Source organism: Podarcis liolepis, assembly GCF_965112155.1.
Source record: "Podarcis liolepis genome assembly, chromosome: 16".
In the NCBI taxonomy this organism is placed as follows: domain Eukaryota; kingdom Metazoa; phylum Chordata; class Lepidosauria; order Squamata; family Lacertidae; genus Podarcis; species Podarcis liolepis.
The window spans coordinates 32,844,304-33,267,516 of record NC_139567.1 but is presented as its reverse complement, the minus strand read 5'-3'; the positions used below and the strand labels follow the sequence as shown (position 1 = coordinate 33,267,516).

General features: G+C 44.6%; 5 protein-coding genes and 2 long non-coding RNA genes across 30 annotated transcripts; 2 read left to right on the top strand and 5 right to left on the bottom strand.

Annotated features, from left to right (window-relative positions):
- The first annotated feature begins 2,661 nt into the window (after window positions 1–2,661).
- Window positions 2,662–5,887, top strand: ALKBH4 (alkB homolog 4, lysine demethylase). Its single transcript, XM_083479459.1, has 2 exons — window positions 2,662–2,859; window positions 5,139–5,887. Exons 1-2 carry the CDS (start codon window positions 2,800–2,802, stop codon window positions 5,811–5,813), a joined length of 735 nt encoding a protein of 244 aa, XP_083335585.1. The 5' UTR covers window positions 2,662–2,799; the 3' UTR covers window positions 5,814–5,887.
- A 6,791-nt stretch (window positions 5,888–12,678) lies between these two features.
- ORAI2 (ORAI calcium release-activated calcium modulator 2) lies at window positions 12,679–22,853 on the bottom strand. The gene is made up of 3 exons (XM_083480286.1): window positions 22,308–22,853; window positions 17,873–18,113; window positions 12,679–14,396 (listed from the first exon to the last, which is right to left on the bottom strand). Exons 1-3 carry the CDS (start codon window positions 22,412–22,414, stop codon window positions 13,851–13,853), a joined length of 894 nt encoding a protein of 297 aa, XP_083336412.1. The 5' UTR covers window positions 22,415–22,853; the 3' UTR covers window positions 12,679–13,850.
- An 8,341-nt stretch (window positions 22,854–31,194) lies between these two features.
- On the bottom strand, window positions 31,195–41,597 carry PRKRIP1 (PRKR interacting protein 1). Its single transcript, XM_083479483.1, has 6 exons — window positions 41,410–41,597; window positions 36,612–36,690; window positions 34,542–34,642; window positions 33,681–33,766; window positions 32,910–32,977; window positions 31,195–31,873 (listed from the first exon to the last, which is right to left on the bottom strand). The coding sequence occupies exons 1-6, from the start codon at window positions 41,524–41,526 to the stop codon at window positions 31,770–31,772; spliced, it is 555 nt and encodes a 184-aa protein (XP_083335609.1). The 5' UTR covers window positions 41,527–41,597; the 3' UTR covers window positions 31,195–31,769.
- A 7,762-nt stretch (window positions 41,598–49,359) lies between these two features.
- SH2B2 (SH2B adaptor protein 2) lies at window positions 49,360–107,212 on the bottom strand. Of its 10 annotated transcripts, none has more exons than XR_014519975.1 (12): window positions 106,912–107,212; window positions 106,635–106,735; window positions 74,496–75,380; window positions 67,480–67,581; window positions 62,539–62,630; window positions 61,525–61,619; window positions 60,130–60,315; window positions 58,918–59,111; window positions 56,659–56,830; window positions 54,793–55,127; window positions 52,481–52,554; window positions 49,360–50,031 (listed from the first exon to the last, which is right to left on the bottom strand). XR_014519975.1 is itself a non-coding variant. In XM_083479284.1 (11 exons), the coding sequence occupies exons 2-10, from the start codon at window positions 106,653–106,655 to the stop codon at window positions 54,811–54,813; spliced, it is 2,064 nt and encodes a 687-aa protein (XP_083335410.1). In that variant the 5' UTR covers window positions 106,656–106,735; window positions 106,912–107,212; the 3' UTR covers window positions 49,360–52,554; window positions 54,793–54,810. The 10 variants fall into 10 exon arrangements, 6 of the variants coding, with proteins under 6 accessions (XP_083335410.1, XP_083335411.1, XP_083335408.1 ...); XR_014519976.1 differs by having other exon boundaries at window positions 49,360–49,787; XM_083479284.1 differs by having other exon boundaries at window positions 49,360–52,554.
- A 23,092-nt stretch (window positions 107,213–130,304) lies between these two features.
- On the bottom strand, window positions 130,305–406,765 carry CUX1 (cut like homeobox 1). Of its 15 annotated transcripts, none has more exons than XM_083479155.1 (25): window positions 406,476–406,765; window positions 345,372–345,482; window positions 290,467–290,514; window positions 282,896–282,974; window positions 269,385–269,522; window positions 266,508–266,631; window positions 265,278–265,354; window positions 264,099–264,165; window positions 246,627–246,675; window positions 245,239–245,343; window positions 244,010–244,198; window positions 241,969–242,027; window positions 239,958–240,006; window positions 237,285–237,384; window positions 235,452–236,123; window positions 230,483–230,548; window positions 224,762–224,863; window positions 222,248–223,077; window positions 221,123–221,288; window positions 218,247–218,303; window positions 177,820–178,122; window positions 174,885–174,947; window positions 168,084–168,272; window positions 165,959–166,223; window positions 148,225–164,403 (listed from the first exon to the last, which is right to left on the bottom strand). In XM_083479155.1, the coding sequence occupies exons 1-25, from the start codon at window positions 406,536–406,538 to the stop codon at window positions 163,692–163,694; spliced, it is 4,683 nt and encodes a 1,560-aa protein (XP_083335281.1). In that variant the 5' UTR covers window positions 406,539–406,765; the 3' UTR covers window positions 148,225–163,691. The 15 variants fall into 15 exon arrangements, with proteins under 15 accessions (XP_083335280.1, XP_083335281.1, XP_083335274.1 ...); XM_083479148.1 differs by having other exon boundaries at window positions 406,451–406,648; XM_083479160.1 differs by lacking the exon at window positions 174,885–174,947 and having other exon boundaries at window positions 406,476–406,732.
- On the bottom strand, window positions 380,196–392,126 carry LOC310695347. Its single transcript, XR_014520024.1, has 3 exons — window positions 388,213–392,126; window positions 385,299–386,579; window positions 380,196–384,753 (listed from the first exon to the last, which is right to left on the bottom strand). It is a non-coding gene; the product is annotated as an uncharacterized lncRNA (long non-coding RNA).
- A 167-nt stretch (window positions 406,766–406,932) lies between the features above and the next one.
- LOC310695329 lies at window positions 406,933–416,640 on the top strand. The gene is made up of 6 exons (XR_014520003.1): window positions 406,933–407,007; window positions 407,884–408,051; window positions 411,430–411,559; window positions 414,534–414,665; window positions 414,911–415,181; window positions 416,392–416,640. It is a non-coding gene; the product is annotated as an uncharacterized lncRNA (long non-coding RNA).
- Window positions 416,641–423,213: the final 6,573 nt, after the last annotated feature.

Here is a 423,213-nt window from a genome sequence, read left to right as displayed (position 1 = left end):
ATAACTTGTTAAAGAAATTCCCCAAGTAACTGATGTGGTAGTTTGAAAGTCTTGTTTATTCCGTTATATTTTACTCCAAGAAGACCCATTTATCCTAAATAGAACCTAATAGGGCAGACATGAGAAACGTGCTAAGAGGAAGGCACGCTTAGTGGAAGGACGTGTGGATCCAGAATTGGCCTCTGCTGTCACTTACGGACTCATCGTTAAAACCGTGTTTATGGAAGACAGTCCTACTCGGCTACGAGTGGTCGCCAAAGAAGAAGAAGAAATTTTAAATGTGTTTCCATTGAGATCCCAAGATTAAAATTTGGGTAGCTCTTAGAAATAGTAAATAATCAATACAATTTTTGGGAAGTTTTCAATTGTAACTTTTTTGCAATGTTAAATTTTAAAGTAAGTCCATCATGTGACATATATTAAAGCCCATGAAGTTCTGAAGAGATTGGTGTTTTTGTTTTGACATATCTCAATTCTTGGCTGAGCTTTTAAGGTTTTTGTGTAGTCTGACAAGGCCAAAATTGTCAACTTTTTAAAATTTCAAACCCTCCTAACTCAAATGGGATGAGACATTAAAATTTTAGATTTCAACTTAGTTTTGATCATATTCACACCTCAAGATGCTAAGCTACCACTTAAAATAACAATAATGTTCACAACCCACGGAGTACTCTGTCACTTCACGCTCGGCCCCAGGAGAAAGTGCACAGTGCCTTCCCCTCATCAATGATCAGTAGTGTCATAGGCTGTACTGCTTGCATTCTTTAACCTTTATTGTTTGCCTTTCTTTTACAATGGAAAAGACAAGGAGGGCTTCCATCAGAAGTTATAAAACAACCAACCTATAAACATCAAAGACAGACATGAACCATCACCAAGGGTGGTGCATTCAATCATGTCAGCACACAAACGCCGAAGCTACTGACAAATACAACCGTTGGCCCTAAGGCACAAGTGAGGAACTTGTGGTTAGATTCCAACTTCCATCAGGGGCCCCTTCTGAAATAACGTTTTCCGCATGCTCAAGTGGCATACAGGGGCAGATCTACTATGAAACTAATGAAGCTTAAGCTTCAGGGGCCCCAATTCTGGAGGAGCCCCAGAAGTGACTTTAGTCCATACTGCTTAAAATTTTGGGGTCTAGTAGATGCGGGTGGCGCTGTGGGTTAAACCACAGAGCCTAGGAATTGCTGATCAGAAGGTCGGCGGTTTGAATCCCTGCGACGGGGCGCCTGTTGCTCGGTCCCTGCTCCTGCCAGTTAGAAAGCATGCAGTGCAAGTAGATAAATAGGTTCTGCTCCGTCAGGAAGGTAAATGGTGTTTCCATGCACTGCCCTGGTTTGCCAGAGGCAGCTTTGTCATGCTGGCCACATGACCTGGAAGCTGTACGCTGGCTCCCTCGGCCAGTAAAGCGAGATGAATGCCGCAACCCCAGAGTCGTCCACAACTGGACCTAATGGTCAGGGCTCCCTTTACCCTTTAGACTAGTTTGAGACACATTACTCAAATTGATTGATTTTTTGTTGTATATACTTCAACAATCCCAAAGTTTTGCGAGTCAGTAGCACAAATGTTATAAAGGTATTGTGATCTTTTTGTGGAACAACCCCACTGAAGAATATTACAGTAGCTACCCAACCTTGCCACTGGTTGCAAAGGGGCCCACATGACAGTCCAAGCTTCAGGCCCCCTGAAATGTAGGTCTGCCACTGGTGGCATAACACCTTTGGGCTGTAATCCTATATGCGCTTTTCTGGGTTGTGAGCCCTCTTTGTCACAGGAGAACTGCCAAGTAAGGTGCATATTATGAACTGTGTTTGCAGCAGAGGTTTGGGGACCAGAACTTACTTGATCAAAAATATTTAGAAGGGCTGTCACAACTAAAGGAAATTTGGGCTGCAATTCTGTACATGCTTCCTTGGGAGAAAGTACCATTGAATTCAGTGGGATAGAATTGTCAAGCCTATTTCTTTAAGAATTATTACTTCTCAATTGAAGGGACATATTTTGCTTTCTATTAAACCTCTTTCACCATCTACTTGACAACAATATAACTTTACAAACCAAGCATGGTGCATATGAAAATTATTTGTCATACCACTCCTTTGTATAATCCCTTTTATCTATATTATAATTATGTTCACCTGTGTTATAAGGATGCCAAATGCCAATTATTTCAGATTATTATTTTAACTACAAGTGGTCAGAAATGACTAATAACAGAATCAGAAGTAAAACAATCCTTACTCACTTTGCCTTTCAAAAACCTTTCAAAAAAGAACTTTTTTTTTTTTTGCTTTTGCCTTGCCACTTTTTAACTTCCTTATCGTGCCAACAGATGGATAATAAGTATCATATGCTGTCTCAGGTGTTAAGAAGCTCCTTCATCAGAAAAAGCATCAAAGTAACACTGTGTGATTCAGTAGAGAATTTTAGTATCTCAGAGGCTTCCCTTAAATCATGCTTAAGCCTCAAGGAAGGTAATGAAATCATAACAATTGTTTTTGTGGAGCAACTTTTAATTCTACAAAAGCACATTGTCGCTGTCACGGAACAACAAAAAATACAGATTTTATCATGCAAGTGGGACTACCTGTTCCTGTACTTGAGTATCCATACTGAAAATGCAAAAGTCTAATTTGCTGTCTCTTCTTTTCTCAGATAAGTGCAAATTTTGTGTACTGTCCACTGACTGGCTTTGCTGTGGGAGAAAAGCAATCAGAATTTGCAGGCTGGGCCTTTCCGTTTCCAGGAGTCTTTTTACTGGAAGGGTTTATAAGTGCAGATGAAGAATGCAAGATGGTTGAGCTGATGGACTGCAGTGCTTGGAAGCCATCACAGTCTGGCCGAAGAAAACAGGTCTTGTCCTCAAATTGAAATTCCTTCAACCCCAACTCGTCTGGTTTTTTTAAATGTGCATGACTTTCCCCTCTTCCTCCTCATCTCCTTCTTTCTGCTTCAAATGCAGTGGTTAGTGTGCTGGACCAGCACTGGGGCAACGTGAGTTCCAATAGCCACATATACAGCCTTTCCAATATGACACCTGCATACACTGCCTAATTTATTTCTTTTAAAGTACCATATTTTTTGCTCCATAAGACTCACTTTTTCCCTCCTAAAAAGTAAGGGGAAATGTGTGTGCGTCTTATGGAGCGAATGCAGGCTGCGCAGCTATCCCAGAAGCCAGAACAGCAAGAGGGATCGCTGCTTTCGCTGCGCAGCAATCCCTCTTGCTGTTCTGGCTTCTGGGATTCAGAATATTTTTTTTCTTGTTTTCCTCCTCCAAAAACTAGGTGCGTCTTATGGTCTGGTGCGTCTTATAGAGTGAAAAATACGGTATTTTTGTTTATATGTATTGCCATCCAGAAGTAGGGCTGTGCATTGAATCACCATATTGTTGAAATAACATCATGATAAGTCTTTCAACAAAGCAATATACCTTGCAGATGATTTGCAGGTACAGTGTCTACTGCTCTGTTTGTTCTCTCCCTTCTCCTAAGGACAAGAAATGAAGATAAGTCCTTACAAACCAGCAAACTCTTTCAGCTTCACCAGTATCTTTTCATTTAGAGCTCAGCTAATTATACAGAGTCTACTAATAATCCAGGAGAAACCCTCCCACAGCTAGACAATCAAAGAGGCAAAGTAAACAAAGAACTGGAAAGCACTTACCGTATTTCTTCCCTCACCAGTGAAAAAAAGAGGGGGAAGAGTTTTCATTTTCATTTTCTGGTGGTGTTTATGTCATTGGTTCCCCCTAAATAGCTTTCCTCCATATTAAAAAGGGTGATTTTTAAAAAATAAAAATTAAAGCAGACTAACTTTGCTTGCTGGCCCTCCCTCCCTCCCTTTGATAAAAAAGGGAAAGATTGGTATTATGAAGGCTTGGGGGGGGGGGCTTCTGTGGGGGGGGTGGAGGGGAGAAGATTTAGCTGGCTCCCTTATACTGAATGGGAGGTTGGGTACTGTGAGAATGATGGTGTTTTTCAAAAGCAAATGTGTGTCTACTCACAAGCAAGCCCTACTGAATTTAATGGGCTTCCTCCAAGGAAAGTAGAAGCAAGTTTAGTTCATAAATAAGTTGAAAATATATTAAATAGAATATATGGAAGTTTATTTAATATTTTTATTAAATCTACTACTTCCTTACTTTTTAAGGCCCTCCACCACTGCAGGGAGCCTTGTCACGGCCCTTGGCTACTGCAGGGAAGTGTGCCGCACCCTCCGCTGCTGTGGGGAGGTATGGCAGGAGCCTCTGCCCCCGTGGGGAGGCCCAGCAAGGCCCTCCGCCACCGCAGATATATATCATTATATATCGAGATACTGTGATATTTAGCTGGGGATATATATTGTGATGTTGAAAACCAGATATCACCCAGGCCTATTCAGAAGTACTCTGGGCAGCTTACAGTCATAAAGTGATGAAATATAGTATGATTAAGTGACAATATGATAAAAACAGCATGCAGTCTTAAATTTCCAGGAATGAGAGAGATCAAAACCTACTAATTAAAATCACAAAAGCGGTGGTTTTGGTTTAAAACAGTAAAATCACTTTGTTTTAAGGGGGTGGGGTCTTCACCTGGTGCTTGAATGACCATAAGAAAGGTGCCAGGCCATCCACTTCTGGGAATGGCATTCCACTCCCAGAGTGTCACTGTTGAAAACACCACCTCCCTGATAGTTACCTGCCACATGCCAAGAGCCACATGTCACAAGAGCCCCAGAGCACAGCTTCTGAAGAGGATCTTAAGGCTCCGATGAGGATTAGATGGGATAATATGATGCTTTAGTTATATGAAACCAACTTTACAGACAGAAATATCCCCCATCACACCAGCAGGTGAGACAGGAAGACCTGTTTGCGCAAGTGAAAGTATGTTGCACAAATGGGCTGGATGTCATTCTTAAGATTTCTTCTATCAAGGGACAGCTGTACTTAATAAACTGCATTGGTAGTGCTTGTAAGGTGGGTCAGCGTTATTATTCTCATACTGCCATTTGTGGACTAAGGAGCAGCTTGTCTGAGGCTTCCTAGAGGCTTAATGGCCAAGGCAAGATTTGAACTAGGAAAAAGTGAAGCAGTGCTTTGTACCAGCTCAAGTAACCTTTTCTCCTCCTCCTCCTCCTTCCTATAGGACTATGGCCCCAAAGTGAATTTCAAGAAGCGCAAGTTGAAAGCAGGCAGTTTTGCTGGCTTGCCCAGCTTCAGCCAGGAGATTGTGACTCGAATGAGAAGCCATTCTGTGCTCAAGGACTTCTCTCCAGTGGAGCAGTGCAACTTGGATTATGGCCCCGAGAGAGGGGCTGCTATTGACCCCCACTGGGATGATTGGTGGCTTTGGGGGGAACGCCTGGTTAGCTTAAACTTGCTTTCAGCAACTGTGCTCTCCATGTCTTGCGACTCAGAGGATCATATCCAGTTATTTCCAGCCTTTCTTCAAGACAGCAAGCAGGTACACAGCTCTTTGACCCATGCTGTTTCTCAGGAGCATTGGCCTAAAGAATCTACTGCTTTAGGAGGACTCAGAAGCACCACAAAGTGGGGAACTGACCCTTCTTCCCCCACAAGGTCAGTTTCGTCTAAAGAGATTGTCGTTGCCATTCACTTACCTCAGAGATCACTAGTGGTTCTGTATGGACCGGCTCGCTATAGATGGAAACATGCCATTTATCGCCATCATATTAAAAGCCGCCGTATCTGCATCACCTTCAGAGAATTGTCTGCGGAGTTCAGTCTTGGAGGAGAGCAGGAAGAATTGGGTCAAAAGCTCCTAAAAACAGCTCTGACATACCAGGGAATACCTGTATAGGCATCCATGTGGAGGAATGAAACTCTTTAACTTGTTTGGATCCCCGGAAATTAAACTTCAAGGCCTTTCATAAACTTGTGTCTTTTTCTGGTAATTCTACTAAAGCTGTGGTTTTCAGTGATCTTTCAAGGAACCACTTGCTCCTCTTCCACCAGCTCTTAGGCATGCACACTGATCTTTCAAGGGACACCGGCAAGACTTCTTGGGCTTTATCATTCTCTGTGAAAGGGCAGTGTACCCCAGATGTAGATTAATTAAGTGCATGAAACTTGCACATATATACCGTATTTTTTGCTCTATAAGACTCACTTTTTCCCTCCTAAAAAGTAAGGGGAAATGTGTGTGTGTCTTATGGAGCGAATGCAGGCTGCACAGCTATCCCAGAAGCCAGAACAGCAAGAGGGATTGCTGCTTTCACTGCACAGCGATCCCTCTTGCTGTTCTGGCTTCTGAGATTCAGAATATATTTTTTTTCTTGTTTTCCTCCTCCAAAAACTAGGTGTGTCTTGTGGTCTGGTGCGTCTTATAGAGCGAAAAATACGGTAATAGCTGCAGGGCAAACACCACAGGTAAAAAGGTTATGAGATGTTGCCCCGTACCAAGTTAAACCATTACACCATTTATTTTTAAATGTTGCTGCATTTCTTACAAAACACTCAAGGCAATTAACAATCACCAAAGTTAATGGTTAATTAAGACAAATTGAGAAAGCTCGTATGAAGTTGATGAGGTCAGCAAAGGTGAAGGAACCAGAAATTGGAACAACAGGCATGCCTCCTGCAATGAAAAGGTTTTCAGCCATGCACCAGAATACCAATGGAGGCAAGAGAGATTTCCCAGGGTTGTGGGCTCCACAGCCTGGGTCCTGCAGCGGAGAAGGCCCTTGCCTGTGTTTCCACCAACCCTGGGAGGTGGTACAGTACCTAGCTTTTTCTTAGTAAACAATTGGATGGAATGCTACCTGCATCCTTTTTCTTATATCTCCATAAGTAAGAGACGTAGATTTTCTCAGGCAGTGACACCCCTGGGGTCTGCTTGCTGCACTGTGCCTTGACTCACAGCTTCTGGGACTCAGCACTTTCACTGCTCTGCTTTTAAGAGCAATAATTGAATGTGCTTTACTGTAGATTCTCCTTCAGTAGCCCATGTTCTGCCTGCACACATGGATTGGCAGTTTATATAAAAATAATACAGTACAATCACACCAATGCTTCTTCCCCCCCCCAAACATAATTTTAGAAAGCTGGGAAAATACGTCTTAAAGAAATCCACCACAGAATCCCAGCTGTCTGATAAATAAAAAAGGATGTAAGGCATTTGGCCACATGGGACATACTTCCTACCTTGAGGGAACCCTGCTCCGCCCATGCTCTGCTTGCTTGCTGACTAAATTGTAATAGGAAGATCCCCAGACAGCAGGTAGCACCTGTGCTTTGACAGTAACCACAACAAGATTCTAGGGGCTGATGAAATCATACGCTCTATTGCACCGGTATTTTTTCCCCTGTATGCAGACACAAAACACAGCTTAATATTCACCATGTAATTATATTCAAAAGTGTGAAGAATACCTACCATATATATACCACACAAACGGTATATTTTGCTTTTCTCATGATGACTCAGCTGGCAGCTATGAGAGACTGCTGCAGAATGAATAAATAAAATAGGCATTGAAAGAACAGTATTTAAAAGTATCTGCTGGTGAAGAGAGGCTTAGGCTATGGAAAGCCCCCTACCTGCAGGATCACCTGCATGGCGAAGGATACAGGTGGTACAACTAACAGTTCCGTTACTGATTCAGTTAACTATTAAGGAAACAAGAAGAGCCCATCTAGTCCAGTATCCCAGCATAATTCAGGGTCCTGTGGAAAATTATGCTAGCAGCTCAGATCCAGTTGCCAGACAGTGCTGGGGGCACCAAGCTGGGTTTTCGAGGGGGGGGGGGGCAGAACAAGCACCAGTGGTGGGCCCTGCTAGAGTGTTGGGACCTTGGTAACTGCCCATGAATGCGAGGTGATGGTGCAAGTCCTATAATTCAGACACCTAATGCAGCTAAAAATATCAGCGCCAGATAGGTAGATGCCTGCTTGAATATATTTAAAAATATTTTGATCAAGTGGCACCAACTGGGGATGCGCATATGTGGGGAATCTCTGGGGTTGGGAGTTCCACAGTTTAAGCATCCTGCCCAGCTCCCACTGGGGTTGCCATCAAATACATTATTAAGAAAGAAAAAACGAATTGCTAAAAGAGAGGGCAAATATATTGGTGACATTTGAACATGCCCGTGTGTGCCTACACTAGCCAGGTGCTAACTGTTTATGGGGAAACATCAGGACCTCTGCTGGTCTCACTTTTGATGGACAAGGCAGCCCTTCACACAGAGAACTGTCCTCTTAAAAATAGGACATGTGGCCAACTCTGTCTGTTCTCACAGATCACTTTACAAAGGGAGAATCCTTTCTTCTCCCAAACTGCAATTATTCCTCTGAAATCTAGGGTTGGGAACAAGAAATTAGGGTGCAAGCCTGACGGAAGGACATAAAACGGCAACCGTGCTTTGCAATTCCTAGATACGCGAACAGAGATGTGTGAACTTGCAAAAATGTTTTTTAAATCTACAATTAATAATTTAAGAATGGATTTTGGCGCCTTTGCTACTGCAGTTGTAATAGCCTTAAAAGTACTTAAGAGTTTGACAGAACGTAAGCTGTGACTCTCAGCAATTTATTTTCCAAAAGATCAAGGGTAGAAAGTGAATTTGACGTGCTTCAGAATTTCAGTGCCTTGAACAGTGGTCTGTACAGTTTTTTAAAGGGGAAGGAGAATTGTTCTATCATGTTACCAGAATCCAGTAATCAAAGGTGCAAATCAGCAAACAACAGAACATCTTTGATGAGCCACAATTTATGACAACAGTACAAAAAGGTTTAGCTTGGTCTGCAGAACAGCTGTGGTTCCATACCACTTTTAATTAAGACAGAGAAGTGGTGGGTGTGAGACTTTGGAAACTGGTTAGGGATGAGAAGGACCTCATTTGCTGATTACAAGGATGAGAGAGGCCTGGTTACCTGAGAAGCGGGGTTAAGGGAGGGACATCAAAGCAGATGGTGATGCCCACCAAGGCTGGCAGCACTGGCCTTTATGAGATAATGCAGAAAGGAAATGCGCATAAAAGACAACAGGGAAGCTTGAGGAGATGCTGCTGGCATTTTGCCCTTACAAAATTTGGGTAAAGAAGGAAATGGGAGAGTTCCCACTACCTAGCAATGCAAAAAGTTCTCGCACCACCTCTGAGCAATATAAAAAGTTGAGGGTGGGATTGTACTTGCTCTTCCACTCCCACTTCTCCCCATCCCATCCCCCCTTCTGTTCTTCCGTTCCCCGCATTTTCTTGTAGCAATGTAGCTGTGTGTGTGCATTACTTACAATGCTTTATGACTTTGAACATGTTTAAAAATAAATGCTAAAAAGAAGAGGGAAAAGGGCAGCAGATCCAAGTCCTGCCACAAAAAAACTTTGGGGCCTGGGTCACTCCCTAACAATGCCCATTTCCAGACTTAAGGGACTCTTCTGAAAGTCATTAGCCTGCAGCTGCTCACAAGACTCGGCAGAATGATTTATTCCTCCAAAGGTCAACCGGTTTCATTATGGGCAAGAATATGGCCTTTCAAGAAAGACTGTTCTGGATTTTGCACACTTCGGATGGTTCACTGCTTCCACTAATTAGCAGCAAAAGAATTTTGCTCTTGCTTCTAGGTCACCCAGCTCATTGTACTCTCTCTCACACACCCATTTTTATTGTGAACTGACGCCTATCGCAAAGTACGAAAAATATTATTCTTCCTAACTGTCCACCCCTTGGTAGTTACTAGTTTTGTTTTTTTCAGTTTCTCCATTAACGGCCCCCCTGCCAGGGCCACTCCCATCTGTGCAGCCATTTTCTCCAGTAGTAGAAGAAGAAGAGTTTGGATTTGATATCCCGCCTTTCACTCCCCTTCAGGAGTCTCAAAGCGGCTAACATTCTCCTTTCCCTTCCTCCCCCACAACAAACACTCTGTGAGGTGAGTGGGGCTGAGAGACTTCAGAGAAGTGTGACTGGCCCAAGGTCACCCAGCAGCGGCATGTGGAGGAGCGGAGACGCGAACCCGGTTCCCCAGATTACGAGACTACCGAGACTACCGCTCTTAACCACTACACCACACTGGCTCTCAGTACTGTTGAGTAGCAGCTGCTCGCAAACAAAAGCTTTGAACAAAGTCAAGCCATCGTTTCACCTCATCCGGCACATTCTGCTGAAACCAGCAGTGGGTCTTCATGGAAAGCATGAGTTCTGCCACTGAGTTTTAGCCCTTTTGCTAGGAACTCAAATATGAAAACCAGGTTGGGAGCATGTCCACACATGTCTTGGGGTGGGGTGCCTGTTTTCTGAAGTCCAGTCCTTGAAAGATAAGTGACTGGATCGTGTCCAAAGGAGGGCGAGGAAGACAGCAAGGGGTAGAGATGTTCCTATGTCATTTTCACTAATACATGTATTTTTAAGCACAATTCCCTCTAGTTTATGCACCTTTGTACATATTCCTTGGCCAGAGAACCGCACTGCAAATTTCTGACAACTGCAAATTTCAAAGAGTGTTTCAGTTCATGTATTGTTTCCAAAAGTATGTATTAGGTTCGCCTATATATGTGAATGGAATAAAATTTTCTACCCTTCCTCTGCTCCAAAGAGTAGGGCGCAAACCCACTTCTTAATTATTATTTTGCCCTTTATCACCAGGTGATCCTAGGGTGGGCTACATAAAAAAAAGTACATACACTATCGCGCAGTAAAAGAAATGTGCAATATGACATTAACAAGCATAACAAGATGGCAAAAATAATTTCATCAACTCCCTTGATATGCTCCTCTGTATTAAACATGCAACTTCATCGTACAGTGGTACCTCGGGTTAAGTACTTAAATCGTTCCAGAGGTCCGTTCTTAACCTGAAACTGTTCTTAACCTGAAGCACCACTTTAGCTAATGGAGCCTCCTGCTGCCGCCGTGCCGCCGGAGCACGATTTCTGTTCTCATCCTGCTTAATCCAAGGTACTATTTCTGGGTTAGCAGGGTCTGTAACCTGAAGCGTATGTAACCCGAGGTACCACTGTATCAGGTGGATGTGTTGTTGAAGGCCTGGTAGAAAAGGCAAGTCTTTAGCTTGTGCTGAAAGCTAAGTGATGCCAGCACCAGCCATACCATAGAAAGGGAATTCTGCAACACTGAGAAGGTCCTAACTCATATCAAAACACCACAGGCTTCACCCAGAGCTGGAATAATGAGGGCTTCCTTTGCTGGTGGATCTTAAAAGCCTAGGCAGGACAATACAGGGAGAGATTCTCTAGAAAACTAGATGCTAGGGATTTGTACGCAAGCTCTGAGACCATGAATTGGCAGCATAATTTAACTGGGTCCACATTGCAAGGAAAAGGATTCCGACTAAACATTAAGGAAGAACTTCCCAGCAGTATGAGCGTTTGAAAGTGGGGAAGAATAACCTTGGAAATTGATGGACTTGGCATCCCTGCTAAGTGGCCCTCCCGTCTGATTTAAAGTGACCGGAGGGCCACTTAGCAGGGATGCTTGAGCAGATTTCCTGCATAGGGAAAGGGTTGGGCTTTATGACATTTCAGGTGCCTTCCAACTCCATGATTCTATTACCGTATTTTTCGCTCTATAAAACGCACCAGACCATAAGACGCACCTAGTTTTTGGAGGAGGAAAACAAACAAACAAAATATTCTGAATCCCAGAAGCCAGAACAGAAAGAGGGATCGCTGTGCAGCGAAAGCAACGATCCCTCTTGCTGTTCTGTCTTCTGAGATAGCTGCGCAGACTGCATTCGCTCCATAGGATGCACACACATTTCCCTTTACTTTTTAGGAGGGAAAAAGTGTGTCTTTATAGAGCAAAAAATACGGTATTTCCCCCCACTGTGCTACAGATTTATTGACAGCATTTATACATCACCTTTGTAATATTTATCCCAGGGTGGTGAAAATTAAGAGAGTCAATATGTACTACCTGCAGCCCTCCAGCTCCTGGAGGCCTTGTTCCCAAGGAAGCTTGCGACTCCAGCCTTTGCATGCTGTTATGCTACCAAGGGAGCCCCACACATTTGCATCACTGGGGCTTTGGAAGAACTGGCAGATCAAATCCATATCAGGCTTGTGATTTGGGCCAAGTGCAGAAATGAGCTCGGGTACCCCACAATCGCACAAGCCTTTCCCTGACTCTAAAGGGCTTCAAAGAGGTAACAGATTTTTTTTAAAGCACCTCAAAGATTGCTTAGAAGTATTTAATAACTGGCAGTTTAGGCAGATTTCACAATTTACACGTGGTGGGGGAGGAGTGAGGAGATGTAAATACAATATACTTATTAGTTATGATTAGTGTGTCCCGCAGGCAGCCAAGCATGAAAAAGGAGGAATGAGGTATAGCCATTAAGGACATATTACCAATATACAGATTAATTTAAACATTTTGGCAACAGTATTTGTACAGCAAATAAGGTCCAAGGTGCTGTATTTTCTTTCAGAACAAGACTGTTACGCATACAAAAGAGCACTTTTTTTCTGTTTTCAAGGTGCAGTTCCCAATGACCGCAAACTTCTCACGTACCATACAGTTGTCCTGTTGTTGCAATAGAGATATGCCGGGGATGTCGTAAGCCTCCGTGAAAAAGGACACAGCGGCTCAAGCAGCTGGCAGATGCTATGCGGGTTTGCTTAAAAGTTGATCCCAGCTCAACAGGGCTACTTCATCACAAATCATTTGTTGATCACGTTGTTGCACGAGAAAGAAGCTTGGATGGCCCCTCAATTTTTGATTTCAGTTAGCCAAACACACTCTGAACTTTGGTGGTGGGTGGCATCCTGTATAAATGCTGTTTAAGTGTCAGAGCAGCCAGATCTTCAGGGAACAGAATGCTTCCAAGAAGAAGAGGCCCCATCTCTCCCTATGTCCCACCCCCATGATGTTATTCTTCTTCCTGTTTCTACATCACCGATATAGCTTTGGGCCACACACAAACACGAAAAACTGCTTGAGCAGCAGCTGATGACGGCTGTTTGGGCTTAGGGGTACCGGCCGACCAGCTCTGCTCTGTGTCAGTTTTCAAAACTTGTGCAATGTACAAAACTTGTGCAATGTACAAGTGGACACTGTGCCCATTCTAAAGCGCATTGGGGGTTGTGCTAGGAGAGAGATTTTCAGGCTACAGCCTTTTATACACACACAACAACAAACTTTGGTTACGCATTCACACCTGCATTTCTACTTGTGTAAAATACTACATGGTGCTCTTTAAAGCCCTTCTGTTCTTTGCGACCTGGTTTTTGTGTTGAAAGACAGATAATCTCCAGCCCTTCCACAGAGGCAATGGAGCCCTCGCTAGCCGCTTTCTCAGTGGGAACTCTCTCCACCCTATAGAAGCTACTTGAACTGGACAGAGGAAAAACTCCTCATCTCTGAAAGCATCCACCACCCACCCCAGTTTCTGGTCTTTTCACAATTCCAGAAATAGTCCCCGCCCTGCCCCCCCAGTGTAAAAAAAGTCATTGTGGACAGATTCCACAGATGTTCACATACTGTGATTTACAAACTCCTCTCCAGAAGCGAAGTTTGTAAATCAATTGCCGGTGAGAGCATCACACCCCTTTCCTCACTCTGCATAGAAGCCCCTGAAGAAAAACACAACCCCACTTTGCTAAAACTGATGCATATTTTTTAAAATTGCTTAATCTGCCTCCCTTCCCACCCACCTAAAAATGTGGAACTCTAAAGGACAAGCCCATCTTCAAACAACTGCATAGATGTAGGTAAAGGGTTCAGTTTTAATGACACAGTAACATCACCCACAAATTCAAAGAGCTGGCCGCCCAGACCTGCATCCACCGGGGAACATTTTGGCATCTGAGAACGTTAGGCACCTGGGGGTTAATTCCTGTTATGAAAATCCTCAGAGCTGCAAACAGAAAGGCACCCGCTGGCCATCACACAACCTGCAGCCCCCGGTCGTGCCCATCCAGCTGCACTTTCAGTTTGTGGAGCTCTTCAATCTCCCGGTTGTGGCGCTCGGTTTTGTGGCGGACGAGGGAGCGGTAGAAATGGATGGTGAAGACGACAAAGATGATCCCCACCGGGACCATGATGATGGTGGAGATGAGGGCTGCCTGCCACCCTGTGTGCTGGCTGGTCTTCTGGACGATGGCGGTGCCGTTTCTCAGCACGGAGTCCACGGGCAGGAACTTGATCCAGCACAGGAGGACGACCTCGGCGAGGAAGAGGAGGATGCCCAGGACAGTGGAAAAGCCCCAGGCCAGCTCAATGTAGGGGTGCATGCGCTCGTGGGGGGACTCGCTGATGGAGTTCAGGTTGTGGATGTTGCTCACGGCTTCCACGTTGGGGAGGATGCAAGTGCTGATGAGCAGGGCAAAGAGGTGGACAGCCACAAGGATGGTAGTGCAGGCACTGAAGGCAATCAGCAACATCGGGGGGTACTGGTACTGCATCTCCAGCTGGACCTCCACCATTGCAACCTGAAAAGCAACATCCGTGAGTGTTTGCTTGCCTCTACAAAATCCAGGAGAGAGTTGGCAGTAAATCACACCAGTCAAGTTGCTCTTTAATAGCATGAACACAATTAGCACAGACTGGGCAGAGCATTAGGCTTGATGAGCATGGCAGCTCATCCCTGGTAGGTCTTGCCTCATGAATCAGTTGCTGAGACTGATAGTCCCTCCAAGCAATTGGAGACTGTGCCTGCGTGCAGCCAACCTCTCCTCTGCCCTTTTCATGCCTCTTCTGGTTCTGGGATAGAAGTGGAGAGGGGAGCTTGTCACAGCAGGAGAGGAAGAAACCTGTGATTTGTCACCAACCTGACTCATCTCTGCCTCTTGGCCTCCCTCCTCTCCTGTTTTAACTTCTGCCTCTGATTCTGGACATCTCTTTGCCACGGACTCTCCCAGCTCACTAGGCCCTGTTACCCCTTCAGCTTCCGACACCACCTCTTCCCAGTCTTCTTCCTCTGACCACACATTGTCGTCCCACCACCAATCCCCGGGCTCTGAATCTTCTTCCCTTGGAGGTCCCCCTGCTGGTTCCTCCCACTATTCCTCTGCACCCAACCAGTCTGTGACAACTGCTAACCCACAAGAACAATCCACACAAGCGATTGTCATTCACGCAATGCATGAACTAACACGGACTTCACTGTCTTGGGACGTGGGGATGGCTCAGATGGTTTTAAAAAGGGGACAAATTAATAGGGAATAAATCTATAAACAGTTACTATTTAGAATGCCTATGTCCAGAGGAAGAGTATTTATTTATTATTATTTTTTATAAGTGGGACTTGATCATTATTTAAGTTCACAGGTGGTTTTTCCCCCATATGTGGTAGCTACACCCTCGAGGGCATTTCCTTTTTGGGAAAAGTGTTTTATGAAGCTGGTTTAATCACTAAGCAAAACACACCTCTAGATTCCAAGATCACCCTCTTTTCATTCCATGCAGAAGCTGCTCGGGATCTTTCAAATAGTAATAAAAAGTGTCTAACTCGTTTAATGACTGCGGCAAGCCTTATAATTATGAAATTCTGGAAGACTTTAAATATAGACCTTTTGGAAACTTGGCTGTCACAACTTCAGGATCTAGTTTTGATGGATAAACTAACTTCACACATGCAGGGAGGACCGAATGCACAGGCATAATAAAATCCAACACTTTATCTTCAATCTGGTGCAAATTTATTATGTACGCAATGCTGAAAGGACATGGCTACTGACCACCTGCAATGTGTGGTAATTTATGGAATGACGCCTTTATTCCATAAGTGACATGACTCTTTGCACAGGATGCTCGATTCAATTCCCCCTCGTTTCCCCCCGCTGCGCAAAAGCCAGTCAATGCTTTTTTCTTTTCTTTTCTTCAATTTAAGGGGGCAAGGTTGCTAGCAAGCACAGATTTTGACAGGTTACCAAGACCAGACCAACTCAGTGCACCTCTGCGCTAGAGTGTGCTTTCAGTTCACACAATGTTACAAGGAAGCCCAAGGTCCAGGCTAACGCCTTGTGTGAATTCAGCACGCGCTCTAGAACATTCCTGCATGTTGCAGGTTGCTGAGTTGGCACAGGGGTGCCTCAGTAGACATACAGAAAGGCTCCCTGAAGTGGGGGGGTGTGTGTCCTAAAAACTACTCCACAATCGTGCCAGACCGAGAAACCATCTGGGTCAGGTCTCTCTGGGAAAACATTTTCTAAGTAGGTTAATTCAATATACAAATTAGCAGTAGTCTGCTACGGTGCCTTTTTGCATGAAAATACACACACACACCGGCTCCAAAGAACATAGGAAACTGCCTTATACTGAGTCAGACTCCTGATCTATCTACCTCAATAGTGCCTGCACTGACTGGCAGCAGCTCTCCAGGTTTTTCCCAACTCTGCCTGGAGATGTCAGGGATTGAACCTAGGACATTCGCATGCAAATCGTGGACTCCACCACTGAGCTTTTACAACAGCACATCTCAAGCAACACCCTCGGGTTTCCACTGCATAGACGTCTCCAAGGCATCCTCGTCGGCAGGCCTCAAGTTGATCTAACTTCTCTACCAGTAAGGCTTGCGCTTGCTGCTGGTGTAGCTTTGCACATTCTCAGGCAGGGAGACAAACATGGCACTGGGGTCACTGCAGCATCTCTCTTGCCATCCATGTCTTTTGGTCCTACCTGCACCGTAAGACAGCACTCAGGGCCTCCCCCTCAGAATGCCCACGGGGGCAGGTTCACAAAAGGCTTAATATTCTTAGATAACATGGCATGCAAAATGATGTCTGTTCCATGCTACTACAGCTGGACAGAAGCCTCCTACACTGCTTACGTTTCATTTTCTCTTCCCTTCCCTTCAGGACTGTGGCAGGGGAAAGAGGCCATGCCCTGCTCAGTTATCTCTTCGTGCCAGATGGAAGGAGCCGATCAGAGCCGTTTCGACAGAACCGCCCCACCTTATTAAATTTGTATACTGTCCTCTACCCATAGATCTCAGGGCGCTTCACGACATAAGATCATAAAATACATAATGAAAACAAAAAACCCCCATACATTTTAGAAGGGTGTTGAATGCCAGTCAGCCAAAGGCAACTGAGGTCTAAACCCCTTTCAAAGCCCTCTCACTTGGTGTTCATAATGTGAGCTGAAGCCATCCAAAAGGCACATGGAGCCAATTTTTCCAGACACAGAAATGAAACTGACAAGCTGCTTATATTTCTACATTCAGGGGAGATGTATGCAAGAGCACCAGGAATCAGAGCTAGCCCTCCCATTAGGTAGAGCAAGACTCAGGGTGGCTGATTTGGGGTGATACTAAAGGGCAGCAAATGATTAGCTATTTACCATTGTTGTACTGCATTTTTATTTTTACTGCCAGGACAGGAAATGGGAGAGGCGTTGGTGGGATTTTCTAGCACAGGTGTTTAAAAACTTGACTAGCCTTAGGCACATAGCTGTCAACTTTTCCCTTTTCTTGCGAGGAATCCTATTCGGAATAAGGGAATTTCCCTTTAAAAAAGGGAAAAGTTGACAGCTGTGCTTAGGCACTATGCACCTTGACTGGGGTACCATCCGTTGCTCTGTTTCAAGCATCGAAATGCCCTGGACTGTTCCTGGGGGGAGGACAGCACTCTTCCAACAAATTACCACTAGAATCATGGAACTATAGAGTCGCAAGGGACCATGATGGTCAACCAGTCCAACCGACTGCAATACAGGAATCTTCTACCCAACGTGGGGCTTGAACTCAAGGCCCTGGAATTAAGAGTCTCATGCTCAGCTATTCACATGGTGTGATTGCAGATGCATGGGATTTTCTTGTATGCTGTAGGTTTTGTTTCTGCCTCAGGCTGCTTCTGATCCTGGGTCAGCATTAGGGCATTTGCATTAGCTAATAACTGCAAGCGACAGACCAAATGGTTCAAAGATCAGAGCAGATTTTTGCAGACAAGCTGCTAGGAAAACATACCATAGCAAATCCAGAGAGTAACGCAGAAGTCCGGCTGGAAGCTTTCAGCTTGGCTCGGCTCAGGTACAATTTCCGCCATGAAAGGGCCTGGACGGAATGATGGTTGGATGTGACCAGCTCGAGGTAACTGCGACGCACCCAGTCTCGGTAGTCCATGCCCTTAGCAGCCGGCTCAGTGCAACAGGTGGAAGCGGGAGGATCCGCGGGGACATTTAACTCGGAACTCATGATGAAAGGCAAGCTGTGGGAAAGTTGAGGGGAAATCAGCATTGCAAACACCAGATACACGCCAGGCGCCGTGCGGAAGTCAAAGCAAAACGAGTCCTGGCTTGCAATCTAAAAGCACATGAGATTAGAGGAGAGGGTAGCTGGAGCAAAATGAGAAACTCCCCACAAGTTGGAGAGTGTAGGAAAAGGGGGGGGGGAGAGAAAGGATGCAAAATATTCAACCGTCAGCCCAGGAACAGGAAAGAAATTTTAAAAGTGAAACAGTGCATGGAGAGGTAAAACACAAGAAGGAAAAGATGAGTTTTCAATAACTTGTGAGACAAAGAAGTCTGCAGAATATTTTAAGGAAGACAGGACAGGAAGCAGGGAGATAAGAAACAGCTCGGCCAACGGTGCATTTAATAACTACAAAGGCAGATAAAAAAGAGCAAGATCATGAAGGGATTTAAAAGTTCAAGTGAGTAAGTTTACATTCTATCCTAAGCAAGAGAGAAAGCCGGTGAAGGGGAACACGTAGGCCACCTTCGCATGTAATGTTAAGCCAGATGTTAAGCCAGTGGTTTTTTGAGACTAAGCAGTGCTACAGTCTGCCCGGTTGCTCCCATTTCCCTTCTCCTCAGTCTGAGCGGAATAAACAAATCAAGAAGCTTCCCGTTACATTTGAACCAAGGATCACGGTCCGCTGTTTCCTAACAAGCCACGCTTGCTAGTCAACCTGGAGCCCACAACTTGCTGTTGCCTTGCTGGTCCTGGCAGGAGGAACAAAGAGGAAAGGGGTGAGGTTTCTTACCTTTTAGGCAGCTCCCTCTTGCTCCCTCTCACCCATACACCTCCTTTTCCTTTTATTGTTCCTCAACCACTCATCCTTGTCCAAACACTCTCATTCTGCAAAAAACTACTGCCAGGAGATATGCAAACGTAGCTGTCTGTGGAGCAGCGCTGTTTGCATAATGAGAGCAGAATGTGGGGGTGGAAGGTTCGGCAAGAGAGAGGAAGAGCGTTTGCTCAACCCCCAGTTTCTCTGAGCAGGTTCTCTAGAATCCCTCTTCCCTGCCATTCTAACCCAGAGTTTAAAAATCCCAAGTTGCTAAGCGATATGTTGGAGCAAAGGCATTTAGTCTCTCCCCCCCCTCCCCCGGCGCCTTGTGCAAGGATTGGTTCTTTAAAATTCAATGCTCGCACCTCAAAACATTAGTATTTGCTCCAAGTATTCAAAGCCTCCTCCCCTTTTCCATCTACTTATATGGTGGAAATGGAGAAAGCTTTCATTCATGAGCCACAATTTTAGAAAAAGAACTGTGTGTGTATGTGTGAAAGAGAAGAGAGAGAGAGAGAGAGAGAGAGAGAGAACGAACTCAGAAAAGAATTTAAGCTCAAGGTAATAAAGACTACAGCGAGATGGACCTCACTCACTTATAAAACACCGTTCGAACAGAAAATCAGATGTGAGGGCTGCAAGGTTGGGAGTTCTATAGTAGTCCCACGGGCATGATCAAATAATATTCCCAGCTTCCTTACCCCCAAATTATGTATTTGCCCCAGAGATGCAACACGAAGATAGCCACAATACTGTATAGGAAGAATCCTGTACTCTGTTACTTTTATGAAGTACTGGTGCATTCATTTTCCCTGAAGCAGACTAATTTCATTTATAGAACTGATCTTCCACTTTTCAGCTTGGAAGCTCTCAAGAGGCTCACCAAAGGAAAACATATTTAACATGAAAGATTTAAAAAATTTAAAGCATTCCCAAGGACAGTTTGGAGTACACTATTAGAAATACCAACGACCTTTTTTTTGGGGGGGGGGGACAAGGAAGGTGTTTGCTTGGTGCCTAAATGAAGAAAACAACGCTGGTGCTGGCCAAGTGTCCCCACGGAGGGAATTTCAAAAAGAGGAAGCGTTGCTGAAATTGCTCTGTCTATATTTGAGGGGGATAACTAGGGCAGGGTCCCAGGTTCATGTAGGGGAGAGATTCAAGAGCGCACTGGTAAATTTAGGCTTGTGTAATTAAAACAGATCAAGCTTTGTGCAAGCAAATCAGAACGAATGCTCAATAAACAGGTCACCTGGATGAGCTCAGAGAATTCAAGGTAGTGCGTGAGGGGCTGGAAGTTGCCCTGTAGGTATGCTGGGTACCATCAATATTTGCCACATCTTTGGCCTCTTAGATGCTGCTCGGCACAATCCAATCCCTGCACCACAACAGCTACCTTTATTTGGAAGATAGGACTTGAGTGATATCAATAAAAAAGGAATGTTTTATAGATAAGAACATCCAGATCAGCATTCTGTTCTCACAGAGGCCAACCAGAAGTTTCTGGAAAACCAACAAGCAGGACCTGAGTGCAACAGACCTCTCCAGAGGCATAGCTGGGGGGACGGGGGGCACTGGGTGCCACATCACGGGGGGCAGCACTTACCATGGGGCGTGTAGTGCACCCAAGCCATGCGTCTCTCCTGGGAGTGCTGCAGCGGTCCTGGTGCCTGCAGGCTCCATGCTGCCCGAAACGGCAGCGTGGGGCTTGCTTCTGCCCACTGCCTCCCCCACAGCTGCCCTACAGCTGAGGGCAAGGCTCCACACAACAAGCCCTGCCTTGGCTTGCTCTGCCCAGTGGGTAGCTTGCCCTGCCCCCACGGGCAATTCATCCCGCCCCCGGGTACCCGAGTGACTAGCCACGCCGCTGGCCCTCTCCCCACTTGTAAATCTTAGCAACTGATGTTTAGAGGCATACCGCCTCCAAAAGTGGAGACAGAACTTAGCTATAAATTCTACCCTGCTCTTTTCAATGACCGCACCTAACAAAAGCTCACTGTTCTCTTCTGGGAATAATTCACTGAACTGCTGACAACCTATTATGCCCTAATGGCTTCAATCCAACATACCTTAAAAAAGAGATTGTGAACCTGTGTCTGTAAGATGTCTTGGACTTCCAAAGGCATCATAAGACGAGTCATGCTGGATCGGATCAAAGCTCTGACCAGTTCAGCATCCTGTACTCGCCAACCAGATGGCTATGGGAAGCCCAGAAGCAGGGCAGGAGCGCAATAGCACACTCCTCAACCAATATGGCCAATGGTCAAGGAGGAGTAGCTCCAGCAACATCCAGAGGGCTGCAGGTTCCCCAACTCTGCCTTACAGACTGTCTTCTCCAATACCCCCGTTCTCATCTCCAAGCTCTGCAAAAGGTGACCTCTGAATGGTCCTACTGGTATATCAGGTTTGCAAAGGGAAGAAGAGAAATATGATCAGTAGCTTCCTCCAGGTTTCCTTCCCCCTGGAGACTCACTGAAGTCCAAGCGTGATCACCACCTAGAAGTGTTACTAAACCTCCCTTTGAGGATCACAAAGACCAAGATCTAGGATCACATTTGCAGTAAAGGATCACAATCAAGGATGAGCTTTCAGGAGGATCACAGCCAAGTTAGAAAAGAGCAGAGAAATTTCTATGAGTTTTGTTGCGTTTTATTGTGTTCTAATGCACAGCCCACTCCTACGCTTTTGAAAGGCTATAAACTGAAATAGCGTGGGGAAGCTGCTACAGCAGGGACTGCCAATCGTTTTAGCCTCAAGGAGTGGGTGCCCTACCTCAGTGGGCATGACTAGCAGAAGGTGTGGCAGTGGCTGGAGCCAATGTTGTCATTTACACACACACACACATTCACACACACTCCAATAGAGAGATTACAGACTGTAGCATTCCCACGTAGGCTTACATAATGCAAATATGCATTAAAAATATGTTTGCCTGATCATCACACATCATGACTACCAAAAGGCCATCTTCATGCCTTCTCCTTCATGGATTTAATTTTATTACATTTATAGCCTACATTTTCTCCAATAAGCTCAATGCTCTCCTCAACTCATCTTACGATCACAACATTCCTGTTAAGTTGCATGAGGGTGAGAGTTAGTAACTGGCCTGATGTCACAGGGAGCTTCATGGCCGAGGGTAGATTCGAACCTTGGTTTCCCAGGTGCTAGCCTAACATTTTAACTGCTATTGGGTTATTGGATCCTAATTTACATTCAATACAAGAACCTTTAAGACATCGCCTCCTCTCGCAATCTCAGCTTACTCCACCAACCCCTGCAAAATGAAGCGGCAATACCAACTCACAGACTATATGCTTTACAAAGCCGGAGGCTGGAAGAACATCAGATTATCACAAATTATTCATTGACTTCGAATAAAAAGCCTACCCTGATGTTGAGAATGCAGCCTCTGCTAAGTCTGGGCCCCTGCTGTAATTCCACGGGCTTCGGTGGGCGTTGCCTTGGAGAGAGCATTTGGTCTCGCCACAAGTCATGTCAGCAAAGCACTCCGAAGAGGGGAAGTGCTTTAGGAGTGCTGGCTGATGCTGGGTTTGATCTTGTTTGTCATCTCTGCTTCAAAGGCAGCAGGGGGAAAGCCTTACATCTCTTTTCTTTCCCCCAAGAGCAGTGAACAATGTAAGCAAGGGGAGAGGGAGGGGGGGAAATATCCTTGTATGCACCAGACTCAATCTTTTTTCCCCTTGAATTAGTTTTTCAGTGCATAGTCTCTCTCCACCCCCCCACAGCTATAGAGGGGGAAATGGGGGAGGAAAAGCCCATGAAATGAAGGAGGTACAATCTGTAATATTTCCATGCAAAACTTGAATTTGTCTTTGCATGCTTCCCGTAAATTTCACTCCATCTCTTTTCTCATCAAATCAGAGGTCCTTTCTTAGTACCCCTCTCTTGGGACCCCTTCTTCATCACCCCACGGACATTCCCCTAACCGCCACTACTCCAGAGTTTTCAATAATCTATTTTTTTCTTCCTATTTGTGCTGCCAATAGGAGACCAGCTTCCTATCTAAGAGCAACTGTTCCCTGAAAGATCATTCTTCCAGATTCCTCTGTTCTTCCTCACTCCACCCCTAGAAGTGTGTTCATTTCTTCCTCCCGACCCAATAGCCTTGCAGGGCAGCAAACCGTATCATATTTGGCTGAATCAGATATACATGCCCCTTCTTCCATGTCTCCCGCAGATCTCCCTGCCCCCAGCCTTGTTCTTATGCATTCAGAGGCTGCCCTGTGGCACAATCGAGAGTGAAATCTTTTGTTCCAAGCAGATCGATGGATGCAGAGCCAGTGCTAAGAGGACGGTTAGCTCTAGCACTGTTTAGCTGGTGATGGAGGGTGCATGATGAGTCATTGGAATGAGACCATGATCTATTACTCACGTAGAAAAATGCAGGTTCATCGTAATGTCTGAAAGGCAGCACATTTTGTTTCCTGCCATAAACACACAAATTGGGAGGCAGTAATGCTTCTGAATGGGACGTGGGTGGCGCTGTGGGTTAAACCACAGAGCCTAGGACTTGCCGATCAGAAGGTCGGCGGTTTGAATCCCCACGACAGGGTGAGCTCCAGCTGTTCAGTCCCTGCTCCTTACAACCTAGTAGTTCGAAAGCACGTCAAAGTGCAAGTAGATAAATAGGTACCGCTCCGGCGGGAAGGTAAACGGCATCTCCGTGCGCTGCTCTGGTTCGCCAGAAGCGGCTTAGTCCTGCTGGCCACATGACCCGGAAGCTGTACGCCGGCTCCATTGGCCAATAAAGCGAGATGAGCGCCGCAACCCCAGAGTCGGCCAAGACTGGACCTAATGGTCAGGGGTCCCTTTATCTTTTAACTTTAATGCTTCTGAATACCCGTTGCTGGAAGCCACAAGAAGGGGAGGAGTGCTCTTGTGCTCGAATCCTGCTGTTGGGTTTCTCAGAAGCATCTGGTTCACCACTGTGACAACACGAAGCTGGGCTACATAAGCCACTGGCCTGATCCAGCAGCCTAGGGTGGTACCTTTTCATTGATGAAGTGAGAGAGTTAAGGATGCACTGAATACTCTTCCATGGAAATCCATAGGAATTAAAAGCATTTCATATGTGGACTATGCTGTGTTTACACTTTGAGCTCTCCTCCCTCTCTCATTTGACACACATGAACACCTACTAGGCCAAATGAAGGTCTTCTGTTTGTCAAGCATTAAATGGCACCACCTGTGCTCTCTTACAGCTGGCTAAAACTCTGTCCCTGAATGAATGAATGAATGTTTATTATTACAGTTAAACAGCCCGCATAGTAAAACCTGAATCTCAGCATATATTTTTACATGAACGTTATGTCCCTGAACATGTGCTGCAGCTGTGCCAATGCCCGCGTTTCCCACCTTTCAAATCCATCATCAGAAAACCACCTTCACCCACATGGCTTTTGGCTTGACCCTTTATTACCCACCCCCATCTGTAACTGAGCTTTGATCATGACTCGCCCTCATATGGCTCCTCATATCTCTCAATACTTCCCCTATTGTCTTAAATACTTCCCCTATTGTGGTGTAGTGGTTAAGAGCAGTGGACTCGTAATCTGGGGAACCGGGTTCGCGTCTCCGCTCCTCCCCATGCAGCTGCTGGGTGACCTTGGGCCAGTCACACTTCTCTGAAGTCTCTCAGCCCCACTCACCTCACAGAGTGAGAATGTGAGCCGCTTTGAGACCCCTGAAGGGGAGTGAAAGGCGGGATATCAAATCCAAACTCTTCTTCTTCTTCTTCTTCTTAAATACTTCCCCAATTGTTTTAAATAACAAGATCCTTCAAGGCAACAACCTGCATATTTTTGTCTACAAAATTCCATAAGGCAACCTGTAGCCCTCCAGCCAACTCCCATCAGCCCCTGCCAAAAGTCAAGGTTGGAGCGAGCTGTACACTCATGATGTATACTGATGCCCTCGGGAAGAGCACTATCAACATAATGAAGACTTACAAAATTATATAGGAAGAAACAAACATGTCTCTGCCCCCAAGGAGTTTACAATCTTAGGGTGGTACTCAGTGCTAGCTCTTCCTCAGAGTAGACTCACTGAAGTCATCATGGACATGACTAAGTTAGGACCATTACTTTCTATAGGTCTACTCTGAGGAGGACTTAGTTGAATACAACCCTTGTAGTGCAAAATGTGCATTTACTCAAAGGTAAGTCCCCACAGTGTCTGGGTGGGGGCTTGGCGATACAAGCACCTGCATCACATACAGAAAACTGACATCTCCAGATAATTCTGGGAAACTCCTGCCTAAAAACTGCCCCTAACAGGCAATATGGAATTATTGTCCTTAACCGTAGGGTTTCTAGACATTTAATTACGTATTAATAATACAACATTATATCCACATTATTTACTATGCATCATTTCACACTGCATTGCACTGTATGGATATGCTGCACATAGAATACACACATGCTGTTCAAATTTGGTTGGTGAGGTTTGTCACTAGTCCAATCCCTGCCCTGACTCTCCTCTCCTGACTCTTCTGTCAACAAACAAGATCTTAGGTATTGAAAGCCCTTTTAAAAAACGTCACTAGTGAATCGGGGAGAAGTGACACGCGTCCCATGCCATGACGGATCCTATTCCACAAACGTGCAATATGGTGGAGCCAATTATTATTATTATTATTAAACCTCTTTATGCGCCTATATTATTATTATTAGATACTTTTGGTTTGTTTTAAGCCGTTTTCAATATTGTGCTTTCCTAGGAATGCTGTGCTTTAATTGTAACCCGCCCTCGGACCTTGGGGGGGGCGGTGAGGGGAGGGAAATAAAATAATAATAATAATAATAATAATAATAATAATAATAATAATAATGGCAATCAATCAATCAATAATAATAGCAATATGCAAATATGCAAATGAGCAGCTCCCCATCGCGAGGCGTCTCCCCGAAGTCCAGCCCTCCTGCCGACTTACCCCACAGGCAGCAGCAGCAGTAGCAGCAGCAGGAGGAGCAGCAACGCCGCCCCAGCCCCACTAACGCCGCCTTCGCCGCTGCCAAGGCAACGCCAGGGTCCCGCCACGTGATCGCTCTGGAGTAGTGAGCACGTGACCAAGCCTCTTCTCTCCCTGCCGCCCCTCAAACAGGTATCGATTCCCGGCAGGCGAGAAGAGTCAGGAACGAGCGCGTGTTGCAAGAAGGGGTTTCATGTTTTTCGTTTTTCATTAAAGAGATAAACATATATACTCTCTGTGTGTATACATATACATATACAGCGAGAGAGAGATACATATATACACATACACATATACATGTTGTTGTTCAGTCGTTTAGTCGTGTCCGACTCTTCGTGACCCCCCGGACCAAAGCACGCCAGGCACTTCTGTCTTCCACTGCCTCCCGCAGTTTGGTCAAACTCATGCTGGTAGCTTCGAGAACACTGTCCAAGCATCTCGTCCTCTGTCATCCCCTTCTCCTTGTGCCCTCCATCTTTCTCCTTGTGCCCTCCATCTTTCCAAACATCAGGGTCTTTTCCGGGGAGTCTTCTCTTCTCATGAGGTGGCCAAAGTATTGGAGCCTCAGCTTCACGATCTGTCCTCCCAGTGAGCACTCAGGGCTGATTTCCTTCAGAATGGAGAGGTTTGATCTTCTTGCAGTCCATGGGACTCTCAAGAGTCTCCTCCAGCACCATAATTCAAAAGCATCAATTCTTCGGCGATCAGCCTTCTTTATGGTCCAGCTCTCACTTCCATACATCACTACTGGGAAAACCATAGCTTTAACTATATGGACCTTTGTCAGCAAGGTGATGTCTCTGCTTTTTAAGATGCTGTCTAGGTTTGTCATTGATTTCCTCCCAAGAAGCAGGTGTCTTTTAATTTCATGACTGGTGTCACCATCTGCAGTGGTCACGGAACCCAAGAAAGTAAAATCTCTCACTGCCTCCATTTCTTCCCCTTCTATTTGCCAGGAGGTGATGGGACATATACATATACGTAATATGAGGGATTCTCTCTCTCTCTCTCTCTCTCTCTCTCTATCTATCTATCTATCTATCTATCTTGCTAGGGGGATTTCACACACCTCCCTAAATGTGCTTGGAAACAAGCCTAAGTCTTCTGGTGGCAGCTCTTTTGCATCAAGAGCCATGTGCTCTCCTCCTGCCAGCTTCCCGGACGGCAGGTGGTGCCTCTGAGCATACGGAGAGGGCTCCTCCGCCCCCCCCATTGTTAAAATCAGCGCTCAGAGCAGCTGGAGCCTCAGACCAATAGCTCTCAAAATGATGGTGGCGGTTATTTATTGATTGATTGTTTTCCGAAAGGAATATAGCTCAGTCGGTAGAGCAGGAGACTCTTGATGTTAGGGTCGTAGGTTCCAGCCCTGTGTTGGGTGAAAGATTCCTGCATGGAGGGGTTTGAACTAGAATGACGCTTGTGATCCCTTCCAACTCTGATTCTATGATAGAAATGAATAAAAAAAGCTCAAAGCGGTTTACAAAAAAAAGAAAAGAACAATAAAGTTATCTAAAAATTTACAACCATAATTTGAAACATGTGGAAAGTTAAAACCACAGTAGAACAAATACAAACTTTTGAAACATCTGGATAGGTTTGCCTATTATTGTTTTATTATTATTTTTTAGAGCATTTGTTCCTCCTCACACTAAAGCCAAAAGGGGTCCCAAAGTGGCTTACATACAATCCATTAAAGTTAGAATGTAAACCTGCAGGGAGGGACTAAGAAGCAGGACGCAGAAGGAAAATGGGACAGGGAGGGAAGAGGAAAAAAGTAAATTGCAGCACTTGTTCTGATTACATTCTTATATCTTCCTTCTGCTTCTGGGGATGGGTGTGTCAGAGCATATGATGAGTGCCTCTCTTTCACGTCTGGGTATGTATGTATGTATGTATGTATGTATGTATGTATTTATTGTTATTCTATATTATTTATGGACATGGCATTTACAAAGAGCAAGTATGAAAGTGCTTAGTGTTTAAAAGTAAAGCACAGGCTGCCCCCCTCAACTCTAACCTGATACAATAGAGCATTTCACCTTCATTTTCTATACCTTTGTTACAAGAATTTTAAGGTCTTAGATATATAAAATAGATGTTCATAAATGTATCAAGCAAACACATACAAATATGTAAACCACATGTCTGACACCCACAGAAAAGTCCTGAAACCATTTTCACTCTCCCAAAATGACCTCAAATATTTATTTGCAAGGTTGAAGGAAATGGGAATTCTCCCCATTGTCTCTCACAAATCCCACATTTAAGATATGAATAGGGTGAGCCTGTGACCTGGACTCAAGAACTGAGTATTTACCATTACAAAGGAATCGCCAGACTGCCCAAATAATGTAATCAGTTATCATTCTCGGGTAACATGGCAGACAGGTTTTCTCCTGTAGGCCACCTCTTCTGTGAAGCAGGTATGATGCATCTGGGGGGTGGTCCTAAGCTACAGGGCGGGCAATTTAAAATGTCTATATAAGGGCTTGCGCGCATGGCTTGGGGTTCTCCTCTTCTCTCCTGCGTATGGGGGGGAGCACCCTATTGCAACAGCTTTATTAAAGATCAGGCTTATGGCCGCTTTGCTTTTGTATATCCTGGTCTGGTCTCTGTTCATTTCCTAACCGGTTTGAGCCTTAAAAGGTACACTCTCTCCGAAGGTCCAGTCTTCCTTAAAAAGCTGAACCCCTTGAAGGGACCCTATTTTTATTCTTATTTCACCTTGAAGCCGCTCAAAGGTGTGTGTGTGTGGGGAGAACAGAAATACTGTTAGTCGAGTAAGTCCAAGGAGAACTGCCAATTCTAAAACTGGCCCTGGATTGAAAAACCAGCCTTCTCTTTTCCCAAGCTCTGCCATTTATTTTGATTTCCCACAGATTCTGTCCCTAAAGGGCTCAGGTCTCCAGAGATGGTAATATTCTAAGAGCACCAAAATACATGAGAAGTTGGCTGGAGCGGAATTTATATAATGTGAACTATGTTCTACGCGAGAGTTTGGATGTACTCTACAAATAGGTTGAAGGCTGTACTGTGGCATTCGGTTTCTTCTATTAATAATGCAGAAATGAAGATGATTTTCAAATTGCATGCTGTGAATTCTAGGAAAAGGTAAATGTGTTTTCTGCCACTAAATTAGTCACAGCAAGTCTTTGTTGAAGCATAAAATGGTGGAAATAGCAATAGAGGAAACTAAAGTGAGATTAACACAACACTCCTATGAAAACCTATCCTGAGAGCAACATGTCTTGAACCCAGCAGGACTTTCTAGTGAGTAAATACGCCAGGACTGGTCTGCAAGAGAATACAACAAAATTAAGTGTTTAATCAAGAGATGTGAGGAGGGGAGCACTGAACCAGGAGGCGGCATTTCAGCAGAATATGTGAAGTTAAAAATCATTGCTCAGTCTTTCCTTGTGACAGTTTTTCCCTATAATTTTGCACTTGAATCAATAAAACCACTGAGAATTAGTCAGAAGCCCCCATTTCAGTCTGCTGCTAAACATGATGCTGCTCCTCATGGAGGATATGGCTAGCAATAATAATAATAATAATAATAATAATAATAATAATAATAATAATATTTGTACCCCGCCCATCTGGCTGGGTTTCCCCAGCCACTCTGGGCGGCTTCCACAGAGACCAAAAATACACTAAAATGTCACACACTTTAAAACTTCCCTGAACAGGGCTGCCTTCAGATGTCTTCTGAATGTCAGGTAGTTGTTTATCACTTTGACATCTGATGGGAGGGCGTTCCACAGGGCGGGCGCCACTACCGAAAAGGCCCTCTGCCTGGTTCCCTGTAGCTTTGCTTCTCGCAATGAGGGAACTGCCAGAAGGCCCTCGGAGCTGGACCTGTGTCCGGGCAAAACAATGGGGGTGGAGACACTCCTTCAGGTATACTGGGCCGAGGCCGTTTAGGGCTTTAAAGCTCAACACCAACACTTTGAATTGTGCTCGGAAACGTATTGGGAGCCAGTGTAGGTCTTTCAAGACCGGTGTTATGTGGTCTCGGCGGCCGCCCCCAGTCTGGCTACTTGCTATGATGGCTAAACTACGGCTCCACGGTTAGAGGCAGTAATGCTTTGAAGTATCAGTTGCTAGAAGCCACAGAAGCTCAGGTTCTGCTTGCAGGTTTCCCCCAGGCATCTGGTTGGCCACTGTGAGAACAGGTTTCTGGTCTAGATGGGCCATTGGCCTGATCCAGCAGCCCCTTCCTCTGTTCTTACAAGCACAAGATTACCATCACAATACCAAGAGGCTTAAATCTCCAAATGTAGGACTATGATTCCCTTTTCCTTAAATAGATGACCTGATTGTAGCCCACTCCCAGATCTCCCCCAAGTTCCTTGCTCCTGTCTTCACACACACCTGGCCTTGTCCAATATTTCTGCCCTAATACCTGAACACATCACTTCCTGTGACCTTTGCTTCGCTGCCTTCAGCTGTACAAAGGCTTCTCGCTGTCCTTCCTTGTGCCTTGAACTGCCTCCTGAAGCACCTCAGTCCGGCCACCTTCCTTCTTTCCTTTGTGGGAGAACCAACATACTCAAATCTAATTAATGCATAAAGGGGTTAAAACCAGACTTAGTTCACCTGGGGAGGGACTAGGCAATCAAGCCTTTGTTCGCCTTCCTAGTCTACCTGAGCCCAGTGTGTAAAGACGTCACACTGGTTGCTCCAGTTTAGCTGCATGACTCTATAACAAGCCTCTCGAGTTCCTATACCAATAATTTAGGAATTTTTACCACTTTGCAACTAAACCAAGTTTTATGCCCTTTTCGATTTTCTGAAGCTCATGAATCTGACCTTTGGAGTGTTCGCAAGTTTGCAACTTGCCAAACGCGTCATCTTCTTCTATGCTGGGGGGAAAGGGGAACTTTGGAAGGAACTCAAAAGAGCATATTTTAAAGGACTAACAGCCTATATTTCCATGCTTTACTTTGCTGCATATTTTGTGATTTTAAATCTCTGCTGATGTTTTCTCGCCAAAGAGCTCTTGCCCCAAACTTGGATCTTGGCATCCAGGAATTCTCCTTTTACACCTATTTTATCCTTGCACCTACATCCTTGAAGTCCCTTCTCAAAACAGCTTTTCTGTGAGATCTCGGCACCATCCTGGGAGTCTCCACACCACACTGCAGTGGTCCCCAACCTTTTTAGGCTCAGTGGGTATATTTAGATTTTTAAGTGACAGGTGCAATCCCCCTCTGCTCACTTCTCTCTCTTTCACCATTAATTTGCCCAATATAAACAGCAATCATGAACAGGCACGAAAACACCCAGATGTCCCTCTTTTATTAACTTTTAGGGCAGAAGTTTTACACCACATTTTTGAAACAAAGAGAGCGATCTCCTTGCAGTGTTGGTAAACCAACTCTTGCAGCAGCAATGTGAAGACAACCCCAACTGAAATTCCCGAATAAGTTTGTGTCAAGTTCCGTTACAGAAAAAGCCAGATCGCTCTCTGCCCGAGAGCAAAGGCCACGCAAATCCATTTGTGTACTTGGGTCTCTCAGGGGGAAAGGGTCTGCCTGAAAACACAGATGGATAAAGCATTAGCCTTCAGAGAGACACCACTTTGGAGCAATGCTAGGAAGAACAAGAAGGCCCACAGGGGCAGGATGCTGGCATCTTTCCCCAGAAACCCTGTAAGCAGACTGCACAGCAGTTACAGAAGCAAGCTTGGAAGAGGTTTTCGTTTCACATGGCTCCGATGTCGATACCCCTGCGGGGTCCTTATGGCAACACCTCTGCCGTGGTGTAGGTCTGAAACAGCTCAGAAGAGCCTGCTCAACTGAGACGCCAGGCTCTTCAACAGCACCTGGATACCAGCCACAGAGTCAGCGCCATCATCTTCTCATTCTGAAGCTGGGCTTTTCAGCATCATCCTCTTCCTCAGAAGTACCTTCGTCTTCCTCTTCACTGGTCTGCTGCTTTGGGGAATGGTCGGAATCTGTAGCCAGTAAAAAACATGATGATCAGGCTACTTGCTTGAGGGAAGAAAGAACTGAATAATATTATGGATTGATAGGTAAATGGAACCATCAAATTCAGAGCTCTGTGGATCAGATGGTGGAGATAAAATGCATTTCTGGCCTGCTTGTGAGCTTCCAGAGGTATGGCTGGCCACTTACAGTTGAGGTTTTTTGGTCTCTCCCAGCAAAGGCAAGGCAGTTCTTTTCTCCCTGCCTTCCCCAAAATGGCGAGGCATATTTTAGGCCAGGGATGTGGAATCTGTGGCCCTCCAGATGCCAGAGTACAACTCCCATCCCTGACCATTGGGCATGTTGGGTATGGATGATAGGAGTTGCTGTCCAACAAATTCTGGTAGGCCTGTTTTAGGGAGGAGCAATCCTCCTAATTCTCCAACTCTCTCAGACTGGTAGGGACAACAACATTGGGCAACTCTTCCCCATTTCAAGAATCAAGGTCATGTTCCCCACTGGGCTGCGAACTCTACAGCCTCCCCTTCCTACAGACATTGCTGCGCTTAGGTGAACTCCAACAAAAACTTGGAAGCAACAGTCCTCCCATTGCCTCAGGCATCCAGGATTAGGATTACTATACAGAACAGCTCCTCCTTCCTTGGTTTTGCAGATATTTGAGAGTTCTTTGTCCCTGCAGTGGGGGCAGCTGCTTTGCCTCAACTCATCCGAGTCCATGGAGCTTCTGATCCTCCAATACTGCCTTGGTGCCCTCCAGATGTTCTGGACTACAATTCCCATCAGTGCTGGTTGAGACTGATAGGAATTGTAGTCCAAAAGGGGATTGGGTTGGGGAAGGCTGCTCTATGCAACCTCTTTCTCTCTCATCAGCTGTGCTGTCATTTGGTCTGACTACCCTGACAGAATCCCAAAGGACTTCCCTGGAGGATACCCACATCTGGATGCAGGCACAAGCTGCAGAATCTCAACTCATTTCAGTGGGGACCTGAGAGCGGAAGGAGTCTCCTGGTGAACTGAACTCCAGAAGATGTGTTTTCACATTACCTGCATGTTCGCTCTTTTGTTCAAGCTTACTCTTCTTCGCCAGCATTTTCTTCTCTTTCAACTTCTGCCTGTAAATCAAGAATTAAATGCTCCAAATGAACAAGCTGCCCTTTGCCCCAACATTCTGCATATTCCAACCCTGATGCTAGCAAAAAGAGAACTGAGCTGTGCAGTTGTTCAAACGCCAATTCTTACTGCTCTGGAACCCAACCTATTTCACTGCTGATGGAAGAGCATGTGAACAGCTTTGAAACATGTTTGCCTTGTTTACCAGGAGGGAACTGCTATCTGTTCCCAAATAATCCTAGAGGTAGGATGTAATTTGCCTCTCTAGGAAACTGTTTCCAGGAACTGCAGACAGGTGGACTTGCAGCCACCTAGAGGTAAAAACTGGAATTATTCCTTCATAGGACTGGCAGCTACATACTGTATCCTGTTTTTCTGTCAATGGAGATTTCCCCCACTAAGGCTCCTAGCCACATGGAAAATCAGACCTCTATGCCAATCACGGCAGAACACTGTTGAGATCAAATCTGCTGTCTACACATGCTGCCTTCCCATGGCAAGAATTTCTCCTCACCCTGCACCTGCAATTATTTAAGGGAAAACAAGATAGGTAGCTCCATGCTACGTATTAAGGAAGAATCTCTAGTCTGGCCCTTAAGTCATTTTGGACTGTAAACAAATATTGAACTATTGCCCTTGACCCTTCCTGCCTCCCCTCATTCTAGATCCTGTTTCCCTAGGCTTCCTGTACAACTTTGACCTCACCGTTTCCTTCTGCGCTTGGCTGTCTGTTCTTCCGCAACAATCTTGTTCTTTTCTAGCTTCTTCTGATATTCCTCATCCAGTTTTTGCTGCGACAAATCACAGGGAACACGTCATTACAATCCCAGGGCGGGCTGCAACAATTTATTATTTAGAAAGCTGAAACAAATTACAGTCACGGGAATAGGGTGGGTTTTGAAAACACCTTTTTCAGGTGCAAAGGTCAGAGCGAAGAGGTGCATTTTCAGCATTCCATGAAAACTGTAGAGTGAAAGTGGCAGGCACACCTCTCCGGGGAAGCAATTCAACAACCGAGGAGCTGCTGCAGAGAATGCCCTCTCCCAGGCTGCCACCCCCAAACTTCAGAGGATGGCACAACTACCAAGAGGTAATTCTCCACTGATTTTAACACCTGATAAGGTCTGTAGGGAAGGAGGCAGTACAATGGTGCCCCGCAAGACGAATGCCTCGCAAGACGGAAAACCCGCTAGACGAAAGGGTTTTCCGTTTTGGAGGTGCTTCGCAAAACGAATTTCCTATGGGCTTGCTTTGCAAGACGAAAATGTCTTGCGAGTTCCTGCGGGGTCCCCCCCCCTTTTCCCCAAGCCGCTAAGCCGCTTATCAGCTGATCCTAAGCCGCTAAGCCGCTTAACAGCTGATCCGCTAAGCCGCTTATCAGCTGATCCGCTAAGCCGCTAATCAGCTGATCCGCTAAGACCGCTAATAGCGCTAATCCGCTAATAGGCTTGCTTGGCAAGACGAAAAAACCGCAAGACGAAGAGACTCGCGGAACGGATTCTTTTCGTCTTGCGAGGCACCACTGTACAACAACTCAGAAACGGTAAGCCAAAGGAATCACCCAACCTTTTCAGCCATGGCATCCATAAAATCTTGCCTCTGGTATTCTCGCCGGCGAAGGTGTCGGTAGACGTGGAATTCCCCACTGCCAGCCCCAGCACTGGAACCTGCCAAGGAAGGGGTCACAGCTTATTGACAGAGCAGGTGCATTACAAGTGCAGGCGGCGACCCTGGTGCCTCCTAGGATCTCAGGTAGCAGGCGATGGGAAAGCTGCTGCCAGTCAGAGGAGACAATACAGTGGTACATACGCTTCAAGTTACAGACTCCTCTAACCCAGAAATAGTACCTAAGGTTAAGAACTTTGCTTCAGGATGAGAACAGAAATCGTGCTCCGGCGGCACGGCAGCAGCAGGAGGCCCCATTAGCTAAAGTGGTGCTTCAGGTTAAGAACAGTGTCAGGTTAAGAACGGACCTCCAGAACGAATTAAGTACTTAACCCGAGGTACCACTGTAGTTGGCTAGATGAACAAGGGCAGGCTTGACTCTATGAAAGGCAGCTTCACTAGTGGCTTGATCACATTTCATACAAGTAGGAAATTAGTCTGAGCCTGAAAAGAAATTCTCCTTTTCATATATGGGGAAAAACCCCAAATGTACGCAGAAAGCTTGCTGGGAAACCAGCAGCCACACTAGGGACCTTGCTTTTGGGGACTCCTAGAAACCTTGTTTGCTCCATTTTCTCCTTGCCCTTCCTTTGGCTGGAATAGAGCAAATGCTATCACCGCTTTCCTCTTTGGTTTGCTGTGCTGATGATAGGAAGGCAAATATTAGTTGTCTAGATACAGGCTCGTAATGCTCCCTAGCACAGTGGGAAAGCTTATGATTTACCCGTGGGAATGGGATTGTGTATAAATCATGCTATAAAGACAAAGCACAAATTTGCATGTTTATTCATTGCTGGACGTTGCGGTGCAGCTCAGTTTGCTTAGAAGGGTCTGCATGTGGTTAAAAACCTCCAAGCCGCCTCTCTCCCTTTGATCTCTGTGCTGACCTGTCAGAGAATCTTTAGTTGTGATTCCTGTATTGCAGACAGTTGGACTAGATGGCCCTTGGGATCCCTTGCGACTCTACAGTTCTGTGATTCTGTCCTTGGAAGTCAAAGCTGCATTCTCTTTCATTTCTGTCTCCCCTCTCAAACTTTCTCCGGAACTCAAGTGGCAAGTTTATTTTGGAAGTATCTTCGGAGAACAAAGAGGCAAGCATGGCTTCTTTGTTTCACCAACTACTTAGTTAGCTAGGACAAAAGAATTCTCTCTTAAAAATAATGAACTTCCCTTAATAAACTTAAGCTTTCTTATTTTATACTAAGTCTCATTCTGAGTGCCTTCCAATTAAAGGTGTGCTCCAAGTAAGGATTCATTTCACTAAAGGTGACTTCTGCTGTTACACACAAGCTCTATATGCTAGCATAAATTATGCTGAATTGAACAAAATTTCCAAATGTTAGTATTTTGCATATTTATTCTAGCTTTATTAGTCACAGTGAGGGTTAAGAAGCTATGATGGACACAGAGATCTTGGCTACAGGCACCTGAAAATTAATCCAGCAACTCCTCTGGTTTCTTAGACCATTTTGAAGGATATCTTTTCAGCCATGCAGGCTAGAAACCTGCTTTTCGTCTAGAGTGAAGACCAGGGTTCTCAGAAAGCAACACTCCTGATCACGACAGATACACAGAGCCCTGGCTACAGAAGACTCAGATTTGGAACCCCATTTGTCTATGCTGCTTCTCATCAGTGTAAACATTACTTTTTTAAGTGTGCACACATCTCAGAGGCTGAATCATTCACTCTTCTGATTCTCTGTGCTTATGGTTACAAACGTCACACATGATTTCAAACCGTGGGGATTCAGAAGTGTGACTCATATCAATAATCACCCAAATGCCAGTGAAAAATAATTGGTAATATGGCAAGGGCAAGATAGCTGCAAGAACACCCCCTCATCCCCTTCAAAGTTTCAAGCCCCTTATCTTATGACTACTCAATCCTCATCTATTTCCCTTCCCTATTAAGCACATTCCTCTAGAAGCACAGTGCTTAAGCTAAGAAGCCACCTAAAAATAGCTACTTACCCATAACATCTCTGACAAATTCTGGAGGCGGACGGGGCGCCCATTCATTGAGCTTTTCAGGAATTGGAACTGTCTTATCCTGCAACAAGAAATGAGCAATACTGTGACACTGTTTCTCTAGGAGGAGAGAGCAATTCTTCAAAGCTATTAAAGCACGGATCTAAACAGAAGTGGGAACATTAAGGAAAACAGAACTGATCTTTTTGCCCGAGAATTTATTGGGCATTTGGCTGCAGACAATAAAGTGTCACACTAGCTATATCACGGGTGATAAATCCTTTTGATCTGAGGGCTATATTCACTCTTGGCCACCCTCTGGAGATCACATGCCAGGGTGGGTGTGGCCTTCTCACACACATATACACAAAGAACACACACAGGTACATATAGGTCACACACAGACCTCCCCTCTCCTTAACTGATCTATCTACTCTTATTACCCCATGTATCAAATGATTGAGTTGATGACTGGGGTAGGGATGACTTGCATCCCCATCAGCGTGCTAGATTGGGAAGTTTGCACTTCTCTGCCTGCCTCAGTGTTGCAGCTTATCTACAGTGGTACCTTGGGTTAAGTACTTAATTCGTTCCAGAGGTCCGTTCTTAACCTGAAACTGTTCTTAACCTGAAGCACCACTTTCGCTAATGGGGCCTCCTGCTGCCACTGCGCCACCGGAGCATGATTTCTGTTCTCATCCTGAAGCAAAGTTCTTAACCCGAGGTACTATTTCTGGGTTAGCGGAGTCTGTAACCTGAAGCGTATGTAACCTGAAGCGTATGTAACCCGAGGTACCACTGTACTTTTTCCTTTCTTCTCCTGCTGCCAGAAAAACCAGTCAAGTGTTGGCTCAAGCTCTCAGAATGGGGATTAACCACCCTAACCCATTTTCTGTATGTGTGAGAATATAATGAAGTAACAGGTTTTCTTGCTGAATACAATCCCATGCTACGTACATACATATATGCATGGATGTGCACGCACACACATGCATACACACAGAGCAGCTCGGAGCAATGGACAGAATTGGTGAGATCTCTGCTGAATGTGCTTAGGAGAGTAGGGTCAGGTACAGTAGCTGTACCCACATATACAGATGTGTGTTCCCTCAAAGGACTTCAGAAGGGAACTGCAGGATTAAAGTTACTTATGAGTAAAGGCACTAGAATGAGATAGGATGTGAAGAATAGGAGACTAAGCTCTCCCCTGCCCTTCTCCACAAGCACTCACTGCAATAACTACACAAGTGGAATTTATGCATTTAACTGCATTTAGGAATCTACGCACACAAAGTGTTCAGGGCAATGCACATTTAAAAGCATGTTCTACGCAGGACTGCAGTCCCCTTCTGGGAGTAAGCCTCATTAAGTGGAGACTCAAGTCACCTCCAGATGTTGGTGTGGGGGGACCAGACCACATTGCATCAAAGCAAGCGTTATCCCACACTTTTCAATGCATCTTCCTGTCACTTTCTGTAGCAGTTAATTCCGATCTTTCACGGAAGAACTTTTATTGCGCAAAAGCTTCACATCAGCTTTCTTTGTGCAGCCTGAGCTTGCCAGGATATGGCTGAATCCCACCTGAAAACACTGACAGCCTGGAAGCACCTTTACTTCAGAGTCAACATGCACTATGTTGTTAGAATAAGTAACTTTTACTTGTTGGGCTGCCCACACTTTTAAAGATCTGCTTCAGAGGCTCTCCAAGTGTCCCGACTCCCTGGTAAGGTGGGTGGCCATGTGGGAGAGGCCCTTCTTTATGGTAGCCTCACAGCTATGGAATTTCCTTCCCTCAGATATAGTGGTACCTCGGGTTATATACGCTTCAGGTTACAGACTCCACTAACCCAGAAATAGTGCTTCAGGTTAAGAACTTTGCTTCAGGTTGAGAACAGAAATCGTGCTCCGGCGGCATGGCAGCAGCAGGAGGCCCCATTAGCTAAAGTGGTGCTTCAGGTTAAGAACAGTTTCAGGTTAAGAACGGACCTCTGGAACGAATTAAGTACTTAACCCGAGGTACCACTGTATTTCCAAATTGCAGGCTTTTTGAAAAGGCCTATAATCTTCAATTGGCCTTTCAGGCATGATGTTTATTAGCTGAGAGATGGCCTGGGTGAATAATATAATAATAATAATAATAATTTATTATTTGTACCCCGCCCATCTGGCTGGGTTTCCCCAGCCACTCTGGGCGGCTTCCACAGAAACCAAAAAACACTAAAATATCATACATTAAAAGCTTCCCTGAATAGGACCGCCTTAAGATGTCTTCTGAATGTCAGGTAGTTGTCCATCACCTTGACATCCGATGGGAGGGCATTCCACAGGGTGGGCGCCACCACCGAAAAGGCCCTCTGCCTGGTTCCCTGTAGCTTCGCTTCTCGCAATGAGGGAACCGCCAGAAGGCCCTCGGCGCTGGACCTCAGTGTCCGGGCAGAACGATGGGGGTGGAGACGCTCCTTCGGGTATACTGGGCCGAAGCCGTTTAGGGCTTTAAAGGTCAACACCAGCACTTTGAATTGTGCTCGGAAACGTACTGGGAGCCAATGTAGGTCTTTCAAGACTGGTGTTATGTGGTCTCGGCGGCTGCCCCCAGTCACCAGTCTAGCTGCCGCATTCTGGATTAGCTGTAGTTTCCGAGTCACCTTCAAAGGTAGCCCCACGTAGAGCGCATTGCAGTAGTCCAAGCGGGAGATAACTAGAGCATGCACCACTCTGGCCAGACAGTCCGCGGGCAGGTAGGGTCTCAGCCTGCGTACCAGGTGGAGTTGGTAGACAGCTGCCCTGGATACAGAATTGACCTGCGCCTCCATGGACAGCTGTGAGTCCAAAATGACTCCCAGGCTACGCACCTGGTCCTTCAGGGGCACAGTTACCCTATTCAGGACCAGGGAGTCCTCCACACCAGCCCGCCCCCTGTCCCCCAAAAACAGTACTTCTGTCTTGTCAGGATTCAACTTCAATCCATTAGCCCCCATCCATCCTCCAACCGCCTCCAGGTTTTTATCTGGCTCTGTTAAAAAGAGTTGTAGTTGAAAAGAGTTTAACTCTGTTAAAAAGAGTTGCTGAGTTGTAGTTTTAAAACTTTGCATTGCTGTTCCTTGTATCTTTTTGTTGTTTTTGATTGTACTTCAGTTTGAAAAGGCATCTGCACAGAAAAGCAGCCATATACACACACACACACAATCTTAATGGATGACCATTTAAATATATGCCTTCTCTTTTTATGCTGCCATAGAGGCATCCATGGAGAGGTACCCTAGAGAGCTCTGTTCAGTCCTGCAGAGTAGGCAAGCACAAAGTAACAGCAGTCTGTTGGGAGTGCTCTAGGCTGTAAGGTCTATAGGCAGATGCCTACTCCCACCAAGTACAAAACCAATGAGATTCAAACTACATTTGTAATTTGCCTCAAAGACCTAAATAGGGGGAAAGCAACATATAAATTTGTTCAATAAGTGCATACATGCAAGCCAAGAAAGACAAAGGTGGAAGGAGATACTCACTGCCAAAGGGCCTGGTTAAACAGGATGGGATGAGGGCACCAACACCTTCAACTTCGAAGCAGAGTATAGACTCATATTGTGTTGTGCCACACGATCTAAGAAACTCCCACCCTACTTGTTTCACTTTTGGGGCACCAGGCAAACTCTATTCTATTCTATTCTATTCTATTCTATTCTATTCTATTCTATTCTATTCTCCCAGACCTCTAAAGTTCTCATTCCACTCTTCATTTTTGTTTTTGCCATCATTTTTGATGAGTGGTCTAGTATTACCTAATAATGCAAATGAATAGGGGAAGGATACGGATCAACAGGATTGTGGCATAGGAACATAAGGAGAGCCCTGCTGAATAAGACTAGAAGCCAAGAATCCTCTTTCCCCGCAGTGGCTAACAGAATACCCCTGGGACACCCATGATCACAGCATGAGCACGATAGCACTTTTCTGCTGTTGTTCCCTAGCAACTGGTCTTCCGAGACACTCTGCCTTTCTTTCATGCTAGAGGTAGAATATAGCCATAATGCAGCCTTTATCCTCCATCAGCTTCCCCATTTCCTTTTAAAGCCTTCTAAGTTGGTGTCCACTGCCACGTCCTGTGACAGTGAGTTCCACAGATTCCATACTGTGTGAAGAAGTACTTCCTTTCGTCTGTCCTGACCAACCAGCTTCATCATAAAAACTCAGGTTCCAGTATTATGAGAGAGGAGCGGGGCGCGCGCATGTGGAATTTCCCCCTTATGTGCACTTGATTCCCCCTGTGGGTAAGCAAATACAGTGGTACCTCGGGTTAAGTACTTAATTCATTCCAGAGGTCCGTTCTTAACCTGAAACTGTTCTTAATCTGAAGCACCACTTTAGCTAATGGGGCCTCCTGCTGCCGCCGTGCCCCTGGAGCACGATTTCTGTTCTTATCCTGAAACAAAGTTCTTAACCCGAGGTACTATTTCTGGTTTAGCAGAGTCTGTAACCTGAAGCGTATGTAACCTGAAGCGTATGTAACCGGAGGTACCACTGTACTCCCTTCTTCATACAAGTTAACTAGGAATCGGGGGAGGGAAAAATATATTAGTGGGCAAGCCTGGTGAGGGCAGATCAGGACTGCCAAATATAAGAGAAAAGAGGAAATAAAAGGGGCGTGATCTACCTCTTCATTGAAGCAAACTGAGTAAGAGGTAGTTATTGGGGGGGGGGGGTTCACCTCACCTATCCCCAACTGGAGGCCCTGGTGCCTACACTGCAGGGGTGGGAGCGGGGAGAAGTAGCCACGCCCACCAACACTTATGCCCCGCCCCCTCACCGGATTCCTCATGAGCCTCTCCAGCTTCAGACGCTGCTCGTCCGCTGCGCTCCGGGGGATGACCAGCGGCTGCGGTTCCTTGCGGGGCCGGGAGGGCCGCGTCGGCCCCGCCGCCATCCTGCCCCCCCGTTTCGGTTTCCCCTCCGCCTTCTCCTGCGCAAAAGGCCGCGGCCCCGACCGATGACGTCACGGAGGGCGACGGTCATAGAAGCATCTTTCGAAAGGGGCGGGGCGGCGGGGCTCCCTCCCTTTCCTTGTCCCGCGCCTTCCTCTTCGCTCCGCCTCCTTTCCGGCAATATTCATGAGGTCTGTTACATATTAATGAAGGCGCGAAAAACAGGCAAGAAACGGCGGTTGGTTTTTCTTTCGAAATGCGTGTTAAGCGTCGCTTCTGAGGCGATGGGGGAGGGGGGGAGTTCCCAGAATCCTTCGCGATCTTTTTTTTTTTGCATTCTGTTTTTCTTTATATGCCAAATTTAATTATCCTTCACACAACGTAAGGATTAGTTTTGTTTCTTTTATTCTCAGGGCTTGGCAGCTAGTGATAATTTTTTAAAAATAAAAAATGCACCACAGCATTAAGTTACACCAATGGTGTCACTGTTAGTTGCCAGCTGCTTCGAGGAACTTTATTGTTCAAACGTTAAAGCTTCATATTCCTACATCGCAGATTGTTGAGCCAGATGATCCTCAGGGTCCCTTCCAACCCTACAATTCCTATTCACGCTTTTGATGAACATATTGCCTGGCAACTTTTAAAAAATACCAGTTACCTATTGCACGTTTAAGAGGTGACCTTGCACTCCATCATAGATATACTAGCACAGATTTTAGCTGGTTTTGATCTGCACTGCCAGCAGGAGTCTCTTAGCTTACAGCAACAGCCTAACCTTTATAACCTAGGAAAGCAGAGCTTGTGGTGTGTGTATTTTTTTAAAGGAGGCTGAGTTAAGTGATATTTTAAATAGATTAATTCATGATCTCTCCCTCCTGAACCACCCACCCAATCAACTACTTTATAGCCCTTGGCAGGGCTCTCAAACATCTACAGTACAAATGTCCATGTGGGTACAAAGCAGTTGAAAAATCCACCCTAAAGGCAACAAAATTTGCTGATATCACAGCAAGATATGGCAACTACTACAGTACACAGCAACCACCTAGCCTACTAGTCCAAAAAAACTGAACAAACCCCGGGGCAGGGGTATTTATTTGTAGCATTTAGATCCCACATTTTTCTCTGAAGAGCTCAAGGTGGCATACATAGTTCATGGCCAAGTGGGAATTTGAGCCCTGGTCTCCTGTGTTTCCTAGTCCTACATACTAACTGCTATGAAATAACACTGGATGAAATCTTAACTTTCTAAAAACCGGAATAGGGCCAATGCGGGTGGCTTTCCAATAAGAGAATTATTCTGCACAATGATTCATACTGTTGCTGTAGATTAGACTATAAGTGAACCCACCATACACACAAAATTCACACAATTTGGGCAGCAATATCCTATTTTGAATTGAAAATATTGTATTGGGTTTCTTTTGGTTTAAAAATTATGTAGGGAATTATCTGGGAGAAGGAAACGATATGTGTGAAACATCGTGAGAATGATTGAATCATAGAATCATAGAGTTGGAAGAGACCACAAGGGCCATCGAGTCCAACCCCCTGCCAAGCAGGAAACACCATCAGAGCACTCCTGACATAAGGTTGTCAAGCCTCTGCTTAAAGACCTCCAAGGAAGGAGACTCCACCACACTCCTTGCTCTTTTTGCGCTCAGGGTTAGCAAAATGAGCAATGCAACAGCCTCCAGGGGGGCTCTACTTACAAATTGCTCCATGCAGGGGCAAGTGAAACCCCTGGGGATATTAGCAGCAGATGGAGGAAGTCATGCTTGGCCTGCCATGAGCACAGCAGCAACCGCTGCTTCCTGGCAACTGAAAGCTGCAACATGATCTGCATGCAAACCTCTACCAGGAAGTGGCAGAAGTGCCCATGGACCAGACCAGATAGTGATCAGGCCAGATGCCACATCCTCCATACAGCAGTCTGTGACCTTTTCACAGCTTTGGGTGGAACCCATCAGTTAAATGTTTTGACTCAGCCCTGCGAAATTGAAGGTTGAGGTCTATTCTCATATTGCCTTTGACTAATATTTTGCATATAGTGGCCATGTACGTGTCACCAAAAAAAAAGAGGGGGGAAGATACCAGTTTGCATAATGTGCTAATGCACACCAATAGGTGCAAAAAATTAATAATATTGGGGGGGGGAGATACAATAGGTTAAGTAGAAGTACAGTTTATTTCAGCATTGTGAATCTTGATGGGTAACTTCTATTTTTTTTTTTATAAGATTTTTATTGGTTTTACAGAATTTTTTTAAAAAACAAACAAACAAACACTTAAAAAGACAAACATACACGTATAGTTTCAAACATATTTTCATAAACCTATTTTCTTGGACTTCCCCATACCCCCCCTTTCTGCATCCCAATGTCCATAGTTTTATAGCAACTCCCAATTGTTACCTTCCAACCTCTGTCATCTTAATCCTCTTTATATTCTGACCTTATATCACTGTATCCCATTGTTTCTGAAAACCACAACATTTTAACATTCATTAAGTTTATAGTAGTCCTTAAGATAACTTTTAAATTTTCTCCATTCTTCTTCCACCGTCTCTTTTCGTTGGTCACGGATTCTGCCTGTCATCTCGGCCAATGTCATATAGTCCATCACTTTCATCTGCCATTCTTCCAGAGTGGGTAGATCTTGTGTCTTCCAATACTTTGCGATGAGTATTCTTGCTGCTGTTGTAGCATACATAAAAAAAGTTCTATCCTTTGTCACCAATTGACCGACAATGCCCAAGAGGAAGGCCTCTGGTTTTTTAGGAAAAGTACATTTAAGTACCTTTTTCATTTCATTATAGATCGTTTCCCAGAAGGCCTTAATCTTCGGGCATGTCCACCAAAGGTGATAGAAGGTACCTTCAGTCTCTTTACACTTCCAACATTTGTTATCGGGCAAATGATAAATTTTTGCCAGCTTGACTGGGGTCATGTACCACCTATAAACCATTTTCATAATGTTTTCCTTTAAGGCATTACATGCCGTAAATTTAATACCGGTGTTCCATAACCATTCCCAGTCAGCTGACATAATGTTATGTCCAACATCCTGTGCCCACTTAATCATAACCGATTTAACTGTTTCGTCCTGTGTACTCCATTTCAGCAACAAGTTATACATTCTAGATAAATTCTTAGTATTGGGTTCTAACAGTTCAGTCTCTAGTTTTGATTTTTCCACCTGGAAACCAATTTTCCTGTCCTGTTTGTAAAATTCCATTATTTGACGATATTGAAACCAATTTTGTACTTTATGTTTCAGTTTCTCATGACTTTGTAGTTTGAACTTATCTCCATCCTGTTCTAAAATTTCCCAATACTTCGGCCATCCGACCTCCATATTGAGTTTCTTCACTGCTTTAGCCTCCACTGGTGACACCCATCTAGGGGTTTTGTTTTCCAATAGATCTTTATATCTTATCCAAACATTAAATAATGCTTTTCTAACAATGTGATTTTTAAAGGCACTATTAACTTTGTCATACCATAGATATGCATGCCAGCCAAAAGCATTATTAAAACCTTCCAGATCCAAAATGTCCGTGTTCTCGAGGAGCATCCATTCTTTCAGCCAGCAGAAAGCTGCTGCCTCATAGTACAATTTTAAGTCCGGCAGGGCAAAACCCCCTCTTTCTTTAGCATCTGTCAATATTTTAAATTTAATTCTGGGCTTTTTGCCCTGCCAGACAAATTTCGAAATGTCTTTCTGCCACCTCTTGAAGCATTCCATCTTGTCAAGAATCTGCAAGGTGGGTAACTTCTAGGCCCTTTGTCTCCCTTATTGGGATTTTTTATCGTGAAACAGAAATTAGATGCTTTCAAACAGAGAACAGTCCTCTGTAAAGCAGGATTCATGGACACCCTATTTGTGTAGACCTGTCCTTTTGTTCCTTTGTTGTTCTTTACAAGAGTTACTATTTCATTGATGGCCTGCAAGGTGTTACTATTATAAAATTTTTCTTCATGGGTTATTGCGATACCTGTAGTGGCATTTTCATTATTCCTGAGGTACATTAAATGAGAGGCCCACTGTTGTCCGATGTTACTGCCTGGCCACCCACAATGCAAGGAGCAAACTATAAAGATTGGGAGGAAGGTCGTTCAGTGTGGCTTTATCTGGCCAAAATGGATTAGGACTTGAATCAATGGCTTCAAGTTACAAGAAAGGATATTTTAACTATACATATGGAAAAACCTTCTGACAGTAAGAGCTGTTTGACAGTGGAACAGTCTCCCTCGGGAGGTTGTGGACTCTCCTTCCTTGGAGGTTTTAAAGCAGAGGTTGGATGGCCATCTGTCATGGATTATTTGGTTTGAGATTCCTGCATTGCAGGGGGTTGGACTAGATGACCCTTGGGGTCCCTTTCAACTCTACGATTCTATGATTAGGACCTGAGAGACAAAGATTCAAATCCCTACTCTGTCATGAAGTTCACAGGGTGACATTGCACCAGTCATTGTTTCTCAGGGTTATAGTGAGGATAGAATGGGGAGAGGGAAAGCTGTGCATGCCACTTGGAGCTCCTGGAAGGAAAGGTGGGATATAAATACAATGGTAAATAGACAGTAAGTATTGGCAGGTGTACTTCAATCACACATCACCAAATTCAGGCTACACAATTAAAGTGGATTTGGTGCTCTTGCACAACAGACCTTCTTCCCTCCCAAAACTGAACCATTTGCCATGAGGATAGTGATGGGAAAATGAATTTGAAAGTATGAGATCACAATGGCTTGATCCCATTGTGCCTTCCCACAAACAAATTTTAGAATGAATTCTATATAAAGATTCTGTCCTCTCTCTGGTCAGAAATGATTGCATCTACGACTCAGTCGTCTAAAGATCTCACTGCCTTGTCTGTGTTTGATTGCATGGCTTATAATCACTAGTCTCATTTAGATACCTATTTGGACATATAGCCTACCTATATTAAGCTATCTGTTTAAGTTATGACTGATGGAACAGCCTAATGTCCAGCATCAGCTGGCAATGTTTTTTCTTTTCTGTTATGTTCACAAATAAGAAATAAAATAAATGCTCTATAGACAGTAGGCATCGTCTAACCTCCCTGTAAACTTTGTGCAAACAAAACTAAATGAATGTTCATTAATCAGGTTTTCTGGAAGAAACCTCAGAATGGAACATCTATGCACTCTAGAATGTGACCAAGAATTTTTTGCAGATAATACCCTGGGAATGGCAGACAAGCTGATGTGTAAAGAGCTTGCTGAAAGAAAAAATGTATGAACACGTGCGCAGTTACCGTTCCCGGAACGTACAAAGCACTGTTATGCCTGAGCTTGCCATGTTCTTGCAAAGGGCCTCATTTCTTAACTAATAGCTGCAATTGTAAGAAAGGAAAGGTATACTGGGTGTGCAACCTCGTGCCTCCAGGGCAATATCAATTTTGTGTCCTAAAATTATGTAGATTAAATAAATTTGCCTTAGCTGTGCTTTAATTTATTTTGCTTTCATGGTTCAGGGTTTCGTAATCCAGACATGATTTGGCAAGTCAAACCTCCAAAAATATTTGAAATTTTTGAATAGTTGGGAAATGAAACCCCCCATATTTTCTGCCAAAAGTGATGCAAAAAGATTAATGACACGTTCTATACGGTAAAATGACAAGCAATTGTTAAAGCAATCATATTTTTGGCCATCAGAGGGCACTAGCACACACTTTAAAACGATTGTTTAAAAGTATTTATTAGGATGAACAGCTTTTAAAAAGAGATTCCAATAATAATAATAATTTATTATTTATACCCCGCCCACCTGGCTGGGTTTCCCCAGCCACTCTGGGTGGCTTCCAACTGAATATTAAAAAAAATACAGCATTAGACATTAAAAACTTCCCTAAAGAGGGCTGCCTTCAGTTGTCTTTTAAAAGTAAAATAGTTGTTTATTGCCTTGACATCTGGTGGGAGGGCGTTCCACAGGGCAGGCGCCACTACCGAGAAGGCCCTCTGCCTGGTTCCTTGTAACCTTACTTCTCGCAATGAGGGAACTGCCAGAAGGCCCTCAGCGCTGGATCTCAGTGCCCGGGCTGAACAATGGAAGTGGAGACGCTCCTTCAGGTATACAGGACCGAGGCCGTTTAGGGCTTTAAAGGTCAGCACCAACACTTTGAATTGTGCTCAGAAACGTGCTGGGAGCCAATGCAGATCTCTCAGAACCGGTGTTATGTGGTCCCGGCGGCCACTCCCAGTCACCAGTCTAGCTGCCGCATTCTGAATTAATTGCAGTTTCCGGGTCACCTTCAAAGGTAGCCCCACGTAGAGCACATTGCAGTAGTCCAAGCGGGAGATAACTAGAGCATGCACCACTCTGGTGAGACAGTCCGCGGGCAGGTAGGGTCCAACAGGAACATATTTGCTTTTATTTTAGACCTGTGGAACATTTTCTCAAGCACCACAATACTAGACTGAAAACCATCCTTTTCCAAACGCAATAGGCTTCTTTTAATCAGTATCAAAGTGTAAGAGATTGCTACTATATTCTCAGCATGGGGACAAAACAGAGGAACACTTAGAAGTTTAATCTCCACTGAAGTCTTTATGCGTCATGGCCACTCTTGTTAAGGCTCTGAATGTATGCAGTTTCTCAGCCTGATCTTTAAATCTTGCCTGAAAGCAAGTTAACGTATTGACTCTTTCCTTTCCTATCCTAGGAGAGAGAATTGTTGCAAAACCAAATATCTTTTGGTAAGACTGACACTCCTCTTGTCAAAATCCTCCACATATATGTGCTCCTCTCCCTGTATGAACCGACCCAGACCCTGCGCTTGTCATCTGAGGCCTTCCTCTGTGTCCCCCAGTCCCCAGAGAGGTTCAGAGAGTGGCAACAAGAGAACAGGCCTTTTCTGGCGTGGCTTCCCAATTGTGGAATACTCTCCCCAAAGAGGCTCGTCTGGCACCATCAACATGTATTTAGGTGTGTTTATAAGAATTCTGAGGTCTCAAATATAGAATATTCATAAATGCTCACATATCTAAATATATAAGCCATGTGTCTGAAATAGTACAGGAGAACAATCCTGAAGCCATTTTGACCCTCCCAATGACCTCAAATAGTCCTCTGCAGTAAGGAAGGTAAATGGGGAAAGCCTTCCCATTGTCTTTTCGCTTACAAATCCTGTCTTAAGGGTGTGTTTGTGTATGAATAGGGTGAGCCTGTGACCTGGATTCAGGAACTAAAGTATTAACCATCACAAAAGAATGGCTAGACTGCCCAGGTAAATGCAATCAGCAACCATTATCAGGTATCCTGGCAAACAGGATTTCTGCTGTAGACAGCCTCCTATGATGTATGAGATTGGGGGGTGGTCTTTGGCTAAGGGGGTTAGGCAATGTCAAAAGTCTTTAAAGGTTCCTGCACACTTTTGTTCAATGTCTCTCCCTCCTTGGAAGGAAGGAACTTGTGTTGCAACAGAAAAATTAATACCTGCCTTGCGGCTGGATCCTGCCTCCATCCATTTTTCTCTGACTGATCATGGACTTAGGGGACTCAAGAGTCCGATGGGGAGTTGGGCAGCCCAAGCCCAAGCCCAATTTTTACATCAATTACCAGCCAAAAACATTCATCTTCACCCAGGCCAATGGCTATTAAATAATCTATGGCCCGTGAAAGTGTAGGGAAAGCAGACTGTCATTACGATGGTTATTTTATTATTAGGCTGTCTCCCACTATGCTTTTTTATCATTGATGTTCTGTAATGTGGTTTTAATGTTGTACACAGCCCTGGAAACTTCTGATAAAGGGCAGCATATTAATGGAATAAATAATATTTAGCAACACCAATAAAATATTACGTATAGTACTTCCAATGTTCTAGCTTGTTCAAAGCTTGTTTTATTCCCTGCACCCCTCAAAGAAAGATCAGAACACCATTATTTTTCCCAGTTCTTTTACAAGTTTGTTTTGTAAATAAAATTAATTTATTCTACAGCACATTAAAACTTTTTTTCACATTTAAAAAAATCGTATTTACAAATTAACATTTCATTTTGTAATTGCGGCTCCTTCGGTCCTCATTTTCTTCCTTCGTTCTGATTGGCACAGAAGAAATCAATATGGACAAGGGTGCAATTCCAGCCATGGCTCTCCATGGAGAAGGGCCCAGCAGTGGACTATAGCTCTTCTGAACATCAATAATCCATTTCTTGAGGGGTGGTGGTGGTGCAGGTATGAGGTTATCTACAAAGGTTCCCCTCCTTGCTTTTGTATCGCATTGTACCACATGTCCCTGTTGCAAAAAAATTTCCCAATACTGTATGTTACATCCCCGCACAATAAGGCTGCAATGCCTTCATTTATAGACATAAAGACAGGTCCTGGATTTGAAAGTCAAGAGGCATTTATCTCATAGGATGGCGGTTTGTGTCCATGACTTGCTTGCTGCTCTAAAAGGTGCTACTGATCAAATGCCACGATTCAGAACTTTCTTTAAATGAAGAGGTGCAATCAGCAGCTGCCTACGACAACTGTTCCTGGTGAAGAATGGAAAGACACCACTTCCGTCAAGAGTTTCCCAGAAATCTTAAAGAAAACCATGGAAACAGGTAGGTGGTAAGGCTACCAACTGAGAACCGGTCCCAAGAAAACAAACAGGCAAGGTGGTTTTGCATTCTGCATTCAAAGCTCTCATAGTTGTGGTATTGGCCTAAGAAACACTGATGGGACAAATAGTTGTTCTTCAACATGGGACAAATGTAAGATCACCTACAAATTAGGAACAACTTTGGCCAATTTAACACAAATTACTCATTTGGAAACTCCCTTTGGTGCAACATCTTTATTGCACATGCTCATGTCATATTGATAGGAATTATTTAGGTTTATATTTAAACTAATATTAATATTTGAAGTCCGTCTTCTAATTTGACCCTATTATAACTATGTCTTTTCCTTCCTTCTAACAGGAACTTTTTTTTTTAGTCAAAGGAATGAATACCTCACATCTGGAATTACTGCTTTCATACACAATTATCCCTTGGGCATGTTTTGAAACCACAGTACTGCTGTTACATTGCCAAGCTGATCTGATAGGTGAGTGACAATGTGACAGGCTAATAAGAGCAAACACTTTTTTAAGAGTGGCCGCTAAGTGACACATCTCTCCAATCTCCCTGGTTTAGACTGCAGTCCCAAACAGTCTCAGTGGAAGCAAGGGTCAAGTGAACATAGCAAGGCTTCTTTTCAAGTAAACATAAACAGGATTGCACTAGTCGTGTTGCAAACCCAACACAGTAGTTTTCATCAGTTTCAGTATTTACACACAGGTGCTGGAACAGTGCAGAGACCACCAGCCCCTCCCTTTATCTCCAACATCCCACTTGATTTTGATTCTGGGTTGATGTGTAGCTTAGCTAGTAGTTTAGGGGGGGAAAGAGCAAGGGAGGGGAGAGATGACACGAGGTGTATAAAATTATATATGGTATGGAGAAAGTGGATAGAGGAAGGTTTTTGTCCCTCTTGCCTACCCACCAGGGCCATCCATGAAACTGAAGTTTGGCAGATTGAGGACAGAGAAAAGGAAGTACCGTATTTTTTCACTCTATAAGACGCACCAGACCACAAAAAGCACCTAGTTTTTGGAGGAGGAAAACAAGAAAAAAAAAATCTGAATCTCAGAAGCCAGAATAGCAAGAGGGGTCGCTGCGCAGTGAAAGCAGCAATCCCTCTTGCTGTTCTGGCTTCTGGGATAGCTGCGCAGCCTGCATTCGCTCCATAAGACGCACACACATTTCCCTTACTTTTTAGGAGGGAAAAAGTGAGTCTTATAGAGCAAAAAATACGGTAGTTCTTTACACTGTGCAGTTAAGCCAAGGAATTTGCTGCTGCAAGATGCAGTAGTGGCCACCAATTTGAATGGTTTTGAAATACTTATTTGCGGAGGATAAGGCTATCATGCTGGCTACATTGCTTCCAACATCACAGGCAGTATGTCTCAGTACCACTTGCAGTTGCTGTTGTACTTGAGCCCGGCTTACAGGCTTCCTGCGGCCATCTGGTTGGCCACTGTGAGAACAGGATGCTGGACTACAGAAGCCTTTCGTCTCATTCCCAGAGGCTCTTCTTTCCTTACACTCTTACAAAGGAGTTAATGGGCATTGTTTTGGGCTAGATTTCTTTGCCTTTAGCTTAAGACTCTTCAGTTAATTTGAGTTCCGAGGCTGCTTGGTTGAAGTTGTTTGATTTATACATATTAATGCTGAACAGGAATTTCTGCAAGCTAGACAAGGACAGGTTTATGATGTCGAGTTTGCAGCTTCCCGTCTCTGCTCCGGGCAGGCTTCATTAAGTAACTGTATACAGTGGATCAGAAACCTGAGATTCCTTGAAGATTAAACCAGAATCTGTTACAGCTCAGTTTACAGGATTCTAGTGGCTCTATGCTATCACAAGCATGTATTAGAACAAGGGTGGGCAGTAGGTAAATCAAACCTACTAGCAGAGCACCAGATAATTTGAAAAAGATTGACATGGGTTTCTTACTTCCTCTTGTGTAATAATGGGGGGGGGGGTATTTTCCCCTTCCCTCAATTAGGCTGCTGAAGTCAATGTAGCTTGTGAGTAAACCAGAAATAGGTGTGTGTGTGTTTTCTTTTTTTTGGGGGGGGGGGTTGAAATCTCTGCTCTGTAGTAGCTCAGATATAGCTTTGTATAGGCTAGTCACCCATTGCATGACTCATAGGGTACATGCATATATTCCAACACCACTTTGCACTTGAGGTTCTAAGGAAAAGCAGGCCAGGGAGGGAAGTCTACACCCTGTGAAGCCGAATATATACTTTTATGGAGTAGTAGAATTTTGCACCTGATCTGAGAATTATCCCATTCAAAGGATGTGTGGGATTTCCCTTTGATAGCAGTAAGACCATTTCATTGAGAGATGTGTTGGTAATGAAACATTAAAAGACAGCACTCTGCACCTACCAGCATCAGAGCCTTTCTTCATGTTCATTTCTTTCAGGGGACATGACATGCAGGAATCCAGTCTTGAAAGGCTGCTGGAATTAAGATGCAACCAATGCTTTCAGGCCACAGCAGACATAACTGCAATCAGGATGTAATGCACCAACTGGTCCGTCGCTATCTGCCAGCTGAAACCTATGAACTAGGGACCAAGAACCTGGCACCCTCCAGATTCTCTTGTACTACAGTTCCCATCATCCACAGTCCCTGGTTATGGTGGTTAAGGCTGATGGGAGCTGTAGTCCAACAACATTTGGAGGGCCACAGGTCCCCTGTTATAAACCATGCCTGGCTTCTGTTGTACCAAACCACCCCCTCAAATACTGATCACTGACTGCTCAGACATAACATTTGCAATTCTTAACATTTGGGATTCTTAGAACCTGAAGGGTGCTTGTTTGTTGGAAAGTGGTGCAAAACGTGGAGACAATTCCATGTTGTGCGTCTGGAGTACAGTTAGGCAAATTAAGAATATATGGAACTGCCTGATGGGAGTGCTTCTAGACATGGACAATTTAGCAGACCAAATCTTTGCTCTTCTGCCTGGAATTGGAACAACAACTCTGCTTTCAGACTCAGGTCCCTCTTACAATCATAAAATTGAAGAGTTGGAAGGGACCAGGGTAGTAATCTAGTTCACCCCCTGCAAAGCAGGAATCTTTGGCCCAACATGGGGCTCAAACCCACAACCCTGAGATTAAGATTCTCATGCTCTGCCAACGGAGCTATCCCTGCTATTATGGAACCTTTCCCTAGCAAATAAGTCCAGCCTATCTTTGTTGGTTTTTGAGAGAGCTCTAAAGATGTATATATATAAATTTCAATATGCATATGATCGATTGTTGGGCTTTGAGCAATTGTCCGTGCTCATTTTTACAGGGGTGTACAGTGATTTAGACCTTGTTGTTTTTATATATTGTTATGTTGTGTTATGGATTTTTTTTGTATACCATCTTTTGAGGGCAATGTACTCTGAAAGGTAGTTTAAAATTAAACATTTTGTGGGGAAGGGGTTAAATACTGCTTTCCCCACCCTCACTGCACTCCCAATTCCTCCTCTATTTTTAATTATTTTTTTGGAGCAGGGCAGGGAGAGAAAAGAAACAGAGGAGAGAAAAGAAACAGAAATAAATGAACACTGTTTGGAAAGGGAAGAGGTACAGAGTTGATTCCTAGAGAAGAGAGGTGGACTATATAGAGAAATAAAAGTCTGCAGCAATCAATACAGGCCATATCCAGCAAAGGAAGCTACTAAATAGCAGCACAATAGGCCACCTGCTCCTGGGGAAACTAGATAACTGTTCCATTGTGGGGCTTTTGTGGGGTTTCTTTTAAGAGTTGGATTATCTGCGCACACAAAAATGGAAGCTGAACAGGGAAAAAAGACATGGGAGGAGCATGTCATCATGCAGATACACCATAAAAGTAGGTGAACACAGTGTGGCCATTCCTCCACAGTGATTGCTCAGAGTGGAAGCCCCTAATAAGTCAGATTTCTGGGTCCATCTAGTCCACACCAAAAGAAAGCAACTGGTACCTGTCCTTGGGCAGCCTCTGTCTCTAGTTTGCATCAATGTCAGGCAGCACCATACATCCTTTGCGCACAACTGTACTCCAGCACCAAATGTGGAGTTCTTCAAGAGGAGGAGATGAAGACTATCATGAGCCCAACTATTTACAGTGAAGATGAAGAGGACCACAGAACCCACACCACACAAGACAGCAGCAATCCAAGAAACAGTTCCTTTGTTAGCTTTCCCTCTAAAACCCTTGGGTCCTGGTGATGAATTAGCTACTAGGGGGCTCAGTCCCAATGCAGTTTAAAGTTTTACAAACACTTCCTGTTTCCATCTGAATGAGACCATTAGGGTGGGAACAAATAACAGGTAAAGAGGTCTGGCTCCATAGAGATGCAGGAAAGAGCATCCCTATTTCTGGATCATGCTCCCGATATCCAGGTGGCAACCATCAGGAGGGTGTGTGTGTTTTTCACTCTGTCCTTTAGCTTGAAGAGCTTGCTATCATTGGCCATCCTTCTGGCCCAGACAGGAATAGGAAGGGCCACCTTCAGTTCATAGTATGGGAAGAAGACAGGGAAGGAAACCCTTTGTAGGCCAAAGAGATGGAAACACACACACAGAGGCCAGGAGAATGCCAAAACTGTTACGATAAGCAGTAAACCAGCAAAGAGGCAGGAACCTCAACAGGCTTATTAGATCTCCCCACCCAGGAGGGAGGGAAAAGAGAGACACCAGGCCACACTGAAAACCAACCATTCCCCATCAGAAGGATCAATAGAATGAATATTGGTTCTCTACGGCTCTGGTTCTGCTGCGCGAGCCCTCGCTTTCGTGGTAATCCTCTGCCCCAATGGCGGCAGAATCGAACAGGCGCTCGGTGCTGTTGCTTCGGCTTCGGGCGCTCAGGGTCCCCTCCATCCGATGGTACAGCGAGTGGCTGGCCGAGGAGGAGGAGGAGGAAGTGGTGCCCTCAGAAGGGGAGGCTGGCTGGAAGGTGACAGGGACAAAGCTGGAGAAGTAGTGTTGCGACTGCAGGTCGTTTCTGCAAGTGGGCTGTTGAGAAGCCACAGCGGGGGACGGGCTGACCTCTGAAACAGGAAAAGGAAGTTGTCACAGACACCAGCAGCCACACAGCGGTGGACCTGACCTATGCAGATCCCTGGTTTTTCAAACTGAAGTTTTACAATCACATATCCAACATACATAATAAAAACAAGATTCCAAAGAATCTCCTAGACTTCCCTCCTCCCCTTTGTGGCTCCTACTGTTAGTCATTTCCTCCTGCATCTTTTATAATAATCCAAATATTTTACATCTCCATTACAGTGGTGCCTCACAAGACGAAAAGAATCCTTTCTGTGATTCTCTTCGTCTAGCGGTTTTTTCATCTTGCGAAGCAAGCCCATTAATGGATTAGCGCTATTAGCGGCTTTTCTGCTGATCGGATCAGCTGATAAGCGGCTTAGCGGCTTAGAAAAAGGGGGGGGGAGGAAAAAACCCCCGCAGGAACTTGCAAGGCATTGTCGTCTTGCGAAGCAAGCCCATAGGAAAATCGTCTTGTGAAGCACCTCCAAAGCGGAAAACTCTTTCGTCTAGCGAGTTTTCAGTCTTGCGAGGCATTCGTCTTGCGGGGCACCACTGTATATCCAAAATTCACCATTAAACTACAAGTGTTATTCCAATCCTACTAATGATTTTAACTGTTTACAATGATTTTTAAGATAAATTATAAATTCCCCCCATTTCTTATTAAATTTTGGTCTCCCTGATTTCTGATTCTTCCAGTCAATTTTGCCATTTTGGCATAATCCATCAACTTGATCTGCCATTCTTCTCTGGTTGGGACTTAATCTTCTTTCCATCTCTGGGCCGATAACACCTACACAGCTGTAGTCACATATAAATAATATTTTCTGCTACATTGGGCCATCTACTGTATTTTGATTATGGGTCATTAATGTTTTTTAAACACTGAGGACTAGTTCACTTCATCAGGTGGGATAAAGTGTTATCCAGACTTCCACAGATACGCACAGTGTGTGTTTGCATGTGTGGCAGGATAATATTTCATACATTTGATGAAGTGAACTGTAGGCCCACAAAGGTTTAAGCCATAACAACACTGGTTAAAGTCTTCTAGGTGCCACGAGACTCTAGCTTTTGTTGCATGAGACTAACCCAGGGGTCTGCAACCCACGGCTCCGGAGCCGCATGTGGCTCTTTTACACCTTTGCCGCGGCTCCGGGGTGGATACTAGCGAGGGGAGGAGGCGCATTGTGCGCCCCGACACTCCCCACTGTGGCGGGCGCTGTACTGGCTGTGATGTCGCATGGGGGCGGTGCATGCGTTAGTCACGCACCGTCCCAACGTCACCCTCCCGCCCGCTGTCAGATTGCGGCTCTGGAGATATATTTGTTTTAAATGTCGCAATGGTTTTGTGGCTCCGTTTTTTTTCCTTCGGAAACGGGTCTAAGTGGCTCTTTTTGTCTTAAAGGTTGCAGACCCCTGGACTAACCCCACGAAGACCGCTGACCACAGACGAATTCTCTGTGGTTTTCAATCTCTGCTCAGGCAGGCCTCAGCTGGGGTTGAGACAGCAAGAATGGGGATTTAACCTACCTGGCAAGGGACTCTGGGCCACCACATAGCTACGGAGGGTTATATCAGCAGAACCGCCTGACTCCAGGGGTATGGGGTGCATGTGAAAATGCCTCAGCATATCAAATATAGTCTGGAACCAGAGATGTTGGACGTGGCACTGGCCGTTTTCATTCAAGGACAGGCGCAGGTGCTGTAAGAGATTAGAAGGTGAATGAATGATTTTTAACCAGCTACCATAGAATCGTAAAATAATATTGTAGGAAGGGAGACCAATGGTCATCTAGTCCAACCCCCTGCAATGCAGGGATCATAGCTAAAGGATCCTGACAGGTGGCCATCCAACCTCTGTTTAAAAACCTCCAACGAAGGAGAGCCTGCCACTTTCCAAGGCAGTCTGTTCCACCGTCTAACAACTCTTACCATCAGATAGTTCTTCCTAATATTTAGTCAGAATCTCCTTTCTTGAAATTTGAATCCATTGGGTTCAGGTCCTAATCAATGGAGCAGCCGAAAACAAGCTTGTTCTATGTGGCAGCCGTTCAGATACATAAAGACCACTTGCATCATATTGTTGTGTTTCCAATGTCTTTTTTAATCTGCTTATTTGTGCCTTTTTCAGAAAGAGCTGTTATTTCCTAGAAAGCTCTGGGCCGGAACTTTAATGATTTAGAATACTTATATCCCAATTTTATATTTCCCCCAAAGTTCTTAAATCGGCTTTCGAAAGGTTGACACAACACAGACGCATTCAAGTGTAGCATCAGGAACGGAAATAAGATGGTGCCGATGCAAAATAGACCAAACCTGAGAGGATCACTGCCGCCTTGGAACTTCTCACCACTCAGAGAAGTGGGGTGAGCATACCAACGATTGATTTTAATTTCTGTAAGCTAAATTTCAGGTGGCGCCAAGAGAACAGGATGGGAGAACATGGGGCTTCCATTGATCTGCCAGCTTTGTATCTGCTTGATGCATGCAAATGAACACATATCCCTCACTCAACTACCCCAAGTAGTGGCAAAGAATCAAGGGCTGTTGTGCCTGCAAGACACGTTGCAGCATTCCCACTGCCTCCCCCTCTGTTATTGGGAGCAGGCAAGGCAGCCGTGTCTCTAGATTTTGGCTGCTTTCCTCTACCTGGCACTCATGAAGCTCTCCATGCCAGACACCAGGCTATTAACAAGCCAAAGTAGTCATCGTGGTTTTGGTTGGTGGTTTCTAAGCCTCTGGCTGTTTTACTATTTTATGCCTATGTACAGGCATGTTGCCAAGTGCCAGTGACTCCTTTCAACCGGAAGGTTTATTCTCAACCCCCGAAACCATATTTGCAACCAAAACCCTTCAGTGGCAATGCAGATCAGCTTGGAGTTGGAGAGCTGCTGCCAATCAGGGTAGACAATACTGAGGTAGATGGGCCAGCAGTATAAAGGCAGGTTCCTGTGAACCAAGAAGTCATCAAATCTTAACTTTAAATGCTCAAGGCAGGCTAACAGCTCAGGGAAACACAACTGCTGTAGCTCCAGGATAAAACAAAAACGGTCCCTTGACAACTTGAGACCAACTTCCTTAAAGGATTGCCTTGCCCTTTATATGCCCACCATTTCAGGTGCCACATAATATTAATTCTGCACTTCTAAAACTGAACTTTAAGCTTGGCAGCATCTATGCTCTGGAATTCCCCCCCATAGACCCCAGACAGGCACCTTCATTGTTCTCTTTTCAGAGCCAGCTAAAAACATTTTTGTTCAGGCAAGCCTATCCCGACATGCGGGTGTGTTTTAGTCTGCTTTGGGCTATTGCCATTTTTAATTACTGATTTTAACTCTTGTCTTTTGTTGACAATTTTAATGTTTGTTTTATTTTTATGCCTGTAAACTGCTTAGAGGTTTTGCATACAATCAAGCAGCACTTTTGCTTTATTTATTAAATGTAATGATCACTTTTCTACCAAGGTAACTCAAGTGACTTAGAATATATTTAAAAATGCATATATTATAACTGCGTTAAAATCTACAAGACAATCCAGATGATTAAAAGCCAAAAACACTCATGCCTGGTGGGAAATGCATGTTATTGGCTGGTATCTAAAGCTATGCAATGATGGTGTCAGGTGAGCCTTCCTGGGGAGAGAATTCCACAAGCAGGGAGCTGCCATAGAAAGTCTCTTCTCATGTTGCCAACCTCCAGACCTCCCATGGAAGAAGGGCCACAGCTGAGAGTATATTTTTATAAATTTTGTTTTAAAGATCCATCCATTCATGAATAATGGTCACCTGCCTTGGCTTTCCCCTGGAAGTTAAAGGTCAGCACGTATTCGCCTGGCCGTGTTTCACTCTGTCGAATGACAAACAGCCCATGGCTTCTGGCTCCACCGAAGAGGACCAGCTGAGCAGCTTTGACCCGTGATAGCGTCCCATGGAACCAAGGGAAGTCCAGAAGGTTGAGCTCCGCTTCCGTCTCGCTTTCCTCCCCTGTCCCAGTTGAGAGAAGAAGGAGGAGGAAGTCAAAGGCTGGAATATTATGCTCCAAATTCTACTGCAAGGAAGTGAGATTCTGCAGGTGGGTTATTCATTGAAGGTGTATTCTGCAGCATGTTCTTGACATAGTAGCAAGACACCAGTGGTGGATTTATTCTGCTCGTAGTTTGTTTTGCAGTGCTTCCCGAATGCTAACACATTCTTGCTGTTTGGAGGGGCTATAGCCTAACTAAACTAAAACCAGAACCTTTGAGCTATAAAAAGTTAATGGATTTCATCAGGAACTTATAGGATATGCATTGATTGGAAATGAAGCAATGTGACCACCCTAAAACATCTGCAGGAGGGTGTCCTTTCACAATGCAGGCTCGCCAGTGAGGAAAGTTGTATTTGTATGGCAGATGTGTTTTGCCAAATTCACAGATCACATTTTTAGGTGAATGCTTAAAAAAAATGTAACCTATGAATCAGAACCATGTGATCTTGCTTTGCGATTACCTTCAGTTCTGAAAACTGGCATAAGTGTGGAATATAAATAATTAGAAACAATGGCCAGCACACAAACACCCGCACCCACACACACCAGCAAACCATCTGAACTGTTGGAAGGATGCATGCTATTCCGTTTAACTGCAAACCTTGTGTAACTGATCTGGGCACAGCACACACACACACAGAACTTTGATTTGACATAGCAAGCTGCCTGATACTAGGTCAGACTGTTCATTTGTCCAGCCCAGTATTAAAGACCTGCCTCACTCAGCTGCCCCACTAGACCTCCCCTGTTCAACCAAATTGGAAGCCACACCAAACTTGCCATAGCTGAGGGCTGTCCCAGGAGGGAGAGCTCCAGAAATGAAGTTAGCACTCTGTCTGGAAAATTAGCAAAACTGAACCACCTGTATCAACAGTGGGCCAACAGATTACAAAGTACACAATTCCAAATAACAGGAAAAAAGTGTTATGGGGAGCAGGGGAGAGCTGATCACATTTCTTCCAGGAAACACGGTACCTGCAGTATGGCTACCAGTAGCTGATGACTCCAATGTCTGTAGGAAGTTATCCAATGGCACATGAGCTCTGTATTCTCCTGCAGAGTCCCTGATCCGACCATGAGGTGCTGTGACAACAGTGGCAGGATTTGGCATAGTGTCTGGGGCAGCAGAGCCTGCACATCTGTCCTGAAACCGGGAGGTATCTGGAAAAAGAATTCCGCTGTTAAAAAAAACCCCAAAATCCATTCTCAAGGCTTCAAACAGCTTCTCTCTTTTTCTGCAAAGTAATTCCTGCATTGGACCAGATGACCTTTGGGGTGTATCCCAATTCTACATGCTATGATTCCAATTCACATGTTGTTATTAGCATTTTTATCCCACTCTTCAGCCAGAAAAGGTTCCCAGAGCAACTTACAAATATCATTGATAATATAGTCCCTGCCTTCAGCTTCACATTGTAAGAGACACAATACAAAAGGTAAAAGGAAGTAGGAGGGAGCAGGAAAACATCATGCTCAAGCTCAGATTCTTAGTTACAAGTGTTATCATGTCACCAATGGGTATACATTCTGCGTTTATTGATTTTTTTTGGGGGGGGAGGGAGGGAGTAAAGTTTCATTAAATCCTAAAATATCTGTTTGAGCGGGATTATAGCAGGACATAAGAAATGGGCGTGTGTACCCCAAGCAACATAGACTCTATCAAACTACCAGGAAAAGGGAGTTAAATAAAATTGCTGTAAGTTGTTTTGGTGATTTGGAGGTTTAATCCAAAATCAAGTAAGATTTAGGCTTGTTTGTGTTTCTGGTATCCTCTCTCCTATATTATGGATGTTCTGTACTATTTTATTAATACTATTGCTGCAAGTTCGTCATGGCCTTTGGCTAGGACAATAAACTTACAAACTTGAACTTGTACAGTGGTGCCCCGCAAGACGAATGCCTCGCAAGACGAAAAACTCGCTAGACGAAAGGGTTTTGCGGTTTTTGAGCTGCTTCGCAAGACGAATTTCCCTATGGGCTTGCTTCGCAAGACGAAAACGTCTTGCGTTTTTTGCAAGTTTGTTTCCTTTTTCTTAACACCGTTAATACAGTTGCGACTTGACTTCGAGGAGCAACTCATAGAACGCGGTGTGGTAGCCTTTTTTGAGGTTTTTGGTGATTTTTGAAGCTTTTCCAAAACTTTTCCGACACCGTGCTTCGCAAGACGAAAAATTCGCTAGACGAAAAAACTTGCGGAACGAATTAATTTCGTCTTGCGAGGCACCACTGTAACTTGTAACACACACCCAAATGTACTTCTCCAATCATAGAAAAGCCTCTTTTTTGTAGTATGCATGGGTTATTGGGGCCACAGTGTACACAGTGTGTAAATAAATCTGATTTTAAAATCTGATTTAAAAGTCTTGTTACCACCAGCCAGGAACTCGCAGCTACAAGAAGACACTCTGCTGGGCAGGCAGGCCCCCTGGGTGCAGGAGGAGAGTTCGATGTCGTCCCCACTGTCTCTGGAAGAAACGAGCAAGCAGTTGGATACAAGATATTGCACCAGTGACTCTCTGCAAGTATATGCATACATCTTTTTTTTTTTAAGTGCCAGTGTTCTGGATTCACTGATCTCTCAAATGAAAGAACAGCTGTTTTAGACGGACCAGACCATGTACCATAAACAAATCCCATATTGCTAACATCTCTCCTTCTGCCTCAGGTGAGTGGAGACTCCAGCAGAAGCCTCCATGGCTTCAAGAAGGGCCCTAGCTGGAATGAAGGGCCTAGGTTATGTGGTTCCTCTTCATCCGGTAACATTTCTACTGAATTATGTAGAAGGATCAATATGGAAAGTACCGTACATAAGGAAATGATCTCTCAATCTGTTAGCAGTTGCCAACATTTTATATGCTGGCAAATGGAGAATGGCAACAGTCCCAATGGTCAAAGAATGGCACAATAAAATGTGCGGCTATACAATAATGACAAAGTTAGCTTATTATATAAGGTTTAAGGAATATAGTTATAGACAAAATATTTGCATGTTAAGATGGAAGAAATATGTGGACTATTGTAGGTTTTACTGAGTCTTTCTAAGTGTTTGTTACTGAGTCTCAATGTTCTGAGGAGGAGGATGACAACTGCATTTTGTTTGTTTGTTTAATCTTTCTTTTTTGTGTGTGTTGATATGTATGGAAGATTAAACATTGAATAAAATACTTAAAACTGAAAAAACATGCCTAGATGTTTACCACTAATTTGGGGGTACCATTTGGAGGCTAATGAAAAGCAGGATCTTGAAAAATATTCTGAATAAAATCCCTGTGGGGCAGTATGAGCGCCATACTGCCATATGCCTATCACCATTTACACAAGCTTTTCTGAACTTCAAGGGCACTCATTCAGCAAACCCAATCTCAGCGCCCCCTCCCATCTTACCCAGGATCTATGCAGTCTTGTATATCTGCCACCCAGGAGTGTTTCTGCAACGAATCAATCGTTTCCAAGATATACTCAGCACCGTTTTCTACCTGGATGAAAAAAAATACAAGGGGGGGGGGGAGCCATTTTTTGTGGTATCTTAAATTAAAAGACATCCTTCATCTCTCCACATTCCCACACACATGTGCAAAGCCTCAACGGGATCCAGGATTCACCCTTAGAAAAGTGTGAAGGAATAAAATGATTCCTCAGATCAAGAAAAGAGTGCGTTTCTCCCAGCAGCTAGCACCTGGAGTCTCACATGTTCCTTATTATTGAAGGTACATGTCTGCCTCATGCAATTCTAACACACAATTTCATTGTGTGCATGTCTCTCTCTACAATACGGCTAAGAGAAAGGCAGATGTTCGGCTGTGTGGCCCAGAGGGGAGGCTTTGCTTTGAGGGGAGCAACAAGCCCCCAAAGAGAAATACATGTGGGGTGAGGGAAGGGACGAAGTTCCCTCCCCCAAATGAAAGGTCGAAACCTGGGTAGGAGAGGGAAGGGGTCGGGGTCTGCCTAGGGAGTTTAAAGTGTGGTGAGGCAAACTTGGTTTGACTCCCCAACTTCCTCCATCCTAGCCCAGAAGCTGCGGCGATAAATGGCTTCCCCACATACGCACAAAAGAACGGTGCAAGAGGAAACTGGAGGAGCGAGAGGAATATGGGAGCATTGTATAGAGAGGCATTTTACGGATTAATGGAACCCTTAGCATGTCCTACACTGCAAAGCAGGTGGAGGACAGAGACAGCTCCCTGCCATCTTAGAAGTGGGTACAGGTGGATAGCTAGAGATGAACCTGGGGTAAAAATGGAAGGGTTTGGTGATGTGGAGACAAGTTACTCAGGCAGTCTTGAATCTCCAGCTCTCCCAGTTGAAGCAGAGAGAGGGAAACTGAGGCAGAGAGAGCAGGGGTGGCAAGTGAGCAGAAGGGCCCCCCTTAGTTTTGTAAAAAAACTGCTGGTTTTGCCCATATTTTGACAATCTTCTTTGTATATACAGTACAGTGGTACCTTGGTTGTCAAACAGCTTGGCTCCCGAACAAATTGGCTCCCAAACGCCGCAAACCCGGAAGTGAGTGTTCCAGTTTACAAATGTTTTTCGACACGGCTTCTGATTGGGTGCAGGAAGCTCCTGCAGCCAATCAGAAGCTGCGCCTTAATTTTCAAACGGTTCCAGGAGTCGAATGGATTAGGTCCAACAACCAAGGTACGTGTGTGTGTGTGTGTGTGTGTGTGTGTGTGTAAGGTTTGGTGTTACTGGTTTTTTTAATGCATTTTTTAATTAATTTTCAATATTAACATAATACTAACCATAAAAAGAAATAAACAAGGGAAGAGACAATAGATATTTTAAGCACAGTATGTGCAAACATAGGGATTATATCTGACAGTAAAAGCAAAACGGAAAGAAAAAACCCACTAGACAAGAAAATACAGTGGTAGGATGAGATTTATGAGGATAATAAAATCTTAATATCTGGAAATATGGTCTGACCCCCAAAGGAAGATGGTCATTTAGTGCAGTGTTTCCCAACCTTTTTTGGGCAAAGGCACACTTGTTTCATGAAAAAAAACTCGAGGCACACCACCATTAAGGCTCCGTGACGTCAGCGCGCAGCGTCACGCCGGGAGGGACATGAATTGCTAGCAAATTACATAATCACCTCCTTGAGGGCTGGCTCATCTTCTCCGAAGGCAGAACCCCATTAATTAACAGCACAGACTCACACCATAGCCAAGACGAGGGGGGAAAACCTCAGTCATGCACAGTCATGCACATGTGGGGGCTAAATGAGGACGAAGACCGGGCAGAGAGCAGGGTTCAAATCACCCCACCTGGCCAGGACAATCCCTGGGTGCTCCCTTGGGCCACTCGCCTGACCCACCTCGCAGGGCTGTTGTTGCGAGGATAACACGGGGAGAACCACGCGCGCCCCCGGGAGCTCCTTGGAGGAGAAAGCGGGCGATGAATGCAATGCACGAAATATATGAGAGGCGACCAGGTTTTGCAGGTGAGGGGCCCCCGCCAGCCTCCGCTTCCAACACCCGGCGCAACGACGCCGAAGTTTCCCCCCGGGCTCGGCTCGGGGAGCAGCGCTGCTCCCCCCGGCTCCCCTTCGCCCTCCCGGCTCTCTCTGCCGCCCACTGGGGACCCCCCTCACCTGCCAAGTCCGGAGCGCCGGTGGAAGTTGCATGCATGCATGCAGGGCGCCGCGTTGCCATTGCATTGCACGGCACTCCATGCAACGCCTGCACGCATGCATTGCCTTGCACGCCCGCCAAGGGGTCTCCCCGCGGTCCGATGCATCCCCTCCGGCGCGGATGCAGCATTGCAAAAATAAACCCCCCCCCGACGCAGCCCTACCTGGGGGGCAGCCTCCGCCTCCGCCGCTCCGCCTCGGCGGGGATCCCCGGGCTCCATCCTGCCGCCCGATCTCCGCGGGGGCGCAGGCAGGCTGCGCGGGGTCTGCGCGGAAGAGCCCCTGCCCGCCCGGCCACCGCCGCTGCGCTCATTCCATGGCCGGGAGAAGAGCGCTTCAAACAAAACGCCCGGCCCGCCAGGCCACGCTGGGAAACGTAGTTCGCGCACCCCGCGCGGGCGCGGAGCCCAAGGGCGAGGGGACTACGGATCCCGGCAGCCCCTGTGCCGGGGACGGAGGGGGAGAGGCCGGGTGCAGGGATGGAGGGACAGGTGGGCGAGCGAGTGAGTGAGTGGCAGCCGCCAAGCCTTGGCCGAGAGCCAGGAAGGGCCTCCCCGGAGGAGGAGGAGGAGGAGGAGGGAGGCGCAGAGCGGGAGGGAGGGAGGGAACCCCAGGGGTCATCTAGTGACGGTGCCCCAATCGAAAATTTGACTTTTTAAAAAAAAAATCTTTCGAATTTTTTAATTTTTCCCGCGGCACACCAGGCAACATCTCGCGGCACACTAGTGTGCCGCGGAACAGTGGTTGGGAAACACTGATTTAGTGGATGGCTAGTACAGGTTGGGTTAGAAAGGTTAAAAGAGACCGAGTTTCCTCAAATTTATCCCTTTTTTTTTCTTCCTCCGGCTAAGCTTGTTCTTCTGTGTCAATTTATCTCGCACAGCCAATTTCCTAACTTTACACTACCAACAACCTTCTAATGTAAAAATAGAGGAGTTGTTCCAATGATGAGCAATTTCTATTTTGGCTGCTGCTAAAAGCAACAAAATTACTTGATTCATGTCCTCAGGAAAAACAGAAAACAGAGTTGAGACTGCGGTTCTAAGGAATAACCTGAGAGGCAACAGAAGAATTGGGGGGGGGGGCAAAACCCTCATCCAAAAAGAGTGTACCATGGAGCAAGTCCACCACATGTGAAAGGAAGTACCCAACCGTAGATGACCTCTACAACACTTGTTGGAAGACCCTGGGTCCATGTGAACCTATTTCACGTGAGTAAAATAGCACCTCAGCACCACTTTTATCATAGATCCCTTAACTCTGAAAAAAATAACCTTAATAGGGGTTTCTGTCATACCACTTTGCAAAGACTTATCACTGATAGTCCCAAGTCATCTTCCCAAAAAGCTTTTAAACTCAAATTAGATTTCATGAAGCATGACCGCAAACCTTTATAAATGATACTATTCCACCCTTGAGATTTTCCCCAGAAATATGTAAGTTTTCAAAGAATGCCAACTATTTCAGTGAATCCCCTGTATGAACTATATGTCTAGTAGACAAGTGAATTTGAACTAGGTGTCACATCCTCCGGTTTTTCTAAAAGCTGGGGTGCGCTCGATGGTCTAAAAATACCCTTGGATTCCCAGCCCCTAAGTTGTGCACATTTATCAGAATCTTTAAAACAGGAATGCTGTGTTAAGGGAATTAAAGGTGTTTACTGGTATTTTTAATGAATATTTTATATTGTTCTCTGTAAACTGCTTTGAGGTTTTTGTCCATTTCGTGGTATATAAATCTTTTTATAAACCGTTAAAAAGAATAACAATGCAAAGGCCAACCCACATCATGTCTCGTTTTGGCTTTGAATTTCAACTGATGCAAAGGCAATAATTCACCAATGATTGTTGCTGGACTGGGGCAGGAAGAGAGAAAAGTAAATTTAGCCAGTAAGATGCCCCACCTCATCTCTCATCTCCAGGTCTCTCTACATCCTATCCTCATCCCATGAATGGTCTCTATAAATTCAGGAAGCTGGAAAATTAATTTGGATGGGGGGGGGGGGACCTCCAAAACCCAGAAACAAATGAAATCCATTTCCCCAAATCCAATTGTGCAAACATAAAGCAAATGTCAACGTTTTCGTTCATCACAAAAGTGCCTTTTGTCCACCCTGGCAGAGAGCTTGGATGGAAGTTTGCATAAGTTCGATTTGCCAAGGAACTGCTCATGCAGCAGCTAGGCCGGTCTCCATGACAACCCGGCCTGCCCGTAGGGCATCGTTTCATCCCTGAGTTGGCTCTTCAAAAAAGGGAGCCCAGCGCTTACAGGGAGGCAGGCGGTGCAATTTTAATGAAAGGGTAAAAAAAAAAGAAAAAAGGAGCGCTCATCACACAAGGAAGGTAGGAGGGCGAAAACTGGACAACGCTTTGAAATAGTGCATCTGCCTCTCCCTTTTGCAACAGGCTTTCAAAAATGGAAGAGGAGTGTGAGACAGACTTGGAGAACTGGGTTTGAATCATGTTTAATGTAAGGTTACCAGACGTCCCCGTTTCCCAGGGATAGTCCCTGGATTTTCACATCAGTCCCCATACAAAATCCATTGAAGTTGAAAAGTGTCCCCGGATTCATTGAGAAAAATCTGGTAACCTTAGTTTAATGGACTGCTGACTGCAAATAAAGAAAGTAGGCACCAGTGGCTGATGTGGCAAACACGTGGCTAACACAGTGGGCCTTTTCTACCTAAGGGGCCTTACCTTCAGCACAAAGGTGTTGTCTTTGTCCGGCATCTCCAAGGGCATAGTCGTGCGCACCTCGATAATGGCCGAAAGAGGGATGCTGACCTTCGCTTTGGAAGCCTGGAGGCCAAAAGAGAGAAGGAGTTTTTTTTTAAAAAAGTACAGTGGTACCTCGGGTTACATACGCTTCAGGTTACATACGCTTCAGGTTACACACTCCGCTAACTTAGAAATAGTGCTTCAGGTTAAGAACTTTGCTTCAGGATAAGAACAGAAATCGGGCTCCAGCGGCACAGCGGCAGCAGGAGGCCCCATTAGCTAAAGTGGTGCTTCAGGTTAAGAACAGTTTCAGGTTAAGTAAGGACCTCCGGAACGAATTAAGTACTGTATTTTTTGCCCTATAGGACGCACTTTCCCCCCTCCAAAAATGAAGGGGAAATGTGTGTGCATCCTATGGGGCGAATGCAGGCTTTCGCTGAAGCCTGGAGAGCGAGAGGGGTTGGTGCGCACTGACCCCTCTCGCTCTCCAGGCTTCAGGAAGCTATCCGCAAGCCTTGCGAGCCCGGCGGGAGTTGCCGCCGGGCTCGCAAGGCTTGCGGATAGCAGCCTGTTCTGGGGGCTGGGGGGAAATACTTTTTTTTTATTCATTTCCCCCCCAAAAAACGAGGTGCGCCCTATGGGCCAGTGCGCCCTATAGAGCGAAAAATACGGTACTTAACCCGAGGTACCACTGTATATGACAATTGTTTTAGAAATAGTAGTTTTCCTCAGGAGATAGCAGAGGCTTGTTCACAGGAAGGAAGGCTGTTCACATGAAGGCAACGTTATTAAAAATGCGATTTCCCTAATCTTCTCCAGCGACGCCAGAATCTTTTAATTAAAAGTACAGCCCCCACTGGGAAATAGGAGGAGGAATAGGGAACATTTCATTTACATATTTTCACACACTGCTGTGTTCCAACATCAGCAATAATTTTACATTTCTAAACTTCTTCCTTTTTTTAAAGTCCTTGAACAGATAAACAGAATTTAACTATTGAAAAACTCCCATTAATAAAAAAAGGTAAAAGCAGCCACAAAGAGCTAAGGAAGGGCAAAAGATTGTAAGAGGAAATATAAAAGGCTTTTTACACACACACACACACGGGGGGGGGGGTGCAGGCCAGTACAGGTAAGCTAAGATGGACTTCACCCGCCAAAAAGGTGTTCTCCTGAGTAGTCTGATCAGAAAGAGTGATCTGCTGCAGGCAGCTATTTTTCTCCAATCCCATTCATTTGATAGGGCTTATACCCAGTAAATTGTATTCATAGAAAACTGAGCTCTGTTGGGTTTTTTTTGTTTTTTAATGTATTTTTTATTCTGAACTCTGTTGTTGATGATGGGCAGTGATAATATAATGGAGTGTGACAATAAATAAATAATAATAATAATAAAAAGACAGATTCCACATCCAAGACTCACATTTTCAGCCCTGAAATCGTATCCTCCATGGTAACATAAATGAAATATGAGTGGGTTGGTGGTTTTTGTTTTGTTTTGTATATTCTATTTCCAAATGCCCAACAGGAGTACTATCTTTAATTTCTTTTATAGCACCTGCTAGCTGAAGAGAGCAATGTCTCTGAGCATGTATAAACTGCCTATCCAGCAATGTTCAGTGGGTGACCACAAGAAATGCAGCGCTGCTACCGAAAGCAGAGTTTGGATTTGATAACCCGCCTTTCACTCCCTTTAAGGAGTCCCAAAGTGGCTAACATTCTCCTTTCCTTCCTCCCCCACAACAAACACTCTGTGAGGTGAGTGGGGCTGAGAGACTTCAGAGAAGTGTGACTGGCCCAAGGTCACCCAGCAGCTGCATGTGGAGGAGTGGAGACGCGAACCCGGTTCCCCAGATTACGAGACTACCGCTCTTAACCACTACACCACACTGGCTCTCTAGACATGTTACTCCTTTTCTCTTTGCAATGTCAAGTAGAACTTACCCGTGTTATAATGCCAGGACATTTTGCACCTCCCCTGGCCAAACTGGTTCACAGTCAATTTATATGCAACAGCAGCCGGGAAATAGAAAACCTAGAACCCTGGACAATATGAAATAGATATCTTCCAACGCTACAATTTTGGGATTCTGTGATTCCTCTTAATCAGGTGCACACCAATCTCCTCATCGGCAAACAACAAGAGCCCCCATGTGACACTTTGACCAAGTCGCCAGAGGAAAGCTTTTACCACTTGTCACCTAGAATAGAAAAATGTTCTACACCGATGCCACTGAACAATCCACTACAGCGGTACCTCTGAATGCGAACAGGATCCATTCCGGAGCCCTGTTCGCATCCTGAAGTGAACTTAAGATGTGACTGCATGTGCCGCGTTTCGCCGCTTCTGCGCATGACGTCATTTTGAGTGTCTGCATGCGGTGAAACCTGGAAGTAACGCACTCGGTTACTTCCAGGTCGCCGCGGAGCGCAACCTGAAAATATTCATCCCGAAGCTACTTCAACCCGAGGTATGACTCTACATCTTCACCTGCTAGGTCAGAGGAAGTCACTCATTTAGTATGAAAATATTGTGAAACTGTTTTGAAATGTCTTTTATACGAAGATAAAGACATACTGCCTTTCTATATACGTACATAGAAGTGTAAGGCTATCATCGCACAGTCTCCATAGGAGCTGCATCACAATCCTAGATCTGCAAGAAGCCAGGACGCAGTGGCGGGTGGAGAGGTTGGTAGGGTTAGGCAGAGTCGACAAGGACCGCAAGGTGAAGTGGAAGCCCCGAGTATAAAACACTTTGCTCGATGTATTTATACTTTCGGTTGTTTCCCACCCCCATGCTTTCTTGTGAACTGCTTGAGTGTAGCATCATCATCATCACCATCATCTATTATTTATACCCCGCCCATCTGGCTGGGTTTCCCCAGCCACTCTGGGCGGCTCCCAACAGAGTATTAAAAACATGATAAAACATCAAGCATTAAAAACTTCCCTAAACAGGGTTGCCTTCAGAGGTCTTCTAAAAGTCAGGTAATGGTTTATTTCCTTGACATCTGATGGGAGGGCGTTCCACAAACCAGGAGCCACTACCAAGAAGGCCTTCTGCCTGGTTCCCTGTAACCTTACTTCTCGCAGTGAGGGAACTGCCAGAAGGCCCTTGGAGCTCTACCTGAATGATGGGGGTGGGGGGGAGATGCTCCTTCAGGTATACTGGGCCAAAGCCATTTAGGGCTTTAAAGGTCAGCACCAACACTTTGAAATGTGCTCAGAAACGTACTGGGAGCCAGTGTAGGTCTTTCAGGACCAGTGTTATGTGGTCTCAATGGCCACTCCCAATCACCAGTCTAGCTGCCGCCTTCTGGATTAGTTGTAGTTTCCGGGTCGCCTTCAAAGGTAGCCCCACATAGAGTGCATTACAGTAGTCCAAGCAGGAGATAACTAGAGCATGCACCACTCTGGTGGGTAGGTAGGGTCTCAGCATAAGCATCAAAGTAGTAGGAAAACAAAAGTAACAGAGTTTTTAGGGAGAAGGGCTCCCAGTTTAGCAACGTTTGTGTGTGAGGAGGGGTGTGTGAAAGAGGGGTGGGGGCTTCAGTCCACACTTCTCTTTTCCTAGGGATAAATTAAGCACTGGCCCAGAGAGCTGCTTTAAGCAACCTGTCCACGACCTCCTCCTTGGGGATGGGAGAAAGGTTAGAAGGGAATGAATGGAAAGAGGGGTGGGGGCTTCAGTCCACACTTCTCTTTTCCTAGGGATAAATTAAGCACTGGCCCAGAGAGCTGCTTTAAGCAACCTGTCCACGACCTCCTCCTTGGGGATGGGAGAAAGGTTAGAAGGGAATGAATGGAAACAAGATCTCTTGCTTGTTTGGCAACAGCCAGAGAGCAGGCACCATAAAAGGGTTTCACCGAAATGGGATTTTCCATGCGCCCTTGTCCGGTCCCCCCTGCAGAGTGACAAATTCCCTTCGGCTCAATTTACAGAGACGCCGTGATGAGCGAGGGAAGGTTTCGTGCAAGGCTATGCTTGAACCCGGAGCAGGCACACAGGCTGCAGGCATGAAACCGCGTGCGGCTGCTGCCTGTTTCACACCCAGCTGTCACAACAGCTGGTCTAGCAAGAAATCCAGAGAATGGCCAAAAAGGAAACACGCTCCACAAATCAGCAGCAAATAAGCCGCTGCGGTCACAGAGCGGTTTCTCGATACCAAGAGAAACTGCAGGGTGTGTGGAAAGACACCGGAAGGCTATAGGGACATAGGAAGCTTCCTTATACAGAATTAGATCAAGGGTCTGTCTAGCTCTGCATTGCACAGCCCTGGTCTGCTCCAACGGGCAGCAGTTCCCCAGAGTTTTCACACAGCAGCTCTCCCCACTTGGGAGATGCCATCGGGGACTGAACTTGGGTCCTTTCTGCATGCAAATCATTGCTCCATTACTGAGCTGTAACCCTTCCCCAATGATAATAGAATTCAGCTCCCCTGAAAATCCTAACTTGTATTTTCCTTTTTTTTAAAAAAGCAAGCTGCTAGCCCCTATTGTTTCTGTTATTTTTATCATTGCTTGGATTTGCCTCCCACATGTTTAAGGCCGCACTGGAATTCCCTGGGCAGCTCGGCCTCTCTGGCTAAAAATATATACTTGAACCTGTGGGCAACAGATGCCCACTGAAACCACAGAAGCCAGAGGGAGTGGCCAAACAAAATTTTCGCAGGGTGCCTGGGGACACCCAAAGAAGGCATCCTTACGCACCATGGTGCCCATGGGCGCCAGACTAGGGGGTGCCAGACTAGATCCAGACCTGCTTAGCTTGTAGCACTACAAGAAACTGGACCCCCTTTCACAAGTCACTTAGCATGACTGTGCTGACTGAGACTCATGGGAGTTGTAGTCCAAAACTGGAAGGCACCAGGTTGTTGTGTAGGCGGAAGGGGAAACTTTTAGGCATTTATAACAGAGCAATTGTGAGAGAAAATGACATCTGGAAACAAGCTACAAAGGGCGGGGGGGGGGGGGAGGAGGCATGAACAAGCTTCTTATCTACTGCCGCTTCCCAGACATTTAAAGAGAGACAATCGATTAAGGATAATAAAGCGTGCGCGCGCACACACACACACACACACACAAGATGTGGAAAAAATAAGACAGGAAAGGATTCAACAAAAGACAAAGCACCAGCCTGGCTGGCAGTAATTCCTTTTGCTTTTACATGCAGCCTTTTAGGAAGGAAATGGGCCCCCGGGTACTCAAGGGAGCAAACTGGCTCAATACTCCAGTAAACGGATCTCCAGCACTGGAAGAGACTTTGGCCTGGGACCTTGCAGAACCACGGCCTTCTGAGCCAAAAACACTGGCCACGGGCCTGACTCAGTATACAGGATTATGTATTATTTATCGATTTCATTAGGGTTCCGTTCCATCCTTCCTCCCAAAAGGAGCCCAGAGTGGCATCAGCAAAACAATACAATGTGAATAATACAAAACTATGCAGCGCTTAGTTATAAATTATGGAAACCAGTCCCACAGCAGGCCGTGATGGCCACCAACCTGGATGGCTTTTAAAAAAGGATTGGAGAAATTCATGGAGAAGGCTGCCTGCTAGCCACAATGGCTATGCTCTGCCTTCATGGTCAGTTGCAACTGGTACCTGGCAGCAGCCAGTCATTCCATCGGGCTGTGGGAGAGATGACAAAAGGGGCCTGTTCCATGAGCTCAGCCGAAAAGCCAGCTCTATCAGGCACCTCCTGTCCCCGAGCTGTTTCTATGCCAGCTGGTCATTGTAAGAACTACTATTTAAAATTGGCACCCAAGTAACCTTACTGTATATGTTGTGAAGCATGGATCACTTATAAGTGCCATCTCCAACTCTTTGAAAGATTCTATCAATGGTGTCTTTGAAAATTTTCACACATCCCTTGGGAAGACAGGTGATCTAATGTCAGTGTACTGGAAGAAACAAAGATCACCAATGTTGAAGTAATGATTCTTTGACATCAACTTCGTTGGACTGGTCATGTTGTTTGGATTCCTAATTATTGTCTTCCAAAGCAACTACTCTATTCCAAACTTAAAAATGGAAAGCATAATGCTGGTGGTTAACAAAAGAGGTTTAAAGACTTTCTCAAGGCAAATCTTAAAAAATGTAGTATAAACACTGACAATTGGGAAACACTTGCCTGTGAGTGCTCCAACTGGAGAACAGCCTTTACCAAAGGTGTCATGGACAAACTCAGAACGAAAGGGAGAAACATGCTAAGAGGAAGGCATGCTTGGCAAACCCTCACCGTGACCAACTCCTGCCCAGAAACCTATGTCTCCACTGTGGAAGGGCATGTGGATCCAGAATTGGCCACCGCAGTCACTTACGGACTCACTGTTAAGATCAGGTTCATGGAAGTCAATCTTACTGAACTATGGTAAAGGTAAAGGGACCCCTGACCATTAGGTCCAGTCGTGGCTGACTCTGGGGTTGCGGCGCTCAACTCGCTTTATTGGCCGAGGGAGCCGGCATACAGCTTCCGGGTCGTGTGGCCAGCATGACTAAGCCGCTTCTGGCGAACCAGAGCAGCGCACAGAAACGCTGTTTACCTTCCCGCCGGAGCAGTACCTATTTATATACTTGCACTTTGATGTGCTTTTGAACTGCTAGGTGGGCAGGAGGAGGGACCGAGCAACGGGAGCTTGCCCTGTCGCAGGGGTTCGAACCACCAACCTTCTGATTGGCAAGTCCTAGGCTCTGTCATTTAACCCACGGCGCCACCCGCATCCCTGAGTGATCGCCAAAGAAGAAGACTCAGATACAAGCCATTTCAACTGGAAGTAGACTACAGAATGATGATTCCTTTCACCCTTCTTAGGGTGAAAGTTCACTTTGAGTGCAGAGAAGCATTCGGCTTCCGCTTCCTGATCTCTGTCCTTTGCTTAGTTGGCTTCTCTGCACCTGCAATCCGACGCTCACCCCATTGAAATAAAAGCAAACAAACAAAGCCAATACATACATATGAAAGGCAGGTTTTAGCTACGGAAGTCCTTACCTTGGGAGGAACATAAAACTCGAGAAGGAACTTTTCTCCCTCCATCTTCACAGCTTTCCTTAGCAACAACCGACACTTTTGCCACTGAGAACTCCCCACACAGTTCGTATCGTCAGCGACCATGTAGCGGAGGGTCCCTTCCCTCTGAATGTCCACCAGATCCACCTTGGAAGACTGCCCCTTCGAAAGGCGCAGCTTGTGGGTCCATTTCTCCCTGGAATCGCCATGCTCCTTGTTCCCGGGAGGGCAGTGTTCCCTGTCGGACCGCCTGCTTTGCGTGGCTTCTGCACCGGGCTCTGGGGAAGACCTCCTGTGCCACATCTCCTTCATGCCATCCACCACGCACAAGCTCATATTCCTCAGGGAAAAGCCTTTCTTGAACTTCGGCTTGGAGGTGGCGTGGACGGAGACATCCTCCGAACTCCGGGATTGGCCGTAGGAGGAGACCTTCCGGGCCTGGACCTGCTGCGATTGGCTCAGATACCTGCCGGAGGAGACGGGGTTGTCCATGCTGTCGAGGGACTCCGTGGAGGCCTGCTCCTTCCTCGGCAGGAGGTCTTGCCCGTAAGGCATGTGGCAGTTCTGAAGCCCAACAAATGGCACGATGTTGTATTTGGTGGGGGAATTGGAAACGAACACCCTGTTGACTTCCAAGCTGAAGATGTCCAAGAAGTTGGCGGCAAAGTGGTGGGAGAAGGAGGTCTCTGCCCCAGGGGTGTCGTAGTGCGGATTCTCCTTCAAGAACTGGCAGAACTTTTGGGCAAAGTCCACTGCAGCGGCCTGGGCGTGCAGCTCACAGAATTCCCTCCAGTCGGGAAGCTGGGAGGGAGGATCTTGACAAAAGGCATCGCCATTCATGACTGGTCCATTCCACCTGCTGGCAAACTGCCCAAAGGCAAGAAAGAGACAGTGAGAGATGGGCAGTCCTGTTCGACACCCACACAGCCACCCGGTTAGAGCTACTGCAGGGAGGCAGAACCTTTTTTTAGCCCGAGGGCCACATTGCCTTCTGGACTGCCTTCCAAGGGCCAGATGGCATTCGTGTGGCAAAAACTGGAAGAAGAATGATTATGAATGTTATCTTTTGTGCAGTAGGCTAGCTTCGTCACAGTGATGCATCCTTCTTCATCCCCCACCCAGGCATGCAAATAGTATTGTCATCATTTATTGTTACCTGCATTTATCAGTCGCTTTATACAGTAAGAATTCTCAAAGCAACTTGACAAGGTAAAATGCAACACATAAAAAGCTATTTAAAGCTGGTGGCTGGGTGGGGAATCAGAGCGACGAGCAATATAGAACACATAAAATGCTCATACAGCAACTTATTAATATGAACAAGTGCAGCCCACTCCACCAAGAGGAGAGAATCACTGTAAAAGACAGCATTATTTAGCCAGGCCCCTAAAGATGGACAAGGATGGCACCAGGCATGTCTCCCGTGGGAGAGCCATCTACAGATGAGGGGGCCACCACTGAAAAGGCCCATTTCCTTCACACTCCCTCAGGTGGAACACACAGAGAAGGACATCTGATGAAGATCACAAGGGTTGGTTTATATGCAGAAAGGCAGTCTTTGACGTAATGCAGTCCTGAGTTGTATAGGGCTCTAAACATAAATCTAAGCACTTTAAATTGAGACCCATCCTGACCTCTGGCTTCATCTTCCAAAAGAAGGTAGGAGCCAGTGCCTGACTCTCCTTTCTGGGTGGTGCAGAACTGACCCCCTTCCCAGCTGTATATTTAAGAGACTCCTTTGGGGTTGGATCCAGGACACAGTGAGTGATCCCTAGGTTGGCCCAAGGCAGGCCAACCTGATTCGGGACCTCTGGAATTGAGGCCATGGGTTGGGTGGGTGCTGCCCCCATCCCTAGTATTGTCTCCAGTCCACAAACAATTACAGTGGTACCTCAGGTTAAGTACTTAATTCGTTCCAGAGGTCCGTACTTAACCTGAAACTGTTCTTAACCTGAAGCACCACTTTAGCTAATGGGGCCTCCTGCTGCTGCCGTGCTGCCGGATCCTGATTTCTGTTCTCATCCTGAAGCAAAGTTCTTAACCTGAAGCACTATTTCTGGGTTAGCGGAGTCTGTAACCTGAAGCGCATGTAACCTGAAGCGTATGTAACCTGAGGTACCAGTGTATGCCATAATAAATTTGCTAAGATACTGTACAACTTACTTTGTGGTACTTTATTTCATGTGTTCCTTTTGGGGAGAAAAAGTAAAGGTAAAGGTACCCCTGCCCGTACGGGCCAGTCGTGACCGACTCTGGGGTTACGTGCCCATCTCACTTAAGAGGCCGGGAGCCAGCGCTGTCTGAAGACACTTCTGGGTCACGTGGCCAGCGTGACGAAGCTGCTCTGGCGAGCCTGCACCAGCGCAGTACACAGAAACGCCGTTTACCTTCCCGCTATAAAGCGGTACCTATTTATCTACTTGCACTTAAGGGTGCTTTCAAACTGCTAGGTGGGCAGGAGCTGTGACCGAACGATGGGAGCTCACCCTGCCACGGGGATTCGAACCGCCGACCATACGATCAGCAAGTCCTAGGCGCTGAGGTTTTACCCACAGCGCCACCCGCGTCCCCACTTTTGGGGAGAAGTGGGGCCCTATTTTGGGAACGATACCCACAGTAATCCGGCCTTGCCTCATGGACACCCTAGATGAGTACAACGCAGTTACACAGTGAGCAGGCAACTCTACTCACATGGGGAGACTCTCTCTTCACCTGTCCTTTGCTGTCTGATGGTCAGAACAGACATTCGGAATTTCAAGAGAGTTTCCAGGCCACGGTAACTTTTGATGTGGCTCTCCCAAGATCAGAAATAAATCAGCATCACAAAACATACTCTTCCTTGGGAAGTGGTTAACTTAGTTTGGCTGAAGAGACTCTGGATAGGAAGGTTTGTGGACAGCTTTGCTAATGGACCATGGGGCAGACAGAAGCTCCTGCCTAGTGGGAAACTCTTGGCAGTGATCAGGAAAGCCACTGGTTGGCATCGGTTTGAGGTTGATCCACTGTAAAGCAGCAGAGAAACCCCAAACATTTTAATTGTGGCTTGGAGTGCCTTGGAAGAACCAGTAAGTGCCAGACATAAAGCATTAGGAGTAACTAGTCGGCACTGAGAAGGACTCTGGGCTAAAGATGTCCAGAAACATCTGTTGTATGCTGGAACAGACATCAGAGACCTCTTGGTTCAGTGCTGAGGCTTCAAACACACATTCACCTCTCCACAATGCTGGAAGGGGAAGGCAGGCATGTGTGAGTCACACAGGCTCCCAACTGTCACTGTTTACCAGGAACAGCCTCTATTTTGCGCAATCTGTTCCTGTTTTCTGCAACAACACCCCTGTTCTCGCCTTTTGGAAATGCCTTATTAATCGATTTGGTTGGCTGGGCTTGCTACATTCAATTTTCCTTCAGGGGTTCTGGCCGCCTCTCTCCCCCTGCCTCTGCATCTCTGTTTCGCTCACTTGAAATATTTACAGGATGCTCTTCAGCAAATGTTCTTGGAGCAGCTCATGACAAAACAATAAAAGTCACAGTTTAAAAACAAGTCAACGGATTTACAATAAAACAAGACAAAGCAGAGCAATAAAGTAAGATCAGAGTGCCAGCATAAACCCTCAAGCGCATAAAACAGCCTGAGCAAAAAGGAAATGAAAGAAAACGTTTTCACCTGGCACCTAAACCAAAAATGAAATGAGTAGATGTTTTGGGGGAGAAGGTATTCCCAAAATAGAGGGGAACAACAGAAAAGGGTTAACCTCTGGTGCCTCCCGCCTCACGTACACTGGTAGAACTAAGAGCTGGATTACAGAGGCTGATATTATTTATTATTATTATTATTATTATTATTATTATTATTATTATTATTTACATTAATTCATTCATAGATCTCAGGGCAGTTCACAATATAAAATTACAATATAAAAAGCATGACTGAGGAAGATACATGCTGTATCAAATAAACACTATAAGGCCATGTTAAAAGACATTGTTCAAACCGAAGAACGGCGCTGAATTTGGGGGTCCCTTTCCTCTCGCAAATGCTAATTCGCTAAGCCAGAAAACAACTCTTAGGTGAGCGGAAGAGGTTATCCACTGGGGCAGAGGTGAACAGCAACTGGACAGGTTCATATGAGGAAAGGTAACCCCTCAGGTAACCTTCGGTTACAAAAGCTCTGAGAGGTGAGGGGGAATACATCCCTTGTGTGATTGCACAAAAATGAGCATTAAGCCAGTGTAACAGTTAGAGTGTTGGACTAGGACCTTGAAGATCAGGGTTCAAATCCCACCTGCCCACCTCAGCCATGAAGTTCATTGGGTGACCCTTAGGCAGCCACCAGCTCTCAGCTTAACGTCCCTCAAAGAGTTGTTGTAAGGATAATATGGTGAGCAAGCGAGTCATGTACACCACCACCCATAGCTCTTTGGAGGAAAGGCACACTATCAAAGCAATAAACAAAAACTTTATCGGTGCATGACGTGTGTGAAGAGGGCAAGAATAGCAAACGGGCTGGGGAACTTCAGGCACAGGCGCTGTGGTCTTCAAGTCTCTCTCTGTCCCCTGGGACTCTCCCCAAGCCACCCTCCCCCAGCATAGCTTTGAGGAGCGTCTCCACCTGCATCACTCAGCCCAGACACGGACGTCCAGCTCCAAGGGTCTTCTGGAGGCTCCCCCACTGCAAGAAGTGAAGTTACAGGGAACCAGGCAGAGGGCCTTCTCGGTAGTGGCACCCTCCCTGTGGAACGCCCTCCCACCAGATGTCAAGGAAATAAACAACTATCTGGCTTTTAGAAGACGTCTGAAGGCAGGGAGATTTTTAATGTTTGAAGTTTCATTATGTTTTATATGTGCTGTAAGCGGCCCAGAGTGGCTGGGGAAACCCAACCAGATGGGCGGGGTATAAATAATAAAATTATTATTATTATGCCTGGAATATGCCTCTAGCTTTCCAAATCTGGTGTGGGGAACCGAAGGCCCTCCAGGTATTGCTGAACTACAACTCCCATTCTCCCTGGCTACTTACCATCCTTGCTTGTTTGTTGCTTTATGGTGCATTATGACCTGTCAGCTTATCCCTGTTAGGCAAATCAAGGCAGCTATTTTTTAAGAAATCCAACAAAATAGAGTGGTACCTCGGGTTACATACGCTTCAGGTTACAGACTCCGCTAACCCAGAAATAGTACCTCGGGTTAAGAACTTTGCTTCAGGATGAGAACAGAAATCGTGCTCCGGCGGCGCAGCGGCAGCAGGAGGCCCCATTAGCTAAAGTGGTGCTTCAGGCTAAGAACAGTTTCAGGTTAAGAACGGACCTCTGGAACGAATTAAGTACTTAACCCGAGGTACCACTGTATTATGTTGGAGAATCTCATGTGATGCACGCCCCCACTGGTGAAAAGGTAACAGTGCCTCTCCTCATAATTGTCAGACCACTAATCATGTTGACAGAGGTGTGGGTTTTTGGGTTTTTTAAAGCCTTTTCGAGTTCCGCAGGTTGAGTCAGGCTGTTTCAAATTCCCAGCTGTCCTTGCCAGAAACTATTTTTAATAAAGAGACGCTTGAGTATTCCAAGATGTGGCAAACGATAAATAACGCAGAGCACACAAATTCAAGCCCCAACTATGTCTGTGACTCCAGAGAGGAGAGTCCTCAGAAAGTCAGAAGTTGCGAGAGGCATCAAAGGGGCAGATCTGAAAGGGCCCAACCACACATACGTAGTTGCATGGATCTTTCAGGGGCAACTTTGCAAACTTCCATTTATGTAGCACCGCCGAAGTGCATGGCCCTTGACCACATCAGAAGAGCCTGCTGGATGACGCCAACAACCCATCTAGTCCAGCCTCCTGTTCTTACAGTGGCCGACCAGGTGCCTGTTGGAAGCCTGCAAACAGAGCACGTTCCTGTCCTGCGGTTTCTAGCAACTGGTGTTGCTTAGAAGGCTTGTTTTTGCTGCCTCCAACTCCGGAGACGGTGCACAGCCACCGCGGCTAGTCAGTATTGATAGCTGCCTCCTCCTCCATTAATTCGTCTAATCCTCTTTTAAAGGCATCTAAGTTGGTGGCCATCAGTGCTTCATGTGGGAGGGAGTTCCACAGTTTAACTCTGTGATGCAGGAAGAAGTCCTTCCTTTTATCGATCCTGAACCTTCCAGCGTTTAGCTGCATTGAATGTCCATGGGTTCTAGCGTTAGCAGAGGGGAAGAAAAGCTTTCCTCTATTCCATGGGTAGGCAAACTAAGGCCCAGGGGCCGGATCTGTCCCAATCGCCTTCTAAATCCAGCCCGCGGACGGTCCGGGAATCAGTGTGTTTTACATGAGTAGAATGTGTCCTTTTATTTAAAATGCATCTCTAGGTTATTTGTGGGGCATAGGAATTTGTTCATTTTTTCTTTCTTTCAAAATATAGTCCAGCCCCCCACAAAGTCTGAGGGACAGTGGACCAGCCCCCTGCTGAAAAAGTTTGATGACCCTTGCTCTATTCACTCTCTCCATGCCATGAATAATTTTACACACCTCTATAATGTCACCATTTTCTCCAAACCAAGAAGTCCAAAATGCCGCCACCCTTCCTCACAGGGGAGTCAGCATTCACCCCTTGGGTCATTTTACTTTTGTTTCAAACCTTTCCAGAACTATACACAGTATGCCAAGTAGTCGGACCATAGATTTGTATAATGGCATTATGATATCAGCAGTTTTCGATTCCTTTCCTAATGATCTGTAGCAAGGAATTTGCCTTCTTCACAGCTGCCCTGCACTGGGTCGAACGTGTTTCATGTGCAGTCTCCCTGCCTGCAAAGAGCTTCCATGAACAATTTAGATTTAATTGAGGGAGGAGACAATTTGCCTGTACACATGACATTACAGTTCTACGTAAACATGCTCGTTCCTTTTTCCAGGGGTCAATGCTAACTTAAGTGCTGGAATAAAAAAGGCTTTCAAATGTCATCATCATTAATGCACAGAGCTCTCCAGAAACCTTTTTTTCCCCCAAATGCAAAGATTGAAGCATCAGCAATTGGGGGGGCAGGAACACACACACACACACACACACACCCCTACTTTGACCGGGGATAACCTTTCGAGCTGACCGGGCAAAAAGCAGGCACTGTAGCCCACGAGACAAAAATCTAGGTAAAAGCGTGTAAGTGAGGGGAGGAAGGAGGAGGTCTATTCAAGGTTCGGCTAACAAATTTACAAAGAGCCTAGTGAGGAAGGGAATTCAGAGTGGCATTGACATTTTGCTGATGCAAAGCAGAAGCAACCTCCAGGGCTCCTTCGCTGCCTTTTCTACCTGCTTCCACCATAATACAGATATGGATGTGTTTTGACAAGTTTCCCAATACAACTGTGAATGCTGCTAAATTGCAACTCTCATCAAGCCCAGCCAGCACAGCCAATGGCCAGGGATGATGGGAGATGTAGCTCGGCTGACTCAAATGCATTTTGGGGGGAAGGGGGGTCAGTCTGGATCAGACCTAAAAAACCTTCCACACACCTGCCGCCGTGAGTGCTGGAAGGAAGACCGCTCCCTGCTGCAAGGCCCATTTCCGCCTGGCTTAGGGGGCAGAGCCCAGACTCACCTTGATCAGCTAAAAGAGCCTCCTCGGAGGCCAGAGGGACATTGCCGGAACAACTCTTGGGTTGGGGCAACTGGCTAAAATGTTTTACAGTGTTTTAAATTGCTATAATTTTGGTTCCTCTGTTATGTTTTTGTTGGGTTGGGGTTGTTAAATGTTTAGTTGGGGTTGGTGGTTATTTTAATTTGGGTATAACTGTAAACTGTTTATTGTTGTTATTGGTTTTCATTGACTTACTGGTCAATACCCAACCTCCCCCATTTATCTTAAAAAAAAGAAAGAGTTGAAATCATTTAAAAATACAGTGGTACCTCAGATTACATACACTTCAGGTTACAGATGCTTCAGGTTACAGACTCCGCTAACCCAGAAATAGTACCTCGGGTTAAGAACTTTGCTTCAGGATGAGAACAGAAATCGTGCAGCAGCAGCAGCGGGAGGCCCCATTAGCTAAAGTGGTGCTTCAGGTTCAGAACAGTTGCAGGTTAAGAACGGACCTCTGGAACAAATTAAGTTCTTAACCTGAGGTACCACTGTAATAACTAACCACTCCCATAGGTCCCTGCTATGATGTGAAAAGATCTTTCTTGACCACTCCAAAACAATTGCCCAACTATAATTAAATAATGATAGTAATAATAATAAAGTTAGTCACACCCACTCTGACACATGGCCCTCAGAGAGTCAACTGTGGGTCAATGCAGCCCTCAGCTGGAAAAAAGCAAGCCACCCTATTCATAGGAGACCCCTTGATAACAATTAACAGCAGGCTTCAGCTCGCCATACTCCCAACCACCACCCAACTGCTGTTCCACACCTCTTTCTACTCCTGGAACTAAGCGAGAGTGACAGCTGAACTCTTCCTTGTCAGGCAGATTTTCCATCAGACAAGACACAGCTAGCCAACCAGGTCACAAGGCGTTGAGAGATCAGCTCTTCCTTCTACATTAATACACAGAAGGTCTTCCCATCATTCTCCGATTCCTCCCCTTCGGATATTGCTGACGTGATGGATGGGATTCACTCATCCATTAGAAGCTCAGCTGGTTGACCCCAGGGCAACAGAGCGAAAACACCCAACAGATAACACACACCCTTTCCTTACTGATGTTTTTCAGCGAACTAAGAAACTTCAGGTGTACAGTGGTACCTCTGGTTACGTACTTAATTTGTTCCGGAGGTCCATTCTTAACCTGAAACTGTACAGTCGTACCTTGGTAGTTGAACGGAAGCTGTTCCGGAAGCCCGTTCAACTTCCAAAATGTTCGGAAACCAAAGCACGGCTTGTGATTGGCTGCAGGAAGCTCCTGCAGCCAATCGGAAGCCCCGTCGGATGTTTGGCTTCCAAAAAATACCGGTAGTTCACAAACTGGAATAATCAATTCCTGGTTTGCAGCGTTCGGGAGCCAAAACGGTCGAGAATTAAGCCGTTTGAGAACCAAGGTATGACTGTATTTTAACCAAGGGTGAGCCTTTTGGGTCAAAAAAATAAAAAGAGCAAATGTTAGCACCTTTGTAACCTCAAAGCAGCTGGACTACTGTTGTACGCTTCCCTGCCCTGGTTACTATTTGCTAGAGATAAAGAGCGCTGCCGCAGTTCCAACATGGATTGGTCGACTCATATAGGGGGGCCATGCACCCTTTTTTGAAGAGTAAAGCTGCCCTGTTTGGAGAGCTGCCTGGTCCAAGTCTGGTTTAAAGGTACAGAACCCTAGGAAGGGAGAGTAGGAGAGGCCTTTAAGACTGACAGCCATTTGCACCTAGACAATAGACAGCAAACCAGTCACAGCAAGCACATTGGGCTTATATCCACACAAATAATGTATCCTGTATCTTCAATTAAGTTACAAGAATTATTTCTAAAAAAACCCCAGCCTCATACATACAGCAACAATCACAGATGTCATAGTTATATTTCCTGCATCAAGCATGCATTGTTTTATTCAGTACTTTTATTTTTAAAAGAACACTCAAGGCGATGTACGAAGCTTTAAAAAAAAGACTTAAAAAGTTAAATTTTAAAAAATTAAAGCAACTTTTAAAGCCTAGCCTAAGAAGCCAACCATAATCTGTAAAATATGCTTTTACCTTCAATACAGTGCATCCGGTTCATGGGGGCTAAGGGAGGGGGGAAGATTTGGCCACCCCAGTAGACTAGCTATATCTAAGTCTGGAGAAAATTATGGGAAGCGACACCTCTCTCTCAAACCACTTCCTCAAATCCTTTGTTTGCTCCTTTCCCTCCAAGTAACCAAAAATTTTCCCTTTGAAGCCTTTGGAACAACTGCTTAGTCTTCTATTCCTCCTGAAACTAAGCCCTGGTATGTGTAACTGAACCAAACACATCACCCCTCTCCCACCTGGTTCACTCTTGCCTTCATCTTCCTCCCCTCTTCTCTATGCCAAATTTTAGATTGTAAGCACCTTGGAGCAGAGAACTAGCATTCTGACTCCAAAGCACCACACACATTGATCGCACTATATAAAAAAAGCCTTAGGCTTCATTATGATTGTTTATTAAATTTATACCCTGCCCTTCCCCCACTCCTCAAATGGAGCCCAGGGTGGCAAATAACATGCAATAAGACAATAAAGACATCTTTAAAATAATCCCAGTACAGATGCAGACTGGGAAAGATCTCTACTTAAAAGGCTTGTTGAAACAGGAACATCTTCAGTTGGCGCCCAAAATACAACAAAGGAGAGTGCCTGTCTTATATTCAAGGGGAGGGGATTCCCAGGGGGAAGTGGTGCAGAACTATAGGCCCAATTCCTACATTGTGTGGAACAGGCTTCCTGAAAAATTGCTATACACAGGAGGCCCTCACCTGCTGAGTGCAGTGATCGACTGGGTATAGCAGTGAGATGATCATTCAGGTATCCTGATCCTAAGCTGCATAGGACTTTATACCCCAAAACTAGGCCTTAGGGGATTGCTTGCTCTCTACCAATGCCACAAATTCCACCAGTTCTTTAGGAACCTGCCTGTACGGTGACTCATTCAGAGAGCTAGAAAAACACACACACACCCCTCATCTCATCTCATCACTCCAAAGAAGAGTGGTTGCATTCACATAGCAGTTTACTCCATTTCCCCTACTGTCGATTTCTACATTATATTTGAGCTTTCCCATGACATAAAAGCCCTTTGAGAAAACTAATGCAATATGGCACCAGTTTAGTGCTCATTTCCAGGGCTCCCCCCCCCCCCACCTCTCAGGTGGGTGCCATTCCTATTATAAGAGAACAAGGGAGGTGTTCATAGTGAGTTCCAGCACCTCTTTTTCTAGAAAAACAGCCCTGGTCATTTCCATGTTATTTGATTCCAGGGGAAAGAAATCTGTTTGCAGCCCACTTAATTTGGAAAGTCATGTGACTAAAGTGATGAAATCTGGGGTGGCAGACCTGCATACAGTTCTTTCCTGCTGTTTTTAGGGGGAGTGGGAAAACACACATGTGCATAAGGGGGGGAGAGAAGTACTGACATTTTACAGTGATGTTCATTGTGGTGTCACACCACACCCACTGATGTGGTCAGACGTTAGAATGATATACCGATATGCATTAGTCAACAAGCCAGCGTTCCATAATTCAACAGGTACTGCAGTATGAAAAGTGCATTAGAAGCGGCAGCACTATAATTAGGAAAACTATTGCAATATTCCCCCAAGTCAGAGTGCACCCAGAAAGAGTGCTCAAATGACAATTATTATAGGAGAAGGCTGCAGAAAGCAGAGATGAGAGGCCAAGATAAAACCAACAACCTAGGGGAACGAACACAGGGTTCCTTCAGACAACCGGTTTACTGAGCATTCACCCCAATTTGCTTGCACACAGTGTTGTAAGAAAAACTGCTCCTTTTCCCTTATGGGGTATTTCAGAACCCATATAAGTCAGTTCACTATCGCTAGGAGAAAATAACAGAAGCCAACAGGAGCCAGCGTGGTGTAGTGGTTAAGAGCGGTGGACTCATAATCTGGTGAACCGGGTTCGCTTCCCCGCTCCTCCACATGCAGCTGCTGGGTGACCTTGGGCTAGTCACACTTCTCTGAAGTCTCTCAGCCCCACTTACCTCACATAGTGTTTGTTGTGGAGAAGGAAGGGAAAGGAGAATGTTAGCCGCTTTGAGACTCCTTCAGGTAGTGATAAAGCGGGATATCAAATCCAAACTCTTCTTCTTCTTATATTGAGAAGCAAAGTGGCTAGTAAGCCTGGTCTTTACTCAAGGAACTGTTGCAACAGGGTCCCCACTCACCACACGCAGGAAGGAGGAGAACCCTGAACAATGGTGTGCAAGCCCTTACACCTATACAGACTTTTGAAATTGCCCACCCTGTAGCTCAAGACCACCATCCCAAAACATCATGCATACATCACAGAAGGAGGCGGTCTATAGCAGAAATCCTGTTTGCCAGGATGTCTGATAATGGTTACTGATTGCATTACCTGGGCAGTCTGGCCTTTCTTTTGTGATGGTTAATAATGCTTTAGTTCCTGAATCCAGGTCACAGGTTCACCCTATTCATGCACAAATAAGCCCTTAAGACAGGATTTGTAAGCAAAAAGGCAACATGAAGGCTTTCCCCATTTGCCTCCCTTACTGCAGAGGAAAATTTGAGGTCATTGGGAGAGTCAAAATGACTTCAGGATTGTTCTCCCATACTATTTCAGACACATGCTTCATATATTTAGATAGGTGTGCATTTATGAATATGTATTCTATATTTGAGTCCTTAAAATTCTTATAACGAAGGATTGTTGTTGTTTAGTCGTTTAGTTGTGACCGACTCTTCGTGACCCCATGGACCAGAGAATGCCAGGCACTTCTGTCTTCCACTGCCTCCCACAATTTAGGCAAACTCATGCTGGTAGCTTCGAGAACAATAACGAAGGATAGCCTGCACCTGGTCTTTATTGAGCATTTGTTCCAATTTGCTTGTGAGGAGGTCAGATGGCAACAAGCATCCGTCTCAGTTTGTTTGTGGGGTGTTTCTTCCCGTTCACCGTTAGTTTATTCCACATTTTTCAGTACATTTCCCCATTGGGAAAAGTCATTTTGAAAGAAAAAGGAAAAAAGTGGGTTCATTGCGCGGGGGCGAACAATGTGCTTTTAATCCACTTTAACCTCACAAACCTACATTTCCAGAATTACCAGAATGCGGCTGAGCTGCATCTCACAAAATGCTGACAGCCTGGAAACATCCGCAGATAAGGGAGGATGATAACCCACCCTTGGCATGTAGACAGAGAGGAGAAAAACCCCCGCTATGGCATCACACATACATCCCTTTCATCGTTATGAGGCCAACAACTGTTCAAAGGCCCTCACTGGAATCAAACTCGAAAGAGACACTTGGAGAAGCAGATCTTGATCATTAGTGAAAATGTGCTTTCTTTCATCAGCCTCTGACATGAAAGCATCAAGGGGGGAGGCAGCCCTTTTGGGAAAGAAGGGTTTGGGGGAGAGAAAGAGAAGCTGTGACCGCCTGCAGAAAAAGGGGGCTGTTGATGCCCCAGAGGGCTTTTAAATCCAGACAACGGCAATTAGGATTGCACCATTTAATGGCAAGGGGGTGTTGTTGTTGAAAGCACCTCTTTCCTCAATGAAATAAGACGCAAGCTTTACACAGAGACGGTTAACGAGCCAGAAGGAGAGATAATCATGGGTTGTAATTTAAAGCCCCTCCCTCCTGTGAGTTACTGCAAATTATGACACAGGGACTACCTATGTATTTAAAGAAGGGCTGTTTAAGTTTCCATCATAGGGCCAGGGAAGAGAAGCCTGTGTCCTCCCCACAGACGTTGAACCCCAACTTCCATCAGCCATAGAAGTCAGCACAGCCAAAGGTCAGGGGTGATCCCTCTTGTAAGGGATGCAGCGAGGGTTGCCAGGTCAGGAGCATCTCACTTCCTGAGATTTGAGGGCCCAAACTTGAGACTTTGGGGTGACCCCTGATGATGTCACGGGGGAGGGCCCTTGTGGTTGTTCTTCAGCGCTCCATCCCACTACTGAGCCCAGGAGACGGAGGTTAATTGGGAGAGGGGAGGAGGGAGCAGAGGAGGGCAGACCGCCCAGAAAGTCTATGCAATAATTTGCAGCCGTAAACCACAAGAGCCTAGGACTTGCAGATCAGAAGGTTGGCGGTTCAAATCCCTGCGACGGGGTGAGCTCCTGTTGCTCGGTCCCTGCTCCTGCCAACCTAGCAGTTCGAAAGCACATCAAAGTGCAAGTAGATAAATAGGTACCGCTCCGCATATCTGGAGTCTTCAGGTCAGCTTAGAGGTCTGGCAACCCAAGATTGCATCGGGGTTCCTCTTGCTACCCATTCTCCATCCCCCATTTGCCAAGCCAAATAAGGATAGCATGAAGAGTAAAAGCAAGATTTTAGACGTGCAAAGAGGGGAGGGCAAACAGAGAGAAAGGAAGAGAAAGTAAGCCAAAAGGGTCTTTCTGAGAAGCCCCTTCTGCTGAAGCAAGGCCCCGGGCAAAATGACCCCGTTGCTATAGCTCTTGAGGCCTTCGGCTGAAACTTGCAAGGCTGCCTTTTCACACTGCCATCTGCAATCTGTCTTCAGTCAAGCAAACAGTCATCTCTCTGTTTCATACCAAGCTGGTCAGGCAAGTACCACCCCACCCCCCCAGGCTGGATGTCTGATTGATAATAACTTTGCTGTGCAAGCCTCCCTTTCACGGAACAACTTCCTAAAGTTGGGGGGTTTTTTTGAAACCACCACCACCTCCACCCACCTGTACAACAAGGCACAGAAACTGTCATTTTGTTTTTCAGAAAATTTCAACCCACAAAGACCCATCTCTCTACAGCGGGGCTGAGAAAACCTTTCTCAGCTAGAGGGCTGCACACCCTGTTGGGTGACCTGAGGGCCACGCGCTAGGGGTGGAGCAACTTATGCAAATTTTACCTTTGCACAGTAGGCCGCTTTCTACACTAACACACCTCTCAGAGCTGGAGGTCACTTTCCAGGCAAGTAAAAACACCCAAAGTTCAAAGCAGTTTTCAGTGATGGGTGCCGCCTAGGAAGAGTTCTGAGGGCCATTTAGAGAGAACTGGAGGTCCGCATTTGCCCCCTTGACATGAGGTTTCCCAACTTCGTTTCAAAATATCAGAGTAGCAAACATTCCCCCTTCGGGGGGAAATTGGACGACACACAACTGAAGTGTTATTAGCAACCAGAGATGTGGTGCAGTTGATGTGTTTTTTAGCTCAGCGAATTATGGATTGTCCAGCCAGTTGGGGGAGGGGAAGAAATGCGCCGTTCATGTCAACCACTTACTGGGCTAATGCAACAACAGTATATAATCCCAGCCATTGACTGACATTTTCATTAGCGAGCATGGAGGCGGAGTGGTGGGAGAAAAAGAGGAAGAAGACCCCCAATGGCTAAATGGCCATGATTCCCTGAAGAGATACAGAAAAAGGTGGCCAGCCTTTGGGTTGTGAGCCAGCTCCCTCCCAGGGCAATTTGATCATCGCCAGTTTTGTTCAAGGTGCGGATAGAGGACCCCCCCCGACTCACTCCTAAGAAAAATGGTGCTTTAGCACTCATGATTCTACACTTACTGCTAAAAATCGTAGCTCTGTGAGGGAGGGGGGTCTTCTAAACAATTTTCACAGCCCTTAACAAACTATAGTTCCCATGTTAAAGCAGTATAAGAATCTTTTAAATGTATGGTGTGAATATGACCTACCGTAACTCGGCTTCCCTCACTCTGGAAATTGCCTTTGGATTAAGACAGAGGCAGCCACCCTGGGCTACATTGACACCTGGGGACGGGGGTGGCACTGTGGCCTAAACCACTGAGCCTCTTGGGCTTGCCGATCAGAAGGTCGGCAGTTTGAATCCCCATGATGGGGTGAGCTCCTGTTGCTCTGTCCCAGCTTCTGCCAACCTAGGAGTTTGAAAGCACGCCAGTGCAAGTAGATAAACAGGTACCGCTGCGGTGGGAGGGTAAATGGTGTTTTCATGTGCTCTGGTTTCCACCACGGTGTCCCGTCGCACCAGAAGCGGTTTAGTCATGCTGGCCACATGACCCAGAGAACTGTCTGTGGAAAAACACCAGCTCCCTTGGCTTGAAAGCGAGATGAGCGCCACAACCCCCGTCGCCTTTACATTGACATCATGCATTTGAAGAACTATGACACCATGTCTGCTTAGACATGGCTTCCCCCAAGGAATTCTGGGAACTGAAGTTTGCTCATGTTGCTGAGAGTTGTTGGCAGACCCCCATTCCCCTCATAGAGCTGCAATTCTTGGGACTGGTTTAAAAACACATCGTTCTGCACAGGGAACTCTGGGAATTGTAGCTCTGAGGGAGAATAGGGTGCCTAACAACACCTGGCACACTTAACACACTACAGCTCCCAGAATTCCCCTCTTCAAAAAAACTGCTACTACCCTCCAACATCATCACTCACCCACCTACCCACCCACCCCAGGAATTGTGAATGAAATGACCCAAATTTGTATGAAGGTAGGGGGTGTTTAGTTTTCATACAGTTGCATGGTTCCCCCCCTTTACTTTTGTATATGTCAATAAATTATATGTTCTTGATTAAATGAATAAAAATAAATATATTTTTTAAACTATTATTTTCAAATAATAAGCTCAAAATACTTATTTTGGAGCAAGTTTCAGTTATGCAACCAAAGTTCAGAAAGAAGTTTGCTTGTCTAATCTCAGGTGGGAGGGAGTTCCACAGGCTTGGGCCCACTAAACTGAATGAACGGCTTCTAGTAGTTACAAGCTGTGCTTCCAAATGGGAGGAAAATTCTATCGATGCCTGCTAGCCATAATGGAACCTCTGTGCTTAGGAATAGTCCAGCAATGAATACCTGATGCTGGAAGCATCAATGGAAACAAGTATGTCAGCTTTATACCCTGCTTGTGGGCTTCCCAGAGAAAGCCAGCTAGACACTGGACGCTGGTTTGGTGGACTGTCTGCCAGATCTTGCATGGTTCCTCCTCCTGTGTTATCTCTTAGCCCAGCCTTCCTCACAGGGATGTTGTGAGGGTGCAATTGGGGAGGAACAAATCAATGTATGCTCTCCTGAGCTGCATGGAGAAAACCGTGGGATGTAAATACAGTTAAATAACTAAACAAATCAGGCCTGCCTACTTTTTCCTAACACTGCTGGTGCACACAAACAAGCCTGAGGAATGAGAGAATCCAGGTCAGGAATAAATTTCCTTATTTAACATATTTTCTAGCCCAACTTGCATGCAAACATTCCCCAGCAGGAAACAAGAAAAAACGACAATCGTTTACAACATATAAAATAAATAATATCATACACTGGGGGTTGTTTCCAATGCTAGTCCTACTCAAAGAAGACCCACTGAAGTTAGTGGAGATGATTAACATGGGTTCATTCATTTCAGTGGGTCTATGCCACATTGAACTTAGGGAGACCAACCAAAAGATTACATCTGAAGATTAAAAATTGTCCAATTTAACATCCCAAGAAGAGCCAGGTGGTTCAGGCCAATGGTCCATCGAGCCCAGCACCCTGTTCTCACAGAGACCAACCACATGCCTGTGGGCAAGCAGGATTTAAGCCCAAGAGCCCTCTCCCCTCCCATGGCTTCCAGCAACTAATATTCAGAAGCATTGCTGTCTCTGACCATGGAGCCAGAGCACAGCCATCATGCCTAAAGGTAAAGGTACCCCTGACCATTAGGTCCAGTCGTGGCAGACTCTGGGGTTGCGGCGCTCATCTCGCTTTATTGGCCGAGGGGACTGACGTACAGCTTCCGGGTCATGTGGCCAGCATGACTAAGCCGCTTCTGGCGAACCAGAGCAGCACACGGAAACGCCGTTTACCTTCCCGCCGGAGTGGTACCTATTTATCTACTTGCACTCTGATGTCCTTTCGAACTGCTAGGTTGGCAGGAGCAGGGACCGAGCAACAGGAGCTCACCCCATCGCGGGGATTCGAACCGCCGACCTTCTGATCGGCAAGTCCTAGGCTCTGTGGTTTAACCCACAGCGCCACCCACGTCCCAGGCCATCATGCCTAGTAGCCTTCAATAGCCTTGTTCTCTGTGCATTGGTACAGTCCTCTTTTATAGTCATCCAAGCTGATGGACATCATCACTGCCTCCTGTGGGAGGGAGTTCCATAGTTTAACTATCCACTGAGTGACAAAGCCCTTGCTTTTCTCTGCCCTGAATCTTCCAACTTTCAGCTTCATTGGACATCCACGAGTTCTAGCGTTATGGGGAGACGAACATTTCTCCATCTGCTTTCTCCATGCAATGTGTAATTTTACAAACTTCGACCATGTCGCCGCTTGCTCACCTTTTCTCTAAACCAGGAAGTCCCAAATGCGGCAAACTTTCCTCGTAGGGGAAAGACTGCACGTTGCTTTTGGGTTGCCATGGACAAGATAAAGCGACTAACAAATGAACAATTTTTTTAAAAGGGGGGGTCGCTCCATCCCCTTGATCATTTTCGGTGACATTTTCCGAATTTATTATAAATGTTACCCCTCTTCCATCACCTCCTGAACAGGATTCACGACAGGATATTGCAGCACTGAGAGAGTTTCCACTCGCTCCAGCTCTGCCTCCTTGATGGTGGAGGGAGCAGAACTTGGAGAGCGGTGCCTTTTCACCTCTAATAACACCACCACACTGGTGTGGCAAGAAATCTCACTTCCTCCCAGACTAGCAACAGAGACGCCAGGCTGTATCCCTTAAAAATAGGAGTAGGCAATGTTTCTTCCCCTTTCCAGGGCCACACATTCCTTCAGGGGCAATTTGTTGGGGGCCACATTCTGAATTATGGTGCTGGAGGAGACTCTTGAGAGTCCCATGGACTGCAAGAAGATCAAACCGATCCATTCTTAAGGAAATCAGCCGAGTGCTCACTGGAAGGACAGATTCTGAAGCTGAGGCTCCAATACTTTGGCCACCTCATGAGAAGAGAAGACTCCCTGGAAAAGACCCTGATGTTGGGAAAGATGGAGGGCACAAGGAGAAGGGGACGACAGAGGACGAGATGGCTGGGCAGTGTTCTCGAAGCTACCAGCATGAGTTTAACCAAACTGCGGGAGGCAGCGAAGACAGGAGTGCCTGGCGTGCTCTGGCCCATGGGGTCACGAAGAGTCAGACACGACTAAACGACTAAACAACAACAACAACATTCTGACTGTATGACTGCCCCTTTTCCACCTGCCTGCTGCCCTCTTCTTCTGTCTCTTTTTTCTTCCAGACCAGCTGTTCTCACAGCCAACAACCAGATATCTCTAGAAAGCATAAAACAGGACGGGAGGACAATTGCCATGCCCACTCCTTGATTCCCACAGTAACTGGGATTCAAAGGCATATCGCCTCCAATACTGGTTTAGCACATAGAAGGCCCCAGGTTCAGTTTTTGTCACCTGAGACCATGGGAGCCTGTCAGGGCAGACTTAGTATAAGACAATTCTTATATCACAACCACTGTAGGCTGCAATTTATTTGTTGTATTTGTATCTCACCTTTTTCTGCAAGGAGCTCAAGGCAGCTGACATTATTCAACCCCTCGTTTATCCCCACAACAACCCTGTGAGGTAGGTCAGGCCAAGTGGCAGTGAGTGGCCCAAGATGGGCTTCATGGCAGAGTGGGGAATTGCTCTTGAACCTTGGTCTCCTACAACATGGCTCTCTGAGAAGCTCAAGTCGAAATGCATATGCTTTGCATGCAGAAGATTCCAGGAGTCCTGGCTGTCTCTTGGCAAAATCAGAATCTCAGCATGGTGGGAAGTTTTTAAGGTTTTATAGAAGAAGTCAGTGCAACGTTCCAGCATGGGTTTACGGGGCTGCAAATTCATAAGGCACAGCAGAGATCTGCAATATGTCACCAGGTGTAAGCTGCTCTCTCCTTTTGAAAAGCAGGGCAGGCATAGCTATTTGCATAGCTGGTGTCCTTTAGAGGCTTGGCATGCAAGATTTTGTTTGTGCTGGTCCTGTTGCCTCCATGTCCTTGGAGGAGTTTTCGGAGCCATCTTGCCCTTGGACTTATCCCCAAGCACCTTTCCAGAAGGGGATGGTTCTTCACTGACTGGAAGGCAACTGAGACAGTTCAACAGGTGGGGAGGTGTTAGGCCAGGGGTATTTGATGACTTGCAGGTGAGCCATTTTCTTAACAACCTGCTTGGCCCTTCCCCGAGATCCAGGCCTTTGTCTCGCTATCCACTGTGCAAGTGTTAGGAATTTGCCAGGCGCGTTTTGCACCTGGCTATGAGCCACCTGCAACCAAGTGAAGATGCCTGGGTCCCAGGATGGCGCCTGACGTCACCACCATCTGGAGGTGTGTGCCTGAAAGATCCTTGGATTTTGACTGTTTTCACACACTAGCAACACACCCTGTAGAATTCTATCTGTATCTGCACAATCAGAATGAATTTCAGGAACCAAAACGTTGTATTGAAAAATACAGCTTTCTAGCTGCCTGGTCCCCAAATGGCAAATAGGCATTCTGTTTTGGTGGCTGCAACCTTGGTTTAAGGAGCCACTTGGCGCCTAGCTTATAGATCTGAGTTTCCACCAACCGATGTGGCAAATTTCAAAAGCAGCCTCTTCCCATAAGCTTCTGCTTCCCCAGTCATCAGTACAAGTTTACTTGGATGACAGCCCTGCCAATGACTTTTATTTCCAAGCATGGACGCTTCAGAGATGCAGCTTGAGGAGGATGAAATACTAACAGTGTTTTGTCTCTGGGTGAGCAGCATTCCTTCCCCACCTCCCTTTTTTAAGAATAATAATGGGGATCTATAGGATATAATATAAATAGCACATCAGACTGGCTGTCTCTGCCGACTCCTGTTTGAGCCAGTCAGGAAGCTCCTGGTTCGGTTTTGTTTCTTTTCTTTCTTAATGCCAACTAAATAGTGGTGTTTCACCCCTCCCTGCTGAACAGTCAACGCCGCCTTCCCTTAAATGCAAGCTTTGACTTCCTGCCCAGACTGGCTGAAGGCTCCGTCTGTCACTCAAGGCTTAGGAAACATTTGTCCGAGGAGGCAATAAAACCTTCTCGGATTCTTTATCCGCTGCCCTATTAGGAATTCGTCCAGCCACAGAGTAAGCAAGCGTAGCCCTTGGCTCGACAATCCATTCTGTTTCCTTCTCCTGATAAAAGCAAGGAAACAGAACAGAAATTTGCATCTTGTGCATAGAGCCGGCATCACCCGATGTTTGCACGAGTGTGTGCAAATTACCTAGACAAGTCAGGTGGCCTAAATCAGGGGCAGGCAGACTTCAAGCTTGCGGGATCTACCGAATTTTTTGCTCTATAAGACTCACTTTTTCCCTCCTAAAAAGGGGAAATGTGTGTGCGTCCTATGGAGCGAATGCAGGCTGCGCAGCTATCCCAGAAGCCAGAACAGCAAGAGGGATTGCTGCTTTCACTGTGCAGCGAACCCTCTTGCTGTTCTGGCTTCTGGGATTCAGAATCCCCCCCCCTTGTTTTCCTCCTCCAAAAACTAGGTGCGTCTTGTGGTCTGGTGCATCTTATAGAGCGAAAAATACGGTACTTTCTGGAATGTGTCCTTGAATTTTGACAAAGGCACCTGCTTGCCTGAATGGAGGGTAAGAGAGATGTGTGTGTGTGTGTGTGTGTGTGTGTGTGTGTGTGTGTGTACAAACTAGCCTAAGTTTTATCTATGTCCATTGCTCCACCCACTTTTGCCCCTGGCGCCACCCGCTATTGGCATGGAGCGCTCAGAAGATCCCGCCCCCATTTCGGCCCCTGGGGCCAGAGGTTCCCCATCCCTGTTTTGCGACAACAGCCAAGTGTCCTAAATTGGCTGCGGAATTATGGGAAATGCAAATCTATACCATATTAACAGCGCTGCCGTCTAACACAAATCCGAGCTGGGAAATTCAATTACATGCAGCATGTGAGCTGCAGTATTGCTACACTTGCTGCTAATTACTTTCAACGGTGCAAACTAAACAAGACACCTTGCAGGAATTCCCGCGATCCCTGGCAGCCTGCACAGAAATGCCTTCCCATGCAAAGAGGTCCTCTCTGCCACGGGTATCGCGCTACGGCTTCACCATACAATCCTTCCGATATGATCTCAAACACTCCCTCACTGGGTGTGACTGGACACTCCGGGTTGTGTCCAGTTATAAGTCCTACACTCAGAGTAGACCTACTGAAATGGATGGGACATGAGCAACTTGCTCATTTGTTTCGTTTCTTGATTGCATGTCTATACCACCATTGCAGCCCTGGAAAGGATAAATACATGACACCATTCATTCAGTGTGGTGTAGTGGTTAAGAGTGGTGGACTTGTAATCCAGTGAACCGGGTTCGATTCCCCACTCCGCCACATGCAGCTGCTGGGTGAGCTTGGGCTAGTCACACTTTTCTGAAGTCTCTCAGCCTCACTCACCTATGAGTGTTTGTTGTGGGGGAGGAAGGGAAAGGAGATTGTTGGCCGCTTTGAGACTTCTTAGGGTAGTGATAAAGCCGAATATAAAAGCCAAACCTCCTCTTCTTCTTCTTCAACAACGGATTGAAGACCTGACTACACTATGAGCTGATTTACTTATAGATGTAGGTTTTGCATGGACAAGTGAAATGAAATTTGAAACTCATTTATGAATAAAGTAGGTTAAACACTGTGATTAACAAGTGTTAACAGTAAATAATTACGATGTTTAACCTACTGTATTATAGTATATCTAGGATGTGGTATACTATTCTTTGTTTTCTTTCTTCACGTTTTTAAAGCCACTTTTTATGTGTTGTATTTTAATCTAACAACAACAACAATGTATATACCACCATTTTCTCCTAGGAGCTCCAGGTGGTGCACATGGTTCACTCCCTCCTTATTTAATCCTCACAACTAGACAGAAGGTGTCTCCAGCAGACATGGCTTTGACCCATACTGGGTTTGGCAGCAGCTGAAACAGGTTCCTGCTAGGCTCACCTGGTGAGCCCACCCCGCCCCAACAACCCCCCGCTGCCAGGCTGAAAGGGTTTTGATCTACCATCAATTGTACCCATTTCCAGAGGGGGTGCCGTCTTGGCCATGTTTGAAAGAAGGGACCCCAGGGTCATCTAGTCCAACCCCCTGCAACGCAGGAATCTCAGCTAAAGCGTCCAAGACAGGTGGCCATTCCACCTCTGCTTAAAAACTTCCGAGGAAGGAGAGTCCACCACATCTTGTGGGAGTCTGTTCCACTGTCTCACTGCTCTTACTGCCAGAAAAGTTCTTCCTGATGTTTAGTCGGAGTCCCCTTGTAACTTGAATACATTGGTTCAGGTCCCAGCCTTTGGAAAGAGAAGAAAACAAACTTGTTCCATCCTTCATTTTCACAGCTCAGTAACAGCATCATCTGCCTTGCACACAGATTTCCAGGTCCAATCTCTGACATTTCCAGGTAGGGCTGGAAAGGACTCCCCCGTGAAGAGAGCTGCTGCCAGTCTGTGCAGACAGTACTGAACTAGATGGACTAACGGTCTGACTCAAGCCTGAGGCAGCTTCCTGGCCCTTTCCACAAAGCTTAAAAGACACATCAAAGGTATCATGGCAAAAGGAGAGGTGGGGGGACCCCTGTGCTGCTCAAGAAATAGTTGAACTCCAAATCCCATCATTCCTGACAGCCATATTGGATGAGGCTGATGGGACTTGGAATCCAACAACATCTGGAGGCCATGAAGGAGCAACACCCCTGGAACAAACTTTCATGGATGGTGGTCCACTTTTTGAGATGCATGCAGCATTACCCCGAGTTATATAGGCTATATTTTAATAGCAGCCAGAGTTAACAGCTATAATTAACATTCACAAAACAGTTGTTAGCGATAAGCACAGGCATCCTGGCATTTGGTGATCTAATTAACACATGTATTGTGATGAGAGAAAAAAGGGAGCTCTGGGTGGTAAGTTTTACTCAGAGTAGATCCATTGAAATTCAGAGGCCTAGCTTAGTCCTGTTCATTCATTCCAACTGATGTGGTCCAAGTACAGCTGACTGCCACCCTTAATCCCTATTAAAGTAGCGTTGCCGTATTTCAAAAAATAAGAACCAGGACATCCCAAAACTGTTGAGCATTCCAGACGTCAATTTCACCTTTGAAATCCCAGTAATGTCTGGGAAAATCCAGATGTATGGCAGCTCTATATTAAAGCCAACGGTAACAGAACTGAACATTTTAATGAATTGATTTCAGCTATGTGGAATCGTTGCCCTGATAACAAGCAACCTTACCTACCAGAAACAGCAGCTACATTTAAGCCGGTGGTCTCTACTCTCTGGACAATATCCCTGGCAACCCTTGTCCCAGAATTTGCCTGGATTGGGAAATACCTTCTTAAAACTTCCACCCTTCTTTGGGATTTAGCCTCCCCTCCCAAGGCAGCCTGGGACACTTAATCCTCAGAGCAGGAGGTACACACATATTTACTTATATGTCACATTTATATCCCACCTCTCCTCCAAAGGAGCACATGGCAGCACACATGGTTCTCCCTGTATTGCAGGGGGTTGGACTAGATGGCCCTAAGGGGTCCCTTCCAACTCTACAATTGTTAAGATTCTATAATTCCCTTTATCCTCACAACAACCCTGGCCCAAGGTCACCCAGGAAGCTCCATGGCTGGGTGGGGGGTTGAACCCAGGTCTCTCCCAGGCATTAATCCAACCCATGTGCTAGAGACAAGATGCATCTAGAATCCACAAACACTAAACCTGCAAACACACTGCAATTGCTGAGGTATAGTCTGAACTGTTGATAGCATGTATTTTTCTGTTTTTATTATTTTTTATCATGCTTTTCCTCAGAGCTCAAGCATGGCCTGCCTGCATTTTATCCGTGCCACGAACCCCCTCCGAGGCAAGTTAGGTTCAGAGAATGACTGACTAGCTTACTACTGTGAGTGCCATGGCCCAATGGGGAAAGCCATGGCTATTTAAAGTGGTTTTGTAGTGCTTTTAAATGTACACTGAGAATGTGGCTTAGAGTGCTGGATTAGGCCCATGGCACCGAGGTTCAAATCCCCACAGGGCCACAAAGACCAACTCAGGTAGGTAACTTTGAGCCAGTCGCTATTCCTGCCAACCTCACAGGGTTGTTATTAGGCTGGAGGTTGGGGGGGGGGGAGGATTGAGAGAAATACATGCACCCTCCACCCCTAAACTCCTTGGAAAAAGGAATTGCAAATGCATAAATTGTAATGTGCTTGGGAGGTGAGCAAATCTTTCAGCTGGCTACCCAACCTTCCCAAATCTTGGTCCCATCTTCTAAATTATTACAAGAAGCTAGGAAGGGACTTATCTGCTAGAATGGCTGGGCTGCCACTCAGGAATTCATTTCTGAGATCAACCAACACATGTACAAGCTCCTTTTGACAGGAGCAATACATTTTCAACTGGTGGCGGTTTGTGTGTGGAGGTGGGGAGACACAAGGAGAATTAAGCATCCCTCCACAACCCGCAGCCAGTCAAGATCATTACTGAACGCTAGTTTTCTTGTCCTGCCAATGGTAGGAGCCCCCCACCAGGAAGCAGCACTTGGTTTTGTCCCATTATATGTGGCCACCTGTCATGAATGCTTTCTGCATTGCAGGGGGTTGGACTAGATGACCCTTGGGGGTCCCTCTGTCCAGTTCTACAGTTCTAGGATTCCTTCTCAACAGTCAACCACTACCCTTAATGGACTAGGACCCACGTACCTATGGGACCACCTCTCCTGGTATGTCCTGCAGAGGACCTTAAGGTCCACAAATGACAACATTTTGGAGGTCCCAAGTCGCAAGGTGGTTAGATTGGTCTCAACTAGGGCCAGGGCCTTTTCAGTACTGGACCCGACTTGGTGGAACGCTCTGTCACAATAGACTAGGGCACTGCGGGACTTGACATCTTTCCGCAGGGCCTGCAAGACAGAGTTTTCCCGCCTGGTCTTTGGTCCTGACTCAGTCTGACCCTTATGTTTCCCCCCCCCCCCTTATGGTTTTGATCTATGGGCCACTTTTAAATTGAGGCTGCATTTTAAATTGCATTTTAACCTGTATTTTAAATTGGTTTTTTCCGCTATTATGTTTTTACTGTAATTTTACTGGTGTTAGCCGCCCTGAGCCCAGCTCCGGCCGGGGAGGGCGGGGTTTAAATAAAATTTATTATTATTGTTGTTGTTGTTATTGAAAGACAAGGGCAAGCCCTTCCTCAATTCACTGCCTCCTCACACTTGATGTATTCAAGAGTATATACAACACACACAACCCCAAAACCCCCACAAGGGCCCAACCCCATTTGGTTCGGGCCAGAAACACATTATTGAACAAAACCAAATGCTCACTCCATACAGAAGCCCGCTTCCAACTAGTGTGACCGACAAACGGAAGCCAGAGAATAAGAGATGCAGTGATAGAAACGACCAAGGGGCAAATTCAGTCTCCTCACAACATTCCCATCCTTCCCAAACAAAGCTTTCCCCCCTGAGGCGAAGGGTTGCCATTAGCCATTAGCCCTAAATTCTTCGGTGGGGTTTCTGGCAGCGAAGACAGAAGTGTCCTCCACCTTTGACACAGATGAAATGTTTTGCATGCAGAGCACACACGGAGACACACACACACACGCCTTGTGATTGCACCTTCTGCACATCCAGCCCACCATAATGGCAAGCATTCATGCACGGAGCTGTAGACTGGGAAGCAATGAGGTGCAGGGGGCAAAGTGAAGTGTCAGGGGGTTGCTCAAGGAGCCTGCCTGCCCCATATCTGGAGCATACATCCACCCCACAGAGAATAATCTCCTTGCTCCCCTGAGTCATTTGAAGGGGGAAAACAACAGCCCAGGACCCACTGATGAGGAAGAAGGCAGGAGGGGACCCTACGGCCACTCTGACCCAATTCTCACACTACATGTGGGCAGTCAGCGAGCAGACTGGGCAGTCCCAGATACGGATTTCTGCAGCCGAACCTGTGGTTATCTGATTAATCGCACCTGATATCTGCCCACGCAGGTGTAGGTGGAAACAGAGAAAAGCACGCAGGCAACCCACCGGCCCCCTCCCCTGCAAAAAGGCCTCCTCCCTTCCCGGGTCTCCTTGCAAAATAATTGCAAGTCGGGGTGGAGGGGGCAGCCGTCGTGCTGCGTCTCCCAGATCTCATTAAGGGAAGGAAGGAAGGATTGGCAGGTTCATAGAATATGGATTATTCCCAGGAGATCGCCGTCCTCGCTTCACGCAACACCACTCAGGATGCAAAAAAATACAAAAAACACTACGTCGATCTGGCCGTGTGTGTGTGTGTGTGTGTGTGTACGGCAGTGTAATATGCAAGAGAAAGGAGGGAGTGGGAGGGAATCTCTCTCTCGCACACACGATCACCACCCGACAGAGAAAAGCACCGATAAATTGCAAGCAAAACAGGCATAGCGAAAAGGAGGGAGGAGGAAACATATTTCTCCCTAAATATTTCGCCTGTGCATGCACACGCACACAAAAACACACACAGAGAGAGAGGCAACACCTAGCGATTCTCCAAGAGGCAATGCAAATTTACAAACGGGGTTTGTGCGGATCTCTTTTTTTTTCTAAATAGCTGTCACGCACGCACGTGCAAAACACACAGAAGGGCCAAATTCTTCAGGACCAATTTGCACCCCAGAAGGTGGTGGCGTGTGTGTGTGTGTGTGCATGCGTGTGTAAGTGGCAGCGGCGGGGGGGGGGAAGCCCCCACACAGCTGCACAATCCAGATGTGCACCTCCTGTCATTTTAAGGTGGCAGCGCTCGCAACACACCCAGCAGGAAGCAAACCCCGCAGGGGGCTGCTTCCCCCCACCCCAGCAGACCACCCATTACAAACCCCCACAACGTTACAAACCAAAACTGATCGGGAGGGTGGAAGAGAGAGATCAGCGTCCCCGCACAGCCCATAAAAGCACACACACACACCACGCAAAACAAGCGATTCTTAATGGGAAAGCCACAATTAAAATAATTTTTAAAAACTGCAAAAGGAGACGATCGGTGGAAAGCACCATTCCTTGAAATCGCGGCCCTCCTTCGAGCCACCCCCAGCAAACCTTCCCGCTCGTGCAAAGAGCAAAATCTTGGGATTAAGAGCAGGAGGAAAGGACCGCGGAAAAGCAGCAGCAGGAGGCGGCGGATTTTGCTGCTTCTTTTCCTTGGAGGAGGAGGAGGAGGAGAGGGCGAAGGGGGAGGCGGCGAGGGCGCAGCGCTTACCGGGCTTGGAGAGGCATGGAAGGGGCGTCGGGTCCGCCCGGGCTCGGTCCTCGCCCGGCGGCGCCGGTACCAGGGTGCAGGGACTGAAGGGAAGCGCTGGGGCGGGCAGGCGAGCCGCTACCGGCGCGCAGCAGCTCCCGCTGCGAGGAAGAGGCGCCCCCGCCGGTGCCTCCGAGCCGGCCCCGGTCTCCTCCCACTGGCTCGGCGGAGAAGGGTTTAAAGGGCCCGGCAGGCGGAGAAGGAGAGGTCATGTGACGAGCCGGCTCTCGCTCCCCCCCGCCCCGTCACACACCCGCGGTAGGCAGGGGTTGTCTTCAAAACAAAGAGCAAAAAAGACGCCCCTGAGCATGTGCAGAGCGCGTACCTAACTAGGCAGGGACAGCTCTGCTCCGTGTGAAGACGTGGTTATTTTTTTCCACGTTGTCAAGCACGTACAGGGGGCGTGTTCCCACCCCAATGAATGACCAGGTCTGATATGGAATCACAGAATTGGAAGGGACCCCAAGGGGCATCTATTCCAACCCCCTGCAATGCAGGAATCTTTTGCCCAACGTGGACTTCGAACCTGCGGCCCTGAGTCTCATGCTCCAACTGAGCTATCCAGCTATCATACATGAAGTTATGCTTTCTGAAACATACACACAGGCAGACAACTGGTGCTTAAGCATGAACAGAGGGCTTTCCTTTCCTTGTTTAAGTATAACCAGAAACAGCTCCGATACACAAGGGGTTACTTTTAAGAAACAGTTGATTCGAGCATGTTGAACGAAACCTTCAGAGGTGATATTCAGGGAGTTTTTAAATATAAAAAGTGGATTCCGTGAACTCGAGCATGTGCAGAGTGCATTCTCGCCACACCGAGTGAGCATAGCAGCAGCCAGCAACACTTAAGTAGCCACAATTTAAAGGAAGGGAAAAATTGAGTTGGGGCAGCGCATTCTTTCCTCAGCTAAGAGCCACCCATCTGCTGTAATATATTATACATGAAGTGATTTTTAAAAGGTCTTTGTGTACACAGAGAATGCCTTTCCATCCCACCAAGTAAGTAAGCGCCACAGCAAATGCCACCCTTGGTGGAGGAATAGTCCTCGTTTAAAGAAAGGATAAATAGGGTGCCATTGAGAATGTGCAGAGTGCCTGCCTGCCTCAAGCATAGCCTGATGCTAAGACATGGTAACAGAAAGCAAGAGAGGGGGAAATGGGAGAAAAGACATTTTGCTGCCTGAGGCGCAGAGGGGACTGACCGCTAGGGCAAGGTGATTCACCTCAAAATCCATGGCTGTCTTGTATTCCATCCGCCCACCCCATTCATAACTTTCCAATCATTCAGAGACTGCCTAGAGTCTTTTCTGCCCATCTCCTCTGCTGGCCAATAACAGCTGTGAACAGCACAGCCAATCACAAATATTGTTATGGGCACCTGGTCTCACCCTTCAGCTTTGTCTGATGGTGGGAGGGAGGGAGCTGGAGAAAGGGGCTTCTCAGCCTAGCCCACCTCGCAGGGTTGAGTTCAGATAGATGCTAAGCAATTGTACAACTGCATTTTAAGTGCCCACAGCATCTGAATTGCTTGACCCCACATACACCCACCCTTTCCTTCTGTGGAATTAACACTGTTCAAGTGCCACATAATACTCGTTCCACAATTGTAAGAAATTGATCTTCACTGTAGTCTTCCTGGCGACTGCTAAAAAGGTGTTTGTTTAGGCTAGCCTGTCCAAATATGCAGAACATCCCCGTGTTTTAATCTGTGTTTTGCTTATTGCTGGTTTTCATTATTTCAATGATACAAATAGCTGGTTTTAACTGTTTTTGGATTGTTTTAATCCGTTTGAGGTTTTTTGTGCGTGTGTTTTTTTACAATCAAGCGGTATGGAAATTATATGAAAATAAATAAATAAATGTTTGCGAGTGGGGAGGACAAGGAGAAAACCAGAACAAACTGACCACCTCCAGCTAAGGGGCACCTTTATCTGCCCCACTGGGTCCAGTGGTCATCAGCCATCTCTGTTGGGGTGAAGTCTGAAATGGCATCTGCACACCCCATTCTATGGTAGACAGCCAACTGATCTGGCAGCTCAATCTTACATCATCATCAGCAATGGTACAGTGTTTGTTCACTCACACTCACACACACACACACACACACACTTGGGGAGCAGCAGGTTAGTTTATGGGGTGTTGGCCAGGCCACAGGAATGCCAGTTTGGCCCCCACAACTGTGGGTGCCCGAGGCCATGAGTGCCATGGCCCTGACACCGAAATTTGTGGGTGCCCGCCCCCTTTCTGGGGAATTTTGTGGGTGCTTGGGCACCCAGGGAGTTGGCGCCTATATTCCCGGCCACATGGCACAAACAGTTCTGCTTTCCAAAACCTCATAGTCCGAAACCTTACATCACCTGCCGCCTGAGGTGGCTGCCATCTCACTTTGCCTGATGGAAGGGCCGGATCCTGAACCTGAGCTTGCTTGCTTTATTTATTTATTTAGAGCACTTGTGCCTTGCTCTTCAGCAAAAAAAAGCATCTCCCCAGAGCGGCTTACACATCCAATAAATTAAAACCGCCTGCAGGTTTATAATCTAAGCAATCCGACAGACAGGGGAAAGGGGACAGGCTGCGAAGAGGGAGGTGGGGAAGCAAACTCAAGTGCCAATTCTCAAATAGTCGTTCTTACCAGTTGGCACAGTAATAATCCCAGGGTAGGTGTCTAGTGATGCTGATCTTTTGGCAAAGCATATGAAGGGAGTCCTAATTCCCGTCTCTTCCACTGAGGCAGCCTGATGGAATAGAATGTCAGTTTAGTATCCAAAGTCACTCCAGACTTTTCTTCTAAGTGCCAGAGAATGACATATCCTACACACCTATACTTGGTCAATACATCAGCCTTTTCCAACCTGGTGTTTTGGACTACAACTTCCATAAAACCAAGTTGTCTTCCAGGACATCGGGAGGGCACCAGGTTGGCGAAGCCTGACTTGCAGCAGGGGTAGAGGAACATGTGGCTCTCTGGATGTGGCTAGTCTCCAGCTCCCAGCATCCTGGCCATAGTGGCTGGAGTCCAGCCACATCTGGAGGTCTGCAGGTTCCCAGCCCTGCCTTACAGGATGGCACAGATGACAGAAATATTAAGAACCTCCAAGGTTTCACAACAGAAAAGAGGCATGCGCTTGGAAAACCCCAATTCTCATGCCAGGCTTCATTGCCCAAACCACAGACCTCCTTGTACACTCACAAAAGGGTAGCTACTTACACATCACCCAGAAAGGAAATGCATCATCAAAATAGCAGTCAGGAGAGGACACAGATTTGCATAACATTTGGGCTTGCTGATTTATAGGCACGTGTGCACATTTAGAAATAATTGCTGTAGTTTAAATAAAGATGCAGAACATCTCACCCCAGTGGGTGAGACTGTGATCTGGAGACCCTTATGCCCCTTCAGTCTCCTGTCTAGGTGCCCAAGCCTCCCTTTTTGTGGGGAAGGGCTGTAACTCAGTGGACAAGCACCTATTTTGCACAGAGAAGGTCCTCAGCATCTCCTAAGTAGGTCTGCCAGGGTTTCCCAAACTTGGGTTTCGGGTGGTTTTGGACTATGATTCCCATCATTCCTGACCACTGGTCCTGCTAACTAGGGATGATGGGAGTTGTAGTTCAAAAACAGCTGGAGACACTGCTAGTACAGACCAAGGACAGCCAATATGGTGTCTTCCAGGTGTTGCTGGACAACAGCTCCCATCATTCCTTACCATTAGCTATGCTGGCTGGGTCTGATGGGAGTTGCAGTTCAACAATACCTAGAGGGCACCTTCTACTGAGCTAGATGGGCCAACGATATAATTTGTATGAGGCAGCTTCTTATGTTCCTATGTCTTTTGTTATTTTGCTCCCTAGAGCATCCGTTGCCAGACTCTCCAGATGTTTGGGGCTGTTTGAACCCTAGCCTCCCCAGTGCCACGGCTGGCAAGAAGCGACAATTTGACCTAGGCCACCATACACCAGTCCTTTTGTGAAGAGGGGTTGATTGTTCAACAACCCCGAGAATTGCAACGGGGTCTCCTAGCACCCCTCAGCCACCCTTGACAAACAACGGCTCCCAGAATTCTTTGTGGGAAGCCATGATTGTTCAAAGCAGTTGCTGTAAATGTATGCTGCAAATCTGACCCAAGTGGCTGGGTGCCTCAAGGTGGGCTACTTTCTTCTTGAGTTACAATTTCTACCCACCCTGCTTGGACTTGTGACTGTTTATCCACTTTATTCACTGCAGTGCTGAGGGTGAGGGGAAAGAGGTCAAGAAGCCTCTTGTGCCATTGACTCAGAGAAGGCTCCAACTTTCACTCACTCTTCCCGCCAATGTTTCCATTTCATATCGATTGTCGTTTCTGATGAGTCCACGCCGCGTCCTTGCTGACGAATCAAGGAAACTTGATCCACCGTCCTTGTCTATGAAGAGGAAGTAAAATCTTACACAGCAGACAATTTACCTCTCTCCACCAGGCATCTGTTCTCGCCAAGCAAGGTCCAGTGACATCCTGAGGCTGGTGCTTCTTTTCCCAACACTAAGTTAAACTCAGGTTTACATAATATTCAAGCATCCCCCCCCAAAAAAAGACACATACCCTCCAGGAAACTGGGGTAACACTGGTTTGAGGGGGGTGGGGTGGAATGTGTTGTAGATTTTCCTCACATGATCAAGAGAGCTGTTGACAGGAATGTGTCTGAGGAACTCCGAGGTCAAGTCAGAAGGATATCAACTCCCTGCACACTTGCAGCCTGACCTTAAGAAAAAAAATTAAATGTGCCTTAAAACCTTTGGTTTTAATTGCGTGAGGTCCATAGCGCTCTGCCTGAAACTGAGCTACAAATGGAGAACAGCTTTCCAAAATATAGATAAACCTTCATAATTAAAACACTCAATAAAAACAACCCTTTTAAAACAAGTTTGCAATTTAAACAGGGAGGCTGGTTTAATTGTATCCAGGTTATTAAAGATTCTGTCCTTTAGCTCTGTATGCACATTTATTTATTTACCATTAACTGCATTTATATCCCACTTCTCCTCCATGGCGCTCAAAGTGGCATACATGGTTTGTCTCCTCCCCATTTTAATCTCACAACAACCCTCTGAGGTAGGTTAGGCTGACAGACAGTGACAGGCCCAAGGTCACCCAGTGAGCTTCAGGGCTGTGGGGGTTTGAATCCTTGTCTCCCAGGCCCCACTCTGACGTACGAACCATTCCTCCACACATGTTCATACACATAGGATTGGGTTGTAAGATTGCGTCCTAGAAGGCATTACTAAGGAAATGTCTTATCAACTGCCTCATGGGATTACAGTGGTACCTCGGGTTAAGAACTTAATTCGTTCTGGAGGTCCGTTCTTAACCTGAAACTGTTCTTAACCTGAGGTACCACTTTAGCTAATGGGGCCTCCCGCTGCCGCTGTGCAATTTCTGTTCTTATCCTGAAGCAAAGTTCTTAACCTGAGGTACTATTTCTGGGTTAGCAGAGTCTGTAACCCGAAGTGTCTGTAACCCGAGGTACCACTGTACTCGGAATCCTTATGAGAGGATCCTTTCATTCCTCAGAGAGATGGTCACTAGTGGTGCACCACATTTATCTTTATATAGCTCGCCTGAGAACAGATCCATTTCTTTTCAGAATGTTCCAGAACAGGGGTGAGGAACCTGCATCTCTCCATAGGTTGTTGAACTCCAGCTCTCATCTGCCCCAGGCAGGGGTGCTGGGAGCTGTGGTTTCAACCTTAACTGGAGGGCCACTGGATCCTCACCCGTGTTCTAGAACATTCTGAAATCAAGAACTGGGCAGTCAGTTTTAAAATTAAGGTGGTTGTCAGCCAGTAGAGAGACATTTACTACCTATAGCTGTGGCTTTCAACCAGTGTGCCGTGGCACCCTGGGGTGCCTTGAATAGTGGTCAGGGGTGCCGTGGGCGACACTGGCCTCTGTCCCTCTTTCCTCCCCTCCCTCCTTGGCTGCCCTCTCGCATCTCTGCCTCCCAAAGGCTTGCACGGCTGTTTGTTGCAGCAGCCCTAGCTACAAGCCCCCCAGGTGAATGGTGCCTCTGGGGTTGGCCAGGGGGTGCTGGTTGCCAGGAGCTAAGGCAGCCTTGGAGTAAGCAAGCAAGTGGGCGAAGAAGCCCAGCCAGCCAGGCCCCTGTGGGGCAGTGTGAGGAGGCAGCTCAGAGACCAGGGGCAGCAGCAGCGGCTGCCCAGAGGACTCCCAAGGAGAGGGGAGAGGAGAGGAGGCTGAGGGAACACTCCACAAGGAAGGGTGAGAGGCCACCAGCTCTGCAGGCAAAGGGCAACACAACTGGGCTTCTGAGCCCTGCAGAAAGAATGTAGTTGGTCAAGGGAGACTTGGACTGAAAAAGGTCAAAAACCTCTTACCTATAGGGTTGTTTTATTCATGCTGTCAGCCATAAAGTTGTGGGCTACTTTTCTGACCCAAAACAGTGTGGACTTCCACCCCACCCCACACCAGAGGGGCACCCTTTGGAGTACTATGACAGGAGAAAGGGTGGGATATAAATCAAATAAATTGAGGAAAATAATAACTTGTAAATTAAGCCTGGGTGATCAGTCAACTGAAATGGACAAATTACAGAGCCTTGCCTATCTAGGAGATTGCCTGCCTTTCCTCAGCAGTCAACCATGGTAGCAAGTAACAGATAGCAGAGAGATCTGAACACAGCAAATCACCTGAGGCCAGGTGCAAGGATGTGTGGCGTTCTGCTCTCCTGAAGCTCAGCCTGGGCATCCTCAATCTTCTGTGCAGCCCCCTTCAAGAGCTCGCATGCATGGCAACATCACATAGTCATACGTGGCAACATAATCACGTTGCACTGCACTGATTCAAACCAGGAATTGGAGGCACTTGAGGCTGAAGACTTGGAATTGAGGGAGGGAGTGGTGAGACTGCAGCAGTTCCCACTTGGTGACCTCCACTCCCTTGCTCTGCCCCTGAGGAGGCAGGAGACCAAAGGGCCGCTCCTTCCCAGCCTGTGAAAGAGTGGGAGAGCTCAGAGGAGGTGATGAGGTCTCCCGTGGAGAGTTGGCGCAACAGAAGAAGAAACGAGACTCACCTAGCCTCAGGTCAGAAATTCCGAGAGAGACAGGGACTCTCACAAGTAGCAAAGTTTTCTCTGCACCTGCTTAAAATCTTGGTGGGTAGGCAGGGAATGTTGTTGGAACAACTTCATAGCTCCCGTGATGTCCTGGAACTCTTGCAGCTAATCTTGGGACTCCTGAACTTTTGACAGGAGCACTTCGTGCTGCAACATTTTGTTGCAGGTCTCACTGGGCGAGCCTGGTACTGCCTGCTCTGAGACGTGGCAGCTCTCCAGAGTCTCCCGCAAAGGTATTTCCCATCACTTGCTACCTGATCCATTTAACGGGAAATGTCAGAGATTGGATCCGGAACCTTTTGTATGTACAGTAGGAGCTCTGCAGCTGAGCTATGAAGCCCGACTCAGGGAACAAAATTGTAGCATCCTGCTCTCCCTGAGAACCAAGGACACCTTGAAAGTGCTCGGATGGGCTGTTAGTCAGCAGCCACACAGCAGCTCTCAGGGATTTCGGTATATTACAAGTGCCAATGTTAAACACAGGCAAACATTTTGGATGGGACAGATAGGCAGGAACAAGAGTTGGCTTGTAATTAGAGAGCAGACAAGTTGTCTGGGTTCAACAGACTGGGTTCAAGTTTTAATATGCAATATAAGTCCATGTGGATGGGATACAGGGATATATAGATGGTTTGCAGGAATGGGTGAATCTGTCAGTTTGGGGTTTTCTCAGTTTCTCATTTTGCCATTCTTCAGTTTCTTCTATGTTTCAACATCAGTTGGTTCTCTTTCTCCCTCTCTCTCAGATAAAAAAGCCCCCATGAATGTTCATCAGCATTTAGGTACACTTTTCTTCTAACATGCACGTTTGCGTGCAATTAGGCATGCAACTTTTGCAGAGCAATTTCCCATAATATAATGCATTTTTAATGTTACTTTCACTAAAATAAGCATCTTTATGCACATTTTATATGCATTTTTGTACACGTTACTTGGCTTTAAAACTGTGAAAAAAGTGGAGAGTGGTGATTTTGTATTTTTTTTAACCTAGCCTACCATCCCATCTTTGTAGCCAGTGAAGTGTGGGTGGGTTCGCACGAGGCAAGGTGACACAGTGGTAACAGCAAGAACCTTTATTGAACTACATAACTTGAGAATGGTGACTTTTGAAGGATGGCTGTGTGTAGATCAATGTATTGCGTTGTTTCAGAAAGTGTGAAATAGGTACGTTCAACTTTAAATGCGAAATGAATCAAATCTCTTCCACATCACTGCTGCTCTGCCCCTTGTGCAAGAACCCGTAGACCAGCGGATCTATACCCACCTGTCCAGACAGCAAGCAAACAACAGATTTGAAAGTATTCACTTCCTGCATTTATAGGAACTCTGTGCTCCTCTCCACAGCAAAGATGCCTTTGGCATCGCTTGGGCAGGCGATCAATGCCTGAGTTGCAGAGAAACCCTTAATGAAATCTCAAGCTAAGAGCCTATTGATCCGTTCAGCTCTTTTCTTTAAAAATGTATATGAATGGGAAAGGAACTTTGGTGTGTGGGTGGCTGAGCGGGTGAGGAGGGGAAGATGTGATCAATGGCCAAGCAGCAAAGCAAAGGCAGGGGATGCTTGGTCCAAAATAAGTGCCCAGAGGTGCCCTTCAAGACAAGCAAAATCAAACTTGGGGATAACATACATTGATGCCACCCTGTTAAAGAAATCTCAGCTGATTGCTCCTATGAATTTTAGTTAATTCATCCCTTAAAAGTGTATTTGGGGGAAACAACACAGGGGACATGTAATAAAATGTTGCAGCGTATACTCCTTCCAAATAGGAGTGCTCCTGTTCAGGGTTCTATCCATTCATCCATCCATCACCTGCTTTTCTGCTTTTCTTTTTCAACTGCCACTAAACTTTCTGTGCCTACTGAGCATGCTCAGTCTTTATTCAATGGGCTTTTTTTTTTTTTGAGTAGGGACAGAATAGGAGCCAACTCCTGGGGGCCGAGGTCCCTTCGCCCCTGCCCAATAAAATAATTGAGGGGTGGGGCACCCCAAAGTTGATGGGTATTTCCATTCAAATGGTGTGCATGCACTGCATTGTGTGATCAATTATGCAGAGCGGGGCTTAATCCCCCCCTAATATTTTATTTAAGTTGGCACACCCCTACAGGACAGAGTGTTTCTTTTTTAGCATTTCTGCAACTCTTAGTTATAATATTATTTTATTTGTTTTTATTGCTCACTTATATCCCACTTTTTTCTCCAAGGTGCTGTATATGTCTCTCCTTTAATCCTCACAACAACTCTGTGAGGTAGGTTAGGCTGAGAGACATCGATTAGCCCAAGGTCACTCTGTGAGCTTTGTGGCCAAGTGGGGATTTGAACCCTGCTCTCCCAAGTCCTAGTCCAACACTCTAACCACTACACCACACTGACTCTCACACTCTGAGAGTGTATCTCTGAGCAGGCTGATATGCCCCTCTTGTTCCTTCCCAGTGGCTGATTTTCTGTTGTCACACACCACCTGAACTTGATATTAGAGGGAGTGATAGTTCTAAAAAGAATAATATAATTCCTTTGTAGTTAGTAACACATGTGCTTCACCAAGCATAATCTCAAAGAGACATTCCTCCGTTGAGAGAGAGAAGAGGGGGGAACCTCTTCTAATTAAGCACACTGCTCCCCACAGTTTCTATAAGCACTTACATTTTCTACAACAAAAATAAAAAATCTGCTTCCTTAAGGGAACCTTTTTCAGCTTGATGAAAATGTTTTCCAGTTTGATCAATTATATATGCTCATAGTGACTGCATTAGTAGCTGAAACCATACCCCACCCCCAATACCTACTGACAAAAAAGACGAGGGCTGAGAAGAACATGTTGGCTGACTATTGGGAAATTGTAACTGCAAAATCAGGGAGGAAGAGGAGGAATGGCATGGCTGGAACCCTGAACTAAGGCACGCTGCAACATTTTGTTGTCACTTGTCAGCGAAGGTTGGTCCATTAGGGAGAATGGAGAGCTACCCCACCAGATTCTGGGGGCCTCCACCCTCTTCCCCCACTGCCTCCTTACCAACAACTTCCAGCCCAGGGAGTGGCACTGCTGTCAGCTCCTTAGCTTGTCTCCATCATCATGCCCTTGTGCAAAAAATGGAAACCAAGGGCCAGTGTGGTGTAGTGGTTAAGAGCGGTAGTCTCGTAATCTGGGGAACCGGGTTCGCGTCTCCGCTCCTCCACATGCCGCTGCTGGGTGACCTTGGGCCAGTCACACTTCTCTGAAGTCTCTCAGCCCCACTCACCTCATAGAGTGTTTGTTGTGGGGGAGGAAGGGAAAGGAAAATGTTAGCCGCTTTGAGACTCCTTAAAGGGAGTGAAAGGCGGGATATCAAATCCAAACTCTTCTTCTTCTTCTTCCAGCCAGCATGGCCAATGGCCAGGGATGATGGGAGTTGTAGTCTAGCAACCTTAAGAAAGCTTGAGGTTCCCCACCCTGACTATAGGGGTTTTCTAGGAAAGGAACCAAATTCTGAATAATTACAAACACTAGCTACTCATTTGTAACAAGGAATTCCTAAAAGCTCCCCTGCCCCGAGGGACAGTCATTCAGCAAAGACCACAAAATCGGGGCCTTATAACTAGGCCCTGCATATAGTTATGAAAGGTTGTCATTAATCTGGGAGAAACTGAAGAGGGCAGTTGCAGTTTTGTTTCTTACAAATGAAAGCAGCTGACTCGATGCTTAACAATCGATGGCAAAACATCTACGGTCAGAGCCTGGTACATTACCAGACTGGGGGAAATTAGCTGCTGTCAGCGTTCCGGGGTTCCGGGCTGCTTCCAAACCACCGGACCTGCCCACAGGCTCAAGGAAAGCCACAGAACTGCACGAGAAAGAGGAGGGTGTGTTGTGTAATCTCCATTTCCGTTCGCAACATAAACAATTCAGTGCTCTTGCCCTCTTTCCCCATAAATTCTGGAGCGCATCGTTGGGATAATTATTTCAAAAGGTGGGCACTCTGAAAAGAGCTTCTGAAATAAGGGAGTCTCTTCAACCAATCAGGAGGAAAAGAAAATACAACTTGGCTAGCTCTTCTGTTTTGAACAGCATCTTCAAATGCCGTAATTAGCTGCTTTCATTCCTTTGAGTTAAGTATCACCTGACCATCCCTGCACATCACTGTTGTCAAAGCTGGAAAGTGTTTAATTTAGCAGGACTTTGACAGGCCAGTCACTGACTTTTGATTGGAGGTATTAGTTGGGGATAACCAGCCTCATATAACCAACATGCTTAAGTCAAATTAATGCATGAAGGGGTTACAACCATAGAGTAAGCTGTCTTGCTAGGTTAAGCTTACCTTGGGAGGGAGGAGGCAATCAAGCTTTGTTCCCCCTGCCTACAGGAGAAGCTCAGCATGTGAGGGGGGCTGAGCTGGTTGCTCCAAGTTCAGAACGCATGGCTTTTACTAGGTGTTCTTGAGTGCCTATACCAATAAGTTAGGAACTTTCACCACTTTGGAACTAAACAAACTTTTACTGCCCGTGCAACTTTTTCTGAATGCTGTATGAAAAAGCACATGAATCTGACCTTTGGAAAATTTGTAAGTAAGCCCAGTGCTTTTTTTCTGGGGGGATGGAGGGGGACGCATACCCCTAAACATTTTGTGAATCTTTGTACTTTTGTCCATTACTGTATTTATTTTCCCCAATTTGAACTATAAAATGGAGATTTTCTTGAGTCAAAATGAGAGCACCCCTCAACATTTTTAAAGAAAAAAAGCACTGAGTAAACCAACCATGAACTGTGACTCGCCGTGGAGGCAGAGCATAGCCATTGTGGCTGGTAGGCTGTTGACAGCATTCTTCTCCAATCCTTTGTTAAAGCCATCCAAGTTGTGGCCATCACAGCCTCCTGTGAGAACAAATTAAAAAACTTACCTTGTAGGACTGTTGTGCAGGAAAACTATACATCTACCACAAATGTCTTATTAGTTTTGTGCAAGGTTAATTGTCATGGCTTCCCCCAATGAATTATGGGAATAGTAGTTATTCTCTCTCAATCAATTCCTAGGCCCTTTCTCTCACATAATGACTGTTATGAAGGTTATGAGAAGGTTATGAAAATGTGGCATCAGTGTGTACAATTCACCTCCATATAAACAGAAATGTTTCATGCAAATATAATGCCCTTCCTTTTCAAGCTTGCAGCTCTGTCAGCCATGTCTCCTTGCATTTTTAGACCGGCGTTTTATTATTTTTAACAGCCTTTCAATATTAAATGCAAGAGAAAAGAAGTTGCAATTGGCTTTTAAACAAATAAAAATTGTGCTGGTTACATTAAAAGTTAACAAATAGTTTGGTGGCACCTTCAAGATTTACCGATGGCGTAATAAGCTTTTGTGGACCAGAACATTGCTTTTCAAACTATGTGATGTTGTGGGTTGGCAGTATACCCCTCAACAAGTGCCAGGAACTGATACTATGGCTGGCCTCTGAAGGGTCCTACTCAACCTGGGCTGCGTGTGTGAGATTGTCATGGACTGACAGCTGACGCCTTGCAGACCAGCATCCGTCTCTGGACCACGACTTCCAGTAGCCCTTGACCAGAGTCCACTTCATCACATGCGTGGAGAATTATCTTCATTGGGCAGACATACATGCAACCACAACATTGTTAACAGTGAAATTGGAGGGATGTGAAATGCAAAGAACAAATAAAAATGCATATAACTTCACTAAAACTTAAATGGATGCAAAACATATACAGCCCATTGCTGACACTGCTGTAACTCATTATCTTCTACAGCAGGATAAAAATCTGTTATCTTGATTCAAGCCAGACCGGTGATAGAACTGATATTCTCGATAAGCTGTAATTCTCTTTCGCTCAACGCAGTTCTCTCAGGTAAGACCAGGGGAAGCGGGTGGTATTTATTTGGTTTTTTTACAGTACTGTAGTTTTCTTTTAAGAGGGACCTAGCCGAAGTGTTATTTGCTTGACGAATTGTTGGAAAAAGTGGTATCATCCCTAAGATGAGAGCCTGCTTTGGGGAGCAAGTTCTGTAACACCCACCTGAGTGAGAGGCAAAGGTGGGAATGCTTTGTATGAATGTTTGATCTGGGTGTGTGCGCTTGGTTCTCAAATGCCTTGGTACTCAAACAACTTTGAACCCAAACACTGCAAACCTGGAAGGGAAGTGTTTTGGTTTGCGAACTGTTTTCAGAAGCCAAACGTGCTCAATTTTGAGTTACACTTCTGATTTGAGTGTCGCGCTTCCATTTGGAGTGGTACGCTGAGGTCTGTCTGTTTCTACTCTTTATTTTGTTTTTTGTTTTTGTGACTGTGTGGAACCCAGTTCCGCTACTGATTGTGTGACTGCAGTACATTGTTTATTGCTTTCATTTTATGGATCAATTGCCGTGTTAGATAGTAAAATTCATGTTAAATTGCTATTTTAGGGGTTGTTTTTAAAAGTCTGGAACGGATTAATCCATTTTGCATCACTTTCTGTGGGGAAGCATGCCTTGGTTTTGGAACGCTTTGGTTTTGGAACGGACTTCCGGAATGGATTAAGTTTGAGAACCAAGGTACCACTGTAATTGCTTGCTTCGTGTAGGCTGGTTCAAACATTACACACTAAACAGAGGCATAAGCTGTATCTACATAGCTACAAGCCCCATGTTGGGCAATAGATTACCATATTGCAGGGGGTTGGCCTGGATGACCCTGGGAGGGGTCCATTTCAGCTCTACAATTCTATTATTCTCTGATTCAAATTGTTTGTGTGAAAGGGTATGAAGAGTGTGAACAGCTCACCTGTTGCGCGCACAGACTGTACACTCGTTGAATGTTACATATGAATAACTGTACAAGTGTACAGATCAACTATTTGTCTATGGAGGTACATATGCAGATTGGACATCCATTCAAATGGTAACATGTAAACACCCCTTTTGTCAGTATCTATCCAGGTTTGTCTGGGTCTTGTTTATGAATTGTTTTCTATCATCTATCTATCATCTATCTATCTATCTATCTATCTATCTATCTATCTATCTATCTATCCATCCATCATCTATCTATCTATCTATCTCTAGCTATCTATCTATCATCTATTATTGTTTTAAGAGACTATAAGTAAAGAAGCTGGGTAACAGCTAGAGAGAAAACATTTTACAGAATATTACAATAATTTAGAAATTTAGTTGCAATCAGGTGTAGAAAAATGACTACAGTTGTACCTCGGGTTACATATGCTTCAGGTTACATACGCTTCAGGTTACAGACTCTGCTAACCCAGAAATAGTGCTTCAGGTTAAGAACTTTGCTTCAGGATGAGAACAGAAATCATGCTCCGGCAGCAGCAGCAGGAGGCCCCATTAGCTAAAGTGGTCTTCAGGTTAAGAACAGTTTCAGGTTAAGTACGGACCTCCGGAACAAATTAAGTACTTAACCCGAGGTACCACTGTATATTGAATACATTTCCAGTATCATGTGTGGACTGTTGATTGAGCAGGTGAGACTGAATTATGGGAGTGCTGGGAGTGTGAAGTCTGAGTATATTGGGGTTATCACCAATGTTATTCCTACTCAGGGTATACCTATTGAAATTAATGGACAGGACTAAGCATGGTTTTCAGTGGGTCTACTCTGAGTAAAACTCAGGTGGCTAGAGCATTGTTTTGCAGCATTTACATGTTTGGCGGTTGTGAGTGTCACTTACACAACTGAGTATAGAACACATTTTTAGTTGTGGTTTAAGTTCTGTTTTAGGGGGTGTTTTGTCTCACTGTCAATTGTGCTGCTTTAAATGTAGAATTTTCATTGTATTTTGCTTTAAAGCTCTGTGTGGCTTGGTGTTTATGAACAGGTTTCTCACACTACACCATTGTCACAGGCAAATATTCACCAATGTGCTGCAGAGCACATGGATACTGGGCTTCTGGGCAGATTTCATGTCGGCCACCCTCCATTTCAGACCTTAATGGTGTGGAATGCTTTTGGCTTCAACTGAGAGGTACTGTGCTTTTCTTGTAGATGTTTGGTTGCTGTCTCTAAAGTGAGGCGCATGGATAAATAAGCATAACACAAGGTCTGCCGCTCTCAGCAAGCGGTTCCCATAACAACAGGAGTCAGCTGAAAGAACTAGGATGATCTTGCGGTAGTTTTGTTCACAAAATGTATTATTTCCCAATGCTACTGTATATGATTTGGAAGCACAAATGCATTCCCTGTTCTATTGCAATTTTTGCATTTCAGCATTTTTAAGCGTCCCTTTCTAGCAACCCGCCTCATCAGTTGTGTGATAATAAGAGTAATCCCACATCTTCTGTGCATTTGACTTGTACGATTTCAGCCAAGTCAAATCGCAAGTGAGACAGAGAACTTAAAAGCTCTTAAGCTCTCTGCCTTGCTGAGGCGGGGACGGGATGACAAGGCCAGCTCAGAGTGCCACCTCTGGGATGCTCTTGCGAGAGCTTACTGAATTCCCGCAACATCTTGTGTGAACATCCCTAGGCTTCCAGAGCTGGCATGCTGAGAGGGCCATGCTTGGCAAACAAGGCTGTGAGCTTAAAAGCTCTTTATGCAGCTGGTAGCCCAAGACCCAGGGCAAAACTAGCTTTTAAGCTCTCCCCTTTGCTTGGATGTGGAGGGTGGGAGCCCAGGCTGGTTCTAGGATGCTCTCACAAGGCAATCTGACTCCCCACCACATCTCACATGAACATCCCTAGCCTTCCAGATGCAGCAGGCCTTGTTTGCTTGAAAGCTATTTCCGTCCACTTGTGTTACATGGCACAAAAAGAGCTTTTAAACTTGCTTGCTAGGCAAGAGCTCTCTTGGCACACCAACTCTAGGGGATTCTGTCTCCCCCATACCTGCTAGCTGTGGGGCGGCTCCAAAGGGTTGAGTATCCACAATTTTTGTGCAAACCTTGGAACCAAACCACCATGTAAGGTGCAGGATCATTGTATTGGGCAGAACCATACTATCTCACAACCAAATCAATCTGTAAACACACAGAGAAATATGCTTCTTTAGCATTGTATGTGCATATACCTGAAGTTATTTTGTGCAATATCAGCATGGTTGGGGGTTCAGCTGGGCAATATATCGTCCCAAACCAGTTTGAGTTCCATATTTTGATATCCGTTTCATAATCTTTGATCTGGCAATATATCGTGAATCGTGGTGTGTGTTTGTGTGTGTGCTGTGCAAAAATAAGGACGCGGGAAAATGTTGAAAACCAGATATCACCCAGCTCTAGTTTGGGGTGACCTAAGGATCAGCAATTATTAGCTCTGCTCTTTATTCATTCCTACACAAAGGCAAATAATAATAATAATAATAATAATAATAATAATAATAATAATAATATTTTTCTACCGTGCACATCTGACTGGGCTGTCTAACATAATAAGGCTCCAAGGTTGGACAGTGAGAGGTTTGGACACATGAGCTCACTATGGTCGCTATAGGTTAAATCATCATTGCTGCAACTTTGACAGCAGACATGCGCAGGCCGAGCCGCCCCAAGTTGTTTTGCTGCCTGAGGCAAATAACAAGATGCCCCTCTCCCTCCAGAGGCTGACAATGGAGTCTTAGTTCAACATCCAGGGCAGCCAAGGTCAGGAGTGTAATTTAGGGGCCCACTGTGGCACACATAGCTTTGATCACCACCAGAGAGAAGTGGGCAGGAGACTCAGGAGCAACAGCTGGAAAGTGGGGTGTGTGCCTGCTTCAGGCCCCGGCACACCTCCCTTGCTAGAGCAGTTTCCTCTGTCTATCTAATGATAGGGCTGGACCACATGAGTGCAGGTGGTTATGCTTCTTTCCCCCCTATGAAAAGTGCCACCTGCTGATGGCTGCCGTGTGCTTTCATGCACTGCCTTTCCATTGTATCCCCAGGGTGGAATTCTGTGAAGAGTAAAACAGATTCAAAAGGAATAAAACAGCTCCTCTCGCGCACACGGCCCTGTCGTGGCACCGAAGCAGGAGGTGTAAAACCCCGTAGAGAGCTGTTCTCTGGGCAGACTTGGATGTGTTCCCTTAATTAAAAGGGTCGCTCGCAAGCACCCGTCGCAGAATCACCTAGCAGTGCTAATGGAGCACTGGGGAACAAGCCACGTAGACAGAGTGAGAGAATTGGGGGGGGGGGGGGAGACAGAGGGGCAGGCAGGATTCGTAACAATCTCCAGCAGGGAAACCTTAGCTGCTGCGACACTCTACAAATCTATAGATGTGTAGTCTTCTTCCCCTTACCTCTAGTTCACTAGATAATTTTAATTTTTTTGTGGGCGGGGAGTGCGCAAAACCCTTCTTTAAAAGTTGAGTAGCCAGAGCAGTTTCCTGATGATGGTGATCGTGAATTGAGGAGACCACAAGACACCCTGCTGAAGTGGGCACTTATCCATTGCCAGAAATGCTGAGACCCCTGGCTAGGACCAGGGGTCAAATCCCTACTCAGCCTTGAAGCCCACTGGGTGTTCTGGGGCCAATCACTCACTCTCAGCCTAGCCTCCCTCACAGGGTTGTTGTGAGTATAGAATGGGGAGGAGGAGGACTATAGGGAGGAGAAGGGCAACCCAGCCAGATGGGCAGGGTATAAATAACAAAATTATGGTGATGCTGATGACGTACTTGGGCTCCTTGGAGCAAAGGTGGGGTATAAATGCAACAAACAAACAAACAAACCCTTCAGGGTCTTGGAGCAGGAGAGGCATGCAGTGGCCATGTGCCCTGTTTTTCAGAGGATGTTCCTCTACTAGAAGGGCTGCCCAAGCCACAGGATGTAGCCAACTAAGGCCAAATTCACACCATGCATTTAAAGTGCCATGTTACCACTTTAAGTAGCCATGGCTTCCACAAAGGATTCTGGGAGCTATAGTTTGTTAAGCGTTATAGAATCCTAAGATCTCAAATATAGAATAAATGTTGATAATTGCACAAGGTAAACACACATACATAAGTAAATAAACCACATGTCTAAAATAGTATAGGAGAGCAATCCAAAAGCCATCTTGGCTTTCCTAAAGACTCTAAATATTTCCTCTGCCTCCTTAATCCTCCTTGCCTGGGAACAGTAGGCAGATAGCAATCAGGGGAAGTTCCTGAAGGGATTCCTCTCCTATATCTATGAACCTCCTTTGTATTAATTGTCGTTGTTTGCCCAGATGCTCTGCATTGAGGGATGTCTGACGGGCATCCTGATTGTCTTATCAAATGCTAATGTTTTGTGTAAACTGTTTCTGGAACTATGTAAAACTTTCTAAATCCTCAGGAATATCACACCTTGGCCTGCCTCCATCTTATGTGTGATGTAATTTCTGACGTTTTGTAGAGGGGATGTCCTCCTTCTCCATGCCAAAATGTAAATCCCTAAAAGAGATGTTGCTTCTTGGTTCGGGGTCTCTCTTGCCTCCTTGCTAGGAGTGGAGGGAACTGAGTTGCCACAGAAAAATAAAGATCTGCCTTGCTTTTCACTGCATCCTGCCTCCATCCATTCATATCTGACCGATCATGGACTTAGGGGACTCAGTCTCTTGGAAAGTTGGCAGCAAAAGCCAACCACCCCTATTTTTTCTATATCAGTTTCGACTTGAAAGATGTTAGGCCACCCCCTCTTAGCTTCACAGTGCTACAATTTCCAGAGTGGTTTAACAATCAGTCCTTTCCCCAGGGAGCTCTGAAGAATGTTGCTCTGTGAAGGGAACAGGGGGTCTCCTAACTACACTCCCTCCTTTTTTTTTAAAGTGGTATTAGAATGTCTGGTGACTCAAGAGTAGACCCACCTAAATTAATGGCCATGGGTACCTTTAAGCCACCAATGGGCCTAGGATTTAATGGACAGCAAACCAAGTCCAATTTGAGGATAAATAACCCTAGGGACTGGCATTACCAAAGTCCGTTTAGGGGGCCTAATCCGGCCCACGGGTCGATTTAATCCGGCCCCTGTGGCTCAACAACTTTGGTCCTCACACATGTTCACTTAATCAAATCTGGCCCTCTTTGAAAAAAGTTTGGGCACCCCTGCCCTAGGAAGAGAGAGTGATTTCTGCAAAAAGAGATTTGGCCCCAGGGGGCTTCTTCTGGACTGATCACAGCACTGCCTCTGGCTCTCAGGGGCCGCAGGGCTCAGCCATCAAGAGCTGCTTTGCCCCATGGCTACACAGGCCTCCCCATCTCTCTGCGGCCTGTTGACAGTTTCACTGAGGAGTGTGTTTATGGGAACCACAAGGACTCCAGTTTCCACATTATGTGGTTCGTTTACTCTTAACCGCCTTAATGAGAACAGATTTATTTCTCTCTTTCTTTCTTTTTTTGCTGGGGAGGAGTAAATATTTCAGTGTTGAGCGGAAGAAAAGCCCGTGAGGCCCGTCTCCCAGGAAACGCCATAAACAGCAAAGGCGCAGACAAGTCTTTCCATATGGCCTTGGCAGCTTTTGTTGCTGTCTGCCCATAGTCCAACGGTGAATCCAACAGGGAAGGAATTGTTTTTTAAGGCAGGGAGCTGCCAACTGGTCCCTTCCAAGACGGTAGCTCTAAACCCTTCTTGTAGGCCCCAAATCCTTGGCCAACTACCATTTGTGGTAAGGGAACGGTTCCAGGCGTATTTCCCCGCCTCACAGTTCATGGAGAAGCCAGTCAGAGGGAGCTGAGAGGTGAAGCAACTGCTTCAGGAAACGGATTCCAGAGGGGAATTTCCATGCCTCTTCTCCGCTGTGCCTGCATAGCTCCTTCTATTCAGAGCAACTGGGTGCCATTTTGAACTCTACTTTCAGGTGCAAAAATGCCTGAGGTCGGAACCGGCTAACTGAGCTGACAGTTATGTCATATAAGCACACACATCTCGAAATTCAGCAAACTTCAGCCGCCTCACATGAGCGATGAATAACAGGAGTGTTGAGTTGCTTCCACACAAATCCTTTATTCTGGAATCGCCACATTTTGTTCACTCATTGTTTACAGAGTCGACACATGGCGTGGTGGCATGAGGATCCGCTGCCTGAGGCAATCAGTTCATCCTGCTTCATAGGTGGAGGCGCATGAGTCTCATAAATAAATAGCATGAGCCTGCACAGAGTGCCCCTGTCTCACCAATGAGAGGTTGTTTGTATCTAAAAAGATGATTCCACAAAAGCAACTTCAGCCTGAAATATAAATCGTTATTATCATCCAAGTATGGGGTGCATAGAATCACTGATACAACTTTTACCAGGGAAGGAAAAATGCCAAGCAGCGGGGGAAAGGCTAACCAGAAACAAGTGAGTCTAGCAGCCAGAAAGAGTAATCACTTCAGTGTTTAGGTCAATGAATTATGTGTTCCAGTTCACCAGTAGTTCCAGAGAAGATTTTATAAAAAGCTCAGGAGTTTTAGAGGGTTGACTCATACTCAAAAGACATACAGGGCTGCCTCAACCCGATCTGGACGATAAATTCTGGGTTTCACCTGAATTGGTCTGATTCAGTTCTAAATCTGGGAGTTTGTCTGATATCCCATTGATATCACACCTTTTTCTCCAAGCAGCTCAAGGTGGTTTGCAAGGTTTTCCTGCTCTTTGTTCAAGCCCCACAACAACCCTGTGAGGTTGGTAGGCAATTAACTACCAAGGATCACCCAGTGAACTTCATGGCTGATTAGGGATTTGAACTCCGGTCTCTCCCAGGTCCTAGTTCGACACTCTAACCACTGCACCACATGGACTCCCAGATCTGGTGCACAGCCCTCCTGTAAAGACTCTGAACAATCCTGCATTGCATGGGGTTAGACTAGATGACCCTTGGGACCCTTCCCACTCTACAATATTGGAATCTAACACGTTTATCAGGTACTGTCAGAACCTCCACTTCCTCCAGAAGTGCATAATATACATCACTCTGGACAGGGGAATCATGTTAGCTCCTGCATGGAATTCCTTCTATATAGAAAGCCCATAATTTGTTAATTGATTCTTGGTATAAAAAAACAAGTGTCACTAATGTATTATTCTTGCTAATGCTGGAAGATTTCCAGCTGAGTCTGGAGCCACCTGATAAGAAGGGGAGCTGGTGGCGGCAGGGAGTAGACTGGAAAAACACATCTTTCTCCTCCCTGCTCTCTGCCACATAATTTGTCAATACTAATTACAAACGAACAATAATCAAATTGGGAAATGCTGACACGCAGGAGGACACCCCCCCTCGCTTTGAGGCACTCTCTGGAGATTACTGCTTTCCCTCAAATACATTCAGCAAAATTAATTCTCTCCAAGCTTCTGGACTCCCTCAGAAGGTGGTGGCCTCTCTCTTTCACTGGAGGTTTTTCAGCAGAAGTAGGATGGCCATCTGTCAGGGATGCTTTAGCTGAGATTCCTGCATTGCAGAGAGTTGGGCTAGATGACAGTCGTGGTTCCTTCCAACTCTACAACTCTAGGATTCTATGAAAACCAGGAAGAGGGATTAGGGGTAATGCCAAAATGCCACCAAAATGAGCATGGAGAGAAGCAGCATCTTAACCTCTCTTGTCCTCGTTGATCAGGCATAGGCAAACTCGGCCCTCCAGATTGGGACTACAACTTTTTGGGACTACAACTCCCATCATCCCTGACCACTGGTCCTGTTAGCTAGGGATGATGGGAGTTGTAGTCCCAAAACATCTGGAGGGCCGAGTTTGCCTATGCCTGCCATTGACCCTTGCTCCTGAGCTTTCCAGCCCACAGCAACAGAGCCACAGAACAGGACGCTGGTCCTTCCTCTGAGGAGTCCCTGCCCTGCATGAACAGGCCAGAGGCATCTCTGCGTCTCTTCGGTGCAAATAAATGATTAGATTTTGCATGCTCTTTGTCATGGATGGAAAGGGAGGGAAAGAAAAATGGTGAGGTGCACAACTCTGAGTTCAAGGCAAGAAGGACTCAGAATGAGACCCGCTTTATGTGCGTGGCCCAGAGAGGCTTGTAATGTACGATGGGCAACTGACTCAAATGGCACTTTCTTGGCAGCCTGTCAGTATGAGAGGATGTGAAGTTATCAATAGTGCGGATGTGCGCACTGATGTATCCTGTGTGGGTGGGTGGTTTTTATTTTTTTTAAAGGTTTGTATTCCACATAGCACTGAGGAGAATGTTTTGCCAGCGCAAATATTTCTACCTCCTTCTTTCATTGGAGGTTTTTAAACAGATGTTGGATGGCCACCTGCCAGGGATTGTTTGATTCCTGGTTTGCTAGGGTCAGACTAGATGACCCATGGGAGTCCCTTCCAACTCTACAAGTCTATGATTTCTTGAGCAACAACACACTCTACCCTTCTCTCGCCTCACCCCAATCTGTTTTGGGCTTCCCTCGACCCACCAAAGCAGATTTGGGGACGGCGAGGATTTGGGGAATCTCCAATAATATCCAGCATGGGACATTCCCAGGCTTATTTGGGTACAAACCATTTGCATGGAAACCCTGTGTTTAACCATTTTTTAGGCAGAGATGGACCCTTACACCCCTGCGCAGCCACAAAGCTTCCTCTGAGTGACCTTGGACCTGCCACTCTTTTAGCTTAAGGTTGTTGCGAGTATCATCTCGTGCTTGCTGTCCCCAGGATAAATCCCAATTCCTGATTTTGCTTGTTTCAGTTAGCAGGCTAATCCCTAACGCTGGCCCCGGGATTTTAAAATTCCAGTCTGAAACACAGCGCATGTTTTGAGCTGCACAAACATCCTTCACTGCCGGGAAATACTTAAGTCATGGAAAGCAAGAAGCCGGCAGCTGCTTCAGGCGAAGACGGGTGGGTGCGATGCTCATTCACCCAACGCTGCTTTCATAAAAGAGGCTCCCTTTCCCCACTGACTGTGTGTGTCTGTGTGCAGTGATTAAAATAAACTGGCTGTGCAAGCAAGGTGTCTGCCTCTCCCTGCACAGTCAGTTCATGGTTTCAAATGGGTTCCCATAGCCACAAATGGATGCATCCGCCGGGCCCAGGGAACTGAACCGATCGATGGCCGAGTTCAAATATAGCTGAATGAAACCAGCACAGCACTTACGAGAGGAAGGCAAAGTCACTTCCAGAACAACGGCAGACCAGGGAGAGCACTTTCCTTGCGCATCAATGGAGGCAGCAGCACTGATGCCTCAGGGGAGCAGGGTCCCCACCCAGTTAAGGGCGTGTTTTGTGCTGGGTAAACCAAGGAAATGAAGAAAGAAAGAAAAAGACTGACTGTGCATGTTGGGCAAAATGTGTGCAAGGAACTGTAGCGTTTGAGGAGCCGTTTTTGACCTGCTTTCTCGGGCTGAGAAGCCAGGCATCAATTCTTGAGAGAGAAATGGGGGTGCGATAGGAAGGTGTAGCTCAGATGGTTTGAGGCAGATGTTTTGGGCTACAACTCCCACCTGCCAAGTAGTCTAAGTAGGTGCTAGGTTGGCAAAGACTGTTTTAAGGTAAGATTTGGCCCAGGAAGCAGACCTAACTGTGTGTGTCTGTGCGTTTTGCAGTATGTTGGCTTTGATGGAGCCAACGGGTGCCTTTGCAGCATTTCAGTGGACACATGGTTCCTGCGACAGAACTTGTCATCGCCCCACGGAGGAGTTGGGTCTTGGTCAGGGTTCCAGCCAGTCTGGATCAGGAGCCTTGCCCTCAGAAGGGGTGCCAGGAGTGCAGAGTGGAGGATGAAATATGACTCCTTGCCTAAGGCCCTGCTGGAGGAACACCTGCTGAGATCTCTTCTGTGGAACTCCTTAAAGGCGCAGGAGCCCAAGGTCTCTAACACCTGGCCACTCTACTTGCAGGTGGTGAGAAGAGTGGCCACAAGTGCCCATGGCCCATAGTGGTATCAACTCATATTTTGACTGTGGACCACTTCCCATAAAGGCTGGTCAGTGGATGGGGGGGCGGGACTGAACTTCAGTGGTGGAATAAATGATGCTTCCTATGCAAGCAGTTCTAGGCAGGTTCCTATCTGAGTAAGAGAAACTCAAGTAGCTGAACTGCAGATAAATCTCCACCTGCTCCTAATCAGAGCAGGTCGCAATCTGGGGCTCAGTGGATGGACTCTGCCTAAGCCGATTCTATATGGAAGGCCCATGACCCCTGCCTGAAACCCTAGGGAGCCACGGAAAGACAGCATGGATAATACTGAGTTAGATAGACCCTAAGGCAGCTTCATATGTCCCTATATTGCTTGTGGACATCAGATGATGAGCTTCCCCCCTGCAGATTTATCCTTGCACTGTCAGTCTGCTTCCCTTTCCGAGGGTGGGGCAGTGAGGGTTAACTTCTGACAACAGCTCTTGGGTTTCCTACTGTTACATTACATGTTAGCCCATAGAAAGGATGGCTAAAATTAGCTTTCCAGCTCGTCCTCTCGTAACAGCCATGACTTCCGGATAGTCTCAAAAACGAATCCCCTGCAAAGGCAACTGATTCCTCCTGCTATTTTTATGACCATGCGTCAGTTTAAGAGACAGAGAGCAGTCTATTAATGTGAGATCGTGATGAAGACTGATGTTGCCATGCTGACTTCTCCAAATAGTTTGTGGACACAGCATATTGTTGATGGCTTCCCCAGGGAAAGTTTTACCCGGCTGTTCACCCTGGTGTTCCTGCAAAATAATCACATTTAGCTGATACGGGATGGGAGGACCCTATCCCTCTCCCCACTCCAAATGGCACAATTTTGCTAGCCTTGGGTTGCTTCTAGGCTCATCTTTTTCTTGGAATTGCCATCTTGCCTTCACACATTTTTATGGGTTGCCGGATTGTTTCAGTGCACTGTAATGAAATCCACAGCAGTTTTCTGCAGTAAAATATATTGCCACACCAACCCATCCAGTGAAAACCTACAAAGAGCTATCAAAACTTATTAGCATTCTTGCACCTTTAATTAAAAGTTTCTTGTTTGCAGGCGCTACCTACTTTTATTACTTCCTGTTGCTGTCTCGAAAAGCAACAGAGTGAGCCTCTGGGGGTGAAGTCAAACAGCTGTGTTAGCAGCAGTGAAGTGACCTTTCTGGGGCGCAAGCCTGGGCAGTGTGTATGGAGGTCCTGCTTTGCCCAAACAAGACTCCGCTCTCGGCCTTGCTGATGTAGTCCAAATGAAAGCAGAGCAATAAGTTTGGCTACAGGAGTTGCCAGAAAGAGGCGTATGAGATACCATCCAACTGTCTTAGGGGCTCTCCTCCAGATTTGGGTAGGGTTTATTCCTTAGTCTTTTCTTCTCCCATTTAGGATCAGTGTTTTCCTTCTCCTAGATGGGCTACCTTCCCAGGTTGACGAACCCCATCTGCCCCTCACTTCCCTCTATGGCATGTGCAGGAACCACCTTCTGGACTGTGGGACCCACTCCTGGTCTCGTCCATTCAATCTGCCAGAGGAAGGGGCCCTTCTTTGGAAGTGCAGGTTGTGTCTGTGGGTAGGAGTGCCTTTTACTAGCCAAAGTTGGTCCACCAGCTGTGACTCTAACTAGAGAGATAATCCGTCATCCAGATAATCCATGATTCAGAGAAATTATCCATGCACTTAGTCAAATCTAGGTTTGACTACTGTAATTCATCTGCATGGAACCTTTGAAGACAGTTTTGAAACTTCCACTGGCTCAAAATGCTGCTGCCCAGATATAGGTGGCCTATAGAAGATTTATAAAATAAGTAGTGGAATAGTAATTATTTTGCTTTCATTTCTTTTTTTAAGCAAAACAAAGGCTTTTCTTCACCTAAAAAAATTTCTAAAAATTTTGAACTCAGCTCTAGGTTATAGTGTGGAAGCAGCCTTGGAGATTTTGAACCTGTTTTTCGAAAACTAATTTTACAAAGTACCTTGAAAAGTCACCCAATCTAACAGTCCCTTGCTAGGCAACTGATCTCCCCGCTCTGCAGGTCTAAGGATGGTGAAGGTTTGCCAAGGAAAACAGATGCTGTTGATGCCAGCATCTTGTTGCAAGTTATTTAGAAAGAGGAAATGGGATGATAAGACGCTGCAGCTAAGAGGAAGGGAGATCCTGCCCAGTAAATAGCCACATGGTGCTTCCAGTTTCCATTCCTCACTTTTTGAGGCTGCTTTGCATCAGTCCCGTTTACAAGACGCAAGTCCTTCCTTAGAGCAGATTTCCTGAACTGTATTAAGTTTGGGTCTGCAGCAACAAGTCGCATAAGGAAGACAGAGAAAAATAATAAAATGAAAGCTGCAAACGCTGCAATATGGCACATATTCTGGACATGTTCTAAATTTAGAAAATTATTGGAATATATAGCAATGGACACTGAGGTATTAAGTGGCCACACTTTGCCCAGGGATCCTTTCCATTTACTGCATGGATATGTTAACGAAACTGTACCAGTAGGATAGGGAATGGATGCAACAGCTCTTAACTGCTGCCAGAATAGTAATGATTTGTCAGTTGGGGTGTGTGTGTGAATGAGAACACCATCCAGGAGCAAATGGGTAAGTAAAAACTGGGACACAGCATGGTTAAGTTTACATATCTGGAGAGAACCAGAGAGGGCAGACAACAATAAAAGTCTCCATTGAGAAATGGAGTCTTTTTATGATATTACTTGGAACCTTGTGATAGTAATTTAGTATGTTTGATTTTGGTATTGAAGTTTGTACCTATATGTTTAATTCTAGACATTCCCTGCTACTTTTATTTTTATTTTTGGCTTTAGTTGCTGAGGGGATGGAGGTCAGTGCACAGGAACCAGAATAGCAGGACCCATCACCAGAACCAGAGGGGCTTCTGTCTCTATGAACATGGTGGCCTCTGAGGTGTAGGGAGCAGTGGAAGGGACACTCTAGGAGGCTGAGACAGACAAATGCCCATAGCCCAGGTGAGGCTCACTAGTTCTGGAAGGAGGGGTGCGATTCCTCAGCTGGAGTAGACTCCAGGGCAGGACAGGTGAGGGTCACCTGCCTCATCAATCCTAGATGCAGTGGCGTAGCGTGGGTTGTCAGCACCCGGGGCAAGGCAAGTAATTTGTGCCCCCTAACCCATGGATTTGCGCCCCCTAACCCTAACCCCCAGATGTTGCGCCCGGTGCGGCCGCCCCCCCCTGCACCCCCACACTACGCCACTGCCTAGATGAGCATGCAATGAGCATGCAAAGTACAAAAGGGAAGCAGAGATGAGGTGCTGTGTCTGTTCAACTGCCCACACTGAGGGACCTTGGATGCTCCTGGACCTCTATGGGACTGTCCTTTGGGTTTGACTCTGGCCTGTATCTTGACTGCTGGACTTTGGACTTGGCTACGTTCTTAGATTGACCCTGAACTGTGCTTCCTGACCTGTGGACTTGGCAATACTGACTTCCTACCAGGTAGGCCAGGGGTTCAGGGCAATGAATCCCCTCTGTTTTGCTGAGGATGACAGAGGATTGACTTTGCTTGAGGAGTCGGTGTGCGTTCTCAGTTCTTGTGGTTTCCAAAAGCATTGCTTATAGGTTGGGAGTGGGGCAGCAGTAAAGTCGTAGTGGTGAAGAGAGGGTTAAGCATTCCTGCCACTTCTCTGCTCTGCATCTCATTGGGGAAAGGACTAGAACAGGGGTAGGCAACCTAAGGCCTGGCGGCCGGATGTGGCCCAATTGCCTTCTCAATCTGGCCCATGGACAGTCTGGGAATCAGCATGTTTTTACTTGAGTAGAATGTGTCCTTTTATTTAAAATGCATCTCTGGGTTATTTGTGGGGCATAGGAATTCGTTCATTATTTATTTTTCAAAATATACTCCGGCCCCCCACAAGGTCGGAGGGACGGTGTACTGGCCCACGGCTGAAAAAGGTTGCTGACCCCTGGACTAGAAGATGACCCTCTGTGTCCCTAACAACTCTGCAATTCCACGATCTGTTGGGTTCCCATTCCATTCAGTTTCATGCCATCTGGGGTTGGTCTCTTGGCTCCCAAGACAATTGGCTCAACTGCCTGTCATTTTTTTCCAGGCCTCTAACACTGACACCCAACAGAGTACACAGGGAGTCCAATTCATCTTCCAAGCATTTATTTCTACTGGAAAGGATTTTGCTTTGCAGGCAGAGGGAGGGAGGGGAGAAAAGACCAATTTACGCACACCAGAAGCAGTTTAAATAATCGTAGGAAGAGGGAAAGGGGGGGGGGGTGTAATCGGTTTCCAAATCTGCATCACCCACCTTCAACTACAAAATCAAACCTTTACTATGAAACCCAATTGGGGGATTTTCGGAGGCAGTTGAGAACACTGGTACATTTGAAAGCGAAGAAACCGCTCCGAGAGGCTTTCAAAAGCCACAATCTATTTGACCACCACTTCTTCCCTCAACTGCATTACTCGATTAAACAACAGGATTGAACAATCTCTTAATTCAATAATAACAAAAAACAGGAAGGGAATTCTGCAACAGAAAGTTCCTGCCTACCACGCAAAAGGAAGAATGTTTACTGCAGCAGTTCCAAAGCAGATAAGCCACCTTTCTCCCATGTTTGTTTTCCCAAGTTTGCTAAAGCTTCCAGCAAAACTATCCTTAAATCCCTCTGCATAACATTATTTGGGTCCCTTTCTTTTTTTGCAGCAGGATTAACTGCTGCTTCACAAACAATTCCGTGGGGAAACCTGCCCTGCAGATGGATTGCAGCAAGGAGCTGTGGCTTCCCACTGTGGGCCCATTTCAGGAATATGCAAAACCAACACAAACCAGCCCTTGTGGTTTGCAGCACACTCTGCCAAGGGGGAAGTTTTTGTTGCATGAGAAGCATTTCCAGTACTGTCAGGTGCGTACTGGTTCCTTCTCTTGCTCAACCAATGCAGCTTTTTCCAGGTCCCAGAGTTGTTAAATTTCTTTTGTCAAAAAGCACAGGAGGAACCTCTGGCATTGAAGGAGCTGGCCAGTCTGTTGAAGTGCATTAAGACTTACTCGCTGCATTCAGACTTCATGGGTGCTCCAGCCCTTCAAACCTCTCCCCGTCCCATGTGCCCGGCTTAATATAGCACTTCCTGCTTTGTCAAAAATCACAGTTTGCCATGGCATAAGAACCAGACACTATGGTTTGTGTAATCCCACAAATGAGGATGCAAATCAGGATTAGACTGTGGTTTGCAAGCCTGGCTTGGAGGTCTGGTTTGGAGAAACCAGGAAGTTTTCTAACAAGCCAGGCACACACATTCATAAACTATGGTTTGAAGAATAGGGGAGTGTTGCATCTGAATGAAACCACTGGCTTGCTGCTGGCTTAAAAGGTTGTATAAAACCCCCTCTGTGAATTAACTCCCAATGCAAAGGCAGACTTAAATGTAAAATGTCTGGGAGCCTGGTTCAGACGTTCAAAAACCACATTCGTGGGGTGTAGCTGGACAAATCTGCAAAGAGAAGGCTACCCATGGATGGAACTGCAGCTTCTGAGACGTAATTCTCAGACTGGAGTGCCTGCAGCTGTTTCTGTGGACAGCTTCAGTCAAGTTTATAATTTCTGTGTGAATTGATGAGTCCCCAAGAACAGGCAAGGCATATCCTATTGAGCTGGGGAATGTCTGAACCAGCCCTAAATCTGCTGAATTTATAAGCATTTTTGACAGATAGTTACCGCTGGAGACAACCAAGGAGAAATCAAGTGCATCAGCTTGAGTCAGCTTTGCGAAACTGTTGTATCACTCTCTAGATATTTTTTTGCCTCAAGCCTGAGCCTGTGAACAACGTTATCCTTGAAGGAGAAGGAATAGGGGAAGGAACAGCACTGGGATTAAACCTTTCTGGGCTGGAAATGGAATTGGCTCCAGTAAGGGGGGTGGCGGTTTCCAGTCAGGGCTTTCATTGCCACATATCCCCGTTCTCGCCGTTCTCGTGGAACTTGTGCAGGTGGTCGGCATATCTGAAAGAGATGGAAGCAACTGGATCAGCACACCTCGGTGTGGTGAATCTATATTGTGCCCCATAAAATGCAGAGTGACCAAAAGCCAAGTTCCTGACCCTAACAGGCTGACCATATGAGGGGCAACGCCAGGAGAGGATGGCAGGGGAAGCAGTGCAAGGTCAAGCCTTCTCCAGGACGACAGCATCCAGCACCAGGACCCTTCTGCTCCACACAGGGAGAGCAGAATCATTTCACTTTAAATAATTTTGGGAAGCGTCGTTTAAGGATACTGCGAGTGGACAGGAGACCCCTCTCTTCCTCTCGCAGAGCTACAGCTCCCAAAGTTTCCTGGCAAGAGGAGTTGCTTCTAAACCACTCTGGGAATTTGCCCCTTCTTCCCTGGCAGGGAGGAGAGGGGGCAGCATTTTGTGGTTCGCCTCAGGTGCCAAAATGTCTTGAACCGGCCCTGCCCTAGGGGGTTGTTCATATGTAGATGACCAAAGTTCAACATATGGATGTGGGTTGGTGGGGGGAGCACCGAGACGTGGGGCAGGAAGCGTGCCCGCCCCCGGACCTGCTTCAAACCGCAAGCGACGGATTGGCTCAACTGCCTTGACACCTGCAGCCCTGATTTTCACGTTTGCAGAGTGAAAGGCATGTTTGCAGAAGCTGAAGAAGCATCTACGTGGTAGATTGAAGGAGAGAACCGGGAAGCCGGCTCCTCCGATACCTACTTCTTTGCACAGAAGGCGGCACAGTCTCTGCCCACGCTCTCGCTCCAAGCTGTTTTGTAGAGAACCTGAGAAAGTAAAGTCAGTCTGTTAATTGTTCAGCTGAGAGTGGGAACCCCTACCCCACCCCACAATGACCCTCTTTGTTCAGATTCCCCCTGCAACATCCTTCCTGTGGCAACAGAGATTCAGGTTTTGAGGTCCAATCAAGTGGGTGCCTGGGGGTTTGGGGTTCCCAGTCAACCGATAGTACGCAAGCCACTCCGAGAGCCCTTTCTGGCCTGAGAGCAGGGTACAAATTCTCTAAAACAAATAAAGCAACTTAAGGGCACCAGGTTTGTCAAGGCTGAACTGCAGACTCCTTATTTCCAAAGGCAGGAGGATATCAGAGAGAGAGAGAGCAAGCCACAGACTTACCAGGAAAACAAGGCAATGCAAGAAGAGAGTGTAGAAAAAGGCAATTGTGCGGGCCGTCTTGTTGGAGAGGATGAATCTTCCCTGCAGGTGCACCAAAAGAAGACAGGGTTTGGCATAAATACTCTCTTCAGAAAAACCAATAAATAAAAAATTCTGCTGACGAAAAACAAAATGTATGCCACCCTGTACAAATTAGGCAAGTTCATATATTATTCTTGTTCATATTTATTCAAATTTTATACCGCCCTTCATCTGAAGATCACAGCGTGGTTTACAATATAACAATACATACCATCGTACCAAACGAAAACAATGCCCCTTCCTATACTTTAAAAGGCCATACCATAGACTGTTGAATTAGCCAGAGGCCTGGGAGAAAAGGAATGTTTCTGCCTGGCACCTGAAGTTATGTAACAAAGGTGCCAGGTGAGCCTCCCTGGGGAGAGCATTCCACAAGTGAGGAGCCACCACTGAAAAGGCCTCTTCTTTTGTCTGTCCTGAAACTCCCCTGCTCAGATCCTTGGCTAGCACTGCTGGGTTCTAGTATTATGAGGTAGAGAAAACATCTCTCTGTCTACTTTCTCTGCACCATGCTTAACTGCTGCCTATACCTCAAACATGTCGCCTCCCCAACTTACTAGCCTATTTTTTAGGCGAAAAAACCTCAAATTTTGATTCCCCCCCCCCCACATAATGGAGTTGCTCCGCCCCCTTGATCATTTCGCTTGCCCTTTTCTTAAGCTTTCTCCCAACTTTTTTTTGAAGCAAAGTGACCAGGACTGCACACAGCATTCCAAGCCTGGCTGCACACTATAGGTTCGCACCAAGTTATTAAGAAAGGGATTGCAGGCTGTGGAGAGGTGCTGCCAGTCAGAGCAGTAAGCTAAGTGGACCAGTGGGCTGACTCAGGGAAAAGCGGCTTTGTGTATCCATGTATGAAGCAGATTGCAGCTGGTGCAAACTCTGCTGGCAACCAGCCCAGACCTCTCCGAACATCTGTTTCCCTCCTCTGGGTATTTCCAACGCAACATGGGCTGCCAGTTCTGTCCAAACTGTGGGACAGGATTGCCTTCAGAGGCAAATATGATCTTCCTGGCATGCCAGGCCTGGTGATATCAGTACACAAGGACAGCAGGGCAACTGGTGACGGCGCACACCTGCTGGGCCTCGTGTTTCAGTACAGACACACACGGACATCAGCTGTGAAACAAGGGCTTGTCGTTCTTGGCCAGGCCAGGCTGGTCCCAGTGACCCATGGCCTTCTCTTCTCCATGCATGAGGAATGCACACTTGCTAACAACCGGGATCAAATTGACTTTATATAAGCCTGTGATGTAGCTGCCGCCGGAAAACCACATCCCGTTCTGGTTGCCTCATCTGAAAGTTGTCAGAAGACCCTCCCTATTCCCCTTAAGGTAAAGGTAAAGGTAAAGGTACTCCTGACCGTTAGGTCCAGTCGCGGACGACTCTGGGGTTGCGGTGCTCATCTCGCTCTATAGGCCGAGGGAGCTGGCGTTTGTCTGCAGATAGCTTCCGGGTCATGTGGCCAGCATGACAAAGCCACTTCTGGTGAACCAGAGAAGCACACCGAAACGCCGTTTACCTTCCCGCCAGAGTGGTACCTATTTATCTACTTGCACTTTGATGTGCTTTCGAACTGCTAGGTTGGCAGGAGCAGGGACCGAGCAATGGAAGCTCACTCCGTCACAGGGATTTGAACCACCGGCTTTCTGATCGGCAAGCCCTAGGCTCTGTGGTTTAGACCACAGCGCCACCTGCGTACTCTTTTCCCCTTTCCAAGTGACAATTCCCAGACAAATTCCTCTTCTCTGGGAACTTTTGAGAATTGTAGCTCTGTGAGGGGAATAGAGGGGTCTCCTAACTACTCTCAACATCCCTAACAAACTACAGCTCCCATCATTCTTTGGGGGGAAGCTATAACTGTTTAAAGTGGTATCACACTGCTTTCAATGTCTGGTGTGAATGTGGCCTAGGTCAGTGTTCCTCCACATCAGATGGGAGAGGACAGAGCATCAGTGCTTGTCTTACCATGCTAAGAGTGGCCTTATCCCACGGGCTGAGACTCAGGTACTTCCTCTGGCGCTCCTGAGTACAAACAAACACAAAGCAGAGATGGAAAAGTGAAAGGCAAAACTGAAATCAGCCGTGCCTCACCTGCAATGCCAACATCAGCCCATGACCTAACAACCCCACTTAAATTTACCCAGTGCTTAAATGTGAACAGACTCGAGATCAAGATGTTATCCTCCAAGCTTAGTTTGCCATCTGTAAAATGGGCCCACTAATGCCTGCCTGCCAGCCGGGCATAGGGGCATTGCCAGGGTAGCTGAGCTTGCTGTTGTAGGAACACTGCATACCCCTAGAGGTGCTCTTGCAGTAATTAAAGTTAGTAATAATAGTAGTAACAACAACAACAACAATTTTATTATTTACACCCCACCCATCTGGCAGGGTTGCCCCAGATAAACAAGATGTAGCTAAACAAGATGTAATGGGAGGTGGGGGCAGAAATGAAACAATGGTGGAGCGCTGGTTGAAGGCGGCAGATAACCATCACCATCATTTAGGAAATGTAGTAGTCGTACCTTGGAATTTGAACGACTCAGTTGCCAAATGTTTTGGCTCCTGAACGATTGAAAACCAGAAGTGATTGTTGTGGTTTTTGAATGTTCTTTTGGTGTTCGTCCGGTGGGGCTTCCACGGCTTCCGATTGGCTGTAGGAACTTCCTGCAGCCAATCAGAAGCCGCACCTTGGAGGTCAAATGTTTTGGAAGTTGAACGGACTTCTGGAACGGATTCTGTTCGACTTTCAAGGTACGTCTGTATTTCAAAGCCCTTCTTTCCCTTCCCTCCCGCAGCTCCATACGAGAGCCTCTCTTACCTTCCTGCTGAAGGAGGCAAAGGGGTCCAGGCGCTCTTCATACTGGGTGGAGTAGCGGAGCTCAGTGTCGTCACTGCCGCCACCCTAGAAGAGACCAAAACAAGGAAGTCAGGGTGAGTTTGCGGATGCGTGTTTGCTCCCGGATGTGTGAAAGCAGTTGTCACAAAGCTACTGCCTCACTTTGAATGTCATGGTTCTTCCAGAGCTGTAGCTCAGCGGTAGAGCAGCTGCTCTGCATGCAGAAAAAGTCCCAGGCTCAATCCTTCTCGGGAGGAAGCAGAAAGTTAGTGCAGATTGGGGAGGGGGGGGACATATAACAATGTAAGCGAGCAGGTAGGTGCATGTCTTTGTGCACGACAGAGCGGGAGAGATATTCAAGCTTCGCTGCCTGCCCCAAATCAAAGCATCTAGGTCATGGGTAGGCAAACTAAGGCCTGGCGGCCAGATCCGGCCCAATCGCCTTCTAAATCCGGCCCGCGGATGGTCCAGGAATCAGCATGTTTTTACATGAGTAGAATGTGTCCTTTTATTTAAAAGGCATCTCTGGGTTATTCGTGGGGCCTGCCTGGTGTTTTTACATGAGTAGAATGTCTCCTTTTATTTAAAACGCATCTCTGGGTTATTTGTGGGGCATAGGAATTCGTTCATTCTCCCCCCCCCCCGCTCAAAAAAAATATAGTCCAGCCCCCCACAAGGTCTGAGGGACAGTGGACCGGCCCCCTGCTGAAAAAGCTTGCTGACCCCTGATGTAGGGCCTCCAGTCCCCAAAGGGCAAGCGAACTTCCCCAGTGTGCCACCGAGAAACTAGTGTGGTTCCTGGTAACTAGGCCACCTTTACAGTCCTCTATTTCAAGGGCTGTCAGAGGAAACCACTCTATTTGAAGGCATCCTGTGTTTCAGGGATGGGCAATCCCCTGATGTTGGACTACAACGCACACTGCCCCGACTGCTGGTCCAGGCAGGCTGGGGCTGATGTGAGTTGGGAGTCCAAGAATGTCCGGAGGGCCATTGGCTCCCAGTTCAGAATCCGATTTAAAGAGCTGTAAGAAGGGAGTACCGGCAGGAGGGGCCTTAAAGTTGCCCATCAACAGGGAACAGCTGGGCAGCAGACGGAGAAAACACAAAGCTCATCATCTGGTGCAGCACATTCCTCCCCACTAGGGTGAATGCACTGTATTTCTGTTTAAATTAAATTATTTGTAATTCTACACCTATTTATATCAATTAGCCTGTGTGATCTTTATGCAGATGTTTGCCCTTTTTGTGGTGATGCTCTCCTTCGTGTGTGTGTGTGATATGAGATGAGTTTTGGGCCACCCTCCCTTTGATGGGTGGGATGCTGAGAAGCACACCTGCAGCAGAGCCAGTGGCGAGAGACATCATGCAACAAACAGGGTGGTGCTGGAAAACACTGAAGCAAAGCGCTTTGCTCTGCCCTTCTCTTCTCAAGTTGGCACATGCTCTCTCAGCAAGCGGATTCCCTGAAGCCACTGGGTTACTTGGGAAGGGGAAGAGCTCTCTCTCCTGGACGTGTAGAGGGCCAGCGCTGCATGATGAAAGCCAAAGAACTTGGCTCCACCTGCCTTCTTCACCTTGGTATCAGTGGAACCTGATTTAGAGAATGAAAAACACCCACTGATTCCCAGAGGGGGTGCAAAATGGCTCCACAGGATTCCATGACCGGATCCTGCCATTCTCCGGTTGGGGGCCAGTTCATTCAACACACTAATGCACTGCCAGCCAAGGTGTGCTGAATCAGTGGCGCAAGGACAGGCCCTGTGTGAACTGCTGCTACGCTGAAGCCGGCTGTCAAAATAATCATGAAAAACCAGCTTTGCAAACCATCCGAGTGAAGCCGCCTCTTCCCCGGAACCTTTCCCAAGGAAATTCACTTAGACATTACCAAAAAGGAGAAAAGGGTGTGTGTGTAGGTATTACAGTAGATTTGCATATGCAAATTTATACATACAGGGGCAAGTGCAGGAATAATTCCTGTAATCTAGATAGAAAAACAATACGTCTCACCCTAGTGCGGAAGAAGGTAGCTGGTACCCCCGTATATTGGGTATATAATTGAAAAGGATTATTTCGTACAGTTGCGTTGATCATTTCTATTACTCTCTGCCAAAAATTTACCAATGTAGGACATGGTAAGAACATATGTTTGAAAGAAGCATTGTCCCTATTACATCTCCATCGGCTAGATGACTTAAGACAGCCCTTTCATAAACAAGCGTAATGCCATTCTCAACAGGGCAGCCCACTGACCCGTCCGGGATAGCTTTGCAGGAATTTAATCTTCTCATACAGCTTGATGTTGTCGGCTCTCAGGTTGTCCAGCTCGCTTTGCAGGGCCTGCATTGTATGCTGCATCATCCGGTTCTCCTGCCAGAACAGACAGAGAAAGAAAAGGGTCAGAATCAGGCCCGTCTGAGCTCCTGATAAAAGGCACAAGCTCTGCGCGGAGATGGAAGCTTCCATAGTAACAACGTGAGCGCTCACTTTTTGCATAGCTCTTCTTCATTTATTTATTAAATTTATGTCCTGCCCCCTCCTTCCCAAAAGGACCCAAGGGCAGCAAACATAGCCTAAATAATAATAATAATAATAATAATAATATCAACTACCTGCCCTGTTCAGAGGCAAGCCTTTGTTTCTGGAAATACGCAAGTCCCACCCTTGGAAAACTGGCTATGAATGCATTTGCTTATATTCAGAAAAGTATTCATATACCGCCCTCTCATGAACTATCAGGGCAGCGCACAGCAATATGAAAACATCAAAAGCAGTGCAGAACGATCAGAATGACTGGCGGCACAAGGTTTTCAAGAGACGCGGTCCGACGGATACTTCCCCACGGCAGGGTCCCAGGGAGACTTGTTTGATCAGATGTCTGTTTTCATGTCCACTGCCTTGTGCTTGGCCAGGATCGCCTTTTCAAGATGGTGGCCCAGCTGCAATGACCCCTGGCTGCACGGCCCAAGAACTGGCAGAGCCTGCGGGGCCAGCCCAAGCCCCTGCTGCCCTCCAGGGATCCTTACCGCTTCTAACTCGTGGTTGCGTGCTCGGAAGCGCTCCCTCTGGCTGGAGATGATGGAGAGGAGGGAGTCCATCTGGCCCTCTGGAATCGGGGTGCTTGCCGATGGTGGGTAGCCTAGGAAACAGGTCGGATTACAGGAAAAATGTTGGAACCCACAGCACTCCTGTGGGCTTATACCAAGGTCATTCACTGCAGTCAGTAAATGGCTATGTACATCTCTTTGAACTCTCTTGCTTTCTTTTATTCTTTCCTTTTCACCAACAATGATTTTTTTTTTTTGCCAACTGCCATTTTTCATCATAACTTAGCTGGCCATTCCCTACCGGCTTTCCCCTCCCCCTGCTTTTTGGGGGAGAGAAACAGCCCTTAGAAGAACCTATGAGGGTTTCTGCCCTCCTACCTCACCTGATTAAAACATAAGAAAGCATCACTGCCTCCTGCTGAGGTCACCAAAAGGACTCTGGTAGTTGGAGGCTGAGCCAGGCAGCAAAACGCTTCCTCCAGAAGAGCAATCTCACCCATGGCCTGGGAAACAGAGTCTCCATCTGCTGGCTAATTGCTTACCATAGAAAAGCGCTGTTGCCTCTTTGATGGGCTCAGGGATGTTCTCAAGGTTTTGAATGGCGGCACCCTTTGGGAAGGAAAGAGAAAAAGAGAACATGGATGCAGGAACGACATGGGAGAGTTTGCTCTTCTTTCCATTCACGACAAGATACTCGTAGGAGCTGAGATGCTATTGCTGATATTATAGCGCCTCAGCCGACTGGGATCTCCTGGTGGATTATTTACACCTCCTGATTTAACAGCAAGAACTAAATTAGCACCCCTGATCTGTAATAACTAAAGAGTGGATTTGAATTTGTATACGCAGCTCATCCCGGGACATGGCTTCATTGGGTGCAGAGGGTAACTAACTCCACTCTCCTGGCCACCATTTTGCACCTGGCTTCTCACACTGCCTGCCATTTTGAACCTGGCTCCCGCTGGGCCACCTGTGGGTTCGAGTAAGACAAGTCCTGAAGACGTCCTATGCCTTGCTTTGAACAACCAGGTTTCAGGAAGCATAGGATAATTTTGCATAGAGTGGTTTGTATTTGAAATGGGTAGTTTTGCCATACAATATGCCATCTTTGTGTGTGTGTGTGTGTGTGTGTGTGTGTGTGTGTGTGTGTGTATCACATCCATTATGCATTAAATTTATGTGTAATGAATTATTATGCAGAACGAAACGACAGGGCAGGTTGGGAACTAGCTGAAAGCCAAACAAGACAAGTCAGCTGGGAACGGCAAGGCTGGGTTGAAAAAGCATTTCAGGAAAACGCACTGTAAACTTTATTATGGGAAATCACGTTGGCGAGAGATGGGACTGCACAGCAGTAGCTGGCGTCGCGCTGTTATTATGATGCATATAAACACTTTTTCTTTACAGTGGTACCTCGGGTTACATAAGCTTCAGGTTACAAATGCTTCAGGTTACAGACTCTGCTAACCCAGAAATAGTGCTTAAAATAAGTTACTGTTGTACTGTGGAACCATCTTATTCAGTAATAATAGAGGTTCGTCACCAGTGAGCAAGGTGCATTCTGTACATGGTTTTGCCTTTTATTTCTGAGGTTCAAAGATCCTAATTATGCTCCTCTCTACTCAGATCTATACAGTGGTACCTCGGGTTACATATGCTTCAGGTTACATACGCTTCAGGTTACAGACTCTGCTAACCCAGAAATAGTGCTTCAGGTTAAGAACTTTGCTTCAGGATAAGAACAGAAATTGGGCTCCAGCGGCACAGCGGCAGCAGGAGGCCCCATTAGCTAAAGTGGTGCTTCAGGTTAAGAACAGTTTCAGGTTAAGAACGGACCTCCAGAACGAATTAATTTCTTAACCCGAGGTACCACTGTACTAATGTAGCTGAGTCCTGAGAAGGATGTTTCACAGGAAGGAAAACAGCAGGGGTCCCCTTGCCCAGTCCAAATCAAGGCCCAAGGTGCAGAGGGGCTTTAAAACTTTGCACCCCACTGAGGTCCCTTTCTGGAATGCCCCCCCCGACACCTGTTCTATGCATAGGAAGTAAAGCTCCCATTTGCACTACTGGAAGCTTTTCTTCCAATACAAACAGGAGGTATACGGAGCTGCTGATAGGATAGGAAACACAGGGGGATGCAAATATTTACAGCACCTCTCTCTACGCTGGTTCCAAGTCTAGTTCACTCGCTGCAGCTATTTGGAGGCACTCTTTCCACTTGTGATTCCCAGCAGCTAGCCATGGGGGCTAGTAGCCATTCATAGCAATGGGGAGTTCTCCACAGAGGAGAAGACTAACAGTATAAATGGGTCTCATCTGGCTTGGCCCCTGGTGGCTGACTTTGCTGCAAGTGGGGGGCAGCAAATGGTTAAAGGGGACTCACCTCTGCGTCGGGGCGGCGCATTGCAGACATGGACTGAATGGTGCTGAGGTCATGCTCCAGCTTTGCAATCAGTTCTTTCTGGTCGGCAACTGTGGAGACGGCTTCGGTGAACTGGATCTGCAAGTCAGCACAGCGACCTGTGGGGTTGGGGGACAAGGCATGGTGCATTAAATAGGGACAAGTAACAATAGAAAAATAATTGGGATCTCTCACACCTTGCGGTGGCAAGTCCGTGTTGTTATTATTTTTGGCAGGTTATTTCCATAAATACAAAGGAAGACAAGAAACGGGAGGGTGAGATTTAATAGATGCATAATAGATGCTGAGAGCCAGTGCGGCTGTAGCGGTTAGTGTCGGACTAAGATCTGACAGACTAGGTTTCAAATCCACATTTGGCCATGACCTTGAGTGCCAGACACTGCCTCTCAATCTGACCTACCTCAAAGGGCTGTTGTGGGGATTAAATGAGAGGAGGGAGAACTATATATGGTACCTTGAGCTCCTTGGAGAAAAATTGGGATATAAATGCAATTAACAACAACAACAAAAAAAATAGGGGCAAACTACAGTAAATATAAGTGATCACATGGACTTCTTGGGATCCCAGTGGACACTTCAGATGGTCTGGCTTTCAGACATATTTGAGATGCGGCAAACAAAACAAAACAAAACCTTTTTTAAAATAAAAATTAAGTAGTGTGTTCATGCAGGTGCACAATGAGCTATACTTACAACAGCTAAAGCACCATTCTGGGTGGATATTGCAAACAATAGACAGCTAATTTTTCAGGCATGTCTCTCCTTACTGCTAAATTGTTTTGCTCCACATCTTCAGAGGACAAAGATTCTCCAGATCCATGGAGATCGATCGATAGATTATAGATATTGCAACGATCCACATTATAAATAGGATTGCCTAGTACAGAACCAAGCCACTAGAGGTCACAGTTTCATAAGAAATACTGGTATACTGTACAACCTTTTTTTTAAAAAAAAACACAAACAAACCCCACAGTGGCTTTCAGATTTTCCAGTATGGAATCTTGAGGACCAGAAGACTATTGGGGACCTTAACATCACTCTTTTCTCATGTGGACTCAGCTGCCACAACTCCCCTGCATGCTGCACAGGGTTCTAGGACATGTTCTAAGTGTCTGCGTTCACCACAGTAGGGCACCAGCAAAGTCTCCTGGCCCTTCCTGTCGCAATCTAAGCGCACCTCTTAGATTCTTAGAACATGCCCTTCCTGTGGCTGAGCACTGCTGGGGCAGCCTGGTGACAGTGGGCAATGCTGACCTGCCTGTACCGAGCATGAGAAGTGGCGCCAAGGGGTTGGCAATGTTGGGCACCTGCTGAGACCCACATCTCTGCAGGGGAGCCCTTGTTGACTGCTCCTGTGCCTCCTTGTTGCAGCTGTTAGGTGCTCCCTTGCCCCCTCTGGGCAGGTGAGGTGTGGCAAGACAGAGGAGCATTGTTCACTTCCCTTGCGCAACTGATCAACATATTTTCTGTGTTGCTGGTTTTCCAAGCTCTGCTTAGGATCTCTCTTCTTAAGGAGACAGGCTAAGCCGTGTAGGCTCCAGATTCCACCCGCACCCCCCAAAAAACATCACAGCCTGCTAGGACAAAAGTACAAAGATACAGTGCAGCTCCCAAGGGATAATAAAGTATTATACAAAGATTTCCTTTACAAATAATAGATTTTTTAAAAATAAAAAGTACTCTCCATCTATGGCTTCCATCATACTTGAGAATAAAGGTTCCATATAGTCTTAAACGAGCCAGACATTTGCATATACTGATGGCACCAAGTGGCTGTGTGCCTCAATCCTTGTGTATCTCTTTCCCCTGGCTTTTGACACCCAAGAAGTTTCCAAGCATGAGATTGCCTTATCCCACTCAATGGCTTTGATTTGACATCAAGCAGGCACTTTCGCTACACTCTTTTTGGTGCTTACTAAAAACATTTTTGTTTAGACAAAAGCTTACCCAGACATGTAGAATGCTGATGTGTGTTTTTAGTTTATTGCTGATTTTTTTTTAAAAAAAAAATAGTTGCTTTCAACAGTTTTTAACCTGTAATTTTATTGTTTTGTTCTTTTTATAAACTGCTTTGAGGGTTGTTGTTTTTTTAAAAAAAACCGATCAAGTGGTGTATAAATATTATGAATAGAATAATTAAATAAAACATATGGTTTTATGACCCACTTGAGTCTTGTGACTGATATAACTATTTTTAAAACTCAGTTATAAATTGCCATAACCTGCTCTAGGACCTGCTGGTGAAGGGGAGATAACAACAACAACCAACAATAGATCATATAGCCTTCCTTTGGCACCAGCTCTGTCCACTTTTTGTTGAGATTTTTGACTGGACTGAGTGCAACGTTGTCATCCTATTTGCAAGTGGTGAAATGGGGGTGGTATTTTTGTGAATTTACCAGCAGCAGTGCTCATGGCAGCTGCCATTCCTTCCCACAGAAGCCCCTCAGACTGCCCCCTCCCCAAAAAAGAAACCCTAATAGCTTTAGAGAAAATTTGGCTCAGCTATGATTTTCGACCCCAAGTTAAAGCAGTTTTGTTTGGGGAGATCTGAGACCGATTCCGCTTGTTGCAGAGCCACGGATTGGCTGGAGGCAGAGGAATGGTGGGAGGCCCCAGCTGGGGAACCCCAAAGGGAAGAAGGCTCAGAGCTGGGCGGCTGGTGGTGGGATGATGATGAGCGGCCAGAGGGAGAAGACTGGGAGGAGGAGGTGTCTGAAGCTGAAGGGGGAAGAGGGTTTAGTGAGCAGGAAGCGTCTGGGGCAGAGACTCAGGGGTAGAAGCGAAGGCTGGAGAGGAGGGTGGCCAAGAGGCAGAGGGGAGGCAGGCTGCTGAAAAAGCCAGGGGGTCTCCCCCTCCTGCTGCGACCAGCTTCCCTCTCCTGCTGGCCTCCCGGAGCTTAGAAGAGGGGGTGATGAGGGCAAAGCAAAGAGAGACAAGGCAATGGAGTCTTAGGCTGCTGGAGAAGGACCTGAGGGAGCAGGACCCTTAGAGAGTGGCGGGAAGGCCTTCTGTCCATGCAACTGCCTCATTGGGCAAGACCTACTGGGAAGGGTTGGTTGGGAACACTAGGCCTGCACTGTTTGGGTTTCTTTGAATAAAGAGTTATCTTCAGACAGAGGGCCTTCTCGGTAGTGGCGCTGCCCTGTGGAACGCACTCCCTTCAGATGTGAAGGAAATAAGCAGCTATCTTATCTTTAAAAGACATCTGAAAGCAGCCCTGTTTAGGGAAGTTTTTAATATCTAATGCTGTATTGTTTTTAACACTCGATTGGGAGCCGCCCAGAGTGGCTGGGGAAACAGCCAGATGGGCGGGGTATAAATAATAAATTATTATTATTATTATTCACTGACGTTGGGTGTTTTATTGCTGACCTGTCCCAGACTCCAGCTCCTGACACACAGTCTGCTCAGTTGTGTTCCCCTTTCCCGCCCCCTGCCACTAACTCAGTGTGTGTGCTTTAACTGTTTATTGTACGTGCATCTGTGTGTATTTTAAATGCCGGTCATGCTAGTTGCTGATGTGGGGATAGGCACTTCTGTGCATGCTTATTCAGCAGCCCCACCTGTTACATATTCAGTGGGTCTTAAGTCCTGAATAGGGCTGCACCCTCAATTCCTCTCCCACCTCCCTCCAAAGGGTCGGACATAATATATCCATTTCTAATCCCACCCCAACTGTCCCCTGAGCAGGTCTAGCCCTCCTTTTTCCTGTTTGCCCCTAGAACAGAATTTAGGAACATAGGAAGCTGCTTTACAGAGTCGGACCATTAAATCTCAACCTGGGCCCCCCACCGAGTTATCCCAAGGGGTTCGTAACTCTCCTCCAACCGACACTTGAAGGGATTTCATCTGCTGCCCTCCTCTGCCTTAGCGCTGAGCTGATGGCAAGCGCTGGAAAGCAGGGGAGTGTTGCTCAGTGGTTGGGCCTGGCCTTCCCTGCTTCCCTGCCTTGGGGCCTTAGCAGAGCCTGGAGGGAACAGAGTTGCTTTTTGGGGTCTCCTTTGCTTGGGGTGTTTTTTATGTGGCACAATACATAGGGATTATTGGTAGGAGGCGGAATACACAGCATGGTGGCTTGAAGGCCCTTCTTTTGATTTAAGGCCCATCTGGTCTAACATCCTGATCTCTCAGTGGCCAACCTCCCATTTAAAATTCCCCTCATCAGATGTCAAGGAGATAACTAACTACATAACCTTTAGAAGACACCTGAAGGCACCCCTGTATGGGGAAGGGGTTTTTTTTAATAAAAAAGTTTATTGTTTTAATGTATTTTGGAAGCCCAGAGTGGCTGGGGCAACCCAGTCAGATGGCTGGGGTATGTATGTATGTATGTATTTATGTATTTATTTATATTATTATTATTATTATTATTATTATTATTATTATTATTATTATTATTAAACCTGTGGGAAACCAACAAGCAGGATTCAAGCCCAAGAGCCCTTTCCCCTCCTGTGGTTTCTGGCAATTCACAAGCACAGCTGCCTCCAACTTCAGAGGATGAGCACAGCCATCTGTAGCCCTCTCCTTCATGAATTTGTCTAATTCTCTTTTAAAGCCATCCAAATTGGAGGCCATCGCTGTCTCCTGAGAGAAGGCGGTCCATGGTTTAACTATGCACTTTCTTTTACCCATCTGGAATCTTCTGATGGATTTTAGCCAGCTCTATGCCAAGGTCTGTTGGCAGACTTTCTTTTTATTTTATTGCCTTTTTATCATCTCACCTTTTTCTCAATGGAGTTCAAGGCGGTGTACATGGTTCTCCCTCTCCACAATAAACTTGTGGGCCTGGCTTAGTGGGGATTTGAACCCTGGTCTCCCACTCTTAATCACTACTCCAAACTGGCTGTGTTCAGGTTCCTTAGTTTTGGCATTATTGGAAATTACTTCTGGTTTTTTATTGGGACAAATTGTGTGGATGGGGTTGCCTTATTCTTTGTTTATTCCTTTCCCCCTGGTTTAGGTTGGTTTTGTGGGGTTTGGGGTGGGGAAGAGCTTTGGGGGCTGTTTGTTGCTCAGAGTAGAATCAGCTGCTTATGCTCACTAGCTTATAAAAAAGAAAATTTTAAAAAATTATAAATAAAATAGAATCAAATTACTTGATATACAAATGGCTTTACTTAAATTTCTGCAAGTAAACTCCACTCAAGTATACAATTGATAGTACTGATTCTATGTGTAGGAATATATTAGTGGCATTTAAAACTCGGATTTCAGTTCTCTTGGGAATGATTTCAATGCCATGCACTTTGAAGTAAAACAAAAACTGTATTTAGTTTAGTGATTGATTAGCTGGGTTGTTGATCGTTGGTTATACTGGGGGGGTGGGATAAAGGAATGAATTTATAAATAATTTTTTATCTTTCGTACCTTTTTGGATTGATTAATTGGGTTTTCAGTGGGTATACTGAGGAAATAAATGAATTTGTATTTATGAATGAATGAATAAATGTATACTTAATACCTTTTGGAATTAATCCCTTGGGTAGTTGAATGGTGGTGGGCACACTGGGGAGATGATTTTTTGCTGCCTTCTTTGATTTTTGGCACATTTGCAAATTTATTTGCGGAGGGCAAGGGGAGGGCAAAATGGGATGCGGTACAATGTGAGGAAGAGTGGATACGGAAGATATGGACAAAGGGCAGAGAGATAGAGCTTGTTCAAGTGGAAAATGCTGGTATTTGGGAGCCAGTTTTCTCACACACAGTGCTCTTCCACCAAGTTGTAAACATCTCTTCTGTTGAGGCTTCTGCAAGAGGCTTTCTCCCAGCGGAGGGGCATCTACGGATCCAACCTGCTATCTTTGTGTGTGTGTGTGTGTGTGTGTGTGTGTTTGCACCAGGTAGGGGGAACCTTTGCCCCCCCCAGGTGTTAGCGAACAACAACTTCCATCACACCAGACCACACTTGCTGGTGCTGATGGGAGTTGTTGTTGTTAATAATAATAATAATTTAATTTGTATACCATCCTATATCTGCAGGTCTCAGGCCGGTTACAACACAAAACCGCAATATAAAAACACAAAATTCATGACAGAAATGTAAGCAAGCCAATAATCCCGCCAATACATTTTAAAAGGGCACTGCATGTCAATCAGCCAAACATCTGGTTAAAAAGGAACGCTTTTGCCTGGCGCCTAAAGGTGTATAATGAAGGTGCCTTGTGAACCTCCCTGGGGAGAGCATTCCACAAATGGGGAGCCACTGCAGAGAAGGCCCCGTTCTCGTGTTGCCGCCCTCCATACCTCTGGCGGAGGAGGCACACAAAAGAGCTGTAGTTCTGCAACGCTGGGAGAAGCAAGTGTTTCCCCACCTACGGAAAAACACAGATTCCACCCCCCCCTTTCTATTTAAAAATGAGCAAATGTGAATGATGGATAGATAGATCTTGCGGCGAAAAGGCTGCCGTCTTCTCACAATAAACAAGCAATCGTCACACCCAACATATTTAACTCCCAGACGAGCAAAAACGGAACCCCCGTCAAAATGTTTGCTGCTTTTGAGTCCAGTCTGCCTGAAGAAAGACAACCTACACGTCGTTATGTTTGTATAAAAGATATTTACTTCAATTATCACACCTAGGGTGCTAGTGAATTATAATAATACATCATGTGAGTTTCGTACAGTGATATTGCTTCTCCATATCATATAGGGACTGTTGTACAGTGCTGAGAACAGAACATTGTATGGCGGGCCCAAGACAGGAAGGAAATGCCGCCCCCCCTAACGAAGGGAGGCCCCCCACTCCGTCACAGCCAACCATATAAAACTTTTTTTTTCTTTAATAAACTTCTGAACAAGAAATAAAATGTTACAAAAGATGAAATCACAGCAACACAACGTGGGGCTTCTCAAAGCTACTTGTACAAAAAAAAAAAAAGAAGACACTTTTTTTGGTCAATTGGGTCTTTGTGAGGATATTTCATTAAAATCTGTGATTGTGAATATAAGAAATGAGCGTCTAAAAACATCTAAGACTTAGTGCGTTACAGGAAAATAATAATAATAATAATATAATATTTATATATATATATATAAAATACTGCTAAAAATGTCGGACACCACAAGTACACGGGGGTAAAATGGAGCTTATCATCAATTTTTTTTTTAAAAAAGAAAATATTCTCAGGAAAAAAAATACACCTTTTTTTTTGTTTCGAGTTCATTTTGTGCTGTGTTAGTAGTCAGGGCAAGTCCAAAGGTTAGCCCGATAAAATGGCAAGTAGTTATTGCACAAATGCAAAAAATAAAAACAAAAAATAAAATCTTCAGAGCGCATGACCCGCTGGGAAGGTCTCCTGTGCAAGTCCCCAGGTTTCAATGGGACGTGCACACAAGCCTCTTGAGGCGGATCGTGGCCTTGACTTAAAATTATATATATATATATATGTGAAAAGGGACTTCGGGGAAGCAAACAAACAAACAAAAAATTAGGTTGCCATTTACTTTGGATTTAAAACGTCCAAATTCGCACACATGACATTCTCAGAGTGTTGTCCACAGAGCAGAACACACAGTGCCTTTTGGGCAGGGAGGGGTGGGGTTGGGGGGAGAGCGGCAGAAAACGGCTTTCGACATTGGAAATGCATAGACTATTTGGAGAAGAAAGAATAACAATTTAAAGGGGGGGGGACCACACCTTTACCAAAAGCTCATTATTTTAAAAGTAGACCTTCCTTACCCCACCCGTCACCAGTCCAAACTAGCACAAGAAAATAAAAAATAAAAAAGGAAGGGGGAAGTGGTTGGGTTTGGCTGGGGGCACGATCCACCAGGACCTCCTCCTTGCTCTCCAGAAGTTAACCAGACATGTTCCCACATGACTCCTGTTCATTTTGATCCCGTGCAGTTGGCTCGTGCCCAAAGACCCTTCAAGGGGGCTGCTTGCTCCCAGAGAGGTGTTGCACCAATTTGCTTCGGAGACTCCGAGGAAGGGCAGGGGTGGCATTCAGGGCTAGTCCTACTCAAAGTAGACCCACCAAAGTGAATGGATGTGAGTAACTTTATCGTTTGGCAAGCTCAAAGGGTCTACTCTGAACAGGACCTAGTTGAAAACAACCCCGGGACTCCCTGGAATCACCCCACGGGTTTGCTAAATGAGTGGCAAGCCTTCTTCTGCACAGTAACGGGGTTTTTAAAAACAAAAAAGGCAACTTTCCCCCCTTCATTTTCTTTGTTTCTGCATAAGCTGCTGCCTCTCGTATTACCTCCTCAAAGAACAGTTGCACGCCATACCACTCAACTGTGTTCATCATTACAAATGGGCAGAGAAAGAATCCATAGCTGTCAACTTTTTTCCTTTTGCGAGGAATCCTATTCGGAAGAAGGGAATTTCCTTTTAAAAAAGGGAAACGTTGACAGCTATGAAAGAATCCCTCTCAGACCTGGACAATTAGGCAGGGTGGTGCAACACCACAAAATGTACAATTATTTACTGTCTCCTTGTATTTTGACCACCATCAAGTGAGGGAGGTGGGGGAGTGAGAGAAGAGAGGCAACATTTGGATTTTTGCCTCAGGCCCCAAAACTTATTGGGCCTTTCCGGCCTCTGTGGGTGGGGTCTCCTGTTCTCATCCCCACTCCCTCACCTGAAAAGCCCAGAGAATCAATTTCTAGACAAACCCAAAAGCAGGTTGAGATGCAAAGTTGACAGCTGCATGGCTCACGCCATCCTTAACCCTCGCCTGAAAGCTTTCAAACGGAGCACGTGTATAGTCATATTCCACGCCAAGCTGTTTTTCAGTCTACTACTGGAGAGTTACTATGGCACTTGGGGCCTGGTGCAGAGGCAAAGGAAGGAGCAGAAGTTTCTTTTAAACACTCCCCCCTCCAAAAAAACAAAACCACACCCCTAGGGTGAGACGTCACTCACAGCATCACCAAAGTCAACACGCTCCGCGCTGCCAGATGTTAGCATGCGATGGGTATTCTCACATAGCAGAAACAGACCTTGCCATTTTAAATTTGGAAAAGACGCACTCAGGTGAAAGAGGAACCTTGCTGAGGAAAGCAGTCTCTCGGCTGAAAATACTTTGCTAGAAACGGCGATGAACTTTGGGAACAGCAAAAAATGCCTCTTCACGGACCCATTCCACAGACTCAAGGAGGCTCAGAGCGCTTTGTGCATTTGCTTCATTCCTTGTCCTCCCCGCCCAAAGCTGCGTCCTTCTAAACTCTCAAAAGCAGATCTTTAAATTAAAAACGATTTTATACACATTTACAAAGTATCCAGAATATACAAAGGAATGATATGAGTCTTGGCTGACCACCTGAGGTGCAAGTCAAGCCGTGCAGCCACTCGCTTGGGGCAACGTTGCACGCACGAATCATGCAACTGTGTACACTTGGGACAGATATGTGAGCATGGCCGTTGCAGTTTTATGCAGGAAGCTCTGGAAAGCACTTTGGGAAATAATAATAATAATAATCTCATTACATGTAGGAAAGGCTCAATGTTTGTGCGAGTTTTCGGGATGAAACAAAAGATACGATATGCTCGTGGTGCAGTTGATTAACAGAACCACTTCACAGATAAGTGCTGATGATGATGACTAAAGAGGCAGAAAAGCAGATGTTTTTCATTTGTTTTTAACAAGTCCCAGTTAAACTGGAATGAACTTATTGTTAAGTCCCTTTTTCCAAGAGACTAAGAACGAGATGCTTCAGTGCCTTTAAAGGTTGCATAAGACAGGTCGGGTATCGAAGTGGGTGGGGTGGGATGTTTGAGCCACTAAGTGCCTAGCAGATAACTTGCATGATTGTGTCTATCAGGTAGAAGAATAGAACTGCAGAGTTGGAAGGGACCCCGAGGGCCATCTAGTCCAACCCCCTGCAAAGTCGTAACTTTGTCTATCCTGTCATAGCTAGGCTGTGCAAAAGGGCAGGGAATGTCCGCAACACATGTCTGCTCCCCAAATGGAGGCAGAGCTATGTAAAATTGAAATTTGGTAATTACCACTTCAACAGGATGTAGTTAATGGTCTTCAAATCCATTGATGACCAGCTTGGAGGAGTGTTTTGCAGTCACAAATTCAAGAGGACAGATGATTACGATGCTTTACCAAAGGAAAACAAAATCGTGGCATGCAAGCAACCACGTGGCAAACCTTTCCTGTGTGTATCATTGTGCCAAGGAACGAGGCAAATCTATCCACACCTGTAAACGCCTAATAATTTTAAAAGCGGAGTGCAAAAAATTCTCCCTCGTTGCTTGGTAGGACAACCACCTTACCAAGTGGTTGCTTTGCAAACTGTGGGACATAACTAGTGCTGGTGCCTGGCTATTTCGCACTGTAGGCAAGGTTATTTTGTGCCACAGGCAAAGTAAACGATTTACATTGCCCTCCCAAAATTAACTTGCAATTTTCAAAAGCAGGTGTCTTGTAGAAATGACATTCTTGAAAGATTATCAGAAATTTTAAGATATCACAAAAACTAATCTGTATAAAACTGTGCTCCTCAAAGGTCAGTACTGTGTCCCTCTGAGTAGTTGGCCTAATGAGAGTACCAGCCTTTTTGTAACCACTTGGTAAACGGTCATATACTCAGTGTTCCTAATACGATGCCACAATTCCACCTGTAATTTCACCAATTATGGATGCCACAATTCCATCAAAGATGCCACTGCCAGATCTTCAAAGACAGAGGAGCTCATATTTGCTCACTTAACACGTTCCATACAGGTTAGCTCCCTACAAACAAATATTTCTTATTGCACAAAGATTTAATGCATGCTATTAAGTGCTTTAGAAAAATTAGTGCCCCAACAACCCAGATTTCTGCATTTTCCTTAATGGATCCTGAGTAGATAGGTATTCTCTGATATGTGCTGAAATCCAAATCTGTATAATCTAGACTGAGAATGTGTAAGAGTTATGCTTGTTAAATTGTTAAAAACTGGGGGTGGGGTGGGGGAATATAATAAAAAAGGAAAGGAAAGGAATCCAAATCACTGGTTAATTTCAGGTTAGAAGAAGCTAACAAATGCAAGTTTGTGAAAGATGTAAATGACAGCAGAATTTAGGACTTTGGACAAAGGAAACAAATCACAAAGCAAAACACAAACTTTCATCTAAATCTCCTAAATAAAGCTCAATATATCTGAGAATTATAAAACTGTGTGTGAATAACCATTGCCCTTCTCTAGTAAACTTGGTTACTTAAATATAGCAAGCAACTTTAAAAATGGGAAATACACAATCCAAATTTATTTTTTGAGGGGGCACGCTTTCATTTTTCTCCATCATAATAGACCACTAAACAAAATGCATTATGATGATTTGCTTTCTTAAAGCCATGAATTTTAAAGCTTATCTCAGCCCTACTGGAATCAAGGAGACACCTTGAATGGCTTGTTGTATGCAGGCTCAGTATTTTGTAAGACCACGCTTGCCTCCACCTTCCAAATCTCTGGAGAGCAGAAACTCACAGGAGATTCCCTCTTTGTTCAGCAAGATGTCCAGCATGGACTCCTCATGTGCACAATTCCAACAGAGGGGCATCCACACACACACACACACACATTTTGTGTATGTGAAGCTGTCTCCCTCACCAAAGAGACCAGGGGAGCTGGTTCAAGCATGACTTCAGTGTGCGCCCCAGTGCGCAATGAATCCCTTGCAGGCATGAGTACTTGGTGTGTGCAACTGTGAGGAATAACTGGATCAGGGTGATGGGGTGTTAAAATGATGGGGGAAAGACTGCTATCCTGCACACAGGTGATGCATGCACAGCTACAAGCAGCATGGTGACATGCTAAGACAGGGAGGGAAAGGTCAGCTTTAACAACCGAGGCCTTAAAATATGCAACCTTTTCCCCTTTGTGGTTACAAAATCTGCATGGCTGCTGGATATTGCAGAAGGAATCAGCACCCTAAGCGTTCCAGTGTCCGTTGGTGACATTTTAAAGCTTGGCCTCCTGTCCGTGCTCTGACATTATCCAGTTTGGATGCTGCCAATGCCAGAGGTACAGACGTCCTACATACATAGTAACTTCTGCAGAATATACTTCGAAAACCAAACCCCATAATGCTTATTCCACATGCGTGGCTACAAAGACAACGGGTAAGCAGGCAAATGCGTTTGAATCTTCACTGCATCATTGCTAATCCAGCAAAATTACTGCAAGCTTTAACGACTGTTATTGAACAGTACAATCCTACGCAAGTCTACTCATAAATAAACCATGCTGACTTCAACAGGGCTTTCTACCAGGTAAATGGGTATAGGATTGCAGCTTAAGGTAGATTTAACTGGAAGCAAGGCTCACTAGACACAGAAGTAAATTTCTGAAGGTAAGAGCTGTTTAATAGTGGAAGACTCCCTTCTGAAGGTGGTGGACTCTCCTTCCTTGGAGATTGGGTGGCCATCTGTCATGGATGCTTTAGTTGAGATTCCTGCATTGCAGGGGGTTGGACAAAATGACCCTCAGGACCCCTTCTAACTCGACGTTTCTATGATTTCTGAGTAAGCATGCACAGCACCAAAAGGCTTTTGCTACTGATACGAGTGGCAGCTTTCGTTTAATTGTGTTATCTCCAAAAAGCACCTGTAACATGCCAATTGATGTAACTGATTAAAAAGGCAGGTGGTTAATCTGGTATATGGGTATGGGACCAGTGGCCATGCAGATGTTCGTGGACTCCAACTGACATCATGGGCAATGGTGATGGGAGTTGAGAGTCTAGCAACATCTCGCAGGTTCCCCACCTTGCCAGCCCTAGAAATTGCACAGAGGCTGCAAAGGACAAGGTACCTTAAAAGATGGTGGCACAAGTGGCTGGAAGGCTGCAGGCAACTTCACATGCTCATATAAGAAAATGCATGCCACCACACTGCAAATTAAAGGTGCCCCCAAGCACTTGTGTTTATTTCAGCAGTTTCTTAACGGAGTGGAAAATGAAGATGGGCAGTCCTGACAAGAATTGGGCTGGCCCTTACCAAAGATATATGCCCTGTTCTTCACAATTATATCCTGATTTTGCTATGCACAGGTTGTGCGAAAGCCTCTCTTGCTTGAGAAAAAGCACTGCATGTTTTCAAGCTGTTGAAGATACTTATTCAGGCTTCAGCGCTGTGGGCCCAAGAAGTGGAACAGTTTGTGCATGACCAGGTCTAACTGCTGGTCATTCAAGGCTGTTCAAAGACCTACATTTTGGGTAAGTTGCGTTGATCCCAGCCATGTTCATCTGGAGTTGTTTGAGGAAGTAGGTTGTATAATGAATCTGTTTTTTAAAAGGTAAGTAAATGGATGAACCTTGCAAAAATGACACGAGTTAGGCAACTCATTCTATATGCACTCAGAAATGATCCATGCAACTAAATACATTATGTTTTCACCAGAGTAACAAGGATAGCAAATTGATTAATGGGTTTAAGTAAATGAATATTTTTGAATTTAACCAATTCATTTCTAAACAAAACTGGATGTCTTGAGTATTTCGGTAATGACTGTTGACCAAAGTTAAGACACGCTATTGCTTTGAAAACTATTTGAAGCATATGTGCTCCGGCTGCTGGCTTCCATGCATGCTTATCAAGGGCCTTTGTGGAAATCTTAATACATAAATGAGAGATGCCCTTGAGCACATGGAGCCCTCATGTGTGGGACTCCAGATATCCTGCTCCTTGCAGTTGTGAAGACTGTGAACTGCATGATACTCAGAGAGTTTGTAGCAGATCCAGGAGTACAGGCTTCCCTTCCATGACTAAAAAAAAATTATATTTTTTGGGTGTGTGTGTCTAGTTTTTAAATGAATTAAACTAATTAATTTCTTCCATTATGAAACTTATTACTTCAACAATTTCAGCCTTAAGTGTGCTTGTGCAATACTTTTCTAAGATGCAAAGGTCCACAATTAATTTTTACAGTGGGCTGCAATGTCAGTTGTTGGGCTCACAGAGAGCCTTGGGATTCTTCTTCAGTGGAGTGCTAGACTATGCATTCAGATCACAAGTCACGAAAAATAGTGACTCATTGGATCAGACTGACAGACCGCATTTCTGCTCAGAAGCCAGCACTCCTGGGTCCAGTAGGACTTACTCCCAGGTAAGTATTCCACCACAGCCTTTGGGCATATAGGATGGAGTGGAGTTTACTTAAGTTGCAGCCTCCACCTTCTTATTAGAGAAAGGACAAGAAAGGAAAGCAAACATGCAATGATGAGCAGATCTTTGCATGTCCCCCCTTCTGAGGCTGACATTTGCGCAGAGGGACTGCTTAACGTGCCATGGGAAGCAATAACACCTCAGAAAACGGAAGCAAACATGTAAGGTGGCAACTAAAATATTTAGCATTCTGCGTAGGATGGGAGGAATTTTGGTTTCACTACAAATGGTGGCAAACGGCTACTAGATCAATGCACCAGCAAGTTAATTGCATTAAAAGGTCCCAGCAATGTACAACTGAGTTATAAAGAACCCAATTTCTTTAAAAGTCCCAACAACTGGGTGTGGGGCTTAAAAACATCACCCCACTACTTTATTTCAACAGATTGTTTCCACGCGATATAATTAAGTGCTTAGTGGTGCCTGAAACATAAGGCACCAGCAATCTGCTAGTCCTGTGGAGGGAATAGAGGTAGCTTTGTCCATTGGTGTTAGGCTGCTCCTCCTTCTCTCATAGCTAACCTTGGAGAGAGAAGACCTCCTGGATGTATCCCGCAGGAAGTTCTAGTCCACAGGAGACCGACTAGGAGAGCTGTTCTCCTGGTACAGGCCTGGCCAGTGTTCACAATGCAGCTGGCCTGGGGCACATTTAGCACTATCCAGAACACAAGGGCTTGGATGCATAGAACTGTGAGCAGGAGGAGGGAGAGTAGCTAGCGCTGGTCCACAAACCTGGTCTGACTGTTTAAGCAAGTGCTGTGATAGTGTCCACAGCAGTTCCTGAACCTCTTGCTTGTGTGCAAACCTGGTTCCGCACTGCTTTGCCTTTCTTGCTCCAGGAATCATTCTTTGAGCTGGGGGCACCTACAGGGCATGACACCCATCCGATTCAACCCAGTATGGTTGGCAGTGGCCCTTAGCATCCTCTCACCCTAAGGAGCCTCCCTCACTGTCTTCAAGTTTATATAACCATGAGTAGGATGAGGAGGCCAAATTGGAAATGATAGGTCCTAATAATAAGAATAAAAGCATGCATTGTGGATGTTGACAATTTCTTGCATTTGCTCACAAAGTATCTGAACTCAATGTGATTCTGCTCCAGGCAGAGTCTCACACAATCCAATACATTTCTTGGAAAGCAAGGGAGTACAGAAATATTTTAGTTCAGCTAACCGGCTTCAACAGGGTACCAAGGGCATCTAAGTGGTCATGGAGGTGACTTAAGGGACATCATCAAGGAGGTGTGAACACCATTCCACTTGCCATCACTCCCTGGTGCTCAGAAAGGTTCTCAACTGCAGCCCAAGACTCTGAAACAAAACAACTTCCATGGGTGCTTTCCTAAGGATTTTGCCAACTCTAAACTGCCAAAATTTGACAGTATTGGGGGCTTTTGAAATGGAGCATGAGAGACAGAACTGCTGAGTGTCCTCTGACTGCTGCAATGCTAGTAGAGAATACATTTTAAAAAGAAGCAGCTCTCCATGATGTTATTCTGCTAATACTTTTTTCTTTTGATTTGATTAACACTGAAGCTAAGAGTGAGATTTCTTTGCTGTTCAGTTTTTCTTTCAGAAGTCCGCACACAAAAAAGGAGCGGGGGGAATCCTTTTAAATTGCAAGGGCATCTATTGCATATTTTTTGAAGCATATTATTCTCTCAACAGCCACACACACAAAAGATAGGAGTGCAACTCTAAGGACCACCTTTCTTATTTTGGAGCTCCTTCGATCTAAAGGTAGGGAGTGGCTTTTAACAAAGATGTATAGTCAAAATGCAACTGGAATGGAGGTTAAAAGTAATTTGTCCTGCAACTGTTCCTCTGGGAGGTTTACTCACTTCTTCATCAGGAGCTGTGTACTGATTAATTGGTCTTTTAAAAATATCCAAGGCTTGTGTTTTAACTGCAGTTTATCAAAATTATCAACCTCAAGTTTAGAAATTTCTAACTTTTATTGCTTGCCAGCTAGCAAGGCATTTAATAAGGTGTTTGCGGAAACGGGCTCTTCCAGGCCTCATCCCAGGCAAATACAGAAAGAGCTGGGCCAGTCTGCACCTCATCTAAGGAGGTGTCAGTAATTAGGGGTCCAACTCTGGTTCTTTGATGATGCGTAGAACCAAAGAGGTACTAAATTTCCCACAACATTCTTCCTGATGTCCTCACACCCCTTATTCGGAACCGCCTTAAGTCAGCTGCCTGCCTGCAAGAATACTATTTCTTGGCTTAAGCTTAAGAGACTGATTCTCTATGAAATTGAATATCAATATACGTATCAAGGCTTTGAGATAAGACCGCTGAAGAAGCCCGGAAAACTACACTGGGAGTGTGCTACCTGCCTACCTGCAAGAAGGCAAGTTAGCTTGATCTTTCAGGGCTGCAGGTTAGTGCTCCTCCTCTGAGATAAATTTACTTGCAAATCAGTGCTAGCATGCTTTGGAAACGTAGGTCAATACGACAGTTGACAAATAGTACCAAACATTATGTGAAGGGCTCTGGGTGCGAAATCCGTCCCCCTTTGGTGCTGTGATTAAAGCTACAGTCCAACGCATACTTCCTTTGGAGCAAGTCCAGGCCTGGCTCAATACATTGGGTGGTGTGGGAAGAAGGACAAGGTGGTGCACCTCCCAATCTTTCCAAGCACGGAAGTTTTGCCCAGTCAGTTGCATCTTTCTTCAACACTGGCAATGGGGCGGCACCCTCTCATAGAATCATAGAGTTGGAAGGAGACAGCTTTGGAGACACAGGTCAGGTTGCATGGTACACAAAACTTGCTGCTGCTGCTGCTTTCCATCTCCCAGCTTCCGCTGCCCAAGGTAGTTGCCGCACTCTGTCTAATGGTAGGGCCGGCTCTGGGCCAAGTCACATTGAAGTCAGCGGCGCTTACTTTTGATAAAGCATTCATAGGATCAGCTCATTTCCACAAACTCAGAACCCAAAGCTGCTCTGCCCTCTCTCTCTGGGACTGCTAAAAGCTCCACCACATGCGTGTTATTAAAAGTTGTCTATGCACACAGCGTAGAAATTTCATTTGTGGAAATGAGCAGAGAATTTGGAAGCCAATGCTTTTTGCAAAAGTAGAACTGTGAAGAATTTCATGAGGCCAGTTATACACAGCTCTATTTCTCCAAAAAGCATTTGCAAAGAGGGCTTCATTTGGCCTTTTCCCCCCTACAGGGGTGAGAAAAAATACATTTTCTTAGAAAAACAGCACCTGAGAAAGCCTTCCTTTTAGGTGAATTTCACTCACTTGGAAAGAAAGGGCCATGAAGGCAGTGATGGGTGCTCATTCTCCCCTGCTGGATGCTTCTAGGACTAGCCTTGTTGGCAAACTGGAATTATTCTCAGTAGTGCGATGTGGCTCACTAAGTAGCGTGAGCTGTTGTCTTCACCTTTGGGGCTCCCACGTTGCACAATAATCCATGCAATGCCAGACGAATCATGTCAACCATTCTGGATGGGCTCTGGGCATAGCCTTAGCTCATGTGGGACATTAGCCAAGGCTGCAGACTTACATGAATAGTGCTGCCTTTTCAAGGAAACTTGCCTGCTATAATTGGTATTCTCAACGTAGTTTCCCCCAAGGGCAGGGTTTTCTGTAGCACAGGTTGGAAATGTGCTTCCTCACTGAGCTATGGCCCTTCTGTTAAAATTCTCTAGAATATTTTCCCATGGTTTTTTTGGGGGCGGGCGGGCTGGGGGCTGGCAGGGAACTACTGCATGGCAGTAAGCTTCAGCCATAAAAAAAATTGCCAGGAGTTTGCTGTAAAAGAAAGTATCGGGGAAAGCGCCTATGCATGAGGTGCTGTACAATACAGAACTACACTTGCTGAAATGTGACCTCTTAATGTAGTTTTTCAACACCGTGACTAACAACTACTGGTTTGTAATCCTTTGCACTGCAATGAACTTGCCAGCCAGGAGCGGGGCCGTTATGCTAGATTTCCCAAGGCTGAAAACTGGATTGCAAATGGCACACCTCGCCAGGACCCAAATCCAACCAAGCCTAGTTGAGAACTAATTGGAAAAGCCAGCCAAAACCTTCTTGCCAAAGACACAAGAATCAGATTTTGGATGAAGAAGGCCTTGCACAGATGATTCTTTTAGGGGAATCTCTCTACTGAGTCCATGCCAGCCTTTCCCTTCAAAGCCAAAGCAGAAATGATGGAAGGAACCAAAATGACAATACAGTGCCAAATATATACTGAAATCTCAAGCACTTTCCTGCTTCAAATTTGCAGCTGCTGGCAGAGCGGCAACATCTTCTTTGATTTGGCCTAAGAGTGCTTCAGTTCTGTGAATAAGGGTCCCTGCAATGAACCACCTACCCTAAAGCAAGCTTTACACGAGACAGATCTGCTTGGGCCTAGGGAGGAAAAAAGGAAAGAGGTTACACAATATTTACGATATGCTCCACAGGCACCAGGGTGGGGAGGGGAGGAGAAGCACAGCACATGAAAGACAACCAGAATTCTGTTATTTCAAGGCACTTCAATATTGCTTATCAGGATGGGTGGCAGAACTCTGACTGCTCGGCTAGGGCATGCTCTAAACCACACAAGTAACAACGTTATGGGATGCAGGTTTCCATGGGGAGACATCAAATCATGGGGCCCTGACGGCAGCAAGCATCCTCATATCTATCTGGGAGGGGAGGAAACATCAGAACGGGAGATCTATTGCTGTAAGAAAAGATACAAACATCTGAAGGCAAGAACGGATTCCTTCATCGATTCAGACGCTTGGCCCTGATAAAAGTGAAGATGGGTAAGCTGACAGGAAGATTTGAGAAAGAGAGGCAGATTCTGTTTGGAGAAGCAAGTGGGGAATTCTTATGGCAGAAGCTGAGCAACCCCTTAGTCACGAGTCCCACTCTGATATGCTCACGCTAAATTCCATGCATATGTTAAGAGCCGCTGTACAACGGCCTTCATGTATGTGCCAAGAGCAGAAGGTTTATCTGCTAGGAAAGGGTGATTATGCCTACGTCAAGAATCACCAGCGCTTATTTACTTCTCCAGATTTTCTTCTGGAACAGCTGGGCTTTCTCTGCTGCCCAGATTCTCGTATCAGCCACAATTTTTGCAAATACGTCTCCTCAGATCATGATGGAACAAACCAAGAGCTGTTGGTGGACCTCAAGCTCCAACATTCGGACCCTCAAAACAGTTACGAAATTATAAAATTAACAGCAAGAAGTGGTCAAAGCAAGCCTGCCTTGCAGCCTCCTAGAGCCTTCGTCCTGGGCCATGAAAAGGCATTTTTTTCTTTTAAAGCTACCAAACATTTAAATTTGTGAAGATCTGAACTAAGTGCTGCTGTCAATCCTTGAAAAGAGACTGCAAAATACACAATTGCCTTTAAAAAAAAAAACATGTGCAAGGAAGGTGGTTTCACATCTTGTAGCCCCTCCCCCCATATCAATTACTAATGAACTTCAAGCATGTTGAGGTGTAATGTTGGGAACACATTTTAAAAACTCAGAATACCTTTCCCCTGCCCCCCTCCCCATATCACAAAGAAAAAATATTAATTAGAACTTAAGAAGCAATGAATGCACCATTAAAGTGTCATCAAAAGATGTTGACCTAAGACAAAGTTTTCCATGATACACAATACGGACCCAAAAAAACGAAAGAAAAGAAAAGAAAAAGTCTGTCAATAATATACAGTATGACAACTACATCTTGTAAATTATACCCAATACTGCCGGCAGTCTATCCCTCTAAAGAATATTTGCCCCCTTTCATCCCTAACAATCAGATAATAAAATACAGCACCTATAAATAAGCAAAAATAATATATATATACCGAAATCGTTCTATCGTTAGTTTTAAAGATATGGCAATAAAGGAGTCTAAATCAGCAAACTTGTAGAAGCCGTAACTGATAAAACAGCTTATTGAAAAAAGGTGGCAGTAATGCACTCTATGCGTGCAAGAAGTACGTAAGAAAATACAGACGTATAAAATTGCACACACACTCACGCACACACTCGGCTTTCCACACGGCTCTATGCTCACGCATATACACATAGACAACAGGAGGCGTCAGAGACAATTTGGAAATTTGATTTTGTACTTTGATCGGCCTTGCAGCTTTTGCAAAACAAAGTGGAAGAGCTGACAATTGCGATGGGCACCACGCTTCTGCGCATGTTTTGGTTAGGTGTTCCGTGGTTTACGTTGCGATTACCGAATGCCACGGGCTCCTCCTGCAAGCCTTTCCTCTTTTTGTTAATGAGGACACCCCCCGCCATAAAAGGATGGTAATAATAATAATAATGATAATCCCACAACTGAAACTTAATAGAGAAATCAGTGCTTGCTGTGGGACCACAGCCAGTGATTAACCAATTAGTTAAGGGTGCTGAAAGGTCCTTTTCTATCTTAGTGGGATGTGAGAACAGGAAAGTGCCCAGTGACTGATCTTACCGCCTGCCATCAAGACAGCTCATTGTAAGCCAGGAGTGGGGAACCCATCACACCTTCAGATGTTGCTGGACTCCAACTCCCATCAGCACCAGCTGGCATGCTCAATGGACAAGGTTGGTGGGAGTTGTAGTCAAACATCAACTGAAGGCTCCCCTCTCATGTTCTAAGTGCTTCTCACTGCAAGATGCACCTCCACTCTTCCCAAAGTGGTATCAGCCAAACGCTTCCATCCTTCTAGTCAACACCACCACCCTGCCAAGGTCCTACGTATAACGTAGGCTCATTATGACACCCACCTGTCTGCAACCAAGTGAGCTAATTTCTTTTAAAAGCTGGTGGTTCTTTTCCCATAGGGCACAAATGACTAATGTAGGCATGTGTGACTAGGCAGGCTGAGGACTTGTAACTGATTTGCAAGGCTGGCATGACGCAATTCAAACTGATCCGATCAAGTACCCATTCCAAGCTGTCTCCCACACCTCCTAGAAATGAGGTCTGATCTGCGTGCTCTGTGGTTAGAGGTTAAAAAGCAGATTATAAAATACCTAGATTTCAGATTTTTTTTTCAGATTTCTTCCTTTTTCTGTCCTGATTTGGCCTAAAATGGAGTGTATTAAACAAATCCCAGCCCATAAAGAGACCAGAATTGGTTAAAGCTATGAAACGATGTGCACTACAAGTCAATTTTCTATTCCACTTTACAAGAAAAACACTGAAGTCAGCTACCACAAATTAAGATATTTTCCTGATGTGACTTTTCTCTTTTGTTTAAAAAATACGAGGAGTAAATGTGTATTTTTTTTTTAAATCCCAAGTTTTAAACAATATTCTTTTCTTGAAAATATTTAGGAATTCAAACTAGTGTGTTTAGAGTCGGGTTGACTGTGCAATCTCTTAGTGGCAACTGAACAGCTACAAAAAACCTTTTTTTCTTTTTCTCAAAAAATCTCCCCTTCCATCTTTTTTCGGTTTTCCTGCTTAAAGAAGATAATAGTGTATTATTATCGCTCTGTTTAGCCATTAGATGGCGGATAAAAAGCCCCCCTTTTAAATATGTGGGTTTAATTTTTTTTCTTCTTCTTGTTTGTATATAATTTTTTTTTTTTAGTTTTAAAGCCCACACCAAAGAGGAGGGCAGAAGGCAAAAGCTGTATGAGTTTTTTTTTCTTCCCCAGAAACTGTGGAAAATCACTTTAGGGCAATTAATAGAAACACTTCGGGGTACAAAAAGCTCGACTACACATTTTCAGTTTTCGTCCTTGAAAACACAAACATAAAACTGGGCTGAAACGCTCCTTTCGTTCTCTATATGCACCTTGGCCTATGGCATTTTTGCCCCGTGGCCTGCAGGGCTGTAAGTGCGGGACACAATTAAAACCAGAAGAGGTCCAAGTGTTTTTTTTGTGTGTGTGTTTTTGTTTTTTGTGTTTTACTTCCCCAGCTCCTCAGAGTTGGGTGAGCTTAATCTCAAAACTCCCACTCCACGGGCTCCTCTCGACTTGCGGCCTTCTCTAGGCGGTGGATTATGCTGTTCAAATTCGCTGCCTTCTTTTTCCTCAAGCTGTTGTCCCGCGTGTTCTTCGAGCAAACCGCCTCGGAGAAGCCGAACAGGGTCTGGAGGGAGTTGGTGGCTGGCGTGGAGCTGGTACTTGGCACAATGGGAATTTTCTCCACACGTTCCCCTGCGGCCTTGCAGGAGCTCTCCCCTGCAAGGAGCGAGGTGGAGGCAGCTGAGGTAGAGGCATCCTCTTCTGGAGCAGAGTTTGGCGTCGTCTCCAGAGTTTCTCCTGAATGTAGGGAGCCCGGCGGAGAACTCGGACGCGGCGCTCGGAGCCTCCCCTCGTCGTCAGTGTCGTCCAGGCTCTCCGCCCCCAAGTGGAATGTCTCCGTTTTCTCCGAAGATCCGGCGTCTCGCAGTGCCTCTTCCCCTGCATCGAAAGCTGACGCTGCTTGCCCTCCCTGAGACTTTGTGGTTGTGTTGCTGCTGTATTCGTCGGCTTCCAGGCGGCTTCCCAGCTTCCCGTCGGGCGGGCCCTCCGCGTCCACCCCATCACAACTGTCTCCTTCGGAGCTGTGAACTGCCCGGCTGCTTCTGGCCGAAGGAGAGTCGCTGGACCCAGCCTGGCTCTGGCCTCCCGCTTGGATCTCTTCGATAAAGAGCTCTCGGCGAATGCGAGACCTGGGCGGGGAGAGAGAAAGTGTAGGCGAGAGGGGAAGACGGTGTCAAGAGGGTAATGTAAGTTCAGGTAGTAATAATAATAATAATAATAATAATAATACAGTGGTACCTTGGGTTAAGAACTTAATTCGTTCTGGAGGTCTGTTCTTAACCTGAAACTGTTCTTAACCTGAAGCATCGCTTTAGCTATTGGGGCCTCCCACTGCCGCTGCACGATTTCTGTTCTCATCCTGAAGCAACGTTCTTAACCTGAGGTACTATTTCTGGGTTAGAGGAGTCTGTAACCTGAAGTGTATGTAACCTGAAGTGTCTGTAACCCAAGGTACCACTGTAATAATAATTTATTATTCATACCCTACCCATCTTAGTGGGTTTCCCCAGCCACTCTGGGCAGCTCCCAACAGAATATTAAAAACACAACATCAAACATTAAAAACTTCCCTAAACAGGGCTGCCTTCAGACGCCTTCTAAAAGTCAGGTAGTGGTTTATTTCCTTGACATCTGATGGGAGTCGGTACCGAGAAGGTCCTCTGCGGGGTTCCCTGCAACCTCACTTCTCGCAGGGAGGGAACCGCCAGAAGGCCCTCAGAGCTGGACTCAGTGTCCGGGCAAAACGATGGGGTTAGAGACGCTCCTTCATGAATACAGGGCTGAGACCATTTAGGGCTTCAAAGGTCAGCACCAACGCTTTGAATTGTGCTTGGAAATGTACTGGGAGCCAATGTAGGTCTTGATTACAACACTAATGATCTTTATAACATTTCCCACTCCTCAAGGAACTAAGAATTCAAGAAGAGCCTGCTGGATCAGGCCAATGGCCCACCTAGTCCAGCATCCTGTTCTCACAGTGGCCAGCCAGATGCCCCCAAGGGAACCCCCCAAGCAGGAGCCAAGCACAAGCACTCTTGGAAGCAGGAGGTCCCAGACTCAATCCCTGGCATCCCTAGAGAATCTTCCCTGAAATCCTGGATAGCTGCTGCCAGTCAGTGTAGACAATACTGAGCTAGATGAGACAACAGTCTGACTCTGTATAAGGCAGCTTCCTATGTTGTGTTTATTTTTAAAAAAAAAATCCTTTGAGAGGAATGGTGGGATAGAAACTTTGATACTCCTCCTCCTGCTGCTGCTGCTACTACTACAACAACAACAGATTAACCATAATCTCCTACTCATCCCTCTCAAAAAATTCAATCCCACCTGATTTCAAACTAGAAATATACACAGTGAGATGTTCATATGATGTACAGCTCTAATAAATAGGCACTGGGAGCAAGTGGATTGAGAGTGGCTCCTTTCCACTTCCTCTGCTAAGGAGCTTACCAGGGGCATCTGTTCGGCTAAATTCTGGACCACTAGGCACCACGCCCCCGCAGGTGACATGCCACACCCCTGGGACGCGTGCCAGTCACGCCCCCGCCTGCTCTCTGCCCCCTGGTGCCCGAGCATGAAGCTCCGCCACTGGGGGGCGCATTTCATAATTGGGATGCCATTGGTGCAGACTGCCAGGCTTCACTCAGTGACAGAGCAATCAACAGAGGCTCCCTAGCACATTACCTGTAATTGTGGAACCAATTAATGACGGTGCTGGTCTTCAAGTTGAGCTGTGTGGCAAGCTCCTCAATGGTTTTTGGTGATGGGTATGGCTTTTGCTGATAGGCTCGCTTCAGAGCTTCTTTCTCTTCTGGGGCCAACACGACTCGCGGCTTCTTTAGCTGATGCTGCGGCTGTGGACTGGCCCCCTGGCTGTAATCGATGCCCGCCGAAGAAGACTCTGAAGGCTGGCTGTCGCTGACCGAGCTGTGCCTTCGTTTCATGTACGCTGAAAGACAAAAAGGAAACCACAGGGATCATTTTAGGCACAAAGCCAAGCAACTGGGAGAGCCGGCATGTATGAAAGGACAGATTGGTAAGCGTATGGCAGTGTGGGTGCAGTGGTTAGAGTGCTGGGCTAGGACCTGGGGTGCCAGGGTTCAAATCTCCACTCAGCCATAGCGCTCGCTGGGCAACCTTGGGCCAGCCACCGTCTTTCAGCCTAACATACCTCACTGGGTTGAAATGGACTGAAATTGGAGTGGGGTTGGGGCAGAGAACCATGTATGGCACTTGGAGCTCCTTGGGGGAAAAGTGGGATATAAATGTATTATTAGCCATCATAAACCAAAGCCAGGATCAGATTGGCAGAGACCATGGTCACTCTTGCCCTGGCTCTACCGATTTTTGAGATTAAAATGGTGGGCAATTGGGGCCTCTGGGGAGCTGGCTGGCACTGCCCTTTGCTTTGTAGCATGTGCCAATTGGCAAAATTGCCCTTGACTGCCTGCCTGCTAGCCAGGGAATGAAGAGAGAAAGGGAGGAGGCAGCAGAAATCACAGCTAAGTTTATTAAATTACTAAGTAACAACAACATGTGCAGTGCTTCACATACATTTTCTCGTATTCTTTACAGAAATCCAGCAAGTATTGATATCTCTACTTTGGAGGCAGGCGTGTTGAGGTTTTGCCCCCAGGTCACCTGGTGAGTTCTTGGCGGAGGTACAATTTTGCACCTTATACCTCAGGATTCATAGATCCTTTGCTACACCAGTTTTCAATTTCTGCTCAAGGGATGTCAGGTTGCAGACTTGCCCCGGAGCTCCGTAGATCTGGTGTCAGTAAGGGTTGACAGCACTGATGCTAGATGGACCAATGGTCCTAACGGGGTGTAAGGTAACTCATTATAGCCATTTTACAGATGGGTATAGTTGGCAATGCAGCCTGTCCGTGTTGAGTCTCCCACCTGCTCAATAACCTGTACTGTAGGTTATTCCAGGGGTAGCTAATGCGGTGCCCTTCAGATGCTGTGGACCACGTTGTCTACCCCAGGCTTATTTTCAAGTCCTGGTGTTTACAGCAAAGGTAAGGCATTGTGTCCAATCTCTAAGCCACTGGGGTAAATAAATTGTATGCTAATATTTTGGTAAGTCAGGATAAACATTCCCAACTAATGATTTTTTTTTGGGGGGGGGGTAGAAGACAGGAGCTGAGGAGGGTCTGGTTCAGAATGAATCAGATGGGGGTGGTGGGGAACTAGGCACTGTGAGTGTGCCTGGGCACAGAATAGCAGAGAGGCCAAAGCACTGCGGGTCGAAACAGAAGTGCCAAAGACACTTGAAAAGCTTTTGACAATGTACCTCACCAAAGACTCCTAAGTAAGCTTAGCAGTTAAGGAGTAAGAAGAGAGGTTCTCTTGTGGATCAGGGGCTGATTTAAGCTGCAGCAAGCAAAAAGTAGGAATAATTGGACAATTCTCTGAATAGAGAGATGTAGAAGCAGAAACACCCCGCCCCCAGGATTGGTATTTTAACTTGTTCATAAACGATCTAGAGGTAGGAATTAAGTGTTGAGGTGGCCAAGTCTGCTGATGATACTAGATTGTTCAGAGTCATTTAAAAAAATAGATTTTGTAAGAGTTCCAAAAGGACCTCTCCAAACTGTGTGAATGGTTGGTAAAATGGAAAATGCAATTCAACGTAAACAAGTATAAAAATAATTGATGCATGTCAGGGCAATAATTTCACAAATATAATCATGGAGTCCGAACTGGTGGCGATAATTGTGTCTGGTCCGTCACTGCAAGTTCAGACCCCAAGGGCGTGCAAGGTGAGAAATATGTGCATAGCTGCAGGCATGATGGAAATTACCTTTCTTTTCCATGCGTTTCATGTCCATCAACTTCTCCACGTTGTTGGGGTCGTTGAGCCATAGCTGCATGCGAACAAACGGCTCCCGGCCCTTCAAGCTCAGCTTGTGCCAGGGCTTGGGACGTGCCAGCAGATCTGAGACTGAACCTTGTGTTAGCCCCAGGATTGTCTCCCCAAACAGACGCTGACCTGCAAAGAAGCCAAACATCAAGTTGTATTTGTGCCATGGAGAGAGAAGACAATGCGATAGGAGAAGGCAACACAAACACACACATACATGAAAGCAAAAGGGGCCCAATGTCATTAAGGAACAGAACACCATGCCAGTTAAGCCGTTTGGGCTTCTCCTGAATAGAGAGGTGGCGCAGGACCACCTCTAGGGAGGTGCAGGCAGTTTGTAGGGGGAATCCGCAACTCCTTCAACCCACCGAAAGCTGTTCTACAATTTTAAAAAATCCCAACTGCACCATGTCACATTGAAGGTGGGAGCTGGCCACATTTTATATTCCACGTAGAATTCCTGGAATTTACTGAGCCAGCACATCAGGGTGTCGCCTGCAATAAATGTCTTGCCCTGGTGTGCTTGTTTTCTACATTAAGGGAGTGTTCTTTCTGACTCCCATGTCATGATACAGAAAGAGAAAGAAAGAATAATTTGTTTTTGTCAGAGCCTCCGCTTTTGACTCATTTCAGATTGATTCGGTTCTTGAACACGTAAAATAAAAGCCAGAGGATCCAATGACTTCACCACCAAACTTGGTGATGCCTGAAATCCTTTCTGATAATCTTCTCCGTATTGTTCCAGTTTTGGTAGATGTGCTGCCGAAGCGAGCATGCCTGAAATCCTTTCTGCCCTTAGGATTCTCAGTCTGGGTGCATTTGAACTTCTGTCCACTGATTGAACACCTGACACTCCTGAGAATAATGGGCTGGTATGCAGATAACATGTACAGGCCTAATTTTTACTTAATGCTAAGCCAAACTATAGCTTAGTGAGATCGAGCAAGCATGTAGTTACTCTATGGAGAGCTAAGCTGTAGTTTGGCTTCGTGTTCAGTGTGTGTCAACGCAAGCTCATGGTTTGCCTTGATCTGAACAGCTATGGGCTGCAAACAAGGTGTGTCCTTGGTTTATTGCTAGTGGCTTGTTTGGGGAAGGCAGACCACAGGCCTGAGTTCACATACAATGCCAGGCCAAACCATGGCAGTGCAGCAACAGGAGAACTAAGACAGTTTGGTCTAGTGTTTTGTATGAACCAAGACAATGTTATTTTTGGTATTATTATTATTATTTATCACTTATAGAGTGCTCTTCAGGGTAGCTCAGTTGGTACAGCATGAGACTCTTAATCTTGGGGTCGTGGGTTTGAGTCCCATGTTGGGCAGAAGATTCCTGTATTGCAGGGGGTGGAATAGATGACCCTTGTGGTACCTCCAGATCTACAATTCTATGATTCTATGTACATGGTGCTTTTTAATCAACCTTAGTTACATGAATGCACGTCTTCTCCCCATGCTTTCCCCATCTGCATCCTTACTTAGCTATGGAAGTTTGATAATGACATGCTCAAGCATCTCCATGATTGCATATGTGAAAGTGTGTCGGGGTCAGGACAAAGGGTACCAAAATCCATACCTGGGGTGCTTAAAACTTAGAAGTTGTGAGCAGCTCTTAGGACTCCTATCAAAAAGTAGGACAGAAATCCACCAAATGGCCAGGCTCCAAATATTTAGACCTTGCTTGGGCAAGTGAGAGGTTTAATACTGCCTGCCAATTGGAGGGGTTGATCTTATTTCTTTCTACACCTGAACTCTGAGGCCTGAGCTGTGGCAGTCCCCATAAACTCTAAATAGCTAAGAGACAGCCTCATGGGCATGAGCTTCCTGCTTCAAGCTCCAGGGTATCTGAAGAAAATGTTATCCAAAAGAGCTACATCCAAACAAAACTTCCAAGGCCACAAGCGGATGTAAAAGAACAACCAAATTTTCACGAGTTTCTAATTAATCTGGGTGGTCTTGGCTTCCCCTTCAATGCTTTCTAAGCTACTGGGTTTCGGTTTTCAGCTGGGAAAATTAAAGGATTGATTCCCCTGGCTGGGAACACTTCCCACTGTTTAAGGTGAGGACCCTACAACGGAGATAATGGAAACAGGGAGCAGAAGCAGATTGAAACGATTTCCGACCCGTGTTTCCATCACTGGTTCCTGCCACTCAGAGAACAGCAGATGCTCAAACTGTACTGCAGCTGGACTCCATAACAGCTCCATTCCATTAAGCTAATCGAAACCATTCAATCAATGACCCCAGTGATGCTCACCTTGGAGCCTTCCAAAGAATCTGCTAATAATTTCTCCTGCAAGTGTTTTTAAACTCTCAGTGCAGGTGGACTTCTGCTACTGGCCATGTGGAATTTAGTATGTATCTTCCTTTAGGAAAGATACCTAGTGAACAATTCTCCCTTATAACCCTGCTTTAAGCTCAAGGCTTAGCTCCAATGCCTGGGAACAATGGCAACCGCCTCTGCCCTTTTGGCAACATGCTAATTATAAAGGCTCTTCATTTCATAATTACTGGGATGCTTCCGTCTACCCTTGTTGGTGATCCCAGGCAAGAGTCTCGAAAGCGGGCAGAGATTACAAGGCACAGCAGAGATAGAAGTACCTCCTCCAATTGCCCATCCCACCCCATCGATGTAATTTGTGCAGCAATCTTTTTTACATGAGGAAAAACCGTATTTCCACTTGGAATTTGTACCCCTGGCTGGCTGTTTCAGCAACCTATGCCTTATTGACCACAAGGCTTGCTTTTCAAACCCCATAGTAACTACAAATAACCCTTTAGCTGAATCAGACCAAAGGCCTATCCAGCCTGTCACCCTGTTTCCTACAGTGACCTTGGAGAAGCCCATAAGCAGGGCACAAGGGCAATAGTCTTCTTCTCCTGCTACTGTTCTGCGGCAACCAATATTCAGTGGTGCTCTGCCTCTGAAATTTAACCATCATAGTCTACTGCTGTAAATTTGGCATATACTGCTAGACCACTGGTCCACCTCTCATCATCCCCTGAACTGATTGACAGCAGCTGTCTCCGGGGTTTCAGACAGGAGTCTTCCCTGGCTCTACCTGGAGATGTTTCTGCACGGATGATCTTTTCCCTTATCTATCCATGAGTTGGTTTACTCTGCACACAACTTTTTTTCCATGAAGCTGATTATAAAATGTCCTAAACAAACAAGCCCCTTTCAAAATTATCTGAGTCAGACATCATTGCTTGCCCAGTGAGATCCAAAATATAATACTGTGCTGTGTGAAGAACTTTAGACTGTCCTGAATCTCCTGCCAAGCAATTTCACCAAGTGATCTCCAGTGTCTATTCTTGAGACCACATTCACACACAAAGATAAACCTATTATGATGTGCATAAGCCACAACGGTCATAAGACCACTCTCTCCTATCCCCTCACATGCTGCCAGGATGACAACTTTGGAAGTTCTAAGCTTACTAGACCAGGGCTTTCCATTTCATTGGAACTGGGGGATCATGGTTCAACCCTAACTATGGCCAGTTTCAGCTTAAAAACAAATTGGTGTAGTATAAACATCGACAACTGGGAAACACCGGCCTGTGAGTGCTCCAACTGGAGAACAGCCTTGACCAAAGGTGGGCTTTGAAGACTCTCAAACTCAGGATGAAAGGGAGAAATATGCTAAGAGGAAGGCACGCTTAGCAAACCCTCACTATGATCAACTCCCACCCGGAAACCTATGTCCCCACTGTGGAAGGATGTGTGGGTCCAGAATTGGCCTCCACAGTCACTTACAGACTCACTGTTAAAACTGTGTTTATGGAAGACAATTTTGCTTGGCTACGAATGATCACCAACAAAGAAAGAAGAAGAAGAAAATTTGACTTCAAAGCATGGGACTTGCTTCTTTAAATTAGTCATAGCTAGTGGAATGTATGATCTACAGTCTTAATGAAGGAGGTAGCTGTGGTTCACAAAAACTGAAAGGAAAAGCTTCTGAAGTCCATCTCAACCATGGGAGAGGAAGGACCCTGAGGCTGGCTGCAGCTTTTGCACGTCACAATAAGCCATAGTTTATGGTGCAAATGCAGTCTATATTGGTATTTACCAGCACATCTCCATTGCTTAGAGATGTGGCTACATGTATATGTTATAATTCCACGGAACTGCTGAAAGTAACACCATCTTCTTGAATAATCTTAAGCTCTCATTAAAAAGGGGGTGGAGTCTACAAATATATAGTTAAAAGTGTGTGGGCAAAACCTGCTGAAAACTCAGAAGCTGACTTGGTGGATATAAGAACTTTGTGGCCAGAGTGCCCCTTTCAATGAGTAGCTAAGTCAGAATAGTGCAGAATAAATTACACAAAATTTAAGTGAAATTGGGCAAAATGGGTTCAATTTGTGTAATTTAGACAGGCCGATCACTTGGCTTTTCTCAATGCAGAGTTTGGTAACTCAACCCAGGAAACAGAGCAAACTCAGCCCCTATGCAGTAGTTAATCAGAATATGACCTTGTGGCTGCTTAACGATACAAGGCAAGAATGATCACGCAAAACCTGCTCTGTGCTGCCCCCCCCCCCGTCTCTTGCCAAGCAGTTGAGCGACTGAAGTTAAGACAGGACTACTACTGTAAGAATCTAAAATTAGGGATCTCCTACATTTCAGATAATGGCTCTGGAGGTGCTGTGAGTCCTGCCACCATACTTTAAAGCAGCAGCTGACCAAGAGTTTGCTGCTCCTTCCAAATATATTTTTTTTCCTATTCCTCCCTCTATCCCAGGAGTGGGGAGGATGTTGCCCTCCAGACGTTGCAGGAGTACAACTCCCATCCATCCCTGACAACAGAGGCCAACCATTTCTGGAGGGCCACTCAGGTTCCCCACCCCTGCTGTGTCCCTTCAAATAAGCTCTACACCCCACAGGTACTTCTAAAAAGATACTGCTATTTTCACTCAGTGTACCTTTTTGTTGTTGCTTTCTACATATTTTTGCTCTTATACCCTTGCTGTACTCTGTCTGTCTGTCTGTCTATCTATCTATCTATCTATCTATCTATCTATCTATCTATCTATTCATGGTTTTATGTTTTTATGTTGCTCCTCAGCAACAGGAGCATGTTAACATAAACATAACTAATTATAAATCATGCCTGTGAGACATCTGAAAGGACACCTTACTTAAATATAGGAAATCCTGCTTGTGCAGGTTCACACAGTACCTGCCAACTATGTCATTGCTGGCATCTGGTTAGCTTCCAGGTACAATACAACGTGATTCTGTGCCAAGAAAAGAGCTCAAAACCATGGGTGGGGAACTTGGGACTCTCCAGATGTTGCTGGAATATAACTCCTGTAAGCCCCTGGTTGGGACTGTTGGGAGTTTGAGTTCAACCACATCTGGAGAGCTCCCCACCCCTGACTTAAATGGTCTGGTCTAGAGCAGAGGTCTTCTGCCTGTAGGAACAGATCCCTTAGCCACATTGCTGCTCGACTTGTACCACATATGGGAAACAGTGGATCCCATATTGCAATTTTAGTTTAAAAATTAATACATGTTTGGGCTAAAGGTCATTCCCAGGTCTACTGGTAGGGAGTATCTTATTTTACTTTATCAAAATGTACATACTACTTGATTGTATAAAACCCTCTAAGTGGGCTTAGGGATTGCCTTTTTTGTACAAAGCTCACTGATGTGATCCTGCTCCTGGGCTCTTGGCTTCCTGTGACTATGAAGTTGACACTCTATCCCTGTCAGTCCTTCACTTAAGATCTTCCAATGAGAGCCTGCTCTAAAATCCAACTTACAGGGAAGCTAACTTCACCAGGAAGAGGCCCTCCTAATATTTAAGATTTTAAAAATAAATAAGCGTATTTATTTGCTGCCATCTCACAGAACATCAGGGCAGTGTACAGCAACTTAAAAAAACAAAACACCTTTAAAAGTGGAACGGACTCCCTCTGGAAGTTGTGGACTCCCCTTCCTAGGAAGTTTTTAAGCAGAGGCCATCCGTCATGGATGCTTAATTGATATTCCTGCATTGCAGGGGGTTGGAGCGGATTACCCTGGGGCTTCCTTCCAGCTTTACAATACTCTGATTCCATGAAAAGTAATTTTTATATTATTTCACAACATTGATATACCGCTTGGCTCTAAAAGCCCTGATGCCCTGGAATTTCCTTCCAAAAGGAATTGGCTAAACCTGTAGCCTTTCAGATGCTGCTGGCCTACAAACCCCCATCAGCTCAGCCAGCCTGACAACTGGGAGGGCTGCAGGTTAGCCACCCCTGCCATGCAGCCTCCTCCATGCTGTCTTTCAGGAAACGTTTTAAAAAACTGGAAACTCGGATTCTGCCTTGCTGCTGCTATGACATACTGTGATGTGCTGTTCTGTTCAACTGTACAATTATGTGGTTTGATCTTTTTTATCGTTGCATATAATTTCCACAATGTTGTTAAGGTGCGAGTGTTTGTGTGGAGTTTTAGAAATGTAGACAGAATGGGTTGGATCTAGAGGACATGTGTCTGCCGCAGGATTAGCAGAAGCCAGTTTTTCCCCCACCCCACCTCCTCCTAATCACAGCCTTGCTTACTAAGCCAGGTGATCACAGTGGTCTTAAACTAGAAAAAGAAAACAAAGGAGAGCCGCTAGCGACCTTGGCTGAGACAGATACAGACAACCAGGGGCCCCAAAACAGAGGTGCTTCCGCCCTTAGCTAATCTAGAGATTTAGGCAAACAGAGGGCAAAAAGGAAACATTGAAATATTGTTCCACACCTAATGCAAGGTTTGGGGTACATTTCTTGCCTCTTCTGCTGCGTTTTAGGCTTGTCAGCCACGCTGTAGAAAAACAAAAATCATGGAGGGGGAAAAAGATTTATGTAAAGTGACATCAGAACAATAGTTAATAAAAGCACTTTTAAAAATGTTCCTCCTGCAGCACAAGAGGACACAGAATCAGGGACCCTGGTTTTCTGCACACTCTGAAACACGCTGAGAATTTGGCTTCCGGTGTAGAATCCAGAGGAGCCAACCTACTCTGGAGAAGTCCCGGTTTAAATTTTTTTTTTTTTTAAAGTGAGCAAGCTTCTAGCTCTCAAGGATAGGGGGGAAAAAACTGAAAAAAATGTATTAATCTGTTAAAGTTCCTGAAACTAGAAGGGGTCTGGGTGGGTGGAAGGGGGGGAGGGATGATTTCACAGCTCCCTGATCCTAACTGCAGCCCACCAATTCACCCAGAGTACCCAAGCACCTCCTTCCCCTTTACGGACTTTGTCGCTGTACTAGTTTGCAATTTGGAGTACATCTTCTGGAGCAGGTGGCAGTGCCTTAAATTGCTAAGGACCCACCTTAGATTTTGCTGAGTTTGCATCCACAATCTGTGCACCCACAGTCAATTGTTTCTACCTGCACAATTGATTCTGCTCATAGTAAACCTGCTGCTTTTGGCTTTTCTGGTTGCAGAATGACTTACAGTAAACCAGCGTCCCTGCATATATAGCATGCAACGACAATGCATCCAAAACCCTACAGGCCCTCGTCTGCATCACCCTTTCAGACTGGCAGGATGTGACTTCACCCCAACAGAATGGGAAACCCATCATGTTAAGTTTGAGCAGTTAAAGCTACAGGTCCTGGCATGACTGGAGTACAGTCCCACAATTTTTAATAGCATTGAGTAGATAGAACATTTTAATCTAAGATGGCAGTCAAGTTATTCTGCAATTGGCTAAGAACTGGAAAGCCAGTATTACGGAAGGCTGCCATTTGGAAACAGTAGAAGCTAAGCTTCTGAAAGGGTCATATTATCTAAGAGAGAGAAAGGATACCTAAAGGGTAGCCGCATTTCTACATCAAGAACTGCACATTTTCTGATGACATGTACTTCAATGGACCCAATTTACACCTGGTTTTGGTACCATCAGAGCAACTAGGCTACGTTATCAGAATTTCTGTAACCAATACAGCTTGGTTGTGTAAAGATGGGTAGATAAACATTATACACAATTTCTGCAGTCTTAGAAAAATGTATTTTTTCAGCATATCCATAGCTATTAATACCAAATTAGTTTCTGTACTCCCTCAGTCTTAGGAGTAATAAGAAAGTGATCAAAGACAATCTGCCTCTGCCCCACTCTACATGAATAAAATTCCCTGACATCTTAATTTTACAAAGTTACCAGTTTTCCCCCTTCACCGTGACATAACCAGTACAGAGGGATGCCTACAAATATGAGATCTCATTGTAAGGAATGGAGTATTGGCTCTTTCGCCTTTTCCCGCAAAGCAGTGTGAACTGTGATGGAGACGGCTGCCAGCCTGCAACCCAACTAATTGTAGAGCAGGTCTCCCCCCTCTGGGTTGGGGAAATCGAGAGCAGTGGTTCCCAATTAGGTAAGTACTGGGGCCCCCCAGTTTTTCAAAATAAGTCATGGACCCCCTACTTTTGATAGCTTTATGGTAGTTTCTGTTATGTGAATGGTGCCACAGAACCCCTGGGTGGGTTATGTCCGCAGACCACCAGTGGGGAACGGCTGATCTAAAGTGTTAGGAATCCATGCCAGTTGCTTCCTGTTTCTGCACAACAGCTAGATCTCATGCCGTTCCAGTAATGTGCGGATCACGGAATCAGCTGGGATTGCTAGGATCAGGTGGGTACTGCCATGTTAGCGTGTGCAGGCACACAATCCAGCTGAGGCTGGAGTGGTCATTACCTATGTGATCCTGGCTAACCCTCTAAATTCAGTCATCTAAGTATGATGGGATCCTGCCCCAGGCAAAGCACAATCATGCCATTTAATGTAGTGGTTGAGATGTAGCCACAACTAAAAGGAAAGATATCTGTGAGAAGGACACCAACCACATCCTTCCTGGAAATCTGCCCTGAACCACAAGCAATGAACAAGCCCTCTATTACTGTGCCACAATAGGAACTACCTCTGATAATGTACTCCAAACGCCGCCACCTAATCTATGGCTATCTAAGAGAGGCCTTGCTAGAAGCAACATAGAATGCAACATGCTCCATGCTCACATGTCATCACCTCACATGGAGTTCTTTGCCATATGGGTGGTAATACATACCTTCTTGTTTTCCACCTCCAGGAAATTCCCTTCTTCCTAAAATAGCTATCTGGTCAGTTCAGCCCTTTCAGACCTGGAACTCACTTTTCACTGACTACAGCAATAGGCCCATTTTAAATGTTTACTGTGTATGCCAAACTTTTTGCATGTTTCTCCTACTTTCTTTTTTTAAAAAAGAACAAGAAGTGGCAATGGTGCTAGTGGAGCAACTCATAGGAAGCTGGAGCAGGACTCAGTTTGGTCACACAAGCCACTGAAGAGCAATGATCTGAAGCATTTTTTATTTTTAAATTTTAAAGAATGATTCTGTATACTTGGGCGCTTTTGATTTGCTTTTCCCAAATCTTGGAATTAGTGTCCACAGCAACAAAGCCACTCATCATATAAAGAATGCTGAGATATGTGGCATTTGGATAATGTCATCAAGTAACAAGCAAATTTTGCAGGAACCGTATTAATTTCATTTAGTTCATGGAATAGTTTCCAATTGACTTGCTTCTGACCCAGTTACCTGAGCTGACTTTAAAAAGGTTCCTGTTTCCAACATTATTTATAAAAAACAAAGAATCTTTTTTTAAAAAAAGAACTGTTCTCTTAGAACAATCAGAAGCAGTAAAAAGATATTTACCCAGGTTGTTGTCTGTGAGCACCTCTTTGACCCGCTTTGTGATGCCGTAGGTATCCAGTTCCGGTGACATAGCGACCAGTTCTTGAATGCTGAGTGATGAATGGCCAGAGAGGGGCAATGGCGTTGTGGACTGGGACTCTGAAGCGGACGCCTCACTCGACTCCTGCAGCTTGCCCTCCTTACTTGTCTCTATGGCAGGACACGGCTGCTGGACCAGTTCCGTCAGGCTCTTCACAGATTCGCTGGAGCTCATGGGGGACTCGGGAGCAGGACTGCAGCTGGCCGATGTCTTTGGGGTGCTTTCTGCAAATCAGCAGGGGAAACAAATAGGGAAAACCTGGCTTAGGCAAAAGACTACTTCATCGAGGTCTTCCTTCCAGACTTCTTATTGCTTATAAGAAGAGTCAACAACCTCATGTTCTCCAAGTTCACCCTTAACCCCTTCATTTCCCACTTTCAGAAATTCCTAGGTTTGCTTGCATGCAACCGGCAACCCCACAGTCTACGGTGCCATGATTTAAATACCAATTTGGAGAAGCCATCCTTGCATGTACATCAATGCAAAAAGTAAGCAAACCTACATTTCAATGCTATAAAAAGACACACGTAGCAATTAACATGCAAAGCCTATCTTATTCGAAGGCAAACCACGGACTCACCCCCCCCCCCCAACTCTGCCTGGCAGCAGCTTTCCAAAGTTACCAGCAGAGACTGAACCTGGGACCTTTTGCGTGCAAAGCATTTCCCCACCATGTAAGTCAGCAGTCCTACATAATATACCAGGAGCCTGGCGCTCCATATTACTAGAACCCTGATTAGCTTCTGTATTATCTGAACACTAACACCTGGGTCGGAAGAGAGGAACATTCAGCCTTTCATTTTTTACAAAATTCTAAACACAACTAACAATGCAAACGAAAAGCTTGCACCAGTGCAAGAACGTGGCATTTCGGTCTTCATAAAGTTGATGTAAGGATGCAGGGGAACCCCAAAACAATGCCACATTTCCCTTACTCCTCCTCAAGTGTATATATTCAGTTTGTCTCTGGCATTTCTGCCATTTCCCAAGTTAGCCTTAGTTAATGAGGAGGGGTTTTTGTTTTTGTGATGAAACTAGCCAGAACTGAGCCAGAAATGGCACCTCTTATTTTTTGCTGTTCAGCTGGGCTTTGCAAATGGAAGGAACGGGAGGGAGCCTTCACTTGCAGGGCTTCAGCTGGCTAGGGTGGAAGATCAGCTGCCCTTAGTGTGCATGTATTTATGTGCATTTTTCTGAGGAGGGGGCTCCATGGCTTTCATCAGATTCTCAGAGGGGTCTATGACCCCAAAAAGGTTGAAAACCCTTGTCTTAGGAAGGAGAATGCCTATGGGTAGGAAGGAGACCAGGGTGGGTGGGGAGAAGGGAGGGTGGGCTTTTTACTTTAAAGCAAAGGGTAGATCATGCGGGTGCTGCCACCTTGTGAAATGCCTGGAAAGAAGCAGGTTTTGAGATTTCTCTGCTTCACGCAACCTTCTTTATGCCAACAGAACTTATGCTTGCTACAACTAAGGAGCAAGCGACTCGAGAAGCAACACACAAAGGAAGGAGACTTTTATTTTATTTTTAAAAAAACCTCTTCCCACCTCTGCAGGTGATGAGCTTACTTGTCGGTGCTCCAGCTAAGGGGAATGAACAGGACTCAAGAAGCAACACAAGCTGGTTTTAAAAGCTCCCTGTGCATCATTCCCTCCATTTCTATCTTTTTCACAGATCTTATGGCTGTTGCTACCCGCAGTACATTAAAGCAGCCTTTAAAAAAACCCTCCGGCTTATTCCACCCCCCAACCCCCTGCAATCACCAGGCTGAAATTGATGGGCCTCGTGGTGGCCTTGCCTGCTTACATGACCAGCTCAACAGGGGGCTGGGCCGGAAAAAATGGCCGGCTGGCCAGCGTAACTTAAGAAGAGAAAGGTTGTTCTGGATAAGGGAGGGGGAAGCAGGGCTGCATGTGTGTGTATGTTGCTAATTATGGTTTAATATGACCTGGCAACTCTCCCCCTTGGTTGCTTGCCCCAATTTTGCCTGCTTAGTGCTGATGCTGCTCTTCGTCTGAGAGCCCTTGCTGTTAGACAAACCATGCATTTCTCTGCATTTCCTCTATGATGTCCTGAATTTCTGAAAATTGGTGTGTGTGCGTGCGCGCACGCATGTGCTACTTATGCCTTGATTTGATTTGACATGTGATAAGTACAGTGATAGCTGTTGCACATTTTTATGTGGGCATACTAAGTAAAGAAGTGGATTGTACCCTCGATACTGTGATGCTCAAAGGAATATTATTATCTGAACCTGTTGGTAAAGGAACGGCCTGTTTTTTTACTGGGATTTATTTCTGCCCTGGCAACAGCAGTGATCCTATGCACCATGTAGCTGGCTTAAAATAAGTTACTGTTGTATTTTGGAACCGTCTTATTCAGTAATAATAGAGGTTCGTCACTGGTGAGCAAGGTGCACTCTGTACATGGTTTTGCCTTTTATTTCTTAAGCTCAAAGATCCTAATTATACTCCTCTCTGCTCAGATCTATATGAGGAAGCTGTGGATGACCAGGAGGGGTTGGTGCGGCAAATATAAACCTTTATTACTATTAACTTTGAGCAGGAACTTGAACACATCCCTGCTTACCCAGACATTGATGGCCGAAATATACCGTTCCTGGCAACCTTGAAATCGTTAGTTGCAAGGATCTGTGATTGTTTTAAACATTTTAAAGATGCTATGTATGTTTTTAAAATGTTTTAGATTTGCTTTTAAACAGGTTCTTATTTTTAATTGGATTGTTTTACCACTTTAGTGTTTATTGCCCAGGGCTCCTTTGGCAGGAACAGAAGTACAGAAATGTGAAAGATAAATAAAAAATAATACAGAAAAGATGGAGTTGTAAGTTGCAAAATTACCGTATTTTTTGCTCTAGTAGACTCACTTTTTCCCTCCTAAAAAGTAAGGGGAAATGTGTGTGCGTCTTATGGAGCGAATGCAGGCTGCACAGCTATCCCAGAAGCCAGAACAGCAAGAGGGATTGCTGCTTTCACTGCACAGCGATCCCTCTTGCTGTTCTGGCTTCTGAGATTCAAAATATTTTTTTTGTTTTCCTCCTTCAAAAACTAGGTGCGTCTTGTGGTCTGGTGCGTCTTATAGAGCAAAAAATACGGTAGTTATCCTGCACACCTCCCTTTGTGGCTCTGCTGCCACAATGCTAATAATTTATTTGCCACCATCAGCAGTGCTGGGAGGAGGGGTGCTTGGTGAGCGCAATAAAGATGGGGAGGAAGGAATGTGGGAATGACTCTCTCCCCATGTCTCCCTCCCTCTTCATCAGAACAGTGCTTTTCCTCAGTGCAGGAAATCAGAGAAATTTGGCGTCAGGGGCAGGGAGGGGATCAGACACCCATGGGGGCTACATGGAAGTCCCCTAAGTGCTGCATACAGCCTGCAGGTTGCTCACATGTGCTGTATTACCAAAACTAAGATGAAATAACTCCCAGAATTCTTTGCTTCTGTTCCCCGCTCCGCCGCCCCCATCCACTGGTATGACTCTATATTTTTATTCTTATTTCTGTTATTATTGCTGCCCAGTTTTTGACCTTAGATCAAGGTCAGGGCTAAAATGAAACTCTACGTTGCTTCTTAATGAACGATCTTTCGTCAATAAACAAAAAGAGGTGTCGATATATTAACTTCTGACAGCGTAGCAAGAAAAGTGGTGTAGGAGTTGGGAATGTAATTGCCAAAGGAATGTCTCATTAAGTAGTACAGACAAACAGTCTTGGTTTTGTTTTGGGTTTTGTTTTTGTCCCTGTATGGCAAACAAAAAACCAGTGGGTATTAACATTTCTTTCAAGAAAACAGAGCTGCCAGGACATACTGTCTGTCTCCTTCTTGAGCTTCACAAGAACTGTACTCTTCCAGAAGTGTACTCCCAATAAATCTGCATGCTGCACATTCTCCAATATTTCATGGACAGAAATGGTGTGTCCCTGTAACCACCCTATTCTCAGAGCAAAATGATCAATGCTTCACTTCATTCCAAATTACTGCAAACTCCATTTACATTTTTTTTTTTAAATGGACCACTACTGTTTTTTGTTTTTCTTTAAGTATTCAAATTTCACTACGAGTCTGGCTGAACGTACTGGTGGCAGAAGTGAAGCTGCCCACAGACCTTTTGTGATCATGTGTGCGCACTGACATGCACGTGCACTAGACTCAGCCTGCATTCTTTTCTTTTTTTAAAAAAATCATCTTTATTGGTTTAAAATCAACACTTAGACACACAACTAAAGCTTGAAAAAAGAAAAAGAAACAAAAGAAGCACAATACATCTCTTACAAAAACAACAGAACAATACATCACAAATTCACAAAAATGTTCCATCAACTTCCGACTTCCTTGATATAGAGTCGGCCAGCATTCACGCCCCCGCCCCCCGCACTTAGAGCTATCAAATGAATGCTACTTTTGGGTACACTAGAATAAGTTTAAAAAGCACTTCCAATATCTTCTGAATGGCCAAAATAGGGATAGGAGATAGAGAATATTGTACCTGGGATAGGTACAAGAAAACATGGGCTGTTGGAGTAGGGGCAGAGGAGATAATTATTTCTAATCTGTGCCGGTTTCACAAAATGCTCATTCTTGTGTCTGTTCTGTTCCATTTCAGCATATATATATATATATATATATATATATATATATATATATATATATACACACACACATACCAGTACCGAGATTCATATTATCTTAATGCACATTCTTAAAAAACAACAACACTGTGAATTATGCATTTTAGAAAGACATTTTGATCATGTTTTGAGAAGAGAACTGTATTGTGAAATCTGAAGACGTGTGAGACTCTAAGGGCAATTATTCTCCAGTACACACAGTTGTGGGAGGTGCGGATTAGGTGAGCTTGCTTCAGAATTCACAGAAACTGAATTTCTATGTTAGAATGTACGGCACCTCCTTTTGTATACAATATTTCAAAAATCCAGACAGAAAAGTTGTTGAGCAAGTGTTTTTTGGCAAAGGTGTTGAGCTTTTATTTTTAGTTTCCCCCAAAATTGTTGATTGTGACGGCTGCTATGCTCTGTCTTGCCAGGGTGCTTAAAATGGTTTAGGATCCACTAAGCTGGCACTGGAGAGATAAGGGGTGTGTTAGGAAAAGGACACAAATTATTCCAAGTCCAGTTCTGGCTGAGTCTTCATTGGACAAGGAGATACAAGGGCCCGCCCATTCCCTTTGCAACCATTGGCCTGACTACTTGTAGTAACAATCCTGAGAACCAGTAAAACTGCATTCCGAATGATGTTTGGGGTCCTCTTAAGAGAGATTTTAAAGTGAGGAACAGGATGAGAAGCAGGACTGTGGCCTCCCTCCTAACTCTCATGTTTCCTTTTGCTTTGTCCGTCCTCTGGATCTAAATGAATGAGATCTCTAGGCAGAGGTATTACTACGCCTGCTTATTCCCAGCTGCATGTTCTGGGCAAGTAACAAAATATACGGGTCTGCATAAAAGGCGGATCTACACGGATCCTCATGGATCCTCCACTTTTTTAAAATTAATTCCAACAAATGCAGTGTCAAATCACACCTAGAAGGCACGCCTACAAACTGGACTATAAAAAACGTGGATCCAACACTTTGCCGCGCTGCAGTACCATAAAAACATGGATCCGAGGCACGGATCCTCATGAATTCATATGATTTTTATATTGAAACAAAATAAAAACACCATGCTACTGTAGACCACATCTTAGTCTGTAGGAGGAACCAAAAAAATCACGCATCCACTGTTTCGTGGTGCCGCAATGGCGCAAAAACATGGTTAAAAAACACGGATCCTCATGAATCCTCATGATTTTTGCACTAGATCAGCCCAAACTCACTTTCAAATTACACATCATGTCCAGGGGCAAGACACCCACCACAGAAATCACGGATCCATGGCTTCCTGGCCATACCATGGCACAAAAACGTGGTTTTCAAGAACAGATCCTCATGGATCCTCACACTTTTTGCATTGGACCAACCCAAACTCACTGTCAAATCACACATCATAGCCAGGGGCACAACCTACACCACAAAAAACTCAGATCCACGCCTGCCTGACCACGCCCTGGCCCAAAAACGTGGTTCCGAAGCACGGATCCTCATGAATCCTTATGATTTTTGCACTAGATCAACCCAAAGTCACCATCAGATCAAACATCATGGCCATGGGCACAGCATCCACCACAAAAATCACGGATCCACGGCTTCCTGGCGAAACCGTGGCCCAAAAACGTGGTTTTCAAGAACGGATCTTCATGGATCCTCACGCTTTTTGCATCGGGCCACCCCAAACTCACCATCAAATCACACATCATGTCCAGGGGCACAGCCTGCACCACAAAAATCACGGATCCACGGCTTCCTGACCATACCGTGGCCCAAAAACGTGGTTTTGAAGCATGGATCCTCATGGATCCTCACGCTTTTTGCATCGGGCCACCCCAAACTCACCATCAAATCACACATCATGTCCAGGGGCACAGCCTGCACCATAAAAATCACGGATCCACGGCTTCCTGACCATACCGTGGCCCAAAAACGTGGTTTTGAAGCACGGATCCTCATGGATCCTCACGCTTTTTGCATCGGGCCACCCCAAACTCACCGTCAAATCACACATCATGTTCAGGGGCACTGCCTGCACCACAAAAAACTCGGATCCACGGCTTCCTGGCCACTCCATGGCCCAAAAACGTGGTTTTGAAGCACGGATCCTCATGGGTCCTCATGCTTTTTGCATTGGGCCACCCCAAACTCACCGTCAAATCACACATCATGTCCAGGGGCACTGCCTGCACCACAGAAAACTCGGATCCACGGCTTCCTGGCCACTCCAAGGCCCAAAAACGTGGTTCCGAAGCACGGATCCTCATGGATCCTCACGCTTTTTGCATTGGGCCACCCCAAACTCACCATCAAATCACACATCATTCCCAGGGGCACAGCCTGCACCACAAAAAACTCGGATCCACGGCTTCCTGGCCACTCCATGGCCCAAAAACGTGGTTTTAAAGCACGGATCCTCATGGATCCTCACTCTTTTTGCATTGGGCCAACCCAAACTCACTGGCAAATCACACATCATGTCCAGGGGCACTGCCTGCACCACAAAAAACTCGGATCCACTGCTTCCTGGCCAATCCAAGGCCCAAAAACGTGGTTTTAAAGCACGGATCCTCATGGATCCTCACGCTTTTTGCATTGGGCCAACCCAAACTCACTGTCAAATCACACGTCATAGCCAGGAGCAGAGCCTGCACCATAAAAATTATGGATCCACGGCTTCCTGGAAGCGCCATGGCCCAAAAAGGTAGTTTTGAAGCACGGATCCTCAAGGATCCTCACTCTTTTCGCATTGGGGCTCCCCAAACTCACCATCAAATCACACATCATAGCCACGGGCACAACTCACAAATCATGAGTTGCACTACAAAAATCCGCTTACCTGCACTGTTAATGTCACCACTGCAATATTATTATTAGAGCCAATAGGAGAATATATGACTACCGTATTTTTCGCTCTATAGGACAACTTTTTACCCTCCAAAAATTAAGGGAAATGTGTGTGCGTCCTATGGAGCGAATGCAGGCTCCTTGGCTTCAGCGATAGCAACACGAAGCCTCCGAAGCGCAGAGGGAGCGCTCCCTCCACGCTCCAGAGGCTACACGTTGCTTTCGCTGAAGCCTGGAGAACGAGAGGGGTCGGTGCACACCGATCCCTCTTGCTCTCCAGGCTTTGCTTCTCTGGAGAGGCACTGCACAATGTTTCCTCTCTGCGCAGCGCCCCTTCAGTGAAGCTGGAGGAGAAATGGAAGGGGCTCCGTTTCTCATCCCGCTTCGCTGAAGGGGCGCTGAGCGGAGAGGGGGAGAATTTTTTCCCCCTTGTTCTCCCCCTCCTATGGTTCGGTGCGTCCTATAGAGTGAAAAATACGGTATATATTGTACCAAGATATGGTTCATCTTCAAGAACAGATCAAATACATGCCAAAGTATTAAAGAGGAGAAAAAATATGAAACTGCTTACATACTGTCAACTAATATCCAGATTCAAGAAAGACTGTATGGCAAACATACAGTGAAAATCAGTGAAAAGATAGAATCTGAGTCCATCATAACAGAGTTCTACCTTCTGGGTAAAATTTATAAACTATTACTCAAATATGACACCAAGCCCGAACAAGCAAAACCTTATATGACAAAATGGATGCAAAAATTTTAAGAGCAGTTCACAGTAGAACAGTGAGAACAATTATGAATAAAGGAATAAAATTTACTGCAAATTAAGCCCTAAAACAAAATTGGTACAGTGGAACCTCGGGTTGCAGACATAACCCGTGACTGAGGCACGTCCGCAACCCACAGCATTCGCATCCTGAAGCGCCACATCTGCACAGGCACTGGTGCAATTTGGCGCTTCTGCGCATATGAAAGACCCAGTTCTCTGAGTGCATGTTCTGGAAGCTGGGCAATAGGGGCAGTACAGGATTCCTTTTGGTGTACTGACCTCCCCGCTGCACCAAGGATTCCCTGCCCGAGCTGCTTCAGGTCATCGCGGATGTTCTCCTGGAGATACCTAGTTTGGTTGTCCTAGGGGATTTTAACATCCATGCCAACATGACCTTACAAGGGGCTGCTTGGGACTTCGTGGAAAGCATGGCCTCCATGGGGCTGTCCCTGAATAAGTTTGGCCCAACTCATAGTCACGGACATGCCTTAGACCTAGTGTTCACCAATAGTGACATGGCTGATATGACACTAGGTAAAAGTGAAACAAAAGAAGTGCCATGGTCAGATCACTTCCTGGTGCAACTGGACTTCTCCGTGACCCTTCTCCTCTGCAGGGAGGTGGGACCAATGTGGATGGTCTGCCCCCGCCACTTAATGAATCCAAATGGTTTCCAGAGAGTGGTAGGGCATGCTTTATCCCATGTTGATGGCCTTTCAGCTGATTCCCTGGTGGCCCGCTGGAATGTGGAGTTGACCAGGGCTATCGACTGTCTGGCTCCGAAGCGCCCTCTCCGACTGCATGGAGCCCTGACAGCCCCGTGGTTTTCTTTGGAGCTGCGGGTGAGGAAACAATCGCTGAGACGGCTCGAGTGCCAGTGGCAGAAAACTCATTCAGAATTGGACCGGACACAGGTTAGAGCTCAATGTCGAGCCTACCAAGTGGCGATAGCAACGGCGAAGAAGACTTTCTTCACCGCCTCTATTGCATCTACAGAAAATAGTAGCAGGAGACTCTTTCAGGTGGTTTGCAATTTAATGGAACCACCTTTACCACCGGGGCCTTGTAAAGACCCCAAGACCTCCTGCAACGATTTTTCAAATTTTTATGCAGATAAAGTTGCTCATATTCGGAAGGAGGTAGACACCACCGTGGGAGCAGGACTGGGGCGGGAGAGTGCTAGAGCCCTGTCTGGTCAAGTTGCATGGAATTAATTTCAATCCGTTACCCCCGAGAATGTGGACAGGCTGCTTGGATGCGTGAAACCAACCACCTGTCTCCTTGATCCTTGCCCATCCTGGCTAATAAAAGCTAGCCGGGAAGGGCTGGGCAATGGGCTTCGTGGGGTGGTGAATGCTTCCCTCTGTGAGGGGGCATTCCCAGACCAGCTGAAAGAGGCGGTCATTAAACCGCTTCTTAAAAAAACATCTTCAGACCCGGCCAGTATGGCCAACTATCGCCCAGCCTCAAATCTTCCATTCTTGGGCAAGGTGATTGAGCGGGTGGTTGCTGAACAACTCCAGGCACGCCTGGAGGATGCAGACCATTTGGATCCCTTCCAATTGGGATTCAGGTCTCCTCATGGGACTGAAACTGCCTTGGTCGCGACAATCGATCATAACATCCTTCTGGACCGTCTAGAGGAGCTGGGAGCTGAGGGCACTGTTATACAGTGGTTCTGCTCCTTCCTCCTGGGCTGTGTCCAGAAAGTTGTGGTGGGGGATGAGTGTTCAGACTTACTTGTGGGGTGCCTCAGGGTTCCGTCCTCCCCTCCATGCTTTTTAACATCTACAGGAAGCTGCTGGGAGAGATCATCAGGGGGTTTGGGCTTGGTGTCCATCAATATGCGGATGATACCCAACTCTACCTCTCTTTCAACTCAGAACCAGTGAAGGTGGTGAAGGTCCTGTGTGAGTGCTTGGAGGCGGTTGGAGGATGGATGGCAGCTAGTGGATTGAGGTTGAATCCTGACAATAATGAAGTTCTGTTCTTGGGGGACAGGGGGTGGGCTGGTGTGAAGGACTCCCTGGTCCAGAATGGGGTAACTGTGCCCCTGAAGGGCCAGGTGCACAGCCTGGGAGTCATTTTGGACTCACAGCTGTCCATGGAGGTGCAGGTCAATTCTGTATCCAGGGCAGCTGTCTACCAGCTCCATCTGGTACACAGGCTGAGACCCTACCTGCCCGGAGACTGCCTCACTAGAGTGGTGCATGCTCTTGTTATCTTCCGCTTGGACTACTGCAATGTCCTCTACGTGGGGCTACCTTTGAAGGTGACCCAGAAACTACAACTAATCCAGAACGCAGCAGCTAGTCTGGTGACTGGGAGTGGCCACCAAGACCATATAACACATGTCCTGAAAGACTTACATTGGCTCCCAGTACATTTCTGAGCACAATTCAAAGTGTTGGTGCTGACCTTTAAAGCCCTAAACGGCCTCGATGCAGTATACCTGAAGGGGCATCTCCACACCCATCACTCTGCCCAGACACTGATGTCCAGCACCGAGGGCCTTCTGGTGGTTCCCTCACTGTGAGAAGCAAAGTGACAAGGAACCAGGCAGAGGGCCTTCTTGGTTGTGGCGCCCGCCCTGTGGAATGTCCTCCCATTAGATGTCAAAGAGATAAATAACTACCTGACATTTAGAAGACATCTGACGACAGCCCTGTTTAGGGACGTTTTTAATGTGTGACTTTTTAATGTATTTTTATTTCATTTTTTGGGAAGCCACCCAGAGTGGCTGGGGAAACCCAGCCAGATGGGCAGGGTACAAATATATTTGTAGTAGTAGTAGTAGTAGTAGTAGTAGTAGTAGTAGTACTTTGTAGGATTTGATAATCTTTATAGGTCTTTTAAATTTCTAATCTATCTATCTATCTATCTATCTATCTATCTATCTATCTATCATCTATCCCCTCCCCCGTTTCCCTTTCTGTACTTCCTTATCCTTATAAAATTGAATATATATATATTTTTAAAATTTACGGCTCCATATTCATTACCCAACCACCTATGCTGCTCATGGCCAGATCACTTTGGGGCACTGCCATGCTGTAAAAAGATTCTCATGAAGCACAGATCCCCATGGATCCTTAGGTTTTTTTATGTTTGGTCACCCTGAAATCACTATCAAATCACACATGATGTATATGACCACAGAACGAACCACAAAAACCACAGAGCACAGCCAAGGAACAAACACTATATTAAATACTTTAATCCTCATGGATCGGCATGATTGTTAAATGGACTCCACCAAATTATATTGTAAGATCACACCAATGTCCATGGAATGACCGAAATACAAACACTATCTGAAATGGTTCTGCATTAGCAAGAACACTGAAATAAAATGACATTCATATTCATAGCTTCCACTGTGAAGAACTGCACCTGGAAATTTTTGACACTGCTAAACCTCAAGAATGTCCAAGGCAGAGATTGTGATGATCTTACCTGTGAATGTAAATTATCAAACCAACTAGATGGAGACCACCAAAGTAACCATGAAAAACAAACACCTGTCTTGCGTCAATTCAGCTACAAATGGTTTTGGGACAAAAGTTGGTTGCTTTGCAGGGGTAGTAATTATAAATGGAGGTTTAACTGCAAGGTTTTTTGAGAACAGATTTTGTCAGTGCAAACTTTGAAATAGGGGGTTTCCAACGTGGTGCCCATGGGAATCATGTTGCCTGCTGACAGCTTTCCTGGAGTCCACCACGTGTTTTTAGAAAAAGAACAGGATTAGTGGTGAATTGTGCCCAGCATGACTTCAGATTGTTCATGGTACATTTGATTGACTACAGGGGCGTATGAAGGGGCAGCGGGGTGATGGTGCCCCAGGGTGCCATGCTGGGGGGAGAGTGACAGTAAGGTCGCTGTACTGGCTGCCGCTCTTGCGGCAACTGTACAGGCAGCCCCTCTCGCAGCAACCGTATGGGCCATACGGGCAGCTGCTCTCGCGGCGACTGTACAGGCTGCTGCTCGCGTAGCGTCCGTACAGGCAGCTCCTCTCACGGCGGCCGTACAGGCTGTATGGGCAGCCGCTCTCCTGGCGACCATACGGGCAGCCATGCATGCACAGTCCGTACAGGACATCATCCAGGACTTGTTACCATATTATAGCTGCCACAAAATCTATCGGCATGCCACCAGAACCAGGGAAGCCTTGCCAGTTGCAGCTCACACAGTTGAAGTGAAATAAAAGACAGAAGAGTAGATCGGGAAGAAAGTTCCCCAGACTGCAGGAAAAGATAACAGTAGCTCCAGCATCTGATTCAGTGCAGGCTGCTGAGGGGTTTGACTCCTTAAGATCACCAACTGACTATGAGACACCTGGAAAGCACTCAGCCTCAGATGACCTCCACTCCAAAAGGTGGGAAAGAGGATTTGACAGTGACCAATATTGATTATTTTGATAGCAGCCCCATATTCTCAACACAAAGTGAGAAGTGTTTGGACAAATCACTGATTTGTACATCAGTTCCCCCATGGCACAACTGTACCTTCCCCACACTCAGTCTACAAACCATGGGACTTGGGTTCAGTTGGCAACATCTGTGTGTATGACTATGACATAAACACACTGAAAGGATCAAACTGGATAAATGATCGCATAATAGATGCCTTTCTTGCCTCCAGGGTGATCATGGCCAAAGAGCTAGGTCACAATGGAACAATTTTCCCACTTACCGTACTTGCCACTTCATGCAGATATGTCAAAGATTGCCAGTGCAAGCTCTGAAGAACTGTTTGAGATTTGGAGTGCTAAAGAAAGATGTTTTGATTATTCCAGTAAATGACAGATAAGTCCACTGGAAACTGATAGTAATCATTTTTAAAAGGAAGACCATGCTCTATCTAGATTCCAAACATGGATTGAACCACTCTGTGATTGATGCAATAACATCCTTCTTAGCATGTCTGTATGAGATGGATTCAAAATATCCCTATAGTTTTGCGGCTGATCATTTTTTGCACCAACTGATATACCCAGGCAAGGTACCGTAATTCCAGTGACTACGGTCCTTTCACATGTACCATTGCCCATCTGATTGCTTCTGCTGCCCAATTACAGTTCATACAAAAGGATATGGCTGCCATTAGACCCTGGATTGCAAAAGAAATAATACAGTACTGTGGGAAAACCTATTTTGAAGGACAAGACAAATATTTTCAAGTGGAAATTGATGCTGTTCCTCCCAAGAAGAGACAAATCTTGAACGAGAGTTACATTACTGTGTCTCGATCATGCCCAGAGGGATGGAAGGATACACTAACCTATTGCTCAGATATCCTTGTTTGAAGGCTGCTGGTCACTATGTTTCTTGAAGGAAGGGTGCAGGAGGCCCAGTGGTGACCTAACTATGGCTTACTGTGAAGGAAACTGCAAGGACTGCTACCACTGCTTTCGCATAGGCATTGATTCAAAAGATCTTCCAGAGGTTTTTGTGTGTCCAGACTGTCAATCCACTGTGGCCAAATAGATTTTGAAACTGCGAACTGTCATATTCCACAGGTTGGTATAATACAGCAAAATCCAAACATATAGTTTTCATCATCATGGCAGGGATGGTCCTTTTCCATAGAATTCTTATTTATGGAGTTAGTTTTTATATCCTGCTTTTCTCTACTTGAAGGAGTCTCAAAGTGGCTAAAAATCTCCTTTCCCTTCCACCCCCACAACAGACACCTTGTGAGGTAGGTGGGGCTGAGAGAGTTCAGAGAGAAGTGTGACTGGCCCAAGGTCACCCAGCAGCTGCATGTGGAGGAGCGGGGAAGCGAACCCAGCTCACCAGATTAGAGTCCACCGCTCTTAACTACTACACCACAGAAACGTATCTCTTAAAACTCTGGAGCAAGCTGTTCAGTTCAGCCTCATAGTGATACTGATTTGTGGAGGGAAGGTTGGTGATGAGCAAGATCTGTTCCCATTTCCCAACACAGAGACCATAGAGCAGTTTCTTTTGGGGGCTGAACCTGCAGAGTGTTTCTGTTCAGAATTTCCGTGGCAGAAATTGGCTAAGTGCCTTTATAAACATTCAGCTTCTCAAATCGAACCCCATCATGAAACTTTCAGGTGTAGCTGTTGGAGGTGGAGGGCAGAGAAGGTGCTAGTCCTTACCTCCCTCCTCCCAGCCTATCATTGCCCAATGGGCTGAATTTCAGGGCTTCTGCATGTAAAGGGCAAGCTTGTTCTTTACTTGTTTAGACTCTTTAAACTTGGAAACAGATATTTGGCTCCATGACCAAAATGACCAAAAGGGTCAGCTTCTAGAGGACTGGAAAGATCATAATTGTACTTCCCCTACCCTCAGCCCTAACTCCGTTGAGTATTTTTTGTTATGAGACTGAGTGTTTGGGGCTGATGCTGTAGCATTCTTGTCTGGGGGCTTGATGGAAAAACAGAAAAGTGACCCTCACCTAACTCTCCAATGCACTTCAACAAGAATGCTGTAGGAAATATTGCTAAGCCCAAAGGGAGGCAAGAATTTGCTTCAGCTCACCTTGTTAATGGCAGAGCAAAAGCTATGCGTGTGTCATTCTCAATCAGTCTACTTTCAGGACTGATTTTAGAACCCTCTTATATCAGGCCACATGGTCACTGGAGGTGGCCCCATCATGCAAACATGACTATCCACACAGGGACCATCTATTTTTGTTTTTTTTCCTGATACTGGATTTTAAGTTACAGTTACATCTTTTAAAACAGCTGTCAGTATATCACACTGTATTCCACTTGCCTTCCAAAGGAACACGTGGCTCTCCCCACATAGCGGGTTAGGTTGAGACTGCTGATCCAAAGTAATCAGTAATTTTTACGGTAATTACAATCCTGCTTTCCCTTGTACCAGCTTACCTTGACTTCAGTAAGGCCTTTGAAAAGGTCCCCCATGATATTATTGCAAAACAACTAGTAAAATGTGGGCTAGACAAAGCTACTGTTAGGTGGATTTGTAATTGGTTGATGGGCTGAACCCAAAGAGTGCTCATCAGTGGCTCACCTTCATCCTGGAAAAAAATGACTATTGGGGTTCCACAAGGTTCTGTCCTGGGCCTGGTGCTATTCAATATTTTTATAAATGATTTGGATGATGGAATAGAGGGTGTGCTAATCAAATTTACAAATGACTGCAAACTGGGAGGGGTTGCTAATACACCAGAGGACAGGGTCAGAATTCAAAATGACCTGAATAGCCTAGAGAGCTGGGCCAAAACCAACAATATGGAGTTCAATAGGGAGAAATGTAAGGTACTGCACCTGGATAGAAAAAATGAAATGCACAGGTGGGGGACACTTGGCTTGACAACAGTACCTGTGAAAGGGATCTGGGAGTCTTAGTCGACCACAAGCTGAATATGAGTCAACAGTGTGATGTGGCAGCTAAGAATGCCAATGCAATTCTGGGCTGCATCAATAGGAGTATAGTGTCTAGATCAAGTGAAGGAATGCTACCACACTATTCTGGTTGGTTGGTTGGTCAGACCACACCTGAAATACTGTGTCCAGTTGAAGAAGGATATTGTCAATTTGGAGCATGTCCAGAGGAGGGTGACCAAAATGTAAAAGGTCTGGAATTCAAGCCCTATGAGGAGAGACTTAGGGAGCTGGATTTGTTTAATCTAGAGAAGAGAAGATTAAGGAGTGACATGATAGCCATGTTTAAATATTTGATGGGATGTCATGTTGAAGAGGGAGCAAGCTTGTTTTCTGCTGTTCTAGAGACTAGGATGCAGAATAATGGATTCAAACTATAGGAAAAGAGATTCCACCTGGGCGTGGTAATCCAGTCAGGGAAAAAGGGAGGCATACTATGTTTAGGGCACCGTTTCCAGCCCCTTCCCCTTTTCGGGGTGAGCATAGTGGATCCTAAAAAGGGCTGCTCAGTCATGGATACAGCTGCTGAGCTGCTCAACGGCCTCATTCCTTGAGTCAGAACGACTGACCGGCCATGTGTCGGTTCATGACTAGGGGCTTCACATTCCTGCCACAGTAGCCATTTAGTGATGGCCATGGGGGGAGGGTTTGGGGGGGTTGGGTTTGGTTTTTGGAAGACGCCTGTGCGTGAATTTGTTTTATGTGTGTAGATTAGTGCACGCTGACCAACGCACAGTCTTCGCAGTAGGGCTCTGTTCTGATGGCATGAGTAGTCACGACAAACTGGTGGATCCTATCTTCTGCAGCCTTCATCCGCCTTCAGAGCCGTTGTAACATACTGCTTGTTATCACCCGCCTGTTCTGCCGTTGAGGACTTCTTGGATCATTCTTTGTCTAACTCCTTCCCTGTTATGTACTAAGCTTGGATCCTAGAACAATAGGCAAGTAGGATCCTAGAATGCAAGAACTGATTGGCTTGCAGGAAAAGACCATTCAGGCTCCAGGAGGGAAGCAGAATCAGCTAGTCAGACGGGACTCATTGTGTGAATAATGTATATAAAAGCCTGAGGTTTGGGGGGGAATTCATTCACTGTTTTACAAGCTGCAATAAAGAGCATGAAATCACTACAGGACTCTGAGCATATTTAATTTTCTTTGACCTTACCACCTTGGGTGACCCTGCTGGGAGTACGAGATTCCCAATGGCTTCACTCACAAGGGCCATAGGAATGTGCAAGCCCACTCACCATGACAAGTGAGAGAACTGAGCCCTGGTCTCATTAGACAAAGCGTTCCACCAAAAAGGCTCTGGCTCTGGTTGAGGACAGCTGGATAGGTTTGGGGCCAGGGACCACCAGTAGGTTGCTGTCAGATGAGTGTCACACTCATGGGGGGGTGTATTGGAAGAGAATTCCCACAGATAAGAAAGGTCACAGACTGTTTAGGGCTTTAAAGATTAGACCAAAACATTGAATCCGATTCGATACTCCACCTGGAGCCAATCCAGCTGATGAACAACCAACTGAATGTGGGCTCTCCACAAAGTCCAAGTTAAGAACTCATGCATCTGCATTTTAGACCATTTGGAGTTTCTGGAGCAGTCTCAAGGGTAGCCCTGCATATCTATCTCTCTCACTCTCACTCTCTCTATCACATTTATACCCTGCACTCCCCGGCTCAGGTGTACAGCAAGTTAAAGTAGTCTAGTCTGCAGGTGACTACTGCATGGATCACCATGGCTAGGTTGGAAAGGGACAGGTACGGTACCAATCTCCTAACCTGACATAGATTGAAAAAATTCCAGTTTGGCTACATTTGTGACCAATGCCTCCATAGAGACAGAAGCATCCAGGATCACACCGGGACTCCTGATAGCGGCTACAGGTGACTATTCCGCCCCATTAAGAGCTGGGAGCTGGCAAACCAAACTGAAATTATTCTGGCCCAGCCATTGGACGCCCATCTTTAATGGATAGAGATTCAGCCGACTCCGTTTCCTCCATCCCAGCACACCCACCTAAAAATTGGCCAATATATCCAGGGTAGCATCTGGCAGTAGATCCATGATGTTTGTGGTCAGATCTGTGGTTATGTACAAGATATTTGAATAAAGGGTGAATTTGGGGTTCCCCAATGCAAAAAGTGTGATGATCCATGAGGATCCATGCTTCAAAACCACGTTTTTGAGCCATGGAGTGGCCAGGAAGCTGTGGATCCGTGTTTTTTGTGGTGCAGGCTGTGCCCATGGCCATGATGTGTGATTTGACGGTGAGTTTGGGTTGGCAAATGGAAAATGCGTGAGGATCCATAAGGATCCATGCTTTGAAATCACGTTTTTGGGCCACGGTATGGCCAGGAACCCGTGTATCCGAGTTTTTTGTGGTGCAAGCTGAGTCCCATGGCATGAAGTGTGATTTGACAGTGATTTAGGGGTGGCCCAGTGCAAAAAGTGTGAGGATCCACGAGGATCCGTGCTTCAAAACTACATTTTTGGGCTATGGTGTTGCCAGGAAGCCATGGATCCGTGATTTTTGTGGTGCAGGCTGTGCCCATGGCCATGATGCTTGATCTGATGGTGAGTTTGGGCTGATCTAGTGCAAAAAGCATGAGGATCCATGAGGATCCGTGGTTCAAAACCATGTTTTTGGGCCACGGTATGACCAGGAAGCCGTGGATCCGTGATTTTCGTGGTGGATTCTGTGCCCCTGGCCATGATGCTTGATCTGATGGTGATTTTGGGCTGGTCTTGTGCAAAAATCAACAGGATCCATGAGGATCCATGCTTCGGAACCACATTTTTGGGCCACGGTATGGCCAGGCAGGCGTGGATCCGAGTTTTTTGTGGTGTAGGCTGTGCCCCTTGGTATGATATGTGATTTGACAGTGGGTTTGGGTTGGCCCAATGCAAAAAGCGTGAGGATCCATGAGGATCCGTGCTTCAAAACCACGTTTTTGTGCCACGGTATGGCCAGGAAGCCGTGGATCCTATTTTTTTGTGGTGCAAGTTGTATCCCTGGCCATGATGTGTGATTTGACGGTGAATTTGGGCTGATCTAGTGCAAAAAGCGTGAGGATCCATGAGGATCCGTGCTTCAAAACCATATTTTTGGGCCACAGTATGACCAGGAAGCCATGGATCCATGATTTTTGTGGTGCAGGCTGTGCCCCTGGATATGATGTGTGATTTAACGGTGTGTTTCGGTTGGCCCAATGCAAAAAGCGTGAGGATCCATGAGGATCCGTGCTTCGAAACCAAGTTTTTGGGCCACGGTATGGTCAGGAAGCCATGGATCCGAGTCTTCTGTGGTGCAGGCTGTGCCCCTGGGAATGATGTGTGATTTGATGGTGAGTTTGGGCTGATCTAGTGCAAAAAGCGTGAGGATCCATGAGGATCCGTGCTCCAAAACCACGTTTTTGGGCCATGGTGTGGCCAGGAAGCCGTGGATCCGAGTTTTTTGTGGTGCAGGCTGTGCCCCTGGACATGATGTGTGATTTGACAGTGAGTTTGGGTTGGCCCAATGCAAAAAGAGTGAGGATCCATGAGGATCCGTGCTTTAAAACCACGTTTTTGGGCCATGGAGTGGCCAGGCAGGCGTGGATCCGAGTTTTCTGTGGTGCAGGCTGTGCCCCTGGGAATGATGTGTGATTTGACAGTGAGTTTGGGTTGGCCTAATGCAAAAAGCGTGAGGATCCATGAGGATCCGTGCTTTAAAACCACGTTTTTGGGCCTTGGAGTGGCCAGGAAGCCGTGGATCCGATTTTTTTGTGGTGCAGGCTGTGCCCCTGGGAATGATGTGTGATTTGACGGTGAGTTTGGGGTGGCCCAATGCAAAAAGCGTGAGGATCCATGAGGATCCGTGCTCCAAAACCACGTTTTTGGGCCATGGAGTGGCCAGGAAGCCGTGGATCCGATTTTTTTGTGGTGCAGGCTGTGCCCCTGGACATGATGTGTGATTTGACAGTGAGTTTGGGTTGGCCCAATGCAAAAAGAGTGAGGATCCATGAGGATCCGTGCTTTAAAACCACGTTTTTGGGCCATGGAGTGGCCAGGCAGGCGTGGATCCGAGTTTTCTGTGGTGCAGGCTGTGCCCCTGGGAATGATGTGTGATTTGACAGTGAGTTTGGGTTGGCCCAATGCAAAAAGAGTGAGGATCCATGAGGATCCGTGCTTTGGAACCACGTTTTTGGGCCATGGAGTGGCCAGGAAGCCGTGGATCTGAGTTTTTTGTGGTGCAGGCGCTCCCCTGGACATGATGTGTGATTTGACGGTGAGTTTGGGTTGGCCCAATGCAAAAAGCGTGAGGATCCATGAGGATCCGTGCTTCAAAACCACGTTTTTGGGCCACGGTATGGTCAGGAAGCCATGGATCCGAGTTTTTTGTGGTGCAGGCTGTGGCCCTGGACATGATGTGTGATTTGCCAGTGAGTTTGGGTTGGCCCAATGCAAAAAGAGTGAGGATCCATGAGGATCCGTGCTTTAAAACCACGTTTTTGGGCCATGGAGTGGCCAGGCAGGCGTGGATCTGAGTTTTTTGTGGTGCAGGCTGTGCCCCTGGGAATGATGTGTGATTTGACGGTGAGTTTGGGGTGGCCCAATGCAAAAAGTGTGAGGATCCATGAGGATCCGTGCTTTGGAACCACGTTTTTGGGCCATGGAGTGGCCAGGAAGCCGTGGATCCGAGTTTTTTGTGGTGCAGGCAGTGCCCCTGAACATGATGTGTGATTTGACGGTGAGTTTGGGGTGGCCCAATGCAAAAAGCGTGAGGATCCATGAGGATCCGTGCTTCGGAACCACGTTTTTGGGCCATGGAGTGGCCAGGAAGCCGTGGATCCGAGTTTTTTGTGGTGCAGGCAGTGCCCCTGGACATGATGTGTGATTTGACGGTGAGTTTGGGGTGGCCCAATGCAAAAAGCGTGAGGATCCATGAGGATCCGTGCTTCAAAACCACGTTTTAGGGCCACGGTATGGTCAGTAAGCCGTGGATCCGTGATTTTTGTGGTGCAGGCTGTGCCCCTGGACATGATGTGTGATTTGACGGTGAGTTTGGGGTGGCCCGATGCAAAAAGTGTGAGGATCCATGAGGATCCGTGCTTCAAAACCACGTTTTTGGGCCATGGTATGGTCAGGAAGCCGTGGATCCGTGATTTTTATGGTGCAGGCTGTGCCTCTGGACATGATGTGTGATTTGACAGTGAATTTGGGGTGGCCCGATGCAAAAAGCCTGAGGATCCATGAGGATCCGTGCTTCGGAACCACGTTTTTGGGCCACGGTTTCACCAGGAAGTCGTGGATCTGTGATTTTTGTGTTGCATGCTGTGCCCATGGCCATGATGCTTGATCTGATGGTGACTTTGGGCTGATCTAGTGCAAAAATCATGAGGATTCATGAGGATCCGTGCTTCGGAACCACGTTTTTGGGCCAGGGCGTGGCCAGGCAGGTGTGGATCCGAGTTTTTTGTGGTGTAGGCTGTGCCCCTTACTATGATATGTGATTTGACGGTGAGTTTGGGTTGGCCCGATGCAGAAAACGTGTGGATCCATGAAGATCCGTTCTTGAAAACCACGTTTTTGGGCCACGGTTTCGCCAGGAAGCCGTGGATCCGTGATTTTTGTGGTGGATGCTGTGCCCATGGCCATGATCTTTGATCTGATGGTGACTTTGGGCTGATCTAGTGGAAAAATCATGAGGATCCATGAGGATCCGTGTTTTTTAACCATGTTTTTGCGCCCCTGCGCCCCCCCGAAACAGTGGATGCGTGATTTTTTTGATGCTTTCTACAGAGTAAGACATGGTCTACAATATCATGGTGGTTTTATTTAATTTGAATGAAAAAATCATATGAATTCATGAGGATCCGTGTAGATCCGCCTTTTACCTTTTTCCAAAATATACAAAACTGACAAAACAAATGTCTAAAATAGCCTCTGCTTGTCCTCAGCCAAATATTTGCTCAAATAAGAACTTCTTCCAATACTACACTTGGCTTCCTTCTTTTTCCAACACGAGTAGTACTATTTGCTTTGGGGAAAAGAAACAAGAATGTCAGAGAACCTCCGGACGCACACATCAGGAAATCGGTACACACGCCAACTGCAGCACTGGCAACTATGCCCTGACATTGTTTGCTTTGCACTAAATGCTGGAGTTAGAAAGGAAAAGTGCAAGTTCCACATTCCTTTTGCAAGTTCTGTTGGTATGTGACCCCAAAATGGAACCACGTGTGTCCACTTTGGAGCCACGGACCTGTGAGTGGCACCTTCCACTCCCCCCGTTCGTAGGGCTTGGCTTGTTGCGTGTTTTGCTTGCTCATTTGCATGCAACCTCAGCCGCAGGGACAATTCGCGAAATTAGTCTATTTAGAATTGATGACGTACTGCGCCCTTGCAGCGGTTTCACGTGTCACTCTCCCAAAGAAGGGTCTGTCTGAGACGCTCTCGGTTTCATTACAATGGAGAAGACAGCTGAATGATTTTCCTAGCAACCACTAGAGGCAGATGGCTGAATCAGCCTGCTTTTTCCTATGCTGCAAGACACTTTGCCGGGGGAAAGGAGCCCTGTTCTTGGAAGGAGTAGCAGTAATCTGGGATGGGAATCTGTGGCCTTCCATATGTTGTTGGCCTCTCAACACCCATCAGTACCAGCTAACATAGCCAGCAGCTTGGGATGATGGCTGCAGTGGTTGAAATTGAGGAGGCCAGCACTAGGACTGCGAGGGCCATTGCATTTGATTTGTTTTGTGCTTTGGGAAGAGTCTCTCTCCCCCCGCATATGAAAGCTTTAATGCCTATTAAGGCTGATATTCTAGTATATGCAATTATTACTAATCTATTGTGTTTTTAAAGAAGTTTTTTCAAAATATTTTCTGAATATCTACACTTTTTTTTTTAAAAAAGCCTGATTGCTAGACACCTTTGGTGTAGAAGAGCAGGGTAAAAACTGTAATGAAATAAATAAGTAAAAGAGAAGGGTATCTGCTCCCTTCCCCAACCTTCAGGAAGGAAAGAAGGAAGGAATTTAAATACACGTGTCCATGCCAATGTGTGAAATGATCCTTAGAGAATGGGATGTGTGCAACTAATATACAATCCTCGCTATTTTACAGACAGGCACACCATACCTTTTGATGATAAATAAAAACTAATATAAAAGAAGGACACAGGGTGGTAGAAGTTTGTCCCTGGCCTCCTTACTGAGGAAGCTCACGCTTGTGAAGTTAAACTCTTTCTGCCTAAGATTTGTCTTTGAATCCCCGTGCACTTTCTTCAGGACAGCCTTCCCTGATCATCTTGTTCCTAGGAGGTACAAAGCCCTTTCCAAACATTATGACATCGAGTTAGATAAAGTGAGTAGCACTGTAATGAATCAAAGCTATTTAATAAAAATTACTGAATTGCTTTTTTTAAAAAAAAGTATCAAATTGTATTTAGAAAAAGGTGTCTTGGCATTCCCATAAAGGTCCTTTTCAACTCAAGTAATTGGATTTCTTACTTCTTCTTTTTTAAAACAGCTTATGAAAGATGCAAAGAAGAAACCCCTCTTTTCCTTTAAGCCACCGCAGTCCATATGTAATGTTTAAGGCAATAAGAATGCTAGAGATCTAATTTCTTTTCTCTGCCTAGCCTCAGGTCGCTGTGCAGCTGCATCCAAAGCCCAGCAAATGTTATTTTTGTATTTGAAGCAGTGAACGAATGGCAGTGTAAATTTGCCCTGATTCACCCATGCGAGGGACCAATTTGGCAGATCATCCATCTTGTTCACTGTACACTGTCAGGGATGGCATGAATTCCGTACATGATAAACAGATTTCTCCTCAGATCTGTGTCCTTTAACCCACAGCAAGGTCAAAATGACGGCTGCCTGGTTAATAAAACTGCATGCTGCTGGTTCAAGCCCCCACTCTCTAATTTCGTCCCTGGTGCCAGCTTAAAGAAATCGCAAACTACAGCAGCTGTGAATTTTCCATGCAAATCTCGGACCACACAATGCAAACCCCACACAGAAATAATACTGGTGTTGGATGGAAATAAAAGGAGAAATGACACAGAATAATTTGGGGAGGAGGAGAAAGTCAAGTAAGGACTAAATGAAAGTATTGCACTTAACAGCTACTTTTCCCAACCTGCCTGCACCCAAATCTGCTGTCAGCCTGACCATTTGATTACTGGTGAAATGTTATATCACTTGCATTTGCTTTGTGTTTTTCATGAATCGGAAACACACAAAGGGATATGAGGTCTCTCCACCCCACCGCAAGAAAAAAATAAATCATATATTCAGTATGTGATCTCTACAGCCTGTATTTATAGGGGTCCCTATGTGTTCTGGACAGTAGACTAGGGAAATTAAGGGGAAAGGGTATAAGAGAAAGGATTGGAAGTATTATTTTGCCCCCTCCCCAAACCCCCCAAGCTGTTCAATGATGGTCAGGCTCCTCACTAGGGATGGTGCTATCTAGCAGTTAAGGGTTGCTCAACCCTCCTTTCCATTTATAGTATTAGCCCAAGGTGGATCGTTTGAATAATTAAAACAATGGTTTAAAATAAAATAAAATAAAAAGACCAACCCCAAAAATACATGTTAAAAACAGTCCAGAGCAGCAGATAAAAGCACCAAAAGTAAGAGGCCAGACACTCCAAGCAGGACAAATACCTGCCAGAAAAAAATATTCAAATTATTGTTTCCTCTTGATTCAGAGGATTTCCCCATGGTACCCTATCTCCCTTGTCCTGCAGGAGCCAAAAGGTGAGGAGCAAGTTTAGGGCCCTTTAACAACCAGCCAGCTCCTCTGAGAAGAGGTAGGGGGTTTTCTACATGACTCAACGTACATATGCTTTCCATCCTATCAAGGAGCTTGTAGAGACAACAGCTATCTTTGCAGGACCCTGGGAGCTCTCTAAGGTCCTGCAGGTAGTCTAGCTGTCTTGAACTCCTGCCTTGGCCTCTTGAAGGGACATAAAGATATGTATATGTATATACATATATCTGTGGGCATAAAAAAGATAAATAGACAGTCCCATCAAGAATGACCACAATCAATAATGTGGTGGCAAATGTAACTACTTTTGCCTGTGTTGGGAGGAGGTGCTATTTGGGGTAGTGAAATGCTTTGCCTCGTTTTTAGGGTGTGGATTTATGGGTAGCTAGGGCAGCAAAGTCTCTCTGTGCTTTGGACCTTTTAAAGACACTCACTGTGGGGACAGGAGGTCTTTGTGTGACTGTTTGGTGTCTGCGGTGGCCATTCATCTCCCATAATGCCTCAGCCTGCATGGAATTATGCTGCAGACCTTCCAGTCCTTAACTGCCCCTTTCCCCCCACCCCCTTTAAAAAAAGTGAGTTGAATGATTTTGCTCTCCTAAAGTTGAAATCCGTCTCTCCCGATCTGCAATCCACAAATGGTGTGGAGGGCATTTTGACCTACCCTTTTCAAAACGACCCTGTCTGTACTTGCCTTTTGTGGAGCTGCTTGCTGAACTCCACTCTGCCGGGCTTTCTTTGGGTTTGACTGCTAAAGGGAAATCTGTTGCTGCCAGCCTGCCCTCTTAGCGAGCTCATAAATAAAGCTGCTTTGCAGCATGATCAATCAGTATTTATTTGTTTAGGTTAAAGGTTGTAACAAAGAAGGTGGTACACGAAATGACAAACTCTAAATCAGACAAAATGACAAATCCCAATATGTACACACAAACCGGTGAATCAAAGACTTGACTGGCTAATTTGATGCACTCTATGAATTCTGTCCCCACTGCAACTCTGTCCTGTCTCACAGGAGTGCACTGTTTACTGGGTTCTGTGAGGTGTTTTTCTACATCTTGACTCCATGATTCATGGATACATAGCCTCCCGAGTCGGCTGAAGCAAGCTCTCCTTTATACAGGAGTCTGTTCTCTGTTTCCAGCTGAATTACTTTTCTTCTAAGCACATCCCAACCTTTCCCCATTCTATCCAAAATTATGTCAGGAGCTTCAATTGTAGAGTTGGAAGGGACTACTGGGGTTATCTAGTCCAACTCCCTGCAATGCAGGAATCTTTTGACCAACGTGGCGCTTGAACCCACAACCCTGAGATTAAGAATCTCATGCTCTACTGAGTGAGCTATCCCAACATTCAATGACTGGGGCTCAGTAGGCAGCATTCTATGTTCTATGATGTCAGACGATGGCTCAGGGGGCTACTCAGCAAATTTAGCCAATCACTGTATTAAAGAAGGGATTTTATTAGCAATGCCACTTTCTAGACAAGCTAGAAAGGCAAAACTTTCTTTGCCTATAGAATGTCCTTGGTGTAAATTGAGGAATCCCTTTCACAGCTATTTCTCAAGCAATTTTTATTGAATTTCATAACGGGGGTTGGTTTCACCTCTGGTTAAAACAAATGACCGTAAAATGATCTAAGAGATCATTTTGGATTCCTCTCCTGGAATGTGCCTGGAAGTCGCACCCACCTGCAAGTAGTAGGCTAAAACCAGTTTAGCTGGCCTGATGGAAGTCATTCAGATTTTTGTCAGCAGTTTGGATTTCACAGGGCTCAGAAACTGCTTTGGATTTGGAAGACTGCTGAAATTCCCATGGCTAGTACTGTCTGCACACTTACCATGCATCCCTGTGATAAGGGACCAGCCAATATATTGTACACAAAATACTGCAAGGGAAGCAGGAGTTTCCAGGAGCCTTTCTTCTGAAAGGAACTGGTCCTATAAAAAGTGACCCTGGATTTCCCACCATGTGGGGAACGGGGAGCATAGAACAATGCACAAGATGAAAAGGAAGTGGAACACATGTGGACACATTCATTCTCTCATTGCTTCTCAAATTACAGAGACACACATCTTTCCTCAAAAACCCAACACCACCAGGTTCAAAAATTTGAAAAGTGACACTGAAAATTCTATGATATTTGTGAACAAATAGAAGACATTTTCAACAGTGTGTGGAGGATTGATTCCGCAGTGCGCAAGCATGACAGAGGCTTTACATGATACATTTGCTCAGCACCTGTATCACTCAGCTCTCTGACAGGACAAAGAGGCAAATCCAGGGTGTGTGTGTGTGTGGCTGAAAAAGAGCAGCAGCACAGAAGGTCCGATGGAGGGCTCCTTTGTGCAAATGCAGCTTCCCTGATCCAAGCCTTTACCAAGAAGGCAACAAAGCTTAAAGCGACATTTTTCCTGCCTATGATAAACAGGGGTTCCAAGCAGGTTTGTGTTTAGAAGTACAGTGGTACCTCTGGTTAAGTACTTAATTTGTTCCGGAGGTCCGTTCTTAACCTGAAACTGTTCTTAACCTGAAGCACCACTTTAGCTAATGGTGTCTCCCGCTGCCGCCGTGCCACCAGAGCATGATTTCTGTTCTTATCCTGAAGTAAAGTTCTTAACCTGAAGCACTATTTCTGGGTTAGCGGAGTCTGTAACCTGAAGCGTATGTAACCTGAGGTACCACTGTAGTGAGGAAGCAGACTTCCAAGCAGACTAGCACCACAGTAGAGCATTCCTTAGAATGAGGCTGCATGAAAAACAATGGAGGGAGTCAGAGTTCCACTGGTTCTCCATTTCAGCTCTAAATCAACCAATACAGTGGTATCTCGAGTTACAAACGCCTCAGTTTACAAATGCTTCAGGTTACAAACTCTGCCAACCTGGAAGAGTTACCTTGAGTTGAGAACTTTGCCCCAGGATGAGAATGGAAATCGTGTGTTGGAGGCGCAGCGGCAGCAAGAGGCCCCATTAGCGAAAGCACGCCTCTAGTTAAGAACAGTTTCGGGTTAAGAACCGACCTCCAGAATGAATTAAGTTCATAACCAGAGGTACCACTGTACTTAAAAAGGGAACTACTATGGATGGTGTGTGCCCAGGCCTCAGAAGAGAGCAGAGGTCTGTGTCATCAGCTCCTGAGGATTGGCAGGTACCACAAGGCCAATGGATTGGCCAGGCCTGGGATAAGCATTTAGAGCTTGGCTGTCTACCTTTGTCTGGTCAATGGACCTGCTGCACCTCAGGAATCCCACTTGCAGATCAGGTGCCTTAACCTTAAAGGTAAAGGTAAAGGGACCCCTGACTGTTAGGTCCAGTCGTGGCCGACTCTGGGGCTGCAGCGCTCATCTCTTTTTACTGGCCGAGGGAGCCAGCGTACAGCTTCCGGGTCATGTGGCCAGCATGACTAAGCCGCTTCTGGCAAACCAGAGCAGCGCACAGAAACGCTGTTTACCTTTCCGCCAGAGTGGTACCTTGCACTTTGACGCGCTTTTGAACTGCTGGGTTGGCAGGAGCTGAGACCGAGCAACGGGAATTCACCATGTTGCGGGGATTCAAACCGCAGACCTGATTGATAAGACCTAGGCTCTGTGGTTTAGACCACAGTGCCACAACCTTAAGGGTCCCTAAACTGGGGAAGGCACCCCTTTCAGTTCAGGGTCTGGCATGGCCACTTGCAATGCCTGTCTCACTCTGGTATGGGGCAGCTTTTCGTCAAGAAGCAGCAGAAGGAGTCTAAAAACTCATTCTTGCCTGCCAGCCAGAGACAAGGTATTAAACCCATGTATATAACCATGTAGGAACAAGTGCAGGCCCCATGAACAAGAGACCAAGAAAGAAAGACAGAAAACAACAGCAAAGGCAAAATCCACCCATATGCATACAACTGGGGGGAATTACTAAGGAAGAAAATGAGAAATAAATACTACACTCTCCAGATAGCAAGCAGACAAAGGCCATGTTCAATCGGAAACTGGAGTGGACTGAAAAGCAGATTCACTATGATCTGCCAAGAAATGTCTACCATTGATCTGATCCACTATTTAAATTCCAGTGCACGGCCCTCGATCTCCAGTAATAATAACCCAAATTCCATTTAGTGTTCATTTGAGCAGTCAGGATAAAGTCATTTCTTATTATCTCCCCACTGTGTAAAAAACAGCTTGAAGGTAGGAAGTCAGCAAGCATTTCCACCAAAAAGTAATTATCGGGAGTGACATTTTTACTGCTGGCGTGCCATAAGGCGGACTGCGCAGTTGGAAGGACAAGCCGCTGAAGCAAAATGACAGGCCATGCCGTGACATTCCAGCAAAACCCAGACATTATTTTCCTGGCGGTTGGGTCTGATGTACCACTTCTCATTAAGTCCAGGGCCTGGGCTTCAGGTTCATGCCAAACTAGTCAAATCCCAAAGTTATGTATAAATTAATACCGGGGGGCGGGAAAGGACCAACCAGAGAGGGCAGGCAGCTGCTATGAGCTTCTGCTGGGAAGGGTTCCCTGCTCCGGCCATGGCTTCAAAAAGAAATCGGAAACACATGGCTGTGGAACGTCTACCAAGGACAGTTCAGGGTCTCTCTTTACCTTTTGATACACCTTTAGGGGGTGGGGGAGAAATCTGAGGATTGCCACAGCAGTGGTTTTCGAAGTTTCTCTTGAGAAAACCTTTTCCATATAGGCTGGGCTGTCAAGTGACCCCTGCATGGCTGCCATGGATTTTGGGGACACACTTTAAGTCACACACTCATGCCACAGGTTAGGCCCACTGCCACCCTGTGTGAATAAAGAATGTTGGGGGAGATCAGGAGTCGAGGGCAAAGTCTTGTTCAATGTAGTTTCTCTGCCACTATTGATCTTTTCAATGAAGAACATCCATAGCCCTCCACAACTGAGCTTGAAAACTGAACAAGAGGGACACGAGCTGCTCAAAGGGGCCAGTGATGGCACTCTTGATGTAATATAATAGCAACATCCAGTCAGGGATATTGCCTTCCCTTGTTAAGCCGGGATTCACAGACAGACAATCCCCAAATCTACTCACCCAAGTACAGAGGCCAACACAACCAATAACTTTCCCATGTGCTATGCTAAGGTATATTTGTTTGGGTACATCTTTTGCTGCTCTATGTTTTATGTGTCACTTAACGCAAGGTGCTATAAAACACAAATGTGGCCAAGCACTGGCAGCTATGCCTCCCTTCCCTAATGGTTTTCACAATATGGGCATTCTTCCATAAAGGTGTTCTGTTTTATTATTGACCTGACCCAAACCCAAAGGATAAGGCAGGGACAAAATAAAAATGGAATGAATGAGCAACAGATTCCATAATAGTGTGTAATGAAACAAGAGTCAATGATTTGCTTTTGATACCCTAATTCTGCTCTGTGGTAACGTAAACCCACTGCTTTTTATCCTTTCCGAGAGATACTTTCCCTAAGGATGTAAGAACAGCCCTGTTGAATAAACTGAAAGGCAATCTAGTCTAGCACCCAATTTTTCTTATAGAGGCCAACTTGATGCCTTTGGAAAGCCCTCAATCAGAGCACGAAGGTAGTTCTCATCTTGTCTGTTTCCAGATGTACGTTTGTGACACAGAAGGTAGATCAATCCTCCTCCACGATTTTGTCTAATCCTCTTTTTACGTAATCTAAACTCAGAGGTCTTTGTCATGCGCCTTGGCACAATGAACCATCTAGCAAACTGAGAGGACTCCACTTTCTCTCTTAAGTCAAGCTGCTGTGGTCCCATGAAGTGCAGTAAGACTTGAACTAGTATTCTGGATTACTTTTTTATTAATAATATTATTATGTAAGTTTTTTCCTTGTTATATATTAAGTTTATATTATTTCATTGTAATATTGAATTCATCTTCTGTTTATTGAATTGTTTTTGCTTTATTTATTTGAACTTTAGATATGCTTTGTGACAGATTCTGCCCCTTCCCCCAAATGTTACATACTTTGATAAGTTGTGACAGCCGCAGTGATGTAATAGATTGAATGCTGAACTTGTTAAAGTTCATTGGGTGACTACTTCTTAACCTAACCCACCTCGCAGGATTGTTGTGAGGATAGACTGGGAGGAGACCCATGTACATTGCACTCCATGGAGTAGATAAAGGTACTTTCAAATGCCCATCAGTTTAATTGGGTGATTCTGGGTTCTAACATTATTCCTTCCTGTTGTACAACTTAAAGTAATTATCACAGCATACCCATGCACAGATCTTGTCACACCCTATACTAAAACAGAGCTGAGGCTCTTTAGGCAGGTCGATGGGCGAACTGAGGCATCAGAGTTGGAAGGGTACATTGTAAGCCACCAAGTCCAACCCTTTGCTTGGTGCAGGAAATCCAGAACCACAGCATCCCCCAGCAGACGGCTTTCCAGCTTCTGCTTGAAGGCCTTGAGAAAGAGAGAGCCCGCCACACCTCTCGGTCATTGGTTCCATTCCTGAACTTCCTTACTGTCAGAAAGTTTCTTCCAATGCTCAATCGAAGTATACCCTCCTGTAACTTCAGTCTATTACATTGTCCTGATCTCTGAGGTAGCTGCACTGAGAGCCAAGTCTTTGCCCTCTGGGTACTTCACGAACGCTATCATGCCCACCCCCCACAAAACCTTCTCCATGCTAAATAACACACCTGGTTCGTTCGACCTTTCCCCACAGAACCAATTTTCCTTACCACTGGCCCTTTTCACTGCCATCCACCCAACCCACACCAATTTGTCTAAATACTTTTTACAATGTGGTACCTGGAGCTTGACCATGGTACTTCAGGGGAATGGACCACTTTCCTCCAGCAAAGGCCACTGTTGCCTTCTACATGGTCACACTACAAATCTATTTAGCCAAGTGGGTTCTTCTCTAGCTGGCAGGAGCTTTCCAAGGTCTCAGGCACAAGCAGGGGCCTTCCCCAGCTCAGGAACCCAAGATCCTTCAACTGGATATGCTGAGGACTAGAGGACTTCTGCGGACAAGGAGACCCACCCCCATTCAGACCCCCTCCCTCTATTTTGGGAGGTTATTCTTTACCACAAGCCCCTGACTGCCGCCAACTAGGCTGGTTCTTTTTCACTCTCTGAATATTTGCCTCCCTGCTTCCAAGAGCGAACAATGCTCCTGCAAACCGCCCCGAAGTTATAATAAGAGCTATTAAGGTACATTATTTTACACATCCTCACATTTGCGCCATCCTGCTTTCCTTAATTTGTGATTAAAAAAAATTGTTGAGAGAGGATACTTAAATGTAGGACAGTCAGTAAAAAGTAATTTATCATCTTCCCGCTTCGGTGGATGCGCTATCAGCCAACTCATTTTCCGCATTCATCATGCAATCAGCCTATTATTTGCATATTAATCAGGCAGTGGACCATGAACGAGCCGCATCCCAGCCAAATGCTGTACTCTCTCAGGAGGAAGACTCAGTAATTATCATACATCAGTGTTATGATGTGGTAATTGATTATAACATCTTTCTGTTGCCCCTGGGGAGTCCCAATGCTAACCCAGCCCTGGGCCTAAATCTCTCTCTCTCTCTCTCTCTCTCTCTCTCTCTCTCTCTCTCTCTCTCTCTCTCCCTCCCTCCCTTCCTCTCCCCTTGCTCAGTGTTCCCCCTTCTCTTCTGCTCCCTCCCCTCCCCACTGCAATTAGTGCATTTTCAAGTTACTTTTCTCATTTTAAATAATCATAGGTTGAAGAGGTGGCAGGAAATCAATTCTGCCGGAACAGAAGATAAAAATACAGAGAGATCATCACTGGGAAGTTCTCCTGGCCTGGGCAAACCTCGCTGAAACAAACAGGAGGCTTACGTAGGAGAACTTCTCCAGGAGTTGCTGCTCCTGCCGTTATTTATAAAGCGCCTACGTTTTTTGTACGTGCTGCACAAAGCCGAAAAACAAACAAGCAGTCCCTGTCTGTCGCAGCCTTACATGTGTTTAATTGTGTCTAATTATAAACATGAAAGAAAAGGAAAACGGCAACCATAAAGAACATTAAAGGGATGAGGACGAAGGTCCTCTAGTCCAGCTTCTTATTTTCCACAGTGTCCAAAGAGATGCCTCCAGGGAGCTCCCCAGCAGAGCTTAAAGGCTGCTACTTATGGTGGTCAGCTGGAAGCACGGCATGAAGGCAACTGACATTCAGCACCATGCTGCCTCCGAATATGGAGGCCCCAGTTGGCCACCACGCTAACGGCAATTGACAAAACGACTCCTCTTACGGCAAGCTGGCAACCACCATTGCATCTTGTAGCACTAAATTCCATAAATTAATCACATATTAAGAATGTAAGAGCAGACCCAGGCTGATCAGATGAAAACTCACGTCTATAGCCCAGTATCCTGTTTCTCACAGTGGCCAACCAAGATGCCTCTGGGAAACCCGTAAGCTGGACATGAAGACTATAGGCTTCTCCTGCTGTTTCTGTCCCCCCTCGCTGCCTCTGATCCTGGAGAGAGCAGCACACAGGCACCATTGGATGGGCAGACCATCCTGAATGCACCAAATCCCTTTTTAAAGCCATCGCTAAATCTTATGGCGGCAAATTCTGTGCATGGTGTGAAGAAGGCCTTCCATCTTTGTTGGTTCCAGTATCATGAAGGAGGGAGAAAACCCTGTTTTGCGACGTGTCATTTCTGAATCCTCATGACCAATGAATTTCAAGTTATTGTATTGGAAGGGGGGGGATCTCTATCCACTTTCTCCACATTGTGTCTATAGCCCATGATTGTGTCCCACTTTGTTGTCTTTTTCCTGAACGGAAAACCCTCAAATGATTTAGCCTTTGCTGGTAGAGAGAAGGCTCCAGCCACCCGACTGGCCCTCCTCCTGGCATATTTTCCTGCTCTGCGGTGCCATTTTTGAGTAGAACTGACTGGGACTGTGCACAGTATTCCAGACATCACTGCACTGCAAGATTTATTTTGAGGCACTGTAATACTGGCTCCTTCCCAGTGGTTGGGGCCCAGTCAAATAAGATTTTGTCCTGCGCAAGCCTCACTGAAACGGAAGGGGCTTATGCAAGAGAGCACTTGTCATGTTTTGGTCCGATGCTGAATACCATGGAGACTGCGGCAAGGTTTGGAAATGGGTTGCGTGAACGTGGACAGCTCTAAGTGAGCAACTTGCTTTGACAAAGGTTGGGATAAGACTGGGGCCCTTTCAGCCTCCATCTCCAGACTGCCTCCTCCAAGCCTACCCCCCCCCCCCGAGGAGAACATTGGAGCCTGAAAGGGCCAGCTTTCTGGCCTGAATATGGGCACCATTTCATAAGCTCCCTCCTGATACGCTCCCTTGTGTTACTGGACTGGTGATATGTGTTGGGAGGACTCTGGTTCTTCAAACTCAAGAAAGGCTTTGGCCCTACAGCTTCTGGGATGTTTGTCTGGGGGCTCCTGCCTAACAGGCTCAGGTGTAATGGCCTTCCTATCTTCAGCAATTAGCTCGGAGCCTGAACCTGACCTGGCCATTGCAACCGCCTACTCAATGTCCAGCTAGATTCTTTTTTTATAACATTTTTTAAATTAACTTTTCAAATTTTACAAAGAATAAATCTCTCAGATCCGTTGACTTCCCATGGTGTTCTTTTCTTACCTTATAAAGCTGCTATATTACTTATATTTTACCCATTATAAACATTGATTATAAATTATTAAACTGCAATTCTCATCCGCTGCTATACTTAAAATCCTGCATATGTTTTAACATAGCCGTAGGTTGTTTTTTTTTCAAATAATCCAAAAAATATTTCCATTTTTTGAGCTTTTTTTCTTCATTCTGTTCTTTAATTCTCACAGTTAATCTACCCAACTCAGCATGTTCTGTCATCTTCATAAGCCAATCTTCTTTCACTGGGACTAGATCACAGTTAGATTCAAAGGTCCTGATAGGGCTTGCTGCTGTTGGATTGTGCCTGGGACGTTTATTTGCAGCCATCCCTTCTCCTGCCTACGCTTCTAGGCTATTGCTTGCATAATATGTTCTTTCTGCCCCCCCCCCCAATCAGATAAAACAAAACATTGCAACCTCCGAGGGTAGCAATTGTGAAGTTTTTGGACAAAAGGCAGTTTCAAGCTGCTTTATTTAGGTACCAACTGACAGGCTAATTTCAGTCCCTTTTGCAAAAGGGCACACAAAACATCTGCCAGTTGAAATTGGCACTATTTTAGGATCTGAGTTCCTAAATGGGAAGTTGGGGGTGGGGAAAAGGAGGGGAGAAAATAATCAAAAATGCAACAAAAGCAATAAATAAATAAATGGATAGTATGAGAAGATATGGAGGGGCACAGAGGGAAAGGAGAGATGACGTCTGCTACCTGCTCTCAGTGCAAGACTATGTGACAAAATTCTAGTAATGGAAATAATTTGTTATTCTGAGGAATGATGGAATTTTGGTGTGTCAGAATGTCATTCTTAACCTGCATCTTCACTGCACCACTTCAGACCACGCAACTGAGCATTCCTTGCAGAGAATAAGTGTGCCAAGGAGAAGGACCCTTAGTTTTTTCCCAGAGCTGCTCTCTAGATGGATGGAACTGCTTTGTATGGAAAAGAAAGAAATCCCGTGAGCCCTTACAAAAGCTCTGAAGTGGTTTTAAATATACTGTTATTCGCAAAGAAGATCTCTGGATTCAATCCCAGGCTTTGCTGGCTGGTATGATGGGAGTTGTAGCTCAAAACATCTGGAGGGAATGAGGTGGGGAAAGGCTATTTTAAAGGATGCCAGGCAGAAGGCCTCAGCCTGAGATTATGAAGAGTCACTGCCAATCCAGGGGCAAAGCTGGGCTAGATGGACCAAGCGACCGAGTGCTTCATATCAGAGTAACTGATCTGCATGCAAAAGCTTCCAGATTCCACCCCTGAATTCTCCAGCTAAAGAATCTCAGGTTCTAGGAGGTCTAAGGAACAGTCACTACCTGAGGCCTTATACAGCTGCTGTCAGGCCAGGTGGACTGATGGGCGCTTCAGAGGAGGACTCACAGCACATGCTTTGTAAGCAGAAGAACTCATAGCCAAATCCCAGGGAAAATAGCTCAGATTGCATGCCTGAAAGACAAGCCACAGTAGATTGCCTGGGGCTAGACAGACCAATGGTTTGATCCAGGCTATTTTCAAATTTTATTTTAAAGGTTCCGTTCTGAAAGAACCGCTAAAAGATGCAAGGCACTCACTTTCCTAGCAAGGAAACAATTTTCTTTGTTTCAGGGATCTAAACCTAGGTTTGTTTATGCTTCGCTCTGGGACCCCATCCAAGCAAGTGCCGGAGTTCATGCTCAGACATGCACCCTTCACCCCACAAGCCCTCAATGCCATTTCCCCTCCAGCTCCTTCAGGAAGGCAGGCTCCCTCCGGCGGCCCAGTGCTAAGGCGACCCCCTGCCAGCTGCAGCGGCACCCAATGGGAAATGCCACCTGGCTGTCAGGAGCCATTCCCGGCTGCTTCCACCAGCTGCCAAGGAAGTGCAGAGTGCCTGGTGCTGCCCCCCTAGCTGTGACCCTCTTACTGTGTGATGGTAAACTAGCAGCTCTTCAAGCAAGCAGAGGGCAGATGTCAAGCCCTCCTGCATGGCAATTCTCTGTACTCTTTAGAAACCCCAAAGTCATTAGCTTGAAAGAGCTGATAGGAAAGATCCCAGAGAGGCTGAAGGAGGAGAAGGTGAGGGGCAGAAGATGCAGAGGAAGGCAAGGGAGCTGTGGGTGGAAAAGGAACTTATTAGTTCATTTGGGGAGCCTTGACACTGGAATACTTCCTCTAGGAAGACTTGGCTGGTAATGATTTGGATTTGTTTTTTGCACCTGAGGAAGACCTTTTCATTTCCCCAGGCCTTTTAGACTTACAGTTTTAGATGTTAGCATAGGTAAAGGTAAAGGACCCCAGGACGGTTAAGTCCAGTCTAAGGCGACTATGGGGGTGTGGTGCTCATCTTGCTTTCAGGCTGAGGGAGCTGGCGTTTGTCCACAGACAGCTTTTCCAGGTCATGTTGCCAGCATGACTAAACCGCTTCTGGCACAATGGGACACTGTGACGGAAACCAGAGCGCACGGAAATGCCGTTTACCTTCCCACTGCTTGCAGTACCTATTTATCTACTTGCACTGGTGTGCTTTATTATTTACCTGACCATTGTATCAGCTCCTCTAAGGGGGGGAGAGGAAGACAGCAGTATACATTCTCTAAGTAAAGATAATTAGCAGTAAAGACAATTAGCAGGGTGGCAAAAGTAGGCATACTGCTTTAGAATCCACTTTCTTTGTTCTTGACTCAAGATCTCATCATTCACAAAATCAGTAAAGAAAAACAATCCTTTTATTTATTAATTAAAAGTATTCCTACTTTTAGGGACGTGGATGGCGCTGTGGGTTAAACCACAGAGCCTAGGACTTGCCGATCAGAAGGTTGGCGGTTCGAATCCCTGCAATGGAGTGAGCTCCCATTGCTCGGTTCCTGCTCCTGCCAACCTAGCAGTTCGAAAGCACGTCAAAGTGCAAGTAGCTAAATAGGTACCACTCCGGCGGGAAGGTAAACGGCGTTTCCGTGCGCTGCACTGGTTCGCCAGGAGCGGCTTAGTCATGCTGGCCACATGACCCGGAAGCTGTACGCTGGCTCCCTCGGCCAGTAAAGCGAGATGAGCGCTGCAACCCCAGAGTCGGCCACAACTGGACCTAATGGTCAGGGGTCCCTTTACCTTTATTCCTACTTTTGGGCCACCCTGTATGCTGACCATCCAAAAACTATTAAGCACTGAAAGACAACAGATGAAAGAACCTTTAAGGACAGGCCCAAGGTAAAGGGGGCGGGAAGCAAAGCAGCTAGATTTCTGAGTACTGTGCCTATAAGACAGGGGCATGCAGAAGGTAGATTAGGATCAACAGGAAATTCCCTAGGTCATTGGCGGCTGATTGGCAAGAGTTTCTGACTCCCAACTGTTTAACAACAGCAACAACACCACCCTCCCTTTACTTTTTTCCACCTCAGATACATTGCTGAAATGAAGAAAGCTAAAAAGAAGCAGATTTCTGTGCAAAAGGACTGTGAACTCAGTTGAGTTCTGCTACTGTAAACCAACACCTATGGTTCTAAATGTGTTCAAAGGCACTCTGCTCTCTAACTAAATGTATTTTACGCCTGGCTCTGGTTGGTAGATCTTGGGGTTCGAATACAAACCAAGTAGATCCTACAAGGGAGAGGTCTGCCCACCTTTGCTATAAATCATTAGAAACAACCACAGATCTATGCTCCACCCAATCCCAATGTTTTGGGATGGGTAACAAAATCAAACTGTCCCCTCGCAGAATGGTATAAAATTTAATCTTGCAGACCCTTTATACCAGTCCCCAGAACTTATATTCCCATCTTAGAATTGCCAGGTTAAGTTTCAAGGCAGCCCAATTATTAATGGAAAACTGTAAGTGGAACCTAGTTCAATGTCCTCACACATATAATTCATTTAACTCAAGTTGCACAAAACCCTCTCCAAAATGCTGCCTTCAAGTAGGAACTCTGCTTCAACATTTACTTCCTTCCTAAGGAGCCTTAGAGCAAATGCCAATTCAAATTATCCTCCAGATTGCACTTTTCACATGCACCGGTTTTTTTGTTTTTTTGTTTTAATCAGCTTCATTTGTTCCGCAAAGAGCATGGCAGTGAGAATAGGACGCCACAATTCACATTTTGCAGATGCAGAACCAGTGTTTCCCAAGGAAATGTTTTCTTTGGAAGAAGAGTGTCTCTTTATAAGATTTGCGGCTTTAAAGTGTCATATAAGCAGCTACAGGCTTGCAGTCAATAATTTGACCGGTTACTTCAAATCAATTATGAGGTTTTTCATCTTTTGAGCTCCTGGCCATGTGCCCCTTCTTCTCTCTGCCCAGAGCTTCACCCAGCTTCCCTTCCCCTCTCCATTCTGCTGCCCACTCCTGCTGTATCACTCCCTCTTCTAAGCCCCAACATGCTTCCCTAATCTCCACATCTTCCTTGGCATACTGCAGAGGCAGGGAAACCTGTGGATTACAACTCCCATCATCCCTGACCACTGGCCATGCTGGCTGGGGCTGACGGAATTGGAGTCCAACAAGGTTCCAAGCTTTCTCATGTTCCTACATCTTTTTACCCTGCCTTTCCCCTTTCCAGGGTTTGAACAGCCCAGCCACTGGTAGCCAGCGGCTCTTTCGCCTGCCACACCTCCCTGTGATGTTAGAAAGAAGTATCACTGCCAGACGTTTCACCAAAATGGATTTGTGCATGTCACAATACAAATTATCTCAGGATTTTCACTTTAGAAAAAAACCCACCTCTTACTGCACCCCATAACAACCACAATTCCCTGAGCAGCATGAAGCCTGGAATGATGAATGGGACTCAAAAAGAAAGACAAATAAAACGAGAAATCTGAAAGTCCCCCAGGATTACCCTGGACTGTATTAGCAAATTAAGAGTTCCATTTCAGAATGGAGACGGGCAGACCCAAGGTGATACACGCACCATGAAGATGAGCACACTGAGTTCAGCTCTGCTTTCCTGCTTGTGTCTTCAAGTCTTTATAAAGTTAGAACCAGTATATGGGAAAAGAAGATGCCTTGTGAATGAACTATATAAAAACTCTCTTACAAAGCAGCACCGTCAAACTGACTAGCCAGTCACTTCTAGCACACCTTTCTGTGGATCGACTCCAGGGAAGAGTCTGTACCGTGAAGCTGCCTTAAAACAGAATTCACAAGTGCACAGTCTTCTAATAAAACATGGTGGTTGACACTGGGGTGTCACAGGCAGCGGCAGAGCAAGTCAACTGGGCGCCTGGGGCAGCACACGTGCCCTGAGCCCAGGGGCAGGGCCAGCCGCCCATGGGGTGGGCCGGGCTGGGCCGGGGCAGGATGTTTTGTGGGGCCTCCCCTCCGAGGAGTCTGCGTGCCTTCTCCCACTCAGCTGCCCTACAGCTGGGGGGAGGCAGCAGGCAGACCGTTTGGGGCAGCGCGGCGCCTGCAGGCACCCAAGCCACCGCGTCACTCCCAGGAGAGATGTGTGGCTTGGGTGTGCTGCAGGCCCTGTGATGAGTGCCACCTGGCATTTTGCCACCCCCCCAGTGGTGACACCCAGGGTGGACCATACCCACCACACCCTCCTTCCTCCGCCCCTGGTCACAGGCCACCAGAAGTAGCAGGGAAAGACCACTGATAGTGACCATTAAGGCAAACTACCCCTATACTTCACATAGAGGAAGGACAGAGACAGCCAATGGGAGACAGAGTACTTTAACAAAGGCTACCTATGAAGTTCATCTCAGAGGCAAAATCTGAACAAGAGATGTCTTGGCTTATCCATCACCCTCAACTGCTATGATCCTGTAGCACTTAATGTGAGTCATAGGACTCTCTTTCTAATTTGAATTGTCATCTAGTACAAAACCAAGGAATTCCCCCACCGCACCCCAAGCTGAATGAACACAATCCATTGAACACCTCTGCTACCCAAAGGACAACACACATGGAGCTATTAATTCCAGAAACTCAGTAGAAGATTACTTGGGACGAAGCATTCTTGATGGTGGCACCCAAGCTTTGAAACTCCCTTATTAGAAAGGTTTGTCTCCCTCCTTTTTGACCTCTAGGCATCTCACTAAAAGTGGGGTGTGCGTGTGTGTGTGTGTTAAGCTGTGTTTGTCATTTGTCTGATGCTGCTCAATTAGTTAGATTTTAGTTGCTGCACTGTGGATTTTAAACATAATGAAATTCCTGAATCAAAAGGAAGGCTATGCACTTTAACAAGTAAAAACAAAACAAAACAAAAACCAAAGACAGAGTAACTGGGGGAAAATGAGGAATTAAACCTTTTAACTTTTTGCAGGGTAAAAAATCCAGGAAATGGAAGGTGCAACTCCAACACAACAGAAGAGAATGGAACAAAGGTTGCTCCCCCACGCCCCATGAAGAAGCCAAAACACAACGCAACCAAGCAAAAGATTTTGTAAGAAAGCAGCTGATTACCTGAGCTTGCGCATCCCTGCTGAAGGGAATCTTGCAGTGATGACACAGAGTGAAGAACTGGAGAAAGAAAAGGAGGACTATCAGGAAGAGATAGAAGAAGAACATAGCCTACAACTTGCCAGCAAAATGAGGGTCATTAAATGGCCCAGGACTAACAGAGAAAAGCAGCACAATATCAAACCAGCTCAATTCCCATTCCTTTATACCAGGAAAGTGGAACCTGTTGCTGAACTGCAACTCCCATCATTCCTGATCACTGGCCATGCTGCCTGGGGCTGAAGCTGGACTCCAGGAACTTTTGGAGGGCCTGGAGTTAGACACCCCTACTTTAAACCTAGATCAGATGTGGAGAACCTGCAACTCTCCAGATGTTGTTGCACTCTCCTCAGCCCCAGCCAACATAACCAGCAGTCTGGGATGTTGAGATTTTGTAGTAAGCAGTATCTAGAGAGCCACAGGCTCCCCATCTCTGATCCAGGGGATGGTTTGGAGGAGACTCTAGGGCAGGTACAGAGGATACCCACAGTTATCTGCTCTCTACATATGGCAGAGGAGCAAGAACTTGCCTATGGAGCAACACTCCCAAATACTACATTTGCAAAGGGCACAACATATGTAAAATCCAATGCCTATAGGCCCAAATGGTGTGATTGATTCATTTCCCCACCCCTGACTGAGGAATAGACTGTGTGATTTAGGTATGCACCCTATTAAAATGTGATACCTGTGCATGGATGCTCCAGGGTGCGCAAGGCAAGCCTGGTTGAAGGAACAAGAAGGGCTTTCTCGCTCACCCCTACCATGAATACAGAAGAGGCAAATAAGGGATTCCTGCTGCTCAATTGAGGTTGGTTCCACACAGTTAAGTGCCTCCTAAGCAGCCAGTTTTACTTCTGCTTGTGTGGTTCAACATTTATATTACAAGAAGTGTCCAAATGCAGTGCTGACAATCACAAGAGGAAGTGGACAATTCTGTAAAATCGAGTAAGTGTGAAAAATCCAGAGATTAACTGGACAGTTATCAAGTAGCCCTTTGTCAACATCCTCCATGATTTCAGCTGTTCACCCAACATGCAAATGCCAGAAACCACGGGACCTTCCCTTGTGATGGTCAACAGTCTCTGCATCATATTTAAGTTTCTTTCAGATAATTTAGGAATGCCCCCTCTAGCAGGCCATTGCCAAGCCCTTTAAAGTCTCATCCTAATGAAATTGTGCCTTTCTTCCACACCCACTTGGTGCTTTCGACCACAAAGAAAAACTATCCAATGAAATCCTGCCCAAATGCACCAGTTTTGTTAAAATTTCCCCCTTGAAAGGCATTTAATATTCTCTCTGCATAGAAGCAAAGCCTGAAAATTACCTTAATTAGTTTAGGCACTGAGTCTGCTTGCTGATGGGGTGGAATCTTAAAATTGAGGCGCTAGGTATTGGATTTCTTGCATCTGCATTCTAGATCCATTTGAAATAGGATCCAAGAGCCCTCCAGAGTTTGGGCTGATCTGAAGTAGATGGTTTTATATGCAAACTTCCCAAGGCTGGTGGGATGACTGAGAGAGCTCCTGGGAAGCACTGTGATAAGCCCCAGGACCACACAGCATGCAGTTTCCATGCTTCCATGTGTTGCTGCAAATATTCCTGGCCCTATTAAAGCAGCTACTTCTAGCCCCCCACCCCCATTTTTGCAAGTCAAGGGTAGGGAAAGTGCAGGCTGTATGATAGCCCCATCAGACTCTTAGAGATGTCTGGGGTCAGGGGGTCAGATGGAGGATTAGTGGCTTTGCTGATTCAGAATGGATCCAAATTAAATTCAAATTACTTTCCAACACTTGGCAAATGTCCTCCAAGTTAATCGGATTCACGTGGAATCGTTCTGAATAGGATGGTGGAGGATGGGTGGACCAACTCACTTCTAGTCCCCGATGCCCTTTAACTGTAAAAGGAAGGACTCTAAGCAAAGAAAGGAATAGCTCAAGCCTCCCACATAATTCCACAGTTAAGTGGACCACTTTGCAAGGCTAACTTGTGCCCTCCGTCTTGAGGCAAGGATGCTGAAGGAAAGGGAGGCGGAAAAACAGCTGCAACTTGAGTTCCTGAAGCCCCAGCATTGAGAAACACCACCAAGGGATGCAGGTACCCTCCGTCCAGGCATACAGGTTGCAGGCATGAGTGCATTGAAAGAGAGTGCAGCTTTACCTTTTCCTGGAATTACTTAGCTCTTCCTTAGGAAAGCCCAACTTATGGGGCTTTTTTTGGTGGGATGCCTCTTGCCTTAATGTGGTTTCCAAAGGTAGGGCAACCACTCACCCACTGGGGAGCTTATCAGGCCCAAAGATAAGGGAAAGTTGGCAGCTGCAGTCCACTCTGTCATCTTATGCAAAACCAGTAAGGGAGGGGGTGATTCTGCTGAAAGGGCGTTTGTGGTCATGGCCACAGTGTTGCACACACATCAGGCTGCGTTTTCCCCCCTACTGCAGGGCATTTCCCCTTTCAGACACTGGCCAGGAGCCGGAAAACACACCAAAACAGCAGCTGCCTTCTCAACACCAGTGAGTGGCAGCTCTGGAGGAACCCAGTTACCTATTCTCTGAAGGGTAAAGACAACAACCACTGATGCTTTATGCATGTGTGTGTGTAAGAGAGAGAGAGATGTTTGAATGTGAATAGGTTGTGTTTGTGACTTTGGTCCCAACCTGCATGTGCTTGCCCCCTCCCACCTTGAAACAGTCTCTAGAAAGGAATGCAGCCCTCCAGCTGAAAAAGATTTAGCACTACAGTCTAAATGGAAGGGTACAAAACCAAAGGAAACACTGTGAAAGCCAAGCCTTTGTATGGCATTAAAAAAACACACCAAAAGAGTCCAACTGTCTACTTACCCTGGCCTTGGGGCTGCCCTTGGGATGGCAAGACTCCCTGCCCCAGTTCACCGTTTAGCCAGAGCTGCATGCGGATGAATGGCTCGCGGCCTTTCTGCGTCAACTTGCTCCATGGCTTTGGCCGGGACAGCATGTCACTGACGCTGCCCTGGGAGAGGCCCAGCACCTGGAGGGAAGCAACCACAGAGGACATGGGATTAACAGTGCCCTGGATTGGAACTGGGAAGATCAGGGGGTAGCCTGCAGACTACATGCAGCTCTTATTCCTCAAGAGAGACACCTGCTAGAGGAGAGATTGTGCCACACTCTGCCTTCTTGAACCTGCTGGCAGGAAGAGTGCAGGGTGCCACAACAGCACTTTTAACCATTCTTATTGTTATGAATGCCTTCAGCCGCATCTCTGGTTACCTGTTGTTTGCCCTTCTGAGCTGGCAAGGGGGGAGAACTGAAGCAAAGGGACTACACGGAAGGAAGACAAGTGGAAAAAGCAGCTGGGTGTTTACTGCCCATGTTCGATGTGCTATCCAACAGATACAAAGTGTCCTGGCTTTGAAGACACTCAAAATCAGGACAAAAGGGAAAAATGTGCTAAGAGGAAGGCATGCTTGGCAAATCCACACTGTGATCAACTCCTGCCTGGAAACCAATGTTCCCACTGTGGAAGGACGTGTGGATCCAGAATTGGCCTCCACAGTCACTTACGGACTCATTGTTAAAACTGTGTTTATGGAAGACAATCCTACTCGGTTACGAGTGATCGCCAAAGAAGATGACCCGGGGGACTCACACAACACCCTTGTGCTGGAAGACACCGAGCAGTTTTCTGCCACTCAGCAAGCAGGGAATAGATGTTTGGCATCATTCCTCTACCATCTCCACCTCCACAATTCTGTGGCTCTTACTCCCAATAAGCCTCTTGGTGGAGAGTCTCCCTCTTTCTGGTTTTCCTTCAAAGCCCAATTCTTTGAAAAATACAGGTTCTTCCAAGAAGATGAATGAAATATGCAAATTAATAAATCAGATAAATTTGCCATTCTCCCCTTCTGCAGATAACGTCCCAGACGGTCTTAAAGTCACCATCACAAGGCACACAAACCAACAAACTAGCTCCAGCTAAGCGCTTACCTTTTCCCCAAATATCCTTTGGCAGATGCCGTTCTTCGCTAGCTTCTCTTTGACCTGACGGGTTAGCTCTATTGTATCCACTTCCTGGTACATATAAATCTCATACTGCTCGGGGGTCAATGGAGGAACGGAAGGTTTAGATGGCTTTGCTAAAGAGACAATGGGGGAGGAAGGGAGGGGGCTGTTCTGCGGCGTCTCACTGCGGCTCGCCCCTGTCACACTCAGTTCAGAGCTCTGGGAATAGGGTGACTCCGCGTTGGGCCACTCTTTCCAGTAGTCCGAAGAGGAAGGCCCTTGAAGCTGCTGGTTACGGTCCGACCGAGATTGGCTGCTGGCCTTCTCCTTCCCGCTGGTGGTTTCCTCCACTTTGGGGTCATCTGGAGGGGCGGCATTCCTTCTGTCAGGCTGCACAGTGTTCCACCAGTGGTCCTTCCACACCCCGCTGCGCCCCAGTTCATTTTTAACGTGCCTCAGCACCCCTTGCGTTGAATCAGACATCCCGTGGAGGTCCAGGATGGGGGCCTCTTGGGCCTCCTTCTTCAGACCAGAGAGAGTCTGCAGGGAGGAGATGCTGGAATCCACAGACGACGAGTGCTTCTTCAAGGACATGGCCAGGGGGGAATAACTGGCGACCGAAGAAATGGCGGGCGTGGGGACAAGTTTTGGGGACAAGATGGAGATCTCAGCTTGGGACAGAGGGGTTGCTTTTAAGGCAGGTTCGAGGGCGGCCTGCTGTGCTTCCATCTCTCGCCGGGCTTGCTGCAGAATGGAGCGGATGGCATCGTCGGATCCACCAGTGCTCGAGGTGGAAGGTGGCTGAGCCGGCTCAGCTATGGGGATAAACAAAGAAGGCATGGTGAGATGTTGTGGCCCAAGTAACTGATTTTGCCAACACATTGGAATCAAAGTCTTGCTGCCCCACCCCGTGGTGCAAACCAGAGAGGCAGGCCCAGAGAAAAAGTCATTTACTGGTTAATCTCCAATGTTTGTCTCAGAAGGGTTGTTTCTGAAATTTGCAAGCCAACCTCTGCGCAAGTCCTTTACTAGAAACTGATGGAAATAAAGGAGAGAGGTGGCTCGTTCCCAAAATTACTTGATTGGAACCCTGAGGTCTACCAGTATGCATGAGATTTCCCTTAGCTTTTTCATGCCCTACAAAATACCAAGAATTACTGGTGAATGGTCAATAGTCCTTGACTTTTCAACACTCTGTTGTCTATGATTATATGAACATCTTACTTATCAATGTTTTAATCATTCCAGTTCTCTATATTAGAGAATAAAGAGCAACGCATTCCTTGACTTTCAAACAATTTGCTATTGCTATTGTCGTACAGACATCAGACTTGCGCCTGGACACCGATTGTGATGTCACCAACATCACACGCAATATCAAAAGAATAGGACATGGTTCTCATTCTGAACTACTGGGCCGCTCATATAGTGCGGCACACACTTGAGGGAACCATGAAGACAGCAAAGCTGTGATAATTTGTGACCAAGAAGACAGAGCACTCAGCAACCTGCCCCTGCAATGGAGTTGAGGTTTGCTTTTTCCTCTGCATCTCTCCTAACCACTGCACCCATGCCTTGGATATTTTCTGTCCCGCTTCACTTCATTGGCCTAGTTTGCATGTCACACCATGCAAAATTACGGCTTTGCCACGAGTGTGGACTCGCAGAAAGGAGTTTGCTTCCCTCCTCCCTAATTGTTCTACTGCTTTGTTGCACTGAGCCAAGCTGTGTTTGGCTTAAGCATCTTATCTGAACTTGGGCTCATGGTTTAGCTCTTCTAGACAAGCCACAAGCCCTAAACCTTGGTTACAGCTCATGGGAAGTCTAGAGAGTCTAAACCATGAGCCCAGGTTTGGATGACATTATGGCAAGCCATGGCTTTAGATCAGTGCAACAGAATGACTGGGGCAGAGCAAAGCAGACACCAACTCATCTCCAGGAGCCTGCAAATTTGTGCTAAGTCGTAGTGTGATGTTTGAATGAAACCACTGTGTTTCTAGGCTTCTTCAAACACTCATCTCTGCATTCTGCTTTCCATGAGATGTAGTAATCGCCCTTTCTCTCTCACACACATTTTCTCTGTGACCAAACTGAGAAGAATGCAGAATAAAACCCACTGAAGATTAATGTGGGAATATGAAAAATATATTTCATTATTATATTTCAATTAACTTTCTGTGCATAACTAAACCCGCACACAAACCAGTTTAACTGCTGAAGTTTCCTGAAACTTCCAACATTCCACTTCATTATGAGAGAGGGAGAAAAACCTTTCTCTATCCACTTTTTGCATGCCATTCAGTTTTAGACGCTTCCATCAAGTCATCCCTTACTCACCTTTGCTATAAACTAAAAAGTCCCTGACGCTGCAACGTTTTTTCTTAACCCTTTAGTGGCACACAACAGGCAGGTTAAAGTTTTTTGCACACTCTTAAGTCTCTTGCCAATAGTTTCCTGGGTATCCTGAGGTTCAGGGTCACTCCAACCGGAAGCTCCTACCTGTTTTCTGTACCTGCAGCTCCCTTTTTGCTTGCTCTAGGATGGATTTGATAGCTTCATCAGAGCCTGCCTCTGTGGCTCGGATTCTTGTGGTGATGTTACCTGGAAGAAAGGGGGAAATGATCAGCTGTTAAGCAGCTTTTTGGGGATCAGCATTTCCATTCAAAATCTGTTGTCAGCGAAGCCCTTTGAGAGAACTAGAGGAACATAATAAATAAAACAAGGAGCTGCAGTCACATCTGGTACTCCTATGCATATGCAAAATGCAGTATTTTCTTTGCAGGTTCAAACTGCCGCCCTCCGCCCCCAGTTGAGAATTTTACAATTCTGCTTTTTAATATTGTCTTTGCTCTTCCCTTGAATTCTTTCTTTCCCTGCGCAATCTGGGTTTTTAAAAAATGGTACAATGTAATGTATGGATGTGTTGTGAGCCGCTTTAGGGACTCTGGTCAAGAGGTAGGGTGCACATCTAAGAAATATACTGATCCGTGCTATCTAGCCAAACACTGTCTCCTACATCTGGTGGGGAAAAGGCTTCCCTATCACCTCCCACCTGAGATCCTCTTAACTTATGGTGCCAAGGAATGAATCTGAAACTTTCTGCACGTGAAGCATGTGTCTCACCATTGTGCTTCGCCCTCTCAAACTCCTCTGAATCTCGGGATAATTTGGCAAAGTTTTCTAGCACTGTAATCTTGCAACAAGGATTTATAACAATATTTCTGTGACCTATTTAAAAACATGTGGTTCTTTTCAACCCACCAGCAATGCAAAGAGTTATTAAAAAGCACAAATTGGCATGTTCTTTCTCACATTTCTTGAAAAAAAGAGAAGAAAAATCTGCTAGATTTCAAAAGCAAAATATTACTCTGAATATAGCACAGTATTGCAGGCTGGAATAGGAAACGGACATAAGGAGGGGGAGGGAGCACTTGAAATATCTTGGTCACTCTCCAAGTTGGCATTATGACAAAATATAATTCTAATTTTTCCTTAAGCATGAATTCTCTCTTTTTAGAAAACTAGAGGCAGAAAAATCCTAAAATTTTGAAAGCTGTTTTGTGCCATCACCCTTAATTAAAAAACGTACCATGGTATTCCTTTTCGGTGATACAGGAACATGCTTCCTGCACTTAAGCTATACGTGGATATGAGGAGGGTGCCTAAGGCAGAATACTTTAGGCTCCTGTCCCTTATGTCTCCAGGGCACTAGGGACTGTTACTAGAGTTTGGGTGGTAAGTGGCAGCAACTTATGTTACCCCAAGGTATTTTGGCATCCGTGGTGGAAAAATCCAACTGGCATTCATCTCTCCCCCCCCCCCCATGATACAGAGAACCATAAAGAATAAAGTTCTCCCACAATAGCCTTATTAAAATGAATGGGAGCTGCAAGCGAATCCCATCAGGGCCAGTTCTATGCGGTCTTTTTTTCCTGCTGCTCTTGACGGCACCCATCAGTTGCCCATCTCTTGCCTAATGGAAGAGACGCCTCTGCTTGCACCCCAGGAGCTGATTCACACCAATTCAGTTTTTATTCTCTGTTGTGCTACAATCTATTTTCTATTTTGTACACTAGTCTTATAAACTCATAGGTAAGCAGCGCAAAAGTAATAATGTGAGCTGAAATGGGAAGAGTTCCCCTAAGAGGACTGTATGAATGGGGTCTTCTCAGGGTCACAGAATCTAGGATCAGGAACAAATGCGTGGCATGGCTTGCAGTGGGGAGTGGGGTAAGTGCGGCACTGCCCCACCACGCTCAGCCTGTCCTTAGCTAGCCCCTCACTATCTCCTGACTTACAACCAGTCCAAGGGGTGACCCTGCCTGTCAGCTTCCTCCTGGGTTGCCCTTGTAGAATTCAGCAGGGAGGAGGTAGATGGGCGCAAAACTAGAATTACAGTGGTACCTCAGGTTACAAACGCTTCAGGTTACGTGTCTTCAGGTTGCGGATTGCGGGAAACCTGGAAGTACTGGAAAGGGTTATTTCTGGGTTTTGCCGCTCGTGCATGTGCAGAAGCGCTAAATTGCGTCACGCTGCGTCAGACGCAGCGCTGCAGGTTACAAACGCTGCGGGTTGCAGATGTGCCTCTGTCACAGACTACATCCACAACCCAAGGTCCCACTGTAGTTGGCTCGGCCTGTCATTGGCTCTAGCGCCACCTACTGGTGGGCTCCCTGCCTTCTGCCCTCTCAGTCCCAATGAGACCAGCCACCACTGATGGCTTGGCTTACGTAAATAATATGACAGGCACCTTTAAGCACTGCACATGTTCTCTGCTTTGTGAAATACACAGAAGCCCTATTCAAGGACTCAGAATCACAGAATAATCCTTTGTATTTTATAATGATGTTTTTAAATGCCGTAAGCCGCCTTGAATCGGAGAAAGGTGGTATATAAACATATGAAATAAATCAACAACATATGAACTTTAAAGTGTAAGCCTGTGGAGAAAAATCAACTTTTTTGCCCATTATTTTTATTGATTTTCCATATTTAAAAAAAAATTGTCACCAAATTCAATAAAAATTTAAAAGCTGACTTCCCGCCCTCCCAAGAGAAAAATCAACAAGCATAAAATGTCTAGATGCCTCAGATTACTATTACTGAGATATATGTGTGTGTATGTGTATATTTTCTTTACCATTCAAAGGGCACCATATACTTCATCTCAATAATCCTTAGATGTACTACCCTCTAAAGATAGCCACAGCAGTATTATTCTCCTAATAAATGTTATTTTTCTAGTCCACTTTACACCTGAAGTGGCTTATAAAAATAACTTCCAAAGGAGTCATCTTCTGCAACACAAACAGCAAAGAGCCTAGGCCAACAAATTTATTACGGAATAAACTTTCACGGGCTTCACCAAATCCATGACACGCCACAACATCCACAAAAGCTTGAGCTGTAATAAATTCATTAGCTGTGAGTCCTGCAGGACCTACTCCCTGCCTCGCAAGCCTTTTCCAGATGGCCTGGGAGGGCAGGACCCTGACTGACTCCAGCTACAAAGGTTGAACTGCTGAACAGATTTTTGGGGGTTAGGGTTCTGTTTGGGATTTTGGGGGGTGGGGTAGTTGCTGTATCTATATTTTAGATCGTGGTGTGATTTAGGCGGAAATTGTTCAGTTTGGTTGTGTATTTTTAATGTTTTATTTATTGTTTACGACTACTTTTGTTATGTTGTAGTTACGTATTCTTTTCATCTCATAGGCCGCCTTGAGCATGGCTTAAAATGTGGAGAGGTGGCACACAGATAAAAATAAGTATGTTAATATGTAAGATGCCACAAGACTCTTTGTTGTTCCCGTTAAAAATAAGGCATTCAGCGGTAAAGTGGAAAACTAACGCCAGAAAAGTTAGAACAGCGAGAATACAAAAACGGTACATATAGCAGCATGAAAAGTACCATGCTGTTTAAAGTGAAAGCTTAAAAGCAGATGATCATTAAAACATTAAAAAGGTTTAATTTCTCATCTGCAAACAGAAAGGTAAGGGACGCATCAAATCTCTCCAGGGAGGGCAGCCTACAGTCATGGTGCCACTGCTAAAAAGGCAATGCCTATTTATATTCTCTATTTAGCTATTGTATACCAATTCCTTTTTAGCCCTTCCAAGGCAACTGATAAAATTAAGCCATAATAGAACAGGTCAAATACAAAATCCACAACAACTTCAGCCTATCAGATTTGCTCATCTACATTACAGCAAAGATGGGGCAGAGAGTAGGTCCTCTGCAGCTGATCTTAATACTCAGGGTCCTATGGGAGAAGGTGTTTTCTACAGGGGAGGCTGAGAGACACAGAGGCCCTTATTTCAGAGAGCTTTGGGCGAGAGAAAGTGGGTAGGGGGCACACTGGAAAAAAGCCCAAGACTCAGGAGGCAGCCCATCAAAGTCAGTATCCTTTGAATTGCCTTTTGATCAACAATGCTGGCTTTTATTTGGTTCCAGCTCTATCTGCCGCTCTCTAAAACAGGCTTTACACCTCAATCTTATAGGCTTGCTCAGAAGTAAGCACCATTGGACTGATGATGCGAGTGTGCTTACGACAGAAGTCTCAATTCAATTTCTTTTAAAACAGACACCTAGAAAAGAAATGCATTAATCTAGCAGTATTCGGCATTTGATACTGCTTTGGAAGTCACCTTTAGCATTGGAATTATTATTATTATTATTATTATTATTATTATTATTATTATTATTATTATTAAAATAAATAAATAAATAAATAAATAAATAAAAACAACTTGCTTAAGGCAACATGAGGGAGTTTGCAGCTGAGGGGTGATTTGAATTCAGAACTTCCTGGGCCCAAGCTCACCCCCACACCAATCTTCCATATTAACCTTTTGCTAGTTCTTGACTTGGAGAACGCTTGAAACCCAAATGGGGTTTCAAGCAAGGAAGTGGGTATGGCTCAGAGCTGCACGGTGCCGTTTCTGTGTCTTACTAAAGCGGCTCGCAGCGTCCCATGCCCAATATTTTTGGCAGCACCTGAGCACTGCATTTCCTATCGATGACTCAGCTTGCAGCAGGAGACAAGGCTTCACAACCTCTGAATCCCTCCATAGCTGGTACAGGAATCCCTTGTCCTCTACCAAACTCTCATTTTTTTCCAGCTTTGTGACACACTCTGCAGATCTACGCATTTGACGACGGCATGCAGCACCCTTGTCATCTGTTCAAGACCAGAGCAGAAGGGAACATGGCTTGGATCACACATGTTTCCTAGAGGGATCAGTTTACACACACACACACATACCTTTCACACCAGAATTGCTTATGATTGACAACTGGGTGTCCAGTAACCCCAAAGTAATCAATTGCTTTAGTGGCTATAAAAGCCAGAGTGGTATTAAATCAGGGTTTAAATCCCTGCTCAGACATGAAATTCATTGGGCAACCTTGGCCCAGTCACTCACTCCCAGCCTTGTGGGGATAAAATGGAATTCCCATGGCTGCCAACCTTGGAGAAAGGACAAGATACCAATACCAATAAGATCAACATAAATGATAATAAGGTTTAGCTCTGTTGTGAGGTAGGAGTTCTATTTGAAGGAGACAAGTTAGTACAGCAGTAGAATTAGAGGGAAGCGGGGGAGAAGCAAGTGCTCTTGATGCTAACCCATGGTTTGTTTTATACTTACTGCCCCAATGCAGATGAAACACTGGCTACCTGAAAACCATGGTTCACAAATCAGGAGTCAACCTCAGGAATGCACATTTCTCTCTCTCACTCTCTTTCCCCCCACCTAAATTTAGGTTAGGAATTCCTTTCTTCCGTGTTAACATGATACCATGTTTCATGTACACTGATACGATGCTAACCAGGTTTGTCCCTATAATGAGGACTTGCAGATCCATTCCAAACGCTGCTATCAAGATCTGATTGTGAGTGTATTTATTATAATTAAGCTCCATCATGGTTTGGTCCACATGCAACACAAAATCATGTTAATGGTGGAAAAGGAAGTGGGGAGCACTGTTCCAGAGAGAGGAAGAAGCATTTTGAAGGCTGGCCCTGAATCTGCAAACCATGGTTTCCAGGGAGCCAGTGTTGTGTCTGCATGGGTCCACCGTCTGTTTTTCTTTCAGATTCCAGGCCAGAATCAAACTGCACCCTTTGCGTTTTGAGCAACAACAACAAAGACGAGACACAGCTAAGCACACTTCACTTCCCAGAGATTGACCGCGAAGAGAAACACCTGCCTGTGACGTACCTTCCGACCCATTTCTTCGTTTCGGTACTTCCTGAAATAGCCTGTTCAGGTTCTGGCCTGGATTCTCTGTTGAAAAACAAGTTGGGTAAGAACAAAACAATCAGGGGGAGGGTGGTTCCGACAATCGTGGCTGTGAGATGCAACAAGAACTGCCTTGTGCTAACCAGGGGCTCGGGAGGAAGGAGATGGGGAGTGGGGGCAGAAGTGAAATCAAGCAGTTCAAACAAAAAACAAAAACCCCAGGTCTGTTCAGAGCAGCTGGCTACTTTGGAAAGGAAGCAAGGCAGGCTGGTTGGTTAATGAAGATTACCGCTACACTCAGAAAGGAGATTAGAAAGATATAAATAAACATCTAAAAAGGTACAAAAAGATGAAGACGGGTCAGTAATCCTTGCAAGAGCCCAAAGGAGGAGAACACAGTACGAGGTGCCACACCACTCCCTGGCAACAAAGGGAAGCTCTGAGTGATCTTTTGCAACTTGCTGTCATTCCGCTCTCCTTTTCTCAAAAACCTCTGTCAAATGAAATCACGCCAATCAGAAATGAATGCAGCTTTATTTTAGGAGGGGGGGGGGAGCTCATTTTGCAATACTGTACTGTTGCGTAGCAGCACCAGTGAGGTCCTCTGCCCAAAATACTCTTGCGGGGTGGGTGGGTTTTCAGATTGGCACATGATGCTAAGTAGGGGAAACCAGATGCACCATAAGCAACAAATAAAATACAGGCGCTGGCAGAGGAGTGGAAGAACATCCTCATCTTTATCCTTACAGCTAGTCATTCCCAGCAGCCAGCTTTTTGATACTCTTTATTTTCTCTAATAATGAACCATTTTCCAAATCACAATTGGGATTGGCCACGATGTGCCATGAGAGGGAGCTCAGGAGGAGGAAACCTGACTTCTCACTTTAGCCACTGGAATTACAAACTTTAACAGGCATCCCCAACCTTCGGCCCTCCAGATGTTTTGGACTACAATTCCCATCATCCCTGACCACTGGTCCTGTTAGCTAGGGATCATGGGAATTGTAGGCCAAAACATTTGGAGGGCCGCAGGTTGGGGATGCCTGCTTTAAAATATCCACTGAGTTCCCTTCTTCTCCTTCCATGGTTCATATTACATACCATACTTTCCTGCATATTTTACTATAACCATTCAAATCAATTTTCCACTTTCACATCAATCAAATATTGTTTACTCTGTTGAATTTATCTTAATGCTGTCAGTGTTTTCAGATGTACAATTATTTTCTATATATTCAATAAATAGTTTCCTCACTTCTTTAAATATATGTTCTTCTTGCTCTGTTAATCTGTGTGTCGTACCTGCAAGTTCTGCATATTCTAACATCTTAAGTTGCCAGTCCTCTTTACAAGGGACCTCACTCACTTTCCGTTTTGGGGCCAACAGAATGCGGGCCACTGTGGTTGCATACATAAGTAAACTTCTCTGGCACCTGGGAATTTCTGTCTGGGTTATTCCCAACAAAAAGGACTCTGGTTTAAGTCTGATTTTTAAGGACAAGACACAAGGAAGGCCCTTACGCATGTAAATTTTCTTCACCTGCACCTTCACATGAACTGGCCCATTTACATGTTATACGCAAGATAAGGATATCAAGGGCTAATAGTCATGATGGCAATATCCCCTTCCAGGAACAGAGGGAGCTTGCCTTAGAATACCAATCCACAGAGTAGCGGAAGAGTCCGATTGCCCTGCTCTCCTGCTTGGGGGTTTCCCACAGACATCTGGCCATGATAGGAGATGGGATGCTGGACTAGAAAGGCATTTGGTCTAGATCTAGCAGGGATACTCTTGATGTTCTTATATTCTGGCTGCACCTACCAGGCCACTAGGTACTTCTGTCCTGGAGCACATGTCAATGGGCTGGCATGGACTCAGTATGACTGGGTGTGCATACAAAGCTGACTCAGCTACACTTACTGCACTGGACCAGGACGTTTGTGATGTGAATGATTTCACTCACATCCTTAAATGCAACTGACAGGGCATGTGCACAAAGCTTGCACAGATAAGTGCTTTTTAAAGGCCTCATTCCTGCAGAGGAAAGCAAAACCCTGCAGTTGGGATGGCACTGTAAGGGGGCAAAAACCTTCCCCCCCCCCCATTCCCTAACACCACTGACAGGTGGACCCTTCTCCCTTCCCTTAAGCCAGCTCCTTCTGGCGATGAGTTTCCAGCACTCCTCTTTCCTGAAAACAAGAGCCTGTTTTGGGACAGGACAGCTCTTCATTCCTTCCCTTCCTGTCAAATTTTAGCTTGCACCCAGTAACAGGATGCTTATCATCCTTATGACCACAGTTGTTATTTGTATGGGCTAGTGTACAGATCAACACCCTTAGATTAGATTTGCCTCAGTGATAAAGCACATGCTTTGCTTGCAGAAGGTCCCAGTTTAACCTCTTGCATCTCCAGCTAGGGCCAGGAAGGATCTCTGTTTGAAAACCTGGAGATCCACTGCCAATTAGTGTGCACCATATTGAGCTAGAAGGACCAATGATCTGACTTGGGATAAGGCAGCGTCCTATGTTCCTGTGATTTCGCTTCCAGCGTTGATGCCCTTATGGTTTTTCCAAGCTTTGGCATCAGTAAATGCTTCTTAAAGTCTAGATGTGTGTTTTAAAAAACAGCATAAAAAATCCAGGAAGTGGGTTCCATAATGCACCTTGGGGGCCAGCTGGATTAACCATGCGTGTTAGGGGAGAGCAGGTTAGGTTCTTCATCTTGCCCCATTGGCAGGTGAACTATGTGACACAGTGAAGCAGGAAAGGGTCTTTGTCATGGTGGAGCCACATCGTCACTTCTATGCCCAAGCTTTTTGGGAAGTTTGAGGAACAGCACTATTCGCTGTCCGAGTTTGCTGTCTGTTATATTATTATGTCTGAGTTTGCAATTTGCACTTGACTTTTAAAACTGTTTTTATAGTAATTGGTGTGTCTGACCTGGATAGTGTGATTTGCTTTATGTTCGTTTTATGCCGTAACCCACTCTGGGATCACTCAGAATCGAGGGAGGGCTTATAAATCAAATCAAATCAAATAAACAAGTGTATAGCTTTAGGCACTTATCCTTTTTTAGCCCCCCAATTTCCCAGTTGAGCTCACTGGGGGGGGGGTCCTTGGGCCAGTCATTCTTTCTTAGCCTTCTCTTTCTTTCAGAGAAGTGGTCGTTTCCTCTCTTTTTTTGAATGGGGGGGGGGGAGAGGAAAACCCCTGTATGTGCACCCCCTTGACCCGCCTTGGAGGAATGATATAATTCATGACTTGGTTGCAGCTAAAGCCAGGAAATAAATGTGTTCATTCGAAGAAAAGAGCGTCATGAATTTATGTTTGAAGATTTTATCTTTCACTGGAACAGAGTTTGTGATTTTTAAATAATTTGTTTGATTTCTCACACATACTACCTGGGCCTTTCCCTCTGACAAGCCTTAGCCCTCCCCCCTTAAATAGCCCTGATTTGGGCTGACAATCACAAGCCTGAAAAGGTTGGAGAAAACGTCCCCCCCCAACCCCACAATTAGCTTTCTGGGGTCTTTCCCAGCCCTGCTACCAAAGATCCCTTTAGCTGAAAAATCTGGTGTCTTATCAATGCCTTATAGTGAGCCAGGCAATTGCCCCATCTAGCTCTACTTTGGTGGGCAGCGGCTGCCCAGCGGCTCAGTCTTTTTAGCTAGGTGCATTTTGAACCTGGGACCTCATGCATGCGCAGCCTGTGGTCTACCATAGGATCTGGCCCCTCTCCACACAGTGATGATGTCACGCGGTACATTTCCCCCACGCCTCCTGTTGACAGCCAGAGATGGGAGGGGTGGGGAAATGCTCAGCCCAATGTCATCACCTTGTGTCACATACTGTTAGTACGGGAGCCATTACCAGGAAAAGAAGGGGGTGAGCGTGAGCGAGAGAAACATGAAATAGTGGCAGCTCTCTCTCAACAAATGCAACCATTTGCAGAGAAGCTGCACAAAGACAACATTTAGCAAAGGTGTGTTATTTCAGTGGATTTTACAGAGAACCTGGTAGTGGAGGGAGACAGGATGACAATAACTGTCTCAGTATTGTTTGGGCTCCTTAAGAGTTTTGCATCAACCCTTCTGTTAATGAAGATCAATAGCCATCCTCTCCCCATCCCCAACAGTTTTGCTTTGCGCTTTGGCATCTTAAAATATGTTACACATTTCTGATTATTTTACATTCTATGAATCTGCTTGGTCCGGAAGCAGAGGGCAAGAGTTTCCTGTGGCACAATTAGGCCTGTATTGAGAGTGGGGTGGATACTTGTGGGTCTGACTTGGGGAACCTGCAGAGAGGGTTGAACCAGATTTCCCTTGATCATAAATTCTGCTGAGAATTCAGAGTTTTGAAAGCGGCAAAACTTCTCACTTGCATTCATTCAAGTTTTATCGAATGAGTGCAGAGTCATCGAATCACTACAATGAAAATGAACTACTTTGATAGATACACACTCAAGGATGGGACAGCAAAAGACGCTGTTTCTGCTACGCCGGGAACACCACGTTTTCCAAGTTCTGCACATTTAAGATACTTAAAGAAACAAAAACCTGTTTCATGGATACCCAATGAATCAGAGCGGGCCCAAGAGATTTGGGCGCCTGAGTTAAAACATCAAAATGGACCATTCCACACACTAATAAACACAGGGCGCAATTCATGGGGATGCTCTCCTGCATTGGCCCATGGAAACAGATGGCAATGGGAACCTTATATTGTATGGGGCCAGCACAGGCAAACATAACCACTGGATCGTACTGTCCCAACTTCCACTCTGCCACTTCTCTCTGCCACGGTCCATTCAAAGAATAATTGGCTTAAGAGGTGAAAGCCAAATGGACCTCTTCAACCACCAGATGAAGGAAGTCCTGTTGACAGGGCCTCCCATCTACCAAGAACAGAAATGGAAAGGAAAGCCAGTGGCTAATGCCTCACTCACCTCTTTGCCTTCCCTGGATGCTGCGCAACGCCAAGATGTTCTGCTCGTCCGACAGGAACTGCTTCATCTTGTGGAATGGTTCCTTGCCTCTCACCGTGAGCTTGTTCCAAGGCTTCGGCCGAGCCAGGATCTCGCTGACGGAGCCTTGCGAGAGGCCCAAGACATAGTGTCCAAAGATCCGCTGTCCAATATTGTGCTTGATCAACTGCTCTTTGACCTGACGTGCAATTTCGGCCGTGTCAATCTCCTCGCCTTCCGAGGCGCTGCCAGTGCTTTCGGACTGGCTGGGGGACGGGGCCATGCCGTTGACATCCGGGCTTTGTTGCAAGGGGCTTTGGGAAGATATGGAGTTTGTGCTGTAGGGACCTGCTGAAAAAATCATGCTTGTGCTTCCTGCTTCCTGCATTGCCTTGGAGTAGAAGGACTGCATAAGCTGGCGCTGGAGGAGAGAGTTTAGTGCAAATTTTCCTGTAGAAGCCAGGGGTAAGCCGGAGCTTGCCAAGGATGAGCTGAAAAAGTCTTGACTTAAACCCGTTGGTGAGAACTGATGTGTACCATTAGTATTGGAAGCCTGCTCCCCTGCATTGCGGGGCAACTGAGGAGGAGGGGAGGCCGGCAAGGTTGCAGGACGCTGACTCTCAGGCTGGTCTTTCCCTTTTCTCCTGGCTGACCCTACAAGGAAGGTCAAACATAATGCATTATGGGGGATCAAAAAGGAGGGGGGAAAAACCAAGACCAAAATGCAGAGTTTGCCCCACAAAAGGGAAAAAAGTGCAGGTTGTGTTTTGCTTTTTAATTTTTTTTTTAAATAAGGGCCAATGAAGAAGGTGGTTTGGGTTTTTGTTTTTGTTTTGTTTTTTGTTTCTTTAAATTTTAATAAGCCAAACAAGGCCCCCAAGACAAACAACATGCATTTCATGTTTGCACCTTTCTTGTATGTTGCAGCCTGGAGAATCCCCCTTTCACACATTAACATTTGAACAATGACATGAAGTGCAGTTATACAATTTTTTAAAAAAATAATAGTAATTTCATTGACACAGGAAAAAATATATATTCCCTTTAGTATCCGCTCTCCCATTCAAGTTGCCTTGTCTCCAAAACAGACCTTGGTTGAACCCAAATGCAGCAAACATTTATAAATGCCAGATGAAACTCGGATTAGAGAAATCATTGCTCGAATAATGCCAAAGTATAGTTCAGACGCTACTGGGAGAATGAAACAACCACCTGGGTGCCCAATTTATACAGCTGTCACCAGCTGCGAAAACCCAAACTAAAGAAGCACCTGGAAATTCCACAAATCCACCCATATATATATATATTTAGGCATGTGCAACATCCCCTGCCTCTGAGAAAAGCAAACAAGAAAAGGAAATGCACCACCTCTGGAAATAAAAGAACAGGGATTCAAACTGACATGCCAGCTAAGTATATGAGACAGGCTCACTTTTGGAATCCACTTTAATTTACGTTTGGGGAAGGGTGGGGGAAATTAGCACCAATGTCAGGTTTGCGACCAAAATGGAAGACAGACTCCGACGCTGCTCCTCACATAACATTCGGAAACATTTCTCCTTCCTAACCCTTTGGACCGTCTCCGAGGTCTCGAAGTCTTATTCTATTATCTACAGTATAAAGGGTGCAGGGAGGCGGCGGCGGAGAGATGAAACACGATTCAAAGTTCTTGCTCTCCATTACTCTTTCTGTCATGCAGCACAAGGCTTGGGCTCAGGCCCTCTTCCCCATCCTCACCCTCGAATCAGCAAACAAAGACTTGCAGCCTGAGAAACACGTTTGTTCCCCCCCCTCCGCCCCCGCCAATCCACTTACCGCTCAGGTCACTGTTTGTGATACGGAGCGTGGCGTTCTCCGATTGTAGCAGGCGGTTCTTTTCCAGCAGCAGGACTTCCAGCGGTTTGGATGCAGCATCCTATGGAGAGACGGAAGAAGGGTTAGGCGCCAAAGAGCCTGAGAATTGCACCTCAGGGTGGAGTTCACGAGGGCGCTGATGGGGCTCGGCCAGCAACCTAGAATTTGTCATCTGCATTTTGGCACATCTGCTACGACTCCCTAGTCTATGGCCGCGAAACTGCTTGGTGTTCTGGTGCAGGCTGCTTATCAGCTCCAGAGATGTATTTTTAAGTGCCCCATTAATCATTTTCCTTTCTTTTTTTTACACCTGTTTGCCTTCAGACGCAGCACTATCGCGGCGTATCTTCCCTGAAACACTGCGTCTCGGCGCTATGGAGAAAATGGACAAATTAAATCAGTCACAAACACCGACCCTTCCCCTTTCCCCGCACGCGACTCTCAATCATCGAAACCCACTGGAAATAATAAAACGCCTGGCACACAGGGAAGCGGCTTCAACTTTGCACTAAAGATGCCAGAATCCAATTTGTAACCTTTGATCCTACAAGATTAATATGTGACGACACCACAGGCTTTGGATGCTTCCCTCCCACCCCCACCCCCCACTACCCAAAGGTTTCTTTGTTCAATGTAGTTCAATTGTGCATTTGAAGGAGGTCTGAAAACGGAAAAATTGTCTTATTGTGAATTTCTCTTTGAAGATCCAGATGGAAAACATCCTAACTGGAGGTTCAGGCGGGGCCCCTTCCAGGCCAATGCCTCATGTCCAGGGGGAAGGATCCAAACCAACCACGCCTGTAGTCAGCGAAAGCTGAGCTCTCAGGCTTGCTTCCTTTATGCCTCTTCTGTCCCCCTGCCCCCCCCATTCCTTGTGCTCCTGCTGTGTGACATTGGCTTGTTCTTTGTCTCCTCTCTTGTTCCATTGCTTATTAGCTGAGCTGTGGGCACATGTTTGGTCTTTCCCCTGCCCACTGCACCCCCCTCCTTCTGTGATTCCCAGTGTGGTTCCCTTTTGGGGCATTTGGGGTTGGCATTGGAGGAGGGCCAGTGGATTTGGGGTCCCCTCTTCCTGTGTGGGAGGGTATTTTTGTGGAGTTTTGGCGCATCCTGCAAAAAACCGTGATCAAGCAGGAGACCATTTGGGGTGGATTTGATGGTTTGTCTGGCTTTGTTTTTCTCGCTGGCAGGGCCACAGTAATCCCCCCCCCCAAACGGTGGTCAGTCATCAGCTCCTGAGAGTTGCAAGTGGATCCACTGCAGGTAAATGCAGTTGACCCATAATGGGTTTTGCAAGGGCATAAGGCTTTTGTGCCAATGCGGGAACATTTCTGGGTTAATTAGGGTGGGCCTATTTAGCTTTCCAAACTGCATCAAGGGCATATGGGAAAGAGGCAGTGAAAGGCTTGTCAGAAGCCACAGGAAAAGGCTGCTTAGCCCCCACAGCCAGTGATGGAGAGGCTTGGACTTGAGCAGGCAGCTCCTCAAGCAGCCATTGTGGAACCTCCATGGGATTTAGCCAAAATTGCTGGGAAAAAACTCAACGGCAAATAATTTAGAGCGAGACTGGGCTACCCGCTCCTACTCAGACAGCTCTCCTTCCTTCTTCTGGGAAGGGAAGAAAAGGCTTCAATATCACATAGGAGCAATGTATGTATTCCATTTGGATCTGGCAAATTTAGGATTTGAGTTACCACTTCAATAGGCACTTCAAGGATCAGTATGGTGTAGTGAGGGATGTGTTGGCCATAGACCAGGGAGATCTGGGTTTATATCCCCACAGTGGATATGATAGCTGCATTTTCACACACTTGTGGAGACAGAAGAGAATTGCGTGTGTGCATCTTGCAGCCCTGGTAGATTTTGTTGACTAAATATTGACACTTCACTTCCAGATTTTTCAACTCTATGTCATGGTCCCCATTTCCCACCCTGAATAAAATCATATCTGTTCATTTTCTCCCTTCTGAACTATTAAATGTTTGTATTATTGAACATCTTCCTCATCGGTCACTATCTGCAGCACACTTTAAAATATTGCAATACCCAAAGACCTTTAGCTCAGGAATTACTACAATTCCTTCATAAGGCAGCAGCTCATCACCTCTATCATCACATCAAAAGTGGTTTACAATAGAAATAAGTTTAAAAAGCAAGCAATGGAAGAATTAAAGCAGCCGCCACAACAAGCACATCAGATAAAAAACCAAGCAGGCAGTTAAAAGAACAAGTGAAACGAGAACAGCAGCCATGAACCACTCATTAAAACCCCTGGTCTAAGATAAAAAGGTATAACTTGTCCTCTGAAAGACAAAAGAGCTGGTGTCACACACTTGCTATGCTGGCTCTCTTTAGATCGTTCTGTTATTTCATTTTTCCTCACCATCAACTTGCGAGGTAGAGGGTTTAAGTGCTGGAAATGCAAACTGGCAGGCATGCTCAAGACCACACACAGTTAATTCCCTGGCTGAGCAAGGTTTGAACCCAGGTCTTCCATGTCAAAGTTCTTTACCCAAAAAGCCTCATGGACTCTTAGTGTGTCAGACACAACATTTCTCAATCCAAGCTGGCATTCAGAAGTGACCTCCCCACCCTCAGCTCTGCTCGCCCAAAATCCAAAAGCAGTCCTGTTACCTGTGTGCTGGAGCCATCAGAGGGTGCAAACTCCATGGACTTCAAGATGCTGCAAAGTGGTAGAATAAAGAGTTATTTTCTCTTCTGTCCTTTCATAACAGCTCCTCTAATAAGCATTAACATTGTAATTTTCAGCTCTCCAGGAACACCCTAAGTGATAACTTTAACAACTTTTCTTGGGAGTAATATAATCTGATAATGAATATAGAATAACTATTCACACTAGTTATCAGAGAAGAACATTTTCTCAAATGCCCTCTAAATCACTGCACAACGCAGTCCCACCAGGCCCGTTTCAAGCATAAATTTAAAGGTTAATAAGGATATAACATTTTAAACTGTCAGAAACAATATAAATGTGTGTGTGACGCTTGAAGGGAAATGGGGGGAGGCTTATAACAAAGCAGCAAAAACAGGGAATCGTCATCATGGTCATAATAATGCCCATGAAATGCGAAAAATGAAAACATGCAAAATTTATCAGCTCACATATCAAGGAAAACGAGCACAAATTATTTGCATGACCCAACACAGGCTTAAAAAACAGAGGAGACTCTGTTTTGCATTTTAATAATCAAGCACTCCACAGTGATAGAACCCAAGAATTGCTTGGTATTTCTTAAGCTCTATGAAGCACCTGGAAATTACTAAGACATTCCCTTTGTATTTTACTCTCCAAGTCCTCAATAAGTGACTCAACAATAGCAAACCATTCAGCTGGCCAGCCTGGTGTGCTGGCCTGTCAAGGCTGCTGGGAAAGTCAAAACTGTGCAGTTAGGCCAATGGTTTTCAAAACTGGCCACTGCAGAAAAAACTCTCCATTTAGTTTGAATATTTATTATTATTATTATTATTTTACAAATTTATGAACTGATTCACTGCCTGAAGCCTTTGAAACGTTGTACAAGAAGGCAAAAATGAGATAAAATACAAGTCCTACAAACAATAAAAGCATTCTTACAAACCCTAAAAACAACAAAACAATTTCTACAGCTATAAATAACAATCTGTAAATGAATGGGTCACACCCCAGGGAAAGAGCAGTAACACCAGAAGCCCGGTTTCCAGTACAAACTAGACATGCCTCTGGGATACGTGGTAGTCTCTGCAGTGCTTAAGCAAACTTCCCAAACTAACACGCAATTGGAAGGCACTTGTTCTTTGGTTTTGGCGCTTTAAGTGCTCCAGAGTCATTTCAAAAAAGACAGTAATATGCATATTTTGTGAGCAAAAATACTTTTAAAATGTGAATTTCTGTAGGTCTTTAAAAAACAATCACAGAATGATGAGGAAATGGGACAGTGGACTGGACTGCTCATCCCTGGCCTTGGGACATGTTCTTGGGTTGGTGGATAAGCATCAAGGATGCTCACTAAGCTTCTTGACTTACAAGCTTTTGAGGAGGTAAATGATTTCCTGGTAGATAGATAAAGGTGTGGGGAAAGCTGCATTTATTTAAATTTCTGTGCATGAATTGCAGTAAACAGGATGCTGAACTAACTGTATCAGGGGTCAGCAACCTTTTTCAGCCATGGGTCGGTCCACCGTCCCTCAGACCATGTGGGGGGCCGGGCTATATTTTTTGGGGGGGAAATGAACGAATTCCTGTGCCCCACAAATAACCCAGAGATGCATTTTAAATAAAAGCACACATTCTACTCATGTAAAAGCACACTGATTCCCAGACCGTCCATGGGCCGGATTAAGAAGGCGATTAGGTTGCCTACTTCTGAACTAGATCTTTGGTCTGATTCAATAGGACTTCTCTTATGAAAACCATTAATCCACAAAGGGATTAAAGACCTTGGACAAAGTTCAGGGTGCTCACAGCGCCTAGATTTTTTGGGTGAAGCCACATGTTTGAAGCCACAAACGTGTCCACAACCAACATGCATCAGATGTATTCTTCTCTTGGTTTTAGTGAGTTGGTTCTTAGTTTGAAATCATTGTATTTTTTCCACCCAGAAAAAAAGTATTGCTGATTTCAACTATATATATAAAAAATACTTACTTCAATTCTTTCTTAACCTCGTCATAGTCAGCTTGCACCTTCAATTTTTCTTCCAGTTGCTTAAAAGAAAAAGTGCAGCATTATTTTGATTAGATTAAAATTCTTCAACCTGACAAGTCAGACCCAACAAAAAAGACAGACAGGATCAGATTGGTGGGTGGGATGGCCCCATTCTCTGGAGAGGAGGCAGAAAACTGTTTGGGACCCTGCCTGTCATCACCTGTGGGATGTGTTATCCCTATCAGAGGAATGACCTTCCTCTTGATCCAGCTAACACGATGCCCACCAAGGCAGAAAGAGGAGATACCTACAGTCTGATGCGATCAGGCCATTTAGGCACCAAGTGCCCCCCATCTCACTGCAACAGTTGTGGGAAGAAATTAGCATAGCAATTGTCTGGAAGAACCCAGCAAAATGCAAAGCAGAACAAAAGGTTCAAGCTGTGAGACAATCTGGAGGAACTAATATCTGGCTCCAACTATTGACTTGGTTCGTTTTCAGACAAAATAAAAGGCATGTTTCTAATGTCACGCAAGGTCTAAAAATGCACCCTCTGGGAGCTTGCAAAATGATGCACTAACAGGAGTGGAGTTGGTGGGGGGAGACTCCCATGCCGTAGCTCAGGAAAAGGCATCTTATCAAGAAGCCAATCTAAGTTTATTAACCTACTCACTGGGTACAAAGAATGAACAAGAAAAAGCAGCCAAGAAGCAAAAACGGTTCCTCTTCCAGGTCCTACCCTTAAGGCCTTTATTAAATGATTACATAATATTTTCAGATGGCCTGCATTCAAAACAGAAAGCTGCATCCCTTTCTTCTTAACCCCTTCCCCCAAGATAAATGTACCAGTTTTGATTCTTGCTACTGAACCAGGACAGCCACGTTAACTGTGCACAACCAAAGATACACAGACAGGAAAGGCTCAGTCTCTCCCTTCCTCCCCTGCCATCCAATGCCGCTACCAGATGGGGTTGACAACACTGGGTGAGAAAGATCAGTGGTTTGATTCATTGTAAGGCAGTTCTCTCTGGCAGGACCCACAGCTCAGGGGTGCAGCATGTGTTGTGTTTGCAGACATTTTCAGAAGCAACAACCACAATTATCATAACAGGCCAGTTTCAAATCATAAAGACGGGCTTCGTAATGCACACCACCACCCATAACTTTTGATTTGCTTCCCGATCAGCGATGGTGAGACGAGGAGGCCAGAGTGAGCACCCTGAGAGCTGGCAACACTTGTTTGCTGAGCAAAGCAGTGATGCTCAGAATTCGAACCTGTGGGCAGCACCCAAATTCCTGGACAGGGGAGAGAATGGAATCCATATGAACTGGTGCGGTGAAGTGCTTAACATTTGTGGACAAGGACTGGGGGACATCAAGATTCAAATCCCTACTAAGACATGAAGCCTCCTGGGTGACTTTGACCACTCGTTATCTCTCAACCTATCAGTCAATGGGGTTGTTGTGAGGATATAATGGGGAGAACCAAGAACTGTGTGTGCTGCCTTGAGCTCACTGGAGGAGAGGCGGAATATAAACGTAATAGAAACAAAGGCTTGCTCCTTCTTATGCCAAATGTTGTTTTCTCTTGCTTCAGCCAGACTTACAACAGAATGGATCTGAATTTTGAACATGAGTAAGTAGGAATCACTGTGGCAAGTCCACTGAGAAATTGTCATTTGTGTTGGAGAATGTTAAAAGTTATAAACAAACGCATTGCAGGGCCGGAAGGAGCTTGGTAACACTGCACATGGAAACAAGAATGCCCCTTACAGCAGCACCACAGGCATACATTGACCACTAGTCATGATGCCCACATACTACCTATAGGATCAGAAGTGCCATGTCTCTGTGTACCAGAAGTGGGAGAGGGCTACTGTCTTCCCACAGGCATCTGATTGGCCACCTTGGTAAATAGGAGGTCGGATTAGATAGGCCTTTGGGCTGATCCACCAGGGCTCTTAGGCTCTGATGCAACTTGTCTGTGCCTCTGGTCTCATCCCAAAAGAAAGATGGAGCAGAGAGCCCTGGAGGACCTTACTTTGAGTGTGCTGTTCTTGGCAGTCAGCTGCTGCTCAAGCTGAGAGATCTGGCTGGTGGAGTTTTCCCGGAGCTTGGTGAGGCTGCCTTGGAGTCTCTGCACATCTTCTACCAGCTGAGCGATTTCACGCTCTTTTGCAGCCAGTTCTACTTCCAAGCTGGATCTTGTCAGCACCTCGATGGCCTGCTCCTAAAAGACATTTTTTGGGGGGGGGGTTGAAGTGAGAAAGGGGTGGAGAGATAGATAGAAATCACACCCTGGCAAAACAGCAGGCCTAAAAACACCGGTAGTTCATCCAGAAATGATGGCAGAAGCAAGAGATTAAAGGGCAGGTATCAGAGACAGGCAACTCAGAAAAGTCTATCCCCCTCATTTAACTTTGGTTGCTTCTGAAAGGTATGAAAACATGTCTGTTGAAAGGGGTGACAAAAATATTTCCAACTTAATAGATCAGATTACTGTAATGTTCTCTACATGGGGCTGCCCTTGAAGCAAGTTTGAAAACTTCTACTGATCTAAAATCATTGACCAGAACTTGGGAAAATGAAATATATTTCCATTTCTGTCGGCTATCTATTTGTTTCGGGGCTTGATTTAAGAGCTGGCAATAACGTTTAAAGCTCCAAACATCCTGGAACCAAGATACCTTAAGAACCACCTTCACTTGTATGAATCTGCCCAAAGTTTAAGATTGGCGTGGTCTAGGAACTTACTTTTCAAAAATAAATAAATACAACCATGCAGACTCAGCTTTTGTGTGAATTTTCACAACTACAGGAAGTGAAGAGCTGACTAGACAAGCAACATGCCACTTTTTTTGCACACCATCTAGCATGTTGCGACCATGCAAATAATTTTGATAGACGCTGCACTAAAAGAACTTCAAGGTCTTTAGTCCCTGGTTCAGGCACAGTCCCTGGTTTATTCCTGCTTTGCAATCTACAGGCTAGACAAAGCAAAGCTCCAAATAAGCAACCCCTACCTTACAGCTCCCCTATGAAAACGGCAAGGTTGCTAAGCCCCCCCATCCTCCCATCAATATCCCTGCTCCAAACCCGGCACAACAAGCAGCTGTACTTGAAGGCATCGCAAGGGAAAGGCGATTCCCAAGAAACACAATTCTGGCGGCAGCTGAAAACCTCAGCTCTGCCTGGCAGCAAAGTGCAAGAAGCTGAGCTGGAGGTGTTTCAGGAAAGGGCAAAGCCCAGCGTACATATACTGCCTCTTACCACATCGGGTGCTTTCTGGATCTGGGTAGCTAGCTGGAGAGATTTGTTAGCGGACGAGAGCTGCTCCCTCAGGGATTCGGCTTCTCTTTGAGCTACCTCTGCTCTCTGAAAGAAATGAAAAGGGTATATATATACTGTATATATATTTTTTGTAAAAAATATTTTTGGGGGAGGGGGGCCCACAGGGTGTAGGGGGGAAGAGAATGTACATTTGATTTAACAACTGGCAATTATTGCACGAACATTCATCAATTCATGCCCGACTGAGTATAATTGATTTTCCTAAACACTCAACCTAATAAACGATGGGGGGAGGGAGAGCCTCAGAATGTGATGGATTTTTATTTTAAACAGTACAAGGAAGAAATAATTGAGCGATTATGACAGCAATTTAACGCTAGGAGCAAGGAATCCCCTGCTGACACAAATGCTGCGGCCCACTGAATTTCCCAGGCTGGATGAATGCAAGTGGAAATGGAACCCTTTGATTCAATTGCCTTCTATACTCCCAGCCAAAGCAGGCTGTGCTGCAAGATTCCTCATGGGAATAATTCTCACGAGTAAATGCTGAATTAAGAGATCCTCAGCCTGCTTTGCCTGAAACAAGCACAATGTTTTTTTGTCAAGCCTCTTTTCTCCATCGCTATTTCTCTCTCCTGCCCACACAGACAGGGTGAAGCTTGCAAGCTAGGGAAAGATGTTTAATCCAGGGGAAGCCAATGCGCTGATCTAGAGATATTTGGACTCCAAGTTGCACCAGCCCCAGCCAGGATGACATGAGAAGTAGCACACGATTTGGAGGGCTATTCCTGTTTTAGTCAATGGAAACATTGATCATCCAGCATAACTGTAGTTATATAGGTGCCCCATAACAAATGTCCCATAGCCAGCTCATAAGACAGATGATACAATTAAAATACAATACGAACAATGAAACAATAGTCATTAAGAACAAAAACACACACAAAATTAAATCCCACATTATATTTTTATCCTGCCCCTCCTCTAAGGAACTTGTGCCATTTGGTAGCAAAAGGGTTACTGTATTAAAAGCGAAGTCTCAAACTGCCAAATACATTTCTCCTTTTCCTCCAAGGAAACCATGGTGGCACATTTCATCCTCATATTAGTGTTGTGTCATAGGTTTGGCTAAGACAACAGAATGTTCACCAGAATGTGTGCAAGGCAAGTGAAACTCTGCTTGCTAGGCTCTGCATCAGACTTAATAGTAAAGTGGAATGGGTGGGGGTTCTCCAGATGTTGTAGGACTACAATTCCCATCATCCCTAGCTCTTGGTCATGCAGGCTGAGGCTGATGGGAGTTGCAGTGCTACAACTGATAAGGATGACAATCCAACCAACAATACTAGCTTTAAAAAAAACCTTACCTGATTTGCTCTTTCAAGGTCTGTCATGATAATCTCAATTTCATCAGACCTGGAAGAAAACAAGAAACAGGATACGTTAATCAATGATCAAGTCAAATTACCCATCACTGTGGGTAGCTTTGCACTCCAGTGTTTGATTTCTCTCTCTCTCCCCCCCCCCACCAGTATGCTACATCTCTGCAATATATTTGTAACACAGCAGGGTTAAGTACAAACACGCTGATTTCAAACTGATTTTTAGGGTAGTCACTCCATACCCCTGATCATCCTAACTCATCACAGTTTTCAATGAAATATTAACAGATAAAATTTTCTCTAGTTTCAGACTCTTAATAAACTCCGTCTCAGTGTAGAATATGGATTTTGACATGCTGGTTCCTTGTAGCATGATAACACCATGAATGGTAAGGAAGGATTTTCAAGTTGCTACCAAATGATCAGATGGGCCAAACAGACTTGAACATAAAACAGTACACTGGGAACTCCCATTCAGAAACTACTCTTTCAAATGTGAGTCTATGGGGGGAAATGCATTCTTGTCACATCTTCAAAACTGCAAGAGTGACTCTTGATTATGTACTAATTTATATACTGTGGCATGGCTGGTTATGTTATTTCTCTGCCCCCCCAAAATGGGCAGGAGGCTACATAAAAAAAGACAAAGCCAATAATTTGCAACACCCTTAATGTGACTCCATAAATGTCTGGTGTCCATAACAGCATAAGTATCTTCTTGATTCCATCTCTTCTATGTGACTGACTTAATATTCCCAAATTTGTTATAGAAAGCCATAGCCAATCAAATATATAAATGTTTGTACTGGTTGTGTGTACACACATGCATTCAAAATTTCACATTTCTTTGTGGTGGTGGGAAGGGTTTCTCTGTGGCTACATAGTTCATGGAACTGTATATCTCTGCTAATTCTACAGCACTTTTTTAACGGTAGGTCCTAGAGTAAACTGCAGTGCAAAGACATCCTAATCCTATTTAAAGTTGCTCAGAAATTCGATGAGGAATTGAGGGGAGGAATGACTTTTCATGCTATAAACTTTGTGTTGGGCTTGCAGCTTCTATCTCAAGAACTCAGGCAGGTGATAAATATTTTAATTAAAGCATTTAAACCAACAACAAACCTCTAATTTATTGGTGCATGGTAACAGCTTTTCAAACGGTGCTGAACCGCTGAGCCTACAGAAAAGCAACCATCTGAACCATCTCTGGACCTTGTTTCATTTCCAGTACTGAACACAGCAAAAGGACTACTGAAGTCTTCTGCTAACACGCACTTCCAGAAGAACTTTAAAAAAGACTACCCAGACAGAACTGGCCCAGAATTCCCAATTCCACAAAAGTGAATAAAGGTAATTGCCATCCATTACTATTTGCTCCCAGCAGCCAAGTATTCAGAGGTACGCTGGCTCTGAACACGGATGTTCCATTTAGGGATCTTGTCTTGTAACCATCGACTGCCAGTTACGAATGTGTGTAATGAGGGATTCATTGTGATGTGGTGATGGTCGTGGGCTGAGATGCTACGCAAGACAATTTAGTGATAAATACATGGGGAAGAATATAGGTCTAACAATAGCTATTAGTCATGATGGGGAAATGGTCTCTCCATGTTTAGAGGCCAACATCATCATCATCATCAACAACAACATGAGTCGGGGTACCATTTTCTAGGGAACAATAACAGGAGTGGGCTATTGCCTTCAGCTTGTGGGCATCTTGAAGGCATAAGCTTAGGTGCTGGTGGAAAGAGGATGCTGGACTAGATAGAATTTTGGTCCGACCTGCAGAGATATTCTTAATCCTATTCTAACATAATCTAAACTACCAGCCATCACACACCTTGAGCCAGGGAGTTCTATTAGACACACTCTTCTCTGTCCAGAACTTACTGCCAGTCCACATACAAAGAGTTCACTTAACATATGCAACATGTTGGTCACCTGCCAGTTCTGCTTGTAGCACTTCCTAGGCGTGAAAGGCTTGTTGTACCTTCCTTTTCCACATGCGGGAGGACCAAAAACCCACAGAGAATATATATTTGAAATTTACTGCGGAGGCAAACGTTTCTGTTTTATTAGCTGGACAGGGTAACGTTTTTTGGCAAGGAGAAAAAAGTAACATTTTCCCCGTTGCTGTTTTCTTCTTTTTATTGCACTGAGTAACTGTTAATATGAAGCCACAAGGGCTCGTTAAAATGCGCTGCTAAATTTTTTATTACAACCTCTTGCAAATAATAAGAAAACCCTACCTGCTATTGATATTGGGGAACTGTACAATTCACTTAAATAAAAGAACGGCATTGCATCCCTGACTTAACAATGGCAAAGAAAATAGTGGAAGGGATAGAGAAGATTGGGGTGCAATAGCTAGTTCCGGTCTCCCAAGGAGGCTCAAGATGTTCCTTTCTCAGACCAGCAGGTAAGGCCGCCCAGGAGATTTTGCAGAAAATGCCCCCCCCCCACGTGCCTGCCTGTCACTGCTTGCCCATTGCTGCCCAAGAACAGGGTGGGTGGGGCTCACAGCAGAGGAGGAAGTGGCTTACAAGTACAGGAAGCAGATGTGCCACACCTGCCCGCTGTCTGGAGCCTGCCACCTCATGGGCAGGCCAGCCTTGCCAGCTGCGCAGTACGCTGATTTTGCAACAGAGGGGAGGTTCGGAGGCAGTTTCTGATACCGTAGAGGAGTCTTAAGAATACAAAAGGAGACAGGGAGAAAATTGCAGAGGGCACAAGCAAGCTCTTAGATGAAGGGTTGGCACATAAGACAATCAATTATTTGATCCAGTTTAAATATTCAATGATTCACAAGGTTGGTGATGCTTAGAGAATGAGCCATTTTGCAAAACTCCTTCTAAAAAGTCTCACATTTTAATAGCTACTGTTACTTTGCTTTGTTTCTGGTTTACATCCAATAAATAAAAAAATACATGGAGGTTGACCCTGCCATTCCGGGATAAAAGCCAGAGACTACAGCGAGTTCTATGAATGCTTTGCATTTTACCTAACCTTGCTAAAAGTAATAATACTACGCTTTTTAAAGTTAATTCCAGTGTTTTATAACAGCAGCTATGCTAATTTTGCTAAAGTAGCCGAAGTAGCAAACATGATGAAACAATCTGTTTTGTTGTGTTGATAATGTTAAAATATTTTTCCTGCTTGAGCAAATCTTGGGGTGTGTGTGTGTGTTGTTAATATTAACAATAATTTACACCCAAACATTTTTTAAGATTATTATGAGTTCTGGTGAACAAATTATGGTTCACATGAGCATCTCTGATGCCCAACTGCATAGCTTCTCAAAATTGTTAAGCAAAGTAGATATCCATAGCAGATCTTTTAGGTGAAGGAGAGTTCATTTCTCTTGTTTCAATTTGACTTTCTCTCCTTTGCTATTAATGGGGGCTGGTGGAAGAGTTACACTGGAGAGAGAAACTTTTTATGTCCAACTGGTACAGATTTATCTGCTGGACTTTTGTGGAAAACCTTCAATAAACCTTAAATAATTAAGGAACAGACAGGAAGCTATTAGGCTGCTCCAAAAATTCTGTGCAACTGTGTCCTTCAAGAGCCAGCTACGTTACAAAGTAAACCATAGATTTAGGACCTTAACAAAGGGGGTGGGGTATTCTCTTGTTCACTCTGTGAAGAGTGTGTGTGCAGAGAGGGGAAAAGAGAGAGTGAGTGTGTTTTTGTGTGTGTTTAGCAGGGGTGGCGTTTCTTTAGAATGAAGGAATGGGAGAACTACAATTTTTGGTGTTTGAGAGACTTTACGGGAGCGGTGCATTAGGATTATGTTCAAGTGTATTTAAGAAGCTACTGTTCAAGAAATCGTAATGATAAAGTCCCACACTAAGTCAAGTTCTTTCTTCCCAGGAATATTAAGACAACAAAATGGATGGACACTATCCAACATGTAAACATGTTGCCTCTTGGCACCGTTGCAAAGGGAAAACCAGGTCACTCATGTTTTTAAAGATACCTGAAAAGAATACAGTGGTACCTCGGGTTAAGAACTTAATTCGTTCTGGAGGTCCGTTCTTAACCTGAAACTGTTCTTAACCTGAGGTACCACTTTAGCTAATGGGGCCTCCCGCTGCCGCTGCTGCGGAATTTCTGTTCTCATCCTGAAACAAAGTTCTTAACCTGAGGTACTATTTCTGGGTTAGCGGAGTCTGTAACCTGAAGCGTCTGTAACCCGAGGTACCACTGTACACATTCTTCAAACAGATCCAGTGCATAAAAATGGGAATGCACATGTTTACATATTTTGCTAGGCACTTGCAGTTCATTTTCATTCATTTGCATTCTGAATACTCATTGTCATAAAATGTTGTCAACTCGGACAAGGTGGTAACAGGTGAAAACAATTACTGTAGGTAACCTATGTGCAACGCCCTTTGTGACAGGGCCAACCTTACATAAAATAGTAGAAGATCTATCTATCTATCTATCTATCTGTCTGTCTGTCTGTCTGTCTGTCTGTCTGTCTATCTATCTATCTATCTATCTATCCATCCACCCACTCCTTGAATGGCTTTACACACTCCAGCAGAAATGGGGAACCAACTGACAGTCCAGAGCAAGCCCCGAAACTATGGAATGCCACCTTGAAGTGGTGTGTGAGAGGAAAGTCACACTTTCACGTTACACTACTTTGGGATTTTGTATGCAATATGCCCTCTTTTGCTCCACCTCACAGTGTTTCATAATTGTGAAGCCCTCACTGCCAGGTGGCACCAGATTTAATGCAAAGCCTGATCACGCAACAACCAAACCACACTTCTGACCTTTGGATCACTATCTGGAGAACTGAATGGCCCTTGAGAACAAATGCCAACCTTGCTTTACAGAATTGGCTGTCAAAATATCCCAGAGAAGGAAGGACATGGACAGGTTTCACTAAAAATTATCTTGTCCACCACTACTGAAGTGTACAGTTGGGTACACTCAATTCTCACGGGGTGACAAAAGAAAAAAATTGAAAACCACTCCTGCCAAGATGAAAAGCAAACTGGCAAGCTGTGATCCAGTATTCCTCCTCTCAGGCCCCCATTATATTTTAGAATGCAACAAGGCAACAAAAATGAGAGCTGATTTTCACCAAAATCTACAACTTCATTTTCAGTAGGTTCTCTTCTCTACTGCTGCTGGGTCCACAAACAGCAAATCCCCTTCTCCTTACTTTCAACACGGAGTGAGTCAGGAAAAATATATAGAGAGAATGACCCTCAGTTTGGTCTTGGGCAGCCCAGCAGTGTGTTAATTTTCCATGTTCAATAAAACAGCATGTAGACAGCAGCAAAAAATACAGGTGATATTCAAGAATGTGATCTAAAGAATGATCAAAAGCTGTTGTTCAAGGCTCTCATTTTCAGCGGGCAAAGAATCACAATAACCAACAACAACCACCTCCAAATTATGGCTCAGAGAATTAAGCCCTGTGTTTCGCAATTCATTTGGTGCCTGCCATATACATGTCAGAAGCCTTTGATCATGTAACAAATGAAGCAATTCTAAACGAAGTAAGAAGATTCAGAATTTCTTCTCATACAGAGGGCAGTCCAAACTTCATATTAAAATGAGTTACATTGGAATGTACCTATGTGTTCCCTTGATGGACTTCTCAGTTAAACTCAGGCAGGTTTAGGCCAAAGGACCTAGGCGATATTATGCTAACTAGGGTGACCCTCAATTAAAGTCAATTAATAGGATGAGTTTTAGTTTCCTATGAGCAAACAATAGTTCTGAAACAAAACTCTTATTTACCTTGTTTTACATCTGAGATTTAGCATACACTGTTTTAGAAGAGATACCATCATTTGTGTGTGAGAAGGTGGTAAGCCCTCTTTACAGATGGTGCTTACCACCTATAATTTTTGTAAATACTTGAATTACAAATAATATTTGCTTTTAAAAAGTCTATTACCCAGTTATTCAAGGTAATATTTTTTAGTTGTTCAATGTTTAAAAAAGTAGACTATTCCGTAACTGATTAAACAATGCAGTACTATTGCTGATGGAATGAAAGGGTTTTTGAATCTAGGAAGTCCCCTGAAAACTGCATTCTTTTCGTGCTCGCGCGCACACACACGTTTTCCGATATACTCCCAATAATAGCCAAATTATAACAATATTGATTAATTCCCAAATTATACAATTATCAAAGTGCCAATCAACTTCCAATTAATACATTTTAGTTCAATTGGTCCCCGCATGATGGTTTGGGTGCATTTCCAATCTTATATCATTGTGTTCCATAGTCTTAAGTAATGTCAGTTACATTTCAGTTATAATAATAATCCCCTAGTCAACAGCTACATAATTAATGATTTTCATTCGTCATGGTACAATATATAAATTTATAAAGCTTCAAGTGAGGAACCCAAACTATTATCTTTAGTCTGCCCTGTGTGTGAAAACTGTTATATCCAGGGAGATTCCTTCTGTCCATATATGGACTGTATTTATTTCACGGAGACTGACATGGCATAAGCTCGCTTGGACTGGAGGCCCCTTCTTCAGATGCAGTGAGCGTTACCTTCATGCAACGAAGTGGGTTCTAGTCCGCAAAAGATGCTGCTACAATCAATTCATGGGTCTTTAAAGGAGAACCATGGGGAACTGACTTCTTGGCAGCTCATATGAAGGGAGACCCCTCAGCAGGCAACTGGAGCCAGGGAGGGAGTGTGGGGAGAAGGCATGAAATATTGTGTTCGGCCGCTGCTCTCTTAACTGCAGCTCCATTATGTCTGCTCCAGCCCCTAGCAGCATCAGGCCTGCCAGAGGAATCTTTACTATTTTTATGATTCGCCATAAACCTGCTGAAATAACATACCTCTTTCTTGTAATAAGCAGAGACCTTTCATGCAAAATTTAAAAGCTGCTGATCTAATGCCTGTTAACCTGCGAACTGGTCACTCTTTGGAAGCCCTTTCCTTAAGCCTCGCCCATGATTCACCTGCAGCGCACAGAGCTCTGTAAAAGAAAAGGTTGCTTCCCACTAAAAGAGGAAAACAGAGATTTGCTTCCTTGCTAGCATTTGCAGAGAACAGAGACATCTGTAAGTTGAACGAGCATTTGGCACCAACAGTGAGGCTGCCCTTGGCCAAATGTTGCAGCGAGAAGTTCTATAGAATAGTCTGGTTAGGGACTGCAACATTGCTTAAGTCAAACTCTGCTGCACCTGCTGGACACTTCAGCACTAGGCAGGGGAGCAAATCCTGCACAGTCACAATGTAATGGATGGCTTTTGTACCCTCTTGTGGGGGGACACACCCAGTAATAAACATTGCCTATAAGGTTGCAATTTAAGATTTGAAAGTATGCTGCCAATGGCTTGCAAAATGTCAGTTAGAGAGCTTAGCTTACGTGTTGTGTGCAAACACAGTCTGTTTGATCTGAATTGATGACACTTGGTGGTCACTGATGGAAGGAAGAAGTTGGGCTAGATGGAGATTTGATCTGATCTAGAAGGGCCCTCATTTTTCCAGGTGTGCTTCCTGAAAACTAAAGTATTCCACTAGGCTGCAAAGAATCTAAGAAACACCACCAAAATAGAGCCTTCTATTTGCAACGAAATCAAGGGAGGTCAGCCGGGTGTGTCCTCCAAGCACCGTTTACTATTATATGGCTCACTTGTAAGGAGCAAGGATACCCTTGTGCTACTTTGATGGCAGGATTGGGACCCCTAAGACAATTCTAGAGCCAGAAAAGGTCTCCCTTATATCCATCTCCAGGGCTCTGCAAGCATGTGCTATAAAGGAAACCCTTAATAATAGCACCTTTAATGCTCAAAAGTAATTGGGCCAAATTGTGATGCCATAATACGAAGTCTCTGTTATCTCCAAGCTCCATTCCTGCAATAAAAAAGAGCGCTTACTTCGCCCCGGAGAACAATGTGATTCTATTGATGCAGTACTTAGGCACGGATGTACCAGGATGCAGGCACAGTTTACAGTGCAACTGCAATTTCCTTCTGCTTTTGCCATAAGAGGGAAGTCTGAAAGAGTAAGCATTGAGATGCCAGGTGCTGTATTAACCTCTGTGTCAACAAACTCCTATTATGGGGCTTAGTCACAAACTGGCCAGGTGAGCCATCTCTTGTCACTTGTGAAGTGTTATGAAGCAGGGGCCAGATGTTCTAGCCCTTCACAGGTGTACACATTATCCCACTCGGCTCTGCTCAGGCGGCTTTGATTTTCATTTCTGTATTAGAATATGTGGTGAGGCTAAGGTAAAGGATGCTGCCAAAGCAGCATGTAGTGGGGCAAAGTCAGAAAATTCAAGCTTCCTATTACAGTGGTATCTCAGGTTACATATGCTTCAGGTTACATACGCTTCAGGTTACAGACTCCGCTAACCCAGAAATAGTGCTTCAGGTTAAGAACTTTGCTTCAGGATGTGTGTGATCTCAGCTGGAGAAACTGAGTAGCAGAAAAAGATTAAGTACCCCTCACCCCCACCATGCCATTGCTCCGATCAAAATCAGACCACCTCTCTTTCCCCGCCAGCAGCTTAAAAAAAAAGTTTTAGAAAAACACTGGGAGAGCTGATCACGGTTCTGCTGTGTCACATCTGTTCTGACCCTCAATGGAAGAGTGTCTGCTTGACGCTGGCTTTATTTAGTAAAAAAGAAGGGGTTTTCTTACTATGGATTCCTGTTCTCATTGGGTCAGGAAGAAACCCATGACCCAACTGGGAAGCAGCTGCTCCCAGGGACAGGAAGCAGGGCTCAGTTCCTGCCAACTCTCTTTACAGAAAATGTCCCTCACCCCAACGGGGCTTAGCTGAGCTTTGGGAAATCTTTCTCCTCCTGATAAACTTTTTGCCTTTTGTTCAGATTTCTCTGCCCTGCTGATATTTCCTCTCCAATACCACAGGGAAAACGGGCAAACTTTTTGGCTGAAGAACGCGAGCCTGTCCACGACTGTTAAAAAGTGTAAATGTATTTCTGTGGTATCACTTTAAAGTCAAGTTGTGCATGCAATTCAAAAGGGCTCAAGGCAAACACTTTAAACACTGCTTGAGTGTAAATCCTTTGCTGAGTGCCATTAACACCTCTGCCTGTTTTGTATCCAGTCTGACTCTCTGCAGCTAACATCTCCCTCTATCACATTTTAAACATGCAAGACTCTTTCTCCCATTATGGATGGTAGGTGTACAGTTCTCCCCTCTAATGCAATTGTTAACACGTTAATGTTATGAGTGTCATCAGAGGCAACACTCATGCTTATTTCTGGAGAAAACTTGCAGTATTCCTGGAGCCTTCATGACCTATGCTGCTAGGTGCAGATGGCAGAGCCTGGAGTTACAGTTGTATAAAAATGGGCTAGCTGCGATAACTCGGCGTTGGAGATGTGGCAAGGACAACGTCTCTCTGAAACACATGGTTGTACGGTGTTCTTAACAAGTTTTGGGAGAAAGTGCTGGACTCTGTAACCATGACTGTGCAGAAAAAGTTAAAGCTTTCAGCCAAGAATATTTTATTGAACTATGTATCTGCAGTATGGAAATTATCAACGGGACAATGGAAATGGATTTTCTGCGCCCTAATGGTGGCCAAGAGATTGATATTGAGGAATCAGAATGATATCATGGGCTGTCCCTTGAGTCCGCTAGATGACATCGCAAGGGATCATTGCCTTGGGAGAGCAAGAAAAATTCTCAGGGATGACTCACACCCCAGCCATCGCCTCTTTAATCTTCTACCCTTCGGTAGGAGATATAGAAGTATAATCAGTCGTACCAACAGGCTAAAAAATATCTTCTATCCACGGGCTGTTAGGCAGTTGACCAAAAAACAACATAGCGAAATTGACTTGCGAGGTGATGTGTTGTTTGATAAGGGATTGAGTGTTTGGGGGGAGGGAGGCTTGTTTAATTTCATCGTACACAGGTTGTACCATGACAATAAAGATATTATTATTATTATTATTATTATTATTATTATTATTATTATTAATTGGAAAAGTAAAATTTGATACCCTTCAATCAATGGACTGACAATATGACATCACTGGCAATTTATGAACGGACTGCTTACAGGCACAGACTCTGTATGGATAAATACGATAGCATTTGGAATGAGTTTATACAAAATGTAGTAGGCTATTAACATTTACATAAGCACCAGGATAATAACACTATACCAATTTATACAAGAATGTATGGGAATATTGTATATTGCTTCTTCTTTTCTTTGCATATTTTTGCTTTTATATGTATCTTTGGTGTTTTTCTTCCTCTCCCTCCCTCCCCCCCCGTATCACTTTATTTCTTTTAACTGAAATCACCTTAATAAAATATAAATATTTTAAAAAATGGCAGTCTCCCAGAGTGAAGTTTGTGGCTAGGAAAGTTTTCAAGGGCATGAATCTATTCACAATGTGTAATGGGACTGGGTGGGAGAAGGGAGAGAGTTGGTGGGTTCTGAACACCAGGGGTTGATTTCTCAAACTAAGAGGTGCTGAAGTCTGCTTGGGAATCACATCTGACTTGGAATACCTCCCATTCCTAGGGATGATGGTAGTTGTAGTCCAAAAACAGCTGGAGACCCAACTTTGAGAAACCCTGAGCTAGACGTTCTTGAACATCGCCAAACAGACTGATGCTTGAACAGCAGCAAAGACAGGAAGCGGGAGTGGGGGAGCAAGCCTAAGCAGATGTTATTCAACCATTTCTTATCATTTACTGAGCCATCAGAAAACTTTCCCGTACAGTCAGAAGAAGGTCACAAGACTGTAAGAATATCAGTTCCATGCCAGCCTACGTGGCACCACAGAAGAGGCTATATATAACTCATTGGAGAACCCTCCTTTACATTCAGGAAGTCCCCAGGTCTGAACCCAGGAATTATCACGCAACATGGCTGCAAAAGAACTGAGACCGTGGCAGGTTGCTGCCAGTACAAGTGGACAGCCTGGGGTTAGGTGGGCGAATGCTCTGATTTGGTACAAGGAAGCTACATGTGTTCAACTCCACATAATCCCCATGCTTCTTCAAGAGGAGAGGAGAGGGATCTATGCAGGCTGTTGCAAAGAGTTAGCCACAGGTAAGGAAAGGTCCTACATGCTGATGGATTGCAGCAATCGGGATCAGCAAACGAGACCAACAATAAATCTGTATCTGAAGGCACCGTTGCAATGTTGGAAATAATCAAATAAATGGAACAAAAGCCTTTCGCCGTCTCCCTGGCTGGCTCTGTGGGGAAATTAACTGGTCCGCGCAGGGGTTAATGCCAGCTGATGCCGACTGCCCTGAGCCTGTGCTTTGTTCAGCGGAGCGTTAAATCTGAAAGCTCCAGAGAGGGCCGCGCCGCCGTGCTGCAAGGGCCGGGGTATAGAGTTCTGCATTAAAAATGCATGTCGCAGGCTTGCCATGGTCCTCGGCTCTGGCTGAAAGGAGTGCTGGCGGGAAAGTATTAGACACCCCACCATCTCCCTGGCAATTGGAGACATTCCTCAACAAACAGCACCTCGGGAAAGGAATGAAAGGGCAAACAAACCATGAAACAAATCAAAGCGTTCAATTATCTCCCTCCCTTTCTCTTGGAAAGGAAACTTTTCAGTTTCCAAGCCAGCCAGCTGTTTGGTGCCATATTAAATTTGCTTTACGGGAGGGTACAGGAGAGATTTCCACGCTGGAGAGAGGGGGGGGGGAGCAGAGCAGAGGTGGGAACCCTTTTGTGGAGCAAATTGTACTCCCATTATATTATTTCCGCTGCCCCCCTGCTCCACATTTACTCTCAGATAAGGACCAAAATGTAACCTTAGCGAGACCATCATCCTGCAAATGCAGCAGTCAAACTGCACAGTGAGCAGCATCTAGAGAGAAACAAAGCAGGTAAGATGATACTGCTGTTGGTGAAATGTTTGCTTGCTATCGGAGCCACAGATCGACTTGTCTACATTTCTATGGGAGCAACAAAGCAATAGTAGGCCTATTTGGGAAGAGAGAAAAACTGATCACAAGGCTGGGTGGGGGTACAGTTAATACGCATAACATGACACATAAAACATTGTGGACCTGGGAGCTCAGGCGTAGCTAATGCAGCATTTACGCTTTAGGAAAAACTTGTTTTAGTATTACGGGTCTCAAAGTAAAACACGGCGGCAGCACAGAAATTTACGCACTATCCAAAACTGGTCCTTAAAAATCCGAGTTTTAAGATTCTGAAGATCTTAAATATAGAAACATTACCACAGTATTTCAGATATTCATATCAAGGGAAGGCACACCTGATTATGCACAGTGGGGTGGGGATTAGAAATGTTACAGAAGAGACAATTTGAGTACAATCTGCCAGATAAAAAAGAGAAATGCGAAGCCTTCTCTCAAACAGGGCCGCAATCTGAAATTCCCTCTCTGACTGAATTCTGGGGAAGTCTCCCTGAAACCCACCATGCTGTGTGGCTCCAGACATCCAGATAGAGCCCTCCATGCCACAACTGCCAATCAACTGGGAAGATAGTCAAAGTAGGGAGGGTTTGTTTGCAAGGCATCCTTTAGGGGCCACAAAACCCTACACTGGGGCATAGAAGTCTCTATTTAGCACCCAAACCTGACACAGGAATTAAAAGATCAAACCTGTCTCAAGAATGTTTATTTGCTGCCTTTCCACTTACCAAACACTCAAGCGGTCAACAACAATCAAAATACAGCAAAACAATCAACAAGTGTATCAGCTGAAACCCAAGCAGCAAAGGAGCAAATGCAAAGGTTGATAAAAAGCGCAACTGGAAGGGGAAGCTAAAAGCAGAGGGCCAAATAAACCTCCCATGGGATCAAGCTCTGCAGCTGGGGAGAGGCGACAGAAAAGGGCCCTCTCGTGCCTCCAGACCAACTTGGAACCCAGCCACATCGGGACACAGAAAAGAGCCTTCCCCTCAGATTTTAGGGAGCAGGAGGGATAACATGGGAGGCCAGTTACATTCCTAAACTCCACCCAAGCTTCTCACATGCACTCCAACGATGCCAGGCCCCTCCCAATTTCACTAATTACCAAAAACAAATCCCAGGGGGGAAATGGTATGAATATTTAAGGAGAAAGCACTAACATACCCCTTCCCAAGAAATCAAAAACACCATCAGGGAAAATAGAAGAAATCCCCAACCCAACTAAGCCGTACATCTCATAGCTTAGAAAGACACCTCTACTAAAATCCAACTTTTAATATTTTTGCCTGGGGAGAGAGGGGCGCAGAGGGAAGAAAAGCACCCATAGAGTCTCCTGTTATTCTCCCTCATTCCCGAGAAGGCATCTGCTCCTCTGCCAGCAAGTACATTTCCAGGACATCACAGCTGTGCTGATCATAAATTTGAATTCCCACCTTATTAAGGACTGAAGGCTGCACTGGTAAGGTGAGGGGAAGAAAGAGACAGAGGTTACACTATGTGACTGAAGGTGCTTAAAGCTAATCAGCTTCTGGCTAGAGGTTTGAGCCTTCGCTCTATTAGGAGAAACCCAGGCCCCATTGGGTGCCATATGCTGCTTGGATCACATTCACAGGGGGCAAGGCAGCCTGTCAGAAACAGGCAGAGCGTCACGGTGGGCATTTCCTTCTGCAGACTTGCATTTTATCCCAGAGCACTTTACTCCTAGTTATGCTTATATATTAGGTTTTAAAGTACCTAAATTGGTTTTTAAACTATTGATGAAATTTTAGGTGCAATGCTGCTTTTAAAAAAAGCCACCTTGTCAGGCCATTCAGCTAGAAAGGTGGACTATAAGAATGACAAAATTAATTAGATTTATATCCCACCTTTCCTCCAATGAGCTCAAGGTGGTATACATGGTTCCCATATACCCTGTTTTATCCTCATAGCAATACACTGGTGCCCGGCAAGACGAATGCCTCGCAAGATGGAAAACCCGCTAGGCGAAAGAGTTTTCCGTTTTGGAGATGCTTCGCAAAACAAATTTCCTATGGGCTTGCTTCGCAAGACGACAATGCCTTGCGAGTTCCTGCGGGTTTTTCCCCCTCCCCCCTTTTTCTAAGCCGCTAAGCCGCTTATCAGCTGATCCGATCAGCAGATAAGCCGCTAAAAGCCGCTAATAGCGCTAATAGCGCTAATCCGTCAATGGGCTTGCTTCGCAAGACGAAAAAACCGCTAGACGAAGAGAATCACAGAACGGATTCTTTTCGTCTTGCGAGGCACCATTGTACTGGGAGGTGGGTCAGGCTGAGAGGCAGTGACTGGCCCATGAGTCACCCAAGGAGCTGCATGGCTTAGTGGGGATTTGAACCCTGGTCTCCCAAGTCCTAGTCCAACACTGGCTCTCAGTCAACTTTACAACACTGAGGTGAGTGATTACATCATTAACAACACAGCTATAGACAGAGCCACTACAGTATAGCATCCTTCCCCAACCTGGTACTCTCCAGATGTTTTGGACTGCATCATCCCTGGCCAACAGCCATGCTGTTGGTGAAGACTGTGAGACAAAAGCAGCAGAAACGATGGTAGAGAACCCTGCTTTTCCCACAAAGCCAAAGTATCTGTCCCTTTGTTGTCCTACCTAATTTTAATCACAGTGCCCATTTCAGACTCATCACCAAACAATGGTTTCTTATCACAGATGGGCTTCCAAGCTCCTTCTTCCCTTCATGCACTCCAATTCCATTTCTTGCTTTCAAGTCTGCAACAACTAGAGTTTGCCAAGATTTGCAGATTGGTAAAGGCATGTCTAGTGCAAACTAGCTTGCCTCCAGATCAGTCTGGGAAACCTAGTTTAAACTGCAGTTTCCCATTCTGGGCTGTACAAGCCTGAGGTCCACAAACAATGGTCAAATGATGCTATGGCTGTGATGCCTAACCTGAGCTGGTGAAGCTAAACATTCACCTACAATATCAACTGTAAGGACAAGGAATATCATGATCAGGGTTCCAGGGCTGGATTTGGATGACTCACCACTCCGGGGGGGAGGGGGGGGACTCTCAGCACCCTCTTCTACACAAGCAGCAAAAGGGTGTTTAAACATTGTACTGACTTTGAAGTCCCAACAATTGGGACTTCAAAGTGTGATGTCAGTTGACTGACAGATATGCAACTTTGTCCATTTATAAAATTTGGTTCACATTCAAATGATAATATTCTGATCTTACCCAGAGGCTAGAAGAATTTCCCCACCCCAGTCTATCTACTTTCTTTAAGTCCCAGTCCCATAGCACCTACATTTTAAGAGACATGTGCAAATTCGTAAGGTAAAGTGGCTATTGCATAAATCCCACCGGAAATTTAAAATAATGCACATATAGGCGACAGTGCTACCCAAGCAACTCCTTTTAAAAAACTGCATGAACAGTGTGTCAGAGTCCCCAAGAAACTTGATTCACCATTTCTAATGCACAGGAAGTTTCCCAAAATCGCACCTAACATGCTTCAATACAACCTAGACCCATTGCGTCTCATTCTTCCACTGAGGCTGGGTAAAACATTCATCCTGGTGGTTAACCACAAATTCAGATTTCAGAAATGTGTCTGCCCCATTGCTGCCAGAAAACTGCAATATGACTCATATAGAATGCAGGGCTGAATGGCCATCTTCTCAAGCCCTGGACCTTGCACATACAGGGCCATGTCCCCAACATGCAGGTCTGAACCAGACCTCAAAGGAACAAAGGGAGATGCTGTCTACCAGGCCAGGCTATTTGCCTATCTACTCCAATACTGTCTACTCTGATTGCATCTTTCCAGGGTCTTGGACAGAGTTAACAGGTCTTTTCCCACTGACCCTTTTTAAAACTAGAGGTGCTGGGGACTGGACCTGGGATCTTCTACATGCAAAAGCAGGGGCTCTCTCACTGAGCTGGGGTTCCTCCCTTCAACCATCCTGGCAGAACAACCATGTCTCTCCTTGTCCTGTCTCCTCCTTCACCCTTCATTCACTGCCAAGTCTTGCCTCCTCTTGCCCAGTTCCTCCAAGTGCTCCCCATTTATTGCTGCTGCTGCTTCTCTCAGGCCTCTCCTGTTTGGCTTGCCTCTTGAAGAGAAACAGGCAGGCCTGCCATCCATTTATTTAACCTAGGAAGAGCCGCAATCTGAAAACCTTGAAATCCTCTTACACAACTGTTTTGGCAAGCCCCACCATGTCCCAACAAACATTAAACTGTGCTTGCCATTTGTCTCAGGAATCCTGCATTAATAAACATGAAGAGGAGCACTTTCTACCTCCCACACTCAGTGACAGATGAAAACAAAGACCAGCTGTAGTCATCAATGGATCCTTGTTCTGCACATAAAGGCCTAATTGCATTTTATTTCAAGCCTACACATGGAAAACTTTACTGATGGCATCTTGTCGATTTCAGATTCTAGTATCCCAGTTGACGTACTGCAAAGCCATTTCTGTTCTAGTCATTAACACCTTCACTGCCCCAGAGATAGGCAATAAAGAATCTTTGGGGGCATACTTCCTCATTGGACAAATGGTAGACACAAATCCAACTCCTTGGGAGCAACCTGAGCCCTTTTCTCACTGAGGTTATCTGTAGGAATGCCGTTAGTTGTTTGCTGTGTTAGCAACGGGCATCTAGTGCTGCTGGTCCCATAAATCAATGGTGTTGGATGGAGCCACCACCACAAGGTTTTCATTTTAGAATAACCTATCTTGTTGGAAAGTGGGGTGTGTGACATTAGTTCCATCAAGAAGATGGGTTAAATCTTGGGCAGTGGCAACCTCTCAGTGTCAGAGCGCCAGACTCACTTTAAAGCAACTTCATATGCTGGCATCAAGATCCTCTTGGCTACTTTCATCCCTGTGTGGATTTGGGGCCATAGGGAAGAGCAAGCATGGTGCTCTTGAAATGTTAAGACCCACTACACCTGTGCCTCCCCCCCCCCAATTTTATTGTTCCTATGCTAATCCAAGCATATAAAGGTAAAGGTAAAGGTACCCCTGCCCGTACGGGCCAGTCGTGTCCGACTTTGGGGTTGCACGCCCATCTTGCTTAAGAGGCCGGGGGCCAGTGCTGTCCGAAGACACTTCCGGGTCACATGGCCAGCGTGACAAGCTGCATCTGGTGAGCCAGCGCAGCACATGGAAACGCCGTTTACCTTCCCGCTAGTAAGCAGTCCCTATTTATCTACTTGCAGCCAAGGGTGCTTTCGAATTGCTAGGTTGGCAGGCGCTGGGACCGAGCAACGGGAGCGCACCCCGCCGTGGGGATTCGAACCGCCGACCTGACGGTCGACAAGTCCTAGGCGCTGAGGTTTTACCCCAGCGCCACCCGCATCCCTAACCCAAGCATATAGAACCATATAATTATTGTGTTTCTGCTGCACCCTGCAGAGGCACTTCCATTTATATCAGAAAAGAAATATGTAGATGAAGTCATCATGTCTAAGAACAAGGCCCAGTTTTTAAAAAATTCTATTTTGCTTTACCCAATGACATGAAGATGGCAGAGCACTAAAAACACGCGGCGTATATCTAAAGAGGAGCCAAGAAGTCTTACTTTGCCGTTGTTTCCTCATCATATTTTGTCTTCAGGTCAAATAACTCCGTCCGTGTCTTTTCCAAGGCTGAAGGGGATAGAGGGGGGAAAGCAACATGCCAAGGCATTACTGACATGTTAAGAGCGACGTAATGATAAAAAAGGGCTACTCAATTACTATTGAACTATAAACTGTTCTCTGTCTGAAAAGTCATCTTGCATTAAGCTTTCTCCCTGACCAAACAAAATCACATTGCAGAAAAACAAGGCTTAAAAGCTTTTCAAAATTCTTTCCTTTAGAAAACACACACACATACACACTCTCTCTCTTTCAGGAACAGTGAAAGTTTCCAGATTCTGTCCCGCTGAATCTAGCTAAGCACATTATATTCCGTTTATAGATCTGCTTCTGTGACACAAACCATTTGTGCCAGTTAAAACGGGGACCTGCTCTGGCTTCAGATGGGAAAGAAGCCAGGCAGGCTGAAGCTCAGGCAGGGAAGCAAGAGCAGGTAAGTCAAGAACAAGCTACTGGCAGGGAGGGAAGGAGAGACAGAGGAAAGGGAGGGAGGGAGGGACAACTTCAAGTGACTGAACTTCAGTGTGGAGGCCAAAGGAAGGAAAGTAACCTCCATCTCTAAGTCTTTCTGAGAACATCAGGCACAGAAATCAAGGTGCAGCTGAGTCATAGGCAACAGACTGATCTGGTCCCAGGTCTGGGGGTATAAGAGGGCCCTCCTCAACAAAGGCCATTGGTGGCCACAAAGATCCCAGGGTGCTTGTCGAGGGCTGAGGACCCAACCTTTAACTGGCCACAGGAAGAGTTGGTCTGGTAGGAGGGGAAAATCCTGCCTGAGCATGGCTTCCCATGAGCAAATCATTGGCCACTGTGAAGACTGGATGCTGGGATAGATGTGCCCCCCTTTGGGCCCATCTTGTGTTCTAAGCTTGGTTCTAAGCCATTCCCATAGTACCAGTGAGGATGCTATGGTGAACCAAAGTTCCTCCTCATCAGAAATCCATGTAGGTAGTGGAGGTGAGTGGGAGTGAGGTCATGTATGGCAGGCTTGAGGTCTCCTAACTATGGTTCGGAAACTGGTAGCCTTGCATCTGCTCCGGTACAAAGAGAGGAGGTGGCCAATGTTTTGATGAACCCAAAGTACCTCCCCCTTCTCCGTTTGAATCAGTCAAATAGCAAACCTGTTTGCAACGCCTGCACTTTGTGTTCAGCCTCCTCCAGCTTTGAGGCTGTCGAAACCTGCGTCTCTTGCAACATTCTGTAAGGAGAAAGCCAAGGAAACAAAAGGCAACTTAAAATATATTCATCTCCATGTAACATAAAATAGAAACATAAAAATGCATCTTACACAGGGTTGAATCCGAGGAGTTCTTCCACTGTCTAATTTCAACAGAAGCAAGCTCCTCTGAGTGCATTCCATAAAACAAGGATAGCTAACCTTTTTTGGTTTGAGGGCTCGTTGGCCAGCTCTCTGGGAACTGCATACCAGCAATGGGTGAGACCAAAAGTGAGACCCTCCCCCTGTGAGCCATTCAGCTGATCTGTGCAGGTTGGATTATCAACCCTCCCCACTCATCAATGGAGCAATCTGATGTTCAGTGATGGACATCATAGCCCCAATGCAGACAAGTCAATGTGGAAAAAGTGCCAGGCAGTTTAAAAATTCTTGCACATTTGGCATTTGGTGGTCCCTTTCTTTTTCAGAAGAGACTTATTTGGGAGCTTATGAGCAAATCAGCAATTATAAATGCAATCAATGAATCATTTAATGATCAAGATTGGACTGTGGGACATAGGTTCCCCACCCCCGCTTTAAATACATGCACCTGACTGATCTCTTAACACAGAACAAGTTTGTGCCCCAAAAGATGAAAAAAATGGCTCCTTTCCAAAAAATAACACTTCCCCAACCATGGACGGTTGTTTTCATGTGCATGCTCTCTAGTGTGCTACCTTTGGACCAAAGGGTGAGCAGTACAGGGTCGGTATCAAAACCCCTTATCACTAGACAGCCTTATTAATATAGATAATATGCATGCTTCACATTTCTGGAGCAATTTAAGAACTTTCAAGCGCTTCACATACATGATCAGAGCAGTCCTTCTATTTTCCCGGGCTTTTAAAATGGATTTTTAAAAATTTACTGGCTGTTTTTATGCTGCCCATGATCTCAATGGTCTTCTTAACTGCTGTGTTTTATTTGTATTTGTAGATTTAGCTGTGTTGCTTTACCTTTTACATGAAGGATGGTCATTGATGATAAATACAATATTAAAACAAGCACTACCACTGCATTCACCACCATCCTGCCCAGTGCTTAGTGCTCTTCTTTCCCAATATGCTCTTCTTTCAAAAGGGAAAGATTGGGGGCGGGGAATACAGAAATGCCCCACCTGCACTCGTTAACTTACCTTTCTTTCTCAGCAAAGTCATTCTGCAACTTTTGTTCCTTCTCAAGAGCAATGTTCTCCGCTTGGTTCTTCAGGGTCTGCTCGTATTCCCGGATTTTCTCTTTAAGTGCTTTTATTGTCACCTCTGTTTCGAGTGGGGAGAGGAGAAAGAAAGAAAGCGAGGGGAGAAAATGAGCCAAGGTAAATAATGATACCACGCAGTGGCAGAGTGCGGCTATCTTGGAGGTGGTGCAGCAGCAGCAGCAGGGCTTAAATTTTCGCTCTCCAGCCCTGACACAAAATCAATGGCCACAAGTCCCTTTGGATACCTTTTACTCCCTAAATGGTAAATTGAACTTTAAATGTTTAAGGTTAAGCAGGATCAATGGACGCTGCCGGGAAGCGGAGTGAAGGTTTCTCTAACCTGACTGCAGGGCGGAATCGCCGGCAAGACACCTCATCGCCCTACATTAAGCTCTAGGGTGATCAGAGATGAGGATCAGGAAATTGTCTGAAACACAGTCACACCATGGCCTGTCCACAGGGACCTCTAGGATTTCAGAGGAATCCCCCCCACAACCCTAGCTGGAGATTCTGGGGACAAAAACATGAAACCTTCCCCATGCAAAGAATGTGCTTAATTATTGGACGAGAGTCCCTGACCAGCTCACGGCCACTCAAACAGAGCCTCCTCCCTAGAGTGCTTAAAATATACAGAATTAGAAGCTGGCAAGTTTTTCTTAGCAGCCCTGAATGTTGCCCTGCCCAAGGGTAAGATGTATCTGCTGATACAAGAGGGCTGAAGTGGGTGAGAGGCGCAGGGAACAGGGGGAAGCCAGGCTGCAGATATGGGTGAACTGTGCAGTGGCAGCAAGGAGCACAAGAAGTAGCAGCAAAACGTGATGTGGGATTCCCTAGGATGCTATGGACTACCACCAGGGGGATCAAAGTTTCTCCTGGCCCCTCCTGGATTGTGCCAAGATTCAGTGTGCCAACACTTATGCTTCTTCGTTTTGGAGGAGATACAAGGGGTGACCATGTAGTCTATATCCAGAGGATTGCATCTAAGGCTGATCCAACTCAGAGTAGAAAACAATGGGAGTGAATAAATTGGGTCTATTAATTTCAGGGAGTTGTACTCTGCATACAACTTAGCTGGATACAATGCCAAGTGTATTTCTTCTGCAAGCAGTGAGCTGGTAAACTCAGTTGCTTCCTCTTTCCTGCTAGTGTGCTTGACTCCAAAGCTGGGGACTAACATAGGTATTGTAAACCAACAACACTTGTACCTGCATTATATTTCAGGGTACTTTTGTTGTTATTATTCTTATTCTTTTGACCAGGGAAACTGTGGGCTGGGCTGGGCAATTGTGTGCATGTGCTATGTCTCACAATAAACATCAATAGCAACCTGAGGGGGCACCTTCTCCTTAAAAAAGAAAGAAAGAATTCTTTACCATTCTAAGTATTAAGAACAACTAATGAAGGCTTTCTCTACGTTCTCTATTTTCATGGAGACATCTGCCAGAATAAATGGCAGGGTCTCTTTGGTACTAGCCCCCCTTTATGTGAAACTCCACAGCAGAAGGGATATAATCCTCCCCATCGCTCATTTTCCTCACCAGCGGAAGTTCAATCAGGCAGCAATTAGTGCACAAAAACTGTTTGACCAATGCATATCTTTTCAGCTAAATGCTGCTTATTTCCTGTTTTATACAGACATACAAACACATACACTGCAGAAAGTTTCAGTGAGTCTTTCCTGTGAGCAAAACAGCAATATAGAAAAGCTACAAAACATATTATCCACTCTTCAATATTAGGATGCAGGTAAAAATAATAAAAAATGGCAGCCACCTTCACAACTGATAGCTCTCAAAGCCATAATGCCCAGAATTAGGTACTGCCATAGTAACCTCAGTCAGTAGAGCATGAGACTCTTAATCTCCGGGTCATGGGTTCGAGTCCCATGTTGGGCAAAAGATTCCTGCATTGCAGGGGGTTGGACTCTAGCACCCTCATGGTCCCTTCTATGATTCCACAATTTTAACCACAGGTGTAGTGTATAAGGAAAACAGTTTTAGAGAGAACAACGTCTCATTCCCATTTCAGGACGCTGTTTGCTGCAAAGTCCAAATGGGAACACACACAACCTGAAGCATTTGAAGAGGTGAGCGCTCGCTGCTTGTAATTACAGTGTTTCTATCTACAAGGGACACCATTAACAGTTGGCCCGTCCACTTAAATAACTAACCTACATTGCTTCAATATCAGCACTCTACCCTAGGGATAAACAAAGTAAAGTGAAGGCAGCAAATGCCCACGTAGAGTCACATATTAAACTGACAGAAAATGGCACAGCGCTAAGCATTCCCTCTAAATGCGTACGAAGCATACAGGCAGTGGCTGGAAAAGATTCACATATAAATTAATACATTTAAGCTGGGCCTTAATATTCAAACACTGAAAAATGGCAACTGCAAGAAGTTAAAAACAGGTCAGCTAAATCCTGAAAGACAAATGAGAACAACAGATTTATTGAGGCCTAGATGCTGCACATGTTTGATGCTTATCAAGAAGATTCTAGCGGAGATCATGATCCAACACAAAAAAGGCAGGCCTGGGGACACCAGAATCTTAACCTGCCCCTGTAAATCCTGGTGACCACAGGGGCTGAGAATAAAGCCTGCTGCTATCTACTTTACCCGCTCATCTACAAAGCCCCATCTAGAGTTCTGTTTCTTGGTCATGCTACAGTGCAAAAGGTTATGGAGAACTGGCTTTTACAGATGGCATTCCGTCTCTAAATATCATTATTATTTCCTTATCTAAACCATCCCCCAAACATTTATGTTCACACATAAGTAGGAAGAGCATTCCTCACCCTTCCCAGTTTACCTTGATTTTTCACTTCTGCAAATTCTTTGTTGTACTCCTCAAGCGTTTCTCTAAGTTTCTGGTTCTCTGTTTCAATATCGTGCATGCGCTGGACTTTCAGCTGGAGCTGCTGCCCCAGATCCAGTGCTGGTACGGGATCTGAACAATACAAAGATGAAGACAGATTGATCTCCATTTCCAGACAAGCAAGTTTATAATTCAAAGCAATACAATTAAAAACTCCATTGCAATCGCTTGGCAAACATGTCTGTGTGCGTGCAAGCAAATATACACACACAGGCGAAAACCCACAATTTATGTATTTGGCGTCAGGTCAAATCCTTTCCAACAAGTCAAGTTATCTTGGTCACATTTCTTCAGGAAGTCCTAGATTTCCCAAATGATTTCCCAGTTCTTTGGGGGGTTCTAGATTTCTAAGCTTTGGGGAAGCTTAGAATTTCTCAGATCTAGATCTTTCCTTTCTTGAGGAAGCAGGAGAACTGGCATGGTGTGCGACGATAGGGAAGAATTAGGTTGCTCAAACATTCAAAACAAACACTGAAAAACCACACCAGGATCCCCCCACCAAGCATTTGGCCAGAACACTCAGGCAAAAGGGTCTGATCAAGTGGGAGAGACGCCCCAGCCCTAGTTAGCTAGCACATCCAGGCAGCCTAATAATGTTCAAAGCATCCCTAGAAAGGCACCACAATACACCTGCCACGTATGGCTGGACAAGCACGTTTCACAGAGACTGCTGGGCTGGTTGTGGAGCTTTGCCAGCCAGAGCAGAAGAATCCTGGAATCCAAAAAGGGTCTCATAAAATAGCGCTGCATACATTTCTGCGGTGGGCGCCAGCATCACTTGTGAAATGGCTACAAAGATTTAGTCTCCCGCTGAGGAATGTTAAACACACCAATCTCGGAGGATCAACAACAGTACATATTAGGGAGCTCGCTTAATTTGCAGCCGCCACAATCATTAATTTTACAGACCACCCTCAGTTGCTGGAAACGCATAATAAGCCCATTGTACCTCTCTTAACGCATTAAGTGCAAGCCTGGGCACTTTGCAACGTGTCAGTCCAGCACCAGAGTTTATAAAAGAACAGCACTGGGTTATGTTGAGGAAAGAGAGGCAGGGTGTGCTGCGTTGTGTTAACTCTGCTCAGAGAGGGCTTCCTGCCTTGCCACCTCCATAATGCAAGGGGAAAAACTGAGGCTGCTTATCACTTGCCCTCACAGCACATGCATACTTTATAACTACATCACTTTCTCATTTGTGGTTTTTAGGCCAGGGTGGTTGTTTTCTCTTCTTCATTATTAGCACTGTTAAAATATTCATCTCACATTAGGTCTTTTTAAAAAAAGTTATTTAACACAGGGAGGATTTGAGAGCAATTATAAAATTTAAGTTCAGTGGCAGCTCGGGGAGGTAAAGCCCCAACAGGACTGTCCAATTAAGTAGTGCACAAATTGCTGCCACTATTTCCTGCCCTCTGCTGGGGCTGGGCTGGGCTGAAGGGTGGAAGCACTTGAAACAACCAGTGCTCCTGCTGTCTCTCATCAGCCAGAGGCTTTGCCCGGGCCTCGTGAGCTGGAGCTAGAGCCTGGAGTGTAGCAGGTCCAACTTCCATGGGTGGCGAACTGGAAACACTGGTGCCCGAAGAGGCAGATGGGAGGAGTCTGTGCGCTCCAAGCAGGAGAAGAGCTTTGACCTGGCATTGAACCGACAAGGCCAAGTCAAGGCTTTCACTCCAGCCGTCTGAGTAGAGGAGCACCCCTAAGGGGAGATGTAACCAGAAGGGTCAATGCTGACTCTTTGCCATGACCTCCACAGTGCTGTCAAGATTCAGCTGGCAGGCTCTGGTGGTGGGGGGTGAACTAGGGGGTCCTGGGTTGGAGGGAGGGGGGAGTACCCTATCTGTACTGCAAATTCAGTCACTTTGGAAGAGGCAGCAAGGATGCCAGCTCTCCCCTGACCTTCCGATGGAGCTGGAAGCCTCAGTGGAGGCTGGAGAGGGCTTTGATCGGCTAAGAGGGGAGGCTGAACAGAAGGCTCAGAGTGTGCACTAGCGTTCACACTATTCCCACAAGACAAATGAGTCTTGTGAACAAGCACATCCTGCCCCATCTTTGGAAGCTTGGTGGGAAGGGTGGGAAAACCTGTTGGGGCATCTTCATCACTTCTACGCTGTTACAAACCTCTTGCCCTGCTCTCTAACTTCTGAGCACTGGGTCTGCTGCTGAGGCTGCCGGAATAAGTATCTCTTTCATATTTCCAAGCAAGTGCCCCTGTCTGCATGTGCTGGGTGGGAGTAGAGCACTCTGACAAGGACTTCATGTTGGACCCACCCAAGCTGTATTTCTACGTGTACACACATCTTTAACTACAGGTACTGTCTGAAATAGAAATAGCATCTTTGGGAGTATATTGCAGGACACTTCTGCAGCCAATCGGAAGCTGCGCCTTGGTTTCTGAACATTTCAGAAGTCGAACGGACTTCCGGAACACATTCTGTTCGAAAACCAAGGTATGACTGTACTTTCTCTCAAAATTTTGCCCATCTCTTATATTTCTTCTTCCTCTTCTATTATTATTATTTTTCTTATTTTTCTTATTATTATTTTGCGGGAGCACATCCTTGGCAATGGGATCAGAATCCAACCTTCACACTTTCCCTCAGCCTCCAACTCAACCAGCTCCACTGACATCAGCCACTTTCTGCTCAACTGCGAACTTTCTTCCCAAGAGGTGAAGCCTGTTAACTCCCCATCCCTTAAAGAGGCACCTGGCAGCCGTGCCATGAGACACTCTTCTCCATCACCCCCTGAACTTTGCCAACCCTCTACCTCAGGGTCCTCCTCTAGCAGATCCTACCAGTCCCACCTGGCTTAAGTCACAGGGCCCATGACAATTTTTAGGGTCCCAGGACTTGCAAATTAACAAGGCTTTCCTGGACTAAAATCTGCCAGGCATTTTGTATTAACTATTACTCACCCACCCCACCAACATCTACATTATAAAATGAATAATGACTAAACCTTTAGTCAATAAATTCCCAAATCCCTGGAAAACATTATATCGTAAATGAAAATGTTGGCACTCATAATTATTCATTAGGATATGTATATTTAATTTAGCTTTATTAAAGGTTAATGTCAAAGAAGCAAAACAGTTGCAGAATAAAGTATGAGCATAATGTTAAGCCTATCTCCTTGCATTAAACTCCAAAATTTGCTTAAGCCAAGATGAATGATTAAAATGTCAGCAGCTTTTGAATATTGTTTTGGGATATGCTAAAGAGGCCACACAGAACAGACTTCTCCACTTTAATTTGTATGGCTTCTATTAAAGAAAACTAATTTAATAATCACTGCTATAAAAACTCGGCCATGATTCTGCTACATGCCAGCCCAGCGACTGCTACGCTTCAAACCTAAAAATGTAACAAGTTTCAAAAGGTATGTATTTGGGAACTCAGAAAAATTCCCAAGGAGGGCCATTTTAAGTATTATTGTACAAACCTTGCAGTGGTATCTGTTAAGGAAAAATGATTCTAAAAAACAAAAATGATTTCACTAGAGCATATAAAAATGAAAACCTACTAAAAACTACACTTTGGTTATTAACTCTCTTACAAGAAGAATGAGACACAACGTTTGAAAATAGCTGTGAAGATAACTTAAACACCCCCCCCCCCCATATTCCACTCAGTGCCAGAAATTTGCACTTAATATCTCTCAACTGGGAACAAAAGTATTCCAAGTTGCTGGGGAGCAGAATATCCCCACCAGATGTGAGGGTGTAATCATGTAAAATTATTTGGGGGACTGAGAAGAGAAACAATTGCTCCCTGTGTTGATACCTGGGTTCGAATCTCTATTCAGAGATGTGAATGTACTCTTTTTCTTTCTCCTCTAACATGGGAGGAATGTCAATAAGTCTACCTCACAAGGCTGTTGGCAACTGTATAATTGCTGAGAAAGACCGTGAACACTGGAAATGTTACTAAGAAATTATTATGTTCCATAGAACATGGTTGAGTATAAATCTGCAGCTGCATCACTAGGACAATCATGACACACGTTGAAAGATTTTGCCTTTAACAGTAAACAGAAAGACCCTGGTTAGCGGTGAGAATTTCTGTGCCTGAATGCTCGGGTTCATCAAATAAAGTTTTAGAGCAGTAAAAGGTAAAGGTAAAGGACCCCTGGACCGTTAAGTCCTGTCAAAGGCAACTATGAGGTTGCAGTGCTCATCTTGCTTTCAGGCCACGGGAGCCAGCGTTTGCCCACAGACAGCTTTCTGGGTCATGTGGCCAGCATGACTAGACCGCTTCTGGTGCAATGGAACAACATGACGGAAACCAGAGCGCATAGAAACGCCGTTTACCTTCCTGCCACAGCGGTACCTATTGATCTACTTGCACTGGCGTGCTTTCGAACTGCTAGGTTGGCAGGAGCAGGGACAAAGAAACGGGAGCTCACTCCGTTGCGGGGATTTGAACCGCCGACCTTCTGATCGGCAAGCCCAAGAGGCTCAGTGGTTTAGACCACAGCACCACCTGTTCCTAAACTCAGTAGCAAAGTAGACAGGTGAGCCCTGGAAACAAGCCACCATATCTGTAGTTGATGTGCTGCCTGGTCCAAGTCCAGTTTAAACCTAAGGAACCATCAGAAGGGGAACTGGCAAGGTTGCCCATTAACACTTATCACCTGGGCAGCAGACAGAGTAGGCACTCAGGCCACCTGGTCCCAGTCTTTCCCAAGACAGCGATATCAATTTTATTTCGATTCGCATTATTTGCATATTTGTAAATATAAATCTGTACATAAAAATCTGCAAGCACAAATTCGTTCTCTTTCTGGGTGCTGCATATGTAGTTGCCCCACTACTGTGAGTGAGGATGACCTGGTCTTCTCCAATTCACTGGGAAGAGTCCCCAAAGAATCAACACTGCCCAGAAAGCAGAATTCCATTCCTAAGCCCTACGTGAGTGGGTAACAGGGATGCAGCATTAACTGGGCAACCTGCCAGTACAAGGAGGCTGGCTGCCCATTATTCTGGGAGCTGCTCTGCTGCTGTTTTCACTCCAATTTTGAAAATTATGTTCTATGATGTTCTTCTTGTTTCCAGAGGGGTAGCCATGTTATTCTGCAAAAGCAGCAAAAAATCCTGTAGAACCTTAATGAATGACTAAGAAACTAGTTATGGCATAAGCTTTTGCAGTCATGATGATGATGATGATGATGATGATGATGATTATCCCACCCACTCTGGGCAGCTTCCAACAAAATATTGAAAATACAAGAAAACATCAAACATTAAAAACTTCCCTAAACAGGTCTGCCTTCAGGTGTCTTCTAAAGGTCAGATAGTTGTTTATTTCCTTGACATCTGATGGGAGGGCATTCACAGGGAGGGTGCCACTACCGAGAAGGCCCTCTGCCTGAAGCATAACCAACAGTTCTAGATATATGCAGACATGGGGTTCGGGATGGAATTAAAAGTTATGAAGTCAGAAGGGAAGGGAATGCAACATGGACAGTCTGCGACAATTCAATGAGGGCCGGACTGTATGCAAACAAGTGACCCTTCACAACAAGCAGTGACAGGCAATAGAAAACCACAGGGTGCATGTTTTGTAACTTTTTCTTGTTGAACCATTAGGTTTACGCTATAAATGGTTCTAGCCACTACCTTCCACACATTCACATACCTGTGGTTTATTTATTTTGGTTTTAATTTATGTCTGTATTTGTTTGGCAGTGATCTATAATTGTATATGGTCTATGTATATTGCCATCAGATCCCATTTGATAACAATGTATTTTGCAGAATCCTATATAACCTTTTTTTGGGGTGAATTAATAACAATTATTAAAACAAACAACTTGCCAATGCTGAGCTAACTAACAGAGGCAGTAGGACAGAAAGTCACCATCTCACGCCAGACCCACATTAACAGAACCGAACTTCTCAATGGACTGCAACTCATTCTTTCTGCAGCTGTTTTTGAATCCCTTTACTTATGGCTTTTATTGTTTGTTCTTTTTGTGTATTACTTTTTTATTGTATTTTATTATTCTTGTAAGTTGCCGAAACAATATATGAGGAAGCACAGGCTTATTTTTTTATTTTTTTAAATAAACATGCATGTATTTTTCTTTGTCCTTTAAGAATAGCATATGCCACTAACATTAATCTGGAAAATCCTGTTTTATTCTGAACTCAAGCCTTGTTCCCGAGAAAGAGAGAGGGTAGTGGACTAATAGAGAAAGGCAAGATGCATTTTAGAAAAATGCTCTCCGCCCATGGGACACACCCTTTATTCTCCAACGTAAGTGTTTACAAAGGGAACATTGAGGTTGACCCTGTCCTTCTCCTCCCCCCCTTCACCATTAGGTGAAGGGCTCAATGCACCCCTTGTGAGCCTTGCTTCCACAATGACATCATGTGCCCACGTGGATTACTTTGCGCTGGGGCACTCTAGGCTAATGTAATCATATGATTACATAATTAACCCAGCTGTCTCATTAAAAAAATCAACTGGAATTCAGGGCATAATTAGTCATACAGCAATTAGCATGCTGATGAGCAAAAATGATGAAAATCCCTCTAGATGGGGAGTGTGTGGGGACCACCCATGCCATTTCCAAAAAGAAAGTAAAACCCATCACGGCTGAACAGGACTGGGAGCAAAAGACAGACCGGATCTGGATCCAGACCTCCAGTGCAGGTTTTGCAGATTGCCAACCGTGCTTAAAAAGGAAGGGTGAGGGTGCAAACACAACAGAATGCCCTATAATCACCAGCAGAGAAAGGTAGAGGAACGCAAGGGGTGGGTGTCATGAGCCAGAGAGGCTCTGTGTCATCCTAGCAGGGTTGGACCGAGAAGGCAGAACAAAACTGACGGACAAAGAGGTTGGTGGAGGTCAGTTTTTAGAGAGGTGTGGCAAGGGTCAGAGAAGCTGAATATGAAGAAGGCCGGTGAGCTGCACATAAAGATATAAAGCTGGGGAGGGAGGAGAGAGAGAGCAGAGAAAAATGTGGGTCTCTTTTGGCAATGGTGGAGAACTGGAGGCATTTCCCCTCCATAGGCCAGCAGAACTGTCACTTAGCTCTCAGCAGAGCATCCTCAAACACCTGCCCAGCCGTGGACCTCTCCCCCTGTGAAGGGGTGGGTGGGCTTGATAGGGGTGTTCTTCTGCTGCAGAGTGAAAAATTACTTGCTCTCCCCAAAGTTTTTAGATCTTGTTTAATTTCATTTTTACTTTTTAAAGTCTCTACTCCTTCTGTGTCTTACACTGATTTTTATTATTTTAATGGGTGGTTTTTAACAGTATTCTTGGTTTTTCCTTTCTTTTCAAGATTCCTGTTCTTTTGTCTGAATGCAAACTGCAATGAAGCCACTTTATTTTTTTACGGGAAGCAAGTATACAGGCACACACAAAATAAAGTCAAGACCCACAGCTGGCCTCCACCCGGCTGCCTGTTCACCTGTCCTCTCTGAGTGGGTGAAAACTCCTGCTTACTGTGCCCTCTCCCTCTTGGAGGTGGTGCAGATTTGAGGAAGGGCAAGTGAATGAGCATTTCACCCAGAGTCCTCTGAAATCTGAGTAGGTGTGCGGCTAACTACAAGACTGCTCTAGTCTGCCTTTCAGAGCTCTAGTCAAAATAAAAAAATTCCTTCCAGTAGCACCTTAAAGACCAACTAAGTTAGTTCTTGGTATGAGCTTTCGTGTGCATGCACTGAAAGTGTTTCTGAAGAAGTGTGCATGCACACGAAAGCTCATACCAAGAACTAACTTAGTTGGTCTTTAAGGTGCTACTAGAAGGAATTTTTTTTATTTTTCAGAGCTCTGAACAACATGGGAGCTTCTCTGCACAGAGCGTACATCTGATTTTGGAACAATGCCTGTATGCACACAGAACATAGCATCCATGGTCCTCTCCTGGAAGGCCACTGTGCCACCTTTGGCAAAGGCAGGGTTTCTCTACATTGAGGAAGTTTTGCAGTGGTGGAACGGCATTCTGGAAAACGTGAACTCCAAACCACATCAGGAGTTAGAAAGGGCTCCCTGGACTCCACCAAAGGGACTGCCTCCTCTTTTGCTGAAGGAGAGAGCAACACAGTGGAAACGCAGGAGCAGAATTTGTTCAACAGGATCAGCAGGCACATCTAAGGATCTCTTTGAAGAGATTTTGCATTAAAGCATAGCTAATCTGTTTTCTCTCTTTTTTTAAAAAAAAGACATGACGTGTAAAATGTTCATCTGCACTAAAGCATAGGTCTCTGAACCAGAGCTTTGCAGCTGCTAGCAACCCCATAATCAGCAGTGTAATATCTGCACAGAACTGAAGCATGCCCTCTATGGGCACAACTTCAATGCAACGAGACTGGCTATCTTTATTTATCCTGTTAAATTCCCATTTGCCACGCAGTAACTCATTCGTCTCCTGGTGGTGGAAGGGGATTGCGACAATGGGGTGGGGGGGTGGGATGGGGGAAGAGAACCAGAATACTAAAACAAAAGGACTTCATTACAGGCCGGTAACACTGACAACAGCCAGACAGCCAGTTATGAAACACGAGCAGAACCACAGAGGCAATTAATTTTTTATACAGCTGGTAATGCGCTTCCGAAGGTTTGGCTCTAAAAATAATTCATTCCTGACGCTTCAACTCCTTTTCGGAGCGGCTGTATCTGCTCTTCCAAAACCAGGTCTCCACGCAAAAGCACTCGGTGATGGGTTTTCTTTCGAGAAAACGCCCACAGAGAACAACGGTTCGGTCTCTGGGGGGGGGGGTGGAGAGAGAGAGAGAGAGAGAGAGAGAGAGAGAGAGAGAGAGAGAGGAGATAGAAAAGAGAGCGTCCTCCGGCAAGTCCTTTGAAAATGCACTGTTTGGTTTTAAAGGCCACTGCACACCATCAGCAGTGCCACAAAGCAAAAGGGAGTTCTTAAGTGTCCCTTTATTTTGCCCCCAGGACGTTCTGAGCAATGTTCACAGCACAGAGAGGCCTCAAGAACACACTCGCCACCCTCCCTCTCTCTCGTTTATGCCAGAGCAGAGCCGTGCCTCAACTGGCGTGGATCAAAGCAGCACCTTTTTCTCAAGGCCAGTGCAGAGCGGAGGGCAGAATACTAGCCTTGGACCCGAAGACACCCAGCTGCCTTCAGAGCAGTTACGATTCCTTGGCTTCACCCAACCTTGCAGGATTCATTAGGAGGAGAGAACGAGAAGAACAATGAAGCAACTTGCACGCCAAAAGGAAGCAAGAACAAATTGTCATAGCAAGTCCTTGCATATCCATCCACAAATGAAATTGCATCTCAGACCAAATAAGAATAATTACACTGTGGCTTCTGAATATTCAAACGCCTTCCGGTATAATTAATTCATTAATTATTCCCCAGAAAAATTAATAAACCCACATCACCTAGGGGTTTCTCGCAAGGAAGCTGTACCCCGCCTCCTGACGCAGCCAGCCCGGTGACAGAAGAGTGATGGCCCTAAGGCCCAAGCTCCCCCAGGACTTCTTAGGAAGCGCAATAGAGAGCATGCTTTCAAACACTGGCTGCACCAGGCTCGCCTCTAAATCAACCCAAGCTTCCTTTAATATGCTGATTTTTATTGTAAAATGAGACTCGCCCTAGAGACTAAATGTTTGCAAAATAGTCCGTCCTCTCTCTTGTTAACAGGGAGGGGTGTTCTGGGCTGGGATCATGGCGCATGAAGACAGGGGTTCAGTATTTTTATCCTTGCACCATTTTCCCAGTTAAAAAAACCCCAAGCTACCCGCATTATTTGTTTATTTCCCCAGAGGCACCCCCCCCCGGCAAAGACATTATGAAAACCTGTATTCCCATACATACACCACAATTTATAACAGTATATTATCTACAAAACATGTTTTTTTATTACGTGATCCACAAGTTAGCATTCTTACAGATCTGGAGTAACAGAGTTTGGGCTGCAAGGGCAGCCAGAACTGCTAGAGTTAGTGAATGTTATAAATGAATCCAAACGAAGATTTATTTTCTGGAAATAATGACAAGCCAAGAGCTGCTGTCTAAACAGCAAGTGTTTTCAAAAGTGGGGGTGCGGCTACTCTTTAAACTAGTAAGTCACTCATCCAGGGTATTGGTAAGTACTTTAAACCACCGAGGGCACAAATCTGCAAAGATAAAAATGCACATGCTAATTTATATGCATACATTCCTTTGGGCTAATTTGAGACAGTGGGTGGCTGGGGTCTCCCTTGCCACTGTTCTTCGCTTACAGGCAGCTGAGCACTCTGCAGCTTTTGTTTTTTAATTTAAATATTCTTTAAAAACATCGGGGGGGGGGGAGGGAATGGGGTAAGAGATCCAGAGCCCTGCACACAAGTCCCAGGGATCAGGACTTCTGGACCATTCTCTACCAACACTCCAGCCATTTAGCTAGAAACATGGTTTTAGATGAACAGCAAATACTGGCTCTGTATATGATCAAAGTACCACAACCATGTTATATGTGGAAATTCAGAAAAGCAAAGTCCCTCAGAAACAGACACACTGCAAAAATTATGGGAATTATGGGAACACCGGCATCTTTGTTGAAGGATACCATAAATTTCAGAAAAGAACTGGCCCTGCACGATGCAATACATATAGGAAAGAAGTTAGGTTTTTAAAGGAATAGAGGTAGACTATATATTACTACCCAGCATCATCATGTTAGATGTTAAGCTTTCTTGTCCAATAGTAATAATAATAATGTCACACAAAGCAAAACTCCTAGGGCTTGCTCTACAAAAGGAAGTCCCGTGTGCACAAAATGACCTTTAACACCAAACAAAGAATTACAGGCTCAATCCATTAAAAACTCCTGCCACCTATTTCAATAAGAATATGGAAGGTAAAAGTCCTGTACATTTTCATCAGTGTAAATAAGGGCTCAAAGTTAAGTTACTAAACCATCTAGGCCCGTTCAGACAAGAGCTTCTACCTTGATCTGACACCTACAGGGTGTCCGTGCACGAGTGCAGCCATAGCTCAGTGGCAAACCACATGTTTTACATGTGATAAATTTTAGGTATAATACCCCAAATATGGTAGGGTTACTTTCTGAAACCCTGGAGAGCTGCTGCCAGTCAGAATAGACAATACTGGGCCAGATGAGTCTGATTTGGCATGAGACGGACTTCCATGTTCTAACATTCCTAAAGGTGCACATGTGTACAGTTCAATCTGTGTAGGCCCAGATTCACTCCAAAGTCTGGGCTTAGGCTCATTACATATAATTCTTTGGTTTATGATTGTGTACACTGGATGCGTTTTCTCTGTTAACCCAGTTTGTCCAGACTGCAATCAGTTTTCACGTAGGGCATATTCTAGCTGCAGCTGTTTCCTGAGCCTTATTATGGGATAGAGGAGCTGTCCTTGCTCGACCAGTCAGTCTAGAAAGCGAGTTTGCCTCCTCCTGCTGGTGAGGAGGCAAAAGACTGGCAGGAAGCTGACTAATCTAACCAGTATTAGGTGCTGCCCCATATTTTAGGAATGCCCTTCAGCATCATCCAGCAAATGCCCCTAACCACTGGTTCCCTGGTTAAAAAATTATCCCAACACTCAAATCAAAGCTTTGAAACCATGGAGTGCAGATTACTGAATACTAAGAACCAACTCTTTTACATTGCTACACTACTACTTTTAGCTATAGATGTAAGCAGAATTTACAAGAATAAACAGAGTAGCCTAAAAAGCCTTTTATAAACTATTGGTATGATAATGAAAAGAGAAAAAGAAAAGAAAAAGGAGAGCCTGGAAATCAGAATGCGAGGAATAAAAGCCAAACACACACAGAGAGAGGAAAAATCTTGCTTTATAATTATAGACAACCATGTAATAGAATCAGTCCTCATTACTCGCAATACATTTCCCAATCATATCAATTTTTGAGCTTGAAGAGCAAGCTCAGAGGAAGCACATGGCTGATGGTTGAAGCATACATTTGGTGTGCATCCTTTCCGACAAAGTTTCCAGTCTGCTTTATATTTGCCCAGGCTTTTCCTGACCCATAAAATTGGACCATGTTTTATGTGTTTGAATATGCTTTATTCCTCTTATATGCTTTTCTGGTGTGTTTTTTTATATTGCTGTCCCATTTGTTTTAGGTTGTGTTTTTATTTTAATCACATATCATTTGGGGGTTTTTTTTAAAGACAGTACACCACTTAGAAGTTTTTGAAATATTTTGTTGTATATAAATGCTTTTAAAAATAAATAAAACAAATAAGAGGCAACATGACCAAGCAAGCGGACCATCCATATCCAACATAGGTTTCAGGAACAGCCTGGTCTTGAAACAACGGAATGTGAGCAAACACTCCAGTGGCAGTAGAGTTAGTGATCTGGTTGAGTCCTGGTCTCACCATGGGATGGCAAGATGAAGACATGATTGTTCCTAAGGGTCCTCTCCAATGCTGCAGGGTCCATAGTGCCCTTTACCAAGGAGTTGTAGATGATGAAGGAGCAGCACTTTGGCACCCGCATTGCATCTTCAATGAGCCATCCGGGGGGGGGGTGTATTCCAGGTGGTTCAGAAGCTAATCATACCCAAAGTGGGCCTTGGCCCACCGGGTAACATGCTGTGCACTGTTTGCATGGCACTTGGCTGATAAAGTCACTCAGCTCTGTAGCACCTTGGACACAGCAGTATCTAGCTGTTGTATCTAACGCAGCACCTCCCATACCAGACCCAGAATTTTGAGATGTGATGGGCTGCCTGCCTGCTCTCATGTACACAATGGCCTAGACATTTGCCAAGTGTGTGATATTTGGCAACACGTGAGAACATACTCAGTACCTGCAACCCACCTGTGGATTGTATTCCCATCACAGATTCTACTGCCACCAAACCTGATGTGTTTTTACAACCATTTAAGAACCCATTTATTCACCCAGGCCTTGGGCTGAACTGGCTGTGGAGCTGGGCGGTCTCCCCTTTCTGACTTGTCAAACAGCTTTATGCAATGATGAATCTGCTAGTTTTATGTAACTGGCTTTATTGTGTATTTATTTTTTGTATTGTAACCCACCCTGGGGTTATTTTGTAATAATGAGTGGGCTATAAATTCTCTGAATCAGGTTATCTTCAACCTTTTCACACCAAGGATCCACTTTTAACCCAAACATGCCATTGGGGCCCCATTTCTTATTTTTTTTTACCCATTTATTTGTATGGTCATAGTGCTCTCGTTGCAACTCATCTTGGATCAGGCTGCAACCCACTAGGGTGTCCTGTTCCAGCAGCTGAAAACAAGTGCTCTAAACAAATAAACAGTTAATCCCAGATCGTTCCCTGAAATGCTAGCCAGTAAACCTCACTTACAATTTCTTCCCATTAGAAAGTATTGCAGCATATTGATTGGTGAAATACTTTTCAAATACACAGCCAACTGACAGGCAAAGGAGAAAATGCCCGCCAGGACATGAAACTCCAGACATCATTTGCTTTTCATAACAGGACAATAAGTCTGCATACCTGGAACATCAATTAATCTCTTGTAGACATTCAAGAATGCTGCCTCGGCTTCTTTGCTTCTTTTGCCCAAAGCATCAATCTGGAAAATAAAAGGGAGAGAAGAAAGGATCTTCAGATCAGTTATAGAGGAAGAAAATACTACCACTTACACAAGCAAGGGTAAATTTATGACTTCATAAACATTTCTGGGGATGCCAGTTCATGTCTCCTTTAAAGCTAGAAGGTCGGAGCTCCACATGAGAACAGCAGGATTGGAAAAACATTTCCAGTTCCTTAGTGGGGGCATCAGGTTTTAATTTTTTACTACCAGCCTTTTACAGCCAGATCTGGTTCCTGCAAAGAGGAGGGTAGAGTGAGGAGGCAGCAAGAAGAGGCAGCAAGGAATAGGCATTCCTAGTATCTCAGACTGTCCAGCAAGCCTGACTCATAGACACCCTGCCGAGTGGCCTGTGGCTGCTGTGACTTGCTTGGCTGGTCCTCCTACAGTTCCTCCTCCTTGGCCAGAGCAATGCACTGGCCTCTCAAACATTGTGTCACCAGTCCTAGACCCACTGGGGACTAAAGTCCTGACATTTGCAGGCTGAATGCACTTAAGATTTAGAGGTGCAGGCAAACCGTCGTTATTGTGGCTATTCCTTTTTTGGGCATATTTTTTATTCATTTTCAAGAATAATATCTAGGTACAGAATAAAAAATATCTTCAGTAGTACATATGTTTGTCATTTTAAAGCCAGCAACAGTTATGGCAGAGGTTGAGGAATGCCAGACATCAAGTAACGATAGAACAAATAACTATTCTGTGCGCGCACATCCGTTGCTATAGCTATCCTATGTGCGAATTTTGTTGTTGCTAATGAATCTCCCCTCTGGCATAAACTACTAGGTAGTCTTAAGCAAGCTACTCTCTCTCTCTTTCTTTCTCAATCTCAACTCTCCCATATGTAATATGGGTATAATACTGACCTCGCTTACAGGACTTTTGTTCACACCACAGCATGATAATGACTGTGAAGAGCTTTCAACACATGAAGATGCTATACAATGCTAAGAATTATTTATTAATAATAATTCTATTGGCGGCAATAGTATCAGCACCATTGCTATCATAATCATCGTTTCCTTCTATATTTGGGGAGATGGGCTACTTTGATGCCTCCTGCTTTTTCCAAAGAAGCCACAGCAAAGCGGTTGGCACAGAAGCATTTTGTAATTTCAACATTTATTCTCTCATTAACAGAGAAAGCACATCTGGTTAAAAGGTGTCAGCAAGCACAGAATCCATGCAATGTACCAGTTTAAGGGTTTATTTCACTTTGCTCTAGAATTCTAAGAGACGTCAATTTTACTCTGTTTACAGTCTCATTTATCATGACTTGCAGTGGCTTGACAGGAAATAAGGCTATTTGCAATATACTATCCAGGTTGGGTAATTCCTCTCAAAAATTGCTTTGCACATGAGACTGGTGGTGGATCAGTATGTAGGAAAAAGCAGAGCACCCTAGTCCAAAATATCCCACAGACCTAATTGCTTCCTAGGCCTCTCTGCTGACCATCTTCTCAATCTCATCCAACCCAGGTTGGTCTCCTAGCTTTAGGCTTTATCTCAAGTCATCTCAAACCCTCCCCATGTCCCTGGCCCCTTCATCCTTTCTCAGGTTCAACTTCTTGTGCTCTGTGGACCAGAAGACCTTTAGAGACGGATGCGCTTTGTGTATATCCATGTCTTAACATTGCCCTCACTGCACACGTTGCCTATTCTGGGTCTGGCAGACACAATGACACAGCTTCCTTCCCGGCAAACTGGGACCTTAGGGTGAAGAGTGGGCAACCAATTGATTGATTGATTGATTGATTGATTGATTGATCGATCGATTAAAGCAGCAATTGCAAGCAGTTGTGAAACTGCCCTGTAGCACCCCATGAAGCTCCAAGCGGTCACTTTGCCCATTTTTTCCAACCTGCACCACCCTGCACAATCGAGCAAGCAAACCCAGCAAGCAATTTGGGAGCTGTGGCCCAAGAAGCGCGATTAATAGAGAGCAGTGACACAGCTGTTGCTTCAGAACCAGGCCTGCCTCTCAACCAAGCCATTAACATGTCAGCTTAGGAAGCGATACATCCTAACAGCCCCATGATAAACAATGCATGCTCTAAACCATTATGTAGCACTTACTGGACAGGTACAATATCGGCTGCGCCAGGATCAATAAATGCACCTTTTTGCTTTTAATGCCAACAGCGAAACCTACATCATGAACTAATAGGCTGCAGCGTGTGCTTTATTTATCTCAGCAAAAAGGAAAAAGACAGCAACTTTCTACCAAATAGTCTTCTCTGGACTGAAAATTAACACACAAAAGAGTATAGCTAATTTCCAGGCAGTTTTAAAAACTGGAGATGCAGGCTATAAGTTGGCTGCCACTACAGAGAAGGTTGTATCCTGCATACCCACCAAATGAACTACAGATGGCACTGGAAACTGAGCAGGTCCTCCCCTAATTACAAAAAAGAGGGTAGGCTGGGAGGGTCATTTAAGTATCCTGATCCTAAACCATTTAGGGTTTGGAAATACAATAGAGTCCAGTGAAACTGGCATAAAAATGGAGCCATGTGGTCCCAAACCTGAGCCTAATCTTTCAATTTGTCTATTTGCAAGGCACCTGACTAAAGAGTTCCGGTCTTCTCAAAGACTTAACCATTTGCAAGCTTAAAGCAGGAGTTTTAAAGGAGATCCATGTTATTTTTTTCTTTTCTTTTTTCATTTTAAGGATTTGCTTTTTGCTGTCATCACTGCCACTTCGCAACATTCTGGAAGCCCCCCCCCCCCGAATTCAGTACCTAGGGTCTACAAGGTAGGCACATGCCTACTGCTGCCAGAACAACCTACCACGTGTCTACACCATTTATCAAATGCTATGTTTCAGAGGGGAGCCAGTTGGCTGAGGCAGGACGCCTCCTCTCTGGTACGGAAAGGAGAAACGTGCCATTCTTCCACCTCTAGGACAGCCAAGCCTCTTTGGCACTCCATCACCAAACTTCAAGGTTTTCACACTTGCTGACTCTACCGCCACTGCCCAGCTTCGCCCTCCTTTCAGGATATGAGTAACTCCTGTCAGTTTCACCTCAGAGTTGCTCACCGCTTTCAAAGGGGAATCACATGGCCCACAATGATTTGGTTGGCATGGCACGAGGTACCCATGTCACTGGCTCACAGCCGCTGCTGGCTTGAGTGAAACAGCTCCTTGGCTCCGTCCACTCTGGGCAGACCATTCTGCAGTGAAGCTGTAGAGGAGCACACTATCCGCCCTTCGTACACAGCACCAGTCAGATACTTTCAAGTGGAAGAACTCCAGGTCAGCTGGGTATTTCCAAGACCTCTCTGCAAAGCCAACAGTCAATTCACAGAGAGGTTTTTGGAGTGGAAGGTGTCGCCCGCAAACTGGGGAAACAGATTAGGCAGCAGTCTTCTGACATGCCCCAAATGCATCAAAACTGCCAGTCAGTGCGCTTGGAAAATCACAAAGAAAACAAGTTCTTTTCAGGACACAGTAACCTGCAATTTGACATTAACTCTCTTTTAAAAGGGATTGGGGGCGGGAATGAGGGGAAATACTGACTTTTTTCAACCCTTTCCCCAAAATGAAATCATGTGAACTCTTTATGCATCAATGCCTGACCCCCAAAACCAGGAAAACAAAACAAAACAGAATAGACACTCCCTACTCCTTTCCTGAGACGTGGGTGGCGCTGTGGGTTAAACCACAGAGTCTAGGACTTGCCGATCGGCGGTTCAAATCCCTGAGATGGGGTGAGCTCCCGTTGCTTAGTCCTTGCTCCTGCCAACCTAGCAGTTCGAAAGCATGTCAAAGTGCAAGTAGAGAAATAGGAACCGCTCCAGTGGGAAGGTAAATGGCGTTTCTGTGCAGTGCTCTGGTTTGCCAGAAGCGGCTTAGTCATGCTGGCCACATGACCCGGAAGCTGTACGCCGGCTCCCTCGGCCAATAAAGCGAGATGAGCGCCGCAACCCCAGAGTCGGCCACGACTGGACCTAATGGTCAGGGGTCCCTTTACCTTTACTCCCTTCCTACCCCTAAAATCCAAGTTGCACCCATCAAATCTTCTGTAGCCCAAGCCCATCACTGCCACCACCCTTCCCCCCCCCCAAATCTCATCAAGGCACTTTGCTTTTCTCATGCCCCCTTATTCCCCTGTTCTCTTTGTCTCCCTCCTTGGAGCAGAGTCCTTACAACCTACAGCTGATCCAATGCCAGAGACGAGAGGGAGGCTCCTTCCCTGGCCATCCACAACACACAAGTTGCTGCTGCCGCAGGGAGTAAATTAAAGGGTATCAATTATCCTGGAGGACATATTAGATTTGCTCCAGATTGTTTGGGTTTTATCACAATGGCTGAGTAAAACCTTTTAATCAAAAGGCTGCAACTTTCGAAGCCTCAATCAATGAAACAAAAAGCTGTAGATTTCGACACGTGACTTCCACGATCTGGAGCAATTTGTAATAGCTTTGCTCAACGATCGCTTCTGGGAGCGATCTGGTGTGTCCCCCCCCCCCCATTACATTGTTTCTGGCCGCAACACTGCATTTATTCGACAGCAAAGCAGCTTTGGGTCTTGAAGAGGTTAACTTCTGGAGCACCTGGCTGCTCGCCAGCCTCTCTCCTCGAAATCGGTGCTAATGCAACAGAACAAGAAGCGCCCAGACTGGCCATGATTAATAGACTGCTGAAGACACTGCTTTCCACAGAACACACACTTTTCATTCCCCTGCTTCCATAGATCATGGACTTATCCTCAAAATATCTGACTGAAATTGAATTTGGCTTCTCTCTCAACCGTTCATTTCCTATGTTATGCAAGGTTATATCCTTTTTCTGCATGAGCAGAACCAAACCAGCTGCAGCTCCTCAGAAGGAAAATGTGGTTCCAATTACAAAAGCTGGCCTGGATATTGAACCACAGTTCAGATGCTGCTCTAATTGAGCCATCATGGAGCAAGTCTAAAGTAAAGAAATTGGATTAATTAGGTTCGCAAAGTTCAACGTAAGGGATCTTGGCAGCGGGATGGGGGCACTAAATAAAGCAGGTAATGCTATGAAAGAATGCAAGGGAGGTGATGCCTTCGCTGGAGTATTTGACATTCAACAAGCTTTTGGGTCGCACAGAACTCTTTTCCAGAAGTAGGTTTTTGATAGGATATTCATGCCCTACGAATGATGACATTCACCAGGTAATCCAGCATAGTCTGGTTCTAAATGAGTAAACTGTATGATCTGTAACAAGCAGGAAATGGGACTTAAACAAGGGGTTGTGCTCACTAATGCTTGGTAACTGGGACTATGCAAGACTGTGGACTTTCAGAACCTGTAAGGAGGGCTGGAGAGAGGAAGGCAAGAGCACACATTGTTACACCATTTGCTGCTGAAATATTTTGAAACAACAGAGGCTGCTCCTTCTCTGCCTGGCCCCCAGCCCAATTTAGCAACGGCTAAATATAAAATTTAGCATATAAAAAAATATAAATATAAAATTTAGTACACACAGCTGCATCCATGAGCACCTATTGTTTTGGTGTGCCTTACTGGCTGATTTGGCACCATGGAACCCAGTCAGAGAAACTAAGTTAATTAGTGGGTGCCACCCATTCATGTCCTTGTGCCTCCACATTAAAAACGACTGAATGGGTTTACCTTTAAAATCCCCTTGCCTTATCAAATGAGAACTCAAGAATGGCCGGCACAGAAAATGCACAGCTGGCCACGTTATTTCAGAATATCTGCCCTCCAGCAGGCTCCGGATTAGGAACTCCTCTGTTGCTCTTGGACAGCCCTGCTATGCCACATGAAAAGAATACGGATGACCTCAGGAAATCCTTACCCAGTCTTAAAAATAGCTGCTCAGTGACATCACAGAATCAGGTTTAGATGCTCCCTTTTCTAATATTCACATTTCTGTCTCAGAACAGTCAGTCTAGCCCAGGAAGCTTCAAAAAGCAGCAGTCACCAGCTTATATAAAGGGCCAATCCCACCGGAAACCTTTCTGAATTGTGTTCCGACTGCGTTCCTTTTGAACTGTGAAATTCAATCGTATGCATGGAGAGTTGAGCTTCCCTCTTATTTGTTTTCAGAAATTGGTGGAAGTATAGATCTTGATATTAAAAAGAGGCTAACCGTATTGAACTGTGCAGGGATAAAATTCAACGATAGCCCTCTAGCCAAGGTGGTGTGGTTAGAGTGCGTGACTAGGATGCCATGAATTCAAACCGTTACACAGCCATGAAGTTCACTAGGTGAATATAAGAAGAGCTGGGTTCAAAAAAGACCTTAGGCCCAGTCGGTCCAGATTTCTCACTCCCTCACTTGCCAATCTGATGCTGCTGGGAAGACCACGTGGAGGACATGAGTGTAATAGCCCCCTCCTGCCCTTGCCACCCAGTGATTGGTAGCATAGGAATTGTTCCAAGGCTACCCTACCTTACAGGGCTGTTGTGAGGATAACATGGGGGTGGGGAACATGATGCCCTGCGCTCCTCGGAGCAACAGTAGGGTTACTTAATGCAAGCAAAACCAACCAATAAACAGACAACAACAATAACATGCAGTCGGGGTGTTTCAATCGAGCTCTTCTTCAGGGGAAATGGGTGGTAGGTGTGTTATAGTTGTAAAAGAGTTCCACAATTTTCTAAATGTCTCCTCAATGAAAACATGTGATGCTTGTCTCCCTGTCTTAACTCTAAAGAGAGCAGAATACACCAAATATTGTGCTGCATGAGAGCAGATGCTGCTTATTTACAGGGCACGCTTATGTGATTTTTGGACCTCTTACCCACTTCCTATGAACTGCAGCCCCTAATGTCAAATTATACACTATGGGGCTGGCTCTTGGTATCCCTGCTAGGGGAAGTTGGGATCACTATGTCAGGGAACGGTGTGGACCATCCTGGGTGTAGCTACCACCCCCTTCAAAGGGAAACTAATCAAATCTGCAACTCTGGCTCTTTTAGCAGTACAATTTCAATGAATATGTATGTTTATGAATATTTTTTTACTGAAAATGTTTTACCATCTCCTCCTGGTTTTGATGCATTTCACTCTTATTGCTGATTTGGTTTAATGAGTTGGTGGGGGAGTTATCCCATTATTATTATTATTATTATTATTATTATTATTATTATTATTATTAAAAGCAGTATGCTAGTTTGGGAAATATAAACTTGAAAAGCAGTCTTGAAATAGAAGTAAATTAATGAGTTATGAATCAACAGCTCTGATTCCTCCCACCAGCAACATCCGGGCTCTGGGACAAACTACTCCCACGCCATTGTGGGCTTCCAGTGAGAAAAAAGGTTGCCCACTTCTGATTGTGTGTTTCAATCACTTCTTTAGAGTGCTATTTTAACAGATACAAAGAAAAAAATACGATTGCACTCAAAGGTAATCCTCATTAATGTAATACAAATTAAATTATGCTCTCATAAGAGGGAATCCCAGTCCTTAAAGGCAACACACACCACCTTGAAATAAAGGACATGAGAATAAAAAGCACAAACACTTACCTCGCCCTGGAAACTTTTCAGTAGTGGAGCTACCTGTTTGCGCAGGTCCTGGAAGATAAAAGCAAACACACACCCATTAAGAAACAGATCACTAAAAATGCAGCCAAAAATGCAACTGTTTGAATGCATTTGATGTAATTCCATCAGTTAGTCTTGCAGCACTTCTACCAATTTTATCATATTAGCTGAAGGCTGATTACATTTTTAATCGAAACACTGCTACGAGCAAGGAGTTCAGCAGAAATCCATTTTTAACTGGCTTATGATTCCAGCCTGATACACAATTACGGTTGTCCCAAGGGAGGAGAATTAGTTAACAAAAGCCTGTAGTAATGTTGGATAATCAGTGAACTCCTTCAGTCTAACAACTCAACTGAAACAGTGCAATGAATGACTAATGGGATGTAAAACATGTGTAGCCACATGGAAAGGGATCAAGCTAGACCCCCGTTTGAAGCACAGCCTCCTCCTGACGAGCCAGGAATTGGGCATCATTTATTTAGATTTACAGCCTTGCCTGCTCCATGGGATTTACACAGCCCTGCTTAAGGAGAGGGAGCACACATCATTTAGCAACCCACTTGCCTCTCTCCAAAATCCCCACCTCCAAGAGGAGACAGGCCTTCATTGAGCTTTGCACAAGGCCTTTTAATGCCCAGCCCCCAAAGTTGACACTCTCGTAATTGTAATTAAGAGAATCTAGGAGAGAAAATCCTCAAGGCAGAGAACAAAGAAACAAAGCAAAACACAAATAAAGTCACCTAAAAGAATGGTGGGCAAAGAGATCAGATTGCAGCCAATAATAATAAAAAAAATGATTAGGTGCCTTAAACTCTTGACACCTTGAATGCATTGTGTGCAGAAGCCAGGGGTGTAAATTACAGAGATGAAGAACATTAAAATAAAAAAGGAACACCAGAACATGCGCCACGCCAGTGTTTCAAGGGCCCAGATCCTGAATAATTTAGCTGATCTCACTGGGCAGCTGGTCCCATTATCTGGAGAGCAACACAAAGAATGCCCCAACCATAGTGGCCAGCAGCCCAACCAATGCTGGAATCATCAATAGGTTCTTTACACTGGAGCTCAATGAGATATTACCCATGGAGCCCTGGGGCTGACCATGTGAAGTTCTTGACTAAGCCTGCCCCCTACTGGAGGTTGGTGTGAGGAGCCGAGACAGGCTGGAGGTTTCATCCCATAGACACCAGGCCTGGTCAAATTATATTATTCAGTTATAGAAATATGTTCGGCTTGACTATCTGCCCCAACAATAATTAAAAATGCAATAATAAAACAACGATATAAGTTTAATTATACATATAGACCCATGTCCCCTTAAAGGGACAGGGGAACAGGCTGCCCATATTATTCAGCATCCATGTAGCCATTTTCCAGGTCACTTGTGCCTAGGAAGAATTGCCTTTGGGTGACCAAGCAAAGACTCCCATTTTATTTTGGAAGAGACAACCTCTCCCTTCTCCTCCTATCAATGACCAACAGGGGCACATGTGGATAGCACAAAAGGACTATTGTCCTCATGCCTCACTTGAGGGCTTCTCCAAGAGTCTACCTGGCCACTGTTGAGAAGGCCAATGCCTTTAAGTTCTGCTTATGGGCTTCCCAGAGGAGATAACTGGTTGGCTGGAGTAAATGGGCTCTTAGTTTGGTTGGGGTGTCTTCTTGTGTCCCCTTGCAAGAATTTCTGGGCAAGACTGAGCCCTAACTCTCACTGAAAACATACTGCTTTTACCTCCCTCCCCATGTCCCTTTGTCTCCCAGGAGTAAATGGGAGGCTCCAACACTTCCCATTGTGGAAATGATGCACTGCTGGGGGCTTCGCTGGTAGTGGGAAGTTGCAGGGGAGGGGAAATGGGTGCAGAAGAGAGAACAGGTGGGGAAAACCCCTCATGCACATAATTGTTGGTTCTCTCTGCTGCTGCTGACCTGAAATATTCTTCTAGATTTATTGCTGGCTGTTTTTGAAAACTCTTTATCCAACCATATCCCTCAATTTTATACCACTGTCAGCTGCAATTTCCCCTTTCTTTCGACTAAACTGGACAAACCAAAAAGGAAGGAAGCCGCAAGGCGTGATGCATGAGAAATCTGTAATGTTGGGAGAACAATAAAGGCTGTCTGATGATTTGGGTCGCAATCAAAAACTGGAGGAGGAGGAGAAGCCAAGGCCAGCCTTCTGTAGCAAGTCACTAATCACACATTAGAGCTCTGAAAGTCTATGTGGCACTGAACACTTGAACAAACAAGTATTTGTTAACAGAAACGACTGAAACGTTCCAAGCACTTCTTCGCAAATTAAACTGGTAACATCGTTCCTCAAAAATATCTCTTGCTGCTTGCCACAAGAAAGCATCATGGTCTAAAAAAAAAAAAGGCTTGCTTTTTACAGTGGGTTGAAGTCAGTCTCTCTGTCTGTGTGTGTGTCTCTCTCTCTTTTACAAAGCAAATGTTCATACACACACACACATTCCCTTCTCCACCAAAAAAGGAAATTATAATATATGGAGATGTTTGACAGCAGGGCTGAAGAATATGTGGTCCTCAACATGCTGTTTTACTCCGACTCTCATCAGTCCCAGCCAGCATGCTCAATGGTCAGGGATGACGGCAGCTGGAGTCCATCTTAAGGACCACAAGCTTCCCATCTCAGTTTCTCGATCAAAGGAAATGTGACAACACACAGTTTTTAGAAATTGAGACTATGGCAGGGAGAGAGGAGGAGTTTAACTTTTCCCCACTGCCGTGATCTTGACACTCCCAACAGCCATCCTTTCAGTTCACAGAAGCACTTAATTCCCCACCACAGAATTGCACAAGTCTGTAAATAAAACATTACACACACACACACACACACACACACACACACACACCCCACTACTGAGATAATACATGTGCAATCCAGTACTAGCATTTAAAAATCTGGAAATCCTGCTGAAATCCAAACTGAGTGGAAATCAAGGGATATGAGAATAACCAATTTTAAAAAAAATATTAACAGAGGGAATCCAATCACCCCGATTGAAAACCAGTCATCCAAACATGGGAAACAGTTTTCTACCTAGTCGGATTGTTGGTCCACCTGAGCCAGTGCTGTGCACTCTGACTTGCAGCTGTCCTTCAAAAGCTTTCTCAGCCTGCTACCATAATCTTTTAAGATGGAGATGCTACCGACTGAATCTGGGGCGTTCAAGGTTGACACCAAAAGGTGTGTCTTTTAAGTTTTACATTGTTACAGGCCAGCCTCTGCTGCCAAGCTGAACTTGTGACTGCAGGCAGGCAAATGTTCAATGTAAGTAGCCGAGAGGTATCGAAGACGTTGGGGAAGCTATAAGAAATAAATGTAAGAAACCAGTCTTCTCCACCTCCCAAACTCATCAATCCGTACCACTCTGCCTAACCCAGGCTTCCTCAACCTCGGCCCTCCAGATGTTTTTGGCCTACAACTCCCATGATCCCTAGCTAGCAGGACCAGTGGTCAGGGATGATGGGAATTGTAGTCTCAAAACTTCTGGAGGGCCAAGGTTGAGGAAGCCTGGCCTAACCATTCAGCTAGCTTCCACAGGTAACCAGGAATTCCATGCTGATGACCAACCAAGCGGGCCAGTGGAGGAGGAGCAAGTGGCTCGGTCATTTCTCAGCCAGCCCACTTGGTAGAAGGCACACTTTTTACTAGCCTGCCAAGAGGTGAATAGCCTCATTCCTTCTAGCTGTCGAGGTCAGTACAGTGGTACCTAGGGTTACAAACGCTTCAGGTTACAGACTCTGCTAACCCGGAAGTAGTACCTCAGGTTAAGAACTTTACTTCAGGATGAGAACAGAAATTGTGCGGTGGTGGCACGGCGGGATGAGAACAGTTTCAGGTTAAGAATGGGCCTCCGGAACGAATTAAATTCTTAACCAGAGGTACCACTGTATGCATATATTAGGGGCACTATAGATACAAGACCTCATGTTTGGAAAAGAGGGACTTACAAAATGATAGGGTGCCTTGATTCCATACAGCTGATTCTGTTGCAAATTATTCAAAAGCCACCTAACAATATAGATTTTGCATTTTCTGTTTCAATTTCACTATCATGGGTCAGGTGGACAACTTCACCTTTTTGCTTTCTGTCGACAGCTGTGGAGAACCTTTTGATCCCTAAATGATCTTGCCTGCTCTATGGTTGTGCTCCCCACCCCCACCCCCAGTATGTGTACAGAGAGAGTGAGTTAGTTTGTCTTCCAGAATTCTCCAGCTATTTGCAGCCCTCATTTGACAAAATGACCCTCCGGGGATCCTACGACCTAGACAGGGTTCTCATCCGTAAAGTATTGTATCTGTAAGCAAAATGAATTTGGAAGGAAGAGGCTCCTGGATTCCCTGACTCTGCCGTGGTTCATTTCCCGCTCTCTCTCTCTGCAAACGTCCTGCACACTGGCTGGAGAGAGTTGGAGTACTGATGAGGAGGGGGGTGGAGAGAAGCAGCCCGGTCACATCAGCGTCAGTGACATCATTAGTTCAGCTGTCGCATCCAATTGTGGAGCCGGCTCATCACGCAGGAGACGCTCCAGTTTTCCGACTGTCTACCCCTTTTGCATTTCCTCCCTTGTTAGGAGACATTTAATAAGGAACTAGCAAGTGACCCTACACTGAAAATTGGCCAAGGCTGAACATTATGATTCCAGATGCTTTCTGACAAGAACTTGAGAGCAACTTATCGAGGAGGGGAGGTATTTTGCTCGCTCAGGCCACATGAAGAGAAGAACCAGCATGTACTGAGCATACACTACCTCTTTAAAACGGAGGGGGACGGACGGACGGCAGGAACACACCATTTATTGGAGACAAAATGCTTACAAAGGGCGTAAGGCAGAGTTCCCCATAATTCTGATAGCTTGACATAGCAGCACATGTTCCCCAAGGCATTTAAAGCCTGGATGGAGAAGTAAATATTCACCCACAGAGTTGTCCTTGTGGGTCTCTGCACGAGTGACTCTTTTGGCAGAGGCAGAAAACAACTCAAGCAGAGAGGTGACGGGTACTCCTTCTCAGAGCACATGATTCTGCTTTGTCTTTGCATCAAGAGCAATTGAATCAAAAGAGGCTGAATTTATGGAGCTGAGGTCAGAGCAGCTATGGTAGTCACCGAGAGAGACAGTGGGCAGCCTCTGCGTGGATGGGTATTTTGGACTTTCAGGAATATTTCAAAGTTTGTTTATTCTTGTGATGTGCTTGTCATTCTACCATGGAACACACAGTTTGCTTATTAGTGGCATAGATTGTTGAAGAGAAAAATGTCCTGCATATAAATTCATAACAAGAATAGAGCAAACAGCCTCCACGTATTGCAGCTTAAAAAACAACAACATCCATTGATGGGTGGGAAGGAGAAAGGCAAAACACTGTCAGGCATCAACAGGGCCAGGTTCTGTGACAAAGAGCCAGGAGCTGGCTGGCTGTCCCAAAGAACCAGAGAGGGAGGGTGTTAGTTGCCTTTCCAGCCCAATGTAGTGAAAATAAGGGATAGAATTTAAACATAAATGAATACATGGAGCAGACAGAAGGGCAGTCATCCTGACCACCCTCCCTCCATGAATATTTCCCTTTTGTATAGCCAACTAAGTGAAATCCCAGCACTCACCACCAAGTATTTAATGGCAACAAGCTCTCATTAATATTAAACCACATGCTAAAACAACCTGGCTGCTCAATAAAAACACATTGTTTTGCTGCCCATAAATGGGGCAGGCCTTTGTGAAGAGTGCGTCTTGGGAGAACTATATGATCTTCCAGAATATCTATTTGCATATTTACAGGTCAAGAAGAAAGGGAAGAGTAAGAAAAAGCAGCAGGCGGCACTACCCCCAAGGCAGAATGAACCACTGGGCCGTTCATTATGTGCCCGACCAGTCAACGATCAATTCATTTACTGAAATACTTATTTCTACCAATGAGTATATACACTGCCCTCCCCAGAAATCTATTCCATGCTACAGCAAAATAAAATTACACTATTTTTCAATTACATCTCTGTTGCTAGCTACTTCTTCTGGCTTAAAAAAAACCAAACTTAACTTTTACATTAGCAGAAAAAGAGCACACTGGTGCTTTAAGAATTTTAGGCCACAGATCTTGTGAAAATTCCATTAGCTTTAATTATTTATCAGAAGAAGATTTAGATTACTGTTCCTGACCTATTTTTTCCGGCGCACAGGCCCGCCCAGCAAGGAAATCAAAGAGAATGGCATTTGCAAATAACTTACTGAGGTTGAGCAAGTCTGGTTTTATAAGTATGAATCAAACAAGAAACATGTGTCAAGATGCTATACACTTGCTTCTGGAACAGCTGTATGGTGTTAGTGTTCCAACCTTGTATTTTGACATCAAAAGTGCATTGTCAAGTTTGCTCAGACACATCTGGGCACTCCCTCCTTTGTGCTTCCTCCCAAATCTCCAAGTTTTGAGCGTTCAAGTCAGAATGTTTCAGTTCCCTGTGGAGAAACTACCCGGAGTACATTTGCCCACATATGGATTGAATGTAGTTGAAGATCTGAATGATGTTTTGTAAAAATCAACAAAACTTTAGTACAGTGGACGTTTGGGTTGCGAACGTGATCCGTGTGGGATGCACGTTCGCAACCCGCAGCGTTCACAACCCATGCTTGTGCATGCGTGGGTTGTGATTTGGCGCTTCTGCGCCTGCGCAAAGCACGATTTACCGCTTCTGTGCCTGCGCAAAGCATGATTTAGCGCTTCTGCGCATTCACGACAGCTGAAACCTGGAAGTAACCCGTTCCGGTACTCCCGGGTTTCGGCGGTCCATAACCCGAAAAAATGCAACCTGAAGCAGCTGTAACCCGAGGTATGACTTTATATGAGATCCTGATAGTACCTCCAACAGCATATGCCAGGAGTTTCAAATATAATTCAATGGCAATTTTATTTATTGAAGGTTATAATTTTGGAACATTATGTTGATGAACAAACATGCTTGTGGATGGAAAGTTCATGCAGGAGATATATTTAGGCAGAACTGGACCCTTTGATGTCATCCTGAAATTGAGTGAGACCTACACAACTCAGAATAAACATGGCTTAGATATGATTTGAAATTAATGCAGGATGTTGATTTCACTATGCAGATACTTGGAAGAATGGGCAGATTTATTATTTACTTTCATGTATTTTTTAAAATTAAAAAGTAACCATCTTGGCTGCCCACCAAACACTCACACATGCAGAACGGGATGGGTGGATCCAAGCACCAGGTGCTTAGCTGGCACCAGGATGGCTGCTGCTACTGTCACTACATGTTCCTCCAGTGCCAACATAGTGCTAAGGATGTACAAATGCAACCTAAGCTCTGGTCCAGGGGGACTTACAGTCTGAGGCAAAAAGGACAAATGCAGGTTGTAGTGCATGTAAGCAGATTTGCAAACGGGCTTGAGAGGGAGAGGGACACGAAGAGCATGTGCTGAAGTAAGAGAATTGCTTCAAAAACATTTTTGGTCCTGCTTTTCAAATATTGTCTCTTAAAGCAACTCACATTAGCAGCAGCAGCAATAATAATAATAATAATAATAATAATAATAATAATACACGTGCCCCATCTTCAGGCTTATAAACTAAAAGTATAAGACACAGAAGGGTAGGGGGAAGGCAGAGGATACATATACATTTTGGCAATGGAAAGAAGAAGTAGTCCCAGTGAAAGAAGAATGGATACAAAAACTTATGGGATATTCAGAAATGGCAAAACTTACCGGAAAAGTAAGAAATCAAGACAATAAACTTTTTTTTTTACAAAAGAATGGAAATGGTTCATTGAATATTTACAAATAAGCTGCAAACAGATAAGAACATTGGCAGGATTATTGTAATAAATCTGCAGTTTTAAAGAGTACAGTCATACCTCGGGTCATGAACGCTGTGGGTTGCGCGTTTTTCGGTTGCAGACCGCGCCGAACACAGAAGTACCAGAACAGGTTACTTCCGGGTTTTGGTGCTCACGCAGAAGCACAAAAATGAAATAATGCGCAGAAGCGCGTCACGCACGTGTGCAGATGCGGCGCTTCAGGCTGCGAACGCTGCGGGTTGCAAACGTGCCTCCTGCACAGATCACGTTCGCAACCAGAGGCGTGACTGTCTATATTTAAAGTAGAGGAATAAATGAGTAAATTTAAGTTAATTTGGAACTTGCAGAAAATATAAAAAATAAATTTAAGGCACCGCAGAAAGAGGGGAAAGAGGTGGAGTTTTGAAATGATTGTAAAATTATTGAAATGCATGAAACTGAAAATCATAAAATAACAAATAAATAAATAATATCAGTTTTGGCAATTAAAAAAGTATTGAGTTGTTTCCTGGCAGGTGGGGCCATGTCGATGGCCTTCCTCCACTGAATATTACTGCAACGGCCACAGCAGCACTTGGAGCAAAGCGTTCCCGCAGCTGCTCCTTCTCCAGGCAAGGAGTGGGGATGGGAAAGTTCTCCCCTTGCAAAGATGCTCTTCCTGGGTGGCACAGGGTAAGGGTGGCCCTCTGAATGGCACAGGAAGGTGCCTCCTTTTGTACTTCAATCCAAAGGCCACCCAAATGCAACAGTGCCCAAACACCAGCAGCAGAGAACCCGCAAGGCGGCTTAGCAAGCTCTCTGGCCTGTGATCACAGATCGTTTTCACAGGGTGAGTGTGTTCCCCCCCAACACTTGCAAAGATCCCCTCCCCTTTTAATGCTTTTAAGTCTACGTTTCCTTCCAGTAGCAAGATGACACAATATACTAACTTCCCCTGAGGTACCCGGGTCCTTTCTAAAGCCTTACTGCTCACTATGGCAGACTTGAAACAAAAACGAAACCACCACCGCTCCTGTGTGCGAATGCTGATGGGCTGCCTTCACTATTGTTTACAGGGCAAGCTGCACTTGGAAAAGGCTGCTGAATCCACAGACGTCAGAATCAATTCTTTTCACACAGCTTTATGAGTCAATCTCTCAAACTGCACATATTTCAGAACACACTAATATTGTGCCATCAGTTATGAAACAGTAAGTTAGCGCTGTCCAGAAATGACAGAACGGGAAACTATTTCCCCCCTCAATCACTTATGGAAAATGTCAGGGGACAGATTGCTTTTAAGAGAGACTACTCAAACCTGATCAATAAACACACTTTCTTCTATCGAGTAAGCCATAGAATTCTTCAATTCTTCTATTCTGACACGACCATACTTTCTTTATACCTATTTTTATCTTGCAGAGGAGTAAATTAGACATATGCAAATGAGTGTAATGAAGACCCAACTAGTTTATTATTTTTTCAAAGAAAAGCAGCCTTGGAAGGCTATAAGGAAGAAAAGTGGAAGAGGAGGAACAGAATGCATAATCCTTTTCCGGGGCCCTATATTTTTTACCTCTGTGCTGGTGGACATACAGTGGTACCTTGGTTTAAGTACTTAATTTGTTCCGGAGGTCCGTTTTTAACCTGAAACTGTTCTTAACCTGAAGCACCACTTTAGCTAATGAGGCCTCCTGCTGCCGCCGAAGCACGATTTCTGTTCTCATCCTGAAGCAAAGTTCTTAACCTGAGGTAATATTTCTGGGTTAGTGGAGTCTGTAACCTGAAGCATATGTAACCTGAAGCGTATGTAACACGAGGTACCACTGTATTAGATACTGTAGTCAGTGTTAAGGAAGCGGAACTTATAGGGTTCAGCAAAGCTGGAAGTGATAGGGCTGGCGACAGAAAATGAAGCATTGAGTGCATCAGTTATAGATTTGGTCAGGGAACACATTTGCAAAGCAGCTCAAGGGAGAGTAAAGAGGTTACACTGCTTCCCCATTCCTGCTCCAAGGAATGTGAAGAAGAAACAGCAGCCGCCTGGGACTTGCCACTATCCCAGTCCCAAAAGTGGCCTCTCCCTCCCACAGCGGCCACCACAGGGATCCTGAAGAATCCATGAGCCCTGAGGGGATCCGATAAAAAAACAGAAACAGATTCTTCCTTCTGTTCTACTCTAAAGTTTTAAATTATAATTATTGTAAATTTTATGTAAACAGCTTTGCAAGGTCCACCTGAAAAAATAGAACAGTGGTACCTCGGGTTACATATGCTTCAGGTTACATACGCTTCAAGTTACAGACTCTGCTAACCCAGAAATAGTGCTTCAGGTTAAGAACTTTGCTTCAGGATGAGAACAGAAATCATGCTCTGGCGGCGTAGCGGCAGCAGGAGGCCCCATTAGCTAAAGTGGTGCTTCAGGTTAAGAACAGTTTCAGCTTAAGAACGGACCTCTGGAACAAATTAAGTACTTAACCCGAGATACCACTGTACAGTTGTACCTTGGAAGTGGAACGGAATCCATTCCGGAAGTCCGTTTGACTTCCAAAACATTTGGAAACCAAAGCGGTTTCTGATTGGCTGCAGGAAGCTCCTGCAGCCAATCAAAAGCCGTGAACGTTTGGATTCCAAAGAACGTTCACAAACCGGAACACTCACTTCCAGGTTTGCGTCATCCGGGAATCAAAACGTCTGAGTACCAAGACGTTCAAGATCCAAGGTACGACTGTATATAAGCACCCAAAAACAAAGAAAAAATATTGCAAAATAAATTCATTTGTGTGCTGAATTTTTCTTTTTCTTAAAAACGGTTGGCGATGAGTACAAGGGTCCAGGACATGCTCTTCCCCCAAGCAGAACAAACAGCGATCATGGCCATCTGGAGTCAGCAACTCCCTTCCAAATCCCCTGCACTTTCCCAAAGAAGTCTGCAACCTCCTAAGGCGCATAGCTGCAGAAGGGTGACAGAGACAAAGAACCGTGCAAAATTAGGAAGAGAGTGTGAGCGGGAGACAAAATGCAGAAGAGAAAAATGTGTTTTGTACCTACACAGAGACCACAAGCAACATTTATGTAGAGCATCACACATGTTCAAAGGACTTCACATTCTTGCCACAGCCCTGGAGGGTGTTCTTATAATGCAGACCCGAGTGGGAGAGAACAGACACAATGGTTTTCATAGTATTACCAAATTAGTCCACAGAGAAGGCATCATTTCAACCATACAGCTCATGCTCTTAAGACACTCTCCTATGCGGATTCATCAGTGAATTTGAAGCACCAGCCTTTTCCTAGCTTATCTATGTTCAGATCAGCCCCTGGCCATTTCTCTCTCCTTCCTACCACCACTAGCCTTAGCAGCACTCAGAGTGGCTATCAGCACCACAACGCAGCCTACCAATGAAACACATACATACATACATACATACATACATACATACATACATATGTACAAACAAACAAACAAACAAACAAACAAACGATATAAGGGAGTGGGTGGTGCTATGGTCTAAACCACTGAGCCACTTGGGCTTGCTGATCAGAAGGTTGGAAGTTAGAATCAGCGTGATGGGGTGAGCTTCTGTTGCTCTGTCCCAGCTTCTGCCAACCTAGCAGTTCAAAAGCACACCAGTGCAAGTAGATAAAGAGGTACCATTGTGGCGGGAAGGTAACCGGTGTTTATGTGCACTCTGGCACTCATCACGTTGCGCCAGAATCAGTTTAGTCATGCTGGCCACATGATCTGGAAAGCTGTCTGCGGATAAATGGCAGCTCCCTCGGCCTGAAAATCAAGATGAGCACCACACCCCATATTCGCCTTTAACTGGACTTAACCGTCCAGGGGTCCTTTACCTACATACAATGCTTCTTAGTGACTCACATAATAACACAGAAATAGACTTCAAGAGATCATCTCCTACAACCTTCTAAAAACACCTATGAATTTTGAGACACTTAGGTTCTATATTCCTTCTCCTTGTCCACTGTCCATTTGGAGAGTGCCCATTTGGAGCTGCTGGAAGCATGTCAATGTGGAGTAGCCAGAGAATGTGTTGAGTGACAGACCTACCCTGGGGTTCAGCAGCCATAACTAACTCCCAATAGTTTCCTCGATGAGGTTTGCTTTAATTAAAACTCCTGCCCTGCAAGGGCTGCACTCTGACAAAACTTAGATCCTGAACAACAAGGCAGAACTCCAGAGAGCCCAGGTGGGTAGGAAAGGTCAAGATTATCCTCCCCTTGGCACTCTTCTTGCTCTGATATGTGCCTGGAGACTCTGGGACAAACTAACCTGTATAGCCACCTGCCCTCTTATGGTGCTGGGTTGAACACACTAATTTAACTGGAGACTTCCCCAGTGCGGAGCAAAGTGCATATCTGTTGAACTACAGAACTTGCTTTTTGAATGATACTATGGAAGGCCCCTCAGGCACCACCATCGCACTTGTTCACACAAGCAGTGTTTTGGTCTTAAAACGTACACACAAGCACCAGAGAATATGGCCATTACTAGGGCTTACTGGGAAGATTTAGAAGAGCTGGCTCACCAAATGAGACAAAGAGCTTAATGTCACAGGCCAACTACGGTGAGCCACACTGTTTGCACTCACCCCCACCGTCCCAACCCCTTTCTATAATATCTATGCCTCTCAAGATGCGAGCTCTAGGTCACAAAAGATTTAGCCAGGATCATCAGTCAGCTACAGGTGTATCATTTTTAAGCCAATAACTGTTAATTTGCTGCCAGGATCCTTATAACCCCAACTGAAGGTAGAAAGTGATTTAAACATACAGCTCTTGGGATGAAGAAATCCATCTCAGGAATGGTTTCCAAGACAGTTTACTTTCTGCCAATTGTTGCCTTTCAAGAACCCTAATAATCCAACTTAATGCATCATATAGTGGTACCTTGGGCTAAGAACTTAATTCGTTCTGGAGGTCCGTTCTTAACCTGAAACTGTTGTTAACCTGAGGTACCACTTTAGCTAATGGGGTCTCCCACTGCTGCTGTACCGCTGCCACACGATTTCTGTTCTCATCCTGAAGTAAAGTTCTTAACCCGAGGTACTAAAATGTGATCTTAACCCGAGTCCAAAATGTGATCTGCAAAAAAAAGGAATGTCCTAGTCTCATAAAGTATTTCTTACTTTCACATACTTACAGGTAAGAAAGCTAGTTGGTACCTGCATGTTCCCTTCAATTATCACGTTGAGCGCTTATGATGTGTGTGCATGTCTGTAATTTTTTTTTTAGAAGAAGTAGTGTTTCTCTACAGGAGAGGTGGGGAAACTGTGGCCTTCCACACACTCCTGGACTTCAAACTCCCATCAGCTTTGACCAACGGCCAAGTTGGCTGGAGCTGGTGCGAGTTGGGAATTCAACAAGATCTGGAGAGCTGCAGGTTCCTACTGCTGCTCTACAGATATGACCAGCACATTTCCAAGTGTAACATATGTGGGGACTAACTTGTTTTTCCAGACACATGTGTTATGTATACCTATAAGAAAGCCATAACTACCTTTGGTCTCCCACTCAAAAATGCATCTGGGTTTGCCATTCTGTAATGTGCGAATGAGTCCTGTGCATACTGTGATTAGAAGAGTGTTGTTCTGCAGTTCAAGTAGTGCTTACCGAAAAATACTCTCCCTAACTAGTGTGCTCTATAGGGAATAAGTGGGCTTCAAAGAGATAAAACAATAAGAAGGAATCTGGAACTCAAGTCACATTAACACACAATTCTAAATTCACAAGTAATCCAAGTACACTGCAAAAGTAAGACCAAAAAAGGAAACTCTCAAGTCTTGAGCTCCATTTTCTCCTCCTGTCACTTCAAGGCATACTTGCTCAACAATCAATCACACCACTTTCCAGTGCAAATTTAAAACAGAGGTTGTGCTTGCCTATGCCAACAGAATGCATTAAACTTATCTTTAGTGGCTTAAAACAGAAAAACTGCATATCATTTTGATTTTTGTTGCAAACTGGGTTTATTGTCACTAAAGAACATTCTGTTCCCAGCAGTCATCAGTGCCTATCAGGATGGAGCACAGAGCTTTCACTTGTAATGGCATCCATATATCCAAAGCCTTTAGCAGCTTGCTCAGTTTTCAAGTTTCAATGAGCTATTTTCTGCGACCACAATAATAGCAAAAAACCTCCCTTCTTCTTGGCTCTGCAGCAATTCAGAAACTTAACACAGTCAAACAAACACTCTGTCTTGGCCACGGCTCTTGGCTCAAGCGGATGAATCAGCAAAGTCCATAAATGTCTAGCCAACTTGGACAGACATTCCTAAGGCAACCATATACGGAGAGCAGAGATACCAATATCAGCAATCTTGAATACACACTGCTTCTCAGCTAAAGAAGCTGCTGATCAGCCCCATTTTCTACACTCTGTTGATACCAGATGCAGTTCCTTCCTAGGTGCTCAAAAGTTACTATCCCAAACCCTGCAAGAAGAACCATATTATCATGTATATGTTTTGCTGCACATGTGCAAGCCTTTTGAATGCTCTCTTCAGGCCACTGATTTGCCTGTGTTTCAGAGCACAATTCAAGGGGCTGGTGCTAGTTCTTATCATCATCATCATCATCATCATCATGCAAAAAAATCAATTTTATTTGTAAATCACACAAGCCAGCTTGGCTGCAGGTTTGTCACTGTTAGCAAAAACACCACAACTTCAAAGGCACTCAGCAAAGGAAGCTGAACTGCAATCCACGTTCTACCCATGGCAGAGAGTTTAGAAATCTGGAAAAAATTATGCCTGGTTTTTAAAGTCCTATATAACTTGGAACCATAGAGTAATAGAGGGCCAGCGGTTCCCAAACGAATCTGCCCACTTACCACATTGCTTGCATGGGCTGCCACCTGACTGGATGCTATGGATGGAAACAGAGAATGGGTCTTCTCTATAGTGGCACCCCAGTTATGGAACATACAGCTAGCTCTGTACACCTGGAATCATCATTTGCTTGTTGACATATGACCTAAATGCATTTGTACATACACTCAAAACCCTTATGACTTAGGTGCACATTACAATCCCCTTCAATACTGTACCCCAATTGTGAAACAAAGGATCACTGACCAAACTCTAGATGTTCTTCTCTGCCTGCTGTGACTGACCACTCAAGAATCATATCCTCATCTGACCAAACTTAATACTGGTCAAATATCTGTATACAATAAAGCGTTTTTAAAATATTAAGAGGTTTGAATGGTTCTTCTCTTCAGCTTTAAAAATGAAAGTGCAGATTTAAGAACAGAAATAATATGAAGTAGAAACTTTGTAAGAACAGCCAGATTATACAGATGGTGCACCCCCTGGTTTCTTCAGCAAACAAGATGGTTGGTCATGGTTGATCGTAGGCAGGGACTTTCATCACTGGCAACAGCTTTTGTTCCTCTCTTGCCCTCGTTTGGTGTCATCAAGTGAACAGTAAGAGAAACTTTGCTTTGCTGCTAGGATTACCCATGACTATTGCAAGGTTAGAGGGCAAACTCCTGCCCTTGTTAACAAATGACACCAAAATAAAATAGAAAGGTAACCTGCCACTCTACATGGCAGTATTCTGGGATTCATGGAACATTTGGCAATATTTTACTGGTCAATGGATTGGCTTGCCAGGCCTACTTTAGGTTTTATTCCACTCAAGGCCAAGACATTGGATTAAAGACTGAATATAAACATGTAACTGTCCTGAAATATTTTGTTAGCAACCTCAGCAGCCGTAGCATGCAAAATAGAAAACTGTGCAGCACATGCACATGGATTCATAATTACGGCTACCAGAGACAAAAGGTATCCACTCCTCTGGCATTTCTAAGATTCTAGGGAATGGGCTGTATCCTGAACACTCTTGGGTCACATCAATAATGTTTTATGAAGGCATCTCTGTAGGGCAAAAATATAGGGTCAAAATAGGAATGGGGAGCAGAAAAAAGATGTTCTGGGTAAATGTGAACAGTTGGAGCATTTGCATTATGCTAATCCTCCTTTACAGAGGAAAATGGTACTAGAGGATCTTTTGGGTATTCAACTCCATAAACTGAAACTTTCTAGTTGGATGAAAGCACCACCTTCTGCCTGCAAGGAAGAGACCTTAAGATCCACAAGATTTAATGGCCTAGCGGAGCAATCAAGGCAGACAATGCTGTTTAAGATGTCGTTCTAACTATTTCAGAAGCCAAATCTGAAGCTGTTTACCTTGAAATGCTTGCATGCATGCATAAAGTTAAATGGAAAATATGATTCAGAGATGCTTCATAAACAAGTGCCAAACACAATCGGAATGGAGAAAATGTAATAAATTCAGTTACAGCCAACATACTTCTCAATAAGCCTGGAGAACTTACAAAGCTGACCACATGCTTAAGGGAAGGGAGAGGTAAGTACACAGAAAGAAATCAACTGCTTTATCCTATTTTTGGGCAGATTAGCACATCAACATTATAGAAAGGAATAATTCGGTTTACAATAGCCAAAGGGCAACAAATTTTCCTTAAACTTTACAGAAGAACACAAGAAGAATCTACTGGAGCTGAACACCACCACCCTTAAAATAAAGGCTAAACCTATACAGATTCTCACATGTAATTGATAGAGGAAAGGAGTGCTAAAGATATTAAAACGTCATGTGCACTGTATATTGATTTGTGCTTGGGAAGCCACGGACAAAACCACAGTCCTTTTCCTTTTTAATATTTCCCCTTGCAAAAAAAAAAGGAAAGATGCATTACAAAAATAACAATTACAAAATTATAAAAATGCTATTCCAATAGCATTTGACAGTGTGTATCCCTTTAATTAATAAATGCATTCCACCAAAGCATTAAATCTTAAGGTTATGTGTGTCTTGTGTGCAAACTATTTTAATACCCACCCTTTCAACCAAATCAATAATTATTCAGTTTTCTAATCCCATGCCAATGCAGTTTTGGCAGGTACTCACAGAAGACTCTTCTCTGTTGCTAGAAATGAACCATCCCGTACACACAAAAGCACAATGAAAGTGTCAAGAGTTACTGTATGCCCAACAATCACACCTAGCTAAGTAAGATCCTTGAATATTGTCTACTGAAGTTTCAGAGATTTCCCCCTTTTAAAATAAAGTACCTTAATGAGAATTGTGATACACAGTGAAGAGTAACATAAAACACTGTATTGCATATTACAGTATCAACGAAACGTATTGTACAAACAACAATGGGTGGTTTCTGACTAAATCATAATAGTAGACCAACTGAAATCAATGGACTCTGGCTAGTAGTGGCTAACTGAAGTTTACTGATTTCAAGGAGCCTACACCACAGCATTGATAACATGTGTCAGGGACGAAGACTTGGATTCTTCTTCCTCAGGTGATGGAGGTAAAGATTCTGAACCTGAAGGGGACGGGCATGCAGAGCACACCTCAGAGACACTGTTACCTGATGAACCTGTGGGGCCATTTCTCTGCCCAACAATGCTGGACTGCAGTCCTCTGACTCTGAAGACTCTACTGCAGAAAACCCTGGAAGACCTTAGCCTCTCCAACTTTATCACCTGGATTCTGCCTTGCATCTAAACCCTGCATTCAGCCTGACCCCTCCTTTGCACTGGGTCCAACCTGAACCTCACTTTGTGCTACACCCCAGTTGAGCATCACTACACCAGAGAAGCAAGGCACAAAGCTCCCACTGCAACCGTTGGCTAATGCAACTCCTTTGTCCTTCAACATGCTCTGGCTAACAGAACAGCGAGGAGCAGGGCCATATATTCACAGGGAAGAGCACAGAGGTATGTGTGTGCTCTATGGGGCCCGCCATTTCACAGTGAGGAATGCACATATGACAAACAGTGAGGACCATCATTATAGCATAGTTTGTGTAAATGCACACTCAGGATGTTGATGCTGAGTGTGATATACAATAGCTATTAAATAGCTCTTGGTGAAATATCTGAGTCAGAATTGTTTGGTATACAACAATGGTGTCTTACATCTTCGTAAGATGGAATTGTATGTTTCTAGAACTTGACAAGTACATGGAAACTTTAACAGTGAGGTGAGATGTTTGGAGTATCTACGTTCAAGGCATCTCAGGACAACTGGAAGCAAATGAAGGTTGATAGATCTGCTCATTAGTACCCTGCACCTTTGCACGTTTTATGTGTGTCTGAATACAGGTATCCACATAAGCCCTTAAAACAGGGCCAGAATTTCTAGACATGTGGCATTTTACTTCTAAAGTACTTCATGTTTCTCAAGAGAGAAAAGGGACAGGCACTTATTTTGCACCTAATGCACTTGGAACACTAAGAATATTTCACATTTTTAGTTGAAATCTAGATCAAATTTTAATTTTTAAAAAGATCTATGAATTATCAATAGTCCATTTCCATGTCATTGGCTCTGAAAAACACCAATGCCTCTTGTCAAGTTCCTTCAAACACAAGAAGATATGATAGCCATGACCAGTTCATAGAACTTCCATTCTCAGATGCAGGATATTCCTGTATACTGGTTGCTCAGGGGTAGGGTAATGGGGGGGGGGTGCCTTTCTGCCCTACCTGTGGGCTTCCCTAAAACATTTGGCTCATGGGCAAAGGAAAAATGACACTAGGTTAGTTGACAGTCCTTTGGTCAGATCCAGCAGGACTCTGCTCAGCTGAAACTGAACGGCTCCTTCTCCCGAGTTTGCCTGTTGTCCTCTTCCCTCCTGCATTATGCCTAACAAACTGAAAAAACTGCACACACAGGGACTGTCATTGTGCAGTGCTTAGTAAATTTTAGGTGCTTTATGAACTCACAATAGTTGCCTTATTAAAGCAATATGAATGGCAACTGTAAGCACTGAGATTAATCACTATGTGAGCACTGTGGTATTTCACTGAGACAAAGATGGATGAAAAGCCCATCAAGCCATCTACTTGGGTGTCAAGTACCACCACCAAGATGGAACAGAAATAGCCAAATTGTGAACTTTGGTCAGGCTACAAAAGAGATAGCTAACATGATGCCCTCCAGATGCTGTCGGATTACAACCAATGTTGGCTACCAGTCCACATTTTAATGGGCAGCCATGACTGTCATGACCTGTATGTGATTTTTGATAACATGCCTATTATGGAGAATGCTTAGGACTGCTGAGTCTCAGAATCGTCTTAACCAGAAAGGCAAACCTTTGCAAGCTCTCTGGGGTTTCAAATGCTCTTGTTTCCCTGTCTTAGGAGGAAGCTATCAAGGAATTGAGCTCACGGTGCCTCTCAAACTGTTAAACCTAAGACTTGTCATGTACCAGCACCACAGCTCTGACCAACAGCAGGACCTGCAAGGAGACAGTCACATCAGCAATCCTGAGCAGGTGAGGATGTACTCAAGGTGCTCTAGAGGCTTCTAGGTTAAGTTTACTCATTAGCCTGAGCAAACACAAGACTTTCATCAGCATCTCCAAATCTTGCTGCTTACTCTGAAGCCACTTGTTTCCAATTCCAGCCTAGTACTGTTGACACACAAACAAAAACTCCTATTTCAAAAGGTGACAAAACGACATTAGACACTAAGTTATTCCACTGAACCCACTTAAGATGTGGCCAAAAATACCCCCAGAAATTTGCACACAGGAACACCAAAACAAACTGAAAATAGCTTTGTCTTTGGAGAAGCCTGATTTTTTAAGCAATTGCAGCAACTGGCACTCTTGTTCCAGATGAATACATCATAAACTGTCACCCACTCTCTGAGCACCATTTGTCACCCAATGGTGATGCAGACGGAGCCTCCTGTTCCATGCAGGTCTGTGAATGGTGGCTGCACAAAGTCCTGCTTTCTGGATATCACACACATAAATCAAAAGGAGAAACCTGCTCCATTACAAAGTCTACTCGCTCCCAGAGTATTTGGATTATAAGTAATCTTTTGTAACAAAGAGTCAATAAAGTTCACAAGTGCTTTGGACAAGGATGAGTCAAGCTGCCAGAGGCAATGTTGTGACTGTACACAGAGGCAGGAAACAAGGCTGCAAGGCTGCATCTCAATGAGAAGTCAGGTTGCAGACAGAGCAGGGGCTCTTTGCAGAGAGCTCTCTTGCACACCTGGACCAAGCAGGATTGCCTTCCCATCACTTCAGCCAATACACGGAAGGGGGGATCCTGCTTAGCGCTGGACTTGGGTGTACAAGAAAACGCCCTACAGAGTGTGCCCGAGCATCCAGACCAAGCAGGATCACAGTCTCATTGCATCAGCCAATCCTGCTTAGCTTGGGAGGCTGCCATAAAGCATTTGCAAAAGTGCTGTTTGAAACAGCTCACTATTTTCCTTTAAGTGAGCAGGCTGGCAGTGGCAGCAGGGTGGGGGGAGACTCCTCTCCCTTACACTGCTGCCACCAGCTTGCTGGTTAAAAGGAAAAGTGCAAGTCACTTCAAAAGGCACTTTTGCAAAGGGCTCATCAGATGATGAGCAGGGATTAAATCTTGCTTCCTTGGCTGGGCAATCCTCTTCCCTGAGGGGAACAGAGTACACAGCCATGGCAAGATTAAACCCGGTCCTCCCACCCATCAACTGACATCACCAGTGACAGGGCTCAAACCCACAACCCTGGGATTAAGAGCCTCATGCTCTACCAACTGTGCTTTCCAACCTAATCTCTCTGAACTTCTGCTTTCACCAAAGTTTGGATTATAACCGGGTGCATGCCATTTTGGTAGCAATGGTTATAGATATAAGAGGCAGCCTCAAGATGAGTCAGACCATCCCTTCATCAAGCCCAGTACTGTCCGTTTTGACTAGCAACAGCTCTTCAAGGTCCAAGGACAAAGAGGGAGCTTCCCCAACTCAGCAACCTGAAATGTTTTCAGCTGGAGATGCCAAGAGATGAACATCAGACATTCCACATCCAAAGCATCCATTCTGACAATGAAGCTGCTTCAAGTTCTGTGAGATCACCATCCTATCTAGCCCAGGTTGTCTGCTCTGCTTGGCCTCAGCTCTCCAAGGACTCAAGCAGAAAAAAGGCTTTTCCAAACCTGTCACCTACCCTTCACAGGAGGCTGAACCTGGCTAGATCACACAGATAGCATGTGCTTTCCTACTGTTACAGACCAATGAATTATTCCCCCTCCTTCTCCTTCTAGTGGCTTGTAAAGAGCTGACCCTCTGGTCATATGTAGCATATACAGAATAACTTCCAGCTGACTATGCAGGGAAGCCCTGGTAAAGTGGAAGTGAATGACACTCCCACAAGACCATCAATGTATGTGACAAATAACTAAATGAGGTCTGGGAAGATGAGCTAGTAATTTTTGTGAAGTCATAGACCATTCTGACATTGCCACCCCTGCAGAACTGACTCCTTGTAACCCGTTCAACTGTAGTAGTTTCCTCTTTTCCTGTTATTCCTGTTATTTTCCTGTTATTATGCAGTGTATTGGGAGTTTGGGGGCTTCAAATCCTGCATAGCTCCAAACGGCAGAGCAGCAAAAGACAAAGACCAAGACAAGACATTTGAAAACCAAAAGCAGAATCTGGGTTTCCTACCTCATGGTACACCCAGGAAAGGTTTTGATTTTTTTGCCAGTAAAAACCACCTTCTCCCTCTGTTCCTTTCATCAACAATTTTGCAAAATGACCACATGATGAGAGACAAATCGATGTCCTCTTCCAGTGCCCTGTGAAATACCAGCAAGCACTTTGAACATACCAGGGAGAAAGGAGGAAGGTGAGGGAAGGAAGCCTAATGAAGTTAGACAGCTGCTAGCAAACTTCCTACACACCAGACCTCTGAATGCTGGGCATGCTGGGTTATTTTATCAGATGGCAAGCAACCAGCAGCAAAGTTGGCTCTTTTGTGTAGGAATGAACAGCTTGGAAAGTAGCAGATCTGCACTGGTTCCGCTTTGGAGGCTAGGGAGGTGAACAGCTAAATTCAAGAGAGCTTGAAGACAAAGGCAGATCTGAAGTAAACATAGCAGAATGCTAATGGCACCCAGCAATTAAGATTTGAATTAGAATTAGCAAGTTCAGTCAGTTTAAATACCCCTGGAGGGGTCTCTGGACTATCCATTCTGCCAGTATTTTACTATGTTAGAAAGTCGGGCATGATCTGGAAGGTATGGGTTCAAGTCCCACCACTTGATTAACTGCACAGCCTGCAATGATACCACGTACCCTCACTTTTCCAGCTGCAGAAATAAAAGATAATGTCCTAGCTTTGTTTTGACACGTTGCATTTTGGAAAAACTCTTTACCAGTGACGGACAGGGATCCCAAGTGGGAGGAGCGCTCTCCTGCTTGCAGACTTCCCATCAGAGCATCTGGTTGGCCACTATGAGAACAGGATGCTGCACTGGATGGAATCTTCTTCTGTTCTTTTAACTGACATATCTTGTTGAGATTTGGAAAGGTAAAATGAGATCAGAAAGGCAAACCTCTAGAATTGCTCTTTTGGAGCTAATGAAAATCTGAATTTATCCTGCCCTCCTCCCCCAGTTGTTTGTTCTTTGTCCTATTCCTTCCACTTTATCTGTGCCTTTCTGAAGAAGTGCCAATTTAAAAGAGAGACAAGGAATGAGAACTGTGGATTTTGTCTTTTTTGTTGTTACTGCAGACTAATGTGACTACTCTTTAGGAATTTGTCTCTATGCAAGACTAAATAAATAAAGCCACTAAGTTGTCAGGACTCCAGTGCAAGATACAGATTCTTTTTATTTATTGATTTGGAAATGGAAGAGAGCTAAAAACAAAAAGCAACCTTTAAAAAATTCACTAATTTGCTGAGTGAAGAGAATTTTGCAAGACCAGAAACGAACTGGACCTGACTCAAAACAAAACTGACTCTGTGCATTATCTTTTTGAAGAATGTGTCTTTGGCACTCTGGAAATCTGAACTGAAGACTCAATTTCCTGTTCTCATCAAGGCAACTGGATAAACGCTCTACAGGCAAAGATCTGCTTGTGCGAAAAAGTGCCTTTATAGACACAAGAAACAGGCAGAGTTCATTATTTGGGACACGGAGTTAAGTAATTGCAAAAACCAATTCAGCAAGAGACTATTATCAGCTGAGGCTCAAAGGGGAAGGAGAGGGAGAGGGAAAGGGGCTGCTGCTGGCTGAGAACCATTTCCAACTGCAGGAGTGCTGGAGCTGCGCTGCCCAGAGTGCAACAGATGTTGCACTTTCAGTCATCAGTTGACACCCCTCAGGTTACAAACACTTTGGGTTACAAACTCCGCTAACCCGGATGTAGCACCTCAAGCTGAGAACTTTGCCCCAGGATGAGAACGGAAATCACGCGGTGGCAGTGGGAGGCACCATTAGTGAAAGCGCACCTCAGGTTAAGAATGGACCTCTGGAACAAATTAAGTTCATAATCCGAGGTACCATTGTATTGAACTTAGAACAATTTTTACTTTTTTGTTATCCTGAATATAACTGCGAAGGTAGTAAAATCCTGTTAAATTATTCGAAAGTCTTAAAAAAAGAAAAGAAACCAAGCTGATCTTATATTTGTTCTTCTATTGCACAAATTAAGGCAAGAATTTGAATAAACAGTTCTAAAATAGGATCCATCCACAAGGTAATTTGGGGTCCTGTTTTAACTTTTCACAGCCTAGCACACTTTCCATGTAAACTGTTCTGTGAAGGGCTGAGAAGCAGAATTATAAATGGACCTCACTTTAAAGAGATATTGCATTAAATTCACTTAGTGTATGTATGTTCAAAGCACAATTCAAAGTTGTTGCCTCCCGCTTATGCCACACTTATATGGAACAACAATCAAACTCATTAAAACATGAAAGTAGCCAAGGTGGAGCCATCTGAATCAAAAAACATGAGCCAAGTTAAGTAACATGAATAGCTGTGAAGATTTACAAAGACCAACAGCTTTCATGGTTCCATTGCAAAACTTTTAGAGTGTGGATTTAGGCATTTATTTAACTTGGTATGTGGGTGTCCAACACAGCAACCACCGATACCAGGGCATCCACCAATGCTTTCTATGGTGCCCGCACAAGGTCTGCAGAATTACCTGCGAAAATGACCCATCCCTACCTATCTTTCCTGGCCATCTCATAGTCTGAACATGTCTACTTTCGCCCATTCAGTTCTGATTGGATGCCAGACTCCTCTGCCTTTTACTCCTCCCTTCAGAGGTAGGACTTGTTATTGGGATGGGTGGGTGGGGGCAGGCACTGAAGTCAGCTGGCCATTTGCCACTTACTTGGCATGGCCACCTGGTGCTTGTGGTATTGGTAGGCACAGATCACATCTCTGTTCATGGACTGCACTGTAAAAATTAAGAGCCCCAGCACTTTTCAATGCCCCCCCCCCCGGCACAAAAGCATAGATCCAATACAGCAGTGTTCCCCAACCTTGGGCCTCCAGCTGTTTTTGGACTACAATTCCCATCATCCTTGACCACTGGTCTTGCTAGCGAGGGATGATGGGAGTTGTAGTCCAAAAACAGCTGGCGGCCCAAGGTTGGGGAACACTGCAATACAGCACCGACAAACACCAGATAAGAATGCACATGGGGAGTCATGAAATGTGAAATATTGTCCCAAACACATAGTTGCAGTAAATGCTTCAGATTTGTTTTTTAAAACAACCTTTGTTTTAAAAGAACATTTCCTGAAAGCCCTGGAAATAAGCGGTTCATGTGTGCTAAATGTTTAGGAACTGGAAGTGGTCTAGGTTGGCGCATTCCAATAAAGGAGTCTGCTTTATTCCAAAGTCCCACTCTCTCCCCACAAGAGGTTCCCAATTCCTGATCTTCCACTTTTATTATTTATTTATTTATTTATTTATTTATTTATTGCCCTCCAGACACATCTCAAGGTGATGTGCAGAATGCAATAATAAAAAAATAGCTTAGAAACTGTTAAACACAACGCTGAAAACGACAACTGATAAATTTCTAAAGGAATGCAAAATAGACAGCCATGCGCCAGCACTTTATGCATCTATTCTATTTTGTCAATTAAAGCTTTCTTTTCCAAGCTGTTGAGAAACAGAATCCCAGGAAGAGCACCAAGCGCAATGCTAGCAGTAACCTACCTGAGAATGCCCAAGTTATGCAAACTGAAACTGAATTTGCAGGGCTGTGTGGTGCAGGGTTCATAAGGGCTGTGGCTTTTCTCCAGAGTCATGCCAGCCAGTACAATGGTTTGTCTTCAATGCATTTCAGTGGAATAAATTAAGTAAGCAGTAAGACGGGAAGCTTCTTGTTGCAGGACTTTCAGACCTCAGAACCCTTGAACACGGGATGGGCTCCATTTGGAAACCTCCCTCCCCAGGACCACAAAATGCAAGGAGGTTTCTGACACTCCTTGTGTTGCATTGTCTCTGCATCTTCCAGTCAAATTGGTGAACCATTTCTGAAGGCTTGGAAAAGCAATCTGGAATGAAACGGTGTGTGTGTGTGTAAGATGGTGGGCTGCTTTTTTGTGGGGGGAGGCAAAGGTCTGCTAAGTCTAAGCACACCCATGTGGATACCTGTTGGGGATCTTTTCCTCCCAGCCATATGTTCTAAACACAATGCACTGTTCTTAAGTTTCAGTAGAACGTTTTAGCTCAATGCAGCCTTGGTGCTTTTGCTGCACCTTAAACTAAAATGTTGTTGTTGTTTTTTTAGAAAGCAAGACTGTGCTTCCGCACTGATTTATCTTCTCGCAATTCAGGCCCCCTCCCCGCTCCCCACAAGCAAAGACACTTCCTTTACTCTTCCCTGCCTTTCGCTGTGGCTTGATTCAAGACTGCTCTGCATGGAAGGGAAAAAGCTCTGAAAGCCAGCTCTTAGGCAGACTGTACACACACGGCAATTTGTTACTGTGAAAAACCATCTGTTTCTCGGTATTACAATCCTCAGAGGGCAAATTATAGCCAGCATTCAACATAAAACATCAATTTAAACCATCAACTATTCATAATTTCAATTCTTTATTGGAAACCAAGGACATAAATGTCAGGGAATAAAGCAATATTTCTTTTATTAACTGTTCCATTCATCTGGCTATTAAATAAAAGCAGGACCCTAATAAATAGCATTACCCTGTGTACTGACAGCCACCCCAACCAACGCTGCAATTTCTCAAGACTCCCCCCCGCCCCGCAACTTTCATATAACTAAAATCCATTATTTTCTTTACAAAACTACTGCAGGGGGGGAAGGGAAGGAAAAATAATGCTCGGGCTAAAAGCACTTTAAATATTTATAACATATTTGCAATTTCATTGTACCTCAACAACTCAACATTTTACCACGCTCGGTGCTGAGTAAATGTATTTTAAAAATAAGAACAAAATCCAGCACACTTTATGTCAAAGTCTTCCATCAGCCGATGAACACCAGTGTCATAATACATCATTTATAACATGCAAGAACACAGATCTCTGCTTACTTAACTGGTGCTAAATGGGGGTAGTTCTTGTAAACTGAGCAATCGGCCTGACCTGCCATCTCGGGGGCTTCCAGCCAATTCGTATACCTGCTGGTCACAGAGAAAGGAGTGGTCACTCAGCCTCCTCCTTTCTTTTCAGAGATTCTCCTGCAACACAGCTGGAGGGGAGGAAGATGAGAGGACCCAGTGGTGGAGTCTTCCTTTCAAACACATGAGTAAAAAAAAGCTGCCTATATTTAACCCAGCCTTTACATGGAACAGTGGTACCTCAGGATGCGAACGGGATCCTTTCCAGAGCCCCGTTCACATCCTGAATGGAACGTAAGATGCAACGGCGCGTCTGCGCAGGTCGCGTTTTGCTGCTTCCGCGCATGACGTCATTTTGAACTTCTGCACATGCGCGAGCAGCGAAACCCGGAAGTAACACACTCTGTTACTTCCGGGTTGCCGCTGAGCGCAACCTGAAAGCGCTCAACCTGAAGCACATTCAACCCGAGGCATGACTGTATTTATGCAGTTGGGGTTTGTCCCATCAAAAGGTTGCCCCAAAGGTTTGTGGTGAGGAGAGTTAATAGAAACGGCATAAGGCTGCTGGTAGATTGATGCCAACTAACATATATGTACCTTCCTATTCAGGGGACAGAGCAACAATGGGCACAGCCTCACCCTTTTCTCTATGCCTCACTGCAGCTGAAATAGGGAAATTTAGAATAAAGGCCATTCATACGGCCCTACAGGTATAAGACAATCTTCGTCCTGAAATTGAGTAGGTGAATAAATAAAGAGTAACAAGAATGTATAGAGCGTTTGGAGGATTTTCAAATCATCATGACTGGTATCTCAATAAAAAGTCCACCCCCTCAGCCTCAAATAAACCAGAGATCAATGTTATTCTTGATGGAAGCAAAATTTGAAGGTGGCAAAGCACATCTCACCATGAAGGATTGTGAGAAGCTCTGATGAGGGTGGCGTGGGGGGGGGGGGTCCACAACGGAGAAGGGAGCGCTTGGTATCCTGGCTTTCTGAACGTGATACAAATTTATAATTAAGGGGGCACGTGGTAGAGAGCATTTTCTGGGGTCCTTAACTCAAAAGCTGCCATCAGAACCTAACTAATGAGTGAGACGGCTGAGTCTCCTGAGTAGGAGACATCCGCAAGTTAGGAGTTACCACTAAAAAGGCACAATCTCACCACGCCATTCATCACATCTCAAACAGATGGGGGGGGGAGTCAGTGGCTAGGCTCATAAACAGGACTCACAAGCTCATGCATGTTCTTAATAGATTAAAACACTACCTCCCTTCGCATGTTGCTGCTATAGACTAACTGAGCTACTCCTACAGTCTTGCAGATAATACTCTCCTTTTTGGGGGGGGGATCATGTATCATTTGGCTGCCTTTACGTTTACCAGCATGAGGTCTTTTAAGATCATCACTATGAAGCCCCCCTCGCCTCAAATTTCCATCATATCCCTTTAATCACAGAAACAGAAGTGAATTTAAATTATTACAAAGGAGAAGTGAGAAATTAATCTTCCCCTGTGGAGATTAAGAAACCATAACTTCTAATGCTAGAATTACGGAAGAATTTATACATCTCCTCTCCCCCACCCCCCACCCCCCACCCGGGGTTGGAGCACACATTCCAAGCGGCTTTCCACATTTCAATTAATGCATCAGTAATCATTGTTTTGATTATGAATGCACTTCCTTCCACCCATAACAGCGCTCTTAAAGACCCCATGCTGGAACATTTCAAAAGGAAGAGAAAATATTCTTAAGGAAAAGATAATGGACAGAGCGCATGGGGCATGAGAAAGGCAGCATGCCTCATGCACTACAGCTATAGCCATGTTGCCCAACTTATTGAAAGTGAACCTTTAGACATGCAGTAACCTCATTTATTCACTGGTTGAACCAAATTTGCATCAACTCCCATTAAAAACTGAATCTAGATCAGGGTCCGAAAAGGGATGAGACCTGAAAAATTATGAACTTTCTACAAAGGATGATAAAAAAGGAGCAGGGGAATTATCGGAACATCTGACAAATTCAACCTCTATTCATGTAATAATGCACTTTACAAAAGTAACATTCAAAGGCTTTGGTGGTTCTTTCTTCCCACACATTCCAGCACCTCAGGGAGTCTTGGGTGCTTTGAGGTGTGGGCAAGACGTAGGCTTCTGCTCTGTTTTAGGGAGGTGTCTTCACTAACTCTCCTGCCCCCACAAGAGCTGCTTTGATTTATCACTCTCAAGGAATTGTGTTCACAGGTAGGAACTCCAGCGCAGAGGGGAAACCAGCTCTATTCCTGTTGTGATCTCCCACCAGCACCGGTTCAATGAGGCTGAAAACCACTTGGCCTTCTGGAGTTTGTCTGAACACGGACAAAAGCCATAGGGAGTCCTGAAGGTGACATGAGAGAGCCATCATGTTCAGTGGTGGAAGTGCTCCATCTTGCTACCACCTCTAACTAAATCAGTTTGGAATTTTTTATATTATTATTATTATTATTATTATTATTATTATTATGATGTGAGATGAACCACCACAATCTATAAAATCTAATTTATCACCCTCAAGGCTCTCTCAAATGCGATCAGCTGTGCAACAGACACAAAAGGCCCTATTCTCTGCACATCTTTCCTCGACACCCTCCTGTCCCCACAGCCAAGCAACGAACTCCTCCTCTTCGAACATAGATCTGCTCTTCTCTTCTTTCTAGAACGATTCCCAATTGGGGTCGACACTAGAACCACAGCAAAAGTCAACATGGAGTCACAGCAACCCAAAATTTATACTCTAAACAAATCATGCACCTGGAGATGCTCAAACCAACTGCAACCGAGTTTGCAGGATACTGGAACGAGATAAATGAACCTGCATTTGTGCCACAGTTCCCCCAATCTTGAGGCAAGACTACCTGCCATTTTAAAGATGCAATTCTGAAACCTCAGAAGCTAGAAACTTGTCAGCTAAAAAAATAAATAAAAGATTGATTCACAGGAACCCAAAACTCACCTGACTGGAGTGTTTCAGAAATGCATGTACATGAATTAGGGAAGACAACAACAAGATCCTCTGCCATATAACATACAGGCATGGTGGGGGGCAGGAATGAAGAAACTTCTTAAGTGTCAATCTGGCTCCTTTTTCTAGTACTCACTGAGGCCTGCTGCTGTTCCTGAAGGAGCTACCATGGTTTTGATACCATCATTCCAAGCAAACAGATTATGAGTTAGAGAGCATTCCCCTGAAAGCTGGGAAGAAAATTAAATCTGTATTCTGTGGGAAAACTGGGATCCTGCTACCGGTAACTGCTTTATAATCTCTTTGAACGCTGCCAATCTGGTTCCTTATCACACGTTCTTCTGTCTGCTCCTTTTGCTACAGGCACAGGGGAGATGAATAATGGTATTAAAAAACAGCCTGCCATTGGCCAACTATGTGATAGTAGTCAAGGTATACAAAGCCAACACAACAGCTATCACAAAAGAATCAGTTGCCAAAAGTCGGCCTTGCACAACCCTTACCACCCATCAGCTTTCTGGTGAGAAATGGAACAAACGAGTTGGTGTCAACCTATTTGTTCAGCTTTTCTTCAGAAAAAGGTCCAACACTGTCGAAAACTTGCAGCTCCTTTTCATCTCAAAGCGCACAAGAGCAGCGTTTGGGAGGTTCAGCTTGTTTGCGGAGAATCAAAAGTGGGGAGAGTACTACTGTACTCAAGTCTGGCTTTGGGGCTTTCTATAGGCAGCTGGTTGGTCACTGAGAGAACAGGATGTGGGACTGTGTGGTTCTTTGGTCTGATCCAGGACGGCTCTTCTTATGCTCTTAATATCTTAATGAGAATAAGTACCGTATTTTTTGCACCATAACACTCACTTTTTTCCTCCTAGAAAGTAAGGGGAAATGTCTGTGCGTGTTATGGAGCGAATGCCTGCGGGTGGCGGGGGAGATCTGCTGCAGTCGTGAGCAGAGGATCCATGGTTCCCCTTCCTTCCCTCCTCCGTGGTTACAAAGCATGGATCCACATGGATCCTCAGGATTTTTGCATTGGACTACTCCAAACTCACTGTCAGATCAGATGTCTGTGGCCACAGCATGAACCACAAAAATCATATATCCACTATTTCGTTTAGAATATTTTTTTTCTTGTTTTCCTCCTCTAAAAACTACGTGCGTGTTATGGTCTGGTGCGTGTTATAGAGCGAAAAATACGGTATATAAATATTTTAAATAAACACATAGTTAAGTTTTTATCACTTGTAGGTTATGAATTCAGCATTGGAGAGGCTGGAGCAGGGGTCAGCAAACTTTTTCAGCAGAGGTCCAGTCCACTGTTCCTCAGACCTTGGGGGGGGGGCGGACTTTATTTTTTTGGGGGAAATGAATGAATTCCTATGCCCCACAAATAATCCAGAGATGCATTTTAAATAAAAGCACACATTCTACTCATGTAAAAACATGCTGATTCCCAGATGATCCGCGGACCGGATTGAGAAGGCAATCAGGCTGGATCCAGCTCCCGGGCCTTCGTTTGCCTACCCATGGACTGGAGAATCCCCTAACAGATTCTTAACCACAGGTACATTTTCTAACTAAACCCGGTTATTCTGCCTCCTCTGTTCTAGATCTTTCCTTTTGCAGAGCGCAATATGTATCCCAGGGGACAAGATGGGCAGCATGTCTGTTTATTTAAAGTCCGCCTTTCTGTTTTTGTCTCCCTGACATGCTGCTTGACCTCAAATGCTGCAGATTTCAACTTGGGAGAGCCAAGTACCATGTTTGTTTAAACCCCACTAGAGCTACATTTTAATTCTTGTGCATGGTGGAATGAATAATTCAGGATGCCCACAGAGAACAGGCTTTCTGAAAAAAACTAAGTCCAAATGGACGTAATCACTGGCTCATGCAATCATACAGCGAATTACAGAGGCCTTGTTGACAAGCTGAAAATGAACAAATCACTGTGCTCTGATGGTATCCACCCAAGATCTCAAATGTGAAAATGCTTATCTTCTAAACAAAAACACGTAACTTGTCCCTTAGATCAATCTCTGTAATAGATAAGAGATCTGAAAAACAGCTAATAGAAGCCAATCTTTTAAAAGGGATGCAAGATGCAGTGGTAATTGAGGAAATTTATGCCTTTATACATATGTATGGTATAGTCAAATCTGGAAATACTGTGTACTGTTCTGGGCATCTCACCTCAAAAAGGATATTGCAGTGCTGGAAAAAGTTTAAAGGGGGCAGCCAAAATGGTCAAGGGATTGGAGAAACTGTCCTATGAGAAGAGATTACAGCATTTGGGACTTTGGGGGCATGATAAAGGCACATCTAATTACACATATTATGGAAGAAGTGGCTAGAGGTGGTGTGTGTGTGTGTGTGTGTGTGTGTCTTCCTGTCATGTAGAACTCAGGGCCATCCAATGAAGGTAAGTGATAGGAATTCAGGAATGCAGTAGTGAGTGATACAAAAAAGAGAGCTAATAACTCTCCTCCTTGTTTCCTATCTATAAGATCTATATAACTATAAAATCAGACAGAATGAATTTGGAGGGGCTGCTGTGAGGGTGGACACAAATAAGCAGACTACAGGATTGTGTACCTAAGTCAGTGCAAGAGTTTCTGATACTATGACTTTCACACTTTTTGTCCAATCTGAGCCCCAGGACAGCTAAAAACAGATTGGAAATAATCCACAATGTATTAAAATAGATTGTGCAAGTATCACAGAAAACAGGGAGAAAATGTTTATTACTTGCATACAAAAAGAAATATTTTAAAGATTTATCTTAAGGAAGAAACAGCTCCCAGAGCTCTTAGGCCTGGTCCTTCAACTACATATTATAAACCAAAATTTTCTCCATTGTGAGAGTCACATGAAGGCGATCTTGTGGGTTGACTGCCCATCCACTGACTACATTGCTATAATGTACCAAAACCAGTTTGACCAAAGAATTAAGTTACAGCCCATTACATTTTGCCTCTGGTTTATAAAACAGTATTTATTCTGAAGAAAATCTGCAGAACTTGCGTTGTGAGGGAGGAAAACATGTCATGTCATGGGCACTTCAAGGAATTAGTGCCAAATTATTTGCTAATCGGGTTATTGCCCTATAAATAGTCGTGGCTGTAGTTATACTAAAAATGGCCCACAAGTTACACCTTGTTGGAATGTCAAATTTGTATGTGATGAAATGCCAAATATGACAATTTCTTCCCCGCCCATTAAATAAATAACAGAAATAGGAGCTGCAACAAAGGAAGGGCAACTCACATGGGAAAAAAGGAAAACAAAGAAATCAACAGCACTAGGCTCCACCTTTATATACTCTGATTCAGAAAAAAATAACTAGGCAGTCTCCCTATCCGTACAGAACTTCCAAGTCAAACTGGTTACTGGACGGAGAGAATGTCAGCACACCTTCTTTGGCAGTGGAACTTGACTCATTCACATCATCTGGTACTGCCTGCTCTGCAGGCAGTTTCATGAACCACATCCAAAATGCCAACCTAGACATGGCAGAGGCAGGACTGTAGCAGCAGCTCAGTGGCAAAGCACTTGCTGTGTACACTGAAGGTCCCCGGGACAACCCCCAGCATCTCCAAACAGAGCTGGGAAATGCCCCTGTGTGGGTGCCAAATGATTCAAAAACTTGGATATTGGAGAGTGCCTATTGTGCACTTGCTTCGCATGATCTAGCCTGAATGTGAAAATGGGGCTCTTAGCAGAGAACGTAATGGTTGCTAATGAGCCAGGTCTACTATTGTGTGGTAAATGCTGAGCTATAATACTTCTCGTCCAAGCGATTCAGCAAGCTGATTTAAGTCAAAAAGAGGAGTGCGACGGAACGCTGAATTTTAACTGTGTTAATACAGCATACTTAAAACTAGCCGGGATACATTATCATTAGGCAAGACAATTAGGGACTCGGTATACAGAAATGAAGAAAATCTAAGCTGATGTTGTTGTGCTGCTTCTTGAATAGTGAAGGGCAAAAGTTAATCATGACCAGCTTGGCAGGATCTTAAAGGACCTTGACAACCCAAGTAACTACCTTGGCAGGCTACTTGCCTAATTAATCTCCCAGACATGTAGGAGAATTTTCTAACCACGTTTTGAAGCCAGGACGGTGCTCGTGTTTAAAACTGGGTAAGGAACTTTGGGCAAACTGGGGTTCAAAAGCAAACCCTAAAGCATGGAAATTAAGAACACAGAAGTGAGAATCATCCCTTCTATGCCAAGCACAAGCTCCTTGGTCCATCCAATCAAAGCTATCCAATGTCTTGCCGCACCCTCTTTTCCCCAGTTATAAACTTCCCCATTACTTTCACTGTGCCAACTCCACCAGCAGCCGCCATGCTAAAGCCTCCTGCACTCTTAAATGAGTCCATACTTTCCCCCTTGCTACCTCCTAAACATGGGATGTCCTCCCAGAGAAAGAATGCAATTCCACTTCTCTTTTTCCGTTCAAATCCCCCCCAAAAAAACATGTTCCCCATAAACTCTATAGCTTAGTCCCTTATCCCCCAAAGGAAACCAACAGTGAACCCAATTACACTTGCCCCTTCCCTCATTAATTCTATTGCGTCTCTCTTTCCTCCTCTTTCCATGTCATCTTTCCCACTGTCAAAATTTGGATTTTAATCTCCTTGCAGCAGTAGCCCATTTGTTTGTTTTTCCTGTTATTCTGCAAAGTGCCATGAATAGGGACAGCCCTATATGAATATAATAACACAATAGTAACACTGTTGACCTAACTCTAAATATTCTTTCAGCTACGGCAGCAGCAGAAGCAATAATGAGAGAGCGCAGCATTTGTGTCAATCGCAAAATTAGAGAGGAAGAACAAACAGCATAACCTTGGGGTCTCTTGTGCTTCCCTCAGAATCATTACAATTACCAACCATTTTCAGAAAATTCTCATCAACCAATTTCATGTAGCCAAAATAATGGGAGCAAATATCACAAATAGAATAGGACACAAATGGTAATTTTACTTACGGGATGTTGGGACTTGCCATTTCAAATTAGCAGGAACTGTGAAGTGGGCATTACTGACAATGCGAATATAGTAATTGGGGTTGATTTCATGGCGCCTGGCCAAATCTGGCTGACTAGCGCCTTGGCGAGTTAATTATAGCTCTCGTAACAGAGCGGGGACACTTTATAGAGACATAATTGAGCAGTGAAGAACTCTAACAAAACAACCTTGGTGTGTCATGGTTAGTGACGAGGAAGAGCATGCATACGCGCGTGCGCACACACAATTTGTTCAGAAGATTTTACAAGGCAGACCTGCATAGCTGATAGAGTTTGCCAGTGCTACAAGTGTCTGTTTTCTTGACCACTGGTTCACATATTCAGCAAAAACAAAGCTATAAAAGCAAGAACACATTGATTCAATTGGAGCTGTCATTAACATCCTTTAGATTCAGCTGGCTGGAATAAAAATACTTGACACTATTTTGGAATGAACCAAAGATTGTTGCACTTTGCACTGAGCTACATATTTTACCACCTACATTTGCAAACTATAACCCAGCTTTGGATAATATTTAAGGGCACATACTAAGGTCACTTTAAAAAAAGCGTATAACATGAAGAGTTGAGGGAGATTTTTTGCTGCATTTGCAGCACCCAAGTGACGTCTCTGAGGCGCAAGCCTGGGCACTGTGTATGGAGGTCCTGGGCTGCCCAGACAACAAGACCCTCCTCTTGGCCTCACTGATGTGGTCCAAAGGAAAGCAGAGCAATACGATTGGCACCAGCTTGGCTGAAGAAGTTGCTGGAAGGAGGCATACAGCCCGCCATCCAACCATCTTAGGGACTGCACTGTGGATTTGTGTAGGGTTTACTTCTTGGCCTTTTCTTCTCCAGAAGGTATCCCACAAAGCAGTGGGTACAGATTGTTCCTTGAGGGGTTTACACCCAAAGCCTTTCTCATGAATGAGTAAAGCTGCAAGGTTTAGAATCAGATTTTCCTGTCTCCTAGATGGGCTATCTTCCCAGGTTTACAAGTCCTAGCTGTCCCTCATTTCCCTCTGCAACTCATGCAGAAACCGCCTTCTTGACCGTAGGACCCACGATTGGTCTTGTCCGCTTAGTCTGCCAGAGCCTGTCTTCACATGCTGGGGAAGTCCCTAACTCACAAGGGGCTTGAAATCCACAGGCTACCCTGGTTTAGCCAGTCCGTCAAAGCCGTTCCCAGAGTGTGGCAGCTTCTTGGAACCACAGATGAGAGCTGAGTACAGCTCATTTTGTCAATCACAATTGGTTAATCCTGTCTACTCAAAAGAAAGTTCAGCTGAACTTACTCGCAGGTAGGTGGGATTCACATTTTTCTTATGAGAGAAAAAGAGTGAACTGTACGATGAAATATGTAATATGCAAGTGTTTAAATGCTGAGCAGGCAGAGTACAAGAGTTAAACAATACGGCAACTAATACAAGAAGCACGTTACTGAGACTCTTTAAACTATTTATGGCCTACTTACAGACTTTTTGGTTTAAACCTCCAAGACCTCAGGTCAGAGAGAACAATGGCTGCTTTTATTAAGCACCTAAATGTTACACAAGCACTATACAAGTAAGAAGCTCAAGCACATTTCAAAACACATCCAAGGCTTGCAAGAGCATTCAAAAGAGGAAAATATATATTCGGATACAGCTAGCTTCTCAATTATTGCAAAACAAAGCTGTCTTATTTGGAATATTTTGGGACAAAATTAACTTTTGTGTTCCCATCTCTAACTGATGGGACAGAAGCAGTAAAAAATTTTTTGTTGAACATTATCCTAGGTGGCCTGTGCCACCTACATGTTTGGACTGACTTTTGGCAGCTGGGAGTAATGTCAGGATGCAACAAGTTGGATTTTTTTCTACCCAACTATGTGGAATGTGACAATAATGGGATGGGTGTGTTTTCTGTGCCGTTTCTTGACGCTAAGTCCTACAGGATAGCAATCTATAAAATATGTGCACACTTCACTATTCTTCCTACCTGAAAGCTAAGGGCTGTCAGATGCTCCTACCGGGGAGAAGGTGCCAACCATGATGAGAAGCCAGAACTGAACTGCAAAATATCCCCCATTCGCCTTACTCTCATTGTTGTGGAAGCGCATTCCTACTCCCAGAGCCAGTCTTAAAAACTTAAAAAACATACTTTGGGATGATTATTTAATACAGATATGCTTTTTCTATTTTAAAAGAATCTTGATAGTGAGTTATCACAGATGTCAGGAAATTCAGTTGAAGGGAAAGCAGCTTTCATTTCTGGGAATTTGATGGTACCAGTCCGGGTTCTCCACCCCTGGTACTATGAGAAATTGATTTTTTTTTTTATTCCTTTCTTTGTCATAATGAACTTGGATAAACTCCAGCCAAAGATCAAGGCCTACCAGACCTTGCTTTTGAAGAAGATATCATCCTGTTTTTACATTCTGAACATCTTTCTCCTCTGCTTCCCATACTGATAAGAATTTTCCTTCCCAATAAGATCATGTGGAGGCAATTCCAAGACCAAAACTGTATTCATAATATTGAAATGTTTAACAACAACAAAAATGCTTAAATCTCCTTTCAGCTAAATCCAGAAATTATTTTATCTTTTCACAAGCAATTTAAAAGTAGAATAAATGGGAGTTCTGACAGCAAAAATTCAGCATAGAAGCCAGAATTTACTTGGCACGACCTGGCCCTTAGTAATAATAAGGTATGCAACAGCTGCATTCATGTGTAACAAAGTAAAGCAGGGTTTAGTGTGAACACATGGGTTTTTGGGGAGCAGACAAAAGGCACTTTGCTCCTCCCAGTAACAAATCTTGACCACAGCTCAAGGTTGAGGATGAAAGAGCTTACCCATAAGACCAGGTTTGGATGACATTTTAAGCCAAACCTTGGTTTAGCTTCTGGGCTGTACTAAGTCAAAAGGGCTGGGAAGAAGCAAAATAGATGCAAGCTCCTCTCTGGGAGCTGGGACATTTGGGTGGTCCTGATAAGCCACAGTTTGGCTAACCGTGACATGCAAACCATGACAACATTTTAAAATATATTTCAACCCTTGTTGAGCAAGTGCTACCATAGCCAATCAGGTTTCTAAAGTTTGCCTTTCAAGTTATGGGATTTGTCACTGGAAATATAAGAACATGCGCAATCTGCTGGCATTTTATACTAAACTGAATTCAATGATTAAAATGTGTGAATCAAGAACCAGAATATTTTAAAAGGCTAAGTTTGTTGACTTGTTAAGATAACAAAGTCCCAACGTTATCACTTCATAATGAGTCAATAGATCTAGCCTTTGAAGTCTTCTGGGTTTTAATGTATTAAGTTGTTAAAACCCTGATCCCTGGCATGAAATTAAAAAGACCAGGTTCAGAAATATCAAAGACAGACACATTACGGTACATAAATACCTCACTTTGAACAATCAGCGAATTAAGCAAAATCTACCTTGAAGATTGGATTATCCGAATAATATTTTGACTATTTTCATCCTCAGAAAGCTAGGAGGAAAGCAGCACGTTCGTGAAAAGTAACCAAAACATTAGTGAGCTCTCTGACATTTTGTTTTACAAAAAGAAAAACTTGATACTGCAGTAGCTGGAATACCATTTAAAGTCACACTCATTTCGAAGAAAAACAGGGATTAAATCTGCCTCGCATGTACTTTTCTACCGCAGAATTTACACAGAAGTAGGCATTCGACACATAGTCATTCCCACTGATTGCCTCCTTCTTGGCAGTAGAGACAATGACCATTTAACCACATCCAAGTGATGTGCAACTGCGCACGTGTGCATCGCACCACCCCTGGAAGTGTCTCTGGAAACAGAGCAGCATGGGGTGGAGGCCAAAGGAGGCAGAGCAGGCTTACATGCGCTCCACTGAAATGCATGGGGGTCAGGAATGCAACCCCTGTGCAAAACGGTCATTGCCAGTACTCAATATGCCCAAATTGCAGCGGAAAGCACCTGGGACCACAAACATCACACAATTTCTATTGACTTTTGCCTTTGGGGACTTCCCCCCCCAGTCAATGTTAACATATCGGCATTAAAAAAATGTCCTGGGTGGGTTTTCAAGCAAAAAATAACCTAGGGAAGCAGTTAGGTGCCCTTTGTGTGATATGCCACACATGACTTTATTTGGGGGCAGAAAGAGTTGCCTGGGGAGGGGGCCACTTCCATGACCTGAGCCTAAATTTCCCCACCCCTTCAGTAGAGCCCAGCGTTTTACATGAATTTCCTCTTTTGCTTAATATGGCATTGCTGTCCAAACATGCAATAAAAATGCATTGAATTCATAAGCCCACTACATGGGAGTGCGGCGTTGTTTAATGCTACTAGTCAAGAGAAGATCGCTTAAGCACGTGTCCTTACATTTGCAGCACTGTGTTCTTTTCTTTTAATAGCACTGATAAATCCAGGGTGCTCCAGGCACCTCTATCCTGTTTACAATAGGGTGGGAAATGTTAGATGTTTATTGCATTCAGAAAGGGATTCGCTTGAGGGCTGTGGTGTACCAACGTGTGCCTCTGCCTGTCAAATAGGTCATATTTTCACATACCTGATATAGTCACTAATTCATCATGTTTTAACCTCCCCTTGCTCACTCCCCCTACCCTACCCCACCCCAACACACACAAGCACACCCTGATGTTAACAGACGGGGCAGGCAGGTTTTTGTTTGTTGAATACTGTGGTGTGGAATGCTCCTCCATCAAGACTCCCAAAATCAGCTTGCTGAACTAAAATTGTATATTTTAAAGCCTTTATTAATTGTCAGCTCACTTTGTCCCAAGCTTCTTCAATGTTGCATTCTTAAGGATGAAATCACTGAATAGGTGTGGTGTCTGGCTTATATTGAGATTTATATTCCTTCCTTCCTTTCTTTTTAAATAATTTTTATTGAGTTTTACATTTTGGTAAACACATCAAACAAATAATAAAAATTTAAATTCCATGTCCGTCCGTCCCGCGCCCCCACCCCTTCCCCTCGACTTCCCCTTCTAGGTTTTCTTACATATGAATTTGTCCTACTTGCAATACTATACTTCAAAATGATGTTCTTTAAATCAGATGTTGTTGTATTCTTATCACTTTAACCTCATCTCTATCACTATGTTAGTTTTGTTAATTGTAAGTGTTTAGTCAAACCCTACTAGTGAGTCCATTTCTTTACATTGATTCCATAAATAAAGGTAAAGGGACCCCTGACCATTAGGTCCAGTCGTAACCAACTCTGGGGTTGTAGCGCTCATCTCGCTTTATTGGCCGAGGGAGCCGGCGTACAGCTTCCGGGTCATGTAGTCAGCATGACTAGGCCGCTTCTGGCGAACCAGAGCAGCACACGGAAACGCCGTTTACCTTCCCACCAGAGCGGTACCTATTGATCTACTTGCACTTTGATGTGCTTTCGAACTGCTAGGTTGGCAGGAGCAGGGACCAAGCAACGGGAGCTCACCCCATCGCAGGGATTCAAACCGCCAACCTTCTGATCAGCAAGTCCTAGGCTCTGTGGTTTAACCCACAGCGCCACCCGCGTCCCATGATTCCGTAAATACAATATACTAAATGGTTCCCAGTCTTTTCTAAAGTCTCTACTGCCTTTATCTCTGAGTCTTTCAGTGAACTTCAGCATTTCAGCATATTCCATCAGTTGAGATTTATACTTTTCTTTCTTTCTTTCTTTCTTTCTTTCTTTCTTTCTTTCTTTCTTTCTTTCTTTCTTTTAGTTACCAATCCCAAGAGTAAAACAAAGTAGTAAGAAACAAAAGAAGTACCATAAATGATAAGGCGTACAATAATGACAACCTAAAGCAGAAGCAGTCCATTCAAAACGGACAGAAAAATCAAAACTGCTCTGAATTTAAAATGATAGCATTTGTCATTCTTAAAATCCCAGGGAAACAGAAATGCTTGCACCTGGAACTCAAAGGACAGCAACATCAGGCCTCCCTGGGAAAGGCATGCCAAAGGCAAGAGGCCACCCAAATATCCCAGCCTCGGTGCTCATGTGAAATTGGGTGGTAAGAAGACTTAGTGAGATGACACGTGCAAAGAGGTACAAACCTTTAACAACATGCTGTTTAAATGTTTGCTTCCATCACCACCCCCACCCTGGCTTCCTACAGCCTTCTGAGGTCAATGAAAGGGTGTGGTATTTATTATTGAAAATAATTTATATCCTGTTCTTCCTCCCCAAGGAGATCAGAGCAGTGTGCACAAAAATGAGTAAAGCAACAAAAACAAGAAACAGCAAACAAATCCGCAGCCGCCAAACTAGGGGGGGGCCCTCAAAAAGAAAAGTCTCTGCTGCCCTTCTAAATGCAGTGAAGGAGCCAGAAGACTCTCCCAGAGCAGGGAGTTTGGGGTCTTCTCGTGTCACTTAAGGAACACCTAAAAGAGACAGCAACTGTGGAAGATCCCACCGCTGAAGCAAGATGACATGGTTTCAAGCTATAAGATGACATGGATTCAAGGTACTCTTTCTTCTATCCACAAAAAAAGTACAGTCGTAGCTTGGAAGTCGAATGGAATCCGCTCCGAAAGTCTGTTCAACTTCTAAAACATTCAGAAACCAAGGCGCAGCTTCCAAATTGGAAGCCACACCGGACGTTCGGGTTCCAAAGATCGTTAGCAAACCAGAACACTCACTTCTGGGTTTGCGGCGTCCGGGAGCCAAAACATTCGACTCGCAAGTCGTTCGTCAGCAAAGGTACGACTGTATCTGAGTTTGGCTATTCTGGAATACTGGCCAAATACATTTTAATACAGTTAACCTGCCCAATTAAAAATGAGGTAACTATTCAGTTTGCAGGAATAGAAGTAAGTCAAAAGAGCCTGGTCCCACAGGCTTTTAAAAAATGTGATGCTGGCACTTAGGCATTTGAATTTTCTTACCCACACCGCACCCCCAAGCCTGGCCATGAACTCCTGCAAATGTTGTTAAACCACCTTAGTACACAGCCAGGGGAAAGCAGACAGCATCCTTCCACTCAGCTGAGTAAGTTCCTTCTATTTTAAGCAATCTAAATGAGTGTTTACAAGAGGAAGCACAGCCAATCTTCCTTTAATTGGTTTCAAAATCAACTAAATAAAGTCTTAAGATTTATTTTTTTTAAAAAAAAAGCATGATTATTTTCTCGGCAGGAACACTAAATATTCCAAACACACCCACGGGGGGGGGGGGGGGAAACCACACAGCACCCGACAACGATGTGCTTCTTCGCTAGCCAACCTGGTGTTCCATGCAGAATGCTCATCCACAACGCAGCTCTGACAGGGGTGTTCAAAACAGCTTTGAAGGAACCCCTCAAAGCATATCAAAAGTTATTCAATAAAAAGATCGGCAGTGGCAGGCAAGCCTCCCTGAAGGACAGTTTAGCCAATGCTACTGATCTTTCCTGGGCAAACCTCAGCAGCGGGGGAATTTAGGTTGTTCAGTCCAATGCAACAGTCTCTAGCCTGGCCCTATACCACAGTGGTTCTTGTCAGAGATTGTTTTCCTGGGAGGACATGGCACAATGATCGTTAGTTGGGATTTTTGTTTGTTTTTTTAAAGGCTATCTTAGGCATGGAGGTGGAACAGAGCTGGGAAGTAGGAGAATTCTTATAACGGGATAAGAATATTTAGGGGGGGGGGTGTAAGGTACTGTTGAGTTTATGAAGCCAGATGGGTATATTTAAATTTTACTTCTTTTTAACGAGGAGGTGGAAGCAGCAATGAGTAATTCCTGGTTTAGGGAAAACTCATTTTGGTTAAAAGGGCATAAATAGCTTGGAGGTTGAAGCATGGAGAGGATGGAAGGGAAATGCTTAAAGTCTATCATTATGCACCACTCTAGGAGAAGAAACACGCGCACACACACACACACAGAGAGAGAGAGAGAGAGAGAGAGAGAGAGAGAGAGAGATGCTAGCTATGCCTCAGATGCAACGACTGCATATTCATCAGCCCTTGGAGCAGAAGAGACTAAGGCTATGCTCTCCAGCACAAGTGGCAGGGCAGCCTCCAGGCTCCTGAGAAACAAATCCTTCTTTTAAACCCCAGTCTCTGAGAAAATGACGAACTGATGGCAAATGAGGTTTTCTAAAGCCTCTTTCAATCCATGTGAATTTTTAAGCCTGATCTTTCAATGAAGACTTCCCAAAGACAGAAAAACAAATGGCTGCCCTGCCCAGCCTCCATCCTAGCATACACATTTCTACTTCTCCACAAGACCATAAGGCCACAACATCAGTAGAGCACTGGTGGACTAGACCCGAGGCCTTTCGAGAAGCTCACAAGGAGGACATAAGCAACAGGTATTCAGAGATACCCTGCCACTGATCTTGGAGATAACACACAGCCATCATTAGTATCCTTTGATAGCTTTATCCTCCATGAACGTTTGTAATCCTCTTTTAAAGCTATCTAAGCACTATGTTGGCAATGACATTAGCCACAATCAAAACTAGTGCTTGCTTAACTAAATTTTTAAACCATGCAACCAAGATGAGTTCAAATCTTGCTTAGGTGGGAGCCTTGGCTAGTCTTAACCACTGTCGCAATTGCTATTAACATCACAGTTAGCCACAGTTTAAGGCTCGTAGAGAAACAGCAGAGGGAATTTGCATTCTAGACAATAGGAGGTACAAGGAAGGAGGGCACACTCCTGGTTGGTTATCAAATAAGGTGCATTTCATCTGCCTTGGGCCCAACAGCTTTAGAATAAGAACATTCTGGATACAGCAGCTACTTTTGAATGCTCTCCCATCCTGCAAACCTTCCTCACTTTAGATTAGCTTGCCAGGAACCCCATGTGTGTTGCTGATTCTTCTGAATTGCCATGTATTCTCTCTACATGAGCCACCATTGGGCCTCTGAAGTTCTGTCAGTGCCCCTCAGAAGCCTGAGACGGCATCATACAGGATGCCCAACCCAATCCTGCAAGTGCACATTGCAAGGGAAGATCAGTGGTAAGTTGACATCAGACAAGTCATGTGACCACTTGGAAGCTTCCATAATCTCAGAGGAAAGAGGACTGCTCCTGTTGCTTATCACCAAGAGCAGGCAGTGTTTCCAATTCTTCATGCCCTCACCTGGGATGGAGTCTCTTCAACGTATCTATTAATAATAGCTTGACATTTGCAACATTAATGCAAGCAGCTCACAATTTAGGGCAATTGCTTCCAACAATGACTTGAAAATTTGCTCCAGGCCAATTTCTTCTCATTGCTCAGGCATCCCCACCCATTCCAGAAGTGTACAGCACAAATCAGTAGCATGTTTGGGGAAGAGACGCCAGATGTCCATCCCATTTAAAAACCAATTTAAAAACCAATCAGTTAACAAACAGTACAATCAAGGTTCTACTGCATCCAAGCCACAATGATTTAAAATGGCCTGAGTGCAAACATTTCTTTAGAACAGTGGTTCTCAAATTTTGTTCTGTAAACCACCCTGAGATCTCTGGGTATATAAATTTAACAATCAATCAATCAATCAATCAAGGTGTGGCATACCACTCTGGCATGGCAGGAAGATTCAAGGACAATAAAATAAGCATCTAAACATTTCAGAGTAGTATGGTAAAGTACTGCATAGTATCAAAATAATTTTATTTGCAGACGAATATGGATAGATATCTGTTCAAAATCAAGCACTGCTGGTTGTTATTTATTTTTGTGTTGCAATGTATTTCTTATCAATAAAAAAATTTGGTGTGGCACGAGCAAATTTTTATTCTGAAAGTGTGGCCTAGAAAAAAAAAGTTTGAAAACCACTGCTTTAGAAGAAGACAGAAACAAGTCAATTTTTGCAATTAACAAAAAACACACATATTTTTCCACACTTCATTTTGGCCAAGAACAAAAGCACAGTATTTATAAAAATAAAAAAGTAAACGTCCACAAAGTCCCTGGACTGATGCTTGCCAACTAAAACACCTACTACGAATTTAGTAATGGCTTAAGCAAACATAAATTACAGGGCCAGACATTTTAAAAGGGAAAAAAATTGATTTATCGTCACACTGGAGACACGGCAGGATAGCAGTGTAATTTCATTTTTCCATATATTCATCAACACTGAAAATGCATTAATTGAAAAAGAATCCAACAGTTGTTATTTTTAAAAAATCTCTATTCATTTCTTTACTTCACGTGTCCCTAAATTTGCTTATAACTAACTCTCGAGGGGGGAGTTTCCTGTTAGACACAAACGGGGAGAGGGGGCTTAGGGGTGGAGGCTCCTTCCTTGGGGTGGCTGGGTTGGGTTTGATGGTCTTCTGAAATCTTTTTTTAGCAAATATAATCTTCCTCTTAATTTATTTCCAGATACGACTATTGCCAATGATTCAAGATACAAAAAGAAGTAGCAATCATCACCGGGGAGTTACAGTACCAATCCAGGGGACTGGATTACTGAAGGGGGGAGATGTTCTTCACCTCCATCTTCAACATGGAGCAAGCACCTGTCTACAAAACTCATGCCACAATAAATTGGTTCTGCAACATTCAGGCATTATTATCTGCCTTATTTGCTGCTTGAATCGGAGTTAGTTTCTGTTGTTTTAAGAGTTTTTATGCTGTGGTTATTCTTGTTGAGCTTTGTTATTGCAGTACATACTGGAAATTTAAAAGACAGAATAAAACAATCCTTAATAAATAATAAAAGCTCAAATCCTCTCCACCTTTCAAATATGATGGTCAGAAAGAAGCCCTAATAGGTGTTGAGACCTATTAGCAAAGCATGCTAATATAACTTTTCTGTTCTCCCAGTTTGAAGATTGCAAGTATGTTACAATTTACAACAACAGACAAGTTGCTTTAGATCTGAACAAAGATCGATTGAAGATTTTGCATCACCAGCTATTTGCTCATTCAACTTGGCAATTACTGATTACAGTTAGCTTCAAACTGAACCACTTTTAAACTTCTGTTTATAAATCAATCATCTTTATTAAAGCAAGCAAACTTTCTGCCCAGCCAGTAAACCAATCAAACAATCAAATTTTAGAATATGTTGACAAAATGTAAAATACATACATTATTGCTCCGCTACACTGTAGTTTCAAGAGTAACCGCTTAACCTTGCATAAACACATAGATCACACTCACGATAGTTGCGAGAAATTGCAGGGGAGGCTTTCCTGTCAACCAGTTACCTACCAACCACAAAAAAGGGAGGAACACCACTGGCTGGCAGAAAAGAAAAAGGTAGCATTTATTCCAAGCCCAGATCCTTCCATAGGGACACATTTTTAGCAGCAATTCTCAAATGCAAGGGACTGGTGGATATACATATACCAGCCAATAACAATATTCTACAGAATACTGAAAACTCCTCCCAATGAGGAGTTAAGGAGAATAACAACAGGAGCCACAGACTTCCTCTGATCAGGGCGCAATAATTGCAATAATTTTTGCAACATGCTACATGACCCAGTTAGTCATTTTAGCACTTGCTGGAAAGTGCTAAAGTGTTCTCATTCAAAGAAAGAAATCAGATAGAGCTCACTTTAAAATGTTATTTGCATCTGATCTCTATATTCATTCACAGTCCCCTCATAGTCTCTATTGGGGGAACCCTGCAGGTGCTGATTGACTACAATTCCCATCATCCCTGAACGCTGGGTCATGCTGGCTCGGTTTGGTGGGAGATTGAGTCCAACATCATCTGGAACTACACTGGGATCAAATTATTTCAAGTCAAGGCTATCCATCACAATGTCAGAAAACTAACACATTCTTTCTAAAAATGGTCTAAAATCCCGTTCAAATAAAATCATGGGCACTCCTAATTAGATTGCCATTCCCTGTCCCCCAAATCACTGCCAAATTAGAATCCCAAGAGTTGATAACGTATTTTTATTTTCTATGGGAATTTCTTCCTCTTTATTCCTGCATACTTTTTAGAAATCCATTTTAAACATAATCTGTTCAAGACCCTAATATTTAAAACTGATGTTCAAACGATTTCCCTCTACACACGAATATATGGTACAACTCGATCTCTTATAAATCAAACATTCAGTTATTTTAGGTACATGAAAAAAATGCAGTTGTCAGTATTCACATAATACTGAAAATTGCTCATTTGCACTCACAGTAAGCTCTGTGGTTGGGGGGGGGGGAAATGCAGTCTATGTGAAGTTTCATACCTCATAATATCAACCTACAAATTTATACTTGGGGACTGCTCCTCTCTCACAGAAAAGCGAGAGGACATCCTGTGGTTACTTGTGATATCCCTCAACCTGTTTCAAAAGTAAGGGAGGCCAAGGTGAGAAAAGCCTGAACTCTGTGCTCCTTTCCAGTCTCACCACACATAGATGCAAGGGGGCAAAGAGATGTCTTCCTATGTATATAGTCACTTTGTGATTAGTGTTAGCTGGAACATGCCCGGAGTTGTAACAAACACAGGTCCAAAAGTACAAAAGAATTGAAGCCTAGGAATTTGATACATGTTTGTGTCTGTCTGTCTTTTATAGGTGTCACCTAAAGGTTAGATGCTGGCACTGAATTATGTGAAACACTAGACAGACAACCCAGGTCCTGTCTGGTTTTTTACAAGGGTGGGAGAGAGCACTACCAAATCTATTAACATGCAGTTGATCTCTCTCTCGCTCGCTCTCTTTTAAAAAATAAAACCACGTAAAATTAATTCCAATCCTTAAACCTAATTCTATCACCATATCATAGAGAAAAGGCAATCATAGACACTTTGTTCGTGTTTTGCAATATATTTAAAACATCGTATATTGCTTCAGAAGAAAATATCTGATTTGGCTATCATACAACATGGGGGGGGGGAGTCTAATGAAATAAACAGCAATTGAAATAAATCACTGCCACCGCACACAAAATATTTTAGGGCAAACTCGGAAAGCCAAAAAGAGAGAGTCCATGGTGTAATTAACCAGATGCCTCTTAGGCAGTTCTAGGACCCTGGGAGTGAGATCATATGCTTTTCGGGAGAAAACTTCCCCATGGTTCAAAATTTCCATTTACTTAGGAGAGAGTTTGGGGGTCAGCAGGGGGCCATCACAACTCTGTAAGTGTTAAGGTGCTCTGTTTGAGAGTTCATTTATTCAGTTTTCTGTCAGCATGCAAGATTCTCTTTTTCCAGGCCAGTTAGAAGCTGTTTATGCTCAGAGCACACCTACTGCTGGTTCTGTTCAAAGGCTCTGCTGTGCGATTTCAGATTCCAACTGGATTTGACCATCAGAGTCTAGAAAACAGATGTCCGATGGGCAGTAAAAGCCCACTCTCTCACTTCCATGCCTCACCACTGAGCACACATGCAGGCCGGATAGAGGAAATGGCCATGAGGCCGGCAATCAAACTTCCAAGGGCCTCTTTTGCCCAAAGGAAAATAGTCAGAAAGGGAGCAGAGGTCACTTCAGGCAGAGGCAGTTCAGACATCATTAGCAGCAATGGCAGATAGGGGGATCACCCAGGCTTCTGAAGCGATGTTAAACCCCTAACATCTAATACCATGACACACGGATCCCACTCACAATTATAAGGACATATTCCCCAATCCATTTTAGCACAATCATCTGACCATTGCCAAGAGCTGTAGGTCAGCACATTCCATGGCTAATGGGGATTTGGACATACTAGTGGTAAGTTCACAAAACCTCTTGTAGCTGAGCCTCCTTGTTTTCTGAAGGGGGACACCTTTCACTCCAATGGCTAAAAAGCTTCCGATTTTGAAATAGCAACCATTACACGCCCTCAGAAAAACTCCCCCTCCCTTCCATGGTTTCAGGTGAGTCAGTTTGTTAAGGGTGCTGAAAAGTTTCAGACAACTCTAACTGCTTTGCTTAGGACCACATCAGTGAGGCCGAGAGGGGGGTCTTGTTGTCTGGGTAACCCAGGACCTCCATACATACTGTCCAGGTTTTAACACTTCTCAGCAGTGTTAGCGAACTAGGATTCTTTGGGGGAGGCCATGACAGTTTAAGTAGCATGATACTGCTTTAAATGCAATACAGTGTAGAGAGGGCCTGAATCTTGCAACCAATCAGACTTTTAAACAGGTGCAGCTGCAAATGGCTATTTTTTTTAAGCCAACATCTTCAGACACCATTTGTGGCTACAGTGGAATTGCACTGCAAAACTGAGAGGGAGCCAACTCAGTTTCTCCCTTCGATATTCCCAGTTCTAGGCTTGAACAAATAAAAAATGCCTTTAGCTTTTTGATCCACATTAACCCCCCAAACTCCCACTTCTGATGATTTCCTGGGCACGCAGAACAAAGCCGCTAAAAGCCATTTATAAAATAAGTATTTCTACTAGCAATTATGTGGTCAATTCGAGCTCCTGAGTGACTTGAGGAGATTCTAAATTATCAAGATCAACCACGTTCTCAAAAATTAATAAGGGATGCTTAGATGATGAGCTGCAGGACCTGTAAGAAGCTGCACAGCTGGCAAAACAAAATGGCTGTTTTTAATTAAAGCCTCTTCCCCCCACCTCCTGATTTTAACACAGTATATGTTTCAGACAGTCTTAATCCTAAAATGGCCAGAACACCCTATAATTAACTATTTTATTAAAGTGACTAACTGCAGAAAATTCAAATGCATGATATCACCATTATGTAACAGAACCTAATGTACAGTCCTAGCGAGGCCTTGTCCAGAAATATCACCTTTTGTCAGTTGTACTCAAACTCTCACAGCAAGGTTAACTCATAAATTTTACCTCTGAGCATTCACTGCTTATTTACAATGAGAGACTAACTCCCCAGAGGGCCCATTGCTTTAACAATGCAACAAAGCTCTCTCCCGAGCTTGCTCAAAATCTAGCTGCTTTTTCTCAACAGATATATAAAAGGGAGCACATGAAGGAGGGAGTCGCTTCAGTTCTGCAGCCAGTTTCACAGGGAGCCAGTATTCTCCCAGCACAAATGCAGCAACAGCTGACCCTCTTTAATAAGGGTTAAAGAATCAGGGATGGGTCATGGGACAGCACGCTCCCTCCCCATCCAGACCTTTCCCTCTTGTGAACAAATCCCACACATTTGGTATGTCTGATGTTAACAAAAGCTCACATGAAGTTCAGGGCCTGGGTTCCAAAACTCAGTTTTGGAGCACCCCCTAAATTTGGGTTAACTAGGACTAAGGCCAAGCAATATTAATCTGAAACAGGGTAAAAAGCAGTAGTATTGTGGGGGGGGGGGTTCCCAGCACAAGCGGAGACTGAGCATGTTTGTTCCATTACATGTGCATTGCTCTTTCAACATTATAATCTGCTCGCATTATTGACTAACTCCCATTCATTTTAGTGGGGCATACAAAGGAATACTGATCTCAAAGTGTTGAGTTGTGCTTTAGATACTGACTAGTTAAACTGGTAGTGGGCTGGTTATTCTAGAAGTGACTGGGGCATTTTTGCAAGCTCCCTAGAGACATATTGAGATGGCACAAGATATCCATATAATTCACATTACCAATTTGGAAGTGAAACAAGATTCCTGTCAGCTGAAGCAATTCATATGCAAGCCATTTCACAACACATGAACTTAAATATTCTGAATGCATAATGAAGTAACCTGAAGCACTCCTCACACATACCTGCCAAAAAGAAGTTCGAAGAAAACTGGGGCCAAGTCACTGGAAGTTCCTTTCACAGGGTCTTTTCAACCAAGACATACATTTTGGTAGCAATCAGTATCAAACTTCTGCGTCAAGTTGTTGAGGGATGTAGCCGCTGGCTGTTGCTCCCAAACTATGCTACATTAGCCGGAACACAGACATATGGCACCAGATGTTTTCCAAGATAATGTAATAAGACCCAGAGGGAGGGGAGGATCAGCTGAATAAATCTTTGAATTTAAAGATTTAGAAAACTTTTTTCCCTAACTTCAGTGGTAGCAATACCTGCACGCGCTACACATATTACAAATGCATCCATCTCCAAAATACTGTAGTAAAAATAAGCCGAAGCACAGAAACAAACCACTGGTGTAAAAAATATGCAATACTTCTGCAGCAGGGGCTTAGTCTTAGGAGAGGTTGCATTCCTGCTGCTAAGGCAGCTGGTCCCATGCAAGGTCTCAGAAGGTGGTTGGTAAGGCAGATTCTGTTCCTGAGGGCACCTGATCTCTGTGCAGTTGGAAAGCATGCAGCCCAGAAGAAAAGATTTGAATTTGCTAAAAGAGCTACAAAAAGAACATACTCGATCGAGTCTCTCTGATCTCTGGAACATCCTAAGAGCCCAGTCTGCAGACATTGCAGAGTTGTAACTGCCACTGACAGTTCAGCAGAGTGGGGCTCTGCTCTAGGGTTCTTCTAAATACCAGTTTACTTGCAACGGATTCTGAGAAAGTTCTTTAGGCACCCAGGACAGCAGTATGTGGAAAGCTAAAAGCCAAGAGATGCTTAAACTACTAAACCTGTGACAAGACAGGGAAAAATGTGAGAGGGAAACAATCCTAAGGAGTTCACCCAGATACTCCAACACTGACTGTCACTGTCTGTCTGCTGCATAGAAATCAACAAGGCAACTGAAAAAAATTAAAGCTCTGGCATGACCTTGTCTGAAACGCCTTTCCTCTCTCCCCACCCATTGTGTGCCACCAAGATTCAAGCAGGACAAACCAGGATATTAAAGAGACTTAGCTACAGCTTTGTAGGCTCTATAAAATAACCCAATGGACTGCCTTGAAGGCCATGTTTGTTGCTAATACCATTTACATCAATAAACATTTTGAAATGAGGAGTTTTACCTACTGGTAGACCAGTAACCTACCCCCATTTGTGTATGTGTACCACCCTGTAATTTAATTTATAATTCCAACATGTGGCCCACCAGGCTTCTGAATGGGGCCTGCTGACTAGGCCATACGGCTTGGGTCCTATTTCATTTAAGTTTACTATCCTTCACCCCCAAAATTCAAGGAATTGATACTAACCTTCACAGTAGTACCAAAACTGGGAAATAATTTCCTCTGGTGCAAATCTAGCAGTATAGCAAAGCTCCTCCCAGTCTCCATCTACTGTAACTTCAAGCATATGCAAACAGGAATGCAAGTTCTCAATAACTCAGTTTCTTCCAACCAGTTTTTACTTGTTCTATTAAAGTTAATGTATGCTGTATACTGCTTTTCTGGGTTTTTTAAAAAAGAAATGTATGATTTATAAATATTTAAATAAACAAACAAACAAATGGTCAAATGCCTAGGACTCCATCCTGCTTGTTGGAAACAGAAGTAGAACATACACATAAAAAGGTAAAGGACCCCTGACAGTTAAGTCCAGTTGCAAACGACTCTGGGGTTGCGGCGCTCATCTCAGTTTACTGGCTGAGGGAGCAGACGTTTGTCCGCAGACAGTTTTTCCGAATCATGTGGCCAGCATGACTAAGCCGCTTCTGGCAAAACCGGAGCAGCACATGGAAACGCCGTTTACCTTCCCGCCGGAGCGGTACCTATATATCTACTTGCACTTTGACGTGCTTTCGAACTGCTAGGTTGGCAGGAGCAGGGACCGAGCAACGGGAGCTCCCCCCATTGCGGGGATTCGAACCGGCAACCTTCTGATTGGCAAGCCCTAGGCTCAGTGGTTTAGACCACAGCGTCACCCGCATCCCTAGAACCTACACATAGTCTGCCCATTTAAACAAATTAATGTCACTATTTTCCTTTATTTCACTTTAGTTACATGCTTTAAAGCCCTACTAGTATATGCTGACTCTCGTGTGCTGGAGTAAAAGGCAAAGAGAAATTCTTTTTAGGGAATGGTTCACTTTCATAGAATCATTATATACAACAGTTAAGATAATCTACTTTGAGGAAGAGGCATAACTCAGTGGTAACGTTTCTTACAAAGGAGGAAAATCCATTGAACACAGTAGGCTTTCTTCTGAGAAAACATGCACAGAATTACGTTGTAAATGCATTAACTATGTTGAAATTGGTTCCATAAAGGAACAGGATAAAAATCTTAGAAATATAATTCATCTCAGTTGAGTTGAATGTTTGAGTTCAGTTTGACAAGGAACTCACATTTAGTCTGGAACACCCAAAGTTTGCAATGCCATCCGTTTCAACAACAGCAAAGTGTCAGGCCTTGTGAATGCTTCTGTTGGCCTAAGCAGTTCTTCTGATACCTTCCCTGGCTGTGGCAATGAGAGCTGCTACCCACTGGTGCCTGTAATCACCTGCGAGAGCACAAGATGGCCCTGTCGGTTCTTGCTGCCTGAGTTGTGTCCTCAGTCTTTGCATGAAGTAACTACATTATCAAGCATGCTGCAGCTGAGACAGGTCTCTTACGATTCTTTAATTGGCCCCACTTCAATGTTTAGCTCTTAAAAGAAGTGTGTATAATACGGTATATAGATTAATAACAAAACTCGTTAAGTCAAAAGGGTGAAACCCCTTTGCAGAGTGAGCAAATAGGTTCTCCATTACATTATTTGCAAACAACTCCACACCAAAACAACAACACAAAATGTGTGCAACTTTATTATTTTGGGCCTTCTGAATCCTAACATGCTGCAGGCTCATTTAAGGAACAACAGACAGAAGCTGCAATATACAAAGGTTTTTTTGTTTAATCTCATGTGGGCACATTACATGCAATCTCTTTACATAGTTTGTGTTTTTGTAATAGCTTCGGCTACACAAATCAATATTTGTTCATGTTCCAAACAACAGATCTGTGTAACACAAACACTCAAAAAGTATAGGATAAATATAAATATTTTCTTCTACCTTATTGCATCCAACACTGTCTAGATGACATTGTCTCTGTCATCACTGTGAAAGTTCACCGCAAATTCACTAGCTGTGAATTATGGTATCAAAACAGTTGGTTTGGTTTTTGCTATTGTGTTAGGGCATTGGGGGGGGGGCTGTAGCCCTTTGAGTGCTATTGGGCCTCTAACTCTCATCAGTCACAATCAGTACAGCCAAAAGTCAGAGACAATAGAAGCTGTAGTCTGACAATATCTTGAAAGCCACAGATTAGCCACTGTTAGAGACTCTTTTATTTTAGTATTCCCCCGCTCCCGGTACTAAAAGTGCCTTACTCTTCTCCTCGTCACCAAAGCTGTCTTCTACGATTCTCTCAGTTAAATCAAGTGGTCCATCTCACATCTCAGAACAGCAGCCAGAAAGTAGTATTTTTAAAAGTCAAGGAATTTCAGAATTTACATCTTGAAAATCAAGCACTTTGCTAGGCAAACAGACTTTGGAACACATGAATTCTTTACACTTGTCTGTCTAGTCTGGTATTAGCAACCCTCACTAGCAGCAGCTATCCAGGGATTCAAGACAGGGATATCTCCAGCCCAACACGCAAGTTTTGTTGAAGTACAAATGCAGGAAAGTGAACCAAGGACCTTCAATGTGCAAAATACATGCTCTTCCACTGCGCTGCAGCTCAGCTACTTTCTGAAAGGTACCAAAATGAAAAACGGTGGGCTATGCTCATGCTTGCACAACACATTTACTCAACCAAGATAGCAAAACACTTCCCATTCTATACTTGCTGATCTTTGCAATCTCAACACCACTACACGGAAGAACCTTTCAAATGTGCTTTCTGCCCATACAGAAAAGATTGTAATCTTACCTAATGCAATAAAGCTAACATGAGGAGCTACTTTTACCAGGCCATAGATATTCCACATTTTCAATTGGTCACAGGACCTTAGTAAAAATCACTTTGGTAAAATTCACTTTATGAAATGCTGCAGCTGAGACATGAATTCACTATGGTTTGTTAACCTACATAGCACATAATCATTACGTACATTCATGGAGTGAAAACATCCCCAGAGCATTAAGCACTGCCTTAATGGATTCTTAACAGTAGCCAACGATGAAATAGTTAACTTCAAATGGATGCAGAAAGCAAGGTAAATATGGCCAAAAGAGGGGTGGGGTGGAGTGGGGCCAACTCTGTGTGATTTCATTGGTGTGAATTTTCTGGACAAGTTTTATTTGAATTTTTCTGACATCCTAAACTGACTTAGATCTGTTTTAGCATGTTTATTTAACCTATTATTTAGTAAGTGCAACTTTTAAAATGCCATGTTAATTTTATATGCTGTATAAATATATCAGAGCTTTTTCCAATAGCCAAAGGCATGTCAACTGAAATTATGTTGCGGTGAGGGGTGTGTGTGTGTGTGTCAATAAAGCACACTTATTGTACTTTAAATTATACTTTCAAACCAAGTCAAAGCTTTAATAAATATATGCTTTTAGATACAACTCTATAGCAAACATGTCCCTAACATTAAATATTATGCGTATAACAGAAAAGCTACTTTTAACATGCCCAAAGAGCTGTCTATTAATATATTATTATTTTCCTAGGTACAACAAAAAGGTCATTAAAATTTTGAATCTGCTCAGTTTAAGTGGCCTTATATTATTAATTAATTTTATGGATGTTTACTACAGGAACATAAAAGCAGTAGAATTTTTTCTCTCTCATATGCGTGCTGATTCCCAATGTGAATAAAGGCAGTGTTATAGTTTAGACTGCTTCTAGTCAAGTCAGAAACACACACCCAAAGTTATATATACCCCAAGCTTAAAATATGAGTTCCAATGAATAATCTGCAAGTACAAGACACACAACTTTGTTTCAATGGGGGGGAAATTGTGGGTCTGTTAATATTCTGGGAAGTAGAGATTTGCGGAATTAACATCACAGCTTACCTCTGGAGTGTTTTTCTTGAACTCACGGCTTTGTTCAATAAGCTTCTTTCTTGATTGTTCACTTTCATCTTGGCGGTTTGCCAACACTGTCGCTGTGGCATCAAGCTCCCTCTATCAATGAAAAAGAAAGAGGGACCATAATTTTAACCATGCCCGGATACTCTTGCCCCCCAAAAAAGACAAAATTTGAAAACTCAGGTGGTGAAAGTAAATAGATCTCATTGTTTTAAATCCCTTAACTGAACCATTCTTTCCTTGCCACCTCTCATGCAAAGTTATTACAAGACTCTCCATGAAGTTGCAGGTCAATACAAACTTGCGTAAATGACATTCCCCTATTTCCTTGGGTAAGGCAAGATAATTTAAGGCTGCATGCCTCCACTAGTATTGCATTAGATCTACCTTTTAGGCATGACTTTTGACATTATGAATAACTACTGAATATCACAACTAATACATTCTTTGACCTTTCAGGGTTTTCAGGTTCTAGAGACAAGACACAATAAATGTGGATTTTATTTGTATAGGAACTTGTTCTGCTGAACTTGACCCTTTTGGCCAATTTCTTCCCTTTCAGCTAATCAAGAAGACACAGAGTTGCTTTCCCTTTCTTATGAACTAATTCAACCAAACCCACAACAGGGGCAATTCCATTAGGCCCAGCCATTGCCAGCCTGATATCCTAATAAGCTGATGGGAGTTGTATTCCAAAACATCAAGAGAGCAACAGGCTGGTGTGCAATGGGGTAGAGAAGGCCTATCTTCTGGTCCTTATAATATCTCTACTACAAGAGTGTAGAAAACAAGCTGGACACACCTAGTAACAACAACAACAACAACAACGTCCTGTCCTCTTAAGTACCTACATCTATACAGCTTTCCCCAACAAAACCAATTTCAGTGCTTCATCTGAAAAGCTAGCTCCTTTTCAAAGCCATAGCTGGCCAAACATCACATATCAAAATTTAACTGCTATGGTTTTTATATCACTAGTAAAGCTTGTTAACAAGGAAGTGATGTTTAAGGATCCATGACTGAGGGGTGGAGGGCGGAGAAAGATTTTCAGCCATAGACTCCAGTTTCTAGGGAGTTTCAGCCCCAGCACCTTTCTTTTTAGAATACTTCATACCTTCCATGAATACATGCTGAATACAAAGTTGGTTGTATCTAGCCCAGCACTATGTATTCTGCCTTGTGGCAGCTCTCCCAGCAAGCAGGACTAGCAAAGACTTGAGATTCTTGAAAGCACCACCACCAAGCCAGCCCATGAACTCCAGATCACAAAACCAGACAGCAGCTTGCCAAGGAAAAGACAATTTTGCAACTTGCTTAATTTAAAAGTGTTTGGCCGTAAGATCAATGGATGGCAGCTGATCAGATTCTCTGATTAATTCATCCACTGCCTTGTTCCATGTTTGCTGGTTTTATGCACGACAAAAATGAGTCCAGGAACTGTGTCACTCTGCAATGTTGCTATGCACCAGTCACCTCACCGTATCTTCCACCTCTACCCAAGAGATTCCCTTACTTTTTGCACACTCTAAATAGCAGGGGACGTGTATTGGCAGAAATGCCCCAGCTGTGCTGAGATCCATTGCTGCGCCGCACTATCATGTTTCCCCCCATATCTCTGTCCATTTTATTTAAGCACTAAATTCAAGTATATGCACCACATTCCCATGAAGTCAATAGAAGTTGTGTTATGTACCTTGTGGGAGGATTTGCCTCTAGATTTGTCTTTACCTTTAATCGATTTCCTTTCATTCCAAATCTGATGTTCATGAGAAGTGAGAAAAACAGCTCACTAGTGAGTCAGAAGGAAAGAGAGCCCCTTCCCTCGCAACAAAATGTTGTGTGCGGCGGAGTGGCGCCTTCAAAGCTTTCCCCTTTTCAGTCAAAGAGAGGGGGAATGCCTGAGAAGGAGAAGGCATGTCTCTGACAGCTGACCTTAACCACAAGTTCAGACACTCTTTGGCAATCCCTCCTCCTCTTCACCTGCTGGCTGAAGCAGACATAATTTATATGGGATTGTGTACTTTCTTCCCTTTCCCAGAGCAAAACTGCACCCCAACCCCCTGCTGTCATTAAGTAGCTGTGGGATACATCTGCAATAACATTATGCATGCCCAGCATCCTGAACCAACTTCAAAACCTTATTAATAGACCTGGTTACACAAGGAACCTGGTTGTCTGTAGCCATAGCTGATGTGCCCATTAACCACATTCAAGTTTTTTTGGGGGGGGGGTGTTGCTCCAGAGAAGGCGCATATGAGCCCACATCCCACTGCCAGTCTCTTAAATACTGCTTAGAAACTTGTCTTTCAGTTACACATACATCGTCCACATTGCTACAATTTTCTGAAATGAAAATGATGCAAGTATCATTTAGCATTCTGTGACCAGATTGATACTATATTTTTGGGGTCATTTTGGGCTTGTTCCTAAAGGGTTTCTGTACTTTTGCAAATCTGGGGTGCATCTGAAGGCAGCCCTGTTTAGGGAAGCTTTTAATGTTTAATAGACTACTGTATATTAATATTTTGTTGGAAGCTGCCCAGAGTAGCTGGGGAAGCCCAGCCAGATGGGCAGGGTATTATTATAATTAATAATAATAATAATAATAATAATAATAATAATAATAATAATAATAATTCGCTTGTCCCCCATGCCTACTACACAGATTTTAGTTACGTAATAACTCAACAAATAACATCACTATCACTTGGAATAAAACACAATCGGTAGTGGGGTTGGGGTTGAGTGTTTAAAATAGCAGAGACAGACCAACATAACATTTTCTGGACACTTGGAGCACTTGTATCTGGTTCCAATTCAATGGATATAGTTGTTCTAAGAGAAACTGACATATGAATGGCATTCTTAAGTTTTGGAGGGTTACAGGGGGGAAAATATCAATGCCACTGGCTCCATCAAACACTGAGAATTCACTCAGTCAATCAGGATTCTTGTGGTTTTAACAATCTTCTCACCCCTCTGAATCCTCTTGGAAACCAAGAGAAGTGGTGATGTCATAATGTTGGGCTTAGCTGTGTGGTCAGAACCTACACCTAACTGCCTCCTGACACAGCTATGTGTGCACAAGATAAATGTTTACAACATGGGAACCACATAGCTCCCAGACATTCACAGAATCACAGAGTTGGAAGGGAGCCCCAAGGGTCCTGAGTCCAACCACTGCAATGCAGGAATCTCAACTAAAGCACCCATGACAGATGACCATACAACCTCTGATTAAAAACCTCCAAGGAAGGGGAGTCCGCAATCTCCAAGAGAGTCCATTTCACTGTTGAACAGCTCTTACCCTCAGATGGCCATCTAACATCTACTTAAAAACCTCTGGTGAAGGAGGGCCCGCCAACTTCTGAGGGAGTCTGTTCCACTGCCAAGCAGCTCTTACTGTCAGAAAGTTCTTCCTGGCATTTAATAAAATCTCCTTCTGTGTAACTTAAATCCACTGGTTCAAGTCCTACTCTCTAAGAGCAGGAGAAAACAAGCTTGCTCCCTCTTCCATGCGACAGCCCTAGAGATGTTTGAAGAAGGCCATCATATCTCCTCTCAGTCTCCTCTTTTCCAGGCTAAACATACCCAGCTCCTTCAACCGCTCCTAAGAAGTCTTGGTTTCCAGGCCCTTGAGCATCTTGATCGCCCTCCTCTGCACATGTTCCAGCTTATCAACACCCTTCTTAAATTGTGGCACCCAAACTGGACACAGAATAGAGTGATGCTATTACTTCCCTTGATCTGATTCAAACCCACTCAAGGGAAACTAGCACACATGGGCTGCTCATTCAGAAACAAGGGGGCACATGTAAGACAGACTCCAAGTGACAGTATCCTACTTTAGCTGCATGTAATTAGCATTTCTTTATCAATTTATGAACAATACAGATGCCAAACAAAGGTCAGTGGATGTCTATCTTGTGTTCTATAATCTCATTCCTGATTAGAACAACTTGATTCAAATCCTCCCAATAATGCAATACGATTGATACATTTCATACATTTTCTAGTTTTTTCAATATTTAGCTTTTTTTATCACCACACGAGCGCTGGCGCAACGAAAAAAAGAAAAGAAAGAGAGACCCTGGAATCTATCAAAATCCTGCCAGCTGTATAACAAGGTGCCTCAGGGGATAACATACTTTCTGTCCCAGGATTACAGAGATTCAAATTTAAAATATTCCTCTCACCATAAAAAAAGATGTGCCCACCTTTTAAATTCATTTTATTTTGACAGCCTAAGGCTCAATTTCTGTATACAGTTACTTAAGAGTAAACCCTATTAGGCTCAGTGCGGTTGGCTTCCTGGTTCGCAGCGCTGGATATAGGGGGAAGTAAGGCAGAATGTCAACAGACTTTGATGAAATTCTGTAACATATGGGGAAACACTATAAAAAAGAAGGAAATCCTTAACAGTTGGACAAACCAGCCTTGGATGCATTTCAGAGTAAAGAGCCCAAAAAGTGTGTGTGTGTGTGTGTGTGTGTGTGTGTGTGTACACATGCACATAACAGAAACCAATGTGTCTAACAGCTAAGCAGAAGGCCTTTAAAAGAATATTAGCAATCTGTTTAAAAAGCATGAGCTCAAAATATACCCCCCCCAAAGGAGGGTTAATCAGGAAGAAAACTAGTATATGTGCAAGGCAATAATTATTTTCAAACAAAAAGGCAGAAAGAGATAACAAACACACTGAAATAAAACAAGACAAACTGCAAATTTCTAAAGAGTATGTTACGTACTTGGGACCTACGAAACATTTGAGAACAGCACATTTCTATTAAATGGGTCTAGAAGTTAAAGTTAAAGCCATGGTTTTCCCAGTAGTGATGTATGGAAGTGAGAGCTGGACCATAAAGAAGGCTGATCGCCGAAGAATGGATGCTTTTGAATTATGGTGCTGGAGGAAACTCTTGAGAGTCCCATGGACTGCAAGAAGATCAAACGCATCCATGCTTAAGGAAATTAGCCCTGAGTGCTCACTGGAAGGACAGATCGTGAAGCTGAGGCTCCAATACTTTGGCCACCTCATGAGAAGAGAAGACTCCCTGGAAAAGACCCTGATGTTGGGAAAGATTGAGGGCACAAGGAGAAGGGGACGACAGAGGACGAGATGGTTGGATAGTGTTCTTGAAGCTACAAACATGAGTCTGACCAAACTGCGGGAGGCAGTGGAAGACAGAAGTGCCTGACGTGCTCTGGTCCATGGGGTCACGAAGAGTAGGACACGACTAAACGACTAAACAGCAACAGAAGTGCGGCAGGCACAACCCTGATTCGTGTTAGCTGCCCAAGATACCTTGAGCCAGTTGTTGAAAATATCCACAGCTAATATCAAGACTCACACAGGAAATCAGAAACATGAGCAACAGTCAGAGGTGATCTATATGAGGCAGGATCAAGCAGCTTGCCTAGACAGTGACTTTTCAGGATGGTAAAGGTGGAGACAGACAGATCAGCAAATCAAAGTATCTGATTATTCATGTCTATCAAGCATTAACATCAAAGTGGAGAAAAAGGATCTAGTTTCTTGGCTGAAACTAAGCTATAGCCACTAAGATTTTCCTGCACTTGTGGCGTTTGGGGAAATGTTCACCAGAGAGGGCATTTAAGCACAATTCTGTATGGTTTAGAATCACTGCAGTGGGGCTTGCATAGAAGTATCTCCCCAAATGAGTTTGTCTGCCAAGACTCTGAGGAGATGAAGGTAAGACTTTTGCTCCTCAATTACCCTGACTTTGGCTTGGAGCCAGGCATTCAAAGAATCATATTCTCCCACGCAAACCTGCCCAAACGTTATGATCATTGTAAGATCATCCAAAGCCTACCTGAATACACAAACCTCAATTCACTTGAGGTTCACCTCCCTCCCTCGAGACTTTTTTCTCACCTAAAAATATAAGGCAGCCCCATATAGGGAAGTTTTTAATGTTTTATGTTCTATTGTGTTTTATAATTTGCTGGAAGCTGACCAAAGTGGCTACCAAACCCAGTCCGATCAAAGTGACCAAAGTGGCTACCAAACCCAGTCAGATGGACTAATAATAATAATAACGATGATGATGATGATGATGTCAGAGCTTATGGGGGCTTAGTCCAGCAACATCTGGAGGGCCACAGGTTCCCCACCCTTGGTTTAAAGGCACCTGAAACCACAACCTCTACACCATACCTAGACGAGCAACTGTCAGTAACTGTTGAGTTTCATGATTATAAAAATGCAGGATATTTATGTATAAGGATATTGGGGAACTGCCTACTACTACTACTACTAAGCTGCAGACTTCTTTCCTGGCCAATACTTTTTTTGTACTTATCTGAGACGATGGTCACATTCTGTCTAGATCTAATACCTCTGCCACCACAAAATGGAAGAAAATTTTAAAAGATCCAGAAGCAGGAGCTTCAGAGAGATACTACTAAAGCACACAGCTGCCAAGCAGCTGCTCCCAAGACTTCTACAAGTACAGATTTCATTAGTTTCATCTTTTTAAACAGTGCACCAAACAACTACATAAGGTTAATTTAATGTTTGCAGCAGGAACATTAATACCGAGCAAAAACATAAATATGATTAATGAGATATCTATTTCTACTGGAATCATACTAAAATTAGACTTAAACCTTTTATGCTTTTAAAGATTTCATTTGCCATTACAAAAGGCAAGAAACCCCCCAGCTACCTCACCCTGTCTGTCATCCTGGAGGATGTCATATCCACACATCGAGTTTTTATTTTTAACTTTGGAAGGGTTGGCTCTGATGGCAAATGGGGGCAGGGAGAGAACTTGCTAAGGCTCCGCTTAATCAGGGGCTATCCTTTTACAGCTTGTTGCATTTTTATTCCACTCTTCCACCAGAGGCAGAATAATGTAGCAGCATTTACCAAGCTGGTGGCCTCCAGATGTTTTGGACTACAGCTTCCATCATTCCTGATCACTGGTCATGCTGGAAGAGATGGGTGGAAGTGGTATTCCAAAAGCATCTGGTGGTCACTATGTTGATTTTCCTGTGTTGGGCTGCACTGACAAACAGTGTTTCAAGACAAGGGTGTTTCTCAATCCAACATGAAGCTGTCAGGGCCTGTCCCTCCCCTGCAACATTATTTTTGTCAAAATATTTGCACGGCTCTTGATGGGTTATATGCCTAAATCATATTTATTTATCACATTTATATCTCAGCTTTCCCCCAAGGAGCTCAAGGCAGTGTATGCAATTCCACTCCTCACTTTCTCCTCAAAACAACCCTATAAGACAAACTAGGTTGACAGAGAAACTGGCTCAAAACCACCTAGCGAGCTGCATGGCCAAGAGACTTTGAATCAGGGTTCCCGCCGGTCCAATGAGCATTACATCATATTAGCATACTGGGTAGCCATGATCTCAATTAGCAGAGCTGAGAAAGACCTTTCTCTCTGCCCCAAAGACTGCTGCACAGTACAGTAGGCAACACTGAAGTAAATGGCCCAATGGCCCAAATCAGTTTAATTCAACTTGATGCTTTTGTCAAAAGTCTCTCAAAATAAACTCATCTAAAAACAAGAGGTTATAACAGCAACCTGTGGAGGGAATTGCCAAGAAACGGGTCACTTTTACATACTGAAATTGCTACCTAAAACATTATTGAGATGTCCATTGACAAAATCCAGTAATTTATTCAGATGGGACCAACTACGTTACCATCATTGAAGGACAACCCACACTGACGTCTTATCACTCTGGGGGGCATTCCAGCACCTGTTTACATTGCTTCTATCTGTCATTTATTGTGTGAACTCTCAGGACAGGAATAATTTCCTGTTCTCGTTCCAGCTCTAGCAACCCCAAAGACATAAATTCAGTGCCTTGCCTTAAGAGCAGCGAAACAACGGCTTTGCAAAGCTGGGGTGTGTGTGTGTTTCCAATTGCTCCCCAGAGCATGCAGCTGTCTCAATCAATGCTGATTGTCTGTTAATTAGTTCGGTTTTACAAGCTGATGGAACAGATGACTTCATCCCTCCCCCTCCCTGGCGGAATAATTCTTCCTACCAGATGCAGTCACCTACCATATGCAGAGGGCTGGACTGTGGCAGGAGGAGTAGGGGCAAGCCGTCTTTCCACAAAGGGCTCATTTTCCCTGCAGCTCCTCAGGGCACTGTGGGGTCATGTTCTCAGAAAATGCTGCAACTCCCAGGGGTCAGTTTGCCACGAAAAACTCACACATGCTTCTAGGTTCTGGGTTAAAGGTTGTGTGAACAACTCTGCACAGCCAGAGCTAAGCAACATCTTTATTTTAATAGGTTTTTGCATCAGATTTAGCTCCTAGCATCAGATCTGTGGCTTCAAATATTCCTTGTTCAACAGAAGAACACTTTGCTAGGACAGGACCTCCCCAAACAGATTCGTTTGCGGTGTATAAAAGGAAAAGATCCTTGCATACAGAAGAGCTCATCCTCAATGTTTCTGTGTGTGAGACACTGTCTAGGGAATATCACCTGACTGGAAGGATATTTGGTCCAAGCCTTGATTAGTGTAGAGATGTGAAAGGTAGCCTCCTCTGTGGGTGAGTACTTTGGTTCCACAGGACCCTATTTAAATTTTTATTTCTTGTGACACATACTTCTTTCACATCACATCAGCATGCCCTGGTACAGTTTGTGAATTCTTGACTTAGGGGCACTAACCAAACAGGGGAGGGAATTTTCCTCTTCCAAAGCACACATGTCAAGCTAGCTTTCTGAGCACCCCTTGCTGGCTTCAAGGAAAGCATTAAGCCTCAGAGTGCAGTTTGTCTGCTGAGCGTGCATGGGGAGCCCGTTCGCCAAGCTGCAGCTGCTCATCGCAGCCGTAGTGGCGCACACTTTGCAACTTTAAATATGTGCTTTCCTGAAATCTTTATATATTATTTGTTAGACTCATATCCACATCTTTTTTTTCCTGGAGTCTTCAAAGATGCCTTCAGCATTAATAAAACACAACTAGTTTCATATTTATTTATTTTTTAAAATGTACTTTAACATTAAAATTATGCAAGTAAAGGATCCATGAGGAAAAATACTGGTAGGCCTGTAAAGAAATTGGACTTTGTCTCCCTGGGATACTTGTGCGGATTGCTGCATATGATGAGATGTAGTGTGTGTGTGTGTGTGTGTGTGTGTGTGTGTGTGTAAATAAAAAAAACCCTGTTTGTTCATTGGGGATTACAAGGTTAACTGAGAAACCTAGCAATTGCCCTGAGGCTCAAATATCAAGGCCCTTCATTTTGGATGTTAGGAATGACACATCTCTTGTCTGGGGGCAAGAAAATTAAAAGCTCCCAACCTCCTTGATCTTGGAGCCTATGGGAAGAATATATGATGGACAAAGGGAAGTTATATAGACAGATGGGCAGCCAGGAGGTGAGCAGTTCAGGGTAGGGCTCAGCATGATGAGCAAAGGTTGCTACTCAAGAGATGATTCTTCTGAGAACCTGGTGAGTTAGGGGTTGCAGAAGCCCAGGGATAGTGGATTGCATTTTAATTTATTTTCTTTTTTCATTCTGCTCCAAAGGAGAATATACTGGTTTTCTGTAACTTATGCATATGTTTCTCTTTGTAAACTTTAGAACTTGTTTCAAAAACTTATTTCAACATCCTCAAGCCTGGAAGTCAAAACCTATGCTACCTTTGGAGCCTTCAGGAGCCTTTAGGAAGGTTTTTATGCTGACTGATAAAGAAGCAGCCTTGCAGAGAAATTATATCCAGTGGTGGCGAATTCTTTAAGGGAGAAGGGTATGGCTGAGCAGAGGGGAACACTCTGTTAACCAGGAACACCCTCCTCTCAAACGGTATCAGACCCAGGGTGACTGGGAGCTGGCTACCACAGAGCCAAAGAGAGGAAAACAAGTTGAAAATCAGAACATTTAAAGCTTGAATTGGGTTTAGAAATGAATGGCAGGGTGTATCTCCCAAAATGAAATATGGCAATAAATACATATTTAATGGAGTAACCAAACTCTTGTCAATTCTGAGTACATGTTTCTGGCTACAATATATGGGTGTATGTGCTTACATCAAATTGCACTGCTGACAATTATAAGTCAAAAATTAATTGGGAGGAGTCAGGCTTGTCTGTCAAATTCAGAGCCTTTTGAAAAAGAAAGATGCAGAATAGATAAGGAGTACCACCAGAAGCAAAGGAAGACTGATGTGTGAAAGCGCATGTGGACATCACAAGTAACGCTTATTTCAGCATTCTTCTGTGTGGTACGGAAGCTGTACTACCCAGGACAGGATGGGGTTGTGCAGGGTTGTTAAGGCAGCAGAGAGCATTGTTGGCTGCCCACTCTCCACCTTAGAGCAGATTTATGCCACAAGGTGCCATAGGAAGGCACTGGACATAGTAAAAGATCCATCGCATCCTGGTCACTGTCTCTTCGAGCTCTTGCCGTCGGGACGGAGATACAGGACGATGAAGACAAGAACGAGCCGTCTTAAGAACAGCTTCTTCTCCAGAGTGATCTCGGCCCTGAATGGGAAGCCCGGACTTTGAAAGTCATCTAATCTCCCTTGCTGTATTATACTGTATTGTCTAATTAGTGTTTTTATGGAGCAGTCAAGTAATTTCGGGGACAATGACAATAAAGATATTATTATTATTATTATTATTATTATTATTATTATTATTATTATTATTTCCTCAAACACACATACTGTCTATCATTTGACTGATTAGAAAAAAAGGGGAAATACCATCTCTCATTGATTTTGAGCCTGTCCAATATAACAACTACATGTCAATTTCTTAATCCAGCTGAACATCATCTGAAGAGGCATGGGCAGTATTTATAGTAAAGGTGTGAATAAGTCCCATACTAAAGAGATCCTTGTCTTGCCAAAGAAGAACACCTAAACGTAAAACATTCATCATGAATCAAGGCAACACATTTTAAAACATCACATCAAGTTATGCTCCGTGCTAGTTCTGTGTAATGCAAAAGAGAGCACAAAATCAAGCTCATTCAAGTTCACATTTGCCTTGCTCCTACAAACCATCTGCACTGAACTCTGCCAAGCTTTTCTTTTGTTCTGGGTCCAGGCTAAAAGGAAGAATCAAATTGTTTCTATTCTTTTCATGCTTGGTTTTCGCTCACACATGTACACAGTCTCTTAGAGACTGAAAACTGCTCTCATTTCCCAGCTCTTCCTTTACACATCAGTTTATATTGCACATCATCTTTCGGGTCTCCCAGGAAGCAGCCATGCCACCAAGTTTTCCTAGCAATGTTTGCAGCAAGATTGCTCACCCTCTCCGCAGGATAACAAAAAGTGGAAAGGCTTCAACAAAATTAACGAAGTCAAATCAACAGCATCAAATAAAACAATCCACAATAAAACTAATTCAAGCTTCAAGGAAAATATTTCAGATCCTTCTCTAAGTGATATTTTGCTTTCCACAGTCGCCAATCTAGCATCCAGAGATCTCCACGTGGTTACAACTGGACCCGAACCAGTCAAAAAATGTGCCTGGCGCCTGGCTAATTTCAAACACTGATTAAAAAGTCTGTATAGGAGAGGGAAGTTTTGGCATCTCTTTATAAACCCTCTTCTTTTAAAACTAACATTCCTGATTCAGAATCTCAACTCTGAATGCAGCATGTCAGGTTTCCTGCAGGCCACCTATCCAGTCTAAGTATAAAGGGGAATGGGCATATGTAAAGAAAGGCAACCCACATCACCGTCTGCATTTGCCAGTCTGTGAAATAAAAATGATGAAAGTAAAGTTATAAGCACCATTAGGCATTTGCATGCTTCAGTTTCTAAGATATACCTCAGGATGAGACTATGCAGACTAGCATGGGTGTGATCATTAAAGGGCCCTGTTAAAATTCAAAAAAATAACCTACCCTCTGGGACACAATCAAGATAGTTTACAGCACTTATTTAGGGCTTGCAATGCTCCTCACTCGAAATACTGCCATCACACCAAGGGCTGAAAGCAGATTTAGCTCCATTATAGTAGTGCCCCCAAGTACTACTTGAATTTCCTCCACTCAAGGAAAAGTCGCCATTCAATCCTATGGGAGGAAAACAAAACAGTGCTCTTGTAGCAAGGACAAAATCTTATTTTGCAGTTTTAGCTGTACTGTTGTGAGGGGAAATCGTCAAGGTCTTAGTGAGGATAGAGTCTGTATACAGAGCAAATAGATATGTATATAAACCCCTCACACACACACACCCAAAAAACTTATGCGGTATGCTTCCCATGGCACTGCCACCGCCAACCATCATGACAACTATCATTATACTTAGAAATAATTACCTTTACAAGTGATGTGTACGTATGTCACAATCTCCTGAAAAAGCTGATCATTTTAACTTTGTGTCACCCACTCCCAAGGTCAGCCATAGTCTATCTGCCAAACAGTTTTAACATTCAAGTCAAGATTTTCTAGGCAGGAGAATCCAAGGTAACAACATTCTGCCATTTATTTGCTGTGTTCTCCACAGCAATTCAAGCTCCTAAGTTGAGAATATAACTCACACAAGCACCAAAACTTTTGAATATCCATGGGAAGATTTCATTTTTATAGGCAATAAACATTAAATCTAAAGGACTGGAACGTAAAAAGTGTTTTAATACCACATAAATCACTTTTCCCCAGACAGAGTAAACCTCTGACGTTTTTAAGAACTGTGATATAAATTTTTATGGCAAATTATCTGCATAGAAATTATCTGTCCAAGATGCACTTTTTAGTACCTATATCTCATTTCCATAATGCTACCAATCTTTGCAACTGCCAGATCCAATCCAAACTGAAAGCCAAAGACATCAACACTCTGGCTAAATTGGGCTCCTCTCTCCATCTGGGAGCTTGCTGTCTTTTTCACCACCGGGAGAGCGTTATCCATTTCAGAAATTCAACACTTTTTAACTTTTGCTAGTACAAAAGAGGAAGTAGGTAACTGTGTCATTTACAAATCACGCTAGTTCCAGACACACACTTATTTTATGCCATAAGATTGTTTCCCACAAAACTCTTCATTTTATGTTAATAAAGTATTTTCTCTGGATAATGAAGCACCGATTTGTTTTTCTGCACTAGGTGATAACCCCTTAGACAGAAGATGGCCTATATTAGCACCCTATAGGAACATGGATTCCTATGCTACCCACCAGATGGTGGTTAATCACCCACTGCTGGGGCAGAAAACATCCCCTCTGGGGACACTTCCCCAGAGCCTACCACAAAATACTTATTTCTAACATAAGGAAAGTGGAGGCTGACCTCTGACTCAGAAGACAATGGCCACATTCAGATGACTGATATCTCAAACCCTTGGATCACACTCTCTCTCTGCCCCTTTCTCCATGCACACAGGGGAAGGAGATGCTGCTTCTAGTTAGTGGCAAACCATAGTCTTCTGTTTTGTCCAAATGTGGCAAACCATGATTTATACAAACCAGAGTATTCCCTCAAACAAGTCTTCCAAACCACAACTTAATCCTGGCACAAGCACAAGTCATAATGTGCATGAACTATAGTTAGCCTCATCCAGACCAAACGGCAAATTATGGTTTGCCACTGCCCAGAAGCAGAAGTTTCTCTGTCCCGTCATGTGAATCAGGAAAAGGAGAGTGTATGCAAGCTGAAGGGAACATTCTTCTAACAAAACTGAGCAGCCCAAATAGGAGAGCAGGATCCAGAGCAATATAAAGCAGAACAAGTTATACAGCTATTTTGTATAAATAAGCACCTTCTTCCCAGCATCTAAGGAAGCAGCTAAATACATGAACTATGTCAATATCAAACTATGATTGCAGTTTATAAATACCAGTATTTAAAAGCTCGGTATCTGCTTGCTGCAAGTAGCCTTGCCATTTGCAGGCAGATTATCTTCCTTCCACATTGAAATACCTACCATAGTCTTCACTCAGTCCTCAGAAACTATTATTATAGGCATTAATTACTCAAACATTAAGAGTATAAATTATCACAGTGCCAAGAAATGTTTTAATGAGACTGAGATGGAGAGGAAGTAAGTGCTACTTAAGACTGATTAAAATCTATGTAGATATGTGCATTAGCCATGTTGAGAGAATGAACAATGACTGGGAAGCACCCTCGCTCTCAAAGCAGAGCCACAATGCTCAAAGCCAAAACTACATTCAAAAACATGTCGCTTCCATAATAGTTGAACTGTCATTTCTTCCCCCAACGAATCCTGGAAATGGTAGTTTGGTGAAGGTGTAAAGCATTCTCAAGATATCCTTAGCTCCCCGCTCCCCACCTGTTCCCTTTAGAGATCCCAGAATGCTGTGGAAAAGAGAAAAGCCATTAAACCAGTTTAAGCCTGTCAGGCAGATCTGTCCCAAGGCATCCTAAAAACAGAGGACAGGCTCCCGTGTCACTGGAAGGGATGAACAGGCCTCACAGGAGAAAGGCGCATAAGGAAAGCCACAGTTGTCATCAATGCATAACCCTAACCTAATGTAACATGCTCTTGCACCAATCATTCTCCTTATATCCCACCTTTTCCCAATGGAGCTCAAAGAAAGGCACGTATGAAGTCCCATGATCAGCACCAGAAGCTCCACCCTCTGGCTTGTCTTTAGCAAAGATCTGGTACGGATGCTCCACAGCTGCAGAATTCTCTTCCCAACAAGTCCTCTTTCTTTCTCATCTTTAGAAGAGTTCTGAAGACCTTTTTTATGAGTAAAGTTATGCTACTGCTCATATTGTGGGCGCAGCTGTGGTCTAAACCACTTAGCCTCTTGGGCTTGCCAATCAAAGGTTGGCGGTTCGAATCCCCGCGATGGGGTGAGCTCCCGTTCCTTGGTCCCAGCTTCTGCCAACCTAGCAGTTCGAAAGCACGTCAAAGTGCAAGTAGATAAATAGGTACTGCTCCGGCGGGAAGGTAAACGGCGTCTCCATACACTGCTATGGTTCGCCAGAAGCAGCTTAGTCATGCTGGCCACATGACCTGGAAGCTGTACGCCGGCTCCCTCTGCCAATAAAGCGAGATGAGTGCCGCAACTCCAGAGTGGTCCGCGACTGGACCTATCGGTCAGGGGTCCCTCTACCTTTTTACTGCTCATATATTTCATTTTGATGTGCTTTTTGCTCGATTCTGCTTTATCCCTGGTAAAATTTCATTCTTCAAAGGAAGAGAAAGGCTAGCCTACTTTATAGTCACTGTAACCCTGTTAGAGGTTAATGTAGAAGGATCATGCTCTTTTGTCTAGGACTAGATAAAGTTGCTTCTATATTCTGAACATCATGATGCTGCTAAAATAAGTGTTACAGAAGCAGTGATAATTTCAAATTGTATCTCAAAAATAATCAAACTAGAAAAAGTGAGATATTTTTTATTATTAATATACATTATATCCCACTTTTCCTCCAAGGAGCTCAAGGTTGCATACATAATTCTCCCCCCTCCATTTTATCCTCATAAGAACCCAGTGAACTTTGTGGCTGAGTGGGTCCTAGTCCAACACTAACCACTACGCAACACTTGTCTCTCATCACTTTCGTAGTTAGTACATGGATAGTGGCAGCTGCATCAATAAATGCTTCTCTGCCACTGAAGGAAGCATCTTCTGCACATCAGGCAGAAAGCCAAGCTAGGACCCTTCCTCTTGATATACAGGGGGGTGGCTTTTTGAGCAGGGGCAGATTGTGAGCAAACATTAAAACATACAACCCCTTCTTCCTACAGGCTTACAAGCCAGAACAGGGAGCTTTTTTACTTGATTCTGCAGATTATATAAACTAGCTCTATTAACTGTCTAATTCTATGACAACCCCCCCCCCACCCTTGAATTCATGGGTACCATATTTTTGTATTTACATGCTCCCCATGCATTTCCCCACATGGAAAATATTTTACTCAGTTGAAGATACTTAAAAGGTGTAGGGGGAAGTGGGAGGAACATGGAATTGTGGCTTCTCAATAAAAAAAAAGTAATCCTAGCTGCTCCAGGGCATCATGGCCTGACAAAGATGACCTCATCTAACTCAACAAGTGAGAATCTGCTGAATGTGAGGTGAATCAAAGGGGGATGAAAAGAAACATGTGCTGAGCATTTTTGTTGCCAAGTATTACAACAAGCCTCACAATTCCCCGAGATAAAATAGTGCTGTTTCTCAAAACAGATCTCTAGCAAAATATTAAACTCTTCAGTCAGAAAAGCCCAGCCACACATCTCTGTGCAATGCGTTTCTATGAATCAACAGTTTGCGAAATGAATGCTTCCAACTCAGCAGTTTGCCAGACAGCCAAATGGCATTCTGTCATTTTAAACCTTTAAATGTAGCTTTCCCACCCGTTCAAAGCAACTCACAAAAGGGGGGGAACAGCCACCCTAAGACTGCTCATATGCACTAAGCAGGATTTAAGGATTCCGCCCCAGATGAGCTTGACTCAAGCCAGGAACACAATATGCTCTGGTCCATCATAAATTGGGTTACTAGCACTGTGGTCCAATTCACTCACACTTACCCATCACAACCAACAACTCTATACACACCATCACCCTCCAATTGGAGTGGTGCAAGCAAAGCACTCTCAAATCATTCCACAAGGGCACAAATGCACGCTAATTAGCCAACTTTATAAAGCAACCCAATGTCACGCACGTGGTGCAACCAAGGTACCAAGCATATGTATCTATGGCGGCAGAGACTCCACATATGCTTCCTCTGCCCTGGCCTTATAGCAGGAAGCAATGTGCACCAGGCATGAGGACAAGTAGGCAAGCAATGAATTCTATAGGTGACCAAACCAGAGGCCATGCGGCATGATTAGATTTCTGCAACACAAGCAGAGTTTGATGCCAGGACCCGCCCTGCCCATTTTGGGCTACAATCTCTACCCTGCACTGCAGGGACTCCTCTACTGCAGGGGCAGAGAACCACAGTTTGCCACAGTGCAGCCTCTGCTTTAGCGCTTGGTCTTTCGTGGATAAAGGGGAAGTTTTCAGTTTAAGAATCTTACGGTGATTGTAGATGGCTGTTGGTTTTGGTTGGAATGGTTAGCTGGTGTTTGCATTCGTAGAGCACCAAGAAGTACAACTTTTACCCTAGGTGGCACTACAGATCAACATCATTGCATTTTGTCTGTTTAATCATCCTCCATTTGTAAATGTAATTAAGCTTCAGTGTCTCATGTTTTTTTACCTCTAGGAATTGGAAGCCCATCAAATTATAAGTACATCCTCCATGTCCCTGCTTGTTTATTTCAAAAGAGATAAGAAAACTGTCTGCATCTTCCTCTCTCATTCGGCTCTAGCACTGCCTTTAAGCTGCTTGGAATAACCCTTTCCAGAGACATCTTTCAACCAGAAGTCATTTCCATGTGACTTTCACATTTGCTCCCTGAAAACTGGTTACAAAAGTAAGGAGTCAGCCTTGGAAAAACATCCTTCACCACTACCGCCTTTCCCTCCTGCAGCAAATTCACCTAGAACTGTGGTTTTCAAGCAATGTGCCATGGCACCCTGGGGTGCCTTGAATAATGGCCAAGGGTGACATGGGCTACACCAGCCTCTGTCTCTCTTTCCTCCCTCTTCTGATGCCCTCTCGCGTCTCTGCCTCCCAAGGGTTTTGTGCAGCTGTTTGTTGCAGTAGCCCTGGCTACAAGCCCTCCAGGCAAATGCTGCCTCTGGGGCTGGCCAGGGGGTGCTGCTTGCCAGATGCTGAGGTGGCATCAGAGAAAGGAAAAAAAATGGATGAGGAAGCCCAGCCAGCCAGTCCACCAGCCTTTGCTGTTGGGAATGTACAGATAAGTGGGAGACCGGGCAGGCGGGCAGGCAGGCAGGCAGGCGCTGTTCTGGCCTTTCTTGTGCTTGCTGTGTGCAGGGCTTGCCTGGAAGTGAGTGGAAGTTACACTGTGTCCATATGGTGCCAGGGTTACCCTGGCAGAATTTCCTGCCCCCAACCTAGTTCTTCCTTTGTGTCAGGCAGGCACCAAAATCCTGTGAGATACAGAAGTGGGGCTTTGTAGCTGAACCTCACCCAAACTGCTAAGCAAGCCGTCTTCCAAACTTGCTGGCAATCTGCACTTCTTACCGTATTTTTCGCTCTATAACACGCACCTGACCATAACACGCACATCGTTTTTAGAGGAGGAAAACAAGGGAAAAAATATTCTGAATGAAACAGTGGACGTATCATTTTTGTGCTTCATGCTGTGGCCACAGACATGTGATCTGATGGTGAATTTGGGGTGACCCAATGCAAAAATCCTGAGAATCCCTGTGGATCCATGCTTTGTAACCACGTTTTTGCACCATTGCAGCCCCAGGCAACAGTGGGTGCGTGATTTTTTTTGGGGGGGACAGGCTGTAGCCATGGACATGCTATGTGCTCTGATGGTGAATTTTGGCTGACCCAATGCAAAGATCCTGAGGATCCATGTGGATCCATGCTTTGTAACCACGTTTTTGCACCATTGCAGCCCCAGGCAACAATGGGTGTGTGATTTTGGGGGGGCAGGCTGTAGCCATGGACATGCTGTGTGCTCTGATGGTGAATTTGGGGTGACCCAATGCAAAGATCCTGAGGATCCATGTGGATCCATGCTTTGTAACCACATTTTAAGTGGGGAGGGAAGGAAAAACACAGAAGGCTAAGAATGCAGGAGAGGGCTATAACGTGAGGAAAGGAAGGCAAAAGTTTCCCCCCACCCACCCACACAAGCCAGCCACTGTTTAAGGATTTCATCCTTTTAAATGGAAGAAAGCATATTTGAATGCTGTGTGTCTCCAAAAACAAAAAGCAGGAAGTCAAATCAGAATTTTAAGCCGAACCTGTAATCTCTCTTCCCTTCACAAACATTCTTCCCTCCGGAGCAGGGACAGGAATTAGAGCGACGCTCTGCTTTCCCCTCTACTTGCCTGGAGGGGAGGGGCTTTCCCTGCTCTTTGTTCGGACGCTCTGCTTTCCTCTCTACTTGCCTGGAGGGGAGGGGCTTTCCCTGCTCTTTGTTCCGTTTGAGCAAACACAGCAACGAAACAGAGCAGGGTGGGCAGTAAGACCCTGAGGCAGAATGCAGGGAAGCAACAGCTTTCTCTCTCACGGAGCTCCCTTCTCCCTGAAGCGCGGTTTGATTTTTGACTTATTTTTCGGCTCCAGAGACCACACATTCGCTGCATAACACGCACAGACATTTCCCCTTCCTTTTTAGGAGAAAAAATCTGCGTGTTATAGAGCGAAAAATACGGTAAGTGAGAGGGCTGCGGGGAGAGAGGAGTGTATCACCACTCAGACTTAGGGCTCATCTACAGTTACCTTTGCTCTGCATTTCTATGCACAAGTCCGGTCTTTACAGCTCCCTCTCCAAGCACTATTATTATTATTATTATTATTATTATTATTATTATTATTATTATTACCCCAGGTGTTCCCTGCAAAAACCCACTCTTTACCAATGAATTGGAGCAAAAGGCATTCTGCGGAAAACCCGAATTGACTTCTGTTAGTGGGAAACAGTCCTTTTGCCTGCACCCACGAGTTGTGCTTTGCAAGCCAAGACCAAAATCTTCATATGCAATTCAAAAATTCCCTTGTGTGCCTGAGAAATAAGAGTGATTCAAATTATCCTGTGAATGGGATTTGGAGGCCTCTACAGGAGGCGTGCTGGCTTCTGCAGGTTTTTGAAACTGCTTTTCAAATCATCGTGAACGCACTCCTGCAGGAGGTGATAAAATGGATTCAAAACTGTAAGTACATATCCCTCATTGCTCAACTTGGCTCCTGGATATTATATATGTGGCAAAGCTCTCTTCTCTGCATTAAGAGTCTGTAACAGGAATGACCGCTTTCAGGATGCCCTAAGCGACTCAATGTGCTCAAAGCCACCACCATTCAAGTTTACTGAGTGACAAGAACTTGTACCTGAACTCACAGTCCTTTTGCATGCCTACACTTATTCCTCCTTCCCATTTATGGAGAATCTTTTTTAAAAAAAACAACCCAGAGAAAGTCAAACCTGCTGCTATGTTTGTTTTTACAAAAGCATGCACATTAGCAGGCCAGCAGTAGTAAGGAAAACGATTCACTGTGATCAAGAACCTGCCAGCAAATGAAAAAAAGGAGGGAGAAATTAGATTGGAAGCCAACGATTTGCTTTTGATGCTGGAAAGGCTCCAGTAAAAACTGGTTTGTACATGGGAACATGGTGTCAGACTAAAAGAGAATCAGCTTGTCTGACTTGTGGTTTTCTTGACAACATTCATCTTCTCTTGGCCTGATAAAGAGCAATTAGTGCTCGTCAGTTGAATCATGTGTTATTAAGATCATCCAGGCATTCTTTAATTATGGTTAGCTAAACAGAGAGTGAATGAGAGCTTGGGCAACTCAACTTTACACTTCCTTTTCCATGAGAGCTCCCAATTCTCTCCTGGTTTTTTGTTGTTGTTTGTTACTGTTGTTATTTCCACAAGCAGATACATGTACTTTACCAGCATTTTCCCCTCCCCAATCTTAGGCTCCTGTCTTAAATCTTAGCCCAATCTCTTTATGCAACCCTGCTGGAATAATGACAGTGAAGGAAAACTCCTTCAATTCTTGTGTAAACAAATCTGATAAAGCCAAGCCCCTCGGAAGCACAGAAGGTATTTCAAATGCTGCAAAGGATCTTATCAAGCAGCACTCAAGGTGCCCTATTTGCAGGGCTCTCTTTTCTGTGCTTACAGCCTGCAAAGGTCCAGGGACCAACTGCCTCTTGCTTTTAACCTGTGGAACTCACAGCCACAAAATATGCAGGGTTGCTAACCTACCTTGCTTTCTGAAAGAATTAGACAAATTCTTGGAGAAGATTATAATCAATAATCCATTGTTTCTGATAGTTCACTCAGGAAACTCAATGTTCAGAGGCTGTATGGACTAAATAACAGTAGAAGAGGGCAGTTGCCTTCATGCCCTGGCTTCTCAGAGACATCTGATTGGAACTACACTGCCAGACAGCAACATCTGTCAGCCCTACACAGCATGGCAAGGAATAGTCAGGAATAGGGGAAGTGTAATCCAACAACATGTGGAAAGCACCCTGGGATAGACTATTGGTCTTATCTAGCCAGAAAATCCTTTTTCTTCTACTTGTTCAGAATTATTCCCAACAAGGAGAGTTTGAAACAGTGTATGATTAAATCATTCCACTTTTGAGGGGAAACTGTGAGGAACACAGAATGCTTGAACCTGGCTGGAATTTCTAGATAAACTAGATTTAAAGTCTAATGCAAAGATAATAGGAATGTGTTCCTAAAAGCTTGGTTTATGACTTCCAAATGTTCGTTTTCCTCTTCTCTCCCTTACCAAATGTCCTCCCACCCAAATGGCTATGCTCCCCAAAGTCTCTGTACCCACTTTATACCTAAGAGTCGGGGCTAATATCACTTGAGAGCATTTCCTTTATAAGGCCAGCAAGGTGGTCAGGAAGAGAGCATTAATGATAAGGAGATGGTCTTTTTTTACTACATGAAAGATCAAAAAATATTTCTGGCTAAGGTTTGCACAGGTATGTTGCAAATCCCTAAATATTCCTCCAAAAGGCTTATGAATTTCAAAGCATTACCGGGGGGACGACCAGAAAAGTCTTAACAAGCACATCTATTTGGACAGAATTCACATTTATGCATGCTCTGGGTTATATCCACCATAAGTCATACATAGAGTAGACCTACTGAAATGAATGGACATGAATAACTTAAGCCCATTAATTTTAGCAGGTCTACTCCAAGGAGAACTTCATGGGATACAACCCTCTCCTGCTGCCTCCATGCCTGCCCACATGATTAAGACTAAAATACACTCATGGGAATTTGTCGTAAGTCTTGGAATGTATCTAGCAGAAAAAACCTCAAAGACTTTTGCCATCTGAGTGTCACTGAAATTTAAGATGTGTAACAGGGAACTGGAGACAAAGCATTTGCCTGTCAGCCGTGTCTCTGCATCATAACCCAGTTCAATGAGGGTAAAACCAGGAAATGTTTATGAATGTGGGAGCTGGCTTTCCCCTGATGAACATGGGCAGTGATTCACCAAATACAACAGAGAGGCAAGCTTTTCCAGCAGCCACTTCTGCCACAGGTGATTCACAAACTTTTCACACTGCTGCAGTGCATTGAAAATGAATTCAATACAACTTGCACAAAGCTAAATCGACAGTCCCTTTGACTGTGTACACATGAATACAAATGGAAGGGGAGTGTCAGTTTAGGAGTAAATGAATCCTTGTACATGCTTTAAGTATATGACCTGCAACCCATCATGCTCTGAGCCTACAGCACCTCCTGAACTGGAGTTCTGTGGGACATGCAGTGGGGAATCTGTCTATGCAACACCACACACACAGAGTCAATCTGGGACAGAAGAAGGAACTGCAGAGAAACCCATCTCTTAAAAACCAACAGACTAGAACAGGTGTTTTCAGTGATCGTCACTGCTTTCCATAAAAAGCGGTTTTTAAACTCTGCAGCATGAGACCACCTCTGCCTTTGTCTTGCTTCACTCCCCATCCCCACTGCAATTTTAACATGGCCAAATTCTGACAGTATTCTGACACTGCAATTTTAACATGGCCAAATTCTGACAAAAGGCAAGTCATATTCTTCTAAAATCACATGTCATGTTCTCCATTCTTGTGTCTCCAGCCTTTATTGTTTGCAAAGTTTGGGTGATCTAATGGCTCCCATGCAGTGTAAGCAACTGCTATAGGAAGTCAATGTGCATGGGAGGAAGGAGACCATCATCTCTATGATGGACATAGATGGGAAGGAATTGGGAAGAATCCACTTCCTCAAGCATCCAGAAGCAAAGAGCACAGCTTCTGATTCCATTGACCATGGCATCCTACTCTAGTCATTACAAGCTATTGTTAGAACCAGATACACGTTTCCTTATCACCTGATATTACAAAACTCAATTGCTCAGCCCATTGTTACAGATTATAGATTTAAGCCACAACTTACATAAATACAAAAAAGTTAGCATTGCTTGGGGTTTAACTGCATGAGGAATTCTGCAAAAAGTGCTATGATTTCAAGGGAACTAATCACAGGATAAGGAACTGTGGGCACTCCGGTGATACTCTGTACCAGAAGAACTTAGGAAGGAGATCAATTAAATTAGCTATAGAAAATGGCCGCAAGGTGTTTCCCTTACCCTGCAATCTTACATATTTGCAGCACTTGTAATGCCTGCAAGAGAGACAGGGTGTTCTCATAATGCCAGCATCTGTACTGTGTTGGCACAGCAGCCAGTATCCACTTTCCAAGCATGCTTCCTCGCTGAAACAGCAAAGTTTAAGAATGGCCCATTAGACCTAGAACATAACTACAAAGGCGCTAACAGTTCATTTGTAACATTAAAGGAAAAGCCTACAGCAACTGCCTTGTAATCAAGTTCAGCTGCCTGCAGAAAAACTAGCCTCCAGAACTACAAAATTGCACTCAGCTGCCCTTGAAGTGGCTTCCTGCAGGAGGCAGAAGAGGGCTGCTGGCTTTTCTGTAGGCCTGTTTGTGGATTTTCCAACCTCAGGATCTCTACCCACACCACCTTTCCACCCACGTTTTGTGACAAATATGCTGTAAACTCCCCTTTACCATAAAGGGAGGTTAGGTTGCTGAAGCTTGTAGAAGGGAGTGTGATCAGAGAAGTTGTAGGGAAAGTTTAGGAAGGGCCAAAAAAAAACCTCAGGCATCTGATCAGAAATACTTTTTTTCACAGCAAGGCAGGAAAGCAGGTCTGAAAGCCTGAAATATTCTTCCAGCTGAATCCAGGAGACGACTCTGCCGTTCAGAGCTGCACCATAGACGGTGCTTGCCCTGTGCAATAGGGAAGCAATGTGCACAATGCTTTTAAAAAGAAAAGAAAAAAGCCTTTCACCTAGTCACTTGCGAGAAGTAAAAATTGTTTCCAGGTGAACAAACAAGGAAGGTTTTTCAGTTACTTAATTTTATACTACTGTTCTACTAAGGAATCTACAGTGGTACCTCTGGTTACATACTTAATTCGTTCCGGAGGTCCATTCTTAACCTGAAACTGTTCTTAACCTCAAGCACCACTTTAGCTAATGGGGCCTCCCGCTGCTGCAGCACGGTTTTTGTTCTCATCCTGAAGCAAAGTTCGTAATCCGAGGTAATATTTCTCGGTTGGCGGAGTCTGTAACCTGAAGCATATGTAACCTGAAGCGTATGTAACCCGAGGTACCACTGTAATGTGTTTTGAAACATGGGTTAAACACATCGTATTACAAATAGACAACGTAAAACTAAAACCTCTTCTAAAAGCAGTAAGATGGGGAACCTGTGGCGGTCTAGATATTGTTGGACTTCAACTACCATCAGTCCCAGCCAGCACATCCAATGATCAGGGATAATGAAAGTTGAAGTTTGACAACATCTGAAAGGCCCGCAGGTTCCCCATCCCATGGGTAACACAAACTATAACAGATTAGGAACTAAAACAGAATTTTGTGCACTTATGCACCACAATCAATCACCATAAACGTCTGATAGGAGAGCCGTATTTCCACTCAACTGTGTAAAAAGGAAGAACTATCCACATACAGAGCAGCACAACTCCTAGACGTCTACATGAGTTCTGCATGTACCCTCCAGAGCAGGAGTAGGCTGGCAGAGTAGTGACTCAGGCAGAGATCACATAGACAACTGGACACTAGGACAACTGAAGGATCCAGCCACAAGCACACAAAGGCACAGTATGCATGCATGCATGCAAGCAAGCAAGCACTGATGGACATTTATAGCCTGCCCTTCTCCATGCAGTCCCTGTGCATACAGGTCAATACAATTAAACCATGTAATGTCCTCCATGCACAAAGATCTGTACAAAAAGATGCATCTTGATCAGTCATTAAACTGTATACAATGGCGAAGCCAAACACACCACAGAGGGGAGGGCATTCCTAATCATGCACTGCCATGGCAAGAATTCCACATGGCAGCAGACAGAAGTGAGCTCTTTAACACTTTGTTGCCAACAGAATACCTATTTAATCAGAGAAGCTTTTTGAAGAACTGTCCGCCACCTGATTCACCTGGTGTTCATATGCTTCCCTTAGACATCTCCAACATGGGCAGCAAGCAGGTCTTAATACATGTCTGTTGTTTTCAGCCTTTAATGTTTGTAACAGCAAATGGGTCCTGCAATTTCAAAAAGAGGCCCTCCAGTACGCTAGATTGCCAAATGTGCTCCTTCTCACAATTCTGGACATTGCTCCAGGTCATAGTTTTGAAGTAACAGCATGCAATCAGGAGGACAGGAAGCTGGGATTGTGCAAAACCGGAGCAGAAAGTTTGCCGACATCACAAAGCAACTGAACACAGAATTCAAAACTGGAAATTGCACTAATATTGCATGCAGGGGGAGGGGAGAATCTCTGCATAGCACCCCGGGAAGGTGGAAATACAGCCCCCAGGCCATAGAAGGTCCTCTACCCCTGGCAAGTCATAGGATCATAGAACTGCAGAGTCCAACCCTCTTCAATGCAGGAATCTCATCTAAAACATCCGTGACAGACGGCCATCCAACCACTGGTTAAAAACCTCAAATGAAGGGGAGTCCACAATCTCTCAAGAGAGTCCATTTCACTGTTGAACATTTCTTACCGTCAGAAAGTTATATAGTGTTTCAGAACTATAAAGTGTTTTTGGACCTAGAGATGGCTTTCAATGCTGGCCTAAGCTTCTCAAAACTTTGTGCTAGGCAGCATAAGTCACAAATTCCAATTACAAATGCCCCTTTACTAAGCATGCTCTCTGACCACAAAGCAATAAATGTAATTTCATAGAGAACAGCTGCATTCCAAGCCCCATGCACGCCCTCCTTTTCTCTCACACTCAGCTTAAAATTTTCCTTCCCAATTTCAGCAAACCATTGCATCTGAACTAGCAAACCATTGTTTGAGCGAGCCCTCCAAACCAGAATTGAAACAAGTGAGGCCTACTCCAATGCACATAGCTCTATTCTGAGTTCTATTTCTCAGTAAGCATGAGAGATCTTGCAAAGTGGCTACACTTAACAGGTTCCTACAACTCCAATGTGAAAATGCAGCCATACTATCTATATATTTTATCACTACCTATAGTACATGTCTGTGTTCTATACTTGTATTTACAAGACTACAGTTGACATTAATGTGCTGATTACAGATAATTGACTTTTATGCCTCTGTTTGTTGTTAAGAGTGGGGTGGGGGAAGGATTCACACATTTTCCAGAACTATGAATAATGTGTTTAATTTGAATATGTCCTCCACCCTAACCCTAAGGCTGTGTGCTTGTTTTATAGAAGCACACCAGCCTGGCTGAATAGGGGGAATAATTAATTACAGAAGAACAGATCTTCAGTACAGATTATTATTATTTTCCTTTTATGTCATTTTTGGCTCTTCTGTCCCCTCATGCAAAGACAAATTAATCAGGGGGGCTTAAAATCTAAAAATTCTTCACCCTGCAAAGATGCATCAATACAGAGCTGAGGCACATAACAATTCTGGACCCAGGAGAGTCTTAATTCTGTAACCTGTAAAAATAAAATATATTCACCTATGTTTCCTTGTTTTTAGGGCTGCAACATCTAATCAATTGATTGGTTAGAGTGGCTGATTAAAAAAACAACAGAGCAACTAAAAGGTACCCTAGATTAAGTGGGCAAATTAGCTGTTTAGTTCTTATAATGCTGCCAATGACAGGCCCCATCTTAAAATAGGCATTCCCCATTTTCTTATGCACAGGAAAAACTTCCGATTCTAAGAACAAAAAAGTGTGATTTTGCTTCAGAACTATCCTTTTACACATTAGCAAAAAATATATAGTACGAATCAACAAATTAGAAAGCTAAAGCTATGGTTTCTTTGGTTTCTTAAGCACTGCCTAAGTCACACCAGTCTGCATCTGCAAGGGAGCAAAGAGCCACACAAGGCATAAAAAGTACGCCCTCCCTAGGAATCCCGTCTGGGGTTGCACCAAATATTGGTCACCTTCCCTCTTGCCTTTGCACCCTGAATGGGTGGAAACTGGCTTTTTCTTTTAAAGTTGTCTCATAATTCTAAAGTTTTGCTGATGGCAGAATACTGAAGCTCCCTTTATGGGCTATTGTACCCAAGTGGCTGTTAATTATCATTATGTTTTTTTAAAAAAATCAAGAAAAATATTATCAAAAAGGAAATAAAATGGTGTCCAGCAGTTGCAGCAAGGAGACACCGCTGTCACTCCACTTACAGCTCATGCTGCAGTTGTGTACTGCATTGTGGGCCAGGGTCCTGCCAAAAACCAGGGATGGATGCATCTTTCATTAGTCCAGCCACTTGCAAAAGAAACCTCACCCTTGTCTCTTGGCATAGCTACAAGTATGCAATTAACATGATTTGCCTATTGTTCCCAATAGTGTGGGACACACCAAACTACAGAGGGCACAATGCACTGAAAACTTATGCAATCTTCTGTTCTGAGCACTTCATTCATATATGTTTGTGTGTATTACAAATACAACTTCTAAATTTTTTAACATATGGAGTTATAATTGCTACATATGGATTTATAGCTGCTACATATGGATTTATAACTGCTACTTTGTTCTTGCATCCTAGGGTTTTTTTGTACTTAATTTTCCAAAAGGTTCATCTAAAACCTTCTTGACTACAAACTTTGTTTAACTTTTTAAATAAAGAATAGAAATGGGGGGCATTCAAGATTCTAGCAAAGACCCCATGACCAAAACAAAGATGCCTTTGGGGCAACAGGCATATAGTAACACACCTGTAGCAAAATAATCAAAGGTATAAACACATCCAGAGCTGGGTTATTGTCAATTATATGACTGAACCTCTAGAAAAGCTCCGCAATTAATAGATAGTATATCAAGAAATATGAACATGACTATGTTTATGTGAGGGTTTCATTTCATTTTTTCCCCTCTGGGTGTCCAGCCAAGTTTCCTGTAGCTATGCGAAAATGTACAATCTGCACTGGCATTTAAAATGCAACAGACAAAATCCTGCTCTGCTGCTACATTAATTGCACTGTATTGTGAAATCCCTTTCGTTTCATTAAATCCACAGGTACAGTTCTTCAACAAGTATTTATTATGCCAGGGTGGACTGACTTAAAATCAAGCCTGTATTTAAAAAAGTGCTTTTAAATTATTATATTCATTTCCAAAAAAAGGGGCGAATTTACATGCCACATGTACTTTTAAAAAATGTGAATACTTCCTTAAAGAGAAATGTTTGCTATAAGAATACATTCCTTGAAAACCGAATAAAGCTTTCATAAAACCTTGAAGGTATACACTATATTTCTTAAATATTCAACTTAGTAGTTTTCCATTTTAGAAAAATGTTATATAATACACTGCATAATGTTCACGATAATCTCACATATCACACATACATCATGAGAACAGCCCTCTGCACTCCCCACCAAAAATAAACTCGACAATAAGCAAGGGCTGGAGTAGTTACTGGACAAATACATGTTCTTTGGTAGACAGAGCTATAAATATTTTCACTTATGATACTGACAGCCAGGTGCAGAGAACAAGTATTTATTAAGCATAAAACAGAAGCAAAAGGTCACCCACAGGTATTGGTGGGCAATGCCCACTGTGACTTGCCCTACTATTAACCCATAATACAAGCACATGAATGGCTGTGCTATGTAGTGATCAATAAGGTGTTAATGGTGTTACCTACAGTTCCTGCTTTTGCAAAGAAAAGTAAGCTTTCATACATCAGTTCTGGTGGCATTTTAAACCCTGAAAAACCAGGGTTCAAATCCCCACTTGGCTATGAAACTCACTGGCTGACCTTGGGTTGTTGTGAAGATTAAATGAGGAACGGGGAGAACCATGTATGCCACCCTGAGCTCCTTTGAGGAAAAAGTGGGATATAAATAATAGTAATAATAATATCAATGCTGCTTTGTGCAAATTAAGCCCTCACATTTGCATTCTCTCATCCTAAACTGCACAATAGGGCTGTTGTGATGACAAAGTGGGATAACCCCATGAACATATCCTTGAGGACCATGGAGGAAGAAAGAACTAAAAAGCAGGGTATGTTTTTCAACAGAATCTCATGGTACAGTCATTCGTGGACTGCATTACTTAAGTACTGCAGAATGAGGAAGCCGATGTTTAAAAGCTCCTCCACATACAAATCTTCCCTGGCTGTACAAAAGATAGTACATAGGGAAAGACTGATGGGATAAAATTAGGGGCCAGCTCAACCTGTTAAGATTACAGGGAGGAACATCCACAAGCGTAATCCACTGCCCATACCTGTAATCCATAAAGTGCTTCAATCCATAAAAGACCCTCCAACTATGAGATTTTGTTGAACGTTAACTCAGCCATCAGTAATTGTGTAAACCCAGATATGTACAAACATTTCTGACCTAAGTACAGCGCTAAAACCAAACTAAGCTCAGTGTGAATGCACTAAGATTCCCTAGAAAGGAGATTTACAAACACATTGTTAGCAGCACAAAATTCTTAAGAACTAGCTGTTGACTACATTGCATACATTGATGAGTTGTTGGGAAAGAGAATCTCGTTGGTAGCAGGGGCAGGGCATGTGCAAATACATCCCCAGCTTCAAGAATATATATATTTAGTAAGGTCCACTCGTGGCCGACTCCGGGGTTGCGGCGCTCATCTCGCTTTATTGGCTGAGGGAGCCGGCGTACAGCTTCCGTGTCATGTGGCCAGCATGACTAAGCCACTTATGGCGAACCGGAGCAGTGCATGGAAACGCCATTTACCTTCCCGCTGGAGCGGTACCTATTTATCAACTTGCACTTTGACATGCTTTCAAACTGCTAGGTTGGCAGGAGCAGGGACCGAGCAATGGGAGCTCACCCCGTTGCGGGGATTCGAACCGTTGACTTTCTGATCAGCAAATCCTAGGCTCCGCGTCCCTAGATATATATATTTAGTGGGGGCTAAAAAGTACATATAGAAGTTGGAGGCAGTAATGCTTCTGAATACCATTTGCTAGAAACCACAGTGATGGGCCAGGGGGTGTAGTGCTCTTGTTCTAGGTTCCCGCCTGCAGGTTTTCCACAGGCATCTGTTGGCAACTGTGGGGACAGAATGCTGGACTAGATGCAACCAGGTTTAAGGTGCTGGGTGCTGACCTCCGGGCAAATGATTTTGTAACTTTGCAATTCACGGGGGGGGGGGGGATATTGCTGCAAAATTATGAGGTCTTGGCACCAACTTTCACTTGCTACATATTGCTCTTCATCTCAGAAATGAAAGTACAGTAATACCTTGATTTACAACCACAATCCGTTCCAGAGGTCCGGTTGTAAACCAAAACAGGTTGTAACCCAAGGCACGCTTTCGCCAATGGGGCCTCAAAAAATAAAGAAAGAAATGGGTTGTAATAATAAAAAGGGGGTTGTAATCCAAAAAAAGGGACACACTCTTCAGGGTTTGATGTGGTTGTAATCCAAAACAGTTGTAATCCCCAAGGTACCACAGTACAGCATGGGTGAAGAATCCCAACAGGCTCTACATAAGAGAAAGGAGATAACCAGAAAGCTACGAAGCTAAAGTGCTATTCTCAATTATTGGAGAAACTGCCCAGAGAACCTTATCTTTTCTGAACCTTCTACAGATGCTACCCACACTCCCCCCCCCCAATAGAATTGGGCAGCTTGAAACCTGATTTGACCGTTTTGACGACATATGCAAGCTAGAACTCAGTGGAAGTTAAATTCTGCACTAGATATGGAGAATGCAGACCATTTCACATTTGCTCCCTGGACTGCTAACAAGCAACTGATACCACTGCTTGGATGCAACAGGAGAAACAAATCCACCACCTATTAATTTCTGCTGGCGACAAATCAACAGGCTGTGATGAATGCTACACAAGGTACCTTGGCCTCAAGCCAAGCCGTTCCTCACCCCTCAAAGTAAGGTAGTCACTAGATCCTTTATGAAGAGAAAGAAAGCTATTTCAAACAGGGTTCTATTACTGACAGCTGCAGTGGTCATTACAGTTCCAGCCTGCGGGTGCAATCCAGTGCAGTTAAGTCCTGTTGCTTTCAGCAGGAATTCAACATGATTAACTCTGCTCTGGGATTTCAGTATCAATAACCTCAACAGAGTATTTGGTCTGGGAGAAGTCTGGGGATATTCTAAGTCAACAGTCTTCAGCCTTTTGAGATTCAGAGCCTTGACCCCAAACTGCAACAACGGTCTTGCTATTTATTACATATTACTTCGTATCTTTTACTTCATCTGCTCTCTCTGCCACTCTCTCTACCATTTCCCCTCCATGCCTTTTCCTTCTTTTCTCTCCCACATACACACTAAAAGGTGGTTGGTGGCTTTCTCCAGGAATCAGCAGGACACAGCTAGGCACCATTATTCTAAAACCATACACGTTTAAGTACGGGTGTTAACTTACTAGTTAGACAGTGATTGTGTTCAGAAACCACAACACACTCTCCCAGCATAGCCTAAACCATGGTTTATTTAAGCAAGCCTACTTTAAAATCCATTGTTTGAAACTGCCTTATTGCAAATAAGCCATAGTTAATATTAACCATAGTTTGTTAGGTTTGAACATCATAAGCTGCAGTAAACTGAGAATTGAAGTGAAAACTTTCAAATTCCTCCCCATAGCCATGGCAGAGAAGGAGGATAAATCATGGTTTACTGTAAAATCCAAATGTAGTTTGTGTGTCTGAGTTGACATGGGAGGGTGATACTGGGCTGGATGGTTCAAAGGTCTGACTCAGTATAGTCTGACATGTTCAAAAGCTGACAAGCACATATTTCAGATGTAAGGGGCATGCCAGATATATATAAATCCCCACCTTCAATCGCAGATTATATCAGCATAGGTAAAGAAAGGAAACATTAACTCCCTAAACTCTTAGGTGTTTTTCATTACCAAGTCTTCCAGAGAAACAAAATCCAGATGACAAGGTTTGGCACAAAATATTATTTTTCCATCTGCACACAAATGTCTGTTAACACCATACCTCTTATTAACGTTATTCATTTGTTTGTGGAGCAATGCAGCAGACAGATTACCCATACCATCGCCATGATATATCAGTCATATGTCTATCATATGACAGGTCAGGCTACCTGTTTTTTGTTTCCATAAGAAAGGAGTGCATTTTCATGTGCTTCAAGCAGCAAGTCGTGTCTGGGCTGAAATACCATGTACAGAACATGCTGTACAGACCTAGTCAAGTTATTATCTCTCAGCCCCTCTTTGGTAATACAGGGATAATACTGGTCTACTTTACAAGGTCACCGTAAACATAAAAGAATGTGGAGCATTTTAAACACACAGGTAAAAATTTTATAGGAATTACATTTTCATATTCCCATCCTTATTATTATTGTTGTTTCGAATCAATTTAACCAATCATTCAAATCAAATCAATTTAGAGGCAGTAATGCTTCTGAAAACCAGTTGTTGAAAACCATGGGAGGGGAAAGTGCTATTGTGCTCATATTCTGCTCTCTGCTTTCCCACAGGCAACTGGGCCACTGTGAGAACAAGATGCTGGACCTGAAGGGCCATTGGCCTGATCCAGCAACCTGTTCTTCTCTTGCCCTTTTTCCATATGGAGCCAGCTGTATTTAATGTATGCTCCTTCACCCAGTACAGTGGTACCTCGGGTTAAGAACTTAATTCATTCCGGAGGTCTGTTCTTAACCTGAAACTGTTCTTAACCTGAAGCACCACTTTAGCTAATGGGGCCTCCTGCTGCTGATGTGCCGCTGCCGCGCGATTTCTGTTCTCATCCTGAAGCAAAGTTCTTAACCCGAAGTAATATTTTTGGGTTAGTGGAGTCTGTAACCTGAAGCGTATGTAATCCGAGGTACCACTGTAAAATAAAATCCCCTCCCTCTAAATAAACAGGCTCATTAGCACAGGATTGCTATCCTATGCAGATGACTCCATAGTAAGTGCTAATGAACTCAGTGTGACTTACTTTTGAATAGACATGCTCTAGGATTTTGTGGTGCGGCAGAAACAGTATCTATGTTCCTATAATGAAAAGAGCTAAGTGCATCCCCAATTAAGAACAAAATACACCATTCGAAATTTGAAACTATGCTAGGAAAGTAGGTAAATCAAGGCAGTTCCTCATACCAGATATGTGGCCCAATTCTGCATCCCAGATTATGCATGAATTTTCTACTGATCAAAACAGGAATTGGGGGGGAGGGTGTTAGGCATACCAGGGCCCAATTCCCGTAAGGCTCTTTGGCTCTAAGTAATCAGAGGTTACAATTAGGGGGGAAGTGTGCCTGCCAGTACAGCACGTAATGTTTCAAAATACTTGCCTCTTATCATCATTATATGCCAACAGGCAACAGTAACCAGAAATACAACTGCCTGCTCCTCCAACACACAACCCCAAAAGTATCCTTCGTAATCTCTCAGACAAAGGCCTTGGAGCTACGGGAGCTCAGCCAGGGAAACAAGAAACCAGAATAGCATGAACATGTAGTAACCTCAACGTACATGTTCTCTTCTTACCACATCCCCCCCCACCCCGTCTCACCTTTTACTGTCTCCTGCCTTGTGTTCTTTTATCCAACTGTCTCCTGAATAAATTTTTTCTGCCTGTGAGATGTCTCTGCTCTTTCCCTTCTATCCACCATTTGCCAACACCGAGCCAAACCTTCACATTTCTCAGAACAGCCTTTGCCAATTTGGTGCCCGCCCGATGTTTCCTGGACCAGTTGTGCTGGCTGGGGCTGATGGGAGTTGTAGTCCAAAACAGCTGGAGGGCACCAGGTTAGCAACGTCTGCATTGGCTGCCTTAGAACCTGAATCGGCCTACTCTCCTCCACTGCAGCCTCTCAGAGCACTGCCCACCATGAGCAGCTGTCCAAGCTCCCCCTTTGGACATTTCAGATAACTTTTTCTTGGTTTGGCTCACTCTTGCCGTCCAAGGGGAGCGTGTGCAAGTAGGTACGCGGCTGGATCCTCCACCCACCCCATGGCAGCATCACAAAAATGGCTTTTTCATTGCTCCTTATTGTGTTGATGTCTCTCAGTTGAACAGTACACTCCATCCTTCCATTCTTGCTGTTGTGCAGTTCCCTTTCCATATTGGGGGAAGCTGGAAAAGTCATGTACTTTTCCCTTTTAAATCTTCCAGTTTATGGTTGTGTTAGGGTTAAATCCCAGACCATGCATGCAACTTTCTGGACGCTCCCTGCCTCTGGAGAGTGTTAGTACTGTATGTTTCCTTTCCCGATGCCGGCAAATATGTATTCATTCCTCTTTTTCTCTCCCTGCCACCCAACTTCAGCTCCTTCTGCTTGGTGTAAAATGATTTATTCCATGCACCCTTTCTCATTTGTTCATCCTCTGGGCTGGGGGCTCCCTGCATGTGATTTTCTCACTCCCTCCCTGAAAGTTGGCTGCCCCACGACCTCTGTGCACTCCCACTGTATATTAAACTTGTTTTATGTAAAACAAGCAAATGAAAAACACTGCCAGCCAAATGCAGACGGATCTCCAAATCTGGCTGGCAGTACTTTCCCAATAATGCACAAGTGAATCCATTTTTGACAATGCCCTAAACTGTAAGCTAGTGAAAAATGTCATATTCAGTTTGGGTTCTAGTGCAGCAGGGGAAGGAGCATCAATTTAGATGGCTATTGTTATTTTAAGCATTCTCCACATCTCATCATTAGCTGCTCAGCTATGTTTTGAATATTGCCCTATTTTTGTTTAACTTGCTGCCAGTTTATCTGTAAGGAAGAGGTAATTTTGTTATATTACCACAAAGTTTTTTTCTGGTGTTTTTTTTAATTAAAAAAAATGGTTATGACCAGTCTATAGCACCTGTGTCAGCTTTGTTCAGTTTACACAGGTCTCTAATTATATATTTCACTAGAACATGAATGACCTAATCCAGTCCGGCAATTGGCAAAGCTTGTGAAACAAAATGCATACATCAGACAGATCTCTGCCTGACCAGAGCTCTTTAAATCTGTCTTCTTCGCAACAGATTTCCCCTTTGCTTTGCCTCACTATAGATTCTCTGTTCTGTTAAATCACAGCCTTTCTGCATCAGACAAGCTATAGGTTCATACTGATGCTTTCTACACAGGGAAGCTGCACAGCCTCGTGCCATATCACCTGTGTTGATTAAGAATTGGCTCCTGAAAACCAGAGTGGGAAGCATCACAAAATTTGTTACATTTAGGTGACAAATTATAAACAGAGATACAGTGGTATCTCGGTTTACGAACTTCATCTGTTCCAGAAGTCCGTTCTTAAACCAAAACTGTTCTTAAACTGAGGCGCACTTTCCCTGATGAGGCCTCCCGCCACCGGTGCTCTTCCACCATTTGGCTTCCGTTCTTAGACCGAGGTAAAGTTCTAAAACCAAGACACTATTTCTGGTTTTGAGGAGTTTGTAAACCGAATCATTCTTCGAACAGGACTGTTCTTAAACTGAGGTACCACTGTATCCATGTACAGGCAGTCTTATGAGCAGATTGTAGACTTGTTTTTAAAATATCTGAAGCATTTATATCACTGTAACCTATAATCAGCAGAGAACCTGTTGATTTTATATTTAATTGTACTGTGTTATCACTTTTCTGCTGCCGCCCCAGATTCCTTAGGAGGAAGGGTGGGACATAAAATTATCATCGACATCATCATATCCTACCTTTCAAGTTAAGGTTTCACAACATTATTATTTTTTATTAAATTTGTATACTGCCCTTCATCTCAAGATCCCAGGGTGGTTATGACTAGCGTGATCAATATTAATAATATATAATCAGCAAATATTTTAGAAAATCACCATTTCAGGTATGTTTAGGATTATAAATATAAACATTTTTTGACACATATGATTGATAACTTAGTATGCCATATCCAGCTACTATTTGGCTATACAATTCCATTGACTGGGGAGAATCACTGAACTTGAGAAAGGTATCCTCTGTTGCATTAGACCACCTAAGTATTTTATTATCCCCTCAGACACTAAACATTTTAGATGGTAAATGCACAAATTTAATCTTGATCTCTTTGGCAAGACCAGAGTCAGATTGAGGGTGAGGTGATCGCTGTCAGTTTGCTTTCCTATCTCAAAATTTAAGACAAGAATGCTCAAGTCACTGGAAATCAGAGTATGTCTGAACGCATTCACAGAAATAAAACTCATGCCATTTATGCCCCATCCATGAAACATTTAAAATATACGGTCCATTTTGATTAGCAAATTTCAGCACACATTTCCCAGTGAAATTATAGTATGAGTATCTTTGGATTGTCGGCAATACCCAGCCAGTTCCTCTATAGTATACTGTCTTCAGCCTCGAATAACACGCAGGGCTGTTTTGGGCTCAGTTGCCAGTCCAAGCATTCAGATCATCTATAAGAATTGGAAATGCTAAAGGAGCCTTGGCTCCAATCTTATTTAACCTATACTATATTTAACCTACAAATTTGAGCCCAGTATCTCCCCATCCTCCTAAACCAAGCACCACTCAAGTTTACATCTTCTTATATGCAGAGGATGTCATCTTAATCTCACAAACCTGGTTAGGACTTAGCATTACTTAATTTCTCTTCACAAAATGTAGTAAATTATGTTCCGGGAGCCATACAAGCATACACTACAAAAGTTGTGAACCAGATTTTATATAAAGTTTCAATCTGGTTCCCTGGGCTTAAATTTTCTCTGTGAGACTGATACTGAGCAGACCTAAACATGTTGTTAGGACTGCTCTCAATCTTTAAGTTGAACCTAGTTCATTTATCATGGATATATGCCATTATTGGCTCCTAATCTGCTCCACTGCCTCTCCCAGTCTCCAGCATATCCCAATTCCCAGTTCTTTTTTGTCTTTGCGTAAATGAGAGTTAATGGGAAATATTTGTGTTGCTATTTTGTCCCCTTTATATCTGCCACTCTCAAACTCAGTGGAAGTCAAATCTATGGTTGAACAGATAATAAAAGATATGGATGTGCAAGAGGTACATGCGTCAGTTAATGGGCCATGTTCACTAGGCATGACTTGTTCGCCATAGCTATATTTTCTAACAATACCTAAGTGCAGAACAGCAGCTGTGTTGGCATGTTTTAACATTTTAGCCTTCAATATCCTAGATGGCAGATTTGCTGAACTTGTTTTCAAGGATCAATGCTGTCCTTGCAGTCATTTAGAGCTTGATACTGTCACCTTTTGTTTTTCAACTGTAGGAGTTTGAGAACACATGATTTATTTTCTTATGAGACAGTGTCCTGGTCAGTCCTTAATTCTGAGTATCTTCAAGGGGGTTTCTATTAATTAATAAACAGGGAGCAGTATTTCTGGATGTTGTAATATCTCCCAGTTCTGCTATTATTGTTAGTTCCTAATTTGTCATTCATTTTTCTGAGGCTGTGATTTTGTATTTTTTTATATATATTGTACAGTACATGGTTGGTTGATCATAATAGGTTAGATTGATTGACTTAAGACAATAAAAAGACAGAATATAAACAAAAATGCAATTAAGTGGGAGGAAAGCATACTAGCAGAATACAGAAACTACTCAGTCTTATACAGTCTCAAAAATTCTCTGATATTCTTAAGAGTGGCACATAAAAAAACCAATAACGTAACTAAAGAATCATTGGCATCAACACAGGAGGAGAATAATATTGAACTAAAACACACGCCTAACTGACTAAGATTTCTTGAACAAGGTTAAAGTCCCACTTCAGAGAACTATATTTGAATCTTCCAAGTAATCCTGACAAACATAAATGCATAGTATAGTTTCAATCAGAAAATTCTAAGTTTGCATTCAAAAATTTGCTGATGCTCTAGCAAGTCATCTAATCCCCCCCCCCAAATACTGTTTATGGGTGTATTTAAAAAGGATTAAACTGCCAAGCTTGCCTAACACTGCAATTGCAATTGTGATCCATTCATTTTTACCAATGAGTTTATGAAACAGAACATTTTCTGTGGAAAAATTGTCTGCAAAATTTTCCACTCCACATCACTGGTTAATAGGCACAGATATGCTTGAGCCTTGTAGCTGTGTACTCCATCCTCAAACCATTGTTTCAAAACCCTGGAAACTACAATTAATTGAAGACTTTCTGAGTTAATCACAGTGGGAAGGGAAGGAGTGGCGAAAGGACAGAACATACAGACCCAAGGCTTGTGAATCCAAGGTGTCCATGTCTAAATCGGGTCAGTTTTTCTTTATATTAAAATTTATCACTGGCCTTTCAAAAAATCAAGGACGTTCACAGATATTAAATACACAACAGTACATAGCACACTGCATTTGTTTGTCACGTTCAAAAAAGTCTCAAAGCAACTTAATAAAATAAAATACCAGCAAGCAAAATCAACCCCAAGCCAAAGGAAAAATAAAACAAACAAAACTTTCCGAGTGGCTTACAATTAAAACACACACATAGATTGCTTTTTGTCCCAGGATTCTAGGTGCATTTGCAAACAAGAGTTGGCCAAATATGAGATTAATGTACTAGCATTATACTGTCCGGATAAGCAAAAAGCTCTTCATGTCACAAAGCCAACACCAGGCAGGCCTTCCTGGGGAGAGCATTCTATAGACGTTATAAAAAAGAATACAGTTTCTCCAATCACCACTTGTCATAGTTCAAGTGGTGGAGGAATGAACAGAAAGGCATCAAGTAGGATTTAACACCTGGGCAGGTTAATGGAGATGAATAGCCCTTATTCCCATACGTACTAGAAATGGGGAGCTGAGACTAAGACACAGCCTGTGTTTGCACATAATGATAAACCAAGAACCTTGATTAAATAAACAATACTATGCATGCACCAGCTAAGAGGTGGGTAAACAAACTAGGAAGAAGAGAGCTTAGCCTTATGCCTGAACCTAGAATTGTTACTTGTTTTTCCCTAACCAATTGCAATAGCTAGCCAACCTTAAACTATGGTTTGTTGTTGGATTATGATTCCTAGCTTGTTAGGAAGAAACTAACCATGATTCCAGTTCAGACATAATACCTTCCTGGCTGTTTTAGCCACTTGCATGACGAGAGGAGTGATGTGGGAGTGATCAAGCTGCATGCCTGCTTCTTCACCCATGGTTCTTGGCTTATTGCTATGTCTGAACACAGCCTGAATTCTTGCTCAAATTTCACAGATTTTAATTTTCCCAGCTCTGTCACAGGCCTTCACTACCCAATAACTCTGAAAGTCATCAGAGCCTGTTTCCTAGGTCTTCAACCAGTGCTAAGCCTAATAAGCTGAAGACTTCAGTACAAAGCCTAATAAGCTGAAGACTTCAGTACAATGTTGTGCCTGCATAGGGCAAGAAGGAATAGAAAAGTGATCCAGTCCCCTCTACTGAGAGAAAAACTGCTACAGTGGTGCCCCGCAAGAGGAACGCCTCGGAAGACGAAAAACTCGCTAGACGAAGGAGTTTTTCGTTTTCTTAGCTGCTTCGCAAGACACATTTCCCTATGGGCTTGCTTCGCAAAACGAAGCTTGCCCCGCAAGCTCCGGGGATAGTGGGGAAGTGCAGTGCGTCTTCCCCGCTGTCCCCGGACCTCTTTTGAAGCAAGGGGCGGCGGGGAGAAGATCACTTCTCCCCGTTGCCAGCCCCGCAATCTCCGGGGACAGAGGGGAAGGCGCGCGCGCCTTCCCCTCTCTCCCCGGACCGCTTTTGAACCAAGGGGCAGCAACGGGGAGAAGCGATTCTCCCCGCTGCCCCTTCCCTTGCTTTAAAACAGGTCCGGGGACAGAGGGGAAGGCGTGCGGCGCTTCCCCTCTGTCCCCGGACGGTCTCCATAGGAACACATTGATTGATTTTCAGTGCATTCCTATGGGAAACCGTGCTTCGCAAGACGAAAAACTCACAAGAAGAAAAAACTTGCGGAACGAATTAATTTCGTCTTGCGAGGCACCACTGTAACGGATTAGTCCTGCTATGCTGGACATCCTAGCCACAACCATCTGTATCACAGCACTCCACAAAATTGTCACAGACCAGCAGAATTATTTCTTCTTCCGCAACACCCCCTAAAATCAAAAGAGAACTACACAAGAGATCTCTAGTGCTATCACACTCTTTTAACCCACTCTTATAAAAGGCAAGTGCCCATGGCCATCAACCCGAAGGATCTCCGCTACTAAAGCACACACAGTACATATAGCAAAGGGCACTACTACTGCTTGTGATAAAGACACCCCTGAGCTCCATTTGCAAACAAACCACCACCCCCAACACCCGTTTAGAACACCCTACTAAAAGCTGCCCTATTGTCCGCTGCAGGCTGTATTGACTAATTAGAGCTGAACAGGCTTGTGATAATGCTCAGCTCCTGATAAGAATTTCTCAAAGCTTCCTAGGTCGATTTCTTTGGCTCCCAGCCAGGCATGATTACATAGTCATTCCACTACACAGCAATACACAGCCATTCCACTACAGAGCAATGAAGCACCGCAAAGAAGATCAAGCAAACATGCCTGATCCAGAAGAACCCAAATGGTTTGCTTCCCCGCCACCGCACACAAAGGCAAACCATCTCAGTTCAAATATTTTTAATCACAGGAGCAATCCTTGGTCAGAAAGTCTTCGCCTTAGGCTTGGCTGTCCGCCAGGATGATATAATCATTCTACATCCTGAGGGCGGTACAAAAAAGGAAGGTGCTTGAAACATAAGAACCTGCTAGGGTGACTTGTGCAGTGGAGACCAGAGCCAACTTTGATCTTTCTTGCATGAAACTACAATGACTTGTTCCTGATGAAGGGGCCTGTAGTGCCTTCGGTTCTAAGAAAACTCAAGACACATTAAAAAAAGAATCAGGATTTTCCTCTAAAATAAAAATTAGTTTTTCATCTGTCTCCACATTTGGTTAATAGACAGATGGAAATCAGCCAGAACCACCTGCTGAGAGCCATGGTGAATTATAGCAATGTTGTGTTCACACAAAAAATAGCTTAGTAGTAGATAATGAGAGCAGGAAAGTGCCCAGTTCAAATCTGATCTCAGTCTTGGTACACATGTAATGGCGCCTGATCAACTGGCCATAGCTGGTGATAGTTGACATTCTGAATCAACAGTGCTATGGTTTGGCATTATGAGGACGAGCCTGTACTTCCACACATCCTTTCTCCTTCCTTATGTATTCTGATTCCACTTATTACTTCCAGTTCACTCGCAGACCATAGTTTACCATTACATCTGATTTGGACAAACTATGGTTTGGCACAAAACCCAGGAAAGAGGCAAAACTGGATAAACTGGATATATGAAAATAGAGGGCTTAGTGTCCAACCATGGTTTGGCATTACATCCGAAATGACTCTCTAAGGAGCCATGCACTGCACTTCCTTCTCACACAAGGACCTCTTTGCTCTCCCCATTTGAGCCAGGAATGGTTAGGGTGCTAACTCACTCTCACTTATATTTTCAGTAATCATAGTACGGTCCAGCTTGCAATCATGATAAAAAAATATTTAGCAAGGGGCTGTTTGCACAATGCTGTTTGCACTGTGCATAGTAAAAATATTGGTGCAGATATCCTGATAACCAGAGCTATCATTAAAAAGTTTCTGCTGTAGTGATGTGATGGCCTGCATATTGTTTTAAAGCGACGATCACAATTTTAAATAGTTTTGTATTGAATATATTGTTCAAACTGTATTTTGTAAGCTGCCCTGGGATATCAACTGACATAAGGAACAAAAATTGAATGAATGAATGGATAGATGGAGATGTTTTGCATGAGAAATCTAACAACCAGGAATGTAAAGATTTTGTGGCACTTTTGGAAAACTATAGCAATAGCAACATTTAAAGCCTTTGGAGAGATCATCTGCCATACTTCTCCTCCTGAAAGCTTGCATCATACCCCAAAGAAGTCATCTGGAAGAGCCAGCCAATATAGACTATCCAGTTGCCCCAGGGCCTCAAACATCTGGTAGTATACTAGGTAGCACAAACTGGAGGGAGCTATTCTCCCATTTAGTCACAATGGAACCATTGAAGGGCAGCATTTAAAACAGCCTCAGCTCCAACATCTGTAGCCAGACTAGTGATGTAAGGTGAGAATATTCGAGAATGAGAATGAGAATACTCTCGAGAATATTCTCTTCTAGAAAATTCTCCAGAGAATATTCTTCACAAACTGTAAATTCTAATATAAGAGCTAGTTTTACAACCCACATTTTAAAAATCTAGTAAATAGTAAGTCAAGCCGTGGTATTGCCAGTGTAAGTAATGAATAATGATTTTTTGATCCAGTCACATTACTGGGCATTGTGTCATTCTCTATTGGCAGTTCTGAAATGTGAGCTACAGAAAACTTTTTTTTAGTTTTAAAAATGCTATTCATTTAATTTGATGAACATGTATGTATTTTTTTCTATTTTGGTGTGACCTTATTCTTAGCTATTCTATACCGTTGGCGGTGTGATTTTTTTTTTTTTTACAGAAAGTAGCTTTAATGCTTTATTCACTTGAAGTACCTAGGCCTACAATTACATGTAACAGCATCTGAGGTGGCCTTGATTTAAACAGTTGACGTGTCTATACTTTTATTTAGTGCCATTAACTGGTTTTTGCAGTGCCATTCAATGCTACAAGGTGCCATTTACCAGAGACTGACACACTGAAATATATTATATTATTTTGGTTGCTATCTGAACAAGTTTACCCATGAATAAACATGTATATTAACTAATTATATCATTTTCAATGTATTAAAATGAATATTCTCTTATTTTAAATGAAAATTCTCTTATATTCTCATTAATCAAGAATATTCTCCAAAAGATTATTCTCGAGAATTCAACATCACTAAGCCGGACAGAACCCCCTCCACCCAGAACTCTCATGGGCTACCACTGCCTAAGAAAGAAAGAAAGAAATGCTCTGTACTTTCACCAAAATATAACAAGGTGGAATACAACAGAAAAGAATAAAATCAAGAAAATAACCATGAAAACATAATTTAAAACATCTATAAATACTGATAGATTTAAAAAGTTTATATTGTAAATGCTTGTCTAAACAATAGTTTGCAAAAGATTTCTAAAAGAAGAGAGGGAATTCTTTGTACTAGTAGGGAGCTCAACAGAGTAGGGCCCACCATATTCAAGGCATGGTTCCTTGTGAAAGTCCCAAGGCTCCCAAGATCAGAGAATTATTGCTCCCAGTGACTTTTGAAAAAGGCTTATATGTGTTCACAACAAAAACCTATTTTTCAAACCTTTAATATGCAAAGGTCGCAGACAGAACTGTATGCACAAGTCAGAGTTTCCATAAAACTGCCCTGTCAAGAGTGCAAGAGGCTCTCCAATCCAAGCCTGAAAGCTGCAAGCGCTCTATTTCAGGTGCACCTGCAATAGCTCTATAAAGGTGGAGAGATGCAGCTGGGGGTGGGGAAGAGAAGGAGAATTGGAACAGGGAGTAAGTCAGCTGGTATTGCCAAATAGGGGCAAAAACTAGTGCACATCGAATCTTACTAGGCACTATAGTAACCAACCTAGGTATTGCCAAATACACTAAGGAACAGGTCGATTTTGCCACACACAAAAATATCTATGCATGAATACATGCTATGAGTAAATGCTCTAACACAACAGAAGCAATTTTCTTTTGAGATACGCTCGCTATCTCACCAGCTTCAGTTTAATATAGTCATAAAATAAGCACTGCTCACATATGCAATGAAAAATGAGCATAATAAAAAGTTGCTTATGATCACAGCCCAAAAAGACATATACTCCGAGAGCCTCTAGTGATATTTCTCACTCCAACAGATCCCCATTAGATGAAGAACTATCACTAACGACTCTAGAAGGGAGCCAGGGGTGTGGAAGGTCAGGAAGGATTTGGTGCTCCTACAGCATTTTAGAGGATTCAAAGTGCTACACATACATTCCCCCAATACTGCTTGCAACAGCTCTGCAAGGTTCATGGAAAGCTGCCTTATAGTGTGGCAGAACCTAGCTCAGTTATTGTCTACACCCTAACTCATGGTGGCTCTCCTGGGTTTTAGGCAGGGGTCTCTCCCAGAGATGACCAAAGCATGGAAAACATGTACACTACCACTGGATTATGACCCTTTCCCTGTCAAAAGCTGAAGAACCAGAACTCCCCACACTATAGGACTAGCCACCCACTCTTATCTACTGAGCTAACTACCAGTATGACTATCCATATTTTGCAGGCAGGATCTGAGGCCAAGAGAGAGAGAATGGCTTGCCTAAGGCCATCTAGTGAGTTCATGGCTAAATTGAGATTTGACTCCAGAGATCTCCGCCTGATAGCAAACTCTGAGGCACTGTGCTACATCAGCTCTAAATGTGTGTTCAACCCCTCAAAGGTTACCCAATTGACCCCAAACTCTTCCTTGGACATTTTTTCCCAGCGCAAACAAGGAAGCAAGTAACTGCCCAGATTTGGTCATGTGTTTGTGGCATGCATACCAAGTGCATTCAGAAGGTACAGTGGTACCTCTGGTTAAGACCTTAATTCGTTCCGGAGGTCCGTTCTTAACCTGAAACTATTCTTAATCTGAGGTACCACTTTAGCTAATGGGGCCTCCCGCTGCCGCCGTGCAATTTCTGTTCTCATCCTGAAGCAAAGTTCTTAACCCGAGATACTATTTCTGGGTTAGCGGAGTCTGTAACCTGAAGCATATGTAACCTGAAGCGTATGTAACCCGAGGTACCACTGTACTTAACTGCCCCCACTTCCCAAGCTTGGTGATTGATTATATGTTCACCCTACTAGCACTGTGCTAACTAGAAGGAATTAAACCAAAAACACCACCTCTTGTTTTCATCCAGAAGGGGGAAAAAGAGGTCAGAAACCTTAATGAAGCTTTAGTTAACATGCTAAAGAACACAGCAGGTTATCTCTTTCTGGATCTCTTCCTGGGCCACACTCCCTATTGCCGGGCTATAGCCCTTTCCAGGCTTGCTCTGTGTTCTCAGCAAGTGCTTATGGATGGCTGGAATGTGTCCCTGAACTGAGATAGTTCCTCAGTCGCCTGGATGAAGAGATGGGCTGGGGGGGGGGGTGTAACCAACTTTACAAAGGTGTCACATTTTTGCCTCTCACCTCACCCACCACTAGCATGTGGTACCTGAAAGGGGGCCCATAAGGGAAGGGTGCCCTCGAGCTGAAGAAGGTTCTCTATCCTGGCATTTGGGCAGAACTAAACTTCCAAAAGTATTCCAGAATTTCTCTTAACAGAGAGCAAGATAACAAGTCATTGCCTGGATACTTGCTGACCAAATGTAGAATGCTGTGCAATTCTAATCCTTCAATTGCATACACAATATACTGCCTCAATTTCTGCCCTTGTTCGATCTAAATACAGCAGCAGAAAACCCATCAGCTTAAAAATAGTTGTGTGCAGCAAGTGTACACAAAATGGTCGGATCTTCTATAGAAAGGTTACCAGACTTAGATTCATTTCAAGCCAATTAAGGAACAGGAGTATGGAAACTTGACGTCAGAGTTATTCCTAATTACAGAACTCACTAAAGCACGGTCTGTACTTCTGCTGGAACCAAGAGTTACATGTTTATAGTAGCGTTTTAACCCAAAAGTCCATTCACCGGATCAAAACAGAGCATAATGTACACTGTAAGGGACTCTGGAGAGTTCACAATAGCATGAAAACAACTCACAAATGATTGGCATACTAATCGATTGCCAAGTCTACTGTTTGCCTTTCTTAACAAACAAACATCAAATATTCCATTGTCAATAAAATTTGCATATAGATTTGGGAGGGATGGGGGGGAGAGCAAGGTATTGTGACACCTTAAAGACAAACAGACATTGTGGTATAAAATTTTGTGGGCTACAGCACATCCCTCACATCTGATGAAAAGAGCTCTAATAAATAAAAGCTTATATACCACAGTAAGTCTGTTCATCCTTATGACAGTTCTTTTTGCTACAAAAGACCAACATAGCCACCCCTCTAGAATTTGTGCAGAGCGCTACTTTTACAAGATCATAGTGTAGTCCATTTTATATGTTCCTTTCCAGCTCTGGTGCCCAATTTCCCACAGCCTGTCAAATTGCCTTCTGTGTTCTGCGAAAAAGTGCAGACATGAAAAAATTAGCATGGAACAGTGCAATTCTGTCTTCAGTAAAGGACTAAAGGGCTTGCTCACTAAATCCAGTAAGATTTTCCTGATAGCAATCAGATTTTCCTGTGTAAAAAAATGCACACCTCATCAAGTGAGAAAACACATCAAGCATGGTAAATAGGTGGCTTTAAAAGACACTCTTGTTACCAGAGCACCATCAACTGTCAGAAAAACAAAAAGCTTATATGTTGTCTGACTTTTGAGTTGATTCTGAGCCATATTCTGTAGCAACAGAGTGCCCTTTCCACCTTAAAAAGGGGGAAGAATACCTGCAAGAGAATCTGTTGTACTTCCTAAGAAGTGCACAAACACAGAAAAGGAACAGTTGCAGACACTATTATTGCAACCTCACATTTGTGTATCTTATGATATGTACTATAACTCCCAAAAGAACTTCCTATTAACTGCAAATTGAACATCTGACTCCTACAGATGAAAATATTTGCAAAACCAATACTTGACTCTTAACTTTCAACCACGGAAGCTTCATAAACTTCCCGAATTAGCACCTCCATTATTAGTTCAAAGCAATCCCCCCCCGCCGCCGCAAGTGTTACTTATTAAGATTTTCAAATCACTCCATCTACTATAGAGGCAACGATAGCTGACCACCTGGCTATAGTAAAATTGTGCCCCATCCACAAAAACTCAATGGTAAAAATTCAGACAGCAAGATGGTAGAAACAGGGCTAGGAAAATCACTGGTTTGCTTATTACCTCAAGCGTCTAAAATCCTAGCATAACACCTATATGCATAATGAAGCTATTCTTTGATTCTGAAGCTTTTAGCACACAGTGCCTCAAGCCTTTGTGGAACAGGTGGGTTAAACATTAAAATGGACAAATAAGACAGAGAGACAGAAACTACCAGTGCTAAGTTCCTCAGGGCAGGGACATGTCTAGGGGAAGAGGACTGGCGTATACAGTTCTGTGATACACCATGCACATTCCTGCCTGAAACCCTGGAGAGCTGCTGCCATTCAATGCAAACAACACTGAACCAAAGGGGCCAATGGTCTGACTCTGTATTAGGTAGTATCCTAAGTCCCTAATAATTTTCTCAAAAAAAGGGGGGGTGCTGCTAAGACATTCAAATTTCTTAATCTTAACACCATCCACAACCAGAGTTCAACACCCACCAAGTATACTGCCTACCACGCATGCCCAATTTCAGATGTGTCTAAGCCCTTCATAGTTATTCAGAAAAGGTCAAACAATACTTTGCCAGATATACTGTAAAACTATATTCTATGGGATAGGAACTCTAGATATTGTTCTTTAAGTTATCCCAAGGAGGAGCAGTTGTTCTCCGCTTGACCTAGTATCGGATGGACTCTCAGCTCAGGGAACAACTAGATGCAAAACAGAAGGTCCAAGATTATGATCTTCTGTGTTTCTTTGTTTAAATTAACAGCAGCAATCCACCCAGGCAAATTGGGATCATGACTACAGTGCTAGGAATGGAAGGTAAATCCTGTGCCCTTTCCATTTAAAATCATGCAACATCTGTTAAGGTTTTCCCTGGGGCAAATAGTGTATTGTGAGGGGGGTCATGATACAGAGGAAAATCCTGCCCCCAGTGCCAGAGTCATAATCTAATGAGAGTGGCAGTTTTATTTAAATTTAATGGAGATTCTAACTCTGGGTCACCCATATCACATTTAGTTAAGGCCAGTGTTTCCCTACCTTTTTCTCTCACTTGAAAATTACTGAGGGTCTTGGTGGATCACTTAATAATTGCTCTGCCTGTTATAGCACTTATAATATGCTATGCTGGATGCTGCATAGGTTAAAACTGTATTTTACAGACACGCTAAGGACCATCTGAACAAAGCTCACAGACCACTGGTGGTCCACAGACCCCGGTTTAGCCCTTAGAAGTTGCAACATTAGCATTAACCATTTTTTATACATGCCTGGCAGTTTTGATAGTAAGAAACAATATCTGCTTGCAGCATTAAATGTTGTGCCCTTAAGTATTACTGTATTCCAGACTTAAGCAGTTGTACATGCATCTTATAACAATGCCGTGCGTGGGGTAGGGAGGAATCAAAAGAAAAAAGCAAGGAAGCTTCACATACTATCCGCTAAAACAGCAAATTCTGCCATCACCTGATTTTTAGTCATAGTGCTTCAGTGTCAACACTGATAACAAGCTGCTTGCAACATCTTCTAACATTCATTTGTTAACAACATGGAAACTATTGGCAGAAATTACAAAGACACCCTTTTCTCCTCCAAGGTATTCTCCCTTCCCACGCTTCCTCTGAAGCACTAGAGGTAGCCAAACATCACTCCAGGCCAGCTGTGGAATCCAGTGATAAGGTGACATGGGAGAAATTCATCTCTTGAACCTATGGTGGGCCAATGCAATAAGCTCACAGTGTAATCCTATGCATGCCTAGTTAAAATTAAGCCCCACAGAATTCAATCAGATCTACTTCCCACTAAGTGTGCGTAAAACTGTAGACTTAATGTTCTTTTGAGAACTATCTTGAGATAATGGAGACTGTACATCAGATCATTCCCAATATACCCACGTCTGACTGTTGATTTAGAACCCAGTCCCATTTCAGAAACTAGTATTCAATGAAACACCATTTGTGTTAAAGTTTTATTGTACTATATGACTTATACCAGTTTTAGACTTTGAATAAAACACCCCTGTTCTTCTACCACATTTAAAACCCAAAACATTGCAGTTGTTTTAACTCAAAAGAGAATGAGAGTGAGAGATGGCACCACACATGGGCCAGGGTTCAAATGCCTTAGGCCAGTCACACACCCAGCCTATTTTGGTGAAGATAAACTGAAAGGATTGCATGTAGATCACCTAGAGCTCCTTAGAAGAAGGGTGAGACACAACAACATCAATTAAATACAAAACAAGAGCATACGAAGCATCAGACCAATGGTTCATCTAACTGCTCAGTCTCCCTTTTTTCCATGGTGGCCAACCAGACACTTCTGAGAAGCCCACAAACAGAAAGTGAAGATACATAAGAAAGAACCTTGAAATCAGAGAATAAAACCTATGGAGAAACAGCTAAGGCTGCACACACATTCTCCTGCTATCAAAGTAGTTAAAGAATACTATGTAGGAATAACTACACAAATATCACATTTCATGAGTTCCCTGTGAAAATCAACTAAAAGTATACCTTTATTCTTCTATCACTTTAGGCTGGATCACACATCCCTTTTTTCTTGCACACAGACAATTGAAGCATCACAGCATGTGAACTGGTTAATAGAAGCAGGAGCAGTCCCTGAGATAGTAACTGCTTGGGGGAAAAATGTTATACCAAAAAGTTGCCAGTGACTATCTTCATGGACTTCGTACATTGTATTCCACCAGGGGAACAGAAGCACACTAGTGGCCAAAAACAAATCAGGAGTCAGGACTGCTCACAAGTAAGTGAAAAATATTGTTGTGCATCAACCTTTTAACCTCTGCTAGATGTAGGTGCAATTAATTGGTTACAAACTCAATATTATTGGTCACAGAAATGGCCCCCAAGAGTGAATATTACATAGTGTATAATCAACACTATAAATCTATTTGAGTTTTTTTACACTGAATATAAAGCATGTCTCTCCTCTGATAATCCTGGGGACTGTATTTGGATGAGGGTACTAAGAATTCTGTTAGTACCTTATCAAGTCACTCACAGAATTGCAGTTGCCCTGGTTCCCTGTGTAGATATGCTTTCATTGTTTTGCTCATGGAAGTAGTCAAACAGCATAAATTGGGCAAGTGAGAAGAGATTCTCTTTTACACCTAATAAATATTCATTTTGCATTTTAATAAGTTACAATGTTTTTCACTGCACAGGTAAGGTTGTCAACCTGCTTTTCTGCTTTCTTGTCAACTTCAAATATTTCACTTTTAGGTTTTGGCAGTATTCTGTACCTACAACAGCCCTTCCCCACTCACCTCATCTCCTCATGAACCTTTCCCTTTGGATTTGTTTTCCAACTAGCTTGCTTCTGCTGGATACAGCCATCTTTAAGTCCCCTTATTTCCCAATAATGAGATATACTCTGAGAGAAGTACACTAGAGCAGTTAAGGTGGAAATGGTTGTGTGAACAAGGGCAAACATTCTTCTGTTCCAGGACCCCTGCAATTTCTACTAGCTCAGGGTTGGGGTGGCAGCTGCTGTCAGATGAGAAAGGAGGGTCTTGGCCCTGCTCCTTTGCCTTTAGGGGCCAGAGAGGGGGAAGCAGTCCCACTGGCTCCTTGCCCTGCCCCATCGGTCCCACTTCCACTATTGGAAGCAGACCCACACGCCTCAGAGAAGAGCATACTTCCACATGCACCAGTCTTGTAGGGAGAAGTTGCATTGTGTGTGAGCATGCCATGTCTCACTTTTAAAAGCTGGCAGGAGGGGTGTGACAGTTTGTAAAGAGGGCTTGACCTGTACTATTGAAGCCTTGAATACAGCTTCCTTACTTTCTCGGACATTAAAGAGATTCTGTTGTACTATTTGGGATGGAAGCCTTGACAGTCATTCCCAGAAAGTTCTCTTATTAAACTTGTTAATTAGAGTTTGCCACTAAAGGTATTAATTTGTTAAAAATGGAGCACAGAGGAAGAAACAAAAAAACACAGATCGCATGAAGTTAATATCTGACTACCCGGAAGGAACTGAGAATTACCTGTTTTAGAAAGCAAATTCACCAGGAGGAGAAACACCACCATTTTCTAACTCTTGACAACTAATGCTTTATTTCAGCACCTGTATCAAAAAGCGAACAAGAACCTCTGCAGCAGATGATAATATATCTATGCAAAATGAGAGCTGATGTAAAGGAATGGCCAAAGGCAACTCCACTCATGACAACTGCTGCAGGTAACAGTGCGAGACCAGTGTCTTCTTGTTACTCATTTGCCGCATCTGTGCACATGCATCTTTAAACACCCATGCACATGTTTCTGATATACCTAAGCTAATGAGGATCCCCAGACAGATATATAAAAGCATGTACAATGCCCTCACTTTATGGGATTGCTGTGAGCAAGAAAACGAAACAAAAACTGACTGCAGTCTCCTGCAGCACATCTTCATGTGTAGAGTTACCCTAAGAGGTAGGACGTCCTTGGTTCCAGTTTCATCTCAAGTAGGAACTTGCTATAGATGGCCTTAAGCAATGCACTGTTCTCTCAGCCTAAGCCTGCCCCTCCTATCAGCAATATAATACTGGGTTGCTATAAGGATTACTGAGGCAATCTACACAAAGCACTTTGAACATTCTGGGAAAGGACTATATAAATTTCAAGTCTTAATTGTATCCAATTTTGGGCAAACTGCTTTTTTAAAAAATCCCAGGGCAAAAAAAATATCAAAACATTCCCTGTTTCTCTGTATATGAAACACCCTACTTATGTTGGGGATGATAGTTCTGTTATATTGAAAGAAGAACTGGAATCTGTGGACTTCTTTCCAACTGCAGCAACATCAGGAACTAGAGACATCCTTGAGTGCCATGGCTCAGCATTTTAACTGTCCACTTAAGTATTTAAAAGCCAAGCTCATCACCATGGCATTCAAGTGCCTCCAGGGTTCTGCCTGCACTACCAAGTTTATTATTAATCCAATGACTACCCCCTCCAGCCGTTATTAAACACAATTTGGCAACCAGTTACTATGTCAGCAGTGTTCAATACCCAATTTAGAAAGTGCAATTGTCCTAGAGCAGAGCTGGCTGGCCATTGCTCACTGAACAGTTCTGGTTTCCAAGAGAAGGGATATGTTTCTCATCCTTGGCCCTTCAATCTTCCTTTCCAACCCCACAGAAAATGTCTGTACAGAAAGGCTTGCTGAAGGCCTTTATTTCAACAAGCATATCCCCCAAAGAAAAGGTTTCCCACTCCTGTCCCAGAACGATGCTGAAAGTACCTTCCTCATGTAAAGAAAGGTTTGATCAAAAGTAAAAGGAACATTGAATATGTCAGGCCCAACAAGATGGTATGAATTAGCTGAAGAGCATCAGCCAGGCAAAACGGGAAGGCCCTCACCATCCACAGGGCCATTTGCAGCCCACATAACTGAGCACGCAACAACCAATCCACTGCTTCAGCATAAATGTTTACCAGCTCCCATCCTGAGAATAGAAATAAAATCAGACAAAGTTCTGCTTCAAATTAGTTCAGATTGGATAACCTAACTCCAGGAAAGACCACCTGTGTTGATGGAGAAAGCACATATTATTTGGACCCAGGTTCAAATTCCCACTCAAGTCATGAAGCTTAATGGACAGGCCTTAGGTAAGCCAATCTGTCTCAGCCTAGCTGAGCCTATAGCACTGTGGGACTGTGGGAAAGCACAGAAGCCGAAAAGTTATTTATGTTCGTAGAACAGGATATACACTGTTCTGTTAACCACAAAGTTCCCACAGAAGCCATGATTCTTCCCTGAACCAAGGACACGATTCACATTCTTGGTAGCATCCAGATCCCCAGATGAAAACGCAACACACACAAGTACTTACATGAGGTTAAGAGGGAGATTACATACTATGAAGCAATGTCTCTCCAGTGCCGGGGGTTGCCTGGAGGTGGCATTAAACAAATCCAGAGGTGAAATTTGTGACAAAAGGTAGGGGCACTTATGTACAAAATCATACTTTTAGAAGCTATTTCATATGAGGAATGGGCAACATGTAGCCCTCCAGATGCTGCTGGACTTCAACTCCCATCATTCCTAGCCATCATGGCCACTGGTCAGGGATAATGAATGCTGTAGTCTACCAACATCCGGAGGGTCATAGGTTGCCCACTTTTGCTATAGATCATCACAGTTGCAAAAAAGGTAAGGAATCCAGACAAGCAATCTCCTTAAGTATGGTCTCAAAGGTGACACCTCAGCTAAATTTGGGGATCCATTCCATCACTAAGGCACTCATATTGCCAAGTGCAAGGTGTGAGTCCATATACAGGATGCCATTCTGTAACAACTGGAAACAAGCAGAGAGGGGAGCACAGATAATGAGAGGACAGTCCAAAGTCTATGGCGGCAGGTTACCCATAAAACAACTGTGCCTGAAGCTAATTCAGGCCCACCCATCTGTTCACCAGGGATTCAATAAGTTTCCTGGTTTTCTTGGCAAGCTGGAATAGCAAAAAAGAGGAATGAGAGAGGCATACGAAAGAACCTGGCTGGCTGGTGAGTCCTATCAGGCTGGGTGGAACATGACTTACACAGGCTGGGCTATCCTGGATCGGGAGCTGGTAGCACCCAAGAGATCTATGGAGCAATAAGGAAAGTTATGCAGCTTCCAAAGCTTTCTATGCTGACGGGGGCTTCTGCCACTACACCAACAGAGCTTGCACCCCAATCTAACAGAGAAGCATCTGATAAGACCCTAAAATGTTTGAGAAGTGCTTGTCTGGAATAGCTGTCTCATGAGTAAGCTTTTGCCGTTTTATAGCCCTGGCCAGGCTGACTCTCCCATAACAATGGTGAGCTCATGAAACGGAGAGCAAACAAGGATGTGTCAGTCCCACACTATGCTCTTGGCTTTTTAAAAATTCACGCTGATACGATCTTGAGTGTAGGAGCCTGGAGCTGTATATTACGATGTAGAAGGAGACTGAAGAGCTGCACACCTTCCTCTCGCTGTCAGGTATCTGGAGGAGCAGTTTCCAGTAGGAAGCCTGCATACCCATTCTAGTCTCTCAGCAGAAAAGTTTCAGATGAATTCCTTATAGGTTTTCCCAGGATATAAAAAAGGGTGGAGTGGTGGTTTAGAACCAATATAGTCTTCTAGTTAGTTTCAAACTGTGGCTAGAGCCTCAGGAAAAATTCTACCTGCACAAGTTGCAGTCAGCTACTTATAAACTTCACAAACTTCTGCAAATGGAATAGAGAAGGGGAATGGGGGAAGACAGAGAGAGTGGGCAATGACTTACTAATGATTCCCTCTATGCAAGATTCCCTCCTGCATGAACTATGGTTTTATTAAAATGATCCAAATTTGAAACCAGATCCTCCAATATCACCTGGCTTGAGAGCAGTACATGTGAAAAGGATCTAGGAGTCTTGGTTGACCACAAACGTGACATGAGCCAACAGTGTGACGCGGTAGCTAAAAAAGCCAATGCAATTCTGGGCTGCATCAATAGGAGTATAGCATCTAGATCAAGGGAAGTAATAGTGCCACTGTATTCTGCTCTGGTCAGACCTCACCTGGAGTACTGTGTCCAGTTCTGGGCACCACAGTTCAAGAAGGACACTGACAAACTGGAACGTGTCCAGAGGAGGGCAACCAAAATGGTCAAAAGCCTGGAAACGATGCCTTATGAGGAACGGCTAAGGGAGCTGGGCATGTTTAGCCTGGAGAAGAGAAGGTTAAGGGGTGATATGATAGCCATGTTCAAATATATAAAAGGATGTCACATAGAGGAGGGAGAAAGGTTGTTTTCTGCTGCTCCAGAGAAGCGGACACGGAGCAATGGATCCAAACTACAAGAAAGAAGATTCCACCTAAACATTAGGAAGAACTTCCTGACAGTAAGAGCTGTTCGACAGTGGAATTTGCTGCCAAGGAGTGTGGTAGAGTCTCCTTGTTTGGAGGTCTTTAAGCAGAGGCTTGACAACCATACATCAGGAGTGCTCTAATGGTGTTTCCTGCTTGGCAGGGGGTTGGACTCGATGGCCCTTGTGGTCTCTTTCAACTCTATAATTCTATGATTCTATGATTCTATAAATCCCAACCAGATATTGTTTTTCCCTTCTAGTTCTTTAAGCCCATAAAAGGAAATGCCAATCCAGACAACTTGATAACTCAAAGCCACTGAACTGACTGAATTTTTACTTCGGTGGAACTATCTCAGCATAAGAATAGCAAGCCATGGTTTGTGTCATACACCAGTCTGTAACTGAGGCACCACATGTGAAAAGTCTTCCATACGCCTATCATGGCTACCAATTCTAACCACAATTGCAAGAGCCCCTTCGTTTCAGCCATCCTGTTTCACTGTATTCAAACAATGAGAGACCTACAACCTCACTTGTGTGGGCAGACATATACCCCATTGCTGAGGGGTAAGAGTTGTGGGTGACAGAAGTAGATCAGGGCGAAGCAGCCAAGCCAAATAACAAGGAAAGAAAAGCGCCTGGCAGCATTTATTTTCTTCTCCTGCTTTGGTTGCTCAAGAAAGAAAGAGGTGTTGCCAGAAAGGTGTGCAGGGGCAACATCACTCTCTCCTCCTTAAAATCACAGGGCAAGGAGAGGAGACGAAGACAGCTAGCCAGGAGATAGACCATAAGAGGTTCTCAGAACCAATAGCCAATACAAGGTCATAGAGGCTTCTATGAATACTGTGACTTGTACAGAGGGTGGCAATTGTTTTCTATACAAGGTAATCAACAAAGTTTTATTCAGAGCAGAACGAACGAAGTTTGTGGTCCTAACCGTCAGGTTCAGTAATTTCAGTGTATACTCTAAGTAAAACAAAGTTGGAAACTTAGTTGTCTGTCATTTCTACAGGTAGGACAGTAGCATCCCGTCTTCCAGTGAGACAGCCAATTAAGGAAAAAAGCCTGGATACACAACACCTAAGACAGATAAATACGAACCATTTTGTGTACAAATTTAATAATCAAACAGAACTCTCCGCCAGTATTGCCAGAAGGTTTCAAGAAAAACCCAGCACTACTGAGAACAGGGTCACATTTAGTTTGACAAAAACAAGATTGAAGTTTACACAAATGTGTCAAACCGAGTTTTACAGTAGGCACAGGAATTAAGCTGAGCTATTTTTACAAAGCAAGAACAAAAACAATTTATCAATCTGCCATTTGGCTGCATTCTTTGCTAAAATTTCCATATGTTTAAACTTTGAGATGATCATTTTAATCAATAAATAGTAGTTCAAGCGTCATGATTTCCCCCTCCATGAAAACCATATTTCTATAACTACCTCTGCAGTAGCAAACAAAACATTTTGGGATAATTCTCTTGGGATTTGCAAACTTTTCCATTCAGAACAATTACGACGCACACAGGCAAAAGTGAGCTCAGCTACAATTAAAGTTGTCAGACCATGTTTAACTACATCTTAATCTAATCCATTTTATTTTATACAATCCTGCATCTGGATCTCATTTCCTGAATTCCTGTAGGTATTCTGGGTCACTCTTACAAACCCTTTCAAGTAGAGAAAGTTCAGCCAAGTCTACCTTAATCCAAAACTTTTATAAAAAAACATTGGAAGAAAAAGAGCAAAGCAAGGAGATATTTTGCCCTATCTCCTAATCCTTCTGGAAATCAAAGAGCACTAGTATTTTCCATCAGACAATAGACAGTAGTTAAACAGCACATTACATTTGTCACCCCCAGAGTACTTTTCAAGGGTTAAGCACTTCAGTTCTTGTAGAGCAGCACAAGCATCACGCCCCCCCCCCCGCCATAGCTGCCCAAAGTTTTTCTATCATTTCTCAGAGCAATATACACCTCAATCCAGCACCCTGCCCTTCACACAAACACACACACCACCTTTAACTCTACTTCAGCTATGCCAAACATCTCTGTAAGCATTACTTCCGGCTCCTTCAGCTCTCAGCTTCAACAGGGACATTGGCTGAGCAGACTACCCAGCAGGGGATAGAAGAAAGGGAGGGGAAAGACCAGCTTTCTAGCCAAATTAATTTTCACGTCAGGCACTTAAAGAGGCTGGACACAATTTCCCTGGTACAGATCAGCCAATCCATACTGCAAGAGAACATTGATCGACAGGGAAGACACCTATTAATTTGGTGCTCTTCCCCCTTTGCCGTTCATATTTATTTATATAAATATATAAATATTACACACACACCTGAGCTGCTTTATGGAACAGTGCATCTGCAATCTCATCAGGGAAACACACACCCAAACAAGGCAAGAAATGTTTAGCATGTTTGTTCATTCTCTCCCTCACCCTTCTCCTAATATTACTCCTGAGCATGTTTTTTTAAAAAAAAGGCCAAACAAGAGTTAACACACTGAAAAGTCTTGAGGTGAAAGGGTGAGGATGGATATTGTTGTGGAAATGGCCTTCCCATGGCCAGTCAGCCAGGCCTTGTCAACACCACTAAGGACTACAAAGAGATAAGGAGGTAACATCAGCATTTATAGCCCCCAAAACAAATCAGCATGGAGCCCAAATTCCATGCAGGATGGCAGCAAACAAAGGAGTAACTACCATACATTCAGGTGTGGGGTTGCCTAAATACACAACAGGTAGCCAGGAGCTTCTACCCCATGTAAAATAAAAGTAAGTCATATCCCCAAGCAAACCCAAAGCCAGAACTAGAGAGAGAGACTGGAACTTTGCATAAACACCTTCCCCAAGCCAGACAGGTCTTCTGGAGGACAAAGGACTACCTGACATACCCACCACTACCATCACTGACACCAAAAGCAGGTCTCCCACCCATCTCAACCAAGACTTAAAGGAGCACCTCCCTTATCCTCCCTGGATGCCCAGGATCGGGTTCAAATCCACAAGAATGGGGAAAGAGGGGTGGGATGCAAAAGAAGGGGAGGAAGAGTTTGGGGAAATGGGCAAACACACACACACACACTTACAGATGTAAAATGTCTGAAGGGGGAGAAAGAAAAAAAGGAGGCCATGCCTGCCCAGGTGTGAAGTGACACAGAATCCCTTTCTCCAAACTGCAAAAGGGAACACCAAGGCAGTACAAGTCCCTTTAGGAATAGAAAGGGGAACCTGTGTGTGAGGAAAGCAATTCACAAGAACACACACACAACATCAACAACCCCTACATTTGAGGGAAATGGAAAGCAAATGGGAACAGTGCACCACCGGCCCAAAAACGGGAGGACTCAACAGGAAGCGTGTGGTACTAAGAAGCTCTCATGATGACACAAGCATCTCCTTCTCCCTGCAAAACCTTAGATGGCAGAAAAACATGGGGGGTGGGTTTCCAGATCAACCCTTCAGGCCTCAGCAAATAAACGGGGTTGGAAAAGGGTGCCACCCCATCCTCAAAGACAACCTACATAGCAACAGGAAGGTGGTTCCTTCAAGAGAGACTGAAAGGATCCCCACTCCATCACCTTCAGGATGGTGGTGGGATCCAGTTAGATGAGTTTGATGGGATAAAAGTTCTTCCGTCCTACCCTCATTCAGATCCATCAAGTATGGAGGGAAGAAGCAAAGGATCCCCTATAGCAAGCTGACAGGATTAAACAAGTCTTCCCCTGACCTTGGATGCTCTCCATTCCCTCACATGCGAACAAGGGAGGAAGAATTTTACCACCCACCCCATATTTTTTTAAAAAAAGCTTCCCCCAACTATGTGGGTGGGAACAAATAACGAGAGCAGACATCCCTATGAGGCTTGTGAACCCTCTTTTAAAACAAAACTGGGGGATAAGACTAAAAAGAGAGCCTCACAAACACAGTAATTAGAATTAAGCAATGTATACCCCTTTTAAAAACCTACATAATTTGTAAGAGGCAGGCCTAGTTTCTTCAAGAAGGAAGCCAATTAATTCACAGCCTCAGTACCCTCCTGTCTGGAAGAATTGGGGGTGGGGGAGAAACATGAAATCCTAGAGCCCAATTTGATAAGGGGGGGGGGGAGAAGAGAAAAATTGACTGAGTGAAGAAGCTAAATCTATCATTAGATAAACCTCACTCCTTTCCAGTCACACGCACTAGCCTAAATATAATCAGAAAATGATGATGTGGGGGAGGGACGTTGTTGGTTAGAGCCTCAACCATAGAGGCAAATGAGAAATGGGGTTCCCCACCCACTGCAGCCCCAAGTTACTGATATGGGGGGGGGGGAGCTCTTTTCCTCCAGCCCTCATTTTCCTCCTTTCCCAAGCCAGGATCAAAAGTCCTGCAAAGTTTCCCACGAGCTTCAAATTTTGTGCGCACATGCAATGGGGGGGGGGGTGTGTGGAGAGGCCAAAAAAGATTCAGAACAGAAGCAGAAATATTTTGCTGTGGGGGGGGGGGCGAGAAACACACAGCACAGGACACACATGCAGACACGTTCCTTTTCTGCAACATTCTCCCTGCCTCCATGAAACTGGGTGACCGGCTAGGGAGGAGGGGGAAATGCCTGGGGGGGGTTAGAAAAGAAGGAGGGGGTGTTGGTGCAGAAAGAGAAGAACATGGGAGACCCACACCATTTTTAGGATTATTTTTACATCCCTCCTTAAAGAACTGGGGGACTCTCAAAAAAGGATGGGGTTTATTACTAGTGTGGGTTGAGTTTTATGGTGGGGGGGGTACACAAAAGCATAAAAACCTCAGGAGGGGACACATATACATTTGCAAGCATGCACACCTATTTTGCTGATTGCTTGCATGTCTCAGTCCCTCTGTATAAAACTAAGGAGCTGGTATAGGGGGAGCATTACTGAAAGTGGGATGGATTTTTGTTTTTGTGGGGAGCAAGATTTTAAAATGATAAACAGCAGCCATCCATATGCACAAACGCACATATTTCCCTCTCCTTTACTCTCTTTATAAAACAGTTAAGTGGGTATGGAAGAAGGGGAGAGATTAAAAACAAAACAAGAGAGCCCACACACAAAACTTAAACCAGCTAACACTCCTCCCCCCTTTCCGAAACTGTTCAAAAAGATAGAGGGGGAGGAAGAATTAAAGAAGAGTCTTGTTAGCGGAGGGGGGTGTTTGCAAAAACAATTAAGAACCGGGGAGAATGGCACGCATACATACACCAGCCTATTACGATGATCTTTCCTCTTTCTAAAACTAAGAGACTGTTCAAAGAGACTAATGGCAGGCACGGAGGGGGGGGGGGTCCGCTGGAGGTGTATGGTTGCGGAGGGGGGTGCGCGCAAAAATCATTAAGGATCAATAAGGGAGCACATACAAGTTACTGTTATTTAGTCCCCATTCTCCTAAAAGTAGAAGGCTTGTCACAGAGAGACTTAGTAGCAACAGAAGTGGGGAAAGTGTTAGGAAGTAGAAGGGGGTATTTTTCTTTGGCGGGGTGGGGGGTGGGGAGGTTGCAAAACGAATTAAGAAACAAGAGAGTTATCCCTCCTCACAGTTTCTAAAACTGTTCAAAAAGAGGTGGTGGCCCAAAGTGGGGGATGTTTTTCTTTTTTTTATATAAAAAAAGTGTGGGCTTTTTTCTTTCTTTTTTAGAAAGGAGAGGGTTAGAAAACAACTAGCCCCTTCGGCACCCAAAGCAACCCTAAGCCTTCCCACCCCCCTCAAATAATCATCAAAACCCACCATCCTCATTTTTTGTACTCTTGTTTATAAAACTGGGGCGAGAGAGAGAGACGGGGGGAAAGAGGACCCTAAAGAGGAAGAGCGCGGCTCTGTTCCGAGGAGGGGGGCCATTGGGGTTGGGGCTCCGTGTGCCACAGGGCAAGGGGGGTGGGACGGCGAGGGGTGGGGGGTCCGGCGGCCCAAGACCGGGGCTCCCCCATCCCGGGACAAGCCGCCCCCCGAGGAGGAGGAGGCGGCGGCGGCGGCGCCATCTTGTTGGGATCGATGAATTGAACAAAGAGGATCAATTTCCGATCGCGGCGGCGGCGGCTGCGGCGGCGCCGGTCTTATCGATGGGAGGGAGGCGGCGGGCGGCGGGGAAGCGGGCAGGGGCGGCCGGGCGGGATCCAGCCTTCCTCTGAGGGGGGCGGCGGGGAAAGAAGGGGAGCCCAGGGGAGACGGAGGAGGAGAAGCCGACGCCGCTTCTTGCCGGGACATTTGGGTTTTATTTTTTTTTAAAGGGGGGGGGAGAGGCAGGTTTCCTTTTCTTCTGAAGGAAAAAGGGGAAATGGGGGGGGGAGGGTGTCTGAGGGAAGAAGAAGAGAAGGGGGACACGCAAACACACCACACGCACCTCAAGGGGAAAGCGGGGAAAGGGGCGGGTGGGAGGGAGAGATATGGAGGGGGGGCGAGGGTGGGGTGGGGGGCCCGGACGGGAGAGACCCACGCGCGAGCGGACCCCGGAGCCTGACCTGCAGCTGCTGTAAATCAAAGCGCTTCCAATATTGAAACATCGATCCCACATTGGCCGCCATCTTGAGACATATTGAGACAGAAGTGAGCGGCGGATCGAGCGAGGGAGAGAGAGAGGAGAGAGAGAGAGAGGGGAGGGAGGGAGGGAGGGAGGGAGAGGGGGCTGGAGAGCGCACGAGGAGGAGGAGGAGGAGGAGGGAGCCGGAGAGAGAGAGACAGGCGGGCAGGCGGGCAGGCAGGGGGAGAGAAGAGGGGAGGGAGGGAGCGATACACAGAGAGAGAGAGAAAAAAAAAGGAGGGAGGGAGGCCGGCAGCAAAGCGGAACGAGGCGAGGGCGGGCGGAAAACCCGGACAGGAGCGGCAGCGGCCACTCGAGGCTCGCGGAATGGCCGACCCGGCGGCTGGCATGAGGCGGAGAGAATAAAATAGGCACACACTCATATATACAGTATATGATTTCATTGTAATGGTAACGGTGCAGAGAAAACGAAACTTGGTGACAAAAAAAGCGTTTACGACGATATAGATTGGGTTGATGTTTTTAATGTATATATTATTTGATTTTAATAATAACGATGCAGAGAAAACGAACTTACAAGTTGGAAGACATATATGTATATATAATTTAATTTTAATAATAACGGCGCAGACAAAACGAAACTTACAAGTTGGAAGACTATATATATATATATATATATATATATATATATATATATAATGTATATATTACTGTATTTGATTTTAATAACCGTGCATAGAAAACGAAACTTACTGACAACTTAGAAGACACACACACACACACAAATATATGTGTGTGTTCGTGTGTGTCATTTTAAGCATAATGGTGCAAATTAGGATTCACTAGGACTATAAGAAAATATTTTTTATTTGATTAATAAAGCCACAGAGAAACAAAACTTCACTGAAATACCCCCCCCCCCACACACACAAAGGCACACACCAATTTATTTTTATTTTATTTATGTGATTTTAATAATAATGGCACAGAGGCATAGAACAGTGACACATTAGAATTCACATGGGTTTGTTCTACTTATTTTATTTTTACATTTTGTACACTACTTTCCTTTTTTTTTTCTTTGCAGAAGAGCTGCTGCAGCATGCTCTGTATTTGTACATGCTCTGTACTGTAAAGAGTTTCTTCTGGACTTTTCTTCTTCTGTAGACTTTTAAATGCTGTTATTTGCGTCTTACACAAAAAGGGAGATAGACATGTGGATAATATACAAGTCATATGCAGATAGAAAAATGCCTGTGACATGCAGGTAATAATGTTGTGTCGATCAAACGATCAAGCTTATCAGCCAGCCCAGATAAAGGTTATAGCCAAAAATAATAGGTAATGTTTTTTATCAGCGCAGTCCTAGACATGTCTCCTCTCCTCAGATCTGTAATGGTGAAACCAGATGCCTTCGTCTGCCCCAGCTGCAATAAAACATGTCTCTCCTGTATTGGTCTCTACAGCGACAGCAGACGCTGCAACTCTCCAAAGGTTTGGTTGACAGCATACTCCATTGTCTCTTGAGACAGACAGATGCCAACAATAACTTCCAGGTAAATGTTTGTGCGTATGTAGCATAACAGCCTCAGTCCTGGGAGGCCAGGGTTCAAATCCCCACTAAACCGTGAAGCTCTCAGCCTAACTTACCTCACAGGATTGTTGTGGGGAATAGATGAGGAGAGGGGGAGAACCACGTACTTCAGTTTTATGTCTTATAATGGATAAGAGCTATAGTTACCTTAGTCTTAGTTGTGCAATCCTGTTCCCAAATACCTGCAGGTAAGGCTACATACATGCCATATATTTAAAGCACACACACACCCCCAAAAAAATATTGGGAACCACATTTGGTTAAGGGTGCCTGGAAGTGGAGTTAAACTACAGTTCCCAATCATCTTTCCAAGGGGTGGGCTTTGAATGTAAGGTGTGCCTGCAGCCTAAGTCTTGTTGAGTTTGATGGGATTTGCTTCTATGTTAGCAGGTAAAGGATTATTACTCTTAACGCACAACCTTGAAGTAGTCCTCCCAGCAATATTTTGATAATGGTGGGTAGGAGAAAAGGTTATAGAATATAATGACCGTGATGAGCCAGGAATGTATATTTTCATTAAGTTATGGCAAGGCAGACTAAACAAGGGGCAAGGGAACTAGGGTCACACAGGGTCTGGACCACTTCAGAATGTGTGTAAGAAATCACATGGCATCACAGCATTTTAGAACTGGATAGAAACTTGGAAGTCCTTTAGTTCAGGGCAGTAGGGTTGTTGCAAATTCAGGATCCCTTCATGATAGACACAGGCCCTCACATTCACACCCCCTTCTAAAATTATGCAACCTTCTATACAACAGTCTTAGAATTATGCAATAATAACATTTGAGGACGCATTGCAAGGATCAGTGCTGATTGCCATGTGTTTGCCTTTTAGCTGGATCTACCATTTTCTGGGACGCGGGTGGCGCTGTGGGTTAAACCACAGAGCCTAGGACTTGCCAATCAGAAGGTCGGGAGTTTGAATCCCCATGACGGGGTGAGCTCCCGTTGCTCGGTCCCTGCTCCTGCCAACCTAGCAGTTCGAAAGCACGTCAAAGTGCAAGTAGATAAATAGGTACCGCTCCGGCGGGAAGGTAAATGGCATTTCCATGCGCTGCTCTGGTATGCCAGAAGCAGCTTAGTCATGCTGGCCACATGACCCGGAAGCTGTATGCCGCTCCCTCGGCCAATTACACGAGATGAGCGCCACAACCCCAGAGTCGGTCACAACTGGACCTAATGGTCAGGGATCCCTCTACCTTTCCTTACCATTTTCTGGGCATGTTCATGTGCAAGTGTTTCGGAGAGCTCCGATATCTTATTTCTGAGTTACCTGAGGTTATGTTTTTCCTTAAGTTCCATTGTATGCCACAAAGCTTTCACCCCATTCTCTTGAAACTGAAGCTCCTTGTGCTTTCTGTGTTCCTATATGCTTAGTTTTGGAGCATACAGAACAACATCTCGTTGGTGCTCTTCCTGCCCTCCTTCTCCAGAGTGACCCAAGGAGCCTGTCTCCTCACCTCCTTTCACTCCAGTTGGCTCCAGTCAGCACAAAGGGTGAGAAGACCTCTTCTCCGTGGCTAAAATGCTGATTGGGTGGCTCTGAAGATTGGGCTCCTGCTGCAGAAATAGCAGTAGGTCTTCAGCTCCCCACAACCCCAGACCACTCCATCTCTGGTCCAGGGACCTCTAGATGTTGGAGAAAACTCCCATCATCCTTGACCACCAGCCCTTGCAGTTGCTAGCTGAGGCTGATGAGAGTTGGAGCTCAACAAAAACTGGAGAGCCACAGCTCTCCCACACATTCAATCCAAATTCCTCTTCAGTGCAGGAATTTCGTTCTATGTCCATGCAGAAGCTCCTAGGTTCAGTCCTGGGCATCTCCAGCTAGGGCTGGGAGAGGTCTTGGTCTGGAATCCTGGATCGCTACTGCCGGTCAGGTTCAATGATGCTGAGCTAGATAGATCAGTGGTCTGACTTGGTATAAGGCAGATTCCTGTGTCCCTATGCCCCTAAATCAGTGGTCAGCAACCTTTTTCGGCCATGGGCCGGTCCACCGTCCCTCAGACCATGTGGTGGTAAAGGTAAAGGTACCCCTGCCCGTACGGGCCAGTCTTGACAGACTCTGGGGTTGTGCGCTCATCTCACTCTATAGGCCAGGAGCCAGCGCTGTCCGCAGACACTTCCGGGTCACGTGGGCAGCGTGACAAGCTGCATCTGGCGAGCCAGCGCAGCACACAGAACGCCGTTTACCTTCCCGCTGGTAAGCGGTCCCTATTTATCTACTTGCACCCGGGGGTGCTTTCGAACTGCTAGGTTGGCAGGCGCTGGGACCGAACGACGCGAGCGCACCCTGCCGCGGGGATTCGAACCGCCAACCATACGATCGGCAAGTCCTAGGCGCTGAGGTTTTACCCACAGCGCCACCCGCATCCCCACCCATGTGGTGGACCAGACTATATTTTGGAAAATGAATGAAAGAATTCCTATGCCCCACAAATAACCCAGAGATGCATTTTAAATAAAAGGACACATTCTACTCGTGTAAAAACACACTGATTCCCGGACCGTCCATGGGCCGGATTGAGAAGGTGAATGGGCCACATCCAGCCCCCAGGCCTTAGGTTGCCTACCCCTGCCCTAAAGCTAAGCTCATACTCGCCTCCCTTTTTGACATGGGGAGCCTCCTACAATGCAAGTGTTCTGCAGATTTCAGGAGTGGTGAAGGAGGGCTATGCCACAGGATTCGTCTGCCTTATGAAGCAACAGCATAGATCCATGACCAATACTGGGAAATGCTTTGGGGCTGTATAAAGATGTTGAGCAATGGAACACATCCAGGAAAAACCGCAGGATCTGTTTTCCTGGAGGCTTTTAAGATGAGACAGGATGATCATCTATCAAATATTCCTAAATTCTGGGAATTACCTAATTGCAAGCAGTTAGATCTCTCAATGTGATTCAGACCTGAAAGTCATGAAACCCAAGGAACGAAGAGAAATCAGTTAAAGACAGAAGTAGGATGTTGTTATCTGATTGCAACCTGGGGGAACACAACAACAACAACACCCCACTATCATCTCTGCATTTATAAAGAGGCAACTGGGTCTGAGATTTGGGCGAGGATTCTTTTCTGACTGGTAGACCTTCAGTCTAGATCAAGAAACACTTAAAAGTACAAGAGACTGCAACACACAGAGTAGGGTGACAGGTTAGGAGCAGGGAGAACAAGTTAAAGCACAGTGTTTTATGCTAAACAACACGATCCTATGCACGTTTTCCTGGGAGTAATATACCACGTGAATTTATCTGGGTTTGCTTGTGGGTCACAATGCGCAGAATCGGGTTGAAAATGAATTAACATTTTAAAGCCATTATTGTATTACTTTGCATTTAACAGGGTGCTTTTTTAAAACAACAACAACAACAATGTAATAATACATTCTGAACAATTTTGAACAAAATCTTTGGAACAACATAAAATATCAGCACACAGGAAGGCAGCACACAGCAGTGTTCTATCTGACAAGGTTAGTTTTAAAAGCCCCACAATAACTCCATGATCAATTTCCCAGAACCTGGAAAGTAATTTTTTTCTGGAAGTCTAGGACGATGTTAATTAGGTAATATGTACAGACCTCAGAAGTCCTTTGTACATATACTCTGTGTGTGTGTGTGTGTGTGTGTGTGTGTGTGTGTGTGTGTGCCTGCACTGTGATTTAGAAGGGATCCTGAGGGTCATCGAGTCCAACCCTCTACAATGCAGGAATCTTAACTGAAGCATCCATGGCAGATGGCCATCCAACCTCTGCTTAAAAACCTCCGAGGAAGGAGAGTCCACCAGCTCTTGTGGGAGTCTGGTCCACTGTTGAACAGCTCCACCAGAAAGCTCTTCTTGATGTTTAGTTGGAATCTCCTTTCGTGTAACTTGGAGCCATTGGTTCAGGTCCTACCCTCCGGAGCAGGAGGAAACAAGCTTGCTCCATCTTCCATTTTGCATCCCTTGAGATATTTGAAGGTGGCAATCGTATCTCCTCTCAGGCTCCTCTTTCCCAGGCGAAACATGCCCAACTTCCTCAGCCGTTCCTAATGCTTGCTTTCCAGGCTCTTGATCACCTTGGTTGCCCTCCTCTGCCCTAAGAGCAAGAAAGTTACAGGATTTTCATGATTTTCAGTTCTGAAAAATGTGTATGTTTTGTAAGTGTGGGTTGTTGGTGTAGTGGATAGAGCATCTAAGACCCCGCCCCCAAAGTGGTCGGAACCACACTGCAGACAATACACAATCTTAACACGTAATAAGGCACCCAAGCATCCCAACACCACTTAACACCCACCCACCCATGTGCATATTTAACACATGCATTCAAGCATCCTCCCTGATTTATACTGGGGATGATGTGGCTCTGCAGATGTTTTGGACTCCAACTTCCTCCATCAATCCCATTCAGCATGGTCAATAATTGGGGACAATGAGAGATGCAATCCAGCAACATCTGGATGTAAACAGATGGCACTCTGTAAATAAAATAAATATCTGTTGTGAGGTCCTGGGACTGGGTGGGCTATAAGAGAAATAAATATGGTTCATTGACTTCCACAGGACAAACTCTGTAGGATTATATTTTGAAGTGTGTTGTGTGCTGAAGAATTTATGTACGTACTTGTTTGTGTAACGGAAACTCCAGGGAAGTGAGGATTGAGCAGTAGCCTCATATATGTGGAATTTGCTGCCAAGGAGTGTGGTGGAGTCTCCTTCTTTGGAGGTCTTTAAGCAGAGGCTTGACAACCATATGTCAGGAGTGCTCTGATGGTGTTTCCTGCTTGGCAGGGGGTTGGACTCGATGGCCCTTGTGGTCTCTTCCAACTCTATGATTGTATGATTCTGTGTGTGTGTGTGTGTGTGTGTGTGTGTGTGCGCGCAATGGATGAACCACCCCCATTCCCACCCCATCCGGTCTTTGCTCTAAGCCATGCCTCAAAGAAAATGTATAAATAGGCACTCCAGCAAATTCAAGCCCTCTGCTTTTTATTTAGGCAACTTTCAAAAAGAGATTATTCATACGCATTGCTAGTGAAATCAATACCAACCTTTCCGCCGAATCAGTGCGTTTAAAATCATGGCAAAGGTTTCTGCAGCTGTATATCAAACTCCATTACTAGCATTGTGTTCAGCCTCCATCGCTGGCTTCCTTCACGCTAAATCTGCTAAATAAACTAGAGCAGGGATGGGGAACCTGTGGCCTTCCCCATGTGGTTAGACTCCAACTCCCATCACTCACAGCTGGCATGGCCACTGGTCTGAGATGATGGAATTATATTCCAACAACATCTGGAGGGAAACAGGTAAGCCACCCCTGGACCACAGCCATATATATAGTATATGTTGGCTGTGCAGGTGCAGTGAGGTAGATAAGTTTGCTGATGATACTAAATTGTTCAAGGCACTTAAATCAAAAGAGGTTTGCAAAGAACTCCAAAATGTTCAAGGGTCCGGAAACCAAGCCTTATGAGGAACGGTTGAGGGAGCTGGGTATGTTTAGCCTGGAAAAGAGGAGACTGAGAGGAGATAGGATAGCTATTTTCAAATACCTAAAGGGCTGCCATATGGAATATGTAGCAAGCTTGTTTTCTCCTGCTCTGAAGGGTAAGACACAATGGATTCAAATTACAAGAAAGGAGATTCCGACTAAACATCAGGAAGAACTTTCTGACAGTAGGAGCTGTTCGACAGTGGAACAGACTCCCTCGGGAGGTGGTGGACTCTCCCTCCTTGGAGGTTTTTAAGCAGAGGTTGGATGGCCATCTGTCATGGATGCTTTCGTTGAGACTCCTGCATTCCAGTGGTTGGACTTGATGACCCTTCGAGATCTCTTCCAACTTTACAATTCTGTGATTCTGTGTTTCCAAAAGGAGGTCATTGGGGAAGGCCCAGGAGAGGGCAACCAAAATGATCATGGGGATATAGCTGATCTCACAGCTCGAGGATGCAAGAGGTTGGGACCCTGCTGCAGAAATAGTATGGGGTATTTGGATCTTTTGGAGGGGGGGGGCACTGCATAAGTGGAGCCCCTATCCTAGGATGCAAGGATTAAACTTCCAATAAATCATACCCTTATCCAAAGTACATGAAAGTGTTTAGGGATGCTTCTTTAGTGAGCCAGAGATACCCATGGAAATATCAGGGAAGGCTTTGCAGTTCACAGATTGACAGGCCTTCTTCTCCGATACAAGATACAGTCGTACCTTGGAAGTCAAACAGAATCCATTCTGGAAGTCCATTCAACTTCCAAATCGTTCAGAAACCAAAGCGCGGTAGCCGTGGAAGCCCCGTCGGATGTTCGGCTTCCAAAAATAGTTTGCAAACCACTGGAGCGCCCTCGATGTAGATTTCCTCTCCCAACATCCCCCCCTTCCCTGTTAGGCCTGATGGATCCGGGTTGTTAAGAATGGGATCACGCAGTCTTAAGCCTAATACATTGTGTGGCAATGTTCCAATTTTAACAGCGAGAGAACAAGGAGGAAAAAATAAAAAAACCCAGAAGAAGATGTCTGTCTAGCCTGAGCCAACTTGCTGGAAACACATCTGGTTAAAATTCAAGGTTTTAAATCTGCAGTAATATTTTAGAAATACATTTGGTAAGTATTAAATTGCTATGTTGTAGCTGGTAATATTTACGATTGCAATGTGTTAAGCAGAGGTTTAGATCTGTCAAGAGAAAGGAATGATTGTCATATGGCCTAACAAATGGGCCGAGGATATAAATTACATTTTATTGTATTTTTAAAAACTTTATTGTAATCTTGTTCAAAAGAGCTATGTCTTTGTCAAGTCGTTGCCTGTTCAGAATAAAAGAAGGGGTTTTTATGTGCCTCTGTTACAGCAGCCTCAAGTGCTACCTTCAGCGTGGGAAGGAAACGGAAGGGCCTCATTGTGGTGAGCACTCGGCAATTTAATCTCAAACGGAAGATGGATCATATATTCTGAGGAGAAGATGAGCAATGTTGCATTCCTGGAGGATAGCTCTATTGATGGCTATTAGCCGAGATAGGAAAATGGAGCCCCTGTTTTGCACCTCCAAATTGCAGACACCCAGGTCCGGCCCTATCGTTAGGCAGAGTGAGGAGACTGGCTCAGGCGGTCAACACTGAGGGGTAGTGGAATGCCACATGTGCTCTCTTCAGCTAGCCTGAAGAGAGATACCTTTTTAGTTTATTAATACAAATTTATTAATACTAATTAAGGCTGCAATCCTATACACTTTCAGTGCACCTTACCTCTGAGCAAACATATACATTGTTACCTCGGTTTATGAACTTAATCCATTCCGGAAGTCCGTTCTTCAACCGAAACTGTTCTTCAACTGAGGTGCGCTTTCCCTAATGAGGCCTCCTGCCGCCGGTGCCCTTCCACCAACCGGCTTCTGTTCTTAGACCAAGGTAAAGTTCGCAAACCGGGACACTACTTCCGGTTTTGTGGAGTTCATAAACCGAATAGTTCATAAACAGGGCTGTTCTTAAACCGAGGTACCACTGTACAGTGGTACCTTGGGTTACGAACTTAATTCGTTCCAGAGATCCTTTCTTAACCTGAGGCGCACTTTTGTTAATGGGGCCTCCTACTGCCAGCGTGCCTCTGGCACACAATTTCCGTTCTCATCCTGGGGCAAAGTTCGCAACCCGGAGCAATACTTCCAGGTTAGTGGAGTTGGTAACCCAAAGCGTTTGTAACCCAAGGTACCACTGTATACAATTGCATTGTACAGCTTCCAGCCTTCATTGCTATTAGTTACTGATAATATGACCTCAGATAGCGAGGCTCCGTTGGGCTTATTAATTAATAGCAAAACCATATTATGTACTAAGCAATGCTAATTTGCTAGACGGTCTTAAGCAGCAATTTTATTCCAACAGCTTCTCTTCTCTCCAGGGTTCTACACAGAAACACGACGCTGGGGCATCTTTTAATAGTTTAAAAACAAAACCTTTCCCCACAAATGTCTTAATGAGGAATTTATTTTATAATTACTTCCCCATCTTCTATGGCCTCTCTCCCCCTAACTTAGCTGTCCAAAGTTAATATATCAACAAATATTGTTTATTGACTGAAGATCATTAATTACCAAGCAATACTTCATCTTGTTTTTTGCTTGAGCCTGACCTTAAGGTCGAAAACCATCTGCTAAGGTCACAAAGATATGTGTTGTCAGAAGGAATACATTTCATTCCATGCTGAGAGATAGAAGCAAACAGACAATATATTTTCTAGGGGAAATGTGTTCTTCTGTAGTCCTTTTTTGTTGTTGTTGTTTCTTCTTGTTTGCATACCCTAACTTATTTATTTTTCCTCTTTCAATTCTATCAGGCTTTTCACTGCCAATAAATGGTTGGTGTTGGTAGAATTTGCACTTATACATCACCAAAAAACGAGGAGCAAAGAAGTCACAGAAAATCTGCATGTTTCAATTTATACATATAGGCGGGGATTCACAATTAAAATATGAATACAATCCATTTCACCATTGCAAGAATGACCATAACCAGGTGAGCTCTGTTGCCTGGCCAGTTGGCTGTCCGGTTGCTAACTGCTTCAGTCTTCCTTAGCTGTGACTCCTGCACTAACAGGTTTGGACTTCTCCAAACAGTCCTATGATTCATAAACAGGGCTGTTCTTAAACCGACAACAGTCCTATGATTCTGCAATTCTGCTAGTCTCCCTCCTTAGAGCTTTCATCTTCATCTTTAAACTGCCCTTGGACTGGACAGCCCTTCCAATAGAGGATTGTCCTCTATTCTCCTAAGGGAACTAAGGGTAGAGCATCTGCTTTTCTGTGAGCGTGCCCATAGCAGAGAGGCAGGAGGAACCACCCGCAGCAGTGGCAGGACATGCCCATAGCAGAGATGGTGGCAGGGGTGTGGCGGCAGTGGGTGGCGCACTCCGGAGGCCAATATCTGCCACCTGAGGTGATTGCCTCACCTTGCCTCATGGGCAGGCCGGCCCTGTTCCTATGCAGCCCTGCAACAAGAAGTCTGTAAAATAAGGCAGTCTCCTGGGCAGTTATCTTCAGGTTCTTCTGAGGCAGACAGACAGACAGACAGATAGATGCAATTTAGAATACTCATGTAAGGTAAAGGTAAAGGGACCCCTGACCATTAGGTCCAGTCGTGGTTGACTCTGGGGTTGCGGTGCTCATCTCGCTTTATTGGCCGAGGGAGCCGGCGTACAGCTTCCGGGTCATGTGGCCAGCATGACTAAGCCGCTCTTGGCGAAGCAGAGCAGCGCACGGAAACACCGTTTACCTTCCCGCCGGAGCGGTACCTATTTATCTACTTGCACTTTGATGTGCTTTCGAACTGCTAGGTTGGCAGATGAATACTCATGTAAACATCCTTAAAATATCAATGACTTCCCTTCTTCTCTTTCCATGGCTCATTTTGCATCTCATAAATCCCTGCACATTTTACAAAAACCAAACCATTCAGTATTCCATCATTACATCCATCAAAACGTATTCACACTGTTGAATTTATCTTAATGTTGCCCACATTTTCAAGTGTACACGATTCCCCCCCCCCAACATATATACAAATAAACGTTTTCCAATCTTCTCATCTTGGTTCTTTATCCTGAAACTGGATTTGGGTCAGGGGTGGAGATCCAAGGGGGGTAAAAGCAGTATTTGAATTTTGACTGCTAAGTAAAACAGCTAAGCAAAATAATAATAATAAATAAAGCATATCCTACATGGCGGCAGCATGTATGGAACAGCTTTTCCCCAACACTTCCTCTTTCACCTCTGCGGCTTTCGTTCCCTTGGATGGGAAACGAACGGCCTAGTTTTGGTTTCTGCAGCAGGCTAAAGTCTGCTGGCCTTAAGTCATCAAGGACTGACACGGGAGAAAGGGAGAGACAGGAACGAACAGACCGATCCTTCACATAATTACTCAGAAGCACAAACATTTCACAGTGGTCAGCCCATTGTATTACTTTGTGACTACAATGGCTTTTAAGCAAATAAACCGAACTGAAGTGACTGATACTAAATCTCTTGAAGCTAAGGTTTGCTTCTGTGCCACAGGGTACCTTCCATCAGCTTTGGCTGGTGGCCCAGCTACGCCCCTATCTGGGAAGGGATAGCCCGACTTCTGTCATCTGTGCTCTGGTAACCTCCAGGCTGGATTACTGCAATGCATTTTATGTGGGGCTGCTTCTGAAGACGATTTGGAAACTTCAGCTGCGCAGAATTCTGCGGCCAGGTTGCTCACCGAGGCAAGATGGTTTGAGCATATTACGCCAATCCTGGCCCAACTGCATTGGCTGCCAATTAGTTTCTGGGCTCAATTCAAAGTGCTGGTTTGGACCGATAAAGCCTTAAATGGCTCAAGACCGCAGTACCTCAAAGGCCACTGCTCTCCACAGGAAGCATCCTAGACCCTGCACCCATCATTTGAGGCCCTTCTTCACGAGCCCTTTCCGTGAGAGGTATGGAGGGTGGCAACACAAGAAAGGGTCTTTTCTGTAGTGGCTCCCCGTTTGTGGAATGCTCTCCCCAGGGAGGTTCGCCTGGCCACCTTCATTAACATATATATTTAGGCTCCAGGCAAAAACATTCCTCTCCCCCCCCCCCCCGGCCACTCTGTGATCCTCAGATGAAAGGTGGTTTGTACCTCCAATAAAATAGAATAAAACATTTTGTTTAAAAAGTTGAAAAGCCCTGACATATAGAGGAATATGTAGGAGAGAAATAAAACCTTGAAAGGTGATCGTTGGTTCCACACTAGATCTGTTCTATAATTTGTAAAGGTAAATTCGTATCTTGCTGTTCCCTAACTCAAGGGTGAGGAAGCTTCTTCAGCCTGAGGGCCTCATTCTCTTCTGAGCAGCCTTCCAGGGGGCCACTTTCCAATGGTGGGCGGGGCCAGAGGCAAAATTGGGCGGAGCAACAAATGTAAATTTTACATTTGCATAGCAGGCTAGTTTTTTCACCCTCCCACACCCCTCTCTAGCCTCCATCCAAGCAAGCAAGGAGCATTATCAGACACCTATTTCAGTTAAGCAAAAACACTCAAGTAGGGAGCAAAGCAGGGTTGGTGAGGCCTGTGGCCTGGGAAGAGTCCGAAGGGCCGAGTAGAGAGTCTTGAAGGGCCACATTGTCTCCTGGGCTTGAGACAGCAATGGAAGAATCTCATTTTCCCAATTTTATGTTCAGTTTCCAGTGTTTCCACATCTGTGCAATTTTTAAAGAAGAAATTCTCCTGACAATTCACCAGAATTTTAGTATAAATTTATCCTGGAAATGAACGTTTGCATGCAATTTCCCCCGATATTCACAATTTTGGACAGCACTATTCCCCTCATATATGTTATTTTCACTAATATATGCATTTAGTACAGTATATGCACTTTTGTACATGCTGGAGAATTGCATTGCAAAATTCAGAGAAGCATGGATTTTGCAGGCTGGCTGGGTTTCAGTTCTTGCATTGTTTCGGAAAGTACAAATTGGGAGGGTTCACAATTAAACGAGAACTGAAATAAATCCCTCCCCATCCCTAGCCAGAGGCTCCCCGTGCTCGATTTACGGCTTACTGTGATGTGCAAACATGGCCAGTGAGCCTGCAGCAAAAGGCACACTGCCCTGGCTCTCACTGGAGGATGAAGAACTCAGACTTGGAATACCAGTTTGGTGCAGTGGTTAAAGCACTGGAATAAGACCTGGGAGAACACGGTTTGAATCCCCACTTGGCCATGAAGCTCACTAGCTGTGACATTGTGGACCATTGCCAGCCTCTCCGCCTAGCCTGTCTCACATGATGGTTGTGTGAGGATAAAACACACCGGGGGGGAGGGGGAGGACTACGTACTCCACCTTGAGCTTCTTGCAGGAAAGGTGGGATGTGAATGCAATAAATCCAATCAAGAGCTTTAATCGTCAAATCAATACGGTGCACAAGGTAAAGGTAAAGGGACCCCTGACCATTAGGTCCAGTCGTGGCCGACTCTGGGGTTGCGGCGCTCATCTCGCTTTATTGGCCGAGGGAGCCGGCGTACAGCTTCCGGGTCATGTGGCCAGCATGACTAAGCCGCTTCTGGCAAACCAGAGCAGCGCACGGAAACACCGTTTACCTTCCCGCCGGAGTGGTACCTATTTATTACTTGCACTTTGAGGTGCTTTCGAACTGCTAGGTTGGCAGGAGCAGAGACCGAGCAACGGGAGCTCACCCTGTTGCGGGGATTTGACCCACCGACCTTCTGATCGGCAAGTCCTAGGCTCTGTGGTTTAACCCACAGCGCCACCCGCGTCCCAGTATGGTGCACAGCTGGGTTCAAATGCACAAGAGGGGCTGTGCGTGGCTAGGCAAGCTAAGATGTTGATCCAACAAGCTACATGCCCCCTTGGAGTCTGTTTTGTGGGAATGGGGAGGGCACAACTGCAGCATGACAAGTGGGGCTGCCCTTTGGACTGGGCAAGCAAACGGGAACTCCTCCTGGGGGGCTGGAACTGAGCTGTCTGTTGGTGCCTGCACTGGGGTCTCTGTGACCTAGGTGACAGAGGTGGCTCAAAACCAGACCGAGTGGCAATCTCCTCCTGTGAGGATGGGCTGGAGTGGGCAGTGGCAGCGCCGGAGTGGATGCTGCAACCGGGTGGCATGGGAGCCAGGGGTGCAGTGGGCACAGAGCTCCTAGATGATGCAAGATGGGACAGAGTAGAGTATGGTGGAGCTATGCCGCTGGGACCTTCCCTGGCGCCTCCCAGGGTGACTCCTCTGGTTCTTGAGGCCCTGATCCAGGCCGTCCCAATCCTCTGGGCCCCTCCCTAGGGTTGAATTTTATTATTTCGGTCACAGACCAGTTCCAGCCCACGTACAAGATCAAGGAAGTCATAAAACACGATAGGGATACATTTGGATTTGCAGTTAGGTATAACAGGGACAATGCGGATATAGCAACAGTTAAAAATATATATAAATTAAAACTTAGTCACTAACATATAACCTAAAATTATCATTTAGGGCCTTAATCATTATGATAGCACAGCTTGTTCCCTAAGTTTTATGGCACTCACACAGAATTTGGCTACCCTTAATGTGATCTCAGCATCCTTGTCCTCTACCAGTTCGGATTCATTTGGAGATTTTTGCATAGCAGGGGTAATAAATACCAAGCGTATATCCCCGTAGAAGGGGCAGTGTAACAAGGCATGAGAGACAGTTTCTACCTCCATCAAGCCGCAGGGGCAGACTCGTTCCTAACCCTAACCCTAACCCTAACCCTAACCCTAACCCTAACCCTAACCCTAACCCTCCCTAGAGTTGTCAACTGGGAACTCCTCCAGCTCCTCGCCCTGGTTTGACCACCCCCTCCACAATGTCCCATCATGGCACCACCCACCACCAGGGTCCTGCTGACATACACTGCACATTCAAAGCACTCCCCCACCCCAAGAACTCTAGTTTGTTAAGGGGGGTGCTGGGAATTGTAGTTCTGTGAGGGGAAGACCACAGTTCCCAGGCTTCTTGGGGTGTGTGTGCCTTAAAGCTACGGTGCGCTTGCAGTTGTATGGCAACTGAGAGAAACCAGGTATGGCTTGTCTGCTGATGTCAATAGAAGCTCAAGAGGGTTAAATAAACTTGTTCATAGTTGCCCTGCACCCTGTTTTATATAGTCGAACTCAGGGATCACACAAATGTTTAACAAGGAAAGCGTTCATATAAAATTCACACATAATTTTTTCTAATGAAATATGTGAAACGCATTTTCTTTTTATAGGTGCTCTATAAAACACTTGTCATAAAGCCTTGCCTTCCTGCTTCTTTTTGTGCTGCTCTGCTCTGTTCTCTCCCCCCTTCTTTTCATTCTTTCATTTAATTTTTTTTAATATGGGGGCACTAGCTAGAGGAGTGGGGGTGGGGCAGTTCCCTAGCCCCAGTTAGCAGCTTGGTCAGCACTTAAAATTGACCCACAGATAGATCAGAACTGGGCGGTGCGAGAACTTGCATTGGGCTTCTTGAATTTATCCTTTTGACCACAGCCATGCTACATATGTAAAACTGATTTGATAATCACTCCTTCCCAGGGACTCCTGGGAATTATAATGCTTGGAGGCAAGGCTAGGAGCGTCAAACAGACAGTTCCCAGAATACGTTTCACAGGATTAGAAGGAGCCACCCATGACACCCATGCTATAAAACTTACCTGAAGTCACATCCGCACAATACCTTTAAAATGCTGTTATGCCACTTTAGCAGTCATGGTGTCCCCCAAAGCACCCTGGTAGTTTGTTAAGGGTTGCTGAGAGTACAGCAATGTGCTCTACGTGGGGCTACCTTTGAAGGTGACCCAGAAACTACAACTAATCCAGAATGTAGCAGCTAGACTGGTGACTGGGAGTGGCCGCCGAGACTACATAACACCGGTGTGAAAGACCTTCATTGGCTCCCACTACGTTTCCAAGCACAATTCAAAGTGTTGGTGCTGACCTTTAAAGCCCTAAATGGCCTCGGCCCAGTGTACCTGAAGGAGTGTCTCCACCCCCATCGTTCTGCCTGGACACTGAGGTCCAGCTCCAAGGGCCTTCTGGCACTTTCATCACTGCGAGAAGGAACCAGGCAGAGGGCCTTCTCATCAAATATCAAGGAAATAAGAAACTATTCTACTTTTAAAAGACACCTGTAGGCGGCCCTGTTTAGGGAAGTTTTAATGTTTAATGCTGTGTTGTGTTTTTAATATTCGATTGGGAGTTGCCCAGAGTGGCTGGGGAAACCCAGCCGATGGGCGGGGTATAAATAATAAATTATTATTACAGTGGTACCTCAGGTTACACACGCTTCAGGTTACAGACTCCGCTAACCCAGAAATAGTACCTCGGGTTAAGAACTTTGCTTCAGGATGAGAACAGAAATCATGCTCCGGCAGCGCGGCAGCAGCGGGAGGCCCCATTAGCTAAAGTGGTGCTTCAGGTTAAGAACAGTTTCAGGTTAAGAACAGACCCCTAGAACAAATTAAGTGCTTAACTTGAGGTTCCACTGTATTATTATGTTATTGCTAGGAGATCCTAATTCCCCTTGTGGAGCTGCAATTCCCTGTGTGGTCAGTCCCTCTTCACAGGGAAGTCTGAGAATTGTGGTTCTGTGAGAGGAATTGTAGCTCTGTGCAGGGAATGAAGGGGGCTAAATCCATAGAATC

What these genes read in the sequence shown, in the direction of transcription:
- ALKBH4 (XM_083479459.1), top strand. Translation starts at nt 2,800, where the DNA reads ATGGTTGAGCTGATGGACTGCAGTGCTTGGAAGCCATCACAGTCTGGC. An exon ending in AGTCTGGCCGAAGAAAACAG is followed by an intron (nt 2,860 to 5,138) that starts GTCTTGTCCTCA and finishes TCCTTCCTATAG; the next exon opens with GACTATGGCCCCAAAGTGAA.
- ORAI2 (XM_083480286.1), bottom strand. Translation starts at nt 22,414, where the DNA reads ATGACTTGTGGCGAGACCAAATGCTCTCTCCAAGGCAACGCCCACCGA. An exon ending in GCTGCATTCTCAACATCAGG is followed by an intron (nt 18,114 to 22,307) that starts GTAGGCTTTTTA and finishes ACTTTCCCACAG; the next exon opens with CTTGCCTTTCATCATGAGTT. An exon ending in TACTCTCTGGATTTGCTATG is followed by an intron (nt 14,397 to 17,872) that starts GTATGTTTTCCT and finishes GTTGCTTTTCAG; the next exon opens with GTTGCAATGGTGGAGGTCCA.
- PRKRIP1 (XM_083479483.1), bottom strand. Translation starts at nt 41,526, where the DNA reads ATGGCGGCGGGGCCGACGCGGCCCTCCCGGCCCCGCAAGGAACCGCAG. An exon ending in AGAGGCTCATGAGGAATCCG is followed by an intron (nt 36,691 to 41,409) that starts GTGAGGGGGCGG and finishes TTCTTGTTGCAG; the next exon opens with GATAAGACAGTTCCAATTCC. An exon ending in ATTTGTCAGAGATGTTATGG is followed by an intron (nt 34,643 to 36,611) that starts GTAAGTAGCTAT and finishes CTTCCTTGGCAG; the next exon opens with GTTCCAGTGCTGGGGCTGGC.
- SH2B2 (XM_083479284.1), bottom strand. Translation starts at nt 106,655, where the DNA reads ATGGAAACATTGGCGGGAAGA. An exon ending in ACAACACCTTTGTGCTGAAG is followed by an intron (nt 62,631 to 67,479) that starts GTAAGGCCCCTT and finishes TTTTTCATCCAG; the next exon opens with GTAGAAAACGGTGCTGAGTA. An exon ending in GGCCCAGAGTCCCTTGCCAG is followed by an intron (nt 55,128 to 56,658) that starts GTAGGTTAAATC and finishes TTCCTGTTTCAG; the next exon opens with AGGTCAGCCCGTCCCCCGCT.
- CUX1 (XM_083479148.1), bottom strand. Translation starts at nt 406,528, where the DNA reads ATGTGGGATCGATGTTTCAATATTGGAAGCGCTTTGATTTACAGCAGC. An exon ending in TCAAGAAAAACACTCCAGAG is followed by an intron (nt 290,515 to 345,371) that starts GTAAGCTGTGAT and finishes TTTATCTTCCAG; the next exon opens with GACCTGCGCAAACAGGTAGC. An exon ending in GAGATTAATTGATGTTCCAG is followed by an intron (nt 269,523 to 282,895) that starts GTATGCAGACTT and finishes TGTATTGTTCAG; the next exon opens with ATCCCGTACCAGCACTGGAT.